At 44.2% G+C, this 448109-nt stretch overlaps 18 protein-coding genes, 3 long non-coding RNA genes, 1 other non-coding gene and 1 pseudogene across 93 annotated transcripts; 11 read left to right on the forward strand and 12 right to left on the reverse strand.

Moving 5' to 3' along the window:
* Positions 1-556: 556 nt before the first annotated feature.
* LOC147376633 (uncharacterized) lies at positions 557-32378 on the reverse strand. Of its 6 annotated transcripts, none has more exons than XR_015161095.1 (7): positions 31737-32378; positions 31131-31251; positions 30489-30616; positions 26632-26746; positions 13917-14465; positions 4119-4190; positions 557-1669 (listed from the first exon to the last, which is right to left on the reverse strand). It is a non-coding gene; the product is annotated as an uncharacterized LOC147376633 (long non-coding RNA). The 6 variants fall into 6 exon arrangements; XR_015161094.1 differs by lacking the exon at positions 13917-14465 and adding an exon at positions 29105-29296; XR_015161092.1 differs by lacking the exon at positions 13917-14465 and adding an exon at positions 29105-30188.
* On the forward strand, positions 24857-31460 carry EFNA1 (ephrin A1). Of its 3 annotated transcripts, none has more exons than XM_086393161.1 (5): positions 24857-25111; positions 28760-29055; positions 30062-30127; positions 30294-30344; positions 30519-31460. In XM_086393161.1, exons 2-5 carry the CDS (start codon positions 28857-28859, stop codon positions 30629-30631), a joined length of 429 nt encoding a protein of 142 aa, XP_086249287.1. In that variant the 5' UTR covers positions 24857-25111; positions 28760-28856; the 3' UTR covers positions 30632-31460. The 3 variants fall into 3 exon arrangements, with proteins under 3 accessions (XP_086249287.1, XP_086249286.1, XP_086249285.1); XM_086393160.1 differs by having other exon boundaries at positions 24857-25050; XM_086393159.1 differs by lacking the exon at positions 24857-25111 and adding an exon at positions 26906-27133.
* Positions 32379-32486: 108 nt separating the features above from the next.
* SLC50A1 (solute carrier family 50 member 1) lies at positions 32487-34870 on the forward strand. Its single transcript, XM_086393158.1, is given in 7 exon segments — positions 32487-32601; positions 32912-32989; positions 33151-33274; positions 33854-34015; positions 34274-34393; positions 34477-34539; positions 34541-34870. Coding segments are annotated over 7 exon segments (666 nt in total). The 5' UTR covers positions 32487-32521; the 3' UTR covers positions 34580-34870.
* A 341-nt stretch (positions 34871-35211) lies between these two features.
* Positions 35212-35777, reverse strand: DPM3 (dolichyl-phosphate mannosyltransferase subunit 3, regulatory). Its single transcript, XM_086393162.1, has 2 exons — positions 35735-35777; positions 35212-35567 (listed from the first exon to the last, which is right to left on the reverse strand). The coding sequence occupies exon 2, from the start codon at positions 35560-35562 to the stop codon at positions 35284-35286; it is 279 nt and encodes a 92-aa protein (XP_086249288.1). The 5' UTR covers positions 35563-35567; positions 35735-35777; the 3' UTR covers positions 35212-35283.
* Positions 35778-41527: 5750 nt separating this feature from the next.
* On the reverse strand, positions 41528-42743 carry LOC147376637 (uncharacterized). Its single transcript, XR_015161098.1, has 2 exons — positions 42614-42743; positions 41528-42232 (listed from the first exon to the last, which is right to left on the reverse strand). It is a non-coding gene; the product is annotated as an uncharacterized LOC147376637 (long non-coding RNA).
* An 8721-nt stretch (positions 42744-51464) lies between these two features.
* On the reverse strand, positions 51465-54054 carry KRTCAP2 (keratinocyte associated protein 2). 3 transcript variants are annotated; one of them, XM_086393169.1, is made up of 5 exons: positions 53993-54054; positions 53493-53647; positions 53291-53354; positions 51854-51920; positions 51465-51617 (listed from the first exon to the last, which is right to left on the reverse strand). In XM_086393169.1, exons 2-5 carry the CDS (start codon positions 53583-53585, stop codon positions 51497-51499), a joined length of 345 nt encoding a protein of 114 aa, XP_086249295.1. In that variant the 5' UTR covers positions 53586-53647; positions 53993-54054; the 3' UTR covers positions 51465-51496. The 3 variants fall into 3 exon arrangements, with proteins under 3 accessions (XP_086249295.1, XP_086249293.1, XP_086249294.1); XM_086393167.1 differs by having other exon boundaries at positions 53979-54054; XM_086393168.1 differs by having other exon boundaries at positions 53823-54054.
* Positions 54055-54596: 542 nt separating this feature from the next.
* On the forward strand, positions 54597-64343 carry TRIM46 (tripartite motif containing 46). 5 transcript variants are annotated; one of them, XR_015161097.1, is made up of 11 exons: positions 54624-54797; positions 56194-56455; positions 56690-57033; positions 57668-57811; positions 57932-58027; positions 58725-58978; positions 59468-59589; positions 59789-59826; positions 60499-60801; positions 61871-62168; positions 63202-64343. XR_015161097.1 is itself a non-coding variant. In XM_086393164.1 (10 exons), the coding sequence occupies exons 1-10, from the start codon at positions 54597-54599 to the stop codon at positions 63593-63595; spliced, it is 2418 nt and encodes an 805-aa protein (XP_086249290.1). In that variant the 3' UTR covers positions 63596-64343. The 5 variants fall into 5 exon arrangements, 3 of the variants coding, with proteins under 3 accessions (XP_086249290.1, XP_086249292.1, XP_086249291.1); XR_015161096.1 differs by having other exon boundaries at positions 54631-55410; XM_086393164.1 differs by lacking the exon at positions 59789-59826 and having other exon boundaries at positions 54597-54797.
* Positions 64344-66003: 1660 nt separating this feature from the next.
* MUC1 (mucin 1, cell surface associated) lies at positions 66004-71120 on the reverse strand. 3 transcript variants are annotated; one of them, XM_086393177.1, is made up of 8 exons: positions 70397-71120; positions 69266-69919; positions 68226-69025; positions 68060-68115; positions 67813-67943; positions 67543-67664; positions 67311-67460; positions 66004-66377 (listed from the first exon to the last, which is right to left on the reverse strand). In XM_086393177.1, the coding sequence occupies exons 1-8, from the start codon at positions 70455-70457 to the stop codon at positions 66309-66311; spliced, it is 2043 nt and encodes a 680-aa protein (XP_086249303.1). In that variant the 5' UTR covers positions 70458-71120; the 3' UTR covers positions 66004-66308. The 3 variants fall into 3 exon arrangements, 2 of the variants coding, with proteins under 2 accessions (XP_086249303.1, XP_086249301.1); XR_015161107.1 differs by having other exon boundaries at positions 67543-67632; positions 68226-69919; XM_086393175.1 differs by having other exon boundaries at positions 68226-69919.
* Positions 71121-72868: 1748 nt separating this feature from the next.
* THBS3 (thrombospondin 3) lies at positions 72869-82992 on the reverse strand. Of its 12 annotated transcripts, none has more exons than XR_015161104.1 (24): positions 82891-82992; positions 81688-81894; positions 80793-81049; positions 80584-80686; positions 79733-79759; positions 79448-79530; positions 79318-79362; positions 79029-79177; positions 78526-78666; positions 78208-78285; positions 77681-77833; positions 77375-77485; positions 77175-77282; positions 76739-76898; positions 76290-76408; positions 76101-76153; positions 75906-76026; positions 75623-75816; positions 75281-75459; positions 75123-75171; positions 74747-74943; positions 74330-74502; positions 73260-73399; positions 72869-73171 (listed from the first exon to the last, which is right to left on the reverse strand). XR_015161104.1 is itself a non-coding variant. In XM_086393173.1 (23 exons), the coding sequence occupies exons 8-23, from the start codon at positions 79116-79118 to the stop codon at positions 73113-73115; spliced, it is 2004 nt and encodes a 667-aa protein (XP_086249299.1). In that variant the 5' UTR covers positions 79119-79177; positions 79318-79362; positions 79448-79530; positions 79733-79759; positions 80584-80686; positions 80793-81049; positions 81688-81894; positions 82891-82992; the 3' UTR covers positions 72869-73112. The 12 variants fall into 12 exon arrangements, 4 of the variants coding, with proteins under 4 accessions (XP_086249299.1, XP_086249297.1, XP_086249298.1 ...); XR_015161103.1 differs by having other exon boundaries at positions 75906-75992; positions 76101-76149; positions 79311-79362; XR_015161102.1 differs by having other exon boundaries at positions 76101-76149; positions 79311-79362.
* Positions 82993-83886: 894 nt separating this feature from the next.
* MTX1 (metaxin 1) lies at positions 83887-88903 on the forward strand. Of its 3 annotated transcripts, XR_015161108.1 has the most exons (9): positions 83887-84440; positions 85422-85491; positions 85621-85700; positions 86384-86439; positions 87261-87353; positions 87475-87657; positions 87785-87861; positions 88293-88447; positions 88551-88903. XR_015161108.1 is itself a non-coding variant. In XM_086393191.1 (8 exons), the coding sequence occupies exons 1-8, from the start codon at positions 84360-84362 to the stop codon at positions 88763-88765; spliced, it is 954 nt and encodes a 317-aa protein (XP_086249317.1). In that variant the 5' UTR covers positions 84346-84359; the 3' UTR covers positions 88766-88903. The 3 variants fall into 3 exon arrangements, 2 of the variants coding, with proteins under 2 accessions (XP_086249317.1, XP_086249318.1); XM_086393191.1 differs by lacking the exon at positions 86384-86439 and having other exon boundaries at positions 84346-84440; XM_086393192.1 differs by lacking the exons at positions 83887-84440; positions 85422-85491.
* Positions 88894-107434, reverse strand: GBA1 (glucosylceramidase beta 1). Of its 3 annotated transcripts, XM_086393189.1 has the most exons (13): positions 107077-107225; positions 99192-99315; positions 94142-94220; positions 93719-93806; positions 93119-93310; positions 92859-93005; positions 92503-92636; positions 92133-92305; positions 91666-91903; positions 91016-91240; positions 90167-90330; positions 89648-89764; positions 88894-89555 (listed from the first exon to the last, which is right to left on the reverse strand). In XM_086393189.1, the coding sequence occupies exons 3-13, from the start codon at positions 94166-94168 to the stop codon at positions 89450-89452; spliced, it is 1611 nt and encodes a 536-aa protein (XP_086249315.1). In that variant the 5' UTR covers positions 94169-94220; positions 99192-99315; positions 107077-107225; the 3' UTR covers positions 88894-89449. The 3 variants fall into 3 exon arrangements, with proteins under 3 accessions (XP_086249315.1, XP_086249314.1, XP_086249313.1); XM_086393188.1 differs by lacking the exon at positions 99192-99315 and having other exon boundaries at positions 107077-107434; XM_086393187.1 differs by lacking the exons at positions 99192-99315; positions 107077-107225 and having other exon boundaries at positions 94142-94292.
* Positions 107435-109336: 1902 nt separating this feature from the next.
* Positions 109337-115184, reverse strand: ENTREP3 (endosomal transmembrane epsin interactor 3). Of its 2 annotated transcripts, none has more exons than XM_086393179.1 (12): positions 114374-115184; positions 114130-114186; positions 113821-113931; positions 113595-113714; positions 113327-113434; positions 112600-112772; positions 112373-112472; positions 111967-112036; positions 111166-111711; positions 110501-110569; positions 110145-110398; positions 109337-110052 (listed from the first exon to the last, which is right to left on the reverse strand). In XM_086393179.1, the coding sequence occupies exons 1-12, from the start codon at positions 114596-114598 to the stop codon at positions 109879-109881; spliced, it is 2007 nt and encodes a 668-aa protein (XP_086249305.1). In that variant the 5' UTR covers positions 114599-115184; the 3' UTR covers positions 109337-109878. The 2 variants fall into 2 exon arrangements, with proteins under 2 accessions (XP_086249305.1, XP_086249304.1); XM_086393178.1 differs by having other exon boundaries at positions 112600-112775.
* Positions 115185-115932: 748 nt separating this feature from the next.
* Positions 115933-120270, reverse strand: SCAMP3 (secretory carrier membrane protein 3). Its single transcript, XM_086393190.1, has 9 exons — positions 120083-120270; positions 119670-119747; positions 118904-119026; positions 118699-118819; positions 118099-118227; positions 117503-117662; positions 117292-117393; positions 116680-116797; positions 115933-116385 (listed from the first exon to the last, which is right to left on the reverse strand). The coding sequence occupies exons 1-9, from the start codon at positions 120146-120148 to the stop codon at positions 116239-116241; spliced, it is 1044 nt and encodes a 347-aa protein (XP_086249316.1). The 5' UTR covers positions 120149-120270; the 3' UTR covers positions 115933-116238.
* A 543-nt stretch (positions 120271-120813) lies between these two features.
* Positions 120814-129754, reverse strand: CLK2 (CDC like kinase 2). 6 transcript variants are annotated; one of them, XM_086393183.1, is made up of 13 exons: positions 129465-129754; positions 127654-127823; positions 126681-126906; positions 125939-126023; positions 125519-125585; positions 125226-125342; positions 124263-124429; positions 123293-123387; positions 122539-122668; positions 122356-122438; positions 122113-122192; positions 121849-121939; positions 120814-121347 (listed from the first exon to the last, which is right to left on the reverse strand). In XM_086393183.1, exons 2-13 carry the CDS (start codon positions 127821-127823, stop codon positions 121162-121164), a joined length of 1497 nt encoding a protein of 498 aa, XP_086249309.1. In that variant the 5' UTR covers positions 129465-129754; the 3' UTR covers positions 120814-121161. The 6 variants fall into 6 exon arrangements, with proteins under 6 accessions (XP_086249309.1, XP_086249308.1, XP_086249307.1 ...); XM_086393182.1 differs by having other exon boundaries at positions 125939-126026; XM_086393181.1 differs by having other exon boundaries at positions 126681-126909.
* Positions 129755-133259: 3505 nt separating this feature from the next.
* Positions 133260-143894, forward strand: HCN3 (hyperpolarization activated cyclic nucleotide gated potassium channel 3). Its single transcript, XM_086393193.1, has 8 exons — positions 133260-133867; positions 137065-137494; positions 138420-138581; positions 138988-139206; positions 139577-139723; positions 140154-140394; positions 141225-141389; positions 141853-143894. Exons 1-8 carry the CDS (start codon positions 133584-133586, stop codon positions 142554-142556), a joined length of 2352 nt encoding a protein of 783 aa, XP_086249319.1. The 5' UTR covers positions 133260-133583; the 3' UTR covers positions 142557-143894.
* PKLR (pyruvate kinase L/R) lies at positions 143390-152180 on the reverse strand. Of its 2 annotated transcripts, none has more exons than XM_086393195.1 (11): positions 152141-152180; positions 151324-151435; positions 148528-148619; positions 148299-148430; positions 147963-148149; positions 147371-147641; positions 147099-147249; positions 146654-146806; positions 146394-146560; positions 145489-145670; positions 143390-144626 (listed from the first exon to the last, which is right to left on the reverse strand). In XM_086393195.1, the coding sequence occupies exons 1-11, from the start codon at positions 152165-152167 to the stop codon at positions 144520-144522; spliced, it is 1581 nt and encodes a 526-aa protein (XP_086249321.1). In that variant the 5' UTR covers positions 152168-152180; the 3' UTR covers positions 143390-144519. The 2 variants fall into 2 exon arrangements, with proteins under 2 accessions (XP_086249321.1, XP_086249320.1); XM_086393194.1 differs by having other exon boundaries at positions 151324-151506.
* A 24390-nt stretch (positions 152181-176570) lies between these two features.
* On the forward strand, positions 176571-185843 carry FDPS (farnesyl diphosphate synthase). Of its 2 annotated transcripts, XM_086393255.1 has the most exons (11): positions 176571-176700; positions 177539-177755; positions 177833-177992; positions 179096-179236; positions 183075-183155; positions 183297-183419; positions 183794-183882; positions 183979-184051; positions 184741-184818; positions 184920-185054; positions 185584-185843. In XM_086393255.1, exons 2-11 carry the CDS (start codon positions 177562-177564, stop codon positions 185782-185784), a joined length of 1275 nt encoding a protein of 424 aa, XP_086249381.1. In that variant the 5' UTR covers positions 176571-176700; positions 177539-177561; the 3' UTR covers positions 185785-185843. The 2 variants fall into 2 exon arrangements, with proteins under 2 accessions (XP_086249381.1, XP_086249382.1); XM_086393256.1 differs by lacking the exon at positions 177539-177755.
* Positions 185844-186179: 336 nt separating this feature from the next.
* RUSC1 (RUN and SH3 domain containing 1) lies at positions 186180-196236 on the forward strand. 10 transcript variants are annotated; one of them, XM_086393244.1, is made up of 13 exons: positions 186180-186308; positions 187004-188455; positions 188741-189151; positions 189749-189785; positions 189821-189915; positions 190203-190301; positions 190462-190544; positions 190651-190825; positions 190898-191003; positions 191185-191231; positions 192410-192959; positions 193656-193784; positions 195523-196236. In XM_086393244.1, the coding sequence occupies exons 2-13, from the start codon at positions 187090-187092 to the stop codon at positions 195689-195691; spliced, it is 3267 nt and encodes a 1088-aa protein (XP_086249370.1). In that variant the 5' UTR covers positions 186180-186308; positions 187004-187089; the 3' UTR covers positions 195692-196236. The 10 variants fall into 10 exon arrangements, with proteins under 10 accessions (XP_086249370.1, XP_086249359.1, XP_086249362.1 ...); XM_086393233.1 differs by lacking the exons at positions 189749-189785; positions 189821-189915; XM_086393236.1 differs by lacking the exons at positions 189749-189785; positions 189821-189915 and having other exon boundaries at positions 190462-190538.
* Positions 196237-197372: 1136 nt separating this feature from the next.
* On the forward strand, positions 197373-199182 carry LOC147376651 (uncharacterized). The gene is made up of 2 exons (XR_015161129.1): positions 197373-197510; positions 199128-199182. It is a non-coding gene; the product is annotated as an uncharacterized LOC147376651 (long non-coding RNA).
* On the reverse strand, positions 198527-406288 carry ASH1L (ASH1 like histone lysine methyltransferase). Of its 20 annotated transcripts, none has more exons than XM_086393207.1 (30): positions 405878-405939; positions 405276-405415; positions 374303-374823; positions 362511-362553; positions 339908-344471; positions 323520-323621; positions 305454-306198; positions 296818-296997; positions 255367-255461; positions 243480-243553; positions 241778-241823; positions 241557-241665; positions 238932-239138; positions 238660-238806; positions 220387-220495; positions 219787-219951; positions 219531-219625; positions 217765-217922; positions 213792-213944; positions 211819-211873; positions 211604-211736; positions 210179-210427; positions 209118-209204; positions 207760-207850; positions 207113-207251; positions 206828-207000; positions 204353-204519; positions 203158-203198; positions 201601-201902; positions 198527-200982 (listed from the first exon to the last, which is right to left on the reverse strand). In XM_086393207.1, the coding sequence occupies exons 5-30, from the start codon at positions 344337-344339 to the stop codon at positions 200891-200893; spliced, it is 8346 nt and encodes a 2781-aa protein (XP_086249333.1). In that variant the 5' UTR covers positions 344340-344471; positions 362511-362553; positions 374303-374823; positions 405276-405415; positions 405878-405939; the 3' UTR covers positions 198527-200890. The 20 variants fall into 20 exon arrangements, 19 of the variants coding, with proteins under 19 accessions (XP_086249333.1, XP_086249327.1, XP_086249326.1 ...); XM_086393201.1 differs by lacking the exon at positions 362511-362553 and adding an exon at positions 390735-390900; XM_086393200.1 differs by lacking the exon at positions 362511-362553 and adding an exon at positions 390735-390900 and having other exon boundaries at positions 405161-405415.
* Positions 356851-356923, forward strand: TRNAQ-CUG (transfer RNA glutamine (anticodon CUG)). Its single transcript has one exon. It is a non-coding gene; the product is annotated as a tRNA-Gln (tRNA).
* On the forward strand, positions 405161-446612 carry DAP3 (death associated protein 3). Of its 6 annotated transcripts, none has more exons than XM_086393247.1 (14): positions 406323-406484; positions 408296-408588; positions 428501-428552; positions 433004-433126; positions 434456-434557; positions 436422-436530; positions 436666-436758; positions 437808-437938; positions 438624-438704; positions 438793-438951; positions 439611-439670; positions 440093-440182; positions 443836-443953; positions 444856-446563. In XM_086393247.1, the coding sequence occupies exons 2-14, from the start codon at positions 408554-408556 to the stop codon at positions 444939-444941; spliced, it is 1239 nt and encodes a 412-aa protein (XP_086249373.1). In that variant the 5' UTR covers positions 406323-406484; positions 408296-408553; the 3' UTR covers positions 444942-446563. The 6 variants fall into 6 exon arrangements, with proteins under 6 accessions (XP_086249375.1, XP_086249371.1, XP_086249373.1 ...); XM_086393246.1 differs by having other exon boundaries at positions 406323-406415; XM_086393249.1 differs by lacking the exons at positions 406323-406484; positions 408296-408588 and adding an exon at positions 405161-405406.
* LOC147376655 (small ribosomal subunit protein uS2 pseudogene) lies at positions 425865-426913 on the forward strand (annotated as a pseudogene).
* Positions 446613-448109: the final 1497 nt, after the last annotated feature.

Here is a 448109-nt window from a genome sequence, read left to right on the forward strand (position 1 = left end):
AGTAAACTCTGGGAGTTGGTGATGGACAGGGAGGCCTGGCATGCTGCCATTCATGGTGTCGCAAAGAGTCGGACACGACTGAGCGACTGAACTGAATTGAACTGAATTTTGTCTTATCACAGGAATGCATTACGTAGTTTAGAAAGTCAAATAGGACTAAATAACTTTGTTGAAAAACAATAGCCCCTGTCACACTCCTCCCTAATTCCCAGTCCCTACTCCCAGAGGCAACCACCCTCAAAATTTCTAGTTGCTTTCTCTGATATTTACCTTCATATTTCTAAACAATCTGACTTAGCAAGTACTGCTGTTTGCGCTTTCTTTTTTTTAATCTTTCTCTATGACTTTCTCGTCTGAAAGGTGAGGATTTAGTTCTCCGTGTCTTAACCCTCAGTGCACAAACACATGCATGGTGCTGCTACTTTCCCAATATCGTTAAATCCCAACTTAAAGTTCATTCAATATTTAGCATTTAGATAGATGCTAAGTATTTAGATAGTTATGAAACTGTAGTAATTATTCACAGTTGAGCCAAGTAATATACTATGGTCCATTCTATTTCTTCAAAAACTGTTTATTTTCTTTGTAGTTAATAATTATCTGGAAAGACCAACAACCCAGAAGAGAAATGGCCAAAGAACATAAATATTTCACAGAAAAGAAATGCAAATGGCTCTTAAATTATTAAAAAGATGTTCAATCTCACACATAAGATAAATGAAAATTAAAACTACATTGAGATAGCATTTCTCATTTATCAGCTTGGCAAAAATCCAAGAGTTTACAACACAGTCTGTGAATGAGGCTTCAGGGAACAGGCATTTTCATATATTGCCAGTGGGATGGCAAAACAGCACAGCTCACATGGAGCGGGATTTGGAGATATCAAGCAAAATTACAAATGCATTTACCCTCTCACCCAGCAATCCCACTTCAGGGAATTTGTCCTGGAGCTATAGCAGCACACACTTGAAACGATGTATGTATATAGTTATTCATTGTGGCATTCATTTACAACAGTAAAGTACTGGAAAAAACCAAGGGTCTTTCTAAAGAGGCTGGTCACATAAACTACGGTACACCCACACAATGGAACACTAAGCCACTTGACAAAAGAATGAGGAAGCTTTCCATGGAAAGATCCCCAGGACATAATGGAAAATTAAAAAAAAGCAAAGTGTAGAACAATGTATATAGAGTATTGAAAAAAATAAGATAGTATCAGGACTTCCCCAGGGTCTAGTAGTTAAAACTCCACCTTCCAACGCAGGGAGCGCAGGTTCGTGGAATTAAGATCCAACATGCTGCGTTGCACCCCCAAAAATTAAATAAAATAAGAGTCTATTCCTATTGACACATAACCTTATTTTAAAAATACTGGAACTTAATATGAATATAATTAACATACTGAACTGCACACTTGAAAATGATTATGATAATAATTTTATTTGTTTTTTTGTGCATGCTCAGTCACTCAGTTATCTGACTCTTTGCCGCCCCATGGGCTATAGCTTGCCAGGCTCCTCTGCCCATGGAATTTTCCAGGAAAGAATACTGGAGTGAGTTACCATTTCATCCTCCGGGGAATCTTCTTAACCCAAGGACTGAACCCACATCTTCTGTGTCTCTTGCACTGCAGGCAGATTCTTCATGTGTTTTTTTACCACAACTGAAAAAAAAAAAATCAGAAGCGTCTGTGAGAAGTTAACATAATATGGGTGCTTATTTGGGAGGAAACCATGTGCATAAAGTCACTAATTTTGCTTTTTTTTTTGGCTGTGCTGGGACTTCATTGCTGGGAGGGCTTTTCTCTAGTTGCGGTGCAAGGGCTCTCACTGCAGTGGCTTCTCATTGCAGAGGATGGGCTCTCAGGCACACAGGCTCCACTAGTCGCAGCACATGGGCTCAGTACTTGTGGCTCCTGGGCTCTACAGCATAGGCTCAGTAGTTGCGGCAAACAGACTTAACTTCTCCCATCATGTGGGATCTTCCCGGATCAGGGATTGAACCCAGGTCTCCTGGGTTGGCAGGCAGATTCCTATCTGCCTGTGCCACCAGGGAAGCCCATTTATTTTGCTTTTGATATCATTTTGATTTTTCCTCCATGTGAATGTGTGACTTGTTAAAAAATGAACGTCAATTTAAAATATTGTCTGGACTTATTTTTATTTTCTTTTTCTGATTACTCACTTATCCCCAAACCCTCTTCCTCTCAATGTGGTCGTACTCACCCAGTAGCTTGGCAGCACCCTTTTTCCTGGAGACAGCCTTCTGGAGTCCTTCACTCTGCTACTCTAATCTGGGTTGGTTGGCCCTTGGTTCTGCTGCACAGCTACACCTTTGGGTTTACCTTCACCGACAGTCTGAGAATTCCCTTCCCCTTTTTCCTGTGTTAGAGCCCTGTTTCCTGGATCCCATGTCCCGTTCTCTCTGTTTACTTCTTCTTTGTGGACATATTTCCAAGAACTTCCTGAGAAACGTTTGTTTTGCTTTATGTGTTTAAGTGTCTTGAAGTGCTCGTGATCCTAATCCCATCCTTAATTGCTAGCTTGCCTGGAGTAGAATTTTATGTTGGGAAACATTTTCCCTTAGGATATCAAGGTCTCCTAGTTTCTAGCATTGCTACTGTGAAATCTAAGACTAATTCCTGATCCTTTGTGTGAATGCAAATCTTTTATCACTCTCCCTCTAAAATTTTGGGGCTTCCCTGGTGGCTCAGATGGTAAAGAATCTGCCTGCAATGCAGTTCGATCCCTGGGTCAGGAAGACCCCCTGGAGGAGGGCATGGCAACCCATTCCAGTATTCTTGCCTGGAGAATCCCATGGACAGAGGAGCCTGATGGGCTACAGTCCATGTGGTCACAAACAGTCGTATGTGACTGAGAGATTAACGCTTTCAGTTTTCTAAAATTTTGGTTCTTACGAAGTTTCTAGTATTATTTCTTTGATAGAATGTGCTCAGTCGCTTCTGTCTGTGGCCCCATGGACTCTAGCCCATCAGGCTCCTTTGTCCATGGAATTTTCCAGGCAAGAATACTGAAGCAAGTTGCCATTTTCTAGTCTAGAGGATCTTCCTGACCCAGGGATAGAACCTGCCTCTCTTGGGTCTCCTGCATCGGTAGGCAGATTCTTTATCACTAGCTCCACCTGGGAAGCCCTCATTATTTCTTTGATAGCTTCCTCCCATCTCCTTTCCCTTATTAGTTGGATATATTAGTCTCCTGGGTTGTCGCTCTAATTTTTATATTTCCTCCCCTACTGCCCAATGCCTTGTTTTCTTTTGCTTTTGTAGAGATTTCCTCAGCTAGACTTTCCATTCCTTTGGTTAATTGTTTTCACTATATCTAATTTCTGATTACATTTCTAATTGCTTTTTAATATGATCTTGTTATTTCATGTATCTTCTCTTCTTGAAAAATATTAGTTACCATTTTTGAAACATTTCTTATTTTCTTTGTGATTTCTTTTTCTCCATGTGCTTTCTCTCTTTCTTTTTCCCACTGTTTCTGTTTCCCTCTTCAAATGCCTGCTGATCCTTGGCTATCCATTCATACTATCCATCCAGTCAAAGATATGGTTTTTCCAGTAGTCATGTATGGATGTGAGAGTTGAACCATAAAGAAGGCTAAGCGCCAAAGAATTGATGCTTTTGAACTGTGGTGTTGGAGAAGACTCTTGAGAGTCTCTTGGACAGCAAGGAGATCAAACTAGTCAAACATAAAGGAAATCAGTTCTGAATATTCATTGGAAGGACTGATGCTGAAGCCGAAGCTCCAATACTTTGACCACCTGATGTGAAGAGCCGACTTGTTGGAAAAGACCCTGCTGCTGGGAAAGATTGAAGGCAGGAGAAGAAGAGGACCACAGAGGATGAGATGTTTGGATGGCATCACCGACTCAATGGACATGAGTTTGAACAAGCTCTGGGAGATGGTGAAGGACAGGGAAGCCTGGCATGCTGTAGTCCATGGGGTCACAAAGAGTAGGACATGACTGAGCAGCTGAACAACAACATGTGCTTTATCTCTATTTCCCACTGGGTCCCTCCTCAAACGCCTGCTGATCCTTGGATATCCATTCATACTTCAACATGAGGCACAAAAATATCTGTTGGGTACCTGTATGTACTAGCTGGGTCCTGATTGCACCCCAACAGAATACTAGCTCTTCAAGGCAAAGATCTTGTTGACCTAAAAAAAAAAAAAAAGCACAATGTGAATGTTGTAAGATAAATTTTATTTGGGGAAAAATGAGGACTGCATCTCAGATTTAGCCCTGAGAAACTACTCCAAAGAGGCAGCGGAGGGGAAAGGTCAGTATATACGTGATTTTGGTGAAGGGGGAGTACGTGGAACCAAGCAAATATTTTTCCAGAAGGTTTCTACTAGTCTTGTGAAGCTTTTTCTAGTCACGAGGAACAGTCATCACCATGAAGGATTTTAGTGTTTTTCTAGATATAGGGAGATACCAGAATTGGGCTCATAAAACAGGCTCCTGAAAATATCTAACTGTCCGAAGACCTGTCTTGCCAGTGCCCCTCCCCCACCGCCACCCTCACCAGCAGACTGCCTCATTTCTGCTCTCCACCTTGAACTCCTTCCAGCGGGTGCTGAAGGTCCGCAGCTGCAGCAGCACATGATTTAGTCCTTGTAGAGGAGATGGCAAGTGCCCATGGCGAGTGCCAATTTGTACTGACAGTCTACATCAGCTTTGTTTACAAATAGAGCACCTCGTAGATTGGCACCTAGTAGATGCTCAACAAATATTTGTAGAAGGAAGAAAGGGAGGGGAAAATGGAAGGAGTGAAGGACAGAAGCAAAGAGGGAGGGAAAGAAGGACATCTAGAGCTTCCCTGGTGGCTCAGATGGTAAAGAAAGAAAAGAAAGTGAAGTCGCTCAGTCGTGTCCAATGCTTTGCAACCCCATGGATCGTAGCCTACCAGGCTCCTCTGTCCATGGGATTCTCCAGGCAAGAATACTGGAGTGGGTTGCCATTTCCTTTTCCAGGGGATCTTCCCAACCCAGGATTGAACCCAGGTTTCCCACACTGGAGGCAGACGCTTTAACCTCTGAGCCACCAGGGAAGCCCCAAAGAATCTGCCTGCAATGCAGGAGACCTGGGTTTGATCTCTGGGTCAGGAAAATCCTCTGAAGAAGAGAACGGCAAGCCACTCCAGTATTCTTGCCTGGGAAATCCTATGAACAGAGGAGCCTGGCGGGCTACAGTTCATGGGGTTACGAAGAGTCAGACATGACTGAGTGACTAACAGCCCTGAGTAGAGGCTTTCTTGTCTTTTCTGAAAGGTTAGCCTTTTCTTTGGGACCATTCTCTGGAACTTTTTCCAGAAAAGAATGCTCTAATTTTGTTCCTGGGAGTGCAACCTTAGCTTTCAGGAAGCAGGTAGGGAAAGACGCAAGGGGTTGCATCATTCAGTACACAGATTATTTTTATTCATATGCTTCTTTTACCTATTTTTGCCTGGTGTTCCTAAGGCTAGATTATTTTTTCAAATTCTATCTTCCCAGCAATGTTCCCTGCAGTAGGGGGAAAGAGTCCTTGACTCATGAAACTTCAAATCTACTGAGAAGAAACATAAACAGAAAAGAATATATATATTAATATATACATGCTTGCTCAGTCTCTACATCATATCTGACTCTTTGTGACCCCATGAACTGTAGTCCGCCAGGCTCCTCTGTCCATGGGATTTCCCAGGCATGAATACTGGAGTTGAGTTGCTATTTCCTTCTCCAGCAGATCTTCCCAATCCAGGGAAGATCCATATATATGTGTGTGTGTGTGTGTGTGTGTGTGCAAAATCACTGCAGATGGTGACTGCAGCCATGAAATTAAAAGACGCTTACTCCTTGGAAGGAAAGTTATGACCAACCTAGATAGCATATTCAAAAGCAGAGACATTACTTTGCCAACAAAGGTCCATCTAGTCAGGCTATGGTTTTTCCAGTGGTCATGTATGGATGTCAGAGTTGGACTGTGAAGAAAGCTGAGCGCCGAAGAATTGATGCTTTTGAACTGTAGTGTTGGAGAAGACTCTTGAGAGTCCCTTGGACTGCAAGGAGATCCAACCAGTCCATTCTGAAGCAGATCAGGCCTGGGTGATCTTTGGGAGGAATGATGCTAAAGCTGAAACTCCAGTACTTTGGCCACCTCATGAGTTGACTCATTGGAAAAGACTCTGATGCTGGGAGGGATTGGGGGCAGGAGAAGGGGATGACAGAGGATGAGATGGCTGGATGGTGTCACCGACTCGATGGACGTGAGTCTGAGTGAACTCCGGGAGCTGGTGATGGACAGGGAGGCCTGGCGTGCTGCGATTCATGGGGTTGCAGAGAGTCAGACACAACTGAGTGACTGAACTGAACCAAACTGATATGTGTATATATAAATGTCAAATAATGACAGGTGCTATGAGGAAAAATAAAGCAAAATAAGAGGATGAAGATGAGTAGGAGTGCATGTATGTGACCTTTCTAGCTCATGCAGGTTAGTTATCATAAAAGACATCTCAATGGAGGCAACATAGTGACTGACTAAGTGTATATCTTGGGGAAAAGTCTTCCAGCCTGACGTTCAAAGTACAAATTCTCTGAGGCAACAGTATAGTTAAGGAGGTCAAAGAGCATCAAGAAAGCCAGTGTGGCTGGACAATGGTGAGTAAGGAGGAAAACAGTTTGAGATAAGATGGAGGAAGGAGCCAGGGGCCAGATTAATGAAGAGGCTGATAGACCACAGTGAGAACCTGAATTGTACTGTGTGACTGGGGCCACAGGAGGGTTTGGCCAGGGAGCCCAGGATAAAATCGAAAAGGATCTCTTGGTGGTCGTGTACAGAACAGGATTATAGGAGTGAGAGTGGAAGCTGGGAGCCCCTAGGGGAGGCTATGACCTAGATCCAGGTGAGAGGTGATGGTGGCCCTGCCCAAGTGGTTGAGGTCAGATTCTGGAAGGCAGACCTGACAAGATTCGACGAGGACTGGGAGAGACACGACAGTCAAAGACAACTCCTCTTTCACTTTGTTTCGGTTTTGGCAATTAGGTGGTGCCATTTGCTGAGGAAGGAGTTGCTGGGTGAGGACTGGGTTTAGGGGTAGAAATTAAGAGTGTGTTTTGGCCATCCCAAGTGTATGAGATGCCAATCAGATTCCCTGATGGAGTTGTCACATAAGCAGTAGACCTGCAAGTGTGATGATTAAGATGAGCTTTGGGTTAGATATAAATGTGTGAGTAGGGAGTCCCTGGCTGTCTACGGGTAGGGCTTGCAGGGGTATAGTTGTTTAACTTATGAGGATGCAGGAAAGAGCTGGGTGCCTAACTGCCCCCTTCTCTAAAGCCATCTCCATTACCAGCCCTGGGCCAGACTGTGCCTTGAGAGATGCCATACTCTTCCAAAACCCTTTGGCAAGAGTTCATTCTGCAGGCACCCGCCTTAGAGCTTTTTCATTTCTCAAAAAATCAGTTCCCACTCCTTCACCTGTTGCTTATCTTTCAAAATGTGCTAAACCTCTCATACTTGAAGGAGCTATGTAATTATTATTATATAATGATTCACAGTCATTCTAGTATGGTTTTAAGAAACAGACATGTGTGATTAACCCCTTATGTTTCCCCAAGTCTTTTTGAAGGACAGGATTTGTGCATCACTACAGAAAAAGCTGAGGATTCAAGGTCAGACAGAGTTCCAGTCCCAGCTCCACCATCTACAGATTTGCCAGACTGGAAAGGCTTTTAACCCCAAGACTCTTGAGAGTCCCTTGGACTGCAAGGAGATCCAACCAGTCCATTCTGAAGGAGATCAGCCCTGGGATTTCTTTGGAAGGAATGATGCTAAAGCTGAAACTCCAGTACTTTGGCCACCTCATGAGAAGTGTTGACTCATTGGAAAAGACTCTGATGCTGGGAGGGGTTGGGGGCAAGAGGAGAAGGGGATGACAGAGGATGAGATGGCTGGATGGCATCACTGACTCGATGGACATGAGTCTGGGTGAACTCCAGGAGTTGGTGATGGACAGGGAGGCCTGGCGTGCTGCGATTCATGGGGTCGCAAAGAGTCGGACACGACTGAGTGACTGAACTGAACTGAACTGAACTGATCCCCACTCTGGTGGCTCAGATGGTAAAGAATCTAACTGCAACATAGGAGACCCGGATTCGATCCCTGGTCAGGAAGACCCCTTGGAGAAGGGAATGGCCACCCACTCTAGTATTCCTGCCTGGAGAATTCCATGGACAGAGGAGCCTGGTGGGCTACAGTCCATGGGGTGGCAAAGACTCGACTGAGCGAACACTTTCACTTTCTTCCCACTCTAGTATGGAGATGATACCTACTCTTTGGTAATCATGAGGAAAGATTGGTACCTTCACTCTCCCATCCACTTATAGAACAGTTCCCCAACATGGAACTCTGTTCAATGTTATGTGCCAGCCTGGATGGGAGGGGAGTTTGGGGGAGAATGGATACATGTATGTGTATGGCTGAGTCCCTTCACTGTTCACCTCAAACTGTCACAACATTGTTAATCAGCTAGCTATACCACAATACAAAATATTTTTGGTGTTAGAAAAATTGTATTAAAAAAAAGCAGCTCCCCAGAATACATATGTTAGAATGGGAATGAAAATAGACAAAAAGGGAATAAGAAGAAAGCAGCAGCCAGCCTATGAAGGTGAAGGTCCACCCCCTTGCTCAGATGTATTCACAGCTATAACCATCCACGCTTATCAGTCACTTCTTTCTACCCTGGGAACAAAATGTGCTTGACCATGATGCATTTGTCTATCTTCGGAGCACAAGCAAGGAAGTAACATTAATATGATAATTGAGGTCCAAACCACAAAGGAGCTGCATTTCCATTTGGTGATCATAAATCTATCTGCCCTCACCCCCACTCCCAGATCCTCTGTGCCTGGGTGAAGAACACCCGTGGAGATTGGAGATTGGAAAAGGCTGCTCAGTTATGCCTAACATCTTTGCAAAAAGGACCATAGCTTCCTATAGTTGCTTCCTGAGCTTAAACCAAAAACAAAAACCCCAGAGGAGTATGGGTATCCTCGGTCCGGGCCAGCCCCAGGTCTCTGCCACATGCTAGGCAGACACTAAGCATCCTACACCAGGCTCTACAGCAGGTGGTGTCAGAGAAGATTTTGCTTGGTGATGAGTTTCACAGTATTGGAATGAACAAAGCTAAGTTATCCACACACTAAAGCAAACGGCACTTGAGACGTTTCTACAAGTCTAGAAACTTCCTTGATCTTGTCTGAAAACCCATGTCTCTATCTTGATGTTGTTTAGGACTCTTTTTTTTGGTGTGGCTCTTGGAAATCTTAGTTCCCCAAGCAGGGATCGAACCCACACTCCATCCAGTGGAAGGAAACATGGAGTCTTAACCACTGCACTTGCAAGGAAGTCCAGCCCCAAATCAATTCTGATACTGCTTGGTGCTCCTTTGGGGCACCACCATCCATAACAATAAATGTGGGCAGCTGCCGCTGTGGGCCAGGCACTGGCAGAAACCTAGGGAGCGGCAGCATGGGCATGGCTTCATTCCTGCCCACATGGACTGAAAGGATGGTGCCACCGTGTACCAGCTGGGTGGTATTCATGCCCCTTAGGCCTCTCTGATGATGTTAATTCCAGCCATGCAAGGTTAGTGTGAGGGCTAATCTGGCAGGTTGTGTAACCCTACATGCCTGACACATTACAGATGCTCAGCAAGAGGTCACTGTTATTACTGATAATAAGTAAAAGTGGTACTGTTTCCTAGATGTCAAACAAATATCAAAGTCATGAAAGTTTACAGGAGTTCAAAGGGTGAGGCTCACTAAGTTGACCCGGGAGACTTTGCGAAGGAAATTGCAACTTGACATAGAGTTGTTAGATAAACTACAGAACCCCTAGTTGGACTGGAATTTCAGATAAGCAATGAATACTTTCTTAGTGTACGTATGTCCCAAATATTACACAGGACATACTTATACTGAAATATTCTTCATTGTTTATCTGAAATTCCAATTTAATTTGGCATGCCCCATTTTTATTTGCTAAATCAGGTAAGCCTAATCTGGAAGAAAAGGTAGCATAGATGGGCTGGAAGAAGAAGATGGGGGATCCCCCACAAGTTAAGTGGAAGAGCTACCACACATGTATTTACATCTGTCAGGTGCTGTGCTGAGCAATTTACAGGAGTATCCCGAACTCTTGTAAAGAAAGTGAAAGTGTTAGTTACTCGGTCATGTCTGACTCTACGACCCCATGGACTGTAGCCCACCTCTGACCATGGAATTCTCCAGGAAAGAATACTGGAATAGGTAGCCGTCCCCTCCTCCAGGGGATCTTCCTGACTCAGGGATCGAACCCAGGTCTCCTGCATTGCAGGCAGATTCTATTACGGCTGCAGATGAGGGAACTGAGACTCAAGACTCAAGAATTGAGACTTGAGACCCCTTAAATCCCCACCCCACCCCCACCCCGTCTGCCTGGCTCCTAAGCACCTGTCTCTTTGCAAGCACCACATCCTCCCAGGGGGCAGCCAGGAAGCAAAGGAAAAAAGCGTGAATACCCACCTTCATGAGAGAGCCCACCCCACGCATCTGTTCCAGCTCTGTTCCAACACAGCCTCACTTCTGAACACTCAGGAGCCTTCAATTTTTGTTTTTCATAATTTTTTTTTTTTTTTGAGAGCTGAATACAGCAGCTAGGCTTATAGATTGCCCCTCCCTTTAACATTTCTATTTAACCAGGATACATTTGGGGGTGCCTTTCAATTATTCATACAAATCAAGTGTTTTTTCCATTCTCAGTTTTGAGTTCCATGTTATCCATCCCAGAAACCACAGCAGGGAACGGTGCCCAGTTGCCAGAGTGTCAGCATCCTTCATCAGTCAGATGCCAGGAAATTTCATTATAAAGACAAATTTACCACAGGTCATCTTGCCCTCCCACAAAAGCTATCCCAAAACAAAGGATTGATTCCCTAAGAAGATAAACGTTATATATCAGAACTACAATAACCTAATACCACATTTTCTTCAAATCAGATTTTGAATTCCACTGGTTCCATATGCAGTGTAATTACAGCAACACTCTAAATGAGGCAAAGTTCAAAGAGTATGAAATAAAGATATCCTAAAGTGTGATGGCTTTTATCAAATTAGTTCTGTGCCAATGCAGGGTCTTTATTTGCTGCAAAGTAATCTTCTTTAAAAAAAAAACAAAAAAAACACGCAGCTTAATTCCGCAAACACTATCCAAGAGCCCACTCTGGGCACAGACTGCAAGGAAGACTCTGAGAGCCAAGTCAGTTCTGCCCTCCAAGGATGTGTGACAGGGAACGGACACATATTCAGCTAAATTTCAGAAAGGAAGGAACGAAGTAAACATTGTAAAAGACAAAATGTCATGGGGGCCTAGAAGAGGGAGTGATTAATTCACACTGCGGGGAGGTGGTACCGAGCCAGCTGGGAAGGATGACTAGGACTCTGACAGCTGGTGAAGGCATCCAGGCAGAGGGAACAGCTTAAGCAAAGGTAGAAGGCCATGGTGTGCAGGAGGACCGATCAGCATCTAATTGATCAAAATGTGTATGGCGACACTCTAATTATTCTATGTTGTCAAATATCATCACACCTACTCGCTTCAGAAGTAAAAAATCACATACCTGCATGATTACCCCTCTAGGCCTTTTAACTAATGACGCACAAGCAGGGTGGTTTTTTAAAAAGATACTAATTTCCCAGACTAAACCACCCTCCCGGGTCCCCGGGCCCTTTACACACATTCCATCGAGAGAAACACATACCCTGGCCAACAACAGACTCCTTTCTTGCCCCTGATTCTCGTGGGCTCCTCGGCATCACTACCTCTAAACGCCCTCATTAACACATACTCCAGGCCACACAGGCACACATATTACCGAGTCCCCATACGCAGTGCCAGACAGGAAACACATTTGGAGGATTTTAAACAATTTTAAAATGTGCCTTCAAATTTTACAACTTGCTTTACTCGCCTGAGGGAGGAACCAAGACCCTTATATAAATATCACCCCAAACAGGCCTGCTCTACATCCCACCCAGCTCGGGGATCTTGCTTGTTCTATGTGAGGCTCAGGGGGGATGTAGGGGGTTTTGTTTATTTTGATTTTTCTTTTTTTCATTTCATCTGTGTCTTCTGTGAACACTGGCTTTTTCAGTCGTGTTTATTTTATAGGCACTCCCAGTAGCCGATGGGACAGAAGCAGCGTTCCTTGTTCAGGACGTGAGCCACACAAGCATCCCAGGACAAAACTATTTATCAGGCTCCTGGTAGACTTATGAGGAAACTTCTCAAGGATATAGTTTCCTACCATGAGTTGGACAGTTCCTAGAATGAATGAGGGTGGCTGTGGGCAAAGGAAAGGACCTCAGAGCAGAGGCTGGGGCACCTGGAGGGTGCTGGCTGAGATGAACCCCTCTCAGTCCCCCAGCTTCTGGCCCAGTGTCTTTATCTGCAGGAGACCCTCAGGAGCCCCCCTGGCTGCTTCATTTACTGTCCCTCTCACTGGTTCACAAACCAGAGTCTCCAGTTAACTTGGCTGTTATTTGTTGTATTTTTTAATCACCCTTGTTGTTGTCTTTATTCAGTCACTCAATCATGTCTGACTCTTTGTGACCCCATGGACTGTAGCCTGCCAGGTTCCTCTGTCCATGAGATTACCCCAGCAAGAATATGGGAGTGGGTTGTCATTTCCTTCTCCAGGGGACCGTCCCAACCCAGTGATCAAACCAACATCCCTTGCATTGGCAAGTGGATTCTTTACCACTGAGCCAGCAGAGAAGCCCTTTTAATCACCTTTAGAGAAGTATAATTTGCACACAATAATAGTCATATGATTGACTTTAAGTCAATCCCTGTAATCACCACCCAGTCAAGATAAAGAACATTTCTATCTCCCAAGAGAGTTCCTTCATGCCTCTCTTCCAGTCAGTATCCCCAGCCCTGCCCTCAGCCCCTATCCCAGGAAACCACAGAGCTACTTTCCGTCCCTGTAGAGTACCTACCGGTTCTAAAGTCAATTAGAAAAGACCTTGATTCATTGGAAAAGACCCTGATCCTAGGAAAGATTGAAGGCAGGAGGAGAAGGGGACGACAGAGCATGAGATGGTTGGGTGGCATCACCGACTCAATGGACATGAGTTTGAGCAAGCTCCAGGAGTTGGTGATGGACAGAGAGGCCTGGGGGTGCAGTCCATGATGTCACAAAGAGTGGGACGTGACTGAGCAACTAAACTGAGCTGAAGGTTAATTAACCTTTTCTGGAGGGGCACTGTCACCGGCTGGGTGGTGTCAGGCACTGCCTCCCTCCCAGCACCCTCCCCTTCTCCACGTCTACAGAGGACCCAGGTACACCTAATGACACGTGAGGATTTTTTTTTTTTCTTTTTTGGAAGGACGAGGAGAGAGTTCTGTTTAAAACAGGAGTGTGGGAAGAGACAGAGACTAGGCGGAGGGAGGAGGAGGTCTCGGATCTGTCCTTGCCTAGTAGAAGGGTGGGGGCAGAAGGCAGATAACTGGGTTTGATAAGGGCCTTTGATAAGGGAGATAGTGAGGGACAGGGAAGCCTGGTGTGCTTCTGACACAGACACTTAGTGACCGAACAACAACAAAGGGCCTTGGTGCCTCGGGGCTGATTCCAGGCCTCTGGAGACTAAGCTGAGCACAGAACTGGAGACAGGGCCCACCCCCACCCGCCTTGCCAGGGGCCCAGCTCTGCCTGGTGCCGGAGATTGACAGCTGTGTCCTCGGCCCCCTCACCCTTATCCTTGGCTGCCCTGGCCTGGGGCAGAGCTCTTTGCCTGAGCTTTCTGCTGAGGGGCTGGGCTGGGCTGCTGTGGCAGGAGGGGCTGCAGGAGGTCACTCACCAAGAACCTTGTGTGTGCACGGGGGCTGGCAATCACCAAGCAGCCGGGAGAGAACACCTCACAGGAGGGCCCTTGCTGGAGGGGCTGAACAAGCTCCCCAAAGGCTTCGTGGCAAAGCTGCTGTCCTCAGAGAGGCGTATGGCAAGGTGGCGAATATGCCAACCATCCTCAGTCTAGCCCCAGGGAAGCCTGTCGGGCCTCATAGACGGAAGTAGTTGCGGAATGAAAACTGAAGAACTGACTCACCAAACATCACGTGGAGACGCCAGCGGCCTTTCTCAGGGACCTTCCCGATCCCCTGATGGAGGTGACACTGGAGAGGAGAGGGAGATGCCTGCCGCCCCACACCCCACCAGCAGAAAAACCCTGCACCCAGCAGAACATCTGCCGCGCAGCGCGCACAGACACGATGATGAGCCCACGTGCAACGGCCTGTGGGGACCATCAGCAATATTTGAGGGGGACTTGGCAGGGGGCTGGAGGTCCAATGTCAGCAGGTAGGAGCCAGAGCCAGTTGTGCTGGAATTCATTACTGTCACTGTGAGCCCTCTGTAATAGAAATCATAATAATTACCATCATAATAGCTAATCCTGAGGTTTTTCCATATGCCAGACACACCAGCTTTTCTAAGTACTTTGCATACATTATCTCATTTAATCCTCTCCGTGATCCTGTGGGTGGGCCCTGTTATTATCATCCTCATTGAATTAAAAGAGGAAACTGAGGCACCAGGGTCACATCCTACTAAGTGACAGAGTTAGAATTTGAATCTCTATAATCAGCCTCCAAAGCCCAAGCTCTTAGCCTGGGTGAGGCCTGGGAACAGGATCTCACAACTTCCTTCCAATACCTCTCAGCCTCTTCCCACCGTTATCTCCCTACCTGCCTCCACTCACAAATAGCTGTTCCTCCCTTGGCCAAGACGAACTCCTACCCTCCTTCCTGAACCCCATCCCCACACATCCTTCCTGGGGCCTGCTTCTTCAGTTTCCACAATGTATTTCCAGGCCCTCTCCAATAGTTTTCTTCTCTTTATCTATAACCGGGCCCAGATTTCTTCATCCAAAAAAGATCCTTCCCTCCATTCTGAAAACCTCTCAAGCTACCAAGCTCCTCTTGAGGACATCTGCCTGTATGCTTGCCCAGCTTCCATTTTCCCTTCTGGGAACAGAAGCCCAGTTTTCCTGTGGGACCCCGCGCTTCATCCTCAGTCCACCTCCCAGGTCTGTTAGCCAGCCAGTGTTTTGAGCCTGTCCCAGCCTGTCCCAGCCTGCCGCAGCACGTAGCCCCCAGCCACAGGGATTGGTCTGGGGATGGGAATGTGACCCAATGAAGACAATGCGAGTTCTCCTTGTGCTCTTACTGAAACATTAAAGATGTTCTCCTTCTTCGGGGATGACTACAGTGATGGGATGCTCGCCTGAAGCCTGTATTTGGCCTTCCTGACAAATAAACCTGGGCTCCCTCACTCTTTCATGATTCCTGCCTGGCTCCCTGCAGGCACTGTTCAAGTCAGCTCTCCCACATCAATTCCAGGGCTTCAAACCCTAATCCTCTGCTTCATCACCACATTTCTAGCTCAAAGCACTGTCCTCAGGCTCAGTCCCTAGTAAGAAACTTCTTCTCAATCCATTCTCCAGGCTTTTCCAAGCACTTTAAACTTAACCTCCTGAAACAGAACGTCCCCCAAAGCACACAACAGCAAATGACCCTTCTAGTCTCCCAGGCTTTAGACCCTGTTATCATCAGCAACTCGCTCTGTACCCATCCAGGTTCTGGCTTGCCAGTGACAGAAACTGACTGTACTTAAAGCAGAAAAAATGATTTATTGGAAGGAATTCCAGTAGTTCACACAATGGACGGAAAGGCTGGGAACCTACCTTGGGAGATGGGCAGGGATCAAAGTACGTGGGGCAGCCCAACGTAGAGAACTACAGCCAGGATCAAAAGAAGGGTCTAAGAAAAAATGAATTCTAACTCCTCACATCTCTGGGTCCTTCCTTTATACATAGCAAGAGGCCTGGGTTGAAGCACCTCATTGACCGAGCTCTAACAGAAAAGACTGGGAGAGCAAGGGTTTTATCTGGAGGCTTTCATGGCCCTGCCTCCCACCTGGGCTCCACATGAACTAACAACTCTGTCTTTCTGCCGCCTCCACACAGCTGCTATGTCGTGCAGAGCTAATTTCCAGAGTGGTCTTGCCTCTCTCTGTGCCCCCAGTGAGCTGCACTAATGGCCTCTCTCTAGAAACAGTGGGACAGTATGGTGCAGTGGTTAAATCGGGACCGACCGGCCGGACTGCCTTGATTCAGATTCTGGCTTCACCACTCACTAGCTGTGTGACCTGGGGAAGTTAGGAACTTCTCTGCGCTTTCACTTCGCTCATTTGTAAAATGAAGGGATGATAATACTCCTGATCTCTTATGATGATTGTGAGGTGTAAGGGTTTAATGTATGCAAAGTGCTTCCAATGAGCCTGGGATGGAAAACATGTTCATAAACGCGAGCTGATGTTACTCTTCCCAGGGCAACCTGCCCACTATCCACTCTCAGGTCTCCAAACCTCCCCTCTCTCTCTGCCTTCCCTCAGGCTAGGGTGGATTCCCCAAGGAAATACAACCCCCTCCGCTTGTCTCTGAGGCCATACTGGGTTCGCCTGCTCCAGCCCAGTCTGGACTGTCCTAAGTCCAGTTAAAAGCAGTTTCCCTGTGAGCCACACCACCACAGGCCCTCCTCCAGGATGTCTGTCCAGACTCCTCCCGACACGGGGACTCACACCCACGTGAGGAGCTCTTTCTTCAGTCACACAGCACTGGGTCAGAGGGCACCAGAAGCACACCCTGAGGTATTTACCACTTTCCGCCTATATTCCCGAGATGTGCCCACTCCTGCCCCTCCTCTCCGCGTGGTTCCAGCCGCCTTCCCTGTGCCCAGCCCCGAGCTGTGTCACCCTCCCATGCTGCGTGCCTTTCCCCCATCAATCCCTACACCTCTTTAAGACCCAGCTCAGGATCCCTAGGACCCAGCAGTGACTGACCCACAGTCAGTGGATGAAGAGGGTGAAGGAGGGGACAAGATGGAGCCGGAGGAGCAATAAAGAACATGGAAGGGGACAGATTCTCTCCCCGTCTCCTTCCCCTTGCCCCTGCAGATCAGGGGAGAGGGGCCCGTATTGTCTCCCTGGGCATGGAATGCCCTTGCCCACCATCTCTACCTGGGGAACCCTCAAAAGGATTTTTTCCCCCATTCACCTCTGTCCCCCTGCACCTCAGAGCTCTTGGCTGCTGTGTCCCTCGGGCATTTGTCAAGTACTGCCTGGCAGAACAAATATTTGTGTTCCTAAGACTCCTCCCACCTTGCCTTTCCTGGATCCTGAAGGCTCCTGCTCTTCACCGCCATCTCTTCACAGCACATTTCTCCCCAGTCAGCCCAGGTAAAGAAAAACACACACCAGTCCTTACTGACAGTCTGGTCCCCACCAGGCCCCTCACAGCTGTTATTTCCTTTGATCCAAATGATAATTCCAGGGAAAAAAAGCACTCCTGCCCCCATTTTACAGATGAAAACAATGGAGGCTCTGTGTCATCAAACATCTTTTCCAGGTTTTCACAGCTAGGACTCAGACCCAGCTCTCGAGGGCACTGCTCCCCTGCTCACAGGTTGCCTTATCCAGCTTTCCCTGCAGTACCTCACTGCTTAGTCACTCAGTCATGTCTGACTCTTTGCCACCCCATGGACTGTAGCCCGCCAGGCTCCTCTGTCCATGGGATTCTCCAAGCAAGAATACTGGAGGGGTTAGCCATTCCCTTCTCCAGGGGATCTTTCCGACTGAGAGATCAAACCCACATCTTCTGTCTCCTGCATTGGCAGGCGAGTTCTTTACCACTGAGCTACCTCGGAAGCCCCTGCAGTGCCCAACAGAGTACCTGATAAACAAACACCTGACCTTAAAAAATGTTTGGTGAAGTGAAAAGTGAGCCATTATCTGGACATCTACTGCCTGCAGGGACAGGCCAGGGCGGGCTGCAGACCCGGAAGACTGATCCCGTCAGCCCGACCTGGGCCCCTCCCCTCTCACCTCCCTCTCCCCAAGGGCTGTGGGGAGGGAAGGAGCTGCCCTTCTCCACCCTCTTCCTTTCCCTTCTCCATACACACTCCCCTCCATTTGCCCACAGCAAATTCAGCACTTTGGGCCCAGGGCTTTTCCTTTATACCCAGGACAGTTGGACAATGAGGTGTGGGGAAGGAATAAGGTGGTGTGAACCCAGCCCTACTGAGGCTACCCCTGCCCTCTGGATGCTGAATACCATCATCTTTCCGAGCCTCAGTTTCCTCAACTAGTCAGTGATGGCCTTTGCCTGCCTTAAAATGTGTAGGAGTCTATAAAGGTGAAATAGTACGTGATAAAACACACAGCTGAAAACACTGGAAGATCGTAAAATGTTACACAAACGTAAGGGGTTCCGAGCTGGCCGTCACACGGGCATTAAACTATAACCTCTCCAACATATTTACCATAAAAATTTCCAGAGCCATGGGGGAAAGAACTGTGAAGTGTGCTTGCTCCTAAGACTTAACTTCTATGAGTGATTTTGTTTTTCATTTGTGCTTCTCCAAGTTTTCTGCATTGATCATGTATTTCTTCCATAATTAGAAAAAAAAAGTTACATAAAAATAATACGTCTGGGGAAAGAGAAAAGTAATACCTCTGAAATAAAAGTGTCTAAACTCCTGCTTTTACACTATGCTCTAGTGAAAGACTGGGGAGAAGGGAGGTATAGGCGGGCAGAGGAGTAGAAATGAGGTTTATCATCAGCTGCGTTGGGGGTGAATATCTTCCTGCCCACCCTCACCTGGCTTTTCTACCCCGGAAAACCCAGGCTGAGTAGCTGGGAAGGAAGAATTTCTTTCCAGTTAGGATCACAGGGCAAGGATTCCTGGCTCCCATCCCCCACTGCTGCCCTTAGACACCTCCACCTGGAAATTCCAATGACCCCTCAAATGCAACATGAGCACTGTTGAGTGCTCATCCCTGCTCCCAGGCTAACAAGACCCCTGTTTCTTCGGGGAACAGAGCAGATTCCATTTGGGGGAGGGGCCCCAGGCTTAGCCCCAGCCCTTCAGAACAGTCGCTTCTCCTTCACAGATGCTGGTGTAGCCATGGACACAGCTCTGTCCCCTGAGAGTAAATTGTCTAGAAAGCTGCTAGATTTTCTTATCAGATAAAAAGAGCTCCTTAGGAAGAGAAACTCTCTTGCTCCCACCCCTTCATCCTGTGGCTCCTGCAGCTCAAATGTAGCTCTAATATAGTCATCCCGTAACCAGAGTCATGAGGACAGCCAAGCAGAGAGGCAGAGAGCACTGCGTCTTTAATGACACTGTTGAGCTGCTGACCCACATCAGAAGACTTTGGTGTGGGGGAAACATAAACCATCTTTTTATTATTATTTTTGGCCACGCCATGCAGCTTGTGAAATTTTAGTTTCTGGATCAGAGAACAAATCTGGGCCATGGCAGTGAAAGCGCCAAATTCTAATGACTGGACCTGCAGAGATGTCCCAAAACCTCTTGTTTAAACCACTAGAAGTTGGGCGTTCCGTTATGCAGCCAAAATCACTCCTAAAGATACAATGTCCAAAACATTGCTCTTCATTTGTCCCTCCCAGGTCTGCCCCTGGCCTCCATGTCCTTTATGTCAGCGGCACTTCCACCCGCCAGCCATCCCAGACTCCTCCCTGTCTCCCGCCCGTGGCTCCTCCAACTCTGTCTAGTCTGCCCTCTGCTCTCCCCTCTCTGCCCCTCCTCGCTCCCGCCGGAACTCCCGCAGCTTGGGCCTAACCAGCACCCCTGCCTCTGAGCTTCCTCTTCTACCCACAGTCTGTTATCTGCAGTGATTTTCCTCAAATACAAATCTGATTATGTTTCCTACTTGAGCATCTATGGACTACAGAATAATGCTCACAATCCTGGGCATGGCATTTAAGGCCCTTGGCAGCATGGCCCCAAACCACTTTCTGCTTCCATCTCCTGCCACACTGCCCCAGACCCATTCTGTAATTTTAGCTATACCTGAGTATTCACTGCACAACTCTCACCTCTCTACTTATGCTTCTTGTTCCCTTATCCCTGAATGTGAATGCCTACTTATCTTTCAAAACCCATTTCAAATATCTCCTCCGGAATCAGCCAGGTTGGCAAAGACTCAAAGGCAGGCAGAGGAAAAAACATATATATCCCCTTCCTTGTGAAGCACTCCTGACCCCAAAGAAACATCCTCCTCTGTAATCCCACGGCCTGTTGTTCCATTTATACCTCTACTATAATCCTTATTTTATATTCTCAGTATATATCTGCAAGTAGATTAGATTCCTTTAGGACAAAGATATGTTTCAGAGCCCCCAGGACTTCCCAGTACAGAAGTTGATGTAAGTGACTAATTAATTTTTGGTGGAAGAGGCAGCATTTAAAAAAAACTTCCTGTTGCTTTCTAGGCAGAAATTCTGGTCCTATCTTCCTTAACACTGCTCCTCCCATCTCCCTCCCACTCCCCATCCTGCCCAATCTCCTTTTCCCTGCAGGGGACTCCGGAGGGGAGAATTCCATCTTCTCCCACAGAGTTTGGCCCCCTTTTGAGTTGGATGTAGAGGAGAATAGATCCATTAGGTTCTGGCCCTCAGTTAAGAGAACTAGACTAGTAGCCAAAAGAATCTGGTTTGGTTTGGCAATATCAAAAGTATTTCCCAAGAGTTCTATCCCTGGGTTGGAAAGGTCCCCTGGAGGAGGGCACAGCAACCCACTCCAATACTCTTCCTGGAGAATCCCATGGAGAGAGGAGCCTGGAAGGCTGCAGTCCACAGGGTTGTTTAGAGTTGGACACAATTGAAGTGATGTAGCACACACACATATCCATGAAATTCTCCAAAATCCAGATAATCTTATGCCCAGGTATCATCTGAAACTGTAAGCTCCAGTAGAGGAGGGCCCTCACCTACTGTCCTCCACTGAGGATTCAGCCCCAGTTCAGAGTCTGGTCCAGAGCAGATGTGCCAGAAGAACTTGTTGAATGAAAGTCAACCTCAGAGTTATTTGCAAGTTCTAGGAAACAATCAACTCAATTGCTCAGTGGCTGAGGAGTACTTGAATGTGGGGATGTGTTTATTTATCTCTACTCTGCCCCATTACAACAGCAATCTCTGAACCATTCAAAGAAACACTATGCTGTGGTTAAAAATACTGTTTATAAAGAGGTTATACATGAAAATATCTTCTGTCATAAAGTTAAAGGGCAGAAAAAGAATTACACAATAGAAATGAATCATATTTAACACAATTCCTAAAGACAAAGAAACAAAACCTCACAGACTAAAGGCTGGCAGGGAAGGGTTGAAGATATTCACAGTAGCTGGTAGCTCCCCTTATTCTCCTGTTCTCTTTTTCAACTTTTGAAAAACACACACACATATCACTAATAAAATGGGAAACATACAGTTTGTTTTTCTTTAAAGATGTGGGGAGTGGGGCAGAGGCTGCTCCAAGCTCAGGATCACCTTCCCTGCACCCTCCCCATCACCCCACTGCCCAGTGATGCTCTTAGAGGTTGGGCCAGGTTAGCTGTGCCCCAGGGCCTTGTGGTTTGGTCCTTCCCTATCCCAAACCACAGGGTGCTCAGCAAGGGAGTAGCAATCAAGTAGCTCTGCCTGTTCCACACTGGAAATGGTACCTCCAGGCCAACAGTGCCCCCACAGGTGGACAGCACCTCCCTCCAGAGGCCAGGCCTCCCCCAGGGCACTCAGAGAGTTAATCTTGTCTCTGAGGAATTCCCAGAAAGGACTCATAAGGGGAATTTCCCAGACAGGCAGGCAGACAGACAGACACCTCAGACAGCTCCCGCCACTGAGCCCAGATGTTCGCCTGAGGGTGGCGGTGCTGAGAGCCAACACAGGCGCACGACTTTGTGGTGAGAGGTAACCCAAAGCAAGAACCAAGACTAGACCCGCCTGGGCAGGCTGGGGGCTGCGACGAGGGAGGGCACTGGGCTAACTTGGTCTGCAGGTCTGTCTCCGAGCCAAAGTCCTTTCTGCCGTCTCGGTCTGGATCGCTCAGTGCCTGCAACTTTCCTCCCAGCCCACCAGGTGTCGCAGCGGCTCTCGAAGTGTCCAGGCAGCACAAGTGCGCATTGTGGCTCTGCAATCTCGGCTTTTCCACTTAGCAAGTTTGCTGATAAATGGTGGCTTGTCTGTTTCCCCTAGTGGCCTAAGAATTAACCAAGGGCAACGGTTTTATCCTAAACGCGCCCTTATCCTCTGTGTTCATCACAACAGCCAGGATCTAGAGGCGCCCCATTAGTTCGCATGAAAGATCCCCGTACCCACAAACCCAGGAATAGAAGAGTGATGAGCTCCAACCCTTAAGAGAGAATGTTGGGGGGCAGTGCCAAGCTGGGGAAAGAGGGCTCCGCGTTCCGTTCGTGTGCCCAGAATTTCCCCCCACCTCTTCTCCACCCGGGTTGCTCCAGTCCTAGACGCAGGCAGGGCGGGAACGGACGTGGCCCCGCCGGGCTGGGCCGAGCGAGCCCGAACCTGCCCGGTCTGAGCTGCGCAGCCCAGGGACCCCACACGTTCCCGCCCAGAAATCCCAGTCAAAAAAACTGGGGAGGGGGGATGTGCCCCAAACCTCCTCCTCCAGGGGGCAGTTGTGGACCACCCTCTCTGAAGAATCACCATCACCCCTTCCTTCTCTAACCTTTCTGGTTTCTTTTCAGAGAAGTACGTCTTGCAGAAGTAATACTGAATAGTGATTTCACTTACTCAACAAATATTTCTTGACCGCCTACTACGTGTGCTAGGGGCTATGCCGGGCGCTGGCAATACAGCAGTGAACAAGCAAAAACCCCTGCCCTCGTGGGACTTCGAGCCTACGGGACAAGAGCGGGGGGTGGGGTGGGGGTAGTATCTCGCCGGGGACACGTGAGTGGACGACACCCAGGTGTCCTCCCAAGTGAGCAAAACGCGCGTGAGGTGCATTGCCCTGGGGCTGGTCGGCGGGTAGACTTCGGCCCCGGCGGGAGGGGTGGCTGCACTTGGGATAAACGCGTGGCCGGGCACGTCGCCTGGGGCAGGTGCGTGCGAGGGGGTGGGGGCCTTGCGCAAAGCCTGTCCCGGACCTGGCCGTAGGGTTACCCGGCCAAATACCTAATCCGCGCGGAGGTAAATATTTATCCTACGCGCGACGAATCGAAATGAGTCGGGCCTCTAGCAGCCTGAGCCCCACGCGGGGTGGGATCCTCCCGGGCCCTCCCTCAACCCCAGGCTCCTCCCCGGCAGGGGTCAGCGCCGGACTAGCCGCGGCGTCCCGGCACCACCCCCCCCCCCCCCCACACACACACAGCCCCAGTAATTACAGGCGTTGTGGCCAGGCCTGGCCGTAAAAGAAGAGGATGAAACAGCTTGGGAACTGGGGAAGCTGGGCCCGAGCTTCTCTGGGAAGAGCGGGGAGAGGCGGAGGGGGGGGGGGGGGGCGGGTCTGCAGCTTCCCGCTTTGCGCAGCCCGTGGAAGGGCTGGCCAGGGGTGCACACAGACTCTCAAAATCAACTCTGGGCGGGCATATAAAGAGTCACACAATCGCACACAGGAACCACCAAAGGCACGCAGGCACACAGCACTGGGACCTCCAGCTCCAGATTCTCTCTCTCTCTCACACACACCCCCCTAATCAAACACCTGCCCGCCCTCTCCGCCCCGAGAGCTGTGAGGCAGACACCCACCCCCCAATCCCCAGCTCCAGACGGCAGCAGACCCCGGCGGAGAGAGGAGCCCCGAGAGGCGAATTCCAGCGGGTTTGTTTACACGGCTCGGGGGGAGGGGGCCGAGTTGGATACTGGGGCCCGACGGACTGGAAGACCCAGCCCAAACTGGGCCAGACACAGCCGCCGCCCAGCCTGGGACGCCGCGCACAAACACCGTTTCCGGGCCTTCAACCCGCAGCCCCGGCTCGCTAGTGCACGTTTCCCCCTCCTCTTCACACACTGTTCACAGACATTAGCATACGTTCGTCAAAGTTTCACACGCTTCCCCACACGCGGCTGTGATACTACTCACAAACGCTTTCACGCTTGCGCGCCATCACACGTATTTACACATGCCAGATGCACATGTGTGGTTTCAGTTTGTCACCCTTCAGGCCGAGATTCTCAGTCCATGTTCAAAGTCTGTTCTCATGGTACACACGTGTTGGCGCGCACACACACACACAGGTCACTAGTGCCCTTTGGAGCCCTAGGAACAAGAGCGAACCCCCTCGGGGGCCCACGATCCCTTGTTCCTCCTTCTCACAGGCACTGACGGTCAGAGGCGCCCTTAGCCCTAGCCGCACACGTTACACACTTGATCACACACAGGGTCGCACTTTATTCCCGGCATCTAGGCGATGACACAATCTCCCGAACAAAGACAACATTGACAAACCCAACAAAAACAAACAGCCTCGTGTGTGGGGAGGGGCAGCCGAGCACAGAGTCCGGGAAGGGGGTGGGTAGGAGGAAAGTGTGGGAACGCGGGCGCCCAAGCCCGGGCGTACAAGGCTCGGGAAAAGCGCGGGACCTGTCCACAACCTCGCACCCGCCAAGATCGGCGCGCCGCGTCGCCAGCCAGGCACCCGCAAGTTCGCAGACCCGCATGTGGAATGCGTTCCCTTCTCCCGCACGCGACTGCGCCCGGGACACAGACCCACAAAGCTTCACGCGGACCCACGAGTGAGCAAACACAGCGCCGAGCAGATTTACCGAGCAGAGGTGCGCGCTCCGCTCCCCTCCCCCTGCCCTCCCTTCCTCCACCTCCCCAGCCCCCAAGCCCCGGGCAGCCTCGCGCCGGGCGGGGCGGGGGCGGGGCGGGGTGTCGGGCGGCGCCTGCCCAAAAGGCGGAGTCGCGCGGCGGAGGGGCCAGAGCTGCGAGCGCCGTGCTGACTGCGCTGCCGAGAAACCCTGCAGGAATCCAGACTCGGAGGACCCCCTCGTCCCCGCCCGGCCTGGCCAGGCCCCGCGCTATGGAGTTCTTCTGGGCCTCTCTCTTGGGTCTGTGCTGCAGTCTGGCCGCTGCTAACCGCCACACCGTCTTCTGGAACAGTTCAAACCCCAAGTAAGCCCGAGTCACCGGCCGACAGCCTGGACGCCCGGTTGGCACCGCTCCCCCTCTCCAGGTTAACTGTCCCGCCCGGCCCCTAACCTGAGTCTTGGGGAGGTGACCAGCGGCGGGAGGGCTCCCATAGATTTTCTTCTCGCCCATAACCGGGAGTTCCACCCCAGGGCAGGGCCCTGCCCGCATCTGCTTGCACCTACGGTCTCTGCCCCTCTTTTCCTTCCCTCTGCTACAGCTGTTACTTCTGTTAGGTGGGAAGTTAGACATGAGCAACACCGGGAGGCGTCGCTGAAAGGGATGCAAGCTGATCTCTAAAATCCATCCCAGACACACCCAGGAGAGCTCACTGCTACAAAAAAACCACAGAGACCTTTCAACGCCTGCACATGCGCCCTAGGCACACAGTGGATACAAAATAACCACAGGGGCTTCTCCAAGTAACCTTAGGCAGTTAGGAGCCCAGTAAGAGCTTATGAATATTCTACATCTAAGTGTAACAGACCAAATTACGGGAAGACAAAAACAACACAGCCTGCTGTTATATGACTTACAATTGTCAATCGGCCTCGGAGTGTATGCCCGTTTGCATTCCCTTTCATTCATTGGTGGTGGGTACAAGCTCTGCTTTGGACCCGCCATAACCAAAGGGAGGAGACTGGACGTATGCAAGGGGGAAGCCAAGAGGGATTAACTGGAAGGGTAAGGAAGGCTCTTGAGGATTAGTCTGCTCCCATGTCTTAGGAGTGTCTGTGTAGTAAAAGATCTGTCTGCTTGAGCTAAACTGAGCTGTAACTTGTCTGTTACTCTACATCCTTTAGACTGTTAGTCCTTTCGATGCTGAACACTTCCTGCCTCTGGCAGGGGCACTCTCTCTGACCTTCAGGGCTCTTATTCTAAGCCCTTCCACCACAAAGACCTCTATGTATTTGGGCATATACCTACACTGACAGGTCTTGACATCCGGAGTAAGAACAATTCTTACAGTAATCCTGGAAAGACCCTTCAGGAGGGACCTGGGCTTGCCTGAATTCAGTGTTTATTCTGATTTTAAGGTGTCCCTGGAATGCCCCCCCTAAGGATCTTCTGAGGTGGCAGGAGTGAGGCATAGGCTGTGTGTGGGTAGGCTTGAAGGAGTCACCTGTGTCTGAGGTTCAGGTAGTAAAACTGAAAAGAAGGGGAGAGGCAGAGGTCATAGGGATGGTTCCGGAGGACAGGAAGGGGTTAAAAGGGTTACAAAGGGCTCTGGGCAGGAAGGAGTTAATTTCTCCTGGGCAGATTTAGGGCTGTGAGGCAAATGGTACTGGGAGGAAGAAGCTCCCATCAGATTCTTTGTTCTTGAGTTTTCTGAAGTTAGGGGAACAATATCTGTGGGAAAACAGGAGAGGTGGGTAGGGTGGAGTAAGGAGAGGAGAGCTGGGCAACTTGGGATCAGGGAAAACACTCCACTCAGCTGGGCCACCCCCAGCCCCAGCAGCCTACCCCCAACTCCCCTTGAGAAATAGATTGTGCCAGTTTCCTCTGACCTTGGGGCAGCATTGCCTGGTGGGGGGTCTGTTGGGGAGGGAGGGAACAGACAGCTACCTGCCAAGCCAAGGGGGCAATGCCCTCTTGCCCATGGGTCTGATAGGACTGTAGTCAGCGCTCCTCCATCTCACCCCTTGCGGTCTGTTCTTTGCTTCTTTGACCCAGTCTTGTCCTAGAGGGAGAGAGCAAAGTCCCTGTTTATGCCCATCCCAGGTGTTGGCTGCAGGAGGAGGAGGGGACAGGAAGCCGTGAGTAGGGGGAGGACCCTGGCCTTTTCCGTTCCCAAGCTCCCAGGTTTCCTCTCTTTCAGGAAGGAGCCTCTTCCTTGCCCCCCCTCTCCGCCTTCCCTGACGCCGCTGCCCCCCTTTCCCAGATAGTGAGCAAGAGTCAAAGGAGTGCTAAGTGAAGCAGATTGTACCCCCAGGAGGAGGGTGATGGGTGCACCCACCCAACTCAGCTTCTGCCCTGTCCATCTGGACACACACACTACTCTGCCCAGGACTAAAGGAAAACCAGCCCAGAGCAGCCCACAAGCAGCCAAGCCAGGCCCAGCCCGAGGGTAAAGATGAGGTGGCAGTGAGCTGGGCGGGTGTGAGGCTGGCAGGGGTGACTCAGGGCGGTGGGCATCAGCCCTGGGATCTCCAGGCCCCAGGCAGGGGGCAGCGTGGGAAGAAAGGCAGTGCCGCCTGAACTGTGTGCTGGCCTCCTTAGTACTCCAGGGACAGGAACACCCCCTCCGATTCAGACCTGTCAGCTCCCTTTGCCTGAAGTGGGCACTGGGCCATCCTGGGGTCCTGGGGGCTGACCACATTTGATGAGGGAAATTTTTACAGGTTCTCATGAATACTGGGGCGGGTGGCAGAGGTAGATGAGGAATGAGTCAGTGCCCGTCACGGGGAATGGAGGAAAGACGCCAGGCCCAGAGCTGAAATACCTGTTCTGAAATGGCTTCTATGTTTATCTCTCCAGAGAGGAATTTTAAAAGCCTCTCTCTGCTCCTCTTTCTCTCTCTCTCTTTTCCCCAGAGTGGGGGAAGGGCCTTGGTAAGCCTAGCCAGTGCGCTAGCATGCTCCTGTAGGGCCAGGCCTCTTAAGGGTCATGCTGACTGGGCAGTGGGTGCCCACCTCAGAGGCCTCTTGGCCTAACCCCCGCCCCGCCCCCCCCCTCCATGCCCCTGGCTTTGGTTTGAAGCAAGTTGGCAGCCAACTCTGCTGAGTCTCTAGCTGGCAGTGTTTGGGGGGATTCGGAGAAGCTGACCGGCTTGGAAGCAGGAGGTGGGGAGGCCCTTTTCCCCCAGGACCCCACCCAGACTGGAGCCAGGTGTCTAGAGCTGGGTGGGGGAGGGGCCTGTGGGCAGTCAGGCTGGAGCCTGTGGACCCTGGGGGGAATGGGCTGGGGGAGGGGAGCTGGCTCCACCTTGGCAAGAAGGAGGGCCTTCTCTAAAGCTCATTTCACAGGAGGTGAATGTATGGCTTTTGGAGACAAAAGGACAAGAGAGGTTTTGGGGTGCTTTGAGAGAAGTGGACCAAGAGAGCTGAGCACTGATTTGAGAAGGGGGGATTTGAGGGGACTGGAAGAATTGATGAAAGCAGTTTAACTTAAAAGGACTGGGCATTATCTGTGGGCGCGGATGTCCTGGGTATTGGGAGAAAAGTTAAGTTGAACAATACGAGATACAGTCAGTGGGTCAAGGGGAAAATGAGAGGAGTAAGAAAAGTGAGAACAGATCGTTGGGTGCCAAGCACTAGCATGGGAAAGAGAAAAGATTACGTGGATTTTGATTACTGAATGGGCCAGTAGGGTCTCAGATTGAAGCCTAACAGCATTTAAAGGAACAAGTGGAAGAACAGAGTTGGAGAAATATTGCTGAGGAAATATTTAGAAGCCCATCCTTGGGTAAATATCAGGGAGGTTATGGGAAGTGCTTTGGTACCTGAAAGATACCAAGTGGATGCTATTTAGAGGATTAGTGGCAGACAGTGATGGTGGGGGGAATGTTTGGAGATAGTGGAAAGATATATCAGAGATCAAGATCAGTAAATACTAGGAGTTGAGACTTTTTAAGAAATCTTTGGGGTAGGGTCCAGTGTGAAATGTGAGGGGTCATGTAAGTATTCGGAAGCTCAAAGGCTCTGGCCTGGCTTCTGAGTGACCGCCCACTCTCTCCACCTTTGCGCATGCCCAGGTTTTGGAATGAGGACTACACAGTACATGTGCGGATAGATGACTACCTGGACATCATCTGTCCTCATTACGAGGATAACTCTGTGCCAGATGCGGCCATGGAGCAGTACACACTGTACCTGGTGGAGCACGAGCAGTACCAGCTGTGCCAACCCCAACCCAAGGACCATGCCCGCTGGTTCTGCAAGAGTCCCAAAGCCAAGCATGGCCCGGAGAAGCTGTCTGAGAAGTTCCACCGCTTCACAGGGTTTACCCTCAGCAAGGATTTCAAAGAGGGACACAGCTACTACTACATCTGTGAGTGCCCGGGAGGCATGCACACAGGTCCACGTACTCGGGGACACACCTGACATGACGTACACGCTTCAGTACATGCTTAGTGCGGGGGCAAGCAGCAGACAGCCCCTTCCAATCCTGAATTCTGTTTTTCTTCATTCCCATTACAAATGCAGAGTGAGCTACTGTGTCCTGGGCACTCTGCTTGGCACTATAGTCACAGAGATAAATAAAACACTGCAGGGTCTCTGTCCTCCGGAATCTAGAAAGGGACATACATCTATTAATACCATTAGAACAGGGCGATATGGTAGCTATGAGCTCAGGGGCCCTGAGAAAATGACTTGAACACCTGCCAGTCTAGGGGAGGGGGGTGCACCTCATAGAAGGCTTCCTGGGGAAGATGACCCAAGAGCTTAGGGCAAGCAGAGGAGCTGCAGACAAGAGGTCATGTACAAAGACAGCATGACATCCTCAGGGAACTCCAAATGGTTCAGACTGACTGGAGCAGGAGGGACACTTGGAAATGGGGAGACAGGAGCCTCGAGAAGTACACAGGTTAGGGCATGGGGACCCAAGAAGTGCTAAGAACTTTATCCTGAGGGCAGATTTTAGGAACTGTAAGATCAACTTTGTGTAGAATGGATCCAGGCCTCACCCTATCGGGGGCTTAGGGAGAGCAAGGACATGGTGGCTGGGGAAGTGGAGCATATTGTTCCGGTCACCCCAACTTCAGGCTAGGAGGAGTGGAGAACGGACTGTGGGGAAGGGACAGTGTCTATGTTCTTTATATCATCACTTCGAAAGTCAAGAGTTATTCCCAAGAATGGGAATTTGGATTGAACTTGGGGCAGAAAGTGGGCAAAAACTTTCTGGGGAAGTGGGGAAGGTGAGAATCAAAGATCAGAGTGAGGAGAGGGATTAAAATGAGTAAGGACCAAGAGAAAGCAGGGCCAGAGGCATTTGTGCTTATATTTTCTTCCAACAAAGTTTCCCTTCCTTAAAACTCTCTGGATTTATTTTGTAGCCAAGCCCATCCACCACCAGGAAGACCGTTGCTTGAGGCTGAAGGTGATGATCGCTGGCAAAATCAGTGAGTGTCAGGGTCCTGTGGGCCTTCTTTCTCCATCCTGTCATGGGCCAGGTCGAGAGATCTAGGATGGTTGGGAAATCCCGTTGCGCAGTCCAGCCAGCACTCCCACTCCTTTGCTTCCTGTGTGTACCAAGTTACCTGACCTATGACCACCCTTATCTTTCAGCTCACAGCCCTCAGGCTCATCCCAATGCACAAGAGAAGAGACTTCCAGCAGGTAGGTGGCTGGAGCAAATTGGGCCTGGGGCACAAAACGGGGTCTGCTTGAAGAGGCTGGGTATAAAAAGTGACTCCTGTGCCAGGCAGGGGCAGAGGGAACCTCGCTGGACTGTGGGCCAGTGCCAGCAATAGGGCCACTCACCTGGGAGGCCTTTGCCCTCTCGTCTTGCAGATGACCCGGAGGTGCAGGTTCTGCATAGCATCGGGCACAGCGCCGCTCCTCGCCTCTTCCCACTAGCCTGGGCTGTGCTGCTCCTGCCATTCCTGCTGCTGCAAATCCCGTGAGGGTGTGCACCACATCTGTTGTAAAGACTGGAACCAGGCTGAGGAGGCAGGCGGGCCTCCCTCACCTACATGGGGCCCCTCCCAAGGCCCCAGTCCTGGGAACCACTCCCACCACATGCTCAAGCTGCCCCCCAGCAGCCGCAAAACGGGTCGATATTTAGGGTTTCAACCCTAAGGAGGTCAGAGAGCCTGACAGTGCCATTCCCACGTCCGCGTCAGAGGGATGGACAAAGAAGTGGAGACAGTCTTCTCTCTGCCATTCCTGCCCTTAAGCCAAAGAAACAAGCTGGACAGACATGGCCTCCTAAGGGCACCGTGGGAGCCGAACTGGAAGGGGCTTGGGGGTCACAAGATGGACACTGAGCTTGGCAAAGATGCCCCTCCCATGGAGAGCCAGGATGGCTCTGAAGGAAGAGCAAGAGACAGTTTCCTGCTTGGGAGCCAGGGACAGAAGCAGCATGCTTGCTTGGGTTGACCCAGCATCTCCCCCAGAACTTGCCTCTGTGGAGCTGCCACAGGGAGGTCTGTAGTCAGACACTGCATCCTCTCTCATCCTGGGACGTCACTCCGCAGAGCTGCACCAGCAGGGGGGCTGTGCCAACCTGTTCTTAAGAGTGTAACTGTAAAAAAAAAAAAAAAAAAGTGTAACTGTAAGGGCAGTGCCCATGTGCAGAGTCTATGCCTAGTCTGTAGCCTGAAGGGCAGGGCCCACAAGTACGGAATGTATATGAACTTGATGTGTGTCTATGCTGATTTCTACAACTGGAGTTTTTTTATACAGTGTTCTTTGTCTCAAAATAAAGGAATGTGTTTGTTTTTTTGGACATGATTTTCTGCCCCTCCTTCCTAATTTATGACCATTGAGTCCTGCTACTTGCCAGGCTCTGCACTGTATCAGTAGCAAGAGGGTTTGAAGTTTTTTTCCTCTCTCCAGAAATAATGCGTTTCACCAGCCCATAAGGGTGGGTGTTTTCCTTCTCTGAGGTTTGTCCAGGACAGGAGTGCTCCCTACAGCAGTTCCAGGCTGCACCCCACTCTGGAAGTTCCTTCTGTCCAACCGCTGCCCCACTCCCACCCTCTCAGCGCTGGGCTTCGGCATACTTACTCTTCAGGTACTCACGCTGTTGGGTGAGTCAAGGCAGCCGCTTGGAACGCCAGCTGAGGCATGCGGCCCGCCTCACAGCCCCACCAGCAAAGACGTGTGGGAGGCTGGGAGGGAAAGTTCCCAGCAGCAAGCTGGTTGGACTGGCGAGAGGCGGGCGGGGGGGCTCAGTGATACATTTGGCCAGTGGATTCGCCAAGTCACAGAAAGTTGGCAGTGTTGGCTGCAGGGGGAGGGCATTTCACAAAGACTCGGTGATTCCTGGCAGTTCCAGTTATTTAGGAAAGAAACCGGAAACAGGCTTCAGCAAACGGGGGAAAATCTCCCAAACTCTGGCCAACTTGAAGCTGTGAGCTGGGGTCCTGCATCAGAAGCATGTTGAAGTCTGCCTAGCAAGCTTTTGTTTCGAGTTCTACCACGTAGGCTCGCGGGCCAGGGGGAAAAAGTTGAAGCTGGGGGTCTAGGTGATCCAAGGAGTAAGCAGAGAGTGTGGAGCGGCTGATGCCGGGACAAACCCGCGGAGCCTTAGGAAGGGGGCCTTACGGAAAACGGCAACGTGAAGACCCTAAACGCTGCGCAGGGTCGGGACAAGCCCTCGGAGAGGCGGGGCCTGAGCTCGTGCTTGACGTTCTAGGGGTGGGCCAGGTTCCGGTTCAGTTTCCGGGGGGACCGCCGAGCGCGCAGGGGCGGAGCCAGGGGCGCGAAGGGGCGGGGCTCCGGCGTCGGGGGCTCCGGATCCTGCTAGCTGGCCCTGGGCGCGGAGAGCGGGATCTGCGACTCGGGGAGGGATGGAGGCGGGCGGATTGGCCGACTCGCTTCTTTCTGGAGCTTGCGTGCTCTTCACCCTCGGCATGTTCTCCACCGGCCTGTGAGAGAGCGGACGGGCTGGGCTGGGGCAGGACCAGGAAGTCAGGAAAGGAGAGAGAGGGGACAGAGACGTGGCCGCTCTGTCAGGTTACATCTGGAACCTAGGATCAAAGTGGAATCGGGTCGAGGGGAACGGGGTACAAGGGCAAGGCTGGTCATTTGACCTGAGAGAGAAGGCCAGGGAGTTGAGGGTAGGGCTGGGGATCTGCGGTTGTCTGGAAAGGATGACAGGCATCGGGGATTTCGACTCCCCAGCAGCCTGGCTCTCCCTTTCCACCTCTCCCCCCCTGCCTTCGGGGGCCCCGTTACAGCTCGGACCTCAAGCACATGCGGATGACCCGGAGCGTGGACAGTGTCCAGTTCCTGCCCTTTCTCACCACGGATGTCAAGTGAGAGGGGGCGATGCCTGCTGGGGGGTAAAGGCTATCTGAGGGAGGCTGGGGAGGGGTGAAGAGGAATGTGGACGAGCCCCCTTGGGTACCCCCCCCCCGCCGCCGCCCCCGTTCACACTCAACCCCGCGGGACAATGTCCCTCCCCTGCACCCTGCAGCAACCTGAGCTGGCTGAGTTATGGGGCCTTGAAGGGAAACTGGACGCTAATCATCGTCAACGCCGTGGGTGCTGTGCTTCAGACTCTGTATATCTTGGTGTATCTGCACTACTGCCATCGGAAGGTAGAGGCCCTTCCTCTGCTGCACGCCCTGCCCTGCCTTGCTGGCAAGGCAAACACTGTTTTTCCTAGAAGACTATAACAGGCTGGCACTGTCACCTTTTCCCGGAAGACCCCTTCAGCCTTGCAGTCCTCCTTCCACCATAAAGTCAGCCTTCTGAGATTCACATATTGTCCCCATTCTGGCAAAGCTGATAGCTCTGCCAAGCCTGAAAGTGCCTTGCTGCCCAACAGAGTGAAAAGAGATTTTTGTCTCCACAGTTCCTTCAAAGTCAGTGCCAGTGGCTGGGAGTGAGATGATTAGCTCTGCTTCCCCATTCACACAAGCATTAAGCTCCTACTCTGTAGCAAACTCACCCCCAAAAAGATAACTTTCCCTCTCTTAGAAACCTCCAGGGTTTGGGTAGATCAGACCCGTTCTGAAGTCACTTGTGGGAAAGAGGCTGTGGCAAGTGCCATACTGGAGGCTTAGGCAAAGGCTGGCTCCCCAGGAGCATGGGTGAGGGCAGGATGAATTAATTCCAGCAGCAGAGTCAGAGGGCTCCCGGCACATCCAGAAGTACGGCTACTCTCTCTTCTGTAGCGTGCCGTGCTCCTTCAGACTACAACCCTGCTGGGGGTCCTTGTCCTGGGTTTTGCCTACTTTTGGCTCCTGGTGCCCGACCCTGAGATGCGGCTTCAGCACCTGGGCCTCTTCTGCAGTGTCTTCACCATCAGTATGTACCTCTCACCACTAGCTGACTTGGTGAGTGGGGGTGTCCGGGGAGGTAAGGGAGATAAATCTCCCACAGACAGAGACTGTTGCTTTCAGTCTAGAGGAAGGGAAGACCCAAATCCTGGAAGGAGAAAGGGCAGTGGGGCTGGGTGAGTGGGAGACAGGAGGGAAAGGTTGGGTAACAGAAGATCATGGGGGCTGTTTGACCTTTTTTTTTGAGGAAATTCTGGGCAAAGTGGGAGATTTACCATGTGCCTGGTTAGGAGTATCTTTCATCCTTTCCCATAGGCCAAGGTCATTCGTACTAAATCAACCCAGCGTCTCTCCTTTTCACTCACCATTGCCACCCTCCTCACCTCTGCCTCCTGGACACTCTATGGGTTTCGACTAAGAGATCCCTACATTGTGGTAAGCAGAACAAGGGCAGGGTGACAGGTGTGTATGAGGTGGAGAAGCAGCTCCTCTCCTCACAGCAGCCCTTGTGATTTCAGGTGCCCAACCTTCCAGGAATTCTCACCAGCTTCATTCGCTTCTGGCTTTTTTGGAAGTACTCCCCAGGAACGAGACAGGAACTATCAGCTTCTACAAACCTGAGGGAGTTCACCTGACCACTGGGCACCTATAATACCAACCTATTACCAAAGAAACTTCCTTGTTTCAGCCGCTCCTGCTGGTTAGCTCCACAGGGGCAGTGGTTTGTGGTAAAGGAAAAGAGAATGCTTTGAGAATCCGGGGACTAAAGAAAGAGCTTTAGTTAGAAGATTGGATGGAACCTGGGAGATGAATTCACTTTTTTTTTTTCCCTAAGATTTTATTTTTTACTTTTGGAGGTGGGGGGGAAATCTTTAGAATGTGCCTTAAAATAAACTGTTCCCTACCCCTGCCCATCAAGGCTCCTTCTATATTCAGGGATAATCAATCCACCTAGTTTGGTAAAGGGTAGAGCACCTGTCTGATTCACAGTTGCTCTTGGACTAGTAGGGTTAGGCTTGGGTGTTATGAAGAACAGACTTCAACAGATCTCTCCTAACAGGGCTAAAAAGACCAGGAAAGTGAAATGACTTTTCCATTCTGAGAGATCTTGAGAAAGGGGGTCTGTGCCTCCTTCATAGCAAAAAGGAAGAAGCACCAGCAAAATACAAAAGATAAAGGCTGAGAGAGCCTCAAGGAGCCTCTCAACATTAGTACACATCTGTTCCCAGCATCCATACTCAAACCAAACAAGCTTAGAAAATAAACTGGCCCTTTAATGGGGAATGGGAGAATAGGCTGTCCGGGAGGGAATCAGACTTAGGGTGTCAGAAGCGAAGTCCCCTGCGGGTCAAGTCGGCTCTGGCCTCTTGGATCTGGCTCTGCAGCTCGCGGGCGGCGTCCTCGCAGTCGTGAAAAGTAGCGACGCGGTAGCCCACGGTGCCCAGGGCATAGCAGCCGGCAGATACCAGCAAGTAGGCGGGCAGTGGCCACAGGACCTCCCGGCAAGACGAAGGCAGCTCCAGGCCCAGGGCTCCCATGGTCAGGGCCGCCCAGGTGGAGCCCAGGAGAGCCAGCGCCCACAGCCACTGCGCTAATTTCGTCATGGACACTGTGGGAAGAGGAAGCAGAGCTCGAGGTCCCTGACACCCCGCGACCTGCTCTTCATCCGAGACCACTCCCTGTCCTTCTCCCTCACCCACCTTCCATACCACCTAACCTCAGGGCCACTGCCCCATCGCTCCCGCCCTCCCTAATCGGCCCTCCACCTACACTTACCTAGCCGCCCGGCGTCTTCCCGGCTCCACACAGCGCCGACGTCAGCTTCCGGAATCCTCCGCGGCTCGCGCTCCGCCGCCGCGCTGTCTTCTGGGAGTTGTAGTCCTTGAGGGGTGCCCGGCCACGGTGTTGACCTAAGCTGCACTCAGCAGGCTCTGCTGCTGCAGGTGCAGCCTGGGCCGGAAGATCTTTCAGTGCTGCTTCTCTCCCTTGAGACCCCGCTCAAAGCTGGCTTGGGGCTTGTAGACAACCTAAAGACACCCTTAAGTCTTGCAACAAGGTGGGGATGTGATATCGTTCCTCTTAAACTCACTTCGGAGAAGGCAATGGCACCCCACTCCAGTACTCTTGCCTGGAAAATCCCATGGATGGAGGAGCCTAGTAGGCTGCAGTCCATGGGGTCGCTAAGAGTCGGACACGACTGAAGAGACTTAGCAGCAGCAGCAGACTCACTTCAGTACTCTTGCCTGGAAAATCCCATGGATGAAGGAGCCTGGTAGGCTGCAGTCCGTGGGGTCGCGAAGAGTCGGACCCGGCTCAGCGACTTCACTTTCACTTTTCACTTCCATGCATTGGAGAAGGAAATGGCAACCCACTCCAGTGTTCTTGCCTGGAGAATCCCGGGGACGGGGGAGCCTGGTGGGCTGCCATCTATGGGTCGCACAGAGTCGGACATGACTGAAGTGACTTAGCAGCAGCAGCAAACTCACTTCTCTTGCTCAAAAATTCCACTCATTCATTCATTCATTCACTTATTTACGCTTTTTATTCATTCATTCAGTGGAACGTTTCTCGAGCGTCACGTTAGGCTTTGGAGAAATAGAGATGTCAGGCCCCTTCTCTGGTGGTGGGAAGAAAGCAGGAATTAAGAAAACAGATGCATTGACAACTAAACGTGGTGCTCTGAGATAGGTGTTAGAACAGGGTTGTCATACTTTAAAAGAGAAAGTCAAAGGAGCAACCAGTAGGACTTGGAGCCAGAGGACGAAGTGCTCCAGGAAGGTGTCTTCAAGGGAAAACACTTGTGGGGACAGAGCAATCACCTGGTGTGTTTAGAGTATTAAGAGAAGGTGTGTATACAGCTTTCAGAATCTGAGGGATGAATTCATGGCAGGTATATAGAAAACCAAGTAAAAGAAAACATCACTCATTATCAGAGAAATGCAAATCAAAACCACAATGAGGTACTATCTCACCCTGGTCAGAATGGCTGCGATCCAAAAGTCTACAAGCAATAAATGCTGGAGAGGGTGTGGAGAAAAGGGAACCCTCTTACACTGTTGGTGGGAATGCAAACTAGTTCAGCCACTATGGACAACAGTGTGGAGATTCCTTAAAAAACTGGAAATAGAACTGCCATATGACCCAGCGATCCCACTGCTGGGCATACACACTGAGGAAACCAGAATTGAAAGAGACACATGTACCCCAATGTTCATCGCAGCACTGTTTATAATAGCCAGTACATGGAAGCAACCTAGATGTCCATCAGCAGACGAATGGATAAGAAAGCTGTGGTACATGTACACAATGGAGTATTACTCAGCCATTAAAAAGAACACATTTGAATCAGTTCTAATGAGGTGGATGAAACTGGAGCCTATTATACAGAGTGAAGTAAGCCAGAAAGAAAAACACAAATACAGTATATTAACACATATATATGGAATTTAGAAAGATGGTAATGATAACCCTATATGCAAGACAGAAAAAGAGACACAGATGTATAGAACAGTCTTTTGGACTCTGTGGGAGAAGGCGAGGGTGAGATGATCTGAGAGAACAGCATTGAAACATGTATATTATCATACGTGAAACAGATCACCAGTCCAGGTTCAATGCATGAGACAGGGTGCTCAGGGCTGGTGCACTGGGATGACCCTGGGCAATGGGATGGGGAGGGAGGTGGGCGGGGGGTTCAGGATGGGGAACACATGTAAACCCATGGCTGATTCATATCAATGTATGGCAAAAGCCACTACAATATTGTAAAGTAATTTAGCCTCCAACTAAAATAAATAAATTTTTTAAAAAAGTGATCCAGTTATACAATAAAAAAAAACAAAAGGTCAGGCATGGAGTTCCCTGGTAGTCCAGTGGCTAAGACTCTGTGCTCCCATGGCAGGGGGCCTCAGGATAGATCCCTGGTCAGGAAACTAGAGCCCATTTGCTGCAACTAAGACCCAGTGAAGCCAAATAAATGAATAAATATTAAGAAAAAGAAAAGAAAAGGTCAGGCAATTATCAACTTCAGGGAAAACAAAGAGTTATAAAAGGAAAGAAAGAGAATGCCTGTCTGATAAAGACCACTAAGAACATAACTGTAATTGGACAGTTGGGTTTATTCACTTGCTGCTACAAGAGAGAGCACAAACCAGAGGAACTGTGGAGCCACTCATCAAACAAAGGAAAAAGCCAAATCATTACAGAATATGGGAAACAGTTGAGTTCAGATGATATTTAAATGAAGTAGTATTTTGATAGGTTCAAGTCAGATGTAAGTGAAGGAGTTAACAATGGCCTGGACTGAGAAGTAAACTGTGGGCCCACTTGGAAATTACAAAGTTAAGTTAAATAAGTTTAGATAATTATGTAATAGATAACTACATAATTAAGATAAGTGTGGGATGATATGTCCAAAACCCCGATATCTGAAGCTTAGCACCTAGGTTGGAAATTGAGGCTGCTTCTCTGTATCAAAGTAATCACCACAGGTTAAACCTCCAGCAAGAGCCAGATATGTCCCATTCTCACTTTCTGATTTCAAATAGAAAAGTTGTGACTGTATGATTTTAGAGAATGGAGTTTCTCAGCCCCACGTCCCCAAGGTTAATTAACAAAATCAGTTTTTACAGATTCACAGTCTTAGTACAAACACTGAGTGTTTGTGTGTGACTCAGTGTGTAGAATATTTTCACAGCCATAATAATGTAAACACAAGCATTGATTTAACTAAAATTTTGGAATATATTTAAATTGAGAGGGTGGGGGAGGGGAGTATATGAGGAATCAGGATTAGAGAGAACTATATCTTCATTTTCCATGGCAGGCAATTGATTGATTATATCTAAAATAGAAAAAAAGAAATAATAGCATGAGTGTGTTATTTAGAAATACAGAGGGAAGTACAAAAGAAAAGCATCCTAGAAACTTGAGAGCAGTTTATGGAGAAGTGTATGTATAGAGATAGGAAAATGGAGCAGGGGACTGTTGTTTTTCTCTCCTTTATTTTTTAAAAGATATTCATTGATTTATTTGGCTGTGCCGAGTCTTAGTTGTGGCATGTGGGATCTAGTTCCCTGACCAGGCACTGAACCCAGGCTCCCTGCATTATGAGATTGTAGTCTTAGCCTCTGGCCCACCAGAGAAATCCCTGCTATTTTTCACTGACTATCTTATAGAACTAGATGGCCTTTGAAAATATGCAAATTCCTTTGTTAAAGTAAAAATTAAGGCAAAATTAAAATATTTTCAGAAACCTGCCATATGAGCTTCAAAGGCCCACTGCAACTCCCTTCTCCATTCTTCCCAAAATCCTACTGGTTTCATGACCTCACTAGTCACACTGACTTTCAACACAGTTCAAGAGGCAGGCATCAGCCTTGCAGATCCAGAAATTCTATCTTGTTCACCCATAGTAGATCTGGCCTTGAAAGATTGCCACTCCCCAGAAAATTTGGAGGGGGAAGATAATGAGAAGGAGCTTGCCTTACAACACATGAAAACAGCTAATAAATTATAATGCCATAATAATAACCAGCAGAAGAGTAAACATTCATTGAGGGGCTATTATGTATCATGTCCTATCTGACATTGCATGTTTGGTTTTCACAGCAGGCTGCAATAGGTACTTTTATTAATATATCCCCAGGGATGAATGAGGAAACCAAAGCAGAGAAGGTAAAAGGTAAGTAACTTGCCTGAGGTCACGCAGGTAGTAAGTAGCAGACTGTTGCAACTGACTCAAAACTTTGTGCTTAGTAATTTCATCTTCCTCAGTTACTGGTACAGGAATGGGCAGATAGTATCGTCATAGCAGCTGACATTCATTGATTGATTACCCTGTGCCAGGCACTCTAATAAGTACTTTATATGCACAATCTCACTCAATCTTCACAGCTACCCTATGAAGTAGGTACTATTATTATCTCCATTTCACAAATGAAGAAACTGGGGCACGCCCCAGATAATCAGACCATAGAGCCTCCTAACTTTGCCACTAAGGTAGCACATCTTCTTACCTAAATCAAGGGGCTTCTCTGGTGTCTCAATGGCAAAGATCCACCTGCAAATGCAGGAGAAACGAGTCCAATCCCTGGGCCAGAAGATCCTCTGGAGAAGGAAATGGCAACCCATTCCAGTATTCTTGCCTGGGAAATCCCATGGACAGAGGACCCTGGAGGTCTACAGTCCATGGGGTCACAAAAGAGTCAGACACGACTAAATAACAGCAACCTAGATCAATGGAACAAAATAAAAAGTGAAGAAATGGGCTTCCCTTGTGGTCCAGTGGTTAAGAATCCACCTCAGTGCAAGGGACACCCAATTTGATCCCTGTGCTCCACAACAAGAGAAGCCGCCACAGTGCCCAAGCACCTCAGTAAAGAGTATCCCCCACTCACCTCAACTAGAGAAAGCCCATGTGCAACAGTGAAGACCCAGAACAGCCAAAAATAAACTAAATATCTTTTTTAAAGTGAAAAAAAAAAGATCAAACATATACCATTTCAGCATATGATAGAAATGGCATCTCAAGTGAGGAAAGATAAATTATTTGGAAAACACTTGCCACAGGCTTAGCCTTTGAAGGGCCTCCCTGGTGACTCAGATGGTAAAGAATCTGACGGCAGAGCAGGAGCCTCGGGTTCTATCCCTGAGTCAGGAAAATCCCCTGGAGAAGGACATGGGAACTCACTCCAGTATTCTTGCCTGGGAAATCCCATAGACAGAGGAGCCTGGTGGGCTACAATCCATGGGGTTGCAAAGAGTCAGACATGACTGAGCGCCTAACACTTTAGCATTTGAAAAAGTAAGTTAGATTTCAACCTAACATCTTCAGTTCAGTTCAGTTCAGTCGCTCAGTTGTGTCCGACTTTTTGCGACCCCATGAATAGCAGCATGCCAGGCCTCCCTGTCCATCACCAACTCCTGGAGTTCACTGAGACTCACGTCCATCGAGTCAGTGATGCATCCAGCCATCTCATCCTCTGTCATCCCCTTCTCCTCCTGCCCCCAATCCCTCCCAGCATCAGAGTCTTTTCCAATGAGTCAGCTCTTCACATGAGGTGGCCAAAGTACTGGAGTTTCAGCTTTAGCATCATTCCTTCCAAAGAAGTCCCAGGGCTGATCTCCTTCAGAATGGACTGGTTGGATCTCCTTGCAGTCCAAGGGACTCTCAAGAGTCTTCTCCAACACCACAGTTCAAAAGCATCAATTTGTCGGCGCTCAGCTTTCTTCACATTCCAACTCTCACATCCATACATGACCACAGGAAAAACCATAGCCTTGACTAGACGGACCTTTGTTGGCAAAGTAATGTCTCTGCTTTTGAATATGCTATCTAGGTTGGTCATAACTTTCCTTCCAAGGAGTAAGCGTCTTTTAATTTCATGGCTTACATTAAAATAAATTCCCAGTGCATTAAACAAAACAATGTGGAAGTGAAACACTCAATATGCCACGGTTGGCATACATATTTCGTGGCTACATATTTCTCGATGTCCAGCTCAGGCATCATGTCCTCCTGTTGTAGCCACGGTTTCCAGGAAACAAACTCACTCAGAAGGACGATGCAGATAGTGGAGTGCAGTTTATTACACCCGCGGGCCCAAGGCAGAGTCTCCTCTTAGCCAAGGACCCCGACCAATTTTTTGTGAAAACCTTATATACCCTAAGTGTACATGCCCAAACCCACCTCCCCAAATTCCCTGAAACTAGTCTGAACAAAGGAAAAGAAAGATACAATCAAAGTTAACCCTAAAAAAAAAAACAAAAAACAAAGTTAACCCTGATTCATATGCCTTAAGCCTAGGTAGTTAACAGTGGACAATTATCAATAGGCCTGTGGTCATACCCCAATAAGCATAATAGAATTTATGATGCCATTTGGTTACACAGATAATACGGGTATTCTTTTAGGGGACAGAGCCCTGGGGCTCTTCCATCGAGGGGTGGAGGGGGGCCTGGTTCTCCAGTTGGTATGTCGTTTCCATAGATACTGGGCATATAGCTCGAAGTCCACAGTCCGGCCCAAGATGGAGTCCTGCTTTCAAGACGGAGCCTGTTCTGTCTGTTTCCTCCTTCACTCCAAGCAGCCTTCCTGCACTCCAACCCTGTTTTGCTGGTTAGACACCATCTTCCTCTTCTGAGCTTCCACAGACTCTCTTTCATAGATGGCACTTACCATGTTGAGCTGTAGATGTTTCATTTCTTTGCTTGGCCCACCTAGGAACGTTACAACTCCAGGACCAAGCACAGTGTGGGAAACCCGGAGGGCTTCTATAAATGTAGGATGGGGGGCAGAAGGAAGGACAGGTTAGCATTTGATAGTCTCCAGGAAAACTGACCCAGCTCTCCTGATTCCAGGAAATATAACTACTGCAGAGACTCCCATCTGCTAGACATGGGGTCTTTGGCTTTGTATAGCACTGGACAAAAGCCAGCAGATTCTTATGGTCCAGCTCCTCTCTCTTCAATCTTTTTGCAGATCATCACTCTTCTGCAGTCACAGCAGGCCACAAATACAAGTGATTATGGCAGGGTATTGAGAAATGGAATATTTGCTGCCACATCACTAAACAAGGATGTCACAGTCATCAGCAACGCAAGCCCTCCAAATGGTAATTTCTGAGCCCCTAGGGCACCGAAGAAGGAGAGTACCTGTGATTCGGCAGACATCAGGCTGCAACCACTCCCTGCAGCGAGCACTGAGGGACTCAGGATGTGAACAACACGGGATGCTGGCCCCAGATAGCTGAGATCCCTATGAAAGGAATGAGCCCAGACTGTTGCACCCTCCCATATATAGAAAAGCACTAAATTCCTTCACTTGAGGTATCTGGTTCTTTAATTCACAAGAAATAATTTTGATGTTCAGAATACCTGGCCTTTGTTGCAGATATCGATGTAACCTGACTCCTCCCCTGACTCCTCAGAGCAGTTCTCTCAGGGTTACTTGAGATTCTGTCTCCTGGGCTTGAAGTCCTAAAAATTCTCACCAAATAAAACATAACTCTCAACTTTTAGGTTGTGACTGTTTTTTAAGTTGACAATAGGAAAGGCAGTGCAGCTTGGGGGCTAAAAGTTTGAGCTTTTCAAGTCCAGAAGTCCTGAGGTTGGGAACTGGCTCTTCCCTTTACTTGGCTATGTGACCTTGGGCAAGTAGCCTAACCTCTCTCAGCTTCAGTTTTCTCATGTTTTATGGAGTTTTCTCCTTTGGCAAGCTTTAGTTTCAGAGAGACATAAATTCCAGAGATGTAAATCTGGAACCTTTATGCTAAAGTGCACTAATGATGGGAGAATAAGCAAAATTACGTGCAAAACAGAGGAAGCGATTGACTGTTTGGGGGAAGGCACGAGCCTCTAAAAAGGAGGCCCTGAAGCCCGAGGTGATATGGGAAAGATGAGTAAGAGACTTCAAGTAGGGGTTGGGGGTGGAGTGTACAAAGCAAAGGGAAAGCCTGAACAAAGGCTGGGAGGCTTGAGTTCATAGTGAGTAATCCATCTCTGGCACAAAGACTGCTTCATGGAAGAGTGGCAAGAGGTGAGGCTGGAAAGCCTGGCCAGGGTCAGGTGATCTAAGAAAGACCCCTTGAAAGTGTTTGTGTTGAGGCTGGTCCCTCAGGTCAGCAGCTTCCCCCATTAGAGGAGTGGGAGGTCGTGGTGTGTGTCCCGTCAGGCAGCCGAGCTTTCTGGATGCCCAAAGGTGCCATGGTGATTACTGGGTCCTTGAGGAAGTTTCCAGGTGATTAGGCTGTGTTGATTCCATCAGCGTCCCCAGGGCACCTGCAGCTCCATTGGAGTGACAGGACAGACAGACATGCAATCAACAAAAACACATACAGACGAAATCACAGCCAGGCGTTCAGGGGAAATGACGGGCCAGAGATTGTGCCGCTGATTGGAGAAGGGAACGAGAGAGTCAGGCGAATCAGAGGAGACCAAGATGGGAAAAGATGATAGCCTGAGGGAGGAGGGACACGGGAACAGGCCTGGCAGCTGAGAGAGACATTCTGAGGATCCAGCAGCTTGGACGTAATGTAATCTGGAGGCTGAATTCCAGCAAAGAGCGCACAGTGTGACAATGGTGTGTGGCTAGTAGGGTGCTTGATTCTTTTTTTTTTTTAAATTTCGTTTTACTTATTTGGTTCCACCAGGTCTTCTTTGCAGCATGTGGAATCTAGTTCCCTGATCAGGAATCAAATCCAGGTCCCCTGCATTGGGAGCTTGGTGTCTTACCACTGGACCACCAGGGAAGCCTGGGTTCTCGATTCTTTTAGCAAACGTGTATGGAACACCTCCTATACTATACATCAAGCAGTATTCTAGTGACTAAAAAGGGACAAAATCTCTGTTTTCAATGACGCCTGCAGTGAAAACAAGCTGCTTCAACAAAATGATGGGAGACGGACAGGAAACACCTATTGAATATATCAAATAGTGAGAAATTCTGTGAAGAAAAATATACCCAAGTGAGGGGCTAAAGGAAGACAGTGTACCATATTATTAAGCAGGGTCAGAAGGGCATCTCTGAAAGGGAAACGTCTGCATGGAGACCTGAATGAGACCAAGGATGGAGAGAGAAGTGTAGATAACGGCCAGACGGCTGTTCTAGGCAGTGGGAACAGCATGTGCAAAGCCCGTGAGGTGTCACAGGAGACGCACAAGGGCTGGGGTGGAATGGACGAGCGTGGAGAAGAGTGTGAGGCCATGAGGCCAGAGGCAGCGGGGGCCAGGTGCTGCGTTGTAACTACCCTGGTTAAGCATCATGGCAAATAGAGCTGAACTTCAACTGCAGCTCTGCCTTCCCTTATAATTCCAAGCAGGTTATTTTAGCCTCTCTTTCATTTTACCCCATTTCATTTCACTAAAACAGGTGTATTAGAATTCTCCAGAGAACCAGAACCAGTAGAAGATACATGTGTGAAGTTTATTTTACGGTCTTGGTTCATGGGGTTGTTCAGTTCAGTTGTTCAGTCGTGTCCGACTCTTTGCGACCCCATGAATAGCAGCACGCCAGGCCTCCCTGTCCATCACCAACTCCCAGAGTTTACTCAAACTCATGTCCATCGAGTCGGTGATGCCATCCAGCCATCTCATCCTCTGTCGTCCCCTTTTCCTCCAGCCCCCAATCCCTCCCAGCATCAGAGTCTTTTCCAATGAGTCAACTCTTCACATGAGATGGCCAAAGTATTGGAGTTTCAGCTTTAGCATCATTCCTTCCAAAGAACACCCAGGACTGATCTCCTTTAGGATGGACTGGTTGGATCTCCTTGCAGTCCAAGGGACTCTCAAGAGTCTTCTCCAACACTACAGTTCAAAAGCATCAATTCTTTGGTGCTCAGCTTTCTTCACAGTCCAACTCTCACATCCATACATGACCACTGGAAAAACCATAGTCTTGACTAGATGGATCTTTGTTGGAAAAGTAATGTCTCTGCTTTTGAGTATGCTATCTAGGTTGGTCATAACTTTCCTTCCAAGGAGTAAGTGTCTTTTAATTTCATGGCTGCAATCACCATCTGCAGTGATTTTAGAGCCCCCCAAAATAAAGTCTGACACTGTTTCTATTGTTTCCCCATCTATTTCCCATGAAGTGATGGGACCGGATGCCATGATCTTAGTTTTCTGAATGTTGAGCTTTAAGCCAACTTTTTCACTCTCCTCTTTCACTTTCATCAAGAGGCTTTTTAGTTCCTCTTCACTTTCTGTCATAAGGGTGGTGTCATCTGCATATCTGAGGTTATTGATATTTCTCCTGGCAATCTTGATTCCAGCTTGTGCTTCTTCCAGCCCAGCATTTCTCATGATGTACTCTGCATATAAGTTAAATAAGCAGGGTGACAATATACAGCCTTGACATACTCCTTTTCCTATTTGGAACCAGTGTGTTGTTCCATGTCCAGTTCTAACTGTTGCTTCCTGACCTGCATATAGGTTTCTCAAGAGGCAGGTCAGGTGGTCTGGTATTCCCATCTCTTTCAGAATTTTCCAGTTTATTGTGATCCACACAGTCAAAGGCTTTGGCATAGTCAATAAAGCAGAAATAGATGTTTTTCTGGAACTCTCTTGCTTTTTCCATGATCCAATGGATGTTGGCAATTTGATCTGTGGTTCCTCTGCCTTTTCTAAAACCAGCTTGAACATCTGGAAGTTCATGGTTCACGTATTGCTGAAGCCTGGCTTGGAGAGTTTTGAGCATTACTTTACTAGTGTGTGGGATGAGTGCAATTGTGTGGTAGTTTAAGCATTCTTTGGCATTGCCTTTCTTTGGGATTGGAATGAAAACTGCCCTTTTCCAGTCCTGTGGCCACTGCTGAGTTTTCCAAATTTGCTGGCATATTGAGTGCAGCACTTTAACAGCTGACTGTGGCTCAGATCAAGAACTCATTATTGCCAAATTCAGACTTAAATTGAAGAAAGTAGGGAAAACCACTAGACCATTCAGGTATGACCTAAATCAAATCCCTTATGATTATACAGTGGAAGTGAGAAATAGATTTAAGGGACTAGATCTGATAGGCAGAGCGCCTAATGAACTATGGATGGAGGTTCGTGACATTATACAGGAGACAGGGATCAAGACCATCCTCATGGGTTGTAGAGGCTGGCAAACCCAAAATCTGAAAGATCTTCCTCTGTCTTGACTTCATCCTGACCACAGCTGGGAACAGTAGGGAAAGGGCCAGGTCCCAGGCAACGTGAGCACAGACCAGCAAGAGCATCCAGCAGACCAGAGCAGCTCAGGTCCCAGGGTTATCTGCCACTGAATTCCCTCCTTCTCTGGGGAGGTCAGTCTTTTGTTCGATGTGGTCCTTCAGTTCATTGGATGAGGGCCAACCACGTTATGGAGGGCAATCTGCTTTACTCCTATTTTAAGTGTAAATCTCATTCAAAAACACCCTCAAGAAACATCCAGAGTGGGAATTCCCTGGCAGTGAAGTGGTTAGAACACCTCCTTTCCATGGCAGGGGGCACAAGTTCAATCCCTGGTCAGGGAACTAAGATCTCACATGCTACATGGCATCCCCAAAAAAGGAACATCCAGAGTAATGTTTGACCCAATATCCAGGCAATGTGGCCCAACCGGGCTGACATATAAAGTTAAGTACACAGTAAGAATATCAATCTTATAAGCTTGAGGTAAGTGATGAAATTGAGAATATCTGCAAAGCACTAAGTTGGGTGAAAAGGTCATGTAAGGGACAAAAATGACATTTGTCAAATGCCTAGTGGGTTGAGTGCTATGCTAGGCTCTTCCACGTTGTTATTTAATTCCAATCCTCTTTACCACAATCTGAAGAAGGTATTATCCTCATTTTACAGGTGAGGAATTTAACTCAGCTTGCACAAGGACCCTTACCTGGTGTCAGAGTGGAACTAGAACTCAGGTCTGTCTGATTTCAAGACCTGGGCTCTTTTCTAGTGTACCACAGATGTCCAGAACCTGTAAATGTCTGCGTCAGAAAAAAGGCCTCCATCACAGGGGCTTTGCCCGAGGCTCCACGGTAAAGAATCTGCCTGCAATGCAGGAGACGCAGGAGACTCAGGGTTAACCCCTGGGTCGGGAAGATCCCCTGGTGAAGGAAATGGCAACTCACTCCAGTATTCTTGCTAGGAGAAGAGTCTGGTAGGCTATCGTCTGTGGGGCCGCAGAGGCAGACACGACTGAGCATTCACACACAAGGGCTGGAGATGGGGGCTGGAGGCTGAGAGCAGGAAGGGGAGGGGTCTCCCTGGCAGATGAGCCTAGACCCTCACACAAGTGTACAGGAACCTCAATCCAGAAATTGTGTACAGGCACCTCAATCCAGAAATTGTGTACAGGCACCTCAATCCAGAAATTGCTCTGAAGTAGCCTGTCAGCCCTCGTGGCAACTCTTGGCCCAGAACAGGGGTGTGGGGAAGATTTTTCTGTGGGGTCTTGACTTGTGGAGAAGAATCTCACTTTTCAGTCCCCCCTGATGGTGTGGCTTCAGCCTAAAAGTGGGGGGAACTTCCAGCTTATTTGAGGTGAGGGGAATTCTCAGAGAAGGGCTCCTCACAGACCATAAGGGCCATTTGGCTCAGGTCTCATTGTCACACAGGGCCTCAAATTTAGGCTTTGGGTGTTATTTCTAGGTGTGGTTTCAGATAGTCTCCCTGTCACTCTCCCACAGAACAGAAAAAAGGATACAACACACAAGATTTAACTTTTACTATGGAATTTTCAAGTACATACAAAAGTAGAAAGAATCCTAATAACTGCTATGCCCATTATCATAGAATGTTACATTATAAAGTCAGGCCTGCAGTTGCCTGTGAAGGAAACATCCCAGGTAGGAGAGCTGGAAGGAAGGGGACCCAGCCCAAGCGCCAGGGCTGCAGAGGCTGGGGTGGGAATGGTGGGCTCTTCGTGGCTCAGGGAAAGGGGGGCGCCGGGCACGCAGCTCTAAAGTCTGCTTCCTGCCCCAGGCCAGGCATTCTGCACTTTGCTCTCCACCCCAGGGGATGTGGTGCCCAATTCTAGAGCCAATTAGGCGGCTTCTCTGCCAGGGCAGGAACTCAACCAAATAGTACTTACAGCACAACCTACGGTGGCCAGTTTGCTCCCAGCCCCCAGGGAGTAGGGAGGGGGGATTTGGGAGCAGGATCTTGGCCTTGCCCCCTGAGAAACTTCCAGTCTGCTGGCACGGAGGCAAAGAAATGTACCTGAGGTGAAGCAATCAAGTGCCACTAACTGTGCCCACACAAGGGTTCTGGCTATTGTTTGCTTAGGAGGCGGCTCTGTGAGTGACCCTAAGTCAAGGAGCAGTGTGCACGGGGCAGGCGAGTCCGGAGGTCCCTGAGGGCAGGGCCTCCGGCTTCCCATTCTTTCCCGGTTCCCACAGTGCCCAGGGCTCCCTCAAGCTACAATGAGTTTCAATACTCGCTTTCGACTGAAACGTTTCCCTTTGTCTCTGTCTCTGTGTCTCTCAGCCGCTCTGTCTCTACCAGTCTCTGGGTCTCTCTTGTTTCCCAACATCCTTCCCCTGGGGAGCAGAGTTGGGGGGGGGGGAGGGGCTGGGCAGTGGGAACAGGACCGCGTCCTGTTCTCACCAAGGACAATAAGGTCCGGAAAGGGCTGGAGCCAAGGCCTGGCGCAGACTCCCCCTCCCTGCCTGCCCTGGGCGCCCCCTTCCCTGCTGACCCTCAAGATGCCCTAAATGCCAGGCGTCCCCTCCTGCCAGCGCCAGTCCTGGGGGGGGGGGGTCCAGCCTCTGCCCGGGCAGGGGAGCCCCCTCGTCTCACCTTCCCATTGCCCTCTTCTTAGGTGGCATCACCTCCTGCCCCAAGGAGTCCATCTCTGGGACAGGAGCCCACCCTGTGTTATTTACTCCTGTTTCCGGAGCAGGCAGCGGGTGTCAGGGCCACGTGTGAGGGAGCAGGAGGAAACATCTGGCTTCCCCCGGTCCTCCAGGGGCCGACCGCCCCTCTCTCCCCTAGGCCTCCAGCCTCCAGGGTGGAGCAGAGCCCCAGGCGTCCTGGGGCCAAGAGGTTAGCACCTTTGCCCTTCTCACCTTCAGGTTTCCAAAAGCTCTGATGGCCTCACGCCCCCTTATTTAATGATGGTGTTAGATGGCTGGGATACCCCTGCTAGGGTTAATTGGTAGGTCAGGTGCAGGCAGCCGGCGAGGCACCCCAGGGACAGGCTGGGTGGAGAGCTGACGTCGGCGCCAGCCTGCCTGATAAATGCACCCGTTCCCTGAGGAAGGGATCATTATTCCTGGCCATATACTGTCCCTGAGGCCTATGCAGTGGGTGGCAGCAGGTGCCCAGATACCTTGGCATTGTCCTGGCACCTGCTTGGGCTTCTCCCCAACCTCCAGTAACCTGGCCCCAGTTCTCATCTTGGAAGGTATGATGCCCCCAGGTGGTCAGATTTCCCGTGTCGGTGCTCACCTGGCTGGCACCTGGCCTTCTGCCCACGCCAGGACAGGGTTTGACGGACTGAGACCTAGAACTCACCCAGCTTCCTGCAGGTCCAGGACCCTTTTGGGGCACCATTTCTTCTCCCCAAGGGTCCCACATATGGTAACCGCCCCCACCATCACTAGGTAAGTCAAAGCTTAGGACTACCATTCCTTCTCAGGAAGGCTCTGGTCTCCACTGAACTGTCTTTGCCTCCACTCACAGCCAGGAGCAAGGAGACTTGATTCAGGTTTTAGCCAGTCTCTCATGTCCTCCAAAAGTTGGCTTCCACTGGAGAGACTCAACAAGAACCTTAAGACCCAGTAGGAACTCTCTAAGCCCTCAATGCCAACTTGCTGAGTGTTGCCAGTCTCCTGGAGAAGACACGAGCTCATGGCACCCTCTGCAGGTAACCTGGGCAAACTGCATGGTATTCCCTTAGCCTAGAGACAGAGGTTAAAGGATCTGGATTCCGGCTACAAATGGGGAGGGTGGGGATGTCTAATCCTGGACCAGAGTTCCTTTGACTCACTTCTTCGCCTTCATTGGGTCTTACTCCCTAACTCAGGCACATCCCATGTATTGAATTTTCTGTTCCAGGAGGGCAGGTTCTTTCATTCAACCAACACTCTGGTCCTCACTGCCCATCATCAGGCTCTGTGGGGAATATCAAGCTGACCAAGGCACAGTAAGCACCCTAAAGCCCACACCACCAAGAGGGAGGGTGCCTAGGTGCTCCAAAGGACAGACACTCTGGTCAGAGAGGCACTCCTCACGGCACAGCATGGACAAAGTAGACCTGAGAGGTCACATTCCCTCACTTCCGTTAAGGCCGGCTCCAAGGTTGGTGGCCTTGTCCCTATCGTTTTCTATACTTTGCTATTATTACAACTTAAGCTATGGGGTCGCACAGAGTCGGACACGACTGAAGCGATTTAGCAGCAGCAGCAGCAGCAAGATGTTTCCTAGTCCTTTGGTTACAAGACAGGAAAAAAATGAAGGCACTCAGACCAAAGAGGATAGAGACAGTGATCAACCTGGGAGTCTTTCTAAACACAGGCATCCGTCCATGCTGGAGAACACACAGGTTTAGAAGGGCAACATCAGTAGGGAATTCCCACCTGCAGACTTGGAGCAGAAGTGCCGGAGGGCTCGTTTGCTCAGGGTGGAGAGCTGGAATAACAAAGCCCCCAGAGGTGTAAATGGAATCCCGTGGAGAGACCCAGGGGTGAGGGGCCTTTCCCTCGTTTACTCCTCTGTTTCAAGATCTATTCCAGCTCCGATGAGCAGGCCTTCCTGCATTGCAGTCTTCACCTCTTTTCCCAAAAGGCAGGACTGCAGATCATTCTTATGCTTTTCTTCTATGAGACTCTTACACAAGCATACGCCACTCCAGTGCCTGGCAAAGTGCCTGGCACTGACGGCACTCCATAAACAGTTGGTAAAAATGAACCTTGGAGGAAGGAAAGCTCCTCCATCCCCAAGGACTGAAAGCAGCAGGTACCCATCTGCCGCAGCATTCTGCACATACCCATGTACACGCATGGGCAGGAGAGGCCCACAGTGTATCACAGCTCAGAGCTACAAAGAACCAACTTTATTAGACATTCAGGGTCAATTTCTCTTTTTGCCCTTGCCCGTAACCTTGGCTGGCGTGAGGACTGGAGCTGTCGCCTGGTACAGAGTGGAAGAGATCTTGTTGATGTAGTACAGACCAACCATGGAGAAGATGAAGCTACAGGGTGAAGAAAAACAGTGGTGGCATTAATAGGCATGCTGCCAACCTGGTGCCTCCTACAGCAGACACCAGCATGAGGGAAAGAATCTAGGCTCAGGTTTAGGAAAATGGGAAAGGGGACAGGAAGGAGAACAGAGCGGGAGGGAGGTATGGGGAAGTCTGGAACCATCACAGGAGGGTCAAGTGCCAAAGGGCAGGATGCTACACCCCTTATCCAGCTGTCAGGCACTTACCAAGTGGTGACACAGACTCTGTGGATGAGGCCTGATGCAAAGAGAGCCAACAGGAGGCAGAGGAGAACTGGGGAGGCAAAAGGTGACAAGGAGGGTGGTGGTCAGAATGGAGACACCAGGCATTCATATTTGGGTCTAGGAGAAATCTGGGGCTCTCTGAATCTTGGGGGACCTGCTTGTAGAGGTAAGGCATGACAGCAAGGGGACATCAGATGGTCTTATCGATACCCAGGACATGGAAGTACCAGATGCATTCTCATTTCCAGCTCTGCCCCAAATATCACCTAACTTCCCTATCCTGGCTTGCATCCAGTAAAAAGGAAAGATGACAGCAGAGTCTGAAGGGTAAGGCTTGCTTGCATTTGAGGAAGAGGGTCACGGCCTTTTCAACAGAAGCCAGCCAAAGGGGATCAATTCACTAAACTGGCTGGCCAGTGCTGGAAGTGAGGTTCTCACTCCCTGGACATAAAGTGGAGAGCGGAGTGTGTGGACACACACACCCATGGGGGCAGAAAAGGGTCTCCAGACAGCCAGAGTAGGACTGGAGAGAAGGTGGGAGGGCAGATAGCAAGGGCAATCCCACCTGCCCAGCTGAGGAGGGCAGGTGAAGAGGGCCAAGCAGCTTTCCCATGACAGAAGCTTCTTTCAGAAGCAAATGAAGACAATACACAGAAAAACAAAACCTAATAGAGAGATGTTCTGCTGTATGGAAGGAGCTCTGGAAGCCTGCAGAGCGGCCAGGTGAAGAGGGCAAGAGGTAAGGAGGGTGAAGAAATGACGGCCACAGTGACAGGTGAAGGCTTCACAGGAGATGGCATCTGCTATCAATTTGGGGCATGTGGCATCCTTAGGTGATCTGGCCTTGACGCCTAATTTGCTTTATGAACTTAATTCTCCATACGTAACTAAATCATCAATTCTTGAGTACATGAGCAACAACAAGGATCCTTTCAAATGGAAAACAATCTAACAATTATTCTACTTTGGTGAGGATTCCTGCTGACACAGAAAGCTGGTGTTATCTGATACTTTAGGCTCTTCACAATCATCTCAAATACAGTTCATTAGTATTGGGTCCATGTCACCTTGGAATCCTTCAGTGAATTTGGCCCTTCTTTTTCTGGTGGAAACAAAGAACACCCTCCTTGGATATATTCATTACAGGCGCAGACCTGCCTATTCCCTCAAACCTTCCCCGGAAACTGGCCAGAAAGTAAATGAGTTTCTTGCTTTCAGAAGCCCTTTCTCCTAGCTCCAATTCCAAGAGTAAAAAGTACTGTATCCAAAAGTATCATCTGTTTTCAGACAGTGAGTACACATGGTTCCTCAACAATCTTTACTGTCTAAGCACCTGGAAGTTCAGCACAGTGTTGGAGGAGATTAGAGGTGAGGCTTACAAGAAAGGGTTCAAATACTCAACCTCAAATTTTCACTTACTCTCAGGGAAGATCTTTGCTTGGAATCCTTTGCCAAAGACAAGATTCTCCAGATTATTGAAGGCCTGGGTTGAGGGAGTTAAGGCGTCGGTCGTGCCATGGGGGCTGAGACGTGCGGGTTAACGGGAAGGGTACAAGCCTACCTGACCCTCCACCCTTCCTACCCTCAAACAACTCTGCCCACTCCCCCGCTGAGAGGATACAGTGAGAGAGAAGACGAAAAGGCCGGAACCAAGCAGGCCGCCCTGGATGGTGAGCCACTCGGTGGAGGCCAGCTGGCGACTATACATCTGCATCCCAGCGAAGAGCAGCAGGGACAGGAGGGAGGAAAGCGCCAGCGACGTGCCTGTACCCACCACTGGGGCGGGGGAGAGGAGAGACGGAGAGTCAGGCCCAGCCCTCCCTGCAGGAGCCGCAGGCAGATTCAGCAGGTCCGGGAGTTCGAGAGCCCGATCACTTCCAAGCACTCCGGGGACTGCAGCCACCTTCCCCAACTCCCCACACCTCGCGGCGACCCCCCAGGAATTCCTCACCCTGAACCCTCCCGCCCCGTGGAAATGCCCATCGCCTGGAACCCAGGACACGTCAGCTCTGTGGGGAGAGGACCAGGAAAGCTAGTCCACCCAACTCCGACCCCAACTAGTCCTCCCGGGTTGGTGGGGTAGAGGGGATCCCGTTGGTCCCGTTACCCATCATGCCCTGCCCTTGGGTCCAATCCGTGCTTCTGCCCAGGAGGAGAGCCGAACCGGGGACGATTGGCTGTGCGCATGCGTCAAGCCCTAACGTGGCCTTGTTTCTCCCTTAACGCCTTCCTCTTTCTCCCCCTCAGCGCCTGAATGCAGCGCCCTCTTCCTGCAGGGAGGAAATATTGCGTCTAAGGAGCATCCTTGGCCACCACCCTGGTTCCCGGCTCTTCCCCGCACCCAGAGCATCTGCTGCCTCTCAGTGCAAGCTGCACTTAACTCTTCAAATCACCGGGCCCATGGACTGCTTCTGTCTTCTTTGTCAATTATGTCAGCCTGTTCTTCAAAACTAACCCCCCCCATGAACACTGCCTTGATATCTCCCGTGGACTCTTGCCCAAACCAAAATCTAGTCCTTCCATCCTGGAGTCTATCTTTCTCTAAAACTATCCTTCTGCTTTCTATGAGTAAGATTAGAAGCCAGTGAAGAATTTGAACATAAGAAATGGCTCCCCCTCAAATACCGTTCCATGTTACCTAACTACTGCCCCGCTACCCGACCGCCTTCTGAGAACCACGTGGGGAAAACTATTTCCCACCTCCTACCTCGACGGGCGCCGTTAGATGCTGGTCCCTGGAGCATGCGCAGTGACATCTCACCCTCACCCCTCCCCACATCCCCACCCGGCTCCTGCATTAAGCCCGGGGTTCGCAGCCGCAGCCGGGATCGGGCACCCGGGGGCGGGCGGGCATGCTAGGGCCATGGCTGAGGGTGAGGATATGCAGACCTTCACTTCTATCATGGATGCACTGGTCCGCATCAGTGTGAGTTAAGGTGGGGTCGAGGGGAGGGGGAGGGGGAGCATAGGGGTCCGGGGCAGGCCGGGACCTCGAACAGGTGGGGGTCCCGCAAGATGCTGGGATGTAGCCAGGGGGTTGTCAGTGGCCGAAAGGACTGGGAGGATCGGGATGCAGGTTTGAGAGGGTAATCCCGGGGGCAGCCCGGAGGTGAATGCCGTGAAGGCGTCCATCTGCTGGGGTGTAAGGAACATGGAGCTGCCTGGATACAGCGGGTGGCTTGGGGTAGCCTCCAGCCGTGCACCGAGGCTGGGGTTGCAGGGCAACGGGGCTATGCTATGAGGAAGGGGCGTGAGATTGGGTATTTTCCAAGAAAACTGAGAACAGGTCGGGGGCGAGGAAGGAGCCGCACCACGGTGCAGTTCCCAAATTGGACCCCTTCACGAGACCCCACCCCACAGCACCCCCACGCAGGGCTGCCTCCGAGCCTGCGGTTGTCATGGCAACCCGTGCCCGGCTCTCCCAGGGGCGGTGCCAACCCTGCTCCCCCCCACCACTTCCTTCCCCCTCCCTCCCTGTCCCTCCCTCCTTTGTGTCAGCTGCGCCCCTGACCGGGATGGCTGCGAAGAGAGGGACCAAGGTGAGGTGTGGGGGTGGGGCATAGCCTGAGGACCCCCGCCACCGAAAAAGGGAGGGGTACTTCCGGTGGGGAGGGGGCAAATAGGCGGCGCGCTCCTTTCTACCCTACCTTGGGAGGGGTTGCGACAGGCCGGGTTATGCCTGGGGTGGTAGCAGGAGAGCCGGATGGTGGGGGGCAAAATGGTATGGGTTAGGAGGAGCCAGATGGGTTAGTGATGGGCAATGGAGGCGAAGGCGGCTGCAGGCCGGAGCCACCGCAGGAGGACAGACAGGGTGAGCAGGAGGATGGAGAGAGCCTGGTTATAAGGAGAAATCACGCGGGGGAGGAGGGAAAGGGGGATGCCAGAGAAGCGGGGAGGCGGGGGTTGGGGGGGGTGGCCTCTGCACAGAGCTGCAGAATGGGCGGTGTCCTTGAGAGAAGTGCCTGGGGCAGGCTGCCGGGAGACGGGGGGGAGGGGGGCAAAGGCCAGGTGAGAGCGGCTGTCGGTCCGGCTGAGACTAGGACAGGGGGTGGGGCTTGAGACTGGGGGAGACCTGAGCTCCAGCCATCCCTCCTCCTTATGTATGTAGCTCTGCAGGAGGGACGCATGCTGGGGACACGGAGTTGGAAGGCCTGTGAACCAGGCCAAGGCTGATGCTGGCGAAAAATCCATAGCTTTTCGGGTCCCTTGTAGTTTTTCTTCCTCATTTCCAAGAACCCTTGGGTCTTTAAATGCAGTTGAGGCGCCTCTTGAGATATACCCAGGTGTCCAAGCTCTGATCCAACCTCCTGGTCCCTCCACAGACGAGCATGAAGAACATGGAGAAGGAACTGCTGTGCCCAGTGTGTCAAGAAATGTATAAGCAGCCGCTGGTGCTGCCCTGTACCCACAACGTGTGCCAGGCCTGTGCCCGGGAGGTCCTGGGCCAGCAGGGCTACATAGGCCATGGTGGGGACCCCAGCTCCGAGCCCACTTCTCCTGCCTCCACCCCATCCACCCGAAGCCCTCGCCTCTCCCGCAGAACTCTCCCCAAACCAGACCGCTTGGACCGGCTGCTTAAGTCAGGTGGGGCTGGCACCCATGGGGTTGGGATGGGGATGCTGGGATGTCCATCAGGAAGATGGAAGGGGTCCATCCCTGGCCAGGGGCACCTGTCTATTTTTCAAGGGGTACTGCCCATCCAGGCTCTGCTAAGAGCTGAGCTCTGGCACAATGAAAATTAATTCTTTAATTGAACAGACTTCCCCCACCCTGAGTCAGCTGTGATTTTCACCTCCCTACTTCCTGGCCCATCCACAGGCTTTGGGACATACCCCGGGCGGAAGCGAGGTGCTCTGCACCCCCAGGTGATCATGTTCCCGTGCCCAGCCTGCCAGGGCGATGTGGAGCTGGGGGAGCGGGGCTTGGCAGGGCTTTTCCGGAACCTGACCCTGGAGCGTGTGGTGGAGCGGTACCGCCAGAGTGTGAGTGTGGGTGGTGCCATCCTGTGCCAGCTGTGCAAGCCCCCGCAACTAGAAGCCACCAAGGGCTGTACCGAGTGCCGCGCCACCTTCTGCAACGAGTGCTTCAAGCTCTTCCATCCCTGGGGCACCCAGAAGGCCCAGCATGAACCCACCCTGCCCACCCTCTCCTTTCGCCCCAAGGTGAGCCAGCCTTTGCAGGGCCTGGGAAGGGGGGGAGGGCATGGTGGTGCTGGGTGGGAGGGCATGCCCGGCACTGTGGGCTTCCAAAAGGAGGTGGCCACAGGTTTGCCATTGCCAAACTCCTTTTTCTATAACAATAAAGGCACTGGACAAATCTTTGAACATCTTTGAGCCTCCATCTCATCTGCTGAATGAGGCTTGTAATATATCTGCCCTGCAATCTCCATACCTGCAGGGTTGATGGGAGGATTCCTGAGATAATGTTTGTGAAAGTTATTTATATACAGTGAAAAGGTCTGTCATGTATTCATTCATTGAACAAATATTTATCAAGTACCTGGTGCTATCCTAGGTGTTGGGGCTACAGCAGTAAACAAGATAGACATGGCTAATTATTAACCATTATTGTTATTACCACATGCAGAGGAAGGGAGGAGCAAGGTGGTTTGCAGGAAAGGTTCTCCTTGATTGCCAGGGCATACCAGCAGGTGGCACCATGGAGCACCGCGTCTGAACTCCCCTCCACCAGCTTGCGGCCGGCCCAGGGGAGGACAGGCAGGGAACTGCCCTGTGGTAGGTCAGCACCCTTACACACGCCATTGGCTGACTATTTCCTTGCTGTTTTTGTCCCTAGGGACTAATGTGTCCAGATCACAAGGAAGAGGTGACCCATTACTGCAAGACGTGCCAACGACTGGTGTGCCAGCTCTGCCGTGTGCGGCGCACCCACAGCGGCCACAAAATCACGCCAGTGGTCAGTGCCTACCAGGCCCTCAAGGTGAGGACCCTGCCTCATTCAACACCAGGACTGCCCACACCCACACCAACTCACCTCTCCTCTGCACTGCTGGCTGCTTCAGGGCCAGGCGTGATGCCCACCTCTTTCTTTGCCCCTCAGGACAAGCTGACAAAGAGCCTGACATACATCCTGGGAAACCAGGACACAGTGCAGACCCAGATCTGTGAGCTGGAGGAGACCGTGAGGCACACGGAGGTGAGGGAGGGCACGGAGGTGGGCCCTGGGTCCTGCCTGGCAGTGGGAGCAGGAAGGGGGTGAAGATGGGCACAGCCCACTCGCCTGGCTGCAAACTCAGGAAGCCCATGTGGGGTCCGTGGATGTGTCAAGGCTCTGGTTAAACCAGGTTGTCAGAAATGGCAGTGCCCCAGGCCAGGCGGTACCCAAGGCTACAGTGGAGACAGGGTGTCTATCACCCTGGAGAGGGAGAGCTTGAAAAGCCCCAGGGATGGAGCTCAGATGCCTTCAGGCTCAGCTGCCTGCTGGGGATGGCACACATCCTTGGACCAAGGAGGGTGAGGCGATGGCTCTGATACCTTTTGCCAGATTGCTTGAATCAGCTGACGTGGGGAAGGGCGGTAAGGATGGCACAGATGCTGGTGGACATTAGTGTGATCCAGGTGGATATTAGTGTGGTCGTGGCCTCTTTTATTTGGGGGAGTCCTCAAGGAGTCAGGATCATGGTGTGGGCCTCCAGGAAGATTAACACAAATGGTCAGGAGTTGAGCCTATGTGGGTGTACAGGAGACCGTGGAGCCATGAGCCTGGTCCCACTTGAATGGGTAGGTAGGATTTCCCCAGATCCTTTGTGATCCTAGTCGTGGTGTGGTGCCCCAGGAGGCTGGAGCAGATGCAGCCTTCAAGAAGGAGGCAGTCAATGTTGCTCTCTGGACAGGTGAGTGGTCAGCAGGCCAAGGAGGAGGTGTCCCAGCTGGTGCGGGGGCTGGGGGCTGTGCTGGAGGAGAAGCGGGCGTCACTGCTTCAGGCCATTGAGGAGTGTCAGCAAGAACGGCTGGCCCGTCTCAGCGCCCAGATCCAGGAGCACCGGAGCCTGCTGGACGGCTCAGGTCTGGTGGGCTACGCTCAGGAGGTTCTTAAAGAAACAGACCAGCCTTGCTTTGTGCAAGCAGCCAAACAACTGCACAACAGGTACTCAGGGGGCATGGCACAGGGTCATAGGCTCCTGCAGGGTAGGGGCATCGTGGGTGTAGCCCATGTATCAGGCAGTGTCGAGAGTCCTGCCCAGCGGAGAGCTGGGCCCTGAGGACTTTTCACCAGGCCAAATGGATACCAGCTGTTGCCCAAAGGGACAGGGAAGAGAGCCATAGCCGATACCAAGGCTCTAGGGCCACACACGGCAGAATCAAGGGGAAGGGCGGTGGCCCAGACAGCAGTGCCTGACCCTTGGTGGTGGTGGTCGCTCAGTCCTGTCTGACTCTTTGTGACACCACAGACTGTAGCCTGCCAGGCTCCTTTGTCCTTGGGATTCTCCAGGCAAGAATACTGGAGTGGATTGCCATTCCCTTCTCCAGAGGATCTTCCCGACCCAGGGATGGAACCCAGGTCTTCTGCATTGCGGGCAGATTCTTTACCATCTGAGCTACAGGAAAATCTGACCCTTGCCTGCCCCCATCCCAGGATTGCCCGAGCCACAGAGGCCCTCCAGACATTCCGGCCAGCTGCCAGCTCCTCCTTCCGCCATTGCCAGCTGGATGTGGGGCGTGAGATGAAGCTGCTGACAGAGCTTAATTTCCTGCGAGGTGAGGAGATGGCCAGGCCCTATGTCCCATTAGAGCCTTCCTCCCTTCCTCCCCAGCAGCGGGCCCGGGGGGCAGTGCCCACCAGGGAACTAACTCCCAAGCCTCCCGCCTGGCCTGGCCAGCCATCCTGCCCACCTAGCCCACCCGGCCACCCCGTCCCACCGCGCTCAGCGCTGCTTCTCCCTCTCTTTGTTTGTAGGCTGTGGCCACCGCGGACTCTGCTCCGGAGCACCCCAGGCAAGTCAGCGGCCCTGCCCTGGGGGTCCTGCCCCCTCTGCCAGGTCCCCTGCCCTGCCCTGCCACTCCCACGCAGCCCGGCTCCCCACCCATGGCTTCCTTCTCTTTCCTGCCCTAACCAGACCGCCTCCACCATCCTCTTCCCTGACCCTTAATCCTTGCATTTCTGACTTTTTGTCCTTATGACCTTTGCCGCCTAGGCTTTCCTTCTCTTCCCCTGACCCTTCCTGTGCCATCGAGCTTGCACTGGCCCTCTGCCCCCGGTTTCTGCCTTGCTGCCTCTCCTCGCATCTGTCTCCCGTGCAGTTTCCTCTTCCTGTTCAGCACCCTCTTGCCTGGGTGGGCTCCAGTGGCCGTTACCTGCCTTTCCCTGGGGCTCCTCTGTATTCATAGACTAAAAAGGGTCATAGAAAGAAAGGACAACACGTGATCTCGTACCTTCATTTGACAGAGGAGGAAACTGAGGCCCAGATCGAGGGAGTGGCAGCCCAGGACTGGCCTCAGGCCACCTGCCTCTCCTTTTCCCGCACCCAGGGCCCAGACAGGCGTCTTCCCAGATCCCTCTCACTCGCACTCACCCCCCCGGCTCCCGCTGCTTTCCCTTTTCCCGCCCACCCTCCACACCATGCCCGTGGCCAGGCCGTGACTGACCCCCACTGTCTCTTCCAACAGTGCCCGAGGCTCCAGTCATCGACACCCAGCGCACCTTTGCCTACGACCAGATCTTCCTCTGCTGGCGGCTGCCCCCCCACTCACCACCTGCCTGGCACTACACCATTGAGTTCCGGCGCACCGACGTGCCGGCCCAGCCAGGCCCCACCCGCTGGCAGCGGCGGGAGGAGGTGAGGGGTACCAGCGCCCTGCTGGAGAACCCCGACACGGGCTCTGTGTACGTGCTGCGTGTCCGCGGCTGCAACAAGGCCGGCTACGGCGAGTACAGCGAGGACGTGCATCTGCACACTCCGCCCGCGCCCGGTGAGTGGGCCCTGGGTGCCTGGGACCCCGGCATGGACAGCTGCTGCTGGCCGGGCCCCATAGAGACTGCATAACCCAGTGGGTCATCCTCACTAGCTCTGGAGCCAGACTGCCTGGGTTCAAATCCCAGCTCTGCCTCTTGCCAGTGGTGTGGCTTTGGGTGAATTATTCACCCTTTCTGAACCTGCAGTTCCTCCTCTGTAGGTATTGTAACAACACCTACCCCATAGCATTGTTGTAAGAATTAAGTGACTTGCTAATGTGTAAAGTCTTAGCCAAGAATTTGAGCTGGTGGCTCAGAGGTTAAAGCATCTGCCTGCAATACGGGAGACCTGGGTTCGATCCCTCGGTTGGGAAGATCCCCTGGAGAAGGAAATGGCAACCCACTCCAGTATTCTTGCCTGGAAAATCCCATGGACTGAGGAGCCTGGTGGGCTACAGTCCATGAGGTCGCAAAGAGTTGGACATGACTGAGGGACTTCACTTTTCACTTTTCAAGGGCTCAATAGGGCTTCCCTGGTGACTCAGATGGTAAAGAATCTGCCTGCAATGCAGGAGACCTGGGTTGGGAAGATTCCCTGGAGGAGGGTGTGGCAACACACTCCAGTATTCTTGCCTGGAGGATCCCATGGTCAGAGGAGCCTTGCGGGCTATAGTCGATGGGGTCACAAAGAGTCGGACACAACTGAGCGACTAAGCACAGCACCAGGGCTCAATAAATGTTGGTCAAGTGACTCTCCAGAAAATAGCGGAGGCTCTGGAGTATAGGCATAATAGAAGAGGCAGCCAGAGCGAGTCAGCTGGGTCTGGGAGACTGGTTTCCATGCCCACTAGTCATCACTAAAACTCTTCCTGGGGTCCCATGCCCACTTGGGATGCCCTTTCTTCTTCCCTTATACTCCCCATTCCAGTTTTCCAGGCCCTGTTCCCAAGAGCCCCCTGCCCGTCCCTCGGCAACTTGTTCTGTGTTCTGAAATCTCCCAGTGTCTCGTGCTGACACCTCGAGATCCCCAGTGCCAGTGTTTGTCCCTGAAGTCCATCCTTCTGTCTTAACCCTCCCCTACTCCAGTCCTGCACTTCTTCCTGGATGGCCGCTGGGGCACAAGCCGAGAGCGGCTGGCCATCAGCAAGGACCAGCGAGCGGTGAGGAGTGTCCCAGGGCTGCCCCTGCTGCTGGCTGCCGAGCGGCTGCTGACGGGCTGCCACCTGAGCGTGGACGTGGTCCTGGGCGATGTGGCTGTGACCCAGGGCCGCAGCTACTGGGCCTGCGCCGTAGACCCAGCCTCCTACTTGGTCAAGGTGGGCGTCGGGCTGGAGAGCAAGCTTCAGGAAAGCTTCCAGGGTGCCCCCGACGTGATCAGCCCCAGGTCAGGCCCCTCTGGGAGGTATGGGGTTCTGGGGGTCTGGGTGGGGGAGCTGGGAACACGGCGGGGTGACGAAGGGAGCACACACTTGCTGGCATGGAGCTGGAAGGAAATCAGAAGGAAGTAACATGAGGCAGGCTGGAGGCGCTGTGGTCAGGAGAAGTGTGGGCTCCGTGAAAGCGTTTTGGAGGTTGATCTTTGGAGTGACTGGGGAAAGGGGCAATGGAAAAGGAAGCCATCTCCACTCCCCTCCATCTGTCACTCAGGCTAACACACTATCTCGCCAAGTCTCCGTGCCCTTTCTTCCTCACACCCCTTTGGCAACATCTTTTCACCACAAAACTTTTTCTCTCCAGTACTTCCTTCCCCCACACCTTGTCTCAGCCTCCTCAAATTCTTCCCTTAAACTTTCCTTCTCCATACCCTCTCATCCCCAGCATCCTCTTTTTCAGCCACCCACACATGCTCTTCTTCCCCCTCAGCACTCTATCCCTCAATACCCCATTTCTTCAGAAGTGTCTTCTCTTCAACATCAGTTCCCTCCTAAACCTGTGATCCCCAACCTGCATCCCCGCAACACCCTTCACCTAAGACACTGACCCGCCCTCATCTCTCTCCCAGCATCCCCCTTCCCAGCATGTTTTCTCTGCTCCCGCCTCTCCCCACCGCTAACCCCTCATCCTTTCAAGATTCTCTAACCCTCAAAACCCTCTCCAGCACGATATCCCAGCGCCATTTTCTTCCCACTTGCCTGCGTTGGAAGCACTGCCTTTCTCCAGTGTGCCTGAGCGATACCCTGTCTTTCCTCCCCTCCCCCACCCCTCTGGCCAATGTGCTTGCCTTTCCCCATTCTCACCAAACCAAACCCCAGCCCTACATTATAACGCCCGTCTCTTCAATGTGTTCTCTTCTCAATGTCCCCAAATCAATCCTTGGAACTGCGTGCTCCCCGACATCCCATCCTCCCAACATCTCAGCCCTTGGGTACCATCTACCCCACCCCCGACATTCTTCTACCCAACACCCATTCCTGCAGGTACGACCCAGACAGTGGACACGACAGCGGTGCCGAGGACGCCACCGTGGAGGCGTCGCCACCCTTCGCTTTCCTGACCATCGGCATGGGCAAGATCCTGCTGGGGGCTGGGGCCAGTGCGAATGCGGGGCTGACAGGGAGGGACGGCCCGGCGGCCAGCTGCACAGTGCCCCTGCCGCCCCGCCTGGGCATCTGCCTGGACTACGAGCGGGGTCGCGTTTCCTTCCTCGATGCCGTGTCCTTCCGAGGGCTTCTGGAGTGCCCCCTGGACTGCTCGGGACCTGTGTGCCCTGCCTTTTGCTTCATTGGGGGTGGCGCAGTGCAGCTACAGGAGCCCGTGGGCACTAAGCCGGAGAGGAAGGTCACCATTGGGGGCTTTGCCAAGCTGGACTGAGCCTCCCGGGCCCCTGCTGGGCCCTGGCCCTCCACGCCTCCTGAAGCCGGGTCATCTCTCTGGCAGCTTCTCCCTTAAGCTCTTCCTCCCACATGGTCCTGTCCCTTCTCCTATCTGTGTCTTCCCAGGGCCTTTCTTGACCAAGGGACTCTCCTCTACTCACCTCTCTGGATGTCCCCCATTCTCCCTATTGCCTGTTAATCCAGGTTCCCACCCCCACCATATCTCTGCCCCATGCCCTGCCCTTGGCATCTTGCCCCAGTCATGGAGAGAGCCCCTGCCCCACACCTGCCCTGCGTTCCTCCCCAGGCTGATTGGGAGGGAAGGCACCCGGAACACTGGGCATGCTCCCCAGCTCTGCCCTCCGCCCTGCCAAGCTCCCTGCCCCATCCATGCTGAACTTCAGTCTTGGGGCAGAGAGGCTTTTTGGCTGGACAGTACCCAGGCACTCTTTGGTGAGGGAAAGGGACCCTCCCATCCTGCTTTATTTATTTGGGTCCCTGTACCCCCAGCCGCATGCCTTTTCTCCCCCTCTTCTCCCCCTTGCATGCTGTAACCTGTCCTGCACCCATGCCAACGTGCCGAGTCTCCCTTGGGGTCCCAGCTGAGCTTGAGTGTCCCCACTGGGTTGGGCCTGGCAAGGCCTCTGGTGCCTGCTGCTGCCCCCCTGCGGTGAGCACTGCCAGGCCTGTGCCAAACAACAGCTGTTATTTTCATGGTTTATAAACAATAAACTGTGATGCCAGGCCTTCCTGTGATGTCTGCCTTCCCGGAGCCCATTCCTCTTAGCTTCTGTGCTGGATGTGGCAGGCCAAGGGGATGGCGGGTTCCCTGCTATTTCTCAGAGCAGGGGTGCGTGGTGGAGCTGGTGCCTGAGGGAAGGAGGTCCCCAAGCCCTGTGCTCCCCAGTCTTCTGCCAGACCTGTGCCCAGCCCAGGTCCAAACCGACCATGCCACCAGGGGGCACATCGCTCTGGTGGCTGCTTGCATTGGATACCCGCCCTCCCACCACCCCCACCCCTACCCCCATGGGGCGTCTGGGCGGAGCCCTGCAGGAATGCAACTTAGGGTGCCCAAAGAGATCAGGGGCTCCTGGCACAAGGCCTTTCTGTCTCCACCATTTCTTGGATTATAGGAGACAGCCTTCATTCAGCCTCCATGACCTTCCCTGAGTTCCAAGGGCAGAGTCAAGCAGTTGTTAATTAGGGAAAGGAGGGAATGGGAGACCAGAGAGAAACAGTCAAGGACAGTCTTGAGCAACACCCTGTTTCCCCATCAATGGATATTCACAATATCTTTGAGCTGTTTTGTAGAAACTGATATCCCCTGCAGGTGGGAAAAGTTAAAGATGGTATGTAGACCCCAGAGCAGCTGGTCCTGAAGGTCGATGATGCTGAATTCCAGTTACCTCACCACCAACCCATCAGAAAAATGTCCATGAGCTGATCATGTGCTCTTTGAGCAATTACTGTAAATCTCCAACTGGGGACATATGGTTTTGAGGGCATTAGCCCACTGTGGCCGCCTTCACCTGGCAACACAATAAAGCTATTCTTTTCTACTTCACCTAAAACTCTGTCTCAGAGATTCGATTCAGTCCTGGTGTACAGAGAAGCTGAGCTTTTGGCATCAGTGCGTCAGTCAGGGAGTGTGTGCGTGCTCAGTCATGTTTGACTCTCTGTGACCCCAAGGACTGTAGCCCGCCAGGCTCCTCCGTCCATGGAATTTCCCAGGTGAGAATCCTGGAGTGGGTTGCCATTTCCTTCTCCAGGGGATCTTCCCAACCCAGGGATCGAACCTGAGTCTTGTATCTCCTACATTGGCAGGCCGGTTCTACACCACTGAGCCATCTGGGAAGTCTTTGACCTCAGAACCAGAACTATTTCCCCATCCCTGGGGCACCACATAGTAGACCCCAGAGCCAGGAGGCAGGTGGGGCAGTCTGGCGCCAGGCCCTGGATCTGACACGGACCTTATCGTGGCCGTGTTGACTCTGCTGCCTTAGGACTTACTTCACACCCGGACAGCTAAGAATAGAGCCGCCTGAGGGCACCATGCCAAGGGGAGAGGAGGGTGCGGGGGTTAAATCCAGGCCAGGGGATAGGGGCGAGCCCGGCTGTCGGGCGGGCAGAGCTGGGTCACGCTGGCTGCTGGAGCCTCAGGCTTTTGTTTCCTCCTTCCTCGTGTGCTACTGGCCATGCAGGACAGGCGACAGGAGTCCGTCCACCTGCATGCCAATGCCATCTCCTCTCCCGCCTCCTGCTTCTCAAATGAACCCCGCTCCTCTGGCCTTCTTCCCTTCCCCTCCTCTCCCAAAGGTCTCTTCCAGACCACCCCCCTCCACACACACACACATTTTGACTGCCCCTCACCCATCCACAGGTCATAGACAACAGATCAGAAGCTGGTAGTGGGCGTGGAGGAGGTCTGCATTTTATTCAGCCATGTTCATGTTCCCACTCCCATTTCCAAGCATTCCAGCCAGTATTCCAGCATTCCGCTGCCTCCGGCCTGTCCCCAGAGGCTCAGGTGGGCTTCACCAAGGCTAAGATGGTTTAGGGGACTTCTTGGGTCCTGTGAGGGAGGCTGTGAGCAGTCCACCTGAATGCCCAGCTCACTAGCCCAGAACAGAGTTGGGGGCGGGGGTCCCCAGAAGTGAAGAATTCCAGGGAGGCAGCCAGTACTGGCTGGACTCTCAGAAGACAACATGTCCTTACAAGTTGGCGGAAGTGGCTGCCAGGTTTGTATAAGAGAGGTTGCTGCCACCATTGCCTGCAGAAACCTAGATAGGGGCAGAAAAGACCCAGGATGAGCGGCAGAGGCTTTCCTGGGACAACCTTCCTCCCCAGGGTCCCTGGATGGCACCCCAGGATAGGGTGAATGGTCCAGGAGCCTGACTAGCTTTCAAAGGGTTAATCCGGAGAGAGCACCTGCTGGCCCCCACCACCAGCCAGATGACTGTAAACAGGGCCACTCCCCCTCCTCCTCCTGCTCTGGTTCGCTCCCTCCCCTTGGCTCTCAGCACCCCCTGCTTTCCCCTCCTGCCCCTTTCTCCCTCCATTCTCTGCTCCTCCAGCCCAAGGAGGTGTACACGTTTCTGCAAAACTGGAAGAAGGAAGTCCCCAGGCAGAGGAAAAGTCAGGAAAAGGAAACTCTCCCTTCCCCCACTTGGAGTGGCCTTTCAGCCCCAGATGGCAAAGTAATTATTTACTAGGTCACGGAGTAAAAGGCAGAAAGAAGGAAGAAGGGGTCTGTGCCTCCCCAGCTTGCACCCAGGCTCACCTGGCTTGGTGAGACTTCTTTCCCAATTCAGAGACCCCCTTCTCCCCACCAGCCTTTCCCAATCTACCCTCCATTCTTAGGAGACAAGCTGGGGCAAGGTGCTCCTTCCATGAAGGGTTCCCCTGGTGCCCTTCATGGGCACCTTCGTGGGCACCTTCATGGCAGTGCCCCATTCATGTCGTCTCTGGGCATCCCAGTTTAGTTGAGCAGTGAATGCTCTTCTGGGGGTGCTGGTTGCGGGGGGCACACCCTCCTGAGGTCCCCCTTCTTCCCTAAGCCTTTCCCACAGAACCCCTCTGACCTCCACCCCAGCCTTGTCAGTCACTGCTTATTTCATGTCACCTCTTCTCAGTTCTTTAGGTTTTCCCAGTAACCTTTCAGAACCACTGCCCAGACAAAGCCTCGCCCACGCCGCCGCCCCCGCCTCCCTCACCTCCTCATAGGGGCTCCGTTTGGTACTGCCAGGGGGCACGTAGCGCCCATGGGTGTGGTAGGTGGAGTACTCGCTCATAGGATGGTAGGCATCTAGGGTTGGAAAGACGTCCAGCTGCTCACATTTCTTTCGTCCGCACTGACACACAACCTGGGGAGACAAGAGGTTATGGGGAGCGCACGGCTCCTTCCAGCAGGGGGACTCTGGTCAGGGTTGGGGACTGAGCACTTACCAGGGCAATGAGATAGATGATGGCCAGCGCAACCAGAACACAGACCAGGACCAGCAGGGCAATGCCCCAACCAGGCACCCCAGACCCAGCCTGGGCAGAGGAAGGAAATGGGGCATTGTACACTGAAAGGAAAGCAGTGGTCAGAGCAGTCTCCCAAAGGAGGTGGCTCTCCCCCCACCAGCTCCAAGAGAAAAAGCATGCACCCAGATGCTGGAGAGAGAGGGTCCCGGGCAGGGTGGTGCTGGCTGGCAGCTGGGGAAGTGGACTCACCACTAACTCCGCTGATGGTCAGGTTATAACTGGCTGCTTGTGCTTCAAGCTGACTGAACTGTGCCTTCACCCACTCGGCCGTGGTACCCTCTCGGAAGGCCAGAGTTAATTCTACCACCACAGATCCTGGCCTGGTTACAAAGAAATGGGGAACTCAGACATGGGTCCCAGTTTCTGGGTCAGTACACCCTCCTCACAGTCATGACAGCATCCACCAGTCCCACAGAGTCCACACCCAGAACTGTACCTGAACTTGATCTCTGAGAGGCCCAGAAAATTCCTCTGTTTATAAATCTGCAAAATCTGGGGTGAGAGGGAAAAGACTGATTTGATGCAAGTGCCTCATAGAGTTCTGAAGGCTGCTTCGGGGGTTGGGGGTGGGGGTGCATGTTAGAGGAAAGTCAGCTACTCACCAAACCCCAAATGCTTCTCTGCAGCTCCTGATAGTAGCTGGTTTGGGGATTTTCCAGGGAAGAGTTAAACTGGAGGTTTGTAATGCGAAAAGACAGGAAGTACAGGGAGACCCTAACAGACAACTGCTGAGAAGTCTTAGGATTGGAGGAGGTGGAAAGTGCTATGCTAGGGCTGCTGGCGGCTGTCCTGGTAATGTGGCTGGCAGCAGTGGGAGCAGTTTCGGAGCTGGGGACTGAGGATGGAGTGCCCTTGCTGACTGGGGTCATGGTAGCCCTGGATGAGGTGCCCTTGTGTGCTGAAGTGACCATGGAGCTTGACATAGAGCGGGTGGTCATGGATGAGGTGTCACTGCTGGTTGGGGATGAGGCGCCGTGCTGACCTGGAGAGGCAGTCGGGCTTGGGGCAGGGCTGCTGGTCAGGGATGGGGCACTATCATGGCCTGGAGAGGCAGTTGGGCTTGGGGCAGGGCTGCCGGTCGGAGACGAGGTGCCATTGTGGCCTGGAGAGGCAGCCGGGCTTGGGGCAGGGCTGCCGGTCGGAGACGAGGTGCCATTGTGGCCTGGAGAGGCAGCCGGGCTTGGGGCAGGGCTACTGGTTGGAGTCGAGGCTCCGTCATGGCCTGGAGAGACAGCCGGGCTTGGGGCAGGGCTGCCGGTCGGAGACGAGGTGCCATTGTGGCCTGGAGAGGCAGCCGGGCTTGGGGCAGGGCTGCTGGTTGGAGTCGAGGCTCCGTCATGGCCTGGAGAGGCAGCCGGGCTTGGGGCAGGGCTGCCGGTCGGAGACGAGGTGCCATTGTGGCCTGGAGAGGCAGCCGGGCTAGGGGCAGGGCTGCTGGTTGGAGTCAAGGCTCCGTCATGGCCTGGAGAGGCAGCCGGGCTTGGGGCAGGGCTGCCGGTCGGAGACGAGGTGCCATTGTGGCCTGGAGAGGCAGCTGGGCTTGGGGCAGGGCTGCTGGTTGGAGTCGAGGCTCCGTCATGGCCTGGAGAGGCAGCTGGGCTTGGGGCAGGGCTGCTGTTTGGAGTCGAGGCTCCGTCATGGCCTGGAGAGGCAGCTGGGCTTGGGGCAGGGCTGCTGGTTGGAGTCGAGGCTCCGTCATGGCCTGGAGAGGCAGCTGGGCTTGGGGCAGGGCTGCTGGTTGGAGTCGAGGCTCCGTCATGGCCTGGAGAGGCAGCTGGGCTTGGGGCAGGGCTGCTGGTTGGAGTCGAGGCTCCGTCATGGCCTGGAGAGGCAGCTGGGCTTGGGGCAGGGCTGCTGGTTGGAGTCGAGGCTCCGTCATGGCCTGGAGAGGCAGCTGGGCTTGGGGCAGGGCTGCTGGTTGGAGTCGAGGCTCCGTCATGGCCTGGAGAGGCAGCTGGGCTTGGGGCAGGGCTGCTGGTTGGAGTCGAGGCTCCGTCATGGCCTGGAGAGGCAGCTGGGCTTGGGGCAGGGCTGCTGGTTGGAGTCGAGGCTCCGTCATGGCCTGGAGAGGCAGCTGGGCTTGGGGCAGGGCTGCTGGTTGGAGTCGAGGCTCCGTCATGGCCTGGAGAGGCAGCTGGGCTTGGGGCAGGGCTGCTGGCTGTGAGTAAGGTGGTAGTTGTGCTCCAAGAAGTTTCTTTAGTGGGACTGGACGTTGGGCTGCTTTGTGTAGTGGAAACTGGTATAGTTTCGCGGGGGTTTATGGAGTCAGAGGCTGTCAGGGTAGTGACATTGGCAACTGTAAGAAATAGAGGTTACAGAGTATGTTTGGGGGGAAAATCAGCATAAGGAGAAAATACATTCTCTGGCATCTGGGGAAGTAATGCCAGGAGGATTTGGGGAGTGGGCCCCTGAGTCAGCTCTCTTTCTCCTTCCTGGCTGGCAACCTCCGTCTCTCTTCCCATATCTGTCTGCTCCTGGACTGTGGGCTTTTCCACTCCTAAGATTTTCCTCTCCTGATTCCACCCCCAACCCCTCCAGACTTCTCTTCAGGACATACGTCTGCTCCTGGCACCCAGAGTCCTCCAGGTGTGTGTGGAGGGTCTCTTCTCAGGTTTTCCTTAGCCTCACTCCTTTATTCCTTCTTCTGGCAGAAACTAGGCCACCCGTCTGCAACTTCTGCCTCTTGGATGCCATCTCCCAGGAAGCAAAACCCACAGAAAGTTGGGAAGACCACAGGAGCAGGGCAGCCCCCTCCCCACCTTGTGCCCCTCACCTGTAAGCACTGGGAACAGCAGCAGCAGGGAGAGGAAAGGGGCCTGGATGTCCGGTGTCATGGTGGTGGCAAAGTGGTGGGGAGGGGACAGAACAAACTCAGGCCGGAGCTGCCCACGAGGTGGAGCGGACACAGGCGCCTGCTGCTTTATACCGGTCCCCCGCCCGCCCTAGGCTCAGCCAGAGCAGGTGACAGGTGACAAAGCTCCACCCCCTCCCCCTTTCCCTACCTCCAACCTCTTCCTCCTCCTCCCCAACCATTTCTGGCCCCTCAAATAAGGTATGTGGGCTTCAATCACTCAACTGTCTGACAACCTGTTTGTTTTCTAGCTGGCCTCCCCTCTTTCACCAACCACTCCCTGGCTCCAGAAGGTGGTGGAGGGAGTCTGGAACCTGACCTGGGTCCCCATGGTCCTATTTTAGCCCCGGGACAACAGCCCTGGTGAGAAGAATAACAGAGAAATTGGACTAGGTCAAAGTTCTAGCCCAGGGGCGGCATTGTGGGTCCTCCACACCATTGTCCCATTCTCACTGGGTCGCTTGGAGTCCCACTCTGGGGGCTGAGAAAGGAGGGGAAGGCTCGACAATGAGTAAACTCGGTGTTAGTTTTGGACCCCTTCCCCCAACTACTTCCCGGATAGCCCCACCCTTCTAACTTCTCCCTATCCAGTCCTATACACGGTTCTACCCCGAAACCCACAGTCCCCGCCCCTCCCGGACTTTCCCTCAGCCCAAGTTCCTTCCTTGACTTTCTCTCGAGAAGGGGGCGGGGGAAGAAATTTCCACTTAGCGAAGTACGAAATTCCACCAAACCCTAGGGTCTTTCCTTTCCCCGAATCCACCAGGTAGCGGCGGCTCGCTGGCCGGGCTCTCCCGCCCTCTAGTGGTCACCAAGAGCTTCACCCGGCCTGCCCGAGAGGGCTGAGGGGCTACCCGGGTCAGGGGAGAGGAGGTTGGGTGGCACTGCCTAACTGGGGGCAGAGAGAGACTGGAGAGAGCAAGCCCTGGCCAGGAGAGGCAGTGGCTTGGACAGAGAAGGGGAGGAACACACTGTATCATCGATGGAGGGGTTGGGGGTTTTAGGAGGGGGCTCGGACCTGTCGCGGCGCTGTCTGGAGGAAATGGCGCTAAGTGGGAGGGGTCCTGAGTTATGTGGAAGGGGCACCCAGGTATTTGGGCGAGGACATCGGAATGTGGGAGGTGGAATGGGGCAGATTAGTTACGCATTTAGGAAGCAGAGAATAGGTGGGGCGACAGATGGTATTTAGGAGCACGGAACTATCCTTGGGAGAGCAGAGTGGCGTTTGGGGCAGGTACGCACAAGGTGGTGGGGTGGTGCAAAACAGTATACGAGGGTGCGTGATTTGGGAAGACCAAGTTATATTTTGAAGGGCAGAAACATGTGGGGCCGAGGAGTGTTTGGGGCCACAGCGGCGCACGTGGAGTTTATCGGGCCCCATTCGGAGGTCCTGTATTGCAGTCTAGACCGACAGAAACAATTACGTCCGCATTAGGAAACAATTGTTAGTCCCAAAGAATACAGATTGCGAAATGAACTTTAAGAACACTTCGGTGCGGCGGGATTGGAGTGAAACCAGAGGAGCAGGACCGGAGGTCGCAGGCCCGCCCGGCTCCGCCGATTTGGCGCGGCTTTGTGCAGCGGCGGGACCCGGGGGCGGGCTCGGGGCTGGGGGCGTTACGTCACCGCGCCGGGGAGCTGGCAGAAGAGGCGGGGAAGCACCCCCCGCCCCGCCCCCGCAGGCTAGAGAAAGCGCGAGTATCTAGGTGGGCGGCCCCAAAACTTCAACCCCGGGCGTTGCCAGGCAATAGCCATTCAGTTCGGTTGCTGGGACACGCGTCACCATGGCGACGGCTCCGCGCCTAGCAGTCTGAGTATTTAAAGAGCAAGCGCGCGCAACGCCCGGGCGTCGGAAAGCGGCCTTCCGGGATATCGCGGTCTCCCCTTCTCCCTCCCCTTACCACCCCCTTCACCCTCTTCTGGGCGCCAAGTCTCTCTGGCCTCCAAGGTGAACCCAACTCCTCAGCGCGTCCTGGGTTCTCGGGCTGGTCCGGCTTCCAGCGGTGGAGAGCGGGATTCCGGGCCCCGGGCGGGCGGGAGGGACGGGACGCGGTGCAGTGTTGTTCTTTCCCCTGCCAATATTGCACTCGTCCCGGCCTCCGGCCCCCTCGGCCCCCCGGCCTCCCCCTCACCCCGAACGGGGCAGCCCCAGCCCTCCTGGCTGTCGATCCCGGCTGCTCTTAGACTGGAGTGTCGCCGCTGCCACCGTGAGTAAGTGGGGCTGGGAGGACTTTAGCCATCCTCCGACCAGCACCCCATCCTTCACCTAACCCCCGTCCTCCATCTAGTCCCCGTCCACACCTTCCTCACCAAACTCCCTCTAGATCTCTAACTTACATTCTACTAGTCCTCTCCCTGCCCCGGAAAATCCCTAAAATAAGTAACTGCACTGGCTTAGAAAAGAACTGAAACTTTATGGCAATGTGCTGTTATCTTTCCTGGGGTTAGTGCCTGAGAAATACCCCCTTGAAAACTTCCCATCTCCTGAACAGTGGGGTCACCACCCCTCTGGGGCTGAACTCGTGGTGGGTGCCAGAGGAGGGTCGGTGTTTAGCTGAGGGGCTGTAAATTAGACTCCAGGATAGACCCCAAGGCCCGAGGGTCTAAAATCAGGATCCTGAATACAGTGGCCACCTCTTCACACTCTTCCCTGAAGCAGCTGCCTCCGGAATGGCTCAAAGTCCTCGGGCACTGTGTCTGAGAAAGGAGATATGATTAAAGTCAGAAGATGTGACTCTCCCATGAGGGCACAAGAGGTCAGGCTGTTCTCTGTCTAGAGCCTCACCATTGCATCGATACTGGAGATTGGACCAAATGATGTTTTCTTGGGAGAAGCAGAATACACCAAGACGCCCCCCTCGCATGGATGTGTCAATGATCACCCCAGAATCGGCCACTAGCTGGGGACCCTCATAAAGCTTCACCCTGTCCAGGATAGGAGTGTCCATTGGTGCTAGGTGCCAGTGGGCACTGTGCCACCATGACCCAGCCCTGTTCATCCCCAACCCCCCTAGGGCTCACCGGGCCTGAGAGAGAAGGGAGGTGGGGAAAAGAGAGGAAGGAAAGGGGGGAAGGAGGGGTGCTTTTCTCAGGCCTGGGGCCCCTGGCTCTTTGTCCAGCCCCCTTTGCATCTCAAAGCACCAGCCGCATTCCGAGCGAGGATTGGGTTGCCATGACGATGAGTACAATGGGCTGGGGGGTGAAGTCACCCGCTTCCCAGGCTCTAGTCCACCCCCACCATCCTCTGCCCTGGCGCCCCGCAGCCCCAGGCACCTTAAAGGGGAACCAACCCAAGTTCCTGCACTCTGGGCTCTGGGCCATTTCCCCTCCCTTCCCTGTCATCCCCACCAACTAGGAAATGCAAAGTTGTGGACCCAGAGCTGAACTGAGAGGCCTCAGCCTGGCTACTAAGAGATGCAGTGCGGAGTCTGGGCTTCTGTTGGCTCTTCTGTAAATGATGATCCCTTCCAGTCAGACTCTGATGAGGCAGGTTCTGGGCTGGACCAGTGATGAGGTGGATTGATGTGCCTCTCCACAGACTGGCCTGGGCTTTGGAGGCTCCCAGATACACCCTCATTTTACAGAGAGGGAAATGGAGCACGGCAAAAGAAGGACTTGCCTAACATTGTTTATAGGTCCTCAGCAGCACCAGAGCCCAGGCTGCCTGATGTTAACAAGCAAGAAGGGCCAGGGCAGCTAGTCTGTGGTAAGAGGGGAGGTAGAGAGAAGTGGTTCCAGTCCAGGCCCATGGCACCACAGCAGTGAGTAGAGGAGAAGTCACTGGTGAATCCCAGCTGGAGAGGAAGGAAAGGCTGGGCCTGGGGTCTCTTGGGAGGGCTCAGCCCCTCCCCTCACCGAATATAGCCCACTTGAGGCCGGTGCAGCAGCTGCCAGCGGTAGGAGGTCTTGTCACGCCAGCCCACATTTCGTGGATCAGTCCACAGCAGTCGTACCTGATCAGGAGTATTGCCTGTATGCCACAAGGCGTTCCTGAGGTGCTCACCTGGGCCAGACACTGATGTCACTGCCTACAGGGCATCAGCAAAGACAGTGGGTCAACCGTAGTACCAGAGGAAAGGAAGACAACAGGTTGGTAGGTGCAGGTGGAACAGGGAGTCAGGAGAATATTCTGGAGCCCCAGGGAGCCCACCTCCAGGCCAGATGTCTGGATAAGAGGCTTCCCCCTGCTCAGGCGGTGGGGGAGGCCCCAGGGTTGGTGGGGGAGGCCTTGGGAAGGGGCCCTGGACGAGGGAGTCTGGGCAGCTGTGGGACCTTGAGCTGTAGCCCCGGCTGGGCAACAGCCCGGAAAGGCGTGGCCTGCCAGTAGGTCTGCTCTGTCTGCTTCCACATGACCACGTAGAAGCGGCCGCTGTCCTGATAACTGAAGAGAAAGCCTGCGTAGTCATCGTCCGTCACAGTGTTCACATGGAAGGTGCCTTCAAAGTCCACACCGTTGAAGGCTGTGTATCCTGGAGGTGGGTGGGAGGGGAGGTGGGATCAGGAGCAGGGGTAGCAAAGCTGCTAACTCCCATTGTGGGGTGGGGGTGGGATGGAATGCCCCGTGGGAAGGCAGTGGCCCATCCCCTGCCTGGAGGACCCCTCCATTTGGAAATTATTGAAATTGCTGAATTGGGTGCTCCTTACATACCAACTGCCAGGCCGGGGTCACTGTTCATGGTCTGAACAATTTCCATGCCCTGGTGGTGTGCAGTAAAGACAAAAGCCCTGGTTCCAGTGTGCTGCCCTCCCTAGGCTCTGCCTACTAGTCAGGTCTGACAGCACCCACCCAGCTCACTGCCCCAGTACCTGGTTGAGCACGACCCAGTTGGGGTCAATCTGAGCATCACCTTCAGGATCCAGGACCACGGTCTGATAGGCACGAAAATCTGTGAGGGTTACCTCTGCACTTTCAGGACACACATCCAGGGGGTCGACCACTGCATCATTGTCAAAGTCATCCTCACACACATCACCAACGCCATCGCCTGGGCAGGATGAAGCCAGGTGCTCAGGGAGGCCCTGGCCACTGCCATAGCCAGCACTACCACCTCAGGCCTCAAGGTGTCAACCTCTCTCCCCAGCAAGGTTTGCCACCTCTCTCTGAACAAACCCCACAGCAGTCCAGTCCTCTGGCGACCCCAGCCTTACCATCTGAGTCCTTCTGATTGGGATTGGGTACCAGGCGGCAGTTATCAGGACCAGGAGGCACGTAATCTGGAACCCCGTCATTGTCATCGTCCCCATCACACTCATCTCCAAGTCCGTCGTTGTCTGAGTCCAGCTGGGAGCTGTTGGGCAGCTGTGGACAGTTGTCCTTGGTGTCCTGATGTCCATCCCCATCACTGTCCAGAAGAACAGGCACCAAATAAAGGCTTTTAAAGGTACCGCGTCCTTCCCCACTCTTCTGCTTAGGAATCTCTCTGGGGTATACCCTCCATTCGGCCAGAACCCTTGCAGTCAGCCCGATGAGGTGGAGGTTCAGCAGTAGGAATGGGAGGTAGACTATGGGCATCGCCTCCTGCTCAACAGTAGTGGAGAGTTAAAGTTGGACCCTAGAGGGGATTGAGAACATGCTAGAGGAAGGCAAGGTTTCCCCTAAATTTCCATCTCTTGGCCCAAACCCTACCTGTCTTCATTGGTGTCACAGGCATCTCCCACTAGGTCACTGTCTGCATCTGTCTGAGAGAGAGGGAACTTCTCTCACCATCTCCCTTTGAGAATTCGAAAAAGGGTGACCTGACCACTTCCCGTCCAAAGGGCTGGGCTTCATCCACCAGTCACCCACCCCTTCCCTGCCCTCTCCATTCCCCTATACCTGGGTGGGATTGCTCATTTCAGGGCAGCTGTCGCAAGCATCTCCCACCCCGTCCTCATCCCTGTCTGTCTGCAGCGGGTTGGGGACTTTAGGGCAGTTGTCCAGTCCATTGGGGATGCCTGGAAGTATAATGGGGGGTCACACGGGGTTACCACTAGAACATAGTCACACTCTTGGCTTCTCGGTTGGTGAAAGTCCTGGGCTCTGTCTCCCACCCAGAGGACAGTCAGGAAATCTGCCTGGAGCTCGTCTCATCCTTTTGCCCACTCCTGGCCTAACCCCACACCCTCCTTCACGTGCCCACTGACATCTGCCACAGGTAACCTCTCACCCCGTCTGACTTCCCCCAAGCATCACCCTTCCAGAATCCTCAGCCTGCCCGCTTCATTGCTGCCCTATCCGGACTCTTCACGGGGTTCCCAGCCACGCCCCCAGCCCCAGGCCTGCACCGTCGCCATCTACGTCGTTGTCACAGGCATCCCCTTCCCCGTTGCCGTCTGTGTCTTTCTGGTCATTGTTGGGAACGTTGGGGCAGTTGTCACAGGCATCACCAAATGAATCTGTATCTGAGTTTTGCTGGTCCTTGTTGGGGAACAGCCGGCAGTTGTCCTGGGGTGGGAGGCAGAGAATCAGGCCACCGTGCCCCATCCTTGTCCCTGCACCCTGTCTACGGTCCCACTCCTGTGATGGTCCACTGCTGTGGCGCAGTCCCACCCACCCAACTTCCCATGTAGTCCTCGTCATTCTGGGTACCAGGCTTATGCCTCCCTAATGTGGAGCTCTGGGACCCTTCCTTGGGAGCTGCCAGTGGCCAAGGGGGACGGGGTTGTGGGATAAGGCAACAGTTGCCGAGGAGCTGGAAGGGGCAGGACGTCTAGGCACCACCTCAACGTTCTTGATGCCATCCCCGTCGGCATCATCGTCGCACTGGTCCCCCACGCCGTCGTTATCAGCATCTTCCTGCCCAGAGTTGGGTGTCAGAAGGCAGTTGTCCTAAAGGTCAGGGAGAGGAAATGGATGGAAGAGTCCCGTTCTGTGCCGGCCCAGGGCGCCCTGCCCTGCGCGCGCTCGCCTGCCCCTTGTACCTGCTTGCAGTGTTTGTTGTTGTCCATGCAGGGCAGTGCCTGGTCCGGGTAGCCATCGATGTCCGTGTCGGGCCCACACACGTTCCCATTCCCGGCCCAGCCCACGTTACACTGGGGCGACACAAAGGGTGGGAGTTAGTGGTCTGGGTTGGCTCCCCACACCCCACCTTCTTCAGGCCCACCAGTTTCTGGGTCCAGGCCCACCTCCCGTTCCCACGCAAGCCCCCATACCAGTCCCTAGACGTGGCCCTTAGCCCGACCCCTTTCCCCAGATCCCGTTTCTTCTGAACCCTAGGCCTGGCTCACCGCGCAGGACACTGCACCGTTGCGTTCAAAGAGACAGTGAGCGTGGGCGTGGCAAGGGCTGTGGGCCGGGCTGTGGCAGGTCCGGGCCGGGAAGCAGCCCTGGCTCTGGTTACCCACAAAGCCCAAGCGACATGGACCACACTTGAACGAGCCCTAGGAGGAGGGAGCGAGGCAGTGTCTCAGGAAGGAGGGTCAGCCCACCACGACCAACAGTATCCCCGTCCCTCGAGGCGCACAGGAGGAACCCTCACAGATGACAGGCCCGGTCTATCACTTATCCCCTTTAGTTCTCCTGTCAACCTTTCAAGGAGAATAAGAGCCCCATTTTCCAAGGGAGGATGTGGAAACTCAGTAAAGGTAAATAACTTGCTAAAGGCTAGTAAGAGGCAGAATCAGAATTCCAAACCAGTCCATGTGGAACACCTACCATGCATAACATCCTGGGTAGAAAAGGAGGAGGGGAGCAGGAAATCTGAGGAGGGGGTTGCACTCTCCCCCTACCCATGCATGCAGAGTGTTCAGCTCACCACAGTATTGGTGCAGATGGAGTTTGGGTCACAGCCACCATTGTTACCATCATTGCATTCATCAACATCGTTGCAGACCTGAAGGAGCAGACTTGGGGTAGAACCAGACTTACTCTGGGTCTCCTCAGGTATAGAAGAGAGCACTTGTATGGCCTTATCTGTGAACACAGACATGAAGCCCAGACCCAAAACCAAGGCAAAGCTAGCAGGTAAGCCAGGAGCCTCATCCCGTTTATCCCAAGGGCTCGACATCCAACCCTGAAGTGCTCATCCCTGCAAGGCCCAGATCTCTTGTCTACATACTCTGCCCACCCTGACCTGTTTGCTGGCCCGGGCGTAGTCAATGCCCACACCAGACACCCGTGTGCCTTTGTAGCCTCGGGGACAGGCCTCACAGTGGAAGCCAGGCATGGTGTTGATGCAGCTGGAGCCCGGGAAGCAAGGGTCCGCGTGAGCACACTGGGGGTCAGATGAGAAGGAAGGGGTCAGGTCCCCGCCTGTGATCCCAGGACCACTGCTCCGGTCTCCCTGTTTGCAGGCCTCCCCTCCCCCAACTTCATGGCACTCTGATCCCACCCTGGCCTCCTGTGGGCTTCCTCTGGCCAGCCCTCTCACAATGCCCCTGCCAAGCTCCTGGCTCCTTCCCTGCATGACCTTGTTGTCTTTGTCCCAGACCTGTCTCCTTCCCTTCTCACCTGTCTTTTTTGGTCTCCAACCCCAGGTTCCTCTGCTTCTGACCAACATTCACCCCACCTTCTTGGGCCGCTGATAAACTCCCTCACCCCAGCTTTCTATGCTCTTCCAGAAAGGGCCCTCTTCACCTCATTGATGTCTGTGCAGTGGGTGCCATTGCCCTGCAGGCCAGGAGGGCAGGGCCCACAGCGGTAGCCGGGGTACTCGTACACTTCCATGCAGTCCACGCCTCGGAAGCAGGGGTTGGGGCTGCAGTGGGAACGCTGTTCATGGAAGCCTGGGGGGTGGGTTTGGACACAGTCAAAGCCACCCAGAGGTCACCATTTTGTTCACCAGAAGTGGAGGCTAAAGCCCCGGGGGTGGGGAGCACACTGATGCCACGTGGAGCCCTCCCCTACTCTCCCACTCACCGCACACCTGACACTCCATGATGGTGTTTCGGATCAGGGACATTTCTTTCACCTGGTAGACAGAAGGATGGGGAGGAATCAGCTCTTGGCACCTGCCACCCTACCCAGAATCAGTGCTACCCGCCTGCCCAACAAACCTGGTCTCGGATGTCATCCCGCAGTTCCACCAGGATCTGGTTGAAGAGGGTGAGCTGGGTAACCAAGGCCTTGGTCTGCTCCCCTGTCAGGGTCCAGGGTGCAGAGAGGCTCAGAACTGGGGCACTAGCCCTGACCCCTCTCTGGGTAATAAGCCGGGTGCTGCCACCATTGCCCACCCCCCACCTTTAAATCCCACCCCATTCCTGGCTGAAGAGGACTTCATTTCAGGCTGCTGTATCTCCTCCGCACCCGCATGCCCCTTCATCTTGGCATGGCCTACTCACCTAGGATGGAGTGGAGTGCGTTGGTCACTAGAGAGGACAAGAAAACACAGAGGGTGGAGGTGTGAGGAGGGGCCTGGCTGGTTGAGGAGAAGGAAGGAGAAAGGGGCTGGTGTCTTGAAATAAATATGAGGTATGAATGGCAGGAGGGCAGTGGTGATGGGCCAGCCCCACCAGCTCCTTTCACTGGATGAGGGTCCCTCTAAGGGAGCTGCCACACAGTCAAGACCCAGATCCTCCTGCTCCCAGGCATGGCTGTGGCAGAAGGGGTCCAAGCGAGAGGTGACCCGATGCAGGGCCAGGGCCCCAATACATTCCATTTCCTCCCTCGAGCTTCTGCCACAAGAGCTCTTTGAAAGATCTGGGAGAAGTGGACATTTTATTTACTTAAGAACCTCTGAGTATCCTTGTCAGAGAGACCAGGCAGATGAGAAATGCTTAGGGAAACTGCTGGTAGCTGACAGATGTCAGTGGGAACTAAAAAAGTCCTTTAGCTTAGTCAACCGAGAAAGACCAAGCCACTACCTTCCTTTCCCCCACTCAAAGGTCTTCAGAGTTATACTTTTCTTTTTTTTTTTTTTTGGATCCTTCTATTTTCCTGGCCACCCTGATAGGCAGGAGGACCTTAACGGAGATTTTGTTGAGCCGTGCCTCCTGGGAATGTGTTATTTGGAGATCATAGAGTCAGAGGTGAAGGAGATTTGGGGTAACGGAGTCAAGAAGCCCCAGGAATAGATGAGGAATAGGTGAGCCGAAAGAACTGGTGTTAAGGGGAAGAGAGGTCAAGAGGATGGAAAGTATCAAAGATGGCAGGACTGGGGCCCGGGATGCCCGCTCACAGAAGCATGTGTTACCTGCACTGTGGATGGACTCGTCTCCCTGGAATGGACACTCACTCAGGGCTCCAACCCGGGCCATGGACCCGCCCAGAATCATCTTCATGGATTCCACAAAGCCCTGTGGGGGGAGAGAAACATTGTCATGGGGGAGGACCTACCAACTTCCTCCTCCCACCGGTGCAAACTGTTCACCGACACTCAGAGGGTCTTCCTTTTCTGCTCACCTGCATCCTCAAATAAGCCTTCTGTCCAGTCCTAATCTCCAGCCCATTGACCTCTGCTGGAGGAATGGGGGCCAGTGCCGGAAGTCCAGCATGCTGGTCGCCCAGTTTGCAGTCCACATAGAGCTGCAGGGCAGGGCTGGGTTTGGATGGACCTCGGAGTCGCAGGAGAGCCGTGTGTGTGCGCCCGTCAGCCAGGCCTGCTTGCTGGAGGTTCACTGCATGCACCTTGCCATCCTCCCGCTGGTACCGCACCAGCACTGCCCAGAAGGGGAGGTCAGTATGCCACTGTCCCCCATCCCCTGTCTCCTAGCTGAGCCTTGGATCAGTTCTTCTGAATACCACATCTCTAGGGCTGTCAGTGCTTACTCAGCTATGTATCTCTCAATACCTTGTACATAACAGGTACATGAAAAATGTTTTTCAAACTGATTCAAAGACTAGGATTTTCTTAGTCTTCAGTGTCATCAGATCACTCTGTCCTCCATCCTTCAGTGTTATCAGATCAACCTATCTATCCATTACCACTCTATCATGCCATCTGATTACATGAGGCCACTCTATCCCCTGCTAGGATGGCAACTGGTTCCGTACCCCCTGAACTGTTCCAGGGATCTAAGAGACCTCTATACCACTGCTGGGGCACAGAGACAAGCCTCCCCCCCCAGACATCCCACATCCAACTCCCCACACCCACAGATGCCTCACCCCGTTTCTTGGGTGCCTGGCCTCCCGAGGCACCTCCTAAGCATCAGGTGCCCCTGGTGCCTGGATGTAGCCTGACGGGTCCTCAGCCCCCGGTGGAGCCCAAGGAGAATAAAGAGGGCTCTGAGAATGGGGATGAGGAAGAATGCTCAAAGGGGTCACCACTGCAGGAAAGGAGATGCCCACTAGTCACCTTTGTTGATCTTGCCGACGACAGAGGCCTCCAGCCATCGTGTGTTGTCGTGGCGAGAGTAGAGGCCAAAGAGGACACCACCCTGCTTGGGGGGCAGGCGGAAGGTGGACAAGAGATAGATGTCCCCAGTGGTGAGCAGGGCTGTCCGGATCTTCTCCACCACAGCTATCATCTGCCGGGACTCGCCCACTGTCAGCAGGTCGATCACTGGCCAGGCAGGGATGATCAAGGTCAGACCTCTGTTAAATGCTAAGGCCCGCCCTCTCCTCTGAGCCTTCAGGGGTGGGGCATCCGTTATCCCCACCCCATAGTGTTCACTACCCCTTGAAATCCAACCCTTGTTGCTATCAGAGGACAAGGCATTGGGCCTCCCTTACTGGCACTCTGGGAACCAGCAGGCCTGAGGCTCACTTGAAAATACAGAAACAGAACCCCACAAACTTGAGATGCTCCCACCAGGTGGCGCAAAGGAGTCACTGCTGATCTCCAGCAGAAGCACCTGGTGCCCACAGCACAGAAACGGGAAGGCAGTTTCTCTTTGCACCGCTGGGTTTGGCTCATCCCACACTCTAGTGCCCCTCCTCCCATCCTGGGGGTTCGGTGCACTCGGTCTAGATGAGAACAGCTGCCCACTGAAGGCTGTGACCCTCCTACTGTCTGGCTTTCTCCCACAGGAACGTAGGACCCAGCTCCTCTGCCTCCTGTGTCCTGGCCAATCTGTGGTTTCCCTTCCAGCCAGTAAAGAATCTGTGCCTGTGTCATCTGCTCCAACTACCTCTCCCACACCCACAGGCCCATCCCACCACCAGACCTCCAGGAGAGCCCAGACCTCTTGCTCCCCACCCCCATCCTGTTCTTAGGCAGCCAGGAACCCAGGGATGGAAGAAGCCCACCTTTGAGCTGCTCTCCCAGACCCTGGGGTGCCTGGGGATGCTCAGACACCAACCCAGCCAGGCAACCCTAGCTAGCATCCAGCCCCTGAGTCCTCTGCCCTGGCCTCATGCTGACCCTGGCCAGCTCCCACTCATCCACCACCTTCCAGTGTCAACTCCTCCCCCACAGGGCCATAATTTCATCAACTCTTCCCTCCGATTCAATTTCAGAATTCTCCCCTCTCCTTTGGCCCACATGTTCCCTGCTAGTCGGCTGGGGACAAATGGGGAGGAGGCAGAGAAGGGGCTAAGAGGATTGGTACAGGCTTACCCTGCAGGTCCTGACTGGCAGATACGAAAGTGCAAAGGAGGAGAAGAGCCAGGGCCCCCCGAAGTTCCTGTGTCTCCATGCCGCTCAGCCGGCTCACTACCCCTGGCAGGCAGGCGGCTGGGAGGGGAAAAGGCTAGGCGGAGAGCAGGAGCGGGGGGCGGAGGGACTGGAAGGGGGAGTTGAAGGGGGGGGCCCGGCAGGCGGTGAGGGGGGGCTGAAACAAAGAGCTGCCAATCACCCTGGAGACATCCCCAGCCCCGGGAACCAGGGACACTGGGGAAGAGTCCTGGAGGCCTCCTAACCTCCTGCCTCTTCCTAATGGTGCTCTCCCCCAGGTGCCTCCCTTTCTCCGCATCACCAGGCATCTCGCTGTTGGGGGCTGCTACCGAATGCTACTGTTCTCTGGAAGCCACAGTTGGAGAAGGCAGGAACCCTTGGCAGGAGTAGTGCCAGACAGTGGGCATTATTCCACAGCTGGCATGAGAGAATTCCAAGGGAGTGGCCGAAACTAGCTTGCTATAGTGCCCAGGGGATGTCCGTATGGAATGAAGTTTGCTGCTCGGATAGAGCAAGTGCTCTTCATCAGGATGGGGGGTTGGGGGGGTGTCCCATGACTTGTGATTGTGCCTTCCTTGCCCCCTCACTCCTAGGAAAACTTGGAATCTGGAAGCGTCCGGTGGGAACTGGAGGGAGAGCCTAAAACACTGGTCAGTGAGGCTGGAGTGAAGAAATCAGTAAAGAGAAAAGGGATACCAAGGACAGGAGTAGGCCAGAGGACCGGCCAGGGACAGGGGGCTAGACTGGGAACACTGGGGGGTACTGGCGGACAGGCCGTGACCCGGATGAGGCGAAGGGGCGCCTCGGTTCCCGTTACCAAGGCAACAGCCCGCGAGCCCCACCTCCCCTCCCCCCACACACACAGGCCCCAGCCCAGCCTCGCTCCGGCCGCCGCCACCGCCCCTGTTTTGTTTCCATGGCAACAAGAGGCGCGGGGCTGGTTCCAAACATAACGCGCTGTGGAAAACATGCGGCTCGGGGGACCCCCCCGCAGCCCCCGCTCGGGGCCGAGCCCTGAGGGGCCCCAGAGCAGCCCAGACGTCTTGCAGATTTGTGAGGGCCCCCAGAACCCGTCATGGAGCACAAAATCCCCTTCTCTTGCTCCCACCGCGTCCTCGGGTGTTCAGGGCTCCCCTCCATCGGGGCTCCCTGATTCTCCAAGGCGCGCAGGGCTGAGGATCCATCCCCCCTTCGGGAGGCACCTCTGGATCAGGCGGCGGCCGCCCTGCCCAGAAGCCCTCGGCTCCGCCCCACGCCGTTTTCAGGCCGCCTCTCGGGCCTGGACAAGCCGCGCCCTCCTGACAGCCTCCCCTGGGTCCCGAGCGCGATCTGCCGAAAGGGAGGGGGGCGGATCCACACAGAGGAGGGCTGAAGCGCAGGGGGAGGTGCTTCCGGGACAGAGGGCAGGCAAGATGGCGGCGCCCATGGAGCTGTTCTGCTGGTCAGGGGGCTGGGGGCTGCCGTCAGTGGACCTGGACAGCCTGGCCGTGCTGGTGAGGGGTGGCGCCGGCGCTCTCTGCTGCGCCCTGGAGGACTGGGGAGGGGGCCGGACTAGCCGGTCATCCGAATTTTGCCAGGGCGCCTCAGTACGGGCACAGTGGGGTAAACTGAGGCAATCCAAGAGCGTGCCTGGCCGGTATGAACTCTGTTCGGTGCCTTGGTAGCCTAGGTTTTGTTTAGCAATGGAAAGAGGCCTGGTCGGGGGTTCAGAAGATGAATTTTAGTTCTTAAACATCCATTTACTGGCTATGTGACCTTGGGGCGGTCTCTTCCCTCTGGGCGCCGTTTCTTCATCCGGAGCTTTACAAAGGCTGGATGATCTCAAGGTTCTCCGGCTCGGCATTACTGCCTGCTCCTCAGTCTCCCCTTCCTCCTCCTCACTCAACGGCATTTACGGAGGTTATTGTTTATTGAACCAAAAGGCCCACCCACAGCTAAGGCTCTGTAGAAAGAGCTTTGGAGTCAAACTAGTTAACTCATTCACTCACTCTTTCGTTTTCACTCTACTCATTTCATTGTATTAGGCCTCTTCCAGATACCAAACATGGGCATGCAAAGATGAATAGCATTTGGTCCCTCCCTTGGAAGTGTTTACATAAAGTTAGAAACGTCAGCAAACAAGTGTAATAAAATGTTCAGATGCTAAAGTGGGAACAGACCAAACAGACTGCCCAAGAAGGAATGGCCAGTGCTTCCAAGTGAGGCTAGATGTTCACCAGGTAGATGGAAGGAGAGGATATAAGAGGGAAGGGTTTTCCTGGCTGATTTGTAATCAGGGACATGTCCATAAGGTCTCTAAGGCCTGTGTTTGTCCGTTGTAAAATGGGAACAATAACGTCAACCTTTTTTGTGTGAAGCAATCCCTCAGTGTAGAGCATAGCACAGAGGGTATTCAATAAATGTTATTTCTTGTCTTGATTCCCCTGTGTGGGCCATGTCCTTGGCCTCTCTGCCTTCTGCTTCCTTCCCTGCAGACCTATGCCAGATTTACTGGTGCCCCACTCAAGGTGCACAAGATCACCAACCCCTGGCGGAGTCCTTCAGGTACCCAGTGTTCCTGGGGGGTGAGGAAAGGCGTGTACAAGGGGAAGTGCAGGAGACAGACAAGGGTGTGTTGTGGCTATGTGTGGATAGGTGGCTAAGGGTCTGCTGGAACTTCTTTCTCAATGTCAGGAACTCTGCCTGCCCTTCGGACCAGTCATGGAGAGGTCATCTCAGTACCACACAGGATCATCACCCACCTTCGAAAAGAGGTAGGTGGTTTGGGTAGGGTGACTGCCAGCGAGAGAGGTTCAATCAATTCAGTGCCACACACATTTATTGAGTACCAAGTGTATGGCAAACCAGACGCAGGTGACCCAGGGCTTCAAGGGACATGTAGTCTCGTGGAGGAGACACAGACATGTTGCTGTGATGCAGTAGGCTAGAGATTCAACTAGGCCACTGTTGAGACATCTGGAGCTGCAATGCCTTCTGCCTGCTGGGCAGGGAGGGAGAGATGAACAGGCTGTTGACACATGCAAGGGAAAGGAGAGTAGGAAATAACAGATGCAGCCCTCAAAGATGAGACCAGTGGGGGGCTGGGGTGGAAGATGGGATCAGAGAGCGAGTTCTAAGGGCCATTACTGTCTTTTCAGGGACCGGGTCAGGCTTTATAATACGGGGCTCAGGGTGGGCAAGACCAAGCGCCACGACAGGAAAGTTGAAAGAGCATCACAAGGGGACTAGAGAGGCCCAGGCTGTGCTTTTCACTGTCCCTGGCTATGTGACCGCCTTGGGCAAACTGCTTAATCTCTCAGAGCTGTAAACTGATTTGTAAGACCAGGAGCTTAGCCAGGACACTTTCTCAGGGCTCTTCCAGCTTTCATGGTCTGCTTCCAAAAGGGAGCATACTGTCAGAAGTAGACCCCTCTTATTAATTTCTACTTTCCCAAAGGTGGAGGAACTGGGGAATTAATGGAGGCTTGAGAGGAATGGAGAGAAGGGATCCAGGTAAAAGCCAAAACTCCTGGTGGGACTGGGCCACTGTTTTTGTATGAGCACAGCTTTCCCTCTTTCTAAAGAGTTTTCTCCTACCACAGCCATATTGAGAGAAAGATTATTACCCGTATTCCGTGGAGGATAATGAGGCTCAGAGAGGTTTAACGATCACACTCAAGAGGTTACTTGGGGACACAGTTTACTCAGGATGTGGAGGAGGGTGCTGAGGAGCAGACACTGGAGCCTAGGAAGGTGTGGCAGGCTGAGACCTGGGGGTATGGTTGGAATGCGTGTGTGGTGGTGGCGCCTGGACCATGGAATGAAACAAGAAACGGCCAAGAGCTGAGCATTGAGAGAACTAGCCAGAGAGCCCTCGACATGGGTTCACTGGGTCCCAGGAGCATGAGGATGGCATCCCCTAGTTCCCGAGGCATTGATTGAGGCCCAGCTTGCATCTGAGCTCTGCGCTGCTAGTTTTGTGGTGTCTGGATTGGGGAAGTTACTGTTAGAAAGTTGCCGTCAGCAGGCATCCCGCCAGCTTTCCGTGGAAACTCTGGGAGCTGCTCCTGGGTTTGTGGCTGGGCCTTCCTTCCTCCCCCCAGTGGGCGCGGGACCTTGACGGCCAGCAGGCTCCAAGGTCCAGGCTTTCCGCCAACAGCAACAGGCTACTGACTGGGCCCAGGCGAGGGGGCCTCCGCAAGAAAAGCTCCTTACTCTACCTCTGCTGTGCTCAGAGGTCAGGGTGGGTGGTGCCGGACAGGAGGCCTCCCTCCTTGAGGAAGCGTTCCCGCAGTCCCCCAGCATCCACCTCACCGTGGACGTTTCCTCCACAGAAGTACAATGCGGATTACGACCTGTCAGCCCGCCAAGGAGCAGACACCTTGGCCTTCATGTCCTTGCTGGAGGAGAAGCTGCTCCCAGTGCTGGTGAGTGCCCAGGCCTACACAGACACACACACACACCCAGCATGGGAACCAGAATCCCACCCTGGGTCAGGCAGGTGCAGTGGCTCAGACCAGCCTCTTCCTTCCTACATACCCAATGCAGATACATACTTTTTGGATAGACGCCAAGAACTATGTGGAAGTGACCCGGAAGTGGTATGCAGAGGCAATGCCCTTTCCCCTCAACTTCTTCCTGCCTGGCCGCATGCAGCGGCAGTACATGGAACGGCTGCAGCTGCTGTGTGGGGAGCACAGGCCTGAGGATGAGGAGGAGCTGGAGAAGGAGGTACCTCTGGGACAGGAGGGTGTTGTACAACAGGAGCCCCCAGGATGATGGCGGAGGGGCCAAGTGCGTGGGAGGGGAGGCGGTACCCAACCCGCAGCCGCGAGCCGACCTTGTGTCCCCTCCATAGCTATACCAGGAGGCCCAAGAATGCCTGACTCTTCTCTCTCAGCGCCTGGGCTCTCAGAAATTCTTCTTTGGAGATGCGTGAGTCTCACTCCAGGGGAGTCATAGGTGGCTTGGAAGAAGATACAGGTTCAAATGTAGCCACAGGGGCTAGGGTGGGGGCTCAAGCTCTGGACAGGAGGCGCTCGGCACAGACACTGGGTCTGGTGAAGGCAGGGCTGTGTGTGGGGCTGGAGCCGCCTCAGTGGTACAGGAGGGTGGAGGGCCGCTAGGCCTGGGACGGGCCTGCTGAGCTGTGGGGCACTCAATGTGCCCTTTATGCAGCCCTGGGATAGAGTCCCATTCAAGGCCAGGCTGGCGCCACCTGGGGCACTTTTCCCACCCCAGGACCAGGGCTGTGTGTCCTCTTCTCCCCCGGTGGTCCCCCGCTGCCCAGAGCCTATCTTCCCAGGGCCAACTCTTCTCTGACCCCATCTCTCCCCTTCTCCATCCCACTCTTTTCTCTGCTGCAGTCCCGCCTCCTTGGATGCCTTCGTCTTCAGCTACCTGGCCCTGTTGCAACAGGCAAAGCTGCCCAGTGGGAAGCTGCAGGCCCACCTGCGGGGGCTGCACAATCTCTGTGCCTATTGCGCCCACATCCTCAGCCTGTACTTCCCCTGGGAAGGAGGTAAGGGGCGGATGGGTGGGGAGGTGGGGGGTGCTGGTCCTGGGGAGAGTGGGCAGGGATCCAGGAACCAGCCTCCCACCCATCTCCGTTCCTCTCCCCTCAGCTAAGGCACCACCTCCACGCCAGACACCAGCAAATCCAGAGACTGAGGAGGAGCCATACCGGCGCCGGAACCAGATCCTAACTGTGCTGGCGGGGCTGGCAGCCATGGCCGGCTATGCCTTGCTCAGCGGCATTGTCTCCATCCAGCGGGCACCATCTGCCCGGGCCCCAGGCACCCAGGCCCTGGGCATGGCTGAGGAGGATGAAGAGGAATGATTTATCCTCATGCTCTCAGGACTGATTTTTCTACTGTCATGCATTCCAGAGGCTCCTGTGTTTCCCCATTGTTGGTATGGTGGAAATGGGGTGCCACCCTCCCCAGAAATAAAACTGCTCACATGGACTGAGATCAGACATTGTGTCTTTTAAGAGCTGCCATTTCTTCTAGCTGGTACGGGGGGCCCTCTGGTGCTCGAGTCTACCCTCTGGTGCTCGGCTTCGTTCACTGCCTGTGCCTTGGTGCTGACATCTGCACAGGCCTGGTTCTGCATCTCCAAGAAAGACAAACAGTTCCCAGTTTTGGGTCCGGCCTTCCTCGTCTCTTCCTCTCCTTAACCTCTCTCTCCATCCACCCCACCCCCTACCCCTGTGTTTGTACAGACAGTGAGCTCACCCTGGGCCGGGGCCCAGTTTCCACAGGCAACCAGCGCATAGCACACGCTCACACAAGCACGGGGGTGGAGGGCCACTGGGGCGTCCCGATCCTGTCCCTAGGGCCCTCCAGCCCCTGGCACCAACTAGAGGGGAGAATGAGTCACCCAAACCACTGCCTCTGGGCTTACGTCACTTAAGCTCCCCCTGGTCCTGCTGTACCCTCTGTAGCCACAGACGGCTTGTGGGCGGACCGTGTCCCTTTAATGTCCATGCTGAGCCCAGGCGCAAGCGTGGGTATCAGCTCCATCACTGGCGACGCCACAGGTAGGTGTGAATGGAGTAGCCAGGTGAGACAGTTTCCATGAAGCCCACGGCGGGATCCTTGATGGTGAGAGGCACGTCCTTAGAGGAGCTGGGGGAGGTAGGGAGGAGAAGCGGAGTGTGTGATCCCGCCAAGCCCACCGTCTCCTCTTCATCCCAGTTCCCAGGCCCCGTTGCTCTCACCGGTTCAGCACGACCACAACCGCAGAGCCGTCAGGACGTAACAGTGCCACCGTGTCCAAGTCACTCTTCTTACTGGCAACCAGCCCCACTCTGTGCGAGCCCTCAGGAATGAACTTGCTGAAGTGGGAACAGGCATTGTTAGGGACCCCAGCCCTGAGGGTGGCTTTCATCAGTCTATCACTTGAGAAGTCACCTTCCCTACCATCTACACCACCCTGCCCCCCGCACACCGGCCCCCAGAACCATTCCTAAGACCTGCCCTAACTCTCCAGGCCTCCAGCCATGCAGTTAGGTATGCCCTGCCCTCCTGCCTTCTAGCCTCAGCATCAGGCATTGAGGAACTGTCTGTCTCAAATGCCATCTAGTCACTTCCTACCTACATGGTGCAAAAGGGACAGATGTGAGCCTCCCAAGTTTCCCACTCTCCACACCTTCCTGCTCCCTCATAGTGGGTGATACAAGCCTAGTGCAGGAGATGCCAGGCCTGGCATGGAGTCGGAGTGCCCACCTTCCACTCACCTGAAGTGGCCAAGGTGGTAAAACATAGGCTGCTTGTAAAATGTGTCCTTGGCGATATCCACAATGATGGGGCTATCAACAAAATTGCGCACCCAGTTGGGTCCCCCTTCAGGATTTAGGGCGAGGTTCCAGTCGGTCCAGCCGACCACATGGTAGAGGAGGTTCTAGGGTAGGAACAGGGCAGAGACAAAGGTTCCACGTTGGGCCCCCAGTGAATACAGTTAAGTGTCACATGAGGGAGATGGGCTGTGGGGCCTCGGCCCTGGGAGGGGTGTGTTTTATATCCTTAATATCTAAGGAGGGGACTTCCCTGGTAGTCCAGTGGTTAGGTATCCTCCTGCCAATGTAGGGGACACAGGTTTGATCCCTGATCCAGGAAGATTCCACATGCCGCGGGGCAACTAAGCCCATGCACCACAACTACCGAAGCTGGCATGCCAAGAGCCTGCGCTCCACAAGAAAAGCCACTGCCGTGAGAAGCCCGTGCACAAAGGCTAGAGAGGAGCCTTCACTTGCCGCAGCGAGAGAAAGCCCGAGCGGCAACGAGGACCCAGCACAGCCAAAAGCGAAAAATCTGAGGAGGGAGGGGTTTTGAGGACAGAGGCATCACCAGAGAAACTGAGAAACCTGAGGCAGATACAACGGCTCAAGCATTCAGAACAAGGTGATGGGGTGCACAGATCTCTGAAGGGAAGGCAATAGAGGGCATCATGATAGCCTCAAACTTTGCCCCCAAGAGTAAGCGAGCTGGGGAAAAGCTGGAGAGGAGAGCCCCCGTCAGCCTCCGGTGAGACTAGCGAGGGGTCCAAGGTGGTCTGCTGTGCGGAAGGAGAGACTGAGGTGGCTCACTGTGATGATACTGTGGCTGTACCGCATCCCTCGATCCCAGGAGCCCAGCCGCACACTCTGCTCCCAGAACTTGGAGCCCACACAGGCCTCTGAGGCAAAGAGCATGGTGTTGGGGAACAGGCGGTGCGTCTCCCCCAGGGTGGCTTTTGCTGGAGCCAGGAAGTCCAGGTACCAATGTACAGCAATGCCATGAACATACTTAGCTGCTTCTGGGTCTGCCAGCACCTGTACAGAGAAAGGGAAGGGATACTGGGGAGACAGAGCCATGGAGCCTGGGTCCTACACAAGGGATCTGGAAGAGGCACTAGAACTTGAGAGGTGGGCGCAGGATGAACACAACTTAGAGGAGGTTAAAGTGACAACCTGGGAGATTCTTGGAGCTAGTCATCTGGATGCTGGATTTGGGGTCACTAGGGTACTAAGGGCTTCCCAGGTGGCTCAGTGATAAAGAATCTGCCTGCCAAGGAGATATAGGTTCAATCCCTAGGTTGGGAAGATCCCTTGGGGAAGGAAATGGCAACTCACTGGTATTCTTGCCTGGGAAATCCCATGGACAGAGGAGCCTGGAGGGCTATAGTCCATGGGGTCAAAAAAGAGCCAGACACAACTGAGCATCTAGACAAGGTACCCACGGGAGTCCTGGTCCTTACCACCTGGGCCCAGCGAGGCAACAGCAAGCGCTGGTCATCCAGCATCAACAGTCGGACGTCGCGGTGTGTGCTGTTGGCGAGGATGGGACCCAGGTCACGGGCGATGAAGTCTCGCTGGTGCTCAGGAGTGAAACCCAAGCATTGGAAGGGGTACCCGGTAAGGAGCCCTGCAGTAGGCTCGTTCTCGGCTGTCACTGCCCAGAACCGTAACTTGTGCTCCGCGTAGGCATCCAGGAACCTGGCGAGGGCAAGGGTGTGAGGGATCATGGCCGACAAAGGGGACCAGGGCCCTGGAGACTAGGAGGTCGGACTGAATGGGGAAAACTGAGGGGCCTAAGCCTGAAAGGGCCAGAAGGTAGAAAGAGGAGCTGAGATCTGGCAGCCGAACAGGTCAAGGGTTGGGACGCAGACCAGGGCGTGTGAGAGGGGAGGCTGGTCCAGACCCGATGGGCCTGCTGTTTCCTTACTTGACAAAGTATCTGGCCCAGGTCTTGTGGTAGAGATCCCCTGCTTGACCCTTGAGTGTCCCCTTCCCATTCACAGCCCCATTAGTCTTGAGCCAAGTGGGTGATGTCCAGGGACTGGCGAAGAGTGAGACAGAGCGGTTGGCCAACTCCAGAGCTTGGTGAATCAGTGGTATCTGGAAACAAAGGTAGTGAGGAAAGACACCCAGAGTTGGAACATGGACAGACTGGCCCAACCAGCGCATCTGGCCTAGCCCTCGGCCTCTACCCTCCCATCCTGAGTTCTATGTCTCTCTGCAAACTGCTCTAGCCTGAGGCCCCTCAACCACCAGGTATCAATGCTGCTGGGGCCTGAGGCAGCCAGAGTGCCCACCTTGAGCTTGACATCTTCCTCTGGAAGGCTGAAGTTGAGCAGCTGGAAGTCATCAGGGCTGTCGTCATAGGTATAGGTGCGGATGGAGAAGTCACAGCTGGCCATGGGGACCCGGATGATGTTGTATTCAATTCCTGCAGAAATTCCTGAGTCAGGGCCAAAGGGAACTTGGGTGCAGGGTGAAGGGCAGACTATCTGAGCTGGAGGCCCCCGGCACTCAGCGGATGGATAGGACAATTTTTTTCCCCCACCGGGCATTAACAGAGACCCAAATGTCAGGGATGGGTGGATGTCAGGGTGAAAGGAGAGGTCAAAGAGCCAACTGCACTATGTCATCCTGTCCCTTTCCTCCTCGCCTTCTTCGGAGAAGTATGATTTGAGTAGCAAATTCCGTGCAGCAGGTGACAGGGCAAGGATGTTGAGGGCAGCAGCATCCGTCATGGCTCCTCCAAATCCCTTCACTTTCTGGAATTTCTGATCTGGCTGCAAGGTCAACAGCAACCCTGGGGACATCCACAGGGAATAAAAGGCGTCAGTGCACAGGGGAGAAACTCCATGCTGATCGCTGGCATGACTTGGCCCCAGAAGGACCATAGCCTGGGTAAGGGGTGGTTACCTGTGCCTGTGCGATTGGCCTGGATGGTCCCCAGACTCAGCTCCATTCGGCGCCCGCTGCGAGTGCTCTCAAAGCGGCTGAAGGTGCCAGGGTCAGGCAGGGTCAAGGGGTCCAGAGAATCACAGTATGTACCATTGCAGACACACACCACCGAGCTGTAGCCAAAGCTTTTAGGGCTGCAGGGGCGGGCACCTGGCAGGGAGGGCACACAGAGAGGCAAGGGCTGAGGGGTGAAGACGGGGAGAAGGGACGCACTAGTTGAAAATAAAGACAAAATACTTGTTTCAAAAATTCCTGGGCCTCCCTGGCAGTCCAATGGCTAAGAGTCTGAGCTCCCAATGCAAGGGGAAGGGGTTTGATCCCTGGTCAGGAAATTACATCCCACATGCCACAACAAAGACCCAACTCAGACAAATAAATAATAAATAAATATTTTTTAAAATTATCTTGCTGTACCCCCACCCCACTGTTGCTCTCAGTCACGCAAAAGGATTTATTTAGCATCTACTTAAGTCCACCACCAGTATGCCAGAGACTGCCAAAGACCATATGGCAGAAGGGGAGCCTTGGGGCTCCTTCCCTTCTCTCTGACTCACTTACCTGATACCCACGACACTGTATGAAGTAGAAGTAATCCCATGAGGCTGGCAGCCATGATTCCTACTCTGCCCCGAGGCATAGGATACTCCTGAGAACACAATGAGGAGTGGCTAGAAGGCAAGCCCCTCTCCACCTCTCATCTACTCTCCTAGGCAGGGCTCAACTGCCTATAGTCTCCCACCTTTAACAGAATGAAACAAAGCCCACGGACACCTGAGTCCAGCCCTCCCTCCAAGATCTCTGCTAGTAATTGCTCTCTGCCCACCCCAAGCAGGACCCTCCTGCACCCCTCTTCCCAAGCACTTCTCCTTCAATCCCACCTTCCCTCCATCAAAAAGCCATGATGACCTGCCTCAGAGCCCGGTTAGCCAGAATTCCAGAAAGTGCATGACAGCAACAATTAGAAGCCTTGCCCCCCCTCACCTCTCTGGAAGGACTTGAAAGCTCCATCACCAGGCAAGAAGACGTTGGGGTTCCCAAACTTCTGAGGGATAGAGATCAACTAAATAAAAACAGGGATGCAGGGGACACCAGATTAGCTCTGCGGGTTAATTCCGGCATAATGGAACGAGTCACGTGAAACCACGGGAGTGTCACATGACCCAGGAAGTGAGGCAACTGCAACCATACTTGTAAAGGGCGACTGACTGGCTTCCTGAGGGCCTATACATCTATGAAATTCTAGAAGGCATGTATGGATGACAGCTTTAGGAAGAATCTAGATGAAAGATCTGAATGAAGGATTGGGTAGAGGTTCCCGAATCCCAAAGGATGGGAACCACAGCAGGCACACTGCCTTCTTAAGGAAAATATTTTAAAGTTATGCTGATAATGGTTAATACTAATAAAAGAGGATCATGGTACAAAAATACTGAGGCCAAAATCCTGAGCGATGATTAAGCAATCTTTGCCCTAGGGCAAAGATTGCAGGAGTCGGACACACAGATGCTTACAGATAAGGACAAAATTGGTAACAGCTGTGCACAGAGACCCTTCCTACAGGGCTTCATGGAGAAGGGGTGAGGGATAAGGAGTATTAACCAGAGAAGTGCAGAGAGGATGGGCCCTGGGCAGGGGGCCGGTGCCTCCCCGGGCCTCTCTTGTTTCATCAGCAGATACAGATGAGAAGGAATTGATTTTCCTTTCTCACAGGACAGAGAGGTTGTGTAAAGCAGTTCAGAAACTGCAAAGTGTGGTACAAAGCTGTATCCTCAGTGGATGTGAGAAGGAGCTTGTTTTGCCTCGTGGGCCACATCACAGATTTAGTGGGAGTGACATACACATTTAAGACCTGGCTGACTCTAGCTCCCTGAGCCTATTTCCTCACCAGTTAAACTTCCCCATCTGTTAAACGCCACCACCTCACAAGGTCATTACTACAATCAGTAAGATAAGCACAGTGCCTGGTACGCAGTAGACCCTCGGGAACCACTTGTCTTTTTTTTTTTTTAATTATCTCAGTGAAGTGTTTCCAAATAAACTCCAGGAGAAATTGACCATTTCTTCTAGGTCCCCATAACCCTAGAGGAGCTATGGTCTCGGTGAGAGGAGCTTGGTTTGAATCGTGGCTCCACTATTTACTGGCTGTTTGATCATCAATAAACTGGAAGGGCTGATGCTGAAGCTGAAGCTCCAACATTTTGGCCACCTGATGTGAACAGTCAACTCACTGAAAAAGACCCTCATGCTGGTAAAGGCTGAAAGCAAAAGGAGAAGAGGACAGCAGAGGATGAGATGGTTGGATGGCATCTCCGATTCAATGGACATGAACTTGGGCGAACTCTGGGAGATGGTGAGGGACGAGAGGCCTGGCCTGCTGCAGTCCATGGGGTGGCCAAGAGTCAGACATGACTTAGTGACTGAACAGCAACAAACTGCTTAATCACTCTAAGCCTCTGTTTCTCATCTATAAAAGGGAAGCGATAACTCCCATCGCACAGAATTGTTGTAAGGTGTCAGTATGATAACGCCCAGCATACTGTTAAGTCACTTCAGGCTTTGCGACCCCACAGTTTGTAACCTGCCAGGCTCCTCTGTACATGGGATTTTCTAGGCAAAGATACCAGAGTGGGTTGCCATTTCCTCCTTCAGAGGATCTTCCTGACCCAGGGATCAAACCCTTGTCTCTTATGTCTCCTGCATTGGCAGGCAGGTTCTTTATGACTAGTGCCATCTGGGAAGCCCAAAAAGGGCGTGTGGCCTCCCCTTGAGGAATCGAACTCGGTCTCCCACGCGACAGGCAAGGGCTCACCACCATGTTAATGAAGACTGGCACCAAATACTACAACAAGGTAGGGCTGAGTTTACATAAGGAGCTTGGAATTCCACAAATGAGATCTTACTCATTCAAGCAGAAGGCCTGGCCCAGGATGGCTAGGTGCCAAATTGTTCCATTTAATTGAACCACCATCACTATGTCAAATTCAGACTTCCTGTTTCTCAAGGAAATGCTGTACATGACGTGTTCTGGGGAGGAGAGCAGGTGATATCCAGCATCTTACTTCCCTCGAGCTCACTTGGTCCACCAATTTTTATTAAGCACATACTGTTTGCCCTGACCTGCTCTGCTGGCTCTAAAGTCCCTCTCCCTTGCCTGTTTCCCTTTGCAGGCAGAGACTTTGTTGAGTCTTTTGTTTCGTTTCTATCAAGGTGATTTGCCCTTGAGGCTTTTGTATTTTATCTTCTTAATAAAGTTGGTTATTATATTTATTGAGTACCTATTCTACGCTGCTTTATGTTCATTGTCTCATTTCATTCTCACAAGGCAGATACTAATTTTTTCCCCACTTTAGAGATGAGGAACTTAAGACTCTAAATGGTCATGAAATTGCCCATAGTCCCTTGACTACTCAGTGGTGGGACCTGGATTTGTAATAAGGGGTGGAGCAGGTACACATGGGACCCTATGGCTGCCAACACTCAACCGGGCAGTGGTCCTCAAGGCAGAGAGTGGGTGAAGAAGATGAGAGGCCTTCTCTTCGGGGCCAGCAAGTGAGCTGGGGGGGTCAGGGGACAGGCTGAGGGCTGTGTCCCACAAAGCTCTAGAGCCCTCGCCACACGGTTCCCTGGCCAGGCCCAGGCTTCGAGGCAACTGCGCCCTCTCCTCCATTCCCCATCTGGGGTCTAATGGCGGTGTCAGTCTTCATGGGTCACCATCCACAGAGGCCTCAGCAACTGGAGTGCATGGCACTGCCATTAAGTGCCATGCACAGCTTCAACCAGCTTCAGTGTCTCTGTTCACATTTCTAAAACTGATATAGCTGAGATCAGCTGTCTACCTGCTAGGAGGTGGCAGAGGTCAGGGTTAAGCTGCAAGGACACTGCCCATCAAGACTTCAGGTCTACCTCTGCGGGTGGAGCTGTTCTGAGAAGGGCAACTGCTGTGAGCTGGGCACTAACCTGATGGGCATTTGCTACCACATGTATTCCCACTGACCTTACACAAATGATTTGCTCCGGTTTAAATGAAAAACCTGAGGACTGGCTGGGTGCTGGGCGCCTGGCTCCCTCAGTGATGATGGCTGGGCAGGCTCTGGGGACCTGCCCCTGAGTGCGCCACCCGCTGAGATCTGCCTCTTCAGCAGGGCCTGGGCATTGGTGGAAGGACACAGACTGGGTGCTGGACCAGCGCTCTGGGGCAGAGTAACTGGCCAGCCCAGGGACTCCTCCTCTTAGCCTGGGCCTCGGAGAGCGGAAATTAAGCCTTAGCACTTTGGCCTTTGTCAGAACAGAGAATAACATTCGCTCTGGTGGAGGTTTACAGCAACATGGTGACCTGACCATGACCTGACCTTAAGGAAAAATGATCTGACACCAAGAAGTTTGCAACAACTAACCACGCCCCCCACCCTTCCCTGTAAAAGGGCTTGGCTGAAAGTTTTCCAGGAGTTGGGGGTTTTTAAGGCATAAGCAACTTTGCACGGCCCTGCAGTAAACCTCTCTTTGCTCCAAACTCGACATGTTTTGGTCTTATCTGGCCTCACTGCACTGAGCACACAGACTTGTGTTTGATAACAGATTCGTATCCAGAGTCCTGTGACACACATCACACCTGGAGGTGAGTGCCTCCTGGCGTCCCAAACGCTACCTTAGCTGCTGGTTATTTTCAAAAGCTGCTGTGCTGGTCTGCAGTGTTGCTTCGTATTGTTTTAAAATTGTCCCGTTTTCCACGGTGTGTTTTCTCTGCTAAAAATGAAGCCCAAGTTGGCTTCCAAAGTGCTGGCTACGTGGCACCACTTCTGGATCTGTGTTCTTCAAAGGCATTGGTCAGGGGATAACTGGTCGATAATGAAACAGAATCCAGGACTCCCGGGTTGAGCAAGATGGACTGGTTTTCAGCTGGGGAGGGGCTGGTCTGCCTCTGTTCCTGAGCTTCACTTTCCCTTTCACGGGAAATCTCTGCCCAATAGCCTGAGCACCCCCTTTTCATAATAAGTATTTCCTCACATACTCTCTACTATCCTGAAATAAAGGTATAGATACTATGACTTACCTATACACATAATTAAGAGACTAAATACTGTTGCCTTAATTGGAATATAAAGGAAAGATAATGGGACTTTTATTTATAGGAAAATATGTTTTCAATAAATAAATGCTTAGGAAGGATTATCTACAAGACATTATAGAATAGTCAGATATGTACTAACCTAAATGGAATAAATTAGGATTTAACAGAAGGAAAAACAGCCCATGAATTAATAATTTCAGTGTGTAATTTTCATGTAATTTTTACAAAATGTAATTATTATTATGCTGTAAAAATATAAAATACATGATAAATAAAAATGCTTAAAATCAGTCTTTATAAATAAGATTCAATGCATTCCACAAGTCTTAACAAATTTACTATTTGATTCTAAGCCTTAGCAATTCAGTAAGGAATTTCTTTTCAGCAAATGGTGCTGAGATGACTGGATATCATGTGCAAAAAAGATAAACTTAGACCCTTACCCCACTCCATAATAAAAAATCAAAGCAAAATGAATCACAGACTTAAATATAAGAGCTAAAACTATAACATTTCTGGAATAAGGAAGATTAGCCAGTGGTTTCTTTTTCTTTGTTTTAGGCAACAATAAACATTTGTTATCTCACATTTTCTGTGGGAAAGGAATGCAGGAGTGGCTTATCTGGATGGTTCACACTTGCAGTTTCTAAAAAGATTATTGCCAAGACATTGGTCAGGGCTGCTGTCATCTGCAGTAGGCTTGACTGCGCTTAGGCTCTGCTTCCAAGTTAACTGAAAGTGAAAGTGTTAGTCACTCAGTCATGTGGAGTCTTTGTAATCCCATGGACTATGGCCCACCAGGCTCCTCTGTCCATTGGATTCTCCAGGCAAGAATATTAGAGTGAGTTGCCATTCCCTTCTCCAGGGGATCTTCCCGACCCAGGGATCGAACCCAGGTCTCCCACATTGCAGGCAGTAAACTGTCTGCGTCACCAGGGAAGCCTAACATAGTTCATCACCTACCATAAGTGATAAACTGGGCCTGGCTGTTGGCAGAAGGCCTCAGTTTCCCATCACATGGAATAATCCACAGGGCTGCTTGAATGTCCTCCCATCATGGCAGCTAGATTCCTCCCCAGTGAGCGATCTAAGAGACAGTAAGGCAGAAGCCACAATGTCCTAGCCTCAGGAGCCACACATTATCATTTTTACAATATCCTATTGGATAACAGTCATCTTTTTATTAATATATATATATTTTTAATTTTATTTATTTTTTTAATTGAAGGATAAAGTGAAAGTCCCTCAATCGTGTCCAACTGTTTGCAACCCCATGCACTATACAGTCCATGGAATTCTCCAGGCCAGAATACTGGAGTGGGTAGCCTTTCCCTTCTCCAGGGGATCTTCCCAACCCAGGGATGAAACCCAGGTCTCCCGCATTGCAGGTGGATTCTTTACCAGCTGAGCCACAAGGGAAGCCCAACTGAAGGGTAATTGCTTTATTTATTTTTTTGTTACACATGCGTGGCGTGTGGGATCTTAGTTCCCTGAGCAGGGAACGATACTGTGGCCCCTGCATTAGGAGCAGTCTTAACCACTGGACTACCAGCAAAGTCCCTACACAGGTCTTCCATAGAGATGTGTGTTGGACAGAGAGGCTAAATACAGGCATGCACACCAGGTGGTGGGGATCACTTGGGAGCCACCTAGGAGGCAATCTACCATAGTCCGTCCTCTGTTCCCCAATAAGGCATGTCTCTCCCACTGGTAAACACTCTTACTTCCTCTCAAGGTCCCCCAAATTCTCATCTCATTATAGCTTAAGTTCAAAGTCTCATTAGACAATGGTTTCTTACTTATGAGTCCCAAATACAAACGATAGAAGAAAAAGACAAATTGGACTTCATCAAAATGAAAAATGTTTGTATTTCAAAGGATGCCATTAAGAAAGTGAAAAGAAAACCCACAGAATGGGATAAAATATTTTCAAACCACATCTCTGATAACGGCCTAGTATCCAAAATATACAGAGAACTCTTATAACTCAAAAATAAGAAGATAACCCAATTAAAAAACAGGCAAAGGACTTGAAGAAACATTTATCCAAAGATAATGTACAAATGTCCAACAAGAACACAAATAGATGCTTGACAACATTTTTCATTAAGGAAATGCAAATCAAAACCACTATGAAATACCACATCACATACATTAGGATGGCTATGATCAAAAAGACAGACAATGACAGGTGTTGGCAAGGATGTGGAGAAATTAGAACTTGGGAATGTAAAATGGTGCAGCCACTTTGGAAAACATTTTGGCAGTTTCTCAAAATGTTAAACAGAGTTACCATTTGACCCAGCAATTCCACTTCTAGGTAGCTACTGAAAAGAAAACATTTATCCACACAAAGAGTTGCACATGAATATTTATAGCAGCGTTATTTATGGAAACAAACCAAATGTCTATCAGCTGGTGAACAAATACACAGACTGTGGTATTTCATTAAATAGAATAGTATTCAACAATAAAAAGGAACAAAATACCAATACATTCTATGACATGCTGCTGCTGCTGCTGCTAAGTCGCTTCAGTCGTGTCCGACTCTCTGTGACCCCAGAGACGGCAGCCCACCAGGCTACCCTGTCCCAGGGATTCTCCAGGCAAGAACACTGGAGTGGGTTGCATTTACTTCTCCAAACATTCTATGACATGAATGTACTTCAAAGACATCATGGTAAGTCAAAGAAGCCAGACAAAAAGACCACACATTCATGATTCCATTTATATGGAATTCTAGAACAGCCAAATCTAGAGAGACAGAAAACAGATTAGTACTTGCCTGCAGCTGGAGTGGGAATCGAAATTGCAAAATTCTATAAATTTACTCAAAATCATTGAACTGTACACTTAAAAGGAGAAACTTTTATAGTATATAAATTAAACCTGAATGAAGTCAGTAAAAAAAATTTCATTACATATTTGCAGTTGGTTCATGGTTTTGGTAGGACTACTACCACATTGAAACTCTTTACAACTAAATATATTACATAGTTGGAAGTGCTAATGCTGAGTCAGTTCAGTTCAGTTCAGTCGCTCAGTCGTGTCCGACTCTTTGCGACCCCATGAATCACAGCACGCCAGGCCTCCCTGTCCATCACCAACTCCCGGAGTCCACCCAAACCCATGTCCATTGAGTCGGTGATGCCATCCAGCTATCTCATTCTCTGCTGTCTCCTTCTCCTCCTGCCCCCAATCCCTCCCAGCATCAGTCTTTTCCAATGAGTCAACTCTTCACATGAGGTGGCCAAAGTACTGGAGTTTCAGCTTTAGCATCAGTCCTTTCAATGAACACCCAGGACTTATCTCCTTTACAATGGACTGGTTGGATCTCTCTCCTGTCCTCCTTCCACTAAATTCTCAAAAGTGCTCCTAATTGTTGTTCTTCAGTTGCTTAGTTGTGTCCAACTCTTTGTGATTCCATGCACTGCAGGATGCCAGGCTTCACTGTCCATCACCAACTCCTGGAGCTTGCTCAAACTCATGTCCATTGAGTTGGTGACGCCATCCAACCATCTCATCCTCTGTCATCCCCTTCTCTTCCTGCCCCTAATCCCTCCCAGCATCAGTCTTTTCCAATGAGTCAACTCTTCCCATGAGGTGGCCAATGTACTGGAGTTTCAGCTTCAGCATCAGTCCTTACAATGAATATTCAGGACTGATTTCTCTTAGGATTGACTGGTTTGATCTCTTTGCAGTCCAAGGGACTCTCAAGAGTCTTCTCTAGCACACAATTTGAAAGCATCAATTCTTCGGCGTTCAGCCTCTGTTTTGGTCCAACGTTCACACTCGTACGTGACTACTAGAAAAGCCAATTGCTCCTAATCATGGTCTCCACTAAAGACATGTTTCCAAAATGCCCTGTAGGGGACAACTGAGACCCACTGCCCTAGGGGAGTCACCTCAAATGCCCAGGCTGCAGTAGTCACTATGGACGTGCTGCTGCTGCTGCTAAGTCGCTTCAGTCGTGTCCGACTCTGTGCGACCCCAGAGATGGCAGCCCACCAGGCTCCCCCATCCCTGGGATTCTCTAGGCAAGAATGCTGGAGTAGGTTGCCATTTCCTTCTCCAATGCATGAAAGTAAAAAGTGAAAGTGAAGTCGTTCAGTCGTGTCCCACTCTTCGCGACCCCATGGACTGCAGCCTACCAGGCTCCTCCGTCCATGGGATTTTCCAGGCAAGAGTACATACTAGGTGGCCACAAACGCGTTCCTCGTTTCCCTTTGCACAGCACTTTAAAAAGACTTAGCTAAACACCAAGGGAGGGCAACTGGGAAATACATATAAGTGAGAAGCTAAAGCACAAAAATAGTTTGGCTGACCCAGCACAGAAGTTCTGATCTCACTTCAGCCAACCCTTGGCTCAGACAGCAAACTCCAGCCTTGGAGCTTGGCAAGCACCAAGTCACAGGCTCCTTACTCTGTAGGTCTCAAGTCAACTCCCCAAAGAGGGTGCCTCCTCCTGGTCCCACTGTCACTTCTATGGTCAAAGAGAGACACTCTCATGTGGGGTATGGCAGAGGAGGACTCAAAAAATACCAAGAGATAACTGAATGGATAAAACCTTACCAGTCAACCTTTAATCTGTCCTTTCAGCTCTGGTTTCTGATCTGAAGAAACACCACTGTTACTGATTACTGACACCAAATGATTTCTCCCTCCAGTGAGACCCTTCTGCCCCTTAATTACTAAGTTGTAGCTTCATCTCCGGATTCATCAACAAACTTTTTTTTCAGCTTTATAGAGATAAAATTTTTTATGTCTCTAGCTCAGTCATTAAAGAATCTCCCTGCAATGGAAAAGACTTGGGTTCGATTCCTGGGTCAGGAAGATCCCCTGGAGAAGGAAATGGCAACCCACTCCAATATTCTTGCCTGGAGAACCCCATGCACAGAGGAGCCTGGTGGGCTACAGTCTATGGGGTAAGAGAGTCTGAAACGACTTAGCGACTAAACCGCGACTGCCACTGAGAGGTAACATTGTGTAAGTTTAATGTGTACAACTGATGATCTGACACATAATTTGACATGTTGCCAAGTGATTATGGCAATAGTTGGTTTAATTAACCAACTCTTAAACAATAACCATAGCATACCTGTAAAGTCCAGTGCAAATGAAAGTATTTGTACCTCATATGCTTTCCTGTAATTTTTCTCAAGATACCAATAGCTAATCTTTCATGGGTGCTTACTACATGCATTAGCCTGACAGCCCCATGTTATGGGGAAAACTGACTCAGAGAGGTTAAGTAAGTGGCAGAGTCAAGCCTAAATGCAGCTCTTTCCTACTCTGAAGCCCAAGCAGCTCTTAGTCATCATGTCTTACAGTCTCCCTGACATTTCAGTAGTATATTTTTAGTCTTCGGTAAGCTTCTTTTTCTTTCTTTTTTAAACAATTATTTATCTATTTATTTACTTATGGTTGCACTGGGTCTTCCTTGCTGCATATGGGCTTCCTCTAGTTGTGGTGAGTGGAGGCTACTCTGTTGCGGTTGCACAGGCTTCTTATTGTGATGGCTTCTCTTGCTGCAAAGCATGGGCTCTAGATGTGCGGGCTTCAGTAGTCGCAGCACACGGGCTCAGTACTTGCAGCTCGCAGACCCTAGAGCTTGCAGGCTTCAATAGTTGCGGCGCATGGACTTCAGCTGCTCCATGGCATGTGGCATCTTCCCAGACCAGGGATCAAACCTGCGTCCCCTGTATTGGCAGGCAGACTCCTATCCACTGTTTCACCAGGGAAGTCCCTTCTGTGAGTTTCTAAATGGCCACAGGGCAAATTTCACAGTTCCTATTTCTCTGAAACCTAAAACTCTTCCTCAAGAGACAAGCACAGAATTGGGGCTCAGGTTTACTGAATGAATGAATGAGTTAAGTTACTAACCACATTCGCTGTTTAAGGCCCTGCTTGTCAGTGTTTAAGGGAATGTTTTTGGTGTGATCTGAAGCAAAAGAATGGTGAACTTCCAGAATAATGAAGCTAACTCTGAAGAGGACTATTAGAGCCAGAGTGAGACTTAATTGAGGGGATTTGGTTGAGGCAACAGGAAGTATGATTCAAATGCTGAACAACTCCTCACTGTCCTGAGCCTCCCATGCAAGGCTGTCATGAGTCTCATTGCCGATAAAAAAGTATGAGAAGGTGGTCCTTGTGAACTGTAAAACTCCATATGGATGCTGGAATTATTATTGTTATTGTTATCTAGCCTTTGTTTTTTTCCTCCAGGTACAGCGGAGGGAGTCTTCGGTCCCAGGCCTTTACTCCCACCCCTGCTCCCTCAAGCTGCCACCAATTGTCTCCCTCAAGAGGAAGCAATAAGGAAGGGGAAGGGTGTTTTTGACATGGACACCCTAGTGATTATACAGGATTAAAACCCTTGCTTCATTCCTTACTAGAACTGAGATACTGGGAAGTTACTTGACTTCTTGGAGCTTCAGTTTCCTCATCGTCAAACCTCTTGCCTCATGGGTTGTTATGAGAACCTCATGCAACAATGTGTGTAATATTACTCACAGCCAAACGTCTGGGATGAGTTGCTACACTTGGTGAGTCTTCTCTCCATTTCTTATGTTGCACGGGCTGAAGCTGGTCCTCTTGGCTCCCCAAAACTGCTCTTGCCAAGGTCACTGATGATCCCTCTGTTGCTAAGTCTAGTGAATAATGCCCAGCCAGGGATTCCCTGGTGGTTCAGATGGTAAAGAATCCGCTTGCAATGCGGGAGACCTGGTTTCGATCTGTGGGTTGGGAAGATCTCCTGGAGGAGGGCATGGCAACCCACTCCAGGATTCTTGCCTGGAGAATCCTGATGGACAGAGAAGCCTGGCGGGCTACAGTACAGAGTCAGACACAATTGAGCAACTAAGCACACAGCACTTATCTAACTGTACCTTTTACCTCAGTTGACACCGGCCCCTCTGTTCTAGAAGCATTCTCTTTTGTTCTTATGACTTCGTACTCTGCTGCTCTGGAGGTCCTCTCCCTTCTTTGGCTGTTCCTTCTCCTTTGCAGGCTTCGCCTCCTTTGTCTGCTCCTTTGGGTTTTGTCCTAGACCTCTTCTCATACGTCACGCTCTCTCCAGAGACAACCCATGGCTTTGATTATCTTCTGGTTGCTTTTGGTTCCAAAATATGCACTTCCAATCCCAATCCTCCTCTTGAGATGGACTCTGTGATGACTCTACCCTCCAGACCTTTCCTGCTGGAGTCTCACAGACACTTCAGCAGCAACATCACGAGGGCGTCATCTCCTCCAGCCAAACCCACTCTTCCTCCTGTGTTCTCTACCCCGATGAACAGAACCTCTTCCTTGAAGAACCTGGGGCTTGTGCCTGATTCTGTCCTCTCCTGAAATCCTTCTTCCTATCATTTCTCTTGTTAACTACTGAAACACCTCTCATTTGACCTCCTACACTCTACTTTTCTCCTCCAATCCATTCTTCAAGAAGCATTCAATGGTGTAACTCAAATACAAACACTGAAGCTACCATTCTCCCTCCTAAAATCCTTCAATGGCTCCATACTGCTTTTTAAGAGGGTTTCCAGGACCTGGCATCTTTGTTTCAGCTTCATTTCTCATCCCTCCGTGTGGACTATATGCTCCAATCACATTTTGCCTAAGAGGCCACATTCCATCTTGCCTCTGCTCTGAGCTAGGATATTTTCTTCTCTCTTAAAAAAAAAAAAAAGAATAAATACTCTTTTTCATCAGTAAGTCTTCAGCCTTAATGTCTCTACCATCAGTACCATTCTCCTGACACCCTGAAATGCGCAGGGCACCCCTGCTATGTGCTCCCCAATGTGCATATTTGACAAATAATAATTGGGCATCTACTATGGGCCAGGCACTGTTCTAGATACAGTAATGAATAAGATGATAAAGTCCCTGACCCGGTGGAGCTTATGTTCTAGCGGGGATGATAGACAACAAACACAGAACTTCAGATGGCCATGAGCACTACTAAACAAAACAAAGGGGTAGGGAGTGCTGGACAAAGGGAGTGAGGGCGGGAGTGGCAGGAAGTGAAATTAGAGAAAAAGGTTGGGGGTCAGATTCTGTAAGGCCTTCGTGGCCACTGTGAGGAGTCTGCATTTTATTCCAAGATGGAAATTCACTGGACAGTTTGGTGCAGGGAAGCGCTGCCATCAGGTCTATATTTTTAAAAGATCACTTTGGCTGCTGTGTAGAAATCAGACTGTAAGGGGTAAGTGCCAAGGCACGGGGACCAATCTCTAATTACAGCCTGCCATGGACTGGCCCCCTTGTTCTCTATCCTTTCTCCTCAGAATCCTCACAGACTCTTCTTCAGTTTGCACCACTCTTCACCTCCAGGCCTAGTTAATGCCTATTCATCTTTCTTTCAGATCTCAGCCCCTGTCATTATGTCTGAGAAATTCTCTTTGTCACACACACACCCACTCCTGTAACACAAGCTCAGAAATCTCGCATCTCCTTTGTAGCTCTTGCTGCTTGCAGTTAATTGTAAAAATGACTTAATTATAGCACCCAGTGGCCTAACTCCTTTGTCTGTTGATCTGTCCATGCCAAAGCCTAATAGAGCAGGGGTCAATGTGTATCGCCAGTAGGGAGCACAGCACGCTGCGCTAGTGCTATGCTCACTGAACATTTGTCGGATGATTGAAGAATGGATAAATTATACAGAACTCTTCCCCATTCCAGCCCTCAAAAATGCAAGTGAGTAGAAGAGGATTTGAAGATTTTCCCCCTCTTCATCATTAGTAAAACACGACCATCCCTACAACTAATGATAACAGTGCTGATAAAAAGGTGAGCTGCAGATGCAGGGAAGGGAGAATTAAGATCTAAGCAGTGCAAAATCCATTACGCCTACCGTCGGTGAAGTGAAACAGCAGCCCCAACCGGAGGCGAAAGGAAATCCCAGAGCAGCCTGTAAAGCTGGTAGGCGGGGCTGGAGAACAGGGCTCAGCGGAGGCAGGGTGCGCCTCACCACGCGCAGCCGCAAGGCGCGCAGGGCCGATTGGGCGGGACCGGGGCCTCGCTCGGGAAGGGAGACCCGTAATCTTCAGGAGGCGGGACGCAGGCACTTTCCGCACGTCTTATTGGTAGTGCTGAGGACGGACTGTTTCCGCTGACCAGCCGTAGCCCAAATATGGCGCAAGCGTATTCGGGGTCTATTTGGAAAGGGGGCGCGGGAAGCAAGAAGCGCGCATGCGTCTCCGTATATACTCGCCAGCACACCCTAATGGATGGGGGAGGTTGCTTTCCTTCAGTGAGTCCGAGTCACTGGAAGCTGAGCTGTACTCTTGAGTTTCCTCCTTTGGGAGTCTCGGGATAGGGAACATTTAGTGCCCAGAAATTGCCCCGTTGGGAACCCCAATCTCCACTCCCTCCTATCTCATTTTGTCGTTCTGGCCGCGCCCTAACCCTCTTTCCCTGAAGCTGGGTTGTTATGATGGTGAATTATTCAAGAAGCCTTGCAGCCTGACGCCATCTATGGGCAGTGCCCCCTCCCTACCCCCTCTCTCCTGAGGGCCCCACTACTATCCCCAAAGTCATAGGGTCCCGAAGCTGTTTACAAGACCTCATGCTTTTAGTAACTTAATGAGTTTGTTGAGGACCTAGTAAGTGTTAGACCAAGTGCAGTGAGCAACCCCCTGCTCATAGGAGTTTGCATTCTATGGGACGACACAAACAAGATAATTTGAGATAGCAATTAAGTATGCAAAACAACAGGGCAGTATGATAGAATGCGAAGTGCTCAACGAGAAGATGAATATTGAACTAAGACTCTCGAATTAGGTGAAAGCAACAGCTATAGGGCAGAGTTTCGTGTTGGTGAAGAGCTGGCTGGTGGTCTCTTGCACAATGGCAGTTTGAGTGGACCAGGTTGTACCTGACCATAGTTTCATAAGGAGTTTGGAGATCATCCTAAATACAATGGGAAGCCATTACATTTAGGCAGAACTTTAATATGACATGATTCCTTACCACTTTGCTGACTGGAGAGTGGATTGTGGGAAGAATGGAAATAGATCAATTAAGAGGCAAGGAGAGAGGGTGGTGACTAGGGCTAGGTAGCTGGTGAGACATGGAAGAGTTTAGGGTAAGACTGGACATGCCAGATGAGAAATAAGAAATGAGGGTAATTCCTATGCTTATGGAAAGTGCAGGGGGTGAGTGGTGGTGCCACGTATTAAGAGAAGAATGTTTGGAGAGGAACAGGCACAAGGGTTGGGAATCAAGAGTTCCATTGTGGCCATGTTGAGTCTGAGACACCCATGAAATATCCAAGGAGAGATGTCACATTGGAGGTTGGAGCTCATGGAGAGATAAAGGAGAGAATTATCCATGAACACATAGATGGCAGTGAAAGCCATGGATCTTGTAGGGCTACCTACAGACAAAGTGGAGGTAGAGAAAAGAAGAGGGCCAAGGGGAGAGCCCTAGGGCTCTCCAGTGTTAATCAGCTAGGCAGAGGTGTGAATGCTGACAAATGATACCATGACAGCAAAGGAGGAGGAAATATAGAAGAGTATGATGTCTCTGGGCTTCCCTGGTGGCTCAGTGGTAAAGAATCTGCCTGTCAATGCAGGAGACTCAGGTTCCATCCCGGGTTTGGGAAGATCCCCTGGAGAAGCAAATGGCAACCCACTCCAGTATTCTTGCCTGTGAAGTCCCATGGACAGAGGAGCCTGGTGGGCTACAGTCCATGGGGGTCTCAAAAGAGTCAAACACAGCTTAGCAACTAAACAACAACAATGTGATGTCTTTAAAGACAAGAAAGGGGAAAATTCAAGAGAAAAGATGCTGATTACGTGGGTTAAATGCTTCTTAGAGGTCAAGTGAAATGCATGCAAGCAGAGAAACGGCCACTGGGTCTGATACTTCTTTTGGTTACCGAAAAATCTGTTTCAAGAGCAGTGCCTAGGGAGAGGGAGGGGAAGGAGCCTGATGGGCGAGGAGAGAATGGATGTTTGAGTAGAAGGAAGGAAGAGAAAAAATGTTTGGCTATGAAAAGGGGAAGAGATACTGTGTGGTAGCTGGAAATAGATATTGGTGTCTTGAGAGTTTTCATAACGAAGAGAGATGCTAGCACAAATCTCAATGGTGATAAAGAATGATCCAGAAGAGAAGGGAAAAACTGAAATTTATTGAAGGCTTAGTGTGTTAAGAGCTTTACAAACTTTCGTCCTCACAATGTTCTATGGATCAGGCAGTTGAGGTTAAATAACTTGCCCAAGGTCATGCAGTTAGAAGTGGTAGAGCTGAGAGGCCAGCCTGATTTTTCTGACCCTTCATGCCTCACCACCCCATTGCACAGGCATACAGCCCCCTATGCTTAAACAACCGGGACATGCCTGTGCCCTGGCCACAACCCCTGGTGAATCAGAGTTACTGTCACGCTGGAGGAACTGGACTTTATTTTCCTCCTCCAGCACCGGAAGCACAGGCATGCCCCCCAGAACCTGAACACCCATGCAGCACAGGACAGGAGCTCTCCCAGGTCATACGGCGGAGGCAAGCAGCAGGAGCCCCTAGAGGTAGGAGGGAAACGGATACTTCTGGGACTGTTCAGCAGGTTTCTCTGTGCGTCAGCCAGTGCAAGAGGTGCTGAGGGCTACTGTGGCCCCAGCATTCATCTGGATCTGTTCAGTGTTGGAGGACACCTGGGTCAGAGCCCAGTCTCCCGGCTGCCCCCATTGAGGCTGAGGCTGTGGGGACGGGTAGCACGCTCCAGCCTGCGGCCGGACAGGAGACGCCTCAGGGAGGAGCCGGAGCTCAGGTCGCCGCAGCTGCGAAGGTGGAGGCTCTCTTGGCCTGGCCGGCCCCAGGGGCTCCGGGGCACCTAGATGGGGCCACAGGAGAGAGCATCAGTGTGGCCCCTAACTCGAAGTTCCAGGCTTTCCTGGGTGTCTTCCTTGGCTCCCCTGACTCTACCTGTTTATGCCCATGGGCTCCATTCCCATTGGGATCTGGGGCCTTCCTGGACATCTGGAGGAAACGGGTGACCAGGCCCCGGCCTGGCAAGCTGCCCTTCAGGTCCCCCAGGGAGTGGGCTGGTGCAGGGCCCGAGGGCAGGGGGACCTTCTGGAAGGTGGGCACAGGGCGCCGCTTCTCTGCTGAGCGGGCACGGAGCAACTTGGGGGAAGGGCAATGGGCTAGACGGAAGAGGCAGGCTTCAGAGCAGAGCCCTGGAGAGAGAGAGAGGGAGAGTGGGTGGAATGGGAGGTGCAGAAAAGGCCAGGCAGCACTGCCCTATCCCCCACCCCCTGGGCACCAACAATGTGCCTAACCTGTATCTGCAGAGGAAACGGAAGCAGCTTCTTCCTCAAGCACTTTGGTATAAAGGTCCCTGAATTCAGCTGAAGAAGAGGGGAGAGAAACACGGACGGAGTTGCGAGTGCGCTGTAGACACCCCCACCCATCTCACCGCCCTCCTGAGAACCCAAGCCCAGCTCCTACAGCCCACTCCCAACCAAGGGGGCATTGTCACTGCCCATGTCTGCCAGCAACTAGATGGAACAATCCACCAAATCAGGGACTAAGGTGCCATCACTCTCTGCTGCATCCTCCCCAGTCCCTGGCACATAATGGTAATGACAAGCATGTTCTGTGCCAGGGCGGAAGCATCTGACCTGCATCTCTCCTCAGTAACACCACAGTATGTACAGTGAGGTGCTGTTATTATACCCATTTTACAGGTGAGAAACCGAGGCTGGAAGGAGTAGGTAACCCAAGCTGGGGCCTGTGAGACTGGGTTCGAACAACCAAATCCTCTTTTTTTAACCACTAAGCTACTGACTGGTGTGTTTTTCACAGGTGACATAAGTGTCTGATGCAGGTGTGAACCAGAATTTCTGCCTCCTCAGAAACCCCAGTAATGTCCCAAATCCTGGCGGGCATCATTGGCCCTCTCACTCCCAGTGCCTACCCTTTCCTGAACCTTGTGGGGGCTCACCAGTGTTGCTGGAGGTGGTGATGCCTGGGTCACTGTGGGACCGTGGCAGCAGCAGCGGTGGTGGGGGAGCCGGGTGAGGAGGCCGGTGCCCCGGTGGGGTGAGGGAACCTGAGCTATCGCTGAAGCGGCGGGCCGGGGCTCGGGGGGAAGGGGCCGCAGCTGGCCGGCTGCCTCCCCGGGGGACCCGCCGCCTCAGCTCGGGGAAGCAGGGTCCCACCCAAGGCGGCCAGCCCTCCAGCCGGTGGCAGCTGCGGGCCGCTGTGGGGGCACCCAGTGGGGGTGGGGCTTCGGGGGCAGAGCAGGAATAGGAGCGGGCTGCCCTTGGGGGCCGCCGGGGAAGGGGGCTGTCCTCGAAGGGGCCCCGAAGGCCGCAGTCCAGGCTGAGGCAGTAGCCAGCGCGGCTGCGCTGAATAGAGCGGAAGAGCACGTAGTCAACGGAGCGCACGGAGCCCTGCAACTCCAGCAGGCACGAGTCCTCCGATGGGCTGGAGCCCCCCGGGAGGTCGCCAATGGCAGACAGCACCAGAGACCCGCTGTCCATGGACACTGTGGGCAGTAGGGGCGGCTGGGTAGCATCAGCCTGGCCAGGCGAGGCAGTGCCTCTTTCCTCAGGGCAAGCCCTTTGGGGGCCAGCCTGCCTCCAGTGTTACCTCAGAGGAGACCACTAAGTCCAGGATTCCAGGAAAACCCAACCCTCGCTTGTCACTCAACCACCAACTCCGTCTAATTTCTGCCCTGCCCCCCACCAGCTCAGCTATCCCAGGCGTCCGTCTTGATCCACCCTCCCCACTTTCTGCTCACCATCTACAATGGAGGCCACTCGCTCGCAGATGCAGGAGCCATCATGCAGCTGAGGATCAAACAGAGTGGCCTGCAGAAGACACAAGGGTCAAGCATCCAGCCCTGCACACCGACATGGCCACCCCATAGGCTTGACAGAGCTCTGGAGACCTAGATTCCAGTCCAGCAGCTTTGTCACTTGGTCCAAGTCACTTTATGTGGGCCTCAGTTTCCACGTCTGTAAAATGGAAATAATCGTTCTTACCCCACCCACCTCACTACCTTCTCAGGCAGATCAAAGAGACAGTGGATGTTCTAGTGCTTTAGATCACGAGAACTAGTATTATCTTTATCCAGTACCAGCAGCTCACTCAGATTTTCAGGCTCTATCTTGGACTCCCCAGCCTGCACCAAGCCCTGCTCTCACCTGACTGTCTCCTCGTAGCCCCATGACGGCCTCATAAGAAGGGGGGCAATCAGTAGGGTATAAGGGCACTGGGCTGTCCATGGAGCCATTGTAGGTGATGCTGGCAGAAGGAGGGAAAGGGTCAAAGCCTGGAAAAGAACTATTCTGAAAAGATCCCTCCCCACCAATCTGGCCCCAGCCCCAGTCTCCTTCCTTAGTTCCCCCAATAGGACTCTGCTTGGCCTCACCTCTGCGCATCTGTTTCTGAGCTGCAGGTATACTCTGGGGGGTAGTACGGTGGCGGGGGCACGGGTGGTACAAATTCCTCCAGGTCCAGCATGGTGTGCAGGAGAGGGTCTGGGGGCGAGGAGGTACAGCCCAGAGGCCCCAAAGGGCCTGAGACTGAGCGTTCAGGCGCCAACTGCTGGGGAGCAAGCAGGTCAGCAAGCTTGGATTCTGGGAACACAGCTCCTTGATTCCCACATTCCTCTCTCCTCTACATTTTCTGACCCTGCCCCCTCCAAGAAGCTCAGTTCTGGCCCCTTCCTTTGCCAGAACAGGTTCCTCTTCTAACTGCCCCAGCTGAGGACCTTCACCTCTTACCCTGCCTATCTAGAAATTCCTCCTCTTAATGGACTCTTCTGCACCCAGAATCACTCTCTGTTCTGTCCCCACCAGCCCATCAACCCGTTATCTCTGCCCCCATCTAAGACCTTCTGGACTCTGCCCAACTTTTAGTCCCATTCTCCAATGCCCTGGGGCTGACATCACACATTTCTGTTACTCCCAGTGATTCCCCTTCTCACCCTCCCTCTTAAATATTCCTACAGTCAACATGCCTATTAGGTGAGCCACAGCCCCTGGTGCTCAAAAGCCAGAGCTGCAGCCATTCCCTCCCCCCAAGACCAGTCCCAGCACACAAACACCCCTGCCCCCAGCCTACCTTCTTGGCCTTGACCCCAGCTTCCCACTCACCGTGTGCACAAGGTCCAGGGAGAAGATCTGGATGCAGCAGACAATGGCAGAGAGGGTACAGATTATGGCGGCACAGATGGTGAGCCCACAGACGCTGAAGAGTAAGTTCTGGGGAAGGCGAGAGAGAGGAATGTGAGAGGAGCCTAGGGTGCAGTAAGTCCCACATATTCAGGGCCTGTGAGGACTCAGGAGGAGACACAAGAGTGCGAGCCAGAGCCAGGAAGATGGTGGGAGGGAAAGGAATGGTGGAGATGGGGTGCATGCTCACCTTGAGGGCCCCTCGGGCTTCATCACAGGTGGAGTTAAGAGCAATTTTCAGTTCCTGCCCCGACTCTGGACAGGGCCTAAGAAGACGAACAGAGGGGCAGCACACGCAGACCTTCCCATCCTGAGTGAGAGTGGAGAGAGTGAGGCAGGCTGAACCCGGACAAGCCGAGCTGTTCCACACACCTCCCCCAACTAGCACACTCAGGCTTTCCCTCCTCAGATCTCACCAAGTTGCATTCTTGGAAGTCTCGGGCCAGCTGAGCGTTTTTACAGGAGAGAACAGAGCCGGCCATGCTGAGCATGACACAGAGCACCGAAAGCAAGGAGAAGAAGGAGATCTGGGGAAAAGAGGGCATAGCCTCAGGGCTGAGACCCCCAAAATACCCTCTACCACAAAGGGAGCCACTCTCATGCACAGGCTTTTATGCCTGGTCAACATGAATGGAAGGGTCAGTTCCCTTCTTGGGGACATAAATGGGCATCCCCTCAGGTGCTAGGCACCTGCCTCCCAGTGGGCATCAGACCCTGGCACCTACCACTAGAGTGAACGGCCGCTTCCAAGACACGATGCCAACAACCCCGGAAAACGCCAGCTGGGGATAAAGCGGGCACAGGCTCAGCATGAAGGGGAGGCACCTGGGTGAGCCCCGCACCACAGGGTGTACCCAGCTCTGTAAGGAGTAAGAGGACCAGGAGAGGCCAGGATTTGGACTGGCAGCTGGTGTTGAGGGGTGGGGCCCAAGGAGCCTCCCCCACCCAACAACTGTGCACCCAACTCACCGAGAACCCAGCCCAAGACGGGCAGGATCTCTTGACGCTCTCGGTGGTGGTGATGGAGGAGGCCACCATGCTGAAGGTGACCACCAGGACGCCCAGGAGCACCTGAGCCAGCCCCAGCGTGAGCAGGGCCTGTAGCCAGGGTCGGTGGAGGCGGAGGTGTGTAAGGCCCCGAGTGCTGGGCCGGCTAGTCAGCGAGCGGCTGGAATCGCTAGGCGAGGGCATCATGCCTGCCGCCCGGTTGCCTGAGCCTTGCTCGGCACCCCCTGGCGCTTGGGAGCATCTCAGAGGTGCCCAAGGCCTCGTCCTTCCTCCTCTCCACCCCCCTCCCTCTAGAGCCCACCCCCTGGCTGGGTCCCCTGAGGCATGGCCCAGGGACTCCAGCTGGGGGGGAGTCCAAGGGGGAGGCCTCACGGAGGGGCCGCGGAGTGCTCCCTCCCCACCACGGGTACTGGACGGGCACCGTGCCCGTTACGGCGATGAGGACACGGGGGCACCGGCTCATCGCATCTCCCTAGGGAAGAGGGGCGCCGAAAAGAGCCGGTCCGGGAGTGAAGAGAGGGAGACGTTCCAGAACCGGGAAGGGTGGGAGGGTAAAAGGCGAGAAGGATGGGAAAGAAGTCTAGAGAAGAGGGTCGGGTCGGCGTGGGGTGACTCTAGAGGCGCGGTCGGTGTGCCTTCAGAGTGTCCAGTTGGATCCGAGGCCGCCTGGTGGGGAGAGGCTGCGGCGCCACCGTCTCCAGGGTCGCCAGCCCCACTCCCCTTCCCACCATGCTCCTGCTCCCCTAGCTCAGGCTGCAGCAGGTCCAGGACTGGAGACGGGGGATGGGGGATGAGATGGTGCGGGAGGAGGGGCGTGGTACGAGGGCGAGCGCGGTGCACCCCGGGAGTTGTAGTCCCAGTCAGAGACCCTGGGGGGAGAGGGAGGGGGAGAGGAAGGGGGAGGGACGGAGAGGGATGGGGCGGACGGCCGGGCGAGCTGCCCGCCCCCGCTGGTCTGGCGCGGAGCTCCGGCCCCGCAGGGCCCGAGCTAAAGCTTTCGGCGCCTACTTGGGCCCCGCCCAGCCTCTCACGCCCCTCGGCCGCTGCGTTCCCAGCAGAGGTAGCGGCTCTTTCTTAAAGGAGAAAGTCATTAAAGGAGCGGGGTGGAGAGCGGAGTTCCCTGGCAGCTCCGCGATTCCACGCCCAACCGGGGACTTCCCTCCCACTTCCTGCGCCAGCCAGTGGGCTCTGCTGTCCCGCCGCCACAGCTCTCCATTTACACTAAGGCCAGGTCCGACCTTCCCTCCAGAGTCCACAATTCAGCTTCCACTCCAGTCGCCTCCACTTTATCTTCTGTAAGACCTGATACTGCTAAGTTGCTTCAGTCGTGTCCGACTCTGTGCGACCCCATAGACGGCAGCCCACCAGGCTCCCCCGTCACTGGGATTCTCTAGGCAAGAGTACTGGAGTGGGTTGCCATTTCCTTCTCCAGTGCATGAAAGTGAAAAGTGAAAGTGAAGTCGCTCAGTCGTGCCGGACTCTGTAAGCCCTAGTTCCCATTAAAATTCCAGAAACCGGCATTTGTGTTCCAGTTCCATTTTCTTTTTATTTAAATAACCGAAGCAACAGCCTTGGCACAGCAGAGGGAAGCGGGTCGGGTGTGTAGTTGTGGCAGCAGTGTGGCCTGATCAAGGGGTGGGAGGGAAGCAGTGACTGGGTCACGGTGGGCTCCCCACACCCTTAAGTCAGGTTCAGCAGTCATGGTTGTATGATTGGGGGTACTATAGTGGAGACATCAAACAGTGATGTCTCAAAGTCCCAGAGACCTCAGGGATGGGGGCTAGTCGCCTCCCTCAGTGGAAGGGCCAGGGCATCCCAGTTAGGGGTCACGGGGCCCGGAAGGCATTTTCTGCAGCCCCAGCGGCTGCATTGGCAGCTGCGGTTCGCACCGCAGGGTTGGAGAAGACACCAGCTGCAAACTCTTGCTGGGCCTTCTGAAAGCTGGCACCTGTGCGGCGATACAAAGAGTGGATCTGCAAGTAGAAAGCACAGACTTTACAGCATGTTCCAGCCACTGTTAATCCCACTCCAATCTAATACCATCACGACCACTCACCAGCCTGTAGCTCTAGCTTTTCCTTCCTGGCTCCCTACCAACACACACGCACACATACCCTACAACCCCCCACCCCCGCCCTCCGTCGCTCAGGTCCATTAGCTGAGAATCCTTCCATCTGCCTGGCCCTCCCCAGTTGCTCCTGAATGTTCCAGTCAAGTCCCCAGGGACACGTGATATCACTCTCCAGGCCCCACCTACAGCCCCTCACCCGCTTCAGCATAACAATTCCCAGCACAGCAATGCCAGTGAAGAACAGGGCAACCAGCAGCATGAGTACAGCTACAGCTGTGTTGACCTTCAGCACCACCAGGGCAGAGATCCAGCCACTGTAAGGATCAGAAAATACACGGAAGTGAGGAGAACTGTTCAGTTAGGTCCCAGTCCTTCCAGCTTCTCCACTGGTCCCGTCTTCATCAAACCAGGGGCCGTTTCCCTGTGGGTCTGGCAACTTGCCATGCACTACAGTCCCAAACTAGTTTAATCTCAGCTTCTGAACCATCCTAGCTCTCCAAGCTCTTCCAGACATCCTCACTCCAAACAGACCTTTCTTTTGAGGATGCCTCCTCTTCAACATGTGTAAACATGTCTCCTCCAGGAAGCCTCCTCAGACTGAGCATGTCCAGCCAGCTTTCCCTTAATCTGTCTGTTGACAGTACTGTCTGAGCTCTCTATCATGGAGGGTGTCCTGTACCCCTATTAAACCAGCATCTCCCAAGGATTAAAACCACAGTTCCTTTTTCTGAACAACTCCAGTACCCAATGCTGACTTGATCAGAAAGAGTGGGAGGAAGGGGTTAGCGTAAATTGCAGTCTCACAGACCTGAACCCCCAACCTGGGATGCCAATGGCCTGGAGGACAAACAGAACATCCTGGACGAAGAAAATGAAGAAGAAAACGAAGAAATTGAATGAACTGTCACTCCTGCAAAGAGAAAAGAATGGGAAGTGTAGGCAAAGAATCAGGGTTGTAGGAGCAGAAAGGGGCCCCTCCAAGTCCCCTCCCTGCCATCATCCCCACTGCCCCTTCTTACCGGAAAGCCTTGTACATGGGGCGATACCAGCAGACGAAGGAGCAGGGAGTGAAGAGGAGGATCCAGAGGATAGAGAGCCCAAAGCCTGAGCCATTGCTGGTCTCCACACAGAAGCTGGCCAGGCAGGCAAGAAAATTCAAAAGAAGAGCCAGAGTGCTACCTAAGGGTCAGAGGGACAGGATGATGGGTCAGTGAGAGCTCTTTCTCCGAGAAACCCACCCCACAACCCTCACCGAATGCGGCAGAGTAGGGAAAGGAAAGCAGCTTCCACCTTCACAGGATCCTCAACAGGGGAGACAACCAGCAAATCTCAACTATGTGTCATCCCATTTGCAAAGACTTTTAAAAGGATCCAGAATACATTTATGCATATGGACAAGGAGAAGGGGGAGAGAGCAAGAACGTACATTTGCTAGAAGACTGGAGAATAAGTTCTGAGTACTGTAAAAGGAGTAATCCGGAAAATGCCAGAGAAATGAGCCTTCAATGATACTTCATTCAAAGTATCTAGTTCTGGGCGAGTGAGCTCCAGGAAAAGGAATGATGTACAACTTACTGCCCATACTTTTCTTTCAAAAAGGTTTCTGACTACTCACACATCCAGAGGTAGTACATGGTGGATACTGTCTTCTGAAATTCTTGGGGGATCTCCATGGAGATGTCCTGGAAAAAGCAGGGCTGAACTGGGCAAAAAGAAGGTAGAGGAGGCCAATTGTTCTGTCGAGCTGTAAGGCACAAAAAGAGCAGGAGGGTCCCACTAGTAAGACAGAGACCAACAAATCACTCCCCCTTCCTTTTACCCCTGGATTTTCTATTTCCAATTCGAGAGTTCAGGAAGACAAGAGCAAATAGGAAAAATTATATTAGTAGTGTTTATTATGACTTTTGTTTACTATGGCTTATAACTTCTAACCACTATGCCCAGGATTTGGGCATCTATATAACTATATAGTTATCTATGTAACTTTAACCTCACAACAATCCTGTTAAACAGGTACAAACATTATTCTCATTTTACAAGTAAGGAACCTGAGGCACTCAAGATTAAGTAACTTGCCTAAGAGCTCATCCTTAATAAGCCACTGCACCCAAATTCAAACTCTGCAATCTGGCTCCAGTGCCCATGCTCTGAGCTCCTTTGTTGAGACTTCAAAGCTGTCAGATGCCCTCCGCAACCCCATCAAGGATCCACTTACTAGCTGTGCTGCCCAGGGCAGCATGCTGGAGTTCTCGCTCCCTTCGGTCCAACTCCTCTGCCTTTCGGTTGAGCTCCTCCTGTTTCTTTAGCAGCTCAGCTGTGGCTGCTGCAGTTGAAGCCTGCTCAGTAAGAGCAGCCGGAAATGTGAGTCCTGAACCACAGGGATGCCCTCTCCCCATACCCCTACCTATACGCCCCCCTACCTGGGTGCTGTAGGAGCCATAGTTCTTGGGTTCTGTGGGGCTGAGTTTTCTTGAGGACTGCAAGGGTGGAGCTGAGGGTGGAGCTATCGGAACAGGGGCAGGAGGCTCATAGCTTGGTGGTGGCTGTTGAGTTTGGAAAAGACCTTAAGCGTCATCTAGTCCCCCATAACACAGGAGGCTAGAGTCTACTTGAATACCTTTAGACCTAAAACTCATTACCTAAAGTGGCAGCCCTTCCCCCAATTAGAAAGCTAATTATTGTGTTTATATCATAGAACTCTCTAATAACTTCCAGCTACCCTCACATCAAGTTCCTTAGCCAAGATTCAAAGCACTCATCTACGAAATCAACCTCCTTAAACTTTTAAAAAACTCTTACATTTTTATATTCCAGTGAGACAACCAGGTCTAGTTTTCTTCATCCCTTGCTTTCTAATTGTGTACCTAAGCATACTTTGTTTTCTCAACTCCAACCAAGCCCATCCCTTTTCATCTTTAAAAAAGCCTCCCCAGACAGGGTCTTCATCAGGCCCTGATAGAATCCAGGTAATCCCAAGACTGACATTTAGAACTCAAACTGAGATCTCTGGCCTTGATGTCTTTAGATGGGTTAGGCATCCCATGGCAGACTGGCCTCTTCCAGGGAGCCAAGATCACGGTGCTTCTTCCTTCTTTTGCGTGCAGAAAAGTCCCCTGGACCTCAACACAGTGGCCTTGTTGGCATACCCTACCCTTCCCGGGCTTCCTGTGCTCTCCAGAATCTCACCTCCCGGGTCTCAAAAGGGTTGTAGACGTCAAGAGTAGCATAGTGCGTGCTGGGTCGATGCTGGATCACAGCTGGGTCCTGTGGGCAGAGAACTGCGGCTCAGTTGGCACCTGGTGCCTCTGCGGGAACTCATAGGGGCCTCTTCTCAATTGCTGTGGCTCCAAGAACTGCAGCTTGAGGCCACGCTGTTGTCCCAATATATCTGCCCCCAACCTTTCACCCCACACTACCAGTACCAGCGCCTTAAGGGGCAGGGCCCGCCCCCCAAGGATGCTCACTGGTTTGGAGTCGTCGTCACACCCACGTGGCGGCCCTTTCTCGGATCAAATGTCACGAACAGGAATACAAGTTAGCCCGACCCTCTAGAACCGAGAAACCACCCCAGCCGCCTAAAAGAGGCCGGCGCAAGTCACCTGAAAGGGGTTGTCAAGCTCGCCGGGCTCGGCGAAAGGGTTTCCACCGTCTCTGCCTTGAGCCATGTTTGCAACTTCGGCTTGGGCCGCCCCCTGCCCTCCACGCCCCTGCCGCGGCAGTGGCGGCGGCAGCGGCTCTCAGAGCTCCCTCCGCTCCGCTCTTCTCGGTCCGCCCCGCTTCCCTGTGCACGGATTGGTTGTACCGACCGGAAGGGTCACAAGGATCCCCGCAGCAGCAGCGAGTTGCGCCTGCGTCTCGAATAAAGGAAAAGAAGGAAGTACCCCACGTGACATCTCTAACTCTGTCTCAGTAGCCAAGTACCGCCCCTTCCCGACGTAACTTCCTTCGATTAACGAACTACACATCCCAGTAGGCCTCGCGTTAGAATCGCGATCCGTCCTAGCCTTCGCAAGAGAAGTATGATGGGAGTCCTCAGACCGGTGGTGGCGGTATCCCAGGAGCCCAGTTCAGGAAGTTTTTTATCTGCATTTCTGACCCTACCCTGGGGCCCAGCTATACTAACCGAACCTCTTTCCCAAACCTCATTATTCCAGATCAAATATGTGCTAACTTTACAACCCTTTCTTACAGTCAAATGTTACCCACCCATCGCTCAGATAAACTGGTAGCCTGAGGTTAATTTTGAAGGGTAAGATGGGACTCCCTTCGTTGCCAATCTAATCATCCCACCACCCCAGCACCTCCAAACCTCAAACTCCAGGGATGGGGGTCGGGTGAAGCACATCATTTTATTTCACAAAGACTGTACAAAATTCCTTATAAAACATGGTGTAGATGCCTTCTGGTTACCTCATTCTGCCCAGATCCAACTCAGCTGTTGAAGGGGCAGGTGAGGGTGGGAAGAGTGTGAAATGGAATAGCATTATGTACAAGGCAGGGGTTGAAGCGGTGGTACAAGTTCTTTCATATTTACACTATTTCACATATTCACAGGTACATAGGGAGCCAGGAGGAAGGAGTGAGCTCCGGCTCTGTTCTCTTGTATAAAAAAGCACCAGTGTCCTGGACTGGACACCCACTGCTGTTAAGAGACACAGGGGTGCCCAGGGACAGATCGTCACCGACTGATATCTCGACTGGAGTCCCACAACTTGGCGTTAGGTGGCTCAGCCCGAAGGCGGGCGAAGAAAGGGTGTTGAAGGGCTTCGCCCAAGGTCAGCCGCTTGGCAGGTTCATACTCTAGCATGCTTTCAATCAGATCGAAGAGCTGGTGGTGTTCCTCTGCCTCTGAGGTCAAATACCGCTGGTGGTGGAGGGCAGGAAAAAGGTGAGGCACGGTGCCTTGTAAGCCCCGCCTTCTTCAAGGCCCTAGCTTTCAATCCTCAAGGACCAAGGCTCTGCTCGTGACCATATGATGCTACTTGACTAGGACCACACCAGGGCCATTTCTGATGTTACAGCTCAACTTGCCTTCCCACTAGCACAATTATTCCTTCATACTCTCTGAAAGTTCTACTTATTTTTATCCTTGACAACTTCATGAATCTTCTTTAGCTCAATAAAATGTAAGCTCTTCAAAGGCAGTTTATTTTCTCTGGTTGGCTCAAGAAATAAATGGCTGTCTAACCTCATTCCTTCCATAAAACCACTCCCTTTCTCTCCTATCAACAAAAGATGTCTTCTTTCAGTTTTCCTCCCCTTGTTTCCTAACTCTTTGCTTGTGAAAGGCATTCCAGGGGCAAAACACCTTAAGAAGGAAGGGACCTCTGGGTGGTGGGCACTATTCACTCCCAGTCCGGCTCACCCGAAGTGGTTTGCAGTTTTCTCGAACGTAGCGCCCAGCTGATGTGTTCTCATCCCAATCCAGGCGACCCCGATAAAAATATTTCTGCTTCCTAGAGGGGAAGGGGGAAGTTAAGGAATCAGGAGGTTCCTCTTGTTATGGGATTTCTCCCATCTGAAAGTAGCTGAGGGCAAGCCAGGTGTTGAAGACAAAAGAAAACGTGATAGAGACCAATTCTGTGGCGAGAAAAGGAGAAGGGTTACATTCCTCCCACTCCAGGTTCACCTTGTCTTTCGGATCATCCGGGAAGGGATGGGACCCAAGATCCTTTCCATCATGGCTAGATGCTCTCTGTTGTCATGGGTCTGGGAAACAAAGACAGAACTGAGCAAGGGACTGAGAAGGGATACTGGGGTCTAGCTGTTAGGAAGCTAAACAATGTGGAGGAATGAGCAGGCAGATTCTCAGCAGAGAAGGAAATCAGGTAGAAGAATGCCTGGTGGTCTCATAAGACACCCAACCACTTACTTGGAAGAGGGTGAAGCCAACATAGTATTCGAAGATGATACAGCCTATACTCCACACATCACAAGGCTGAGACCAGCCCAACTCTAGGTAAGGATGGGAAGGAAAGGTATTATGAGGCTCGGGGCCCCCCTCACCACCATACCACCTCACATACTTGGACAAGATTGTCCTTCCCCCTCTTACCAAGAATGACCTCTGGCGCTCGATAATGGCGGGTGGAGACAATGGTACTATGGTGCTCATGGTCGAAGGTGGCACTGCCAAAGTCTACTACCCGCACAGCTGTGCTCTTCACACTGCGCTCATCCCGCTTCTAGGAGGCAAAGCAGGAAAAACATGAACCTCTGCACCGAGACTGAGAGAAAAAACAGACCAAGATTCTGCTGCTATTCTCTAAAGTGCTTCTGAGCCTTAAAAAACCAACTCTGACCTCCTGCCTGCTCCCACACATGTCTTCTGCTTTTACAGCCTCCCCCATATCCATCAGATTACTTTAGGAATGGGGGAGAAAGAGGATTTAGGAGTAACTATAGAATAGCATGCATCTGAAGAGTATACCTAAGTGACTGATATACAGTTTTTCGATAATATATAGCAGATAGCAAAGTGAGGAATAGCTTCCTTAGCTGAGATCCCCTTGATCTCCAGTTAGTCAACAGAGCTGAGCTTTCCTTACAGAAAAGAAACCAAACCAAGAACCTTGTAAGCATTTTCATTATACAGGAAAGTTAACTGAAGTTCTGCTTCCAAATTCTCTTTGAATCTAAATCTTAAATCTTTCCCTTTCCATCTATTTTGGTATTCCGTTTTTTTCAGAGCCAGAGCAGAAAGTGTGGGAGAAAAAAGTAAAAGGGAGGACAAAAAGGGCTAAGAGAAAGGCAAAGTGGCGATGGCCACCTGAGCGCACTGGCCAAGGGACAGACCCTGTCCACCTTACCTTCTCTAGGTTGTAGGTGAGCTCATAGTCCGAATTCACAAACAGAATATTTTCAGGCTTGAGGTCCGTATGTGTCAGCTTGTTATCATGGAGGACTGCAGAGGAGAAGGCCAGGTCAGGGTTGGTCCAGGTGGCCAGAATTACCTACTACCAGCTGACCCCAAGCTTGGTCACCTAGCTCAAAGCTGGTGAGGAGGCAGGTTTGGAAGCACGTGGCTGCTTTCTGCTCTACTTCCAAATGAAATGCCTAGTCTAACAAACTCTACGCTTATTAACATAGTTATATATATATTTCTCAACCAATGTATAAAGATGGTTTGCTATGGTTTTTTCCTTCCCCTGGTCACACCTCGTGATATGCAGGGATCTTACTTCCCTAACCAAGGGCTGAACCCTGCAACAGAGCGTGGAGTCTTAACCAGTGGACTATCACAGAAGTCCCTATGAGTTATATCTTTGTGCTTTAACGTGTGTCTATCTGACTCCTGTGAATTTACTTCTGTGAAACTGTATTATTCTGATGACTGAGGAGGATGTATGTACTAGTCTGAATTCTCAACCTGGAGCCTTGGCTACCCCCTGCTCCCAGGTGGCTTGCTGAGAGCAGAGGGCACCTCAACTCCAGATGAATGCAAACCTCTAGCTCGAGGACTCTGTCTGTCTCCTTGTGCTTAGTGCCTGACTTACTTTCCCAAAGGGGAGCGAAGAAAAAGAGAGGTAATTAAGAGCTCTGACTTCAAATGCTTTCTTTTCTAGCTCCTGCTAGGTTGAACGTGGAGGAGAAGCCATCAGTGATGACAACAGTGAAGGAGTTAAGTCAGAAGAGGAAGAGATGCCAACACGACAGTGAATAGAAGAACTGCAGATTATCGAGTCGACTGTTTAGGGGCTTCACCAGTGTACAACTGAGACCAGAGAGGTCCAGTGGAGGAAGGGCTGCCCCGAGTCCGCCCTGGCCCACCCCACTCACACTTGACGGCCTGGCACAGCTGGAAGGCCATGTGGCGCACTTGGTGGATGGGGTAGGGCAGGTAGTTGTTGTCTTTGAGGAAATCGAAGGTGCTAAGGCCCAGAAGCTCAAAGGAGATACACATGTGGCCATGGTAGTCAAACCAGTCAAACATCTGGACACAGAGGCTGGGAAAAGAGATGGAAGGGGGATGTCTGATGAGCTCCCATCTGTCCACCACCCCTCCAACAAAGGACTACTGCTGCTGACTGCACATACTTGGATAAAAACATGCCAGCTATTATCACCAAGAAAATTCAGTTCAACTACAGAATGGCCTTTCTGGCAGACCCAGGAAGAGAAGTACTACTTGACAAACTTCAAACCATTTTCCTGCAACATTTCAAATAGTTAAACAGGAGCTGCTGAGTGCCAGGCTCCAGTGTGGACCCTGAATTGTCAAACTGCCACTCCATCAACACGACCCCAGCTCCCGCTCTTGAAATTCACTCACCATCAGCCATCTCTGGGCCCATGTTTACACCTACTTATGTCTTTCAGTAATCCTCTTAAATTTTACATTATGCAATGTGTGTGAACAGAAAGACTACACATAAACACCTGCAACTTCATCAGCATAGTTCTATTAAAATTTAAAGTACTTTTTTGATGAAAAATGTTGATTCTCAGTCTTAGGGCCATTTCCAGGGCACATTCCTACAAAGGTCATCCTGAGTTGGAGTTCAACTGCAGAGCAATCTAACTGTCCTCAGAACAAGGGGAATGGATTACAGAATGTCACAGACCCTCCCTTCCTGCCCCTCCTTCCTTCCTTTCAGTAACAGTAATGTTCTACTACTCTACGATGATGAACAGAAGATGAGACAGTCTACAACTCCTCTGCCTGTCTAGTCCATGTTGGGAAGGTTTTCCCGTCTTGAGGTGTAGCCTCTCAGATGCCCCACATATTCCAGCACCGCTTACTTCTTGTTGTCAGGGTCCTTCTCATTGATTTTCTCCAGCACATTGATTTCTAGGCGAGCTGCTTCCTTGTACTTTTCCACATTTTTAATGATCTTCAGGGCAACCCGAGCCCCACCCCTACAGGATGGCAGGAAAGGCTTTTGCTGGAATCTCAAGAATATCTAAGAATGAACAGGGCTGCCTGGGGATTAAGAAATCCTATCTTTGGCTCATTAACCAAAAAAAGCCCCAGATAACCCTCACTACCTCTTTATGGCTAGCAGGTGTGGAGTCTGGAATGGGCTGACATTTACCTGCGATGGTCAACACACTGTACAACTCGGCCGAAGGTCCCCTCTCCCAAGGTGCTTACAATTTCATCTGAAATGAAAAAAGCAGGGTGGGGGAGAAGGGGGGAAGAAAGGGTGGGGAATGAGTTCAGTTTGAAGAAAAAAGGGCACAGCAATCTGGGGTGAGGAGATGAAGGAAGGGGGAACAGATACAGATGGTCACAGGGGAAGAAAACCCCTGCGTGATTCCCACCACCTTTAACCCAGGGGCCATGAGAGCTGGGAGTGGACAGCAGAGGTCAATTCTCAACAGCAACTCAAACCACCCAGATAAACAACACCACTGAGAAAAGGCAAAAGAGGCTGTGGCTTGGGTTGGCTCAGGACGTTAGGATGGCTATGGGACCATTACAGGCTATAGGATTGTTACGATTTGGCTTGTACATCGCTCTTGTAGCCAGTCCCCGACGTGGTAGATGAGGTGGCCCTCAGCGTCGTCCTCTACACTCTTGGCTCTCCGGCTGCTGTGCTGCTGTCGGGGGGCGGGGGGGGTCGGAGCAAGCCAGGTGTCGGAGCGGGGGCCGGAGGGAGGCGGGGTGGGTGGTGGAGGGGTCACCGGTCACAGGCGCCCAGCCAGGGGGGACAGACAATGATGGGGGACAGTGGAAGGGAACACGTCAGATGCAGTAAGGCGGATCGGGGTGAGAAGAGAGAGCGGCGCGCAATCCCAAGTCCCCAAACCCAAAATGGGAACGGGGAGAGGCACGGGCAGAGCGGAGAAGTGGTGTTGTTGCCAATGTCACCCACAACCCCATGCTCTACACGGTGCCCTTCCAGGCAGGCACAGGTCTCCCCTTGCTCCCACCCAAGCCCACCTGCTGAGGGGGCCAGAGTCCAGGGCTTGGGGGAAAAAGGCTGTTCAAAAGCAAGGTCCCCATTAGAAAATGGAGGCCTCTCGGGGGTGGAAGAGCTGCTCCCAACACAATAAGCCCAGCATGCCAGGGAGGGCACGGGGATTCACAAATGCTCTGTGCCCATTCACCTCCGAAGCAGATTCAGGGCCCTCCAAGAGCTGGAGAGCTTCCAAGCGAGCACCTCAGTGTTCATGCCCCAATGTTCCTCACTTACCAGGGTCCCAGAGGGCTGAAGAAGAGTGGGGAGAGGAAGGGCCTGGGCTAGCACTCACCGAAGACGAACGGCTGAATGTCCGGCTGCGCCGTCTCCGCCGTCGGTGCTTCCTACGGCTGCTGCGCTGGCTGCGGTAACTGCTGTTCTCCCGATGGTACTCATAGGAATGCCGGTAGTCTGTGTCATAGTAGGCTTCTCCCCGATCTCGGCTGTAGTCGTTGCGCCTGTAGCTGCCACAGTATCGCCGGTCATACGCCCTCCGATCGGATGAACGATCATCATAGCTGCTGTTGGACAACACACATCCTAATTAGGTGCATCTGTTCAGGTCACAGTCCTTGCCATACCATTTAACGAGGTCCCCCCTCACTGAGGAAAAGCAGTACCGTGAGAAAAGTAGTTCTCACACACTCAAGCCACTCTGAGAGGAACAAGAGCCAGGGCAGTGAAGTAACTAAGCACAGAGGATGATCCCCACATCTGCACATCACCGTAACCTCTAAAAAGACACCTGCGGGACAACTCCTCCTGAGGGCCTCCTCCTCTCCTCCAGAGATGTAATGGCATGAAGAGCTGTTTCTTTCTCAAGCCATTTCTGACTGACATGCAGCTTTGCTCCGAACAATCCTTAACCCATCCCTTCCACTGAACATGTGGCTGACTTATTAAAACCATGGAGACCTAACTCTGTTTTATCTATTAACTGATAAGTCATCTCAAGTTCCTAGTCCTTTGCATTTGCTTTCTCTTTGCCTACAACACTTCTCTTGTCATTCAGACAAGCTTAGATGCCACGTTCTCTGGGAAGTTTTCCCTGATTTATACATCTTGCCCCACTGCACTCAAACCTGCTGGAGGCTTCCTTAGCCCCTTTCAAACATACTTCCTCTACGATAACATTCTTAACACCACAATGTAAATGGGTTAAGCATCACGTAATATTAACTACTTAGGTTGAAACTGATAAATCTTTGTTGAATAAACAAATAAGTGAGTGGGTCTAATTTGAGTTTTTCTTCCTGAAGCCTCACCTTCGGGAACGGACATGGTAACTGTCTTCCCGTCGGCGCCGCCGCGTACGGTCACTGCTGCTTGACCAGGAGCGGCTTCTTCGTCGCTTATGCTTTCGGCTCCGATAATGCTCATGGTAACTCCCTCTGCTGCCTCTCTCAGAAGAGTGGTACCTTCGAGGATGAGGCATCTGTAAGGATAGGGAAAGGAGAAATAGTAGGGGCAGGATCTGAGTTTTCCGAAATCCCCTCCAAGGACTGGCTGCCCTAGAAATGCTGTTTTCTGTTCTTCAATTCCAACTTTTTTTTTTTTTTTTTTAAACCACTCACAACTCCTCAGTCTTCCTCTGGGCTTACAATTTCTCCTTGATAAAGTAGTATACTAACTCTGGTTGAAAACTTTAGGAATCTTCCTCCTACTCAGCTCATTGCTCTGTTCTGATTTTCCTCAAACAGGGTCTCATGATGACACTCAGGTCTGGGCCACAGCTCATTACAGGTGAGACTGTGCAACTCACGAAGACTGCAACAATTCATCCTTGGCTGGTATCTAGGGTAGATCTGTGGCATTCTGAGTTCCTCACAACTCAAAGAGAATAATGATTTACTATACAATATTATCACAAATGTTTTACAATTACTCAAAGTGTAGATTATCTCCCCAAATAGGCCATCCATGTCCTGAGGGCAGGAATCCAGTTTCCCAGGTTTCCAGGTATAGTTGTGTAAACCAAATATAAGTAAGTTTCAGGAATCTGGGTTTGGCCCTTTGAACTATCTCAATCATTTCTCACATCACTGGCCAAATCTCCCATAGTCTTAATACAATACAGGAGGCTCCAGGCTGCAGTCAGCTTCACATCCAGCCTCCCCTCTTTTGTGCTTACTAAGTACAGAATAACTGATGTTTAATTAATACCAGCACCAGTAAACTAAGTTGGCCACCTTTCAGTGATTGGATTGAAATGGCATGATGCACAAACTCTTTTTTTTTCCTTCAAGGAAAGAATCAGAGAGAAGTCAGTCAAAATCAGGGAAGATGAGACTAGGAGGACAGAATGAGATAAATCCAAAGATAGCAGGGACAGAAGTCTTCTTGGGTGGGTGGGGGTTTTTCAGCATTAGGTGCAGAAAAGGCTTAAGAGGCTCCAACATCTGGCTCCCATTTTGAGCTACTTCTCAAATTGAGGAGGAGGGTGGCATTCGATTCATTCTTGGCCCAATAGTGCTTAAGGCAACCAAGAAGATGCAAACACACTATTCTAACAGGTAATCCAAGTGTGCTTAGGACAGCCACACAAATGTCATCTTATCACATACACACTGCCACCAAAGTTCCTCACAGGCTTTCCTTCTCCCCATCCCCCAAGTATCTCCAGCCTACAACCTTTCTCAACTTCTTTTATCAATTTTTTCCCCTTTCTCACTTAGAAAATCCAGAACTCACTCCTGAAGTCAAACTCTCTCCTTACCCTCCAAGTGACACGACGGTTCTCTGGTCCAACTTTGATATTCTGCTCTTTCTCATCTCTGAAACCACTCCTATTCGCACTCCATCACTCCTTCTCCTACTTTGATCTCTCCCAACTTCCCTACTGGTCTTCCCAAAATACATCTAAGGCAGGTCGACCTTCCACCTCATCTTCCTACACTGCACCTCTGCCACTTTCCAGGTTTCAGCCCCTAGAAATGGGGCTCTAGAATGGGGCTTTTCAGCCCCTCTCCTAATCTCGTCCGGGGCCCTTGCCCCCAGTCCAATCTTCTCTCCGCCCGCCCCACGGTCGCCGCCATCTTTCCGCGCGGCCCCGCGGCCCGCCAGCCCGCGCGCTCACCGTTCTGGCGGCGAGGCCCGTGCGCTTGTCCCACAGGAAGTCCGTGATGGCGGCGGCACTGCGGCCGGAGTCCCGGCACCCCCGCGGCGACGAAGTGCGGCTCCACCCCCCCAACCCGAGACCCTGGGACCTCCCGCCTAGTTCCCGGGCTCCGCTCCAGTCCCTCCCGCCCCGGCTCCGTCCCCGCCCCCAGGATTCGCTTGGCGCCGCTCGCACCGCCCCCGCCCGGGGCCCGATCCCTGCTCGGTCTCCGGCTCTGGCCTCTCCGATCCGCCGCCGCCACCGCGAGCGAGCACGTACGCACGTCCTGCGTCGCTTCCCAGCTACCCCTGGGCTCCGCTCCCCCCCCCAACCCCAGGGCCGCGCACGCCTGCGCGTCCTCGCGTATCTCGCTGCCGTCGGCCCGTTGGAGCAGAGGAGCTGCTGGGGGCGGAAGTTCATGGGGCGGGGAGAGAGTCGCCGGGGACTACCGGGCAGAGCTGCCCCACCTAGTGTCCTTCCGTTCAGTTCAGTCGCTCAGTCGTTTCCGACTCTTTGCGACCCCATGAATCGCAGCACGCCAGGCCTCTCTGTCCATCACCAACTCCCGGAGTTCACTCAAACTCACGTCCGTCGAGTCAGTGATGCCATCCAGCCATCTCATCCTCTGTCGTCCCCTTCTCCTGCCCCCAACCCCTCCCAGCATCAGAGTCTTTTCCAATGAGTCAACTCTTTGCATGAGGTGGCTAAAGTACTAGAGTTTCAGCTTTAGCATCAGTCCTTCCAATGAACACCCAGGACTGATCTCCTTTAGAATGGACTGGTTGGATCTCCTTGCAGTCCAAGGGACTCTGAAAAGTCTTCTCCAACACCACAGTTCAAAGGCATCAATTCTTCGGCCCACAGCTTTCTTCACAGTCCAACTGTCACATCCATACATGACCACTGGAAAAACCATAGCCTTGACTAGACGAACCTTTGCTGGCAAAGTAATGTCTCTGCTTTTGAATATGCTATCTAGGTTGGTCATAACTTTCCTTCCAAGGAGTAAGTGTCTTTTAATTTAGGCGGTGTCCTTCCGTAGTTTTCCTCAATCTTTTACCTATTTCATGAGACTTCTGTGTCTTGTTTTGTTAGGATTGATAGGTTTGAAGGTTGAAAAGAAGGACTTGTCGTTTACGGGATGTCGCCACTCTGCTAACTTTTTGAGGCTTGTGATGTGGTGTGATTCTCCAGCATAGCCTCTAAATATTCAGTTCTTAAAAAGCAGTTCGACAACCTAACCACAGCAAAGAGGGCTCCCACCTTTCCTCTTGAACAAAAGCTATGCACTTTTGGGAGAGGAGTGGGGCATCGCCGTGGAGGTAAGGTTTGAAAAATGGAGTGATGGAGAATCAAGTGCCAAAGAAGGGAAAATTTGAGAACTTTATGTTATGTACTTACACATAATATATGAGAAGTGTAAATTTACTGAATTAAAAAATAAAAAGGAAAAAGAAGGAGGCATTGAGAAAAACTAGGTGAGTTAAACACGCTATAGGAGGACTTGAGCAATAATAAGGGAAATGATGAAAGTGAAAGAGAAGAGTGAAAAAGCTGGCTTAAAGCTCAACATTCAGAAAACGAAGATCATGACATCTGGTCCCATCACTTCATGGGAAATAGATGGGAAACAGTGGAAACAGTGTCAGACTTTATTTTTGGGGGCTCCAAAATCACTGCAGATGGTGACTGCAGCCATGAAATTAAAAGATGCTTACTCCTTGGAAGGAAAGTTATGACCAACCTAGATAGCATATTCAAAAGCAGAGACATTACTTTGCCAACAAAAGTCCATCTAGTCAAGGCTATGGTTTTTCCAGTGGTCATGTGTGGATGTGAGAGTTGGACTGTGAAGAAAGTTAAGCGCCAAAGAATTGGTGCTTTTGAACTGTGGTGTTGGAGAAGACTTTTGAGAGTTCCTTGGACTGCAAGGAGATCCAACCAGTCCATTCTAAAGGAGATCAGCCCTGGGTGTTCTTGGGAAGGAATGATGCTAAAGCTGAAACTCCAGTACTTTGGCCACCTCACGTGAAGAGTTGACTCACTGGAAAAGACTCTGATGCTGGGAAGGATTGGGGGCAGGAGAAGAAGGGGACGACAGAGGATGAGATGGCTGGATGGCATCACCGACTTGATGGACATGAGTTTGAGTGAACTCTGGGAATTGGTGATGGACAGGGAGGCCTGGCGTGCTGCGATTCATGGGGTCGCAAAGAGTTGGACACAACTGAGCTACTGAACTGAACTGAACTGAAGGGAAATGAAAAAAATAACCCGAGGATAACTATATTCAAGTAAAGAAATATCAGAGGGGGGCCAGGATGGAAGATAATCAGATGGAGCTTACATCAGTTGGCCAGAAATAGTTTAGAAAAAGTTCCTAAAATAGATGAGGAAGGATAATAAAGAGGTGAGGAGGAAGTGTAGTTCACTTCCTCTTCCATGAACACTTTCCCTTATTCATTCAACAACCATTTACCAAGTGTCCACTTTGTGTTCAGCATTGTGTCAGGTGTAAGGCTCCTGTTCTTCAGAGCTCCATAATCTAATGGAAGAGAAAGACCTGTTCCATAAAATAATGGCAGCCTTGTGACAAGAGCTGTTATGAACAGTGGTGCCCTGGTCACTGTAGGGAAGCTGTAGACTAGACCCTAGCTTGAGAAAAAAGAGTTATAAATGTGTGCCTAGGTTTCCTAGAGGAGATGACATCTGAACCAACTGTTGAAAAGTGAATTGGAGAAGACCAGGCAGAGAAAATACAAAGGTCTAGAGACAAAGCAAAACGAAGCATTTAAACAGAATTGGAGTCCTGGCTTTCAAGAGAGGAACTATCAGAAGAGAGGTTGTTAAAACTAGGTCTAGATTTTACAGGGCCTTGTATGTCATTCTAAGGAGTTTAACTGTAATCCCACAGAAGATGGGGAAGTTTGAAGGACATTAAGCAAGTAATAAAGCTACATTTGGATTTAGGAAGGTAACTCTGGCAGACTGGAAAACTAATTGCCGTGAGAAGTTTAGAGACCCCTTAAGAGGCATCTGAAATAATCTAGGTGAACAAATTCTGAGCGCTTGAAATAAGGCAGTGACAATAAGAAGAGGAGATAAGGGGAAGAATTTGAGATATTTAAGAACTTTTAGGGAATTCCCTGCCAATCCAGTGGTTAGGACTCTGCACCTTCACTGCCAAAGGCCCGGGTTCAATCGCTGGTCAGGGAACCAAGATCCTGCAAGCTGCCCAGCACGCGCCCCGCCCCCCAAAAGAGAATTTACAGCCCTTTCCATCCCATAGCGCTGTAATTTACCTGTCCTGTCTGCAAGCATAGACGAGCGCTGGCTTTATGGACAGGACTTTGTGTTCATCCTTGTGTTCATCCTCAGCGTCCACTCAGTGACTGGCGGAGTTGCTCTTGGTGAGGGCTGGCAGATAAGTTTGGAAATTAAATACTAGAGGGAGCAATATGAAGAAGTCAGAGGAAAGGAGTATGCCTAGGAGAGTGTTGCGAGGGAAAAAAGTGAAATGCAGGAAGTCCTTAAGGCATAGTGGATAAGAGGAAGCTCAAAAGCCATTCCCCATCTCTTCCACTGGTTCCCAATTCCTCGTCCTCGCAAGCCTCACGAGCTACAGCGTCCGGTTTTCCCGCCAGTTGCGGACGGCTCCGCCTCCCTGACGCTCAGTGGATAAAAGCCCTTCAGCCCTAGACTACGCCCTCTCTGTTGGCTCTGCAGCGTTTCCCCTCCTCTTCCTATACTTGGAGGACGGCCCACATTGGCTAAGCCACGCCTACTTCAGTGTTCCTCAGGTTACGGACTATATTGGTCCCGCCTCTTTCCGAGAAGGCTCTCGGTCGACCCCGCCTCCGCCCGCCCTGCCAAGCCTCCGCTCGGCTGTCGCCAGGGGGCGCAGCGCGACCCGCCCGCCGCCCTCGGAGGAGTCTGTCGCACACACCCCCTCCGCCCGGCGCTCTGGCAGTTCCCAGCCGACTACGCCTCCGCTCCGAGCCCGCCCGGCTGCTCCCGCTCCGACTCCGGGAGGGGTCGGGAGGTCTCGAATGGCCGCAGCAGGGTCTAGGAGGCCAAACGTGTAAGCTGACGGGCGTCATGGAGGCGGAGCAGCGGCCAACGACTGGGGCCAACGACGGGGCGACCCCTGGGCTGGAGGCTGCGCCTCCTGCTGCCCCGGCGTCTACAACCACAGCCTCGGGTCCGGTCCCGGGGTCCAGGCCCGGGCCCGAGCCCAAGAGGAGGCAGCTCGGGACCCTGCTCCAGCCCACGGTCAACAAGTTCTCCCTTCGCGTGTTCGGCAGCCACAAAGCAGTGGAAATCGAGCAGGAGCGGGTCAAGTCAGCGGGGGCCTGGATCATCCACCCGTACAGCGACTTCCGGTACTGGGGGTCCGGCAGGGTGGGCAGGGGACACAGCTCCCACCCCCAAGGCCGCGACACAGGAGCCGGGCCCGCCCCACCCTCCACGGACACTTCATTTCCGGCCCAGGGGTCCCCTGGTGGGCCGACAGAGTCACTTCCCCCAACCTAATTCTTGGGTAAAGGATCCCCAGCCGGAGGGTCTCGGTGACTTTTCAGGCTAGGGGCGCTGGAAGAGACCTGGAAGCGGACACCAGAGACCTGGGTTTCCCATTTAAAAAACCCGACACCCCACCTGGACCAAGGGGAATATTGGAATTAGGGACTGCTGTCTCCTCCAGTTCTGCTTGCTGGGGATCTGGGAAATTTTGTCATGTTCCGAAACTCAGGGTCAGTCTAAAGGAGAAACCGAGCTGTCCCCACTGTCCTCATTTCTACCCCCAGTACCAGCCTAGTTCAGCAGGGCAGGCTACCAAAAAAAAATAGGGATGCCAGGGGAGAAAGGGAGTGTCCAGACAGCAGCTCTGATCGCTGTCCCTGGTGCTGAAGACGGGATTCGGCGGGTTAGGGCCTGGACTCAGAGTGATTTGAGGCAGCAACAGAGGGGCAAGTCCACTGCCCATGTGACCACCGCCCAGGTGACTACCAGAGAGAAGGGATGGAGAGTGGGGGTGGGGCCATTCCATAGTCCCCATCAGGCTGTACCTCTACATCAAGGTCGCTAGGGGAGGAGAGCAACCCTGTCCTTGGAGGAAATGAAGGACAGCTTTTAGATGAGGCAAGGATATATGCAAAGCACCTATCCTGGGGAGCTAAATGAGCAGAGAGGATGAGGTGTGAATCAGGAGCCTGGAAACACCATTGGAAACCTAGACGTCATTTTAATCCACAGACATACACACTCCCTTAATGTTCTTTTTTCTCTCATTGTTCCTTTCACTCCCCTCTTTTTTACTGTCTCAATATCACCCTACTAGTGCACCTTTTCTAGTCTGCTGTGCATCTCCCTCCTCCCCCCTCCGTTTCACCCTCAAATGTATCCCCATAAACCATGTATCCCCGTTATTATTGTGCTTCTTCTCCATCCTCTCTTCTGTATCACCCGCCAGGCTTGTGACTGCCTGTGAGTCAGGCTGTGAAGATGCTCTATGGCAAGGCAAACCCTCTTTCCCTCTCCTCTCCCAGCTTACAGTACAGGATTTCTCCAGTGGCCAGGAAAGAGAAGAAGAGGAGATCCAGGGCTTGCTGTTGATTGAAATCACACAGGGCTTCCTGGAGGCCTGGACTTGGGGACCACCAAGCTTCATTCAGGGGCTGAAAGGATTGATTTTTTTTCAGGCAGAGTCAGAAGGGGCTGGGTCCTTGGTTGATGCTGCAACTAGGTGTGTCCTGAAATTGAAACCCCCATATCTAATTGGGACCTTCAGACTGTCCAATGATCTTCTTTGAATGACCTCTTCTTTTCACAGCTTCCACACAGCAGTATGGCTCTCCCCTGACCATGTCCTTGCCTGGGTGCAACCAAAGTCTCAGTGGGCATGGGGAGGTTAGGGGAGGAAAGGAGTGCAGAGCTTCAGGCTTTGCTGTCTCAGGATCTGCTGTGGAGCTTCTCTGTATGTGCAGCCCTGCCGAAGTGCTCTGAAGAGGGGAGGGATACATCTGAAAAGCTAGTTCAAACAGGAGGCAGGACAGACCATCCCCATCTGGGAAACAGATCCCAGCAGAAAAACAGGAACCATGAGTCCAACTGTGTTGGGAAGGAGGGTTGGGGTTGGGAAAGCTAGGGAAGATTTTCAGTCCTAAACTAGGAACGGGCAGAGAGCTGGAGATGGGTAAAGCAGCAGTCTCTTCAGAAATCTTGGGATAAAGAGTAAGTGAGTCATAACACCAACTAGTCTTGTACAACACTGTCACATCCATCCACATCCATATCAGTGCATATTTTTTAATAGCCCTGTGAGATCAGCAAAAGATAATTATCTTTTTTTAACTTAAAAAATATTTAATAATAGTGACATAGATTATATACATATAATGAGGACATTACATATATATATTATATTAAAAAATATATATGTGCATATTAGGGGTATATTTAGTAGGCATATATATTAATATATACAGTAGAGATATAGTAAATAGATAAGGCTGCTACTGCTAAGTCACTTCAGTCGTGTCCGACTCTGTGTGACCCCATAGACGGCAGCCCACCAGGCTCTCCCATCCCTGGGATTCTCCAGGCAAGAACACTGGAGTGGGTTGCCATTTCCTTCTCCAATGCGTGAAAGTGAAAAGTGAAAGGGAAGTCTCTCAGTCATGTCCGACTCAGCAACCCCATGGACTGCAGCCTACCAGGCTCCACCATCCATGGGATTTTCCAGGCAAGAGTACTAGAGTGGGGTGCTATTGCCTTCTCCAAAATAGATAAGGCAGATATATATAAATAGTATAGTGTATACCAGGATGTATGTGTGTGTGTGTGTGTGTGTGTGTGTGTGTGTACACACACACACACATATTTGAAGGAGTAACTGTAAAACAAGCTCATATGTAACAATTGTCTAGGTCGAGAGAGACTACACTGGGGATACCCCGGCAGGCTCCGTGCTGCTCTCACATTCCTTTTCCACAACCACTATTCTAACTTTTGTGGTACTTATTTCCTAACTGTTCTTTACAGTTTTACTACTTCTCTGTGAATCCCTAAATAATGCAGTTGAGTTTGATCAATTTTTGAACTTTTTGTGTGTGGAGTCCTACAGTGTGTATCCTTTGGTTTCTTGACATTAAATCTGTGAGATTCATTCCTACTGTGGAATGTAGGCTGCAGTTGGGTGACTTCACAGTCGTATAATATTCCAGGGCATCAGTGTATTTATCTACTGTGTTTATCTTATTTACATTTTTCTACTGATGGATATTTGGATTATTTCCAGATTTAATGCTGTTATACCTATATATATCTCCTGGAATCTTTCCCTTGAATGTGTATATACCTAGGAATAGAATTGCCAAGTTGCAGGGAATGCAAATGTTTGACTTTACTAGATAATTCCAAACTATTTTTCCAAATGGTGGTCCCAGTTTACACTCCCATTAGCTGTAAATGGTCATCCCGTTGTTCTGTATCCTTGTCCACTTTTGGCTGAGACTATCTGCCCTTAGTTTAGTGGCTGACTCTCATTGTGGTCTTACTTCCCATCCCACCCCTACCTTAGGTTTTACTGGGACCTGATCATGCTCCTGCTGATGGTGGGGAACCTCATTGTGCTACCCGTGGGCATCACCTTCTTCAAGGAAGAGAACTCTCCACCTTGGATTGTCTTCAACGTCCTCTCTGACACTTTCTTCCTGATGGATCTGGTGCTCAACTTCCGCACAGGCATTGTGGTAGAGGAGGGTGCTGAGATCCTGCTGGCACCGCGGGCCATCCGCACACGCTACCTGCGCACCTGGTTCCTGGTTGACCTCATCTCCTCTATTCCTGTGGATTACATCTTTCTGGTGGTGGAGCTGGAGCCACGACTGGATGCTGAGGTCTACAAAACAGCGCGGGCCCTGCGCATCGTGCGTTTCACCAAGATCCTCAGCCTGCTGCGGCTGCTCCGCCTCTCCCGCCTCATCCGCTACATACACCAGTGGGAGGAGGTGGGGTGGGGAGGTGGGCAGGGGGGGCTTGCAGACTCCTCCAGACAGCGATATGAGTGGGGCTCCTGGCAACTTTTTGGGGTGGGGCAGATGAGTGGGGCTTCCGAGGGAGGGGTGTCTCCAGTGTTGGTGGGGGAGAAACAGGGACAGAATGAGTGTTCAGGGGATTGGATTCACAGGATGCAAGGATGGTGGTGCAGGAGAATGGAGCATAGTTGCTGGACAAACACTGAAGGGTTAGTTAGACTCCAGGAGGAAGGTATAGAAGAGGAGCTAATAATTGTAGAGCGTGGGGAAGGCTGGAGTTTCAGCTTCAGGACAACAGCAGAGTTTAGTGGTTCAGAGTGTGAACTCTGCAGTCTCATTGCTTGTGGTCAGATCCCAATTTTACTATTTACTATATGAGGCCTGGTTTCCTTGTCTATAAAATGAAAATGTTAAATATATTTACATATGATAAGATTATAAGGGCTAAAGGGGTTAATACCTGTAAAGCACCTAGTGCAGTGCCTGGCACAGTAAGTTCTCAGTAGATTACCTATTATTATTATTATTGGAAGCGAAGAGAGCTTCTGGCACTGATCCTTATACATGCCCTGGGGCTGTTACACTGTGAATTGCCCTCTCTCCCCTTTCCCAGGCTATGCTTGGGCAGCTTGTGCAGCAGACCTTTTTGAGTTTCTGCTGTGGCACTTGCTGTGATTTGGGGCACATGATTTGCATCAGTTTTCCTATCTATGAGATGAGAGTAGTAATACAACCTCCTTTGTATTAGCTATATATGCTGTTTTATAGCCACAGTCTTAACATTCACAGAGGCTAGGGCCAGAGAGAAATTTGAAGAGAGAATCTGCAAGGCCAGGCATGGAAAAGTCTTGGCAGGGAGAGGTTCCTGTCCACAACAGCCCCTCCTCGGACTCCTCAGATCTTTCACATGACCTATGACCTGGCCAGTGCTGTGGTTCGCATCTTCAACCTCATCGGAATGATGCTGCTGCTGTGTCACTGGGATGGCTGTCTGCAGTTCCTGGTCCCCATGCTGCAAGACTTCCCTCCTGACTGCTGGGTCTCCATCAGCCACATGGTGGTGAGAACTCCCCACCGCTCAGCCTTTCCTGGGCCTTCCAAGGGCTCTTCTCCCTGAGCAGGAGGGGTAAACACAGGGGCCAAGTGGGAGATGGTGGAGAGATGACCATGAGAGGACAGAAGTGAGGAGGTGGGGAGGTGAGAGGAAAGAGGCCCAGAAGAAGTACTTGTATTGGAGGGGGGAGCATATGGGGAAGGAAACCTAGGGAGAAACTGCAGCTCCCATGCTATAAAAGAGGCCCCTTCTGCCTCAGGGCCCCCTAGAACCAAACCTAAGTGCCTCCCTTGGCAGGCAAGTTGAAGTAGAAGGCGGCAGACAGAAGGACTGAAAGAGAAAGTGGGAAGCGGGAGGAGAATGAGGTTTTGAGGGGTCTGTGCCGAGCTCTGCAATACACTCTGCCCCCCAGAACCACTCATGGGGCCGCCAGTATTCCCACGCCCTGTTCAAGGCCATGAGCCACATGCTCTGCATTGGCTACGGGCAGCAGGCACCTGTAGGCATGCCCGACGTCTGGCTCACCATGCTCAGCATGATCGTGGGTGCCACGTGCTACGCCATGTTCATCGGTCATGCCACCGCCCTCATCCAGTCCCTGGACTCCTCCCGGCGTCAGTACCAGGAGAAGGTCAGCAGGGGCAGGAAAAGGAAGGGGAGGGGTGCTGGCGGCTGGGGAGCTCCACGTGGAGCCCATTCTGATGCATCCCTGTTGGCTCTCTGTGTCCTGCCTTGCCCCGTATCCATTTGTCCCGTGTGTACCTTTTCTTTGTACCAATGCACCTGTCCTTGGACTCCTCCACGTCTGGGTTTTCCTGTGACTGTGCCGTGTCCTCCCTGTATCCACCCTTACTCATATATCCTTTTGTCTCCATGTTTCTACCCTCTGGCTGTGGCCCACGGCTGTGACCTTCCTCCACAACCCTCCCCCCACCACACTGTTCTGGCTCCACTTCTGTCTCTGTGTTTTCTTGCCTGCTGGCCATCGGCTGGCTCTCCAGTACAAGCAGGTGGAGCAGTACATGTCCTTCCACAAGTTGCCAGCTGATACACGGCAACGCATCCATGAGTACTATGAGCACCGCTACCAGGGCAAGATGTTCGATGAGGAAAGCATCCTAGGCGAGCTGAGCGAACCACTTCGGGAGGTGGGACTGGGCGGGGCCCTGGAGGGAGGCTCTTCAACGACCTGGGCTTCAGGGACGACCTCTAGGGTGGGGACTATTAGTCAGCTGGGGCCCCTACAGCCTGTGGGGCCTGCAGAGGGCCCCATGGGAGTTCAGGCCTTTGGAGCACTTTTAGGAGTTAAGGTCTTCCTTGATGATTTTTCAGGGGTGAAGTATACATGAGGAGGGGCTGCAGGAATCTCTGTTGGGGTGGGGTGGGGTGTGGTCCTGCAAGGGCTCATGGGAAAGCTCTGAGGGCAGGAGCTTAGAGATGGTCCCAGGCCGACTGAAGCATCCGCATCCTTTGGCAGATCATGACCCCAGGGGTGGGGCTTCTGGAGACAGAGGAGCTCGATGGGGGCACCTCGGGGCAGGGGGCACAGCCTGCCTGACAGGCCCCTCCCCTGCCCAGGAGATCATTAACTTCACCTGCCGGGGCCTGGTGGCCCACATGCCGCTGTTTGCCCATGCTGATCCCAGCTTCGTCACGGCCGTGCTCACCAAGCTACGCTTTGAGGTCTTCCAGCCGGGGGACCTCGTGGTGCGTGAGGGCTCCGTGGGCAGGAAGATGTACTTCATCCAGCATGGGCTGCTCAGTGTGCTGGCACGTGGCGCCCGGGACACCCGCCTCACTGACGGATCCTACTTTGGGGGTCAGCAGGCCTCAGGGTGGGTGGGTGGGGGTTCTGGAGCAGAGAAAGGAGGGCAGCTGCTCCCATGGGTCTGGGTCTTCACCTGGCTGTGCTCCAGGACCACAGAGTTCCAGCCCCTCCCCAGGCCTATTCAATTAGAATCTCTGGGTCTGGGGTTTAGAGTTCTGTAATTCTAAAGGCTTCTTAAGAGATTCTAGTGCATGGTCAGGTTGAAAATCCCTGGGCCAGTGAGACCCAGGGATCCCACAAGATGAGGGAAAGGTAGGAATATAGCAGTGCTATCCCAGGGGCTGGAGCTTTGTGGCTCCCTGGGGGAATGACTTGGTGGGGGAATCGGGGACCTAGCCTGTGGCAGTTCCACAGTTCTCCTTGATGCTGCCCAAAAGGGTCTGAGACTCATAATCTCTCAGTCCCCAAATCACCCACCACCTTCCAGCATCCCCACTGTGTTGCCCTTTGCCCTTTGGCACTGTTTTTCTCCTTCTGGGTTGCCTTGGTGTTCTTTCAAAGGGGAGGGAAGAGAGGGCACTGCCCTAGGCCTACCCCTTGGGCTAAAGCCATGGAGGTGGGGTGAGAATTACAGTGAAGTGGAATAACTAGGAGTGCAGCAAGACCTGCCTGTTTATCAGCTTTAATTTGGACAGAGGCAGGACAGTAATTATGCGGGAGAGTGGGGGTGCTTGGAGCACTCAGGGCCTCTGGATGGGTGGGGAGTCATAAGTTGCTCCCATCTGGGGAGGAGCCTGAGGAATCTGGGTCAGCTGCTGCAGGCCCAGTGAGAGGGAGTTCTGCAGACAGTGATCCTGAAGGCCTCCTCCCAACTTTGTCAGAGATCTGCCTGCTGACTCGGGGCCGACGCACAGCCAGCGTGCGTGCGGACACCTACTGCCGCCTGTACTCACTCAGCGTGGACCATTTCAACGCCGTGCTCGAGGAGTTCCCTATGATGCGCCGGGCCTTCGAGACAGTGGCCATGGATCGGCTGCGCCGTATCGGTGAGGTCCAGGCTGCGCCCTCACCCTTGTCCATGGCAAGGAGTCCCCAGGATCCCAGGGCCCAGGCTCCAATGCCTTGGCACACCCCAGGGGACCCGAGTCCCAGCAGATGCCCCCCAGTAGGGCTCTCAACACACTGGCTCACTGTCCCTATAACTCAGCATCTCTGAACCCTGGAGATATCGCTCCAAGTTCCCATGCATTGAACCCTCCTTGCTTGAGTAGCAGTCCCTGATGCTCACCATCTCTGATACATACTCTCATCCCCTAACCCTCTTCCTTCAACCCTCATCTCCCAATCTCCATCTCCCAACTCCATCTCCACACACTTGATCCCCATCCCCTACCTTCACCCTGCCCGTGTCCCTTGACTCCATCTTGTTACCCTCATTCTTTTGATATCCAACCTTCATCTTGAATTCCTATCCTATCCTTAACTCCTTCCCCCTGGGATAATTTCTAGGTAAGAAGAATTCCATACTGCAGCGGAAGCGCTCTGAGCCAAGTCCGAGCGGCAGCGGGGGCGTCATGGAGCAGCACTTGGTTCAACACGACAGGGATATGGCCCGGGGTGTTCGGGGCCTGGCGCCCAGCACAGGCGCTCAGCTCAGTGGAAAGCCGGTGCTGTGGGAGCCACTAGTGCACGCACCCCTGCAAGCAGCCGCCGTGACCTCCAATGTGGCCATTGCCTTGACGCACCAGCGGGGCCCTCTTCCCCTCTCGCCCGACTCTCCAGTCACCCTCCTTGCTCGCTCTGCTCGAAGATCAGCTGGAGCAGGCTCCCCAGCGTCCCCCCTGGTGCCTGTCCGAGCTGGCCCTCTAGCCCGGGGGCCTTGGGCATCCACTTCCCGCCTGCCGGCCCCGCCCGCCCGAACCCTCCATGCCAGCCTATCCCGGGCTGGGCGCTCACAGGTGTCACTGCTGGGGCCTCCCCCAGGAGGGGGTGGACGGCGACTAGGACCTCGGGGCCGCCCGCTCTCAGCCTCCCAACCTTCTCTGCCTCAGAGGGCAGCGGGTGATGGCTCTCCTGGGCGTAAGGGCTCAGGAAGTGAACGCCTGCCCCCTTCAGGGCTCCTGACCAAGCCTCCAGGGACAGCCCAGCTCCCCAGGCTGCCAGTGCCTGAGCCAGCTACTCCCCGGGGCCCCCAGCTGTCTGCCAACATGTGAAACCTTTAGGTAAGCCCTTGGGTGCAGTAGCATACGCCTGAGGGCAGACACCTCTTGGGGACACTGAGGGGACCTGAAACACTGCCCTATGGGACTATCTCCCCTTAGTACCAAGAAGATGGTCTCTGTCCTCAGCTCAGGCACCCTGTAGCCTGACACCCATCCTAATCCATGCACCCATTCATCAAAGGTTCTTAGCGCCTACCATGTTCAAGGCACTGCGCCAGGCGCTGTATGTCTCCACTGCCAAGTAGAAGCGACTCCGAGTCCTCTGATGAGGGTTTTCCCCTAGCCGTGGTCCTGCCAGGTGCAGGCCCAAGCCCATGCGCCCACCTTACTAAGCACAAGTACTTGCCATCACCATACTGCCAAGTAACTAGATGTCTCTGTTTTCCTGTCCATGACCTTTCAGGTTCTGCCTGGCATGGTTAATCTTCCTGTCCGGCTAGCATAGCTGGGCACTGCCAACTACCCGTGCCCTCATTGATGTTAACAAATGTCTCAGGCCCCTGGTGTGGGCACCCAGCTTTACTGCCATGCCTGGACCCTCCCTGTCTATATCCCGAGGGGGAACACACCTCCTACCGAGTTCCTTGTGCTTTCTGTCTCTGTGGTAGAACTACCTTTTTGTAAACTAGGAGGCTTCTCCTTCCTGTGCCCTTGTCCGGGTGATGGCCCCCTTGAAGCTATGGGATTGCTGACACCCCCTTATTTAGTGTGCCAGTCTAGATCCCCCCAGGTAGGGGGCAAGTGGCTGAATCCCTAGATGGGATTTTTTTTCTTTCCTCCCTCCCTTATTTATTCATTTAATAATTTATTCATTCATTTGCTAATTTTATTTATTATCAACTCACTTTATTTACCCATTCCTTTATCCATCCCTGCCCTCCCCTCCTACTAGGGAAGCAGGAACAGACAGGGCCCTCCATCCCAGCTCTTGTGGTCCTTGTGCAACTCCCATCAGCAGCAATACTTGAACACTCTCCCTATCTAGGTAGGACCAGGAAGGGCCATCTGAGATGGGGAGAAGGACTGTTCTTATTTTTAGTTCTTTTTCATTCCTGTTGAGTTTGCTGTTGGTGCAGGAGCAAGGGGAGGGACCGAGGTATCCAAGCCTAGGGAAGGGCAGGCTAGCCAGTACCTCTGCCTTCTCAGGGACAAGAGAATCCTGTAGCCCACCCCTCTGTCCCCACGTCTACTCTCCAGCATCAAAGAATGTGGGGCCAGGACCCTAACGCTCCTTTTCTCCTAGGCGGGGAGTTCTGGGGTTCTGCGTGTATGGGAGAAGTTTTATATGGCTTCCAAACATCTGGGTTTAAAAAGAAAATAGAGACACTTGTTTTGCCTCCTGGTTTGTGTGTGGGAACAAAGTGGGCATTTCAGGGCGCAGGAGGAGGCCAGAACACCTGACCCAGTAAAGCATGGGATGGGTGTGAGAGCAAATGGGGAGTGGCCTGCAAGCCTCGAACTGGTGAGACACTAACGAGGTGTGCCCGCCTGGCTCCGGTGCTCCCCGGCTTCCATCTCTCCTAGCTTCCAGTCACAATGAAGAAAGAGGTGACACTGTCCTTGGGAGATGATTTTTAAGATGAGATTTTGTGGAGACTGTGGCCATGATTACCATGCTTCCCTCCCCTCCACCCTCAGCTATGGGAAACCTGGGGGAATAGAATTAATAGTTGAGCTGGGATTAAAGGCTCAGAGCATCTTAGGGACCAGTTGAGAGCATTAGATACAGGGAATGTACCATTGGTGCTGTTGGATGGCCATTGCTTAATTGGATACAGACTATTCAGGCCTGCATGAAATAGAGAAAGGGAGGGAGTGCCCTGGAAGGAAACTGGATGGCAGATGTGGCCTGGGGTAGGGAGGATTGGGAGAGAAAAGACTTAGATGTGGGGCTGCAGGAGGGAGTGGTGAGGGGCAGGTCCAGGGCTGGTTTGGTCAGAGAAGGAGGGGCACCTCAGGTTACGCTCAGCACCCGCATGATGTTGGTATGGCCAGAGCCTGGTTGCCAGCCTGTCACCACAATCACCAGGTCCCCAGAACTGAGGAAGCCACAGAGCTTTCCTGGAGGGGAGGAAGGAGAGAAGATGATAATCAGCCACTGAGGGACCCAGGCCAGCCCTGTAAAGAGAACCAGCCACCACCCTTCACCGCCTTCTTCAAGGGCACCCATAAGGAAGGAGGGGCCCGAGGCAAACTGTACAGTGCGCCCCACGGGGGCACTGCAGGGAGTGTGACCACTGTAGGAGGTGTGAGCTGCAGCTGTGCCCATGGGGTGCCATGGAGCATGTTGCTGAGTAGCAAGTCTATCCACCTGCATGGCTGTGCAGACGGAAAGAGGGAGAGTATGAGCATGTGCTGTGCTCAGTCACTCAGTCTTGTCAACCTCTTTGAGACCCCTAGGGACTGTAGCCTGCCAGGCCCCTCTGTCCATGGGGATTCTCCAGGCAAGAATACTAGAGTGGGTTGCCATTTCCTCCTCTAGGGGATTTTCCCAACCCAGACATCAAACCCAGGTCTCCCGCATTGCAGGCAGATTCTTTACCAGCTGAGCTACCAGGGAAGCCCAGGGTATGAGCATAGCAACTGTCAATTCGATTTCAGTTGCAGCTGCAGGACCCTGGGTCCCTCTTTCTCCTCTCATCTCTTGCTCCTTGTGTCATGCCCAGCTCCAGCCATCTGGTGGAGGCAGCAGCTGTGCCAACCACTTAGGGATGGCCCTGGTCCCTGCCCTTGCTCCCTCTGCCCTCTCTCAGCATGTTCCCCCCACGCTTGGAGACTCAAGTATCTCAGTCTTAGTGAATCTCACAGAGAAAACCTGGGACCAGAGGAGAGAAGCAAGACCCCTTGGGGGAGTGTAGGAAGTGGGGTTGGCGGACTCAGGATACAAATCCAGGGGAGGGTGGGAGGGAGCTAGGGGTCTCACCATTGTCGATGCCAAATTGGACCCGACGGTCCACATCATCGGCCCAGATGTCCTCTGGAGGTTCACGGTAGAGCACAGGGAAGACTCCTCGGCACAGGTGGGCCTGGCGGGCAGCCTGAGCAGAGCGGGTGACGGCAATGACTGTTGCCCGAGGTCGGTACCGGGACAGAAGCTGGGCTGAGCTGAAGGAGGCAGACAGGGTCAGCCCAGAATATTGGAAGAGTGTTGGGTTCGGGTTCCAGGTGCCACCAGTAAGCTGTGTGACCCTAGGTAAGTCATCATAATTTTTCTGGGCCTTAGTTTTCTCACCCATAAAGTGGGTGTAAGAATACCTGCCTTTCTGACCACATGGGGAAACTGTGAGATGACTAAAAAAAATCTATCAAATGAGATAATAAGGAGAAACCTCTTTGAAAAACAGAAAACCCTTCTGGGAATGCATCTTTATATAGTATTTAACTTAAAAAAATGTTTCTTGTTAATCCTCATAATCCCATGAGCAAGTGGAGGAGGATTATAGAACCTGGGTGACCTACCCAAGATGTCATAGCTAAGTTTCAGAGCAAAGATTTGAATTCAGACCTTCTGGAGCCTTCTGTAATACCCCAGCATTGCAAGGCTTTGTGGGCTAAATGCAGAGGACCTGTTTCTGAGCCCCGGGAGCCCAGATGGCCTGGAAGTCAGTACACCCAGTGATGCCACCTTGCCCTCCCAACCCCTTGAGGAGATAGGCACAATTCCTGGTGTGCTCCAAGATCTGTCTCTCTAGGCTTCCAGCTCCCATAGCTGCCTCTCCTTACCCCAGAAAGATCTCTGATGATGAGACAAAAGTCACGCTTGGGGCCCATCCCAGCCTGCCCTGGACCCAAAGCTCTGTCTTGGTGTGTTCCCAGTGTTCTCCTCACCGGCCAGTTGTGGTCAGCACAATGATGGCACCAGCACAGCACTTGAAGGCAGCCTCCACAGCACCAATAGCGGTGACCTCCGTGGGATCCCGGCTCAGTGGTGCTGCCCGGCGTAGCTCCTCAAAGAGCTGCCGATGGTACACGGCAGCCTCTGCCTCCCGGGCAATCTGTGGGCACCAGGAGGTCAGGCTGGGCAAGGGTATTGGGATCTGAAGGAGGGTAGTTTTCCAGCCCATTTGCCTTGCATTCTGAGCTCCTACCGCATGCTGCATCTTTACAGCCTCCACAGGAAAGTTGCCTTTGGCAGTCTCCCCTGACAGCATGATGCAGTCTGCCCCATCCAGAACAGCATTGGCCACGTCACTTGTCTCTGCCCGAGTTGGCCGGGGCTTAGTGATCATGCTCTCCAGCATCTGGGGGATATCTTGAGGTCAGAACTGTAGGAGTCATATCTGATTGGGGACCCTGCCCCGACTATGTCTCTGACATCCATGCTCTGAGGGCCCTGAAAACCAGAGTCACACTCACAAACTGTGTGATCCTGGCTGCTCTGTTTCCTCATCTGAAAACGGGGGTCACAGTAAGTCTTCATAGCTTTGTTGTTTGAGGGTCAAACATTGGACAGCTAGAGACCTAAGGTGTGTGTATTCACCCTCAGTGTTCCCAGACTCATAGAGGGCCCTGCCCCCAGGGCTCATGGCAGACCTGTGTAGCACAGACAACGGGCTTTCCCGCCAAGTTGCAACGGCCGATCATCATCTTCTGAGCCAGGAAAACCTTCTCAGCCGGGATCTCAATGCCCAGGTCACCCCGTGCCACCATAATACCGTCGCTCACCTCCAGGATTTCATTGAACCTGGGCGGTTGGGGAAGTCAGGGCTGGGAAAGACCCAAGAGAAGCCAGAGAGAGGCAGGCAGGGAAAGAGGAGGGAGATGGGGATACGTAGGGCCTGATGGGAACAAAGACCAAGTCTCACTTCTTTACGCCCTCGTGGTTCTCGATTTTGCTAACGATCTTGATGCCCTGTCCTTCCGGCCCCAGAGCATCCCGGACGGCAGCCACGTCGCTGGCTTTCCGCACGAAAGAGACAAAGACGATGTCCACGCCATGCTCCACCCCGAAGCGCAGGTCCTGGACATCTTGCTCGGACAGCCCGGGCAGGTCCACCTGGATGCCTGGCAAGTTCACGCCCTTCCGACTGCCCAGGACACCGCCATTCTCCACTTCGGTCTCTAGCCCTTCTGGACCTGCGGGTATGGAAAGAATCCGCCTAGGTTAGGGGTGAGGGCGGGGGCATAGTCACAGCAGTGCGAACACCGGGCTTGGACCCGCAAGAAAACGGAATGATGTCTTATTTGTTTCTTCATGCTCAGCCTGGGCTCTGCACAGAATGGCACATGGACGTCTGTGGAAGAAACTTCTAACCCGCCAATCCAGCCCCAGCCCAGGGTAGCCCAGGAGTCTGGATGCCAGGGACTCGGGAAGGTGTGGTGGGAGTGAAAGGCGAAGGCGGGACCGAAAGGAAGAGGGCCCACTGCGCAGGACCAGGGCGGGAGGCCCGTCCGCACCGATTTTCTTGACCACTAGGGAGATGAGCCCGTCGTCAATGTAGATGCGGCCCCCCACCGGCATGACTCGGACGATATTGGGGTAGTCCACCCACACGGTGTTCGCGTCCCCGCGGGTCTGGAACTCTGGGTCCACGGTCACCAGCACCCGGGAGCCCTTCACTATCTCCACTTCTGACGCCGGGTCCTAGGGGCGGGGCCAGAGGATCACTGAGTTCGGCCTGCGGAGGTCAGAACTGGCCCCTCCCAATGCTCCGCCCTACGGATAACTTCCTTCACGCTGCACCGCCCCCTTTGCCGTCCCCAGAACAGGGCGGGTCGCGGGTCCTCTCTCACCCCTTGCAGGATCCCAGTGCGTATCTCTGGTCCCTTGGTGTCCAGGGCGATGGCCACGGGTCGGTAGCTGAGCGGAGAATTTGCAAAGCTCTCCACCGCCTCCCGGATGTTAGCGATGGACTCAGCGTGGTACTGGGGACCAGAACAAAGTGAGGATTTCAGGGGAAGCTGGCCGGGACCTTGGGGCATCCTCTAGCCCCACCCGTCTCCCCGTGGCCCCGCCCTGAACCTCGTGGGAGCCGTGGGAGAAGTTGAGTCTCGCGATGTTCATCCCGGCCTCGATCATCTCCTTGAGACGCTCCACGGAGCGAGATGCCGGCCCTGGAACCAGAGACCCGCCCGATTCAGACAACTTTCTCACCAAACCTGAGTGACAACCGAACCCATCATCACCCTCGGGGCCGCCCCAGGCCGCAGAAGTCCTGTCACCCGACCTTTGTCCCCTGACCCCACCCCGGCACACAGATCAGAGACTACGTTCCCCTCTCCAGCTAAGACCTGCCTCCTTGCACTGCAAGGCCCTAGAAGGGTGGGCTCAGCCAGGCCTGAGGCGACAGTGTTGCCTTGCCTTGATGTTCCGTGCTGCAGTGTGGGGCAACCCCAGTGAATGAGAAGGGGATGGGTGCCAAGCTTTAGAGCCTCCTTCCTGTTGGACTGAGGAGAGTTGAGTTCCATTCGTTCCCTGCTGGTAGGACAGCTGAGGAACTGAGACCCAGCTGAGCAGCCTCTCCAGTCCCTCCCTAAGCCAGTTCTTCCGCCTGTGTACTGGGTCTCCTTCTCACCCACTCAAAACCAGATTCAGCAGTCCCCCAGCTCCCTATGTCATTGGTGTTTTCCTTTTCTGTTAGACCATTCCCATCAGCATGTAAGCCTGGTGTTATTTCATGCAACAGCAACAAATTCTCCTAATTTCAGTTCCCCCTCTAGCTACACAGCCCTATTCCTTTGCTCACCGGTGCAGCAAAATTCATGACCAGAGTTATCTCTGTATCCCCTCCCCCCTATTCTCCTTGTACCCACTCTCCATTACATCTGTTCTTGTCAAGGTCACCAACAACCTCTGTGTTGTGGCTAAATCCAGTGGTTAGTCCTCATCTTAGCTGATCTGCCAACAGTATTTGACACACATCCTTGACATACATTCTTGGCTTGGCCTCCAGGACACCACCCCTGGTTTACTTCTACCTCACTGGCTGCTCCCTTTCAGCCTTAGCTCCCATCAGATGACCATTCCTCTTCTCTCATTTTCCTTTCACCCCCTTGGTAGTCTCTACTAGTCTCATGGCTTTACATACCGTCAGTATGTCAACAACTTCCAAATTTACATCTCCAGTTTAGACCCCTCTCCCAAAACCAGAGTTGTGTATCTGACTGCCTACTCTATACCACCCTTGCATGTCTAATATGTGCAATCAAACTCAACAAGCCCCAAACTGAACTGATCTCTCCTCTAAACATTTCCACCACAGTCTCTCCTGCTCAGTTGATAATGGATTCTTCTAGCGCCTCACACCAAAAAACTGGGACTAGTCCTTGACTCCTTTTTCACCCCCACCCCCACCCGATATCCAATCCATCATATCCTGTTGGCACTACCTTCAAAATACATTCAGAATATTGTCCCTTCTCAGCAGCTCCACTTCCACCACCTGGTCTAAACCAGAAATACTGTAGGAGCAGCTTGGGGCTCACCCCCACCCCCAACCTCAATCTACTTTCAATATAGCAGCCAGGGCAGTTCTGTTAAGACCTGAGTAACAGCATGTAACTCCTGCTCAAAACTCTGCAGTGGTTTCAGTTTCACACTACACTTGGAGTGAAACGCAACTCAAATTCTAAAAATGGCCTACTGAACCCTGCACGATCTTCCCCTTCCTCCAACCTCTTCATTTTTGCTGCTCTTCCCCTTGATGGTTTCCAGCCTCCTTGACCTAGGGCCTTGGCACTGACTATTGCCTTTGCCTAGAACTCTTTTCTCTCAGACATCTGTCTTTGCTCAGGTCTAATTTTCTCATCAATGGCTACCCTGACTCCCTATTAGGACTGCAACCTCCCTCCTGCCCTTGCATTTTAATACCCCTTACCATGCGTGATTTTTCTTTTTTTTTTCCCCATAGTACTTATCAGTTTCTAATATACTAAATACTTTCTTTAGTTTTTAAATAACATTGCATTTATTATTGTCGCACCCAGCTAGAGTGTCAGCTCCCCAAGGGTAGGGATCTTTGTCTGTTTTTCCCTTTTTTACTATTTATTTACTTGGTTGTGCTGGGTCTTAGTTGTGGCGTGTGGGTTCTAGTTTCTTGACCAGGGATTGAACCTGGGCTTCCTGCATTGGGAGCATGGAGTCGTAGCCACTGGACCACCAGGGAAGTCTCTTTTTAAAAAGAAAATAATTATTTTTACTTATTTGGCTATGCTGTGCAGGTGGGATCTACTTCCCCAGCTAGGGATAGAACCTGGGCCCTCTGCAGTGGAAGCATGGAATCCTAACCAGAGAAGTCCCTGTCTGTTTATTTCATTTCACTGACCTACTTCCAGGACCCAGTAGCTTATCTACCAAGAACTCAACAAATATTTGCTGGGCTTCTGAAGTTGTCCAGTGGTTAAGAATCTCCCTTGCAATGCAGGGGACACCGGTTTGATTCCTGATCCAGGAAGATCCCACATGTTTCAGGGTAACTAAGCCTGAGCAGCACAACTACCGAGCCTTGTTCTAGAGACTCCAAGCTGCAGATCCGGAGCCCACTTGCCCTAGAGCCCATGCTCTACAAGAGAAGCCACCGCAATGAGGAAGCCTGCACACTACAACCAGAGAGTAGCCCCTGCCCTCAGCAATTAGAGAAAACCCTCTTGCAGCAGTGACCCTGTGCAGCCATAAATAAATAAAATTTTAAAATATGTATTTATTTATTTATCCCTCAATCAAACAAGGAGAAGTGTCAAAGAACACAAAAGATGAGGCAGCATCTTGAGAAAAACCCACGAGGCCCTGTGACGCTGCAGGAGGGGTGGGGGTGCTTACCGATGGTGGCGATGATACTGGTACTGCGAGCGACCACAGGCTCAGAGTCAATGTCCAGCAGGCACAGATGTTCCAGGAAGGTGTCTGCCATAGCGGCTGGCAGCTGCTGCCGCTGGAAGAAGGAAATGCCCAGCTCCTGAGTCATCTGGGCTACACTAGCCCGCTGCAGGTACCCCACAGGTCCTGCAGTACAAAGGGGCTGTGTGGGCACCTGCTGCTGGCCCCCATCCTTTCATCTCAGTGTGCTTTCTATTCCTTCCCTCAGTTCTCCAGTTTTTGTTGAGTCTTCTGAGCTGGGCATTATGCATACATTAACTTATTTAGTCACCAGGATGCTAGCAAGCAGGTACTGTTATATGCTCTGTAATTATTCCCATTTTCTAGGTAAAGAAACAGAGGCTGAGAAAGGTTAGATCAGTTGCCCAAGTTTGTATAGCTTCTAATTAACAGAGATAAGATTCCCATTTAGGTCTGACTAACTCCAGGCTCAAATTCTTGATCACCTAGCTATCTGGTCCCTCACATCCTCAGACTTCTTGCCCTTTAGCTGCTGACTTCTCTCAGCCTCAGCCCCCTTTGATATCTAGTTCACAGTGGCCCTTCATTTCCAGGCTGAGAATCACCCAGTTCCCTTTCCTAAGGTTCCTGTCTTCTTCCCTCCAGCCCCTGACAATTGACTGGCCTCCCACTCCCTCCTTTGAGTTTCCTCAGCCCCTTCAGTGCTCCTCCAGGTCCTGAAGTCTCTGTAGCTTGCCCTAGCCCAGCTCAGAGGAAGAGGAGCCCCAGTGCCAACCACACCGTCCATGCCACTGCACACCTGCCTGTCTCCGGGGATCTGCTCCATACTGTTAACTGTCGGAGGCAGGAGGCTGGCTGGGTGGGGAATCAGCTCTGTATCCTGGTTAAAGTGTCACTGGAAGTCCTGTGCACCAGGGGCCAGAGTCCAGTAGTCATGGGAATGCCCCTTGGCTCCCAGGCTGCAAGCTCCCCTCTGCCTTGCCTATTGGGGTTGGGAGAAGAGGCCCCGACCGGGGTCTATAAATTAACATGGAGGAGACTCTGAACACAGATCCTCCCCAAATACCTCCTAGCCAGCAGCAAATATGGTCTATTTGTTCTCCCACCCACACTTGATTCCTACTTTCATTTCTTCCCTTCTCTTTAATGATATCTGATGCCTCTTCTTACCTCCTGGAGCCCCAGTCAGGATGGACTTCACTACATCCCGTTGGGACTTAGAAATCCATGACCAGAGCCAGCTGGGGAGCATGTTCTTCTGCACTGACAAGCTTCAAAATTCAGAGCTGGAGCCTCCTGGACTGTGGAGAGAGAAGGGGGAGAGGATAACAAAACTGCTGGTCTTATCAAAAGGAGCCAGAAAAAAGAAAAGGGACACACCCAGTGAGCCACCCCTATCTCCCCGCAGAGTCCCTCCCCTGGACCTGCTGGCTCTCTGCCCCTGTCCTCTGGCATTTCTGCCCTTCTCTCATCCATTTTTCCTGATAAATTTTTAATCCATACATTCTGTCTGGTCATCAACCTGAACAGAGATTTTTTTTTTTTTTTGCCAGTAATACGGTCCCTTTGAGGGGTTTCCCTGGTAGCTCAGCTGGTAAAGAATCCACCTGCAATGCGGGAGACCTGGGTTTGATCCCTGGGTTGGAAAGATCCCCTGGAGAAGGAAATGGCTACTCACTCCAGTATTCTGGCCTGGAGAATTCCATGGACCGTATAGGGATCGCGGGATCGAGACTGAGTGACTTTCACTTTCACTATGGTCCCTTTGTACTTTACTGAAGTTAGCCCTAGATGAATCTAAGAAGCAGGGGATCTAGTACAGGGACTGGAGGTTGAAGAAAGGGGATGGGGAACATTTTGATCATGCAATGCGATTCTCTAGAAGGGCTCTAATAGCACCATTGTCATTATCACGTTGGCTCCTGTCTACTTCATGACCATTTGCAATATTTATTGAGCACCTACTCTGTACCAGGTCCTAAGGATGCAGTGGTAAGCAAAACAGAGCCCATGCTCTTCTGTGGAATTTTTAGTATGGAGATGAGACAGACTATAAACAAGTGTTAAGCAAATAAATGTATAACTACATACTTTGTAAGTTCTATGAAGAAATGGATCATGGTGCTGGAACAGAGAAGCCTGTGAGGAGAAGGGGATGCGTTTTAGATGAGGTGGTTGGGGAAAGCTGCTTTGATGTGATCTTATGTTTTTAACAATATTCATTTATTTGGCTATGCCAGGTCTTAGTTGCAGCATGCAGGATCTAGTTCCCTGACCAGAGATCGAACCTGGGCCCCCTGCACTGAGAGCATGGAATCTTAACCACTGGACCACCAGGTAAGTCCCTGAAGTGATCATATTTAAGTTGAGATTTGGAGGAGGAGAAGAACCAGTGGGGACAATTTGGCGCAAGGAGTTTTCTATGGGGTTGGAAATAATATATGCCAAGACTCTGAGGAAGGAAAAGCCTGGCACTTTTCACTTTCATGCATTGGAGAAGGAAATGGCAACCCACTCCAGTGTTCTTGCCTGGAGAATCCCAGGAATGGGGGAGCCTAGTGGGCTTCCGTCGATGGGGTCGCACAGAGTCGGACATGACTGAAGCAACTTAGCAGCAGCAGCAGCAGCAGCAGAGAGGGCAAGCTGTGGTGAGTGTAGAGGCACATGGTCCCTGTGAAACTGGAGACAGAAGCAGGGCCTCGCAGGGCAGTGGTCTCATACAGGAGGGTGGCAGTCAACTGATGCTTGAGAGACCAGACAGTAGGTGAAGGGGGACCAGTGAGGCATTTTAGGGGAAGTCAAGGTGGGAGGACTAGCATAGTGGCAGTGGAGATGAAGAATGGGAACCAGATCTGAGATGTATGTTGGAGAAGAGCAGACAGAATGGAATGGTGGTGCCAAGTGAGGAGAGACAGAGCAAGGCTTCCAGACCCAAAAGGATGGCACTGAGGGACTCTGGCTTGAGCAGTTAGTTAAGGAAGGGAAGAGAGATTTGCAGGGGAAAACATTCAAGGTCTCTGTTTTAGATAGGAACCCGCCTGCCAATGAAGGAAACATAAGAGACGTGGGTTCGATCCCTGGGTCAGGCAGATCCCCTGGAAGAGGGCATGGCAATGCACTCCAGTCTTCTTGCCTGGAGAATCTCATGGACAGAAGAGCCTGGCCACTATAGTCCATAGCGTCGTAGACTTGGACACGACTGAACTGATTTAGGAGGCACACAAGATTGCCATGTCAGTTCATCATTAAAATCAACAGGCAGATCATTGAATCTGTTCACTGAGCACACAGCATGTGCTGGTACAACATGCAAGGCTTTAAACACACCCTCACCTTTTATCATCATGACAACCTAGAAGCAAGGTGGGACAGATAGCCTGGTTTGTTTTATTTTAAGTTAGTTTGGCTGCATGTGGGATCTTATTTCTGCAGCCAGGGATTGAACCCAGGCCCTAGCAGTGAAAGCACAGAGTCCTAACCACTGGACTGCCAGGAAATTCCTCTAATAGCCTGTTTTACCAATGAGGGAACTCAGGCTAGCAGGGTGTGTTGGACTTCTTCTGTTGCCACTCCACATCCTTTCTTTAGCCTTTCCACTCTGCTCTGCAGCCAGGAGGCTGAAGGCCTTGTCCCGTAACTTCTATAGGGGTTGGCTGGAGAATGGCACTGACAGATGAGGTAGAAGAGATTAAGTCTGGGCGTGTCCCTACCCTCCCTCTGTGGGGTTGCTGTAGATCACAGCACCTGTCGTCTGCTTTCTGGGCGGCCCTCTCTTTCCAGATTCTAGGAACCCTGCTCCTTCCATCTCCTGGGCCCCTGAGGGTGGTAACTAAGCCACTGCTACTAGCTTGGGGGTAATGCACTCACTATTCCTTGTGGTTCACCAATGCTCTGCCCATACCTTTGCACATAATCCTCTTATGAAACAGTCTTTGAATTACCCAATTTGAGAAAGGCTTTGGTCTGACACACTTGCCTGGAGCTAAAAATCTTGCCACTGGTAGAGTTGGGCCAACCACTCCAGAGAGTGTAGTTCGAGAGTCTGAGTAGGGTAACCGTTTAAGCTCTATTCCTTCCCTTTCAGCACTATTTCTGGAAGAGAAGGGGAGAAGCTTCAGACCTTGATTGGAAAAGAAAGATCGACAGGAGGAAGGACTTCCCCAGGGGGAATGACCCTGGAGTCCTAGGCTCTATCTACAGAAGACAGAACAAATAAAAATGTACCACAGCTGTTACTAGCGTGAACATAACATAATAGACCTCAGGGGCTGGGAATTCAGGCCTTGTGCTTGGGGGTTGGAGAGAGACATTAAGTTTGACCTGGCAATTTCGAACTGACTCCAGGACCAGTTGGGGACAAAAATCCCAGAGATCCAAGTCTCAGGTGGCCAACAGGAGGTGGAGCCCGGTGTCCCAAGGCAGCCCTTGTCCTACCCAGCTGACGGACAGACGCCTTGCCCTAGAATCAGGCCACAGAGGAAAAGCAGTCTGGCTGATCCTGGGCCCATAAGTAACCATGTGAGAGATGGCCTGCCCTTTGTCATGGTGTTGGGCAGCTCTGAGTAGGAGGCCTGTGGGTGAGAAATCTGGGAGAAGGACTATAGGCCCTCCAGGATCCAAACAGAATGGGTGTACTTAACTTTGTCAGATGGGACCCTTCCCCACCCCCTGACACCTTCCAACATATACAGGCCTCTCATGTGACATCAAACATGCACACTTGCATGGATGGGCCATCATGTGCCCTGGCCCGTGCAGACTTCAGCTCCCTGCCCAGACAGGAGAGGGACAGGGCTGTCAGCAGTAAGGTTTAATACAGTGTGTGTGTCAGGCGGGGTGATGGAGCTGTGTCCAGGAGGGAGGGCACCAGGAGACTGAGTGATGCTGCCCAGGGAGGTCAGGGTGGTTTCACAGAGGTGATACCAGAGCTGTATATTCAAGGACAGAGATTGCCCTGCCTTGGGACACATGCGCACACATGTACACAAACACCCCCATTTCACCCATGCACACACACCCCCAACTCTAACACAGAGTCAACACACCGACGGCGTACACGCATACAGCAGACTCACAAAGATTCAGACACACTGGAACCTCACACAGTTTTTCTTACACACACACACACACACACACACACACACGCGCGCGCGCACACGCGCACACACACACACACTGTTTAGGCTTTGTCCCCAGCCCAAGGTGCTGCCAACCAGAGAATACCGCCCACCTCATCCGATAAAAGGCTCCCGGCAGGCCTGCGAGGGGCGCGCGCGAGCCGCCCGCCGGGCACAAGGGCGAGGCTGGGGCCCCTGGGAGAAGGAGGTCCCTGGCCCGCGCCCCTGTCCCCACCCGGAGCCAGAGTGAGGCGGAGACTCTCTCAGCCTCGGTTTCGTCATCTGCAAACCGAGATAATAAACCTTCGGGAGCTCTCCACGCGATAACGTACCGGGACTTGCTGTGAGCACTGCGGGAACAGAGAGCACGGAAATACTGCTCTTGTTCTCCGGCAAACGTGATGACTTCTCTGACTCTGTAGTCAACAGAATATCGGCGGTGGGGCCCTGCCCCTATTTCCTATTTCCCTGCCCTATTTCCAGAAGTGCCATCTAATTCGTCCAGAATGTATTTAGGTTTATTTTTATTTTATTTATTTTTGGCTGTTCTGGGTATTGGTTGCTCCCCGCGGGGTTTTCTCTCCTTTCCGTGAGCAGGCTTCTGGTTGCAGTGGCTTTGTCTTGTTGCAGAGCACTGGCTCTACGTCGCCCAGACTTCAGCAGTTGCAGCACGTGGGCTCACTAGTCCGTCGCTGCCTAGTTCCAGAGCACAGGCTCCATAGCTGTGGCCCACGGGCTTAAGTTGCTGGGATCTTCCCAGATCAGGGATCGAACCTGTGTCTCCAGCACTGGCAGGCGGATTCTTTACCACTGAGCTACCAGGGAAGCCCTATTTAGGTTTATTTGTATAGATATTTACACAACGTTAAAATTCAAAGGTACAGTATATAGGTCAAGAGTTTCTTCTTCCACCTCCTTGCCCAGCCACTGAGTTCCCCGCAACAGGTTACCAGATTTCTGAGCTTTCTGTGTATTCTCCAAGAAATAGATGATACAGGTACAAATAATATATAATTGTTCCCGCTTTAAAAAATCAATTCATTTATTAATTTTTATTAATTAATCTATTTTTGGCTGCACTGGGTCTTTGTTGCTGCGTGGCCTTTCTCCAGTTGTGGGGAGCAGGGCCGACTCTTCTCCCAGTATGCAGGCTTCTCATTGAGGTGGCTTCTCTCATTAAGGTGGCTTCTCTTGTTGAGGAGCACAGGCTCTTGGCCAACGCGCTTCAGTAGTGGGGGCTCTTGGACTCTAGAGCATGGGCTCAGTAGATTGAACCCATGTTCCCTGCACTGGCAGGTGGATTTTTATCCACTGCACCACCAGGGAAGTCCCTAATTGTTCCTTTTTTTATTCAAGTGGCGGTATGATACTACCCTTACTACTCTGAGCATTATTTTTTTCCCACTTAAAGTAGATCTTACGCTTCTGGCATCTGAAGAGAGGCCTCGATTTTGCTTACAGCTTTTGTAAGGGATTCACTGAAGTCCATGCATGGAACCTCTCATTTGCATGGGAAGATACTAGCCAGAGAGGAGTTACAGGCAGAGGCCAATCTGGGCCCAGGTCTCCTTTTTCTTTTGAAAAAAAGATGTGGAAAAATATACATAAGATAAAATTTACCATTTTAATAATTTTGAGACATATAATTCAATGGTTTTAAGTACATTCACAATGTTGGGCAACCACTACTCTTTATTCCCCTAACTTTTTCATCAACTCAAACAGAAAAACTATACCAATTAAACAGTAACTCCCTACTCTTCCCTCTTACCAATTCCTGGCAACAACTATTCTACTTTCTGGCTGTATGAACTGACTATTCTCAGTTCAGTTCAGTTCAGTCGCTCAGTTGTGTCCAACTCTTTGCAACCCCATGAATCGCAGCATGCCAGGCCTCCCTGTCCATCACCAACTCCTGGAGTTCACCCAGACTCACGTCCACCAAGACAGTGATGCCATCCAGCCATCTCATCCTCTGTTATCCCCTTCTCCTCCTGCCCCCAATCCCTCCCAGCATCAGAGTCTTTTCCAATGAGTCAACTCTTCGCATGAGGTGGCCAAAGTACTGGAGTTTCAGCTTTGGCATCAGTCCTTCCAAAGAAATCCCAGGGCTGATCTCCTTCAGAATGGACTGGTTGGATCTCCTTGCAGTCCTAGGGACTTTCAAGAGTCTTCTCCAACACCACTGTTCAAAAGCATCAATTCTTTGGCGCTCAGCTTTCTTCACAGGCCAACTCTCACATCCATACATGACCATTGGAAAAACCATAGCCTTGACTAGACTGACCTTTGTTGGCAAAGTAATGTCTCTGCTTTTCAATATGCTATCTAGGTTAGGCATAACTTTCCTTCCAAGGAGTAAGCGTCTTTTAATTTCATGGCTGCAGTCACCATCTGCAGTGATTTTGGAGCCCCCAAAAATAAAGTCTGTCACTGTTTCCACTGTTTCTTGCCAGAGTCCAGCTCCAGGAGGGATTCAACCTAAAGGGGTGAGTGGTGTCGGCGAGAAACTGAGGAAGCCTCTCAGTTTTCTTGGACTGCCTGTTTATCTCAAGCTTATGATTCTCTTTTATACTTTTACAAAAGCATTAGGTCAGAGGTTTGATATTTTCAGTTCCCACTGACCCAGATTTGTTGTCTCCATAAATCATCGTTGCCCCTCAAAAGGAGTTCCTTCATCAGCGATTCTCTTATCTACTTTTTCTCATGTGTCCTTGTGAATACACTGTAACTCATGCTAATGTCTGGGCCGCATACCACATTCCTCAGTTTAATTCTTATCTTTCTAAGTCCTGTTTGCCCCTCGTATCCTAAGCTCACTATTTCTTAGAAAGGGCTTCTTGCTAATAATGTCTCTAAAGTCCCTAATTTCTATAAGCTATAGTAGAATACGCTAACATTACAACATTCCTAAAATCTTTAGCTTCTAACGATTTTAATTATTCCTAAGAACTAAATTCAGCAAACTCTTTTGCCATAAACATTTTCCTCACAAATAGGCTTCAGATAGCAATCCTTCCCACGGCCTCAAGCTGCGGCCTGCGTGCTCACCCTGGAACACTCTTTTGTAAAAGTCCTTGAACAAATGTCAATGGTTAACTTTATGAATTATTCTCTGAGCACAGCTGCAGAAGGCTTTGTGCCTTCTCATGCTCCTCTCAAGAGCAATAAGCACCTTAATATTCCTTTCAGTCAACTCAGCCGAGGAGAGGAAAAGACAAGTCAGAGGTACAAGGCCTAACTCCTTCATCCCTGGACCGTGCCTGTGGAATGAGGAGAGGGGTCTGGGGCCGTGCCTCCATTTGGTCAGTAACGCCTAATGTTGCTCCCGACAGTTTCCCCATCTATTTCCCATGAAGCGATGGGACCAGATGCCATGATCTTTGTTTTCTGAATGTTGAGCTTTAAGCCAACTTTTTCACTCTCCACTTTCACTTTCATCAAGAGGCTTTTGAGTTCCTCTTCACTTTCTGCCATAAGGGTGGTGTCATCTGCATATCTGAGGTTATTGATATTTCTCCTGGCAATCTTGATTCCAGCTTGTGCTTCTTCCAGCCCAGCATTTCTCATGATCTACTCTGCATATAAATTAAATAAGCAGGGTGACAATATACAGCCCTGACGTACTCCTTTTCCTATTTGGAACCAGTCTGTTGTTCCATGTCCAGTTCTAACTGTTGCTTCCTGACCTGCATATAGGTTTCTCAAGAGGCAGGTCAGGTGGTCTGGTATTCCCATCTCTTTCAGAACTTTCCACAGTTTATTATGATCCACACAGTCAAAGGCTTTGGCATAGTCAATAAAGCAGAAATAGATGTTTTTCTGGAACTCTCTTGCTTTTTCAATGATCCAACAGATGTTGGCAATTTGATCTCTGATTCCTCTGCCTTTTCTAAATCCAACCTGAACATCTGGAAGTTTACAGTTCACGTATTGCTGAAGCCTGGCTTGGAGAATTTTGAGCATTACTTGACTAGTGTGTGAGATGAGTGCAATTGTGCGGTAGTTTGAGCATTCTTTGGCATTGCCTTTCTGACTATTCTAGGTACCCCCTATAAGTGGACTCACATGTTATTTTTCCTTTTGTGCCTGGCTTATTTCGCTTAGTATAATGCCTTCAAGATTCATCCACATGGTTTCATGTGTCAGAATTTCCTTCCTTTTTAAGGCTGAATGATATTCCATCATATGTATCTACCACACTGTTTATCCATTCCTCTGTTGATGGACCCTTGGTTTGTTGCTGTCTTTTGACTCTTGGGAATACTGCTGCTGTGAACATGGGTGTATGGGCCCCAGTCTTTGCCTCCTCCTCCTGGAGCCTTTTGTGAAGGCCTGTCCTATTTGGCCTAAGTCTCATGTTGCATTTGGGGCGGGGCAGAGGGTCCACTCTGGTGGGAGGATGGGTGAGTGGAAGAGCCATACATTGAGGTTTGGGGAGGAGGAGGTGGAGGATGAGAAAAGAATGCTCTGCTTACCGCTAATGAGCCCCATCATGCTCGGAGTAAAAGCCAAAGTCCTTACGAGGCCTTGCTCCCTCCCAGTCCTCCTCTTGTGCTTAGTCGCTCAGTTGTGTCCAACTCTTTGCGACCCCACAGACTGTAGCCCGCCAGGCTCCTCTGTCCATGGTATTCTGCAGGCAAGAATACTGGAGTAGGTTGCTATGCCGTCCTCTAGGGGATCTTCCTGACCCAGGGATCGAACCCGTGTCTCTTATGTCTCTTGTATTGGCAGGCGGGTTCTTTACCACTAGGACCACCTGGGAAGCCCCCCAGTCCTCTTGCTATCCCTTTAATCCTGTCACACTGACCTCGTTGTTTCTCAAACGTGGGAAGTCAGTTCCTGCCTCAGAGAGGGCTGCTGCATTTGCTGTTCCCGCCTCTATCTATGGAGAATGCCCTTTCTCTAGATAAGGAAGTAATACCTTGCTTATTGTGTGAGTGCTAAGTCACTTAGTCGTGTCTGACTCTTTTCGACCTCATGGACTGTAGCCCTCCAAGCTCCTCTGTCCATGGGATTCTCCAGGCAAGAATAATGGGGTAGGTTGCCATGCTCTCCTCCAGGAGATCTTCCCGACCCAGGGATAGAACCTGTGGCTCTTTTTTCTCCTGCATTGGCAGGTGGATTCTTTACCACTAACCACCTGGGAAGCCCACCTTGCTTATTACTTCCTGCTGATTTCTTTTCATGTATCGCCTTACCAGTGAGGCCTTCTCTGATCACTCATTTAACACTGCAACCTTCCCTTTCCTGCTTTGCTCTCTTTCCCTCCTCACTTTTATACATGTCAGTTGTTAAATGTGTTTCCACCCCACCTAGGGGCTTCCCTAGTGGCTCAGTTGGCAAAGAATCTGCCTGCAATGCAGGAGACCCAGGTTCAGTCCCTTTATCGGGAAGATCCACTGGAGGAGGGCATGGCAACCCACTCCAGTATTCTTGCCTGGAGAATTCAATGGACAGAGGATCCAGGCAGGCTACAGTCCATGGGATCTCAGAGTTGGACACGACTATGAGACTTTTACTTCACCCCACCTAGAGAGTTCCAGGAAGACAGGAATTTTGTCTGTCTTGTCCTCTGTTGTACTCCTAGTGCCTGATAGGTGCTCAATAAATAACTTTGATGAATGAGGGGGCCCAGCTGTCAGTGTGACTCAGAAGGATTCAGCCAGCCCCAGCCGCTCTCCTGGGCTGCAGACCCTCATATCCAACAGTCCACCTCTTACCACCATGGGAGAGGCCACACTCACTGGTCAGACCCTCTCCACACTGCACCTTCGGCTACAGCCAAGCACCTTCTTTTATACCCCTTACCCTCACCCCATCCTACACTGCCCCCTCAGCTCTCTCTCTGCATCTCAGTAAAATTGGGGTACTCTCACCACCCACAACTAACATCAACCAACAGAATCTCTCAATTCCAAACATTTTCCAAATGCACCCTTCCTCCCAGGGACTGTGGCCTGCATCTGCTCATTAATTGCCCAGATTTTTCCTGCCTGGAGTCTCATCACTAGTAGGTCCCCATCTGCATGGGAGCCTCCCACCGCAGCCAAAGTTATCTAAAAATCAGGTCTGATCTGCCTGCTCTGATCAAGGACATCACTGATTCCTCAGGGCATGTAAAAGCCTATACTACCTGAAACCTGATCACTTCTAACTATATCCTCCAGTTCTCCACTCCTCCGTCCATGCCAGAATCCTTGCACTTCCTCTCAGTGTCTTGCTTTTGCACACATGGTTCACTACACCTTCCCTATTTTCTCTGCCAAATCAAATTCCTATTCAACTATCTAGATTTCACCAGCTCTCCAGCATCATTAGATGGGCTTTCTTGTCTCCTTCTTCCATTCAGTTAAATTTAAAACACAATCAGGAGCTACTGAAACCATTAGGTTTGGCACTAGTAAAAGTGGGGCAAAAGACCCGTGTGTCTTGAGATAGAATAGAACAGGAATGAGTATATGCCTCAGAAGAATTCCAGTTCTGATGAAGCCTCCAACCTGACTACTAATTTATAGGAAATAGAGGCAAGAATTAAACAAAGACTTGAGGATGCCATCAGCCAAATCCAGATATAGGCAATTCTACAAACAAATGACCTGATTTCATCAACAATTAGATATCATGGAAAAAGGGGTGAAGGAGGAAGCGTTTATTTAAAAATGACTTTATACACATACCAACCAAATGCAATGAGTAGACCTGATTTGGATTCTGATTCGATCAAACCAATTGCAAAAGATACCTTGGAGACAATTCAGGAAATTTGAACATGGGTTGGGCATTAGGCAATATTAAAGAATTACCATTAATTTTGTGTGTTGTGTTAAAAAATTCCTTATGTATTAGAAATATATCTGGAAATGTTTGTTGGTATGATAATATTAATGGTGGGGATTTGATTAAAAATATTCCAGCAAAGAAAGGTGGTTTGTAGAGGAAGAAGAGGGAGGTAGTTTAATAAAATCAGATGAACAGAATGTTGGCAATTGTGAAATCTGAGTGACAGTTGCTGCTGCTGCTAAGTCGCTTCAGTCATGTCCGACTCTGTGCGACCCCAGAGATGGCAGCCCACTAGGCTCCCCCGTCCCTGGGATTCTCCAGGCAAGAACACTGGAGTGGGTTGCCATTTCCTTTTCTAATGCATGAAAGTGAAAGTGAAGTCGCTCAGTCGTGTCCGACTCTTAGCGACCCCATGGACTGCAGCCCACCAGGCTCCTCCGTCCATGGGATTTTCCAGGCAAGAGTACTGGAGTGGGGTGCCATTGAGGGTTTATTAGAATACTGTATTTCTCATACTTGTTAGTATATGTTATTAAAAAAAATCAGAATAAATTCCATGTAAGTTTATTGTTGGGGCAGATCCTGTGTTGTGCTCTGGGTGACAACAAGAAAGAAGTGTCCCTGTCCTGCAGAAGTTCCAAGAAGTGGAGAAGACAGATAAGAATTCAGCTGCTGACTGTATTCAGTGATCAGAGTTATGCCTCGGGTGAGCTCAGGGACCACAAGAAGACAGAGATGGCTAACCCAGTGAGGGAAGGTTTCCTAGAGGACTTAGATGTGTTTTTTTGTAACAAGAGACCACAAGCCTGAGTTGGTCAAAAATTTGTTCAGGTTTTTCCACAAGCTGTTAAAGAAAAAGCCAAATGAGGGTACTTCCCAGGTGGTCCAGTGGTTAGGAATCTGCCTCACAATGCAGAGGACGCAGGTTCTATCCCTGGTCAGGGACCTAAGATTCTACATGCCACAGCGAAACTAAGCCTGCACACTGTGAATACTGAGCCTGGGTGCCCTAGAGCCTGTGTGCCATACTAGAGAGAGTGTCATACTAGAGAGTGTGCCATACTAGAGAGAGTGTCATACTAGAGAGTGTGCCATTCTAGAGAGTGTGCCATTCTAGAGAGTGTTCCATACTAGAGAGTGTGCCATGCTAGAGAGTGTGCCATGCTAGAGAGAGTGCCACGCTGGAGAGTGTGCCACGCTAGAGAGAGTGCCACGCTAGAGAGAGTGCCACGCTAGAGAGAGTGTCATACTAGAGAGTGTGCCATACTAGAGAGTGTGCCACACTAGAGAGTGTGCCACGCTAGAGAGAGTGCCACGCCAGAGAGAGTGCCATGCCAGAGAGTGTGCCATGCCAGAGAGTGTCCCATGCCAGAGAGTGTGCCATGCCAGAGAGTGTCCCATACCAGAGAGAGTGCCATACTAGAGAGTGTGCCATACTAGAGAGAGTGCCATGCTAGAGAGTGTGCCATGCTAGAGAGTGTGCCATACTAGAGAGAGTGCCATGCTAGAGAGTGTGCCATGCTAGAGAGTGTGTCATGCTAGAGAGTGTGCCACGCTAGAGAGAGTGCCATGCTAGAGAGTGTGCCATACTAGAGAGTGTCACACTAGAGAGTGTGCCACGCTAGAGAGAGTGCCACGCTAGAGAGAGTGCCACGCTAGAGAGAGTGCCACGCTAGAGAGTGTGCCATGCTAGAGAGAGTGCCACGCTAGAGAGTGTGCCACGCTAGAGAGTGTGCCATGCCAGAGAGCCACGCTAGACAGTGTGCCATGCCAGAGAGTGTCCCATACCAGAGAGTGTGCCATACCAGAGAGTGTCCCATACTAGAGAGAGTGCCATACTAGAGAGTGTGCCATACTAGAGAGAGTGCCATGCTAGAGAGTGTGCCATGCTAGAGAGAGTGCCATGCTAGAGAGTGTGCCATACTAGAGAGTGTGTCACACTAGAGAGAGTGCCACGCTAGAGAGTGTGCCACGCTAGACAGAGTGCCACGCTAGAGAGTGTGCCACGCTAGAGAGAGTGCCACGCTAGAGAGTGTGCCATACTAGAGAGTGTGTCACACTAGAGAGAGTGCCATGCTAGAGAGTGTGCCACGCTAGAGAGTGTGCCACGCTAGAGAGAGTGCCACGCTAGAGAGTGTGCCACGCTAGAGAGAGTGCCACGCTAGAGAGTGTGCCATGCTAGAGAGTGTGCCATACCAGAGAGAGTGCCACACTAGAGAGTGTGCCACACTAGAGAGAGTGCCACGCTAGAGAGAGTGCCACGCTAGAGAGAGTGCCACGCTAGAGAGTGTGCCACGCTAGAGAGAGTGCCACGCTAGAGAGAGTGCCACGCTAGAGAGTGTGCCATGCCAGAGAGAGTGCCATGCCAGAGAGTGTGCCATGCCAGAGAGTGTGCCATACCAGAGAGTGTCCCATACCAGAGAGAGTGCCATACTAGAGAGTGTGCCATACTAGAGAGAGTGTCATACTAGAGAGTGTGCCATTCTAGAGAGTGTGCCATTCTAGAGAGTGTTCCATACTAGAGAGTGTGCCATGCTAGAGAGTGTGCCATGCTAGAGAGAGTGCCACGCTGGAGAGTGTGCCACGCTAGAGAGAGTGCCACGCTAGAGAGAGTGCCACGCTAGAGAGAGTGTCATGCTAGAGAGTGTGCCATGCTAGAGAGTGTGCCACACTAGAGAGAGTGCCACGCTAGAGAGTGTGCCACGCTAGAGAGAGTGCCACGCCAGAGAGAGTGCCATGCCAGAGAGTGTGCCATGCCAGAGAGTGTCCCATGCCAGAGAGTGTGCCATGCCAGAGAGTGTCCCATACCAGAGAGAGTGCCATACTAGAGAGTGTGCCATACTAGAGAGAGTGCCATGCTAGAGAGTGTGCCATGCTAGAGAGTGTGCCATACTAGAGAGAGTGCCATGCTAGAGAGTGTGCCATGCTAGAGAGTGTGTCATGCTAGAGAGTGTGCCACGCTAGAGAGAGTGCCATGCTAGAGAGTGTGCCATACTAGAGAGTGTCACACTAGAGAGTGTGCCACGCTAGAGAGAGTGCCACGCTAGAGAGAGTGCCACGCTAGAGAGAGTGCCACGCTAGAGAGTGTGCCATGCTAGAGAGAGTGCCACGCTAGAGAGTGTGCCACGCTAGAGAGAGTGCCACGCTAGAGAGTGTGCCATACTAGAGAGTGTGTCACACTAGAGAGAGTGCCACGCTAGAGAGTGTGCCACGCTAGAGAGTGTGCCACGCTAGAGAGAGTGCCACGCTAGAGAGTGTGCCACGCTAGAGAGAGTGCCACGCTAGAGAGTGTGCCACGCTAGAGAGTGTGCCATACCAGAGAGAGTGCCACACTAGAGAGTGTGCCACACTAGAGAGAGTGCCACGCTAGAGAGAGTGCCACGCTAGAGAGAGTGCCACGCTAGAGAGTGTGCCACGCTAGAGAGAGTGCCACGCTAGAGAGAGTGCCATGCTAGAAAGTGTGCCATGCTAGAGAATGTGCCATGCTAGAGAGAATGCCATGCTAGAGAGTGTGCCACGCTAGAGAGTGTGCCATGCTAGAGAGTGTCCCATACCAGAGAGTGTGCCATACCAGAGAGTGTCCCATACTAGAGAGAGTGCCATACTAGAGAGTGTGCCATACTAGAAAGAGTGCCATGCTAGAGAGTGTGCCATGCTAGAGAGTGTGCCATACTAGAGAGAGTGCCATGCTAGAGAGTGTGCCGTACTAGAGAGTGTGTCATGCTAGAGAGTGTGCCATGTTAGAGAGAGTGCCATGCTAGAGAGTGTGCCATACTAGAGAGTGTGTCACACTAGAGAGTGTGCCACACTAGAGAGAGTGCCACGCTAGAGAGTGTGCCACACTAGAGAGAGTGCCACGCTAGAGAGTGTGCCACGCTAGAGAGAGTGCCACGCTAGAGAGAGTGCCACGCTAGAGAGTGTGCCACGCTAGAGAGTGTGCCATACCAGAGAGTGTCCCATACCAGAGAGTGTGCCATACCAGAGAGTGTCCCATACTAGAGAGAGTGCCATACTAGAGAGTGTGCCATACTAGAGAGAGTGCCATACTAGAGAGTCTGTGCACCACCATGAAAGGTCTTGTATGATGCACAAGACCTGATGCAGTAAATAAATAAGTAAAAGTAAACTTTCTAAAAAAGAAGAAAAACCTGAGTGAACTTTTTGGCCACCTCCATATAACAGCTATGCCAATACTGCCCTAGTGTCCTGGGATGCAGCCACCTGAGGAAGAAGCGCTGCTGCCAACCTGTGAAATACATGTTACCTCCAACTGAAGGAGGTGAAAAATAACCTTCACCGAATTTAGATAATAAATCCCAAATCATACAACTAGTGAAGACCAAAAGCAGGGTTCAGACCCAGGGCTGGTTGACTGCAAAGCTGTGTTCTGTCTGAGTACTTGAGACTTCCTGATGACTGGGGCAGGAGCAGCTCTGACACTTTCTCTTTTCCCAGGGTCCTAGAGTCATTTAGGACACCTTGGCCTTCGACCTGCTAAGTGTTGCCCAGTGGGGGTTAGGCTGGGCCTAGGAGAGCCCATTCTATTATTTTCTTCTAATTCCTTGCATTATTCACTTATATAGACTTTATCTTTCCTTGCAATTCTTTGGAACTCTGCATTCAGATGGGCATATCTTTTCTTTTCTCCTTTGCCATTTGCTTCTCTTTTCTCAGCTATTTGTGAGGCCTCTTCAAACAACCATTTTGTATTTTTGCATTTCTTTTTCTTAGAGATGGTTTTGATCACTTCCTCCTCTACAACATTATGAACTTCTGTCCATAGTTCTTAAGGCACTCTATCAGATCTAATCCCTTGAATCTATTTTTCACTTCCACTGTATAATCATAAGGGATTTGATTTAGGTCATACCTGAATGGCCTAGTGGTTTTCCCTACGTTCTTCAATTTAAGTCTGAATTTTGCAATAAGGAGTTCATGATGTGAGAAATAGATTTAAGGGACTAGATCTGATAGATAGAGTGCCTGATGAACTATGGACAGAGGTTCGTGACATTGTACAGGAGACAGGAATCAAGACCATCCCCAAGAAAAATAAATGCAAAAAAGCAAAATGGCTGCCTGAGGAGGCCTTACAAACAGCTGTGAAAAGAAGGTAAGCGAAAAGCAAAGGAGAAAAGGAAAGATATACCCATTTGAATGCAGAGTTACAAAGAATAGCAAGGACAGCTAATAAAGCCTTCCTCAGGGATCAATGCAAAGAAATAGAGGAAAACAATAGAATGGAAAAGACTAACAAGGGAACATTTCATGCAAAGATGAGCACAATAAAGGACAGAAATGGTATAGACCCAACAGAAGCAGAAGATATTAAGAAGAGGTGGCAAGAATACACAGAAGAACTGTACAAAAAAGATCTTCATGACCCAGACAATTACGATAGTGTGATCACTCACCTAGAGCCAGACATCCTGGAATGTGAAGTCAAGTGGGCCTTAGGAAGCATCACTACGAACAAAGCTAGTGGAGGTGATGGAAATCCAGTTGAGCTATTTCAATCCTGAAAGATGATGCTGTGAAAGTGCTGCCTTCAATACGCCAACAAGTTTGGAAAACTCAGCAGTGGCCGCAGGACTGGAAAAGGTCAGTTTTCATTCCAATCCCAAAGACAGGCAATGCCAAAGAATGCTCAAACTACGGCAAAACTGCACTCATCTCACATGCTAGTAAAGTAATGCTCAAAATTCTCCAAGCCAGGCTTCAGCAATATGTGAACCGTGAACTTCCAGATGTTCAAGCTGGTTTTAGAAAAGGCAGAGGAACCAGAGATCAAATTGCCAACATCTGCTGGATCATCAAAAAAGCAAGAGAATTTCAGAAAAATGTCTATTTCTGCTTTCTTGACTATGCCAAAGCCTTTGACTGTGTGGATCACAATAAACTGTGGAAAGTTCTGAAAGAGATGGGAATACCAGACCACCTGACCTGCCTCTTGAGAAACCTGTATGCAGGTCAGGAAGCAACAGTTAGAACTGGACATGGAACAACAGACTGGTTCCAAATAGGAAAAGGAGTATGTCAAGGCTGTATATTGTCACCCTGCTATTTAACTTCTATGCAGAGTACATCATGAGAAATGCTGGGCTGGAAGAAGCACAAGCTGGAATCAAGATTGCCGGGAGAAATATCAATAACCTCAGATATGCAGATGACACCACCCTTATGGCAGAAAGTGAAGAGGAACTCAAAAGCCTCTTGATGAAAGTGAAAGAGGAGAGTGGAAAAGTTGGCTTAAAGCTCAACATTCAGAAAACGATCATGGCACCTGCAGCAGCACAGCCTCCTCAAGGGCAGATGGCAAAGGCCTTTATTGTTGTTCAGTCGCTGGCAAATGCTCCTGGCAAGTGCCAATTTGTAGTTGACTGTTCCTTGGACTTAGATGGACTTGAATACTTATAAAGACCTTTTTCTTACTTTCCGCTCTTGATCCTCAACTCTGCCCTATAAGCTAATTAGATAAGGCACACATTTATCCTCTGAGTCATTAATAACAAACACAGATGACATGAATTACACTGATATCCTCAATTAGCAGTTTGGAGCCCACTCAGAGATGTCACAGGGCTTGTTGAAGTTCACTCAGCTAGTTCGGGTGGAATCACAGCTTGCACCCAGGTGGCACTTAGACCCCAGGAGTTCCACTTTAGCTGGCAAGAACAGGGAAGACTGGAGCCTGGAATTGGCTTCCCTTCCTGGCTTATTTCTTTCTTTTTAAAAAATAATATTTATTTTTGGCTGCACCGGGTCTTCGTTGCTGCCCATGGGTGAGTTGTGGTGAGTGGGGGCTAGCTTTCCTTGTGGTGGGCAGGCATCTCATTTCTGTGGCTTCTCTTGTGGTTGAGCGTGGGCAACCCCAAGGCATGTGGGATCTTCCTGGACCAGGGATTGAACTTGTATCCCCTGCATTGGCAGGTGGATTCTTAACCATTGGACCACCAGAGAGGTCCCCTGGCCTGTTTCAATTGCTCTTCTCTCTCAGGGTGAGTTAGCTGGCCCCTGATATCTGACTCCCATCAGACCACAGAAGACAAGCCAGGTGGGAATTAAATGGGACTTTCTCCAGGAGTTCTCACTCCTCCTTCAGCACATCATCTAGCAGGCTGTGCCCTTCCTTGAAGGGTCTTTGACCCAGCCTCCACAGAGCCCAGTGAGCCTCCTCCTTCTTCCTGAAGTTATCCCTTGCTTCCTGGACTGCTCTGGACTTCCTGCGGTTCCTCTGCCTGTCTCTTATCTGTATCCTTTGTTAATGCTTCCCCCTCCTCACCCTACCAGGCAAGGAGCAGAGCAGGATAGCAGTGACCCAGGGCCTTCACAGGTAGGTGGTGACGGAAGGAAGACATGGCTCTGGGAAGGATCCACAGGCTCCTCAGCGGTGTCTGTGTCGAGATGTGCAGATTTAAAGCTGGATGAGACACATTCTGGAAGTGGCTATGTCACTCTTGGGCTGGAAAGCTTTGACTGAGGTCCTCACATCAAGGGGGAAATCTTACAGGTGAGGGTTCAGTGAGATAAAATATATGTGAACGTGCAGATTTCAAATGCCAGTGACTTAATAGCTATTCCATAAATAAAGTGTTTGTGTAGAGAAGAAAAAAGGGAAGAAGGCTTTGCACATCTCAAATAGCCAGACTGCCTATCAGGGACTGTCTCAACCTGGGCCCTTGTCTCCTCTTTCTGGCTTTTTTTTTTTAGTTTTTAAAAATTAAAAATTTTTTTTTATCTTTGGCTCCGCTGAATCTTTGTTGCTGCACATGGGCTTTCTCTAGTTGCAGTGCGAGTGGGGGCTACTCATTGCAATGGCTTCCCCTGTTCCGAGGCCTGGGCTCTAGAGTGCGGGCTCGGTAGTTGTGGCACATGGGCTTAGTTGCCTTTCAGCGTGTGGAATCCTCCCAGACCAGACCAGGGGTCGGACCCCTGCCCCCTGCAGTGGAAGTGTGGAGTCTTAACCACTGGACTGCCTTGGTTCAGTTCAGTTCAGTCGCTCAGTCATGTCCGACTCTTTGTGACCCCATGAACCGCAGCACGCCAGGCCTCCCTGTCCATCACCAACTCCCAGAGTTCACCCAAACCCATGTCCATTGAGTCCGTGATGCCATCCAACCATCTCATCCTCTGTCATCCCTTTCTCCTCCTGCCCTCAATCTTTCCCAGCATCAGGGGCTTTTTCAATGAGTCAGCTCTTTGCATCAGGTGGCCAAAATATTGGAGTTTCAGCTTTAGCATCAGTCCTTCCAACGAACACCTAGGACTGATCTCCTTTAGGATGGACTGGTTGGATCTCCTTGCAGTCCAAGGGACTCTCAAGAGTCTTCTCCAACACAACAGTTCAAAAGCATCTATTCTTCGGTGCTCAGCTTTCTTTATAGTCTAACTCTCATGTCCATACATGACCACTGGAGAAACCATAGCCTTGACTAGACAGACCTTTGTTGGCAAAGTAATGTCTCTGATTTTTAATATGCTGTCTAGGTTGGTCATAACTTTCCTTCCAAGGAGTAAGCATCTTTTAATTTCATGGCTGCAATCACCACCTGCAGTGATTTTGGAGCCCAGAAAAATAAAGTCTGACACTCTTTCCACTGTTTCCCCACCTATTTCCCATGAAGTGATGGGACCGGATGCCATGATCTTAGTTTTCTGAATGTTGAGCTTTAAGCCAACTTTTTCACTTTCCTCTTTCACTTTCATCAAGAGGCTCTTTAGTTCCTCTTCACTTTCTGCCATAAGGGTGCTGTCATCTGCATATCTGATGTTATTGATATTTCTCCCAGCAATCTTGATTCCAGCTTGTGCTTCATCCAGCCCAGTGTTTCTCATGATGTACTATGCCTAGGAAGTCCATATTTTGTATTGTTTTCAGTCTCCATTCTCTTTTTTCCCTTTCTTTTTTTGGATTATAGTTGATTTACGATGTGATAACTTCTGCTGTACAACAAAATGATTCACTTATACATTTATATATGATATATATAATATATATATAATACACCTTTTAAAAATATTATTTCCCATTATGATTCATCATAGAATACTGAATAGAGTTCTCTGTGCCATATGTAGGGCCTTGTTGTTTATCTATTCTTTATATAATAGCTTACATGTGCTAACCCCTCACTCCATCCCTTCCCAGTCCCCTCCCCTTTGGCATTGATATCAACTTTCTAGCCATCTTCCTCCTGGCCTTCTAGGAGCTCCACCTGCTACAAAGTGCATTCTAGGGAATTTCTCCTCAACGACCTTATTTCATGTGGACCTGCAATGGCTTAGGAATGCCTGGCCAGCTGCATGGGGCTGAGAGGGGAAGGGTGGGATGGTTTGGGTATGGGGGAAATCATGGTATAGGATGAGGAAAGTGAAATGAGGCTTTCCTTTGGCCAAAGGCCAAAGCTCTGTGCCTTTCTCTGAGGAATTTCCTAGCACCTGAGGTTCTGTCGACATGATCTCTAATTTCTTTTGAGGTTCCACTTTTTTCCTTACAGACTCCTGTCTCAAGGTGGAGGCAGACTGGCCTAGAAACCCAACCCTGCCAAAAGGTAGCAATGTCACACCCTCCTTGCTTGGGTCGCAGTTTACTACGTAATGATGTTTTCCTAGACCTCTCCCTAGTTCTACTCCAGGTAGGTACAATAAGTTTTATTGTCATAAAATATGCTTGACATAAAATTTACCATTTTAACCACTTTTAAGTGTACAGTTAAGTGGCATTACGTATATTCACACTGTTGTGCAACAATCATCACTACCCATTTCAAGAACTTGTAAAATCTCAACAGAATGAAATGCGGTACCCAGTAAATAATAATTTCCTATTCTTCCCTCTCCCTGCTTTCTGGTAGCCACTATTCTACTTCCTGTCTCTATGAATTTGATTACTCTAGTGGGATCAAAAGTAAGGGGAATCATACAGTATTTTTTCCTTTTGTCTGGCTTGTTTCACTTAGCACAACGCTTTCAAGATTCATCCATGTGGTATCATGTGTCAAAATTTCCCTTTTTTAAGGCTCAATAATATTCCATTTATGTATCAATGTATACCACATTTTGTTTATCCACTCATCTGTTGATGGACCCTTGGGTTGCTTCCACCTTTTGGCTGTTGTGAATAATGCTGCAATGAACACTAGTGTACAAGTTTGTTTGTATCTCTATTTTCCTTTGGGTATATCCCTAGGAGGGGCATTTCTGGGTCATATGGTAATTCTCTGTTTAATATTTTGAGGAACCATCAAACTGCTTTTGTTAGCAACTGTACCGCCTTACATTCCCACTAGCAATTTATGGGGATTCAAATTTCTCTGTCCTCACTGATGTTTGTTATTTTCAGTTTTTTTTGTTTTGTTTTTGCTATAGCTAGTTTAATGTGTAAGTAGTATCGCATTATGGTTTTGATTTGCATTTACCTAATGATGTGGGCGGAGAAGGTAATGGCACCCCATTCCAGTACTCTTGCCTGGCAAATCCCATGGATGGAGGAGCCCGGTGGGCTGCAGTCCATGGGGTCACTAGGAGTCGGACACGACTGAGTGACTTCATTTTCACTTTTCACTTTTATGCACTGGAGAAGGAAACGGCAACCCACTCCAGTGTTCTTGCCTGGAGAATCCCAGGGATGGCTGAGCCTGGTGGGCTGGCATCTCTGGGGTCGCACAGAGTTAGACACAACTGAAGCAACTTAGCAGCAGTAGCAGCAGCAGCAATGATGCTGGGAGGGATTGGGGGAGGAGGAGAAGGGGAAGACAGAGGATGAGATGGCTGGATGGCATCGCTGACTCGATGGATGTTGAGTCTGAGTGAACTGCAGGAGTTGGTGATGGACAGGGAGGCCTGGTGTGCTGGGATTCACGGGGTCGCAAAGAGTCGGACACGACTGAGCAACTGAACTGAACTGAACTGAATGACTAATCGTATTGAGACTCTTTTCAAGTGCTTATTGGCCATTTGTGTATTTTCTTTGAAGAAATGTCTACTTAAGTCCTTTGCCCATTTTCTAATTGGGTTGGTTGTGTTTTTGTTGTGGAGTCTTAGAAGTTCTTTATATATCTTGGATATTGAATCCTTATGAGGTATGTGATTTGCAAATATTTTCTTCCATTTTGTAGTGTTTTTTCCAGTCATGATAGTGCTCTTTGATGTACGAACATTCTTAACTTTGATGAAGTCCGATTTGCCTTTTTGTTGTTGCTGTCATTGCCTATGCTTTTGGTGTCACATTTAAGAATCTATTGCCAAATCCAAAATATGAAGGCTTACCCTGGAACCAGAGATCAAATTGCCAACATCCGCTGGATCATGGAAAAAGGAAGAGAGTTCCAGAAAAACATCTATTTCTGCTTTATGACTATGTCAAAGCCTTTGACTGTGTGGATCACAATAAACTGTGGAAAGTTCTGAAAGAGATGGGAATACCAGACCACCTGATCTGCTTCTTGAGAAATCTGTATGCAGGTCAGGAAGCAACAGTTAGAACTGAACATGGAACAACAGACTGGTTCCAAATAGAAAAAGGAGTATGTCAGGGCTGTATATTGTCACCCTGCTTGTTTTAACTTCTATGCAGAGTACATCATGAGAAACGCTGGGCTGGATGAAGCATAAGCTGGAATCAAGATTGCTGGGAGAAATATCAAGAACCTCAGATATGCAGATGACACCACCCTTATGGCAGAAAGTGAAGAGAAACTTAAAAATCCTCTTGATGAAAGTGAAAGAGGAGAGTGGAAAAGTTGGCTTAAAGCTCAACATTCAGAAAACTAAGATCATGACATCCGGTCCCATCACTTCACGGTAAATAGATGGGGAAACAGTGTCAGACTTTATTTTTCTGGGCTCCAAAATCTCTGCAGATGGTGACTGCATCCATGAAATTAAAAGATGCTTACTCCTTGGAAGGAAAGTTATGACCAACCTAGATAGCATATTGAAAAGCAGAGACATTACTTTGCCAACAAAGGTCTGTCTAGTCAAGGCTATGTTTTTTCCAGTGGTCATGTATGGATGTGAGAGTTGGTGAAGAAAGCTGAGCACCAAAGAATTGATGCTTTTGAACTGTGGTGTTGGAGAAGACTCTTGAGAGTCCCTTGGACTGCAAGGAGATCCAACCAGTCCATCCTAAAGGGGATCAGTCCTGGGTGTTCTTTGGAAGGAATGATGCTAAAGCTGAAACTCCAATACTTTGGCCATCTCATGCGAAGAGTTGACTCATTGGAAAAGACTCTGATGCTGGGAGGGATTGGGGGCAGAGGAGAAGGGAATGACAGAGGATGAGATGGTTGGGTGGCATCACCGACTCGATGGACATGAGTTTGGGTGAACTACGGGAGTTGGTGATGGACAGGGAGGCCTGGTGTGCTGTGATTTATGGGGTTGCAAAGAGTTGGACACGACTGAGCGACTGAACTGAACTGACTGACTGGCCCTTATGTTATCTTCTATTTTATGGTTTCAGTTTTTATATAATTATCCATGGTGGGTGGGTAAGGGGTGTGTGTGTGTGTAAGATGTGTGTGTGTATAAGGGGTGTGTGTGTGTTTAAGGGGTGTGTGTGTACAGGGTGTGTGTGTGTGTGTGTGTTACCCATGATGTGTGTGTAAACTTGTATGTGTGTATTACCCATGGTGGCTGGTAAAAAGTGTTATGTGTAAAGGGTATGTGTGTGTAAGGAGTGTGTGTGTATAGGGTGTATGTATATGGGGGGTGTGTGTGTTGGTAAGGAGTCTGTGTGTGTGTACGGGGTGTGTATGTGTGTGTGTGTTACTCACGGTGGGTGAGTAAACTGTGTGTGTGTGTACGTGAGTGTAGGGATAAAGGTTCTGATTTCTGCTTGAGTCTTCGCTTTGAGCACTTAAAGCACTTTATATACTTTATAGGGTGTTATCCTAATTTAACAAATAAGGGAAGGTAGTTTCAAAGCCGTCAATTGAGGCTCAGAAGTTATATGATTTGCCCAAGTTAGACAACCAGTTAAGTAGCCATGTTGGTCACCCTGGGGTTTTAGTAACGTGCTACTCAACTGCACAGGAAAATAATGACAATTTGAGTAGTAAAGAACGACTGTTGAGAGCCTGAGTTCAAGCAATTCCAAACCTGTTTCTCTTTCACTACGACTCCTTACAACCTCACCCCATCTTCCGCCCACTCCAGCCCTCTTAGCTTTAGGTCCCGGGGGGCAGACCTTCCATTGGCTGTTGGTTACAGGGCCTCATGCTCTTACGAGGGGAAGTAGCCAATCAATGTGGCTCGTCTCCGCCCAGCCAGCCCGCGCTAGATCGCGTAATCGTTGCCCCTCCTGTGGCATGTCGGGAATTGTAGTCTAGTGAAGCATTGCTGCCTATAGTGAAAGGAGGTCGAGAACTACTAGATCCAGCGACCCGAGCGCCGAGCGGTCCAGCTTTTAGGAGTACCCCTCCAACAATCTGGATCTGCAACCCGCATCCAGGAACAGGTGAGAGAGGTTGAGGGCTGGGACCGGAGGCAGGGGCTAGAAACTCGGTCTTACCTCTGTAGCGCAACTTTAAGGCACAGGAGGTCCAGTCTGTTGCGTCGCTGTTCCCCCGTTTTGGGAATTGGTGGGACCGACTGGCTGACACCGTGGATGTGCAGAAACTCCCAAACTCTGCCATGTGGTTTCCTGGAATCCCAATATAACTGCACCCTGCTTTGCTCTTCCGCTGCGAACCCTACCCACCCACCCAGTGTTGCTCCGAGGCTGTCAGCACAATCCTGGCTCTGTGAGGGTCCAGTCCCAGAGCCCCAGACTACATGTCCATAGTACGCAGGGGTTCTGCTTTCACGTGTCAAAGCCTGCGCTCCCCTCTTCCTGCCTACCGAGGGAGACCTGGGTTCTAGATTTGGCGCTGCCATTCCCCCGATATCCTCCTACCTCCTAGAGCCTCAGTTTGGCCTCCATAAAAGAGGGTGATATAAAAATCCTCCCAGCCCCCGGTCCTGAGGTCCTTTACTCTGGATTCTCCAGTCTGTGCTCCAGAATTTAGAGGAAGAAAGTAAGAGTAGAACAATTCCAGAGGCTCCCTGGTGGAGGCGTTAACGGTTCCTCAACCGGGTAAAGTTAGGTGGCTTTGAGTCCTAGCCTTCTTATTTTAAGTGTGATCAGCTGAGTCTCGGTTACCCAGCCGTACTTTTTGTTCCCTGCATTTCTTTCTGTAAGTGCCCTCCAGCTTAGCCCAGAAGAGAGTGGGGCATTCTGGGTACAGAGGTGAAAGGTTGGAGGGTGACTTGGGGAGCTGACAGCGTGCATCTGCCTCTGGTGCTTGCCCCTGCAGGGAGTGCTCAATGCCCCCTGCCTATGCCACCTCCCATGCTGCCCCTGTCCCGCTGGCTGAGATCTGTGGGGGTCTTCTTGCTGCCAGCCTCGTGCTGGGTGCCCCAGGACAGGTTGCTGGGTCCCCTACAGCGACCCACCCTGGGGCACGGGTGCCCAGTCCTGGGGGCCTGGCACAGTGCCCGCTGCTGGCGGCAAGCGTGGACAGAGGAGCCTCGGTGAGTTTGGCAGGGGTGAGGGGCCTTGGGGAGGGGAGCAGCTGATTAGGTTTCTGACTTGTCCTCCTTCTTGTCAGAGCATTTTACTCCCTCAGAATGAATGGAGACCAGAAATTGGACGCTTACGCCCAAGAAAGGCAGGATTTCATCCAGCACTTCTCCCAGATTGTCAAGGTGCTGACTGAGGAGGACATTGGGCATCCAGAGATAGGAGATGCCATTACCCGACTCAAGGAGGTGAGGGATTTACAACTTGAGAGGGTGAACCTTTGCAATCTCTGCACATGTGTGGGGTCTCTCTCTGGCTCTGGGGTGACTTTTGACAGGTGTCGGAACAGACTTTTATCTGAGAGACTCTGGGTCCATTCTGGAGGGGCCGGAGCCCGGGCAGGTCCAATCAATCCAGCTTTGTGGTTCTGGTAGGCCAGACATACTGCTTTGCATAGGGGTTGAGCTCCCTGGGAGTGAAGGCCTTGATCCGGGTAAGTCTTTGATTTTGTTGAGACAGGGAATTAGGTGTCCAGAAATCATAAGGGGCTACCTTGGCAGGGACCTGGGAGGAAGGGAGGAAGCAGTCTGAGGTGGGGCTGAGGGAAGGTAGTGTTCCATCAGAAACCCCTCCTCTAGGGCAGAAACTGTTTTTTGAGATACCTAAGTTGCCTTATTCTTTTGGAGTATCTAGCAATTCTTTTTGTAATGCTGTCTCATTTGTCTGAGGCAAACTAAGGAAAAGGAAGTCTGTACTGGGATGGAGATTAAAAAGGGAAGTCCTCCCAATGAACTCCATCTGGTTGACAACAGGGCAGCAGAAGGCGATGCCACTGAAGGAGTAGCGGATGGTCCCCCCAACCTGAGTGCCCTCCAAGCTGTTCTCTGGCTAATTTGGGGAGGAGGGGGCTTGTCTTATTAGTTAAGTGAGAGTCTTTTTATTTGCAGATAGGCTGAACTGTGAAGTGGGGTGCAGAGGAGGTGGCTGAGAAAGGAGGAATGGGGATGGGAGAGACCTGAGCTAGCCATTCCCTTGGCACACACAAGAGTTTTCCCCGGGTTCAAGCCCTGTCTGGGTTTGGGAGCAGATTTTAATCTCCAGTATGGAGCCTTCCAGTGTTCTGAAGAAGACAACGCAGAGAGAGCCTGGGGACTGGGGAACTTCCAGCTGTGCTCCACAACTTGGAAGAAGCCAAGAGAGTAGTAGTTCAGAGGCTGCCTGGAGGAGGGGTTGGGATTGAGGAGGATAAAGTTAGGTTCCCTGGTCGCCGGTGGGAGAAAACAAGGAGAAATCTCAGAATAGCTGCTCCGCAGACCCTGATGCCTTCCTTGTCCTTCTGCTCTTTCCCCAGGTCCTGGAGTACAATGCCATCGGAGGCAAGTACAATCGGGGTTTGACGGTGGTAATAACCTTCCGGGAGCTTGTGGAGCCTGGGAAACAAGATCCTGACAGTCTCCAGCGGGCCCTGACTGTGGGCTGGTGTGTGGAACTGGTGAGAAGGATGGGGAACAGCAGGCGAAGACGAGGTTTACTAGAGTAGGGGTGCCCTGGGTGGGATGGGGTGGGACAGGAGGGATGGGCCTGAAACTCGCTTCTCGGTTGTGTTTCTCTGCCTCTCGTGTGCTGGGGCCAGACTTAGTGAATAAGGGTTAACACATGGGGAGGCTGTTTTACCAGAAGGTACATGTTTCACCTGTACTCTGGCGGTGGGCCCGGGCCTTGGAACTGGCCGTGAAGTTGTCAGCTCTTTCTTCTGAGTAGAGGACAGCCACAAAAGTGAGATAGTTCTTCTACAAGATTATTCTATGGCAGAGATTGAAAACTCGAAGCCTATTGGTAGTTTTTGAAAATGTTTTAAAATTAAGTTCCCTAAATCTAACAAAAGGAGAGATTTCACATGAAACCCCAGATGTCTTGTATCACATGGAAAATTGCTAGATATGGGTCCAGAGTCCCATATAGCAACAGTTGGCCGAAGTTGAAGCCACTTCCCCAAGACTGGAGATGGACTGTCTTGTGTGGATCTGTCTGTTTTGCTCAGTCTTCCTGTCTCCAAGCTCAGTTGGTTCTTGAAGGTGTATGGTTTGCTCACCTGGCCTAAAGTCTCCATTTTAGGCTTCCCAGGGGGACTAGGTTCTGGAGTTGGGGGGTGCTAGGCCCTGAGGAGTGGGGAGATGAGCCCAGGAGGGAAGACGCTCTGGGCTTGGTGAATGACGGGTGATCCTGGCCTGTCGAGAGGAGCAGCTGGCCTGAGGGAGGGTGTGATGAGCTCAGCACTGGCCACGCTGCACTCTTGGCGTGAGCAGATCAGGTGGAGCTGTCTGTCCTGCAGGTGGTAGAATTTCCAACCTAGAGCTTGTAAGGGAGATGGGGCTATACAGTAGGGATTTGCCTCCACGGGGGTAAAAGGATGATGGCCTCACTGAGGATGGGGCCCCTGGTGACAGAGGTGCCCTTCTAGGGATTGGTGGTGCTGAGGAGCCCATAGCCACAGACAGCAGGCAAGGAGTGAAGGGCAGGAGGGTAAGGGTAGAGCTGTGGGGGACCCAGCAGCTCACCCGGTAAAATCAGTTGTTACTAACCTTAGCTGCGCTGTGGGTTCACCTGCGGTTGAGTTGGTTTGTTTTGACCAAACCGTGCTGCTTGTGGGATCTTAGTTCCCTGACAAGGGATGACCCTTGGTCCTGGCAGTGAAAATGCTGAGTCCTAACCACTGGACTTTCAGGGAATTCCCATGTTTTCTTAAACGCAGCTGCACTGTGACCACTTCCCTTAAGATTCCATTTGAGCAATGCACCATTGTTTTGGATGATTTTTGTTATAATCTCTGCTTTTATCTTCCTTTCGCTTCTACCACATCTCCTTCAACCTCTTTTCTATTTCAGCATTTACCTCCTAAAAACAAGGACATTTGCCTATATAACCACAATAGCATTTTCACATCTGTCTTAGTCTGTTTGGGCTGCTATAACAAAATAAGGTGGTTGGATAACGTCACTGATTCAATGGACATGAACTTGGGCAAACTCTGAGGTAGTGAGGGACAAGGAGGCCTGGCGTGCTGCAGTCCATGGGGCTGCAAAGAGTTGTACACAGCCTAGCGACTGAACAACAGCAAAATACCAGTGACTGGGTAACTTATAAACAACAGAAAACTTCTCTCTTACAGCTCTGAAGGTTGGGATGGCTGAGATTAAGGCACCCACATGACTGGGTCTTACCAGGAGTCAAGACTTCTCTTCCTGATTCATAGCCAGCATCTTCTTGCTGTGTCCTCAAGTGGAAGGGCCAAGGGAGTGCTTGGAGGTCTCCTTCATAGGGGCACTAATCCCTTGCATGAGGCTTGCACCCTCATGATCTGAGCATCTCCCAAAGGGTGCACCTTCTAATACTGTTATCTTTGAAGTTGAGGATTTCAACATAAGAATTTTGGGGGGAAGCATTCAAATCAGAGCAACAGTCGTGATAGTTAACATTGATATCATAATATTACCTAATATATATTCCATATTTAAATATTCATAATTCTTCCCCAATTGTCTACTATAAGGTGTTTTTTTTTTTTTTAAAAAAAAACATCTAGGATCCAAGCAGAAGTGATGCATTGCATTTGTTAGTTTTTCTTCAGTCTTTAGAATACTTCCTCCATTATAACAGACTTTTTTAAAGTCTAGGCCAATTATTTGATAGAGTGGCTCACAGCCCAGTCTGATTCGTATCTAGAGGAAATAGGCAAGGAGGCATTTCGGTAAGGATGCAGTGTGGGTAATGTAGATGTGCTTCTCGCTACTTCCCACTGTGACATATACCTGGGGAGATTACTAAAAAACCCAACCCAATACTGTGGTAAAACCACTGTAGGTTTAATGTTCTCCTAATAGATAGAAAGTGCAGTTGGTGGGGGCAGAGGAGACTGAGGGAGGCCACGGAATGAATGCCCTTCAGAGGCGATCTTGGTTGAGTGGTGCTGGTTGAAACCAGCTGGCCCTTGTAGCCACTCGGGGGAGGCAGTGGAGCTGTGGCTTCAGGGAACAATGCCACTCCACATAGACACACTGTAAATAAAATGTGTGCCCCAATGTGGAAAGCCCAGGCCCCACTCCAGGGCGACGTCAGAGGGAAAGGTGCAGATGGAGACCTCCTTCCCGAGGACTTGGCCTGGAACGACAATAGCCCTTTCGGCACTGTGCACAGCTGAGCTGGTGGCTAGTGGTGGGCACTTCCTCTGAGCCATGCAGATCCACTGGAGCACACACACAAGACATTAAAAACCATGTCTTCAAGGAATTCCCGTAGTGCTCCAGTGGTTAGGGCTCAGCACTTCCACTGCTGAAGTAGGGCCCAGATTCAATCCCTGGTCGAGGAACTAAGATCCCACAAGCCATGCGGTGTGGCCAAAAAGAAAAAAAACACACCATGTCTTCACAAGCTGTTTGAGGGAGCCAGAATATGTAGCCTGGCTGCTAGAAGTATCTCTGGGAGAATTACAGTGCTTCATTCTCTCATGTATTTCTTAGACAAACATTTATGGGCCAGCACTGTGCTGGGCTTTGGGAATGCCATACAGTCAAACACCTCGTCCGTGCCTCAAGGTAGTTCACAGTCCTGCAGGGAGCCAGCGTAGTCTGGTACTTTCCAGGAGGCTGGCACTCAGAAGAGGAAGCCCTTTGAGGATGTTTAAGAGCCATGGGTGAAAGTTACCAGGAGTCAGACTTCAGTTCCACCCCATTAGACTCAGGCTCCTAAATGAGCTTCCTGAGGTGGGGTTTTGTTCCTGTTTGCTGGAGTGGGTAAGCAGTGCCCGGAGAGAAGGCAGGAACCAGCCTTTCTTGTTCCTGAAGTCATGTAAAGTCACGCTGCATGAAAAAATCTTGTTTGAAACCCTCCCCGAAGTTTTTGGCCAGGGAGGAGTACAGTATATGAAGACATTTCATCATCTCCCTGATACCAGGGATTGTCTGGAGATCTGTTATGTCTCTTACTCTGAAAACAAAGGAGTTTTTTGTCCCTTTTTATAGTTGGGAAGCCTGAGCCAAAGAAGTCATACAATCTTCCAAAGTCCCACAGCCCAGATTAAAAGTCCTCAGTGAACTTCCCTGGCAGTGCAGTGGTTGAGATTCCATGCTCTCAATGTAGAGGGGCACGGGCTTGATCTCTGGTTGGAGAACTAAGATCCCGCAAGCCACACAGTGTGGCCAAAAAAACCAGTCCTCAGCCTCATCCTGACCTACCTTCCCTGTTGAGTGATTCTTAAAAGCAGCATCTATTGCTAGTAGAAGGAACAATCATAAGGAGCCCTGGGACTCTTATTCCACTTTCCATCCTCCTAGCTCCAAGCCTTCTTCCTGGTGTCAGATGACATTATGGACTCATCCCTCACCCGACGGGGGCAGACCTGCTGGTATCAGAAGGTAAGTGGGCGGGAAGGTAGCGCGGTGGGCATGGCAACAGACCCCTGGGAAAGGGTCACATGGAGCCTATGGAGGAGGTGTTACGGGTTTTTGGTGAGTCTAGGCCAGAAGTTGATTGCTTGTTTTGTGTGTCCCTGACAGCCAGGCATAGGTTTGGATGCCATCAATGATGCTTTCCTTCTGGAATCATCCATCTACCGCCTGTTGAAGCTGTACTGTCGGGAGCAGCCCTATTACCTGGACCTGATCGAGCTCTTCCTGCAGGTGTGGTGCCGACTAGGGCTCCCACAGTGGCCTTGGCCTCTATGGGACATTCTCGTCCAGATATGTGATGCTCACTGTCCTCTTTGGGACAGTCTTGTTTTAGGGTGATACACAGGTTTGCCTGGAAGGGGAAGTAATTGAGGGAGGGAGTGGGGGCGGGTGGTGGCGGCGGCTTGCTTGTGTCTCTGTGATTGAAAGGAGTGGTAAAGAGCATGTGTGTGACTGTGTGGGCCTTGAGTTTGGGAGCCCTCTCTTCCTCCTCCTGTCTTCCTGACCACCCGGTTATCAACTACTGTGGGATGTAGGGCCCAAGATTTCAGAGTTCTCCAGCCCTGGAGAAAGCCCAGTTCACAGGCCATCTTCCTGCTCCTTAGAGTTCTTATCAAACTGAGATCGGACAGACCTTGGACCTCATCACAGCTCCCCAGGGCAACGTGGATCTTGGCAGATTCACAGAAAGGAGGTGAGGGACCATGGGAACCATATCTGGACAGTGAGAGGGAGGGCTGGGAGGGGGTGTATAACCCTTCTAAGGAGTTTATCTTCTCCATGCATGCAGGTATAAGTCTATTGTCAAGTACAAGACAGCTTTCTACTCCTTTTACCTTCCTGTAGCTGCTGCCATGTATATGGTGAGTGAGTCTCTTCATCCCTTGCTGCCCTGCTCATGTGGGCCTTTCAATAACGAGGCCACGGAGCAGGCATGCCCCGACTAGGAATGGCTGAGAGATATGGAGCAAGCTACTTAATCTTGCTGAGTCTGTTTCCTCAGCTATAAGATGTGGATAAAATCCCCACCCGTGGGACTAATTATAAAAAAGAACTGAGTGGTTTACATGAAAGTGGACAGCCCATCAAGGGGGAACAAGGAATTCTCCATCTGTGTACAGTAGTAGGAGTGGGGAGGAGATAATTCAGGCTGAGGGAGAAGACTAGATTCAAAGGCAATCCATGGGGTTAACTATCTATGCTGACCTTCTCCAAGTTTCCTTTCCATAGTGAAAGAATTTGGAAATGGTAAAAAGATTAGGAAGCAGGATCAGAGCGACTCAGGAACTGAGCCTTGTGAGAGAAGAGAGTCTGACGGCCTCCAGAATGGACTCATCTCTGCTGTGACTTGCAAGAAGACCCATAGCTAAAATCAGTGGGATAGGGGGTGGACCGTCAGCCAGGACTTCCTTTATCAGGGAAGCCAAGGGTGTCTGAAAGGAGAGAAGACTTAGGGGGTCTGTACTGGGGCAAGACCCTCTTCGTGGGAGGAAGCAGCCAGGAAGATGCAGGCACCTCTGGTGTATGACTTGTTAACCCCCTTTCTCTGTAGGCGGGCATTGATGGGGAGAAGGAGCATGCCCATGCCAAGAAGATCCTGCTGGAGATGGGAGAGTTCTTTCAGATTCAGGTAGAAAGGCATGGGGCACTGGCAGAAAACAGGCTCCAGCTTTGCTCCTTCCCTGCCTTACAGCCTCTTCGTTCCTTCTTTTCTGCACCCCCTCTGCCCAGGATGATTACCTCGATCTCTTTGGGGACCCCAGCGTGACGGGTAAGATCGGCACAGACATCCAGGACAACAAGTGCAGCTGGCTGGTGGTCCAGTGTCTGCAGCGGGCCTCTCCAGAGCAGCGCCAAATCCTGCAGGTGCCTGAGGCTGTGCTGTGGGTCCCCAAGCCGTGGAGTAGGGGAAAGAGCAGTGGTTTTTCAATGGGGGTGATTTGACACACATATGCACGCACGCCCGCCCACCCTGGCATTTGACAGTGTCAGGAGACATTTTTTTTTTTTGTCATCATAACTTGGTGTGTGTGTGTGTGTGCCTGTGCCACTGGATCCCTAGTGGGTAGAAGCCAGAGATGCTGCCAAATACCACACATACAGTAGCTTCCCACAAAGAACTATCTGGCAGAAATTTCAAATGGGCCACGGGTTGAGAAATCCTGGGGTAGAAGAAGCTGAGGCCTGAACCCCACTGACTGAGTGAGCATTTGGGAAGGGGGCGGCGTGGGGGGGGGCTGGAGTTTGAGATCATAGCTACTCAGAGACCCTTGAAACTGGAGGCAGGAATGGAATGAATAAATGGCATTGGAGAGGTTCTGGATGGGGGAGTGGAGGGACCTAGAGGTGCGGGGGTAAGGCTAATAAGCCCGTTTTCCTACCCCCGACCCTTCAGGAGAACTATGGGCAGAAGGAGGCTGAGAAGGTGGCCCGAGTGAAGGCGCTCTACGAGGAGATGAATCTGTCGGCTGTGTACATGCAATACGAGGAAGACAGTTACAACCACATTATGGGTCTCATTGAGCAGTATGCTGCGCCCCTGCCCCCAGCCATCTTCCTGGGGTTAGCACAAAAGATCTACAAGCGGAAAAAGTGACCTAGAGTCTGTGAAGGTGGGGAAAGGAGGCTTCTTAATAAATTATTGTCTAACCTGTGGTTCTTCCGTTTCTGCTTGTGCCAGCCAGGGGCGCAGCTTTGTCCAGAATGGGCAGGGTGGGGGTCAGTTGCATGGAAGCCGGAACCCCCTTGGGACTAAAAGGTCCCTTCAGTGGGACCTTGCTGCTGCTGCTAAGTCGCTTCAGTCGTGCCCGACTCTGCGACCCCATAGACGGCAGCCCACCAGGCTCCCCCGTCCCTGGGATTCTCCAAGCAAGAACACTGGAGTGGGCTGCCGCATCAAAAGCCATTGAGCTGGGCCTGGGTGGGTGACACAGGCAAAAGCGTCAAGCGCTGGGGGCTGGGTCTGAGGCTCGCCACGCCCATTCGTGGAGGGGCGCGGCTGCGCAGCGCTGGCGGGTCGTCCCAGCGCCCCTCCCCTCCAGTCTGTGCGGGCTGGGCGGGGACCGCAGCCGCGGAGCCGGACGCGGCTCCAGACTCCGGAGCGGCTGCAGGAGGACCCAGGTGAGGATGACTTGGCCTGCGGGTGTGGATGGATGGATCAGGGCTCGCGGGGTGGGGCAAGAGAGGGGAGCAGTAAAAAATAGAGAAGGGGTGGGGTGGAGCTGCACCATAGAGACAAGTGCAGAGAGAATGGGACAGACATGCTGGTGTTCGCAGCAGGGTGAAGGTGCGCCGCAGCTGTAGGCTGGAGCCCGGGGCCGAGGCCCGTGCCGGCCGGCCTGCCCGGTGGAGTTGACAGGCTGACGGTTGCTCCTGCAGCTCGATCCTTTCCCCCACGCCTGCCCCTTTCCTGCATTAACCAGCCGGACGCACGTCCCCCCACTCCATTTCAGATCATCTGGGCGGGGCCTCTCGACCCCTTCCCCTGGGAGTGAGGGGCAGGGCCAGATTGCAGCAGAGAGGACCCAGGGTCCCTTCTTGGCCCCATCCTTTTACAAGCCTCCGCACCTCCAAGGAGATCGAGGGCGCAGCCGCATTCTCTGACCCTCCCCGCCCCATTCTCGGGGGTGGGGATTACATTCGACTCCACCTGCAAACACTGCAGCGGAAACTAATAGCCAGTCGATGTTATTTGCATATCATTTAAATATTGTCCAAGGGGCCGTTCCACGCCTGCCCCAGCACCTAAGTCACCTTGGTGTCCTTCCCGCGGCCCGCACCCTCGCTGGCTGGGTTTCACTATCCCTCTCTTCTAGGGCTGCATCTGCGGTTGCCAGGCAAGTGGATTTGAGAGGCCTGATCCTCCTCATTCTCTAGAGGCCATCCCGTCGCCGCCGGCACCATGCTGTCCCCTCAGAGGGCCTTACTCTGCAACCTCAACCACATCCACCTCCAGCATGTCTCTCTAGGCCTGCATTTGTCCCGCCGTCCGGAGCTCCGGGAGGGGCCCTTGAGCACATCCCCTCCCCCAGGGGACACCGGGGGCAAGGAGAGCCGGGGCCCCTGCAGTGGGACCTTGGTGGACGCCAATTCCAACAGCCCAGCCGTGCCCTGCCGATGTTGCCAGGAGCATGGGGCAGGCCTAGAAAACCGGCAGGACCTAGCACAGGAGGAGGAGGGGGCTGCCTCTCCCTCAGACCCGGGCTGTTCCTCCTCTCTCAGCTCCTGCTCAGATCTTAGCCCCGATGAGTCCCCCATCTCAGTCTACTCCAGGGACCTCCCTGGCAACGAGGATGTTCACCCTCAGCCCAGCATCGTTCCCCTGGAGCAAGGCTCGCCCCTGGCTTCCGCAGGCCCAGACACCTGCTCCCCAGACAGCTTTTGTTGCTCTCCGGATTCCTGCTCTGAAGCTTCCTCTCCATCCGGTCCAGGCCTGGACTCCAATTGTAATGCCCTGACCACTGGCCAGGACCTCCCTTCCCCAGGGCTAGAGGAAGAGGAGGAGGCCGAGGAGCAGGACCTCCCTACCTCTGACCTCCCAGAGGCTGATGATGAGAAAATCGATGCTGGGAAAACCGAACCCAGTTGGAAAATCAACCCCATTTGGAAAATTGACAAAGAGACAACTGATGCTAGCTGGAAAATAACTGAGAACAATAACTCGGGTTGGAAAGTCAATGGGAATACTATTGAATGTTGGAAAACTGAACATGGAAAATTCGACTCCAGTTGGAAAACCAATACAGGAATAACTGATTCTGGTTCGAAAACTGATGCAGGGAAAATTGATGGGGGATGGAGAAGTGACGTCAGCGAGGAGCCGGTGCCCCACCGGACAATCACGTCCTTCCACGAGCTGGCCCAGAAGCGCAAGCGGGGCCCAGGGCTGCCCCTCGTGCCGCAGGCCAAGAAAGACCGCAGTGACTGGCTCATCGTCTTCTCTCCCGACACCGAGCTGCCCCCCACAGGGTCGCTCGGCAGCTCCCAGGGGCCTCCCCGGGAAGTCACCACCTTCAAGGAACTCCGGTCCCGAAGCCGGGCTCCGCCCCCGCCAGTCCCGCCCCGAGACCCCCCAGCTGGCTGGGCCTTGGTCCCACCTCGGCCCCCACCGCCACCCGTCCCTCCCCGGAGGAAGAAGAACCGACCTGGGCTGCAGCCCATAGCAGAGGGGCAGCCCGAGGAGGGCAGGGTGGGCAGCCCAGCTGCTGGTGAGGAGGCCCCAGCTTCAAAGGAGCCGGAGCAGCCAGGTCCTCAGGCTGGCACTGAAGGTACGTGGCCATAGGAGGTGGCGAGAGGAGGGCTGGCCTTTGGCCTCCCTACACCTCCAAAGCTTCCGACCCGACCCCCTGTCTCCCCTCCATTCTGTGTGACCCATCCCACCCATCCTTCCCGTCCCCTGCTACCGGGAGCGCTCCGGGAAAGGGAAACTGGGTGGGTCCTTGGGTTACGGGGACTAACTCTTTGCTCCCTCTTTCTCCCGCCCCTCCTTGCCTGGCTGCCCATCCCGCTGGCCTCCTACCCCTCCGCATCTACCCCGCCAATCCCGCCTGCAGCCGGTCCCCTCCTGCTCCCTCGGCCCCTGGTTTTTCGGTTCTCGGCTGACGGGCGCCCCCTGTTGCAGGGTGGGAGCGCGGCCGCAGCTGGGTCTCTGCTCCTGGCGCCTCTGGCTAGCTGGCCAGGCGCTGGGCTGCGGCTCCTGGGGACACCGAGTACCCCGGAGGAGCAGCTGCTGCCCGTCCGCCTGTCCCCGGTGGGGGCCTATTCGCCTCCAGCTAGGGGGGACCTTCCCTGCCTGGCCAGCCCTGAGCTGGCACTGCTGCTGTCCCCGCTCTTTCCCAGAAGTAGCACCTTCCCCCCCGTGGCTTCCCCACCCTGCCAGGTACCCGCCCCCCCGCTGCCACGGCCACCTCGTCCGCCGAAGGCCCCTCGCTGGACCAGGAGCCCACCGCCTCCGCCCAGGCTACGTAAGACGGATGGGGGCCAGCCCCGCGGGCCACGCCTCAGGCGGGGCTGCCCCGCCCACTCCAAAGCCCCACCCACCCTCGGCCAGACCTTTGCTTTAGTTTTTTCCCGGGTTACCCGGCTGGGTCCAGCCCTTCGACCTGGGCGATTCCAAGATCGTTGGTCCTGGGGAGTCTGGTCTTGGTAACTCCCCGGGCTGGGCGAAGTTTGCTGCTTTCCCAGCTGCGTGGCCGGGACATAGTGGATATAGGCTTAGCCAGCTTCCACGCACAGCTTAAGGGGGTCCCAGCAAGGCCATTGTTAAGGACCTTGGGTCACACCCTCTGTGGAATTCCCTGGCCAGTGCAGTTCGAGCCTGACCCCCACCTTGTACGGGAAGGGTGAAGGGTGAAGTTCGCTTAGCTCACTGGCCGAAGGGGGTTCTAGTCACTCCTTCCCCCTGGGGCCAGCCCCAGTGGGCTGCAGCGAGGGGCCCTCTGCCTAGCTGGCGCAGGACCCAGGTTTCCCCTTTCCGGCGCCTTCCAGCCTCCCAATCCTTGGGTCTGCTCTCCCTCCGTCTCTCCTCCCATTCCCGTCTGTCTGTCTTTCCATTGGTCCAGGCTCCCCACGTGCTCCCTGGGTCCCCGCGGACCTGACGTCCCCCCCTCCCCCTCCACCCCACCGCCGGCCAGGGGGTGGGGGGGAGTGGCGGGCACAAGGCTGCCCCTCCCTTCCCTGCCCTGTCATCTCCCGCCTTTCAGGGCCCAGCCTGGCAGGCGGGAGGGAGGTGAGCACGGCTGCCCCACGCTGAGACTTCCGGGATCGAGGAGTGGGAGCTGGGCCGTGAGGAAGGGAAATGGGAACCGAGAAGTGGGGAGCAGGACGGCAGTGCTGAGATATGTGCAGGTTTTCACTCCGGGTGCTGCCCTGTGCTCCCCGCAGCCCTAGGCTCCTTTTCCCAAGACTTCAGGGGCTGGGGTGTCTAGACCCATAGGATATGACCCTTGCGAAAGCCTGGAGTCCTTGGGGGTGACCCCTGGTAAGTGTCAGTGCGTTCTTCTTCCCTTATCCCAGTCCGTAGTTCCTGGTCGTTCGCCGGCGTCCCCGGGGCCCAGCGACTGTGGATGGCAGAAGCCCAGAGTGGGACTGGCCAGCTGCAGGAGCAGAAAAAAGGTAGGACACCCTGACTTTTGACCCTTGGTTTGGAAATCAACTTCCCCTCACTTAGGCCCTCCTCTCTCAAATTGTGTGAACTGGCCTCTCCGAGTCCCTCGGAGTTTGCCTGGGGAGAGACAAAGGGCTTTGACGCTTCTCTTTCCCGCCCCGCTCCCAGGTCTCCTGATAGCTGTTAGTGCTTCAGTGGATAAAATCATCTCGCACTTTGGGGCCGCCCGGAACTTGGTTCAGAAGGTGAAGGTGCCTGTAGGGAGGGTGTTGGGGGGTGAGGAGGGGCATGTAGCTCTGAGGGCACAGGGGAAGGCTGGAGGTATCCCTGGACCCATGCCCATTGCGCCGCCTCCAGGCCCAGTTGGGGGATAGCCGTCTGAGCCCAGACGTGGGGCACCTGGTGCTGACCACCCTCTGTCCGGCCCTCCATGCCCTGGTGGCCGACGGGCTGAAGCCTTTCCGGAAAGACCTCATCACTGGGCAGCGGCGGAGCAGCCCCTGGAGTGTGGTGGAGGCGTCTGTGAAGCCAGGTGAAGGGGGCGAGTGTGGGACTGGGCAGAGGGCAGGGCTGGGGTCTGGCTGACGACGCCCTGTGTCCTCAGGCTCCAGCACTCGTTCCCTCGGTACCCTGTATAGCCAGGTCAGCCGTCTGGCCCCGCTGAGAAGTAGCCGTAGCCGCTTCCACGCCTTTATCCTGGGCCTCCTCAAGTGAGTGGCCTTCTTTCTGGTGTCCCTCCCACAGCCTGGGGACTGCAGGGGTGTCCTGGGTGGGATATATGGTGGTTGCCCCATGTCCCCAGAGAAGGCCTTCCCTGTCCTGGTCTTATTTCCTATCCTCCACCCACAGGGGGCTGGTGTCCTGACTTCTATTCCCTCCTCTCTCCCCCAGCACTAAGCAGTTGGAGCTGTGGTTTTCCAGTCTCCAGGAAGATGCAGGTCAGAGGCTCAAATGGGCTTTGAGAGGATGGGCTTGCTAGACTAGGGGGAGTAGGAAAAGGGATCTCTTCTGATGGTTCCCTCTGATGCCAGAATGCTCTCGATCCAGATCTCCAATCTTACTACTCTTCTGTTTGGAACTCTTTTTGAAAAATTAATTTATTATTTATTTGGTTGCATTGGGTGTTCATCGCTTTGCGTGGCTTTCTCTAGTTACAGCTAGTGGGGGCTATGCTTCATTGCTGTGAGCGCGCTTCTCATTGTGGTGGCTTCTCTTGTTGCAGAGCACAGGCTCTAGGGTGCTTGGGCTTTAGTAGTTGCGGCACATGGGTTTATCTACTCCGTGACACGTAGAATCTTCCCAGACCAGGGATCGAACCTGTGTCCCCTGCATTGGCAGGTGGATTCTTATCCACTGCACCACCAGGAATGTCCTGCTTAGAACTCTTTTAAGGAGTCTTATTAATAGGAGGAATGCCCCTAATCCTCACTCTAACCTGCAAAGACTTGGTTATCTGGCCTTTGCCTTTAGGTCTGGGGCTTTTCTTGGTCAACAGTCTCTTTTTCAGTTCTTTCTGCCCCAGGGCCCTACTTTTGCTGTGCCTCCTTCTCCAGTAGGGCTTCCTGCTCCTCCTGCCTCCTCATTAACTTTCATTCATCCTTTGGGTCCTTCTTCAGTGAGGCTCCACCCCCATTCCCTACCCCACCTACCCATTTTGCTCCCATAGCCCTCAAGTCCTCCTTTTTGTTACTTATATACTTGCTACTGGGCATCCCAAGTGGCACTAGTGGTAAAGAATCTGCCTGCCAATGCAGGAGACTCAGGAGATGAAGGTTCGATCCCTGGGTTGGGAAGATCCCCTGGAGGTGGGGACAGCAATCCACTCCAGTATTCTTGCCTGGAGAATCATGGACAGAGGAGCCTGGCGGGCTACGGTCCATGGAGTTGCAAAGGGGCACGACTGAATGGATGCAGCATGCATGCATACTTGTTCCCACACCCCTCTCTGGGTGGTGGTTCCACAGCAGGGATGTGGCTGCCCTGTATCCTGCCGAGTCCCCCTCTCTGCCCCAGTGCCCAGTGTAGAGCGAGGCCCAGGAGGGTGTTTGTTGACTGGCCAGCTGAAGCCCTTGGAGAGGCCCAGAGCAGGGGCTGATGGTAGCCTGCTCTTTCCCAGGCCTGCTGTCCCTCCTGTACCTGCCCACTGGCTTCTTCTCCCTGGCCCGGGCTGGCTGCCCCTCCTTGTCCACGGAGCTGCTGCTCCTGCTGCAGCCATTGTCGGTGCTCACCTTCCACCTGGACCTGCTCTTTGAGCACCACCACCACCTGCCCCTGGGGCCGCCTCAGGCCCCACCCCCCCCAGGCTCACCTCCAGCCCTGCAGCAGACTGTGCAAGCCGTGCTGCACTGGGGGGGTCGGCTGGCCCAGAGCCTCCGGGGGGCTTCTGGGGAGGCCCCTCCGGGCCCTTCAGCCCCCTCAAGCTCTCCCAGCCCCTGCAGCTGGTGGGAGCAGCTGACCCAGGCCTCCCGGGTCTATGCGTCTGGCGGCGCCGAGGGCTTGCCTCTTCCCCGGTGGGGGTCCAGGCGCACCCAGACTGCAGCTGAGGCCACACAGGAGAGGTCCCCGCACACAGAGGAAGCAGCACCAGGCAGAGGCGTATGGCTGGGGAGACTGTTTGGAGTGCCTGGGGGCCTCGCAGAAACTGAGAGCGGAGCCCCTAAGTCCAGGTAATGGGGTCCCTGGCCCCCTCCATGACCTCTGACCCCCTCTCAGAGCCCTCAGTCAGCCCAATTTGTTTGTTTTTGGTGCTCTGGGTGCTGGCAGGATCCTGACCAGGGATTGCGCTCAGGCCCTGGCCGTGAAAGCAGAGTCCTAACCTTTGGACCACCAGGGAACTCCCTCAGTCACTCTTAATTTGAAACTCGGTAGGGATCCTTTAGGTCCGAGGTTGACAGCCTGGCTTTTCTACAGCCATGATGGTTATATTCTTAAGTCATGAACTTTTGACAGTTATTAAATACCTGCATGATATTGTCCACTTTTCCTCTTGGCTCTCAAAGCCAAAAATACTTTCTGGCTCTTTAGAAAAAAAGGAAGTATTTGCGGACTCTTGCTCCAGGGTTTGACCATTAGTGGCTCCTTAGTGGCTTCAGGTACTCTTTAGTGACCCTCTGGAGCTAAGCCTGCTGGTTCCATAGGTCCCTTTGTGGCTTTTGGTGTGGTAGACCTCCATTGTCACCTCCCTAATCACCTTAAAGGCAACTGTGTCCCAAGACTGCCACTCTGCCCTCAGCAGCGACCAACTCCTGACCTCTTGAAACGCAGTTGGGTCCCTCAGCCTCTCCCTCCCTCCAAGGTCCCAGATCCTTGGTGGTTTTTCTGGAGGTGGGGTGGCCTCTGTGACCCTGCGTCCTTTCCTCCAGGAGACCATCCAGCTGGTTGCCCCCGACAGTGAGTGTGTTGGCTCTGGTGAAGCGGGCGGCGCCTCCTGAGGCTCCCTCATCTCCTAAGGAGCTTGAGGTCTCAGAACCCAGCACGGTGCAGACCCACAGGTAAGGAGGGTCAGGGAGAAAGCACTGGCGTGCACGTGTTATGTTACATGTGTGGGTTTTTCTGACTTCACGTGGATGGGAGGTGATGTAAAGTCAGACAGTGCTTGGTTTTGCATTGCATCTTTGCTGTTTATTATTAGTGTGATACTAGTTTCTCTGAACCTTTAGTTTCTTTTTCTGTAAAAAGAGGATACTTTATATTTTTTTAATGGTTGTTCTGAAGACTAAACGTGATTTTATAAAAGTATTAGGCACATAGAAGGTGCCCAGTTACTGGCCAATTTTATTACTGTATGAGTGTACGATGAATGCGTGTGTGTCCACTGGGGAACTGGGCTTCCCTTTAGTGGGGCCTTCTAATTTGGCACCAGGGGCTGTGTCATCCTTGGGGTCTGGCTTCTTTTAGGTTCTCAATCCATTGAATTTGGCTTCTTTTTTTGGGGGGGGGTGCTGTTTTGAGTCTTTGTTGCTGCTCGGGCTCCTCTCTAGTTGTGGTGCACAGGCTTCTCAATGCTCTGGCTTCTCTTATTGTGGAGCAGGGCTCTAGGATGCAACAGCCTCAGTAGTTGTGACTCTTGGGCTCTAGAGCACAGGCTCAATAGTTGTGGTCCATGGGCTTAGCTGCTCCGTGGCATGAGGGATCTTCCTGGATCAGGGATGGAATGCGTCAGGGATGCATTGGCAGGTGGACTCTTTACCACTGAGTCATCAGGGAAACCCCTGAATCAGGTTTCTTGATTTTCCATTCAAGTACTTTTCAAGTACATACTATGTGCTTTGCATTATACTGGAGGAGGGAATCTCTGCCCTCAAGGAGCTTGTAGTCTAGTGGGGATACCAGTTAATAAATCAGCACTTACAATTCTGTGTGCTAAAGACTCTGGAAAAGGAAGATAGTCCTTTGGAGCCATACAGACAGGGCTTCTTCCCCAGGTCTGGGGACTCAGAGAAGCCTAGTGATGGTGTGGGCTATGCATCTTGCAGAAGGAACAGGATGCAAAGGTGGAGAAGTCAAAGTGTGGTTAAGTGAGGAACTATGAGTACATGGCTGGAGTGGAGGATCCTGGCACTGGTGACAGGGAGGTCAGAGGTGTCAGTAGACCAGTGAAGGAAGCTGGGTATCACTCCGAGGCAGTGGGAACTACTGAAGGGTCTTAAACCCAGGGATGATAAGTTTTAGAAGGATCTCTACTGCTGTGTGGAGAATGGAGAGGGTGGTCAGGATTCAGGCAGACCAGTTAGATTATATGCCAGTGGTCCAGAAGAGTATAGAGGCCTAAACTAAGATGATGGGAGTGAAGCTGAAGATAAATGGAGTGGTGGGAGAAACCAATATCAAACAGGTTTTGGTGACTGATTGGGTGTAGAGACTGAGACCCCTTGTTTTTTACCAGGAATAACTGTATAGGTGATGCCATTTACCACTACAGGGGACCTAAAAGGAGGGACCAGTTTGGAGGGTTAAGATGAGTTATTTAGCTTGCGTATGTTGAATATGAAGCACCAGAGAAGTACAAATTACATTAAATAAGGAGCTAAAGAGTGGGTCTGGAGCTTAGGAGAGGGCTGGGGCCCCAAACAAATCAACATGTTGAAGAGACGTGGTCCCCATGAGCCCAACTCATGTTTACTGAGCTGAACCAACAGGGACATACATCCCGCGGAGGGGGGGAGGTGAGGCTGGCGACAGGGACCCCCACCTCACTTCATCCCAGCATCTCCCTCTGGCTCCTCACAGGGCAGTCCGGGCTCTCTGTGACCACACTGCTGCAGGACCTGACCAGCTGAGCTTCCAGCGAGGGGAAGTGCTGCGTGTCATCGCCACTGTGGATGAGGACTGGCTCCGCTGTGGGAGGGATGGAGCGGAGGGGCTGGTACCCGTGGGGTATACCTCCCTTGTTCTCTAGGCCTAGCACCTGTTCCTTTCCTGCACCTCTCTCTCCCTTCTGTCACCTGGGAATGGAATGGCCTGTGAATACTCACCCATGTATACTGACTGTCCCCAAAGTATCTTCCCTGTCTGCAAAATGACACTTTCCTCCCATAGCCATTTCTGCTAATACCTAAAATAAACTTTTTTCCTTCCTTCCTATACCCATCTATAAGGTGAAATCTGCTCTTCGAAAATATATAAAAAGGAATTTCCCTCCATGCCATCTCTTTCCTCTTTCCAATCTGTATTCTGCAAAATGGAAATCTAGCCCCCCTGTATCTTCTTCCTCCGTAAGTGGACTGCACCTCTATATACGCCTCAGTTCCCAAGACTTGAAGGGCCTCTATAGTCTTCTTCCTGTGTATGGAACCTTCCCCCACCTCACCCATCCCGCGTTGCCTGTATTTATGATGTACTCATGCTGGACTAGGTGCTGAAGTCTGGACACCCCTGGTGGGTGGGCCTGTGGGGTCAGTCTGTCTCCTTCCTCCTTTGTCCCAATAAAGAGTGGGAGTTGAATGTGTCGTCACTGTGGGTTTCAGGACATAGGCTATGGGGGAGGGGCGGGAGGCTGTGTTGTGGGGAGCCCAAGGGAGATGCTTCCTTCCTAGCTGGGTCTAGTTCTGTTCCTTGAAAGGTAGCCCGATTGGTGCCTGACTCACTGACGTGCATCTCTAGTCTGAGACTTGATTGCTTTGCTTAGACAGATACAGTAGGAGCCTGAGTAGATTCGGGAGAGCTGGGAAGACTTAGCCCATGAAATTGTACTTACAAGCTTCATAGCTGAGGTGATGGGAAAGATTAAAAGGTGTTAAAAAGGGACATTCCGTGGTGATATAATTTTAGAAGCATAATAACTTGACATCTATTACTTTGTTAGGAGTTAATGAGTTTCCTTTCAGTCTTTTGAAATGAGAATAGTTAAATGCTCTAGAGCCTGGAGGATGCGGGTAGAAATCACTACAAATGATTGCCTATAGGAGAATTACTGAAAGGTTAGAAGAATAGAAAGCTATTATCAGTCAATAGGAAAGTTAGGGGGCAGCTGAAAACTGTGAGGTCAAACAAAAGAAAAACATTTTAAATTTTCCTTCATCTTTGGAAACTTGGTTAAGAGCACAATGGGCTGCTGTTAGGAGAAAGGACTTGAGAAAGTAAGAGCTAACGCTTTGGAAATACTCAGGGGTAGGGTTGGTTAGACTCAGCTGTCTCATACTTTCGCCATTTTCTAAGATTTAATATTTCCCGTTCCTGGCCAATTTATGACATTCATCTGCTCCTTGCTTTAATTTTGCTTTCTGTGTTTGGCGGTCCTCTCAGCTTTAGACCTCAGTTTGCATTTCAGGTGTTTTCTAGGGTGATGTTTTTCAAACTGGATTCTGACTGCCTCTGAGAATTCCTAGTCACTCAATATATTCTTAAGAGTGGGAGTACTCAAGTTTATGAAGCTTCTTCAATTGCAAACTACTACTGCAAAAGAAGTTTTATTTTTATGTTTTAAGTTATTAAACAGTAGATATGGAAGACTATGCTTTGGGACCAATATTTCTTAAAGTGAGATCTTTGGTGTACGTGGGGGGTGGCCATGATTCTAAAGTTTCAGAAATCCTTTACTTGTACACAGCTTTCATTTCCTATGATTCAACCTGCCCTCTCCTTTTTTCTGACTCTTATCCCTATGTGCTTGGTTTTATAGTGGGTAATCCTCAAAAGTGGGAGGAGTCCTAGAACAATATTGTCAGAGTATCAGTGAGACCTGGTGATATTGGCAGCTGGAGCCTAATGGTTATCAGGTAACAGAACATCTTGAGATAGGACAGAGATTGATATAAAATTAGTTCTGTGCTATTATCATTATATATTATCCAAACAGAATAGCTTTAAGTAGATGTTAAAGGGATATTAAAAGTTAAATAAAGATTAAAGAAACCTTAAATTAACTACTAAGGTATTGTTTTTGCAGCCATGGATAGACTGTTGTGTAATAGTGGGATAAGCCCTAAGTTCTTGCAGGAGTAGAGATTGAGCTCTGGTAGTCAACTGTCTTGAGGCTTCTGAGCAACTGTATTCCAGCTGAACTCAACGATTAAATGTCTGACTCCTGTCTAGGACAAGAGTTTGTTAGGTCTTTCAGTTGGCAGGAATGGATTTATCTTCCTTAGTAGGGTCAGGCTTTGGCTATTTCTGACACTTTCCTACTTGCGGATGAACTTAAAAGATTTTGGAGTTCTGGCTCCAACACTAGTTACTGGATGATCTGGCAAGTTTACCTAACCTTCCCGAGGTTCAGTTTTTACTTCTACGAAAACGGGAATAACTACAGGGAACTATTATGAGGATTAACTAGCTACAAGATCTTGGGTGAGTTACTTACCTCTCTGTTGCTTCAGTTTCCTCATCTGTAAAATTTGGTTTTGGTACCTACCAAAAGGGCTGTTATGAAGATGAAATAAATGAATACATGTACACTGCTTACAATGGAAACAGTCTAACATAGTGGCCTAGAAAATGTAGCCTAAACTTACTGCCAACCTCAGAGGTTGTTAAAGAGTATTAGATGTCTGTGTGTTCAAGGGGTACAGGTGTAGAGGATGATTATGTTGATTGGTTAGGCTTGGCCCAGACCAAAGAGGCTGTAGTGCTGAGGAAAAGCTTTATCCAACAGTCAACAGTGGTTAGCATGCCCATGTGGGGCCTAGGATGCTGATGTGGTTTTAAGCAGATCTCTTTGGAAACAGGATGGAGAAGATCCTGGGAATATAAATGGAGGATAGGAAAGAGGAAAAAAAATAGCAAGCTCACCACTCTGTAGTTAGGAAAAGTTTTTTCCATTTAATACTAGACTTTCAAGGATTGAGATGCAAGCTTTTTATGCAATTACATCCAATGTTAAAATTGGTAATACATAATTTACAAAGATTAACATCAAAACAATCATCTATTTAGATATGCTTTTGTAAAAAGGAAATATATTAGCAGCATTTATATTTTCCGCAATCACACAGCCTACAGACATGCAGACTAACTCTGTATCTATTTGCAGTGATGTAGTGCTTTGCCCCGCATTTCAAACACCAAAACCCGCCTGGCAGCTAGGGGGTTCTTTTGTTATTATAAAATAACCGAAAAATAAAAAAAGGCATTAATTTCTACACCAGTAAGAAAAAACAAGTTTTTGCACTTACCTAACATTTGATTGTCTAAAAAACATTTCAGTTTTTAGTCTTTCAACAAAAGAAAGATAAAACGACAGAGCGTAGTGTCTTTTGCTTCTGTTCTCTCATTTTACAAAGTTTTTTTTTTCCTTTTTTCTTTTTTTGAGACTTTTTTAAAATTTTAGTGTTTAACACTATTAAAGGAAATATTGAATTTTAATCTCTTTCTTGTCATTTTCCTGCTTTGACTAAAAGGAGACCCCCCAAAGTGCCCCTGTTCCCACCTCCCTCCCACCCGGCTCCCTGCAATGAAAACCAAAAGAAACCACTCAATCGGGCTTGGACATGCGATTTTCCCAGCTCCACACGTGAGTATCTTATACCCAGGTCTCTTAGTAATGTACAGTGCTTCTCTACAGTAAGAAAATACTCCAAACTATTTTCTTAATTCTCTTTTTTCTTTAATAAAATATTTATTCTGCTTTTTCTCTGTTCAAGGGGATCTTTGGCATCCCCTGTCTCTTTTACTTTTTTTTTTTCCCTCAAGATTGACACAGAAAGGAGAAAAAGAAAGATTCAATGGAATGGAAGGTGGTCAATGTTTCTACCTAAACAAGTCAGAGCGTCGTCATCCTAAGAGGAAATGTACAATTAGGACAGCATTGGTCCAATATTAGAAAAAAGTAATGGGGAAATGTTTAACTATTGTATTGCTTACTAATCACGCAGCAGATATATATATATATATACATACATATATATATACAACACACAACTTGGCACATTTAAAAACCATCTTTTCTCTTATAAGAACATCTAAAACATATATGCATATGTATGTCTGAGAAGACAACAAAGCAAAGCTTTTTAAATTTTATTTTTAAAGAGACAATTTATCTGGTAACTCCTGGTCAAGTGAATGGGAAGGAAGGTGACACCCTGGATATCCCTCCTGAAGATGAAGTCATCAGAAAGGTGAAGGAAGATGGGACTAGGGGCAGGGAGAACACACTGTCTCTTTAAGAGATGGACATTGAAAACTGTACAAGTAAAACAAGAAGTAGTGTTTTCAATTGATAATCTACACTCACAACAAATACTCTGATAGGTGAATACTGCTCAACAGTTTATGTAGTGACTTTTGTTGGGGGGGTGGTTAGAGTTCATTTTTACGCAGGTTTTAAAATGATTTTTCTTTGAAATGAATCTCCATTCGCACAGCACAGCAGACACACAAGAACCACAGCGCATAAACAGCACATGTGCTGGCGGGGCCTGGCCTTCTCTTAGAAAAAATATGGTCGGCAGGTTATGAAGGTGAAAACAAAAATAATTACAATAAGGACTGTGCCCTTCTGACCCCATGGGGGCCTTCCCTATTCCATGATTCCATTTGGGATAGCAGAGGTAGGGAGAGGGGCAGCCGTTACAAGTGCTTTGAGTTGTCAACTCACATTTTACTTTGACCTGGTTGGGGAAAAGAGGCGAGAGAAACTTTTCCTAGTCAGGGATCTGGAACAAGGCCCAGTTACTGTTTGTGTTTTAGGTCTCTAGGGGTAGCTCTTGGAGCCTATAGAGAACAGACAGGGTAGGGGTGGGGATCCTGTCCCTGTCCCTTTGGAGTCTGAGTTATACCTGGGTATAGGAAGCAGCTTCTTAGCAGTGCCTGCAAGATCAGAGGATGACACAGAGAAACCCAAGCTGAGGGGAGGGGCAAGTGCTATAAAGTACCAAAAGATTCTGGTCATCCCCAATGTGCTCTGCCCTCCACCCTACATTATTAACCCTCAGGGTGAAGCAATGGAGAGGAAAACAAGTTAAGCTGAACTGTCTAGACAGATCCCCTTCCTCTTCCTCTCCACTAGCTCCAAGGTTTACTAAGTACCTAATGTCGACGACGTGGCCCCATTCCCCTTGCTGGACGGACCCTTCCCACCCCTGTCTGCACTCAGAGAACAGGAGGCAGGACTGTAGGCTCCACTGGATCCCAGATGCTTGATGTTCGCATTCTTTGAGGTTCACTTCCGAAAGCTGTTTTCTGGGATAAACAAAGTACGCCTTCGAAGTTTTCTGCCTGATCCTTCTTCCAGCAAGTAGGTCACATCGATGGCTGAAAACAGAACCAAGGAGGCTCATCAAACTCTACCCTCCCACTCCTTATTACAGATTTGAGCTCTCAGGAAATCACAGGAGTTCAATGGGTCCTTTGCCAACCCACCAGCAATTTAGGTCTTCCTCCAGGCCAAACGGAGAAGGCAATGGCAACCCACTCCAGTACTCTTGCCTGGAAAATCCCATGGACAGAGGAGCCTGGTAGGCTGCAGTCCATGGGGTCTCGAAGAGTCGGCACGACGGAGCAGCTTCACTTTCACTTTTCACTTTCATGCATTGGAGAAGGAAATGCCAACCCACTCCAGTGTTCTTGCCTGGAGAATCCCAGGGACGGGGGAGCCTGGTGGGCTGCCATCTATGGAGTCGCACAGAGTCGGACACGACTGAAGCGACTTAGCAGCAGCAGCAGCCGGGCCAAACTGAAATAAGCTGCCCTCCAGTGAGGAGATCCTCTCACCTCCCAGTTTCATTCCCAAGAGGAATTTAAGAACAGGCCCATGAAAAACCTGTGCCACTTAAAGAATATTTTCCATTCTAGGCAAATAATCAGAAGTTGCTCTTTTTCATTCCCTCTCTGCTAATATTGCATTTATCTTAGGAGCCTGATTTTACTTACCATTTTTCCCAGGGATTTTTTCAAGGAGATTGAGCAAGATCTGGTTGAGTCGTTCCCGTTGATTATGCCGTCGCTCCTCAGGGGTACAGGCTACTTGGGGTTCTTGACTACTTTCCTCTGTTTTTTTTTCACTCTCACTGTTTTCAGCAGTGGCTCCCTCCCGTTCTGGCTCCTCCAGGCTGGGCATCTCATTGGCTGCTTGCTCCTGACTGGCTAGAACCTCTTCAATCAAGGGCAGAGCATCATCCTCCTGGCCCAGGTCTTTCAGGGGTGGCTTTGAGCGCTCAGACTTCCAGGATGATCTGCCGGAAGGATATATGAATTTAGAGAGGAAGGCTAAGCAGGGCACTTGGGGATGGAAGGGGGATGAAAGGAAAAGATCTCTGGATCCTGTAGGCTAGCTGTTAGAGCCTTGGCTCAAGATGTAAGAAACTTGGCTATGGTCTTCATTTTATTATTTTTTTTATGTTTATTTTCATTTATTTATTTGGCTGCACGGGGTCTTAGTTGTGGCACACAGGATCTTCACTGTGGCATGTGGGATCTAGTTCCCTGACAAGGGATTGAATCTGGGCTACATGTATTGTGAGCTCAGAGTCTTAGCCACTGGGCCAGCAGAGAAGTCCCTATGGTCTTCATTTTATTATTTTTTGAAAAAATTACCACTCTTCTCTGAAATTTAATTTCTATTTATAAAATACAATTTTTCTTCTTTCTTTCAGGAACCCATAGGATAGGCCGGAGCTGGTAAAACGCTGACTAGTTCTGAATGCTTCACGAGTACACAGAAGTGCGGCACAACCTTGTGCCACCAGCAGTCCAACTACAATGAGCAATCCCATAGTTTTTACTTTCCTTAAATTTCTTCTTTCATCTATTGTTTGGTATTTTTTTTTAAGAAATATATTTGATTTCCTAAAAGAAAAAAGCTACTGATATAGGTAAAGTAACTGTTACACTACCATTCAATAGAAAAGGAAACTGAAAAGTGCCTTCAGTACTTTCTGTAACAATACCCATCTCGGGACTTCCCTGGTGATCCAGTGGTTAAGACTGCGCTTCCAACTGCAGGGGGCATAGGTTCGATCCCTGGTTGGGGAACTAAGATCCCACATGCCACAGGGTGTGGTCCTCCCTCCACCAGAATACCCGTCTTGTGTACAAAACAAGCACAAATAAAAACTGTGAGTCCAAACTGCTCAGCTAAAACCATGCACTTCTAGCTACTTCTGTTCCTTGAAGACCTAAGAATTGATATACCTTGAGGTATTAGGGAAAGCTTTCAGAAACCTAAAAGAGAGATTTTTCCAAATATGTCGAGTTCTGTTCCAAATCATTTTCTTTCTCTGACCTTACAAATTTCCCTCCCTGCCCCAAATACAGCTCCATAAAGAGTCCACAACTACTGAAGTGCAGTTCTTCCATATTATTCTTGGCACTATATTGGGCTACTCTGTCAGAGACTTTTCAATCCTAGGGGTAGGGATAATGGGTAAGTGGCTATTCTCTTGCTCCATTCAAGCTACTGGTTAATCACATCCCCCCAGTGGGACTCACCGCCCTCCGTTCCTCTTGTAGTTGTCTGGGACATAATGAGGCTGCAGAGAAGACATTGAAGTGGTAAGTTGGTAAGTGTATTGCAAATGCTGGCAAAGCTGAATCAGATGATCTGGGGCTAACTCAGGATAAAGGAGGTGGGGAGGCAAGGAAGTAAAGAAAAAAAGGCGCTACTGGGCTAAAACCTTTACAAGTTGGAGGACTGTGTTTTAAGGTCAGAAGTTCAGTCCTTCTAGTAATCTGTAGGCCACAACGGGGTTTTTTTTTTGTTTTTTTTTGTTTTTTTAGCATTTTATAAGCCTAGAATGACAGTAGAAGGGAAAGGGTCACAATTCCTTTTGTCCCATCCTAACTTTTGAGAAGTTAAGGTTGGAATTTCAAAGCTGACAGTGAGTAAGCAAGACCAAAGAATGAGAGGCAGGGCCTGGTCGTGGGCAGAGAGAATATAAAAGAAATATGATTCACAGAAATCCTAAAATAATACTAGGAAAAATAGGGACATAAAGGTTTGCGTTCTGGTTAGACTATTTCTAAGCATTCTGGGATGACAACTCTGAATTCTGACAGGCCCACTGAAAAAAAGACTCATGGATGAGGAGTTTAGTCCAGGGTTTCATTGTAGCAAACAGATGGATAACCAGAACCTTTATGAAATGATAACAAATGGCACAATATAACTGGAGGAATATATTCACAACAATTTGAAAAAAACAAAACAAACACACAGGAAAAAGGTTGAAAATGAAAACAGCAGTTAGTTTCTGTGTAGTAGGATAATAACAATTTTTTCTTCTTAATAGTGATAATGTCTTATATTTAAATCCAAGGATAAAAAGCACTAAATTATTTTCACCAAAGGTTTCTCAATGTTATTTTCTTTTTGTTTCTCAAAATTATGGGTGTGAGAAACCAAAAAACTACAAAATGGGGCTCAAGGACAAAGATGGTAAAGAGGTGTAAGAGAGAAAAAAAGAGGAAAACCTATTTAAAATATAATAACAATTCCCTGAGGCATAGCACACACCAGGAAATACAGAATGAATGTATTTTTGCTTTTCAAACATCCACAGAGAGGGTGTTTTCCAGTTTGGGATGGAAACAGGGTGAAGAAGCAGAGAGCCACTTGAAAATTCTCTCTGTGAATTCCATGCATGAACTAGATTGTCCTGACAGTGAAGAGAGGAAGGAGACTTACTGAGAAATCTCTTTTTGGAGTGAGCTTCTTGGGGAAGTGATCAAAGGCATAGGGTTTGGTGCAGACAGGATAGCGGTTCCGGTGGATCTTGTAAAACAGGTGTGCTGACTTGTCTAGCCGATAATCACAGATGTACACATCTTGCTCCTTCACTCCTTTGGGTCTCCCTATGAGGCCAAACACTGTTAAAGAACACTCCCCCTATTTTCCCTTCCCTCACCCTGAGCTGCCCATCATGTATCAGTGGGAGAGAAGCGAGACTTCCTAACAGGGAAACATGGTAGCTGTTTTGAGAGGGGGAACAAGTAAGGATTTGGTGATTGCAGAAGAAAGGAGACGCTAGTGTCAAAGAAAGGAGACGCTAGTGTCAAAGAAAGGGGAAAGGGAATCAAAGGTGAAAGGGTATTCTACAGGATGGAAAGAAACCGGAAACACAGACTGAGTGCTGCAGGGATTTTTGAGAGAACATTTCAGGGGAAAAACAGAGCACATCATGGGGAAGTTATAAGAAAAGAATGACACTTCAAATGAGGGAACCACATTTGGTAATGAACACTTTATATAAAGTAGGGGACGGAGGAGTCATCAGTAGCATGGAGCTTTAAGCACTTAGCTTTTGCAAGGAATTCTTCTGGACTATTTTGCTGCGATGCTAACAGAAAGACCTAGGAAACTAAAGTCTGCTTCTAATGATAACTAACTTATAGTGAGTTTTACTGTGAGCCATAAACTGGGCTTAGTGATTTTGTAGATTATTTCATTTAATCCTTACAAAACTCTCTAAAATAGATACTAATCCCTATTTTCAGTAGGTTAAATAACTTGCCCAAGGGCACACAGGTAAAAACTGTTGGAACTGGAATCTGAAATTAGATTGATTCTACTGTTAGCCACAAACCTTATGAAACTGTTGTGCTTTTTTTGTTCATTTAATGTACCGAGTTGATGATGGCCGTAAGGATTTTGGCATTGGGGGAAAAGAGTATTAGGGTGGGTGCAAAAGTAACTGCAGTTTTTGCATTGTTGAACTTTGATACTAAAATACATTCTGAAGTGTGGTTATGTTATACATCATTTTAATTCACATTTCTTAGTTTATGTTTTTTTTTGCTAATGACATTACTTGCTGTTTATATTTATTTTACACTAGTGAAAGTGATGTTACACAAAAAAGGAAATTTAAGCGATTTTCTTATTCAAATTCAAAATGGGTTATAAAACAGTGGAGACAACTTGCAACATCAACAACACGTTTGGCCCAGGAATTGCTAGCAAATGTACAGTGCAGTGGTGGTTCAGAAGTTTGTAGAGATGAGAGCTCTGAAGATGAGGAGTGCGGCGGCCAGCCATTGGAAGCTGACAACAACCAAGTCAGGGGAATCATCGAAGCTGATCCTCTGAGAACTACATGAGAAGTCAAAGAACTCAACGTCAACCATTCTATGGTTGGGCATTTGAAGCAAATTGGAAAGGTGAAAAAGCTGGATAAGTGGGTGCCTCATAAGCTCACTGCAAATCAAAACAATTGCTGTTTTGGAGTGCTGTCTTCTCTTATTCTGTGCAACAACAAAACATTTCTCTATTAGATTATGATGTTGTGATGAAAAGTGGACTTAATATGACAACTGGAGACAACCAGCTAAGTGGCTGGATCAAGAAAAAGCTCCAAAGTACTTCCCAAAGCCAAACTTGCACCAAAATAAGGTCAAAGTCACTTGTCTGCTGGTCTGCTGCTGGTCTGATCCATGACAGCCTTCTGAATCCTGGTGAAACCATTACATCTGAGAAGTATGCTCAACAAATTGATAAGATGCACCCAAAACTGCAATGCCTAAACCTAGCATTGGTCAACAGAAAGGGCCCAATTCTCCACAGTGTCAGAGTGCACATTGCATAGCCAAGGCTTCAAAAGCTGAGCAAACTGGGCTATGGAGTTTTGCCTCATCTACCATATTCACCCGACCTCTTGCCAACCAACTACACTTCTTTGAGCATCTCAACAATTTTTTGCAGGGAAAATGCTTCCACAACCAGCAAGAGGCAGAAAATGCTTTCTAAGAGTTTGTTGAATCCCGAAGCATGGATTTTTACGCTATAGGAATAAACAAACTTACTTCTTGTTGGCAAAAATGTGTTGATTGTTAAGGTTCCTATTTTGTGAACCTAGTTATAATGATTTAAAAGTCAAAGTCCGAAACCACAATTATGTTTGCACCACCCTAATAACTTATCTTCCCACAAGTATTAATAGAGTGCTAAATACACACTATGAAAAAAATGAATTAAAATTGAAAGGAGAATTAACATTTATTGAGTACCAAGCACTAGGTAAAAGAAAGTATATAGCTCTCTGAAGCTTGAAAGCCAGCCTTGGACAATCTTTTATCAGAGAGCGACCATATGTGTGGAGTGGGCAGCAGTAGATGAATGAACGGCAGCCAGGAGGTTATTTTTCAGGTAGCGCAAATCACTCACCTTTACAGTACGTATAAAGATCCAGTACACAGCAGGTCCCCACTACAGCCTCCAAGGGAATGATCTCATAAAGTGGCACTCGAAAGAGTTCATTGTGATAAAACCGACGGGATGGAGAGTGGTGGGTTTCATGGGGACGAAAATAATGGTGACCAAAGGCAAACCGTTCCTCTCTTTAAAAAAAAAAGAGAAGGGAGAAGTTTAATTATCAAGATTGTAGTGACTATCCAGCACTGCTCTAGTAGGGTACAGCTTGAAGAAAAGAGATAGAACCTCAACACATACTTTTCATTTTTCCAAAGCTTCTCAATGCGGAATATGTCAAGTTTATCTCGATTAATGTGAGATAACAGTCGATAGGACTGACGGACAGGGTGGCCATCAGGGGTGCGCCGACTATCCCTCATCAGATATACACAGTCACCTAGGAAGGCACAGGAGATTAAAGACACAGAAGGCACAGAACACAGGAGAAGGTTAAAATGATTCCTGTATAAGTTACGCTAGGTATTCACTAGTGTCACCCAAGGTCTACATACAAAGAACTGAAAATCTAAAACAAAAAATACGTAACTACAACCAGCAGTCTAATGGTGATGAGAATCAATTTGAGACCATGAGAATGACAGGAGGGAGGTCTTCTACCTCTTGGAATGCTATATGTCTTTCCCAGTCCTAACACTAGCTTTGTAACACTCTGGTCTCTCCAATTTATTTTTAGCATAATGTTTTTCAGTTTGTAAAACACTACCTTAAATATTATTTGGTGAAGATAAATGTATTAAGCCTAAGTAACTTGAGGATATTAAAAAACCTATATTCTATTGCTATTAAAGGTATATGGAGACAAGGACTATTATGCAGACAGCAGATACTCCCTACTGTTCAGAAGGGTCAGCTTTGGCAAGTAGAGTCAGCTTCTGTGTATGCACCTTGACGAAGCAGCAGGTCATCTCGGAGCAAACAGATGAAGTAGACACAACCAGGTTGCGTGTAGTGGGGCCGAGGGATCATGGGTACCTCCTGGTAAGAGCAGAAAGCCAAGAGATAAGGGCTGTGACTACTATTTCCAGCCTCTCTATTCAGGAGAAAAAGAACTAAAACCTAGACTCTCCAAGCAATTAGGACTTACTGCTTAGTCATTTCAATACAGCACAGATATTAAAACAGGTGACTGTCATCAAGAGTTTTTAAACTTGAAAAAGTAAACAGAGAGGACAAACTTGACAGACGAAATGTCCCAAACTATACCCTATGGAGCACTAATTCTGTAGTTGCTCTGTGCCATCTAAAGGGCATCTGAAAATGTGTGAAGGGGGACTTTGTCACAATGACTGGAGGAACCTATACTAGGACTTAGTGCCCAGGGGCCAAGAAAGCCTAACATCCTGCAATGTGAACCTCACAACATTGAAGAGCGGTCCACTCAAAATGACAACAGCACCACTGTTAAGAAATATTGCCTAAATATCTCCTTTTATAGAAGATCACACATATAAATATGGCAGGGCTAAGAAAAAACCCATTTAATAACTGGGCAAGTTACCCAACCTACCAACTGTTAAAAAATGGGCTTAAGGACTTCCCTGGTGCTCCAGTGGTTAAGAATCCTCCTGCCAGAGGAGGGGACATGGGTTTGTTCCCTGCTCTGGGAAGATTCCACATGCTGTGGAACAACTAAGCCTGAGCTCTACAACTGTTTAGCCTGCACTCTAGAGCCAGAACGGTGCAGCTACTGAATCCTGCATGCCCTAGAGCCGGACAAGAGAAGCCAACAAGAGAAGCTACTGCAATGAGAAGTCTGCACACCTCAATGAAAGAGGAGCCCCTGCTTGCTGCAACTAGAGAAAGTCTGCATGTAGCAACAATGACCCAGCATGGCCCAAACAAAACAAAACATGGGGCTGAGACTAATTTTTTGCTGACTCTGAGTCCAGAGCTCTTTTCCTTAAACACTGCTTAAAATAAGTGATATTTAGAGTACACAAGTTCTAAACTTTGTAAGCTACTTCTTTTATGGATAGTAGATAGTGTTTATAAAAACCATGGTTTTTATACAGTATCATTTCTTCCATAGATTTCTAAGTATTCTTCCTTTTGTCCCACTCCTGAGAAAAGGAAGGGCAGAATTATTACCCTCAATGTAAAGCGTAAGAAATTGTAAGAAACAGGCCCAGAGAGGCTGAATAACTTATCAAAGGAAATCCAGTACATCAGGAGCAGGGTAGATAAAATACCATGTGCCACATCTCCTGCTTTTAGATTGGAGTATTATCAGAAGGCAACTTACTCTGTCCACAGGCCTCGGGTCACACTGCTCACAAAGGTAGTGCTCCACATCTGAGTTCACTCCCATACAGTCACAGTGCTGCCACACCTGCAGGAAAAAAAAGAAGTGTGTGTGTATGTAGGGAGTTAGACTCACTGAGAGAAGTCTTGGGGACTAAGAATAAAAAAAATCTGCGGGAGTTCCCTGGCAGTCCAGTGGTAAGGAGTCGGCACTTTCACTGCCATGGCCTGGGTTCAATCCTTGGTTGGGGAACTAAGATCTTGCAAGGTGAAGCAAAACAAAAAAACAAAGAAAAGCAACAGGACAGGGTAAAGTAAAACAGGAACTAGGGGTTAAGGAGGTAAGTAAGAAATTAGAGATAAATGGTAAAGTAGGAGAAAAGAATGAGGACGTATCTTAACCTAAGTATATAGACTGTTTATAATACATGGATCTGGGCAAACAAAATAAGGAGACAGATAAAGAACAGAAGGATGAACGAATACAGTACCAAGCTATTACTTACAAAGTAATATGCATCAATAATATGGCTACTATGGAAAGCTTTATAGTTACAAAATGTTTTTATTTAACCTTACCTAATTATATTCTAACAATCCTATGTGTTACTCATAGTTCCATTTTACATAAGGTAATGAGTTCAGATGTATCAAATGGAGATACTAGGGCTCAAATCCAGGCCTTGACTCCTTCATCAGGAGCTCTATATATTGAATTCCATCTACATTAATGCTATGTTGAGTGTAGTACCCCTAGTGTTTTTCCGGTAAAGCACTGCCTTAAATATTATCATTCTTCTTGATCCAGATTACATGAGAAGTGTGCAGTGGAAAGCAGGTACAAAGAACAGGAGGTAGAAAAAATGGGAGGAAAAAATAAAAGAGAGAGATAAAAAAGGAGAAGGACAATATGGTGAACAGTAAGGGATAACAGAAACTGAGGCAAAGTTAAAGTTCATAAATAGCTTGTCAAGCGAAGTCAAAAGAGGCAGGGGCTGATGCTTTGAATATAGTCACCACACTCATCAGGACTAGGCCTCTGCTTCACCTCTTGACTCTCACCATGCACTTGTCACACTGGATCATGAGGCCTTCATCCTTGTAGAGGCCACAGATACAGCGGATAACATCATCGTCTTTCTCATGCCCATTCTCCTTCTCTGAGACTGAGGTCTCACTGCTGTCTGCCTCACTTGCTGTCTCTCCCACAATCTCATCAATTTGGGCTGATGCCTCATGCCGAGCATTGTAATAGGCCTTTCGTAGGCGGCAAACATCTCTTCCAACTGGGGATTTACGCCCGTAGTACTTCTGAAGAAAGCAGGAGAAAGATATTATGTTTGGCTTAAAAATATACCTGAAGAGGTGGCAGGATTTTCTTTATCTTCCCATTTGGTTAATACATTTTTAATACCATCAAATATAGGGGCCAGATAATTGAAAACAACTTAAATTTAACTAAAATGAATTAAAATTAGAATCTGCATGGTAATTTTCCCATTTGCTCTATCACTCTGACATTCAACTCCTGTCACAGACTTTACTGTCCACAAGGATAAAAAACACAGAGACCATGGAACATGATTAAGTACCACAAGAATAATGTGGAGAATCTCTCCGTTTACCTCTGTTTTATAGATACTAGGGACACAAAGCTATAAGTCTAAATATATTTGGAAGCTGGGTTCAGGAGAAAGCATGTAACAATTCAAGACTGCTCCAATTCTTCTCCCATCTGTCTGTTTTTCTCACATTTCTTGTCTTTAGTCTCAATTCCTCTGTCATCTTGTAGTCTCTTTTGACCTTCAAACATCTCTCCAAGGTATTTCAAAATCACTGAAAAATATCCTCTATGTATCATACAATATTCTACATCTTCTTTGTATCAATTCAAGCCCACCTCTCCCCAATGAGCTTCACCTATTCTACAATATATTAGTGTACTATATGCCGATTCATCCTTAAGATATGTATTTATTTGCCTATACATGTTTCTGTGTATTTCACATATAATTATTGAGTAGAGCCTACAGATACGACTTAAATGTAGAAAATGTCTACTACGTAAATGTAAAGGTTCAACACGAAACTAAGTTTCTACAAAAATTGTTTTGGGAGTATGATTTAACCTTTCATTCTAGTCGTATTATTATCTCCATTTATTATATCTCCAATATTTAGAAAACTATAACCCTATGGCAACCCACTGCAGTATTCTTGCCTAGGGAATCCTGTGGACGGAGGAGCCTGGTGGGCTACAGTTCATGGGGTTGCAAAGAGTCAGACAAGACTGAAGTGACTTAGCAGGCACATAGCAAGGCACTTCAAGTAAGCACAATTTACCCTAAGGGTACACAATAAAAACTGCTGCCTTTCTTAACCAGAAATATGAAGGATGCTAGGAGAAGAAGGTAAACATCTTAAACTTCTACAATAGACCTCTTCAGAACAAACTTCTTAAATCTGTCTGAAGTCAGTGAAAAATACCTCTGCATTCCGAAAGACCTTGAGCATGTCAGCATCAAAAGCCTCCACTGTCTTATAATAACCAATGAGGATCTGCTTCTCTATGGTGGAGAGATCTAGGGGATCAGAGATCTTCTCATAATAATCAGCATTCCTGTAACATAAAGCCAGGGTGTCAATCTGGTACACTTAGGACCTTTCTAAAACTCGGATGATTCCCACATATGTAAACTTACTTTTTCTTTGGGGGTAGGTTCAAAAGTGGTGCTGCTAGTGATTGTCGGGAAGAATCTGCAAAAAAATGCAAGGTTTAGTAGACAGACTGACTCTACAGGGAGACAAGTATTAACTCCTAACTGAAAAAGCAGAATCCCCAAAATTTAAAGTTAGGGGAAAAAAAAAAATATGTTTTTTTTTTGAGATCAGTGAAAAATGAAAAGACTTTTCAGAAATGTGGGTAATTAAAGGCAGAGATCAGAAGATACATTCAGGATTACCTGAAATATGAAAGATACAGTGTGTGTGTGTATATGTATGTATACACTTGAAATGTAAAACAGCATTAGCTGGGTAATGAAAACTTCCTAAGAAAAATGAGATATGGGAACTTAACGTAGCAGCTAGTATGCTTAAGGCAAATTCCTACTCAACTACATTCAAAAAATGTTTTCCAGTTCTTACTATTTGCCCACAGTTAATAGTACTCTGTTGGTTTGGATTCAACTTGATTCCAGATAATGAATAATTCAGTACTGTAAATATTTTCTGGAATCCATTTTCTTGCAACAGTTGGTCTGTATTACAAAAATAAAATTCACGTTGTGGGGCTGCTTCTCACTTGCTCTCTTACTTTCTAATAACTCATTACACAGAGAGAAAAAGCCTACTGTTTCATGCCTAGAATATAATGACATACAGATACATCTACTTCAATTTCATATTAGATCAGATAGGGCTGGTTGAGAACACAGAGTGTGATCTTTAGGGAGTGTAAACGGAACAGGTGTCACAAAACTTTACATATTAGGATAGGTTGGTCTGGCCCTTCCTCTATGCTGAGGTTAACAAATGGCAAAAAACCACTAAAATATGAAGATAAATAGTAGAGAAAGAAAAGAGAAAGAAAATCAAATTCCTCAGAATTTAGGGAAAGGAAGGAAGCAAAAGTTGAAGGCGGATTTTAACAAGGACAACAACAAAAGACTCAGAGATAATAGAGAATAAATTAGTGATTACCAGTAGGGAGAACGAATGAGGGAGGGGTAATATAGGGGTAGCAGATTAAGAACGTACAAAATATTATGTACAAAGTAAGCAACAAGGATATATTGTACAACACAAGAATATAGCCAATATTCTATAACTATAAATGGATTATAACCTCTAAAAATTATGAATCTCTATACTGTGCATCTGTAACTTATATAATATTGTACATCAATTATACTTCAATTATAAAAAAAAAACAGAAAAAAATTTGAAGGCAAAAGCAGCAATTATTTGTTAAAATTTCTAATTTTAAATATCTACAAATTTCGTGGTTAGAAAAAGTCATGTGCATTACCAAACTACGGACCTAAATCAAAAAACTCTCCCCTTCTCCACCCTTACCCTTAACACAAATCCAAAAGATGTATTTTAGAAAAGGAAAAGTGGGGTAAATGTTTGCATGAAAATGCTTCAAAAGTAATTTACTTGTAACTTTATATCCTTTTCCTTAATGTAGAAAGGGCCTGTGAACCCTCTAAAATATATGCAAAATTAGGTATATAATATTTTTCTGGGGTAAGAGTCCACAACTTTATTCTCAAAGATATCTGTCAATCAACAGATAAGAACCACCGATGTCATACGTTTTTAATACTTTTTTCTTAAATTGCTAACTCACTGCCTCATTCAGGAAAATTATATTCAAGACAAAGACCTACTTCTATCCTACAGCTAAAATATGTGATTTTTAAATATAGTGCTTAACTATGATAACATTCCAATAAATACAAAAAATTAACCTAAACAGCTAAGGATTCAGAGACAACAATTCCTGAAGACTGTAATTAGTCCTATAATTCTATACTCTGACAAATGAAGAACTAAGTAAACCACCTAAAATCACAGTCCTAAATTGTTATGCGTTCCTGGTCTTGGATACCTCAGGTGAACAAAGTGATATAATTTTTTAAAAAAGCTGAGGAGAAAGAATTTGGGGTACCTTTATAAGAGATTATGCCATCACAGATCTCTTTGAAGATCTGGGCTAGGCGAGCTGCCCGAGCTACTTCAATGTTTTCCTCTGCTGCTGCTAACCGTCTTGTTCGAACAGATCGAGCAGTCTGCAGGGCAGAGAACTGGGTCATGAAGACATCTGGAAGGACAGAGTAAAAATTAGTTTCAGGAAAAGAGGAGCTCTATGTGGCTTTCTCTTCTGTAATGGATTCCTGCTATTTTCTCTATTTTTCTTGAAGTGACTAAGCAGATTAGTGGTTATGGAGTTTTTTCTTTCCTCCTTAAAAAAAATAAGAAAACACTGGGTTTACTAGAGAGACAAATCCTACAATTTAGAGGGACCTTACTAATGGCCAGCTGCAACAGAGTATAGTAGTTCCAAGTCTGGGTTTCAGATATTTGTGTCTGCTTTTGAATTCTGGCCTCACTACTGTCTGATTTGGGGAAAGATACTTAAACTCTGTGTCTTAGCTTCTCAACTATAAAATGCGAAGAGTGGTAGTACAGGCACTTCAGAGATACTGCAGATTTTGTTACAGAACACTACAATAATGTAAATACTGCAAAAAAGAGAGTCACACAGAGATTTTGGTTTCCCAATGCATGTGAAAAAAATCTTTACACTATACTGTAGTCTATTAAGTGTGCAATAGCATTATGCCTAAAAAACCAACTTATATACCTTAATTAAAAAATACTTTATTGCCAAAAAATGCTAAACATTATCTGAGTCTTCAGCAAGTTATATCTTTTTGCTAGTGGAGGGTCTTGACTTGATACTGATAGCTGCTGACTGAGCAGGGTGGTGGCTACTGAAGGATGGGTTGGGTGAGGCAATTTCCGAAGATAAGACAGCAGTGTAGTTTGCCACATCTTTGACTCTTTCTTTTATAAACGATTTCTCTGCAGTATGCAATACTCTTTTTTCTTCATGCAATGCTCTTTGTTATCATTTTATCCATAGAACTTACTTCAAAATTGGAGTCAACCTTTTCAAACACTGTTGCTGCCCCTGACTTAGTAACTAAGTTTATGTAATATTCTAAATCCTTTGGGCCATTTCAGCAAAATCTTCACAGCATCTTCACCAGGAGTAGATTCCATCTCAAAAAGTCACTTTCTTTTTTACCACAATATTGCAGCAGTTCAGTCACACCTTCAGGTCCCCCTTCTAATTCTAGTTCTCTTGCTGTTTCTACCACATCTGCAGTTTACTTCCTACAATGAAGTCTTGATCCCCTCAAAATCATCCATGAGGTTTGGACATGACTTCCAAACTCCTATTAATGTTGATATTTTGACCTCTTCCTGTGAACCATGAATATTCTTAATGGGCTCTACAATCTTTTCCAAGTTTTCAATTTTCTTTGCCCAGATACATCAGAAGTTCAGTATCTGTGCAGCTGTAGCCTTATGAAATGTTATTTCTTAGATGATAAAACTTGAATAGGGAAATTACTGCTCAATCCACAGGCTGCAGAGTGGATGTTGTACCAGTAGGCATGAAAACAGTATTAATCTCATTGCACACCTCCATCAGAGCTCTTGGGTGATTAGGTACATTGTCAATGAGCAGTGGTATTTTGAAAGGAAATAATTTTTCTTGAGTAGTAGGTCTCAACTGAGGGCTTAAAATATTCAGTAAACCACTTTGTAACAGATGTGCTATTATCTAGATTCTGTTGTGGCTCAGCTGGTAAAGAATCCACCTGCAATGTGGGAGACCTGGGTTTGATCCCTGGGTTGGGAAGATCCCCTGGAGAAGGGAAAGGCTACCCACTCCAATATTCTGGCCTAGAGAATTCCACAGACTACAGTCCGTGGGGTCACAAAGAGTCGGACACGACTAAGCAACTTTCACTTCATTTCTTTAAAAGAGCAAAGGCAGAGTAGATGGCATCTTTCAGTATTAGGGTATTTCATCTACACAGAAAATCTGTTGTTTAGTGTAGCCACCTTCGTTAATGATCTTAGCCATATCTTCTGGATAACTTTCTGTAGCTTCTACATCAGAATTGGATGCTTCACCTTATACTTTGATGTTATAGAGAGTTTTCCTTAAACCTCATGAACTAACCTCTGCTAGCTTCAGTCTTTTCTTCTGCAGCTTCATCACATCTCTAGGCCTTCACAGAACTGAAGACAGTTCTGGATTAGGCTTTGGCTTAAGAGGATGTAGTGGCTGGTTTGACTTTCTATCCAGACCACTCAAACTTTCTCCATATCAAAAATAGAGCACAAAATTCTGTAAAGCAATTATCCATCAATAAAAAAATAAAAACAAAAAAACAACAACAAAAAACCCAAGATAGGGCAGTTTAACTTTCTTATCATTTGTGTGTTCACTGGAGTGGCACTTTTAATTTCCTTCAAGAACTTTTCCTTTCTATTTACAACTTGGCTAACTGGTGCAAGAGACCTAGCTTTTAGTATGTCTTCGCTTAAGCATGCCTTCTTCACTAAGCTTAATCATTTCCAGCTTTTTTTTTTTTTTTTTTAATTTCTAGCTTTTGATTTAAAGTGAGAGACGTGCAACTCTTCCATTCACCTGAACACTTAGGGCCCACTGCAGGGTTATTAGTTGGCTTAATTTCAATACTATTGTATTTTAGGTGTTAGGGAAGCCCAAAGATAGGGAGAGAGCCAGGAGATGGGGTGTGGTTGGCTGGAGGGTAGCAGAGAAAGGCTAGCCAGCCGGAGCAGTCAGAACACACACAACATTTATTAAGTTCACAGTCTGAGGTGCCACCAAACCATTACGATAGTAACATCAATGATCACTAATCACAAATCACTGTAACAATTATTGAAAAAATTTGAAATATTGTGAGGATACAAAGGGACAGAGTGCTCTTGGAAAAATGGCACTGTAGACTGCTCCAAACAGGGTTGCCACAAAACTTTTAATCTGTAGAAAACCGTATCTGCAAAGTGCAGTAAAGTAAGTACAATGTCTGTACTTCCCTCAAGAGGTAATCTGTGTAGATTAAATGGAATAACCCTTTAATATGTTTTAGCTCAGTGCCTGACCTATAATAAATACTCAGGAAATAACTGCTGTTATTTTCAGAAGACTTGAACTAGTTGGAAAGTAAGTTCACAGAATTTATGCCAATCAAATCACTGAGAAGATACAAGATTTTGGGCAAATTTCTAAATCGATCTAGTCCCTACTCAACATGTTGCCTTATACACCATGCAGACTGCTTCTACTTTTTTTCCCCTGGTATCTTGTGCTGCTTGCAGGATCTTAGTTCTCTGAACTTGGATTAAACCTGGGCCCTGGCAGTGAAAACACCAAGTCCTAACCATTGGACCACCAGGGAACTTCTTGCTTCCTTATGAGGGAAATAAAGAGTAAATGAACAGTATGAGGGCAATTCCATTGTGATCCAGTGGTTGGGACTCTGTGCTTTCACTGAGGAAGGCATGAGGTTTGATCCCTGTTCAGTTGGGGAACTAAGACCCCTCAAGCCGAAGGGTGGTGTGAAAAAAAAAAAGCATGAGCTTTTAATTCTTAATTTTCAGTTATAAAGGATGCTTGGATATGTAAAATTTTCTTCTTAAGGTCTGTTCTGGATATCAGATCTGAACTCTGGAGTACTGGTACATTATTCACTCATGAAAGTCAGAAAAAGAAAATCTGAACATCTCTGTATAATGCTGATCTCAATGTGGAGGAGAACAAAGTATTGAAATTAACACTAATGTAATTTTCTCCTGCATTTGGCATCACTGTTTATCCTGTCTGCAAGTTATTTTCTAGGTAGGAAAGGATCCTAAACACAAAAGATCCACTATATCTAGTAATTATAAGACTGTAGGTGATGTCTGGAAGGCTGATGGAAGGGGGTTTCTTCCTATTCCTTAGAGTAGAGATAAAGAAGTTTAGTGCTGGGATGGATAGGTTATGGTGGGCTGATACCTGTAAACTAACAAGAACGTCTCCTGGTCCTTACCAGACTTGATGTTCCCATCATCTCGGCAGATGCCATTCCAACGGGTATATAATGATGCTGAATGAATATTATCACTGGTGTGCTTTACTTCCTCCTGTTTCTGCCGAATCTTCTCCCAGTTTCGGACCAGGAACACATGATGCTTTAATACAAAGTTTCTATAAGGAAGGAAGAAAGGAGCTCCTTTATTCATCCATCCAATGAACATTAACTACATGTTTACTCTAAGCCACTGGTATGATGATATAAATGTTTATCAGTGAAACCAGTTATTTTAAAGAGAACTACATATGGAGAAACATTATTCAGTTTTGCATCTTGATTTTTTTCACATAACACAAAACATTTCTCTATAATATTTACAAATATCTGACAAATACCACCTAAAAGCTGCAACAATTTTGGCAACTGAAGCATGTTGACTTGAACGTACAGCTTTATGCAGTATTTGTAGAATTCTAAAGGAATTTGCCAAGATCAAGTATAGGTTTAGGGTCAGCTGTAACAAGGAGAACTGGACTGTCAGATGTAGGTAAAGATATTTAAGATATCAGGTACAGTGCTACTGCATGGATCTCTAAACTTAAATGAATTATATGCATCTTGATTAATCCTACACAATTTTGATGATTCCATAATTTGATTTTCACTCTAACAAACATGTAAACAGATGGGACCTTAAGTCTTAAACTATGGGCCTCAGTAAAGGGAGGCTAGACTAATTATAGTTTGTGACTTTAGCTGCACATTAAGATCACTTGGGGAGTTGTACAAACTATTGATACATGGGTTCCACTTCTGAAAATTCTGATGTAAGTGGTTTGAAGTGTGGCCTGGGCATAAGGAGTTTTAAAAAGCAACCTCAGCTGCTATGCAGCCAAAGAAGAGACCACTGGACTTCCTTCTTTTACTGAAATGTAAAATTTCTATGATTCAAAGTGAAAATAGGATGAAAGGGGCTAAAATCATGGTAAAGTTACAGATAAGGATGAACTTGCTAAGATACTGGAATACATAGTCAGGGAAGATGCAGGAAATGTCCTAAGACAATTTGAAAAATAGGACATACATATTTATTTCTCTTACTTCAGACATGGACAAATATCTCAATATAGGGAAAAGCAAAGATGACTACTAAAGATTCTTTTTATTGCTCTGTTAATTTATCAACAAAACAGGGATTCTTAATCTCTTCTGTGCCATGCATTCCTTGGCAGTCTGGTGAAGCACATGTAATCCTCCTCTCAACAATGTTAACTAAAAGTATTTAAAATTTTAAGTAACTTTTAGTATATAGGATTAAAAGCAAACTGAATAAACTAAGATACAGTTTGCAGAATATTAAACAAAAACCCTGAAGTTGTGATATAGAAATGAACATTAATTTTAAACACATGACAAGATCTAGTGGTGGGTTTAATAACCACAGTAATTTTAAGGTAGAGATGAATGTGAATGATATTTTTTTTTTTTTGTGAATGATATTTTGAGATATCTGTAACACATACAAAACTGTAAATATTGGTGACAAACTCATACACACACACACACACATTTTTTTCTTTGGCCTACAGTCGCATTTTAATAAAAAGTTAAATTTCAGTTAGAAATAAGTTCTTTCCTCCACCCAAGTTCACCCCTGAATGCTTGTTTAAAGTCTTCCTGCAAAAAACAAATGTCTCAACTATATACATGTTTAATAATTTTTAAACTGTCAAGCAAGTCACATAATTTAAAGAGTGCAGATAAGAAAATTTTCTTTTTACCTCTCCCGATTGGACATTGGCTTCATTTGTAATTGAGGGGTCAACCTTGTTGGAGTGTTGATGTTTTCACTGGGTTCCTCAGAGAGGTGGCCTCTCTAACAAACAGATGGATTAGATTGCAGGAAAAATAAGATAAATCATAAATCACCTCAAAGAATACAAAACCACTCTAAAGATGCCACCCTCTGGTACATCCCTTATTTCATTAATTGCCTATATGCAGATATTTGGAGAAAACCATGAGATTATTATTTACCCTTTTCTTCAGCTTGTGCTTAGACTTCCTTTTCTCTTTTGACCGTCCAGACTTTTTATGTGAGGTCATTGGTTGGCTACTTTTGTTGCTGGTGAGTCCATTCATGCGTTGACTCTTGCCCCCAATGATTCCTCGACATTTCTCAAAGCCGCACTTACACAGTTGCTTTGAAGGGAAAGAGAATAACGTTTTTAGTCTGAAGTCTAATCTAAAAGTTTAAACAGAATGCCTGAGTATCTGGACACCCAATAGTAAGTTTGAATCAAGAAATTTTCATACAGAGGAACATAACTCATTGTCTCATTGTGAGTAAAATAAATACAAATGGTTTCCACTGTAGTAGAAAGGAAAGATTAAATTTTGGAAAAACTTCATGAGAAAAATTAAGAACTGACTGGAGACAAAAAATAATTGAACAGTCTCTTCTACAGAGTTCTGAAAGAATAACTGTGACATATGTATCCTAGATAAGTGGAACAAAGAGTGAATCTTTTCCAATGTATTTTAGTGGCTACGAATCAGTAATGTTCACCGAAGGCTCATGTTAATATAGAGTACTATTATAAAGTTCAAACTCCCTCTTGAATTTATCATTCTTACCTGTTTTTCAACGTTGAAGGAATGAAAGTTGTAATCATAAGTGAGTTCAGTACCAGCTGGCATATCTTTAAGAGCATACAGTCCAATCCGGTACACTCCATTAACAGACCTATAGAGAAAGGGACAAGAGTTAAAGGCAGAGGTTCATAATACCATGCCTGAGAACCAGAAAGGTTGGTATACTGATTTCAAATTTGCCTCTGTTTCTGTATCCAATCATTCAAGTTTCCTGGCCAGTCACTCCATCTTTAATCTCTTTCTTCTTCTATCAGGTCTGTATAATACTGACAGATTAATAGTCCTAAACTAGTTTTCTGGAAAACATGCTTTCTGCTGTCAAAGGTCAAACTTTTCTTGCTTGGTATTCGAAGTCCTTTTAACATAGGGCATTAGTTTACTTACTAAACAAATTACAATTATTTCCTATGGATAAAAATCTTCTAGTTTCTACTGATCTCCACCTTTCTAACCTGTACGCAAGTGTCTCTTTTGTTCTATTTTATCTACTTTATTAATAAGGTATCATGTACTTTTCTAGATGCTTTATAGAGTAACATATAATTTTAGCTAACGTTTACTGAGTGCTTTTTCTCATATTCTTTTCCATTATAGTTTATCACAGGATACGGAATACAGTTCCCTGTACTATACAGTAGGATTTTATTGTTTAATTATTTCTGGCTCTGCTGGGTCTTTGTTGCTGCACAGGCTTTTTTCTAGTTGTGGTGAGCAGAGGTTGTGGCACGAGGGCTTCTCATTGCAGTGGCACATCTTATTGTGAAGTAAGGCTCTAGGGTGTGTGGGCTTCAGCAGTTGTGTCTCTCAGGCTTAGCTGCTCCATGGCAAGTGGGATCTTTCTGAATCAGAAATGAAACCCTACCTCCTACATTGGCAGGCAGATTCTTTACCAGTGAGCCACCAGGGAAGCCCTGTTTATCTATTTTATATATAGTAGTTTATATCTGCAAATCCTTAAATCCTAATTTATCCTTCCCCATCCCTATCCTCTTTGAAAATTTTAAGATTCTCTATGCCTGTGGGTCTGTTTCTGTTTTATAAATAAGTTCATTTGTACATTTTAGATGCCACATACGTAAGTGAAGGTGTAAGTCGCTCAGTAGTATCCGACTCTGCGACTCCATGGACTGTAACCCGCCAGGCTCCTCTGTCCATGGAATTCTCCAGATGAGAATACTAAAATGGGTTGCCATTCCCTTCACTAGGGGATCTTCCTGACCCAGGGATCAAACCCAGTCTCCTGCATTGCAGGCAGATTCTTTACCATCTAGGCCATCAGGGAAGCCCAGATTCCACATATAAGTGATATCATGTGGTATTTTTCTTTCTCTGACTTCCTCACTTAGTATTATAATCTCTAAGTCCATCCATGTTGCTGCAAATGGCATTATTTCATTCTTTTTTATGTCCGTGTACACACACACACACACACACAGCATACATATAGACACATCTTTATTCATTCATCTTTAAATGTCCCCTCCCTCTTGAACCTCCCTCCTACCCCATCCCACAACTCTAGGTTGTCACAGCACTGGTTTGAACTCCATGAGTCATACAGCATATTCCCACTAGCTATCTATCTTACATATGGTGGTGTATATATTTCCATGCCACTTTCTCCATTCGTCCTACCCTCCTCTTCCCCTGCTGGGTCCACAAACCTGTTCTCTGTACCTGTGTCTCCACTGCCGCCCTGCAAACTCCACTGATCTCTTGATGGACACTTAGATGGCTTCCATGTCTTAGTTACTGTAAATAATGCTGTTAAGAACATTAAGGTGCATACATTTTTGAATTAAGTGTTTTCTCTAGGTATATGCCCAGGAGTGGGACTGCTGGATCATATGGCAACTCTACTTTTAGTTTATTAAGAATCTCCATCTTGTTTTCCATAGTGGCTGCATCAATTTACATTTCTACCAACAGTATAAGAGGGGTTCCTTTTCTCCACACCCTCTCCAGCATTTGATACTGGTAGACCTTTTAATGATGGCCATTCTGACCAGTGTGAGGTGATACCTTGTTGGTAGTTTTGATTTGCATTTCTTCAATAATTAGCAATGTTGAGCATCTTTTCAAATGCTTGGTCATCTGTACATCTTCTTTGGAGTAATGTCTAGTTCTTCTGCCCAACTGATTTTTTTTGTTTGTAATTGAGTTATAAGAGCTGTGTGTATATTTTGGAAATGAAGCCCTTGGTGGTTGCATCATTTGCAAATATTTTCTCTCAGTTTCTAGGTTGTCTTTTTGTTTTGTTTATGGTTTCCTTTGCTGTGCAAGAGCTTTACATTTGATTAGGTCCCATTTATTTTAGTCTATGCCAGTGGCTGGGAAACTATGGAGGCAGACAAATTCCCCCAGGTCTTTCTAAATTTTTATTGGCACACCACCACATTCCAAGAGTGCTGACCCTTGTTCCATACCATAACATTTAAAATTTGATCCTATACTAAAATATATTGTATTAAAAACATGGGAGGGAGGCATAACTTACACAGAATACAAAATTTTAAATGTATAGTTTGTTGAATTCTATGTATCTCTACACTTGTGTAACCTCTTTCCCAGTCAGTACCCTCCCCCAAAGAATTGCCACCATTCTAATCTCTATCCCCATAGAGATTATAGTTTCATCTGTTTTAAACTTTAATTAAATGGAATCATACAGAATATATAGTTTTATGTACAATTATATGCCTACCTTCTTTGACTCAATGTTGCCCTCTATTATAATATACCTTTATACTGCTGTGTAGTATTCCATTATATGAATTTAGCAAAATTTACTGATCTATTTTAATGCTGATAAACAATGGACTATATTCAGTTTTGAGCTATTATTATAAAAAAAACATTTTCTGGGAAATTCCCTGGTTGCCTAGCAGTTAGGATTCTGGGCTTTCACTGCTATGGCCTGGGTTTAATCTTTGGTCAGGGAACTGAGATCCCACAAGCTGTGTGGCACAGCCTTATAAAAAAATTTCTGTGGACATTTCCTGCACATGTCTTTTTTATTTTTTTGCACCTGTCTTTTGAATATAAACACTCATTTATGTTGGGGATACACTTATGAGTAGGGTTGCTAGTTTACTAGATGTGTTTATTAGCTTTGGTAGGTACAAACATCTTTTGTAAGTTGTCATACCAATTTACAGTTCCACTAGCAGTAACACAACAGACCACTCACATTGTGTTAAATCCTTGTTAACACTTTGAATTTTAATATGGCTTAATAAATATTTCTCTCTGATGACTAAAATATTAAGCACCTTTTGATTACTGACCACTTTTATATTCTGACATGTCTATTACCTTTTTTATAAATTGTATTGTCTTTATTTCATCCAAAATTTCATCCAAATTTCATCCAGAAGTAAGTTCTTTGTCAGATAAACACATTGTAAATACCCCTTTCTCAGTGTATGGTGTGCTTTTACACTCAAAGTTTCCTTTGGATGACTAGAAATCGTTAATTTTATCAGTTCTTTTATCTTTAGTGCTATTTATATCCTGTTTAAGATAATTTTATCTATCCCAAGTATATGAAAATATTCTCCCATGTGAAAAGGGAACCCTCCTACACTGTTGGTGGGAATGTAAGTTGGTGAAGCCACTATGGAAAACAGTATGGAGGTTCCTCTGAAAACTAAAAATAGAATTACCACATGATTAAGTAATCCCAATTCTGGGCATATATCCAGACAAAACTATAATTCAAAAAGATACATATAGCCCTATGTTCATAGCACCACTATCCACAATAACCAAAACATGGAAGCAACCTAAATGTCCATGGATAGATAAATGGATAAAGAAGATGTAGTGTATACACACACACACACATACACACACACACTGGAATACTATTCAGCCCTAAAAAAGAATGAAATAATGCCATCTGCAGCAACATGGGTGCAACCAGAGGTTATCATACCAAGTGAAAGTCAGAAAGAGAAAGACAAATACCATATGATATCACCTATATATGGAATCTAAAACACAACACAAATGAATCTACCTATGCAACAGAAACAGAATCAGGGACATAGAGAACAGCCTGGCAGTTGCCAAGGGAGAGGGGAGTAAAAAGGACTGGACTGAGAGTTTGGGACTAGGAGATACAAACTGATATATATAGAATGGATGAACAACAAGGTCCTAACTATATAGCACAGGGAACTATATTCGATATCCTGTGATAAACCATAATGGAAAAGAAAAAAAAAATATGTATAACTGAGTCACTAAGCTGTACAGCAGTAATTAACACAACATTGTAATTCAATTATACTTCAATAAAAAGTAAATTTAATAAATATTCTCCCATGTTGCCTATAGAAACATGATTGCTTCAGTGGTGATATTTAGGTCTAAGAGTCATCTTAATTTTTGTGTGTGTATTGACGCAGGAGCCTATGACTCAGAACCACTTATTAAAAAGCCATCCTTTCCTAACTGACTTGCAGTGGAACCTAAGTCATAAAATCAGGTGACAGTACATTTATATGTCTTTATCTGGACTCTATTCCTGCTGCTGCTGTGTGCACTCAGTCATGTCTGACTCTTTGTGACCCTATGGATTGTAGCCCACCAAGCTCCTCTGTTTATGGGATTTTGCAGGCAAGAATATTGGAGTGGGTTGACATTTCTTCCTCCAGGGAGTCTTCCTGACCCAGGGATTAAACCTGTGTCTCTTGCATCTCCTGCACTGGCAGATGAATTCTTTACCACTAAGCCACCTAGGAAGCCCCCTATGCTATTCCATTTGTCTATTAATCTAGCCCAAGCAAACACCTACTCTTTTAATTACTGTACCTCTACAGTAAGTCTTGAAATTAGTAGTTTAAGTCCTTAAATTTTTTTCTTCAAGATCATCTTACCTTTTTAAGGTCCTTCACAATTAGATGTATATTTTGGAATCAGCCTGTCAATTTCCATAAAAATTGAATTTGAATTTATAGATCTGGTAAGAACTGACATCTCAAAAATATTGAGATTTATAATCCATAAACATGGTGTATTTCTCCGTTAATTTAGGTGGTCTTTTTTCCCAATAATGTTTAGTGGTCTTCAGTACTGATGTCCTACAAACTTTCATTGTTTATTCTAATGTTTAATGAAGTGGAAGAGAAGTGGTGACAGTGGACACTCTTACGGAATGTTGTTCATGAGCCTATTTTTCTTTAACTGTGTTAAAACACATGTAACAAAGTTTATAACCTTAACCACTTAAAAATGTACAGTTCAGAGGTATTAAAAACATCCACATTGGACTTCATTAGTGGTCTAGTGCTTCCACTGCAGGGGGCACAGGTTCAATTCCTGATCAGCTAACTAAAGTCTCACATACTGTGAGGTGTGGCCAAAAGAAGAAGAAAAAGGAAACAAAAAAGAAAATTCATGTTGTGTAGTCAACTCCACCATGCAATTCCATCTCTTTTTGTCCTGTAAAATGGACTCTGTCCCTATTAAACAATAACTTTCAAACTCTCCTTCCTCCAGCCTCAGACAACCACTACTCTATGGTCTCTACGATTCTAACTACTTTTAAACATCTCATGTAAGTGGAATCACACAGTAGTATTTGTCTTTTTGTGACTGGATTATTTCATCTAGCATAATGTGTGTGGATCACAATAAACTGTGGAAAATTCTTCAAGAGATGGGAATACCAGACCACCTGATCTGCCTCTTGAGAAACCTATATGCAGGTCAGGAAGCAACAGTTAGAACTGGACATGGAGCAACAGACTGGTTCCAAAAAGGAAAAGGAGTACGTCAAGGCTGTATATTGTCACCCTGCTTATTTAACTTCTCTGCAGAGTACATCATGAGAAACGCTGGGCTGGAAGAAGCACAAGCTGGAATCAAGATTGCCAGGAGAAATATCAATAACCTCAGATATGCAGATGACACCACCCTTATGGCAGAAAGTGAAGAGGAACTAAAAAGCCTCTTGATGAAAGTGAAAGTGGAGAGTGAAAAAGTTGGCTTAAAGCTCAACATTCAGAAAACGAAGATCATGGCATCTGGTCCCACCACTTCATGGGAAATACATGGGGAAACGGTGAAAAGAGTGTCAGATTTTATTTTTTGGGCTACAAAATCACTGTAGATGGTGATGAAATTACATGCAGCCATGAAATTAAAAGACGCTTACTCCTTGGAAGGAAAGTTATGACCAACCTAGATAGCATATTTTAAAGCAGAGACATTACTTTGCTAACAAAGGTCCGTCTAGTCAAGGCTATGGTTTTTGCAGTGGTCATGTATGGATGTGAGAGTTGGACTGTGAAGAAAGCTGAGCGCCGAAGAATTGATGCTTTTGAACTGTGGTGTTGGAGAAGACTCTTGAGAGTCCCTTGGACTGCAAGGAGATCCAACCAGTCCATTCTAAAGGAGATCAGCCCTGGGTGTTCTTTGGAAGGACTGATGCTAAAGCTGAAACTCCAGTACTTTGGCCACCTCACGTGAAGAGTTGACTCATTGGAAAAGACTCTGATGCTGGGAGGGATTGGGGGCAGGAGGAGAAGGGGACGACAGAGGATGAAATGGCTGGATGGCATCACCGACTCTATGGACATGAGTTTGAGTGAACTCCGGGAGTTGGTGATGGACAGGGAGGCCTGGTGTGCTGTGATTCATGGGGTCGCAAAGAGTCGGACATGACTGAGCAACTGAACTGAAATGAACTGACTAATGTCCTCAAGGTCTTTTCATGTTGTAGTATATTGCAAAACTTTCTTTTTTTTAAAGGCTGAATTTTTTTTTTTAAAGGCTGAATTTTATTGTATGTAAAAACCAGATTTTCCTTATCCCTTCATTCATTATGGACACCTGGGTTCTTCCAAATTTTAGCTACTATGAATAATATTACTAAAATATGGGGGTGCAGATATCTCTTTGAGAACCTCCTTTCAATTCTTTTGGATAAACACTCAGAAGCTGGACTGCAGGATTATACAGTAATTTTATTTTTAATTTGTTGAGGAACATCCCTACCCTTTTCCACTGCGGATATATCATTTTTATATTTCCAATAGAGTTTCCTATTTCTTAACATCCTTGTCAATACTTATTGTTTTCTGTTATTTCCACAGTAGCCATTCTGAGGGTGTGAGGTAGTATCTTATGGTTTTGAGTTGCATATCCTTAATGATCAGTCATTTTGAGTATCTTTTTGTTTATTGGCCATCTGCATATTTTCTTTAGAGAAATATATTAATATATTAATTAAAGTTCTCTGTCCATTCTGAATTGGGTTGGTTTTTTTGTTGTTGAGTTTCAGGGGTTCTCTATATATTCTTGATACTAATACCTTATCAGATATATGATTTGCAAATATTTTCTGCCATTCTGTGGGCAGCCTTTTGATTCTGTGTATAGGCAGCCTTTTGATTCCGTGTATAGGCAATGGCACCCCACTCCAGTACTCTTGCCTGGAAAATCCCATGGACAGAGGAGCCTGGTGGGCTGTGGTCCATGGGGTTGCTGGGAGTCGGACACGACTGAGAGACTTCACTTTTACTTTTCGCTTTCATGCATTGGAGAAGGAAATGGCAACCCACTCCAGAGTTCTTGCCTGGAGAGTCCTGGGGAAGGCGGAGCCAGGTGGGCTGCTGTCTCTGGGGTCCAACAGAGTCGGATACGACTGAAGTGACTTAGCAGCAGCAGCATCAGATCAGGTCAGTCGCTCAGTCACGTCCGACTCTTTGCGATCCCATGAATCGCAGCACGGCAGGCCTCTCTGTCCATCACCAACTCCTGGAGTTCACTAAGACTCACGTCCATCACGTCAGTGATGCCACCCAGCCATCTCATCCTCTGTCATCCCCTTCTCCTCCTGCCCCCAATCCCTCCCAGCATCAGAGTCTTTTCCAATGAGTCAACTCTTCACATGAGGTGGCCAAAGTACTGGAGTTTCAGCTTTAGCATCATTTCTTCCAAAGAAATCCCAGGGCTGATCTCCTTCAGAATGGACTGGTTGGATCTCCTTGCAGTTCAAGGGACTCTCAAGAGTCTTCTCCAACACAACAGTTCAAAAGCATCAATTCTTCGGTGCTCGGCCTTCTTCACAGTCCAACTCTCACATCCATACATGACCACAGGAAAAACCAGAGCCTTGACCAGACAGATTTGTTGGCAAAGTAATGTCTCTGCTTTTCAATATGCTATCTAGGTTGGTCATAACTTTCCTTCCAAGAAGTAAGCATCTTTTAATTTCATGGCTGCAGTCACCATCTGTAGTGATTTTGGAGCCCAGAAAAATAAAGTCTGACACGGTTTCCACTGTTTCCCCATCTATTTCCCATGAAGTGGTGGGACCAGATGCCATGATCTTCGTTTTCTGAATGTTGAGCTTTGAGCCAACTTTTTCACTCTCCACTTTCACTTTCATCAAGAGGCTTTTTAGTTCCTCTTCACTTTCTGCCATAAGGGTGGTGTCATCTGCATATCTGAGGTTATTGATATTTCTCCTGGCAATCTTGATTCCAGCTTGTGTTTCTTCCAGCCCAGCGTTTCTCATGATGTACTCTGCATAGAAGTTAATATTTCCAAGTCCAGTGTTGTGAAACTATTGTTCTATGCCTTCTTCTTCAAGTTTTATTGTTTTAGGTCTTACATTTAGGTTCTTGATTGGTTTCAATTAATTTTTGTACAGTGTTTGGTAGGGGGCCAACTTCATACTTCTGCAGGTGGATACTGAGTCTTCCTAGCACCTTTTACTGAAAAGAGTATCCCTTTTTCACTAAACGGTTTTGGCACACTTGTAAAAGATTACTTGACCATATATGTAGGGGTTTGTTTCAAGGTTCTTTATTCTATTTAATGGGTCTATATGCCTGTCTTTATGCCTATACCATACATACTGCTTTGATTACTCTGTAGGTTTTCAAATGAAGTGTGAATCCTCCACTTCTGCTCTTTTTAAGGATTATTTTGGTTATTTGGGCATCCTTTGAGATTCCATATGAATTTTCAGATAGGTTTTCTATTTCTGAAAAAAAAATGTCATGGGGATTTTGATAGGAACTACATTGACTCTGTAGACCACTTTGGGTAATAGTGCCATTTTAATAAAATAAAATCTTCTTATCTATGAACATGAGATGTGTTACCATTCATTTATGTCTTTAACAATGTTTTATAGCTTTCATTGTACAATTCTTTCACCTCATTAATTTTAAGTACTTCATTCTTTTTCATGATACTGCAAATGGAACTGCTTTTGTAATCTCCTTTTCAAAATGCTCAGTTTGTACATACAAATGCAACTGCAGAAGACCATACAATATGCAAACAAAGATAATTTTTATTCTTCATTTCCAATTTGGATGCCTTTTATATCTATTTTTTTTTTCTGGTTTGAGCTTCCAATATTATTTTGCATAAAACGGTGAATGTGGGCATCCTTGTCCTGTTCTTGATCTTAGAGGAAAAGCTTTCAGTCTTTCACTACCGAGTATTACGTTGGCTGTGAGTTTTCATATATGGCTTTTATTATGTTAAGGCAGTCCTTCTATTTCTATTTTGTTGAGTATCTTTATCATGAAAAGGGAGTTGAATTTTGTCAAATGCTTTTTTCCTCCATCAACTGAGATGACCATGTGACTTCTTTTCTCCTTTACTTTCCTGATGTAGTGTATCGCACTGATCAATTTTCCTATGCTGAACAATCCTTGCCTTCCAGGATGAAATTCCAGAGTCACTGTGCACAATTCTTTTAATATGCTGGTGAATTGCTTGCTAGTATTTTGCTGAGGATTTTTGCATCAATGTTCATAACAGGTATTGGTCTGTAGTTTTCTTGGGGAGTCTTTGCTAAGCTTTGGTATCAGGGTTATGCTTGCTTCATACAATAAATTAGGAGGTGTTTCCTTCTCTACAATTTTTTGGAAAAAATTGATTTGGTACTAATTTGACAGATCAGATCAGTTGCTCAGTCGTGTCTGACTCTTTGCAACCCCATGAATCGCAGCATGCCAGGCCTCCCTGTCCATCACCAACTCCTGGAGTTCACTCAGACTCACGTCCATCAAGTCAGTGATGCCATCCAGCCATCTCATCCTCTGTCATCCCCTTCTCCTCCTGCCCCCAATCCCTCCCAGAATCAGAGTCTTTTCCAATGAGTCAACTCTTCACATGGGGTGGCCAAAGTACTGGAGTTTCAGCTTCAGCATCATTCCTTCCAAAGAAATCCCAGGGCTGATCTCCTTCAGAAATTCATCAGTAAAACCATCAAGTCAAGGGCTTTTCTTTGTTGGGAGATTTTTGATTACTGATTCAATACATTCAATACATTTGTTAGTTACAGGTTTATTCAGATTTTTTATTTCTTCATGATTTAGTCACAGTAGGTTTTGTGGTTCTAGAAACTTGTCCATCTCAACTAGGTTATCAGATTTTTTGGTATACATCTGTTCATAGTATTCTCTTTTAATCTTTTTCATTTCTGTAGAATTGGTAGTAATGTCCCCACTTTCATTTCTGAGTTTAGTAATTTGAGTTCTTTCTTCTTCATCTCTGTAGCTAAAGGTTTGTTAATTTTATCTTTTTGAAGAACCAACCTTTGGTTTCACTGATTTTCTCTATTGTTTTTCTATTTTAGATTTTATTTATCTCTGTTCTCATTCTCATCTTTATTATTTCCTTCCTTTTGCTAACTTTAGATTTCTGTTGTGCCTGTGCTAAGCTGCTTCAGTAGTGTCCAACTCTTTGTGATCCTAGAGATTGTAGCCTGCCAGGTTTCTCTGTCTATGGGGTTCTCCAGCCCTAACTTTAGATTCAGTTTGCTCTTTTTCTAGGTCATTAAGTTGTAAAGTGGGCTTTCCTGGTGGCTCAGATGGTAAAGAATCTGCCTGTAATGCAGGGAACCCAGGTTCAATCCCTGGGTTGGGAAGATCCCCTGGAGAAGGGAATGGATCCCACTCTAGTATTCTTGCCTGGAGAATTTCATGGACAGAGGAGACTGGCATCCATGGGGTCACAAAGAGTTGGACATAAATGAGCGACTAACACTTCCACTCTAAGTTGTAAAGTTAGGTTCTTAATTTGAGCTCTTTCTTGTTTTTTAATGTAAGCATTTATAGCTATAAAATTCCCCCATAGTGCTGCTACTGCTACATTCCATAGGTTTTTGGTACTTTATACTATTTTTATTCATCTCTAAGTATTTAATAATTTCCCTTGTGATTTTTTCTCTGACCAACTGGTTGTTTAAAAGTTCGTGACTTTCTAAAGTATCATGAATTTTCCAGTTTCCTTTATGTTACTGATTTTCTAACTTTCATCTGTTGTGGTTACAGAAGATACCTTCTATAATATCTATCTTTTAAAATACTGGGGACTTCCCTGGTAGCTCAGTGGTAAAGAATCCACCTGCCAATGCAGGAGACATGGGTTTAATCTCTGATCCACGGAGATCCTACATGACGTGGAGCAACTAACCCCATGAGCCACAACTACTGGGCCTGTGCTCTAGAGCCCATGAGCCACAACTACTGAGCCTACATGTCGCAACTACTGAAGCCTGCACACCCTTGAGCCCATGTTCCACAAGAAGAGAAGCCACCACAATGAGAAGCCTGCTACTAGACAGTAGCTCCTGTGCACCAGAACTAGAGAAAAGCTTGTGTAGCAATGAAGACCCAGCATAGCCAAAAATATAAATAAATAAAAACTATTGACCTGGCTAGGGAGTTAAGCTCCCACAAACCATGCAGTGTGGCCTAAAAAAAAAACCAAACAGAAATCAGTGTCTCAGTGTCCCAGTTTTGGTTCAGTGGTTAAGACTCTGTACTGCTAATGCAAGGGGCGTGGGTTCAATCCTTGGTCTGGGAACTAAGATGCCACATGCTATGTGGCATGGCCAAAAAATAAAAAAAAAATCTACTGAAACTGAATTTCTGCCTAACAAAATGTCCCATGTGCACTTGAGAAGAATGTAAATGCTGTTTGTTGTTGGGTGGGGTCTTGGTATTTGTTTTAGATCTAGTTGGTTTATTATGTAAGTTCTCTATTCCATACTTACCTCTCTGGTAGTTCTTTTCATTATCAACTGGGGAGCTGAAGTCTCCCAATTTTTATTGCAGAATTCTCTCTCCTGTCAACTGTCAGTGTTTGCTTCCTATATTTTGAAGTTCTATCATGTGTGTAAATGTTTACAACTGTTATATCTTCTTGCTGAATCTTTTTAAGAAACATATGTCCTTCTTTGTCTCTTTTAACCTTTTTGGGTTTAAAGTCTATTTTAGCCACTCCCACTCTCTTTTGGCTACTATTTAGTGACGTGGAATATCTTCTTCCATCCTTTCACTTTCAACCTGATTGTGTCTTTGGATCTTCAGTGAGTCTCTTATACACAGTATACAGTTGGATGATGTATTTTTTGAATTAATTAATTAGGCTGCATCAGGTTGTAGCACATGGGATCTTTTGTTGTGGCACGCGAGCCCACTAGTTGCAGTGAGTGGGCTTAGTTGCCCAGCAGCATGTGGGATCTTAGTTCCCTGATCAGGGATCAAACCTGCATCCCCTGTACTACAAGGTGAGTTCTTAACCACTGGACCACCAGGGAATCTATTCTGCCAATCTTAAAAAAAAAAAAGTTAAGACATAATTGACATAAAATATTAGTTTTAGATGTAACATAATGATTTATTATACGTATATATTGCAAAATGATCACCACAATGACTCTAGTTAACATCCATCACCATGCATAGTATCAAATTATTTTCTTGTGATAAGATTTTTAAGATTCATTCTCTAAGCAAGTTTCAAATATACAATGTAGTATTGTTAACTATAGTCACCAGGCTGTACATTACATCCTCAGGTGTTATTTATTTGGACCACCTTCACCTATTTTTCCAAGCTTGCAAACCCTTACCTCTGGCAACTACCAATTTCTATCTATGAGTTTGCTTTTTTTTTCAAAAGATTCTACACAAGTGAGATCATATGGAACTAGTCTTTCTCTTTATCTCATTTAGCATAACAAGGCCATTCATTTTGTTACAAATGGTAGTATTTCCTCATTTTTGTGGCTAAATATTCCATTGTAGACACATACCACATTTTCTTTGTCCACTGATGAATACTTAGGTTGTTTCCATGCCTCAGCTACTATGAATAATGCCATAATGAACATGGGATACAGATAATCATTTTGAGTTAGTGTTTTTCTTTTCCTTCAGATAAATACCCAGAAATGGCATTGCTGGGTTGTATGGCACTTCTATTTTTAATTTTCCGAAGAACCTCCATATGGTTTTTAATAGTGGCTGTACCAATTTAAATTCCCACCAACAGTGCACAAGGGTTTTCCCCCAACCTTTTTTGACATTCTTACTAACATTTATTACTTCTTATCTGTTTGAGAACAGCCATTCTAATAGGTGTGAGGTGGTATCTCATTGTGGTTTTGACTTGCATTTCCCTGATGGTTAGTGTGACATTAAGCACCTTTTTATATATCTGTTGGTCATCTATATGTCTGCTTTAAAAGTATATTCAGATTTTCCAACTATATTTAATTGGATTTTCTATTTTGCTATTGACTTGTATGCTTTCCTTATATATTTTGAATATTAACACCTTACTAGATTTGCTAATATTTTCTCCCATTCTGTAGGCTGCTTTTTCATTTTGTTTATGGTTTCCATTGTTGTACAGAAACATTTTAGTTTTACCAGTCTCACTTGTTCATTTCTGCTTTTAATGCCCTGCTTCTGGTGTTAAAACAAACAAAAAATCATTGTCAAAACTGATGACAAGGAGCTTATCCTCTTCTAGGAATTTCATGGTTTTAGGTCTTACACTCAAGTCTTTAAATTGATTTCTGTTTATGTTGAAAGACAGTGATCCCATTTCATTCTTTTGTATGTGGCTGTCCAATTTTCCCACACCCTATATTGAAGAGACTGCCCTTTCCCTATTGTATATTCTTGGCTCCTCTGCCATAAATCAATTGGCCATACATGCATGGGTTTTTTTCTGGGCTCTCTATTCTATTCATCTATGTATCTGTTTTTCTGCCAGTAGCATACTGTTTTGATTACTATAGCTTTGTAATATAGTTTGAAATCAGGACGTATGATGCCTTCAACTTTGTTCTTTGTCAAGACTGTTTTGACTATTTGAGATTTTTTTGTGGTTCCACCTAAGTTTTAGGATTATTCTACTTCTGAGAAAAGTGCCATTGGAATTTTATTTTTATTGTACTGAATTTGTAGGATGCTTTGGGTAGTACAGACATTTAAACAGTAATAACTCTTGAAATCCATGAGCACAGAGTATCTTTTCATTTATTTATGTCTCCTGTAAGCTCTCATCAGTAGCTTACAGTTATCAGTATACAGGTCTTTTACTTCCTTGGCTAAATTTATTCCTAGGTCTTTTATTCTTTCTGATGCCATTGCAAAGGGATTGTTTTTTAATTTCTGATAGTTACTCATGTATGAAAATACAACTGATTTTTATATTTTGTCTCCTGAAACTTCACTAAATTTTCAGTTCTAAAAAGTTTTCTGATGGGAGTTTTTAGGGTTTTCTACATGTAATACTATTTGCAAACAATATTTTTTCTATATGTAATTTTCTATATTTCTATATTATACATATAATATATATATAGTATTTTTCTATATGTAATACTATTTGCAAATAAGAGACAGTTTTACTTGTTCCTTTTCAATTAGATGCCTTTTACTTAATTTTTTTTTTGCCTACCTCATCCCACTCCAGTACTCTTGCCTGGACAATCCCATGGACGGAGGAGCCTGGTAGGCTGCAGTCCATGGGGTCGTGAAGAGTCGGACACGACTGAGCGACCTCACTTTCCTGCATTGGAGAAGGAAATGTCAACCCACTCCAGTGTTCTTGCCTGGAGAATCCCAGGGATGGCGGAGCCTGGTAGGCTGCCATCTATGGGGTTGCACAGAGTTGGACACGACTGAAGTGACTTAGCAGCCTCAGTAGCAGCTACCTCATCTGGGTAAAACTTGGAGTAATTATGTTGAATAGAAGTGGTAGGAGTGGACATCCTTATTTTGGTTTTATTCTTGATTCTAGAGGAAAAGCTTTCAATTTTTCACCTGTTGGTTGTCACATTCACCTTTTATTATGTTGAGATACATTCTTTTACCCACTTTGTAGAGTTTTTTTAATCATAAATGATGCTGAATCCCATTCTCTTTTTGAGAGTTTAATCCATTTACCTTTAAATTAATTACTGATAAGGAATTACTCACTGAACAATTTATTTTCTATATGCCCTAGAGGTTTCTGTCCCTCCTTGCCTGAATTCCTGCTTTCTAGTGTGTTTGGTTAATCTTCTGGAGTGAAATGTTTACATTCGTCCTGAACTTCTTTTTGTACATGTCTGTAGGTATTGCATTTGTGGTTACCATGAGGATTAAACTGAACATTCTTAAGTTATAAAACTAATTTATAGTAGCTTAATTTGAATAACATAAAAAAACACTACTCCTTTATAGCCATTTCTACCCCTTCCAGATGTCACAAAATTACCTCTTTTTATATTATGTGCACAAAAAAATTAACTAACAATTCCACTAAGTGCGTTAGTTTCCTAAACTGTGTAGAAAAAAAAGTACAGCTACAAAACACTGTCAAATTAATTCTACCTTTTATAATTGCCCATGTATTTACCTTTATTAAGATCTTTATTTCTCCATATAGCATGGAAGTACTATCTGGTGTCCTATAAGTTCACCTTGGAGGAGACCATTGAGTATTTCTGCAGGGTAGTTCTAGCACTCAAAAAGTCCCTCATCTTTTGTATATTTGGGAATGTTTTTATTTCCTCCTCATTTCTGAAGGATAGCTTTGCTACATATAGGAATACTGGTTGACATGTTCTTTTAGCACACTACATATATGGGCCCACTGTCTTCTGGCCTCCAAAATGTCACTGTATGTAATGATTTGTTTGTCTTGGGCTGATTCCAAGACCTGCTCTTTAAATTTTGAAAGTTTGATTTTAACATGTCTTGGTATGTGTCTCATTTTGAGTTCATCTTACTTGGAGTTCGTTAAGCACCCTGGGTATTTATATTCACATCATTCATGAAATTTGGTAAGTTTTCAACCATTATTTCTTCAAATATTTTCTCTTGCTTCTGTTTTCTCCCTCCGGGACATCTACAATACATATGGTTGTTCTACTCGATGGTACCCCAAAGGCCGCTTACAGCTCTCTCTTCTTCAATCTTTATCTTTTTCCTCAGGCTTGATAATTTATATTGTCCTATGGGCTGCTCTGGTAGCTCAGCTGGTAAAGAATCCGCCTACAATCCAGGAGACCTCAGTTCAATTCCTGGGTTGGAAAGATCCACTGGAGAAAGGATAGGCTATTCTTGGGCTTCCCTGGTGGCTCAGTGAGTGAAGAATTTGCCTGCAGTGTGGAAGACCTGGGTTCGATCCCTGGGTTGGGAAGATCCCTGGAGAAGGGAACAGCTACCCTCTCCAGTATTCTGGCCTAGAGAATTTCATGGACTGCATAGTCCATGGGATCGCAAAGATCTGGACATGACTGAGTGATTTTCACTTCACCTCATCTTTGAGTTCACTGATTCTTTCTCTTGCCTGTCCAAACCTGCCTCTGAATCCATCTAGTAAATTTTTCATTTCAATTATTGTACTTCTTCAGTTCCAGAATTCCTTTCTGGTTTCTTTTTAGGTTTTCTATCTCTTTATTGATACTTTCATTTTTTTCACATCAGTTTCATGACTTTCCCATGAAAGACTTTCTCATGACAATTTCCTTTAGTTCTTTGAGCATCATCAGGGCAATTGTTTAAAAGTTTTGTCTTATGTGTCTGCCATTAGCCCATTTTAGGGACAGATTCTACTGAATTACTATTCTGAATTATTTTTTTGAATTTTTTTTTTTTTTCTCTGAATGGGCCACATTTTCTAATGTCTTTATATTCCTTGTGATTTTTCTGAACACTGGCCATCTGAATCGAGTAATGCGCTAGCTCGGGAATTAGATTCTCCCCTTTCCTATTCGCTGTTTTTTGTTATTATTAATTTCCTGTTTCAAGGATTAGCCTCAAGTGTAAACCTAGTGTCTTATGTCTTTTCTGATCCTTCCCTTGGATATGTGTAGTCACTGACCATATTTCCCAACATATGTAGTTGTTTTGACATGTCTTAAGTCTTTAATTTCTGTCCTAAAAGACGAAAAATGAAAAATGAAGGTGGGCAAAAGAGGGTACCTTAAAATCTCCTGAAAGTCGCTACAGCTGGAGGGAGAGGGACTGGCAACAATGGGAGGTACAACAGTGGCTGCCTGCTTCATGTGCACCTCTGTGATCAGAATCAGTAATCAGAGTACAGATATTCAGTATTTGGAGAAAGGGGCCCCTTTTATCCGCCCTAGCACATGCAAGCTGTATGCAAGCTATTCCAGGAGTACTTGCACAGCTGCCTGCCACGTGGCTGGGGGTAGGGATGAGTAGCTCTACTGAGTTAAGAGTTCAAATTGACTGAAACAAATCACAACTGATCATCTGAAACATCTCCTGGACGTTACAAGCCTTCAACAGACTCCAGAGTTCCAAACAGTTTTATCAGACAGATTCTGCTAGTGCAGTTGTCTAAAGGGAGATAGATTCTTATTGCTTCCAACTCTCTCATTTTCTTAGAATCCTCCCCTATCGTGTTATCTTTTCTGAATTATTCTTTTTTTTTTAATTTTATTTTTTAAATACCATGGACAGAGGAGCCTGGCGGGCTACAGTCCATCGGGATGCAAAGGAGTTGGACACAACTTGGCAACTAAACAACAACAACACACTCTGTATGGGCCATGTCAAAAGGTGAGATTATTTTTTAGATGTATTTTTTTCATTCTAAGTTAGATTCTAATCTATCTCACTTATCTTTACTTATCATTGTAACAAATCCAGTGAGGATGTGATAAACATGCTAAATGTATGGATATAAGAACCATGTAGCAGTGCTTGGTACATAGTAAGCAGTCAATAAATAGTAGGTATTATCATATATGTCTCACATACACACATAAATAAATATTACATTCTTCTGGGAATAGATAGGTTGAAGTGTGAAGAAACAGTACGAGCTTACTCTCTACCTGGGAGGATCTGTCATAACAGAGAATTGCCTGAGCTGCTTTGTATAAGCTGATTATTAAGATACATCTCAGGATGTCCTCAATGCTTTCTGCTCTGCTGGGTTCATCTTCCCCTGTTTTCTTACCATTTCTGCATTTCACAATTTGGGTCACAGCTGTGATTGATGAATCGGGCCTCATTTCCCATACGGTAACTGTCAATCACCATCCCACTATCCAAGTTCAGACAATAGTGGTCACTATGATTATGATACTGCTCAATCATCCTGTTCCTAAAGAGGAGAGAAATGATTAAAACCCAGTTAATGATTAAGTCGAAAGTAAACTTCAAATATTTCATTTTCCATTCTAATCTGGTACCTCTGCCATTTTCCTGGAGTATGATTTACCACTGTACCTGAACTCCTGCTCGCTGACAACCTCTCCTAGGTATTCAATGATGAACTGCCCAGCTTTTAGGGGTTCTTTGGTTCTGATTCCCCAACCTTTTTCTTCAGCTCGAAATCGTTCTAGACATTGCACCCACTCATGCCGCTGTATCCTCTGGTTACAGCACTGCTCACCACAGGGGCAAGTGTTGGGGGAACACTCAGCAAAGATCATTCTAGAAAGAAAAGGAATAATTACATGTCAATTAACACTACATATCATCTATACGAACCCATTTTTTAAAATAGGAATTTAAAAAATGAATTCAAAGGGACTTCTCTACTGGTCTAGAGACTAACCCTCTGCACTCACAATGAAGGGGGCCTGGGATTGATCCCTGGTCAGGGAACTAGATCCCACATGCTGCAAATGAGTTTTCTCATGGTGCAACTAAAAAGATTCCACATCCTGCAACTAAGATGCTATGTGCTGCAACTAAAAGATCCCATATGCTGCAACTAAGACCCAGTGCAGCCAAAAAAATGCATATAATTAATTTTTATTTTAATAGGGTTAGGTTGGTTAATAAAGTTATTAACAAGGTAATAATGTCTAAATTCAAAAGTTAATAATACTGAAAATATCCAAGTCAAGTTGCAAACACTGATGCTTCTTGTAAATTAATAAGTTAATTGTCCACTCAGCATCCTGGGGAAACACTAACATATTTATTTCTATACTAAGAATATACGAGGGCTTCCATGGTGGCTCAGTGGTAAAGAATCCTGCCAATTCAGGAGACTCTGGTTCCATCCCTGGGTTGGGAAAGACCCAACCCCTGGAGAAGGAAAAGGAAACCCACTCCAGTATTCTTACCGGAAAAATCCCATGGACAGAGGAGCCTGGTGGCCTATAGTCCACGGGATCACAAAAGAGTCAGACACAACTAAGCAATTAAACAACAACAACTTCCTGAACTACTGAAGGAAAGAAAGGAAATAAGCAATGAGGCAGCTATATTAATTTCATAGACAATAAATAAAATATCATACAAAAAAGCACAGAAATGTTAGCATCTAAAGAAATGCACATTTAAACAACTTTAAGGACATATGATTCTCTCAAATAGTAAACTGATGAAATACGAAAGCACTAGAAATAAAGTTAGATGTCAGTAACTAAAGGAGGTAGAACTAAGGGTAGAATTTCCCAGCTGGCACATTAAAGCAAAAACACTGATTCCCTCAGCCCACAGGACAGCTGACTAGAGATCAAAATTGGAGAAGCAGCTATCTGTCTAGGAAAGCTATCTAGAACAAGGAACACTGCTGGGAAGTTCATTAATTCTCCTTTGCTACGTATCTGCTTAGGTTAATAGAGATAGAATCCTTTGTCTCAATTAGACATTTTCACTTTGAAATCTCAATTTCACTGAGAACTCACACTTCCTATCTCTGACAACAGCCTTACTATCTCTCATTAGCATCACTGACTCAATCATCATGTGTATTAATATATCTTCTATACCCTAATGTCTACCAACTTAGTTTCCCCCTTCTACTAGTATTATTTTTATTAGAGAGGTTAAAGAACTTTCCTTAGGTCTCATAGCAGTAAGAGGATTTAAACCTGAGTACATAAGACTCTAGATGATGTTGCTTCCTATTACTCTATTTAGCCCATGTTTTGGGCTGAATATGTCCCCTTAAAATTCAGTTGAAGCCCTAGCCTTCAGTGTGATGCTATTTGGAAGTAGGGGCTTTGGGAGGTAAATAGGTTTTATTAGCTGATGAAGGTGGGAACCTTGTAATGGGATTGTTGTTGTTTAATCTCTCAGTCCTGTCTGACTCTTTTGCAACCCCATAGCCCATCAGGCTCCTCTGTCCATGGGATTTTCCAGGCAAGAATACTGGCTGCTGCTGCTAAGTTGCTTTAATCATGTCCGACTCTGTGCGACCCCATAGATGGCAGCCCACCAGGCTCCCCTGTCCCTGGGATTCTCCAGGCAAGAACACTAGAATGGGTTGCCATTTCCTTTTTCAGGGGATCTACCTAACTAAGGGATCAAACTCGCCTCTCCTGTAGCTCCTGAATTGACAGGTGGATTCTTTACCACTGGGCCACCAGAGAAGCCCTCATAATGGGATTAGTGGCCTTCTAAGAAGAGGAAGAGAGAGAAGTATCTTTCTACCATGAGCATGTACTGAGGAGAGGCCATGTGAGTATTCAGGGAGAAGGCAGCTGTCTATAAGCTAGGAAGTAGGTCCTCACCAGACATTGAATCTGCTGACAATTTCACCATGGACTTCCCAGCCTCCAGAATTGTGAGAAATATATTTCTATTATTTAAGTCTATGATTGTTATAGCAGCCCAAGCAGACCAAGACAGTCCATCAGTTAGGTTTCATATATCATTTTTGATTTCTTGAGAGGATATCAGAGTCTACTTAACTTTTTCCTTTAAATGAAGTCTTTTTTTTTTTTCTGGCCACACGTGGCTTGTGGAATCTTAGTTCCCCAACTAGGGATTGAACTCAGGCCCTTGACAGTGAAAACACAGAGTTTTAAACACTGGACCACCAGGGACTTCCCCTAAATGAAGCATCTTACAGATCTTAAAGCCTGGGCTTACAGAATTAGTTTAGTACAGTACCTATTGAGGCAGTCATCCACACAGCCCTTTTTGGTGTCATCATCTGGCTTCTTACAGTTACAAGTGGTAGCCTCATAACCAGAAAGGGGTTTGACATCAACGTAGACATCTTGAGAGAAGACAACAAAGAATAGTTTGTGAACATATAGAGTAATTTTTAAGTGCCAGGCTGAGAACACTGATGGTATGGAGGCAGAAAAAACAGCTCTCATTTTACTCACTTGAACGAATTTTTTTATATAGTGGGACATCTGGTTTCTTGTACAGCTAGAAGAAAAAACAGAAAAATCCCGATATAGCATTCAACTTCAAATGCCAGAAAACAGTATAAATCACTAAAAATAAAGAAATTATCTATGTACTCTGCCCATATGGAAACACTTACTTTCTGGGTTGGATACATTTGAGGTGTGATCACTTTTTACCCTGGAATAAAAGGTGACTTACCAGATCAGGGTAAGAGAACTATATTCAACAGAAACAATCATAAGTAGATTAAAGAAAATGTATTTTTTGTTAGATGTTTCTTCAGCAAGTTATTGGACAGATTTAAATGATTATCACACTGCAGATTAAAGCTATTCATTTGGATAAATTAAGACTTTATTTCCCTCTATGAAAAGAAAGGAAAACTTGCACAGGGCTTGTTCAGATGGGTAGGGTAGGTATATGATATGAAAAAGATAAGTATCCTGGCTTTTTCAGGATGATTATTGTAGGAAAACACATTTTACATTTTAATTAAGGCAATTAATTCAGTTAACAAAGGGGAGATGGCAGGCAGGATAATGGTGTTCTCATACTGCAATAAAGAATGCATTATGAAAAAAAAGTATTAGTCAGTCTGTGAGTGTTTTACTATAGAAGACAGTACCAAAAAACAAACAAAGAAACAAACAGGAGCTTGGTTTAAGCTGTTTAAGCTAAAGTGTACTAATCTATAAGAATAATCCCACCATCATTTTTCAGTGGGTACAGTGAGTCAAAACACTATCTCCTTTATTGTTATGAACTCTCTGAGACAAATATCTAACATACTGACCCTCTTAAAATTCAGGACAGACCATCAAAGAAGAGAATGCAGATGGGAATGTTCACTGCTTTTGGCTTTCCAAGATTAAACTTTGGTGGAATTTTGGCAAAACTCAGGAGCCTATTTACCTCATTTGCATGACTACTTCTATTTCCCAATGGTAGTTCCCAATATGGATTCTGGGGGCTTTTGCTAAATATAAAAATTACTGGGGGCAACTTCAATTAGGTAAGTAAGAAAGAAAAACAGCACCTTCCCAGTTTTAGTTCCCAATATATTTAAAAGTACAAGAGTATTAAATATTTTCCCTGTTTCCTTTGGTAGAAGACTCTCTTTTGTATGTGAAAAATAAATTCCAAACTGATGGGAAGGAGCCAACGAAAATAAAGCCTGAAATTTCTTAATGCTGCTGGCAGTACATCTAAATTCTCTTGAGACCTGCATCAAACAGGATTCTTACAGAACAGAATCTTTGCTACCAGAATAAAAGTCCAGAATAATAACTGAAGGTTTCCTAAGGAAGCAGGAACTTACTGCTATTTTGAAGTTATGAGTAAAGGCAAATAGGTCATATTAAATATGGATGCAAATTCATTTTTCTTAGTCTCTGACCTTCACAGGGACACTTCTCTGTATTTCCTAAGATGAGAGCATAACAAGGAGGCAGAGAAAAAGACTTGCATCTCCCTCTCCCCCATTTAGCACTTAAGAATGAAATACCGGGGGAGGGAGGTGGAAGGGGGGGTTCAGGATGGGGAACACATGTACACCCATGGCGGATTCATGTCAACGTATGGCAAAACCAATATTGTAAAGTAAAAAATAAATAAACACATAAAACTGAAAAAAAAAAAAAAAAAGGAATGAAATATGGTAAGATAAGCTCATACCTGATTATGTTTCCACTGCCAAAGAATGTCATAGGGAAGCTGAAAATCAATTCTCTTTTGCCTTAGATATTTTCCTGAAACAAAACAATACTATCCATTTCAGTATTTATTTTATACAAAGAGTCAAATAGCCACAAGCTTTAACATGCACTGAGTAAAAAAAATAAACATTTCATGTTAAATTTTATGAATTTTCCATCACCAATTTTTAATTTTTGCTATTCTTTTCCACTGTGCTCCATGTGGTATATGCTAAAGATGTTTTAATTTTAGCTTATATAAAACAACTAGCATGGCAAACTTACTGCAAAAGAAGTCATCATTATGAAGCACACTAAATACTAAGAATTTGTCAATCATTAAAGTCACTAACCAGAGCATCTATTATCTTTCCTCCATTATTGTACATAATTTAAGGCTAACTACAAAAGGAGTATAAAATTTTTCCAAAATAGGAAACTCTGAATTTAAATAACTCAAGAGTATTTACATGTAAATTTATGATCTGTTAACATTTTTCTTCCTACCTGTTGAAATACTACTACTTTTTATAGCCAGTTTCAAAGCCCCTTTCTACCATAAAGAGGCACCCTGCCCCCCAATTTCTTTACTCTACATGATCTTTTTGTTCATGAAGCACTATGATGCTCAACTCACTTCTTGCAGGATTTAGATGTTTCCTTGTTATCTGGACGTGTTTTATCATGGTCTCCAGACCAGCAGTTCTCAAAGTGTGCTCTGCTTACCCCAAGGGATCCGAGAGGTCAAAACTATTTTGGTAACACAACTAAGATATTATATGCATTTTCATTATGCTGACATTTGTACTAATGGGGTAAAAGGAATAGTGGGTAAAGCTGTACTTTTAGTATGAATGAAGGCATGTGGCACAAATCTCTATTAGAACGAAACCAGTAGAAATGAACTATACGGCATTATCTAAGAATGCTCTTGATAAAGTAGTAAAAATATTAAATCTTGACCCACAAACCAAAATCTTTATTCTGCATGACACAATGCAAGTATGCATAAAGCACTTCTGCTATATACTAAGGTATGATGGTTACTTTAAGGAAATGCACTTGTGCAAATATTTGAATGGTGGGCCGAACCAGTTGGCTTTTTTAATAGAACGACATTTTTACTTAAAAGAACTGACAGACAATGGTTATTCTAACCTAGGAACTGAAAATAAATCCAGTGAACTTGTTACTTCAAGAACTCCAACTGAAAATATATTTCCAATGATAAAATTTTAGTTTGAAGTGAACACTGAAATTTTGCAAAACTTGTGTCTACTAATTATCAGGAGATTCTGTTTTCCAATACTTAAGTTTTTCTCATGAAATAAGTGGCAAATCACAAATATGAATTGTCAGGGATACATACAGGAAATGGAAGAGCAATGTAATTCAGTGAATTAATATTTTCCAATGTCTAATGCATGAAGTGATAAAATCATACATGGGTAAAAATCTATTTAACTTAGAAGAGAGACCTGGATTTTAAGGCAACAATACAAAAAAATCCATTGATTTCATACTCCAGCATTAGAATGTTAAGGAACATTTTTAATTTTTGCTATAATATCAAAGAATATCTACAATTATGTGAAATTATTAAATCTTCCTCTCTTTGACAACTTTTTACCCATGTGAGGTCAGATTTCTTCATATATTTAAACCATAATAACATCACAACAAATAGAATGCAAAAACAGATTAGAAAATCCAACTGTCCTATATTAGCTAGACATCGAGAAGATTTGTAAAAATGTAAAATAAAGTCACTTTTCTCATTAAAAATTTCTGGGGAAAGTTACTACCACATCCAGACTAAGACGAAAACGTAATAAACTTGCCCTCAAAAAAATAGGGGGGAGTTATCTGGAATCAAGATTGCTGGGAGAAACATCAATAACCTCAGATATGCAGATAACACCACCCTTATGGCAGAAAGTGAAGAAGAACTAAAGAGCCTCTTGATGAAAGTGAAAGAGGAGAGTGAAAAAGTTGGCTTAAAGCTTAACATTCAGAAAATGAAGATCATAGCATCCGGTCCCATCACTGCATGGCAAATAGATGGGGAAACAGTGGAAACAGTGGCTGACTTTATTTTTCTGGGCTCCAAAATCACTGCAGATGGTGACTGCAGCCATGAAATTAAAAGACGCTTACTCCTTGGAAGGAAAGTTATGACCAACCTAGACAGTATGTTAAAAAGCAGAGATATTACTTTGTCAACAAAGGTCCATCTAGTCAAGGCTACGGTTTTTCCAGTAGTCATGTATGGATGTGAGAGTAGGACCATAAAGAAAGCTGAGTGCTGAAGAATTAATGCTTTTGAACTGTGGTGTTGGAGAAGACTCTTGAAAGTCCCTTGGACTGCAAGGAGATCCAACCAGTCCATTCTAAAGGAGATCAGTCCTGGGTGTTCATTGGAAGGACTGATGTTGAAGCTGAAACTCCAATACTTTGGCCACCTGATGTGAAGAGCTGACTCATTTGAAAAGACCCTGATGCTGGGAAAGATTGAGGGCAGGAGGAGAAGGGGACGACAGAGGATGATATGGTTGGATGGCAACACCGACTCAATGGACATGGGTTTGGGTGGACTCCGGGAGTTGGTATGGACAGGGAGGCCTGGCGTGCTGTGGTTCATGGGGTTGCAAAGAGTCGGACATGACTGAGCGACTGAACTGATTTTCCATAAAAATGTTATTTGTTAACATGCAATTACATGTTAACATGTAATACAGTGAGTTTATTCATTTGATAAATCTGATGACAGAGCAATATGGATTATAGTTATATCTAAGTCAAATAACTTATGGAGGTTAATATAACAAGCTGCTGTCTGAGGTTACAGTTGGTAGAAGACTGGAGTCCATCTCTTGACAGGGAACCAAAGCTGAGTGTGTAACTACAAAGTCTGTAATGAAAAAGTACAACAAGGAAGTAAACTTTGGTGTATTTAAATAATGAATGTGCAGCTGTTAAATGAAGTGAGGTATATATTTACTCACACGAAAACTTATCTTCCAAGTTGCAGAATAATATTAGAGCAATATTAGGGCTGACTTTTTTTTTAAAAAATCCATTAAGTGGCTAAATATGGTGGGGAATGACTAAGGAAGGGCACAAAGGAGCTTTCTGGAATGATGATAATGTTCTTGAGAAAGGTCTGGATTATAGAGGAGTAGGAAAAAATTTAAAAATTGAGCAAAAGTACATTTAAGATTTGTGGATTTTATTGAGGGTAAATTCAAATCAAAAGAAAAACCCTATAAACAAACACTGAGATCTTGATTCTGACACTATGATGAAATATTTAGCTGGAAGTATATCAGTCCCTGCAGTTTACTTTGCAGTGCATCCAAAAACAGGATGGAACAACAAATGGATAAATACATGATAAATCAGGCAAATATCAATGACAAAACCTAGGTGATGGGATTTTTTTTGTGTGATGGGATATTTTGCGATCAGTTTCTTCAAATTTCTGTATGCTGAAAAATTTGGTAACAAAGTATCAGGAAAAAATAAGCCATATATATATATATATATATGTATATGTATTTGAAAGAGTTTGAAAGGGTATATGCTAAACTAGTATGTTTCTGGGAAGGGGAACTTTATCTTTCAATTCACATCTTTCTACATTAGGAATTTTTATGAGTATGTACTGTTTCTAACAACAATCAAATAAATGTAATTTTTTAGCAAGTCAAAATTGGCTCTCAGAAGATAGGACAAATCCCTTGATGTAAAGGGTTAACTCTTAGTGTATTTTCTGTAGAGAAGAGATTGTTAAAGTATGAAGGAGCAGAGTATAAGTTCTGAACATTTAAAAATAATACTTTTCTCTTTCTAGAAAGAAAGGCATCCATTATTCATGTCAGCTTTTTTTTTTTTTTTTTTTGGCCACATAGCACGCTGGGGTCTTAGTTCCCCAATGAGGGATCAAACCCATGCCCTCTACAGTGGAAGCATAGGGTCTTAACAGCCAGGGAAGTCTCATATTTCAACTAACTTTAAAAACACAATTTTCCCCACTGTCCAACATTTTGAGCTTTCCTAGAAACAGCTCCACAGATGTTATATGTTGCCTTTCTTTATTATTTGTATTTCTCTTCGATCCCTGGGTTGGAAAGATCCTTTGGAGAAGACAAAGGCTATCCACTCCAGTATTCTGACCTAGAGAATTCTATGGACTGTACAGTCCATGGGGTTGCAAGGAGTTGGATATGACCGAGCGACTTTCACCTTGACTTTTCTCTAATCCATATACTAAGAGTTGGGGAAAAAAATGATGAGACAGTCTTTACTTTCCTCTAATATGTCTGAAACCAAAGCCAGGTAATTCATTTTTAATATGTGAGACTCACCTAAAAAGATCTTTGTCAAATTCTGCTGGAGAGGATACCTGAGAAGAACATATTGAGGAGTTCCTCATTTGAAAAAAATACTGTTTTAGCTAATCCTCATTTTTAAAATGGAAAAAAAAATTACTTTCACCTGAAAATTAGATTAAATCATATCTTTTGTGGATTTTTCTTATTGTATACTTGAACCTTGAGATCTCAAATCCTGCCACTGAATATTAGAAAAGGAGCAAAGAAATTCTTTACTTTTTCCCTTTGAAATAAAACTCATTTTGTGGGCCAAAAAAGTCATTTTAAGGAAGAGACGACAGGAGATTGTGTTGACCTTGAAATCTAAAAGGGAAAGGTCCATGATGATTTCTTTTATAAAACCAATTCTAATATGAAAAAGATATGAACAATAGGAGGAAGAATATTTCACAAAAGCATTCTATTGTTAATCAAGTAGCTAGGCAAACGAGGAAACCAAAGGAGAGGGAGTTATTCAATAAAAAGGAGAGAGGTAATAATGGCTCTACCTCTTTTCAAGATACCTTAAAATCTGACAAAAACTTGGCCTTTTTTGTCCCCTAAATAAGGTGACTGACCTTCAGAAAAAGTTCAGCTCATTTATATATAATCTGAGTATTAGGTTATAATATTGCTCTATAAATAGATTAGAATTACTCATTTTTCCTTTGTTATTCTATGAAAATGATCCCAATGCCATCCAAAGAAAAGTTGCAGTGGTAGTGTTTGTTTGAGTGAAATGTGTGCCCAAGGGTTTATAAACAATGATAAAAGATACAAGATGAAACTGTTTAAATTTCACTAAGCAAAATATGATAAGGATTCAAGTTTTTGGTTTTATCAGCCTGAGGAAAAACAGGTGAGATTCAGAAAGACAGGAATATTGTGATTTCTGTCTCCCCTTTGGAAGAATGTCAGCTCCACAGAGGCAAGGATCTTTACTATTTTGTTTATTGATGTATCACAAGCATCTAGAAAACTGCCTGATCAAAGAGCAAGTCTTAAATTTTTGAATGAAATGAAAAGATATATTCCATGGCTTAAGTTTTGAGATATCCACTAATTGTTTCCTTTTAAGGAATATCTACTAAGCAATATTATCATCTTTCCTCAGTTTTTTGAATTCTCTTCTTCCTAAACACAATCTTTTTTTTTTTTTTTGTGGCTTGGTTCATTAATTAATATTCCTCTAGTTTCATTTGAGATATAATTTAGATGCTATGCTAAGTTACTTCAGTCGTGTCCGACTCTGTGCGACCCCATAGATGGCAGCCCACCAGGCTCCCCCGTCCCTGGGATTCTCCAGGCAAGACACTGGAATGGGCTGCCATTTCCTTTTCCAATGCATGGAAGTGAAAAGTGAAAGTGAAGTCGCTCAGTTGGATCCAACTCTTAGCAACCCCATGGACTTCAGCCCACCAGGCTCCTCCGTCCATGGGATTTTCCAGGCAAGAGTACTGGAGTGGGGTGCCATTGCCATATCACTGTAAAAGTTTAAGGTGTATAGCATAATGGTTTGAGTATGTATGTTGTGAAATGACTACAACTATACGTTTAGTTAGCATCATCATCTCTTACAAAGACAGTAAACAGAGAAAGAAAAAAAAAGGAAAACATTTTTTCCTTGCAATGAGAACTCAGGATTTAGTCTCTTAACAATTTCATATGTACAACAGTGTTAACTATGGTTATCATGTTGTTGATTATATCCCTAGTTCCTAAGTATCTTGTAACTAGGAGTTTGTACCTTTTGACCACTTACTCCCACTCCTCTTCTCACAACCCTTCAACTCTGGTAACCACACATATTGTCATCCCCTTTTCTATCACTCACACACACACACACACACACACACTTTTAGATTCCATATAAAAGTGAGATCAAACAGTATTTGTCTGACTTATTTCACTTAGCACAATGCCCTCAAGGTCCACCATGTTGTTGCAAACTGCAAGGTTTCCTCATTTTTACGGCTGAATAATATCCCACTGTGTTTATGTGTGCACATGCATGTATTATACTTTGATATACATACAACAACTCTTTTATCCATTCCTGCTTTGATGGACACTTAGGCTGTTTTCATATCTTGGCTGTTGTAAATAATGCTGCTATGAACATGTGTGTGCATGCATCTTTCCGAGTTACTGTTTTCATTTTCTTTGGATATATTCCCAGACGTGAAACTGCTGGATCACACGGCAGTTCTATTTTTAATTTTTTTTGCTGCACTAGTTGGAAGGCAGGATCTTAGTTCCCTGACCAGGGATAGAACCTGTGTTCCCTGCAGTGGAAGCATGGATTCTTACCCAATGGATTGTCAGGAAAGTCTTTCAATTCAAAAGAAGAAGGAAAGAAAGCCTATTGTAAATGCCCATATTTTTGCTGACTGGATTCTTTCTGCCTTACTGATGTTCCAAGGTTGTTTCTTTCCATTTACAGAACCTCCTTTACTCATAGGTTAAGTTTGCTGGCAACAAACTGTCTTAGTTAACCTTCACCTAAGAAGCCTTTGCTCCTCTCAATTCTTGGAGGGATATTTTCAACGGGTATAGGATTTTGGTTTGACAGTTTTTCTTTAGGTACTTGAAAAATGTGCCATTTACATGAATTCAGATGAGAAACCCACTGTCATTTGATCTGATTTATACCTATGCATACAGAGTCATTTCTCTCATTATTTTAAAACTGTTTTGTCTTTAGCATGCTGAAGTTTGATAAACATGTCTTGGCCTGGATTTCTTTGGCATATACTCTGTTTGGGGTTTGCTCATCTTCTTGAATCAGAAGGTTTATGTCTTCTGCCAAATTTGGGAAGCTTTCAAGCCATTTATTTACTCAAGCACTTTTTCATCTCTATCTTCTTTCTTATCTCCTCCCAGGACACCAAGAATATAAATATAAGCTCTTTTGTTATGGTCCCACAGCCTATCTCTCCTAATGTCTACTTTTTCTTTTGTTCATACTGGGTAATATTACATCATCTAGTTCACTGATTGTTCCCTGTGTATCTTTCATTTTGTTGCTGACTCTATCCCTGAGCATTGTACTTCAGCTACTGCCTATTTTTATTCTAAAATTTCTACTTGTTTTTCCTTTCATTTCTTTGTCAAGGCTCTATCTTTTTGTTTTAAGTATGTTTATAATTGTTTGTTAAAGTGTTTTTTACAAATTATAACTACTGTAAAATCTTTGTCAGATTATTCTATTTTCTTGGTATTGGCATACATTGATGCCTTTAAAAATTCAGTTTGCAATCTCCCTGGTTCTTGGAATGCCATGATTTTCAATTCAAACCTAGACCTGGGATTTTATATGGCACGTGTCTCAGAACTAAATTTTTGTTATTGCCCAACAGTATTACATTGTGTGGCTACATCACATATTGCTTATGTGAGTGGCATGCAGAACCTCAGTTCACAGACCAGGGATGGAACCTGAGTCCCCTGTAGTAGAAGCACAGAGTCCCAACCACTGGACTGCCAGCGAGGTCTCTGGACATATATCTTCAATTTTTTGGGTACATACCTAAGCAACAGAATTGCTAGGTCTTATATTAAATCTGTCATTATCTTGATTAATTATTAAAATGTTTTCCAAAGAGGTTATACCATTTCATGTTCTCACAGCAATGTATGAGGGTTCCAGTCTCTTCACATTCTCATAAATCTTTTAATTAAAGCCATTTCAGTGAGTGTGAAGTGGTATCTTATGATTTTCAATTCCATTTTCCTAATGACTAATGATGTTGATTATCTTTTCATATGCTTATTGACCATTTCTATCTTTTTTGGGGGGGAATATCAATTCAAATAATTTATTCACTTAAAAATTGTATTGTTTGTCTTTTTATTATTGAGTTGTAACAGTTCTTTATATACATGGGATTTTGGATACAAGCCTCTTATTTGAAAATGTTTCTCCCTTTTTGTGGGTTGCTTTAGTTTCTTGGTGGTGTTCTTTGAAGTACAAAATTTTAAATATTAATGTAGTCTAATTTGTCTTTTTTTCCCTTTTATTGTACATGACTTTGGTGTCAGACATTTAAGAAAATTATTACCTAATGCAAGCACAAAAATTTACTCCTATGTTTTATAATTTTAGCTCTTGTATTTAGGTTGATGATCCAATTTGAGTTATTTTATCCTTTCGTATGGGTATATCCAGCTATCATAGAAACCATGTGCTGAAAACATCATGCTTGCCTCATTGAACTCACTGTAGAACTGTTATAAAAAATGAATTGACTAAATCAGTTCAGTTCAGTTCAGTCGCTCAGTCATGTATGACTTTTTGAGACCCCATGAATTGTAGCATGCCAGGCCTCCCTGTCCATCACCAACTCCTAGAGTTCACTCAAACTCACATCCATCGAGTCGCTGATGCCATCCAGCCATCTCATCCTCTGTCGTCCCCTTCTCCTCCTGCCCCCAATCCCTCCCAGCATCAGAGTCTTTTCCAATGAGTCAACTCTTCTCATAAGGTGGCCAAAGTACTGGAGCTTCAGCTTTAGCATCATTCCCTCCAAAGAACACCCAGGGCTGATCTCCTTCAGAATGGACTGGTTGGATCTCCTTGCAGTCCAAGGGACTCTCAAGAGTCTTCTCCAACACCACAGTTATGTAAAGGTAAAATATATATTTTGTTAAATGAGTACTTATTATAAAAAGTAAAATTTCTTTGAAATTCATTTCTCTGAGGAGATAAGGAAACCTGATTTCATTAAAAATTAAAAAAAATATTATTTTCCACTTACTCCACTGATGACAGGATGCATTACTATTTTACTTGTTTTACTATTCTAGTCACATGACTAATATGGCAAAGGCAGAGCTGGATGTAGGCCTGGCTGACTCAAAGCCACACTCTTTGTTTACATGATGCTGGGAGTGGCCTGTTCCAACAGCTGGCAGGCCTCACTCTGTACCCCAATCACAGATTATCTGAACAACAAATTAACACTGTCCACAAAAAGAAATCAGTCCTGTGACAGCCTGATGTTAAATCTTGTTTCACAGGAAAAAAGCCCACTACTGAGTTAGGTTTTTCCATTATTTACTTAATTTATAGACTACTGAGTACAGATTAGTCTTAGCGAGAGACTAAAGTGGGGATTTAAGAGTCAAAATCTTTATTTAAATTAAGGGATTTCCATTCTGGACCTCTTAAACACTATTCATGCCAGATATCTGACATAAATATTGGCCTATCCATCATTCATCTCATCTCCCTTGGAGTTAACTGACTCTATCATCCACCTGAAAAGTTAGAACTTCTTCCCAAAATGTGAGTTATCAATTAGCCAACTTCCCATCCAGAGGAAAACCAGTGAGACCAAAATGGTCATTTTTTTTTAATATGGAATTTTTAAAGTTACCTCTTATTTTCAAAGCCTGTTTATCACTAGCAGAATCTAGGAAACAGCTAAATCTGTTGAGAATCTTCTTCCACTGTCATGATTTCACTACTAAAAGCAAAAGGCTCTTTCAAAAGAACTTTGGTAGTAAGCCCAGAGTATGGAACTTACTCTTACCTTTCTTAAGTAAACAATAGTACAGTTATCTGCTGCTGCTGCTAAGTCGCTTCAGTCGTGTCCGACTCTGTGCGACCCCATAGACGGCAGCCCACCAGGCTCCTGCGTCCCTGGGATTCTCCAGGCAAGAATTCTGGAGTGGGTTGCCATTTCCTTCTCCAGTTATCTAGCTGAGAATTAAATCTTGTAATGTTGTGTGTGCTGTGCTCAGTCACCCAGTCGTGTCTGATTCTTTGTGATCCCATGGACTCCTCTGTCTATGGCATTTTCCAGGCAAGAATGCTGGAGGGGGTAGCCATTTTCTACTCCAGAGAACTTTCCTGATCCAGGCGCCGGAAAGGTGGAAAGGTATGCTTGTAACGCTATGTTATAGTTAAACTGTCCTCTAGCCACCCAATACAGAATAACTGAAGCAAACTAATCTTTATTGCATAACTTGTCTATCCTTGCTGCTTTAAATACACTGCTGGTGCTGGGCCTTCTGGGGAGAAAAAAGGAACTAAATAATCATAACACAGAGAAGAGCACCACAGTCAAGAGAGTCACTGGTGAAGAGGATACTAAAAGTACAGGATCAACATCTTACTACACAAGTAAGTTGTTCTTGAAAAAAAAAATTCTCTTCTTACATTCAATAACTTATTCTGATTTCTCCTTCTTTTCTTTCATTTGTATATTCAATATTTACTAACCTTCTATTAGGCACCAAGCACTGGAAAATCAAAGGAGAAAAAGAAAGACAAATGATCTTATACTCCTGAAGCTTATAATCTAGTGAAGGAGACAGATTAGTAAACGAGTAAATAAATACAGCAATTAAAGATGATAGAAAAATAAACAGGGTGCTGTGATACAGAACTGATATAGAGTGAAGAATGCTATTTGGTAGGACAATCAGGAAAATAATTTTAAAGAAAATAATATTTAAGCTGGTACTGACATTTAGCCTGTACTCATAGGATGAGAAGAAATCCACTGTGGGAAGATCTTTTTGGGTAAAGGTAATAATAAACAAAATTATCTTTTGGCTATAAACAGCTTGGAATGGCCTAGAATCTGAAAGAAGACCAGCATGACATAATACAGTGAATAAAGGAAATCTGGAAACAGCAGAGGCAGATTAATGAGGTAGTCAGGAACCAGATCATTCCCAAGTGTTGGGATAAGGAGTTAATAGTTTAATGGTGAGTCACTGAAAGGTTTTAAATATGATTTAAATTATAAAATGACTTTTCCTTTTACTGTGTAGAGAGTGGATTGGAAAAGAGTAAGAATGAAAGTAGACAGATCTGTTAGAAGGCTACTGCAATGGCCCAAGCAAAAGATAATAGTGGCATGGACCTGAATAACAGCAATGGGATTTGAAGAGAAGCAGGATATATTCAAGGAGAAAAATAACAAAACTTGGAGATGGAATGGATGAGGAGTGGAAAGAATGAAAGAAATCCAGGATGACTTACAGGTATACTTTACTTATCTGATAAGATTCTGGAAGGTATTATTATCGGAATGCTAAACAAAGACTTAACATTTGCTCCAAAAATAAACAGAACAAGAAAACCTTGATCAATTTTCAAGAATATAAATGATCAAAAAAGCAGTGGGTCTTCCCCCTTTGATTATTACATATCCACAAATCATCTCCCTTTGAACACAGAAAACATTAGAAACTGAAGTAATGAAATAGTTGGGTTTTCCTAGAGGACTCACTTAGAGAATCAAATGTTACAGATAGAGTGTTGTTTATTGACACTTTAGTGAATAAGATTTACATTATTTTGACCCCTAGAAAGCAAAAGAGTTTGAAAAATTCTTCAGAGTGACTACAAATTAAATGGTAAAGACTTGACCTCCTGGAGATACAGAAACAATGAGAACACAAAGACATTAATTACATTTCACGTAAACTCAAGAAATACCATTTCTTTTCAGCAATATATTGTATATACTGAGTACTCACCAACATGAATGGGGGCTGGGAATAATCCATATTCATGTTCTCCTGGAGTGTATTCCAGCTTCTCTTTCTTTAATTGGATCAATCGGCTCTTTGGGCTGTGATTAGAAAAGAATGGAAAATAGTCAAAGGCAAGAGAATTTCCTCTTGTAAAATACGGAAAAAAAAAATCACTCTATCAAGCATTTGTTTTAGTGGTAATCATTTGTAGAAACATTAAATCACATTGAATTAGTTGCACAGCTGCAACTAACAGAGGGTTGTAGGTCAACCATACTCAATTTAAGAAAATGCAATACTGGGCCTCCCTGGTGGCTCAATGGTAAAAAATTCACAGGAGACATGGTTTGATCCCTGATCCAGGAAGATCCCACATGCCGTGAAGCAACTAAGCCCATATGCTACAACTGCTGAGCCTGCACTCTAAAGCCTAGGGACCTAAACTACAGGGCCCACACAACAGAACTACTGAGGCCCGCATGTCCCATGCTCTGTGCTCCGTGAAAGAGAAGCCACTGCAATGAGAAGCCTGTGCACTGGGACAAGAGTAGTCCCTACTTGTTGCAACTAGAGAAAAGCCCTCCCAGCAATGAAAACCCAGCACAGCCAAAGATAAATAATAAAATTTAAACGAGAGAGAGGGAAAAAAAAAAAAAAGAGAATGCAATGCTATTTTGAGTTAAAAATCACCTTTATAAATATAATAAAGAATGCACTTGGCTTCACAGTAATTTATGCAAAAATACTTAGTTAACAAAATGTTGTTGTTGTCACTGTTCAGTCACTAAGTCATGTCTGACTCTGAGACCCCATGAACTGCAGCATGCCAGTTCTCCCTGTCTTTCACCATCTCCTGGAGTTTGCCTAAGTTCATGTCCATTGAATTTCATAAAGCAGCAAAAATCCCAAATTCACATTTTAGAGTGATAATTTTTAAAAGTCTATCTACAAAACAAATGTATTTTCTTTTTCTATAATTTTGAACCCAAACTAGTCATTTCATGTGACTCTCCTAATTAGGGACAAAGAAAATAAGCAGTAACAAATGGTTTATGTGCAAGAAACTATTCTGTGTGACTTGTTCTACATGTCAAAATTAGATGATTTATATACATACCTGGTTGGTAAATAAAATTGTGTGGGGGGAGAAGTATTTGTTTTAACAGTGACTTAAATCTTAATGTATACTTTTTGTTGCAAGAGTTACTAAGTACTTTCATATATTTTTAAAATCTAAATTTTTGGAATTGCCTTATAGTAATTATATATAAGAAAGAGCCTCATTAGCATTCTCCAACAGTTCTGCAGAAGGAACCTAAATTTCAGATATGATCATAATGACTGCTGTATATTTGCTTAATGGTTTATTCTTTCAGATATTATCATTTATGTCAATCCCGTAAAGTAAGCAAGAAATGTTTGACAGATTTAAAGTGATGCTCTACAAAGCTGATTTGCTGACTAACTAGTAAAGAGATTCAAGATGAAAACCTCAGTTTCTTGCTAAATTCCTATTCAATTCCTATTCTTATTATTTTATTCTATCATGTTTCATCATCTTTTTTTTTTTCCCCATCATCTTTTACTTCTTCCACTCATCTTACTGGGTCGGTGTTCCTAATGTTTGTTGTGAGATAAAAATCTCAAGCAGATATATAAAAAGGAAAGGAAGAAAAGAAGGGAGAAAAAAGAAAATGAGATAAAGAAGGGGGCCACATTCAGTCGACTCTGATTTTATTTCAGCTTAAAGTTCTAGTAAATAAGGCAAGGTGAATATATTTCTTTCATGAATTATGACATACTACCTTTCTCCAAACAAGTCTAGTCTATTGTATCTTGTAACAACTAGGTATGTGAATATACACATTTTGCAGATGAGAAAACTGAGGTCCAAAAATTAAGGTATTTGAAGAACCCAAAGTTCTTATTAGAAGACTGGTTCTTTCTAGTGAATCTCTCATTTGTTTATTCAACAATTACTGAACACTCATTAAGTCCAGGCCTTGTTCCAAGTGCTGAGAAACAGTGGGGAATAAGACAGTTTACCTGGGTAGGCATACAAAAAGGAAACAAGAAAAACTAATAAAACTAGAAAAAAAAAAAAAAAAAACAACAGAATATAATAAATGCTAGGCAAATAATTAAAATGTGATGAACAGCAAGGTATTTGGGAAGGCTTTTCTGAGGAAGTAACATTAAGCTAAAATGTAAATGTTACTCACACTCAGGAGAGGATCTGGAAAATAAGAGGAAAATCAGGCAGAGGAAATGGCTGGAATAAGACGAAAGTTTAAATGAGATTGGAGAATTAGAAGAAATAAAAGGAGACTGAAGCAGTCCGGGTGAAGTTAGAAACTAGGTCATATGAAGTTTAAAGGCAGTGGTAAAAAGTTTGGGAAACAGTTACAAAGAAGGAAAGGAAAGATACTAGACTGTTCTACTTACATCTAAAGATCACTTTTCTCATTTTAAACAATGATCCAGAAAGTGATTTGTGACCAGAAATATGAATTTTTTAACCAACCAAAACCTGTATTTCTTTACTATCAAAGTCAAAAAGATCAGGAAAACAACCGTGTCTAGAAACCAAGCAGTCTATATGAAATAAAATTTGGTTTACACTTTATTAAAGATTTAACCAAACTAATTAAACAGATAACATAAAAGCTTTCATTTAGCTAACACAGGAATGGAAGCAAAACTAGTATCTTACCCTGGTGCTAAAAGGGTAAGCAAGCATACAAGGGGCAGTAGTGGTGAAAGAGTATACTTGGCACCCTGAAGTTAACAAACAAAACCACACGCACACACACCCTCAGGGTCACCTTCAATGTTTTACTCCTTCAAATAAATGCAACCCTGAATGGGAAAAAAAAAAAGTGATACTGTTAGTGGATCAGTTGTGTACGACTCTTTGTGAGCCATGGACCGTAGCCAGCTAGGCTCCTGTCCAGGCAAGAACACTGGAGTGGGTAGCCACTCCCTTCTCCAGGGAATCTTCCCAACCCAGCGATAGAACGTGGGTCTCCTGTACTGCAGGTAGATTCTTTACCATCTGAGCCACCAGGAAGATGGTAAACCCTGAATACATCCCATCAATTACAGTCTCCCTAAAAGAATCAAATTAATTCCCTGATTTTGCAATGCTGATACCTAAGATGAATGACATCATCATAGATAAGATAATCATGTGAGAAACTGTTTTCCTAGTTCTTAGTCAAGTCTGATTTTAGTTCTAATTTAGACATAACCATTTCTTTCCCTGTTGGTTATAACATGGAAGGTGCTCTGTTTTAAATATCTGCTCCATGATATTAACAGAGAGAATTTAGTCGTTTCTGTCCATTTGTCTTAGAGATTCTGAACATTCCTGGCATTTTCTGTGGTACTCATTTGTGTGCCACTATCAGTTTAAAGTAATGCTCAAAATTCTCCAAGCCAGGCTTCAACAGTATGTGAACCGTGAACTTCCAGATGTTCAAGCTGGTTTCACAAAAGGCAGAGGAACTAGAGATCAAATTGCCAACATCCACTGGATTATCGAAAAAGCAAGAGTTCCAGAAAAATGTCTATTTCTGCTTTATTGACTATGCCAAAGCCTTTGACTGTGTGGATCACAACAAACTGTGGAAAATTCTTCAAGAGATGGGAATACCAGACCACCTGACCCACCTCCTGAAAAATCTGTATGCAGGTCAAGAAGCAGCAGTTAAAACTGGACATGGAACAACAGACTGGTTCCAAATAGTGAAAGGAGTACGTCAAGGCTGTATACTGTCACCGTGCTTATTTAACTTATATGCAGAGTACATCGTGAGAAATGCTGGGCTGGATGAAGCACAAGCTGGAATCAAGACTGCTGGGAGAAATATCAATAACCTCAGATATGCAGATAACATCACCCTTATGGTAGAAAGTGAAGAGGAGCTGAAGAGCCTCTTGATGAAAGTCAAAGAGGAGTGAAAAAGTTGGCTTAAAGCTCAACATTCAAAAAACTAAGATCATGGCATCCAGTCCTATCGCTTCATGGCAAATAGATGGGGAAACAGTGGAAACAGTGGCTGACTTTATTTTTTTGGGCTCCAAAATCACTGTAGATGGTGACTGCAGCCATGAAATTAAAATATGCTTGTTCCTTGGAAGAAAAGTTATGACCAACCTAGACAGCATATTAAAAAGCAGAGACATTACTTTGCCAACAAAGGTCCATCTAGTCAAAGCTGTTTTTCCCAGTAGTCATGTATGGATGTGAGAGTTGGATCACCGAAGAATTGATGCTTTTGAACTGTGGTGTTGGAGAAGACTCTTGAGAGTCCCTTGGACTGCAAGGAGATCCAACCGGTCCATCCTAAAGGAGATCAGTCCTGAATATTCATTGGAAGGACTGATGCTGAAGTAGAAACTCTAATACTTTGGCCCCCTGATGGGAAGAATTGACTCATTTGAAAAGACCCTGATGCTGGAAAAGATTGAGGGCAGAAAGGGAAGGGGACGACAGAGAATGAGATGGTTAGATGGCATCAATGATTCAATGGACATGAGTCTGAGTAAACTCTGGGAGTTGGTGATAGACAGGGTGGCCTGGCATGCTTCAGTCCATGGGGCTGCAAAAAGTCGGACATAACTGAGCAACTGAACTGAACTGAACCCAAGAGCTCTGACCGAGATACACAATGAGATTGTTATTTTCATGCCTGCTAGTGTAATATCCTATGGATACTGGGATCAATGAGAGATTTCTCACTAATCAAGGAGAAATTTCCACATTCAAATCTTATCATTTAAGAAATACATTTCATAAGGCTACAACTGCACAGACAGTGATCCTCTGACGTAACCTGGCAAAGGAAACTGAAAACCTTCTGGAAAAGATTCTAGATCCCATTAAGAACATTCATGGTTCACAGGAGGCGGTCAAAATGTCAACATTAATAGAAGTTTGGAAGACATAGCCAACCCTTATGGATGACTCTGAGGGGTTCAAGACTTCATTGTAGGTAGTGTACTACAGATGTGGTGGAAACAGCAAGAGAACTAGAATTAGAAGGGGGACCTGAAGGTGTGACTGAACTGCAGTCTTACACGATTTTCACAGATGAGGAGTTGCTTCTCACAGATGAGAAAAGAAAAGTGGCTTCTTGAGATGGAATCTACTCCTGGTGAATATGCTGTGAAGATTTTGCTGAAATTAGAGTATTACATAAACTTAGTTACTAAGGCAGTGGCAGGATTTGAGAGGATTGACTCCTATTTTGAAAGAAGTTCTGTGGGTAAAATGTCATTGCATGAAAAAAAAAAAAGTGTAGTTCATGCTGCAGAGAAATCACTCGTAAAAGGAACAAAGATGTAGCAAACTGCACTGCTGCTTTGTCTTCAGAAATTGCCTCAACTGCTCCAAACTACAGCCACCACCCTGATCAGTCAGCAGCTGTCAACATAAAGGCAAGACTCTGACAGCAAAAAGATAACAACCTGTTGAAGATTCAGATGATGGTTGGATTTTTTTGACAATATAATACTTTTATTCAGGTATGTACATTTAAAAAAGACATAATGCTATTGCACACTTAACAGACTACATTATAGTGCAAACATAACTTTTATAAGCACTGGGAAAAAAGGCCTCCGTGTGACTCCCTTTACTGCAATATTCACTTCATTGCAGTGGTTTGGAACCAAACCTGCAGGATCTCTGTGATATGCCTGTATGTATAATGTAAAGTGCTTTTTAGGCTTCTCTTCAGAAAAAGAACCTATTTTCCTTTTAATGTGGGAAAAACCCAGTGCTTCCCTACTGTTTCTTTCCAGTGTACCTCCTTTTACACAGAACATGACTGCTGACACCTCTGGTCATCATATGTGTGGAAGTTTTTCACCACACCAACAAATTCTCTTTACACCAGCTCGGTGTCCTAAAACTAACTTAATTCTAACACCATCCACCTGGAGACACTATTAAATCCCACAGATTAAGGACTCAGTCCCAAAAGACTGCCTTCACTCAATTTCAGATGTCACCTGAAAACAGTAAGTTTCCAGGTTACCCACAAGTCATGTCCTACAAACGGGAGGTCCCCATTACCTCTGCTCTCAGGTCTGATTCGCGACAGCCCTAGCCTCTCTGGGCGTATCACTGTCCTTGTACTTTGAATTGCTCAGCAACCTGGAAGCTCTCTGAACTCCATACTATTAGGGTTTTATGGAGGCTTTATTTTTTTTTTTCCCTTTCTTCCTATTTTTATTGGAAGATAACTGCTTTACGAAAGCAAAAGATATTAAGAAGAGGTTGCAAGAATACACAGAAGAACTGTACAAAAAAGGTCTTAACACCCCAGATAACCATAATAGTGTGGTCACTCACCTACAGCCAGATATCCTGGAGTGTAAAGTCAAGTGGGCCTTAGGAATTATTAAGAACAAAGCTAGTGGAAGTGATGGCATTCTAGCTGAGCTATTTCAAATCCTAAAAGATGATACTGTTAAAGTGCTGCACTCAATATGCCAGCAAATTTGGAAAACTCAGCGATGGCCACAGAACTGGAAAAGGTCAGTTTTCATTACAATCTCAAAGAAGGTCAATGCCAAAGGATGTTCAAACTATCATATAATTACACTCATTTCACATGCTAGCAAGGTAATGCTCAAAATCCTTCAAACAAGGTTTCAACAGTACATGAATCACAAACTTTCCAATGTACAAGCTTTTACCTCCAGATGTAAAAAGCAGAAGAATCAGATCAAATTTCCAACATCTGTTGGATCACAGAAAAAGTAAGAGAATTCCAGAAAAACATCTACTTCTGCTTCACTGACTATACAATAGCGTTTGACTGTGTAGATCACAACAATCCGTGGAAAATTCTTCAAGAGATGGGACTACCAGGCTACCTTACCTACCTCCTGAGAAACCTATATGCAGGTCAAGAAGCAACAGTTAGAACTGGACATGAAACAACAGACTGGTTCCAAATAGCGAAAGGAGTATGTCAAAGCTGTATACTGTCACCCTGCTTGTTTAACTTATACCCAGAGTACATCATGCAAAATGCTGGGCTGGAGGAATCACAACCTGGAATCAAGACTGCTGGGAGAAATATCAATAACCTCAGAAATGCAGATGATACCATCCTAATGGCAGAAAGTGAAGAGGAACTAAAGAGGAATCCTATAATTTAAAGGGAGTTAAGTAATGTCTCTCTTGGCAGGTCAGGAACATTGAGAAATATAAGAGTTTTAGAGTAAGAGGTTTTCCCAACAGTTATAGGTCCTTCATGTGAAATTTGATAGAGGAGAGCTGGAAGGTTTTTGATTCCTCATCTTGGTAGGTGAGTTTATAAGGACAATAAAACACTTTTGACACAAAAGTAAAGCATGTTGCTCAAGCTGCTGTAATCACACTACAGGAGATTTTTGCATTGTATATTAATTAACATATGTAAATAAAACTGGCCTTAAATTACATTGATATTACATTATCAAAGTAATGAGATTTAATCCAATAACACATAAAAAAAGATTATACAACAAGATCAACCTGGATTCATTCCAAAGTCACAAGGATGGTACAACATAATCAATGTGATATATCACATCATCTCTAAAAGACAAAAACCGTATGATCATTGATAAGATGCAGAAAAAGCATTCAGTAAAATTAAACATCCATTCATGATAAAATCTCTTACCAAAGTGGGTACAGAGGGAACATATCAACATAATAAAAGTTATTTATGACAAGCCTACATTCAATATAATGCTTGACAGTGAAAAGCTGAAAGCCTCGCCACTAAAATTTGTAACAAGACAAAGATGCCCACTCTTACCACTTTTCTTCAACATAGTATTGGAAATCTTAGCAACAGCAATCAGCTAAGAGAAAGAAAAGGTATTCAAATTGGTAGGGAAGAGGTAAAATTGTCATTAGATGCAGATGACATGATATATCTATATATAAAGACTCCATACAAAAACTACTAGAACTGGTAAGTGAATTCATCTAAGGTAGCATGATACAAAACTCTCCAAAATATGCAGAGAGCTCATACAACTCAGTAAAAAAATACCAAACAACCTAATAAAAAAATGAGCAAAAGATCTAAATGGACATTTCTCCAAAGAAGAAATAAAGATGATACAAACAGATATACCATGTTCTTGGACTGGAAGAATCAATATTGTGAAAATGACTACCCAGAGAAATTTACAGATTCAATGCAATCCCTATCAAATTACCAATGGCATGTTTCACAGAATTAGAACAAAACATTTTACAATCTGAATGGAAACAAGACCACGAATAGCCAAAGCATTACTGAGAAAGAAATACAGAGGTGGAGAAATCAGGCTTCATACTATACTACAGACTTCAGGCTATACTACAAAGCCATAGTCAATGTAACAGTATGGTACTGGCACAAGAATATTTATTTTAATACCTGGATCCCACTTGCAAAACTTTTAATGGAATTATATATATGTGTGTGTATTTACATATATATATGTGTGTGTATTTTTTGTCTCTAGTCTTCCTATAACAAAGATAAGTTTCATTAATCTTGTTTTTTTTTGTTGTTGTTGCTGGTTGATTATAGAAGTGACTCAGAACAAGTTTTAAATGCTAATGGATTATTAGACATTGTTCATAGTAAATGGTGGAGAAACAACTTGGGAATTCACAGATTAGAACACGTACTAGTTTTAAGTCATTTGGTGACAAAGGTAGCTTCCACAGTGTAGCTGGAATTCAAAAAGCAAATGAAAGTCTCACCTAGCAACCTGCACTATATTTTCAGTGAATAGACAGCCACTAAAATTCTGAATAGGATTCTACAACCTTTGTTACATTGGCTAAAGATAATATTACTAAGACGTTAAAACACAAAACAAAGTCAAGCAGAGTAGACTGTTCATCAAAGACAAAATGGAAAAAGATTAAAAATGGGATATCAACTATATATTTCTACATATAAACACTGAAATGCTAAGAAATCAAAAGCTATACTTGTTATAATGTGTGTGTCTGCTCAGTTGCAGTCATGTCCCACTCTTTGAGACTCTGTGGACTGTAAACCATCAGGCTCCTCTGTCCATGGGATTTTCCAGGCAAGAATACTGGAGTGTGTTGCCATTTCCTACTTCAGGAGATCTTCCTGGCCCAGGAATTGAACCAGCGTCTCTTGTATCTTCTGCATTGGTAGGTGGATTCTTTACCACCGTGCCACCTGGGAAGCCCCACTTGTCATAATACTGTTTACAAATTTAGCTACCCATGTGAATAGTCATTTGTATATGAAAATTATGAACCTATCACTTATATAAGAGAACTATGAACGAAAAGGCAACAAAAGAGTTGTGAGGCAAAAAATTATCTGGATTTATAGACGATCTTTAAGAAATAAAATACTGTCATTGTAAATTCTTTCACTTGGATTCAAGGTAGGAAAGAAACTTAGCATGGAATATACCACAAAATCAGTATACATGTTTTTTGCCCCATCCCCAGCACACTTTTTAAATTAATGTATTATTTACAAACAGTAAAAAAATCATCCTTTTTAAGTGAGTTCCACAAGTTTTGACTAATGCATAAGTCATGTTACAATCAAGATATAGAACAGTTTCATCATTCCACAAAATTTCTTTACGTCTCTTTATAGCCAAACCCATCTCCCAACTCCAGGCCCTGTTCTTTAGTCCCATGGTCTTTCCTTTTCAAGAGTATCACATATGGAGAACAGTGTGGAGATCCCTTAAAAAACTGGAAATAGAACTGTCTTATGATCCAGCAATCCCACTGCTGGGCATACACACTGAGGAAACCAGAAGGGAAAGAGACATGTGTACCCCAATGTTCATCGCAGCCCTGTTTATAATAGCCAGGACATGGAAGCAACCTAGATGCCCATCAGCAGATGAATGGATAAGAAAGCTATGGTACATATACACAATGGAGTATTACCCAGCCATTAAAAAGAATACATTTGAATCAGTTCTAATGAGATGGATGAAACTGGAGCCTATTATACAGAGTGAAGTAAGCCAGAAAGAAAAACACCAATACAGTATACTAACGCATATATATGGAATTTAGAAAGATGGTAACAATAACCCTGTGTACGAGACAGCAAAAGAGACACTGATGTATAGATCAGTCTTATGGACTCTGTGGGAGAGGGAGAGGGTGGGGAGATTTGGGAGAATGGCACTGAAACATGTATAATATCATGTATGAAATGAGTCGCCAGTCCAGGTTCGATGCATGATCCTGGATGCTTGGGGCTGGTGCACTGGGACAACCCAGAGGGATGGTACGGGAAGGGAGGAGGGAGGAGGGTTCAGGATGGGGAACACAGGTATACCTGTGGTGGATTCATTTCGATATTTGGCAAAACTAATACAATATTGTAAAGTTAAAAAAAAAAAGTATCACATAAATGGAATTATACAGTAGGTAGCCTTCTTTCATTTGGCATACTGCATTTGAGAGTCACTCATGATGTTGAGTCTATCAGTAGTTCTTCACTTTATAATGCTGTGAAATATTCCATCACGAACGTGTTAGTTGCTCAGTTGTGTCTGACTCTTTGCAATTCTGTTGACTGTAGCCTGCCAGGCTCCTCTGTCCATGGAATTCTCCAGGTAAGAATACTGGAGTGGGTTGCCATTCCCTTCTCCAGAGGATCTTCCCAATTCAGGGATCGAACCCAGGTCTCTTGCGCTGCAGGCAGATTCTTTACCATCTTTACCAGCAGGGAAGCCCATTATATGATATACTAGTTTGTCTATCCATTTAGAAATTTAATTTCCCATTTGTAGAGATTATGAATAAAGCTGCTATAACCATTCAAGTACAGGTTTTTGTGTGAACATGTATTTTTATTTAACATGGATAAATGAAATGGAGTGCGATTGCTGTGTCCTACAGTAAGATATATTTAAGAATATAAGTCACTACTTGTTTTCCAAAGTGGTTGTACCCTTTTGCACTCCCATCAACAAGGTATAAAAGTTGAAGTTATTCTGAATTCTTATCAGTATTTGACATTAGCGATTAAATTTTTTTTAGTTATTCTGACAGGTATGTAGTGGTATCTTACTGTGACTTTAATTTTCACTTTCCTAATGATTAATGATGTTGTAATTCTTTTAGTGTGCTTATTGTTACCCATAAATCTTCTTTGGTGAGGTGCTATCTAAATCTTGCTCATTTTTAATTGATTGATAAAAAGTTTTGTTCTGCTTATCATTAAGTTTTGAGACCTTATAATATTTCTGTGTACAAGTCCTTTATCATATAGGAGATGTGCAAGTACTTCTTCCCAGTCTGTGGCTTATCTTTTAATTCCTGTAACTGTTTTTTAAAGAGCCAAAATTTTTAATTTTTAAAATGTTCCATTTATCAATCTTTTTCTTTTATGGACTGTGCTTTTTCTGTTGTAAGAAATCTTTGCCTAACCCAAGGTCATAAATATTTTCTCCTTTGTCTTATTTGAAACTTTTATAGTTTTAAGTTTCACAATTAGGTCTAATTCATTTTGGTTAATTTTTATATGTGGTAGAAGTGCAATTTGAAGTTTACATTTTTGCATGTGTGTGCACATGCATGCACATGTCCAACTCTTTGTGACCCCATGGACAGTAGCCCACTAGGCTCCTCTGTCCATGGAATTTTCCAGGTAAGAATCCTGGAGTGGGATGCCCTTTCCTAGAATACAGGTTAATTTGGCTATTTATCATTTCAGTCAAACATTATTTCCATACTAACTTGCAGCAAAACTGGTATAAACAATGTTTCAGGCTCATTTTGTGCTTTCCCTGACCCATCCCTCCATCAGCCACTTCTCCATAGCTTAGTTTCTCTTAGTGGGAAATGGTATTTCGAAACCAAACTGTATACACTAAGTATGTTCATGACCGGTGGGATATCACTTTCTAGGTTCTTTCAGCTAACAGAGCTGGAGAAAAATGGAAATTTCATATGATTCAATAATAAACAGACAAGAAAACAAATAATGTATGTAGGGATATCGGTTCATGATGCAGATGAAGAAGACCTTGAACTCACCTCCTTCCAGATACACATGGAACCTACAGCTACATGAAGAAAAATTCCCTCTGCAAGAACTCTAAAAGTAGCTCAGCAACTCATACACACTGGGCTAACAAGAAAAAAATCACATCAAAATGAGGAGAGGTTGCACATCTTACAGCAAATCTCACTCATTGAACAACAACCAACAATTAGGAGGGCACTCACAATTATAAGCTTCTCCCCAAGGAGAAGAGGATTTGAACCCCATACCTGGCTGCCGCTGCTGCTAAGTCGCTTTAGTCATGTCCGACTCTGTGTGACCCCACAGACGGCAGCCCACCAGGCTCCCCCGTCCCTGGGATTCTCCAGGCAACAACACCGGAGTGGGTTGCCATTTCCTTCTCCAATGTATGAAAGTGAAAAGTAAAAGTGAAGCCAATCAGTTGTGTCCGACTCTTCTCGACCCCATGGACTACAGCCTACCAGGTTCCTCCGTCCATGGGATTTTCCAGGCAAGAGTACTGGAGTGGGGTGCCATCGCCTTCTCTGCCATACCTGGCTACCCAACTATTAAGACCTGGACCTGAGTGAGACATGGGCCCCCAAAACATATAGTTCTGAAAGCCAATGGGGCTTTTGTCCATGAGACACAAACTGAGAAACATTTCTTAAATGTTTGCATGGATTCACTGTGGCTAATCTCCCAGGGCACATTCAAGTTCTTCTGTGTAGTTCAGTTCAGTTGCTCAGTTCTGTCCGACTCTTTGCAACCCTGTGGACTGCAGCACGCGAGGCCTCCCTGTCCATCACCAACTCCCAGAGTTTACTCAGGCTCATGTCTCTTGAGTCAGTGATGCCATCCAATCATCTCATCCTCCTTTATCCCATTCTCCTTCCACCTTCAATCTTTTCCAGCATCGGGGTCTTCTCAAAAGTCAGTTCTTTGCATCATGTAGCCAAACTAAAACTAAAATACTGGAGTTTCAGCTTCAGCATCAGTCCTTTCAGTGAATATTCAGGACTGATCTCCTTTAGGAAGGACCGGTTGGATCTCCTTGCAGTCCAAGGGACTCTCAAGAGTCTTCTCCAACACCACAGTTCAAAAGCATCAATTTTCGGTGCTCAGCCTTCTTTATACTCCAGCTCTCACATCAATACATGACTACTGGAAAAACCATATCCTTGACTAGATGGCGTTTGTTGGCAAAGCAATGTCTCTGCTTTTTAACATGTTGTCTGGGTTGATAATAACTTTTCTTCCAAGGAGCAAGTGTCTTTTAATTTCATGGCTGTAGTCACCATCTGCAGTGATTTTGGAGCCCCCCCCCAGAATAAGCTCTGTCACTGTTTCCACTGTTTCCCCATCTATTTGCCAATCTATTTGCGATGGGACCAGATGCAATGATCTTAGTTTTCTGAATGTTGAACTTTAAGCCAACTTTTTCACTCCTCTTTGAGTTTCATCAAGAGGCTCTTTAGTTCTTCTTTGCTTTCTGCCATAAGGGTGGTGTCATCTGCGTTTTATCTGAGGTTATCGATATTTCTCCCAGCAATCTTGATTCCAGCTTGTGCTACATCCAACCCAGTGTTTCTCATGATGTACTCTGCATATAAGTTAAATAAGCAGGGTGACAATATACAGCCTTGACGTACTCCTTTCCCTATTTGGAACCCATCTGTTGTTCCATGTCCAGTTCTAACTGTTGCTTCCTGACTTGCATACAGATTTCATAAAAGGAAGGTTAGGTGGTCTGGTATTCCCATCTCTTGAAGAATTTTCCACAGTTTGTTGTGATCCACACAGTCAAAGGCTTTGGCATAGTCAATAAAACAGAAGTAGGTGTTTTTCTGGAACTCTCTTGCTTTGTTGATGATCCAACGAATGGTGGCAATTTGATCTCTGGTTCCTCTACCTTTTCTAAATTCAGCTTTCTGTGTAAGGGGCCATTTAATTATCTTAAATCTCTGAACTGAGGATCAGGCATCTAATGTAACACACATCTTCACGGGGAGGGGCAGACTAAAATACTCTCCAAAGACTGGAGACTTTTAAGTGCCTTTTTTGTATTATCCCTCTGTTTCACTCCAGGTCAATTGTATCCCCTGCAAAGGACCTTGTGCACATGATTGGAGCCCTGGTTTTGGCAACTGCCAACCAGGGAACATCCCTTCATCACCTAGCTCTCATGGGCGGCAGAGCCCCTGATCACAGATCCTCTGAAATGAAAAAATGAAATGTTGATTGGTGAGTCGTGTCTCTTTGCGACCCTGTGCACTGTAGCCCAGCAGGCTCTGTCCATGGGATTCTCCAGGCAAGAATACTGGAATGGGTTGCCATTCCTGTCTCCAGGGTATCCCTCCGACCTAGGGATCGAATCTGGGTCTTCTGCATTGCAGGCAGACTCCTCACCTTCTGAGCCACCAGGGAAGCCCTTCAAAAGAAAAAACTCCTCCAAAAGAAAGTGAAGACATGGAGGGAAGGATGGAGGATGCACCAGACAGAGCCTGGGAGGAGGATGCTCACAAGCACATCCTGGAAAGTCATGCCTGTCAGGGGAGAAGCTGGCCAGAGAAAGCCATGACTAAGAGGAAACTGAGGGGCTTCCCAGGTGGTGCAATGGTAAAGAATCTGCCTATCAATGCAGGAGACACAGGTTTGCATCCTGGGTCGGGAAGTGATACTAACAGAGAAACAGTTTTTACCTAGCTACCCCTCTCCCTCCCCCAGGGCAGAGAAAAGAGGCAGCAGACAGAAATGTCCAGTCCTTCCAAGAAAAAGGCCTATTATCTGATTATCATCATAGCTGTAGCCTCAAGGGGTTTTTTTTTTTTTGGCATTCAGAACATATTTTGTAAACATTTACACAGATACCAAAGACAGGTAAAAAGACACTACAAGAAAATTACAAAAATCCTTTACAAATACTGACACAGAAATCTTGAACAAAATACAAGCAAACCAAAGTCATACATTAAAAGGTTTATACACTATGACCAAGTGGGATTTATTCCTGGAATTTTAGAATGGGTCAACAGACAAAAATTAATCAATATGGTATGTCACCTTAATAGAATAAAGGAAAAAAACCCCAAAATCATCTCCATTGATGCAATAAAATAACAAAATTCCACATCTTTTTATAATAAAAACACTTAATGAACAAGAAATAGAAGGAAACTCACTATGATAAAAGCTATATATGAAAAACCCACAACTAACAACATATTTCGTGGTGAAAGACTAAAAGTTTTTCCCCTAGAATTACAAATAATGTCCACTTTTGCCACTTCTAGTAAATATTATACTAGAGGTTCTAGGCAGAGCAAGTAGGCAAGAAAAAGAAATAGACATTCAAATTAGGAAGAAGTAAAATTATCCCTATTCACTGACAACATGATCTTATATGTAGAAAACCCTAAAGATTACACATGAAGAAGTGAATCTGCTCAGCTGTGTCCAACACTGCGGCCCCATGGACTGTAACCTGCCAGGCTCCTCTGTCTATGGGATTTCCATACAAGAATACTGGAGTGGGTTGCCATTTCCTTCTGCAGGCAAGGGGTGGACTTCTAATTAAACACCTAAGGTGGACCTAGGGCTTCCCTCATGGCTCAGATGGTAAAGGAATCCACCTGTAATATGGGAGACCAGGGTTTGATCCCTGGGTTTGGAAGATTCCCAGGAGGAGGGCATGGCAACCCACTCTAGTATTTTTGCCTGAAGAATCCCTGTGGACAGAGGATCCTGGTGGGCTAGACTCCAAGGGGTAACAGAGAGTCAGAGTGAGTGACTAAGCACAGCACAAGGTGGACTTAACATATATACAAAATATTCCAGCCCAAAGCAACAAGATACATATTATTCTCAAGTGTACATGGAATATTCTCCAGGAGAGATCATATGTTAGGCCACAAAAATCTTAAAAAATTTACGAAGACTGAAATAATATCAAGCATTTTCCCACCATAACAGTACTGAAGTACAAGTTAATCAGAAGAAGAAAACTAGAAAATTTACAAATATGTGGAGATTGAACAACAGTGCTACTGAACAACCAAAGGGTCAATGAAGAAATCAAAGAGATATGTAAAACAAATCTTGAGGGATTTCTCTGGTAGTCCAGTGGCTAAGCCTCTGCACTGCCAAAGCAGGGGGCCCATGTTCAGTCTCTGGTTGGGAAACTAGACCCCACAGGCCGCAACTAAGGGTCTATATGCCACAACTAAGACCCAGTGCAGCCAAATAAATAAATAATACATATTAAAGAAAAACACAAATCTTAAAACAAATAAAAAAGCAACATACAAAAATTTATGGGATGCCACAAAAGCAGTTCTAAGAGGGATGTTCATAGCAATTAAATGCCTACATTAACAAACCAAGAAAAATCTCAAATAAATACCCTAACTTTATAACTGAAGGAATTAAATAAATATTAAGGCCACAAAAGGGAAAAAGTAACAAAGATCAGATTGGAAATAAATGAAATACACACTAAAATGACAAAAGAAAAGGTCAATGAAACTAAGAATGGATTTTTAAAAAATATAAACAGAACAAAGCTTTAGCTAGACTCAACCAAAAAAGAAAACTCTAATAAAATAAAATTAAAAAGGAGACATTATAAAGATACCTCAAAAACACAAAAGATCATATGATACTACTGCAAACAATTATATGCCAATCAATAGGACAACTTAAAAGAAACAGATGAATTCCTGCATACACATATCTTACTACCAAGACTGAATCGTGAAAAAACAGAAAATCTGGAGACTGAATCAGTTAAATCCTCCTAACAACAGCAACAAAAACCACAGAAACAGTTAGCTTCACTGGTGAATTCTACCAAACAACATAGAAGAACCAATACAAATCCTGAAACACTTCCAAAAACAGGAGAAGGAAAGAACCAATCAACACATTTTATGAGGTCAGTACTACCCTGATACCCTTACAAAATGATGTAAGGGCACTCCAAGAAAAGAATATTACAAGCTAATAACTGATGAAAAGAGATGCAACTATCCTTAACAAAACATTAACAAACTAAATTCAATAATACACTAAAAGGACTGTATTTTATTATCAAGTAGAATTTATTCCAGGGATGCAAGAATGGTCTAACATCTGTAAAATCAATGTGACATACCAGAACAACTATATAAAGGATAAAAGCCTATAATCATCTCTTCAGATGAAGAAAAACCATTTGAAAAACTTCAACATCTATTTACAATAAAAACACTCAATAAAGTGGGTAAAGGAAAGTACCTCAACATAATAAAGAACACTGACGACAAGTCCACAACTAGCATCATATTCAATTATGAAAGAATGAGATCTTTTCCTCTGAGATCAGGAACAAGACCAAAATGCCTTCACTCACTGTTTTCATTCAACATACCACTTGAGGTTATAGTCAGAGTAGTTAGGAAAGAAAAAGAAATAAAAGCCATCCAAATATAAAAAGGAAGAAATAGAACTGTCTCTATTTGCAGTTGATATGTAGAAAACCCCAAAGATTCCATCAAAAAAAGCCAGAAATGTTAAATTTAGTAAAATCAAAATTCAACAATCAGCTGTGCATCTATATATTAATAACTATCAGAAAGAGAAATTAAGAAAACCACTGTATTTGTAGTAGCATTGAAAATAATAAAACACCTAGGAATACATTTAACCAAGGAGGTGAAGGACCTGTATGCTGAAAACTATAAGATGCTGATGAAAGAAACAGAAAAAAAATACAAACAAATGAGAAGCTATTCATGCTCATGGACTGGAAGAATTAATATTGTTCTGGAAGAATTAATATTGTTAAAATACCCATAACTACCCAAATACTACAGATTCAATGCAATAAAAATAAAAATTCCAATGGCATTTTTCATAGAAATAGAACAATCCTATTTGCAGGATTTGTATGGAACCACAAAAGATCCTGAACAGCTAAAATAATTCTGAGAAAGAAGAACAAAAGTGAAGGCATCACACTTCCTGATTTCAAACTATATTACAAAGCTAAATTAACCAGAACAGTATGGTACTGGCACAAAAAACAGACACACAGATGAACAGAGTACTACTTAGTCATTAAAAAGAAGGAAATTCCGTCACTGAGACAACACAGATGCATCCCGAGGGCATTACACTATATGAAATAAGCCAGGAAGACAAACATCACATGATCTCACTTACACGTGGAATCTATCAAAAAAAAAAAAAAAGACCAAAATAAAAACAACACAAAAACTATAGACATAGAGAATAGACTGGTGGTTGTCAGAAGTGTAGGATGGGGAAGGATGAGATGGTGAAGTTGGGCAAAAGGTGCAAACTCCTAATTATAAAATAAATAATTCCTGTGGATGTGATGTAGTATGGTGACTATAGTTAATGATATTGTATTGCATATTTGAATTTTGCTAACAGTGGATCGTAAATGTTCTCATCACAAGGAAAAAAATCTGTAACTATGTGTGGTGTAACTATAGATGATAACTAGACTTATTGTGATTATTTTAACACTGTACACATAAATCATTATGGTGTACATCTAAAACTAATATAATGTTATATGTCAACTATATCTCAATAAAAAAGTACTGGTATGTAAAATTTAGAAATTAGAAATATATAAATGTATACTATAATTCTAATCCAATGCCACATGGCTATTCTTTATCTTCCCTCATTCTATAGTTCTCATCTTTCTTAAAAGAGCATCTACTGTTTCCAATAGCATCAATAGCATAATTACTCATTTGTTCAAATACACAAGACACATAATATAGTTCCTCCCAGTTCTACTGATTCCCTGCCAACTTCCACACACAGATGGAGTTTAAAATAATTGCACCAAAAAAAAAAAAAAAGAAAGAAAGAAATCCTTATGTCCATCACCTAGAATCTAAAATTAGAACTTTGCTTTCTCATGTCTCCATTCAAAATATTCTCTTTTACCCACTCATCATTGTTTATCTGGTTTCTTGAAAGAGTGCTACAGTTCACTCAGTCGTGTCCAACTCTTTGCGACCCCATGAACCACAGCACGCCAGGCCTCTCTGTCCATCACCAACTCCCTGAGTCCACCCAAACCCATGTCCATTGAGTCGGTGATGCCATCCAACCATCTCACCCTCTGTCGTCCCCTTCTCCTCCTGCCCTCAATCTTTCCCAGCATCAGGGTCTTTTCTAATGTGTCAGCTCTTCGCATCAGGTGGCCAAAGTATTGGAGATTCAGCTTCAACATCAGTCCTTCTAATGAACACCCAGGACTGATCTCCTTTAGGATGGACTGGTTGGATCTCCTTTCACTCCAAGGGACTCTCAAGAGTCTTCTCCAACACCACAGTTCAAAAACATCAATTCTTCGGTGCTCAGCTTTCTTTATAGTCCAACTCTCACATCCATATATGACCACTGGAAAAACCAAAGCCTTGACTAGACGGACCTTTGTTGGCAAAGTAATGTCTCTGCTTTTTAATATACTGTCTAGATTGGTCATAACTTTCCTTCCAAGGAGTAAGTGTCTTTTAATTTCATGGCTGCAATCACCATCTGCAGTGATTTTGGAGCCCAGAAAAATAGTCAGCCACTGCTTCCACTGTTTCCCCATCTATATGCCATGAAGTGGTGGGACTGGATGCCATGATCAGTATTTTATCAGTATGATAAAAGACAAAGGCTGGAGAAGTACTCCAAGTTAAAGGAGAAGAGACATGGCAAGTAAATGCTATGCACAATTATATACCAGAGCCTGAATCACAACAGAAAACGACTGTTATAAAGGACGTAATTGACACAATTAGTAAAATTTGATTATGAAATATATATTAGATAAAAGTATTGTAGTGATGTTAAGATTCTGAAGAAAATTTCCTGGTTCACAGGAACTATACATTCTGAAATATTTCTGAGTCATTGGTTAAAATGTAACTTTTTATCAAAAACCTGAGAAAAAACATGTCTGTGTGTATATAAGAGGGAAAGACAGGAGGCAGGGAGAGAGGTAGAGAAAGAAATGTGTCAGAAATCAACATCTGATGAACATGGGTGAACCATATTAGTGCTTTTGTAAAATCTTGCAATCTTCTTTAGGTTATCATCTACCATGCATAAGATAAATAATAAATATATGTTGTGCCTTAGGAAATATTAAACAATTTTTATAATAATCTACTTTGGTAGCAAAAACTTAATGTTTAATAAGAATAAATTTCTTGAAACTAGAAATAAAACTATCATATGACCCAGCAATTCCATATACCCTCAGAAAATCGTAATTCAAAAACATACATGTACCCCAACATTCACTGAAGCAATATTTGCAATAGTTAGGATATGGGAGGAGCCTACATGTCCAGTGACAGGTGAATGGATAAAGAAGCTGTGGTACATATATACAATGGAATATGACCCAGCCATGAAAAGAACAAAATTGGTCAATAATGGTGATGTGGATGAAGCTAGAATCTGTCAGACAGAGTGAAGTCAGAAAAATAAGATCTCCAGGAGATCTTCCTGACCCAGGGATTGAACCTGGGTCTCCTGCTCTGTAGACAGACACTTTACCAGATGTCTGAGCCACCAGGGAAGTCGCAGTGAGTGAGACCCAAGTTCAATCCCTAGGTTGGGAGGATCTGCTGGAGAAGGAAATGGCAACCCACTCCACTATTCTTGCCTGGGAAATTCCATGGACAGAGGGGTCAGGCGAGCTACAGTCCATGAGGTTGCAAAGAGTCAGACATGACCTAGCAATGAAGCAACAACATGCCACCTGCTAGCTGTGTAACACTACAGAAATTATTTAATCTCTTTGAGGCTTAGCTTCTTCAATAACTGTATATGATCTTTCACAAGGTAGTTGAACAGATTAAAAGAGATAATGTATGTAAAGTGCTTAGTACAGTGATTTATATAAAGTGGGCACTTGATAAGGCTTAACTTTCTCAAAATAGCCAATGATTATAGCCTAGCTTAATACTGCATACCAGAAAAATTCTGAATAAATCAGGGAATTAGATGTGAAAATTGAAATTCAACAATTACTAGAAGAAAACAAGGCTGAATTTCTTACTGTGTTTAAAACCTGGATGTGGGAAAGCTTTTCTAATAATGATCCAAAACCAGAAGCACAATACAAACAAAAACAAAACAAAAATTCAACTACATGAAAATATGGACCTTTGTATGAATAAAGTTGGGCTCCCTGGTATCTTGGCTGGTAAAGAATCCGCCTCCAGTGCAGGAGACCTGGGTTTGATCCCTGGGTTGGGAAGATCCCCTGGAGGAGAGCATGGCAACCGATTCTAGTATTCTTGCCTGGGCAATTCCATGGACAGAAGAGCCTGGTGGTCTACAGTCCATGGGGCTGCAGAGTCAGACACAACTGAGAGACTGAGCACAGCGCATAATAAAAGTCATCTTCATATGCAAAGTCCAGAGTCAAACTATAGAATCCATAAAAACACTACTAGGACTTTTAAACATCATATTCTATCGCATATATATGGAATCTAGAAAAATGGTACTGAAGAATTTATTTACAGGGCAGCAATGGAGAAACAGACATAGAGAACAGACTTATGGGCATGGGGAAAGGGGAGGAGAGGGTGAGATATATGGAAAGAGTAACATGGAAACTTACATTACCATGGTCAGGGTACTCAAACGGGCTCTGTATCAACTTAGAGGGGTAGGATGGGGAGGGAGATGGGAGGGAGTTTCAAAAGGGAAGGGATGTATGTATACCTATGACTGATTCATGCTGAGATTTGACAGAAAACAACAAAATTCTGTAAAGCAACTATCCTTCAATTAAAAAATAAATACATTTTAAAAAATGTGCAATGATATGAATAGGCATCTCACAAAAAAAATACACAGGCATATCTTGAAGATATTGCTAGTTCAGTTCAAACCATTGTAATAAAGATAATACTATAATTAAAAAATAAAGACTATTAGGACTGTTTACTGAATTCAGTGAGACTTGCACCATTTAAGATCAATATACAAAAATCAAGTGTATTTCTAAATACAAGCAATAAACATACATATATGGATTTTAAAATTCCATTTACAATAAAACTGAAAGAATAAAAATGCTTAGGGATATGTTTAACAAAAGAAAAACAAAACTTACATATTGAAAAAAACCACTGTTAAAAGAAATTTTAAAAGAACTGAGTAATTAGAAAAACATCCTGTGTTCATGGATCAGAATCTTAATATTGTTAAGATATAACCCTCCCCCAGTTAATCTATACATTTTTTTGGGGGGGGTCAAAATTCCAGCTGTCTTTTTTGCAGAAGTCAACAAGGTAATCTTAAAATTCATATGGAAAAAAAAAAAAATTCATATGGAAAAAGCAAGGAACTGAGAATTAGCCAAACAGTTGGAAGAAGCCAAAATAGCCAAACTTAGAGGCATCGTATTTCAGTGTTCAACACAGTATGCTACTGGGATAACAACAGACATAAAGTCAACAGGGACAAAAGAGAAATAACAAACTAACAAACCGACAAAAAATATTTGCAATTTATAAATGGCAAATCTCCTTAATATATAAGGAACACTTAAAAATAAGGGGGGAAAAAAGACTAACAATCTGATAGAAAAATGGGGCCAAAGTATGGACACTTAATAGAAAAAGAAAATTAAATGGTATGTATACACATGAAAAGATGCTCAACAATTTCCCTTATGATGAAAATAGAAATTAAAACTCCCTGGTGAGTTTCACACCTTTCAAACTGATAAAAATTTACACATTTGACAATATAATCAGGGCTGTGGGAAAACTGGAACTCTCCGACATTTCTAAAAGGACTGCAAAAGGAATAACCGTAACAGAAGGATAATTTAGCAATGTTTATAAAATTATATATTTACTTACTATTTTACTAAGTAACTATACTTCTACAAATTTACCCTCATAACCATATCAAGCAACGTATGGCCAAAGTTATGGATAAAGCATTATGTATGGTACAAAGCTTAGAAACAACTGAAATGCTCTTTCCCAAAGGGCTCGTTGGATAAACCATGATATATCTATACATTTAAATACTAAAAAATTAAGAAAGACAATATGGATGTATACAAAATGTTCACAGAAGCATTAATCATGATAGGCAAAGTGGAGATAACCCAACCGTCTATCAGTGATGAAAGGATAAATAAAATGTGGTATATGGTATATCTACAACTGAGTATTATCTGGCAAAATATAAAAAAGGGGAATGAAAAAGGCAAAAAAAAAAAAAAAGAAAAAAGGAATGATATATGGTATGGCATATGTAAACCTTGGAAATGATGTGGTAAGTGAAACTGTCCCAAAGGAACACACGTAGCATGACTTCATATATGAAATGTCCAGAACAGGCAAATCTATAGGGACAAAAAATCTATGCTAAAGCCTTTCACTGTGTGGATCACAATGAATTGTGGCATATTCTTAATGAGATGGGAATACCAGACCACATTACGTGTCTCCTGAGAAACCTGTATGCAGGACAAGAAACAACAGTTAGAACTGGACATGGAACAACAGACTGGTTCAAAATTGGGAAAGGAGCACACCAAGGTTGTCTATTGTCACCCTGCTTATTTAACTTATACGCAGAGTACATCATGCAAAATGCCGGGCTGGATGAATCACAAGCTGGAATCAAGATTTCGGGGAGAAATATCAATATTCTCAGATATGCAGATAATACCACTGTAATCACAGAAAGTGAAAAGGAACTAAAGAGCTTCTCAATGAAGGTAAAAGAGGAGAGTGAAAAGCTAGCTTAACACTCAGTCTTCAAAAAACTAAGATCATGGCATCTGGTCCTATCACTTCATGGCAAATAGATGGGGAAAACTGGAAACTATGTCAGATTTCATTTCTTGGGCTCCAAAATCAATGTGGATTGTGACTGTAGCCATGAAATTAAAAGACACTTGCTCCTTGGAAGAAAAGCTATGACAAATATCAAAAAACCAGAGACATCACTTTGCCAACAAAGGTGTGTATAGTCAAAGCTATGGTTTTTCCAGTATCATGTATGGATGTGAGAACTGGACCATAAAGAAAGTTGAGTGCCAGAGAACTGATGCTTCTCAACTGTGGTATTGGAGAAGACTCTTGAGAGTCCTGTGGGCTACAAGGAAATCAAACCAGTCAGTCCTAAAGGAAATCAATCAGTCCTGAATAGTCCTTGGAAGGACTGATGCTGAAGCTGAAGCTCCAATACTTTGGCCACCTTATGCGAAGAACTGACTTACTGAAAAAGACCCTGATCCTGGCAAAGACTGAGGGCAAGAGGTGAAGGGGGTGACAGAGGATAAGATGGTTGGATGGCATCACTATCTCAATGGACATGAGTTTGAGTAAACTCAGGGAGATAGTGAAGGTCAGAAAAGCCTGGCGTGCTGAAGCTGATGGGGCTGCAAAGAGTAGGACATGACTTAGTGACTGAACAACGACAGGGACACAAAGAATAGTTGTTGCCTAAACCTGGAAGGAATGAGGAAATTAGGGGTTAATCAACAAGGAACGTGGGGTTTCTTTCTGGGATAACAAAATTGTCCTGAAACTGACTGTGGTGATGAATGTACAACTCTGTGGATATACTAAAAGTTAGTGAACAGATGCTGTAAATGGGTGAACTGTATGGTTAACGAAATATATCTCAAAAAATGCTTAGCCTTTCCTTGAACTCAGAGACTTGAAGAAGCAGACTCTGTCTCTTTATTAGTAGCTTAAAAGAAGCAAACCACCACTGAATTCCACAAGTCCAATAAAATAAGAGAGAGCCTGGATAAGAATCTCAAGTCTCAGATGAGATCAAAGATTTGGTTGCTATCTTGATTCCCTTTGTGAGACAGAGCAGAAATGTCTAGACTGCTGAAATTCCAGGGAATCTGTGAGATAATAAATGGGTAATGTTCTGAGCTGCTAGGATTGCAGCAATTTGTTACATGGTAATAAAAAATTAATACATGTATATGTGTACATAATATATATTTATTTATTTCATGGTTCTGAATAAGCCTAAAAGCACTGCTGCACCTCAGTAACAATGACAACCTAGCAGCAAACAGCATGCCAAGTACCCAGATTTTGACTTCTAAATAATAATTCTCATTAAAAGAAACCAGAACTTCTTGAGTCAAATAATTGATGCAGAATCTGAGGCAAAGAAAGTACAAGGTAAATCTGAAAAACAGCAGCAAAGAAGTAAAAAACAAATACCCAAACAAACAAAAGGACCTGAGTGAATGGTACCTGTCTGTCACAGAAAGCAGGGAAATGCTCAAAGATGAATGAGGTTATGTTTAAAAGAAACAAGTTCCAGCCAAAGTGTCTCTTGTGAAAAAATATGGGAAATTTGAGCATTTCTCCACAAAATGATGGCAATGGATTATGATAGTAATATATTAAAATTTTTATGAATCCATATGATATTCAAAAGAGAAGAAAAACAGAGAGAGTGCAAGGGGAGGAAAAGTCAAAGCTCACGTTCAGAGAAAAGTATCAGCTAATAAGTGTTGAAGAAATGACAGAGTTAGAAAATTACCAGTTAGCAACTAAAAATGAAATCACCACTTTAGGCAATGATCATAATGGATACTAAAATATATTAAAAAAAAAAAAAAAAAGACTGCTAGAGAATAAGCCACAGCCTTAAATATCACCCACGGTTTACTTACTAATTTACAATAATAAAAATGTATCTTTATGTTGGAGAGATCTGGTGGATACCACCTTAACCAAACGATCCAATATGGCAATACTAAGAATGTCACGTATGTAATATTCACACCAAGATTTAACCTAAATCTAATTATGAAGAAATAATTTAAAAATTGTGGAATGTGGCACATTCTATAAAATAATTTTAAGTTCCTCAAAAAGCATTAACTACATAAAAAACAAAAGATGGGGAACATTCTAGAATAAAATAATAGACATAGCAATCTCATGTAATAAATGTTAACTGTTTGGATTCTAGATTCAAAGAAAACAAATTAACTGAAATAAAAGACCTTTAGGACAACTGGGAAAACATAAATATGGTTTGTATATTAATAATATTATTGATATACTGCATATTTTCTAAGATATGATAATGGTATTGTGATCAGTTAGGAAAGTATCATAGTTGAAGGGGTTAATTGCTAAAATGTAGAGGGCTGAATGTCTGCAACTTGCTTTCAAAATTTTCAAGAGACAAAAATTTTTCCCCCTGCAAAAATGTGTATGTGTGTATAGAGAGACATAAAGCAAATGTGGCAAAATGCTGATAAATCTGGGTAGGGTATACAGGTCTGGCTGCATGTCTGACAGAGCAGGAGGCCAAGCAGCTGAGGAACCAGATGTCAGACAAGCTGCAGACAGTGATCCTGGACATCACCAAGACAGAGAGCGTCGCTACAGCCACCAAATCAGGGGCAGTGGCGAGACGAGCTACCCCACGTCCAAGGTCAGGGGCGGCGGCTGACAGGAGCTACCCCATGTCCGAGGAGTGGCGGCTGCGTGGGCACAGGAGGGCCAAGAGGAGCTACTCCACGTTCAAGGTCAGGAGGGGCGACCTCATCCAAGGTAAGGAGCAGCAGCTGCGCTTTGCTGGAGCAGCCGTGAAGAGATACCCCATGTCCTAGGTGAGAGAAACCCAAGTAAGATGGTAGGTGTTGCAAGAGGGCATCAGAGGGCAGACACACTAAACCATAATCACAGAAAACTAGCCAATCTGACCAAATGGACCACAGCGTTGTCTAAGTCAATGAAACCAAGTCATGACGTGTGGGGCCACCCAAGACGGACGGGTCATGGTGGAGAGGTCTAACAGAATGTGGTCCACTGGAGAAGGGAATGGCAAACTACTTCAGTATTCTTGCCTTGAGAATCCCATGAACAGTATGAAAAGGCAAAATGATAGGATACTGAAAAAAGAAACTGCCAGGTCACTAAGTGCCCAATATGCCACTGGAGATCAGTGGAGAAATAACTCCAGAAAGAATGAAGGGATGGAGCCAAAGCATAAACAATACCCAGTTGTGGATTTCACTGGTGATAGAAGCAAGGTCCGATGCTGTAAAGAACAATATTGCATAGGAAATTGGAATGTTAGGGCCATGAATCAGGCAAATTGGAAGTGGTCAAACAGGAGATGGCAAGAGTGAACGTCGACATTCTAGGAATCAGCGAACTAAAACGGACTGGAATGGGTAAATTTAACTCAGATGACCATTATATCTACTACTGTGGGCAGGAATCCCTTAGAAGAAATAAGAGTAGCCATCACGGTCAATAAAAGGGTCTGAAATGCAGTACTTGGACACTTGGATGCAATCTCAAAAACGACAGAATGATCTTTGTTCGTTTCCAAGGCAAACCATTCAATATCACAGTAATCCAAGCCTATGCCCCAACCAGTAATGCTGAAGAAGCTGAAGTTGAACAGTTCTATGAAGACCTACAAGACCTTTTAGAACAAACACCCAAAAAAGATGTCCTTTTCATTATAGGGGACTGGAATGCAAAAGTAGGAAGTCAAGAAACACCTGGAGTAACAGGAAAATTTGGCCTTGGAGTACAGAATGAAGCAGGGCAAAGGCTAATAGAGTTTTGCCAAGAGAACGCACTGGTCATAGCAACACCCTCTTCCAACAACACAAGAGAAGACTCAACACATGGACATCGCCAGATGGTCGACACCGAAATCAGATTGATTATATTCTTTGCAGCCAAAGATGGAGAAGCTCTATAAGGTCAGCAAAAACAAGACCGGGAGCTGACTGTGGCTCAGATCATGAACTCCTCATTGCCAAATTCAGACTTAAATTGAAGAAAGTAGGGAAAACCACTAGACCATTCAGGTATGACGTAAATCAAATCCCTTATGATTATACACTGGAAGTGAGAAATAGATTTAAGGGATTAGATCTGATAGACAGAGTGCCTGATGAACTATGGATGGAGGTTCGTGATATTGTACAGGAGACAGGGATCAAGACCATCCCCATGGAAAAGAAATGCAAAAAAGCAAAATGGCTGTCTGGGGAGGCTTACTAATGGCTGTGAAAAGAAGAAAAATGAAAAGTAAAGGAGAAAAGGAAAGATATAAGCATCTGAAGGCAGAGTTCCAAAGAATAGCAAAGAGAGATAAGAAAGCCTTCCTCAGTGATCAATGCAAAGAAAGAGAGGAAAACAACAGAATGGGAAACACTAGAGATCTCTTCAAGAAAATTAGAGATACCAAGGGAACATTTCATTCAAAGATGAGCACAATAATGGACAGAAATGGTATGCACCTAACAGAAGCAGAAGATATTAAGAAGAGATGGCAAGAATACACAGAAGAACTGTACAAAAAAGATCTTCACAACCCAGATAATCACGATGGTGTGATCACTCACCTAGAGCCAGACATCCTGGAATGTGAAGTTAAGTGGGCCTTAGAAAGCATCACTACGAACAACGCTAGTGGAGGTGATGGAATTCCAGTGGAGCTATTCCAAATCCTGAAAGATGATGCTGTGAAAGTGCTGCACTCAATATGCCAGCAAATTTGGAAAACTCAGCAGTGGCCACAGGATTGGAAAAGGTCAGTTTTCATTCCAATCCCAAAGAAAGGCAATGCCAAAGAAGGCTCAAACTACCGCACAATTGCACTCATCTCACACGCTAGTAAAGTAATGCTCAAAATTCTCCAAGCCAGGCTTCAGGAATACGTGAACCGTGAACTTCCTGATGTTCAAGGTGGTTTTAGAAAAGGCAGAGGAACCAGAGATCAACTTGCCAACATCCGCTGGATCATGGAAAAAGCAAGAGAGTTCCAGAAAAACATCTATTTCTGCTTTATTGACTATGCCAAAGCCTTGGACTGTGTGGATCACAATAAACTGTGGAAAATTCTGAAAGAGATGGGAATACCAGACCACCTGATCTGCCTCTTGAGAAATGTGTATGCAGGTCAGGAAGCAACAGTTAGAACTGGACATGGAGCAACAGACTGGTTCCAAAAAGGAAAAGGAGTACGTCAAGGCTGTATATTGTCACCCTGCTTATTTAACTTCTCTGCAGAGTACATCATGAGAAACGCTGGGCTGGAAGAAGCATAAGTTGGAATCAAGATTGCTGGGAGAAATATCAATAACCTCAGATATGCAGATGACACCACCGTTATGGCAGAAAGTAAAGAAGAACTAAAAAGCCTCTTAATGAATGTGAAAGAAGAGAGTGGAAAAGTTGGCTTAAAGCTCAACATTCAGAAAACAAAGATCATGGCATCTGGTCCCATCACTTCATGGGAAATAAATGGATGGGGAAACAGTGTCAGACTTTATTTTTAGGGGCTCCAAAATCACTGCAGATGGTGATTGCAGCCATGAAATTAAAAGATGCTTACTCCTTGGAAGGAAAGTTATGACCAACCTAGATAGTATATTGAACAGCAGAGACATTACTTTGCCAACAAAGGTCCGTCTAGTCAAGGCTTTGGTTTTTCCAGTGGTCATGTATGGATGTGAGAGTTGAACTGTGAAGAAAGCTGAGTGCCGAAGAACTGATGCTTTTGAACTGTGGTGTTGGAGAAGACTCTTGAGAGTCCCTTGGAGTGAAAGGAGATCCAACCAGTCCATCCTAAAGGAGATCAGTCCTGGGTGTTCATTGGAAGGACTGATGCTGAAGCTAAAACTCCAGTACTTTGGCCACCTCATGCGAAGAGTGGACTCACTGGAAAAGACCCTGATGCTGGGAGGGACTGGGGGTAGGACGAGAAGGGGACAACAGAGGATGGGATGGCTGGATGGCATCACCAACTCAATGGACATGAGTTTGGGTAGACTCCGGGAGTTGGTGATGGACAGGGAGGCCTGGCGTGCTGCGATTCATGGGTCACAAAGAGTGGGACTGAGGGAAGGACTGAACTGAACTGATATAGGCATTAATTTTGCCAGAGATTTGAGTATTTTCAAAACAAACAAAAACCATTGTTGGGGGAAAAAAAAAAAACCCCAACAGATTAACTTGGGAAGATCATATCACTGCATGCAAGATTTACTTATCTAGGTCTTAAGGGAAGTAAATTAGGTAATTTCTAAGTCATGCTCAGGTTGGAAAATACTAATATTTGTGTTTTTACATAGAAAAAAGTAACTACATGTGTATTAAAAAGTATTACTTCACTTTCCAAATTTCTAATTTACAATACTATCATTGCTATAGCAATGATGATGTAATTTGTAATTTCTACACTTTAAGACATGTTAATTTCCAATTTTCATTAGAAAATTATGTTTTCCTATCTCTCCCATGAATTCTGATGGCATTTAGAGCTTGAGACACACATTTCCTAAGGGAAGGCTATATAATTTTCCAGCCTAAAGAACAGATTGGAGGAATATCTCACAAGTTGAGGTAACGGATTTCTTGCAAAGTTTTCCTGGTAAAATATACATAACGTAAAATTTCCCATTTTAACAAATCTTAACTGTGTATCTCAGGGTATTAAGTACATTCACAGTTATACTTTATACAACCATCACTGCTATCTATCTATAGAACACTCCATCTTGTGCGACTGAATCTATGTACCCACTGAACAGTAACTGCCACCAGCTCCTGGTAACCACCATTCTCCATTCTGTTTCCATGCATTTGACTACTCTAGGTACCTATCATATGTAGAATGACAGGTACCTAGAGTAGTCAACTGTGACTGGCTCTTCACCTGCAATAAGACTTTAAAAATTCACCCATATTGTAGGAGGTGTCAAATTCCTTCTTTTTTTAAGGCTACATAATATTCCATTGTATGAATGGGATAAATTTTTTGAAGTATCTTAAATCTTATTTTTTATTAGAGTATAGTAAATCATGTTATTAAAAGTCCATCAGGAATATATTATCACTAGAGGGAGCTAGAACAATAGCTGTTGCCTATTCAAAGCCAGATACAAACATATTTGTACACAACCAGGTGGCTCAAGCGGTAAAGAATCCATCTCCCAATGCAAGATATACAGGATTGCGAGGTCGATTCCTGGGGTGGGATGAACCCCTAGAGCAGGAAATGGCAACCCACTCCAGTATTCTTGCCTAGGAAATTTCATGGACAGAGAAGCCTGATGGCTTCAGTTCATGGGACTGCAAAGAGTTGGGACACGACTGAGCATGTAAACACATGCAAGCTTCTATAAAAAACAGAACAGAATGTAAATGTGGTTATGGACTCGTTTCCAATGCTTCTCCATGTCTAAGTGGCAGACTGAACTTTCATAAATCATGATAATTCCTGAGACTAATCAGTGATCTGATATGTTTTACCCTACATTAGGAGGTAAATCACATGTGAAGTGTTATCAGCTCTGTTAATGGAATCTTTATTTATTATTAGTATTATTATCATAAAATGACTTTTGGGGGACTTCCCTGGTGGTACAGTGGTTAAGAAACTGCCTGCCAATGCAGGAGACATGAATTCAATCCCTGCTCTGGAAAGATCCCATATCCCAGGGAGCAACGCAGCCTGTACGCCACAACTACTGTGTGCTCTAGACTGCACTGTGTGCACAGCTACTGTGTGCACCACAGCCTGTGTGCTACAGAGCCATGCTCTGCAACGAAGCCTGAGGACCGCAACAAAGAGCAGCCCCTGACTAGAGAAAGTCTGCAGTTAGACAAAGTCCACACGCAGCAACGAAGACCCAGTGCAGCCAAAGAGAAAAAAAAAGACTCTGAGGACTTCCCTGATGGTGCAGTGGTTAAGACTCTGCACTTCCAATGCAGAGGGCACAAGTTCAATCCCTGGTGGGGGAACTAAGATACCACATGCTGTGGTGCAAAAAAAAAAAAAAAGATTTTTTTCTAGGACAAAAGAGGCTAGAGGCTCTTCTTATACTTTAATCATGATGGGTGACTGCAGAGAAACAGAGTATGGAAAATAGGATTTAAAAGATAAATGCATAAAAAATAATTATAAATGTGTTTTAGGGCACAAAATGAATAAAGATGTAATCTGTAATGTCAATAATAAAAATAAGGCATAGAGCTTTATAGGAATAGTATTTTTGCATGTGACTGAAGTTAAGTTGGTATCAATCCAAATTACAGGTTTATATCTTTATGAAGTTATATGTAATCTCCATGGTAACCAAAGACAAAATAGCAATAAGTGAAGTGTTAGTCGCTCAGTCGTGTACGACTCTTTGAGGCCTCATGGACTCACCAGGTTCCTCTGTCTATGGAATTCTCCAGGCAAGAATACTGGCGTGGGTTGCCATTCCCTTCTGCAGGGGGTCTTCTCAACCCAGGGACTGAACCTGGGTCACCTGCATTGTAGGCAGATTCTTTACCATCTGAGCCACCAGGGAAGCCCAAAACAGCTATAGAATATACACAAAACAGATTGAGAAGGGAATCAAACAGGTACAAGATCAGCTAAGTACAAAAGAAGGCAGTAATGGAGGAAATGAGGAACAAAAAGCTATAAGACATATGGAAAACAAAATGACAAGCATAAATATTTCCTTATTAGTAACTACTTTAAATGTAAATAGATGAGACTTTCCAATCAAAGGTACAGAGGAAGAAAATGAATAGAAAGCATGATCCAACTACATACATGCTATATATAAGAGATTCACTTTAGATCCAAAGATAGGAACAAAAAATAGAGACTTTAAGTAAAAAAAAAGTTACAAAGGACAATGAAGAACATTAAATATTGACAAGAGAGCCCATTCACCATGAAGTTATAACAATTATATATTAAAAAAATCCATCAAACATCGGAGGATCCAAAATATATGATGGAAACACGGACAGAATTTGAGAGAAATGGACACTTGTACAGTAACAGTTGGCAAATTTCAACTTACCAATTTCAATAAATGTTAGAACAACCACATACAAGACCAATAAATATTAGAACAACATTATAAACCAACAGGATCTAACGGAAACAGAAACAACATTCCACCTAAAAACACAAGATTACATAGTTTTCTCAAGTGCACACTGAAGATTCTTCAGGAAGACCATGTTAGGCTACAAATGAAGTCAATAAATCAAAAATTATTAAAACCATACAGAATATCTTTCCTGATCACAAAGGAATGAAACTAGATATGAAATAAAACTGAAAAATTCACTTACATGAGAAACTAAACGACATACTTGTAAGCAACTGGATCAAATAAAAAATCAAAAGGGAAATTGGAAAATACTTTGAAATGAATGGAAACAAAAATAGGACAAAACAAAACTTATGTGGTGCAGTAAAAGCAGTGCTAAGAGGAAAATTTATATGTGAAAACAAATTAACAGAGTAGAAAGATTGCAAATCAGTAAATTAACTGTATGATGAACACTCAGTGGTGCAATGCAGCCACTGTGGGAAAGTTTGGTGGTTTTTTAAAAAGCTAAATATAAAATCACCGTATGATCTAGCAATTTTACCCCTAAGTTTATACATGAAGGACTGAAAACAGGAACCTGAACAGATAAACGTATGCCAGTGTTCACTGTAGCATTGTTCATGATAGTCAAAAGAGAGAAATAACCCAAGTGCTCATCAACAGATGAATAAACAGAATGTGGTATGTATGTACAATGGAGTATTACTCAACCATAAAAAGGAATGAAGTTTTGATATATGCTATGACATAAATGAAAGTTAGAGACATTATCAGCAGCAGCAGCAGAGACATTGTGTTAAATAAAATAATCCAGACCCCAAAGCACAAATACTGTGTATGTTTCCACTAACATGGGGCACCCAGATGAGGCAAAATATACAGACTGAAAGTACATGAGACATTATGATGGGCTGAGGAGAGTTTTAGGAGTGGAAGTTTTTGCTTAACTATTAAAGAGTTTCTATTTAGGGTAATGAAAAAATTTTGGAAATAGTGGTTATGTTATACAACACTGAATTAATGCCACTGAAATATAACCTTAAGAATGGCTAAAACGCCAAATTTTGTAAGTATTTCAGAATTTAAAAAATTAATAATGTAATATACCAAAAACTGATGACCTGTACCATTGAAATAGGTTACTGTATACGTGAATTACATCTCAATAAAACTGTTTACTTAAAAAAAAAGAGGATAGAAAACATACTCTAGGAGATATGAAACAATTGTTTGGAAGAGTAAGATGCAGAAGAAACAGCTAAGATTTACTCTTGAGTGTCTACTGCCTGCCAGTCATTTTGCATATATCATCACACTTCGGTACTCCACAGAATCTTTTGGACGGAGTGCTTGAACCTGCATCTCCTGTGGCTCCTGCATTGGCAGGCGGATTCTTTACCACTAAGCCATCTGGAAAACCATACTAGTTTCATATTTTAGAAATAAAACAATTCAGTTAGAGATGATGAAAAAGTTCTGCAGGTGGACAGTGGTGATGTTTGCATAACAAGGTAATGTACTTAATGGTAGTGAATGGTGCACTTAAAATGATTAAAATAGTAAATTTTATGACATGTATATTTAACCACAATATAGTTAATTAAAAATTTTAAAACATGAAGCTACTTTTGTTTTAAAAACTTTTACTTGGAACATTTCCTGATTATGATTTTTTTTTTTTTTGGATTTGATACCCAAAGCAAAGGCTTCTTCAAAAGCAAAGATAAACTAAAAAGCTTCTGCACAGCACAGGAAACCATAAGCAAGATTAAAAGTCAAACTATTTAAAGGTAGAAAATATTTGCAAATTATATCTGATAGGGTAACCGTTAATACACAAAATTTAAAAAGGACTCATACAACTCAAGAGCAAAAACAAATAAACAAACAATCTTATTTAAAAATGGGCAGGTGATCTGAATAGACATTTTTTCAATGCAGACATACAGAAGACCAACAGGTACATTAAAGTATTGGCTGGGAAATGCAAATCAAAACAACAATGAACTATCACCTTCAAACTGTCAGGATGATTATTATCAAAAAGACAAGAAATAACAATTGTTGGTGAGGATGTGAAGAAAAGGGAATCCTTGTGTACTGCTGGTAGGAATGTAAACTGGCACAGCCACTATGGAAAGCAGTAAGGATGTTCTTCAAAAAATTAAGACTAGAACTACCAATGATCTAACAATTCTACTTCTGGGTATTAATCCGAAGCAAGCAAAAAAAACTATCTTGAAAAGATCACCGTACCTTCATGTTTCCTACAGTGTTATTTACAATAACGAAGATAAGGAAACAACCTAAGTGTCTCCTGAGAGATGAATGTGATATAAATATATATATTTGCGACCCCATGGACAGTAGCCTACCAGGTTCCACTGTCCATGGGATTTTCCAGGCAAGAATACTGGAGTGGGTTGCCATTTCCTTCTCCAATATATATAGACACACACACATAAATAATGGACTATTATTCAGTCTGCAAGGATATTAAACCAGTCAATCCAAAAATACATCAGTCCTGAATACTCATTGGAAGGACAGTTGCTGAAGATTCAATACTTTGGCTACCTGATGTGAAGAAATGACTAATTAGAAAAGATCCTGATGCTGGGAAAGACTGAAGGCAAGAGGAGAAGGGAACGACAGAGGACGAGAGGTTGGATGGCATCACCAACTTGATGGAAATGAGTTTGAGCAAGCTCTGGGAGCTGGTGATAGACGGGGAAGCCTGGTATGCTATAGTCCATGGGGTTGAAGAGTCGGACACAACAATGGTGACAGATATTTAACTACACTTATGTGATTATTTTGCAGATTCACAAATACCTAATCATGTTGTACAGCTGAAGCCAATATAATTTTGTGGTTCAATTATACCTCAATAAATAAACATCCATTATTTTTGCTTTCTTAGCGATTAAGATAAAATCAGATGAACTGAAATTTTTACCTTGTTTTGCTAAAAATGATCTGTGGGACTCCAGCAAGTCATTTAACCTTTTATTAGCTTCGGTTTTAACATGTGTCAAATGAAGGATTAGGTCTAGCTGAAATGAGGGAAGTTGAGTGTGGATGGGGGCAAGGTATATATGGGAATCTTTGTACTCTCTGCTCTATTTTGCCTAAAACTGCTCTAAAAAAGTTTATTAATTAACAATAGAAATTCAAAACTATTGCTACTCCATGGCTTTCCAGGTGTCTCAGTGGGTATTTGCCTGCCAATGCAGGAGCCACAGGTTTGATCCCTAGTTCGAGAAGATCCTCTGGAGGAGGAAATGGCAACCCACTCCAGTACTGCTGGTTGGAAAATTCCATGGACAGAGGAGCCTGGTGGGCCACAATCCATGAGGTAGCAAAAAAGTCAGACACGACTAAGCACGCAGGCATGACTTTCTATTGATACTAAATAGGAATGGTGTGAGGTTTGCATTCATCCAGTCTGCCCTCCTATTTAAGCTGAATTTAGACCTACAATGTTCCTAAAGAATTTCAGGGGAAAATGAACCATATTCTGGAATTTAATCCAACTGTAACCATGAGATTATCTATAACAAAGAAATTTTAATCCAGTACCCCTTGAACCTCAGTTTCTGAAAAGCAGCATGATTTACTGATGAAATAAGATTGGTGGAACCTCTAGGCATTAAAAACCCCAATAATTATTTTGATGATAAATTTTGTAAACTTAAGTTCTTTAACTTTTCTGTGTCAGTTTCTTAAACAGTAGATAGTAACCATCTACTTTACTGTTTCCCACAGATTTAATATGAAAGCATTCTAAAAATTTAAATAATATATCAAATACAAAATGGTACCATGCTTTCATTTTATTTCCAAAGATACGTATTATTTTGAGGAAATGACAGCTAAGTATAAACATTATGTATTACACACATAATATAAATATTATAGTATTAATATATAATAAATACATCTATATTTTACACATATATTAATTCCCCTGCAAACAAGCAATGTTCTGTAAGCCTGAAATTTATAGTTATCCTATTTCCTATAACAGATTTAGTACTCAAAAGGAGCCTATAAATCAAAGAAAGCATATGAAAGCATATGTTTTATTTTTATAAAACATAGAAGTCACAATTTTTGAGTCAGGATAGTCTTAAGATATGAACTATGTAGTTCAATCAGTTCAGTTCAGTCGCTCAGTCGTGTCTGACTCTTTGTGACCCCATGAACCACATGTAGTTCAATAGCTTCACTTTATATATCAAGTTTCATTTTTACCATTTCCAGGGAAACTAAGTAATCCACCCAAAACAGTGTGACAGTGACTAAACTAAAAGCAGAAACCTCCCCCAACAAAAGAACCAGAAGCTCCCTTTCAAAGTAGTGTTAATATTCGATATTATGCTATTTTACCATAATGTACACTCTAAAGTTCACTCTCCAATTCACCTGAAGTATATCTGGTATTTCATTTTCTTTAAAATCTCTATTAGATAAAACTTAAATTCCAAAAGTAATATAGCATTTTTACAACTACAAGATATATAAAAGACACATAAAAAATAAGAAGTGAAAACCCCATACCCCATTCCAAATCCTATAAGCTAGAAGTGTATAGCAGGCACAAAAATATACAACCTCCTCCTCAAATAAAAATTCCCAGAAGCTGGGAATATGTAGATATAATTAAGGTTTCTAATCTGTTGACTTTAAAATACAGAGATTATTCTGAATTATCTGGGTAGGCCCAACTTAATCACAAGGGTCCTTATAAATGGAAGAAGAATACAAATGAGGCAGAGTCAGTGGAAAAAAAGTGAAAACAACCAAGGTTGAAGTGATTCAATGTGAGGATTCAACCTCAATGATCTCAATGTCATTGTTGCTGGTTCTGAAGACAGAAGTGGCCCCAAGCCAAGGAATTCGAGTAGCCTCTTGATTCTGCAAAGGGAAGAGAAAGAATTCTACCCTAGAGCGGCTAAAAGGAACACAGTTGTGCTAACACCTTGACTTTAGGTTAGAGAGATTCAATTCAGACTTCGGACCTCAGGGACTATAAAATAAATTTGATTTGCTTTAAGCAAAGACATTTTTTGGTGCCTATATACGTACATGTACATAGTCATGTTCATGGTAATAGAGGCTCACTTAATCCAAGGAATACTGGCCATACCACTTTCATCCAGTATATTAGTTAATGACATCATCACACACCCAGGAATACAAAACAAAACATTGGGATCATCACTGACTCTGCTGCTGCTAAGTTGCTTCAGTTGTGTCCGACGCTGTGCGACCCCATAGACGGCAGCCCATCAGGCTCCCCCGAGCCTGGGATTCTCCAGGCAAGAACACTGGAGTGGGTTGCCATTTCCTTCTCCAATGCATGAAAGTGAAAAGTGAAAGTGAAGTCGCTCAGTCGTGTCTGACTCTTTGCGACCCCGTGGACTGCAGCCTACCAGGCTCCTCCACCCATGAGATTTTCCAGGCAAGAATCATTGACTCTAGCCCCATCCTTTACTCCCTACCAACCAATCAGTATTTAATTCATTTCAATATTAATGTCAAAAAATTTCAAGAGTCCACCTTTTCCAACATCTAGCCACTGCTATCACATTAGATCTATCCTGGAAAACCACAGAGTATAACCTGCTTCCTAATAGTCTTCTTACATCCTAATAGTCTTCTTACTTCTAGTATTTCCTCATCTAATTCATCTTCCATACTGATAGTGTGGTCTTATCTTGATTCAATTTTAATCGACTCACACTCTCCCCTCCCAACTTTTTAAAACCTATAATGATTTATACAAAAAAGAATAAACTTGTAATTGTCTTGTACCATTCTGTGACCAAAAAAACCAAATTTCTCAAGCATGGAGGACTTTTAGGGCAGCAAAACTATTTTGTGCTACTACAATGGTAGATACCTGTCATTCTACATTTACCAAAACCCACAGAATGTACAACACTAAAAGTGAACCCAAATGTCTATTACAAACTTTGAGTGACACTGTGTCAATACAGGTTCATTGTCAAAAAGGTACCACTGTAGTGTAGGATGTCCATTGCAGGGATGCTGTGCATGCATAAGGATAGGGGATATATGCAATATCTCTGTACTTTCCAACAATTCTGTTGTGAACCTAAAACTGTTCTAAATAATTGTTTATTTTTTTCAAAACAAACAACTTACACCCTAACTGTTACCAATAAAAAGCAGCCAGCCCACAAGAATATATTGGCTTTGTAGCTTTTAAAAATGCACACATGTATTATTTGACAAATGTTTTTTTAAAAAATCCCCAATAAACCATTTTCTTACTATTTATTTCTATGAGATGAAGAACAAGTTCTAACATAAACGAGGTCCTTTCCAGAGTGAAAGACTTTTGCCTGATTAAAGACATTTTAAAACACTGATGTAGTTGATGATACTGGTCTTTTGAGGCACAGACTGATTTTATTATTAATCTCCCATTTTTCAGAATTTAATCCAGGAAAAGCACATTAGTAAAAAAGTAAGACTTAAATTTTAGCAAAAAATTTCACACATATCTGCTTTTCTATTCAGGAAAAACACTGCTTTAAAATCTAACTGTGTAAGATCTTCCCAAAATATATTTTCATTTTCTTATTTGTAATGACAGAATGCTAATTTTTTTCTGCACTGTCATCTGAAACAATGACCATTACTTTTCAGCCTTCCCTGTGGCGGAAGTGTGGTTACATGTCTATATTTTGGTTAGTAGCTATGAGGTTTTGAAGTTTCCTTCTTAGATTAGCTGCTATATCGAATTACCTATAGACTTGGCTGGTCTAAATAACAATGTTATTTCCACTGTTTTGGAGGATGGGAAGTCCAAGATCAGGGTTCAGTTCTAAGTGAGAGCCTTCTCCCTGGCTTGCAGACACTGCTTTCTTGTACTCTCACATGGGAGAGAAAGAAATCATCTCTCCCACTGTCTCTCTTTATAAGGGTGTTAATCTCATTCAGGAGGACTCCACCACATGATCTGATTACTTCCCAAAGCAGTCATCTCCAAATATCACCTCACTAGGGATTAGGGCTTCAATATATGAAATTTGAGGCAGACACATTCAGTTTACAAGGCTTCCTTACAAAGAAGGTACATGTTTTTTACTCCCTTTCCTCTTTTATACTTTCTGCAATGAAGACTTTATGATAGTTATCCCAGAACAAAATGTAACCATAGGAACGCAAGCTTCGTGCTGAAATGGAAGAACAGAATAAAAGGAGTCTAGGTCCCTGAAGATACTGTGAAGATAGCATGTTAACTCTGAACTGTGTACTTCACAACTTCTTATAAATTAAAGGAAAATAAATGTTTATCTTTAAAAAGTCTTGATTATTTATGAGGATTTCCTATCACTGGCTGCTGAAAGTAAGCTTAATAAAACATTTTCACAACATAAGCAGCAGAAATGGACTCAAAGAATTTATATGATATCTCGACAAATTAATGAAAGGTCATTTCAATGCAAAATAAAGTGCTGTGGTTTACATGTTGATCACTTTAACCACATCAAATGTATCTCTAAAACATAATCGTTCCTCTTTCAATTTCATTCCTTTCTTGACTAAATTCAGACCTCATGACCTTTGACGATTATTGTCAATTTCTGCCATTAGTAACTCCCTCATTCATTTTTCCACTCTGCAGCCAGAGTTATCATCTTAAAACACAAAGTTGCACTTTTCACTTCCTTTTTTAAAAAAACAGCATTTTAAATTTCATGTAGCTTAGTGGGGTAAGTATCTTGAGTCAGTAAAATCCACGGTTTTGTGGTCTCTATCACACAATGCTTACTTTCCACACCATTACATTTCAGAAAAAGTGAACTTCTGAGTTGTTTTAATATATGAAAAATTTCTGAATCCTAGTATGTGTCTTGGTACATGATATTCTATCTAACTGAAATGCCCTATTCCATCTTGCAGACTGTTGAACCTCCAAAACCAAACTCTGCTATACTCCTGTGAACCACTTCTTACTCAATGATATAGTTAATTGATAGCTCTTTGGGTTTTTAAAAATTCTCAATCAGAGGACTTATTTAAGCTGTACTTTCCCAAGGGAATATGAAATTCTTAAAAGTAAGGAGTACTTTACTCCTCTGGCAAATAGTTTGGAACACAGAAGGCATTTAACAAGTGAGGAATCAAATGAGGAATGAGTGTAGAAAATCATCAAGATTATTTTTAGATACATGCACAGTGCTTCCTTTCTTATTTTCAGTTAACAAAAAAGGCACTATTAGAATCCAAACTATAGAAATATAATCTAGAAAGGCAGAGAGAGGATAAAAGATCAGGGAAAATAATTAGCCCCCCAAAACATATCATAAGTACAGTGAACACTGAGGTACTTGTGATGAGATTTGTATTTGTGTATATTACATTTGTATTGGGTTTTTTTTCCTTGATATTCAAAGTATTATTTAAAACATGGAAGAATAACAGGTCTTCAAAGGATGTCAGCTGACAGGTACCACTACTTACTCTGTAGTTTTGTAAACATCAGAATACAGCCCTGCTTTCTGATACTTCTTCTTTGGGGGACGTGGGGCCTTCTTTTCTCTTGGGATGAGAGAAAGCACAGGCTGCAAGGTACTTTCAGGTTCGGGAGGTTTGGCTGGGGTTTCAGGAGGACTGGGAATCTCAACTGCTGCTTCAGTAAAGCTAGAAAGAGAAGTTTAAAGATAATTTCACGGTGAATTTTTTTTTTCCTACAAATGATTATCTATTTAAAAAAACATCACAGCAATTACAAAAAAAAAGAGATATGGGGACTTCCTCATCTGGTCATGGAGGAGTAACAGATACCAGATTTGTCCTCCTGATAGAAACTAACAGAAACACAGCAAACTACTATAAACCTGGAGAAAGTTTATGAAACAATTATCAGACATTGTATTGCAGCACTGTGATTCCTGAGAAAATTGGAAAAAAAAAATAGAAAGAGATAATCTGCCTTTATAAGAACAACTGAAGTGGAGGGAGTAGACCCAAAGCAGAGAATGGCCAACGTAATGAGCTGAAAAGAGAGATCAGACTATGGAGGGATTGAGATAGTTAGAATTCATGAGGCAGAGTACTGGAGTGGAGAGAGTAAAGGAGAAAAACAACTTTAGAAATCTGTGTAAGGGTCTTCTTTAGTACATTATCTATCAGTACTAGGTTTGTATATGTGCAAGGTGAAATTCCATAAGGCTGGACAAAGAACCACTAGAATATTACAACCCAAACAATTTCCAGAGCTCACACATGACGACAGATACTCAGAATCCACTAGGGAGAGTGAAAGACACTGCCCAACACCGTGGGCACTCAATAGAGATCCCAGAAGGTAACATTATCCATCTTTGCATGACAACTATCTCTGGAGTAAAACCAGTCCTAATAAAGCTTAAAAATTATCTTCAAAAGAATCCAGACCTATCCACAAGTAATTTAACTGACTAAAATAAAATCAAATCTATAAAAAAGAACAGAAACAGACACACAATAATGTGACATTTATAATATTAAAAAATTCAGAATGAAAAAAAAAGAGAGCGATGACCAAAATTTTCTAAATTTGATAAAAAGAGCCCAAAGTTCCAAGAAGTTAAACAAACCATAAGCAATATAAGCTAAAACAAGTATGGCATATCATAATAAACTTGTTGGAAAGTATTGACAAAGAAAATAAAAGGAGTAAGAGAAAAAATACACCATCTATATACAGTAGTACAAAAATAAGAATGAATGCAGATTTCATGTCTCAAATAATGCAAGCTAGAAGGCAAGAAAACACATCTATAATTGCTTAAAGGAGGGGAAGGGTGGAGCCTGTCAAAAGAGAATTTTAAATCAATCAAAAACACCTTTAAAAATTAAGGTGAATACAGTTCGAGGCAAGGATGAAATAGACACTTCTACCTATCCTCCCATTAAGCAAAACTAAAATCCTTGGAAATTATATTTATAAAATAAACATAAGCACACAGATTGGCTGGGCCTCTTGGGACCAAAGCAATGACACATCAGGGAATTTTCTAGATTTTCTTTTTGCCTCTCACTTAGTGCAAGGCTCAATACAATTTCCATAATATAAAGGGTAAGACAAAAGTCTGCTCTCATCACTTAAATATCAGAGTTAAAGGTCCTAGATGATGAAAATGGACAATAAAAAGAAAAACATCTAGAAGTGTGAGTCCTCCAACATTGTTCTTTTCTTTAAGATTGTTTTGGCTATTTGGACTCCCTTGAGATTCCTCATGAATTTTAGGATGGATTTTTCTATTTCACACAAAACATCATAGGGATTTTGACAGACTGCACTGAATCTGTAGATCACTTTGGGTAGCACTGATATCTTAAGTCTTTCAACCCCCAAACACAGGCTGACTTTTCTTTTTCTTGCCTAACTGCTCTGGTTAGGAATTTCAACACAATGTTGAATTGAAGTGGGCCTCCTTTCTTTGGGGGCTTCCCACATAGTTCAGTTGGTAAAGAATCCACCTGCAATGCAGGAGACCTCAGTTCAATTCCTGGGTTGAGAAGATCTGCTGGAGAAGGAATAGGCTACCCACTCCAGTATTCTTGGGCTTCCCTTGTGGCTCAGCTGGTAAAGAGGCTGCCTGCAATGCAGAACACCTGGGTTTGAGCCCTGGGTTGCAAAGATCCCCTGGAGAAGGGAAAGGCTACCCACTCCACTATTCTGGTCTGGAGAATTCCATGGACTGTATAGCCCATGTGATTGCAAAGAGCTGGACATGACTGAGTGATTTTCACTTCACTTCCTTTCCTAGTTATTGATAATAGCGGAAAAGCTCTTTTTCCACTGAAGCTGTCAGCTTTGGGTTTTTTACATACAGCTTTTATTAGGTTGAGGTAGTTTCTTTTTATTCCTAGATTTCTAAGTTTATAATCATGAACATGTTAGATTTTTGTAAAAAAATTTTCTGCATTTATTGCTATGACCATGTGATGTTTCTTCTTTACTCATTAATGTAATGAATCACATTGATTGATTTTTGAATGTTGAACAAGTTTTATATACCTGGGAGAAATCTTACTTGGTCATGAGACAGATAGACGAATTTCATATTTTATTATTTATGTTTTCCTATTCTCCTTATCAGACAGATTCATTTTTACTTCTTTCATCTTACCCTATGCTTCTTCTTCCTTCATTCAAAAATGTTATCTGCTTTCCTGCTTACATGTGTCTATGTACATTCTGCTGCTGCTGCTGCTGCTAAGTCGCTTCAGTCGTGTCCAACTCTGTTCTACCCCATAGACAGCAGCCCACCAAGCTCCGCTGTCCCTGGGATTCTCCAGGCAAGAACACTGGAGTGGGTTGCCATTGCCTTCTCCAATGCATGAAAAGTGAAAAGTGAAAGCGAAGTCGCTCAGTTGTGTCCGACTCTTTGCGACCCCATGGACTGCAGCCTACCAGGCTCCTCTGTCCATGGGATTTTCCAGGCAAGAGTACTGGAGTGGGGTGCCACTGCCTTCTCAGATATACATTCTACATATATAAATTCTTCAAGTGCCATGTTTCTCCAAGTTCTAGCTATAGACCAAATATATCAGAATCACCTTGGGGGTTTATGATGGAAATGAAAATACATACTAATAGACTTTTAAAAATTCTTATTAAGGAGTTCTAGGAGAAGGCAATGGCACCCCACTCCAGTACTCTTGCCTGGAAAATCCCATGGATGGAGGAGCCTGGTAGGCTGCAGTCCATGGGGTTGCTAAAAGTCAGACACGACTGAGCGACTTCAATTTCACTTTTCACTTTCCTGCATTGGAGAAGGAAATGGCAACCCACTCCAGTGTTCTTGCCTGGAGAATCCCAGGGACGGGGGGCCCTGGTGGCTGCCATCTATGGGGTCGCACAGAGTCAGACATGACTGAAGTGACTTAACAGCAGCAGGATGAACACCTCCTAACCTTACTGGTCCCTGATACCCCAAACTGGGCACTCTCATTACAAGAGTGTCCTTCTCATTCCACGAGGGCTTTGACAACTTAGGTTGGATTGATATTCTCTTTCCCTCATCCCATAACCCAAGTCTTCACATCATTAAGGCTCTAACATCCAGCTCAGGATCACCATGGTTTCCACATCCCAGATAGATACTTATTTAATGGCTTTAAGATTGAATTCTTCAGGAAAGAAAAGAGAAAGAAGACAGGTAAGGTATTTGAAAATATGGCTTTATGGGAATTCCCTGGCAGTCCAGTGGTTATGACTTGGCACTGAGGCTCCCTTGGTATGGTTAAGGTTTAATCCTTGATGGGGAAACTAAGATCACACAAGCTGTATGGCATGGCCAAAAAAAAAAAAAAAAAAAAAAAATGGTTTTATGATATATTTATCTACAGTAACACAATATGTTGTTTATTTTTCATGGGTTTTTTTTTTACTTTATAAAAACAGTATCAGTTAGTACATAATTTTCAGGGTCTTGTTTCACTTAAAATCTTGTTTCTAAGACTCATTTATTATCATTACATTTCAGTTATAATTCACTAATTTTTATTACCATATCATAGTCCATTGCATGAAAAACTACTATATACTGATTCCTTTTCCTGTTAACAACCAGGGATATTTCCAGTTTCTATACATTATAATAAATCTTGCTACACCTTTACAAAAAATGCATTCTGGTGATAGCTGGGTAAGAATTTTAAGTTATATAAAAGGTAATTGCTAGATTATACTGGATTGATTTGAAACACTCTTTTCATTACATATTCTGGATACCAAAACTTATAAATTATGTTATAAATTTCCTCTCCAAGTTTGTAGAAAGTATTCATACTTTAACGTGGATGATGTCCGATAAATTCTTAATTTTAATATAATCAGTATTATAAGTGTTTACCTGTATGCTTACTGCTTTTGATATCTTGTTTATGAAATCCTTTCAAACAAAGAACATCATTAAGTTTTCCTCATTCTGTATTAACTTTAAAAAGAAGGTTTACTTTTTATGCTATGTATTTATTTAACCAACTGGGAACTGATTTTTACACATGGATTAAGACAGAATCCAGGATTTCCCTGGTGGTCCAGTTGTTGAGAATCTGCCTGCCAATGCAGGGGACATGGGTTCAATCCCTGATCCAGGAAGATTCCACATGCCCCAGGACAACTTAAGTCCATGCAACACAACTACTGAGCACGAGGTCTAGAGCCCACGTGCTGCAACTACTGAAGCCTGCAGGCCCTGGAGCCTCTGCTCTGCAACGAGAAGCCAATGGAAGGAGAAACCTGCACACTGCACTAGAGTAGCTGCCGTTCATCACAACTAGAGAAAACCCATGTGCAGCAACAGCCAAACTTAAACAATTAACTAAAAAAAAGAGGCAGAATCCAATTTCATTCCCATTCTTATGCAATATAAAATTTGGGGGCACACAACATTGTCAAGCAACTATCCTCCAATAAACAAGCATAAATAATAAAAATAAAAACTTTGGGGGCACCATTTATTGAATACAGTTTTCTTTATTGATATGTAGGGTTACCTTTGTCATATGAGCAAGCTTGCATGCATGGATCTTGTTTCTCTTACCTAGTTCTATACTCAGTTCTATGCTGCTGCTGCTGCTGCTAAGTCGCTTCAGTCGTGTCCCACTCTGTGTGACCGCATAGACAGCAGCCTACCAGGCTCCCCCGTCCCTGGGATTCTCCAGGCAAGAACACTGGAGTGGGCTGCCACTTCCTTCTCCAACGCATGAAAGTGAAAACTGAAAGTGAAGTTGCTCAGTCGTGTCTGACCCTTAGCAACCCCATGGACTGCAGCCTACCAGGCTCCTCTGTCCATGGGATTTTCCAGGCAAAAGTACTGGAGTGGGGTGCCAGTCGCTAAGCTGTGTCCGACTCTTTGTGACCCCATGGATGTAGCCCACCAGGCTCCTCTGTCCATGGGATTTCCCAGTCAAGAATATTGGGCTGGGTTGCCATTTCCTTCTCCAGTGGATCTTCTCAACTCAAAGACTGAACCGGAGTTACCTGCATCTCCTGCTTTGCAGGCACATTCTTTACCACTGAGCAACCAGGGACGCCCCTGGCTGAATAAACCATAGCTTAAAATTAAGTCTTAGGGCAAATCAGGTGTTTTATTTCACTTCTAGGTATATACCCTAGAGAAATTAGTATCCTATCCAGCAGTGAACATTAGAGGAATGTTAAGAGCAATATTTTTGGATAATAGTGTCAAGCTGAAAATAACCCAACAGTAAAACAGAAAACTCTACATTTTGCATCAACATGGATAGATCTAGAGATTATCATACTCAATGAAGTAAGTCATAAAGAGAAAGAGAAATACCATGATATCATTTATACATGGAATCTAAAGTATGACACAAATGAACCTATCTACAAAATAGAAAGATTCACAGACACAGAGAACAGATTTGCAGTTGCCAAGAGGGAGAAGGGGTGGAGAAGAGAAGGATTGGGAGTCTGGGATTAGCAAATGCAAACCAGTATATACAGGACGGATAAATAACAAGGTCCTGCTGTATACCACAGGAAACTATATTCAATATCCTGTGATAAAACAATATGGAAAAGAAGATGAGAAAGAATATATATGTGTGTATGTATATATATATACACCCCCCCACATATATATGTATAACTGAGTTACTTTGCTGTGCAGCAGAAATTGATGGATCATCTATACTTTAGTAATTTAAAGAAAACTTGTATTATACACAAACAATGGATAACACATAACAACAAAAAAGAGGTAACTACAACTACGTGCAAAAACAGAGATGGTTTTATATGTTGAGCAAAAAAGGTGTGGCACAAAAGCATATATTCTATGTAATTCCATTTCAGTGAAGTTCAGGGAAGGATAAACTAAACTATCAATGTATTGTCTAGCACTGAATACTTAAATGGTATTAAAAAAAGGTATACATCAGGAGACTGATTATAGCTACTGGCAAGGAAGTGGTGTATGACTGGGCAAGAACATGGAATATTACCAATGTTCTTTCTATATATTCACCCATTCTATATCTAAAACTGAGTTTTATAATTTTCTAGGCATAAAGTTCTTACAGTTGTCATATTTTAATCTCTGATATATAGTTTAACTCCTTTTTACTTTCTAATTTTATTATTACCTTTTTCTTTCCTTATTGATCAACCTTACCACAAGTTTATATATTTTATTAATTATCATTAGTATTACTAATGTTGGTCTTCAGTGATTCTCTCTACTATAACTTAGTTTTATTTTGTTAATTTAATGTATATGTTTTATCTCTGTCCATCACATTTTGGGAATTATTCTCATTTTTCTGATTTCTGAACTGGACTCTTTGCAACCAAGCAGGAGCTTGTGAGGCTTTCCCAGGACAGATCGCTCCCTTATATCCTCTGCTTTAGTTTTCTCTAAACTTAACGTCGAAAATAGCATCTGATGCACATTTCCTGAAGTTGTTTTATAGATGGTAAAATGACCATCAGATTAAAGAAATTAACTACTACTTGATGATCCTGAATACCACAGACCTCCTGGCACCTATGGACTGATGATGTAACCTCTGACACCACCCTGTTCCCTCACCATCAACCAACCATTCAGAGATCTGTGCATGAGCTGATCATATACCTGGGATGCTCTTCCCTCACCTTGTCTTTAAAAACGTTCTCCTAAAACTCACCAGGGAGTTCAGGCTTTTTAAGCACTAGTTGTCCTAACTTCTTGCTTGGCGCCCTTATAATAAATGCTGCACACTTTCCTTCACCACAACCCGCTGTCAGTAGTTTGGCTTTACTGTGTAAAGGCAATCTAGACACCAGTTTTGTTCAATAATATCTTCATTCATCAATCTTCAGCATTCTTGAAAATAACATAAGCATTACTGGCTATAAATAACCCTCTAGGTACCCCTTCTGATACATTTCAAAGTTTCAATATGTAGCACAATATTCATTCAGTTCTAAATATTTTTAATATTTTAATTAAAAAAACTACAAAAATCTACTGGGAATATAACTTATAGAAACTACATATTATATGCAATCTTGATAAATAACTGGTAATAAATGCAGCACTAACTCATACCTTATACAAGAGTAAATTTCAACTGATTTAAGACATGTATGTAAAAAAGTAATATATAATCCTTTGAAGGAGAATAATTAAGTTATTATATATTCTTAGCATGCAGTAACATACTATATATACTAAATTACAAGATCTTCAAGATATATAAAAAGTTATCATTTACACAGAACAACAGCCTTGTATATGTACATATTTGTAAATGCATCAAGAAGAGTAAAAAAATACATAATATACTGTTAATAGTCTTATCCATGAAAAGAACAGGATTTGAGAAGAATTGAGATTATGTGAAAAGATAATTTAAATTTTTGAATCAGTATACTTCTAGTTTCACAGATTTATTTATAACTACATATTCTCTCAGGAAAAAAAATGTAAATCTCTATAAGAAAGTATTTTTTATAGATGTATGCATAGAGAACTACAAAAAACCTCTGTAAACAGTGGTCGGTGGTTAAAACTCTGCCCTTTCACTGCAGGGGACACAGGTTTGATAACACACACTGCACGGCAGGACCAAAAAACAAACCAAAATCAAATAATCTTCAGGGAAAGAATCTGATTGGATATATAACAAAAGGATTAAATGATCTTTCCAGGGGGTGATTTCTGACTTTCTGCCCTACACCTTTTGGGAAAAAGTAAAAACATAAAAAAGAAGCCATTAAAAAATAATCTACCATGCATGAAGACTTAAAAAATTTATTTGATGACAGGGATGACAAGTTTAGAGCACAGAGGAGATAAGATAGTCTGACAGTAAAAATAATTCTGCTCACATAGTTATACAACATAATCTTTCTGGGTCTTGATTTCTTCATCTGTATAGTGATGGCCTTGGCTAGATTGTTACATTCCCCCTTTCTTATTAATTATTCATAATTTTGACAACCAGAAGTATGCGAACACTTAGAACAGAACAGGTCTTACATAGTGAAAGGTTACTAGATCAACTGAACGATTCAGCTGCAAAGATATGTTACATTTGCACATAAGCTAGCTTCCTCTACACAAATGAAACATTAAATGAGGAATTACCTTTTAGCATTCTCCTCTTCTTCTTCTTCCTCTGGGAATGGCTTCTGCTTTTTCTTGGTCTGTTCTTCCAATAGCCAACTTTTCCTCTTCAATCCCTTTTTATGGTCTGGATTCAGGTTTACACTCTGAACAACAGCTTCAATAACATCTGTAACTGTATCAGGACCAAGGTGCAGTGCTGTTCCTTCTTCGCCTTCATTTAATTCTGAACCAACAAACTGGGCAGCTTGGAATGCTTGCATTGATACCACAGCCTGGAGAGGACATTTCCGAGGTCGACCTGGTCTGCGTTTAACAAAGTTATTCCCTGTCCTGGCCTGTCTTTGAAGTTTTTTGGCTTTTAAAATTTTATTGACATGGTCCAGGTTTTTCTTGGTGGCCAAGATTTTGTCATAATTGCACATTTTCCGAGCTTGGCGCTGCATAGCTTCTACTACACTTCTTTTAATATGATGGGGGGAATGGCTGCTTGGCAACTTTTCAGAAAGGAGTGAGATGCTACTACTGCAAGAGTCACTGGGGACTGCAGGCACTAGAAGGCTGTCTGGTTTTCCTAGGGTTCGCTCCTTGCTGAGGCTGTGGACTGGACTGGAGGAAGGTGGCACAGAAGCAGATGCAATCACAGCATCAATATTTTTCTCCAGGGGCTCTTGGTCCTCATGTTGTACCATTCGCTGCAGCAGACTATCCACAGAGTCATCCCCAGAAGAAACCAATCTTGGACTTCGAGAGGGAACTCCATTCACTAAATAAGACAACAAATCACACGTGATAAAAACTGAACACAACTAGTTACTCAAATAACTTTATAGAAGATAAAAGGTAAGGAATACCACCGTATTATTCACACCAAGATTGAGTATCATAATATCATATGCATTTGTCTTTCACGGGCAAGTTGTTTCCCAAATAAGGTACATTACAATAACCACAGTAAGTTCAAAGTTGGCCCATAGTCCCCTAATAATACATGGGTAAAAAAACAATTTTTACTCTGAGATGAAGAGCAGAAAGAAGAGTTTCTTTCTTTATTACTACTGTTTTTGCTGCACTGAGTCTTTGCTGCGGTGCTCGGGCATTTCACTAGTTGTGGTACACAGGTTTAGATCCCCATGGCACGTTGGATCTTAGTTCCCCGACCAGGGATTAAACCCACGTCCCCTGCATTGGAAGGTGGATTCCTAACCTCTGGACCACCAGGGAAGTCCCTAGAATTTATTTCTTTAAAAATAAAAGTTCAGTTAAGAGATTTGACAGCTAAATATTGAAGAAAGAACTGAACTTTAAATACATACGATGTTTCTATAATACAACAGTGTGTGCTCAGTTGTGTCCAAACTCTTTGTGACCCCATGGACTATATAGCCTGTCAGGCTCCTCTGTCCATGGGATCTTCCAGGCAAGAATACTGGAGTGGGTTGCCAATTACTTATTGAGAGGATGGATGTTCTTGATCCAGGGATTGAACCCAAGACTCTTGTGCCTCTTGCATTGGCAGGTGGATTCTTTACCATTAGCGCCACCTAGGCAGTTCAGTGTTTTTTCTGACAATGTTTTAAAAGGGCAAAGGAATAAAAGAAATTCTCTTCTTGGGAAAAGGTTTAAAATTACGATAGAAAACACCTTGATAAACTATTTCAGAAAGAATACAAGTTGATGGTAAGATTTGAAAACAAGTTGTCTTACCTCTAAAATAAGCTTATGGTTACCAAAGTGGGGAGGAGGAATAAATTAGGAGTTTGGGATTACCAGCTTAACCGAATCACTTTGTTGTATGTCTGAAATATACAATAAAAAGCAAAAACAAAAAACAAATGGTCTTAGATAAACCTTACCTTAGTGATCCCAACGATTTGGTGGTATTTGTTTGGTGTCTATAGCAACTTTTTAAGACTATAAATAATGTGGGACATTTTCAACTTCCTCTGGCAAGCTGTATTAGTTTTACAATGTTATAAAAATAATAGGTCACTTCCCAAGATGCCTAGTTTACTATAAGTGATCACCAGTTATACTTCTTCAAAGTTAATCAATAGATTTCTAATCTATATGACTTTAAAATGTGATATCATTTTAGTTATTCCTTTACAAATTCTAGCCACTCTAGATTACAATCTCATCAGACTACAAGAAAATTTTTCTCAAATTACCAACATCTTCCTTCAAATATATCCAATTGTCTCATTTAAATTCAGTATTTTTAAAATTTCAAACTTTTAGCTGTATTTTTTCTTTTTTAGAAAACTTTTTATTTTCTATTAGGGTACAGCCGATTAACATTGTCACAGTTTCAGCTAAACGGTAAAGGGACTCAGCCATACATATACGTGTATCCATTCTCCCCCGAACTCCCCACCCATCCACACAGCCACATAACTTTAAGCAGAGTTCCACGTGCTACACGAGCCTCCCTCGTGGCTCAAATGGTAAAGAATCTGCTTGCAATACAGGAGACCCAAGTTTGACTCCTGGATTGGGAAGATTCCCTGGAGAAAGACATGGCAACTCACTCCAGTATTCTTGCCTGGAGAATGCCATGGACAGAGAAGCCTGGCAAGCAAGTCCATGGGGTTGCAAAGAGCTGGACATGACTGAGCAACTAACACATACTACCTCACTCACTTGTTCGCTATACAGTAGGTCCTTGTTGGTCATCCATTCAAAATACAGCAGTGTGTGTCCATTTCAAACTCCCAAACTATCTCTTTCCCCAGTCATAAGCCCCCCAACCATAAGTTCTTTCTCTATGTCTGTGAGTTCTGTTAAGTTCATTTCTTACAATCATTTCTTTTAAGATTTCATATATAAGGAATGTCATATGATAATTCTCCTTCTGATTTAACGTCTCTCTGTATGACAACCTCTAGGTTCATCCATGTTGCTGCAAATGACATTATTTCATTCTCTGTAATGGTTGAGTGATATTCCATTGTATATATGTACATCTTCTTTATTGATTTCTCTGTTGGTGGACATTTAGATTGCTTCCATGTCTTGGCTACTGTAAACAGTGCTGCAAAGAACACTGGAGTGTGTGTGTCCTTTTGGACAATGTTTTTCTCTGGGTATATGACCAGAAGTGGGATTCCAGGGTCATAGTGCAGTTCTATTTTTAGTTTCTTAAGGAACCTCCATACTGTTCTCCACAGTGGCTGTACCAATTTTCATTCCCAGCAACACTGCAGGTGGGTTCCTTTCTCTCCAGACTGTCTCCAGCATTTATTGTTTATAGATTTGTTGATGATGATCATTCTGACTGCTGTAGTTTTGATTTGTATTTCTCTAATACTTAGGGATGTTGAGCACTTTTCCATGAGCTTCTTGGCCATGTGTATGTCTTCTTTAGAAAAATGTCTATTTATGTCTCTTCAAATATTTTCTTGGGTCCTTTCTCTCTTCTCCCCTTCAAGGACCCCTATAATGCAAATATTGGTGAACTTAATTTTGTCACAGAGGTCTTAGGTTATCTTCATTTCTCTTTATTCCTTTTCTTATATTCTGTTTTGTGGCACTGGTTTCTACCATTCTGTCTTCCAGGTCACTTATTTGTTCTTCTGCTTCAATTATTCTGTTACTGATTCCTTCCTATGTATTGTTCATCTCTGTTTGTTTGTTCTATAGTTCTTCTAGGTCTTTGTTAAACATTTCTCCTCCTTTTTTTCCCTCCGAGGTCCTGGATCACCTCCATTATCATTATTCTGACTTCTTTTCTGGAAGGGTTGCCTATCTTCACTTCATTAGCTGTTTTTCTAGGGTTTTATCATGGTTCTTCATCTGGGACAAAATTCTCTGTCTTTTCATTTTAACTTTCTGTAACTGTTGTTTTTGTTTTGGAGTTGCCGGATTCAGTTCTTCTTGCTTCGTCTGACTGCCCTCTATCTGGTGGATGAGACTATCTAAGAGCTTTGGGGAAGCTTCCTACTTTCAGATATATTTTAGTATCACCACTGTTTAAAATCTTGCCTCCACTGTTTTTATGATAACATACTTTGATTACCTTCCAATTACTTGTGACTGAACTAACTTTAGAGATCCTTAATCCCTAATACTTGTCATTTACCTTTTAGACCTACTTTCCCACTGGGAAAATGCTTATTCTCATAGTTTCAAAGTAATCCTCCTGATTACTTTTTTCGGTAAATGATACCATAAAGCCAACTATTCAAGATTATATGTACTGAGAACCAATCATGTGGCTGGAATCATTTGATTTACGCTCAAGACAAAATAATCTAATTTATTCTCCCCACAAGCCATAAATTTTTGTCTTATGTTAGTTTGATTTCTTGGCCCTATCTACTTTTCTTCATACTACTACAACAACTCAAGACCAAGCTAATCTTATCTCCCTGCCCTAAACTGCTTGCAGGGCTATTAAAACATGTATACAACTCCTCTAATGCTTCTCATACCAAGTGAGAGTATCTAATTCCCCTCCCATGAATATGAGCTACCCTTAGTGAGTTGTTTCTAGAAAAAAGAATTTGATGGAAATATGAATGTGGTGATTTCTAAGGTTATGCTAGAAAAGGAAACACAGCTTTCACCTGGGTTTCTCTCAGGACAGATGCCCTTGGAACCCAGCTTCCACATTGCAAGAAAGTGTAAGAATAAATCCTGGGTTCAAAATTCTGAAAATTATTTTTGTCTCCTCTTTCCTATCATCAACTGCCCAGAAATACCAAAGGTTTTTCATTCTTAAGAATAAATTTAAAACAGAGTCTTAAAATGGGTATACTGTTTGGAATTTCATTCCGGAGCCACTCACCTAGGGTTACCTCACACCTTACTTTCTAAATTAATTCCATCTTACCAAATTCTAGTCTGCCAAATCTCTGTTGTTTTTTTCCCTTAACTTTTCTTAATTTACTTTTTGGCTGTGCTGAGTCTTTGTTACTTTTCAAGGGCTTTCTCTAGTTGTGGCGAGGGGAACCTACTCTTTGTTACAGTGCTCAGCCTTCTCACTGCCATGGTTTCTCTTGTTGCAGGACACAACCTTTAGAAGCTGGGCTTCAGAAGTTGCAGCATGTGAACTCAGTACTTGTGACTTGTGGGTTCCAGAGCATGAGTCCAGTAGTTGTGGTGCATGGGTTTAGCTACCTTGTGAAATGTGGAGTCTTCCCAGATCAGGAATTGAACCTTTGTTTCCTGCATTTGCAGAGGGACTCAGGGAAATCCTACCTCTCTTTTTTTTGTTTGTTTTTGCAGTCTGCTCCATCTAGGACATTATGCTGGGCATGCTATATTTTATTTCTGGCCACACTGCATGGCATGCAGAATCATAGTTCTACAACAAGGGTGACCACACCATCATGGTTAACTGGGTCATTAAGATCTTTTTCTTTCTGACCCCATAGACTGTAGCTCACCAGGCTCCTCTGTCCATGGAATTCTCCAGGCAAGAATACTGGAGTGGCTTGCCATTCTCTTCTCCAGGGGTCTTGCCAACCTTGGGATCGAACCTGGGTCTCCTGTACTGCAGGCAGATTCGTTACCAACTGAGGTACCAGGGAAGCTCCTTTTAACTTTAGTCAATCTAATATATATGAAACAATATCTCATTAAGAATTTAATTGCATTTTTCTAATAAGTGAGCATAGTTTCACGTGTGCTTAGTCACTTAGTCGTGTCCAACTCTTTGTGACCCCATGGACTGCAGCCTGCCAGGCTCCTCTGTCCATGGGGATTCTCCAGGAAGAATACTGGAGTGGGTTGCCATTCCCTGCTCCAGGTGATCTTCCCAAACCAGGGATCAACCCAGGTCTCCCACATTGCAGGTGGATTCTTTACCATCTGAGTCACGAGCAGAGCCTTGTGGCTCATGAAGTATTTTCATGTACTTCACTGCAACTCATAAGCAGTCTTTTGAAATGATGCTATTCAAAAAATTTCCCCATTATTTTTATTGGGTACCTTCACTGGTTTGTTCTGTTTTATTTTTTTTAAAGTTTTACTGAGATATAATTGACATAGGACATATATTAGTTCCACATGTACAACAGTAATAATGATTTGATATTTGTATATACTGCAAAATGATCACCATTACCATGCATAGTTACAAATTCTTTTTACTTCTGTGTTTTTTCATTTTCTTAATGTCTTTAGAAGAGCAAAAGTTTGAAAAGTTGATGAAGCTCAATTTATCTAATTTTTTTTTTTTGCTTTAACAGTTCGTGCTTTTTATCCTACTTAAGAAATCTTTGAATATCCCAAGGTCATAAAGATTTCCTACTAAGTGTACTTCTGAAAGTTCTATAGTTTGAGAAACTACAGACAGGTATATATTCTATTTCAAGTTAAATTCTACATATGGTATAAGGTTTTTTTTTTTTTTTATTCCGTAAGTATATCCAGCAGTTCCAACACCATTTGGTACAAAAGATTATCCCTGGTCCACAAAAATACAGTATATGTGCAGAAAATCAATTTAAAAATCTATGGGAATGTCTGTTTTTCTAGTGTCTATTCTGTTGCACTGAAAGATCTATATATCCTTTCACCAAAAACAGTCTTGAGTAATTTATAGTACGTCTTTGTATCAGTCAGTAGAAGTCTTCTAATTTTGTTCTCAAGAAGAGCATACATGTTTTACTTTTTAAGATATTTTATGTATCTATATAAATTATAGAGTTTGGAACTTCATATTTTAAAAAGCCAGCTGGAATTCTGATTGAAATTCCATTAAATCTATCAATTAATTTTGACAGAAGTGACATTTTAACAATACTGATTCCTCCAAGCAAATGATTAATCTAGAATATCTGTTTAATCTTTTAACCTTTGTCAATAATGCTTCATACTTTTTATCATCTAGATCTTGTATATTTATAACTTTTAATACAATTGTAAACAGTATTTTGCTTACATTTCAATTACTAATTATTCATTGCTGGTATGCAGAAATATATTTTATGTTCAGCTTATATACCTTTCTTAAACTCATTTTCTAGGTGCAGTAGCTTTTTTCTGACAGACTTCTTAGAAATCTTCCTATGGATCAAATTATCTGTAAATATAATTTTTTTCTTCTTCCTGTCTTACCTGTATGCCTTTTATTTCTAAGAATTGGGGTTTTGGGGGGGGGCAGTTTTTAAAAATTTATTTTTAATTGGAGAATAATTGCTATACAATGTTGTATTGGTTTCTGCCACACTTCAACATGAATCAGCTATAGGTATACACATGTCCCCTCCCTCTTAAAACTCCCTCCTACCTTCCGCCACATCCCAGCTTACTAGATTGTCACAGAGTACCGGGATGAGCTCCCTACGCTATACTGCAACTCCCCATTAGCTATCTATTTTATATATGGTATTGTATATATTTCAGTGATACTCTTTTTCAATTCATCCCACTCTCTCCTTCCCCCTCTGTGTCCATAAGTATGTTCTTTATGTCTAAGTCTCTATTTCTGTCCTGCAAATAGGCTCATCAGTACCATTTTTCTAGATTCTATATATATGCATTAATAAATGATATTTATTTTTCTCTGACTTCACTGGGTATAAGAGGCTCTAGGTTCATCCCCTTACTAGAACTGACTCAAATTCATTGCTTTTTATGTCTGAGTAATATTCCATTGTATATATGTACCACATCTTTTTTATCCATTCATCTCTTGATGGGCATCTAGGTTGCTTCCATGTCCTGGCTATTGTAAACAGTGCTGAAATGGACATTGTGGGCATATCTGTCTTTTTCAATTATACATATATAACCTGTTTCAGCATATATGCTCAGTAGTGGGTCATATGTTACTTTTGTTCCTAGTTTGTAAGAAATCTCCATAATGTTCTCCATATTGTCTGTATCAATTTACATTTCTACCAACAGTGCAAGAGGGCTCCCTTTTCTCTACATCCTCTCTAGCATTTACTGTTCGTAGATTTTTTGATGATGGCCAGCCATTCTAACTGGTGTGAGGGGATACCTCATTGTAGTTCTGATTTCCATTTCTCTAATGCAAGATGTTGAGTGTTTTTTCATGTGTTTATTAGCCATCTGAATGCCTTCTTCAGAGAAATGTCTGTTTAGTAGGTCTTCTGTCCATTTTTTGATTGGGTTGATTTCATGATGTTGAGCTGCTTGTGTATTCTGGAGATTAATCCTATGTTAGTTGCTTCATTTGCAATTATTTTCTCCCATTCTTACTGCTGTCTTTTCATCTTATTTCTTCTTAAGGTAATTATTGCTATATATGTCCCTACTGGCATTTTCTTGATTGTTTTGAGTTTGTAGGCCTTTTCCTTCTCTTGTGTTTCCTGCCTAGAGAAACATTTGTTGTACAGCTGGTTTGGTGGTGCTAAATTCTCCTTACTTTTGTTTGTCTGTAAAGCTGTTGATTTCTCCATCAATTCTGAATGAGATCCAAGATCTTGGTTGTAGATTTTTCCTTTTCATTACTTTAAATATATCCTGCCATTCCCATCTGGCCTGTAGAGTTTCTGTTGAAAGACCAGCTATTAACTGTATGGGGTTTCCCCTGTATATTACTTGTTGCTTTTCCCTTGCTGCTTTTAACAGCTTTTCTTTGTGTTTAATTTTTGTTAGTTTGATTAATATGTGAAAGAATTGGTGCTTTTCTTTTTAAATGGATGTCAGATTTTGTCAAATGTTTTCTCTTTAGGTACTTAGAAAATTGTAATTTTCTCACTTACTGTTAATTTCATAAGGGATTTTCTAATGTTAATCCAATCCTGTGTTTCTGGAATAAACTCACGTGGACGTGGTATGCTAAGCATTCAACATATTGAATTCAATTTGATAACATTTTGTATCATTTGCATTCATGCATAGGAACAATACTACTCTGTGTTTTCTGGTAATGTGTGTGTTGCTTGGTTTCAGAATCAGGGTGATGGTGGCCTCATAAAATGCATTGGGAAAATGTTTCTACTTTCTGGAATAGTTTTTGTATAATTAGTATTCTTCTTTTCTTTGCATGTTCATGATTAAAACTATTTGGGTTTTGAATTTTCATTACAGAAAGGTTTTAAACTATAGGTGGAATTTATTAAATAGATATGAGGCTATTTAGGCTATTTGTTCTTGAGTTTGTAAATGTTTTTTCTCTTTTTATCAAATTTATTGGCAAAAAACTGCTCATTACGCTCCCTTATTAGCCTCCTGTGGTATGTAGTAATTGCAGTGATATCCTTTCATTCTTGATACTGTTAATTCAGTTTCTTTTTTCTTAATCCTTTTGGCTAGAGTTCACACCTTTAAAAAAATTTTCAGATAAGGAATACACCTTCAGACACAGAAGGGCATGCAGAACACCAGCTACAAGAGTACCTGACCAAAGGAAAAGAATATACAGAACCATGCAAAACTCAGTAGGAGGAAGAAGGAACTAGGGGAAAAAACAGGAATGTTAGTAGGACTGGAGGTCCCCTTGGTGTGTGGGGGAACTGAAGCAGGGGTCTGATCCCCACATTAGGGCAACTGTCTGAGTCAGAAGAGAAACATTTAAAGCTGGGAGTGGAACAGCTGATCTGTGGCTATTCTCATTCACACCTGTGGAATGAGACTCAGACAGTCCTTGCTGCAGCCATACATACCCTGGACAGGGAAGCAGGTCCCCTAGAAAGCGCAGCACCTGGGAGCTGGAGTTTAGGGATTGTGGAGCAATCCCAGGGTGAGGGCTGCTGTGAGTGAGGAGACTGTGGTGGGAAACGCCTGTGGAGGACAGCAGGCAGCCAAGGAAGCCAGGCGATACTGCTGAGTCATGTGTAGGGGGTGGAGCCATCACCACAGCCTCTCTCCTCACAGGCCAGCATGTGGAGATGGGAAGGAGGTTCAAAAGGGAGTGGATACGGGTACTCTTTCTACCCCCTTCTGATGCCTATGTCAGAAGCTTTCTCTATCTCCTTTATACTTTAGTAAAACTTTATTACACACACACACACAAAAAAGAATGTTTATAGAGAAAGGATGATACAAAAATATTGCAGACTTTTTGGATCCTTGAAGGCATTTAATGCATGCACTTCAACAAGAAATTAATTAAATGAACAACTCCAGCAACTCCTTAAAAGTGGAACTTAATCATGGAAACCATGCCTTAGGTATCATTTACCTTTGCTCTGTCTAAAATGTTTGTCTTGGCTAATCAGGTGTGCTCTGGGAATTCTGTGGGTGTTCTCCACCAATTCAATTGCCTTTCCTCTTCTCCCTTGCATCACCTCTGAGTGTTAGGCATTGTTGTTAATATGTAGCATGGAAACATATTGAGCTTCTGTTGATATTTTTTTTTCTATTACAACTCTTAAAAGCTTTGTTGTTAGTTTGAAAAGGAGTTTTACAACATATCAATGCAAACTTTTCTTTTAATATTCTAATAAAAACACCTTTGAGAGTTACCTCTTCTGAGATAATATAATTTACACTTGTACAAAATTCATTTTGCTCTAAATTAAGGTAAATAAATAATTTGTGCAATATGTCCCACTCTCTCTGTGTGGTCTAACATTTTCCAAAGTAAGCTGTTTGTACTATTTCTTTCTTACTTTATTGTCATTTAAAACAATAATAAATCAAAAAAAAAAAAAAGGGAGTGGATAGATGTATACCTTTTGGGCTTCCCTGGTGGCTCAGAGGTTAAAGTGTCTGCCTGGAATGCAGGAGACACGCGTTCGATCCCTGGGTTGGGAAGATCCCCTGGAGAAGGAAATGGTAACCCACTCCAGTATTCTTGCCTGGAGAATCCCATGGACGGAGGAGCCTGGTAGGCTACAGTCCATGGGGTCGCAAAGAGTCAGACATGACTGAGCGACTTCACTTTCACTTTCATGGCTAATTCACGTTGAGGTTTGACAGAAAACAACAAAATTCTGTAAAGCAATTATCCTTCAATAAAAAAATAAATTAAAAAAGAATTTTTTCAGTAAACCAGTATAAGCTTTCAGCAATTTTTCTATGCTATTTATTTTTACTCTTGTATTTGTCAAATTTTCTTCTGCCTAACTTGGGTTTAACTTGCTGTATAGTCTTTAGCTTCCTACAGGTGAGAGTTTGGGCTACTGACCTAGACCTTTATTATTTTATAATGTAACTCTATAAAGCTAAGAACACAGACTTAGCTATACCCTGTAAATTTTTATGTATTATCATTTTTATTCAATTTAAAAGATATTTCTGGACTTCCCTGGTGGTACAGTAGATAAGAATCTGCCTCTGAATGCAGGAGACATAGGTTTGATCCTTGGTCTGGAAAGATTCCACATGGCGAGGGGGTAACTAAGCCTATGAATCGAACTACTGAAATGTACCCACCTACAGCCTGTGCTCTACAACAACAGAAGTCACTGCCAAGAAAAGCTCACGCAGCACAGTGAAGAGTAGTCCCTGCTCACTAAAACTACAGAAACCTTTGTGCAGCAACAAAGACCAATCATAGTCAAACAAATAAACAAAACAAATAAAATATTTAAACAAATTAAAAAAAATTCTATCTGTGCTTTCCTCTTTGACTTATGCGGTATTTAGAAGTGTGTTGTTGGGCTTCCCTGGTGGCTCAGTGGTAAATAATCCACCTGGCAATGCAAGAGACATGGGTTTGATCTCCAGTCCAGGAAGATTCCACACAATGCAGAGTAACTAAGCCATGTGCCTCAAATACCGAGCTCATGAACCACAACTACTGAAGCCTGGGTCCTAGAATTCATTCTCCACAACAAGAGAAGCGATGAGAAACCTGTGCACTGCAACGAGAGAGTGGCCCCAGCTGACGCAACTACAGAAAAAGCTCACGAAGCAACAAAGACACAGCACAGTCATAAATACATACATAATTTTTTTAAAAAAAGAGATGTGTTGCTAAATTTTCACGTTTTGGGGGGGATGTCAAGATACCTTGTGTTACTTAGTAACACAAGTTATTTGTGTTACTGAATTCTAATTCAATTTCACTGCGTTCTTAAAATATATTCTATATGATTTCAATCTTTTAAAGTTTATTAAGAAGCTTTACAGCCCAGAATATGATAATAGCTTGGTATAATTTCACATGAATGTCAAAAGAATATGAGAACAGGGTGTTGTCTATTTACTTATTGACAATTCCTGGAATGCTTCGATTCTTTGGTAAAGCCATGTTTCCAACTAGCATGACTTTTCTGTGTGAAGAACATTTCTAGTACTGTAAACCTGCTGACAACAAATCTTTTAAGTTGTTTTTCTGATTATGTTTATTTTGCCTTCATCTGTGAAGGGTATTTTTCTGGTTCAAGAATTTTAAACTGATACTTTTTTTTTTCCCTGTCAGCATTTTAAAGACATCATTGCATTATCTTCCTGGTTAGGATTTGTGGAACTTCATGGACCTATGGGTTTACAACGTTCATTAAACTATTAATTAATTATGGAAGATTATTTTTCAAATGATTTTTATTCCTAACTCCCTCCTTGTAAGACTCAGATCCTATGTATGTTGGCCTTCCTCATATTGTACAAGTTAATAAAACCGCGTTCATTTTATATCAGTCTTCTTACCCCACATTTACACTTCATTTTTATTATTTAAAAAAAATTTTTGGCCGTGCTGGGTCTTTGTCATGGCATGTGGGCTTTCTCTAACTGCAATGCATGGGCTTAGTTGCCACAAGGCATGTGAAATCTTAGTTCCCCGACCAGGGATCCAATCTGCGTCCCCTGCATTGGGAGGGTGTGTTCTTAACTACTGGACAACAAGGGAAGTCCCTACACTTCATTTTAGATAGATTTTAATAGTACTGCTTCAAGTTCAAAGAATTTTTCTTCTGGAGTGTCTATCTACTGTTGTCCCATTCAGTGAAATTTTCATTTCAGATATTTATCATCTAAAGAAGTTAACCCTAGATTTTTAAAATAGTTTCCATATTCACTATTCACTATATTCATGTTTTCCTTTAAATCCTCAAAGATAGCTATTTTAATATATTTGTCTGTTAATTCCATCACATACTATTTCTGTGCCAGTTCCCACTATTATTCCATATTTCATTTAGTCATATTTTCTTGCTTCTTGGCATGTCTATTAATTTTTGATTGATGCCAAATGCTGTAATGATACATTGTTAAGTGTTTCAATTTTGCTGTCTTCCTTTTTAAAATGTTAAGTTGGACAAATTGAATATACATAGTTCTGGTTGATTCATCTGCCTTTCAATTCAAAGATAAAGGCTGGCATTCCTGTGTTGCTAGAGTAAATGCAAATACCAGGTAAACCAAGATCAAGGATACCTAATCAAAAAAGAAACTCAGCTTTACAAAGAAGAGAAATTAAATTTTCCTTTGGCTCTGCAAGGCAACTGGAGGCACTACCAATCTACAACAAAATTTTATTCATATTTTTCTTTGTCTCACAGGCAATATACATCTGCACAAGACACAGAAGGTGAGTGTGAGCTTGTGTTCAGGAACTCTTTCTTCTGCTTCACCCAAAGCTAAAACTGAAATAAGGATCCAGCTTCTGTGATAGATTTGTTTCTATCTGCTCTTGCACTGGAGTCACCATTAGGGTGTTACACATTCATGAAGGGAAATCTGATGGAAACCTCTGTCTGCTAGAGTCCTAGGCTTTGCGCTTTGTCTCTTATCAACTGAATGTGTTCCAATAAGCAGGCTCAATATCACTAGGACTCAAGCAGGTGTCAAAGACCTCTAATGCTATTTGTTTTTGTTGAATCAAGCTTTCTGGACATTTCTGGTTTTCTATTTACTTATTTCAAAATTCAGCAAGGTATTAAGAAATGTTTCCCACATTGTATTTAGTTTCAGGCATCAAGAAGATTGTTTACTCTGCACATCTAATCTACCACACTGGTGGAAATAAAGAGCTCTAATTTATTTCAGTGTAACCTGAATTCTAATAGTCTCCTTTCCTCACCTAAAGCCTCCAAACTGCTCTAACTTTACATCTGTTTTTCAAAAAATCCTTTCCCCAATCATTTTACACTTTCTGTCTACACCTTTCTTGACTTCCGTATAACATCTGACATTAAGAGGCTTCTATGACATGTACTCTTTACTTTTTATATTAAAAAAACTATTTAAAATTTTATGGCATTCACTGACATCTTTTAATCTACTTTCTTCTCAAATCTAATGTATCTTAAACCTCCAACTCTGTCATCTTTTCAAATTACACTTTCTCTCTGGGCAACCTCATTCACTGCCAGATTCAAGTTTATATACACACTGCTAGATCCGTATCTCTACCACAGGCATCATAAACTATAAACCACACCTTCCAAATGGCTAACATTTCTATTTCAATAACCCAAAGACAGTTTAATATATCCAAACCTAAAGCCATTATCTGCTGTCTCTACACATTTCTCAAGCAACAGTCCATTCTCCATACTGTAATGTTATGCATTTTTCTAAAATGCACATGTGGCACATTATATTATTATTCATAAATATCTGCTTGCTCCTCCCTTGGTAGGATTATACTTCCCATACTTCTTTGACATAAGACTTAATCATGTGACTTGCTTTGGCACTAAAATGTGAGAAGTAATGTATATTACCTCTGGACAGAACTTTTAAGAGCTATTTAGTGCATCACTATGGTCCTTCACTCTTTTTCATAAGACAAGTAACACTCCAGACAGATAGAAGCTGCTCCATCAGACTCGATACTAGAGAGAAGATAACATGGAGCAGAACCATCATGGTCAAACAGCATGAACAAAAAATGTCTTTGTTGTTTTAAGTCACTGAAATTCTGGGATTTTTTTTTTTTAGCACTGCAAAAGTTAGCTTATTCTGGTTGATATGATACATCAAATACTTTTCCTTGTTCAAAATCCTTTGATAGCTCCCAACTGCATCTATAATAAAATCTCAATTCTGTCAAATAAGAAAATACACCGTATCTAATAAAATCCATTATTACTTTCTCAACTTCATGTCCTTGTCCCACTCGTCTACTCAAATTATAGTAGCATATAGGTCACATTTTCAGTATGTCAGTGGTTAGTAGTTGAGTGCCTCTGTGTGTCATAACATTTTGTATACCGGCCTGTTATAAAATTTAACTTTTTAATTGGTGAATACGTCTGAATCCTTGAGGGCAGGAACCTTATTTTATTCATGCTTGTATCCCCAGTGCTCTGTACATATAGTAACCCTAAATAAGTATTATTTACTAAAATAAAACATTTTGGTGATTTTCTTCATAGGTGTGTCTCTTATTGAAATCTAACTCATTTTTTTCTTTGGGAGTTGGCAAACCTCTTCTTTAAAAAGATAGTAAATATTTTAAGACTTTTGAGGACACATACAATTTCTTGCACATATTATACTTTTTTTTTTCCCTTTAAGAAAATAAAAAAAATCCTTTAAAAATGTAAAATCAATTCTTAGCTTGAAGACTGAACAATAAAGATGCTTTGGACAACACTTAGTCCATAGGCTGTGGTTTGCTGAACCCTGATCTAGGCTGATACCATCAAAAGTAGTCACGCATTGTGAAAGAGTTTAAAAGTCTCCCCAAAGTAGTATAAACCACAAAGTACTATGAGACAAAACTATCATTGCTATTTCAACTCCACTGTATCTTTGGCACTATGGTACTAATAAAAATTTCAAATATGGTGAAGATAATAATCAAATAAAAATTAAATACCATATTGATATAATTTGACAGTGAGGCCTTATGCTGATGAAGAAATTAAATTTTCTGATGTTGGCGCTAGTGGTAAAGAATTCGCCTGCCAGTGCAGGAGACAGAGGAGATGCAGGTTCAATCCCTGGGTTGGGAAGATCCCTGGAGAAGGAAATGGCAACCCACTCCAGTATTCCTCCCTGGAGAGTCCCATGGACAGAAAAGCCTGGTGGGCTACAGTCCACAGGGTCATAAAGAGTTGGACACGACCATACACCACAATCAAAGGTCATTAAATGATCTGCTAAGCAAAACCACATGGACAGAAAGCTAAGAAATAATATGTCACTTCCTTGCTAAAACTTTCAAAGGCTTCTAAGTGTTATCAATAAGACTCTACATGACTGGTCCTCACATACCTTTCCAGCTTCATATTCAGCTGCTGTCTTTACTCCAACCACACTGGCTCCTTAATTTTTTAAAGTTACTGCTCTCCGCTTTACATATATAACTCCCATTGCTGGGAATGAAACTATCACTCCCCATTTTGCCTGATAATACTGATAAATTAAAAATGATTTCCTACTAATAGAGATGCAAATTTAGAGAATGGACTTGTGGACAGAGCGGGTGACAGAAAGTGGGACAAATTGAGAGAGTAGCATTGATGTATATATACTACCATGCGTAAAATCGTGGGAAGCTGCTGTATAGCACAGGGAGCTCAGCATGGTGCTCGAGATGACCTAAAGGGGAGGGATGGGGGATGGGTAGGAGGGAAGCTCAAGAGAGAGGGGATACGTGTATACTTACAGTTGATTCATGTCATTGTACAGCAGAAACTAACACAACATAGTAAGGCAATTATCCTCCGACTTATAAATTAATTAAAAAAAAAAACTCCATCATTTCCTACTCTCCAATCCTCTAAAAAGGTAGAAGACAATTATCATTCTCTATTTTTTTTTTTTGGTAAACACACGTACTATCAGTAAGAAGAAAACTGAGAGCACAATCTGTATATTGTATAAAGTATACAGATATGTTATACTGTATGAAGAGGTTAGTGTAGTGTTAGTTGCTCAGTCATGTCCGACTCTCTGAGATCCCACAGACTATAGCCTGCCAGGCCCCTCTGTCTGTGGAATTCTCCAGTCAAGAATACTGGAATGGGCTGCCATGCCCTTCTCCAGGGGATCTTCCTAACCCAGGGACTAAACTCAGGTCTCCCACATTACAGGCAGATTCTTCACTATCTGAGCCACTAGTGAAGCCCCATGAAGAGGTTATACATATTAAAATACATAAATGACAACTTTTAACAGTTGATTTGAAATAAACATTAATAGAGGTTCTTCTTACAACCTCAAATTGTTTCACAAATCTCAAAGATGTATAAATGCTACTGGAAACTATCACTGTACTAGACAACTTCATATATATCTAAGTCTTTATTAGATAGCTCCAATCTACAGTCCCCATTATATTACATACCCCATTATCTCAATTCAACTTTCAAAATCTCTATTTTTGTGTCTGCCTATCTTTGTAACTATTCATTTTGAATTATCCCTTTAAACTACATCAAAATCACTATACCTCTACAAACTTTCAGTTATAAGATAAATACTAAGGATGCAATATACAACATAAGTAAAATTAGCACTGCTGTATGTTATATATTAAAGTTGTTAAGACAGTAAATCCTAAGAGTTATCATCACAAGGAAAAAATGTGTCTCTTATTTTGTATCTGTATGAGATGATGGATGTTCACTAAACTTATTGTGGTGACTCTTTCATGATATAAGTAAGTAAAATCATTAGGCTGTACACTTTATACAGAGCATATTATATCTCAATAAAACTGGAAGAAAAAAATAAAATCACTGTATCTCATGGAGTATGCTTAATTGGTCATAAAAGGGGTAAAAGGGGACTACTGTTTTATTGTTTCAATGTGTGGGTGCTAAGTCGCTCAGCTGTATCTGACTCTTTGTGGTCCCATGGACTAGCCAGACAGGCTAATTTTTTAAACTTAGGCAAGAATACTGGACTGGGTAGCCATTCCCTTCTCAAAGGGATCTTCCCAACCAAAGGATCGAACACGGGTATCCTGCATTTGCAGGCGGATTCTTTACCATCTGAGCCACCAAAGAAGCCCTGTCTTTTCAATATACATTATTATTCTCATATTGCAGGACCATTTACTTGTTTTTTCTATAGTATTATACTCCAAGGCAATTTAAATTGTAGTCTATAGTGTAAATCTATTGTAAGGGAGTTCCCTGGTGGTCTAGCGGTTATGATTTGGCTTAGAGGTTCAATCCCTGGTCAGGAAACTGAGATCTCCCAAGCTACACAGCAAGGCGAGGCCAAAAAAGGAAAAATATATATATATATTTTCCAAATCTGTTCACAAGTAACAGATGGGAAATTATCTTAAGAGTCTATTAAAACAATAGCCCTTACCTGTTGAAGAAGTACTCTCAGATGAAGACCTCTTTCGTGCAGGGCTACAGTTTGTGCTCTCTGATGGTCGCTGGGAAGACTTATCTGAGGCTGGCTGGGAACCTGGAGAGACAGGAAAAGACAGAAATCATAGGAAAATCCAAGTCCAGAAATAATGTGAAACCATTCTGTGTTAGAACTGTAATATTTTAGCTGTTGCCACTGCAATTCTCTGTAATAATACGACTTTAAAGCTGACAGTAAGAGTACATTACTTGAAGGAGAAATCACACTGGATGTTGTGCACAGAATTTCACAGGTCTCATATACATAATTTACATTAACAGAGGAAAAACTAGTTATAGTGGAAGGATGAAAAAATATATAATTTAGTTTTTATGTATTACCACTATCAAACATATTATTAAGATATCTATTGATAAAAATCACTAGCAATAATCTGATCAACTCTGTTCCTGATTATTGATTCAAATTCATCATATAAACTGACAAAACTACAATGCAATTAATTAGGAACAACTGATGCGAGAAAAGCAGGTCCAACCTGAGCATTTTACTTAATAGAATCAGAGATGAAAATTAAAAGCTGAACCTCAAATCCACACACGCCACATAATCCAGAGAGATCATTCAGAGGGAATTTGTGATTATCTATGCAACAGACTAAACCTCCTTTATTACTTACACTTAAGGTCCCTTGGTTATACACATAAAAGTTCATGAAGATAAAGAAACTCCATTTCCTTCAAAGAAAAAAAAGGCTCATACTCTTCTCAAAAACCTCAAATAAATGCAGCATAATTTACAAAACTCTTACTCAAGAGAAAGTATGTCATTCAGGAAAGATTATTTTCCTGAGTAAAATATACTTGGTTCTGATACTGGACTTCTTATACCCTGAAAAAGCCACTTGTTGAGAATACATATTGAGCAACTATTTGTCAAAAAACTAGTAGCGGTCTGAAATGTTCACTTTTAACTTGAAAAAACAAAGTCTTACACATAACTGGAGGCTCAAAAGGTACAAGAAATTAAATATCTGAAGATGAGATTTTTTTTTAAAGATCTGTTTCTAAATCAGAGTTAACTCCTTACTGAAATGACTAAATGACTGACTGACAAACAGGACAACTTGAAAATAGAAGAATTCACTGGAGCTAAGTTTCTAATATTTCTGTTTCTGGAAGAAAAATAGTAAACCATGAACTTTGTTTTAATCACTCAGTGTCTTAAATCACATCACTATAAATATTCTTTCAAGCAGGCTTTTTTAGCATTGCTCTGGTGAGATATAAGATTATGTGTTGCCATTCAAGAATTACAAGTTACATTTGGGGGAAATTGATGTTACGATAGAATATCCCATTTTGGAAACACAGTGATGACTACTGTAAGCTATAATTAAGGAGCAAGACTATTTATTGTTGAATCTTAAAAACAGATACAAAGGGATTTTTAAAAACCAACAATACAATAAATCCCGCTACAATGTGGTTCAGATAAGATTTCCATTAAAGAGCTAAACTATCACAATAAAATATCTAAGAAGTAAAAGCCCAGGCATCAGTGAAGACATAAGTTTAAGCATTAATACTGAAAAATTCCTATGCTGGACAGGACAGATATATTTCCTACTCAGACACACAGCCAAGACAGAAGACAACAGTGGCCAAGAAGCTTGAGACATCACTGAACTCTCTTTATCATTATTCTCCTGATGAATGGGCAATCTTAGATTAAGCACTAGGGAAAGAAGGGATTGGAGAGCACTTTTTATCAAGTCTTCTCTCTGTTATAAACTTACATTTATTGAGTATAGTTTATATGTTTGGCACTATGCTAGACGTTGTGGAGGTGGGTGAGGGAGAGACAGTAAAAACAGTGTAATAGTTTCTGCCCTCAAGGAGCTTATTTAGGGTCTTGTATGTTATCATGTATTACACTTCAGGTGGCATTTGAGCCATCCATTCTTGAGCTCCGTCTTCAGTTTCTAGGCTATTTGGCCACGTTTCCCAAATTTCTTGGTCATCTTCAAGAAAGTCTTGATGAAGGCTTCAACTATACCTTTGATTATCAGGATATCCTGAGAATCACCCTGCCTGGCCTCACCCACCTCAGGGTAAAAGAGGGTACAGGCACTTTCTTCAAAGCTCCTTCTTTTGGTGGCATCTGGAGCTGCAGAGGAGGCAGTGGGAGGTGGAATGGGGGTCAGATCCCCGGAGACCGTTATTGGCAGCTTTGTACAGCAATTCCTGAGAAACTGAAACAATTGAGAGAGAGATGGCTTAGCTCACTTAGCTTCGGAGCCATTTTTCATTTCCTGAAAGTAATGGAGGCCAGCAGCCTATTCTTAGGATGTAATAGGAAACGAATAAAACTTCATTCAGGAAGATCCTCATTTTTTATTTTAAAAAGTCTGAATTCCCTGTTCATACACAGTAGAGCTGTTCTTCACAATTTTTCATATCTAAGGGGGAATAAAGTTGTATCCCTGAAGATACAGATCTCTAGGGCTTGATAATTAGCTGATCTAGACCTTTATTTCACTTAAAAACATTGCTTACAGGAGGAGTAAGAGGAGGAGGGTGAGGATACCTGAGGGAAAAAAACATTAACTAACGATGTAAAGCAATCAAGTTTAAGACTAGAAAATGATGATATAAACTTATACGAAAGAGCTAAATAACCTGTTAAAGACTTTCAAAAGCATGTTAAAACTGGCCTAATAACAGAAATCATAAAACATGTTCTCTAATACTACCAGAAACACAATGTTTTATAAGTGCCATTATGCAACTGGGTGGATAGGGGAGAACAAGACAATGCCCAGAGAATGAGTATGCTCATTTCAAGAGACCAACATACTTCCGCTTCAGAATGCAATGCAGAGTGGAGTGTAGCAGTGTTAAGCACATGAACTATAGAGCGCAGTATCCTGAGTTTGACTCCTGGCACTGCTATGAATTGAAAAATAAGTTCTAGGCAAGTAAACATACTGGAATGTGCACTTAATAAAGCATTTTTAACTGACATGGTTGTTTTGAGTTCCAAAATGACATAATGTAAAAAACTCAGAAGGCTTTGACAGATTTTTTTTTTTGACATTTGTTTTTTTATTTATTTTTATTTTATTTTTTAACTTTACAATAACAGATGTTATATTAATTGGCTCCTTAGATTTATCATAGAACTTTTAGACTCTAAATACTTAATAATGTCATTGATATGCATAGACAAACACTCAATATTAAAATTAAAGAGGGACAGAGCCTTGCATCCAATTAGGAACCAGAACTATTCGAGAATGTCAAGCATCTATCTTAAACATAAAGAAGTACTAGTAAAATAAGTACTTCTAATTAAGAAGTACTATTAAGATAGGTAACTCCAGGGCTGGTAGGTAACCATAAGGTTGGAAAAAGCTCCTCTGAAGTGTATCTCCTAATTCACTGACTCTTCATCACAGCTTCTCCAGGTTTGGGATTATATCAATAAAATACGATGTACTCAAAGGATGAGTCAGAACCAGAAAGTGTTTGGTTCTCTGTTCAGCTCTGTACCAGTGGAGAAAGTAGTTTTCTGCTTCTGTTGTTTGGCTCTTTGGTTCTTCTAAATCATGGCTGATTCCTTAAAGGAGTTATTGCCCTGTTATCATCTCCATCCTGTGATGAATATTTGTTCATGTGTCATCAGTGGTCATTTTATGATGAGATGAGATTGGGCACATTCAGGGTGGTATGGCCGTACCATCAGCGGTCATTTTAGATCTGCCTGGAGGGATAAGTGAAGACTCTCCACTCCTCACAAGACAGGAGGTATGTTTGTATTCCAATTCATGAAAATCTGATACTTCCTCAAAGAATACACATGGGGAACACATATACTTCTAAATATCGGAGAATTCTCATGGAAATGAGTTCTCATTTTTCATTACTTCAGAAGCAGAGAATATTAATGGGAACTCCTCAATTCACTATTTGGTAGAAACCCTACTGAGTGTCTCATCACTCAGATAACAGCTTCAGAAATATATTTAGGAATTCTATACATATAAATGAAGGAAAGAGAAATTAAAGATAAATCACAAAAGTAGTATGTAAATGGAACTGGAATTTAACATAAATGTAAGGTAAAAACTACAAGTAAATTATTTTCCTTCATTGAGACATTCATGTAAAAAAGAAGGTGGACTACTAACTAAGGAGGGAAACTGAAGAGAGACAATACTATTAATTGGGATAATAATAAGAAATTAAGAATTAAAAAAACCCTTGGAAATGTGAGGGAGCCTTGCAAGTGGTTTTGACTGTGGAATCTCTGGGTTTTTATTTGACCATTATTGGATGAACTTTTAAAGACAGAGACAGGTTTGGGGGAAACATCTGTGCCAAATTAGACAAAAAAGGAAAAGAGATGGTACTTTTATAGCAAAGTCATAAGATGAAACCATGGATAAGAATGTTGAAACTTAAGAAAGCAAAAAGAACATACCTACATTTAAAAGGGATTAAGAACCTGGAAATCTTTATATTATACACAAAAACATGCGGAAACCAAAAAGCTGTTCTCAAGTTGACTGGTCACAAGAGATCTTGACTGATGTCTACAGAGGACAAACTGAAACAAATCTAAGATAAAAAAGAAATAACTACATTTACGGATGCCTGGGTGTGAGGACAGAGTCATACAGACAAAGATATCTGCATAAATAGAAAAAATTCCTACTGGTAACAGTGTGCAGGAGAGGTGGAAGGCATCACAGAACACTGGAATAAAGTGTCAATGTAATTACTTCACTGAAGCCTTGAGTGTCCTAGGCTAAAAACCAAGGAACTTCCAAATGTAAGCTGGCAAAAGAACACAGTGAATGAAACTGAGCTGGTTGGATAAAACAGGCATTTCTTTAGTCTAAATCTACTATTAAAACTTTAACAACAACACAGTATGAGTTTTGGTTATACTCTGCTGAGAGTTCAGCACTATAATCCCCAGTAACTAGAGGATGGTTTAAATGAGCTGTTTCGGGTTTCTAATGCTATACGTATGTTTGGGTCAACTATGGAAAAACAGATTAACCATGCTAGACTCGGACACTGTGCAGTAATCAGTTCATAGATACTATAAATTTATTTTTAAATAACACATTTAAAAGTAATTTCTAAAATTTAAATTGCTCCTTCCCACCAAAACTTAAGCATGTCCCCAAATTCTAAGAAATTCCTCTTCTTCTATTATTTATAAGTCAAGACTACTGGTTATGTTTGTTAAATGGGACTGAATCAAAACTGGTTATAACTAAAATGGATGCCATAGGAGAAGAATATGAACATAAAATATCAACGATGTGGAAATCTCTGATCAAGTCTTCTTGTTTCCAGATTCAAGTTGTGAATCCTTTGCTATGGTTCACAGACCATAAGAATCCCGGAAGCTTCTTCTGAATGAGCTGAATGCTGAGATAAAAACTGGTTCCACAATAAAAACAGCTGTTTCCAATTGTGGGAAATTTATTTACTGAAAGCAATGCATTTCATCTGACTCACCAATTAAACGCAGTACAAGAATGATTCAGAGTCTGTGCTGGTGGATTTTTATGCTAAAAGTCCATGTTTTTCTCCCTCCAATTAGGTTATTTCTCAGTGCCCAAATCAGATAATTCACTGAAATGGAATTCCTCTGGAAATTCCCAGAACTGTACTAATCACCACAATAAATTTTCTGATTTCACTGCCACATGTTCACACTTCACTTATGAGCGTATCTTATATATCACCCCAGAGAAATTGTCAGAAATCAGAAAATTCTGATCAACGTCACATTCAGTTAAAAAGAAAATAAGACTCAATATACTGTGCTTCAACCATTATGCTTCTACTATAGTAAATAAGCTTTTTCCAAACAAAAAGATTTGAAAAGACCCTGATGTTGGGAAGGATTGAAGGCAGGAGGAGAAGGGGACAACAGAGGATGAGATGGTTAGATGGCATCACCGACTCAATGGACACGAGTTTGAATAAACTCCAAGAGTCGGTGATGGACAGGGAGGCCTGGCGTGCTATGGTTCATGGGGTCACAGAGTCGGACACGACTGAGTGAACTGAACTGAACTGAATAGGTTGCAGGTTCTAGCACGGGAAGTTAGCTATGAATTGAAAATGCTGAAAACCATTGATTGTGTCTGACACTCCAGTCAGAAACTTCCTCACCAGTCCTATTTCATGTCTACTTAACAAAGATACTTAAATAAACAGAATTAGTTATCAAGAACTGGGTGAAACCAGAAACCTGGCCACATTTAAGAGTATAACTTTACTACAAGTTTATTTGCATCAAGCTGATTTTAGACTTTTAATATATAACAGTGTATTAATAGAACAGTATGAAAATTAAAAAATAAGCTATCATTTATAAAACAACTAGTTTTCTTTTCAAAGTTTTCTGAGATATGTTTAGTTCAAAACTGCTGAAGTGATTAAATCTGTTTGATTCCCTACAATGAAAACAAGGAGAGAAAGGTTAAATGCCTTGTTCTAGACTGTGTATCTATCATTTCTGCCTGTGCCCTGATCTGATTTATTCAACATAAATGATCAAATATGCCTGTTTTATTTTAACTAACCCTTATGATAAATCTACTCAACACAAATAGTAAAGAATATTTTTTATTTTTGCCTTAATCAGTTAGAGATTGGTTTCATTTGACAATCAGTACTTAAAAAAAAAAAAAAACTAAACTGATTGTTTGGAATAAATTTAAGCTTACAGAAAAGTTATAAAGTCAGTTATCATATGTCTTTTACACTCAACTTTCCTTAATGTTTTACTTAACTATGGCATATTTGTCAAAACTATGAAATTGACATTGGCATAATTTTTCCACTCATGTTCTTTTCATGTTCCAGATTTTAATCTGGATATCACTGTATTTAGTATCAAGTCTCCTTAATTTTCTCTGATCTGTGACGGCTGCCTCAATCTTTCCTTGTTTTTCCAGGTCTTTGATATTCTTCAGAAGTACTGGCCAAGTATTTTGTACAAGGTCCTCCATTCCTGCCCCTGCTCCTGTTTTTTTGAAGTTTTCGTATGTTTACACTGGGATTAAGGGTTTTTGTACAGAGTAACACAGAAATGAAGTTCCCTTCTATCACAGTATATCAGAGGATACATATTACCATCATGATTTATCATTGATGAAATTACACTTTCACTCGGTTTAAAGTGCTCTCTGCTAGGGGTCTTCACTGTAAAGTTACTACTTTCCCCTTTCCATAATCTGTTCTTGGGAATTAAGTCACTAAGTTCAGTCCATATTCAGGAGTTAATTTTCACCTTCTTGAGGGAATAGTCTACATACATTATTTGGAATACTTCTGTAATGATGATCCACTCCAGTATTCTTGCTTGGAAAATCCCATGTACAGAGGAGCTTGGATGGGCTACAGTCCCTGGGGTCCCAAAGAGTCGGACACGACTGAGCAAATTCACTTTCACCTTCTATTTATTTACTTAATCATTTGTATCAGCACAGACTCATGAACATTTACCTTAATCTTAGGTTATAATTGCATAATGTCATTATTTAGTTGCTTAAACTGTTCCAGCTTTGGGCACTGGACAGCTGTTTCAGGATAATAATGTCCCAAAGCTAACTGACCATTTCGGAATACATGGTAGATAGTTTTTGGACATTTTAACAGGAAAGCAATTTATGTATAATGAATCTATCTCCAAGTTATGTATGGAAAAATTATCAACTGACGACTGAGAAGATCAATTTAATATAACATGCAGTTTAGTTATGCTCTTTTTATACTTTAAGAAGGAAAACTATTTGACAGAGACAATTTCAGATCGAGAAGACGCAGTTATTTCCTTCAGAGAATACAAAATTATAAGGAAAGAGTAAATAATAAACCAATCAGGATTGCTACAATGTTTAAAGCTATAAGAATTTTAACTGCCCACATTTCCCTATTATTTCCCATTCATTCCTTAACCTCCAGAAATCTAACAATTGCCACTATGGAAATTGCTCTTAGATTACAGAAGATAATCTGCTAAAGCAAACTGTCTTTCAGTCTTTATCTAAATGATCAGCATCTGACACTCCTGAGTACAAAACTCCCTTAGGAAACCCAGCGTGTTCACCCTAAACATTATCATTCCTGCTCTTAATTCCTTTAAACAACCACTGATCTAAAACTTTACCTTCAGGTTTGATTTCTCTTTTGAGCTACAGATTCGTATATCCACTAAACAGCATGAAAGTCAAATCCATTTTCCATCTCCAGTCTCCTTTTGCATACCACCTTTTATTTAATTAGGCTTCCCTGGTGGCTCAGATGGTAAGGAATCTGCCTGTAACACAGGAAACCCAGGGGATACCCGGAAGATCCCCTGGAGAAGGGAATGGCTACCCACTCTAGTATTCTTGCCTGGAGAATTCCATGGACAGAAGAGCCTGGACAGCTATAGTCCATGGGGTGGCAGAGTCGGACATAACTGAACAACTAATATTTTCTTTTAATCACATCACCATTCAACCAACTGCCTGAGAGAGGTATCTTAGAGACATTCTAAAATCTTCCCTCTTTCTTTTCTTTACGACTTTTAAAAATCTATTTCTGGACTTCCCTGGTGGTCCAGTGGTTGGAAATTCACCTGCCGATGCAGGGGACATGGATTTGATCCCTGGCTGGGGAGTATTCCACATGCTGAGGGCAACTAAGTTCACGCAGCACAACTACAGAGCCTGTGCTCTAGAGCCCATGCTCCACAATGAGAAGCCACCGCAATGAGAAGCCAGCATACCACAACCAGAGAGTAGCTCTTGCTCGCCACTAGAGAAAGCCCACATGCAGTAACAAAGACCCAGTCAAGTCAATAACAAACAAACAAAATTACAAAAATAAAATCTATTTCTTCTGAATATTGTTTTCTCTATCACTTCCTTAGTTCAGGGCCCCATAATATTTCACTGAGACAATATCCAAACTGGTCTACCTGATCTTTCTCTAATCCATCTATCAAAGTGCTATCCATATGATCTTAGCAAATCATTCTACTTTAAAACCCTTAATTTCCCACTGTCTATAAGGTAAACTCCAAACTCTGTGGTATCTTACATAAACAAGAGGCTCTATATTCCCCATCTATCTTTCCAAACACATTTCCTGGTCCCATATCAGACTATTTACAGTTACCTAAGTACAGTATCATGTCTCCAAAATCCTCCAAAGCTTACTTCTCTATGAAAAATAGTCTTTACCCTTTATTCTTTGCACAATAAACTCAAAATATCTTCCTGGTTCCTTTTAAGTGAGTCCTTCTCTGCTCCCTAAAATATGCTGTGAGTACCTCAACTTTAGGAGTTATCAATTACTATTTGTATACATGTTCATATACTCCAATGAACTATAAATTCTCTGAAGGCAGATATTACATCTTATTCCTTTTGTTTGCATTCCTTGTATCTGGCAAACAATAGAGACAAAATAACTGCTGAATGGACAGCTATCATAATAGTTAAGATTAAAAAACCAAGTTCTTAAGCTTTGCCTAAATAAAACAAATTCTGACTTTCAGTGATCAAATTAGAAGATATGCCACGATTTAGCACTTTTTCCTTATTATTTTCATTAACTGAAAATCTTTTTCTCAGCTGGTCTTCTGTGAATAGGTAAGCCAATTTTCATGTCTGTTAAGACTTTCATGTCTGTCAAAGCTGTAAGAATTTTAACTGCCCACATTTCCCTATTATTTCCTATTCATTCTTTAACCTCCTGGAAAAAAAAAAAAACCCTGTTAGTAAATCAAGACACATTTCTACCCACTTAACTAAAGAGTACTGTGAAGAAGAGAGATTCCAAGGTACAGATCAATTAACAAAAGAATTTAAATTAGACTTGTGATAGAATAAAGAATACATGTGATCTCTGCCTCTGACTCCTGGCACATAACTTCAAAAAAAAATCTTGGAATTTCCTGATAGTAGTGTCTTTGCTATGTCTAAGAGGTGGCTTAAGGTGAACCCTAAGATTCCTTCAGGATGGAGGCTGGTCATTAGAGACCAACCACAAGATTAGACAGTTGCAACTTTGGGTGAGCCCAACCTGCAGAGGATGGAGATGGATTAGAGACTGAGTGCAAACACGTGGCCAATGATTTAATCAAGCATGCCTATACAATGAAACCCCAATCAAAATTCTGAACCCAGAGCCTTGTGAAGCTTCTTGGTTGGCGAACATAGTGATCTACTGAATGACACACCCATATTTCAGAAAGAGGGCATAGGAACTCTTTGTCCCTTTCTCCACACCAGCTATTGCCCTATTCATCTCTTCAATTTCTGATCTGTATCCTTTATAATAAAACTGCAACTGTAATTACAGTGGTTTCAGTGAGTTCTGTGAGCCATTCCACCAAATTATCAAAACTGAGGGCTTAGGACTTTCCTGGTGGTCCAGTGGTTAAGAATCTATCTGCCAATGCAGGGGACAAAGGTTTGATTCCAGATCCAGGCAGATCCCACATGCCATGGAGTAGCTAAGCCCCTGTGCTACAACCACTGAAGCCTAAGCACTCTAGAGCCCGGGAGATGCAACAAGAGAAGCCACTGCAATGAAAAGCCTGCAGACTGCAACTAGAGAGTAGCCCCCAATCACTGCAACTAGAGAAAGCCCACGTGCAGTAATGAAGACACAATGTAGCCAAAAATAAAATAAATAACCCATTTCAGGTTTTTTTTTTTTTTTAAATGAAGGGTTGTGGTAAGACCTAAACTGTGGCAGGTTGGACAGAAGTGTGGGTGGACTGGCGACACTGAAACTTGCAGCTGGCATCTTAAGCGGGGGCAGTCTTAAAAAAAAAATCTTTGCTCTTAAATTGTAAGGTCTTCTCTAACTCAAGGTGATTAGTATCAGAACTGATCTAAATTAGAGGAAACCCAGTTGGTGACAGAGAATTGATCAGAACAGGAACTTCAGTTCAGTTGCTCAGTCATGTCCAACTCTTTGCGACCCCATGGACCGCAGCACGCCAGGCTTCCCTGTCCAGCACCAACTCCCGGAGCTTGCTCAAACTTATGTCCATCGAGTCAGTGGTGCTATTCAACCATCTCATCCTCTGTTGTCTCCTTCTCTTGCCTCCAATCTTTCCCAGCATCAGGGTTTTTTCCAAGGAGTCAGTTCTTCACATCAGGTGGCCAAAGTATTGGAGCTTCAGCATCAGTCCTTCCAAAGAATATTCAGGACTGATTTCCTTTAGGGTTGACTGGTTTCATTGCCCTGCAGTCCAAGGGACTCTCAAGAGTCTTCTCCAACACCACAGTTCAAAAGCATCAATTCTTTGGAGCTCAGCTTTCTTTACAGCCCAACTCTCACATCCATACATGACTACTGAAAAGACCATAGCTTTGACTAGATGGACCTTTGTTGACAAAGTAATGTCTCTGCTTTTTAATATGCTATCTAGGTTGGTCACAGCTTTTCTTTCTTCCAAGTAGCAAGTGTTTTTAAATTTCATGGCTGCAGTTGTCATCTGCAATGATTTTGAAGCCCAAAAATATAACAAAGTTTCTCACTGTTCCCCCATCTATTTGCCATGAAGTGATGAGACCAGATGCCATGATCTTAGTTTACTGAATGTTGAGTTTTAAGACAGCTTTTTCACTCTCCACAGAGGTCTTACTATGTTTTATTTTTTAAAGGAAAGAAATAAGACAGCTTCTTATTCATTAAGCAGGTATTTCTGCATATGTCAGATCTCCCTGCTATCTCAGTCCCTAAGGTCCCTGAAGCCAGATGTGGATCCATCCTTTCCACTCTAACCCCAATAAATGGCCTCTTGGGTGACTTTATTGTCCATGAAGGTGATATACTTGACACATTCAAGTCATTTCCCTTCACCTTCACCTCAATTTCCCCACTTGTTATAAGCTTCTTCTCACAACTCTTAAATTAGGGGCCACAGCTTTAATATTCCTTGGAGCCAGATAAACCACTTCAATAGTTAAACTGGGTCATATCTAACACACATCAGGAAACTGTGAAGACTGAGGCAAATGGAAGACTGCATGCCCCGACTAAAGACCTGGGGAGTGGAGAGGGGGTGCCATTATTGAGACCCAACCTTGACGTCATCCAGGAAATATGGATTAAGTGTTGTCAGATGTTCTGATTTCTTTTCAAAGGAAAGTAGAACTCTGAATAGTTATGTGAAATCTCCAGATTTTAAAATTTCAGCATTAAAAAAAAAAACTATAGAAATCACCATAATGGGTCATATACAAACCAAAGGTCGATGGTTTTTAACCACTACTTTAAATAATGAAATTGTTCAAAGCTACCCAAGGCTCTCTCTTTTTCTCACTCTGTATTCTCTGTAGGGAAATCTTTCTCTCATGATGACATGCAGATAAACAGATAAGCAGATTCATAGATATATAGTCTGTCTTGTTACAGTGCTTCTACAGTGTGAAACAGCTCCAGAATGACAAAGAAGTTGTGTGAGTACATACATGATTTTTCAAAGTACATTAATGTTTTGAAACACAAGATTAGCAGCTAAACGAAGACTACATGAACACAAACTAAATGCAGTAAACCGTTGAGCAATGTAGTTTTGTTCAGAATGCCCATGCATCCTTTTGGGAACAACTGGTCACAGATATTCCTACAAATGCTTACTGTGTGTTTCCCCCAATCTTAATGCAAAAGAAACAAATAAGAACAATAAACCAGAACCAACTATATCTGGCATCAATTTATATTTATGATATACACTGGGCTTCCACGGTGGCTCAGACCGTAAAGAATCTGTCTGCAATGTGGGAGACTTGGGTTCGATCCCTGGGTCAGGAAGATCCCTTGGAAGAGGGCATGGCAACCCACTCCAGTGTTCTTGCCTGGAGAATTCCATGGACAGAGGAGCCTGGTGGGCTACAATCCATGGGGTCACAAATAGTTGGACATGACTGAGTGACTAACATGTTAACTACATTGAGCAGCTTTAACCCTTCTTTATATCTGCTTCTATAAGGCTACTTTCATCTTTCTTAAAAGTCCTATGTTTACTGTAGTATTTCATTACTTATTGAACAATTTAACACGTATTTTTACCTGCTGCTGGTATTTTCCAGAATTATTGCTTTTTTTGGTGCTCTGTTTACAGAGTTTAATAGGTTTTGAGAGTCTGTTCCTAACTGTATTGTTTCCAGACACTCTTTTACCTTTAGTGAATAATATCACCAAAGTTTTTCAAAACCTCAGAGTGAAATGCCCTTATCTCTAGCCCAAACATCTCTCTTGGGCTCCAGAACTACATACCCAAATGCCCACTCAGCATCACCATTTGAATTTTATAAAGGCATTTCAAGGTTTATAAATATTAAAAAGCAAACCTGTGCTCTCCCCAAATCCCTCCTCTTTCAGTCTACTCTATATCAGGACAATGCACGAACCTCTCAAACATTCATGAAGGAGTCTGCCAACACCCTTGTCTAAGTATCATTTTATGTAGGCTACTGCAATTGTCCACTGATTGGTTTCCCTGTAACTATTTTTACATTTACAATTCAATGTTCACGCAGAGCTAGAATGATCTTTAAAAATGCAAATCTAAAATCAAAACTTGTTTTTTTTGCTTTGGTTTTTATAAAATCAATATCTTTAACATACACTCTGGCTTTTTTCTTTCACAACTCTCTCACCATTCTGTTTTGTATTCCCTCTCCTACCACAATGAACCTTCTGACCTCTCCCCTACTTTTCCTAATGTCTAAGCTCCTTAACATCTTAAGATCTTCAAATGTGCTCTTCACCCAATCCTTAGCTTAAAAAGCTTGGTGGTTTCATATCCCTTAACAGTAAATTTTCATTCCTGGGCTATAACTAATTACTCCACCTAAAATAGGTACCCCCCTCCCCTTATTTACTCTAATGCTGTTACATTAATTGACAGCACTTAAATTAATCATGCCATTATTTGTGTGCTTACCACTCTACAGTTTGTCCTCTTTCACCAAGCTGAAAGTTAATGAGGCAAGGTATCAAGTCTTTACTCTCTACTACATAAGAGTGAGTGAAAGAATGCTAGATGTTTTGCAATTCAATAAATAAATGAATGAATGAATGGATGAATAAGGGGAAATTGTGTTCACCTAGATAACTGCTGTTCATCCTTCATTCAAGTAACAGTCTAGGGTCACTTTCTCAGGGAAGGCTTCCTGAGTTAGGCCCCCATTTCGTACTTACAAAGAACCCATATATATGTATGTATGTATGTCTTTGTGTATATTTATAAACTGCTTGTCAAAATTTTTATGACATTTAATTTGTAGCTTTATTACCTATCTCCTCCAATATTAAGTTCAATGAGAACAATGAACCTGTGTGCCCTAATCTCTATTACATTACAACGGTCCACAAAGTAAAATGTGTGGCAGACAGCAGATATTCATTAACTGCTGTTGACTAATTTTTATCAAAAAATATGTTGAATGAACCTAGAGTTCGTGATTTTTTTCCCTCTTTATTACACTATTAAAAACTACAGCTTCTCTACCAAGATAGCTTCTATTTTTCAAAAGTTCACAAATAATTAAAATCAGGAACAAAAACTCTTTTCTTTGAGGGGTTTATCATTTCCTCTAATGCACAAGCTTTTAATCTTTTGGAGGAATATTAATTAACATCTGTGTGTTTACTCGGAGAAGGCGATGGCACCCCACTCCAGTACTCTTGCCTGGAAAATTCCATGGACGGAGGAGCCTGGTAGGCTGCAGTCCATGGGGTCGCGAAGAGTCAGACAGGACTGAGCGGACTTCACTTTCACTTTTCACTTTCGTGAATTGGAGAAGGAAATGGCAACCCACTCCAGTGTTCTTGCCTGGAGAATCCCAGGGACGGGGGAGCCTGGTGGGCTGCCGTCCATGGGGTCACACAGAGTCGGACACAGCTGAAGTGACTTAGCAGCAGCAGCAGCAGCAGCGGTGTGTTTACTATGTGCAAATCATTTTAATAAACACTATAATCACACTTACTTCTTCTAATAATAACCCAACTAATTCCATTTTATAGAAGAGATATTGAGGCTTAGAGGGTTTACCTGGAGAATCTGATCAAATGCATGGATTTTTTTCCTGAAAAATACACACAAGCATATATATACATAGGGCTTCCCTGGTGGCTCAGATGGTAAAGAACAGCCTGCAATGCAGGAGACCTGGGTTCAATCCCTGGGCTGGGAAGATCCCCTGGAGAAGGGAATGGCTATCCACTCCAGCATTCTTGCCCGGAGAATCCCACAGACAGAGGAGCCTGGTGGGCTACAGTCCATGGGGTTGCAAAGAGTAAGACATGCCTGAGCAACTAAGCACAGCACACACAGCAGCACATACACATAATTTTACTTACAACATCAGAGGTTTCATGAACTTTCTAGAGTTAATTTATCAGCTGGCAAATTTGAGATCTTTGACAAAGAACTCCTGACTTAGAGATATCTCTACATGAATAGGCAATGCTTCCTCTTTCTTGTTTTCTATATTCTTTTCAATTCTCAAGGCACTTTTTAGAAATTACAAATGCATTATCTAAATTTGCTTCATGTCATTTTATTCAACTAAAGCAGCTTTTCTGAAGATACCTAAAGGTACTCTGAAAAATGAAGTCCTGCTAAATATTGAGTTAAATTTTACAAAGTTGATTATTTTGTTTTCGGCCATACTGCATGGCTTGTTAGTTCCCCAACCAGGGATTGAACCTGGGTCCACAGCAGTGAAAGCTTAGAGTCCTAACCACTGGATCCCAGGGAATGCCTGAAAAGTCACAGTTTTGAATGCTTAGATTTTTATTATGAGACGTACAGACTTAACAACATATTCTTCGTATAACACAGAAACACTTATAATTGAATTAGCATATATTAAAAATCCTGCAAAGTTATTAACAGATAGCCACAACACTGTAAATCAATTATACTTAAAAAAAACCCCACAAAAACCAAATAACAGTATATATATTAAAAATCCTGCAAAGCTGTTAACAGAGAGCCACAACATTGTAAAGCCATATCTCCCTAAAGAAACTGTAATGGCCTTTTTGAGCAAGAAAGTAATTTTTCCTGATTTCCAAAAGTTGAGTATTATCTCGTTTTGATAATGATCTCTCTTCTCAAAACTAAAAATTAACTCAAAGACATGCCTTATCTTACTTCTCACATCTACTGAAAACTAAACGGTGGAAGATAACATTTCAAAATACATTTATAAAAACAAAAACACAAAACATTAGAGCTATTCAAAGCTCATGTACATGTACCAGGCAACCAGTAAGCAAAATTCACCATTTCTCTAACACAAACAACTGGCAACAAAATAAACCTCTTACCTGTTAAGGTCTGTACTGCCCTTTCGCTGGAAGGCAGTGGTTCCTTTCTGTGAGGCCGATTTAGTGAAGTGTCCTGTGCAGAAAACAGTCCAGGGCTGTCAGTTAATTTCTTCCGGCCACTGGAGTTAGGGTTTGAAACTCTGCAGCTCCCTATTGCACTTGTGAAAAGGTTTGTATGTTCATCACTGCTGGCTGGATCAGAGTTGGGAGTGAATCCTCCAAGGGATAAACTCGGAGAACTTTCTGAACAGTCAATCTGTAAAGGTGTCTGCAATCCCAAGGCCAATGGACTAGATTCTGAAGGCTCTCGGTGCACCCACTGTTCTTCTCTGTTTATTAAACTTTTTGAAGGAGAGAGATGAGGGCAGGACATATGACACCGGTGCTTTTCCTTATGTTTATATCGCTCTCCAACAGTGTCCTTTCCAAATCGATAGCGCTTCAAAGATTCTAGGACGGATCTGGAAGAGCCAGCGTCCATGGAAACCTGCGGTTGCTCAGAAGAACGATGTTCTCTGTGTTTGTGCCGGTGCCTGTGTTTGTGCTCAACCATCCAACCATAGGCCATCTCAGGAGGGACGCTAGGGTAAGTACTCATGGAAAGGAGGGGAGTCCTGCTGGTTGTAAGAAAGGCCTCCTGTCGAAGTAACTTATGCTTTTTCTTATGGTATTTGGTGGGATTGAGAAGTAAATGGCCAGCATGCATATAGGAAGGAGGTGGAAGTGGAGTGGTGAAAGAAGGGGATGGAGGAGGTGGATAAAGAGTGGGGGGATACCTTCCATAGTAACCTAATCCTATGGGAGCAGCTGTAAGGGGTGAGGGAGAGTAAGGCATGCCGTAAGAAGGATAGAATCCAGTACTAGAGAGAGGAAAACTAAGGCTGTGCATAAAAGGCATTTCAGCCATTGCCTCCCTCATCTTAGGGGGTCTCCCTCTCTTCTTTTTTAAGTCAGGTTTTCGAATGTAGTGCAAAGGGTCTAGGGGGAAAGAAGGATGTGTATAGAAACTATTAAAGTTGATCCGAAAAATAGTTGGAAGGAGGTCTCGGGGAATAAAATGATGACTTCGATGAGTGATTCGAATTTCACTTAGGCGACTTATTAATTCCTCCAGATCTGCAATGAAGTCTGGATCCTGTCTATTTCGGAGTTGGGGGTATTTCTTTTTCCGTTTTCGTTTTTGCCTTTTCATCTTGTCATAGCTGAGGTAATCATGATTCCTGCGCTTACATTTATGTTTATGTTTTTCTTTAAGACTGCTTAGGACTGTAGAGGTTTCAGGGGGAATCAGAGAAACATGCTCAAAAGAATGCCTCCTCTTTTTTTGCCCACAAAATTTCTCTGCCCGGTCTGATGTGCTGTTATTATCTGTTCCAATTCCACTATCACTGGGAATGGTCTCATCACTATGAGATTCACTAATAGGCGAAGGAGTAGCTTCTTTCAGAGATGTGAGTTCACTCAAGTGTGAAGGAGAATTTGGCAACAAAGTAGGAGGAGATAACCGCCTCCTCCCCTTTGAGGCCTTCTTCATTGCAAGAGTCTGAATCATACTGCCCTGTCTGGAGTGTAAATGCAAATATGGCACTGAACTGGGTTCAACAAAGCCTGCATCACTACTTACAGGGCTCTGACCTCCACTAGTCCCAGAAGACTGAGAGCAAATAGGTGATGGAAGAATCTCAGAACTACTAGCAGATGAAGGCAGCAAAGGGGGAAGAATCTGTCCTAATGCCGATCCAGCTGCCTGCTGAGCTGTTTGTTCAAGAACAGCAAGGCTGGTAGGGCTACCAGAAAGAATGCCATTTAAGACAGTTTTTGGTTTTCGACCTCTCCTCTTTCCTATGTAAATGGTTCCTTTCTTGCTGACATTTATCTGTTGGCCCAATTTAGAGCCAAATGTAGCGGCAAGACTTGACACTGTATTATGGAGTTTGGATTGCACTTTCCCTTTATTACTTGATTCTACAGAGCTTGAAAGAATTTGATTCAACAGTTTCTTTCTCTTTAAAGTCTTCATTTTATTTATTTTGCGGATAATTGTTTTCATTAATTGTCCATTGTTTCTCTTGGTAATTTTTTTATCTGGTTCCATCTCAAGGTCACTCATACTACAGACAGTTGGCCTATGACTGTCATCTAGATCATCTGGATCTTGAAGTTGATCCTCACTCTCAAAGAAATCACTGCTACTTCTATGGTTATCACTTTCAGATTCAAGCTTGCTTGGACTTTCAGTGGCAACAAATGGAGCCACCGATAGTACAGGTGGCTTCATCTTGACTGGTGACCTCATTTGCCTCTTGGGTCTGCCTCTCTTTTTTGGAAAAGGAGACACAGACAGACTTTGTTTGAAAGAAGGAATCTCAATTTCCGGCTGTAAAATTGGGGGTTCTTGTTCTTCCTTAGACTGCAAAGAAAAGACTTTGGAAGCAGGAATTTTTAAAGTCCTCTTAGGTGGGCCCTCCAGTTGAGGCATCTCCTTAGACTTAGGTCTTCCTCTTTTGGGCTTATAAATATCAGACAAAAGGTCACTAGAGACACACATACTGGAGGACAGTTTGTGAGTAGCAAAAGACTTATGAGATGGTTTTTCACTATCAGTTAAGAGAGCAAGAGAAGGAGTTGTAGATTTGCTCAACTTTGGCAATCGGCGTTTAAGGAAATCATGATCTACAAATGAAGATGGTCCAATGTTTTTCATGAACTTTGCTGGCTCGGAATTACTATTTGATAGTGAACTACACGTAACATTTTTAAAAAGCTCTGATCTTTCTAATTCTAGCCCTTTTGGAGACCGGCATGTGCTTCTTGCCACCACTTTAGTCCACCGAGGTTTTCTTCCTTTCCTTTTTTTTAAGGGTTTGGACTGCAAAGTAGTGCTTAGGCTTTCAGCAACTTGGCAGTGTTTGTCAGATGCAGATACTGCACCAAGTTTTAGAAAGGGCTTGTTACTAAATAAACTAGTGAAGTTAACAACTGAAGGGGTAATTGTATGAATACTGGATTCAGAAGTCAAACTTGGCTTTTTTCCCAGAGAAGAGTTTATTCTTGAAATATCTATATGTGTAGTTTTAGAATCATTTAGCTCTTTATCAATCCCTTTACATTCAATATTCATGCTATGACCCACAGACCTATGACCAATGTTCAAATGTGTACTTTCAGAAGTAAATTGATTCTTTCCAACAGATTCAGAAATTTCTTCCATTAGTTCTGTGGTAGGACTTAAAAGTAATGGATTAGGAGTCATCTGTGAAGAAGTTTCAGGGGGACTTCTGGATAAAGGATTAACAGATACAGTAGGTGATGGGGAAGGGAGATTGCTTTCTCCTACTGCACTAAAAGGGGATTTTGCTGTAGATGCATCAGAAGCAACTCCCATTTGAAAGTCTGGAGAAGTGCAATATACAGGAGGTTGCTTTTCATGCTTTGAGGTTTCATAAGACCCCCTTTCACTGGATGAGAAACTGTCTTGCTGAATACATGTTCCTTCATTAAACATTTCTTTCTCCAAATTAATGATTTCCTTTCGAACTGAGAACTTTTCCAATATGCTTTCTTTACTCTGCCGTGTGACATTCTTCTCAAAAGTTTTGCTGGTGGCACCGTCTTTCAGGGATTCAGAAAGGTCCTGACTTTCATGACTAATGATGTTTGTACTACAAGAAGCCTTAAGTGGTTCCTGAGTGGGGAGCAGAGCTTCCGCTTTAAGGTTTATGGCATCTTTATTGACCAATCCTGTCACGGGACAACTCACTAGTTTCTTTCCAATGTCCTTATTAACTAATCCCATTGTTGAATTTGCTACAATCTTCTTTGCACAGTCCTTGGCTACCAGGCCAACAGTTGAACCCAATTTCTTTCCCAAGTCTTTATTAACTAGTCCAACCACAGTGCCAAGTCCTAGTTTCTTCCCAGGTTCCTTATTCACTAAACCTGGAACAATACCAATTCCTAGCTTCTTTCCTGTATCTTTGCTCAGCAGTCCTACTGTAGTGATAGCCCCTGGCTTTTTGCCTAAGTCTTTATTAATGAATACCGTTGTAGTGCCAGTTCCTAGTTTTTTTACAGAGTCCTTATTGACCAATCCTACTGTTGCATTAAACACTGGCTTTTTCCCAGGATCTTTAGTTACCAACCCAACCGCTGTGCTGATAGTTGGTTTTTTTATTAAGTCTTTATGTATTATTCCAGCTACAGAGCCAACACCTGCTTTCCTGATCAAATCCTTGCTAACCAATCCTGCAGTAGTGCCAGTTGCTAACTTCTTCGGTTTTGTCTTGGAAGACTTGGAGGGAGGACAAGTTGCAATGAGCTGTGCCAACTTTTCCGTTACGCTTGTTCCTCCATTAAGTAATGCCCTGTCCTTTAAATCAGGATCCCGGCTACCAACAAGAGTAGATGATGTTGCATTAATGTAATCTGTCATTTCTGAGTGTACTGGAGAAAGCTTCTTAGACAAAGGATTGTTTTCTCCCTGTGAATGAAGATGGATGGTTTCTTCAGACTGGCATTCAATGGCTGCAACATCACCTGATTTCTTGTACAACTTTGAAGGATCCTAAAATTTGAATAAGAAAAGGGTTTCAGAGAGAGTAAACCTTATATACCATTTTAGTTTAGCATTACAATAGAACTAGATGATCACATATCAGATATAAGATACGCAGTAGTGCTTTTTTAAAAAAACCTACCTAACTAGTGTTACACTAATGTCACAGTATGTTAGTTCCTCTACTACTGTATCAGAGGCTATCAAGATGCAGTCTTTCTTGACTTTCAACCACATGAACATATATATTACCAGAAATATCCCTGATATTTTTTTACATTATTTTAAAAAGGCAAATTCCCAGTCTACTTTCACCTAACTTTAGATGGACTAAATATACATTACTATATTAATTACTGTTTTTGAAAAAATAAATATTGTTAGCTACAATATCCCATGGTCCTCATTCAAAACAATGTATCACTGCTTATCTCTTTAATTGATTTGAATTATTCCAAACCAATACAGGTCAATCTCTGACTTAACTTTCACTCCTTTAACACATTCTTTATTATAATCTTGAAAAAACAGTCGAGTTTTCTCTTCATGTGAGAAGAAAAGACAATATATTCATATTTTCTTTAGAATGTGTTTTATATAAAATCTTAAGTCATAATATAAATTGCTATAAAAGTCATGAACCCTCACTATATACTTTACAAATGAATTTATAATTTCACACAACAGTATGCTTTACTTTTGGACAACAAAGATTATTTTCTTCATGTTTCAGCAAAGATTTTTTAGAATTGAGGTATAACTGACAAATGAAAGACTTGAACAAAGGTAAAGACATACTGTGTGTGTGGATAGGAAGACATAAAGATGACAATTTGCCCTAAGCAAATTTATGGATTTAATATGATCCTCATAAAAACACCAACAAGAGTCTCTCAGGAATAAGAAAAGTTACTAACATTCATTAGGAAAAATATATAAGCAAGAATACTAGCAAAATCTAAAAAGAAGGGGATAACTGTATCAAATGTTAACTTTTAAAGCCTCTATCACAAAAATAGTGTAGTGCACGAAAAGACAAAGGATCCAATGGACCAGGATAGAAAACTCAAAACCAAATCCATGCATACACGGAAAAGTGGTGTATATAAAATGGTATAATCCCTACAAAATAGAAATTGGCAATAGCTAGAAAAGTACCACACATGCATTAATTCCTTTGCCCACTTTTAGGTCAGAAGACACACTGGCACACCCAAGACACACTGGCAAAAATCTAATGTTTGCAAAAGGCTAAACATGTAACACTATTTTAATAGCAAAATCTGAAAATAAATCTAAATAATTACCTACAGGGGACTGGCTAAATAAATCAAAATATATTATACAATGGAGTGTCAAAAAACTGGGGGAAAAAAAAGGAAATATCGATACACTGCTATGCAATGATCTAGAGTATGTATTATTAAAGGGAAAAACAAAAATTTCAACAGTTGTTATAACAATACCTTCTGTATAAGACAGGGATAAAGGAATGTGGCTATATTAATACGTACATATCTGGTTAAAAATGGAAGAATAAACTAAAATGTAATGAAAATAGTAATCTATGAGGGAAGAAACAAAATATGACCAATATTTGACTGACTCAGAATTAAGAGAACTATCTCTTGTTTTGGACTGGACTCTCATAATTTTGCCCAAAAGGAAAAGGGCTTTGTTGACAGTCTCATATACAACTGAATTATATTAAGCTTGTAATTAAAGAAGCACATTTTATTTCCATCTTATTAAAAAAACAATATTCCCATTTTGCACTTTTACAGTTACTTTTCAAAACTTAAAAATTAAAGCCTTAAAAAAAGGCTTTATTAAGTATTTTAAAATATATTTATATCTGAAAATGTTATAACTTACCTTAAAAAATCTGTTATGAACAAACTATGACTATGTACCATAGTACAGATACTGTTCACAAACAAGACTGAAAGAATATAGAGTAAGAATAAAATTACGTACTGTATAACTCTATTTATACTGAATATTAAGTTCACAAAGAGGTACAACTAATTATGATAATAAAAGTCAGGAAAATGATTACCCCTCCTGTGCGGTAGTAATGAGAAAAAAGCATAGATCTTAGTGGGTGCTGGTAAAGTTTTATTTGTTAAACTAAATATTCATTACAAGGGGTGGCTGAATTTGTGAAAATTCACTGAGTTGTTACACTTATATTTATGTTACACTTCATCAACATATTTTTAAAATTCTGCCTAAAAGAAAAGTAAAAAAAAATCTGGTTCCTGTAAACTCCTAAAAGACTATATTGAAATCTGGTTTTTCACCTTTGTCAGAAATAAATGTCTCAGATTAATTAAAATCATCCTAAACTAGTTAGTATTCCACATTAACTATTAGTAAATGGTCTATGACTAAAGAAGGGAAAAATAAAAATAAAACAGAAAACACAGATAATTTGGTTTCAAAGAGTTTTTTCTTCCAAATACTGACACTGAATAAACTGAGTTAAAGAGAATAATATGTTGAAAACTACATTTGGTACTGGTGGTACTACTCTCTTACAATTCTAAGAATCTCTTAAAATGACAACTAAGGGTAAGAGGTATCAATTTTAAGAGTATATTATTTCCAATGAAAAGGATACTGTATCAAAACATCATTTCCAGCATACAATTTTTTTCAACTTGAAAACAAAGATAAAAGTATTCTCACTAGAAAAGGGAAGGTATAAATACTATCATCCATAGATAAACAATTTTACATTTCAGATACTTCATGATATACTCAAATAAACACATGTACATTCTTTCTTTAAAATGGGGCCAAAATGATTGTGGCTTCATATCCCACTGGAATAATACAAGGAAGATGCCTTTTTATGTAAATAAATCAAGAGTGAGTCTATCAATTTAATGGTTTCATAATAGCTCAAAATTAATAAAATCAAACTCACACTGGCTACTTTTTAAACAATTTTTGGCTATTTATTTTTTAATTTAAATTCTTCTCCTAACAGTTCCTCCCCCACAAAAAAAAAGATTTATTTATCTATGGCTGCGCTAAGGTCTTCGTTGCCTCACGTGAGCACTCTCTAGTTGCAGTAAGCGAGGCCTACTCTTTACTGCAGTGCACAGGCTTCTCACCGAGGTAAGTTCTCTTGCTGTGGAGCACAGGCTCTAGGAGCTCAGGCTCAGCAGTTGTGGCTTGCAGGCTATATACACTGGCTCAATAGTTGTGGCACAAGGGCTTCACTGCTCCACGGCATGGGGGAATCTTTCCAGATCAAGGAAAGAATCTTCGTCTGCTGCATTGGCAAGCAGATTCTCAACCACTAGACCACCAGGAAAGTCCTTGCCTATCTGTTATTGTACTATGATGATGAACATCTAATTATATAAATCTCTGCCTATTCATCCAATTATTTCCTTCAGATCAACTTCTAAAAGTGGAACTGCTTGGTTGAAGGGTGTATCTGTTGTTGCTGTTCAGTTGCTCAGTTGTTTCCGACTCTTTGCAACCCCATGGACTGCAGCACACCAGGCTTCGCTGTCTTTCACCATCTCCCGGAGCTTGCTCAAACTGATGTCCATTGAGCTGGTGACGTCATCCAACCATTTCGTCCTGTGTTGTCCCCTTCTCCTCCTGCCTTCTATCTTTCCCACCATCAGGGTCTATTCTGATGAGTCCGCTCTTCACATTAGGTGGCCAAAGTATTGGGAGCTTCAGCTTCAGCATCAGTCCCTCCAATGAATATTCAGGACTGATTTCCTTTAGAATGGACTGGTTGGATCTCCTTGCAGTTCAAGGGACTCTCAAGTCTTCTCCAACACCACAGTTCAAAAGCATCAATTCTTTGGTGCTCAGCCTTCTTTATGGTCCATCTCTCACATCCATACAAGACTACTGGAAAAACCACAGCTTTGACTAGATGTGCCTTTGTCGGCCAAGTAATGTCTCTGCTTTTTAATATGCTGTCTAGGTTTGTCATAGCAAAAGATACACAAAATTAGTAATTATACAAATAGGACAGCTCTGTATCAAGATTTTTTTTTAATGGAAAAAAGTTTATTATAAAAATTCAGAGTATTATAAACACTGCATCTGTAACCCAAGATAATATCTTATGACTTATGATATTCTTTATGGCAGAACCAGTAATAAATGACAACCTTGCTTCTGACAATTCTGAAATTAAACATCAGACTAACAGTATTCATGTCAATCTTAACGTTCCCAAACCTTGACAATTGGGTGATTTGGTTATATCTATCTCCAGAAAACAATATTCTCTCATTTACTCTTCCAATAAACGCACTGAGTTTTCATTTCAAATGTCATTACATTAATTACTATTTGGTTCATTTCAAATCCATTTCTTATTGTCCTGTTTTTATCAATAGGTTGTCTTTTTGCCCAAAAAACCATTTCAAAATCTTTCAGATGGTTTCAATATTTCCACCTCTTTGGTTTTGAGGTCTATACTCATCTATTGACTCTTTCTTTTTTTTTCTACTTTTTGGTTTGTATTCTTATATTGCTTGTAATATTTTCACATTAAGCTATGTGAGTTTTCTTTTTGTGAAATGTCAATGTGCTGAATGTAAAGAAAATATTTTTTTACTCCCATTATCAGTGTTTAAGGTTTCACAACCTGTTTAAGATACACTTTTGAGGCATTTCTATTTACATTTCACTTACTGACTGGTATTCTGAACGAGGCATTTTTTGGAATGTGATTTTGTAGTCCTTGTATATTTTCTCAGCAGTGTAACAGCTGTTGAAGGTCTTGACCTATGTCATTTTTCTAAATTGTGGAGTTTATAATTTCTTATTTAGAAGAGCTGGAGAAGGAAATGGTAACCCACTCCAGTATTCTTGCCTGGAGAATCCCATGGACAGAGGAGCCTGGTGGGCTGCAGTCCTTGGGGTCGCAGAGAGTTGGACATGACTGAGCAACTAAGCACAGCACATTCTGAAGAGCCTTCAGTATTCTTGAAATAGTAGTTGTTTCTCTGATGTTGCACATTTCTCTCTCAGTTTACTGGCTATCTTCCTGCTTCCTATTGTTTTTCTTAAAAAGAAGTTCAATGCATTCAAAAACATATGAAAAACTGTACTACCACACAATCTGTCATTTGATCCAAACAACAAACATATGATGTGGTTAATGTAATTATCCTCATTAAATTTATTTACTTTTAAACAAGGGAATATAGTTTAGAAACTAGGTCACCTGACCAAAGTCACCTAATCATTAAGTGATTCAAATATGCTTTAAACATAAGTCTGATTTCAGAGCTAAAGCTCTTAACCATTTTACTGGATTAAATAGTCTCTTTAGCTTTATAGTTTGGTTTTCATAGCATAACTGAAACGATCACATCCTCCTATTGACAATCTTCACCACATTTTCAATGAATGTTTTTGTGGTCTCATTCTTACTTTTAAAATACTTATCTATTTTGGATTTTTAAAACATAATCTACAGTAGAGAAACAACTTTTACCTGAAAAGGTTTTGTCTATTGTTCTAACAGTTTTTCCATTTCTCATTTCATATTCACTGGCTTAAAATACATATATCACATATTTTTATTTATATTTAGGTCTAAGCTCTCCATTTTGCTTCTTTTACATTTATGTTCTGGAGAAGGAAATGGCAACCCACTCCAGTACTCTTACCTGGAAAATCCCATGGACAGAGGAGCCTGGTAGGCTACAGGCCATGAGGTCGCAAAGAGTCAGACATGACTGAGTGATTTCACTTTCACATTTATGTTTATTCCTGAGCCATTAATACAATAATATGTTGACACTATAACTTTATAATATGTTTTAATACTTAAAAAAAATTTGACTTTTTGTAATCCTATAGGAATTCCTTGATTATTTATAACATTATTGAGATATAATTCACATAACGTAAAACTTACCCTTTCTGAGCACAAATTCAAGTTTTTGATATATTCACAGAATTGTACAGCCATAACCATTACTTTTTAGAACATTTTCATAAGTCTTCCCGGTTATTTCTGCGTATGTATACTTCTAGATGACCTTGAAGTTCATATAAAATACTGAAAAACTCCCAAGTACCATTAATTTTATATATTAAAATAGGAAAAAAGATATCTCAACATTAACTTTGGCTCCACAATAACTAAAGTAAATTTATCTATTTAGTCAAGCTTATTGGTGTTACTAGATACCGATAATTTTATTCATACAGCTCCTAAACACTTGCTGTCAAGTTTCCTTCTGAATATTTTATAAACAATGTTATTTCTTTGAATAAATTTTTTGTTACATTTCTTAACTCTGCTGCTGCTGCTAAGTCGCTTCAGTCGTGTCTGACTCTGTGCGACCCCATAGATGGCAGCCCACCAGGCTCCCCCGTCCCTGGGACTCTCCAGGCAAGAACACTGGAGTGGATTGCCATTTCCTTCTCCAATGCACGAAAAGTGAAAAGTCAAAGTGAAGTCGCTCAATAGTGTCCGACTCTTAGCGACCCCATGGACTGTGTCCCACCAGGGTCCTCCGTCCATGGGATTTTCCAGGCAAGAGTACTGGAGTGGGTGCCATTTGCCTTCTCCGTTCTTAACTCTAAACTGATGGTATTCAAAAACACTACTGATTTTATCTACTTTATAATCTTGAACTCTTGTTTCATCAGTAATTAATTTTTTCAACAAATAGTTTTAAAGTACCTTCTGTTTAAATGCTAGGAATAACAGCAACAAAAAAAAATTTCCCTTCAACACAGAAATTTCATTCTAATGCGTGAGGAATGGCAAGAGGCAATAAAAAGGTAAAACATTGAGAATATCAGATAGTGAAATGTGCTATGGAGAAAACCAGAGCATAAAAGAAGACAAAAGACTAAGGTTGGAAAGGATCTGCAATATTAAACCAGTTGTTCCATGTAAGGTCTGAACTGTTGCTTCTTGACCTGCATATGGGTTTCCCAGGAGACAGAATAAGGTGGTCTGGTATTCCTATGTCTTTTAAGAATTTTCCAGTTTGCTGTGATCCACACAGTCAAAGGCTTTGGTGTAGTCAATGAAGCAGAAGTAGATGCTTTTCTGGAATTCTCTTGCTTTTTCTATGATCTAATGGATGTTGGAAATATGATCTCTGGTTCCTCTGCCTTTTCTAAATCCAGCTTATACATCTGGAAGTTCTCGGTTCACATACTGTTGAAGCCTAGCTTGAAAGACTTTGAGCATTGCCTTGCTAGCATGTGAAGTGAGTTCAATTGTGCGGTAGTTTGAACATTCTTTGGCATTGCCCTTTTTTGGCGCGTGGAATGAAAACTGACCTTTTCCAGTTCTGTGGCCACTGCTGAGTTTTTCCAAATTTGCTGGCATATTGAGTGCAGCACTTTAACAGCATCAGCTTTAAGGATTATTCTGAAATAGCTCAGCTAGAATTTCATCACTTCCACTAGCTTTGGTCAGAGTTGCTTCCTTGGCCACTTAACTTCGCACTCCAAGATGCCTGGCTCTAGTTGAGTGATCACACCATCATGGTTATCTGGGTCATTAAGATCTTTTTTATATAGTTCTTCTATGTATTCTTGCCACCTCTTCATAATATCTTCTGCTTCTGTTAGGTCCTTACTGTTTCTGTCCTTTATTGTGCCCATCCTTGCATGAAATGTTCCCTTGGTATTTCTAACTTTATTGAAGAGATCTCCAGTCTTCCTCACTCTATTGTTTTCCTCTGTTTCTCACCATTGATCACGCAGGACAGCTTTATCTCTCCTTGTTATTCTTTGAACTCTGCATTCAGATTAGTATATATTTCCTTTTCTCCTTAGCCTTCAATATTTGCTGACATTATTAGCAGTGATTAAATCAGCATTCTCTTCCTGTTGCTGCCTCATTATCCAATTAGACATACATATATAATTTTTTTACTACACCAGTTTTTTACAGTATCAGTTTTAACAACTGACACTGTCTGACTCCTACTATATTAAATGAAGAGATCAGTATATACTTAAATGACTTTCATTTTCTCTCTCATTTCTACATTGTTTGTAGAAATTCACCATTCCCTGGTGACTCAGCTGGTAAAGAATTTATCTGCAATGTGGAAGACCTGGGTTCAATCCCTGGGTTGGGAAGATCCCCTGAAGGAGGGCATGGCAACCCACTGCAATATTCTTGCCTGGAGAATCCCCATGGACAGAAGAGCCTGGCAGACTACAGTCCATGGGATCGCAAAGAGTTGGATACAACTGAGCAACTAAGCATGTTACATTTCTTTGTGGCTAACAAAAAGACTGAAGGTTGCTTTCTAAAATTTCCTGAAGAAAGAGGTGCTCAAAAATGTCTGTCATTATCATTTTGGTATAGATGAAACTATCCAGTTTGAGGACATTATGGATTTTGTCCCACTGTTCTTTGGTTCTGGATTTTGATGTTTGAGAACATCTTGAATTTTATCCTCAGGAGGTAATTTGATCCTTTCACCTAGTTCACAAAGAGGTTCTTTGCTTTATGTTAAAGTTTAAAATTTCTGCCTTCTTCTTTTAAGGTATCAGTTACACATTTTTGTATTTCTTCTTTTTTTCATAAATATCACACTCCCAACCTTTTGAGTCTTGTTCATTTCCATTTTATTCTTCCTTTCCCACCGTTTTACATGTGATGCTTCTAATTTCACTTTTACACAACTGATACTTTTCTTCTTCTATTTGTCTCCTTGGGTGCTTTTACACGTTTCTGTTTCCCAAGCTCATGGACTGTTGTTTCACCCTTCATCCCTTTCATGAGGTGAATGATGGTGGTTGTTTACTTGCTAAGTTGTGTCTGATTCTTTGCAACCCCATGATTCATAGCTGGAGTCCATCAGGCTCCTCTGTACATGGGATCTTCCAGTTAAGAATACTGGGTTACCATTTCCTTCTCTAGGGGACCTTTCCAACCCAGGGATCAAATCTGTGTCCCCTGCTTGGCAGGCGGATCCTTTACCACGAGCCATCTCGGAAGCCCACAGTGGCATTTTCTCAATGTTATTTTCTGGTTTATTATTCTCTCCACAGCTGTGTCTAAATTAGCTGCTTAAATTATTCACTGAGTTTTAAACATCAATGAATGCATTTTTCATCAAGAAAATACAGTTTTTCATATCTAGAAAAGATATGACATTGGCTTCTTTTTGAAAATCTGCCTGGTCATTTTTTAAAGGCTTATTCTTCTTTAAGTCTTAAATCACTTCAAATAAACTTACTTTATATTCTTTATCCAACAAATATATTATTTGAAGTTCCTGCAAAATTTAATCCTGCTGTTAGTTGTGTCTACTTCCTGTTGCTTTTCATGATCAATAACTTTCTTGTTTTTTCATTTCCAATTCTGAGCCCTTCTTAAGGGCTGGGTCACTGAGGATACAGACCTTGAAGAATCCCAGTCCTAACTTCCCACCTTGAATGGGGTTAGAATAAATTATAGGTAAATTTTTAGTTCTTCTCTATCTTGAGGTAATCTTTCTGGGAGAAAGGCATTAATAACAAGATATATATATAAAGGAAAAGACTCAGATGTAGTTTAAAAAAATAAAACAAAACAAAAAAGTCCTCCAATATCTCAAAATAAAACACAAGCAAATATATGGGCAGACAATTCAAAGAGAACTGATTAGTAGAACAAGAAAAAAATGTTCAAAATCACTAGTAAAAGAAAGCATATGTGTTTTTTACATCAGGGATTTCATATTTTGCCATTATTATGAGTGACTGCCAAGAAGTACAAGAGAATTAAAAAAAATAAATGAGACCTCTATAAATATATTCACAGAATCTAATTAAAGGGTAACCTACAAACAGGGAGACACGAAAAAAAATTATAAAAATAATTTAAACTATCTCCTTTATAAGATACCACAGGGACGTCCCTGGTGTTCCAGTGGTTAAGACTTCACTCTTGCAGCACTGTAGGGGGCATGGGGCTGATCTTTGGTCCAGGAGCTAAGATCCCACATGCCACATGGTTCAGTCAATAAATAAATAAACAAAAGATCATGAATTAATACTTCAATAATCATATAAGAGAATAAGAATTGCACTTATGTCATAATTCTAATCTTTCTAAAATTTTAGTACACTAAGCTAAACAACATTAAACATATTAATACTACCCTTTAAGTGAAATATTTCTCTTAGCAATCCTTGAATCTTTCAAGAAAATTTCTCTTTGGGAACTCTTGACATTGTGTGAAAATTAATTAAAGAAAAATGTCTATGTAGGTCGAAATTTCATGAGAGAAACTCCAAAATAAATCACCTTTATTCATTATAATTCAACTTTAATCTGGACATAGTAAATAGTATAAAAAAGAAGAAAATGTTAGAGGAGAACAAAATACCTAAAACAAGGGTTATTCTCATTCCATTAAAAAAAAAAAAAAGCCTTACAATGTCTTTATGGGGATTTCACCGGTGGTCCAGTTGGCTAAGACTTTGTGTTCCCAATGCAGGGGCCTGGGTTCCATCACTTGTCAGGGAACTATCCCATATGCCTCAACTAGAAAAAAAATCCTGCATGCTGCAATTAAAGAAGACCCTGCATGCTGCAGTAAGAAGACCCTGTGCAGCCAATAAATATTTTTTTAACCTTAAAAAAAATTGTCTTTATGGAAAAGATTCATGAGTCCTAATATTTGACTTCCCTGGTGGCTCAGATGGTAAAGCATCTGCCTACAATGTGGGAGACCTGGGTTCAATCCCTGGGTCAGGAAGATCCTCTGGAGAAGGAAATGGCAAACCACTCCAATACTCTTGCCTGGAAAATCCCACGGACGGAGGAGCATGGTAGGCTCCTACAGGCCATGGGATCGCAGAGTCGGACACAACTGAGCGACTTCAATCACTCACTCATATCTGAATAAGCTTTCTGAAGTGCTTCTACAAACTGCCAATAACCTATAAGTTGATGACAAAAAAATTTTTGAGATTTGCTCAGTTCCTTTTGAGAAAACATTTTCTTGAAATATTTGTTCCTAAAATCTCACTCTGCTCAGAACAAAATGTTAATGACATAATTAAATATGCTACTTCTGTATCTCACACATCAGACATAAATACTTGACAGCACAGGATGATAAAATTAAAATTCTGTTTTGATCACTGAATGAAAGATATCTGTAACGCACAAACTATAACAACAGAATCTCAAAAAAAAATTGTACAAAATTCCATAGACTATAAACTGGGACTTCTCTGGTGGTTCAGGGGACTTCACAGGGACATCAAAAAAAGGAAAAGACAGTTTAAATTATTATTTAATTGGTACTTACAACAAACAAACATAGTAAAGGTTATGTGCTCATAACTTAAGATTTTGGAACCAAGAATAGGATGTTTTGTTCAAATCCTCAAGGTGTGTTCAGAGGATTACAGCACAGAATTTCAGTAACAGAACTAGTCTGTAAACAGAAATACAGTAGGCTATTTTCATCATTCTTGCTATACTAAGAGATTCTGAAATTAACTTGTCATGTACTTAATGAAACAGGAAAGGATAGCCTTATTACATGTTAAAAAAACAGCACTTGAACAAAGGAAAGCTTTAAAGTTACACTCTATAGATAACAATATCAACACAGGAAAATTTATTCAAAGTAGTTTACTGGAATCCACTAGAACAGTAACGTGCCTTAGGAGTTTATATATTCGTCTTTTACATGATATGTGCCAGGAAGATCCTCCTATCATCCCAGTACATGGCAGATTTTGAAACTACTCTGTATGCAATGAAAGCTGAGATATAAATGGAAATTCACAATTTTATCTTCTTACAAACTAATTATACACACTTCTGGGCTTTCCAGGTGGCTCAGTGGGTGAAGAATCTGCCTTAATGTAGGAGATGCAGGTTCAATGCCCAGACCAGGAAGATCCCCTGGAGGAGGGCACAGCAACCCACTCCAGTATTCTGCCTGGAGAATCCCATGGACAGAGGACCCTGGTGGGATACAGTCCATGGAGTCGCAAAGCATTGGACATGACAAAATCAACTGAGCACGCATGCATACACACCCCTATTACAATGTTTGTTGATCAAAGAGTTATAGAGGGACTTCCCTGGTAGTCTGGGCTTTCCTGATAGCTCAGTTGGTAAAGAACCTGCCTGCAGTGCGGGAGATCTTGGTTTGATTCCTGGGTGGGGAAAATCCACTAGAGAAGGGCTAGGCTACCCACTCCAGTATTCTTGGGCTTCCCTCGTGGCTCAGCTGGTAAAGAATCCGCCTGCAATGTGTGGGACCTGGGTTCGATCCCTGGGGTGGCAAGAGCCCCTGGGGGAGAGAACGGCTACCCACCCCAGTATTCTGGCCTCAAGAATTCCATGGACTGTATAGTCCATGGGGTCGCAAAGAATCAGAAACAATTGAGCGACTTTCACTTTTCCCTGGTAGTCCAGTGGATAAGACCCTGTGCTCTGAATGTAGGGGGTCCAGGTTCGATCCCTGGTCAGGGAACTAGATCCCACATGCCACAACTAAGACCTGGAGCAGCCTAAATAAATAAATGAAATATATATTTAAAAAAATCAAATAGGGTTTAAAAAAAAAGATTTATGGAGAAGTATGGAGGTTAACATTCTATCCCAACAACATGTGAAAAGTTAAATGGAAAGAATAAACAATTATATCCATAATAGACGTGAGGTCAGAGAGTAAACTTCAGGCCCCAAAACTGAAGTGACTGATGGAGAATCATTTACCAGAGCAGAAACCCTGGTGGAACGAGTGAGTGCTAGGGTAGGGAAACCTCAACTTTAAAGTGATAAACTGCTGGAGGCTCAATGTAGACTAGTTTGAGAGTTGAAAACTCCAGGAGAACTCAATTACTGTGATTCCCACAAACTTTTATGAGTTTTATCTTCTGGATCTCCACTAGGTTGGCACAATGAGAAAAATTCCCTCTTAAATTCTTGCAGAGGGGGAAAGGAACTATTTTGAAATATGCCAGATCATTCTGTTTCTAACAAGGTCTGCCCTCAGGAGAAACTATTAACCAGAGCTTAACCTGCTGGGATTTATCAAAGCCTAATCGATCTGGTCGGAGAAGGCAATGGCACCCCACTCTAGTACTCTTGCCTGGCAAATCCCATGGACGGAGGAGCCTGGTAGGCTGCATTCCATGGGGTTGCTAAGAGTCGGACACGACTGAGTGACTTCACTTTCACTTTTCACTTTCATGCATTGGAGAAGGGAATGGCAACCCACTCCAGTGTTCTTGCCTGGAGAATCCCAGGGACGGGGGAGCCTGGTGGGCTGCTGTCTATGGGGTCGCACAGAGTTGGACACGACTGAAGCGACTTAGCAGAAGCAGCAATTGATCTGGTGGGAGGAAATACCCAACTCTAGTCCACTCTAGCCATCCTGTTCTACCTAAGAGGGGAGGGGGCACCCAGAACTATTTGGGTTTTTTGTTTTAAATATTTGTCTGCATCGGGTCTTAGCTGCAGCATGTGGGGTCTTCACTGTATCATGCAGGATCTTCCATTGCTTTGCACAGATTCTCTAGTTGTGGCACTCAGGTTCCAGAGCTTGTGGGCTCTTCAGCTGCTCTGCAGCATGTGGGATCTTAGTTCCCCAATCAGGGATTGAAGCCGTGTCCCCTCTACTGCAAGGTGGTTTCTTAACCACTGACCTGCCAGAGAAGTCCCAATGAAGTCCCACTGACCTGCCAGAGAAGTCTCAGTTTACAATCTAGAGGTACAAGCTAACCAAAATATAAAAAACTGTCCTCTTAACTACAGATGGGCAAAAATAAAAATTATATCCAACTTCTCCTCAGACATTGCCCAAGCAAGAAGAGAGTGGAGTAACATATTTAAAGTGTTAGAAGGAAAGAAAAAAAAAAAAAAACAGCTAGAATTCTGTAACCTGTGAAATTATTTTTAAAAATGAAGAAGAAACAAAGACTTTCTCTGACAGAAATCTGAATCTATATAAAGAATAAAAGACCACTAGAGAAGATGGGGAGAAGGCAATGGCACCCCACTCCAGTACTCCTGGCCTGGAAAATGCCATGGATGGAGGAGCCTGGTAGGCTGTAGTCTATGGGGTCGTGAAGGGTCGGACACGACTTCACTTTCACTTTTCACTTTCATGCATTGGAGAAGGAAATGGCAACCCACTCTAGTGTTCTTGCCTGGAGAATCCCAGGGACAGGGGAGCCTGGTGGGCTGCCGTCTATGGGGTCGCACAGAGTCGGACACGACTGAAGTGACTTAGCAGCAGCAGCAGCAGCAGAGAAGATGTGAAGGTAAAATAAAAACTTATTTTTCTTATTCTTTTTTTTTTTAGCGGCACTGAGAGGTATGGGGGAATCTTGGTTCCCCTATCAGGGACTGTGTTCCCTGCAGTGGAAGTGCAGAATCCTGACCATGGGACCACCAGGGAATTCCTTAGTTTTCTTATTTTTATCTAATCTAATGGATAAGTTTATTTAAAATAATAATAACAACAATGTATTTAATAAAGTATGATGATGTGAATGTGTATCTTTATTTACAATGAAATGAATGACTGTAATGATACAAGAGACAAGGAAAGGAAGGGAGGAATTTGTGCCATTTTATTATTACAAGGTATTTGTAAAGCAAAACAGTGTTAATTCAAGGTTAATTAAATTAGTTGTAAATGTATATTGCAAACTCTAGGACAACTATTAAAAAAGGTAAAGAAAAATGTTTGCGGACAGTTTTTCTCAAGTGACTGTACCAGAACATCTGAGAATGGGGGTTGGGGGAAAAGTCTCAAAAGAAAATTTAACATACAGATAATTAAATCAAATATTTTAATATAAAATCACACAAGTTTTTCTTTTCAAAAGCTGACCACTATGGGTTTTTCTTAAATTACATAACCATTAATTAGGTGGCTGCACCTGCTCATTTTTATTATACTATATTGCCCCCATTAAAGAGTCAACCAACATATATTACTAGAGGAAGTTTAATTCCTTCAGAGAATACTATAATAAATAATAATGGTATGGAGAGGCTTTTCCTGCTATTGAATATAACTTAACCTGCTACTGAATATAACTTAAGCAACAAACATACAACACCAATCTGTCTTAGGTATTAACAGCAGAGGAAAAGTCTTTAGATTCTTTATACCCAGTTTTTTCCTGAAGTGTAAAATCACTACCACAGCACACGTATAAATTAATCTATACTCTTTCTCTCAAGATTTCTCCCCGTAAATCCCTATATAACTAATTGGGAAAGAGGAACAATTCAGAAAAATGTCTTCAGTGGTTTAGACTGACTAAATGAGGTCAGGAGAAAAAAAAAATCTTTTTTTCATCATGTATTTAACCTTTTGTCCCTATTCATGAAGTTTCATAAAAGCTCCACGTTTGTTATCTCATCATATAGGGCTGTTAATTCTGATGTAATCCAAAAATCTTCACTTCTAAGCAGCTGTACCTCAGAATTTACTAGCAACGTGTACTTATGGAGCAGTCTGTATGTAAACACCTCTGGCATGATATACAGTCACTAAAATGAAATAAAGATATGAACAGACAACCATAAAAAGCAGTATGTGAATTAGTGAGTCAGCATGATGATATTTAGGCTTAATTCTCTGGGACTAAGCAAGTTATGCCTTCTATCAATTTGTTTCAATAATGACTTTTTCTATTAGCAAAATCAACAATGAAATGAGAAATATTTTTCACATTTAGCATATCTTATTATGTACTCCATTAAAACAAACCACAATCAGACTCAAGCAGACATCCCTAACATGCTACACTTTAAAAGAAAGTAAACTGCTCAACCAGCCAAAAGCAATGCTGATTTAGAGAAGTTTCAACTACAAAATGAAAGCAAGAACTGAAGCTGAGCCTGAGGAAACTAATTATGGTAGTTTTAATCTTCTTGGTACATTTATAGCAGAGCTGCACTGTGCAATAGAAGAGATCTGCTTTTCCCCTCCATTTATGGGAGCTTTGATGGGAGCTTCTACAATTGGTGGTATTTTGGGAAAAGAGTGGCACTGACCTTATTTTGTCTTCAAGGCTTAGGGCAGATCTTGGCTGCCCCCTTAACAGTCTGTTTTGTGTGTGTTAAAGGGAGAAAAGAAGGCTTTATTGAAATGTGAAGATCTGGGAAAATTTGCATAATAGCCTCTGCCCTGGAGAAGCTGGGATCTATGCCAACCATTCTCTTCTCTACTACAAAGTAATTCTAGCTCAAGCAGCTTTCAAAGCAAACAATCAGTATGAAGGTAAAACAGAATTCCATTCAAAGCAGAACCTGGAGATAGCTATATACCATCAGGTATTCCTGCTTGAATAACCTTTACAACCAGAACATGGCAGTGGAAAAGTAACAGTGGGATAATGAGGACTTGTGTTCTGAACCTCCCCATAAGTTGATATAAGACTACACTCACAGATGGCACTCAGCTCACAAGTTACAAGTAAGAAGAATGTGACGATCTCTTATTTACCAAATCTTGAATTCACTAATAAGAACTAAGGAGCTTAAACACACAAAAAAATTGTATTTAAAAAAAAAAACACTGGGTAAACATAAACCAGATACCAGTAAGAATAAAAGCTTCATCTGGGGTTCGTCTGGAGACAAACTCTCCCTAAAATCAACTTCATATAGGGTTTATGACTAACCTCTCTATCCAAAGCTTTATTTCCTTTCTTGTCCTGCCCCTGTTCCCCTCAGGACTGAGAAGTATCAAAGAAAAGAGGATACTGAAACCAACCAAGACCCTGCGGAGCGTTCTTGGGTACAAAAGCACCTCTGTATTCCTGTTACTTGGGGGGAAAAAAAAAAAGCTTCTAGGCCTTCAAGGAAATTCAAAACAGTAGGCTCAAGCAGTTAACCATTAGGGCTGTAGTGTCACAGGGATCTCGAGGTTTCTCCTGAAGGGACATGAATAACAATCTGGTGTATATCCTTGAGCGTTCTGTAGAAACTAAGACTCCTACCCAGGTGGAAGATGGTGACTATATGCTGGGCACAAGTACACAGACCCCAGGCCGATTATAACCAGATGGTTGGCATTCCCGAAACATCATTGTTACCTTAGCACCAAACAATCAGAACAAAGTTCATGAGCTGCTCATTCTCCTTGCTTGGAGCCCTGCAAACAAATTCTTACTCTGATGCTAACACCCCTGCCAGAGTCTGACTTGCTGCCTGGGCACAAGAGCCCTTGGTTGATAACAATCTGGTACCACCTTTTAGTGGGTGAGTCACTAAGATATGTCAGATGCATTCAAAAGGTACTTGACTACTAAAAATATTTTCTTAAACTAAGAGCCTAATGTGGGGGGTTGTTTTTAACTGGAGATAACATAGATAACTTAGCTCACCTCTCTGTGTTGTGACAAAACAAAGTAAAGTTTTTGTTTGACCTCTTAGAAGAGTAGTTACCAAAGTTGTGCCTTACCAGGAAATTCATGAAACAGCCACAGTTGCAAGCATTACTACCAATAATACTAACTTCTTAAAATTAATGACCTATTGACTATACTAATCACAATAGAACCTAATAAGTTTTAATATGTACATACTTTAAGTAAATGAAAGAAGAGAAAATATTTGAGTAGTTCACTTATGAAAGTTACATGAATAAGCACTATCTTAGGGATAGGCAAACAAATTCTCTTATCCCCAAGCTGTATTTTAAGGGCAGTATTTTTGGTGGTGGTGGCAGTATTTATGCTTATAGATAAACCCACAGTCTATAATTTTATTGAACTATTTTTAAAGCATGTTCTGTGTTGATCATGAAATGCAAAAACTAAAAAGGTCACCTTGACAATTAAGGAGCATTCACTAGTAAAAGACAAATTAATAATTATACTATAATGTGATTTATGTTAAAAACAGAGAAATATATGCAATGGAAGCACAGAAGTTAGAGTAACTAACTCTGCCTGGGAAGGTTCAGGTAACATTTCAAAGAGTTGGGTGACATTTGAGCTGAGTCTTTCCACTCCATCATCCTACTTCTTCTCTCTATTGTATACTGCAACTTTTTTTCTTTTTATTTAGGAACTTAGTAATCTTAAACTTACTTTTCTAATTTCTCATCTTTATCTTAGACAATTTACTTCAAGGCTGAAAGAGAAGAAAAACATGTCACCAAGAATGCCTAGGAGATTTTCCACTTCTTTGAGAATTCCTAACACTCATAATTAACAAACAGTTTAAAAAGAAAAGTTACCAAGTTCCCCTGCCTTTGGCTTTTAATTTTCAGAATCTGTGATTTCTTCAGCAGTCTTCTGTAGCTCCCTATGCATGCAACCAAGGACTAGACAAGGAACTACAGGATAATCATACTTAGCAAGGAAGCCAAAAAATGAAAAGGTGGGGTTCAGGTCTGTCTTCTTCCACCGTTTTTACTGTGAAAGTTACTACTGAATTCTGGGATTGTCTTTTTACTTTCACATACCTACTCAGATGTTAGTAATTCTATGTAGCTTGGCTAAAAACAGTTAAAATATTCTAATGTATATATTTACCATCTGTGAATTTTTGTCAAAATGCTTTTGCACACCTCCTAAACTCCAACTTCCTAATAGAGGAGCAGAACTTTATTACAAGTTCTTGACTTGCACATCAACTTTGAAATGTTTTCCAAAAATGAAGGTAAAATACACATAGCAGACCAGAACTTGACTGTTAAAAAATAAAGAGGGAAAAAAGATCAAATTGAATAGCTCAGAACCTATTCTGTTTAAAGAGTGGGCTCTCATTACTATTTCACTTAAACACTACTTATTTCTGACATCTTTGAGACATTATCTTCTTTTGCTAATATGTATTCCCTCTTTAGAAAATAGATTTTGGAGAAACCAAAGCCTTAGGAACACCATAAATCCAGTTTGAAGAAAGACTCATATTTATATCCAAGGAAGCCACAGTTAATATGCAAACTACTGCCCCTTTTCCCAGGTAAATCTTTACCCAGTCAGATATACCACTCCTAACATCTAATATTAGGTACTTGTTGGTGCAAAGTGATACTTAGTTAAAATAAAGAAGCTAAGGCTATTAAATAGATCCTGTATGCCACCTTCATATTTTTCTACCTTTTTTTTAGTTGGGGGAGAAGGAGTTATTAGATATACAACAAAAATTTCCTTTTCTTCTTGGGAGAGAATTCTTAATTGCTACATTTTTTAAATAGTAGGTTTTGAAAAACTACAGATAAACCTTTAAACAGACCAGCAATGCCCAAGGGTCATATTGAACTTTGCCAGCTATACTCTGAATCCCCAGTTCACCTCATTTCCCTTCCCCCCTTAACAGTTAAATCCTTGCAACTCATCCTTAAACCTGATCTCTAATGCCATCTGCTGTTGCAGTTCTGTGTTCTCAAGAAATTCTACAAACCTGCCCCAGTATTACTCCTACTTGACTTTCACTCCTGCATGAAAACCAAGCGGTGCTAATGGTAAAGAACCCGCCTGCCAATGGGTTGGGAAGATGCCCTGGAGGAGGGCATGGCAACCCCCCCCCCCCAACCGGTATTCTTGCCTGGAGAATTCCATAGACAAAGGAACCTGGTGGGCTACAGTCCATAGGGTCACAAAAAGTTGGACACGACTAAAGCGACTAAGTATGCATGAAGACCAAAGTAGTCAGGTATTAACAGATTTAGAAAATAAAATTCAGGTACTATGTCTTTGGTAAGATTTAATATTACAGTTACAAATGATAGGGTTCTTACTTACTAAAGTAATCCTAAATTTCTCAAATAGAAAAACTTTTCAAAAAAGCAATTTTAACTTTTGAGTGCAATAAAAAGTTGTAAGTTCCCCACTTGTCCTCCATTCTTTATTATTTTCTTAGTGCCCACCTACACTAAAGGGCTGTCAAACTGTTTGACAGCACAATTCACAAACACTCTAGGAAACATGCTAAATTCACCTTTGCCCTTTACTATTTACTTTGTCCTCAAATTAGAATTTGTCTAGCAAATGCTAACAAAAATGTCAACATCTAATTTTAAATACAAGTTCCACTGTAAAGCTTTCCATGCATACTTTCCTGCTCACAACCTTCTCCAAACAGTCCTATGAACACTTCATATGTATTCCTATTATGGAAGTTATCATTTGTTGTTGTTGATAAGTCACTAAGTTATGCCTGACACTTTGCGACTCCATGGACTGCCGTATGCTAGGCTTCCTCATGCTTCACTCTCTACAGGAGTTTGCTCAACTTCATGTCCGTTAAGTCAGTGATACTATCTAACCATCTTACCTTCAACTGCCCCTTTCTCTTGCCCTCAGTCTTTCCCAACATCAGGGTCTTTTCCAGTGAGTTGGCTTTTCGCATCAGGTGGCCAAAGCATTGAAGCTTCAGCATCAGTCTTTCCAATGAATATTCAGGACTGATTTTCTGTAGAATTGACTGGTTTGATCTCCTTGCAGTCCAATGGACTTTCAAGAGTTTACTCCAACACCACAGATCAAAAGTATCAATTCTCTGGCACTCAGCCTTCTTTGTGGTCCAACTTTCACATCCATACATGACTACTGGAAAAACTACAGTATATGGACCTTTGATGGCAAAGTGATGTCTTTGTTTTTAATATACTGTTCAAGTTTGTCATCACTTTCCTTCCAAGGAGCAAGCGTATTTTAATTTCATGACCGTAGTCACTGTCAACAGTGATTTTGGAACCCAAGAAAATAAAGTCTGTCATGGTTTCCACTTTTTGCCCATCTTTTTGCCATGAAGTGATGGGACCGGATTCCATGATCTTAGTTTTTTTAAATGCTGAGTTTTAAGCCAGTTTTTTCACTCTCCTCTTTCACCTTCATCAAAAGGCTCTTTTTTCCTTTAAGTTTCCGCCATTAGAGTGGTATCATCTGCATATTTGAGGTTGTTGATATTTCTCCCAACAATTGTGATTCCAGCTTATGATTCACCCAGCCCCGCATTTTGCATGATGTACTCTGTACAAAAGTAAGCAGAGTGCAATACACAGCCTTGTCATACTCCTTTCCCAATTTTGAACCAATCAGCTGTTCTATGTAAGATTCTAACTTTGTTTCTTGACCCACATACAGGTTTCTCAGGAGACAGGTAAGATGGTCTGATACTCTTATCTCTTTAAGAATTTTCCACAGTTTGTTGTGATCCACACAGTCAAAGGCTTTAGTGTAGTCAATAAAACAGAAGTAGATGTGTTTCTGGAGTTCCTTTGCTTTCTCCAGGATCCAGTGAATGTTGGCAATTTGATCTCTGGTTCCTATGCCTTTTTTAAACCCAGCTTGTTCATCTGGAAGTTCTTTAATCACATACTGCTGAAGCCTAGCTTCAGGGATTTTGAGCGTAACCTTACTAGCATGTGATATGAATGCAACTGTACAGTAGTCTGAACATTCTTTGGTGTTGCTCTTCTTTGGGATTGGAATGAAAACTGATCTTTTCCAGTCCTGTGGCCACTGCTGAGTTTTCCAAATTTGCTGACATATTGACTGCAGCACTTTAACAGCATCATCTTTTAGGATTTCAATAGCTCAGCTGGAATTTCATCACCTCCGCTAGCTTTGTTGTAAGTTATCATACTATATCATAATTACTCATTTACTGCACAGGGAAGGCAATCAAATATTTTATGGAGGAATAAATAAAACATTGCTACAAGCCTACATTAGAGATTATGCTCAAAATTAAAGGATACAAAATTTGACCCTCTTTTGTGAAGTAGAAAGTAAAAACACTAGCCCTGTGATCAGTTTTCTAAAATGTAATAGCCAAATTAAAACATATATTCAAGGTAATGAAAATATTCTGAAGTTAGTGGTGATGGTTGCAAACCTTTGTATGTAGCTTATAAGGGGATATACTAAAAACCACTGAACTACACACTTTAAAAGAGGAAATTTTATGGTGTTAGAATTGTATCTCAATTAAAAATATATAAATTTTATCCAAAACCAAGCTAATCTAATAATATGGCATAATTTAAAGAAACTACTGAATTTCTCTGGAGGTCCAGTGGCTAGGACTCCCTGTTCCCCACGCGGGGGACCCTGGTCAGGCAACTAGGTCCTATATGCACCATTAAGAGTTCATATGCTGCAACTAAAGACCCCGCCTGCCCCAACTACTGATCCTGTGTGCCGCAACTAAGACCTGGCACAGCCAAATACATCAACAAACAAATGGAATCTGTGTGAAACAATTTAAAGACTACTAGGCAAATTAACCAAGAACAGAGCAAGAACAGAGCTAACTGTCATTATTATCTGCATATTTTCTTACTAAAGAAACTACATCAATCAATTATATAATTTAATAAAAATCTTAGGCCAACAGGCCCTAATTAGAATACCTGGATTCAATGAGGGTTTTAATGTCTCCATAAAAATTACATCAGTGAAATTCAAAATTACATCTACAATTTACTGTTTCTTAAATAATCTATTAAGTCAGCATAGTTGTTTCTTTTCCAAGCAAAAAAGTATCTTTTGGCAGGGAAATTACAATTACAGCTGTACATGTTGTTTGTAATTCACTTTGCTCATTCAATCCACTCAACTATGGTAAAATGACATCCAATAAACTATTCAATAACAAAAACTTAACACCAAATCTCAATCTTATTTGACCTAATTTATAATGGGGGCTTCCCCAGTGGCTCAGCAGTAAAGAATTCACCTGCAATGCAGGAGACTTGGGTTCAATCCCTGGCTTGGAAGATCCCCTGGAAGAGGAAATGGCAACCCACTCCAGTACTGGTAACAGGAAAATCCCATGGACAAAGGAGCATGGTGGGCTACAGTCCATCAGGTCACAAAGAATCAGACATGACTGAGTGCACGTGTGCACACACACATAAAATCAGTATACAGTGGTATGATATATCCCCCGATCCCTTTTCTCTCACACAAGTTTCAGTTTTAATCACTTGCTACAGGAAATAAGTATTTTAGTTATTTTTCATTTGTTACAAAAGAGCATGTTTCAATTTTCATTACAAAAGTTTATATGTAAACTAAGATCCCATATAACTAGCTATGCTGCACAATTCCAAAGCTGGAATTTTGTTTAAATACTAAAAAGGAATATACCATTGCCTCGTTTCCTTTTAAGTTAGTGTGTGATAAATACAAGTAAATATTATGACTTCCACCTCTACTTTCACTTTCTAAAATACTGCAACAGAAGAATGACTATACCATTCTGACAACTTATGAAATGACACAGACACTACATAAAGTAACAAGACAGCCAAACCCAAACTTTTATATGAAATTCAAAAGAAAACATTTCTTTCCACTATAAACAAACAAAAATGAGACAGGAAGATCTATTATACATTTAATAGTCAATATATTTCTTATAAAACAATCAGGTGATTTCCACTCTAGCCATATGGCAGGCTAAACACCATAAATATCCATTTACCACAACAAAATAATTCAATCCAGCAATAAAATACCATGGTTGTTGCACTGTGGCCTCTTAGGAAGTAAGAAAAATCTCCAAAGGTCCAAAAAAAGAAAAAGATGTTAGAGTGTGTGTGTGAGTGTGCGTGTGTGTGTCGCTCAGCAACTCTGCGACCCCATGGACTGTAGTCCACCAGGCTCCTCTGTCCAAGGGATTCTCCAGGCAAGAGTACTGGAGTGGGTTGCCATTTCCTTCTCCAAGGGATCTTCCCGACTCAGGGATCGAACCCACGTTTCCTGCATTGCAGGCGGATTCTTTACTGTCTGAGCCACTAGGGAAGTCCCCTCGGTTTTCAGATATTTTAAAAATTCAATTGTTGTTGGGGAGGAAATTCTAGCACACTGCCCACCCCCACCAGGCGTCTATTTGCCAGTCCAAGGTCTAGCGTACACCCTCCAGCTCTCCACCCACAGCAGAATGAGCTGCACACAGGCAGCCTTTTGCTGGGGGGAGGGTCTCAGGAACCCATTTGAACACCCTAAATCTTGGCAAAGCAAATTCAGAGTTTCTCAAAGAAGTGAAGTGAAGTGGAAGTTGCTAGTTGTGTCCGACTCTTTGCGACTCCATGGACAATATAGTCCATGGAATTCTCCAGGCCGGAATACTGAAGTGGGCAGTTTTCCCTTCTCCAGGGGATCTTCCCATCCCAGGAATTGAACCAGGGTCTCCTGCATTGCAGGCTGATTACTTTACCAGCTGAGCTACTCATCTACCAAATAGGTTCCAAGTTTAACCACAGATTAAAAAAAAAAAAAAAAAAATGAACGAAATATGAACTTTGTAATCAACTGAACAAGTTCTAGAAAAAAACTGTTTTTATTAAAATCACATAAAGTTTATAAACTAATAAGCAATAATGCAAGGAACACTCTAAAACATGAATAATGAGGAAGGATTAGCCCTACCAGATATAAAACATAGTAATTAAAACTACCATGATGGCAAATAGAGAACAATGACACAAAGTGGGAAATCAGACCAGACCCAAGTACACACAGAAATTCAGTGTACGATAAAGGCGGTGTCTCAATTCTGAGGACTAAAAGAAGAATTCTTAAAGTATTAGGACAACCTGCAGTTATTTGGAAAAAGATAAAGTTCGATCCACAACTTATATATCATAGTAAACTTCAAATGGATCAAATATTTATATATTTAAAATGAAACATTAGGGAATTCCCCAATGGTTCAGTGGTTACAACCTAAGCATTCACTGCTATGGATCCTGGTCTGATCCCTGGTTGGGAAACTAAGGTCCTGCAAGCTCTGTGGCATGGCCAAAACTAATAATAATAAAAAGTGAAACATTAAAATATATAAGAACTTTAATAAACTTGAAGTGAAGGCCTTTTTAGTGACATGTCAAATGCTCAAAGCCATAAAAGGAAAGATTTATTAATTAAATTCTTTAAAAAACTAAAGATTTCTGCATGGCAAAATAAACAATAAACAAGATCTAAAGACAAATGACAAACTGGAAAAAAAAAAACACTTATTAACCATATTTCTAAGGGCTAAAGAGGCTTAGTTTTTGTACAGGAAAATCCTCTAGAATATACTAATATGCTATGTAAGTGGAAAAATGAATGATGAAGAAAAGTGTATACAGTATAGTACCATTTATATTTTTAAATGGGGAGGGTGGGATTACATGTATTTGCTTGTATACATACATATACATATATATATAAATATATATATATATTTGTGGGAGCTATCAAAGGCACTGATGTTGGAGTTAGAAACGCCTAGAAATTTCTTTGCACCAATTTTGGTTCCAAACAACTTGGTTTTTTTTTTAGTTTTCCAAGTAAGACAACTTCATTATACAGAACAGTTTTCTTCATTTTGATTAAGAAATGTTCTGCTTAGTTGTCATATGGGGGTTATCACATGATTGCTTAAAAAGAAGGGAGAGAAGTATATTGATGGTAACAATGTTTGTTTCCTTTTTTGTCTTTTAAAGTCTGAACCATAGGAGTGTAATACTGATCAAAGCTGCTAGTCCAGTATCCATACTCTTAGGCATTAAATTTGTAACAGTTTTCCATGTCCAAAGTATTCCTTGCTATAGTAATCAGTTGAGAGCAAGTTCAGGGTGAGAGGGGTACCTGAAAATCTCTCAAAGACTGAAACATAAGAGAGAGGACTGTAAAACCTTTTTTTTTTTCATAAGGGGAAAATCCTTATGATGCTAGATTTGGAAGAGATATCTTGGCTATGACATCAATGCACAGGCAATAGAAGAAAAAATAGACGAATTAGAGTTCATCAAAATTGAGAACGGTTGTGCATCAGAGGACACTATCAAGACAGTGAAAAAGACAGCTCACAGCACAGGGAAAAAATATTAGCAAGTCATATACAGAATATACCTAGAACCCTGAAAACTCAGCAACAAAAAAAAAATCCACAATTCAAAGATAGTCAGAAGATTTAAACAGACATTTCTCCAGAGAAGATATGCAAATCAAACAAGCTCAGGAAAAGATGCTCAATGTTACTAGTCATCAGGGAAAAGGAAGGAAAACCACAGTGAGATACAACTTCATACTCTTTAGAGTGGCTATTATTTAAAATACACATACATACACACGAACACTCACACACACAGAAAATAACAAGTACTGAAGAGAATTTGGAGTAACTGAAACCCCCATGCACTGCTGGTGGGACTATGAAATGGTACAGTTGCTATGGAAAACAGTTTGGCAGTTCCTCAAAGACATCACAGGATCCAACAATTCTACTCCTAAGTATAGTACCGAAAGAAATGGAACACAGGAATTCAAACAGATGTTTGTACACCAGTGTTCACTGTAGCATGTTTTCCCATAGCCAGAATGTTGAAGCAAACCAAGTACCCACAGATGATGAATTTTAAACAAAATGTGGCCTAAATGTACATGAAATATTATTCAACCACAAAAACGAAGAGGTTTTGGTACATGCTACAAATGGATGAACTTGAAGACATGCTAGTGAAAGAAGCCAGAGACAAAAGGACCAATACTGCATGATTCCAGACAATTTCATAGAGGCAGAAGTAGATTATGAATCACCAGAGATTGGGGGAGGGGGCTCTGTAACAAGACAGATTTATTATTTAATGGTTACAGAGTTTCTATTCGGTATGATGAGATGGTTTTGGAAAGAGATAGTGAGGATGGTTGAACAACACTGTGAATGGAATTAGTGACACTGAATTTACACTTAAAAATGATCAAAATGGCAAATTCTATATTAACATATTTTACAACTTTTAAAAATTAATAATGTTATATATCAATAACAAAACCACAAACTGTACAGTTTAAATGGGTGGATGGTATGATACATGAATTATACCTCAATAAAGACATTTTTTAAAATACCCAGACATATTGAGTCAGAACCAATAAGAAGGTATCAGGAATCTATACTTCTAATAAATATTTTATACATGTATCTTGCTATACACTAGCAAGTATTCTATAAGATAGTTTCTTAGAAGTGACACTGTGGAATCAAGGAATTGTCCATTTTAAATTGTCACAGATACAAGCAAACTGCTCTCAAAAAGTACAGTATCAATATACTCTCCACCAACAGTGCATGAGAGTGCTTGTTTCCCCTATATTCTTGCCAACACTGAACATTATAAAATTTTTTAATTTTGCCAAAATGTAATATAGAAAGATAAATCTCAAAACTAATTAAAAATAAACCAAATACATATTAAACTGTACACTGTGCTGTATGTCAAATCTTATCACAATAAAACTGGGGGAAAATACATTTTAAAAAATAGGACCCTTAAAATCTATAACTTCTACAACTTTAACTAAAAGATACAAAAAGTATCTACTACTTCTCAAAGGAATGAACTAAACTTTAAACTTTAGTTATTAATGTGACAATTCCTAAATTTTGGATTAAAAAAAAAAATGACATATTTGGATTGCTCTAAATAATAGGGTCCATGAGTCAACTACTGTAAATTTAACAATATGTCACATAATTTGAGAAAGGGAAAATTTCACTTAAGGAACTGAACCATTATATTTTGCCGTTATATAAACTGGGCTTCTCTGGTGATCAATGGTAAAGAATCCACCTGTCAACGCAGGCCATAAAGAGTTCGATCCCTAATCCCGGAGGATCCTAGATGTCATGGGGCAACTAAGGCGATGTGCCACAACTACTGAGCCTGTGCTCTAGAAGCCCAGGAGCCGTAACTGCTGGGCCTAGGTGCCACAACTGTTGAAGCCCATGCGCCCTAGAGCCCTAGCTCTGCAACACGAGAAGCCACCACAATGAGAAGCCCGTGCGCAGCAATGAAAAGCCAGCACAGCCAAAAAAAAAAATTTTTTTTACATAAACAGCAATCATTCTAGCAAAATATTTTTTCACAGGGCAATTATTTTTGCCCTCTGAACACTGCCAAAAGAAAACTTCTATTAAGAAATAAAATATATGATCTATGTTTCTATGTTTTTACTAGAAATTTAAGGCCTAATCTTGCTTTAAAATCACCACTAACAAAAACCCAACTATTTTTGAAGAATCCGGGGGGAAATGGTTTGGTTGTTTTGGTAAAGCCTTGCTTTAAAATAAATAAAACAACTCCCTCTCCCCCCACTTCTGCTCCACAAGCTTTCTCAGACTACCAACATGCCTTTTAACAGTCTAGCTTTCTCTCCTGAGCCACTGATGCTCAGTCTTTTTGGAGTGATGAAACCCTTAGTAAAGCTGCTAAGAGCTATGTAAAAATGCATCAAAATGAACACAAAATTCTTCACAGATTATCATAGTCCGAGAGCAATCATAAGAAACCAAACCTTTCTAGAGATCCCAGGTTATAAATCCATATCTTAGGCTGTAAAAAGGGAGAATAGAACACTTACAAGAATTTATCTCATACTAAATACTATACACAAATTTAATTATTTTTTAAAATTGAAGTAAAGCTGACTTACAATATTGTGTTCATTTGAGGTGTACAGCAAAGGGATTCAGCATTTTTTTCAGATTATATTCCATTATAGGTTATCATAACATACTGAACATAATTTCCTGCTCTATACAGTAAATCCACACTGCATATCTACTTCATGTACAATTGTTGATTATACTAATTTGTCTTTCCATCCCTTTCTCCCCTTTGATAACCATAAATTTGTTTTCTGTCTGTAAGTCTGTTTCTGTTTTCTATAAAGATTCATTTATATTATTTTTAGATTCCACATGTAAGTAATATCCTACAATATTTGTCTTTCTCTGACTTACTTTACTAACTATAATATTCTCTAGGTCTATCCATGTTGCTGCAAATGGCAATATTTCATTCTTTTATGGCTAATATTCCATAAATATACATATATGCACATATACACACACCACATCTTCTTAAGCCAACTGTTTGTTGATGGGCACTTGGGTTGTTTCCAATGCCTATCCATTTAATATAGGCATAAACAGTTCCATGTTATAAATGAGAAAAACACAGCTCAGTAAGATAAACCAAATAACCTGTGTGCAGTTATTAAGCCAGGACTTGAATTAGCTTCTGACTCTATAATTCAAGCTCTTCCCATTATTTATGAAGAACTAATTTAGAGGTAGTAACATAGTCAACATTCTATGTTAAAGTAACTGTTGGAAGAATAAGCACCTACTCATTACCACAATTTTGTGAGTATACAGATAGCTTTCCTCAGGAACCAAAAACTATATTCTGCTACAAACAATTTAAGTAGGATATGAACTACTTAAACATTAAAAATAAGTACATATTGTGGGTGCAATCTTTTTACTACAAAACCTATTATTAGCACTATTTTAAAAAATACTATAGAAAGATTACTAAAGACAATCATCTTGAAGCCCTTTAAAAATCAGCTGTGCAAAACAAGCTCTAACATTGTTTCAAATAAAAAGGTCCAGATAAAAAACTTTTTTAATTCATCTTTAGAAAATTCTTGAGGTCAGCAAGAATAGAACCATCCTGAAAGGTAGGTGGTATAATCATTTAACATCTATGAGTGTCAGTTTCTTCTCTGTTATTAACAATTTGTCTATCATCATATTGTTAGTAAGTATGAGGGCAAGATTCAACTCTAGGTTTTCTAACTAAAAATTCAATATTCCTTCCACTTGGCCATGTAGGAACAGCAATCTGGATACACCCCACTTAAAATATTTGCCATAATTTTACAAATTCAAATACATGCATAGTTATACTACCACCCGCTTCTCTTACAAGCCTCAAAATCTGTTTGAGGCTCCCAAAATAGACTATTTAGAAATAACATAAAGATTAAAATAAAAATTCCTGAAATATGTACATAGGTTTGATAAAAATGAGTATTAGTCCAAATAGTGTTAATGATCATGTATTGTCAGGACTTCTACTTACCCGTCTTGAAGGGCAGTGTTCATTCTTTTCATCTGTCATCTTCCCACTTTTAAGTGCTTTCCTTGGGTGCTTGATAGTTGTCTTTATGGCAGGTCGACATACATAGTTCTCCAAGTTCTTTGGAGGTTTTTTAGTTCTCTTAGCCTGAAGGCCAATTTTCAATTTTAAATTTCCTTCTGTAAAGTTTGTTTCTTTCACTGAAAACTGTTGCTGTGCATCAGTCAAACCATTATCTTTCCCTGCTTCAGTGTTTCTTTCCCGATTCCACTTGCGAAGGTCTTCTTCTTCCTTTGTGTTGTTCTCTAGCTCTACTTCTCTCTTGCTGACCAGTGTGCCCGTATTGATGGCAGAGGGACTCTTTCTTGAAAATCCTTCGGAATCAGAACCCAATCCTAACATAGCAGTATTTCTAGGGTCCATCACAAGTGTATGTTATTGCCAAGGAATCTTTTGAAAATTTTATAGAATTGAGTTCCATAAAAAACAGGGTTCTCCAAAACTTGCAACCAGCATCTCTTTCTCTGCAGGATAGACCATAACAAAAATTTATCAGAACAGAGGCAATTATTGATTAACACAAGAAATGGGTATAGAGAGGAGATAAGAACGTCAGGAAGAACCCAAAATCACAGTTAAAATGGATCAAAATGCAGTTCAAAATGGTTAAATTCCCTTAGTTACAAATAAATTTGTATTTCAGAATATGTCTATTATTCTCCAGATATTATAAACAAGCTGCAATGGTATAGTGCAAATCAATGTTTAAGAACCACTGTTAAAATCCAACCAACAAGCTTCTGCAACTGATAGTCAAGCAAACACAGTCTAAGATAAAAATAATATATATTTCAACATTCCTCAGTTTCAAAGGAATATATTTCTCACATTTTACTTAAAGAAAATCAATTTCATTCAAGGTAAAGAATCATATTTTGGGCTAGTTTCAGCACTCCAATCTTATTTATTAAGAGGTGGTAGGTTTTCCAGGTTAAGACTCTTGGGCTGGAATTATCTCTAATGCTGGTTTATGATTCAACTCTGAATCCATATACTCATGAATTCATTCCTTAAAAAATATTTCTAAACATCCATCATGTTCCAGGCACTGGGCAACACCCTGGAAATTACAGTATTGAACAAAACAAATCCAGTTCCTAAATTTATAACCATTATATATAGTGAAAAAGACAAACATTAAGTAACTATATAAATTATTTAGAACAATTGCTATAAGAGGGTGGGATGATTTGGGAGAATGGCATTGAAACATGTATAATATCATATAAGAAATGAATCACCAGTCCAGGTTTGATGCAGGATACCTCCAATTAAAATAAATAAATTAAAAAAAAATTCTAAACACCAGAAGTATATTTTCAAAAGTTTTCCCAATAGCAAACAGTCAGTTGTCACAATTCAATCTCCCAAATCCATAAAATATTTTAAAATCAGAATGCAAAAACACAAAAAACAAAAAACCCAGAATACAGATTTATTGTTTTACAGTAGTTGGTACACCTTACCAGAGAATCTGAATAATCTACACAAGGCAAACCCTTTTCATTAAAAAAAGATTCTCAAGAAACTATATTACTATACTATCTAATGACTACTGAATATAAAACCAAAGTAATTCACTATTCTTGAGGACAAACTAGTTTTTCTTTCAAACATGTATCTGAATATATGATCCAAGACTTGCATCTCGGGAAAAAAAGAACATCCTATCCCTTAGAAGGGGCTTCCCTGGTGGCTCAGATGGTAAAAAATGAACCTGCAATGAGGGAGGCCTGGGTTTGATCCCTGGGGTGGGAAGAACCCCTGGAGAAGAGAACGGCTACCCACTCCAGTGTTCTATCCATGGACAGAGGAGCCTAGCAGGCTACAGTCTATGGGGTCACAAAGAGTCAGACATGAGTGAGTGACTTTCACTTCACATCCCTTAGAAAGTTCCATTTATGAAGTAGAATGGGCTCTCCAAGTGGCACTAGTGGTAAAGAACCTGCCTGCCAATGCAGGAAACATAAGAGACCCAGGCTAGATCCCAGGGTTCGGAAGATCCCCAGGAGGAGGGCATGGCAACCCATTCCAGTATTCTTGCCTGGAAAATCCCATCAACAGAGGGGCCTGGCGGGCTACAGTCCATAGGGTTGCAAAGAGTTGGACACGACTGAAGCGATTTAGCACATGAAGTAGAATATTTTATAGTTTAAACTATATGCCTTAAGACTTTTCTTTCCAATGAGAATGTAGGGCTTTCAAAGCAAATATCATGTGATATAACTTTTAAAACCCATACAAGAACTGTAAACAAAATGCATAGCCCAATGACTGGCCTATCATAGCAAGGCTCAACAGAAGGTGCCAGCAATTTTACTAGTAGTACTAGGAGCATTTTAAGTAGTTACTCAACAAATACTGGCAACTGACTGAAGTGTGTTCCTATTCTATTCATTCACACAAACAGCTCAAAGAGTAATTTTCAAGTCATTTACATATGACAATTCTTGCTGTCTACCATTTCATATATTAACACTTCACAATGGCATAAGGCTCTTCATAATCTGGCTCTAACTATTCAGACTTGTCTATCCCTACTTCCTAAAACACACCCTCTATGATTTAGTCAATTCTGCTTTTTGTTTTTTTTACTGTCCCTAAAAAATTGTGTTCGTTTCTCTTCAGTGTCATGTGCTTTCTATTTATTCCATGATGTGTTCAGTTCAGTTGCTCAGTCATGTCCGACTCTTTGCGACCCCATGGACCACAGCACGTTAGGCCTCCCTGTCCATCTCCAACACCCGAAGTCTACTCAAACTCATCTCCATCGAGTTGGTGATACCATCCAAGCATCTCATACTCTGTTGTCCCCTTCTCCTCCTGTCTTCAATCTTTCCCAGCACCAGGGTCTTTTCAAAAGAGTCGACTCTTTGCATCAGGTGGCCAAAGTATTGGAGTTTCAGCTTCAGCATCATTCCTTCCAATGAACACTCAAGACTGATCTCCTTTAGAATGGACTGGTTGGATCTCCTTGTAGTCCAAGGGAGTCTCAAGAGTCTTCTCCAACACCGCAGTTCAAAAGCATCAATTCTTCGGCACTCAGCTTTCTTCACAGTCTAACTCTCACATCCATACATGACCATTGGAAAAACCATAGCCTTGACTAGACGGACCTTTGTTGGCAAAGTAATGTCTCTGCTTTTTAATATGCTGTCTAGACTGGTCATAACTTTCCTTCCAAGGAGTAAGCGTCTTTTAATTTCATGGCTGCAGTACCCATCTGCAGTGATTTTTGGAGCCCAAATGATCTTAGTTTTCTGAATGTTGAGCTTTAAGCCAACTTTTTACTCTCCTCTTTCACTTTCATTAACGGGCTCTTTAGTTCTTCTTCACTTTCTGCCATAAGGGTGGTGTCATCTGCATATCTGAGGTTATTGACATTCCTCCCAGCAATCTGATTCCAGCTTGTGCTTCATCTAGCCCAGGGTTTCTCATGATGTACTCTGCATATAAGTTAAATAAGTTGGGTGACAATATACAGCCTTGACGTACTCCTTTTCCTATTTGGAACCAGTCTGCTGTTCCATGTCCAGTTCTAACTGTTGCTTCTTGACCTGCATATAGGTTTCTAAAGAGGCAGGTCAAGTGGTCTGGCATTTCCATCTCTTTCAGAATTTTCCACAGTTTATTGTGATCCACACAGTCCAAGGCTTTGGCATAGTCAATAAAGCAGAAATAGATGTTTTTCTGGAACTCTCTTGCTTTTTCCATGATCCAGTGGATGTTGGAAATTTGATCTCTGGCTCCTCTGCCTTTTCTAAAACCAGCTTGAACATCTGGAAGTTCATGGTTCACATACTGTTGACGCCTGGCTTGGAGAATATTGAGCATTACTTTACTAGTGTGTGAGATGAGTGCAATTGTGCGGTAGTTTGAGCATTCTTTGGCACTGCCTTTCTTTGGGATTGGAATGAAAACTGACCTTTTCCAGTCCTGTGCCCACTGCTGAGTTTTCCAAATTTGCTGGCATATTGACAGCAGCCTTTCACAGCATCATCTTTTAGGATTTAAAATAGCTCAACTGGAATTCCATCACCTCCACTAGCTTTGCTCGTAGTGATGCTTTCTAAGGCCCACTTGACTTCACATTCCAGGATGTCTGGCTCTAGATGAGTGATCGCACCATCGTGATTATCTGGGTCATGAAGATCTTTTTTGTACTGTGTATTCTTGCCACCTCCTCTTAATATCTGTGTTAATGATGTGTTCACATCCTGAAATTCAAAACTCTGAAAAAATTAAAAGTTTTTTCATAATATTCTAAATGACAAAATCTTACCTGATCTGATCTGAATCCATTTTGGTCTTAATTACCACAATTTCTGTGAACAGGCATATACTTTAATGCAGAATTATTAAAGTGTGTGATTAAGGAGTCTTTGTTGCCAGTTCTTCCTTTTTTCACTCAACTCTAAACACTGGAGTGCCCCAGGGTATGCCTTTTCCTTTTCTATTTACATTCACTTCCTAAATCACCAGATTCAGTCTACTGAATTTGGTGGTGGTGTTTTAGTCAGTTAAGTCTTGCCCAACTCTTGCCAACTGATGGCCTGTAACCCGCCAGGCTCCTCTGTCCATGGAATTCTCCAGGCAACAATACTGGAGTGGGTTACCATTTCCTTCTCCAAGGGATCTTCCTGACTCAGGGACTGAATCTGCGTCTCCTGTGTTGTAGAGGGATTCTTTATCATTGAGGCACCAGGGAAACCCAGTCTTTTGAATTTAAATTCCATCTAACATGGATGATTCAAAAATTTCTATCTCCAGATAGAGACCAGCTGAGACTCCTCCTGGAACTCTAAATGCATATTATCTAAATGCTACTTGACACACTGACTATATAATTAATAATTAGGCACTTCAAGCTTAACATGTCCAAAGTCAATTTGCCTTTTCTGAGCCCCTCAAATCTGTTCTTCCCACAGGCTTACTCATCTCAATAAATGCAACTCCAACCAGAAATATTAAGACCAAAAAATTTTAATCATCTTTGATTCCTTCCTTTTTTAAATATCCCATATGTCCACTTGGTCAGAAAAGCCTACTTTACCTTCAAAATCCCTGGAGAAGGAAATGGCAACACACTTCAGTATTCTTGCCTGGAGAATCCCCATGTTCAGAGGAGCCTGGCAGGCTACAGTCCATGGGGTTGCAAGAGTCGGACACAACTTAGTGACTAAACCACCACCACCACCACCTTCACAATGTATGCAGAACCTATTTCTCACTAATTCGACAGCTACGTTGTCAAATCCAACTGATAATATCTGACCTGAATTATTTAACAACATCCTAACTGACTCCTTGCTTCAGCTTTTGTATCTCTATAGAGCCTTTTCAACAGCATGGTAATCCCTTTAAAGGCTGTATCATATTACGTAACTCCTCCACTCAAAAATCCTTTCAATGACTTCCCATATCACTCAAGTTCTCACAATGGTCTAAATGCCCTACAATCTCCTCTACTCCCTCTTCTCCTACCAGTTTTCCTGCTTAATTCCAAGGAGGTGGGGACACAAGTATTCTTCTGTTTTTCAAACATGAAATACTTCTACCTCAGGTCTTTGCACTTATTCTACCCGACAAGAACACTCTTCCCCAGATCACTGCATGATCTGCACTGTCACTTCTATTATGTCTTTGCCTATAAAACAGAAAACACCCAGCCCACATCCTCTCACACTCTATCCTGTTTTATTTCTCCTGTGCTTTTCTCACCATCTGGTGTACAATGTATTTATTTATTGCCTATACCCTTCCATTGGAATGTGAAGTCCACATGGAAATGGATTTTTGTCAGTTTAGTTCAATGGAGTATTCCAGCATCAATAACAGTACCTGGCACATAGGTAGTGTTCAACAAATATTTCAATTCATTCCATGCCTTATGTGGGTTACATCTTATTGGCTTCAACTTGTTCCTTTTCTATTCTTTTCCCTCCTCTTTCTTTCTTGTTTCTTAAATTCTAATGCCAATCCAGGGTTTTGTGTTACTAATGGTGAACTGATGGGTCTGCCAAATATCTTACTGGTTAGTTATAAAAAGAAATTCTTTTAGGAATAAAAACAAATAATAAGTTATTCAAAAACAACTGCTTTTATACTCACTACTCAAAAGTATACACATTTTAAAATTTATCAACATTTTTTAATTTTCATAATGAAAGAATACCAGAAATTTTAATGTACATTTACAAATATAAAGTAGAATTTCTGTATTTCCTCCAAAAAGCTCAAAGCATTTTTTTACCAGCACTTATTTCCAAAACATTCCAGAGAAGAGTTTGGAGAACATGACTCTCTTCACTTTAAAAACGGAAAAAAACTGAAACCAAGTGACACAAATTATTAACAGAACATCAATAAATGGAAAAGAAATTTAATTTGAAAATATTGACCACTACCCTAGAAATATATGTAAGAAAAGAGAAATATTATGTTTCCTTAACTTCATCAAGGAGGAAAAAAGAAAATCCTAAGGGCATATTTTGTGAATCCATTTAGGAAGACTGGAAAATCATGACTGGCAAACTCCACATACCAAATTTAAGTGTGTCTAGTAAAAACAAATCCAAGTTCTGAAGATACTTCACAACAAAGAATGCTTTTTATCTGCTAAACGTAAACTGCTTGAAAAGCAGTCCCTACAACAGCTGCCAAAATGTTGTTTTTGAACTTTTAAAGCACTGTTCTTTGTGAATGATATTCTTTCAGCTTTTGGAAAGATGTATCTATACAACCTAGGTTTTCCATCTCAGGGCAAGGATTCCATATTGTTACACAATTTATTTTGGTTCTTACTATAATATATTCCATTTAAAACACAGTTTCAAGGAGAAACACAGAACTAAGAATCCTAGAATGTCTTCATTCATGCTCAGAGAGGCAAATTCAACATTCAGCTAATGTGCAACGTTGGGGTTTATATTTTCACACCACTGAAACAATCCAAAAACGTCTAGCCCAAATTCTAGAGGAAACAACATTAAATATATGCACGAAGTCCCTTTTCCTAGATCATTTTATCTGTGAACAAAGTTTTTAGAAAATTATTAATTACAGGTGACCCTTGAACAAGAGTTTGAACTGCACAGGTCTACTTAAAGATTTTTTTCAGTAGTATATACTACAGTGCTATGTGACTCACAGTTGGCTGAATCCACACATGTGGAGGAACTGCATATACAAGGAACTGACTACGTGGATTTCTGACCACCTGGAGGGGCAGGCCCCTAATTCCCATTTTGTTCAAGGGTCAGCTATATATATTTTCTAAGTACGACAAATATTGAGTCCTTACAGTGGGCTTAGCATTAGTAATTTAAAATTAATAAAAATACCTAAATTTCACCAAGCTCTTAATATGTGCAAAGCGCTATGTTAAAAGTTTTATATAGATTATTTCATTTAAGCATCACAATCAACCCTCTTTCTAGAGATGAAAAAACAGGCGTGCCTGTTTGCGTGCTAAGTCACTTCAGTTGTATCCAACTCTTTGTTAATAGCGATTAAAAGGTAGAGTCTAGGTCTGTCTGGCTCATCTTAAACACTATGTTACACTGCCTCCCAAAGATCATGTTTACTGTTAAGTCACTTAGTTGTGTCCGACTCTTGGCGACCGCATGGACTGCAGCCCATCAGGCTCCTCTGTCCACAGAATTCTCCAGGCAGGAAATACTGGAGTGGGCTGCCATTTCCTTCTTCAAAGATCATGTTTAGTCCTGATCTTATCACTCCTCTCTGCTACATTTGCTATTTGAAACTCTCACCTGGCTGTTACGATCACATGTTCTACTGGCTCTCCAACTACCTCTCTAACCATTATATCATTTCCTTTATGGATTCATCATTCTTAATTTCAATAAATTCTTCATCCATTCAATAAATATTTTCAGAGTCTCTAAGCATGTTTTGAGAATTGTGACATCTACAGTAGATAGTCATAAGTAATACAAATGTGGTCCTTGGTGTCATGAACCTTAAATTTTAGAGGTGAAGACCGATGAATGACTAATCATATAAATGTATTTAACTTCTAATAAACGTGAAGGTACTACTATTTGAAGTAGTATCAAGGAAACTTGGAAGGATGGGAAATACATCTTAGAAAAACATGTAACTATAAGCTGAGACCCAGTATGAGCAGGGATTAGCCAGGCAAAATATGGAGGTGAAAATAATCCAAAATAGGGGAATGGTGTGTGTAAAAACTCCCTGATATTGTAAAGGTAAACCAAAGGGAGAACAGTACAAAAGGAAAATGGAAAGATAAGTAAAAATAGCTTGGAGAAGGCCTTTTTAGTCTGCGTGAAAGATATGGAATGCAAAGAAAGGCTCTGAGTAGGGAGTAACAAGATACAATCTACATTTTAAGAAAACGCCTCTGGTTGCTATGGAAGAATAATCAGAAAGATAGCAAGAGTTGATTATGAAATAACAATCATAAAATTGACATATTAAGGCAGTAGCACTGGAAATTTTTTAAAAATTGATGAATTAAGAGATATTTTAGAGGTATAACTGATATGATTTGTCAATAAGGAGGAAGAGAAGAGGGAAAGAAAATATGAAGACTTGAGCAACTAGAGAATTCTACAGTGGTAGACCATTTAGACACTCCTTCAACAAATATTTACTAAGTGATCATTATGTAACAAAAACTTGTATAGCATTGCAAAAAACCCACAAAAATCCTGCCCTCATGGGGCTAACATTCGATAAACTGTTTGCCAGGATGAGAAACGTGAGATCAAGAGTTCAGTAATAAATGTCTTAAATCTTAGATGCCTGTGAAACATTTACACAGAAAGATCAAGCAGAGAGATAAAAATATATGTACATGATATATACAGTGGTAGTGGTTTAGTCACTAAGTCATGTCCAACTCTTATGACCCTTTGGACTGTAGTCTGCCAGGCTCCTCTGTCCATGGGATTTCCCAGGCAAGAATACTGGAGTGGACTGCCATTTCCTTCTCCATGGGATCTTCCTGACCCAGGGATCGAACCTCAGTCTCCTGTATTACAAGCAGACTCTTTACGAAGTGAGCCATCAGGGAAGCTGCTATGATAATATATGAATATAAAGTAAAAGGCATTTTATAAGTTTTTGTTTTAACTTGGTAAGAAAAGTAATTTATCTTATTAACTTTTCTTAATACGTAAAAACGATATTTTTTCCCTTTTTAGATATGTACACATTTATAATCACCACACTACATACTAAACAGTGTTTGCAGATTTTTAGCTTAAAATAAGTAAAATCTTGCTTGACTCATCTATAATATTTTCATGTTCCTCTGTGGTCTTTACTAAACACAGTTAAGAGATTGTAATCATTACTTTATATCTCAACATTCAAAACCAGATATAAATTAACTATATGAGGCTTTTACAAATTTATAGTTCATTATGCATTTAATTTGTCTTGGGTTTCATGCTCTTTAAAATTCTTATAGATGACTGTAATATTTCTTAGAATATATCATGTTAGCTAAATAATCACAGTACCACCAGAAATGTGGAGATCATCCTTGACTCCTCAACCTAACAACTGAAACTTGTGAAAACCACATAAATAATTTTTGATTACATATACTTCTAATTCCACTGCCACTGACTTGTCCAAAAAAATTAATTCTGACCCCAAATATAATATTGGCTTTCTAATTTCTTTGTATATTCATCTTGCTCTCCATCAGTCTTTTTCCCAAGATACAGTCAGAAAGATGATTTCTAAAAATAACCTAATTATGTCATTTCTCAGCTTAAAATCTTTGAAGTTTTTATGTTGACCTTTGGATATAAAAGTCCCTAATCCTAAACATAATTTAGATTTTCAGTATGGTACAGTATTTCAGGACACAAACTGGATCCAGAATGCACAGGCTCAGATTCCAGGTTCTGGTAGATTAATTTTGGGCAAGGCACTCCATGCCTTGTTGTCTCATCTGTGAAAACAGTTTCGGGGTTCAATGAACTAGTCCATAAGAAGTACTTACAAAAGTACTTCACACACACACACACACACACACACACACACAGTGTTTACTTTTTTGTTATTATTATCTTCCTCTACCTAACTCTAGCCACATCATTTCTCATTCTTCTGTGAGCAGAGCAGGAGCAAATAAAACCCCTCAAAAGCAGGAATATATGTATAACACAGAAACAGTTCTAAGCGTTCTAAGAACTTTTCAGTTTCCCAAATGTCTCCGTCATCCTCCCTCCAGAAGGACACATAGTTCTCTCTGCCTAGAACTCTTTTCTATTCCCTTCTAAGTCGACTACCACTCATCCTTTCCATCTCAGCTTAAAGGTCAGTTCATCAGGCAGACACTTCCTAACCCCCTAGACCAGGGGAGATCTCCTTTTTAGAGGTTCATATAGCGTACTGTGATGATGCTGTGAAAGTGCTGCACTCAATATGCCAGCAAATTTGGAAAACTCAGCAGTGGCCACAGGACTGGAAAAGGTCAGTTTTCATTCCAATCCCAAAGAAAGGCAATGCCAAAGAAGGCTCAAACTACCGCACAATTGCACTCATCTCACATGCTAGTAAAGTAATGCTCAAAATTCTCCAAGCCAGGCTTCAGCAATATGTAAACCATGAACTTCCTGATGTTCAAGGTGGTTTTAGAAAAGGCAGAGGAACCAGAGATCAACTTGCCAACATCCGCTGGATCATGGAAAAAGCAAGAGAGTTCCAGAAAAACATCTATTTCTGCTTTACTGACTATGCCAAAGCCTTGGACTGTGTGGATCACAATAAACTGTGGGAAGTTCTGAAAGAGATGGGAATACCAGACCACCTGACCTGCCTCTTGAGAAACCTGTATGCAGGTCAGGAAGCAACAGTTAGAACTGGACATGGAACAACAGACTGGTTCCAAATAGGAAAAGGAGTTCGTCAAGGCTGTATATTGTCACCCTGCTTATTTAACTTATATGCAGAGTACATCATGAGAAACGCTAGGCTGGAAGAAGCACAAGCTGGAATCAAGATTGCCCGGAGTAATACCAATAACCTCAGATATGCAGATAACACCACCCTTAGGGCAGGAAGTGAAAAGGAACTAAAAAGCCTCTTGATGAAAGTGAAAGTGGAGAGTGAAAAAGTCGGCTTAAAGCTCAACATTCAGAAAACGAAGATCATGGCATCTGGTCCCATCGCTTCATAGGAAATAGATGGGGAAACAGTGGAAACAGTGTCAGACTTTATTTTTTGGGGCTCCAAAATCACTGCAGACGGTGATTGCAGCCATGAAATTAAAAGACGCTTACTCCTTGGAAGGAAAGTTATGACCAACCTAGATAGCATATTCAAAAGCAGAGACATTACTTTGCCAACAAAGGTCCATCTAATCAAGGCTATGGTTTTTCCAGTGGTCATGTATGGATGTGAGAGTTGGACTGTGAAGAAAGCTGAGCGCCGAAGAACTGATGCTTTTGAACTGTGGTGTTGGAGAAGACTCTTGAGAGTCCCTTGGACTGCAAGGAGATCCAACCAGTCCATTCTAAAGGAGATCAGCCCTGGGTGTTCTTTGGAAGGAATGACGCTGAAGCTGAAACTCCAGTATTCTGGCCACCTCATGCGAAGAGCTGACTCACTGGAAAAGACTGATGCTGGGAGGGATTGGGGGCAGGAGGAGAAGGGGACGACAGAGGATGAGATGGCTGGATGGTATCACTGACTCAATGGACGTGAGTCTGAGTGAACTCCAGGAGGCCTGGCGTGCTGCGGTTCATGGGGTCGCAAAGAGTCGGACACGACTGAGCGACTGAACTGAACTGATAGCATACTGTAAGTCCTGAGGCAACTTATACTAGTAAGCTACATGCTAAATATCCATATTCTACATGAGACCAGTTGCTTCATAATAACAACAATCCTGTCTGCCTTATTACTGCTTTATCCTTAGTAAAGTGCCTGGACCATAAGAGACGTTCAATAAATACCTAGTGACTGAATAAGCAAACGTGCGTATTACTATATTTTAATCATGTATACAGAGAATAGATAAAATGAAAATCAAAATACTAAAGAATTGGTATTTTAATTGTCTTTAGACACTATTCAATCTTCTCACATTGTTTTAACAACTAAAATTAAGCACTATGTGTACTACCAGTAAAAGCATAAGCAGTGTCCTAATTGGTTTAAGATATTTTACATTAAACCACTGAATCACAAACGTTACGTAAGTCACTGAAATCACAAAGAGCTAAAATATCATGAAGATACCAACAAAATTTGAACTGTGTTCCTAAATGATTTACACAACATAAACTACAAACCTGGACAAATTAAGCTTTTTTACTCAACTACAGAACAACCCTTCATTTAAAAGATAGGGAGAATCACCAACAATTCCTAACACCGTACTAATCAGCAATAAATCTAGCTATTTTTATATTTATATACTGTACATATTTCTTAAATTCCAAGATGCTACTGATTCTAAGAGGTTTCACGAATCAATGACCACATTTCCAGGGGAAAATTTTTTATAAACTACCACCGCATTAAATGTAATTATCAGCTGTGTTATTTCCTAATTTCAGAAACATTAAACAGGGAGGAAAGAATGTCTCTCATGACCAAAGAAATACTATATTATACCAACAAATTATTGCAGAAACTTAGAACAGGAAAGTGAAATAGCAGACATAAATTGTAATTAGTAAGCCACAAAAGTAAAATACACACAGAAAGAATTCCCAAAGCTAATCCTGAGGAAAAAATTATACTCATCAACTGTCTGTCAGGAAGATAATCTAATCAAAGCTTACTTTAGTTCTTCCTAATAAAGTTAACAAAGATCAAATATATATAACTTCTATTCTGTTTTTGAGAAAGGAGGGATGGGTCCATGATTGCAAGGAATGTGCAGGGACAGTGATCTCTATCCCTAGGGAATTCTAGAATGGCAACAGGAGGAAAGTACAAGTTAACATCAGAAAGATTTGCTCATTAACGAATTATTACACTTTGACCAGGATTAAAGGCTGTCAATTCAGGGTCAATCTACTTGGTTATACACTAAACAAGAGTCACTTCCAAGAGGGCACCATTTACTTTGTAAATATCTTACATTTGTTTTTCATAAAACTTTTCTGTGGAAAAATTGGAGTCGGAATGTAAAATGGTGCAGTTGCTTTGGAAAACAGTCTGGCAGTTACTCAAAAGGCTAAACAGAGTTACCACATAACCTTGCAATTTCACTCTTAGGTGTATGCGTATATGTATGTATGTGTGTGTGTATACCTAAGAGAAATGAAAATATTTATCTACACAAAAACTTGTACATATTCACAGCAACATTATCCATACAACGGAATGTTATTCATCTAAAAAACAGCATACAGTCATCCTCAGTATAGGCAGGGGATTGGCTTCAAAACCCCCCCAGATACCAAACCCAAACATACTGATGCCCTTTACATAAAATGGCAAAGTATTTTCATGTAACCTACATGCATTTAAATCACCTCTAAATTGCTTCTCATTCCTTACACAAAGTAAATGCTACATCAGTTCAGTTCAGTATATCGTGAATGCCGTGTAAATAGGTGCATGCAGAAAATTCAAATTCTGCTTTTTGGAACTTTCTGGAATTTTTTCCGCCCATTTTCAATCCACAGTTAGTTGAATGCGAGGATGTGAAACCCAAGGATATTGAAGGCCAGATGCACTGATACCTGCTATAACATAGATGAACTTTGAAAACACTATGTTAAATGAAGGAAGCCAGCAACAGAAAACACTCTAACATTCCATTTGTATGAAATGTCCAAAAACAGCAAATCCATACAGAAAGAAAGTAGATTAGCGGGCTGATAGCCCTGGTAATTAAGGCTGGGGTAAAAGGGGATACCTGCACTGGAGAGTGCCTGCTAGCGGGCACCAAGATGAATGTTCTTAAATAGATAGTGGAGATGGGTGTAGAACCATGTGAATATACTAAATCACTGAATTGTATGTTTCAAATTAGTGAATTATATAGTACCTCAATAAATTATACCTCAATAAAGTTATTTAACATTTTTCTGGCAGATCAAAATAAAGGGTCTTGTGGAAGGGATTCCCTTCTTACTTTGCATAAATATAGAATACACTAGTGGCCATCCTGTAAAAACTTAAAAAAATATATTTATAGGCTCATATAGAACATTTATTTTTTGGTTGCACTGGATCTTAGTTGCAGCACATAGGATCTTCAATCTTTTGTTGCAGCATGTAGGTTTAGTTGTGACCTGTGCAATCTAATTCCTTGACCAATGATGGAATCCGGGCCCCATGCATTGGGAGTGTGGAGTCTTAGCCACTGGACCACCAGAGAAGTCCCTATAAAAAATCTTTCCGAGTTAACATTTCAATATGGCAAGAAGCTAATTTATTTGACATACGTTTGCTGCATGTGGACTTAATTAGCTATCCATTTGGAGAAAACAAAGATCCATTCCTCACTTTAAACTCAAGAATAATTTCCTCATATACTTAAGAACTATATATAAAAATAAAAGCACTTGAAGAGTATCTGTGACTATTTCTGTAGTCTATGGTTGAGAAACCTTAAAGCAAATCAGGAAACTAGAAACCACAATGGAAAATACAGACAGATTTGATTATATAAAAGCATTATATACCTGTAACATAAGATGTAAATAAAATCAAAGACAATAAATTGGGAGAAGATATAATAAATATGAAAAAGGATTAATATCTCTAACACACACAGTTACTTCTGCAAACTAGACCAAAAGAAAAGATATACAGGAGATATACACAGACAACTGACATCAAAAGATGACCTGCCTCCCTAGTAGTCAGGCAGATGTGAACTAAGGCAAGGTATTTTTCAGTCATTACTTTGGCTGAAATTTAAGACTGATATCAACTAATATTGGCAAGGTGGGACAGGGACACTAGGGGCCACCATCACTTTGGAAAGTAGTATTTTCTATCATAGAAAAACAAAAGCACCAATGAAAGGCTATTATAGCAGTCCTTGATGTGCCACACACAAAAAGTTAAATATATATATATACACATATACACAAATATACAGCCATATATGCTATTTTTAAGTAAAAATGCAAGCATGATCTCATATTCGTAAAGGGTAGAAAAAAACATACATATTTGTATGCACACAGAAATAAATATGAATGGATGATTATACACCAATTGATAGCACTGGTTACCTTTACGGGAAAAGATTTGGAAGTAAACAGGAAAAAAAATTACTTATAAATATTTTTTCCTTGACCTATTACAGAGTTTATTAGTTTTATAACTAAGCACAAATCCAACAAAAATGTATTAAAAAAACTGAAATATACTGAAATATACATAGCTCCATATACGTACAGTATTCTTGCCTGGAAAAACCCATGGACAGGGAAGCCTGGCAGGCTACAGTCCACAGGGTTGCCAAGAGTCGGACACAACTTAGCGACTAAGCCACCACCATCGGTGCCACATGCACACACCTCTCAAGTCTTGTTCATATATACATAAAATCGAGAAATCTAACCCAACAGCTTTTGGATGTACTTTCTAACTCTATTATCCTAATACTGACTAGCTATCTTCTTTTTTGGCTCCATCACAAGGCATGTAAGATCCTAGTTCCCAACCAGGGATTGAATCTGCACCCCGTGCATTGGAAGCACAGAGTCTTAACCAGTGGACCTTTAGGGAAATTCCTGAGGTGCTATTTTCTTAATACAATCCTCTCCTTTTTGTTTCCATTCAAGACTACCACCTAGAACACAACCTCTTTTATCTTTTGTCTTACTGTAGTAAGAACACACTATGAGATCTACCAAGTTTTTAAGTGTACATTATTGTTGACTATATGTACAATCAGTACAATAAATCTCTAGAGCTTATTCATCTTGCTTGACTGAAACTTTATGCCTATTAAGTAATTCTCCTTTCCTTCTACATGCAACTATATGCTTCTTCAATCTAGATCAGAAAAAGAAAACAAATTGGACTTTACGAAATAAGAACTTTTGTTCATCAAAAGACACCACCAAGAGGGTGAAAACAGAAGCCACACATGGGATGATATTTGCAATGCACAGATCTGAGAAAGGAATTGCATTCAGAATATATATTAAGAGCAGGACTTCACAAGAGGATGCCCAAATGCTCAACACACACATGAAAAGATGCTCAACCTCACCAGTGAAATGTAAATCAATACCAATGAAATACTATTACCCACCAAAATGGCTAAAATTAAAAAGAATGGCAACACTAAAAACTGGGGAAGATGTCGAGCCTGAGAAAGTTATAAAGTCATACAATAAAACTTGGAAAACTGTTTGACTGTATTTACTACAGATAAAAATATGCTTACCCTGTGGCCCAGCAATTCCACTCCTAGGTATATGCCAAAGAGAAATCCAAAGAGAAATGAGTGCATACTGTTCACCAAAAGAGGGGAGATGGCCAGGTAAAGCTTCACAGCATCAACTTGAACTTTGTCTCAGAAGTTGGGTAGGTGTTCTCTAAGCAGCCAGGCACTGGGAGGAACATGAAAGTCATGGAGATATAAACGAATTGTGTGTGGGAATGACTGACAGTTCCAAACAGCTGAAGCACAAGGATAAGAGGCCCAATGAGACACAAAACTAAAGAAGTAGGCAGGATCCTAACAGTGCTAGAGTATGTCCTGCCAAGGCACATGGTCAGATTTGGATTCAGAAACTGCATGCATTTCAGAGTGTGTGGGATATAGCTAGGGAACCTAGCTGGAAGCCATCCAGGGTAGGGCACAGATAGATGATTATCATTTTGCTGCCATTTTTCCAATTTCGGACAGTTACTTTTCTAAAATGCAGCCTGCCGTTCTAACATTGGAATGTTGCTTTAACTAGTCATTCTCCAGAAATTATTGCATTACCAAAATGGTGAAGAAAAAAGGAAGGTGGACAGATAACAGACAGTCTGGCAAAGATTTATTTAAACTACCATCCAACCATGATACCATATAAGTTTATTTCCATTTTTAAATGCAATCCCTATTGAAGAACAGGCAAAAAATGCAACTATTGTTACATAACAATTCATAATTAAGATTCTTCTGAAACAAAGTATAATAGCCTACAATCAAAATTGCACAAGAACCCGCCCCCCCCCCCAAAATTACATGCCAAAAATCTTATAGGCATATGTGCACTTCTGGGGAAAGGTTAGAAAGGTTTCATTATGCTCTAAATGGGGTCCATGACCACCACCACCACCAAAAGAGTTATGATCCTGTTTTTAAGGCCAGCTTCTCAGGTAAGGTACAAAATGGATGCCCACGAACCTTGGAGGTCGCCACTTTTTAATTACCTAGTTCTAAATCTCAGTAAACATAGTTTCCGGATTTGCATGGAACGGATACACCTAGAAATGTCTTTTGAGGCTTATCTGAATCCCAAATCATACTACTTTTTAAAACGTCTCAGTTCTACTTAACAAGAATGCTTCTAACTATCTGGAAATTTTTGGTAATGTTTCTTAAGAATGCCATTTATATGAAAGAGAATTGGGTCTCAAATACATACAAATGATGTTTCTGACTTAGGAAAAAGAAATCATACATGATACGGATCCTTAATTCTCAGGTGCTTTCTATAAAACAGCCAACAAGCAATCAAATAAACCCTAGGGAATATGTTGTTACTAGAAAAGTTTCCCCTCAATGTTCTGGAATTAATACCTTTTCCTGAACTGACAAAGTCCGACACTAGCCGCCTTTTGGGCACAGTGCCAATTCAACAGATGGGCCCTTCATTTTCCTAATGGTAGAGGTAGATTGGCAAGTGTGAAGTCATATGCTCAAGCAAGAGAATACGTTTCATGCGTTAGCTAAGAGGATTTCTGATAGGTTTTCAAATTATCAACAACAAAATCTATAGACTGTGATTGCTTTTATCACCTGTTATTTCTATTCCTTCCAATTTCTGACACCTCAAATACATTTAAATAGATCCTTACCCACATCCAGAAAAACCTGCAAAATGCAGTAAGTCAACCTAAAACAGTATTAAGCCCCTAACAGTCACATATATGTATTCTAGGATGTCAACTAAGTCCATAGATGAAAAACCAGCTTCTTAAAAGGAAGGTATAACAATGCCCAATGACAAGTTAAATAAGAAATTAGGAGACCGCTTGATCTCACTCTAACTCTGCAAGTTTTCAAAGCTAGAAAGGGGTATCATATTAATGAGTAAGTAGCTTAACATCTTTTGATACTTGATCCATTATTTCATAAACTTCTACTTGTTTGTTTAACCTTATGTTGCCTCTCACAATGGACATCTAGGAAACTAATGACCATTCTGGCCATCTTTTCAGAGTAATCAAGTAGAAATAGGCACTCTTGCTCTTAATTTCACATAAAATGAGTGTTCTGAGCTCTGCGACACAAAGAGCTATTTAACAGGTAAAAGAATGGCAATATGTTTCTCAACCATCTTGTTTTTGTCTCTATGTCTTGACTAGTTATTACTTTCTAGGTTTTCTTAGTTAGGAACGTATTATTCCTAATATTATAACATCAAAAGATTCTTTCAACCCTGGCAATTTTACTAAGTGTCAAGAATATGCCACAACTCAGTCCAAGAACATCTCTTCTCTATTTGCACTCACTATCCAGGTAATCTCATGAAGTCCCATGGCTGTAAATAAGCATTTCTACACTGATCAACTCCCAAATTTACACTTATCCCAATCTCAAGATTTATATATCCAACTGCCTACTCAATGTATCTCCACCGGTAACATTTAATAGATAACTCAAAGTCAATATATCCAAACCAAACTCTTAACATCTGCACTCCTGTAACTTGCTTCTGCCAGTGTTCCTCGTCTCAGTAAATGGCACCCAGCTGTTAAGGCCATCTTTGGAGTCATATTTGACTTACTCTTTTACTCAGACCACACATCCAATACAGGTTATCATCACTACTATCTTCAAAATATATCTTAAACCCGTCTTCTTGATCACACTTTAGGTTCAACTCCAAACCATCTCTTGACTCAAATACTGTAACTGCCATATAACTTGCCACTCTTGTATCGCTCTTGCCTTTCAAAGTGTACATATTAGGTCAAGTCATCTCCCCACTCAAAACCTTTCAACAGCTTCCAATCAAATCCAGAATAAAACCTAAACACTTAGTCAAGTCTTAAAAGTCCCTACATTATCTAGGCCCTGGCTACCTCCTTCTCCTAATTTTTTATTATTCTTCCCCACATTGTTCACTCTGTTCTATCTCACTCCTATTTCTTAAACACACCAAACACACTACTGCCTCAGCACTTATGCCTCAGACAGATTCATGGGGTCCTTCGTATCATTCAGATTTCTGTTCAAACACTATTAGCTCAACGGACTTCTCTAAACTACCTAACATTCACCCTCTTACCTTGTTTACATTTCTCTTACAACACTTATCACAAAATGCCATAACATCACACCTACTTATACAATTATCTTACTACTGACTATAAAGTGAACACCACGAGGGTGGTGATTTTTGACTATCATTCACTGCTGTAACCCCTGGGCTTAAGTATGTGCTAAGTTGCTTCAGTAATGTCCAACTCTGTGCAACCCTAAGCCAGGCTCCTCTATCCATGGATTCTCCAGGCAAGGATACTAGAATGGGGGCTTAATACAGTATTGGCATAAAGTTTAGTCCTCTCTTGGTACCTGCAGGTGGCTGGTTGCAAGACCCCTCACAGATACCAAAGCACAAGGGATATTCAACTCCCTTATATAAAATGGGGCAGTATTTGCATATAACCTAAGCATGTTCTCCTCTACACTTTAAAACATCTCTAGTCTACTTACAATACATTCATAATACAATGTGAATACTACATAAACAGCTATAAATACTACAATATAATCACTATATAAATAGCTGATGGCATGAGGCAAATTCATGTCTCCTTTTTGGAACTTTCTGGAATTTATTTTCCCCCAAATATTGCTGATCTGTGATTGGTTAAAACTGCAGATGCAGAACCCATGGATACAGAGGGCCAAATGTATACAATCAATACTTGTTGAATGCATTCTGTTGGAAGGCACAGGAAGCAGAGAGCTGTTTTTTATTTGACTCTGAGCAGAGGACTTGACTAACTGCCCAACAGACTCCCTGTATAAAACATAGGAGACAATAAAGATTCCTCAAAAGTTAAGAGATTTTTTTCCTAGAATTGATTTGCTCTGGCATAAAATATCACATTCCAAGACATTTCTTCAGAAATCTCTATTCTACCTTAAGAACAAGTTTTGCTTGAACCACATGTAATATGATGGTAGCAATATGTTACATCAATACTGAAAAATTATGTCCTAGAAAATGAAAAGAAAAATGCCCAAGAACCTTATTTGTTTGTCACTGAATCCCAGTGCCTGGCACATAATAATCACTCAATGACTACATGTTGGTCTTTTTTCTCAACCAAAAGAGGTGGTTTAATAAAACAGATGGGTTCTGCTTTAGAAGACTACAAAGCTTTAGAAGACTTTTATTCCTAAAAAATAAAAGGAAATACTGATCAGCTCTAAAAGGAGAACTGTCATAACTAAAGCCAACACTGTACAAAGACAAGGTTCTTCACCCCAAAATATTCACACAATAATATATATTCTTGTTCACTTTAGAAACAAATCCTTGAAGAAGGTAAGATGAAGCCAAGCAGGAGACTTTCCTGGTGGTCCAGTGGTTAAGACTCCATGCTCCCAACGCAGGGGGCCTGGGTTCCTTCCCTGGTCAGGGAACTATTAATAGATCCCACATGCCACAACTAAAGATTCTGCATGCCGCAACTAAAAAAAAAAAAGATCCCGCATGCCACAACTAAAGATCCTGCATGCCACAATGAAGATGGAACATTTCACATGCCACAACTAAGATACAAGGCAGCCAAATAAATAAAGCCAAATGCAAAAGCCTAGCCTGAAACTAATACAAAAGTAGAGTTCACATGTGAGGAAAATAAGATAAACCAAGAATTAGGAAAAAATATGTATACATGTAAATAAGTTGTTTATATATACACTTTCACAAATGTATTTTTCATATTCTTACCTCCTATAGAAAATACGTATAAGGAAAGTCCTTTGTTTTCCTCAAAAAATTTCTCTTTTCAGGAAATGAAGAAGAGAAATTAACAGCAAATGTGTATTTTGCACCTGCTATATGACATAAATCATGCTAAGCATTTACACATATTATCTCATACAATCCTCCAACAACCTTTAGCAGTAAGTATTATTACCATTTTGAGGTTCCATGGTGGCTCAGGGGTCAAGAATCTAAGTGCAATGCAGGAGACATGGGTTCAGTCCCTGGATTGGGAAGATCCCCTGGAGAAGGAAATACCCACTCCAGTATTCTGCCTGGGAACTCCGTTGGACAGAGGAGCCCGGGGGGCTACTGTCCATGGGGACAAAAAAGAATCAGACACGACTTAGCAACTAAACAACAACAATTATCATAATTTTACAGTCAAGGAAACCAAAGACCATAATTATTTTGTGAAAAGTTACAAATAAGTTTTTTATCAGCACCGCGCAGCTGCAGAATTTTAGTTCCTTGACCAGGGATGCAACGCAGGCCACCTGCAGTGGAAGCACACAGTCTGAATCACTGGACTATAGGGAAATCCCTCAATCTGACTTTGAGTCCCCAGTCTTAATCATTATTTGAGATTTTCAACAAATGAAGGAGAAATATACCAGTGTGGAGACTGGTTATTTGTTTCTTTCTTTCTTTCTTTATTTTTATTTATTTTATTTATTTATTTATTATGTTTTTTATTATTATTAAGATTTGTTTATTATTATGAAAAGCAATTATTTATTATTTTACTTGGCTGGATACCTGTTATAGACAAGGCTTGATTAACTAAAATGCTGGAGGAATGGGGTATATTGTAGTAAAAATTTTCTAAGTCAAAAAGAGAAAAACCAATATACATATATATTTTAATACATATACAATATACCATATATATTGTTATATACAATATATAATATTGTATATTACCATATATATATATATACAGAATCTAGAAAACCGGTACTGGAACCTATTAACAGGGCAAGAATAGAGGTGCAGACGTAGAGAAGAGAATTGTGGACACTGAGGGTGAAAGAAGGGGTGATGAATTGAGACAGTAGTATTAATATATCCACTACCATGTGTAAAGCAGAGAGCTAGCAGGAAACTGCCTTTTAACACAGGGAACTCAGCTTCATGTTCTCTGATGTCCCAGAGGGGTGGGATGAGGACGTGGGAGGGAGGTGCAAGAGGGAAGGGATATTTGTATACATATGGCTGATTTACGTTCCTGTCTAACAGAACATTGTAAAGCAATTATATTCCAATAAAAAAAATTTCTAACTAAAACAGAATCATTTTCTTGATTTTAATCTTTGTTAAAATTACCTTGAACTGTAACAATACACTATTTTCTCTAAGTAGAGTATACTGAACATAGTTTCATCTTTATTTTTTTTATGATCTCTAAGCACAAAGGCCAATCTTATATAGTACTGAACTCACTGGAAATCACAGGAGAATGGTAGAAAGTACTACACTGATTCAAATTACAGTCTCCTGAACTCATTCTGTTGTTATATTCACTTTATATCCCTGCAGATGATCTTTCTCTACCTAGAATGCCCTCACTATACCCTTCTGAACATGTCTCTTCCCACTGGTCAGAAGCCATCCCTAGCCTTTCCTTTCTCCCCCAAGACTTAAAAATGCTCCGCTCTCTACCTTGGAGAAAGAAATGTATTACATCATATGATACATTTCTTAACATGATGTTCCTTTTACTAGATTCACAACTCTCTTCAAAGAAAAACCAAACCAAAAAAGAAAAAAATTCCTAGTTTTTTTCCCAACACCTAAGCACAGAAATCAGAGAAGGCAATGGCAACCCACTCCAGTACTCTCGCCTGGAAAATCTCATGGACGGAGGAGCCTGGTAGGCTGCAGTCCATGGGGTCGCTAAGAGTTGGACACCACTGAGTGACTTCACTTTCACTTTTCACTTTCATGTATTGGAGAAGGAAATGGCAACCCACTGAGAATCCCAGGGACGGGGGTGCCTGGTGGGCTGCCATCTATGGGGTCGCACAGAGTCGGACACGACCGAAGTGACTTAGCAGCAGCAGCAGAAAGCACAGAAATAGGAATGAAGTACTGGAAAAAATGTTAATTGGCTGAATGAAGAATGAATGAATGAACAGAAAAAATACTACTCAGAAAAAATTAAACTCTGATCTTGTTCTACATTTGAGTTTTTTTTCCCCCTTAAACACACACAGAAAAATAAAATTAACTTAAACCTCTAACTAATTTCAGTTTCAAGGTGATTCCTCTTTCTTCTTGAGTCTGCATCTTTATATGCTTCTGCATCTAAATAACTTTCCAACCTGTGTTATCATTTAGTTACCAGTTGTATACATAGATTTTCTACTTATTTGAAATTCTTATCTCCCTATCTTTGTATCCTCAAATATATATATATATAAAAAACACTGTTCATCCAATAATGATTATACATGATTATTTCACTTCCCCATTTTCTCAAATGTCAGAATTGGCAGTTTTTCTTTCAAAGACAATCTTTTAAGTTTTCTCCATTAAATCCCATTAGGCTTCACATGTTAGTCCTTAAACTCTAGGGCTTTCATTTTCATCAATGCTGAATTTAAAAAATTTTTATCATACGGAATGTCTCCACCACATTCTCAATGTCATTTACACCAAGAAGCCATGATATAGCTACTTTATAATTGGACAGTGTCCACTTGTGATCTTAGGACAAATAAAACTGAATGAGAGGACTGGTTTGGTATCAAGTGTGGAAAAGGTAGGGAAAAAAAATGTAAAACAAGAAGTGTAAGTCAAAGATTTATGATTTATTTACTGTAGAATAAGAAGATAAGTTAACCAAACTTTCATTAATGATGGAATTCATGTTCATCTTGTCAACCTTTTCTGGAAAAAAAGGATATACACCTATATTGTACTTAACTAGCAATCACTTCAAATCTCTAGTCTCTGTTTTTTCTTCATAACTCAACAGGAATATTTACCTTCTTTTCTATCCTATTGAAGAAAGTAGGGAAAACCACTAGACCATTCAGGTATGACCTAAATCAAATCCCTTATGATTATACAGTGGAAGTGAGAAATAGATTTAAGGGCTTAGATCTGATAGATAAGAGTGCCTGATGAACTATGGAATGAGGTTCGTGACACTACAGGAGACAGGGATCAAGACCATCCCCGTGGAAAAGAAATGCAAAAAAGCAAGATGGCTGTCTGGGGAGGCCTTACAAATAGCTGTGAAAAGAAGAGAAGCGAAAAGCAAAGGAGAAAAGGAAAGATATAAACATCTGAATGCAGAATTCCAAAGAACAGCAAGAAGAGATAAGAAAGCCTTCTTCAGCGATCAATGCAAAGAAATAGAGGAAAAGAACAGAATGGGAAAGACTAGGGATCTCTTCAAGAAAATCAGAGCTACCAAAGGAACATTTCATGCAAAGATGGGCTCGATAAAGGACAGAAATGGTATGGACCTAACAGAAGCAGAAGATATTAAGAAGAGATGGCAAGAATACACAGAAGAACTGTACAAAAAAGATCTTCACGTCCCAGATAATCACGATGGTGTGATCACTGACCTAGAGCCAGACATCCTGGAATGTGAAGTCAAGTGGGCCTTAGAAAGCATCACTACAAACAATGCTAGTGGAGGTGATGGAATTCCAGTGGAGCTATTCCAAATCCTGAAAGATGATGCTGTGAAAGTGCTGCACTCAATATGCCAGCAAATTTGGAAAACTCAGCAGTGGCCACAGGATTGGAAAAGGTCAGTTTTCATTCCAATCCCAAAGAAAGGCAATGCCAAAGAAGGCTCAAACTACCGCACAATTGCACTCATCTCACACGCTAGTAAAGTAATGCTCAAAATTCTCCAAGCCAGGCTTCAGGAATACGTGAACCGTGAACTTCCTGATGTTCAAGGTGGTTTTAGAAAAGGCAGAGGAACCAGAGATCAACTTGCCAACATCCGCTGGATCATGGAAAAAGCAAGAGAGTTCCAGAAAAACATCTATTTCTGCTTTATTGACTATGCCAAAGCCTTGGACTGTGTGGATCACAATAAACTGTGGAAAATTCTGAAAGAGATGGGAATACCAGACCACCTGATCTGCCTCTTGAGAAATGTGTATGCAGGTCAGGAAGCAACAGTTAGAACTGGACATGGAACAGCAGACTGGTTCCAAATAGGAAAAGGAGTTCGTCAAGGCTGTATATTGTCACCCTGCTTATTTAACTTATACTCAGAGTACATCATGAGAAACGCTGGACTGGAAGAAACACAAGCTGGAAACAAGATTGCCGGGAGAAATATCAATAACCTCAGATATGCAGATGACACCACCCTTATGGCAGACAGTGAAGAGGAACTCAAAAGCCTCTTGATGAAAGTGAAAGTGGAGAGTGAAAAAGTCGGCTTAAAGCTCAACATTCAGAAAACGAAGATCATGGCATCCGGTCTCATCACTTCATGGGAAATAGATGGGGAAACAGTGGAAATAGTGTCTAACTTTATTTTTCTGGGCTCCAAAATCACTACAGATGGTGACTGCAGCCATGAAATCAAAAGACGCTTACTCCTTGGAAGGAAAGTTATGACCAACCTAGATAGCATATTCAAAAGCAGAGACATTACTTTGCCAACAAAGGTTCGTCTAGTCAAGGCTATGGTTTTTCCTGTGGTCATGTATGGATATGAGAGTTGGACTGTGAAGAAGGCTGAGCGCCGAAGAATTGATGCTTTTGAACTGTGATGTTGGAGAAGACTCTTGAGAGTCCCTTGGACTGCAAGGAGATCCAACCAGTCCATTCTGAAGGAGATCAGCCCTGGGATTTCTTTGGAAGGAATAATGCTAAAGCTGAAACTCCAGTACTTTGGCCACCTCATACAAAGACTTGACTCATTGGAAAAGACTCTGATGCTGGGAGGGATTGGGGGCAGGAGGAGAAGGGGACGACAGAGGATGAGATGGCTGGATGGCATCACTGACTCGATGGATGTGAGTTTGAGTGAACTCCAGGAGTTGGTGATGGACAGGGAGGCCTGGCGTGCTGCGATTCATGGGGTCGCAAAGAGTCGGACACGACTGAGCAACTGAACTGAACTGAAAAGGATCTAGAAAATGTTTTTAGCAATTTGTCACTATGACTAAAAAAAAACAATGAAAAAACTAAGAGACATTACTTCTCACTGTGTGTTTGAAAAAAAAGCTGATACACTTTTCTAGGAAACACAGGAACCAACTGCATTTTACAACGCAAACATCTAAAGGCAACTAAATAAAGTTCTATTCAGTTCATTTCTTCTTATGTTGCAGAGGAATCCCTATTGACAGGTAATACAGACTGTAAGTATTCGGTATGAAAAGTTTAGACATTCGGTATGAAACGTTTTTTTATTTAATAAATTATATAAACCTAACTAAAGGAAAATAATTCCCCATTTAAAAGTGAAAATAATGTACACACTGTATTTATGGATCAAATGATATAATATCTGAAATAAAGAAAGGGAGGATGAAGAGATGCTAGTTGATAGGGATATAGTGTGATAACTGGGTTTGGATAACTTTTGAAGCTGGATGTTGAATGCATGAGAACTTTGTTATTTATTTCATTGCTCTCCAGGTTAGAAATTTTCCACACTTCAAGAAAGGAACAAAATTAAATGGAAAAAATATATAAACTCTTGTCATCAACTTGCAAATGCCTGACAGCAAATGATTAGGAACTATGGAAAGCAAAAACAATTAATGCTAAAAATAAAATTTTATATATTCTTCAAACATTAAAAAAAGTTAGATGTTCAATGAAGGAAATATAACTCTGAAATAGCAATAAGATTATTAGCTAAATTTCATTACTGCTTGAAGCCATAATTTATTATGTTGTGTTGACATCACACTGCCACCAACACCCCCAGTCACTAAGAAAGTGATTTCTAAAATATGAAATGACAGTTATTAACTCAGATAACAAATCATAAGCATGAAACCTAACCTTTCCAAATGAAAGAATATAAACCAAATAAATTACAAATAGTTTAAAGATAGACATTAAGAAAAAAAAAAGACTAGCAATATAGCTTAAATACTACTTTCATTTCCCTCTCTCATGATAGCCAGGGTTAAGCTAGCTCATGCTTCTGGAAAGGCTGGCACAAAATAGACCTCACAGTGGATTACAATCTAAGGTAATATAAGGGAATATATTATCTTTAAGAAACTCAAATCAACATGCATACCTGAAAAAACAATATGAAATTATTTATTGGAGACTCACTACCTACACACACGGTAAAACTTTCCCACCATGTGCAGGCAGATTATTTTAGGCAGGACTGAATGTGTCCAAATTCTTTATTCATAAGGCATGGAAGACTTAGAATAAAACCTCAAGTGGTACTGCTGACACTATAAAGGCACAGCACTGAGCAAGACAGGGAAGTTATGCTTCATATCTTAGAATACAACCCAAGAACAGGACATGAAAATCACTCTATTCTTGATCCTTTAAGATCCTGTGTATTTTTTGTAATTATTGCAAATAGTTGTTTTTTTAAATTGTGAAGTATCTCATACATAGAGGAGACTATATACATGTTATCCATATGCAAAGATACAGACATGCTACACACACACACACACACACACACACACACACATAAATGATGTGTTTTTTTTTTTAATGTAGGAACCTACTAAGTTAAAAATTAGAGAAAATAAACTTTTCACAAATTTACATGACTTCTTACCCAGAGGACATGACAATAGAGACAATCAGACCAATTTTCTCAAGACCTTTCCATTATCTGACTGAATCCTGTAATCTGTACCATTAAAACACCTTTCTGAGTTTCTTTTCTTTAAAAAATTCAGTAATTATTTTTAATTTTCAGTACTAGATTCAGGGGTAGTCTTTCAAATCACCCCAGTGTTTTCTAGATACATGTCTATCCAAAAATGACATTAAGACCTTTTTATGTAAACCCACTACAGAAATACATCCAAAACAAGATAAAAAATGCCACCAACATTTACATCCTTTTCAAGCCAGAGATCCTTCATCTCAAAACATCAAATGATACCAAAACACATTTTTTAAGCTGCAAAGTTGCATACAGAATGTGAAGACTTTGTAACTTCCTAAGAATAACAGCAAAACCTCTCAGGCAATTAAGTCATGAAATCTCAACTTCTAGAAGAAATATGCTTCCTTCCACCTTGTCCTTTTAAAGGCTCCCACTAACATGCAATTCATAACTTCAACTGAATTAGAATAGCTTCAAGGACAAAGGCCATATATTATTCATCTTTGTGTCCCCTGCATAAAAACAACTCAATAACATTTGTTATAACTAAGATAAATTCCAAGAAATGAGCTTCAAAACTCCTCAGTCCCAATGCAAAACTAGAAAGCAATTATACCACATTCTCTGATCACCTAATTAGAATCATGTTTTAACACTGCAGAAATTAATCTGCAAAGAATAGAAAATAAACAATAAAAAAGATCTTAAAGTTCCCCTTACTGTCAGCATGCTCACTGTCAAAAAATCTTTCATCTTAAACTCATACCAACATCTCCACTCCCAAACAAAACTATTTTTAAAAAAAGACTTTTAAATGAGACTTAAATATAAACTGGCTCTACTTCATTAGAATTTAAGTTTCTAAAAATTGTATGCATAATTTGTGTGATTGTGCTCATGCCCAACATTTTCTACAGTGAGTTTTTTCATCACATTCTCAGAAGAATAAGTGGACCCCAAAAAAACTTCTAAGAACCACTAATCCAGCAAATCAAAAACACTATTTTCCAGAGAAATACAGTTAAGTTGCCTTAATTCAAGTATACTTCTCTCATGTTCAGAGAAGGGGATCCTTACTACAAAATTAAGTCTTTCGAAGAATTTCTTCAGCACAGCCAAAAAGTTCCAATATTCACAGGCACATATACTGACAATTCCAGATCCCAAAAAGAGTTTACTGGGAAATGCCAAAAGAAAATGCAAAAGGCAGCACACTCTTCCACAAACTGGGCACCCTATTAGATGCTTAAATACACTTGTATCCTTCCACAGTAAAACGTCTGGAAGATCTAAATTCCCTCCAAACTGAGTATATTTTTGAGGAAGGTTTTCTAGTTTCAACTCCACACTGACCTGTCTGCCTCACTCGACTCAATATGTATCACTGTCTCAGTATTTACCACTGTCAAGACAAATGTACCCGAGCTGCTTCAACAGAGTCACCTTGATTATTCTCACCCCAAGGCAGGGACCATTTATTGAGTAGTTACTCAGTAAATATTTGTTGAATGAATGAAAGAAGATCCTTTCTCCCTTAAAGTTAAGCTGTCAGCCCCCACCCTGCTTCTATGTTACCAGTTAAATATCCCTCCCTCAAATACACAAACTCAAGTGTTAGAAACGCTCTGCTTCCTCCATAAACAAAAAGTAATATCCTCATGGAATACCCATCTCCCACAGGCCAACCTGGCAAAGACAACCTATGTTCTGTCTGACACAACTGATCTCTACCAAATACCATTCAATATGCCCCTACCTTTCCAATAAACTCAGATTTGCCTGACAAAGATCTCCTGAGATGTCATGATATGATGACTATACTACTGGACTAGGAGTCAAAAGTATCTGTTATATCCCAAGTTTGTCACCAATTTAACATATGACCTTGAAAAAATGATGTCTTTATGCCTCAATTTCCTATTTTGTAAAATGGGAGGAAACATTCATCCCACCATTTCCACAGAGATTTATGACTACAAACAAACTGAAAGAGCATTCTGAACAATATAAAAGCTTTATTCTATTACAAAGTGTTAATACAAACTCAGGTCAACAAAAACTCCATCCATTCTTTATACACTCACAGTACATTGTTCAAGTAAAGATGTTCTGGGCCTTCACATCTGAACAATTCAGTCTATTCTGAGCAACAAACTATTCTTAAGAATAGCTATGATAAGTTTCTCCTATTCCTGACCCCACCACTTCACGCTATATTTCCAAAATACTGCCATGACTTCTCTTTACAAGTAAGTATTAAGGCAATCCCAAATCCTAAAATACACAAACATATCAACCAGCAAGGAACATCCCAAGCTTTATTTTAAAAATAAGCTAGTGTAAGGGGGAACTCGATTACACTTGTAAAAATACAAGCAAACTCTTCCGGAACACTTTCCTTCCTTGTATACGCACACAAACACAGCCGCTATACACCAACAGACCATCTGTCTTCTAGACCAAAAACATGTCTTTCAATGCCCAAAGCAACAAGCAACATTTATTAAACTTGCGAAACTGAGATCATCCTGTAGTCCCTACATACACTTCAGCATGTCAGAGACACCACAGATCTGACCGTACGGAAAATCTTGCCTCCTGCCACTTTTATCCCTTAAACGAAACAAACAGGACTATGGGGGATGCTCCAATCCCTCCTCCACGAGACACAAACTAACCTGTCAGGGGCACCGCCGACTCCGCCTCCACTCGCGTACTTTCCCGCCCCCTCCCCCAGGCAGGAGCCCGCCTGTCAGGGACACCCCTTCACCCCCGCCGGGAGGGACTTCCCGGCGAGCTCAGGATCCCCTGCCCTCCCCTCCCCTCCCCCATCCTTACCGCCGCTCTCCCGGAGGTCCAGGTCCGGGAGATGACAGTAGCTCCCAGGAAGCCAGGGGCTGAGTCGCGGAGGAAGTACTTAGGCCCAGAGGCCTCCCCAGACGGTTCTACTCACCGTGTCAGAGGCCGAGGCCGAGGGAGATGAGAGTGCAGGGAAGTGGGGAAGAGGGGGCGGCCGCCACCAGGCTCCTCCGCTTCCCTTGGTCCACAGCGGATCCCTCCCGCTTGTCAGGAGGCGGCCAGCGGGTGAGCGGACTGGCGGAAATGCGAGAGAGGAGAGGGGAAAGGCGTGGGGCTAAGCGGGGGAAACTGAGGGGAGGCGGGTCCCGCAACCGAGACGGGGATCTTCTCCCCCTCCGCAAAGCGAACCCAAAATGGCGGCGGGAGCGGCGGCGGCAGAGCGGCGGCGGCGGCAGCTCCTTGGGAGGGAGGGAGCGAAGGGCGCCTCGTGCCCCCCCACCTCCCACTCCTCCCTCCTCGCGTTTTCCCCCTTCGTCCTCCCCCCTCACCCGACTCGGGCGGCGGAGCGCGCACGCCCGCCCGCACGCGCCAGAGTGTATCTGGGCTTGTCGCTCGCTGCTCCCACCAACCACCGCCTTCGGCCGCCTTGCGCGCCCGCCAGCCAGTACGCACTCCCTCTGGGGCGCCTTGTGGCACAGTCCTCCCCTTCCCCTCGGCCCCTGTCAAGCCAGCTCTGGCGCGGGCCCTCACGCGTACCTTCAGCAGCGCGAGCCCAAGCCTCCTCCTCCACCTCCTCTCCTCTCCTCCCCCCCTTCCCCGCCCCCACTGCCACCAACCGCCGCCACGGCCGCCGCGGCCTCCTCCTCCTCCGGCCCCCCCGACATACCCTCCACCCCTCACGCGTGCGCCTCCCACAATCCCCCCCGCTGGACTGTTCCATTCCCGTTGGCTGTAGAAGCGGGGGAGAAGACGACAGGCGAAGCGGGCAAAGCTTGCCGTTAGGACACGAATTACCGCGAGCGACGGAGAGAAACCTGTGGCTATTTACCTCGCTGGCCGCGGCGCCCTGGCGCCGCAGCTTCCTTTTCTGGCCTCGCCCTGGCCGCGGCGAGCGGGTCGGGGGCGGCCTAGCGCCCCTTCGCTGGCGGGTGGTTGGAGGCTGCGGCGGCTGCGCATTAAGCAGCTTCCTGCCTTACGACCCGAGCTTACTTCTCCGCTGCGGGACGCGCGGCGTGGAGACAGCGCTTGACAGTGTCTGCCGTTTGCCGGGCCGGGGGAGCTGGTTTGTGACTCGGTGAGGAAATGGACCGGCACGGGGGTTATACCCATGAGGGAAAGGAGCGGGACTCTGAACCTCCATGAGGTAGGGAGTGAGACCGGTAGGGCCGGCGACCCTCCTTAGGGGGCTTCCCTTTGGGCTCTGTGTTGCGGACCTAGGACCCAGGAAAGAACGCACTCAGTGGTCGACTTTTTCTTTTTTATTTAAACCCAGCTTAAATTTCTCGAGTTTCACACTACTGTTTATATGCAGTGATGTTTTTTGTGCATTTTTACGCATTCCTCGTGGGTGGATGATGAATGGATGATGTATTTTCAACCTCATTAGGCAGCCTGGTTGGGGAATAAAGATACCATATGTATCAAATTCAGGTCTGGACTCCATCTGCCGTGTCTTATGTGTCCTTCAGAAAGTTATTTTTCTTAGTTCTTTGTCAACAAGAAACGAAAAATTGAACATGGAAATTAGTGAGCCCCTAATCTGCCTTCAGGGTTGATGTGCGATGAAATACGTGTAGAGTCAAATTAACTCCTAGGTACAGGGAAAGTGCAGTGTTACGTTATCGTTAACGGTGATGTTGATAAATTGGTAGTTTGTGTCCTATTCTTCCAAATCGTTAATAAAACAATGCAAATCTAGGTCTATCAGATTTCCATAGTTACTGATACTTGTGTCTCAAAGCTCTGCATGAACATTTACTTTTTCTTGATTGAATTCAAAAGAATTATGGACTATTAAAAGCCACAAGTAATTCCAAAGCTCTCTTCTAGTAATCTTTTGTTTCACCTTGTAGGCAAAGCCGAATACATGAGGCAAGGGATCCACTTAGGTTTCCCTTTTCCTTCACATCTGTGGACTTCTAGGGATCTGGCAATGGTTTCAAAATCACTGTACTAGATTAATCTCAAAGGCCATTCAAGCTCTAAAGTTAGACACTCCTAAATTTCCTCTTTACCATATTTCAATCTGTGAGTCTGGTTTTGTTTGCTTGCTTGCTTTTTTTTTTTTTTTAAAGGGAAATTCACCTCAGTTACCTCACTCTATATTTGCTTTTCCTAACCTTAAGTCCGAACTTTTTCATGGAGCTGTTCAGGAGCCGTTGATCTTTTTTAATTGTGCCATGTATGCAAGTGTGTTGCTCTACTAAAAGCGTTTTAAATTTGTTGTCAGGAGCTATGTCTAACATTTCTTTTATATTCTTTGGTAGTTTAGTGTAAAGCAAGTCATGGAAATGTTGAAATGAATTTTAGATACTTAAAATATTAGAAGGGAAAGAAAATTAACATTTGTGAAATACTATGCCAGGAGAACTTGCGTTCCTGTTTAATCCTTAAAATAAACAACACTTTGAAATAGATCATATTATCCCCATTTTACAGATGAGAAGCCTGAGGCTCAAAAAAGTCAGATAACTATCTTTAGACTTTAGTTTGCCTGGCTCTTAAAAATGTAACTTTTTTCACTATATCACATTGCCTTCACAGTAAATTTGTTTTTAGCAACATAATTGCATATGCTACAAAGGAAAAAAACACTTCTAATACAATTCCACTACACCTGTATATAAAGAGAGTTACTTATAGTCTCTGCCTTTAACTTACTTCTGGTAACTGCACTTCATGAATTGCCCATTAAGTATAGACAGATAAGATAGTATTCAATTCTTTTATGTATGCCCCCAGTGCCTACCAGAGACTAAAATATATTAAGTGCTCAATAAAATGACCTTATTGAATGAATGAACCTTGAATTATTTGAACTAAGGAAAGTATGGAAAACAGAATAATGGTTCCGCGAAAGATGTCTGTGTTGTAATCCCTGGAAGCAGTAAATGTGTTATATTACATGGCAAAAGAAAATTAAGGATACTTACTAATCAGCTAATCTGAAAATAGGGAGATTACCCTGAATCATCTGGTAACCCCGCTGCAATTACAAGAGTTCTTGAAAGATGGAAGAGGAAGACCAAAGAGTCAGTGTCAGAGTGATGCAGGAGGACATAGACCTGACCAGCTGCTGCAGGCAGGCTTTGAAGATGAAGGGCAACCTCCAAAACCTAGAGAAGTCAAGAAAACATTCTCTACTGCAGCACCCAGAAAGAACACAGTCCTGCTGACACTTTGATTTTGGACTTTTAAACCACAGAACTCTAGATGACAAATTTATGTTGTTTTATTATTATCACCAGGTTTGTGGCAATTTGTTACAGTAGCAATAGGAAACACAGAAAGGGGGCCAAATCACAACTACCTCCAGAGTACTTTGCCTTGGATGATGGTTTTGTATTTTAATTTAAAAGAGGGTAAGATTTAACTGAAAGTGGCTCAGACGGTAAAGCGTCTGCCTGCAGTGCGGGAGACCCGGGTTCGATCCCCGGGTTGGGAAGATCCCCTGGAGAAGGAAATGGCAACCCACTCCAGTACTCTTGCCTGGAAAATTCCATGGGCTGAGGAGCCTGGTGGGTTACAGTCCATGGGGTCGCAAAGAGTCAGACATGACTGAGCGATTTCACTTCACTTCACTTCACTTTCTTTAAGCATAGTGAGAGGCCCTCAGCAAAACCGCCTAGATTTCCAGAGTTTCCCTACTGCTCTGCTTCTGGCATCAGTCCTCAAGCTGTAAATAGACAGTTGGGCTCTATGCTATTGCTGTACAGCAGCAGTCTTAGCTAAGCTGAGCTCAGATTTCCCCACTAGAATAGAAGTAATTAAACATTTATCTCATAATACTTCCTTGCTGGGATGTTGCAGCAGGGAAAGGTGGAATGCAGATTAGCAAGAAAAGCTTTTCAGTGTACACTTTTTAAAAAATATTTATTTATTTGGCTTCGTCTGGTCTTAGTTGTGGCACATCGGCTCTCTAGTTTCGGCTCACCGGCTACCCCAAGATGTGTGGGATCTTAGTTCCCTGACCAGGGATCAAATCTGAGTTCCCCACATTACAAGGCAGATTCTCAACCACTGAACCACCAGGGAAATCCTGATGTACACTTTTAAAATAAAGTTTCAGACATTTAAAAATACAACCTACTGGAGCATCATCAGGGTTAACTTTACACTTGACAAGTTATGGTAAATACTATAAAAATATAGAGCTTCAAACTCTTATATAAGTAAAATATATATATATGTATGTATATATGTATATAATAGTCCATAAATAATTTTCTATTTACCAAGGGAGGAACTCTGCAATTTTTGTTTGGGTACCATGATTTTAAACTCATGCTTCAGGTAATCGCCTTTTAGCAAAGTAGAAATGTACACTCCCCACTGCCTGGGTTCAAAGCCTGACTCTTTTACTTGGTAGCTATGCAAACTTGGGTAGAAACTAGTTGGTCATAGTAATAACCCATTTTTTTCAAGTAATTTAATCCTTTTAAGAATCCTGTATGTAAATACTACTGTTTTCTCCGTTTTAGAAATGAGGAAACAGACAACACAAAGTTTAAGTAACTTGCTTAAGGTCACACAACTATTAAGTAGGAGAGCCCCATTTCAAATCCTAGAAGTTAGATTCTTTTTTTTTTAAGAAGTTATTCTTGAGTCCATGTTTTTAACTATTCTGCCATACTTGCCACTTTATCTTTGTAAGTTGGAGATAATAATATTTATGTCATAGAATTGTTTTGAAAATACACAGAGTTAATTTACATAAAGCACTCAGACCAGTGCCTGATCTACAGAAAATGTTCAGTAAATGTTAGCTGTCGCTATTGTGGTTGCTCTGGGTTGTTTTGTTTTTTGAACCCTAGATGTTCTCCTCTGTACTTTATTTAGTAGCTGGAAGAAAATGAACATCAAAGCAGATGTGCCTTATTCCTGTTTTTCCCAGTACAGCCCTTGTATATTTTTTATATGTTGGTATTTTAAATTGCTCTTAGCTTGGTAAATGGTATATTACCAAAGGAAGGAAAGATGTCTGGAAAACACTACTATAGTCCTTGCCCTTGTTTTACAGATAGGAAACTTGGGCTCACAGAGTAAAGGAAAAAAAAAAAAAAGATGTTTTTACAAGCTTGAAACAATGTTATTTTTCCTGTGAAGAATGGTACATGAGAAGTACCCTTGTGAGAAACCTGAGGGTTTCCCAAACCTTGCCAGGGTAGATTTAGATGTGTTGTTGGGATGGGGCCCCACTGTTTATTTTCTTTAACCTCAGCCTAACACAATTGGATGCAGCAGGATTTTTCTAAACAGAGTAATATAATTCATGCAGAAAAGCTGTTTGTTAGCTTTAAAGGATTCATTAGGGGTTTGTTGATTTAATATTTTTTAATTTACTTTCTCCCTGGGTGATAGCAACATGGCTCAGAGGTCAAAAAGTATAAAAGACACTACACTCTCTCTTCCTGCCCCCACAAGAACCCATTTCCTTTCCCTAAAGGCAAACAGGATTATCAATTTTTGTATATCCTTCAAAATATTTACCTTTTTACAAACAAATTGGATAGATTTTCCCCTTTTGTACATAAATGATAGCTGCTGTATACCTTGTTCTGCATTTTGTTTTTGGTTTGTTTTCCACTTACTGTATGTTAGAGATTTTTTCCTCATTAATATGGAGAGAACGTTTAGGATTGTTTTGTTTCTAAACAGCTGCATAGTATTCCATGGTATGGATATGCTGAATTAGACTCTTTCCATTCTTGCAATATTAGAAACAATGTTGCAGTGAATAATCTCCAAGAAGCAAATTTTTCCTATAGGACTCAAGATTTAGAACACTTTTTCTCAATCTTGGCACTGCTTAAATTTGGGACTGAATAATTCTTTGTTGTGGGAGCCTCTCCTGTGCATTACAGAATGCTTAACAGAAACCCTGGCCTCTCAATTCACTAGATGCCAGGAGCACCTCTCCCCCAAGTTGTGACAACCAAACTCCTATCAGACATTGCCGGGTGTTTCATAGGGGACCAAGTTGCTGGTTTAGAAAAAAAGATTCCTAGGACTTCCCCAGTGGTCCAGAGGTTAGGACTCCACATTCTTAATGCAGGGGTCATGGATTGAGTCCCTATGCCTGGTCAGGGAACTAAGATTGCGCATGCTACATGACATGGCAAAAAAAAAAGTAAATGAAAAAGAATTACTGATCATTGGGAAATCAGTCTAGTTTCAATAGAGAAAAAGTTATGGCAGATTAATGTATCATCTTTTGTCAGAATTCCATGAATGGTAAACCAAAATAATGACATTTTATATATATATATATCTTCATTAATATAAGACATTTGATAATCTCATGGCTTTTTGGAGAAATATGTACTGAATGCTGAATTGGTTATATAACCATACCCAGAGACTACCTGTTCTTAAATGGGTTGAAATTCCCTTAACCATTGACATCTATGCAGTGGTTCTCACTCTTAGCTGCACATTGGAATCAGTGAGGTAACTCTAATACCTATGAAATACCTATGTCTGAATCTCACTAATAGACATTGTGGTTTAATTGGTCTGAGATACACTCTGGATAGCAGAGTTTTAATTATACTCAGATGATTCTAATGTGCAGCCACCATTGGAAACCAGTGATCTAGGCTATGCTACAAAACTCTTCAGATAACTGTATCGTATTAAATTGTTACTTGAATGAAATAGCTGAGGATATATTTTTCAAATTTATAATTTTCACACAATTTTTAAAGGATAGGTAATATGTTGGTGATAGATTTCAGAAAAACATTCAGATCTCCATATGGAGGATCCTGAATTGGAACCTATAACAGGAAGAGTACATTATCAAAAAAGTTTGCAAAATCCAAATAAAGTCCATGGTTTAGTGAATAGTATTGTAACTATTAATTTCTTAATTTTGATCATTGTGCTATGGGCATGTAAGATGTTAACATTAGGAGAAGTTGGATGAAGGGTGTAGGAAACTCTTTCTACTATCTTTGCTGTTCTTTTGGCCCAAAGTTTTTAAAAATGAAAACTAAAAAACTATTACAAATGTTTATCCCTTGCAACTACCTGTGTGACTCAAGTTTCTAGTATTATGCATACAAAATAAAGTCAAATTTCATCTGATGCTGAAACTGATATGAAAACTGCAACTCTATTCAATAATTTCTGGTTTGGAATTTTATCAAAACAATTTTGGGCTTCCCAGGTGGCTTAGTGGTAAAGAATCTGCCTGCCAAGCAGGAGACACAGGTTTGATCCCTGGATCAGGAAGATCCCCTGGAGAAGGAAAGGGCAACCCACTCCAGTATTCTTGCCTGGGAAACCCCATGGACAGAGGAGCCTTGGCAGACTACTGTCCAGGGTTACAAAAGAGGCAGACATGACTCAGTGACTAAACAACAACAAAACAACTTTTAGTTCTCATTGATTAACTTTATAACTAAATTTTTTTAAGTTGTAAAGTTTCAAAAACTTTCATTAATGTAGATAATATTGACAAAGTTTCAAAACAATTAAATTTTAATAATTCAGTTATTCTTAGAAAGTGAAAGTGAAGTCACTCAGTCGTGTCTGACTCTTTGCGACCCCATGGACACCAGGCTCCTCCATCCATGGGATTTTCTAAGCTAGAGTACTGAAGTGGGTTGCCATTTCCTTCTCGGGGAATCTTCCCGATCCAGGGATCGAACCCAGATCTTCCACATTGTAGAAAGATGCTTTGCCTTCTGAGCCACCAGGGAAGTCCAGTTATTCTTAACTAAGGTCAAAATCAACAAATAGCTGCACAAATAAAGTGTTGAGGCTACCTAGGAAGAAAAATGGTATAGTGATGAGGAATATTTACTCTCAATTCCAATAACCATGTTTAGATCCAAGCTTCTCCATTTTTTAACAGTACAGTGGTTTCCACTTGTTAGAAAAATTGTAATTTTGCAGCAAAAGTGAAAATGAAAGTCATTCAGTTGTGTCCGACTCTTTGCGACCCCATGGTCTAATTTTACAGATCCTCCCACAAAGCGGTGAAGTCTCCTTCCTACCATTTGAACCCAACCTGGACTATATGCGTGTGCTCGGTTGCTCAGTCATGTCCGACTCTTTGCGGCCCCATGGACTGTAAAAACACAGGACACCATACCTGTAACTTACATAACTGTCCGTGTGCACTCAGTCGAGTCCGACTCTTTGCAGTCCTATCAACTGTAGCCTGGCAGGCTCCTCTGCCCATGGAATTTTCCAGGCAAGAATACAGGAGTGGGGTGCCATTTCCTACTCCAGGGGATCTCCCCAACCCAGGGATTGAACCCTGGTCAAGTTGGCCTATCATGGTCTGCAATAGAATGCAACAGTCTTCACTGGTCTGAGCCAGATTTGAAGGGGTCTTAAGTGTTTTAGTTCTCTTGGACTGTTGCTCCTGCTGGGACAAGTCCAGGCCACTCTGCAAAGAAGCTGAGAGACAGTGTACAGTAGACTCAGTCATCCTAGTTGAGACTAACCTCAGATGCATGAGGAAGTACTTCAAAGATAGCCAGATCTGGTCCAGAGCAAGGGAAGTAACCAGCTTGTAGCTGTAGACTTCGCAGTGATAATAGTTATTGTTTTAAACCACTGAGTTTTGGGGTAGTTTGTTCAGCAGCAGCAACTGATAAATGCTTCAGAGGCTGCTGTGATGCTAAAATAACGTAAAGCATATAATATATAGTAGTACATTGTCTGGCATATAGTAGTCACTGCATCTTAGCTTCTATTTTTGGTTATTTTAATATGGCTAGAACAATATTTTTTTTAATAACAGCTTTATTGAGGTTGACATACTATAATTCATGTACTTCTGAGTTAAACTCAGTGTCTTTAAAGTTTACAGTTCAGTCAGTTTTTAGTATATTCACAGAGTTGCATAAACATTACTACTGTCTAATTTTAGAACATTTTTATTACCCCGAAAGTACCCACCGGTAGTCAGTCTCCATTCTCCCCTCTCCCAGCTCTGGCACCCACTAATGGAATGTTTTGTCTCAGTAGATTTGCCCATTGTGAACATTTCATATCATTGGAAGCATACTACATTTGATCTTTTGTGACAGACTTCGTTCCTTTTGTTTAAAGGTTCATCCATGTTGTAACATGTATCAGAGCTTCATTGCTTATTTACTGAATAATGTTCCATTGAATGACTGCACCACATCTGTTTATCAGTTAATGGACATTTGGATTGTTTCTAGATTTTGGCTATTATGAATTACGCAGTTGTGAGCATTTCCACACAAATGGCAATGTGTGCAAATGTTTTCATTTCTCTTGGGTATATAACTAGGGGAAGGTCATTTGGTAAATCCGTTAAAACTTTTGAGGAAATGACTAACAGTCAAAGTGACTGAGCCATTTTACAATCCTAGCAGCAATGTATAAGGATTCCGGTTTTCCTGCATCCTCTTCAATGCTTGTTATTGTCTGTTCTTTTTGATTTTAGCTATCCTTGTGAGTGTGAAGTGGTATCACATTGTATTTTTTTTTAATTAATTTATTTGAAGTTAAAAGACACTTGCTCCTTGGAAGAAAAGCTGTGACAATCTAGACAGTGTATTAAAGAGCAGACATTACTTTGTCAGCAAAGGTCCATATAGTCAAAGCTACGGTTTTTCCAGTAGTCATGTATGAATATGAGAGTTGGACCATAAAGAAGGCTGAGCACTGAAGAATTGATGCTTTTGAACTATGGTGCTGGAGAAGACTCTTGAGAGTCCCTTGAACTGCAGGGAGATCAAACCAGTCAATCCTAAAGGAAATCAGCCCTGATATTCATTGGAAGGGCTGATGGCTGAAGCTGAAGCGCCAATATTTTGGCCATCTGATGCAAAGAACTGACTCTTTGGAAAAGACTCTGATGCTAGGAAAGATTGAGGGCAGGAGAAGAAAGGGGCAACAGAGGATGAGATGTTTGCATGGCATCATCAACTCAAGGGACATGAATTTGAGCAAATTCTGGGAGATAGTGAAGGACAGGGTAGCCTGGCGTGCTACAGTCCATGGGGTTGCAAACAGTCCAACACGACTGAGCGACTGAATAACAACAAAATTTATTTGGCTGCACTGGGTCTTGGTCACATGGGATCTTTTGTTGTACACACATGGGCTCTCGAGTAGTGGTGCACAGGCTTAGTTGCTCTGAGCCATGCAGGATTTTAGTGCCCTGACCAGGGATAGAATCCATGCTCCCTGCATTGCAAGGTGGATTTTTAACCACTGGACCAGGGAAGTCCTATATCACATTGCGTTTCTGATTTGTATTTTCCTAGTAGTGTTGAGAGTCCTTTCATGTGCTTAATGGTCATCGTATATCTTCTTTGGAGAAACATCTGTTTAAGTTCTTGGACCATTTTTGAGTTACGTTTTCTTTTTATTGCTCAGTTCTTTGTATAGGGATATACAGATATATAATCAGATATATTATATCTTTATCAGATACATAATTTGCAAATCTTTTCTAACGTTCTGTGGGTTTTTTATTTTCTTTGTTTTGTTGTGTTTTGTTTGTTTCTCTCTTTTTTTTGGCTGATTTTTTTTTGCTGATTACCCCACCAGAGATCAAACCTGGCTCTGGCTATGAAAGCACTTATTCCTAACCACTGAACTGCTGAGGAATTATCTGTCTTGATAGTATGCTTTGAAGCAGAACTTTTTAATTTTGATGAAGCCCAAGTACCTATTTTTATTTTTCTTATTTGAGCTTTTGGCATCATTAAGAAACCATTGCGTAATCCAAAGTCCCAGAGATATACTCTTGTATTCTTAGAAAAAAATAGTTTTATAGTTTTAGCACTTCCATTTAGGTCTGTAATCTATTTTGAGTTAATTTTTGTATGTGATGTGAGCTAGGTGTCATAATTTCATTCTTTTACATGTGAATATTCTGCTGTCCCACCATTTCTTGACTGTTCTTGCTCGCATTGGATTTTCTTGGCACTCATGTTAAAAATCAGCTGACTGTGGTATAAGAGTTTATTACTGAATTCTCAACCCTGTTCAATTTATCTGTAGGCATATAGGTGAGACATAAGATCTATAGGCATATGCTCATACCATAACTTTTGAAATCAGGAATGTAAGCCCTCCAACTTTTTTTTTTCAAGGTTTTATAGGCTATTCTGAGTTCATTACATTTTCATATGAATTTTGAGATCAGCTTGACAATTTCCATTAAAAAGGCTGCTGGGATTTTGCTAGATAATAATATTTGTTTTATAACCACTGGGGGCTCAGATGGTAAAGAACCTGCCTGCAGTGCAGGAGACCCAGGTTCGATCCCTGGGTCAGGAAGATCCCCTGGAGAAGGAAATGGCAACCCTCTCCAGTATGCTTGCCTAGAAAATCCCACGGACAAAAGAACCTGTCAGGTGACAGTTCCGAGGGTCAGAAAGAGTCGGACATGACTGAGTGACTAACACTAGGACTTAGGAATATTTGTTTAAAAAAGAAAGAACTGATGATATTGGCGAGCTGTACTCTCAATGAAACAATGGTGCTACAGAACAACAAAGTAGTTACTCTCAAAAATATAAAATCTAGAAACAGTAGGTGATAGCTGAAAAGTATTGGTGAGTAATGTAAAGGACCTGTATGATGATTGCTTTGAGAAACTGAAAACAGTTACCCAGGAGAAGATAAAATAGGGGACATAACTACCTTCGATTTATTGTGTGAAAGGTGGCTTGTAAAACCAAATAGAAAGACTGGTATAGTGGATTGAAAGCTACAAGGAGACGTTTTACCTCAGATTGTGAAAGAACTTTCCATAAAAGCTGAAAAGTTTCCATATGGACTGCTTAGTGCGTTCCCCATCAGTGGAAATGCTCAGGCACTTGGTAATTGACAATACAGTGTATGCAGTGGCTGATGGGAAAGAACGCAGAGTCACACACGGGTTTGAATGCTAGAACTGTCACTTCTAGGCTATATACCTTCAGGCAAGTTAGTCTATCCATCCCTGTTTTCGTGTGCACTTAATAGTGTCTACTTCATAGGATTGTGTTGTCAGACAGTGCCTATAAATTGCTTAATACAGTGCCTGTTTCTGGAAAAAAAGAAAAACTGGTAATAAGATCATTGTAGTATTAATTCAGTTCTGAATGAGCTCTGTACGAAGTAGATCACCTTAACCTTAAGAATTTATGGTTCTCTTTACACAAAACCTGTAAACAAATGTTTAATTGCAGTTTATTCGTAATAGCCAAAACCTGGACCTTCAGTGGATGAATAAACAGTTTATGAATAAACATTCATACCATGGAATAGTACTCAGGATTAAAAGAACAAACTATTGGGGCATGAGTTTGATCGCTGGTCAGGGAATTAAGATACCAAATGCTGCACAAGATCCCACAAGCTGTGTAGCATGGCCAAAAAAAAGTTTTTAAAATAGAAGAAGAAACTATTGGTACATGTAACACACAGCCCAAATGAATCTCCAGAAAATTATGGTGACTGGAAAAAGCTGGTAGTAAAAGGTTGCATATAGTATGATTTCATTTATGTAACATTCATGAAAGGACAAAATTATAGAAACAGAACAGATTAGTTGTTGTCATGGTTAAGGAGTGGGAAGGCTGTGAAAGGGAAGTGCAGGAGGCTATATAAGGGCTGCCTGAGGGATCCTTAAAGTGATGGAAAAGTTTTGTGTTTTGACTGTGTTTGTGTCAGTATCTTGGTACTATATTGTACTATAGTTTTGCAAGGTGTTACCATTGGAAGAAACTGGGTAAAGGATACATTGTTGTTGTGTTAGATGCTCAGTCGAGTCTGACTCTTTGGGACCTCCTGAACTGTAGCCTGCAGGGCTCCTCTGTCCATGGGATTTCCCAGGCAAGAATATTGGAGTGGATTGCCATTCCTTTCTCCAGGGGATCTTCCTGATCCAGGGATCGAACCTGGGTCTACCAAATTGCAGGCAGATTCTTTACCATCTGAGCCACAAGGACACGTGGAACAGTTAAGTTCAGTTCAGTTCACTCGCTCAGTCGTGTCCAACTCTTTGCCACCCCATGAATCGCAGCACGCCAGGCCTCCCTGTCCATCACCAACTCCTGGAGTTCACCTAGACCCACGTCCATCGAGGCAGTGATGCCATCCAGCCATCTCATCCTCTGTCGTCCCCTTCTCCTCCTGCCCCCAATCCCTCCCAGCATCAGAGTCTTTTCCAATGAGTCAACTCTTCGCATGAGGTGGCCAAAGTACTGGAGTTTCAGCTTCAACATCATTCCCTCCAAAGAAATCCCAGGGCTGATCTCCTTTAGAATGGACTGGTTGGATCTCCTTGCAGTCCAAGGGACTCTCAAGAGTCTTCTCCAAACACCACAGTTCAAAAGCATCAATTCTTCGGCGCTCAGCCTTCTTCACAGTCCAACTCTCACATCCGTACATGACCACAGGAAAAACCATAGCCTTGACTAGACGAACCTTTGTTGGCAAAGTAATGTCTCTGCTTTTGAATATGCTATCTAGGTTGGTCATAACTTTCCTTCCAAGGAGTAAGCCTCTTTTAATTTCATGGCTGCAGTCACCATCTGCAGTGATTTTGGAGCCCCCAAAAATAAAGTCTGACACGGTTTCCACTGTTTCCCCATCTATTTCCCATGAAGTGGTGGGACCAGATGCCATGATATTCGTTTTCTGAATGTTGAGCTTTAAGCCAACTTTTTCACTCTCCACTTTCACTTTCATCAAGAGCGTTTTTAGTTCCTCTTCACTTTTCTGCCATAAGGGTGGTGTCATCTGCATATCTGAGGTTATTGATATTTCTCCCGGCAATCTTGATTCCAGCTTGTGCTTCTTCCAGTCCAGCGTTTCTCATGATGTACTCTGCATAAAAGTTAAATAAACAGGGTGACAATATATAGTGTTGACAAACTCCTTTTCCTATTTGGAACCAGTCTGTTGTTCCATGTCCAGTTCTGATGTTGCTTCCTGGCCTGCATACAAATTTCTCAAGAGGCAGATCAGGTGGTCTGGTATTCCCATCTCTTTCAGAATTTTCCACAGTTTATTGTGATCCACACAGGCTTTGGCATAGTCAATACAGCAGAAATAGATGTTTTTCTGGAACTCTCTTGCTTTTTCCATGATCCAGCGGATGTTGGCAAGTTGATCTCTGGTTCCTCTGCCTTTTCTAAAACCACCTTGAACATCAGGAAGTTCACGGTTCACGTATTCCTAAAGCCTGGCTTGGAGAATTTTGAGCATTACTTTACTAGCGTGTGAGATGAGTGCAATTGTGCGGTAGTTTGAGCCTTCTTTGGCATTGCCTTTCTTTGGGATTGGAATGAAAACGGACCTTTTCCAGTCCTGTGCCCACTGCTGAGTTTTCCAAATTTGCTGGCATATTGAGTGCAGCACTTTCACAGCATCATCTTTCAGGATTTGGAATAGCTCCACTGGAATTTCATCACCTCCACTAGCTTTGTTCGTAGTGATGCTTTCTAAGGCCCACTTGACTTCACATTCCAGGATGTCTGGCTCTAGGTCAGTGATCACACCATCGTGATTATCTGGGTCGTGAAGATCTTTTTTGTACAGTTCTTCTGTGTATTCTTGCCATCTCTTCTTAATATCTTCTTCTGTTAGGTCCATACCATTTCTGTCCTTTATCGAGCCCATCTTTGCATGAAATGTTCCTTTGGTAGCTCTGATTTTCTTGAAGAGATCCCTAGTCTTTCCCATTCTGTCGCTGAAGAAGGCTTTCTTATCTCTTCTTGCTATTCTTTGGAATTCTGCATTCAGATGTTTATATCTTTCCTTTTCTCCTTTGCTTTTCGCTTCTCTTCTTTTCACAGCTATTTGTAAGGCCTCCCCAGACAGCCATTTTGCTTTTTTGCATTTCTTTTCTATGAGAATGGTCTTGATCCCTGTCTCCTGTACAGTGTCACGAACCTCATTCCATAGTTCATCAGGCACTCTATCTATCAGATCTAGGCCCTTAAATCTGTTTCTCACTTCCATTGTATAATCATAAGGGATTTCATTTAGATCATACCTGAATGGTCTAGTGGTTTTCCCTACTTTCTTCAATTTAAGTCTGAATTTGGCAATAAGGAGTTCATGGTCACATTCACATTATTGTGCAGCCGTCACACCCTTCATCTCCATAACTCTTTTCATCTTATACCATGAGGAAACCGGTCCTTTATCTGCCTTCCAATAACAATGTGATTAATTTGTGTGCTGCAAATCAGCACTCAAAGAATATGAAAAAACTGAAAGGAGAAATCTTTACTCAATTTTTTCGTAGTATTAGTGGCTTTGAGCCTTTTTTTTTAAGTGCCCTGATTTGTATATATCTTGGAATGTAGATTCAAGGGATTAGATCTAATAGAGTACCTGAAGAACTATGGACAGAGGTTTGTAACATTGCATAGGAAGCAGTGATCAAAACCATCCCCAAGAAAAAGAAATGCAAAAAGGCAAAATGGTTGTGTGAGGAGGCCTTACAAATAGCTGAGAAAAGAAGAGAAGCTAAAAGCAAAGGAGAAAAGGAAAGATATACCCATTTGAATGCAGAGTTTCAAAGAATAGCAAGGAGAGATAAGAAAGCCTTAATAAGTAATCAGTGCAAAGAAATAGAGGAAAGCAATAGAATGGGAAAGTCCTTTTCAAGAAAATTAGAGATGCCAAAGGAACATTTCATGCAAAGATGGGCATAATAAAGGACAGATGCGGTATGGATCTAACAGAAGCAGAAGATATTAAGTAGAGGTGGCAAGAATACACAGAAGAAGTATACAAAAAAAAAATCTCAATGACCCAGATAACCATGATGGTGTGATCACTAGAGCCAGACATCCTGGAGTGTGAGGTCAAGTGGGCCTTAGGAAGCATCGCTATGAACAAAGCTAGTGGAGGTTATGGAATTCCAGCTGAGTTAATTCAAATCCTAAAAGCTGTTAAAGTGCTGCGCTCAATATGCCAGCAAATTTGGAAAACTCAGCAGTAGCCACAGGACTGAAAAAGGTCAGTTTTCATTCCAGTCCCACAGAAGGGCAATGCCAAAGGACGTTCAAACTACTGCACAATTGTGGTCATTTCACATGCTAGCCGGAGAAGGCAATGGCACCCCACTCCAGTACTCTTGCCTGGAAAATCCCATGGACGGAGGAGCCTGGTAGGCTGCAGTCCATGAGGTCGCTAAGAGTCGGACAAGACTGAGTGACTTCACTTTCACTTTTCACTTTCATGCACTGGAGAAGGAAATGGCAACCCACTCCAGTGTTCTTGCCTGGAGAATCCCAGGGATGGGGGAGCCTGGTGGGCTGCCGTCTATGGGGTCACACAGAGTCAGAAACGACTGAAGGACTTAGCAGCAGCACATGCTAGCGAAGTAATGCTCAAAATTCTCCACTTGGCTTCAGCAATACGTGAGCCGAGAATTTGCAGATGTTCAAGCTGGATTTAGAAAAGGCAGAGAAACCAGAGATTAAATAGAAAAAGCAAGAGAATTCCGGAAAAACATCTACTTCTTCATTGACTACACTAAAGCCTTTGACTGTGTGGATCACAACCAACTGTGGAAAATTCTTAAAGAGATGGGAATACCACAGCACCATACCTGCCTCCTTGGAAACCTGTATGCAGGTCAATAAGCAACAGTTAGAACAGGACATGGAACAACGGGCTGGTTCCGAATTGGGAAAGGAGTATGTTAAGGCTGTGTATTGTCACGCTGCTTATTTAACTTGTATGCCAGTTCATCATGTGAAATGCTGGGCTGGATAAAGCTGAAATCAAGATTGCCAGGAGAAATATCAATAACCTCATATATACAGATGATACCACCCTCATGGCAGAAAGCGAAGAGGAACTAAAGAGCATGTTGTTAAAAGTGAAAGAGGAGAGTGAAATAGTTGGCTTAAAACTCAACATTCAAAAAACGAAGATCATGGCATCTGGCCCCATAGCTCCAGAATCACTGCAGATGGTAACTACAGCCATGAAATCAAAAGACACTTGCTCCTTGGAAGAAAAGATATGACCAAGCTAGAGAACATATTAAAAAGCAGAGACGTTACCTTGCTGACAAAGGTCCGTCTAGTCAAGGCTATGGTTTTTCCAGTAGTCGTGTATGGATGTGGGAGTTGGACTATAAAGAAAGCTGAGCACCGAAGAATTGATGCTTTTGAACTCTGGTGTTGGAGAAGACTCTTGAGAGTCCCTTGGACTGCAAGGAGATCCAACCAGTCAATCTTACGGGAAATCAGTCCTCAATATTCATTGAAAGGACTGATGCTGAAGTTGAAGCTCCAGTACTTTGGCCATCTGATGTGAAGAACTGACTCATTGGAAAAGACCCTGATGCTGGGAAAGATTGAAGGCAGGAGGAGAAGGGGACGAAAGAGGATGAGATGGTTGGATGGCATCACCAACTCGATAGACATGAGTTTGAGCAAGCTCCGGGAGTTGGTGATGGACAGGGAAGCTGGTGTGCTGCAGTCCATGGAGTCGCGAAGAGTCAGACACAAATGAATGCCTGAACTGAACTGGAATGTAGAATGAGCACACATTCTATGCTTTCTGCTTTCGGTTGGCCTGTCAATTTGATTTTTTTTGTTTGTTTTTATTTAAAGGTATTTTATAGAACTTGGAAAATGTGGTTTAGTCTGGATTGTCTGCTTTGAGATTATACTTTTGAGATTCACTCTCCTTTTTTCATTAAAATATCTTCTCTCATTCTTATATAAGCTGTGTGTGTCCTTTACCTTTAAAAGCAGTAGAAAAATATTGGGTTTTAAGAGAAGACTTCAGTGAAAAGGATGAATTGGAGAAGTTCAAGGATGGAGGCTGGTAAGATACAAGATGACTGGGTACAAGATGGAAAACTGGTCACATTTTCCTGACCGGCATTTCCCATAATCTCTAAAACATAGCCAGAGTCATGGCCTCAGTGACCACAGGCATACATGGAGAAAGTACGCCCCTCAGGATTATGTCACCACTCTTTGTAGGACCTGACCTCCCTGCAGAGCTGCAGCCCACAGATGTCTCACATCAGTGGTGGTTCCAGGGCATATTGAGAAGATACAGGGAACAAGGTTGAGTAGGCTAGATACTGTTGGAGTGACACTAGGTCATAAGTAGTTTGGGAATTGGAAAAGTTGAGGTTGGGTGGAGGGCTTAGGGTTGGAAATCAGCTGACATGGAGGGTTAGAATTTGTATGGAGGTTGCTTGTCACAGATGGAGGCAGGGAGTTGAAGTAATTGAAATAGGGAAGGAAGGAGAACTGAAGTTAAGAAAATTGAGCTGGTCCGAGATGGTGGTGTTGGGTGTCAGGTGACGCTTGTATCAGGTGGAAATCGATGCTGGGTGGTTTGGGGCACTGGGCTGTTGTGTTGGTGGTTGCCAGAAGTGCCCCCGGGTTCTCTGATTCCTTAGAGGGACTCAGAGGTCAGCATATAGTTGTACTTACAGCTGTGACTTATTACAGCAAAAAGATACAGAGCAAAATCAGTACAGGAAAAAGGCACACTGGGCAAAATCTGGAGGAAACAGGTATAAATTTCCAGGAGTCCTTTCCCAGTAGAATCGTGTAAGACACACTTGATTCCTTCAGCAAAAAGTGGACAACACATGAAATGTTGTTGCCACCCAGGGAAACTGTCAACAGTCTCAGCGCCCAGGGTTTTTAATTGGGGCGGGCCATGCAGTCATTTGCTGCCTGGCGTGTACTAAAATTCCACATTCCAGAAGGAAAGCAAGTGTTTAACATAAACCATGTTGTTTGGGTAAATAGTTTAGGCACAGTGAGTCACTCTTACCCATTCTGGGAGTGATGGGAACTCTCCCCAGCTAAGGGGCAGCCTTGCTCTTTTAGTTCTTTCCTGCACAGTTGGATTAGGTAGCGTGTGGTGGGGGTGGGCTCTGGGCGGTGGTGAGCAGCAATGGAGGCACTAAGGCAGAGCTAAGGAGAATGGGGAGCAGAGGGTCCCTCGACTCTGCCTGTGGCCTAGCAGGTTCATCCTCAGGCCTGGGCATATGCTTATTCCACAGCAGCAACCCTTCCACTCACACTCAGGAGAATGTAATTAATAGTATTTTGTGGAGTTCCAAGGGTTCTAAGACCAAGTAAATTTGGATTAAAAAGATTTGGGGGACTTCCCTGGTGACCCAGTGGTTAAGAGTCCACCCTCCAATGCAGGGGATGCAGGTTTGATCCTTGGTCGAGAAACTAGGATCTTGGGGCAACTAAGCCCACAGGCTGAAGCTGTCGAGCCCACGCATTCTTGTGCTCCACATCCAGAGAACCCCCTTGGGCTGCAAACAGAGAAAGCCTGCACACCACAACGAAGACCCAGGGCACCTTAGGGGAAAAAAATTCTCTTTGCTATTTTTTTTGGTTTTGTTTTTGTCACTGAGTCATATCCAACTCTTTGCAACCTTGTGGACTGTAGCTCACCAGGTTCCTCTGTCCATGGGATTCTCCAGGCAAGAGTACTGGACTGGGTTGCCATTTCCTTCTACATGAGACCTTTCCAACCCAGGAATCCAACCCACATTTCCTGCATTGGCAGGCATGTTCTTTACCACTGAACTACCACGGAAGCCCCTCCTCTTTACTATAGTTTTCCCCAAAGCTTTTAAATATGCAAATAGATAGCATATTCAAAAGCAGAGACATTACTTTGCCAACAAAGGTCCGTCTAGTCAAGGCTCTGGTTTTTCCAGTGGTCATGTATGGATGTGAGAGTTGGACTGTGAAGAAAGCTGAGCGCCGAAGAATTGATGCTTTTGAACTGTGATGTTGGAGAAGACTCTTGAGAGTCCCTTGGACTGCAAGGAGATCCAACCAGTCCATTCTGAAGGAGATCAGCCCTGGAATTTCTTTGGAAGGAATGATGCTAAAGCTGAAACTCCAGAACTTTGGCCACCTCATTCAAAGACTTGACTCATTGGAAAAGACTCTGATGCTGGGAGGGATTGGGGGCAGGAGGAGAAGGGGACGACAGAGGATGAGATGGCTGGATGGCATCACTGACTCCATGGACGTGAGTCTGAGTGAACTCCGGGAGTTGGTGATGGACAGGGAGGCCTGGCATACTGCGATTCATGGGGTCGCAAAGAGTCGGACACAACTGAGCGACTGAACTGAACTGAACTGATACATACATTGTAATTATTCAAGAAATGAATAACTGTATAGCATTCTCAAGTTTCTTTGGCCAGAGAACATTGATGCATCTTATGACTAGTTTCACCAAACTCATTTTGTGAACTGCTGCTCTAGAACTTTTGGTTTTGAAACACAGCAAAGCAGCCTGGAATCCCACATGTAAACAGGAGGCAGGCCAGTGGAGACCATGCCAGGCTTGTTCACCGTTGAATGCTCTGTATGATTGGGCATGTAGAAGCATGTCACACGTTTTTTTGGAATGACTGAGTTAAGGCGTGCTTTGACATCTTTATTAAGAAGTTAACTTTTCTACACTTCCCAGACAAGGATCCATAACAGCATTGTTTGGGATTCCCGTTTTAATTTAAAGGAAAGCTTTCACAATATCTAGAGTCCTTTATGTCCTGCAGATGAAGGGCGTGGGTGTCCTTAAATTTCTTGCAGCTGGGACCCACGCTTGACTTCCAAATGGAACAGTACATCTACAAAAGGAAAAATGATGGCATCTACATCATAAATCTGAAAACCTGGGCGGAACTTCTGTTGCAGGTCGTGCCATTATTGCCATTGAAAGTCCAGCTGATGTGAGTGTCACGTCCTCCAGGAAGCTGTGTTGAAGTTTGCTGCTGCTCCTGGAGCCACTCCTGTTGCTGGCCGCTTCTCTCCCGGAACCTCACTAACCAGATCCGGGCAGCCTTCCAGGAGCCACAGTTTCTGGTGGTTACAGCTGCTCACAGAGACCTCTTACGTTCAGCTGCCCACCATTGCTCTGTGTAACACAGGCTCTGCAAAGAGGAGAGGAGAGTGGACGTTGTCATCCCATGCAATAAGAAAGCTGACTTGGTGGGTCTGATGTGGTGGATACTCACCCGGGGAAGTTCTGCACATGCATGGCACCATCTCCTGTGAACACCGATGGGAGGTCATGGCTGATCTCAACTTTTACAGAGATCCTGAAGAGACTGAAAAAGAAGAGCAGGCAGCAGCTGAGAAGGCTGTGACCAGGGAGGAATTTTATGGTGAATAGACCCCTTCGGCTCCTGAGTTCTTTGCTGCTTGACCTGAGGCGGCAGACTGGTCTGCAGGCGTGCGGGTGCCATCGGTGCCTATTTGGCAGTTCCCTGCTGCAGCCTGGAGTGCGGAGCCTGCCTGAAGACCACTGTGCAGCTCCCACCGCTCAGGCCCCTGAAGACGAGGGCGCGACCACTGAGTAGTCTTAAGCTGTTCTTCCACAAGCTAAAATGGAAAGAGGTTGATGGAAAATAAACTGTTTCTAAAAGAGAAAAAGTAAACTTGAAAACTAAAAGGGAATAAAATTCATAGGAGTTTACATCATCTCTTAACTGTACTATAAGCTCTTTTGAGTCAGAGACCATAACAGCTTTGTTCACCATCTTATTCACAGGCCCTGGCATATAACAGGTGCTGTGTAGCCGTTGAATAAATGAGTTCAACTTTATTATCTACTAGTGAATATTGAGAGTTGCATTTAAGTATTTTAAACAGTTTTTTACTTCACATGATTAAGGTTTTTCTGTTAAATATTTCCAGCATACAAATGCGGAGAAGGCCCTGGCACCCCACTCCACTACTCTTGCCTGGAAACTCCCATGGACAGAGGAGCCTAGTGGGCTGCAGTCCATGGGGTCACTAGGAGTCAGACACGACTGAGCGACTTCACTTTCATTTTTCACTTTCATGCATTGGTGAAGGAAACGGCAACCCACTCCAGTGTTCTTGCCTGGAGAATCCCAGGGACGGCGGAGCCTGGTGGGCTGCCGTCTGTAGGGTCGCACAGAGTCGGACATGACTGAAGTGACCTAGCAGCGGTAGCAGCAGCAGCATACAAATGAATAAACAAAACACATATGGCATAAAAATAAAAAAAGCAAATGATCATATATTCATTATCCATCATTTGAAGTAGATCATTATAATTTTCTTTGTGTCAGTCAGTCACTTCAGTCGCTCAGTCGTGTCTGACTCTTTGCGATTCCACAAACCGCAGCACACCAGCCTCCGTGTCCATCACCAACTACCGGAGTCCACCCAAACCCATGTGCATTGAGTCGGTGTTGCCATCCAACCATCTCATCCTCTGTCGTCCCCTTCTCCTCCTGCCCTCAATCTTTCCCAGCATCAGGGTCTTTTCCAGTGAGTCAGCTCTTTGCATCAGGTGGCCAAAGTATTGGAGTTTCCTTCCAATGAACACCCAGGACTGATCTCCTTCAGGATAGACTGGTTGGATCTCCGTGCCCTTCCCCAGTCTTGTCCCTTTATCTCTTCCCTAAGGGTAAATACTATTCTAAATATGTGTTTATCATGCTCCTTCTCTTTCAGTTTTACTACATACAAGTGTATTCCCCAAATAGCATTTGTGTTTTGAGTTTCATACGAACTATATCATGTTCTGTATTAGAGCTCGCCCTCAGTATTAGTTTTGAGGTCCATCTATGCCATACATGTAACTGCACTTTACTTTTGTATGGCATTCCATTGTGTGACTGTCTCGGTTTATACACTCTTTTATATCAGTGGACATTTGTGCTTTTTACAGTTTTTGATTATTCATATTCTACTACTATAAACATTGTAAGACATATTTTTCAGTGTACCTGTATATGTGTTTTTCTAAAATAAATACAGAGTAGAATACCTGGGCCATAGTTATATACCTTTTCAACTTTACAGGTAATTTCAAATTTGTTTTCTAAGATATTTGTATTTATAGTTCCATTGACAGTATAGGGAAGTTCCCAGTGTTCCCCGTGCTCTAGCATTTGCTGTTGTCTTTTTAATTTTTCTCAATATGATGATTGTGGAAGTCTTTTTGTTGTGGTTTTAATTTCTATTTCCCTGATTTGTCATCAGGGTGAAACTCTTCATAGATTTACTAGCCATTTGTATTCCCTTTTCTGCGAAATACCTGTTCATGTCCTCTGTTCGTCTTTTAATCAGTGTCCAGGCAGTCTTTATTCTAGATACTAACCCATTGTGCAGATATCTTTTCCCAGTTGTGGCTTACCTTTTCACTTTTTTTTTAAAGCACAGGGATAATGCTGAAAGGAATGACAAGGCTTGTCTCCAGGGTCCATAAGGTGAGTCCTAACTGACCTAAGTGCTTTGTGCAAACTGTCTTTAGGTGGATTTCCTTTCTAAATTGATTGTATCCAGAATAAAATGCTCTGGTGAACTTGAGCTGACTGACCACTCAAAAAAAAGCATTCACAATTCCTTTTCTCTGCCATACACATCACTCCTAACTGCCCTAAAAATCCAGTAACAGGTCTTAGTAGAATAGTTGTCCTTGGAATTTTACCCTATCATAAAACATTTTTTAGTAGATAAATAAGCTTAAGCACAGTTGTCTTTATTAACTTTTATTATTCTCTAGTTGAGTTCTCATCCCTTAATAAAGTATTGAAAAAAAAAGTTGCTAATTTCTGATAGTTGATTAAATAACAGTCATATGTAAGAAGGATGATTCTGTTACTTTACTTCATTCTCTCATCTAATGAGCAAATAGTTTTTCAGCACATTCCATGGGGCAGATGCTCGGGATTCTAAGATGACTCATCTCACTAATAACGGTTTCTGTTTGTTGGGCATCCATTATGTGCCAGACACTGTGCTAAGTGCTTTGTTTCTCTTAATCTTCATGATCAACCCATAAGGTAGATAATATCTTTGTTTCACAGATGCAGAAATTGAGGATTAGAAAGGCTAAGTAACTTGCCTGAGGTAACATGGTGTGAAGTTGTCGAGCCCACACTAGATGGTGGGTCTGTCTGACTTAAAAGGCTATGACCTTAACCACTCTGCTGTATTGCATTTTATGGCCCATGTTTTTCTTTCAGACCTCCAAATCCAGTAACAGAATCATGATTAAATGATTTTGTCATAGTATGGTGAAGGCACCTAACTGGATTAGTAGGATCCAGAGGTAATCCTAAAGAGCTAAATCCTGAAGGATGAGCACTGAGCAGAAGGGCTTAGTCACTCCCATCTGATCATTTAATTGCAGATTTCCTTAAAAAGGAGTCCTTCCTCTTATGGGAGTCATCTTTTCCCCAGAGATTCATGACAAACCTATGTGCATAAAATAACCCATTTTTATAAAACAAAATGAAAGGAGATATCAACAAATGGATGGACTCTGGCCCCAACTAATTATATTAAAAGGCTACAATTTCTTCTTCCTAATAGCAGACAAGAAAGTCTTGAGTCCAAACTGCAGAGGAATGTCAGTGAGAAAATTGTATGCTTTCTGTAGATTGGTTTAGAGGAACCTTTATTGGCTCATGAATGCTCTCTTTCAAGAACTGTGTGATTTTCATTCTGGAACAGTGCAGAGGCAGCTGTACATATGGTTGTTTGCCCTGGAAATGAGAGGCTAGCTGGGTGATGCCATGTATCACACTAAGAAGGAAGGAGTCCATTTTGTTAGCTTTTAATTTGCTGCAAAAAAACACTTAACTAAAATGTCATAGGTTTCTTGTAGAAATAGCACCACCTAGTGGTCTTTGAATATAATTTCCCATTTGAATGCTACTTTATTTGGAGACATGTTTTCTCTGCAGTAGAACTCAAAAAATTTTATCAGTAGTAAGGTGCATTGTCCAGATGCTATGTTGAGGTAACAGGCCTCGAATTCTCATTGGCTTAACTCAGCACATGATACTGGTTTTTGTGTATTTTGTGTGTGTTTTGTGTCTGTGCTTTGTTTTGCTATTGCTGTATTTCCGAAATGATTATCAGGCAGGGAATTCCCTGGCAGTCCAGTGGTTAGGGCTCTGAACTTCCCCTGCAGGAGGCACAGGTTCAATCCCTGGTCGGGGAACTAAGATTTCACATGTTCTGCGCTGCAGCCAAAAAATAAAAATTGGTTTATAAGCAGATATGGGGGCTTCCCTGGTGGCTCAGATGGTAAAGAATCTGTTCTCAATGTGGGAGACCTGGGTTCAGTCCCTGGGTTGGGAAGATCCCCTGGAGTAGGAAATGGCAACCCACTCCAATATGCTTGCCTGGAGAATTCCGTGGACAGAGGAGCCTGGCAGGCTACGTTAATGAGATTGCAAAGAGTCGGACACGACTGAGCGACTGAACTGAACTGAACTGATCTCACATTGTAGATTTGTTTGCCACAGCAGAAGAAAAAAGGGAATTTTTACCCATTCTTAGCTGCCTGACTAGAAGTGACCCAAGTTATTTCCATTTAGAGCTTATTAGCAGAACTAATCGGAGAAGGCAATGGCACCCCACTCCAGTACTCTTGCCTGGAAAATCCCATGGACAGGGGAGCCTGGTTGGCTGCAGTCCATGGGGTCGCTACGAGTCGGACACAACTGAGCGACTTCCCTTTCACTTTTCACTTTCATGCATTGGAGAAGGAAATGGCAACCCACTCCAGTGTTCTTGCCTGGAGAATCTCAGGGACAGGGGAGCCTGATGGGCTTCCGTCTATGGGGTCGCACAGAGTCAGACACGACTGAAGTGACTTAGCAGCAGCAGCAGCAGCAGAACTAATAATGTGACCCCAATCAATCTGCCAAGGAGGCTGGGAGATTAGCGTATTTAGATATGTGATAAACATTGCTGTCTCTGCATCCTCAAAGTTGCAGCAACTGTATTACTTTACCCTATTACTTTGTATTTGGTTGGCCAAAAAATTTCCATAAGATGTTATGGAAAAACCTGAACGAACCTTTTGGCCAACTCAGTATTAATGTATGCGAATCTGGTTCAGAGGTTTGTATGTGCAGTTCACTGTCAGTTAGCTTGATGCTATATGTACTCCCCCATCACATGTCTCTGGGAAAGACTTTTTATTCCAGGGCACGAGCATGAAGCGTTTGTGGTGCATTACGTACTCGGAGAAGTAGACACAAAGATGTACAATACCTGATCCCTTCTCTTCCAAGTGTGTGTGGCCTAAAATGGGAGACAAACTTACATGTAAGATAGCATGATAAAGATTTTGGAGTCAGACAGACTTGGATTTGGATTCTGGTTTCAATACCTACCAACTCAATGACTTTAGACAAAATTATCTAATTTCCCTGAACCATGATTTCCCTCATAATAAAGTAGTGTAATTCTCTACCTATCTTCTAGGATTCTTAGCTCAAAAATAATGTGTATATGTGTTGCCTAGCATTTTTTAGGTACTCAGTTAATGAAAACCATGAATGTAGTTCCAGGCAGAGTAAAAATGCATGCAATACAAAGAAAGTGCTATCAATAGAGAGGGAAAGATAATTGCTTTTGCCTGGAGGTGTCTGGCAAATCTTCACAAAGGATATGTCATTTGAGATGAGTCTTAAAGGATGAGTAAGATTTAAATAGGGAGAGAGGGAAGTTGAAGTAGAATGAGCAGAATTATAAAGGCATAAAAGTGAATAACGTGTTTTAGCATAGTTGGCTGGCTAGAGTATGGACTCTATAAAGGGGTGGGACTAGAAAGGTGGGTTGAACTTACAGCAGTGGCCTTCGTTATCATATTAAGGACTTTGAGACTTATTTTAACATAAGTAAAGAATCATCCCAACTTTTTGATTAGCTGAAGGTGAAACCTGTTTGGGAGGACAAATCTTTTGGACTGTCAAAGATTCAAAGATACTAGTTAAAAAGCTGTTACGGAGTTAAAGGTCTTATAAATGGATAAAAGTGTTACAAAAGGTGGTATAAAAATAATATACATTGTCTACACTCATGCAGCTGCTTAGTGAGACTGAATATAAATACAGGCAGCTTTCCTATTACCTGTTGACCTAGCAAGCAACTCCCTTACTATAACCATCTCTCACACCCCTGTCCTCCTGACTCTGCTGGATCCGTACTCTAATCTTTCTCTTGTAACTGGCATCTCTTTACTTATAAACAAGGCCTGTTATCCTAACTCAGCTTGGGAGTTCTCCAGTTAGCTTTTTCTTGGATTTATCTCCTGAAATTGCATCCTCTTCCCCAGCCTTCCCCCAGTTTTGAGGTTTCCATGTGCAGTTCACCAACTTGCCTGTACAGCAGTGTATTTTCACTTAGCTGGATGCTTTACACACTCCCTCATTACTCGCTCTTAATGAAAGATTCTTTATTTGGGCAGAGCTAGCCAGCACATTGTTGCAGGAAGTGTAATTATACCTGACAAATAGGAACATTGCACTAATCCCCTAATAACTGAGGTGACTAGGATTACTAGACAGCGGGGAATTGTACAGTACTGACCTCCATTCATCACTTTGGGCAAGAGCATTAAAAGAAGTTTCCTGAGTCTAGTTGTTAATGGCTGAGCTATACTCCTGAACAGTCTCTAATGGAATTGTTTCCATGTGGGACAGCGCCCAGACATAGCAACACCAGCTGGAACAGATTCAGAGTATGAATAATGTGATTGGACTTAGAGAATTATAAATAATAACAAGGTTCTGTTTTACATAAAACTAAAATGCATGTTAGTAATATTTTCCCCTGTTGCACATCTGGCTTTAAACCTCAGTGTTGTAGCAAGCACAAAAAGCCTAGTAATTTAAAACTAAAATGGTTTCTTTTATAGTTGGACCCTGGACGTTTTTTGCACTTAGGGACCCAGGCACCCCAGTGCCCTGTTGCTCACTTGGATAACCAGGTTCCAACTGAGAGTCCCAGAGCTATTTCCCGCACTCTTGAGAACGATCCGGTAAGTTGCTAATGTGTATATGGATTTTTTTCAGGGCTTATAATTTGTTTGCCATTGTTTTATGTATCAGGAAAACTGAAACCAAAGGAAGGTAAGCAGATATACATACAGTCAGACAGTGTACCTGAGACAGCATTCTGGAACCTTCATCTTCCCCATCCCTATCTGATCCTCTAGTAACATAACTCAGGCAGCTCAGCCTGTATCTGTTCTGATTTAATGCCTGCCGTTGAACTCACTTCATGCTGTCAGTTTTGTTATATATAGAGTGGGTACCTAGTAAACAGTTAAATACTCAATATCTTAGAAGTTAAATTTAGTAGTTATTGTTGATCTTACTGTATGATGGGTTAGCAAACTTTTCCTTCAGGGACCAGATAATAAATATTTTAGACAGATGAGCCAAAGTGATCTCTGTTACAGCTGCTTAGCTCTGCCATAAACAAATGGCTGTGCTCCAGTAGAACTTTATTTATGAAAATGGATAGCCAGTCATAGTCTACCAACCCTGGTTTGGAGAATCCTAAGAAATCAGCTTACATGCCCAGGATCACATGGCAGGGCAGGTCCAGAACACAGTCTTCCTAGTAACCAATCTGGTTGCATTTTCTATCTCAGGTCCCATTAGGCTAAACACTTATTTCTCATTCCTCAGTATTATTGTTGCCTCTTATAAATGAAATTAGTTGTGTGATCTGTGCCTAAATGTGAAGGGAACCAATAGTTTTTCTCTCCTTTTTGTTCCTACCCTTGCCCCCTGAGTTGCCCCATCTTAACATATGCTGCACATGTGGAATGGGAAAAAAATAACTCATTACCCAAAACACCATCTCAGCAGGGTGTGTTGTATTTATGTCTCTAGCGTTCATCTACTTTCACAAGCACAAAATGAAATAGGATAAGTGAATGAAGTCATTGAAGTGTCTTTCAGCTTTCCCCTGTAATTGTAGTCCCTTTATCTGCCAGTTCCTCTGGGGTTTCTATGGCAACAGTGGCATGCAGAGGATCTTGTCACGTGATTGGAGCATCTCTATACACAGCACAGAAGAATCCAGATGGCAAGAATTGTCTCTGCTGCCTCCACATCTAGGGTTCATGTTGCTGAGCAACTGGCTGCATCATTCAGGCCAATATAAGCTTTGTGTTCAATACATGCACTGTGGATTTGGGGACAATAGTGAACATTTTTGTCTAAGATAAGAAATTAAAGAATAGAATATCTTTTCCAGCTCTGAGAACTGTTTCCTCAGTAGCGTCTAGAAAGCCCTTGATGCTTTTTCAAAGTCTTTGTCGCTCTCCATTATACTTGTTTGCATTTTTATTTCCTAGGCCAAGCATGGGGAGCAGCACGTGGGTCAGCACTACAACATATCCATCCAAGAACTGAAGACCGTGTTCCCCCATGGCCTGCCTCCTCGCTTTGTAATGCAGGTGCTCAAAACGGGAGGGTTTTGGAGGGAACTTGTAACACAAGGTGTTGATAGCAGAGGTGTAGAATTAAATGAGTAGAAAACTAAAAGATTTAATTTGAATCTTTAAAAAGATAAATTCAGCTATTGATTATTTTTTGTGAATAGTGCTGTTGTTATTATTTTAAGCAGATCTGAAGTTAACGAATTTAAATCCTTTTTGAAGCCAGGCAAAATATTCTTAAGTAAATAAATAATACCCCACTCTTTTTTCTTGTGTTACCCAACAGGTTTCTAGAAACTTCAGCCTTCAAAAATTGTTAAAAATTAATTTAATATTTGCTTTAGCAAGATATCCTGAAAATAGTTAATATGTGTAGAAAAACAAAAACGTATTCATGAGTCAGAAACAGCATATGGCTTAGATGCATCACTCATTGTTCTTCAGTCTCATGGGTTTTCAGAAAATAGTTTTGTAGTCATAACGTCAACCCAAAGAGTGTGATCTTGGGTTGCCTTAATAGCCAGTGAAAGAATTCAGTTAACTGGAAGCAGGGTTTATTGGCAAAACTGGTTCTTTGGCTAATTCCTGCTTAATTATTTTCAGTCTCAGAAATTATTCCTTCTTATTGAAATATCAAACTTGACTGTGCAGGTGATATTTAGCTTAGAAGCCAGAGGATGTCATTTCTTCAGTGTGCTTCATTTCAAGAAATCAGATGAGACACCAGTAAAGGAGCTAATTCTCGACCATAGACTCTCATCAAAATTTTTGTTGTTTGGAAATAGGACACAATTAGAAGAAATCATTACTTTAAACTGTTTCAAGACATTCATAGTGCAATCTCTAACGTGGTTCTGAGGGTCTAACTGTATCCCAGGTTGCTTTCAGAATGGCTTACCCACCAGAGCTTTGGAGGGAATCACTCATTCTTTCCACAGCTTCCATTTATGTAAAAAGCCAACCCGCTCGCTATTGTCTGTGTATTTAGTACTGTTATATTGCCCAATAACAGCATTTCTGTTTTAATATCTGTATCATGTTTTTGAAGTTTTCACTTTTTGTTAAGTTTGAACTTACCTGTCAAAGTCCTCTTCCAATCCAGTTGTTTGGTTAGGATTAAAAAAAAAAAAAATCAACATTATTTTAACCTTTATCTAACATACTTGTAAATAGTATTTGTTAGATATTTATTTTTATCAATACACATTATTAAATACTTTATTTGCAAACCATTTTCACACATATCACTGCTTCCAAAATTTTTCCACCAAACTATTCCTGGTGGCTAAAAGGGGATTAATTTTTTTTGAAAAGGAATTAATTTTGTGTGTTAGTTCTCTGGTATATCTATATGCTGGTATTGTCAAGTATGGCCTCATAGCTGAGGCAACTGGTCACACCTGCTCCTGAGCTGGTACATGTATAGTTCAGAGAAAAGTATAGGTGGTTACAGTGAGATCTAGCTAAAAATAAATTTTAAAGAATTAACAGGCTTTATGCCGTCAGCTGATTTGATGATTAGCATGTATCAGATACCTTGTTCAGCATTTTACACACTTGTAATATTTATATCAACCTTAAGTAGTGTGCATAGTTATGTTATGAGACATCAGAATTTTTTATAAATTTCAATTAACTAATGCTTCATTTACAGAAATAATCAAAAGCTGACTGTTATGTGCTCAGTGTGGGATGATGTGTTTTAATTTTTAGCTAAATTACATGGTTAAATTTTCGAATTAAATACCAACATCCTTTAACTGAGTAAATGAAGAGTAGGCAGTTTGATCCTATGGTTGCTGTATTAGGCTCGGTGTATATTACCAGAGCTGGCTAGACTTTCCAGCCCCACCCTTTTCTCCCTCTTTTCCCGTTTTGTTAGGTGAAGACATTCAATGAAGCTTGCCTGATGGTAAGGAAACCAGCCCTCGAGCTGCTGCATTACCTGAAAAACACCAATTTTGCTCACCCAGCTGTACGATACGTTCTCTGTATCCTTTCCTGCTTGCCCGGGCTGTCTGAGCCAGTGCTTCCTCCCTCAAATGTGGGAAAAGAAGAAATGCTTTATTTCTTGACAGTGGAAGTGTCCCTTTTGGTAGTGGTTTCTTTAACAGCAAGTGCTTTAGATGGCGAAAAGGGAACAGGAAAAACCCTCAGTCTTTGCCATATTATTCATTTCTGTGCAAAACAAGACTGGCTGATACTGCATATTCCAGATGGTAAGAACTTCCTCCCCTCACTCTGTTGGGGTTAGTTATTCTGTTACTGTGGTGGCACTGTGACTTCAGTTTTCTGGCAGGGCTCTGCTCCAGAGGCAGGTTGGTGTGAGGTAGTTCAGGAACCTTTTGATAATAGGAATGAAGTATTTTGGCCCAGTGGTCCTCTGGGTAACGCAGGCCTCTGGTAGTTACCTGATGCCCATGAGCATGAACTCCCACCTTTGTGTTCACCACAGGCTTTATGCCATCAGGTAACAACTTTGAGACCCACAGAGCCTTTGCCATGGTACTGCTTGCCAGCATTCTGGGTTGTCAGCATGAAGTTTAAAAATTACACTCTCTCACTTCATACACATCCCTCCTTGTTTTGATTCTTTAGTACATAATTTTACTTACTTTTGACTGCACTGGGTCTTCGTAGCTATCTGTGGGCTTTCTCTAGTTGCAGCGAGCAGAGGCTACTTTTCGTTACAGTACATGGGCTTCTCATCACAGTGTGCGGACTCAGTAGTCACAGAGGATGAGGTTAGTTGCTCTGCAGCAGGTGGAATCTTGCCAGACCAGGGGTCAAACCCGTGTCCCCTGCATTGGTAGGTGGACTCTTAACCACTGGACCATCAGGGAAGTCCCTGTCTCTCCTTGTTTTGTTCAGTGTTGTTTGCATCGACATACTCTAACTAAAACTGCCAAGAAGCTAAGGTGACCTCTAATCCATTGGTTCGTGTATTGTGTATGGTGATAATATTTACGATGAACTAGACACTTTGCCTTTGCACTTTCATGCATTGGAGAAGGCAATGGCACCCCACTCCAGTACTCTTGCCTGGAGAATCCCAGGGATGGGGAAGTCCGACGCACAGAGTCGGACACGACTGAAGCAACTTAGCAGCAGCAGCGGCAGACTAAAAAATAAACCTCTGAAGCAGGAAGGCTTTAAGAAATATATATGGGAATCTAAAGTCATCTCCCTTAACAGAAAGGGGCATGGAGTATTTTGAGTTGAATACACTCAGTTCTACCTAGTTTGTTTTCTTTTGCCTTTTGATTAGCTCACCTTTGGGTGAAAAACTGCCGGGATCTTCTGCAGTCCACCTACAACAAACAGCGCTTTGATCAACCTTTAGAAGCTTCAATCTGGCTGAAGAATTTCAAAACTGCAAATGAGCGTTTCTTGAGTCAGGTGACTAGACTCCCAGAAGTTTGGTGCTGGACAGTCCTTAAGATTTTATCTTCTTTGTGCCCTAAGTACCAGTAGACTATGGAGAACTAATATTGTAGTTGGGGTAACTATACCATTTTTTCTTTCTTTCATACATTTATTCACCGTGAGTTCATACCCTGAAACTCATTTATGCATGAGAAATAGAGGCAGCAGTAAGCTGTCTGCATCTGGTGTGTAGCAAAAGGAAGTCCAGACAGATTCATTGACTTTTCCAAGGTGACAGCCTAAAATCCTCTAACAAACATTTCAACTACATAATTTTTTCCAGATTGGATCTTTTAGGAACCAGAAACAGATTTGTAAAATTATTTTGAAGTGATTCTTCTTCACAATCTCTAGGCTAGGGGTTTTCAACTCTGGATGTAAGTCAGAATCACCTAGGAGCTTGTTAAAAATTCAGATAGCAAGGCTTCATCCTGGGCCTTTTTAATCAGAATCCCTTATGTTTTTTCTTGTGTTTCTTTATGCTCCAGGCAGAAATGGGCTAGAAATCATTCCACTTCCTGCCAAGGTCTCTTACTCGGCTTGAAAAATAGATTAAAGCTGACTGCTAATAACCTCAACCTCCTACCCTACCTTCCTAGCTAGGGATGGGTTCATTCTCAGGCTAAGTGGCCTTTTTTGGTCTTTGTTTTATTTTTAGATAAAAGTTCAAGACAAGTATGTCTGGAATAAGCGAGAAAGCACTGAGAAAGGCAGTCCTCTGGCAGAAGTAGTTGAACAGGTATTTAAAAGAGACGGAACGTGTACTCTGTCATAACCAGAGACAGCCTCTTGTAGCACTGCAGTCCACCGTCTCTCTTCCCCTCCAGGGCATAATGCGAGTGAGGAATGCCACAGATGCAGTTGGGATTGTGCTTAAAGAGCTGAAGAGGCAAAGTTCTCTGGGTGTTTTTCGCCTCCTGGTGGCAGTGGATGGAGTCAATGCTCTCTGGGGAAGGACCACACTGAAAAGAGAAGATAAAAGCCCGGTAGGAAAACTAAGTTTCTCTATTTTGGTTTCTCTGATTGCAGGAATCATTACATATGTAGGCTGAGACATAGCCTTTTAAACCAGGCAGTATATTTTCTTGCTTTTGGAATATATGAAATAAGACGTATAGTGAAAATAGTATCAGGACCAGGTGATGCCATGTTCTATCATCCGCTGAACACCAAGAGCATGACAGCAAAAGCTGTGTTTCCTTTTCACAATTTTTTCTATTGTCTTTTCAAAATGATGTTCTGTATTCTAAGCAGAGACGATCAGAAGCATCAAGGTAATAAGTGGTTTGGGGCAGTGGTTATTTTTTCTACTGTTTTTAATCTCCAGAAGCAGGGCAGTTTGAGGACCAGTGGCTGCGTAGCTTATCCCAGAGTTGTACCTCCAGGTACATAGTTATGTAGTTTGGTTTTTTTGGCCATGCAGCATGGCTTGTGAGATCTTAGTTCCCCAGTCAAGGATTGAACTTGGACCCTTGGCAGTGAGAGCATGGAGTCCTAACCACTGGACCACCAGAGAAATCCCAGTTGAGGATTTTTTGGTTGTTGTCAATGCAGCTATCTCAGGAGAGCATCCAGGTAAAGCAAGTAATGTTCTCTTCTCTCCCTCTCTTCTCCTTCTCCCTCTCACACGTTGACCAATATGCAGATTACCCCGGAAGAACTAGCCCTTATTTACAACCTGAGGAAAATGGTGAAAAATGATTGGGTGAGTACATACAGTGCCTAACACGTTTCAGAAAAAAACGTATTTTCATTTTAAAGATGTTTGATTGCTTCATTGCTAATACTTAACCAGTCTCTAAGTACGTGGACAGAAAGTTCTTTTATCTTATTTAATGTCTGTAATTTGGCTTATCTCTCCGCTTGACTGGAGTACACTTATTCAAAAGCATTTGTTTTTAAATATTGGCATAATTTCACTTTACTGCATTTGTTCAAGGTGTTTTTATTTCTTACCATCTTTGGAGAGGATTTTGATAAATTTAAGATCATGTAGCAATTTATTGTCAGGGTCAAATCACAAATTAAAATTTAGTTGCCATTTAACTTATATATGATAAAAAAAATCTGCAGATGATTAAAATGCATTTTTCTGTCTTGCTGAAATTCAGCTTTTTCTTCTTTCAGCAAGGAGGTGCCATCGTGTTGACTGTGAGCCAGACTGGGTCTCTCTTTAAGCCCCGGAAAGCCTATCTGCCCCAGGAGTTGCTGGGAAAGGTCTGATCACAGAAAATTTGTTTACTTTAGTCATTCTGTCTGAAGATACACACATATATATATATTGGGGCATAATTTCAGACTTGGAGAAAAATCATATTCCTCTGCACTTTAATTAGATTTCTAAAATGTTAACACTTTACCATGTTTGCTTTACTCTTTCTCTCCATCTTTTTTTTTTTTTTTTAATTCTGAATTATGTAATAGTAACCTGAGATACTCTTGTGAGTCCCTTGGACTGCAAGGAGATCCAACCAGTCCATCCTAAAGGAGACCAGTCCTGGGTGTTCTTTGGAAGGACTGATGCTGAGGCTGAAACTCCAGTACTCTGGCCACCTGATGCAAAGAATTGACTCATTGGGAAAGACCCTGATGCTGGGAAAGATTGACAGTGGGAGGAGAAGGGGACAACAGAGGATGAGATGGTTGGATGGCATCATTGACGCAATGGACATGAGTTTGAGCAAGCTCTGGGAGTTGGTGATGGACAGGAAAGCCTGGTGTGCTGCAGCCCATGGGATCGCAAAGAGTCAGACATGACTGAGTGACTTAACTGAACTGAACTGAACCTGAGATATGATGCCCTCTTTTATATCTTGAAAGTGAAAGTCGCTCAGTCGTGTCCAACTCTTTGCAACTCCGTGGACTACGCAGTCCATGGACTTCTCCAGGCCAGAATACTGGAGTGAGTAGCCATTCCCTTCTCCAGGGAATCTTCCCAACCCAGGGATTGAACCTGGGCCTCCTGCATTGCGGGCAGATTCTTTACTAGCTGAGCCACAAGGGAAGTCCCAGAATACTGGAGTGGGTAGCCTAGCCTTTCTCCAGGGGATCTTCCTGACCCAGGAATCGAACTAGGGTTTCCTGCATTGCAGGTGGATTCTTTACCAACTAAGCTATCGGGGAAGCCCTCGTTAATATGCATATTTTCTAAAATCAAAGAGACTCTAATGTATAAACACATCCCAATTACCAAAATCAGAAAATTAACGTTGACTGTTACGTATATAGTACATTCTGATTTTGCCAGTTTTGTAGCGTCCTTTACAGGGAAGGAGGGTCCTGGACGATGCACTGCACTTACTGCCCTGACGCTTTAGTCTCCTTCAATCCGGTGCAGCACCTCAGTCTTTATAACCTCCATGTTTATATCCTGTTCTTGAGGAGTATATGCTAGTTGTCTTATGTTGGGTTACTTTATGGGTTTGTCTGATGTGTTTTTCCTGAGTATATGGGATGTTAGAAGTTATATCGTGCCTTCTCAGTGCATAATATCTGAACGCACGTAAAGCTTATTTCTCCTCTTACTGGCAGTATAAACTTTGAACACTTGGTTAAGGTGATGTCCACTTTGTCTCCTTAACAAAGTTACTCTTTTCCCTTCATAATGAATAAATATCTCATGAAGATATACTGAGACTTTATTTCTCAAGCTGCCCCTTAGCAGTTTTAGTTTTCATTAGTGATTCTGCCCTAAATCACATGACAGTTAGAAGATGGATATTTTCTAGCGCCATCATTACTACTAAATGTATATCAGTTGACCCTCTCTTATATTTAAGAATTTTCCTTTCTGCATTATGTATTTATATATTTGTTGCTACACATGAGTGTGGATTCTTATTTAATGGATTCTAAAAGTGGCACAGTGGTAAAGGATCTGCCTGCCAATGCAGGAGACACAAGAGACAAATGTTCAATTCCTAGGTCAGGAAGATCCCCTGGAGGAGAAAATGGTAACTCACTCGAGTATTCTTGCCTGTGAAATTCCATGGACAGAGGATCCTGGCAGGCTACAGTCCGTGGGGTTGCAGAGTCGGACGCGACTGAACGTGCACACACAAACCTTGACTATCGTTCTTTATTTTGGTGCTTAAGTTACCCCAGACTGGGCCAGTAGGTGCCCTTGAAGCTGGCTTCTCTGTCCCTTTAACACGTCGCCCTCGTTTTTCTCCATACGTCTCCTCCTCTGCCCCCGTCTTTCCTAAGCACTTCTTAGGCACAAGAATATGTTCTAGATTCACCTTGTATTTTCCATACCCCAGTGCTAAAATCAGCCACTTCTTCAAGGAGCTTTGGTTCATTTTGGAGGAGGATGGTATTTAGAAACTAAGACCTGAGTGCGAGGTATACTTATTACTACTAGGATGTGGGTGTCCCTTCTTCCAGGCCCTCTAGCAGAGTCAGCAAGTAGATACATGCACTATTTATATATACATACGTACATACATGTGTATATGTTCTGTACACATGTGTTTCTGTATACATAAGCACACACATCTGTATCTGTTTCTCTACATTAAAAAAAAACAGAAGTCTGATACTTGTAATTCCATCTAGCATCACAGCATTCATTATATCCTTCTTGCTTTCCATATTTGAAAACCTCATCTCCAGTAGGAACTCTGTTCTCATTCACAGTGTATTTACATATTAGCTCAATCTTAGATTACAGAAAAAGTAATTTCAGAACTGCTAACCCTTGCCTCTCTATAAGTAAGAAGTGGGTTTGTTTTTTTGTCCCCAGAATATATTAGATTTGGTTCTTATTGTACAGCACACATATCAGGGCAAAGTGCTGCACACACAACTACAAAGCATTTTGGGGGAAAAAAAGCTGTTAAAAAAGTTCCACTGGTTTAGTTATGCAGTCCTGACTTGAGGAACCTACACTGGCAAAGGAGCTCTGGCCTGACAGGGCCTTCTTGATGGTGGCTGCCCAGCTTTCTGCAGCCTCCTCTTAAGATCAGCCTGGGGACTGGGACGGCCTCTGCTCTCAGCAAGCCTCGGTCTTGGCCATTTCCTTGCCAGACATTAGAACACAAAATTTTTTTTCCCTTTTATTTAGTTTCACTATGTTTCAGAGCAGTTTTCATCTTTAGCCTAAGGGTCTTTGGGCTCTCCTGATAGCTCAGTTGGTAAAGAATCCACCCGCAATGCAGGACACAGTGGTTTGATTCCTGGGTCGGGAAGATCTGCCGGAGAAGGGATAGGCTACCCACTCCAGTGTTCCTGGGCTTCCCTCGTGGCTCAGCTGGTAAAGAATCTGCCTGCAATGGGGGAGGCCCAGGTTTGATCATAGGAAGATCCCCTGGAGAAAGGAAAGGCTACCCACTCCAGTATTCTGGCCTGGAGAATTCCAGGGACTGTATAGCCCATGGGGTTGCAAAGACTCAGACAGGAGCCAGAGTCTTTCTTCAAATACTCTATCCGCAAGTTAGTTTCTCTTAGCTTCCCTTCTCCCTTCAGTGTTATGTTTGAACTTTAAAATACAATTTGATTCATTTGTTTCAGTTTATATGCCATTCAGGATCTTTTCCCCCACTCCTTGTCATTTTTTTTTTTTTTTTGGAGTATATGAACCATCAAAACTATTGTTGACTGTTGAAGTTAGAACTCCAAAAAGTTGAAGGTTGTATATGTTTATGCGGGTATACTCTCAGATAAGTGGCACCCCCTCGCCCTGTGTCTCAAGCATTATCTCTTTTTTAAATACACTGTGTGTGGTCATGTAGAACAACAGTAACCAGCCCCAGAGAATGTGAAATCAGGTGGAACAGAACAAAAGCAAAGACCTTACCCTCAAAAGTGTTTAAATAAATACCAATTTGTCACTTAACGAATACTATTTCTTTATCCTTTTTCTTCTCCAGGAAGGATTTGATACCCTGGATCCCTTTATTCCCATCCTGGTTTCCAATTATAACCCAAAGGAATTTGAAGGTTGTATTCAGTATTATTTGGAGAACAATTGGCTTCAACATGAGAAAGGTCAGTTGCTTAATTGTTTCCTCTCACATAAGAACCCCACTGAGACAGAACCTTGATTTCTTCCCTCAGGAGCAGCCTGTAATTTGTTTTTCATCTTTTTTCCCTTTTATCTTGATCTCTTCCTGGCTGATTAGATGGTGAAGAAAGTGTGAGGTTGGCGGGTGGTTATAGTTTAATTTATATGAGACATTATCTCTCTCCCTGAATTCTTGTATTACTCTAGAATAAGGTGCTTGTGCTCATAGAGGAGCCACTGGAGAGCTTCCAGGGGCTTAGCTGCTGCCACACTCTCGCTGTTGCACCTACTTAGCATTCAGCAAGCCTGGATTGAGAGGCTTACGTGCTGGGACACCCACAGAATGACTGAAACCATGTGAGGAGTTACTCCAGCACCAAACCAAATCCTTGCCATACCTGTCCTAGTATCTGCGTATGAAAGTGTGCCAGCTGCTCATTCTACGCTTGCCCTTAGTTCTGGGGTGTGTGGGGTAGGGGTGGAGGAAAAATAAAGGTGTTTCTGTCACTAGATGATAGAGAATTACCTGCAAATTGGGATGGTTATTAGAGGAATAAGGGGGAGTGTATAAAGTCACTGCAGCATGATGAGTTAGGAGGCACCATGGTGAGATTTCACAAGAGCCCTTCAAGTCCAGAGTATAGTCTTGGAACAGAGGGAGGGTTAGATGCTGGTTGGAGGAACAGAAAGAAAAGAAAATTATGCATAGAAAAAATAATACTTGGGGGGGGGCGCATTGCAGAATAAAGGGTCTAGAAGTGAGGTCTTGGGAGTATTAATTACATCAGAATATAACTTGGATAACGTAGCCTCTGACTGTAGATTTTGCTGAGTAACAATGCTGCAGGAGAAATCTGCCAATTATCTATGTTTGATTCTATTTTAGCTCATACAGAAGAAGGGAAGAAGGAGCTGCTGTTCTTAAGTAACAGGAATCCTGGGCTGCTGGAGCGGCTCTGTGCCTACCTCTAAGCCACGGTCACAAAGTGCATGGAAGACAGTGGATGTTTCTTTAATGGACCAGTCAGATGGGAGGCCCCGCGGTATACAGGAAGAGCAGCCGGCGCCGGTACACGTGGAGCCATGGGACTGCAGTCAGCTCCCAGCCTCTGTTGTGGTGGGTTCCTTGTACTGGGCCTGTGGTGGCAACAAGATGTCCTGAAACTAACACCGGTTTATTAGCTGTGGTTTTCACATTTTAAATAATCATGTAGCTTTTCCTTAAAAATTAAGTATGTTTCTTAAAGTGTTGTGTTATAAGATGGAAAGAGCCTATTTGGAATTGGCCAAATTGAATTTCTTTGGCATTCTGCTTATTGAGGGTCTGAAGAGACTAAATTCTACAGAAATTTTCCAGTCTTTATTCAGTTTATGAGATTGGGACTGACAGCTTGACTTATCTCTCCCAGACCATTCACTTCCTATTTACTTTTATCATGGTCCCTAAGAAGTTTCCTCAAACTCCAGCCAAGTGTGGCAGCTTTGTATGGTACAGCCCCTTTCTACAGCTTCCTGAAAGAAATAAGTTCTAAACTCCCAGAGCAGGGGTCCCCAACGGTAAGGATTTAATGCCTGATGATCTGAGATGGAGCTGATGTGGTACTAATAGAAAGAAGGTGCACAGCAGGGCTTTCCTGGTGGTCCAGGGGTTAAGACTCTGCCTTGTGTTTGTGGGACTCCGGTTCAGTCTCTTGTCCGGATCCAGCATGCCACTGGGAGACTAGGCCTGGACGTCACAGCTACTGAGCCCGCACTCCAGAGCCAAAGAGCCACAGCTCCTGAAGCCGAAGCACCTAGAGCCTGTGCTCTGCGACAAGAGAAGCCACTGCAGCGAGAAGCCCTCCCGCCCCGGTGAAGAGCAGCCCACACTGAGCGCAGCTAGAGAAAGCCGCGCACGGCACAAATAAGTGGAGTGCACAGCAAATCACAACGTGCTCGAATCCGCCTGGATCTATCCTGCCTCCCCTTCTTCCACCATGGAAAACACTGTCTTCCGTGAAACTGGTCCCTGGTGCCAGAAAGGTTGGGGACCACTGCCGCACAGCACACACTGTATGGAATGAATTAACACCTTTAATCCATGTATTAACAGAATAGTAGTATCTGTTACCAGCTTTCTGAGATTTGAGAAAACAGAGACTCACATCAGTTTCAGAAGAGTCTGGTTCTCACCAGGTCCACGTGGCTGGTTATAGTCAGAAGTTTGGTTCCCACTTTTTGGGCTTTCCCAGGTGGCGCTAGTGGTAAATGCAGGTTTACCACGAAACCTTGCCACCTGCCAGTGCAGGTTAGATGTAAGACACGCCAGTTCCATCCTTGGGTCGAGAAGATCCCCTGGAGAAGAGAGTGGCAACCCACTCCAGTATTCTTGCCTGGAGAATCCCATGGCAGAGGAGCCTGACGGGCTACCGTCCATGGAGTCGCACAGAGTCGAACATAACCGAAGTGACTTAGCACAGCCACTTACTAGCTATCTGTCTTACCCTATTTCCTTCTCTAATTTTACCTTATCTCTGTTTCACCTTATGTAAAGGCAATAATAATGCTAAACTTTCAGGGATTTTGTGAGAATTAAATCACATGATATATGTCAAGTGCCTCACAGTGGGTCTGCATTAAATGACAGGTAACTACTGTTTATAACTTGGATTTTATTAATGCTTTATTTGAAAAATTACTATGATAGAGTCTGAATGTATATCAGGATTTTTCATTAGAGTCTGCTGTCCCTGTCCCTACCCTAAACCACCTCTTCAAGGATTCCCTATCAAAAATGAAACTCCATCCCTGACCAACCCCCAGTTTAGCTAGACTGATGGTATAGCAGCATCAGACAGCACCCTTACAGAGACTGTTTAACCAGCTGCCACAACTGGAAAGCTTGAACCTATTTAACAGATGCTTTTTATTGAATAATATGGTTCTGCTTCTCTGACTGATGCACCTCCCAAGCCTTGAGATGTACCTTTTCAATAGCTCAAATGACTTCTTCCTCTCCATCCTTATTATATAAGTCACCACTTCTTGTTTGAGTTGCTGTTATCCTTTGCTGATTTGTTTCTCTGCTCCTAACTACTCCAGGCTCCTCCCCCAGCCCACCTTCCACCAGGTTGCCTCAGCGAGCTTCCTAAACAGCACCGTGCAGTTCCCTTAATGCCACTCAGTGGCTTCACTATGTCTTTATGTTTGCCAAAGACCCTAATCCTGGGAAAGATCAAGGCCAAGAGGAGAAGGCGGCGGAAGAGGAGGAGATGATTACACAGCATCACTGACTCGGTGAACATGAGCTTCAGCAAACTCCGGGAGGTAACTGAAGGACAGGGGAGTCTGGCATGTTCCAGTCCAGGGGGTCGGAAAGAGTCGGGCATGGCATGGCAACTGAACAACAATGCATTACAAAGTTCAAACCATACAGAAACATTTCCTGGAATATCAGGTTCATTTCCTCTCAGCTCCCTCAGTCAGTTAGTTCAGTCGCTCAGTCGTGTCCGACTCTTTGCGACCCCATGAATCGCAGCACGCCAGGCCTCCCTGTCCATCACCAACTCCTGGAGTTCACTCAGACTCACGTCCATCGAGTCAGTGATGCCATCCAGCCATCTCATCCTCTGTCATCCCCTTCTCCTCCTGCCCCCAATCCCTCCCAGCATCAGAGTCTTTTCCAATGAGTCAACTCTTCACATGAGGCGGCCAAAGTACTGGAGTTTAAGCTTCAGCATCATTCCTTCCAAAGAAATCCCAGGGCTCATCTCCTTCAGAATGGACTGGTTGGGAAGCAACCAAATTCTAGAGAAAAAATTCTAAAAAAAATTTTAAACACAATAGTGTACTTACTCTTTTATACCTTGATGTTTCTGCATATCTTAGAAATTGTCAATTTTTCTTGTAAATCCAATGCCTGCTCTAAGGAACTTAAAAAGAAAAGGAAGGAATTCCCTGGTGGTCCGGTGGTTGTTAAGAATCCGCCTGCCAGTGCAGAGGGCACAGGGACCGTCCCTGGTCCAGGAAGATTATCCATGTGAGGGGCAGCTAAACCTGTGTATCACAACCACTGGGCCCGCGCTCTAGAGCCCCTGCCCTGCAGCGGGAGAAGCTCATGCGCTGCGGCTACAGGACTGCGCAGCAATGAAGCCCTGGCAT

This window comes from Bos grunniens, chromosome 3, assembly GCF_055505025.1.
Source record: "Bos grunniens cultivar Pamir isolate PY7600 chromosome 3, Bosgru_T2T1.0, whole genome shotgun sequence".
In the NCBI taxonomy this organism is placed as follows: domain Eukaryota; kingdom Metazoa; phylum Chordata; class Mammalia; order Artiodactyla; family Bovidae; genus Bos; species Bos grunniens.

Excerpts from the sequence above, each read along its gene's own strand:
- MTX1 (XM_086393191.1), top strand. The coding sequence starts at position 84,360 with ATGGCGGCGCCCATGGAGCTGTTCTGCTGGTCAGGGGGCTGGGGGCTG. Across the intron at positions 87,354-87,474 it reads AGAAGCTGCTCCCAGTGCTG|ATACATACTTTTTGGATAGA; the intron begins GTGAGTGCCCAG and ends TACCCAATGCAG. Across the intron at positions 88,448-88,550 it reads GTACTTCCCCTGGGAAGGAG|CTAAGGCACCACCTCCACGC; the intron begins GTAAGGGGCGGA and ends CTCTCCCCTCAG.
- PKLR (XM_086393194.1), bottom strand. The coding sequence starts at position 151,468 with ATGACTCAGGAGCTGGGCATTTCCTTCTTCCAGCGGCAGCAGCTGCCA. Across the intron at positions 148,431-148,527 it reads TCTCCCACGGCTCCCACGAG|TACCACGCTGAGTCCATCGC; the intron begins GTTCAGGGCGGG and ends TCTGGTCCCCAG. Across the intron at positions 146,561-146,653 it reads CTGTAAAGATGCAGCATGCG|ATTGCCCGGGAGGCAGAGGC; the intron begins GTAGGAGCTCAG and ends TGGTGCCCACAG.
- ASH1L (XM_086393204.1), bottom strand. The coding sequence starts at position 374,722 with ATGGACCCTAGAAATACTGCTATGTTAGGATTGGGTTCTGATTCCGAA. Across the intron at positions 241,824-243,479 it reads GGCAGTGGAAACATAATCAG|CTGTACAAGAAACCAGATGT; the intron begins GTATGAGCTTAT and ends TTTTTCTTCTAG. Across the intron at positions 207,851-209,117 it reads ACCCGAGGCCTGTGGACAGA|GAGGTACCCATGATCCCTCG; the intron begins GTAAGTTGCCTT and ends TGCTCTTACCAG.
- TRIM46 (XM_086393164.1), top strand. The coding sequence starts at position 54,597 with ATGCTGGTCCCTGGAGCATGCGCAGTGACATCTCACCCTCACCCCTCC. Across the intron at positions 58,028-58,724 it reads AGACCGTGAGGCACACGGAG|GTGAGTGGTCAGCAGGCCAA; the intron begins GTGAGGGAGGGC and ends CTCTCTGGACAG. Across the intron at positions 59,590-60,498 it reads AGAGCTTAATTTCCTGCGAG|TGCCCGAGGCTCCAGTCATC; the intron begins GTGAGGAGATGG and ends CTCTTCCAACAG.
- EFNA1 (XM_086393159.1), top strand. The coding sequence starts at position 27,009 with ATGGGTGCACCCACCCAACTCAGCTTCTGCCCTGTCCATCTGGACACA. Across the intron at positions 29,056-30,061 it reads ACACAGCTACTACTACATCT|CCAAGCCCATCCACCACCAG; the intron begins GTGAGTGCCCGG and ends TTTATTTTGTAG. Across the intron at positions 30,128-30,293 it reads GATGATCGCTGGCAAAATCA|CTCACAGCCCTCAGGCTCAT; the intron begins GTGAGTGTCAGG and ends CTTATCTTTCAG.
- DPM3 (XM_086393162.1), bottom strand. The coding sequence starts at position 35,562 with ATGACGAAATTAGCGCAGTGGCTGTGGGCGCTGGCTCTCCTGGGCTCC.
- HCN3 (XM_086393193.1), top strand. The coding sequence starts at position 133,584 with ATGGAGGCGGAGCAGCGGCCAACGACTGGGGCCAACGACGGGGCGACC. Across the intron at positions 139,207-139,576 it reads GGCGTCAGTACCAGGAGAAG|TACAAGCAGGTGGAGCAGTA; the intron begins GTCAGCAGGGGC and ends CTGGCTCTCCAG. Across the intron at positions 139,724-140,153 it reads TGAGCGAACCACTTCGGGAG|GAGATCATTAACTTCACCTG; the intron begins GTGGGACTGGGC and ends TCCCCTGCCCAG.
- DAP3 (XM_086393245.1), top strand. The coding sequence starts at position 405,535 with ATGGCGGCGGGAGCGGCGGCGGCAGAGCGGCGGCGGCGGCAGCTCCTT. Across the intron at positions 428,553-433,003 it reads TTGTCTCCAGGGTCCATAAG|TTGGACCCTGGACGTTTTTT; the intron begins GTGAGTCCTAAC and ends TTTCTTTTATAG. Across the intron at positions 433,127-434,455 it reads GCACTCTTGAGAACGATCCG|GCCAAGCATGGGGAGCAGCA; the intron begins GTAAGTTGCTAA and ends TTTATTTCCTAG.
- RUSC1 (XM_086393244.1), top strand. The coding sequence starts at position 187,090 with ATGCTGTCCCCTCAGAGGGCCTTACTCTGCAACCTCAACCACATCCAC. Across the intron at positions 190,302-190,461 it reads GCTGCAGGAGCAGAAAAAAG|GTCTCCTGATAGCTGTTAGT; the intron begins GTAGGACACCCT and ends CCCCGCTCCCAG. Across the intron at positions 192,960-193,655 it reads AGCGGAGCCCCTAAGTCCAG|GAGACCATCCAGCTGGTTGC; the intron begins GTAATGGGGTCC and ends CCTTTCCTCCAG.
- ENTREP3 (XM_086393178.1), bottom strand. The coding sequence starts at position 114,598 with ATGATGCCCTCGCCTAGCGATTCCAGCCGCTCGCTGACTAGCCGGCCC. Across the intron at positions 113,435-113,594 it reads AAGCCCGAGGGGCCCTCAAG|AACTTACTCTTCAGCGTCTG; the intron begins GTGAGCATGCAC and ends CGCCTTCCCCAG. Across the intron at positions 111,712-111,966 it reads AGTGGCCTCCATTGTAGATG|TGTCCATGGACAGCGGGTCT; the intron begins GTGAGCAGAAAG and ends TACTGCCCACAG.
- THBS3 (XM_086393171.1), bottom strand. The coding sequence starts at position 82,969 with ATGGAGACACAGGAACTTCGGGGGGCCCTGGCTCTTCTCCTCCTTTGC. Across the intron at positions 81,895-82,890 it reads TGCCAGTCAGGACCTGCAGG|TGATCGACCTGCTGACAGTG; the intron begins GTAAGCCTGTAC and ends CTGCCTGGCCAG. Across the intron at positions 77,283-77,374 it reads ACAACAAACACTGCAAGCAG|GACAACTGCCTTCTGACACC; the intron begins GTACAAGGGGCA and ends CCTGACCTTTAG.
- SCAMP3 (XM_086393190.1), bottom strand. The coding sequence starts at position 120,148 with ATGGCTCAAGGCAGAGACGGTGGAAACCCTTTCGCCGAGCCCGGCGAG. Across the intron at positions 119,748-120,082 it reads AGCTTGACAACCCCTTTCAG|GACCCAGCTGTGATCCAGCA; the intron begins GTGACTTGCGCC and ends CTCTGCCCACAG. Across the intron at positions 116,798-117,291 it reads ATCCCAGGTTGGGGGTTCAG|TGGCTGGATCTCTGCCCTGG; the intron begins GTCTGTGAGACT and ends TGATCCTTACAG.
- KRTCAP2 (XM_086393167.1), bottom strand. Across the intron at positions 53,355-53,492 it reads TTTTCGTCTTCTCTCTCACT|GCCTTCAATAATCTGGAGAA; the intron begins GTATCCTCTCAG and ends CCCTCAACCCAG. Across the intron at positions 51,921-53,290 it reads AGCAAAGATCTTCCCTGAGA|TTCTCCTCTGCCTCCTGTTG; the intron begins GTAAGTGAAAAT and ends TTGCCTCCCCAG.
- GBA1 (XM_086393188.1), bottom strand. The coding sequence starts at position 94,168 with ATGGAGCTTTCAAGTCCTTCCAGAGAG. Across the intron at positions 90,331-91,015 it reads ACAGCCACAGTATCATCACA|AACCTCCTCTACCATGTGGT; the intron begins GTGAGCCACCTC and ends TTCCTACCCTAG. Across the intron at positions 89,556-89,647 it reads GTTGTGGTCGTGCTGAACCG|CTCCTCTAAGGACGTGCCTC; the intron begins GTGAGAGCAACG and ends TACCTCCCCCAG.
- CLK2 (XM_086393180.1), bottom strand. The coding sequence starts at position 127,823 with ATGCCTCATCCTCGAAGGTACCACTCTTCTGAGAGAGGCAGCAGAGGG. Across the intron at positions 125,343-125,518 it reads CAGTGTGTTGACCATCGCAG|GGGTGGGGCTCGGGTTGCCC; the intron begins GTAAATGTCAGC and ends GCCATCCTGTAG. Across the intron at positions 122,193-122,355 it reads TTGGCTTCACCCTCTTCCAA|ACCCATGACAACAGAGAGCA; the intron begins GTAAGTGGTTGG and ends TTTGTTTCCCAG.
- FDPS (XM_086393255.1), top strand. The coding sequence starts at position 177,562 with ATGCCACCTCCCATGCTGCCCCTGTCCCGCTGGCTGAGATCTGTGGGG. Across the intron at positions 183,156-183,296 it reads AGACCTGCTGGTATCAGAAG|CCAGGCATAGGTTTGGATGC; the intron begins GTAAGTGGGCGG and ends TGTCCCTGACAG. Across the intron at positions 185,055-185,583 it reads AGCAGCGCCAAATCCTGCAG|GAGAACTATGGGCAGAAGGA; the intron begins GTGCCTGAGGCT and ends CCGACCCTTCAG.
- MUC1 (XM_086393175.1), bottom strand. The coding sequence starts at position 70,457 with ATGACACCGGACATCCAGGCCCCTTTCCTCTCCCTGCTGCTGCTGTTC. Across the intron at positions 67,944-68,059 it reads CTCTCAGAGATCAAGTTCAG|GCCAGGATCTGTGGTGGTAG; the intron begins GTACAGTTCTGG and ends CTTTGTAACCAG. Across the intron at positions 66,378-67,310 it reads AACGGAGCCCCTATGAGGAG|GTTTCTGCAGGCAATGGTGG; the intron begins GTGAGGGAGGCG and ends GCCCCTATCTAG.